The sequence below is a fragment of the Alligator mississippiensis genome, chromosome 1, assembly GCF_030867095.1.
Source record: "Alligator mississippiensis isolate rAllMis1 chromosome 1, rAllMis1, whole genome shotgun sequence".
In the NCBI taxonomy this organism is placed as follows: domain Eukaryota; kingdom Metazoa; phylum Chordata; order Crocodylia; family Alligatoridae; genus Alligator; species Alligator mississippiensis.
In genome coordinates, this window is record NC_081824.1 from 296,391,422 (window position 1) to 296,858,089 (window position 466,668).

General features: G+C 42.8%; 7 protein-coding genes and 3 long non-coding RNA genes across 15 annotated transcripts; 5 read left to right on the plus strand and 5 right to left on the minus strand.

Annotated features, from left to right (window-relative positions):
- Positions 1-94,774: 94,774 nt before the first annotated feature.
- On the plus strand, positions 94,775-126,934 carry LOC109280309 (uncharacterized). Its single transcript, XR_002086589.2, has 3 exons — positions 94,775-94,835; positions 95,606-95,789; positions 123,982-126,934. It is a non-coding gene; the product is annotated as an uncharacterized LOC109280309 (long non-coding RNA).
- A 7,194-nt stretch (positions 126,935-134,128) lies between these two features.
- On the minus strand, positions 134,129-143,401 carry PSMG1 (proteasome assembly chaperone 1). The gene is made up of 7 exons (XM_006262512.4): positions 143,218-143,401; positions 142,908-143,005; positions 138,850-139,001; positions 138,407-138,469; positions 136,560-136,758; positions 135,452-135,588; positions 134,129-134,340 (listed from the first exon to the last, which is right to left on the minus strand). The coding sequence occupies exons 1-7, from the start codon at positions 143,337-143,339 to the stop codon at positions 134,266-134,268; spliced, it is 846 nt and encodes a 281-aa protein (XP_006262574.2). The 5' UTR covers positions 143,340-143,401; the 3' UTR covers positions 134,129-134,265.
- Positions 143,402-149,776: 6,375 nt separating this feature from the next.
- On the minus strand, positions 149,777-247,052 carry BRWD1 (bromodomain and WD repeat domain containing 1). The gene is given in 43 exon segments (XM_059720745.1): positions 149,777-153,188; positions 153,190-153,518; positions 170,034-171,014; positions 174,940-175,914; positions 176,466-176,642; positions 178,233-178,468; positions 180,132-180,298; positions 180,549-180,701; positions 181,458-181,604; positions 182,272-182,313; positions 185,138-185,213; positions 185,759-185,884; positions 188,022-188,142; positions 188,407-188,562; positions 189,182-189,243; positions 192,872-192,983; positions 195,257-195,339; positions 195,866-195,990; positions 196,375-196,482; positions 196,615-196,731; positions 198,413-198,605; positions 200,453-200,538; positions 202,437-202,577; positions 204,300-204,393; positions 205,696-205,879; positions 206,592-206,777; positions 208,151-208,376; positions 209,239-209,367; positions 210,797-210,931; positions 219,303-219,456; positions 221,933-222,031; positions 224,122-224,162; positions 228,562-228,662; positions 231,422-231,492; positions 233,010-233,110; positions 238,520-238,741; positions 239,403-239,563; positions 240,191-240,289; positions 243,168-243,318; positions 246,408-246,467; positions 246,570-246,599; positions 246,730-246,788; positions 246,902-247,052. Coding segments are annotated over 43 exon segments (7,953 nt in total). The 5' UTR covers positions 246,972-247,052; the 3' UTR covers positions 149,777-152,321.
- Positions 247,053-247,526: 474 nt separating this feature from the next.
- Positions 247,527-267,101, plus strand: LOC132247729 (uncharacterized). The gene is made up of 2 exons (XR_009459087.1): positions 247,527-247,618; positions 266,160-267,101. It is a non-coding gene; the product is annotated as an uncharacterized LOC132247729 (long non-coding RNA).
- On the minus strand, positions 259,282-270,941 carry HMGN1 (high mobility group nucleosome binding domain 1). The gene is made up of 6 exons (XM_006262511.4): positions 270,815-270,941; positions 270,376-270,408; positions 269,372-269,401; positions 269,236-269,286; positions 262,623-262,754; positions 259,282-260,201 (listed from the first exon to the last, which is right to left on the minus strand). Exons 1-6 carry the CDS (start codon positions 270,827-270,829, stop codon positions 260,154-260,156), a joined length of 309 nt encoding a protein of 102 aa, XP_006262573.2. The 5' UTR covers positions 270,830-270,941; the 3' UTR covers positions 259,282-260,153.
- Positions 270,942-271,226: 285 nt separating this feature from the next.
- On the plus strand, positions 271,227-285,952 carry GET1 (guided entry of tail-anchored proteins factor 1). 2 transcript variants are annotated; one of them, XM_006262508.4, is made up of 5 exons: positions 271,227-271,405; positions 274,840-275,005; positions 276,864-276,931; positions 277,860-277,974; positions 283,656-285,952. In XM_006262508.4, exons 1-5 carry the CDS (start codon positions 271,316-271,318, stop codon positions 283,727-283,729), a joined length of 513 nt encoding a protein of 170 aa, XP_006262570.1. In that variant the 5' UTR covers positions 271,227-271,315; the 3' UTR covers positions 283,730-285,952. The 2 variants fall into 2 exon arrangements, with proteins under 2 accessions (XP_006262570.1, XP_059576731.1); XM_059720748.1 differs by lacking the exon at positions 271,227-271,405 and adding an exon at positions 271,530-271,548.
- Positions 285,953-287,163: 1,211 nt separating this feature from the next.
- Positions 287,164-308,144, minus strand: LCA5L (lebercilin LCA5 like). 3 transcript variants are annotated; one of them, XM_019476194.2, is made up of 7 exons: positions 308,011-308,035; positions 303,007-303,521; positions 300,534-300,671; positions 298,415-298,508; positions 290,036-290,133; positions 289,552-289,687; positions 287,164-288,506 (listed from the first exon to the last, which is right to left on the minus strand). In XM_019476194.2, the coding sequence occupies exons 2-7, from the start codon at positions 303,493-303,495 to the stop codon at positions 287,731-287,733; spliced, it is 1,731 nt and encodes a 576-aa protein (XP_019331739.1). In that variant the 5' UTR covers positions 303,496-303,521; positions 308,011-308,035; the 3' UTR covers positions 287,164-287,730. The 3 variants fall into 3 exon arrangements, with proteins under 3 accessions (XP_019331739.1, XP_006262571.1, XP_059576729.1); XM_006262509.4 differs by lacking the exon at positions 308,011-308,035 and adding an exon at positions 305,699-306,046; XM_059720746.1 differs by lacking the exons at positions 287,164-288,506; positions 290,036-290,133 and adding an exon at positions 305,699-306,055 and having other exon boundaries at positions 289,558-289,687; positions 308,035-308,144.
- Positions 308,145-311,237: 3,093 nt separating this feature from the next.
- SH3BGR (SH3 domain binding glutamate rich protein) lies at positions 311,238-377,534 on the plus strand. The gene is made up of 8 exons (XM_006262516.4): positions 311,238-311,398; positions 326,300-326,485; positions 353,946-354,026; positions 360,239-360,313; positions 362,371-362,472; positions 369,824-369,853; positions 372,514-372,607; positions 376,996-377,534. The coding sequence occupies exons 1-7, from the start codon at positions 311,354-311,356 to the stop codon at positions 372,565-372,567; spliced, it is 573 nt and encodes a 190-aa protein (XP_006262578.2). The 5' UTR covers positions 311,238-311,353; the 3' UTR covers positions 372,568-372,607; positions 376,996-377,534.
- On the minus strand, positions 326,470-337,957 carry LOC109280354 (uncharacterized). Its single transcript, XR_002086645.2, has 3 exons — positions 337,632-337,957; positions 335,759-335,936; positions 326,470-327,656 (listed from the first exon to the last, which is right to left on the minus strand). It is a non-coding gene; the product is annotated as an uncharacterized LOC109280354 (long non-coding RNA).
- Positions 377,535-412,557: 35,023 nt separating the features above from the next.
- Positions 412,558-448,410, plus strand: B3GALT5 (beta-1,3-galactosyltransferase 5). Of its 3 annotated transcripts, XM_014599192.3 has the most exons (4): positions 412,558-412,744; positions 433,285-433,402; positions 440,065-440,256; positions 440,753-448,410. In XM_014599192.3, the coding sequence occupies exons 3-4, from the start codon at positions 440,242-440,244 to the stop codon at positions 441,710-441,712; spliced, it is 975 nt and encodes a 324-aa protein (XP_014454678.1). In that variant the 5' UTR covers positions 412,558-412,744; positions 433,285-433,402; positions 440,065-440,241; the 3' UTR covers positions 441,713-448,410. The 3 variants fall into 3 exon arrangements, with proteins under 3 accessions (XP_014454678.1, XP_019331544.1, XP_059576732.1); XM_019475999.2 differs by lacking the exon at positions 433,285-433,402; XM_059720749.1 differs by lacking the exons at positions 412,558-412,744; positions 433,285-433,402 and adding an exon at positions 438,601-438,759.
- The last annotated feature ends 18,258 nt before the right edge of the window (positions 448,411-466,668 follow it).

A 466,668-nucleotide genomic window follows, 5' to 3' on the forward strand; every position in this document is an offset into this window, starting at 1 on the left:
GGAAACATGCACATGTTTGTGGGACCCAATCTATGATATTGTGGCTTGCTTTAGGTCCCACTTTTGCCGATGTTTGCCAGTGCCAAGATCTGCACCAGGAACCCAATCTAAGTAAGCTGGCATGGGGAAAGGGGTAGATGGGATCGTGGGGGTTGAGGGGGTTGGTGGATCCACAGGGGTTCTCTGTCTGGGGGTGGGTAGGGTTGGGGGGCTAAAAATAGCCCAGTTGGGTTGGGGGAGGGGGGAAGGGATAGGAAGGGAGGAACACTTTCTGAAGATCAACGTAAAAAGAAATAGGTGAAGAGAAATGTCTAAGTGTAATGTCTGCACATACCCTAAATGTGTCGCACATTAAATAAAGTGCTACGAGAATAATTTGTGACAAATTAATTTATTCAAAAAAATCTTTCTATTTAATGGCTCAAGATATTTTATATATAAAGTATGATTCACTCTGGCTGATTCTTTATTTTAAATTATTAGCTAAGTCATTTTAGAAAATGGTTCTTAATTTATAAGTCATTCACAAGCAGTTTGTGATGATTAGAAATTCAAAGTGTGTTGATTAGCTTTGACTGGATAAACAAATGCTCTAATACTGTCCCCTTCCTTAATATGAAAAGTATAACTCTTACAGACCCTGATTTCAGAAAGCATTTATCTTCAGGAGAGCACTTTAACACATGTTTAAGGTCCATGGAAGTTAATAGTGCTTATGCTTGTGCTTAAGTATTTTCTTGAATACACACAGACTAACTGTGTTTTTCCTGAACTGGGAGCATAATCAGATTTTTAAGATTAATACTTATATTTACAATTCCGAAATGTCTGTTTTCATCAGCATACCCATAGTTTTACTGTCCATTGTCTTGGACTCCTTAACACTGCAGGAAGCCCAAGTAGCCACAGTAGCAGAAACCTCCCATTCCCGTCTATGGCTGACTGGAAGGTTGTACTCTTTCCTACTGAAAACAGATCTGTCTATAATGATTCATGTATTTGTGACTGTCATACTTGATTCTTGAAAATCATTATAGCTAGGATTATAGCTGATTACCCTGACAAAGCTCTAGGTGGTAACATAGCAGTCCAGGTGCTAAGTAGTCCTGGTAACCATAAACTCTAATTTCTGCATTAGCACCTTGATGAACATTGATTCTGGTTCCAAATGCCTGTCATAAGACTGAGCATAGCCATCTAAGACTTTCCTCTCTCTATGTCCATGACTGCTCAACAAAGCTATGGGGATCAGTTAATTTGCCAACAAAATAGGAAAGCTCTTGAGTACAAGAGATGGAACTTCGGCAGGAAATGGACCATAGAACCTGCCTTCCCCAGGGATAACAGGGCCTTGCCCCATTCAGAAAGGAAAGCAAATCTAATGTCTGGTTTCAATTCTTCTTAATAATTTTTTTTCCTCTAACACAGAATAGAAAATCCCTATCAAACAATCAAGCTATCTTGTCTGTTCTGCTTAACAGAAAATAATGGACAACACACAATCAAATATTTTCTTCTTATCCATTTACTAAGAACTAGTTTTTATAGTTGCATAACCCCCTACAAAGCTCTTTGTTTAAATAAAATTTTTTAAATGAAGCCTATAACCATGCCAGATCAAATGTCCTGATCTCAGAAGCTCACCAGTTACAGGCGTGGCTAACACTCAAATGGCAGACAACCTGGGAATCCTGAGTGATATAGGCACAAGGCAAAAATTCATGGTGAATATTAAACAATAGGAGCTGAATAGATGGAATGGCTTCATTCAGCCCCATCATTGCTGACAAGCTAATAGATAAGGGGAAAAATCAAAATAAAATACACACTTAATGAATCATGCCTTAATAGCACTAAACCACACTGGGGTGTGTACTGGGCTAGCCTAATGCGCTTATTAGGCACAACGCACACCCCACAGCAACTTATTACTAGATTAAGAGAGGAAATTAAGACAAATATCTTGTTATAATTGCCCACTGAATAGGGGCGGGTTGCAATTTTGTTAAATTCCAAAGCGTACACAGCCTTACCCTTCTGAACCTAAGCTAAGATTTTTTATAACAAGAGGCATTTGCATATATAAAGCCCATCTGAAGACCCCAATTCCCTCAAAATAGCTCTCTCTCAAAATAGCTACTGATTAAATATAGATGTAGATATAGCAAAAGCAAAACCTTGGATACAATAAGAAGCATATTTTTCAAATAGTTGGCATGGTTTTTGGTTGCTCAGCTTGAAAGAGTTTGGCCCCAATCGTAAGTGTTAATTGCCATCTTATCAATGAGAGCAGTAGGTCTCCAGCACTGGACATGGTCAAACATTTTCTGATGGAAATACATGTAGATGGAAAATGCCAATTCATTAAACCCCAAAGCCCTTCATCTGAAACATCTCAGGTTTGGCAAATTTTTGTTGACTACAAGGTGTATTTAGACTCATGGTGCTCTGCCTCTGGGTAAGGGACTTGAAGTTTTACAGGGGCCTTGTCTCAAAGGCAGATCTATCATATGTACTCCCCAAGGGCCAGAACCCTGAAATTCAAAGGAACATGACTTCAGAACAGTTAGAATTCCCGGTTCTCTGCTGTGTGACAGTAGTCTGAAAGCCCTTGTAATCACCAGCTCTAACAAATGGCTCAGCTCCCAGCTCTACAGCAGCAAACCAGGAATCCCCAAGAACCCTGGTCCAGCCCTAGAATAAGCTTCTGCCCTCTCTAAGCAGATTTGAAAGTACAAGAATGTCAGTTTCTCTGTGCAAGTGCAGAGTCCAGGAAGATTACTCCATTTACAGAATGCCTCAGATCAATTTTTTCAAGATATATCCAGTTGGCATGAACATGGCAATTTTTTGAAAAAACTCCTCAGGGTTTCTCAGGAACCGGAAATCCTGCTTTTTGGACAGCTGTACTCAGCGTAATTGGAATAGAGGAGTCCCAGGTGCCTACTTTTAAGCAACTAAAAATTGAACCAATAAAAGTAGGGGATCACTTCTGAAATATAGGCCTGTATTTTTAATGTACTCTAAATCATTCAGGTTTCTTTGATAGCTATTTCGTAGACAGTTTAACAAACATAAAACTCCCCCTACCATACTGGTTGCTGACATCCATAGTGCGTATATTTAAGAAATCTAAAGGATACATTTAAGCTGTGAAAATTCCATGAAAATTTTCTGTCATCAATCGAAATGTCTTTGGAGAGCCACTGCATGATGGGGGTGAAATCTATCAACTGACAGAAGGCCTATGTAACATCCAACCCTTAAATGAGGAACACAGAAACCCAGAGGTATGTATGCATTGGGTAAGGGAAGAGTGAAAAGAAAGGAGCAGCATTGAACTGACTTTATTTTCTATTTAATTTTTAAAAAATCAAAAGGCTAAGATAGGACATCGGAGCATTTAAAAGCCTCCACCTTTCCCCCCCAAAAAAACAAATTTCAAAGAACAACAGGGATAATTAATATTTATTTATTGTGGCACTGTTCTTTCACCTCTAAAAAATTTGTCTCCCTGCTCATTTCCTGGTAGGTGCATGTCCATCTCATTACCAGTCATCTTTGCTAGGCAAAGCCTCATGATTAACCCATTAAATGGACTGAAGTCGTTCCAGCCCTGGTAGAGCAGGTACCTCCTGATTAGGTCAGGCACATTGAATGATGAAATTTGAAAGGTCTAACGAGTCAAAACAGATTTCCCAAACAACAAGATCCAGAGGGATGAGTGATGTAGGTTGTTTAGCCAGCTGCGCAGTCAGCTTTCAGGAGTCACGTTTGAAAACAGAGATCAATTATTATAATTAGCTTTAAAAAAATCAAAGATTTCGTGAAATCTACACAATAGACAAGTTAGTCTTCATGCTTCCAGGCTTTGCTCAGAATCTCATGAAGAAGGCAATCATGCTTCTTCATCCTGCTTTGTAATCAGTAGAATTGTTAACGGTACCTTGAACTGGGCCTCCACCAGAATATAAGATAAAGTACCTTTCATATTACATGGTTCTCATCAGTCCTAAGTATAATACACAGACCTATTTTAATTGTCTTCTTACGAAAGCTTTTCATCCTAATTCAGTCTTGTAGATATAATTTCTCCTTGCTTGTGCCTGTGGAAGGAGCTGTACCAGCAAAGCCAAAGTATTTCTGGAACAAGGCAAATTGAAGTTCCAACCAGGGCTATACAAGGACTCTATGGTTTGAAGCAAGAAATATATTAAGGGAACCCATATCCCACATACAAGAGCCCTGTCACCTTCCTGACTGGACCACCCTGTTTTCTGGGCTACTCCAGCTGACTCCAAGTTTGCAAGCAAATGTTGCTGATGACTTGGGTCACTGTTCACACACAACGGACGTGTCTACGTGAGACATTTACTGTGGAGCTGCCTAATTAGATCTGCAGTAAACATCTCAGCATTTACACATGCAGCCCTATTAGGCCTCAGTAAACTAATAAACTCTGCAGCAGGCTAGTACTTGTAAATGCAAGTACTACCCTGTGGCAGAGTTTTTTTACTCCACAGCAACACATGTGTAGATCCTGATGGAGCTGGCTGGGTCACAAGGGTGCTTCCATGCGGGGGCTGACTGCTAGCTAGCCCTGCACTGAAGCACCCTTGTACCCCAGCTAGCCTCTCCACAGCGCAGTGAGCTGGGTTGGAGCAGCCCTGGGCTGGCAAGCTGACCCTGCAGGCCTTCTGCCAGCCGGGGCTGCTCCAATCATGCTTCAGTCCCAGGCATACATTCAAACACAAGGCCCAGGAGCAATGAACCTTGGCATGGTGTGCACCACAGTTTATTGCTACACATAAATAGCACATATAGATGCATCCAATGAGTGGAATTTCTGTGACTGGAGGCCAACACTTACTTACTTCTGACTAAACCATAGTCAAGAATATGCTTCAGAAACCACATTAAGCACTTGAGAGTCTTGTAGCTCAACTGTTTTTTACTATATATTATGGTGACACCCAACTGACACTGAGACCTATAGTTTCAGGTACTATACATATATACTATATATACTAAATATATACTAAAAGAGATCCCCTGCCAGGAACTTAAAGTCCAAAGAGACAAAGGAAGCATTATCATTTGCCATTTTTCATTTACCATTTTGCAAAAATGAATAGAGACTTGTGGGATTTTTTTTCTCGATCACACACAAATCCTGTATCAGTGCCAGAAACTGCATTCAATTCTAGCAAGCTCCCATCTAGTACAGTAACCACAAAATCACACCCGTTTTCATGACCTGTGCTATTTGTAAAGATTCAGACATGCCTTAAAATATTGACTGAGACCACCCTTTTCCAGGTTTCATCCCTATCGCTTTTGTAACTACACTGGCTACTATATTTTTATACAACTTCTGTGGAGGTGTCTACAACAATCCTCCCTTCATTTTAATTTTTAATTATACTAAATTGAGGACATGACCCGATACGACTGAGGTTAATGGGAGCTTGTTACTGAATTCAGTGGGAGGTAGATGTAGCTTTTTTGGTGGTGAGAGATGTTGTCTTTTCCCAATATGCAAGCTTTTATAAAGCTGTCCCTTTTCATTGCAGTATTTTCTTGCCATTGCACAGGATAAATTGCATTTGTCTGGACTGACATTAACAACTCACTAATAGGGGTTGCGCCCACACTAAAGAATGAATTAATCTCATTTACGCAGAAAGCATCTGAGCCTGAACATGCACTACACATTGAACTCTAAGGTTAATAATCCCAGTCCTCTCCTATGATTGTATCCTGGGCAGATTCAGGATCTACTGAAGAGGGTTATACCATCCCTCTGGCCATGGGGGAAAAGGGGGCAAGGCATAGATGGAGCCCTCAGGCTGGCAAGGGATGCTGAAGAGCCAGATAGGAAGCTAGTACATGAACTGGGGGATGCTCCCCACCTCCAGTGTGACTTGGCTATGGTGGGGAGCCCCACAGCTTCTGCTTTGCTCCAGTCAGGGCCTGTAGGGAACAGCTGTGCAGACAGACATACTTTGCTGAGTACAGCAATGGCAATGTGCAGATTTCTCCTTACAGCACCTGATCCCTGCTCACTCTTCCTCACAGGTGTCTCCCACTGGCTGGGAGCAGGTGCTGGGAGGAGGAACCTGTGTGCTGCCCTCACTATTCCCAGCACCCTGCGCAGCTGCTCCCTGCAGCCTGTGACTGTAGTGGGTTAGGAGTGGCTCTGAGGCTCCCTCTACTCCCAGGTCTGCCAGGGACAGTAGCAACAGATGTGGTGGCAGAAGGGGGCAATGCTGCATCCCCTTTGGATCTGCCCCTGGATTGGATTAATTTTAAGTCTGCACAATGATATCTTTGGGTGTTCTTATCCTGCCCAAAATGGTTTATCAAGTTTTCTATTAATTGGAAATATCTCTGCTTCCACTTCACTGGGAGCACATGACACAAGTGGTAGAACTGAACTTAATGAGTCACCACCATTTTACCACAGAAATCCAACCCATTTCAAAATATTCAAGACATTGGTTTGTTCTAGTGAAATATAGATAGATATCTATTCAAATGGCAATCAAGTAAGACCTCCAGATGCAAGCTTATACTTGACTGCAGTGCTGATGGCAGGGAACTCAGTCCCAAAGCTCTGAAACCAAAACCAGCACCCAGCCTCAAATTCTCTCACCCAGAACCACATTCTTCAGCTCAGCCTTAGTTTCAATGTTTCCCTCATGGCTGGGAAAGTTTATTCAATCTTTGTGGTCCACCTGCATCTGCGATCAAAAGTAGGATAGGGAGTGACCTGTAAGCCTATCTCAAGGGGCCAGCATGCCAAGTATCCCAAAAGAAAAAAGCACTAAATAAACTGTGTACTTAAGGAAAAGGCCTTTTCCAGGGACAGCTACCATTCCAGGCCTAAGCACAGAGGGAATGCAAAGACATGACGAAGGACCCTTTCACTAACCACATAAATATCCTTTCCTTCAGTCTTACCCTAATATATTTATTTTTCCCCTAACAGCTCCTTCCAGTTCAGCTCGTCAGACTGTGGGGTGTGGAGGGGGAAGGGGTGTCATGATTTAACTCAATCCAGGCCATATAAGGCCTTAATTCTTTTTTCATTCTTTCTGATTAGAGTGGTAGGTCTCACAGGATTTTCTAATATTGGCTTTGAATTATTACTCAGCTGCCTCATTGCTTGTAGACATCATTGTTCTCAGCACTGTGGGTCAACTGGATGTTTCTTTGTTTATGAATCTGTGTTAATTGCTCACATAATAATGTTGTCAGATATGATCAATATTGAATGGATACCAAAGAGCATGTGCCTTCTCGCAGGAGCATAACAATGAAGCAGCAATGGGGTTGGCAGCCCTTGGGTGGTGGCAGGGCACAGAACAAGAATAGCATCTGGCAGAAACAGGGTGCCTCAGAAGGGAGGTGTCAAAGAGGGTTAACCCCCTAGCTGCCTTTCTTTGCCACAGAAAATCAGTTTTAAGTCATCACTGGATGCATAAAAAAGGAGGTGACACGTTTTCCTGCCCCCAGTGGCAAACCTCCAGTTGGCTTAGTTTCTACCAGAAGTGGCTCTTACATCATGTGTCACCGTTACCCAGGGAGCAGACCTGGCCAGTTATATACCTATCCCAAAATGGCATAAAACAGTAGTGCTGGATGTGGTGCAATTTACTTTTCATTATTTCTAAGCTTAATTGGGGAAAAAAATTCTGAAAATCCTATGAGATCTGGTGCGTAATAAACAGGTATTGTCATTGCTCAGTGACAGACAGATGCTTCACCCTTTGAGATCCATGCAGATCTGAGTCTGTTGGGATTGCTCTATAGAATAAACTAAGAACCAGAAGAAAAGGAAAGTAATGACATTTTGAAGCAACTTTGCAAGTCAATATAAGGCAATGAACAGTGCTAATTGCATCTATTAAATAACTGGAAAGTGATTCAGGGTACGGACAGACATTCAGCTTACACTGAGTTAGCTAGACTTAACTACAGAAGAGCTGACATGTGGTATCATTACTGCATGCTAAGAAAAGGTTAAACATGACTGTGTACCATTTGAATGAAATAGGGCCATGTTGTTCTGGTTTAGCTTTTACTTATCTCAGGATAAGGACATTCACAAAAGTGAGTTACTGCTGAGCAAAGACATGTGGTAAAGCCCCACATGCTATTAACTGGCTACAATGTGATTGTTTGTCCAAACCTTTGAACACCCCAGACAGTATCTTTGCCCTCAAAGGACCTCAGTACCTCATGACTACATGCATACAGAAACTACTGAACGGTAGTCATCCTCCAGGTGAGAAAGGACAACTGTCTAAAAGCAATATTGTACAACAGCGTATAGCAAGGAATGAAAAAGAATGTTATGTCAGTTAAAATGCAGAGAAAACACTGGTAGGTAGGATATAATCACTTACCCTGTTGCAGTGCTAAGCATGAGGCAACAAAAATGTCTTGGCCTTCATGTGAGATCAGCAAGTTAAAGGTGCTCTGTGCTTGGCATTCCCCAGGAAGTTAGAGCTCTTGACTAGGAAACTTAAGAGGCCTCTACCTAGACTACAGCACAGCCAGTTTAAGGAGCTGAGCTAATGGGCACAGCATAGACCTCCATAAAATTATCAACCCAGACATCCAGAGTGCAGAGCCTGTGACCCTACAAAGGCTCACGACTTGGTATTTTCTTAGCAAATGTGAAGACCTGAACATGAATTTGGCATGAGTTCCACCAGGCAGAAGTGCTGAACCAAAGAGGTCAAAAAGTTCAGCAAACCCTGGGACCTATTCTTTGATGCTGTTACAGGTAAATAAAATCAACAATCCATATAAAACTGACCTTTGGTTTTCACTGCTTGCTCATTCTTCAAGGTCCACCAATGAAAGTAGGACAGGTCGAGCAATCCTTGTTACATTTTATCAAATAAGTATTACATTGACTGCTTTTGTTAACATTATACTTCAAATGGCTTCTGGCAGGGAAAGACACAAAAGAAGAGAAGAGAGCAGGGAGCTACAGAAATATATAGTAAGGAAAGGAAACAACAGATTAAGATTATTAGCTATGTACATTCACATTTATACAGCACCATTTCTTTGAGGGTCTCTTTAAATCTCAGCACCCTTGTAGGCAGGTACTATTATTCCCATTTTATGGGTGGGATACAGTATTTAAATGGTCATTATCACTCAGTCAACAGCAGGCTAAAACAGGATCCAGGAACCCTCTAACCCTGCTCTAACCACGAGACCCATGAGTCTCCTTTGAAGGCATAGAAAGAAGCAAGGACTAAAACAAAGGATAAAAAAACAAATAACCAGACAACAAGAGGAGAAATGAAGGAAAAAATAGGGGAAAAGTGAGCAGGATTCAAGATAAAGGATGGAATAAATCTAGGAACGTTAAGGGAGAAAGTGAAGTCTAGCAGTAGGCAGGGCCTGATCCATAACATATTGAGGTCTGTGGAATAACTCCTGTCTCTTCAATGGGCTTTGAATCAAACAGACCCTTTGTGAAAGGCACCTGGAAGCCTGAAGGAAAACAGCTGGACAAAAGAACAGCAAACAACCAACCCCCTCCCCCCAAAAAACCCACCCAACAAAACAGTAAGATAGTAAGAAAACAACAAATGATGGAAAACATAATGCTAATTAAAAAAAAATGTTGATTTTATTTAACATTAATGCCATAAAAGAATGAGGCATTGTGAAACATCTGGTTGAATCTCCCTTCCATATATCGATGGCCATTACAAAACAACAGCAACAAATCAGGCTATTTCCCACGCGTAATAATTTCTTATGTAACTGCAATAAGGAATCTCCCAGGACTGTGGTCACTCTATAAAGCCAAAACAAGAACAGCTAGACTAAATTGCAATAAAACTACAGCTTTTGTGTTCAGGCAAACAAATCAATTTGTAAGCATTACCTTTAAAAAAAGCAATAGTTTAAACAATGGTGAAGGATGCATTTAAAAACAACCTCTACCCAGAAGTTTCTGTCAATGCCAAACATGTGAGATTGTGAGCACAAGATTAGTTACCTAGCTTGATCTACTTCATTAGTTGTTAAAACTATGTCTGCATCTTCATATGGTGAATTTAATTTAGTGAAATGATTCCATAGACTGGTCTTCAGAAAAACTAAATCAATCAATGCCATCAGGCTGGAATTCTTGCATGACTATCATAAACAAAGCATTGCTGGTGCCCAGCGGTGGGGGGAAATAGTGACAAACACAGTAGAGACCATCAAACTCTTACATGGTTTGTGGTAGCCTGAGCACAGACCAGTGAATGAGGACCTACTTGCTAATTCTGGCTTTGGATAGGACTGTGACATTGAACAAATTACAATTTTAAGTATACAAATTCCAACTCCATCCAAAGCACTGTGTGAGGATTCCATATAGCCATTTACATTTTAAGACAAAAGCATGCCCTTTCTCCAGGCAGCCTTACCATTTATTAAAACAAACCATTCAAAATACACATTAAAATGAAAGAGCAGCTCACTTCTCCCCGTCCCTCCCACAACTCAGCAAACAAAACACAAGTCAAAATCTCCTATCGTTTGCATTCCTTTCCTGAAGGGGACTCTCCCAGCAGGGCCAGCCCCACTTAGTGGGTGAAACACCTACCCAGTATGGTCAATGTCAAAGTCCCTATTGACTTCCACAGGGTCAGGTTTCTCTTCAAATACATCACAATAAACTAGAAAACTAGGCTCTGCTGTACAATGCCACCAGCCTTACTCAGTGTAAGCTCATGAAATCCAATACACAATAAGCCAAAACCATACAATATTTCTAAACATCCAACAACCATATGTTTAGGCAAACAAATATATTTTAGCCCTAGAAACAGAGTTGCATCATGCATATTTTTTTCCTAGAAACAGACAGCATCGTCTACAATCATGTGTCACTGTTAACAGATCACATGCCACAAAGTTTATGAGCAGTGTGTGACCCATCAGGCCAGATGCTGACATGTTTATTTTAATGAAGAAACTAGTCTGATTTTGAAGGGAAAAACAGGCTTTTATTACTGTACTACTGCAGCCAGTAAAAACGGTGGATGTTTAGCATTACTTCAGACCAGGCCCACTACTACAAATGAAAAATTGGCTCCTAAATTTGAAACAACAGCAACATATTGAGAGAGCAAGTCTGACAAAGTTAATCCAGCATGAAGACCTCAGTCCCAGTTTCAAAACCTTGGTTATTTTAGTGATAAAATCCATCTCTGATAACACTCCATTTCACTCTCTTTTATCCTAAAGGATCTTTTTGCAGAGGGATGGTTTGATTGAGTCTTTAGGCAGCATATTGTCCTATCTCAATGCGAACAGCTTCTCTTTCAAGAGCACGTGAGAGGCATTTGGGGGAGTTTACCTCTGGATATAAGGCAAATGGTGGTATCAAACTCTCTTGAGAGGGGTTCAAGCAAAGGACAATAACCTTATATTAGTCTCCAAGCTCTCATGGAGGCTTACTGGTACAGGCTGTTCCAAAAATGATTCAGAATTAGCATCCTAGGTGTCCTGTACAGCTGCACCCTCTTTGGGGCTAAAAGGCCTGGCTCCCAAACCTGAGACACTGCTTCTCTGCTCTAGGTGGCCTTCTGCCAGCATATTCCAGGCAACAAATCTTGTGTACATACTGGGCTGTCTTCACCCACCAACTGGGGTGGAACACAGCCGTCACTGAAGGCTACTATAAATTATGTAATATTTACTCAGACAGCCTTTATGGCCTCTTGGTCAAACAGGTGCGCTATTTGGCCTCATGTTAATACATAGAGAGATGTAAGTCTCCGGAGCTGGGCTCATAATTTAAGTAGCTGGTTTTAATTATTTCCCCCCCCCCCCCCAATTCCAAAATCTTCTGCTCTACCTTGGGGACCAATGCCTGCAGTTTCCGTTTAAAAAGCAAAGCGGGGGGGGGGGGGGGGGAAGGGAGTTGGCCTTGTATAACTCTTTCTCTTCCTGCTCTAGGTGGAAAAGAGAGAGAGAGAGGGCAGAGCCCTGAATGTGAACCGCCAAAATGACTTTCATATACAATTCAGAAGAAAAAAGAAAAAGAAGAAGAAGAGAAGGAGGATAGTGTAGGCAGCCAGAAATGGGGATGTACCAATGCAGGCTTTGATCACAGGACTGCAGGGAACATATGTTCAGATGTTCCTTTTTCCCTTTTTCTTTGAAGCTTGTCTATTTTTCTGCCGCTCACCTGACTCTTGCCTCTGTCCCTTTTGTATTATAGTATCACTCTTCTCCCTTCCCCAAACTGGCTCCTCTGTTTCTCCTCCCTGGTGCCCCTCACCCCTCTGCAGTGCCCACCAGCCCCATACACTCTTCCTTCTCCTCTCCCTCATTTCTTAGTCCAGAACCTCACCTCTGGTGACATTTGTTTAAATCTTGGCCATCCCTCTAAACTCACTTTCCAGTTGTTCCTACTACTACCTTAAGTTCAACTCATGCCACCCTTTCTCATCTCATGCTTTTTGCCCTCCCTTCCACCCTTTCTTTGACTTTCTCTGGAACACACACATCCTCTCTAAAAGGATCTCAGCCCCCACATGACTTTTGCATATTTTACTCTCTTCTACCTTCACTTTTTGCAAAGGCCTGGATCCTGTCATCTGACACTGCCTCTGCAACTGCCCTCTCTAATGGAGATCTTTTTCTCTTGAGCTTGAGCCTCCTGTGCTTTTTCTCCTGAGCCTGAAAAACAAACTAGCCTCCAAGTCCTGGGTGGTCCTTCCAAGTCAAGAATTAATTATGGGAGAACAGCAGAGGAAAAGCTGTCATTGAGTTAATAGAGGCCTGCAATTCTCACTGCTACCCAATATGGTACTTTTACGTGCAAAATCCACACTTGAGAACATAAATATTTTATATCACAGAATCATGGAAAATGAGGGTTGGAAGGGACCTCAGGAGATCACCTAGTCCAACTCCTCAAAGCAGAACGATCCCCAACTATCTCATCCCAGTCAAGGCTTTCCCTAGTGGGGTCTTAAAAACCTCCAAGGATGGAGATTCCATCACCTCTCTGAGTAACCTGTCCCAGTGTTTTACCACCCTCCTCATGAGAATGTTTTTCCTAATATCTAACCTAAACTTCCCTTGCTGCAACTTGAGACCATTTTCAGCCTGAGACAACTTGCATCAACAATTTATAAACCTGTGAAAATTTAAGTAGTGTCACTATTCTTATGAGATAGCTCTCGTGCACATCTAACTTTGAATAATATAATCTGACAAGAAAAGAAATGTGGGCTATATCCAGAAAGGAAAGGACACATTTTAATTAGGAGAAAACTCTGCAGCTAATAAGCAGCTTATCATGGTAGCAGCAGTGGTAATGGGCAGGCTATGTATTCATGTTTACATATTGATTGTTTTTAGGCATCTTTCAGTTCCAGGAATGCTAGAATGTAAAACCATATATTTTTGTGGTTTGGCTCCCACAGACAGCTTCAAAACAGCAGTACTGCTAACTGCCAACATCTGCAAATTATTACGTGTCTGAAGGAAAAAAAAGCCAAAAAAAAAAAGCCTCAAGCTGCAATACCAACGTCACTAGCTGGTTGCACCTAGTGCTGAGTAACAGGGTGGAATTGTGGAGCTGGAGCTGAGCCAGTACAGGTCACTGGGTTTACTAGTAAACACATTTTTATGATAATATTTCTGCTCATTGCTACTGTGCGGTGCAACAAATCACAGCTAAATAAAAAACTCAGAGAAGACCCCTTACGGTTTCAATGTTAAGGATTAATACTGCCTATAAAAAAATTTAATCTTCTCAAAAATATGCTCATCCCTTTCTGGCTGAATAATAAAGCATTCAAATTGTTTCTAGAACAAAACCTGAGGCTATAATTTATGATAACAGTGCCTGGTTCTGTTAAAGGAGGAAAACAATCCACACAGATGATTTCGAAAGCATAAGGCTGAGAGATACAGAATACTTTGTCAAAGCACAAAGTCCTTATTCTTGCTGAAATACTTGGCATTACTCTGTCCATAGTGAGGCTCAGTGCCAGAAGGGTTTACCACTCGTTTGCACAAGTTAGGCAGATCTCATGACTGACACAACAGAGCAGAAGTTTATACCAGAAACCATCCTTACCCAACATCTGTCTTGTAAGCAAAAGACCAGCATCTTGAGTAACTAAGCCATTGCTTTTAGGCAGTTAAGAATATTAGTCATGTGTTGTCTTTTCAGCTAAGTCATCAGAAAAAAACCAGGTTAAATCTTGGTGGCTGTACCATGCATTTTAGCTCATTTCTATGTAATGAAAGCTGTTGGGTGAAACAGTATTTTGATGAACTTCACACCATTACTTTTCACTCCTATATCCTCCAATCAGTTTACAAGATCAGTAGTGTGGTTTACTGAAAGAGTTCCTTCATGGGTTTCAGAGTTTGTCTACACAGGAAAGTAGCCCTGCACAGCCATTTTGTAATAACCGTTCCACCCTTCATCTCAATAGAGACACTCTTGTTCTGTACTGACTGCCTTTTCCATCCATTGCAAAAAAGAAAAGCAGAAGTATGTTTTTCTCAACTCAGGCTGTCAAACCTGAATTAGTGAATTCATGTAAAAGAGCACTGAACTCAAGAGAAGTTACCAGCCTGGGTTCAACCTCAGCCTTCTCTATAAGCTATAATTCAAAAAGCTACCCCAAGCTGTCTCATCTTCACTGCCATTTTAACTTTAATGAGGTAATTAAGATTAGACAATCCAGAATTAACAATACCATTTTTTAACAGTGTGGACATAAGCTTAGTGTGAGTAAAAATATCCTTATTTATATATATATATTTATATATAATGTTTGTTTATTTATTTATTTATTTATGCAATATTTATTCTGCCTTTCCTAGCAAAAGCTCATGCCAGTTTACAGTAATAAGAGAAACACATGAAGTATTAGTTAATATATTTTAAATTTCAAATCCTAATATATTTCACAATTGTTTTTCCACATGAAGTTTTAATAAACACAAAGGAAAATGTTATGAAGTTGTACTGTAAGCGTGGGTGGATATTTTATGGAAAATAGACTATGATTTGAAAAAGTGTGGATATGCAAATGTTAGACACCATTTCATTATAATCGTGCACATGCGTAGATCTAGAATTTTGAAAAGGGGGTGCAAATGGTGAAGTACATCACCACATAGAAAACAACATATATTTTTGTCCAGTTAAAAATAAATTAGAATTTAGAATTTACCAATGCGCTAGGGGCCTATGGCTGTATTATTCAGTAGGGGTGTGCGAAGTGGGCCCTATTTGATTTGGATTGAGCCCAAATCAGGGACAGTGATTCGATTTGTTGATTTGGATCACTGTCCCTGACTCAACTCAGCCGAATCTGAATATTCGATGCTGATTCAGAGAATCTGCGATTCGGACATAGACACAGCTTTAAATGTTTTTTCTACATACCTCGAGGTACCAGCACAGCTTGCACATGGAGCATCCCCCAGAAGCACAGGGGAGAGGCCCTTCATGTGCTAGGTGGCAAAACCAGAAGTGGACCAGAAGCACTTCTGGTTCACTTCTGGGTGCACCGGGGAGCACACAGACCCCCCACCCCCATCCCGTTGGATCAGCAATCAGCCATGGGGAGACCCTGAGTGCCCCCCAGACCCAGAAGGCACCAGTTGCCAAGCCAGGGTGGCATGGGAGGGCCCCCAGCACGCTCCCCGGCGGACCTGGAAGTGGACCAGGAGTGCTTTGGTCCAGTTCCAGGTCTGCTGCCAAGCGTGCTGGGGAGCCCCCCACACTTCTGTGGGACACTTCATGCACCCCAGCATCATAGCATTCATGAGCCACCTGCTACCTAGAGGTATGTAGAGAAAACATTTTCAGCTGTCTCTATGTCTGAATCTCCAAATCTTTCTGAATCTATTTGATTCAGAGAGATTAAAGGATCCTTTGATTTGATTCAGATTTGGAGATTCAGCCACCGAATCAGGCTGAATCTCCACCAAATCAAATCAAGGACCAAAGCTTCGCACAGTCCTATTATTCAGTTTAAGATTGAAGCAAAAACAAATATAACTTAATTGCAATGAGCTAAAAACCATCTGCAGGGCTGTGAAATAGGAGCTTCATTACCAAGAACAGCTAACAGACAGCAGAATTGCAGAACAAAGATAGCTTGAAGTGTGGAAAAAAAGAGCATTGAACAGAAGAGAGGGCAGTTAACACCTGTGGCATGAAGAGTTTAGAAAGCATTAGGTAGATTATCATGAGCCATGAAGTCAAGTGACTCCCTCAGCATTACCTGAGTAGAAATGCAGCTGTCACTGCCAGGCAGGTGGTTTCAATCTTTGGGTGGGAAAAAATCAAAGAGGGGTGCAAGTGCACCTCTTCAGCTTCCCTCTCCCAGATCCACTGCTATAGCTACACATTCCTCAGAGTGCATCAGATCTCCACAAGTCATGCTTTCTCCATGTAGAGGCACTCTGAATCTCTCTCATCTAAATTGCTCTTTGATGGTTTTAGATGAACCCTTGCCAAATGACTTTACGTTCCCAGTTTCTGACTTTTGAAATGTTTACATAGTAAAACAAAAATATTTAAGGGTTTTACCCATGGTCTCCTAACTTCTGAAAACTAATGAAAGGTTGGGTCTTTTTTCTTTAACTCACTAATTATTCTGGATCTTGCCAGTTTTAGAGGCAATAGTTTCCTGTTTTTTAAACTAATTGTTCATGTTGTTAGGTACAATAGCCAGACAACATACACACAGTGTCATGATCACTGGCTCCCAATCCATGATTGATTACCCTTTTGGTTTTAAAACTGCTCTGAAATTCTTTCTGAGCTACACTTTTATTCATATATATATATGAATAAATATTCATATTTTTTCACTTACCACTTGCATTCGGTTTTCAACCCTATTTACCACACCTTTCACATCTCCACAGTTGAGACCGACTCTTTCCCTCTTGCAGCCCCTTCTATTTGTCTTTTGTAATACCTGTAAATTGCTTGTAAAACACATTTGTCTCTCACACTGTAGAAAATAATTTGCCTTACATTTGTTGCATGCGCAAAAAGTCCAAATATTAGACAACAGACTTGAGTCTAAATATGTCTTGAGTCCTAGCCTTGACCCAGCCTTTTCTTTTCTATCATAAACCCTATTTGTATTCACATTACTTCACTGAGATGGAGGAAGGTAGTAAAGGAAGAAAAAATCATAGAGATCTATGAATTACAGATAACTTAACCCTAACAGGGGTAAGTAAAATAAGCAATTAAAGAAGTGAACAATATGTTTTCAGTTTGCCTTGGTGCAATGAGCCATTTCCTAAAATTTCTCATTCCCAGAGGGTCTGATCTTCACTGATAAAGATCTAAGGCACCAATCTGAAGCAGAGATATTGTTTATTGTTAGATATTGTTTATTGTTACTGACAATTGCCCAAATGTGCCATGGTATTGGAAGAGGGTGATCTTTAATTTCTCTGTGAACCTGGTTAATCATTAATGAGGAGGAATAGGGCAAGTATACAATACCACACACAGTACCAGCAGACAATCTAAGATGAGCATAACAAAACTGATAAAGTAGCTTTATCATCAGAGTTTACTGACCAAGACTGTGTGCCAGTAGTCTTGTCTTCATCAATCTGCAGAAAGGGTGGTACTATACTCAAAGAAAACACTGTGACCATTCTAGACTTGTTTCTTTTGTGGAGGAGTTGAAATAACTAGGAAATAGAGGAATGAAAGACCCCTACCTCACACACAAGCAAGAAGTGAAAGGTTAATGATATCCCCCAAAGGCAAAGAGCAAGGAGTCCATGCCAGCACACCAATACAATTTTGTCCACTACTCACTATTCCCTGCTTGAAGACAGGTGGCATTACCTTCTTTACAGTGAATCTCCTTGGGTGACAATCAAATGCTCAAGCTCTCCATAGAAAAGTGGAGAGAATTTAAGAAATCTCACTTGTCCTGCTGAGACAGCTTGGAACAAAAGAAATGTTCATGTTCACCACAAGAAGCTAGAAAGGAGTGAATTCAACTCAAGTGGAGCAAAAAAAGGCATGTTCCCTGATCTGTATTCAGTCCAAGAATAAATGGCATGAATATGACCACTCTCCTTTAGATGGTTCAGGGGTCTTAATACCACTTCACACACTCTTTCCAAGTAAATTACTCCTATCGACGCACTCTTCCTCTTTCTTCATCCCCTCTGAGCTCTTAACACTCCCCACAAAAAAATAACTGGCTGATGTAATACAAGCTCAGGTTTAATGGCAGATAAGGTTTCACTAAAAAATAGGTTTTGTTCTGGCCTTTGCAAAAAAACCATCTGCCTGGTCAGTTGACATAAGCAAAGACTAGCTGAACTGACAAAACTGAAAGCATACAGGGTGAGCATACTACACTCTGAATCTGTCACACCATAATAGTGCCATCTTATCCCTCTGAAGGCTTGCAGTAAGCCAGACCTCCTTTAAACCAAGTCAAGGTTGGGACCCTGATTCATCTAAGACAGCAGCCCAATGGGCAACAAATGCTAAGTCTGAGAAATCACAAAGCCTGCACCTTGGCATCATATAAGTAAAATGAGTCAGTGAATTCAAAGTGGCTCCTGTTTTGATAACACCCAATAAAGCTGGAGGTGCTGAATCATTGACATCACATAGCCCTGCTCCCTGGTATCACATCATCAGGCTAGAAGCACTGAGCAGGGTTTAAAGTAAGGCAAAGCATCTGAGAGCACAGTTAAATTTTCTCTCCTGGGTTAAGTGGGGGTGGATTTGTGTGATCTTCATACTCTTCTCTCAAAGGAAGCTCAGCAGATAATTTGGAGAAATTTCTTATTGACTTTCTAATACAAGGATGCCACCAAAATCACCTGGTATGCTTTCTATTCAAGGCATACGTGAAACCATTAGGAAAGAGGTGCAGTTTAGACATAGTGGAAGAGACAAGGTGAAAAAGATATGAGCAAATAGGCTACCTGAAAGCTGCATATGACTTGCAGCTGTGGGTTTCACTGACCTACTAGTGAAAAAATAGGTATGCAACAACTGCCCTGGTCCTCCCACACAATTATTTCAATTGTGTATATCAAGTAGCATTCAGGTACGCAGGCAGCAAAAGGAAGGTACATACAAATTAAGCACAACAAACCTTGTTGTTTTGATCTCATCTAAACTCAGAATGGCTAATCACACTTTTTGCCCCCCTATGGTAAATATACCCCATCCCAACCTTCCAAAATATTTTCAATTGGACAGAAAGAACTTTTTTATTATAGATGCCACTAAAATAGCTCAAAAAGAAATATGTTGCTGCTGTTGTTCGCAGATCCTGCTATATCATTTTCTTCCTTCACTGGTGTTGTATAACAGAATAACCGGGCAAAAATAGTGACTTAAATGTGTGGTCACATTTGTTTGTCTTGCATTGTAAACTCTGTCACTTCTTTTGCCTAACTGGTCAACTTAACCAATAAAGTTAAGTGTCAAAAACTCAAGATCAAAAAATTTGGAAGCAATCTACGAGGATTCCATCCATCTTGCCCTTCTTTTTTAAGTCTCCAACAAATGAAAAAAGGTGCTTTTAAAAAGGTCTTCTGCAGAATGTAATTTATATTCTTGGCATTTCTTCTGTTCTTGCACCATTCTTGCTGAACCTCTCAGCCCTTGATTCAAACTCAGTTACACTCATGTTCAACATCAGATCAAAATACAGCAAGCCTATTGTGAGTGAAATTTTTATGGACTCCGTTGACTTGGCAGTTCCTTGGCACAGCTTTACTGGACCTTCAGAGTTAAGTTAGTGAATGAATGAAGCTTACATGCTTGGAAGGGCTGGTTAGTAACTAAGGAAAAATTTAAGGAAAAAGCACTTAACCCATCCGAACAAGCTTTCTCTGATTCTGCTGATAAAAATAAGCTAAAGAAGGCTAAAGGCTCCTTAGACACGAATGCTTGCTGCCATGAAGCCATTTCATCTCAAGTCACTGCATCCTGGTGAATTTGTGATCCAGAAGCCTAACACTATACCCATAGAATACATTTCTGTTTGCTCCTGCCACGTACTCTCCATCACTGAAGTAAAAGCCACTCAGTTTGGATTCCACTAAAGTGATGATTATAAAGTCATGTCGGGTTACAGCATCTGTTGCAGCTAAAACTGGACTAGAACTTGTTTGGATTTTTTCAGTTAAGCCTCTGACAAACAGTTCATAAGAGGTGTCTTCAGAAGGCAGGGACATTTTCATCAGTCAGGAGTGGCTCCTAAACAAACAATCAAATTTATTCAGTGTCTGACACCTCCTTTCAGGAGTTTAATAGGGCAAGTGAATGTCGAAGCAGGAAGGTTTGTACATAAATGGGTTAAGAGGAAGGTGGAGAAGAGACATGCCCATGCTAAATACAAAACCACACATCACTGACCCAGCAGTAATAATTAGGCCACCTGCAGGTCACCTGCAGTATGCAACAGGTGAAGTGCACTGTAATAAAGATTTCTCCAGTGCTTGGAACTGGACCAGGTCATTTACCTACTACATGCATCTGTTCCCTAGATACTAAGTAGGCAGTAGACAGACTAAGAAACTAGACAGATCACTGAAAAAGAAAAGACTCTGTGGCAAATTAAAATGGTCACCAGGACTTCTGAAATCCAGGCAAATCCTGTCCCCACTGCACAAGCACTCCAATATATAGCTGCAAAGTGGGAACATAATCTAGCCCCTCTGAGTCTCTGTAAGCCTTTTGGGATGTATGCTCTGGTGCCATTTATCCACTTTGAATTCTGCTGCTGGCAAAAAAGCCATCCCAACTAGTCCAGGGAGGATCACCCAGGGTGCAAGGAAATCCCTCAGTGCCACTGAGCAGACAAAGAGGCTCCTACTCATCCCATTCTGCCTGTCACAAGCCAAGCAGGGAAAAAGGGAATATAGCAAGAAGAAAATGGAGAAGGCAAAAAAAATCCCATGATGCCCCAAGCCAGGAGTGACAAGCTTACCTGCACCCCTGGGCCTGATCTGGACTTCAGTGAGCCTCTCAGGACAGATCTGGATGCAGCAGCAGGCAGGTGAGTAGTAGGGGGGGGGAGGGAAGGAGGGAGGGGGAGGGGGACAGGGCCAGCAAGCAGCAGCAGCAGGGCAAGCAGTGGCAGTAGGTCAAGGGGTGACAGCAGGAGTTAACACAGCCATAATTCATGCCCTGTCACTGACACACGTGCCCATCAGGGCTCCATTGCTGAGAATTTGACCCAACCTTGGACTCCTGGCCCCTGGAAGGGGGACCCATGTGCTGTGTGAAATGCTCCTGGCCCACAGCCCATATCTGGCCCACAGCCCATATGTTTTGTGCCTCTGCTCTAAGCTATGATGATCCTTCACTGTTTGGAACCATCTGCTGGTCCAAACAACTGACAGGATTTATATCTGGATTTCTGCCTGATTATTATTATATCCTGATTATTATACCCGGATTATTATACCCTGATTTCTGCCACCAGATTTCTTTCACTGCTCCCCTCCCTGCCATAACTCAGCTTCCATTCTGCAGGTCTTTGCCTATGTCAGGGACCCTATCCTTGCTGGGAAACCATCCACAGCTGGTTTCCACATTAGCTGTATGTGTCATTATTGATAAGCACCAGTAAAAGAGGAACATAATTACTTAGCAAATCCCTTACCAACAGATTTCATTAGATCCATGACATACGATTTTGTCAATGTTAACACAACTTGCTCATCGTGAATCAGAGAACCATAGAAAACTTGAAACATACTGGACTGATTGTCTACCCCAAGGGTGTCAAATATCTGACCCGCAGGCAGGATCTAGATCATGGAGCTGTGTCATCCAGATCACAGGAGTCCTGGAGGGCCAGGCATTTGAGGGTGGGGCAAGCAGGGGCAGGGCCCGCTCCAAATTTCAGGGTATGCAACCCCACTGGGGACATGTTTTAGTGGCACTGGAGTGAGCAATAACTGCATTTATCCTCATGGCTTTTTGACAGAGATCACCCCACCACCACTGTCACCAAAGGTAGGTCTAGACTTGGCCCGTGAAGAACCCCACAGTCTGCCTCCAGGTTGGAAGGTGGGGAAATGAGTTTGACATCCCTTCTCTACCCCATTTTAGCTTACAGCCATGTGGCAACAGCAAGTTAGACTCCAAAAAAAAAAGTGCAGTAGAACAGATCCTCAGCTGGTGTGAATCAGTGTAGTTCTGCCGATGTCAATGATGCCACCAAAGTCAAAAGAACCACAATCATTTACATGGGCTGAGTGCCTGACAGTTTTTTTTATTTGACATGGGAATCAAAGTTGGAAGACTGTCAAAGAATAAGGTAAAAGCCTAGCCAGCAAAAGATTCAACTGAAGCCAAAGGTATGGGAGGATGGGAAAGAGGAGTACAACAGAAATAGTGATGACCACAGGTCTGATGACTGCCAGGGGCACGGGAACAGATTCCTCCAAGCATGGTGATGGCCACATGACTGCTGGTTGCACTTCCTACAGGTTTTGAAAAAATACTGTATGTTTTCTCTCAAGCATGGCATTTTCCCCACATTCTACTGAAAAGTACAAACAGAACCACAATAATACCACTGACACTGACACACCCAATCAGGTGCGCTAGATACTTTCAGCATTTCAGGCCACTTGGGAACATTGGTAGACAAATGCTAAGTGAACAGCTACAGTCTTTTAGAAACTCTTCACTCCCCCCCAAGACCCCTTAAAGGTAAGGTTGCCCCATGGTTAATTAGACTGTCTAAACTAGGTATCACTTGCAAGTATATAGCACATCTGACTAGAAGAGCCCTCAACAGGTGATAAGTTTCTTGATATTTCATTTTGTGGCTTGCCACCTTTTTCGTGCCCCTGTTTTCATGAGTTCTCCATCACCTTGAAGGATGAAATCATAGAGAAGTAAGCTGGAAAGGAGCTTCATAGGTCATCTAGTCCAAATGAACTTGGGGCCTCAGTCCTCTTAACCATCACATGTCCTAGGTATCTTCAAAACCAAAATTGAGGAGTGTTGGGCTGAGCTACAACTGTAAATCTATTAGAAAGCACCAAGGAGTTTTCAACAGTTGCTGTACAATATGGTTAGCCTGCCAAAGCCTACAGTATAGTTCCCCAACAGCAGCATTCAGGGAAAAGAGGCACTTCTAAATTTCTCCCTGTCTAGTACAGGGAGCAGTTCCACTCCGAGTGCCCCCTGATCCTGGGGGAAAGTGAAAATAAGCACATATGGACATTCAGAAAGAAGACTTTCTTTTTCTTTCAGGAAGCTCAATATTGACATTCAAGTACATCAGCATCGTCATCTTACATGTCTTCATGGCCATTTCCTACAGCTGGTTTGTTTCCAGATGCCTTTTCCCTTTGTTTGTTTGTTTATTTTTCATTTTACCTGCTTTGGTTTTCCCCATAGCCAGCTATTTGTATGGGATAATTGCATTTTTCAGATGGTGTTCACTTGCCAGCAAATGAGCAGAACCTGCTGGCCTCCTATAATCCATGCATAGAGGATAAATGTGAGAGAAAACACAGTTCTTTGGAAATAAGAAGTGCAGGTTTTATTTTCCTGCACTGTGTGGTTCGGCTATAAATGTCCATGGAAGAAAGAGTTTGTTTTTATAAAAATTGTTCAGCACCTTCCTTCTTGTATCTATTTCAGGCATAAATAATTACTGAAGGCAAATCACGGCTTTGTGTAGGTGTGTCAGGAATGATTCAGCAGAGAAACATCCATGGCTAAAGACACAGCATCCCTACAGAAACAGGACAAATGTTATACTCTTCTGTCTATCCACGTTATAAGGCTCTCCTTTGCTGTTTATAGGAGCACATAACACAGTCCATCTAGTTGCTATAACCAGTTATGTCAGTGGCTTGCCTAAGGTCACACATGCACACAGAGATAATATCAGCTGGTGTACAGTGACACAGCTCTAAGCAAATGAAGCTACAATTTATACCAGCTGAGGACCCACCCCATTGTATATGAGTACACATAAACACACACAATTTGGGGACTGGATATACATGCTTTGGCTCCTCACAAATATTAGTACTTGAATGTGATCAATCATTAACAAGAAGATCTTAGACTTGACCTATGACCATGACATTGCAAAAATACAAATCCCTTTCACATGCATGTTACACTAGTAAACTAACATATGATTTTAGGTAGATTTCCTAGAAATGTATATATGTGTAAGTTAACTCAGTAAATAGAACATGCTTAGGTTTCTATATTCATCTGGCTGCCAAAAAAACGCCACTTGCAGATGTTAAAATAAATCAATAATTCTAGGCCTGCACACAAGATATTTTTGAAAATTACAAAGAAAAAACCCTGTTTCAGTAGACTCTCATATAAATATTTTCCCTGACTTCTGCTCCCCCAAAATCAAATTATTCAAAACTCGGTTAAAACTCCCCTCCCTGAAATGGCATCACTACTATTTTAAAGTATCCTGTTTATCTAAAACTCCATTTCTACAAATAAACCCCATGTTTCCCATTCTAAATGTGGCTTTAGTCAATTGCTCAACATGTTTATGGCATTTAATGGATGCTGGCATTTATTTATATAATAATATTGCATGCTGTAATGACATCCAAAGATTTAATAGCCATTTTAATTGCTGATGTTGACCTCATAAGAAACGACCTAGGAGAAATGCAGGCTTTTAAACAGGGCAGTGATCTAATACGCTGAGTTTACTCCAAAATATCCCTAATGCTTATTTCTCTATTTTTGGTTCCTTCTACTCTTGCTTATGCAAAGTCTCCAGGGGGAGATATTCCTAAATTATTCTGGAGTGAACAAAGATGTGTTAAAACAGTATTTTTCAAATGGAGTCCCATGGAATCCTTTTGATCTGCAATAGGTCATCAGGTGTACCACAAACAGATGGAGATAATGGCAGAGTGGGCTGGGAGGCGGTGTGCTGCCATTGCCAGGCCAGGTTGCCTGGCTCTGTATCAGCTTACATGACCCACAGACCCAGGGGCAGGGGTTTCATCGCAGAAGAAGTGATATGAAAGGGTTCTGCACCTTTAGGAAGTTTGAAAACCACTGTGTTGAAGGACACTGTAAGAGAAATATAACCTTTCAGTTCAAACCTCATTAACAAATATACACTAGGCCTGTGTGTAGCTTCAGGTGCCGATTAGATTTGAAGGAGATTCAGCCCAATTCGGCGATTGAATCTCCAAATCCGAATAGAATCAGGGGACCAATAAAAAGGTCCAAATCGATTTGAAGCTCTCCAAATCTATTTGGAAAAGATTCGGAAAGTTTAGAAGATTCAGGCAGTCCCTGCCTGCTGCAGCAGGGAGCTGGAGCTGGACTCGGAGCTGGGAAGTAGGGGGCGGGGGAGGGGACCATGGGGAGGCCTGCCAGGCCCCATCCCCTGCCTGCTCCCCCAGCCCTCTGACCCCCACCTACTCTCCAAGCCCCCCCATGGCTGCCCCGCCCGCCCCAGCTCCCGGTGCTTTAAACAAAAGACCCCACTCACCAGGTGCTGCTGGGCAGGGGGTGATCCCCACTGCCCCCCACTGCCCCACGCTGCATGGGGGTCTCTGCCATGACCCCCCCGATCCTCCCAACCCACTATGGCTGCCCCTTATTAACTAACTTCTTAGATAGTTAATAGGGGGTAAAAAGAGCTGTAAAGATCAAACTTGCCTCTGATCACTACCAGTTGAAGTGTCCAGCTCCAAGATTTGGGTAAGGAGTTGTATTTCCCCAGCTTTTAAGGGACATAAGGATTTGATATGAGCCCATGTCTACATCTTTTTGTAAAGGTGTCTAGCACAAAAGACGATTGTGATATCTTCTGCAGAAAGTCAGTTCAAAACCAAAATGAACAAAATATTTTAAAGGAATTAAAAAATAAGTAAATTAAACGAGAGAGAAACACTGTCATGTTTTAAAAAGATTATTGAAGAGGCAACCTCAGTGGGAGTCCCAGGAGAGAGGCTAAATGCAGAATGGACCATACAAACTGCACTTGCTACCAACTGTCATCACAAGCCAAGACTGAGGGAATATGATGTTAAAGGATGGGGAAATCCATAGTATATTGTGCATATCTGTGCACAGATTTCAACTTCGATGGGTCCTCCAAAGTGTAAAATTTCTAACTCCTGTAAGATTCAGCAAGTATAAACCTTTAAGAGACAACCCTTCCTCCTGTTTAAAATTCCAGATTAATAAGCACTTCCATAGAGAGAGGAAACTTTTACTGTGACTCACACAATCATTTTTGTTTATAGGACACACCTACTAATTTTATATGGAATACAGCCACACATTGTGAACCACAGACATGTGACAAAAATGGAAGCAATGAATATAGCACTTAGTGAATCTTCATTAATTAATAATGGGCACGTCTACAAGACGCTACATTGTTGTAGTGACATACAGCACAAATTGTGACACATGCTACTGTGCAATAGTGATGAGTAGGGATCCTGGTTTTCTCTGATAAAAAAAAAAATCCCCAGTTTTCAGTTTTTAAAAAATAACCTAAATTCCACGTTTCCATGATTAAAATGAAACACCAGTATATATAGATATCTATACAGAGTGGAACACCACTCTATATAGATATCTATATATACTGGTGTTTCATTTTAATCATGAAAAAAATGTGGATTTTAGGTTTCTGTTTTTAAACTGAAAATTGGGGATTTTTTTTTTATCAGAGAAAACCAAGATCCCTGGTGATGTGCTATGTCGCCGTAGCTCACCACTATGGCGACATAGTGTCTAAAAATAATCATGAACCACCAGGACTGCACAGTAGCGGTGGGAACTGCGTAGTCATTTAGTACTTGCTTTAGCAAATGAAGTGCAGTACCAAATGCACTGTCAGGGCCATGTACAGACATGCCCAGTGTATGGTATTTTTAATTCCAGCTCTAGGTGCAGTATTAAACAGTTACTCAAAACCAAAGGAGAACACTAGAGAGGTTTTGAATAGTTCCCCTGGTTGAATAAGCTATAAAGAAGTAGAATTTTTTAAAGCCATCAAAAGCTTAGAACCAGAAACTGCCCTCAATCAAAATGTATGAAGACTTTCAGGCTTGGTAGAGATATTAAAGAAGCCCAAAGTAGAATTGATCTAAGTTATGTGGTTTTCTGTAAGTGGAATAGTTTAGACTGGTAGCAAACAAAACATGTTTGGCCTTTGGTGGAAGGGGAGGAGCAAATCTTAAACCGGGTTCCACTATTTTTAAACCAGGCAATGTGTACCAAACTTTTGTTCTATTACAGCTATAGATTGGTTTTGAGTGCTGTTATGAGTATAGACCAGTTTCTGATCACTTATACCCATAGGTGACACATAGGGAGGGCGCAGGGGGGCATGTGCCCCCCTGCGATTTGCCGCCAGCTTCTGTGGGTGGTCGGCACCCCCGACACCGCAGTCCCTGCTTGCCACCGCCAACAGTGCAGATGGTGGCTATGGGCAGTCCCTGCTTGCCACCCACTGCTTGTCAACCCCTCCCCCCACCACCAAGACCAACACGGCAACCTGCGGGCAATCCCCGCTTGGCCCGCCCTCACCGCTGATGTCACTGCAGTTGCCTGTGGGAGGTCCCTGCTTGCTGCCACCACGCCCCCACTGCTGACACCGCCACTGCCACTGCTGCCTGGGCCCCCCCCCACCCCCACCCCCCCAGCCTCCAGGGGCATGTCATTCATGCTTATACCAGTAAAAGTGTAATGTCTGTATATGACCTCAATATCAGTGGGAACTCCAGAGCAGATGGAAGTACTCTCTTGGCCTCAGGCTGTAAGAACAACTGTACAAATAAACTACAGCTGACATTTTGCACCAAGCTTTTAAACAATCCAGTTCTAAAAAACAACCTACAACCCAATTCAAAAGACACAGACAGGAATCACTGAAAACGCAGCCCCCTGTGATATTAGACACCGTGGGCCTGACTTATTTCCTCTGCATATATATATTTTCCTCTGCATTCTTGCATAATACAGGAGTCTAAAAGTGAACCTGAAAGTTTACAGTGCCCAACCAATGAAGCAAGCCCTTAATGTAAACTTGAGTTAGGCCTAACGGTCTTTAAATAGTACATAGAAACCCTGTGTAACATTTCAGGACCCAACACGAAGAAAGTTAAATCTAACTGAAAAAACAGGTAGCTAGAAAGCAGAAGTCAAAAAGGCAGCCAGCTGGAATATGGCCTAGACCCTAGTACTATAAGCAGTATTGCCTGTTCCACACACCTACAAATATGAGAGCCACAGCTCAAAAAATCATCAAGGTTTTTAGAATTCTTTTAAGTAATATTTTTTTCTTTACCTCTGGTTTCTCAGCCATATAGGACACGTTCTAGTCAAAATTTCAAACTTTCTTCCACAGGTATAAAGGCTAGAACTTTAGTGACTTTTTTGCCCTTTTTTAAAATGAAAGCTTAGTCTCTTGGGTAATTAGCTGACTCTAGAGGGCTTTCAGAAAACCACCAAATATTGCAAGAGTTGGCAACATCCCATTTGTACCCTTTCAAAACCAGTGTAATAATGTGAATGGCCTGTCTTCTCTCACACGTGGATATTTCCAACACCAAACCCTTCTTTCCTTGGCTGCTGGTTCATCACTGACTCTGACAGAAATGTGCCACCTCCTAACTCACCTCCCAGGAGTTTTTCCAGCACCCTGAATTTGCCTTGCAAGTGCTCCTTCAGAGTACTCTCTAAGACATTCTCTGCTTAGTCTATGAATGCAGATAAGATCACAGCCTATAGGCCACTGAAGAGAAAGGGTGAAGAAAGGACAAGGCTGCAGACAAAAGGGAAGGAAGGGAGCAGGGAGGGCAGGCAAGTGAAACTAAGGCCCCCTCTGCACATGCACGTAAAGGCACAATGGAATCTAATATGTAATTCACACAATCATGCATTACATCCCACTGTACCTTTTTGCTGGTACAGAGGGAATCCGATCCCAGGCTGGGAGATCACCGCTGTAATTTCCTTCATCCCAGGGTGCTTGAAACCCCCAGGGTGGGAGGATCACTGCTGATCCCCCCCATCCCAGGGGTTTCATGCATCCCTGGGATGGGGGGATTGCTGGGAGGCATGTTGCAAGGCAAGCAGAATCAAAATTTTTAACTCACAGCCCTGGCTGGCCAAGGTGCACCCCTTCGGCTAGAAGCCCCGTCAGCCAACAAGGCTCCCAGCAGCAGGGAGGATCCTGCTATATATGCAAATTAAAGTAGCAAACAGCTCTAAAGCTAGTACACATTCTCAAGGTCTGATTTTACAGCTGGTTGGAGTTTTTTTATCATGTGATAGCTACTTTGAACATGTAGCTGGTCTCCAGGTAATTGCACAATTAACCAGTCAATTGCACACTACTGTAGCATATTGAGGGGGCCAAAGGCACAGAGGCTGAGTGAGGGGATTTAAGCAAAGCACCAGGGAGAGAGTCTCCAGAGTCAAAGCTTTGACCCATCAGCGTCTGAGGGGCCCAGCTGAGACTGCTCCCAAGCCGGCTCTTTGCATCTCCAGTGCCCCGTGGGCGGGCTCCTCCTTGGAATTTCTTTCCTCTTCAAGCTGTCATGTGCAGGGGTCAGGCGGTGCCACGTTGGTTTACTGCCCCTTGACAGGAAAAATGGTCACCCCCCGCAGGTGTAGGTGCACAGGACAAGAAGTAGGGTGGCAGTGGCTGGGCCCCACTTCACACCTTCAACATTCTACTACAATGAAGGGCTTCATCTCTCTGTCTGTGTGTCTGTCTGTCCATAACGCTTTTGGGCAACTGCTCATGTGCTGCCGAGAGGGCCGGCGGGGACTGGCTGTGCGGGCTTTGCCTCCTCAGGCAGGGAGGGAGCTGCCACCGCATTATACAGGGAGGCAGGAGCCCCGCTACTCCAGGGGAGGAGGTGGCGGTGGAGGCGGGTGGAGGGGAGGGAGCCACTTTGGTTGCCGTGGCCTCCTCAGGCAGGGGGAAGCCCCGCTGCGGGTGACGGGGAGGGAGCCACCACACTGTAAGCTGGAGGAGGAGGCAGCAGCGGCGGAGGGACTGCTTATATGGCTGGCCCTGAAGGGTGCAGGGGGGCCATGTAAACGCTCCCTGAAACACTCCATCATTCATGAGGGGCAGTTGACTAGTACCTTATCAGATAAAAACCTAATATTTAAAGGGAAAAAAATGGTGAGGGGAGAGATGTAATGAGTCACAATGAAACTTGAAAGCTCACCTTATGAAACCAATGTAAATTATTCCCCAGAGTATTACATGTCATTTTACCTCCATTAAACATCTCCCACTTGGCCAGTGAGTCACCTGAGGGAGGGTCAGTGCATCTGATGCAGATTCCCCCTCCCCTGTTAAACACAGACCGCAGCAATGTGGGAGTACAAGAGAAGCACATGCTGTCTCTAGTGGAGATGACCAACATTTTTTCAGCTGAAAAGGTTTCCCTGCCCACCATGAAAGGAGGCATCCCTTTTTTCAAAAGCATGTTTTTAATGAAAAGTTATCCCTGCGGGAGGGAAGGGTAGAGAAAGAAACTATCAGCACCTGACCTCCTTCCTCTACTGTATTTTATTACTGGCACTCGAAGAGAAATCTTTCACTTTGACTTTTCTTTTTCTTTTTGGTTAGTGATGGGGAGGTTGGAAGAAAAAAGTTCAGATGGAACTAGGATTATTCCTCTAGGATGGAATAGCATTGCTGCCAAAAGCATCTTATTTAACACACTTGAAAACAAAACACATCCTACCAGTCATTCAACCCTGCCCGTTCTCTAGCATTGTAATAGGAGCAGAAGACAAATGCGCATGTAACAAAATGAAGGTGGCTTCTGAACTACATGTAATCCACATGGGATGGTGTAATTTTTTTTTCATTTTGTCACACCAACAAGCTCAGAGGAAGAATTTAATTGATCATAAGGTTTTGGAGTTATGAGGTCAGCCAAAATAACAGGTTTGGGCTTAGCTAGCCACACTCCTATTGTTATAGAAAAACAGACACACATTACACCCTACTTAGGTAATTACAGGCGGTTGACCTTCAGCTTCATGCCACACAAGGCATCCAAAGCATAGATGTAACTACACACCCCTTTGGTGCTGTTAACTCTGATTAAACTCACACCAGTTGAGTCTTCAGCTCCCAGATTAAAAGATAAAATCAAGAGGAACTAAATACCAGACTGTATTCTGATCACTATGGACATGTCTATGCAGCACAATGTAGTGCCATGCACAGACATCTAAGATAGCACTGAATAAGCCAGCTCATGTATCTAAAGAAGTATAGCCACAAATTGCACAGTGTTCTGCCCAGGGTAAAATCAGTTCTTCCTGTGCTCTGAGACCCTTCTCAACAGGTTATATTAGCATAGTTATCTCTGTTTGATACTATCGTGTGCTGTCTGGACAGGAGTGACTCAAACCCAGGCCTCTCCATATGTTCAGTCTGACAAAGAACGGACAGCAGGAGGGAAATGGTGTCCTAAAAATATCTGAAGGATGTAAACACAAAAACCAGATAGGTATTACTTAAGGGTAACGAGAAGGGTAAAATTAAGAACAACAGCATAGAATTAAGATAAGGGCAATTTAGGGTGACTATCAGGAAATCTTCCTGAAAGGGAACCTAGAAAGCAATAGTCTGCTAAGGGAAACAGGAGAGTCCACAGTGCTTGGGGTGTTTAGCACTAGACTAGGTAAATGTGGCAGGAATATAGTTGGATGAAGCTGTGGGTTTCTTCTGTCTTTAAGTTCTTAGGGGCCTGAGCCTCAGACGATGCAAAACAGTATAAGACCACCTGAAATCAAGGGAGTTATGTTGATTTGGATCACCTGAAAACCTTGCCCTATGAATCACTATGGTGTTATTGCTGGAAACACTACCTCAGACGGAAACTCCCCCTTTTGAGAATGACAAATCCAAATGGAAGTAGACCAGTTTCCTAATTGCTTCACTGGCTGATTAGCTTAACTTAATTTGGATGACACCTTTCCATTAAAAGGGACACAATTACACATCTACTCCTCAGTAGCCATTAAGATCTTCAAGACAGCTCCTCATTGTCAAAACATTACTTCTAAGATATTTCCTACTTGCATTTCTTTAATACTGAGGTTCCCTGTGCCTCTTCTTCCTCCCAGTGCTTATCTCCTCACACATGTTCTGCCTCACAAGAAAATAACCATAACAAACCATGATTTATAGCCAACTCGGAAAATGTGATGACGTCCAGGGTTCCATCTGAATGCCTTTATGTTTGCAAAGTTTAGACGCTGACCTAGAAGCTGCCAAAGCATTCATAGCAGGAAGTCAGCAGAAAAGGGAAGATAAGGGCAAACGGCTGGGCCTGAGACAAATTCCCTGCCTTATGTTTTGTTTTCTTCCTTTTCAAGCTTTAAAATTGATCTAGATCCCCAACTGCAACCTTCCAAATCCCACCCCACGACAAATACAGCCCAAGCAGAATCAAATATATTATCTTAACCAAAGTTAGACTAAGAGTAGGGAGACACTCAGAAAGCATAAAGAGTCATGGGGTGATACAACATTTTTTAAATGGTCATTCAGGGAAATTGGTAAATAATTTGAAATGAGGTCGCCCCCTCCCAACACACACAGAGTTTGCTTACGCAAAGTTGGCTTATATTATCATAAGATATTGCTACTGCTCCATTCCCAGCCGGCGGATGGGGGGAGGAGGAGATGGATCCCTCTCTGTTCCCATTTCCCTGCTCTTTTCTGTTCTGCTTTTTTGATTTGTCACATTTGTAATTAGATTGTCTGTTGCTTTGGGATGCTCGTGTGCTTGCCCTGTACAACAGGGCGCCAATCCTATTTCTCTGCTCATTGTCCAAGGGTCACTTTTGGCTGGACTGCCCAGCCTCTCACACTTTATCCCCAAATCTTCTACCATACTACCAAATTAACAGGGAGAAGGGGCACAATTAACAAACAGAGGATGTGGCCAGAAAGCCCCTCTGCATAGCTGAACCTCAGCTGCATTTCCAGCTCCAGAGACCTTCCTCAGTCAAAGCACATGAGAGCAGCTGTGCATCTATTCTAATCTCACACAGTCCTTCACATAGGCTGCAGAAAGGCCCAGAAAATGCAAAGGAGAATGTCAAGCCAGGAAAACAATGGTACACTGGGGGACAACTTATCCTTTCTCAGTAGCCTTACAGGAAGAAGTTATTGCAGCCTGACAGGGTGTGGAGCTTTAAAGAGTTGATGTAGCATGCAGATGTGCTAGCCCAGCATGCTGGTAAGCATAATTATATTGGTCTTAAGCAGCAATGGATCTAGGAGGTAAAGACTAGGCCTGTGTGAAGTGGCATGTATTCGCTTCAGATTCGGCCAATTCAGGGGACAACAATTCAATTTGGTGATTCAAATCACTGTCCCAAATCGATTCAACCGAATCTGATTCAGAGATTTGGCTGCAGCTGAATTGGCCAAATCTCCGAATCGGCCCCATCCCCCGCCTACTGTCAATGGCTGCCCCACCCGCTATCCCAGCTCCTGGCTCTTTAAAAAAAAGCCCGCACTCACCGACTGCTGCCAGGCTGGGGTGGGGGGGGGTGATCCCCACTGCCCCCCGCCATGTGGGGGGGGCTCTGCCACGAGCACCCCAACCCCTGTCTGCTCACCCAGCTCCCCCCCCATGGCTGCTCTGCCCGCCTCACCTCCTGGCCCTTAAAAAAAAATCAACCCCTGACTCTCTGGCTCCTGCCAGGTGGGGGGTGATCCCTGCTGCCCCCCGCTGCCCTGCACTGCATGGGGGGTCTGCCATGAGCCCCCAGAAGCCCTGAGGTTGCTGCAGCAGCTGGTGTGTGGGGGCTTTTTTTTAAAGGGCCAGGAGCAGGGGGGGGTCAGGGGGCATTCAGGGGGGCTGGGAGAGCAGGCAGGGGATAGGGCCTGGCAGGGGTCACCCCATAGTCCTCTCCCCCCTCCTCCAGCCTCCCCTCCCCCACTCCCTACTTACCAGCATGGAGTCCGGGTCCAGCTCCCTGCTGCAGTGAGTAACGACTGCCCAAATCACCAAAGCTCTCTGAATCTTTTCTTAATCGATTCAGAGAGCTTCGAATTGATTCAGACCTTTTAATTGGTCTCCTGATTCAATTTGATTTCGGAGATTAGGCCACTGAATTGGGCCGAATTTCCTCCAAATTGAATCAGAATGCAAAGCTTCACACAGACCTAGTAAGGACCTCATGATTTTAATCAAAGGGCCTACATGACAGAACAGGTGTAAAGTACATGCAAAATACCTTGGTATGCTCCTCGTTCTCACAGAGTACAGTTCTGTCCTCCCAAAAGCAATCAAGTACAGAGCTCACCTGATGAGCTCACATCTGATGAAGTGAACTTCAGTTCATGAAAGCTTGTGATAAGTAGATAGATATCTCATACACACATGTGCACACACACACATACACTTTGGTTAGTCTATAACGTGCAAATCTACCATACCTTCTAATGTGGCTTCAGACTAACATGGCTACATCTCTCTCAATGGATACTTCCAAGGACATAATAAGCATTCATTCAAGTACTTCTAATTTGATTCAGTAAGTCTTCTACGCCATTTTATTCACACACTATTCATGATAATTAACTGTGGTGAAAAGAAATTTTCTTCATAAAATTGTTTGCAGAATGATGCTCAACAAATGCTCAGCCACACAAATAGTACTGGAAATGTTCTCACAGCCATTCTTAGAGTTCCTGACAGGTCTGATGAATCACACCTTGCAAGCAATGAATACTCAAGGGATGAATAATGTGTGAGCAACCCATAAGCAGAAATGTAGTCACAAGTATATGCAAACAAACAAAGCTGTAACAATCAAAGTCTACTCCAGGATAATTTGTGAACAACAAAAGGGTTAGATCTGTCATATTAATTGCTTGCTGAATAAAAGAATACCCAGTTCTACTCCTTGGCACTTCTCTAGGTTGCTAGCATAAAAGATAACAAGAGCTTTTATTTATTTTTTCTGCTTCAGGTCCTCCAAATGGTCAAGTCAGACTCATTTTCTACATAGTTTTATTTATAGTTTGATGAAATCTCAGCAGAATATCTAAACTGACCTAGCATTACTATCATACAGTAAATATACTCAACATTTCTTTCCTGCCAGCGAGTATTATAAATAATTGACTCTATTCAGTGACATTGTGCTAAATTAGAGAATTCCACAGAAATGTTTCCACTGAGCCAATGACACTGTTTGCAGAATAAGACTGGGGCACAAGGGAACTGGTTTTCCCATTGAGACAGAACCGGAGAGGATGGCAGCACCACTTGGCAAGCAAGTGAACTTACTAGAAATACTTGCAGTTGGTTAATGAGTTAAAAAAAAAAAGAAGAAAAGAAAAAGAAAAAGTAGTGTGCATGGTTCATGTGCAGTTTGAATGGGGGCTTGGGGTAGTGCAGAGTTATATCCTCCTGAATGAATTTCTGGTGTACTCTGGTCCATTCCACAGATGAAAATGTGGTCACTCCACAACAGTAATTTTAGAGCTCTAGGGATAAGGCACCCCTGGAGCCCCAAAAGAGGGTGTGAAAGCAGAGATTTCACCACAGCAATCCTTTAGGCTTGATGGTCTAATGGGAGCACACCTGAAGCAGTCCTATTCCATTATTGAGATTCTGGCAAATAACTAGAAACTGCATTAGGTCACTGATTTTTTCTCCAAATGGTGCATGCTGGAGCTTGTAGTAAGACACGCTATGCTACAGCCATTGGCTGATACAAATATTCTAGCGTCATTTGTTTTGGACGCACATGGATTTGGAGCCATTTCCAAAGGGGAACATTTCAAAATGTCAGAAGCTGTTCTGTTCTACTTGTTACACGTGGACAAGCCATGAATGGGACAAATATAGCCAAACTGCTCTAACTTTAACACTACCTCATCCAAGGTTAAAGCTGAAGCAGTTTTGCTATATGTGTGGGGAGTGTAGGTGGACTAATGGTCTCCTTAGTCAAGTGTTATGAAATCAAAACTTCAGCTCTCTCATGCCTTGCTGGGATGAATTTGCTTGTATTAGACCTGTTCCATCCACTTTAGTTTTGGCCTGTTACTCAGGAGCACCACTGAGTGCAGTGCAGAAGACTATACTAAGTGTAATGGACTGATAAAGTTACACCCTTCCATTATTTGAACACACGCGTCTAATATTCCTTCTGAAACATCCTGTGCAGTGCCCTAGGGCCATGATTCAACTCCAATTGAAATCACCTAGATCAGGTACTAGTAGAATGACTGTCTTTCCATTAACTCACTCACACATCCCAGTTTTAATGTGCACTTAAAATGCATTCTAAAGCATACTTAAAATGAAACCCTCGGGGTTAACAAGAACTGGATCTCATTGAACCTTTCATAACACCACTTCTAAAAATAAAGAACCATCTTTGAGAGAAACCTCTTTCTTCTAAATGAAAAAAAGAATTAAATAAATCCCACTCAATTACCAACTGGTTATTAAAGTAATTCTCACTCCTTAAAAATGTCAGAAAACAAGTCTAACTTGATAATAAACCACACATTCATAATTAGCTCAGGTAACAAGCCAGAAAAAGGGGAGAAAAGAGAATTCCATAAACAGACAAGGATTTATTTCTCTGGAAAGGTTAGTACATTCTTACACTTATGTCATCTGCAAAGTAAATGTTACTATATGTAGCCCCAAAGAAATATTAAAAGAGACTCAATTTTTTAAATACACTTCTAGTTAATACTCTACCAGAAAGCATTGCCAGTGAAGTGCTTTGAACTTTTTACTCATGATTTGTCCATAAAGCAACAAGTTGAAAAAAAGCAAAAATATTATGTTTATTTTCTGTTTCCTCCAAAAAAAATCCTAGTGATAACCACATTTCAGTTACAAAAGCAACTTTTCCTGCCTCTTCTCAACTAATTTCCTGAGTGCTTTGAGGCATTTGAAAATGTTTGACATTTTGTAGAAGGTCAGGTAGATATGCACCTTCAGAAACTAACTAAATTTATATTTTGTAAACATGACTAAACTCTGTAGCCTTCTCTTGTGCGATACTTTTGCTTTTTAATTTTTTTTACCCTTATGTCACAAGCACACATGAGGTGCATGTCACCCTCATCCAGACATCTTAAGCTCCTCTGAACCCCATTTTGAGGATTAGAAGAACTTGTTTAGTTTTCTGCATGGTACTGAATTTCACTCTGTCATCAATACAAAAAAAGCATCCTAAGCTCTTGTGAGCACTAGTACAGGGATGGCCAACGTGTGGCACATGTGCCACAAGGGACATGGGCACCCTGTGTGTGGCCCATAGCAGACCAGGATGGGAGTGGGTAGCCCAACAAAAGTATCTAGCAAATTTTTAGTATTAGGAAATTATTTAGAAAAGGAGGCATACAGGCAATTTAGCCCCCTTCCTGGAGAGCTGCATAAACATGTCAGGGAGAGGTAGTTAGCTGTGTTAGTCTGAAGTCAGGCAGAAGGTAGGGTAGAGGGGACACCTCATAGGTTTAACTGTTGTATTAGTGATGCATAAGCTTTTGTGAGCAACAGCTTACTTAGTCAGATGTTATGAAAGGGCATGCAGACAGCAGGCTATCAAATAGAAGAAGTGATATAAATACAAAAGTTATATGAATAGAAAAAACAGGGAGGTGCGGGGACTAGAGGGAACAGGGGCAGGAGGGAGAGGGGTCAGTGCTGAAAGAGGCAGAGGGGGTTGGAGAGACCTGTGATATCTAATGACAACAAATTGGTGCATGTTGTGATAAAAGATAGCACAATGTACATCTACTTATTTCCAAGAAGACAAAGTTTTTGTCCCTCGTGCTGCAGCCATTTTCTTTAAATACTGTACTTCTTAAAGGTAAATCTGCTGAGACCCATCAGTTGGTGTATGTATGCAATAAAAAATACATACAGAAATAAGTCATTACTCAGGATGCCACTTACTGTATTAAGGGAAAGAGAGAATCCTGTGGTCTGGGTTATGTAAATAGCAAAAAATTCCAACTACTTTGTTTTAAACATATGAAAATGTAGAGATTACAAGGACAGAAATCTCTTGTAAAATTATCTGTAATATTTTACCGTTTTCTGAAGGCTTTTTCTCATTCTGTTTTAATGTCAGGTGAATCAAGTAGGGCCATATTTTTGAAAAAAAATAAACTAGCCTTCCCATGTCATGCAGGATGTTGCATTTGCACTATCCTACTCTGCACAGTTTGTGGGTACTCTTATTTATGCAGACAACAGCTACCCTCCACACGCAGAAATCTATTTCTCTGAATCTTGCAAGTGGGTTTGCAAATTCTATTAATTCAATGCATTATCTCATAGAAGCAAAGGGGGGGGGGGTAGAATCTATGTAATGATTTTTAGTACAGAGCCCTGCTCATATGCACATGGAGTATACATTTTTAAATCTTATTAAATAAACAGGCAGTTTTCAAAGTGAACTGGTTCTTCCTACAAAGGAACTGCAAAGAAAAAAAACAGAATAATAAAAATCACAGAATGATAGAAAATTAGGGTTGGAAGGGACCTCAGGTGGTCATCTAGTCCACCCTGCTGCTCAAAGTAGAACCATGCCCAATTATATCATCCCAGGCAAGGCTTTGTCTACCTGGATCTTAAAAACCACCAATGATGGAGATTCCACCACCTCTCTGGGTAGCCTGTGCCAGTGCTTTACTACCCTCCCAGTGAGAGAGTTTTTCCTAATATCTAACGTAAACTTCCCTTGCTGCAATTTGAGACCATTGCTCCTTATTCTGTTATCTGCCACCACTGAGAACAGTCTAGTTTCATACCCTTTTTGGAACCCCCCTTTGGGTAGTTGAAGGCTGCTATCAAATCCCCTCTCAGTCTTCTCTTCTAAATAAACCCAGTTCCCTCAACCCCTCCCCAGAAGTCACGTGCCCCAGTGTGACAGGGTGCTTGGTGTGCCTGCCACTTTAAGAGCAAAGGCTACCTGAGAAGCAGCCTGCAGGTGTGGCAGGGGGCTAACTGGAGTATCACCTGACCGGAAGGGGGCTGGGCTTGAGCCAGGTAAGCCCAGGGCTCAAGTGGTCTTCCCCTGAGTACCACTGGGAGAAGAGCTCCTGGCAGCAAAGCTCCTGAGATAACTACACATCTGGAGTAAGCAGTGCTGAGCCCCAAAACAGGCCAGGCCTTAAAATAGATAGGCCTGGGAACAGGACCAAGTGAACCCATAGCCTGGAGAGAGGCAGCAGAGAGTAGAGGGCCAGGGTGCCCAAAGCCCAGCTAGCGAGTATACCAGAGCCCAAGAAGGAGTGAGTTAGGCCTTGGAACAGAAAGGCCTGGGAACAGGGGCTAGGGACCCAGCACCTAAGAGGGATGAAGCTGATGTTGAAATAGATAGGTCCGGAGACAGAGACAATGGCTTGAGAGTGCTGGTGATGTCTGGTGGTTGTGGAAGGGACTGAAGGGGAGGGTATGGAGGTCCCAACTGGCCCAGTGAGAGAGAAAGGGGGCCAGAAGAAAAGGGGGGATGGGGCCCAGAGAGAGGGAGAGCTTGAGCCCAGAAAGGACTAGGTACTTGGGGGAAGGTCTGGTGCCTGGGGAGACCAACAAGGTCCGGTACCCAGTGGGGACTACTCCAATGCCTGGGGCCTGCCAGAAGGCAGAGCATGGGGCCAAAGGCACCTGAGCCCAGAGAGAGGGCGTATGTTAGCAGATCACCTGTGAGGCATGGGATTGAATATTAGGGTAGATGGAGCCCACAAAACTAAGCCTTAAGGCAATAACCATGAGCATCCATGGTCCTAAGAGTAAGACCAGGCTTGGGAAGCCCTGGGGCAGCCTTACTTACATCAGAAATTAACAACATCAAGGTGTGCTGGGCAAGTAAAAGGGAGCCTTGCAATTTGTCCACATCCCTTCTGTAGTGGAGGGCCCAAAGCTGGACACAGTACTCCAGATGTGGCTTTCCCTGTGCTGAATAGAGGGGAATCATCACTTCCCTTGATCTGCTGGCAACAATCCTACTAATCCTGCCCAGTATGACGTTAGCCTTCTTTGCAACAAGGCCACACTGTTGGCTCATATCCAATTCTTGTCCACTGTAATGTTTCTTTATGATGAATGAAGATTAATAATAAAAAAGGTTTGCTTCTGCTTGTCTTTTAAAAATCCAGGTCATGTATACCCCTTTCCCCTATAGCTGAACAGAAATCTATAAGGTTTATGTTGTTTATAAAGAGTAATTCAGAAAAGGAAATGAAGTTGTACCCAAGCTTTAATTTCCTATAAAAAGATATAGATTGTAAAAACAATGCTACTAATAATGGTAGGGCTCAGTTTTTCCTGGATATGGTAGATGACAGATTTTTTCACCACACAGTCCCTTTAGCATTAAAAGCTGATGCTATTTTAAACTTGGTTATGATAAGTAAGTGAGAATATAACAGAAGAGCAGATTGTAGAAAATGACTTTGAATTAAGTTGATTTAATTTCCATTAAATGGAGGGATAAAAAAAAGTCAATCTATAACTAAGGTTCCTAATTTCCAAAGGGCAAATGTTGATAAACTAAGAGAAAGTGTTAGTGAAGTCAGCTGGACTGTGTACCCCACCCTCCAGCTGCACCACATGCCTGTGTGGCCCCAGGCCCATGCTCAGTTCCCCATGCCAGGCTGGCCTGCCCCACTCCCTTGAGCAGGGGCAGGAAGCAGAAACTGGGGAAGGAAGAGGGAGCCAAGAGACTCCATTTGCTGCTGCAACCAGAGCAATGAGAGAAAAAGCAGCTAGGTGGGAGCCCAGGGGTCACAGCTTAACCCTTTTCAAGCTATACATAGTCTACAAGCTGTCAGTTGGACAGTCCCATAATAAAGCGAGGCAATATTATGAGAGAATAGCAAAGGAAGTACTTATATTTAAAAAGGGGAACATAGAATCCAGGCAACAGACCCATTAATTTAGCCTCAGAACCATTTAAAGCTTTAGATCATATGTTGAAAATAAAGAATATTTGAAAAGACATGGAAGGAAATGGAATATGGGACAAAATAAAACATGGCGTTGCAAAAATAGATCATGCCAAGTAACCTGATGTTTTTGATAAAATTACTGATTTTCTAAGCAAACGAAACATGATGAATCTTGTGTACTTGAACTTCAGCAAAGCATTTGATACAGTGCTACACAAGAAATTATTAGGTAAGCTGGAGAAGGAGGTTAGGACCAGAATTGTGAGATGTTGGTGCATTGCTTGGAGACAAAGAAGGGCACGTGGCAGCACTGCTTTATTGTAGGATGACTATAAACTGCACACATGATGCAACTGTAACAAAGGCTGATACAACACAGGATATATTCAAGTCATTGGTAAGACCCCACTTAAAATAATGCATGCAGTTATAGGCACCAACTGTTCAATGAACATTAGCTTAAACTAGAATGGGTTCAAAGGAGAACCTCTAAGATTGTTCAGGAAATAAAGACCTTACGAAGATTAAAGAACCTTGACTTGTTCAGCTTAAAAAAATAGACGAGGTAGAGTTGCACTTTATCCCCTCTCTCAAAACAGAAATTGACAGTGGATGGAATCACCCTTTACAAGTACATTTGTGGAGTGAAAAACACCACCAACACAAGGACAAATGGCTACAGACTTGCTCAAAATACATTTAGACTAGAAATTAGAAGATGATGTCTAACAATCTGAGGTGTGATGTTTTGGAATGGCTTTTCAAGCAAAGTTATGGGGACAAAGAACCTGAATCTCTTTAAGACTGAAATGGACAAGTTTGTGGAAGGGGTTGTATAACAGGGCAGGTTACTCTGGTTTAACAATCAGTCTGCAGATATGGGGAATCATATATTTTGCAATCTGCGAATTGGGGTATGTTCAGTAGTATAAAGTACAAGATCAGGTACTGGGAAACTAACAGGAAGTCTTTCTATACACTGGAATACCATCAGTGAAAAACAAAGAATGGCCTGGGTGTACTAGTTGATCCCATGAAAACTATGAATTATCAGTGTGATGTAGCTGTGAGAAACAACAAATGCATGTATGCAATAACCTAGGATGTATCCAGTAAGATATTTCCAATGGAGATCCAGAAGTATTAATGCCACTGTCCAAGGAACTGATGAGGTCTTATCTGGAATACAGTATACAATTTTGGTCACCTGTATTCAGGAAAAATTAATTCAACCTGAAACAGGCGCAGAGAAGGGCTACTACAATAATAAAGGGAGAACAGAATAAACAAGAACAGAATAAAAGAACTCAGTTTGGCCTAGCAAAATGAAGATGGTTAAGGGAGTAAACACAGGAAAAGAAGAGAGCTATTTAAGCTGAAAGACAATGTCAGCACAAGGAGAAATGGCTATAAGATGACCATGAATAAATGCAGACTGGAAAGTAAAAGAAGGCTTATAACTATCAGACTAGTGAGATTCTAGAGCAGCCTTCCAACAGAAGAAAATGTGTGAGAAAGCAGTTTCTACTGTATATGTAACAAATGACAGTGCAGAAAATGAACAATTATTAATCTATCTGGTGTTAAAATAACGTTTTCCCCTAGAGCCTGCAACAACTGAAGTTCTTTAGTAGATTAGATGATCTGTGAAGACCAGGAATCCAGGTTTTCTCTGATTTAAAAAAATCCCCAATTTTCAGGTTAAAAAAAGTAACCCAAAATCCTCATTTTTCTGTGATCAAAATGAAGTGTTTCATTTTAATCATGGAAAACGTGGATTTTGGGTTACCTTTTTTTAACCCGAATATTGGGGATTTTTATCAGAGAAAACCAGGATCCCTGGTGAAGATATATTCTCGGGCAGCATTCCCTTCTGTTCTTGTGACATCTAGCTGATGAAACTATGACCTGCTATGAGAAATACTATGACCTTTTTAAGGTAGCCCATCTTTTCCATTGAGTTATGGGGAATATTTTTGTTAAATAATAAAGTAAGAAAAATCTTTGATTTTTTTTTAAGTAATTGGCATTTCCTTCTCTGTGATCTTTTCTTTCATGATTAATCATTTGTCCCATTATTAGAGCATACAGATAGTCCAGTTTACATGGATTGGCCTAAAGTTCTATGTAGCTCATCTATCTGCCCTACTGGGTGCATCTACACAAAATACTACCTTGCTGTAATGATGAGCTACAGCAACATAGCTCGTGACTACGGCGATGTAGCATCGGCAGGCATGAACCGTGACACTGATGCTACTGTGCAGTAGGGTCAGAAACGACCCATGCACCCAGGACTGCACAGTAATAGCAGTTACTACACAGTCATTTAGTACTTGCACAGTACTAAAGCAAGTACTAAATGACCACACTAACAACTGTACAATTAGGAGCATGTGTAGACATTCCCACTGTGTAGTGAGCAGGGATCTTGGTTTTCTCTGATAAAAGAAAAAATTCCCAATTTTTGATTTAGAAAAAGTAACCTAAAATCCACGTTTTTCCATGATTAAAATGAAACACCACTAATATATAAATAAATATTAAAAGAAGTAACCTAAAATCCACATTTTTCCATGATTTAAATGAAACACCACTAATATACAGATATTTATTAGTTATCTTATATATTTATTCATTTTAATCATGGAAGAATGTGGATTTCAGGTTACTTTTTTAACCCCAAAATTGGGGATTATTTATCTATACATTAGTAGTGTTTCATTTTAATTATGGAAAAATGTGGATTTGGGGTTACTTTTTAAAAACTGAAAATTGGGGATTTTTTTTTAATCAGAGAAAACCAGGATCCCTGGTAGTGAGGCAAAGTAGCAGTCGTGAAGTGTCTACCCGTACATATGCACCTCATTTACCTCTTCCTCCTGCCCCCTTTTTTCTTGCCCCTCTGCAACAAAGTGTTGGAAGAAACTCCACTTACAGTAGAGTCCAAATTTTAAAAATGAAAGAAACAACAGAGGGTATTAGCAGGTCAGAGTTACAGGGGCTGTTTCTGGGCTAAACTTCAATAACAAGTTAAACGCAGTTATATATACATTTCTTTATCAAGTTTGCTTCCATTCACATATCCCATAATCATTCTAGATATATGAGCCCTATTAAATGACATCCTTATTCTCATAAAACTATTACATCTTTCAGTAACCACAGGCCACACATTCCACTCTCTACCTTCCTCCCAGCTCCCGCCAAAACAATACAAACAACAAACATCCTGTCTAATGACCCCAGACCATACGAGTCCCTGACACTCCACTTACAAAACCTTCCTGACACCTAGACAACGGACTAGAGGGCAATACTCATTTCAAGTTTGTTAGGCAACCAAATTAAGAATAATTTGTTATTCAAATCACTGTAGCCACATGCAGCAGTCTTTGAAAGGCAGTGTCAATGAGTTTGTGAACCGTAAACATATATGTATGAACACAATTAACTCAGAAATATTTGAAACACTTGATCTGAGCCTTCAAGAGGCCAAGAAGAATCTGAGCCTTCAAGAGGCCTACCTTAGCTGAATAATCCTGCAACTTGGGTTCATAGCAGGTAAAAATGAAAGATCATTATTCCACACCTCACATGAGATCATACTGTCTAGATGATCCCAAGTCTTAGATCCAATTTCAGACCCAATTTTTTCCCAAACTTCTGAATCCATGTTTTATGTTTCATCTTAGGGCATCTTTACATGTGCTCTCAGGAGCCGCTCTAATTAAAGCACCTGCAGCATTTCAAGCTTTACTTCAACTGTCTTTAGTTAAAGTACCCCCACCACCATTCTGAAGAACAGGGATGCTGAATACACATGACATCAAGGCTTCTGGAGCACGCTAATTAGCATGCGCAATGAATCGAGTCTGCTCCGTGTGCTAATTAGAATGCATCAGAGCAGGTGACAGGCACATGCATAGGTTGGCACATATGCCTTTAGAGTAGCAGTTCCCAAACTGTGGGTCACGACCCCAAATGGGGGTACAACATCAGCAGATGGGGTCACAGGGGTGGGGGGCTATGGGTTAGGAGTGAGGGGCCATGCTAAGGGAATGGGGTCATAAATGGGGTCATGCTAAGGAAAAGTTTGGGAGGCACAGCCTTAGAGGCTACATGAAATCCACTAAAAGACTTTACTATTACTGAAGGGTGACAGCCTCAGGATAGGTGGATAAAGTAAGTATCTATTTTGGGTATTAAATAAGGCCTGCCTGGAAGTGGCCTCTACCTGATGCTTCACAGGAAGGTATATATCATCTCCCCATTCCCCTCCCCATAAGATATTTCTGGACATTTGTGCAGTCTGAAAGAAGGGGTTCCTTTCTGATCTCAGGTTACAAAAACATCTCTGCTGGCTATGCAATACAAGACTCCAAATGTTGCTGTTTAAATATGAAGATAGAACAGCTAATATCAGTCATTCCATTCAGTTGGATTCACTGCACTATGGAAATATCTTCTTGATTTCATAGATTGCTATGCGGGTAGGAAGAAACCATTTCTCTAATCTGGTACTTCAACCAATGAAAGCAATTACTTAAAGGAATACAGTGGAATCCAAAAAAGTAATTTCCTCATTCATTAGGATGTATAGCATAAAGACATATGCAAGATACATATCCTGATGCAGAAGGATATATATGCCTAATCACAAACATTTAAACATTTTGGTAGATGTGCTAGCATGATATCAGTGAGAGTCCTCTTATACTTGAAGGTATGTAGATGTTTAATGGGTACGATGTGTAATCATAGCCAAAGTTTGCATAACTACGCATCCTATTTTAAAATAATTCTGTACATGTAGCACTGGGCATGCCAACTGTCAGAAATATGACTGCAGCTAAAAAGATTAACTTACATATACTATTTTTTCTTATAACTGATTGACGCATCATCTCTTCACATCCTCTGCCGGCTGAAATCATTGTCAGTTATATTTCTCAACAGGCATTAGTTATATTTCTCAACATGCATTAGTATACATCTTCTCAAAAAAACTAAAAGGGAGTAAAAGAGAAACCCTAGCAAGCTGTCAAAAATATGTTCTAATTCAAAGCAGTGAAAAAAATGAACATGCTAATGATGTCACAGGACGGGTCCTTTCTATAGAAATCCAAAGCAGTTTAATCATCACAGAGCCAGAGGAATGAAAAGACCCTGAAATAAAATATTTCTCACGTAATTGACAAGGTTCCCTAGACCATCCAGAAAGAAAACAAGAACCCAATTGATCAAAGGCATGAAGAAAGGAAGCATTGTTCCTTTATCTCATGCAAACACCCACCCTAAATAGAAACAAGCAGTTATCAGTTATCAGAAAAAAAACAGTGCTCCCTCCCTACAGACTGTGTGGGACTGTGACTGTTCAGCTGATATGTTGCTGCCATGGCAAGCAGGTAGTCAAAGTAATTTACAAGATTGCACAACTTGTTCTGGGGCAAGCCAGTATAACCTCAAAGAAACAATTGGGGATTTTTTTTTTAAACCAAATTTGCATAAAGTTCTAACAAAAAAGCTCTAACTCGTCTCCAGTTTTGAAATCTCACTAGTCTCTGTTGATTCATAAGTTCTGTTGCACTCTGCATGCTGAAACTTGGAATCCAAACATTATAAGCTTAGAGAGAAGTATTGTTTTGATTAGCATCTTCATAAGCATACTTTCCAGTAAGAAAAAAAAATTACTACGCCCCATTCTGTAACATGATCACAGCAGTAAATGCATTACATTAATCACATGCTCCTGTCACTGCTGCATAGCCCAGGGTGATATTAATTGGCTATAAGGCTTTTTCACTGCTAGGTCATTGGGAGTTTAGCCCCCAGGGCTACCTATTGAAAATTGTTGATGGCCTCCACATAGTTTCTAACAGAAAAATATCTAAATCATAAAATTCACCAATGACTAATCACTGTGTGACGGGCCCAGAGTGTTGTAAGCTGCAGTGGTCCAGGGAACATGTGAGACACAAGGTTTGTTTCATAATGACTTTTATTAGACAACCTAAGAAGATGGGAGAGATGTTAGGTAACCAATTTTTGTGGTTCGTTACAATAAGCTTTTTAGGACAGTAACATCTCTTTGTCTTGCATTTGTAAAGTGCACAGCACAATGGGTTCTTGACCCATGATTAGTGGTGTTAGGCATTGCTTCAAAATAAATAAAAATAGTGGAAAACAACAACAGTTTAGCCTAGATGCTGAATTTCTCTCTAATAAGTATGAGTTTCAGCCCATGATATAAAAATTGAAAAGAGCTATGAGCAACTGAAAATAAGGGCTTAGAATGGAAACATACACACACACACACACACACACACACACACGAACATATATATGTATGTATATGTATGTATGTATGTGATTTAATATATATAATATATGTAGGTGTATGTATGCATTAAAAACCTTGGATTAAAAGAAATATGAAATATATATATTTCAGGTTTGTTCTTATGATGTACTGTAAAATGCCAAATAAAAATACTTTAAGCTCCTTTAATCCAAGGTTTAAGCTAACAGGATAAAGAGCAATAGAACATTCTTCTTAGAAGAACCATAATTGTTTTCTGAACCACAATGTACTTTAGACATTGCATTAGAAATGTTTTTATCTGTAACTGATGAGTTAATTCGCATGGCTACATTTTTCCATAGATACATGAGTTGTGCCTACAAAATTCAAGGGCATATATTTTCAGAAGTCAGTTTAAGTACCTGTCCTTCAACATTAGCTCTTAGCTTTCTTGGGCTGTGGTCTACAGTTTCATACTTTGTTTGAAACACCTACATTGACACGGCATGGGTCATGGAGGAGTGTCCCCTCTGCAAACTAAGAGGTGGATTAATAACTTTGAACTCAGTTAACAAGGAAGCTATTGCTTGGCTTTGTGGATTTGCACTTGTTAAGTCAATCAATCAATAAATAAATAGACTTAGCATATTAGGAAGAAGACAGGCACTAGACTGGTACCCGGGTTAGGTTCTTAGGTCAGCTACAGACTTCCTGCGTAGTCATGCAGTTTACCAAGTGCCTCAGTTCTCCATTTATATAATGGAGCTAATACTACTTCTGACCTCAAAGGGATGTTACAGATAAAACTCCATTAATGACTGTCGAGTCTTAAGATGCTACAGTGAAAGGGTTAGATAAAGTTCCTGGTAATGATAGAAGACAAGCAATCAGCAGAGGAAAATAGAAAGAATTTCAAAGCAAAACAGAAGTAAAATACTGAAAGTTCAGTCAGAATCTTAAAAAGCCTCCAATTATATGAAGAGGCATAAAAGGACAGCTCCATGCCCTGGGCAGCAGTTATGCATGGGGCAGGGCTGGCTGCCAGGCTACAGGCATCAGTGGTGCGGCCAGCCCCCACCTGTGGCAGTTATTTTTGCACCCCCTTCAAAGGCAGCACCTGGGACTGCTGCCCTGGTAACCTCCTCAGTTACCCTCCTGGTCATCCTTAAACTTTCTATAGTAATTACACCATTGTAGGAGAACCTACACTGTAAGCACAGAAATAAAGGAGACATTTCTACAATGCCTTTAAGGAAGAGCTCTGCAAAGCTATCTATCTACCTGGCTAGAATTTTATGTTGGTTGAATAAAATTAATTGTTTGAGAAACAAAAGTTTATTTCAGAATCTGTGCCTGCTGTATAACCCTCAATATCTACACAACATCAGAGAAGTGATTATAAGTCCAAAAGTCAGACATGCTATTTCATATCTAATGCCCACAGATATTGTATCTGTTTGTGTAAATCTGTAACAGACATACACAGACTGCAAGCCACTCACTCAATCTACTAATGGCAGGCAAAACAGTGACGGCTACATGCATAGATGTTTGCACAATTTTGCATAAACAAACAACCAAGGAAATGGGTTTTATGGTAGAAATTAATTGAAACCAAACCTTTTTTTTTAAGGAACAAACCAGATTCGGTGAAACTGCTACTGGGAAGAGTTCCTCGAGGCCAGGGTAGAATATTGAAATCATAAAAAGACCAAAAAGCAAATAGCATGCTGGTTGGGGCACACCAGTTGGAAGGCAAATGCTCAGCCCACTGAGGCAGAGTCAGTCTCTATCTATCTCAGCCTCCCCTGTTGGAGTAGTTTAACTTTGTATAACTAGTTAATAAGTAGCTGGATCAGTGGTTACAGCACTCACCTAGAATGCTCAGGGGTGTGTGTGTGTGTGTGTGTGTGTGTGTGTGTACACACATACATAGGCATATAATTTATATAAAGAAATAATTCACTATTTATTGGAGCAAAGTGAATCAGGTCCAACAGAGAAACTGGGCATCAAATATGGCCAACCGACTGGTAGTCTTGTAATCTCACCCAGAATGCAAGAGACCTAGGCTCAAGTCCCTGGTTGAATTCCTGCATCCCAAGCTATTTGCCATCCTGGGCTAGGACCCTCGCTTTCTCCCTCATTTTTCGCAAAAGAACTCCAAAGGGTCCTGGTTTCATTCCAATGCAGACTGAGGGCATTTTTTGAAATCTCAAAGCATTTTGCAGGGCAGGAAACATGTTTCTCACCCAGCTCCAGTTATGCATCCTCCTGCGTTTCCGACCCACCAGAGGAAGTTACAAAGCCTACACGTTAGCTCCAGATGTAGAGGATGCATGCTTTGAGATCTAAAGGATCTCTATCTTAGTCCTTGGTGCTTGACAATGACAACAGCAAGGCAGACAACACAGATGCATGGCCAACACAGCCAGTAAGCTCAGAGAGAGACAGGAAAATGGTGCTTTTATCTCCCAGTCTTGTTAGTAATGGCTAACACCTAATGAGGTGCTAGTGAGGGGAAATCCTTACCCTTAGACAAGTGCAAAGACAGTAACTGCGCCCAGGCTCTGCATGGAAGACCTGACGGATGTAGGGGTGGGGAAGCCAGCGCAAATAAGGAGAGTTAATAACTTACACGTATATGCACAGACACATACTAACTCAGGAAACGTGGGTCCTTGGGTGAGAACGGGGGACTTCAGATATGACAGATTGAGTAGACGGCAATGGAATTTCTCCCAGCAAATGAACGTAAGATTCTGAGAATTTATAATGAGATTAGCATCGCAGAAGTAAAAATAACTGCTGTGCAGTTCCGAACTTCAAAAATAGTTTTGGCTGTTCCCTTACCATTTCCTTCCAGTCACCACTGCTTTTAATCCTTCAGTTTGTTTGCACTGGTTGTCATGGGGAGGTTGCATTACTCTGAAGAAGCTCTACTGAAGAAAAGGCACTTCAGAAATGAATATGCACGAGATAAACAGAACTTGGAAGGAAAAAATAACATAGAAATCTTATAACAATCCTTCAGTCAATTTGTCTGTATACAATATATTTACAACACCACTGTATCCCCACTCATAAATTATTTGTCACTATTTTAAATTAAATGATTTAGTTAGACATAGTGCAGACACATGGCATTAACAAATTAATATAGTAGTCTATGTGAGAGGAGACATTTACCTAATAAAGTAGCCACCTACACTAAATTACCCTTAGCAGGAGAGGAATGTGATTGTGGTGATTCCTGATACTTATACACTGGAAAATAAAGTGAGCCAAATTTGGATTTCAGACTACTGATGTAAATACTACCACTCTGAATTTACATCAGCATAGCTGAGAGCAGAAGCTGGCCCATCATTTCTAATCTAAATATCAGGGGAGGATAATTTTGAGTAGTGACTTGTAGATCATTACAATAGAGAAATTGCACCTGATAAAGTTAATCTGTGTAGCTCAAGTTTAATCACAAAAAAGAAAGAACCTTATGAAAGGATTTTGATAAAAATGCAAGTAATTATAATTATTTTTTCATTTTATTTTTAATTAATTATAATATGAAATAAAAGAAAAATAACAAAAGAAGGGGAAGGGAATGGCACTGTCTCCTGAGAACAGGCAATGATCGTCTGTTGTGCTAATCTAGAGGGGAAGGGATAATGTGATACCCAGAGGCCTGAAACTATCGGTTGTGCTCATCCTGTGATTTACAATAGAACTACAAAAGAGATCCGAATCAGGTACAGGATCTCTTGTACAACATAGAAAGAGTGAGGGGAGCAGGCCAGATTCTCCACTGAGGTATAGCACGAAGGAGTCAGACTCGGAGTCTGTTGGCCACAGGGCATGGCGGGCCTTTTAATGGGGTCAGAACTCATCCTCACCTCTTCCAGGCCTTGGTTCCCCAGGTGAGGAAAAGGAATCATGCAACAGCCAGGCAGGACCCAGTGTCTCTTGTTAGAGAAGCCTTGCTAAGTGAACAGACCTGCAAGCTTTGTGGCATCACCTGCCCTGTGGGAGACAGAAGCAAAGAGGAGTGGCTTCTCTACACCAGCTAGATGGAAGGGCCAGGCCAGGGCAACCTGGCATGAGGGGCAGAGAGAAATGCATGAAAGGAGAGGCTCTAAGAAAATGCCTGATGACTGCACCTAAGCTTGAGAGGGAGCTCCTGAGCCTAAGGATCTGAGAAGTCTGCAAAACATGGGGCTTGAGTTGACAATGAACTGTTATTTCCGCAGGGGAGGGTCTTGAAGAACAAGAAGTCTATGCTCTTTCTGGAGACCCCAGGAAAAGGAATTGAGGCAGTAAGCAAGCTCTGGTGTTGAATCTGGTTTAGTCCATGAAGGACTAAAGACTAACAGGGTCAATGAAAGCAGCTCCCAAATGTTCTCTCACTGGAGCTGGACCAGACCAGCAATCTTATCAGGGAGCTAACTAATGTGTCGGCTCCCACCAGGAACAAAGGGTTGGTGACTCCTCCCCTTGCTTCCGGAAAAATAAACGTGGATTGAATTTACACAGGCAGCATTGACCATGTTCAGAAAGGACACTGACATACTCTTAATCACTGGGCAAGGCTTTCAGGCATAAATTGGTCACATTTCCATTATTCATCACCATTAAAAGGAAGCAGCTGTTCCTGCATATACCTGATTACAGCACTGACAGTTATTTGTAGGTTCTTGACAGTCAGTGCTTACATTAGCAAACTAACTTTACTCATAGTCTGCTGTAGACAAACATAGTCTGCTGTAGATATATTGTAGATGTGTCTTCAATGTTCAGATGCATTTATGTGCCAATTGAATACAACACTTAACAGTTCTATAGCACTTTGTATATTTAAAACAGTGCTTTGACATTCATTATATTCACACAGGACTCTTGTGAAGTCAGAAAGTAAATACTACCTCTGTCTTACAGATAGGAAAACTGACACAAAGTTGAAGCAGCTTGTCAAGGCTACAATGTGAAGTGCTGGGTGGAAGAGCTGACAAGGTTCCTTGGGTGAATTTGATATCTTTTATTAGACCAACCCAAATAGTTGGAGAATAGTTATTAAGCAAGCTTTTGGGTTCAAAAACCCTTCGTCAGGCTAAGGAAGTTTCAGCAGTCGGTGTATGCTCTTCCTAGATGGAATGAAAAGTAAAGAAGCCAGGGGCTGGGCTGGGCTGGGGAGTCAGTTGCCAGGCAGATTATAATGTGTCAAAAATCTAAAGTCTATGTTTAGTCCATGATCTCTAGTGTCCAGGAGGTTGATGAAATGGAGCTCATACGCTTGTCTCTGGGAAGCTGTGTAAGTTTCCCTTGAGGATCAGAATTGAGAGATTGGAGAGAGAGTGGCCCTCCTGTGAGAAATGTGCCCCCACCGGTAATTGGGTATTTCTGTCTTTGATGGATTTCCAGTGTGCATTCATTCTGGTGCGCAGATGTTGTTTGGTCTCTCCAACGTATTTTTCATCAGGGCATTTGGTGCATTGGATGAGGTATATTACATTTCTGGAGGTGCAGCTGTAAGATCCTGGGATGCTGATGGCTCTGTTGTGGGGTATAGTAATGGTGGGGGTGGTGGAGATGTGTGGGCAGGTTTTGCATTTCTTGTCCTGGCACGGTCTGGATCCTTTTGGTGTGTTCTGGGCTTGAGGAAGTTTGCTTCTGGTGATGAGGTTGGCGAGGTTTGATACTTGTTTGAAGGCTAGGATGGGTGGCTCTGGGAAGATCTTTTTAAGAATAGGGTCTCTTTCTAGTATGGGTTGCAATTGTTTGAGGATTTTTCGTACAGGTTCGAGGGAGGGGTGATAGGTCATAACCAGCGGTGTGCGATTTGTGGGGGTGTTTCTTCTGTACTGCAGCACTTCTTCACGTGGTATCCGGGTGGCTCTTTCAAACGTGTGATCTACCTCTCTGGAAGAGTGTCCTTGCTGGGTGAAAGCCTTTTTAAGATTGGTGAGGTGGCAATCGCGGGTGTTCTCTTCAGTACAAATGCGGTGGTATCTGAGGGCTTGGAAGAGCTAGAATTTGAACCCAAAATAAGCTGAGAACTTTGGATTTTCTAACTTTCAACTCTCTGTTCACTCATCAGCTTGTCAAAGCAATGGGTGTAATTTAGTCCAAGAAACCATGTTGTGGAAGTTCTTCAATACCATCACACAAGGACTTCCAGAAGATGAGATAGGATTTTACTGCATTATGTTGCCTGTTCATATGAATCCTTGATTTCCATTCATGTCCCATTGGGCGGTTCTGATCTGTGAATAAAACACAAAAACCCCAGCCAGTAAAGATCTAATTGCCATCCTGCCTAAACTAAAATATACATAATTTGAAGTTTTATTATTTGTAACCTTCAGTCCTCAGCCACTGGAAGCTGACATATCTCCATTTACTTCAGTGAAGCCAGGCTGATAAAAAAACAACTGAGAATACAGCTAGCAAAGAGAAACTGTTGCTTAAACATTCGTAATAGGAGTGGCTTTACCCTTCTTTAATTGCTTAGGGGTGGCAGGAATAAGACAACTTTATTCACTTCTTGTCTCTGCGTCAGCTTTTATGCAAGCTGGCAGAACAACAAGGTTTCTATTTCCAGTAAATTTCTTTATAGTTCTTGATTTTGCAATCTTACAACAGGTGAGTACAGAACATTTGAGACAAGAAAGATATGCCTTCCAGCAATGCAAATGTTCATACCACTTGCAGTGTAAATGCAAATATTTGCTTGCTTTCTCAAGCTCTGAATTCCAAGATGTTTGAGTTTGGAAAGTATGACCAGGCCGTACTTTGGTGGGTTTTGGTTTTTCTACCTCTGTGTGAGCTTTGACTCGCCAGCGTAACATACACTGAGCTTATTTTCAATTCAGAAATTTAGACAGAATGTAAATTCAGGAGACAACTTTTTCTTTACAGCTGAATGAGTAACATTCTTTTTCCTCATTCAAACCCCGCCTCCCCACGCCCTGCATCAGATGCAAATCCAGAACAAGTTGCTACAGCACAATATGAAAAGAGGGCAAAGCTTTATATTTTAAAAAGAGCAGAGTGATGGAGGTACATTATGAGGTTTTTAAAAAACATGTCAGGAATTCTAGTGGTTCAACACATTTTGTTAGTGCAGCTGTGCCAGTTACACATTGACATGAACTAGGCTTATTGTGTCAGGTTCCAAAGTATATTCTCTACGGCACTGGTTCATATTATTAGTTCCTTGTATAGTGTGAGTGTGAATGTGGGTGTTAGTGTGAGTTAATACAGAGCATATGTAAAATCATTACATCCTTTCCTCAAATAGTTTAACATCCAACTCATTCTAAACCAAAAAGTAAAGAAATAAATAAAAGAATAAAAAGAAAAGAGAAAGTACAAAGATGTTACTAGAGAAGAAATGGGCCTAGAAAATGGGCCCCAAGCCAGAACTGGCTAAAAGATATTTTTACAGGGTAACTGCTCAGTGATCTTAGTTAAATGGGCAGAGGGTCTGATAAGCATTTCAGACCATTTCAGACTAATGCTTATCATTAGTACAATGTCTAGTAATTCACCATCCACCTCTAAAGCAGGGCCAATTCAGATCGTTGTCAAGGTGCAGCCAGAAATGACAATTTTTGCTCTATCTGGCCCCTGAAAACGCTCTACAGACATGACCAAACACAAGTGAATGGTCACAGAGCAATTTAAAAGGGCCCGATCCTGCAACAACCTGAACCTGGCACTCCAAAGCAGAGTGCCTTCATTAACTTCTGTCTGTGTGTGCCAGGAGCAGGGCTGAGTTGATGCAGCCCAGCTGTGCTCTTAGCATTGTTTTCAGAATGGGAAGGGGAAAGGGAGCAGAGAGAGCTCATTCTACAGGTTGGCCAGCCAGCGCTGGAGAGTGGAGCAGGTGGATTGGAGTACTTCCAATCTACGCTCCCTCCCCCAACTCCAGCACAGCTGCAGAAGCCCCAGAATGTACCTCCCTCCCCTCCCTCCCATCCTACGTCAGCATGGGAGCTGGGGGAGGAAGGGGGCAGAGCTAGGGGAAGAGGCTGCAGAGATGTAGCCTCTCTCCCTGGATCAGCTCCAAATTAGAACTCAATCTCCTACCCTCTGGACCCAACATCTAATGTCTGTTGGGTCAGGAGGATCAATCTAACTCATGTTGCTTTCTGTGAAGCACCATAAGTTAGACCTAGTAGCTGCACTTCAGTTTGTGCCTTGAGAGGCCAAAGACTGACTGGGCACATGAAATGAACCGCTCACCTCCACCGTGCTCCACCCAGGGGCAACACATAGTGGGCGCACGCAGGTGCACATGCACCCCTTGCATGTGGCAGTGCACCCCCTACAAAAAGGCACCTGCAGGAGGTCACCAGTCACCACCTCGCTGCCAGCATCACCACTGGCATCTGCCAGTGGCGGACAATCCCTGCTGGCCACCACCAATGCTGCTGGTGGCAGCTGCGGGTAGTCACTGGCCCTTGGTCGGTGCTCGCCCCCCCGCTGACAGCGCCAGCGGCAGCTGCGGGAGCTCCCTGCTTCCCACTACCGCGCTTCTGCCACCACCGTGCCCCACCCAGCCTCCAGGGGCATGAGTCATTCATGGCCCCACCCCTTTAAAAGCAGTCCTTCCAGGCCAGGTATGATACACAATGGAACAGCAGAATGAAAAAATGAAATTACTCATCTAAACTAGTGGAAAGCAGGGAATTGGATATCAAGTTTTATTCCTTACTATATTGCTGATTCATTGAGTCACCACAGGCAAGTCACTTTTACTCTGCAACAAAGATGTAATAATACATAGCCAGTTTTAGATGCTCACGTCTGCATCTTGAAATTCTCTTTTGGTGAAGATTGATCCTAGTAAAATTTGATTGACCTGCTGTTGCTGGATAGCAAATGCAAAAGGGATGTAACTATGACTAAGCAAATATTTAAACTAATATTTATAGATTTTTTTACAATATTTGCACCTAACATTACTAACAACCTTTACCCTATATTTCTATTTCTCTGCTATGAAACCTGTTTTTGCAGTGGTTTTTTTTTTCTTATTCTGCTTCTTCCGTTAGCTGTTTCCTTTTCTTTGCCTGCTCACTAACAGCTTTCACTCTGAATTCATTTCAGTACACTATTGAGCCTTCTCTCTTCTGAGAAATTATTTATTTTTGACAGCCCTTTAAACATTCTCTGTTCTTTGCCCTGTTATTACTTGCAATTCAATCTCTTCTTTGGTAAAGTTTACTTCAGATAGATCTTGGCATTTGTACCCCTTTTTATTATTAGCTGTTTAGTAATAATTGTAAATGTTCTTTCAAAATGCTCTCTCTAATATGTATCATTAATAGAAAGCAGGGGTTGCTAAAAATGAAACCACATAAACACACCACTTCTTTTGTAATGTAATGTAGCAAATTTGTTAGACAGGGAGAGCAGTGGATATTCAACAACATATCTGAAGTTCTGTAAAACACTCTGTATGATTATACATTGGTTTCTCACGTTGAAATTGAAGCAACCTGATATGGAGAAGAGAGAGAGATGTAATTTCTCTATTGTAAACATAGAATAATAATAGATTAATTTCTAAATGGTATCATGTAGAGCTGTAGAGAGATACTGGGCATGTCTACACGTGACACTATATTGCTGTAGCAGCATGCTATGGCCATGTAGTGTCCACAGACAAAATCCATGATGCCACAGCTACATCACTGTAGCAACATGCACCCCGTTATAGTGTGTCACTACGGGGACATAGTGCCTAAAAATAACTGTGAGCAGTATCACAACCCAAAGTTGTGGGTTTTTTGTGTGTGTGTGCGCTTCGGCACTGCTAAATTATTTTCCCGCCGATTGTAGCTTTCTTTGCACGGTAGAGTTCTCTGCTGTGGGAGAGAACTCTGGTGCAACGGGGGATTTCCCGCCAAATTACAGCTTCTTTGCAGGGTGCATTTCTTTTGCATACTGGTAATGCAGGTTGCAAAGGAGTTCCCGCCATTTGTATTTGGATTCGCGCCACATTATTGGCCAGTTCCAAATGTAGGCACACGTGGCGGCTAGCTATTGGCTTGCTAGCCGTACAAAAGGCTTAGGTAGTTTCTGCCCAAGTCGGAGAGGGAGAGGGAGAGAGAGAGAAAACTGGAGAGAGATAGAACTCGCCAGGAGGAGGAGACTTAGTGCTGTGTGAAGATCTCCAAGCTCTGCGGACCCAACGCGCCTCTCTCAAGCTTAATAACCGAACCCACGGAGCTTTCGCTTCTAGCCTCTCCCCGTCGCCAATCGCAATCCAAGACGTATCCCTTTCCTGTAAACCCAATTTTCGAACCCATGGAACCTAAACAACTCCGGGGGACCAGGGAACCGAACCGAACCCGCGGAGCCTAAACAACTCCGTGGGAGCAACCGAATTTGTCGTAGTCCTCTAGCGAGGATTTAAGCGGAGCTGCGCCTGGAAACCTGTCCAGCCTACACCACTACCATCTTTGGGTGTAAGTAAACAATCTTTTCAATCAACCACTACACGTTTGTGACTAATTCTAGCTCGCCACCGGTTTTCTCCAACCCCGCGTGCCCGGGCTGCTGGCCACAGCCCGCGTGCGCAAAAGACGGGCCGCGGATCGCCCTCCCCGACTCGCACTTGGCGGCGGGATCGGGGCCTGGCCCACACAAGCAGCATGCATGGCACAGTACTGGCTGTTACTGGGCCATCTTTTAGTACTTCCAAAGGGAAGTACTAAATGATGCTGCTGTAACAACGGCCCCATAGTGGTACATGTAGACACACCCACTGAGTAGCATTTTCCAAATCAGTGTTGAATTACTTAATCTTAAGGAATAATATAAAGATGTAATCAGTAGAGCTGTGTGAAGCTTTGGTTGCTGATTCGATTCGGAGGAGATTCGGCCTGATTTGGTGGCTGAACTCCAAATCCAAATTGAATTGGGAGACCAATAAAAAGGTCTGAATTGATCTGAAGCCTCCAAAACAACACTGGGGGCCAGATGGGGCAGCCATTGACAGGGCTGAGAGAGTGGGTGGGGGATGAGGCCTGTTTGATTTGGCTGATTCGGTGGCAGCCAAATCTCTGTATCCAATTTGGCTGAATCTCTGAATCGAATTTGGCTGAACCAATTCGGGACAGTGATTCAAATCACCGAATCAAATCACTGTCCCCTGAACCGGCTGAATCTGAATCCGAATCCGAATCCAAACTGAATACTAGCTACTTCACACAGGCCTAGTAATCAGCCACCTTTGCCAATTTTGAAAGCTGGAAAAAAATAGTTAACAGTATAATGGTAGAGACAAATTATTTAAAAAACAGCAAATATGGAAAGTTGGACAAATAGGCAAAAAATAAATCTTGGACAAATAGGCAAAAATTAAATCTAAATTTGTCTCATTTAGAATGTACATACTTCCAAGAAGAGCATGCGTCTTATCTAGGGTTGGAAATTTCTGTGTAAATTATATATGCATTTATAAATAAAAGACATAAACACCTATAATGGAGTTTGTTCTGGACAAGATGCATTCAAGATCCATGTAGAAGTAGTTAATAGGAAGAAAAAAAGCCAGTGCATACACATTCAATAGGATACAGAGAATAGTACTATCTAGAGAAGAGCAGTGAGATTGAAGTGATAGCAGACAAACTGCATGTGACATTTATTTAATGCACAACATAAAATGTGACACTGAGATGTACACATATGAGCATATATATTGAGAAATAGGGTGTTCGTTGTTTCTTATTTTATTAAAGAATGTGTTTATTTATTTATTTATTATTTCTAAACTGGATAAAAGACGAGACTTACTTTTTCATAGGGTTTTGGTATGCAACCCTAAGCCTAGCAAAATCTCTTCTCAAGCAGTTTTGCTGAAATAAAGATTGCAAAACTTTGTGCAAAGTCAATTCAAAGATCATAATTTAGTACTAACAGTCTAAATCTAAGAAAGAATCTGTTATAATAAATCCTATATGAGAGCTCTTTCTATCAAGATAGTAAATTAGTGAATGGAAAATGCTGCTAGGCAAGGTTGATGGGATCACCACTACTAATGATATTCAGTAATAAAGTGCTGGATGCTTATGCAGATATCTGTACAGTGAGGCCCCCTTTTCCTTTCTATTTTTCTACCTTGTATCTTTCTTCTTTTCTTTCCTAGCATCATAGGATCCTTCCACTTTTCTTCAGTCTTCCAGGCTCCTCAATAGCAGGGATCCAGGTTTTGTGTTTCCTGTAGAAAAACACAGATTTTCCTCTTTTGCAAACAGCTCTCTGCAGGCTGACAGTTCCAGCCTGCAATGAGAAGTTTGCAAAAGAAGGGTGCAAAAACTGAAGTCCTGTCTGAGGGGGGAGGGGGAGGTGGAGGGGAAAGGAGAAGGGCGGGGCCAGAGGGCATGGCCTCGAGGATGGGCTTAGATCAGCCAGGGTGGGCTTAGACTCACTTTACCTCCTGCAGCCTTTGGGATAAATAGGTCCTGAGGGGGATGTAGGGGCTGGGGGACAGCTGAGGAGCCCCTCCAGCAGGGCTGGGAGGCAGGGGGCTGTGAGTCATGAATAAGGGGCACTGGCAGGGCTGGCGGGGCTGTGGCTTTGGAGTGAAGGGCAACAGCAAAGGCTAGGGCAGGGCACTAGCATTTCAGGGCTTCTTAGTGCCACAAAGAAGTGGTGGGGACACTGGCAGTTGGACCCGTATCCTGTGGAGCGGGGGAGCTTCTGCTGGGAGGGAGCGAGGTGCTGGGGGTAGGCATGGGCTGGAGGTTGGGAGTGAAGGGCACTGGCAGGGCTGGGTTTGCTGTGGCTTGGGAATGAGGGGCATCTGCATATCAAGGCTGCTCAGTGCCACAAAGGAGCAGGGGGGACAGCTGCAGCAGGACCCCTGTCCTGCTGAGTGAAGGAGCTCTGATTTTCCATGAGAAACCCCCCCCCCCAACTGAAATGCCAAAATATATAGATATTTAGAATTTATTATAATGACAGAGGTACTGGTAGGCTTCCAGACAGCTTTAATATTGTAAATTCTAATATTATAAAAGCCTAAGTCTGTCTGTAATGCTTTATTTGCACTCTGATTGGCTGATGGAAACAACCAATCAGCGTGCTCCAAGCATGGGGGAGCGCTGCTATGATTCCGAAGCCGCGCCGAGGACTGGACAAAGGGTGGGGGAGCCTTGTCTCCCCCACCCTGCTCCCTGCAAGAGGCAGAACAGTGGCAGTATGGGGCGTTTGGTGGCAGCACTCCATACCAACCCCCTCCCCTTGCCCCCATCATTCTTGATGGACGCTTGGCTAGTATATCAATAAAATATTGCGTTCAACTGATACCTATATATATAGTGGCATTTCATTTTAATCTCAGAAAAACATGGTGTTTTTAATCAGAGAATTTTGGATTTTTTAACAAAGAAAACCAGGATCCCTGCTCAACAGACAAAATACCTTCTATCCCATCCCCAGCAAGTCCTCTTCCTTTGCTTCCAAGTTTACTTGCTAGCTGAGCACCCATAAGCTGTTCTCTTGAATCTCTATCACTCTTGGGGTTCTATGGTTCAGACACTTCCCAAATGCATTCCTTGCTCTGAATTAATGGAATAGATCCACTGATGACTATGGATCTATTTTAAAACATGCTAAGATTTAAAAGATGGTTTTCAGGAAAAATAGGATTGATGATTGACATTGTGCTTACTGAATGTTTTTTAACCCTAAAAAAAGGTTTAACTTGCTCTTTGCTTTTATCTAGAAAGTGTCTGGGTGGGGATACACAGGCAAGGATAATTAATTTCAAGTTTCAACTGGATTTGTTAAACTGAATTAAATTCCCATGTGTATGCTCTACTTAGAACTGAAGAGACCTTAGTTTGATTAAGCTAAATAAGCTTAACTGAATGAAGGCCACTTGAATTCAGAATAAATGTGTCTACACAGGGATTTAATATGGTTTAACTAATCTACTTAAATATTAATTCAGAATAATTTTCCTTAGTGTCCCCGAGTGTTGGCTTTTAGGTTACACTTCCACCTATGTAGCTTCTATTGTAGACTTGCTAAACCTTCAAAATTTCAATTTTTGTAAAATTAACTTATGGAAGAGAACTTCAACCATTCTGCTTGCAAAATTTACTGCAGATTCCACAGTAAGATGTCCACTTCTTGTCATGAGAAGTAGATTTCAAATCCCAGTATCATTTTTCTGTAGGGCACAAAAGAATGCTAAGAGCTATGACCGAGTAGCAACATTTGAAAAGGGTACAATATCCTGCCAAAGAAAGGTTCTGAAACTGAAAGTTCCTCACTTTGTTCTATACACCAAGCAAGAGACATCATAGAAATATCTAGAAATAGACCACCTTTGGATGGGAACCATTTGTGGGACTGGTGAGAAATATAAGCAAATAGTGCTCATCATATTTCCATTGACTCTGAATTTTTCACTTTGTAGCAATATGAGCTCAAAAAAAATCTGGGTTAATGCACAGATTCAAACTCTTAAACAAAAGTGGAGAAGTATGACCACAACAACTGGATGCTAATGTTTACATAAGTACTGCATACAACTTCACCGTATGTTTACAAAGCTCACAGAATTATTTTTTTAAAGTAATGTGTTACTCTTGTTCACTGTTATCTGTTGGGTGTCTGGTTTGGAGTCAGCTGTACAAGGAATCGGATAAATGGTGCACCCAGCTAGGTCAGCTGCTTTTGTATAGCTTAATCTTAAATTGCCCCCCCCAAAAATTCCAGTGTACCTAATTTATATATGTGGCAAGGTAATTCAAATCAGCAGTCTCTGAAGAGACTGGAAGGGAAAAAAATGTAACAAAGTGGTCTTTAACTTCAGTATTAAGTGCTCTACTTTTTAGTATCTAGTTACTTTAAAGTACTAGTCTAAAATGGGAAAAGTACCAATAATCCAGGATAGGTTTATATAATATTCATGTCTTAAAATAAACATCTTAAACCAAAGAACTACTTTTCTCTTAAAATTAAAAATACATTAATAAAGATTGAAAATACCTTTAATTGCATTTAATTTTATTTATAATGATCACCCTGATCATCTGAGTGTCCACTTGGCTGATGCACTGATTTAAGAGAGAAATCAATGGATCTGAACTTGCACTGAAACTGTGTAAGAAAGTAAAGAATCTGGTCTTTGACTTGAGCAGCAGCAGGCATTTTCATTTTAAGAGTAAAACATTAATCTAAAAGGAAGGTTGTCTTTCTTTAATAAGAGGTGTGGCTTGCAGAATGAATGCCCTTCAGAAAAAAAATTAGTGCGAGGAATTGTCATCACTAACATCTAGCGCAATCTCTTCCTGGAATGCCCCACCCCAGTGTAATTCTGCTCTATGCCAGTATAACAAGTGAGAGCATGCCTCATAATGAGTTCATTCATGTGAAATACTATGAAAGTAGGCTGTATAAACCAAGTAGAACTCTGGTGCAACTCATTGAAGAAAAAGTCATCCAGTTATCCATTAACAAAAATGTATTGTGAAACAGTTGCTACACAAGTAATTTAAATGACACAAAACTACAGAAGGAACAGAAAAAGTAAGTTATTAATAGTACATATTTCTCTACTCTTTTACTTACCTTTTTACAACCGCAATTACAGTACACCCTTCACTACAACTCGATCCTATAGTTTACAAGTTTTGCAACAGACAACAGAAGGAGAGGCCTGTCTTTCAGAGCAGAATAAAAGAAAGGGTAGTAGAGTGCTTGTGGGAAAAAGGCATTCCTCACCTTCTCAGAATCTGCATGTAAAAATATTTTTGTTATAATTTTGTGGATCAGCATGCCTAGCATGGATTAACAAATCTATATATAAATGAAATTTCAGACAAAAGATTGCCAGTTTTGATGAACCTTACCTAAATGTACATATCCTTATGTAAAGAACCTTACCTAAATGTACAGACCCCCACACCAAGGAGAAGAACTAGATTTGGGGCTCCTGAGGCAGCTCTCGGAGACCATAAAAACTAGGGAAGCAGTAGTCATGGGGGACCTAAGCTATCCAGACATCTGTTGGGAGACGCAGACAGTAAAGTCCCACCGTTCATGCAGGTTCCTATCCTGTGTACAGGACCTCCATCTGACGCAGGAGGTACATGGTCCCACTAGGGGGAATGCCTTACTGGACCTGGTATTGGCCATGGGGGATGACATGGTAGGACTCCTACAGATCGGTGGTCACCTGGGGGACAGTAATCACCAAATAATAGAATTCACCATAAGACGTCGAGTGGGTAAGGTAACTAGCAGGGTGAAAGTGCTAGACTTTAGGAAAGCTGATTTCAATGAACTCAGGCAATTAGTCAAGGACGCACTGCAGAGTAGGAGTTTTGAAGAGATGGGAGCCCAGGAAGGGTGGCTGTACCTTAAGGAAATGATCCTTTGGGCACAGAGGGAGACGAACCCGATGCGGGGAAAAAGGGGGAAAGGGGCCAAGAGGCTTCCTTGGCTGACCAGAGAAATCCAGGGCAGCCTATGGGCTAAAAGGGGGGCATATAAAAAGTGGAAACGGGGAGAGATCACCAAAGAGGAGTATACCTCCTCTGCTCGCTCTTGTAGGGAGGCAGTTAGACAGGCCAAAGCTACCATGGAGCTGAGGATGGCATCCCAAGTTAAGGATAACAAAAAATTGTTTTTTAGATACATAGGTGTGCAGGCGGGGTCAGACCCCGGGCCATTTTCGTCGCTCTGCACGCGGGCTGTGGCCGGCAGCCCAGGCAGGCCGGGTCGGAGAGGGAGGTCGCCGAGCTAGAATTAGGCACAGACACATAACGGTTGATTTTAAGATTGTTTACTTACACCGAGATGGTCGCGGTGCAGGCTGAGAACTTGCTTGAGTTGCGGTTACAACAGAAAACACGAACACATGTGGAGTTTGCTAGGATCCACGCAGACAAAACTCCGGATGTCCAGGACAAGCGCGCATAAAACTCGTCGGTACGTCTTATAGTAGGCTCCGTTTGAAGACGGGAAGAGGTGGGCGGTGGATCAGGCCGCCAAACTCCTCTGGGCAACACACAGGGTTTCTATTACCCTGCCGCGCACACCCAGAGTCCCCACGAGATGGATGTGGAGTCCTCTTCGGCTTGGGCGGAAACTGCTCAAGCCTCTTATACGGCTAGCAGGCCAATCGCTAGCCACCACATGTGAATAATTTAGCACTAGCCAATTGCGGGGCACGAATTTGCATACGACGAGTGGGAACTCTTTGCATCGTGCATTTCTGAGATGCAAAGGAAATGCACCCTGCAAAGATAGCTGCAAAGTGGCAGGAACACTCCTTTGCACGCGGGTTCTCTGTGCAGCAGAACTCCCCCGTGCAATGAAGCTGTAAACCCACGGGGATAATTCTTAGTGCCGAAGCACACACACAAAAAAATCAGACCTTTGGGTCATGACATCCCCCCTTGTTGAAGGCACAATAGAATTATACTTCAAACCTATCATCCGGGTTATTCATAGCTCTGTCAACGGTTCGCGAAACTAAATGAGCAAAAACAAAATCAGTCAACAATAAAAGTTCGTCCTCAAGGGATCGAATCAAATAATAACCGACACACACACATATACATAAAATCACATTCATAACAAAAAACTGAATGATCATGACTTCGGTGGGCGTCATGGTGGAATCGCACGTCAGGCCTTCGTTCCTTTTGGTGATGTTATCCCTCTCGAGGCCTCTCTCCACCACGCACTCCGAATCCCTGATCTGTAAAAGAACTCTCTTAAAATGGTTATTCACTACTATTTATAAAATCACACAGGACCGCACGATAATGCAGTCGATTAAACTTATCATCATTATTAAATACAAATATGTCAACACGATTTTATACTGGACAGCTCTCTCTCTCTTTTCTGACTCAGCAACTCAATGAAATCGTCGAGGAGTCGTCGTCGCCTTCTTCTAGATAGTGAAAACCTAACTCGTAGGCTAGCTGCCATTGTCCTGCGTCTCCTAAAATCCGAAGCTGTCTCTTATTAAGTCCAGAACGCTGTAGGAGGAATCCAAACATGTATCGCTCCTCTTGCGTTCTCTGGCGTGATAGTGGACGCTCGGATTCGCGGTGTTTCGTGTTCTGAGCCTCAGTCGGGCGTTGACACTCCCGATCACTGGATAGTCTTGGCTCCATGAGGACGCGTAGTCTGGACAACTGATGAAGGAGACTACTCACAGGATGATCAACCAGTGGGTTCAGCACAATTCGCAAAACCACGATGTTTCTTTGCCCATAGACTTTAAGACAACTATCTATGCTGTCGAGAGTCACTGGAACGGTTCCAGGGTCTCGCAGGTGATGATGAGGCCACGGTCGCATTCGTTGGAGCGGTGTTAGTCCCAACGTGCATTCTCTTGGGTTTCAGGCGCAATACGAAACTCCGATAATAGCCAGTACAAGCTGTTCTGCACCGGTGTGCTCTGGTCATCCGTCGTGCCATGCGTGGGCCTTCTGTTCAATCACTCCTGCCACAAGCGCTGGAATCGGAATAGGCCAGTGGACGCTAAACGCCTACCATGTCAATGTCGGTGACATGTCCCCTACTCCATGAAGCTTGTCTCACCAAGAAGCTTGCTTCTTCCTGGTCCAGGAGGTTGGACCCAAGTTCCACGACCAGATGTCCTAACCGCACAGCCAGAGTTTCTTCGAATCGGATCCTGGATTCCCTACACAAATTCTGCAGTTCGGCTCTGGAACAAGCGTAATAGGTGGTAGCTTGAACTGCACTCTGCGGACCGATGACTTGGCTGCTTTGTACTGCAGGCTGATCAATTTCTTTGCGAGTTGTCGTTGCTGTTGCTGTTTCTGTCGGAGCTGTAGTCATTGTTACAGTGGGAGTTGTTGCTGTCTCAGGCGGGAGGGGCGGATGCACTCCGCTTGACTCCCCCTCCCTTCGGCAAAGGGGCGTGGTCGGCAGAATCGACGTTGCGTCACTGGGCGGAGTCACCGGCTGAACCCTCGCGGGCTCTCCCGAAGCTCCATCCCTCTCTTCCGGCTTCTCCACGTGGTCTTCCCTCTGCTTGGCGCCATCTTGTCGGGGCAGTTTAAGATCCCCTTTCTCAGCCGCTTCTCCGACTGCTCGAACAGCCATATGCAGCTGGGTCTTTAAGCTTAAAGTTTCACTCATCAAATCAGCCATAGTCTGAAAGGTTGCATTTAGTTTTCCCCCCTTGTCGCACCGTAGGGCCACTCTCTCATTTACGGCGCGGTCCTTCGTCTCCGGGTCTTCGCGGAGCTCGGACGGACGCTCTCGACTCCTTAGTCTAGGCACCACCATGCAAGGGGAAAACCAGCCGATTGGCATCGTCTCTCCCATCTCTCGGGCACATCGTGAGCAACGGACACACTCCCGGGTGGGGGTTGGGCTTACTGCGCTCTCCGGGTTGACTTCAGCAAGGGTTACAGCATCAAGGGGCCTATATAGGACCCGCTTGTCACCCATGATACACCCGAACGCCGCGGGGTGAAGCTATATTTCTTTCCCTTCTAGGGCTCCGACTTCTGGAACTCCCTCTTCTCCCTTTAGCGAAAGGTGTCCATGGACACATCTCCTGCCCGTTCCACCCGCCTGGTGGTACGCGATGTGCGCCTCCAGTTCTACGACGCTTGCAACGCTGTGTCTCCCACTTCTCCAAGGGCAGTTCTCAACTAATTCTAACTCTAGCGAGCCCTCTCCTGATCCCATCCTCATCGCCATGTGCGGGCGGGGTCAGACCCCGGGCCATTTTCGTCGCTCTGCACGCGGGCTGTGGCCGGCAGCCCAGGCAGGCCGGGTCGGAGAGGGAGGTCGCCGAGCTAGAATTAGGCACAGACACGTAACGGTTGATTTTAAGATTGTTTACTTACACCGAGATGGTCGCGGTGCAGGCTGAGAACTTGCTTGAGTTGCGGTTACAACAGAAAACACGAACACATGTGGAGTTTGCTAGGCTCCACGCAGACAAAACACGAACAATCACGTGGAGTTTGCTAGGCTCCATGCAGACAAAACTCCGGATGTCCAGGACAAGCGCGCATAAAACTCGTCGGTACGTCTTATAGTAGGCTCCGTTCGAAGACGGGAAGAGGTGGGCGGTGGATCAGGCCGCCAAACTCCTCTGGGCAACACACAGGGTTTCTATTACCCTGCCGCGCACACCCAGAGTCCCCACGAGATGGATGTGGAGTCCTCTTCGGCTTGGGCGGAAACTGCTCAAGCCTCTTATACAGCTAGCAGGCCAATCGCTAGCCGCCAAGTGTGAATAATTTAGCACTAGCCAATTGCGGGGCACGAATTTGCATACGACGAGCGGGAAGTCTTTGCACCGTGCATTTCTGTGTTGCAAAGGAAATGCACCCTGCAAAGATAGCTGCAAAGTGGTGGGAACACTCCTTTGCACGCGGGTTCTCTGTGCAGCAGAACTCCTCCGTGCAATGAAGCTGTAAACCCACGGGGATAATTCTTAGTGCCGAAGCACACACACACAAAAATCAGACCTTTGGGTCATGACAATAGGGAGTAAAAGGAAGGCCCAGGGTAGAATAGGACCTCTACTAAATGGGCATAAGCAATTGGTGACAGACAGGGGGGACAAGGCTGAACTCCTCAATGAGTTCTTTGCCTCTGTGTTCCTAAATGAGGGGCAAGACAAGTCTCTCACTGGGATTGTAGAGAGGTGGCAGCAGGGCACCAGACTACCAAGTGTAGACCCTGAGATGGTGCAGAGGCACTTGGAGGAACTGGATGCGTTTATGTCGGCAGGCCCGGATGAGCTCCATCCAAGGGTACTGAAGGCACTGGCTGACGTTATTGCATAGCCACTGGCGGGAATATTTGAACACTCATGGCACACGGGCCAGGTCCCGGAGGACTGGAAAAGGGCCAATGTGGTCCCCATTTTCAAGAAGCAGAGGAAGGAGGACCCAGGCAACTATAGGCCAGTCAGCCTCACCTCCATCCTAGGCAAAGTCTTTGAAAAAATTATCAAGGCTCACATTTGCGAGATCCCGGCAGGAAAAATTATGCTGAGGGGAAACCAGCATGGGTTCGTAGCAGGTAGATCATGCCTGACTAATCTAGACTCTTTTTATGACCAGGTTACAAAACACCTGGATGCAGGAGTAGGGGTTGACGTTGTTTACTTAGACTTCAGGAAGGCCTTCAATACGGTATCCCACACCATACTGGTGAACAAGTTAAGAGGCTATGACTTGGATGACTACACAGTCTGGTAGGTGGTGAATTGGCTAGAGGGTCGTACCCAGAGAGTCATAGTGGATGGGTCGGTATCGACCTGGAAGGACGTGGGCAGTGGGGTCCTGCAGGGCTCGGTCCTTGGACCGATATTCTTCAATGTCTTCATCAGCGACTTGGACGAGGGAGTGAAGTGTACTCTGTCCAAGTTTGTGGATGACACAAAACTGTGGGGGGAAGTGGACACACCGGAGGGCATGGAACAACTACAAGCAGACCTGGACAGGTTAGACATATGGGCGGAAAACAACAGAATGCAGTTCAACAAGGAGAAATACAAAGTGCTGTACCTAGGGAGGAAAAATGTCCTGCATACCTACTGCCTAGGAAATGACCTGCTACGAGGCACGGAAGCGGAAAGGGATCTTGGAGTCCTAGTGGACTCCAAGATGAACATGAGTCATCAGTGACAAAGTCATCAGAAAAGCTAATGGCACTTTATCGTGCATCAGCAGATGCATGACGAACAGAACCAAGGTGATACTTCCCCTCTTCAGCCTCCGCAAGAGAAGGTTGAGAGGCAACCTTGTGGCTGCCTATAAGTTCATCATGGGGGCACAGAAGAGAATTGGTGAGGCTTTACTCACCAAGGCACCCCTGGGGGTTACAAGAAATAATGGCCACAAGCTAGCAGAGAGCAGATTTAGACTGGACATTAGGAAGAACTTCTTCACAGTTAGAGTGGCCAAAGTCTAGAACGGGCTCCTAAGGGAGGTGGTGCTCTCCCTTACCCTGGAGGTCTTCAAGAGGAGGTTAGATAGGCATCTAGCTGGGGTCATCTAAACCCAGCACTCTTTCCTGCCTATGCAGGGGGTCGGACTCAATGATCTATTGAGGTCCCTTCTGACCCTAACATCTATGAATCTATGAATCCTGATTTCCTAATATTTGGGTTTTGAGACAGGTTTAAACTACAACATTCTGTAATATTGTGTTAAAAACAACAATTATACCCTTGCTGTGACTGTTACTGAAATAATGTCTAGGAGTATAATACTTCCTCTATATTCAGAAAATTTCACATACATACAATTATCTTAATAATTTAATTTGAGAATCTCAAGTGAAAACAGTGGCTGCTCCAGGAGAAAAATAACCTGAAAATAACAAGAGTTAAATCTCTCCTGGGAGAGCAAATGTCTGAAATATGTAATGGCTTCTCAGAAGAGAATATAGTCCTCCAGTACCCATCCCTTCCCTCCCCCCACCCAAACCCTACAGGGAGACAGTGTGTTGCTTACTGGACTCTGCTACTTCAGCAGAGAGCAAAATGTGTCCTCTTCACAATCCCCACATTGCCACAGTATGCTGCTGGGAAACACAGGCTCACCATGGGCAGTCTGGTTCAGCTGATCAAGGCCATCCTACACACTGCTGCCATCTGTCATCAGGCAGACTAAGGAAGCCTGCAAAGCATACTGAGATGTGTTCACAGCCTGCCCTGACCCTCCCCTCTCTCTCTCCCACTTCCAGATGCACAGTATCAGCACTGCAAGCTCTCTACTCTTCACAGCCCCAGCATTTGGGTAAATTCCTCTACCAGGAAACCAAACCTGGGAGAATACTCCCAGATTATTTGAACATGTGTACTCAGCCTTAATCTACTTTGTGGCAACATTTATGATCTATAAAACAAAGAATTTTTTTTTTATTTTACAGGTTTGTTAAGAGGATCAAATGAATGGATGGCTTTGAAGGGTGTAGGTTGTAGCCATGTTAGTCTAAGGATATAGGCAGACAAGGTTCTTTGGGTATTCTTGACTTTGATAGATTTTCGGTGTGTGTTCATTTTGATGCTCACAGAATCTTGCCAACCTCATCAACAGAAGCAAACTTCCTATAGTCCAAAACATACCGAATAGATCTAGACTATGCTGAGACAACAAATGTAAAACCTGCCAAAACATCCCCACCACCCCCACAATTACTACACCCCACAACAGAACCATCAACATTCCTGGATTTTACACTTGTATCTCCAGAAATGTTAAATATCTCATCCAGTGCACCAAATGCCTGATAGAAAATATGCAAGAGAAACCAAACAACAACTGTGCACCAGAATGAATGCACACTGAAAATCTATCCAAGACAAGAAGGCCCAATTACCTTTGGGGGCACATTTCTCACAAGACAACCACTTTCTCTCTAATCCAGGGGTGGGCAAAATGCAGCCCACGGGGGCAGATGTGGCCTGCCAGGTGATTCCATCTGGCCCGCAGGCCCCTAAAAATTTTAGAAAATTAATATGTATCTACCCCCGGCTGCTTGTCATGCAGCCCTCGATGGCTTACCAAAACTCAGTAAGCTAACCTATTTAACAATTTATTTGCCTCCATTTTTCTGAGCAGGGACCAGGTCACCCCCACCGGGACCCCTGTAGGCCCAGGGGAGGTGCACCCAGGCCTACGGTCAGTGAAGACCTAGTCAGGGAACTTCTGGAGGGACTGGACGTATTTAAATCAACTGGTCCTGACGACCTCCACCCCAGAGTGCTGAGGGAATTAACAGAGGTCATTGCGGGACCCCTGGCACAGCTTTACAAGCACTCATGGTGTTCTGGTGTGGTGCCAGAGGACTGGAAAAGGGCCAGTGTGGTTCCTATTTTCAAAAAAGGAAGGAAGAAGGACCCAGGAAACTACAGGCTGTTATAACCCAAAGGTATGATTTTGTGTGTGCTTCGGCACTAGAATTATCCTTGTAGGATTACAGCTTCACTGCACGGTGGAGTTTTGCTGCATAGAGAACCCGCGTGCAGGGAAAAAGTTCCCGCCAATTTGCAGCTCTATTTGCAGGGTGCATTTCTCAAGTTGCGACAGAAATGCACGGTGCAAAGGAGTTCCCGCCACCCATATGCAAATTTGTTCCCCGCTATTGGCTAGTTCTAAATTATTCCCACATGGTGGCTAGCGATTGGCCTGCTAGCCGTATAAGAGGCTTGAGCGGTTTCCGCCCAGGCCGAAGAGGACTCCACATCCATCTCGTGGGGACTCTGGGTACACGGCAGGGTAATAGAAACCCTGTGTGAGACTCAGAGGAGTTTGGCAGCCTGATCCACCGTCCACCTCTTCCCGTCTTCATGCGGTAACCTTTCTTAAGACGTATCTACGAGTTTCCATTCTGGTGGCGCGCTTGTCGAGGACATCCAGAGCTCTGTTTCCGTGGAGCCTAGCAAACTTCACGTGATTGTTCGTGTTGTTTTTGTCTGTAACCGCAACTCAAGCAAGTTTTCAGCCTGCACCGCAACCATCTCCGGTGTAAGTAAACAATCTTCAAATCTACCGTTACGCATCTGTGCCTAATTCTAGCTCGTCGCGCGCCCGCTTTCTCCGACCCCGCGTGCCCGGACTGCTGGCCACAGCCCGCGTGCAGCACGAAAAGGGCCCGGATCACACCCGGCCCGCACATGGCGATGAGGATGGGATCAGGAGAGGGCTCACTAGAGTTAGAATTAGTTGAAAACTGTCCTTGGAAGAGTGGGAAACGCGACGTGGCAAGCGTTGCGGAATTGGAGGCGCATATCGCTTACCACCAGGCGGGCGGAATGGGTAAGAAATGTATCAATGGACGCCTCTCGCTGAGGGGAGAAGAGGGAGCTTCTGAGGGCGGAGCCCCAGAAGGGAGAGAAGTGTATCTACACCCTGTGGCATTCGGGTGCATCATGAACAACGAGCGGGTCCTGTACAGGCCCCTCGATGCTGTGTCCCTCGCCGTAGTCAGCCCAGCGGGCACAGTGGGCCCGACCCTCACCCGGGAGTGTGCCCATTGCTCGCGATGTGCCAGGGAAATGGAAGAGCCGGTGCCGATCGGCTGGTTCTCCCCTTGCATGGTGATACCTAGATTGAGGGGTCGCGAGTGTCCATCCGAGCTCCGCGAAAACCCGGAGACGGAGGAACGTGCCGTAGATGAGAGGGTGGCCCTGCGGTGCGACAAGGGGGGAGAATTGAATGCAACTTTTCAAACAATGATGGATTTAATGAATAAAACCCTAAGTTTGAAGACCCAGCTGCGTATGGCCGTTCGGGCGGTCGGAGAAGTGGCTGAGAGGGGGGATCTTAAAATGCCGCGACAAGATGGCGCCAACTAGAAAGAAGACCGCGTGGAGGAGCCGGAAAAGAGGGATGGAGCTTTGGGGGAACCCGCGAGGGTTCGGTCAGTGACTCCGCCCGGCGACACAGCACCGCCTCTGCCGGCCACGCCCCCCTGCCGACAGGGAGGGGAGTTAAGCGGAGGAGTGCACACAGGCCAGTTAGCCTTACCTCAATCCTGGGTAAGCTTTCTGAGAAAATTATCCTGGCACATGTCTGTGAGGGGCAAGCAGGGGAGATCATGCTTAGGGGCAACCAACATGGGTTCATTTGAGGCAGGTCCTGTCAGGTCAACCTGGTGCCTTCTATGACCAGGTCACAAAATCCTTAGAAGCAGGTGTAGCAGTGGATGTAGCCTTTCTGGACTTTAGGAAAGCCTTCGACACTATCTCTCATCCCATTCTCATTAAAAAACTAGAGGGCTGTGGCGTCGACACCTTCACAGTCAAATGGGTCACTAGTTGGCTGGAGGGCTGCATGCAGAGAGTGGTGGTGGACGGGTCCTATTCGACCTGGAGGGATGTGGCCAGTGGGGTTCCACAGGGCTCGGTCCTTGGGCCCGCACTGTTTAACATCTTCATCAGCGACTTGGACGAGGGGGAAAAAAGCACCCTGTTCAAATTTGCAGATGACACTGAGATGTGGGGGAAGTGGGCGTGCTAAAAGGGGGGAATAGGTTGCAATCAGACCTAGACAGGTTACAGCGGTGGGCAGATGAGAACAGGATGGGTTTCAACACTGACAAGTGCAAGGTACTGCATCTGAGGGGGAAGAACCAGCAGCAAACCTACAGGCTGGGGAACTCCCTTCTCGTCAGTACAGAAGCAGAAAAGGATCTTGGAGTCATTATTGATGCCAAAATGAACATGGGCCGACAGTGTGGGGACACAGTCAGGAAGGCCAACCGTACCTTGTCATGCATCCACAGATGCATCTCAAGCAGGTCCAAGGAGGCGATCCTTCCCCTCTATGCGACACTAGTCAGGCTGCAGTTGGAGTACTGCGTCCAGTTCTTTGGAGTACTGCGTCCAGTTCTGGGCACCGCACTTCAGGAGGGATGTGGACAACTTGGAGCGGGTCCAGAGAAGGGCCACTCGCATGATCAGAGGGCAGCAGGGCAGGCCCTATGAGGAGAGGCTAAGGGACCTGAACCTGTTCAGCCTCCACAAGAGAAGGCTGAGAGGGGATCTAGTGGCCATTTACAAACTAGTCAGAGGGGACCAGCAGGCATTGGGGGAGTCCCTGTTCCCCCAAGCGCTACCAGAAGTGACTAGAAATAATGGTCACAAGTTGGCAGAGGGTAGATTCAGGCTAGCCATCAGGAGGTGCTACTTCACTGTCAGGGCAGCTAGGATCTGGAATCAACTTCCAAGAGAAGTGGTGCTGGCTTCTACCCTGGGGGTCTTTAAGAGGAGGCTAGATGAACACCTTGCTGGGGTCATTTGACCCCAGTACTCTTTCCTGCCATGGCAGGGGGTCGGACTTGATGATCTGCTCAGGTCCCTTCCAACCCTACCAACTATGAAACTGTGAACCTATAAGTGGCCCTTCGCCTGAAATAATTGCCCACCCCTGCTCTAATCTCTCAGTTCTAATCCCTAAAGGGAATTTACAAAATACCTTTCACAGATGAGCCTATGAACTTCACTTCATCAATCTACTGGATAGAAAAAATCAGGGACTAAATATAGACTTTGGATTTATGACACATTATAATCTGCCCAACATCTGATTCCCCAGGTAAACCCTCCATTTTTTACCAGCTATTCTTATTCCCTTTCCCACACCCTCCTGTCTTTCATCCTTTCACTACAGCTACTTTCATTCCTACTCCCAACCTGTCTCTTACTTACTGACCACCTCAATTTACATTTTGACTGACTGGCTTTCTTGAATAAGTACTGGCCTCTGGCTGCTTTGCCACTCCATCCAGGAAGAGCACAGACCACCTGCAGACACTTCCTCAGCCTGCCCAAAAACTTGCTAAGAAGAATTTTTCCAACTATCTGAGTTAGTCTAACAAAAGATATCAGGTTTACCCAAAGAACCTTGTCTGCTGAATGGCTCTGAGACATTCAGAAAATGAAATGATGAGTATCATTTGAGCACCTAAATATATATGAGATGCCTGGGCTTCAATTTCAATGCTGAATAAGAGGAAAACAGCCAGGCTTGATAAGCTCCAGTCTTTGGCCTGGTCTATGAAAAAAGTCACAGCAGTTTAATTAATGAAATTATTTAAACTGGTTTACTTAAACTGATGAAACTTGCAATTTTGGATAATCTTAGCTGTTTAATTCTGTTTCATATTAGGGTAGCTTACTTTCCTTATACTTTATATGTGAACTGGTAAGTGACCACATGTATATAATGACACTGGTTTTAAACTGATTTACTTAAACAACACCGTCACTTAAACTGTTGACATCTGCATTTAGACAAACTTGCTTTACTATGCATGATCATCTCCAAAATGGTGATGTCTATGATGCCTATCCCCAAAGTTTAACTTCTTGACCACAGACTTTTCTGCAGTATCCAAATCTATTTAGCACCACTGACTAACTCAGATTTGTGGTACTGTTAGTAAATTTCGTTTATATTCACTTTTTAAAAATGAGTTGATAAGATTAACTGAGCTTCCAGTATCAACTTCAGCAAAGATCTACTAGATTCTGAATGTATCCTTCTGTCAGAAATGACTGCTTGGTCAGTAAAAAGAAAAGTCTTTTTCCTTTACAGCACAATATTTAGGGAGTTCTGGATGTAGCAGACTATAGGATCACAAAGTATATTTTAAAGAGGGAGACCCTCAAAAACTTTATAATCTTCCATCTCTTTAACAACATGCATTTTAAAGCAATGTGGCCTCATGCTCCATTGCCTACGTTGTCTGTACCTAATTTTTGTTCAGTCAACAGTTTTTAATTTTCATTGAAGCAATTCTGGTTTCCCCCTTTATTTTTGACTCTTCAACAAAGTACTCTCCTGAAATCCCAGAAGAGGCCTAAGTAGTGCTGCTACAGTAAAAATTGTGCTACAAGTTGGGGTTCCTTCAAAGTTACAGTCAGTGTGAAGGCACAGAATCATAGCACAATAACTGGAAATGCACCCAGTTTGGGGTTTCCCCCTGGGATCTTAGCCATAGAGGTAAGCTTTGTCCTTTAACAGCTGGAGTTGAGGATTTCCTTGGATAGTTCTTACTTCTGAAACTCCTCCAGTGGGTTTTCACTTGAAAAGGTGATCCAGCTCACAGTATTTGTGAATGGCTCTCTTAATAGATGAATAATGCCATATGCAAGTCACAGGAAGTGAATTTTCTACTCTATTCAGCATTGGGGAAGCCTCATTTGGAGTACTATGTCCAATGTCGGGCACCACACTTCTAAATATCGACAAATCTGAAAGATACCAGTGGACAGCAACAGAAATGACTAAAGATCTAGAAAATGTGACATCTAGATTTAGAAAATATGAAAGGCGTGCAGAACTAAGATAATGTAGCTTGGAATAAAAAAGAGAAGAGTGAGGGGGGATTTTAAAACAATGTTTACATATTAAAAGGGTTGTTTTAAATATAATGGCACTTGTCCTCCTCTTTGTCCACAGGAGAGAGGACTACTAGCAGTGGGGCCTATGTTGCACCGAGGGAGATTAGGAGGAACTTTCTATGAGAGTGTATAAGTATTGGAGTAAATTACTTAGAAAAATTGGGACTATACTACAATACATGACACCAACAGACTCTGTCCCTGGACATTTTTAAGTGCTGGTTCGATATATTTATGTGAGACACTTCAGATAGAGATGATCCTGCCCTGAGCAAGGAGTTCAAGTAGGTGACCTCCTGAGGTCTCTTCCAGCCCTATTTTCCATGGTTCTCTTTTTACAGTATAAGTCATGTAAATACCAACCTATTTGCAGAGGTGTAAAGAGCTTCTTCAGCACCCAGAGATAGGTGGGGGTAAACCCACAACTGGAGACAGGAAGGGAAAAGAGTGAAGCCTTCCTTGCCGGAGACAGTTGCTACTGCTGCCACTGCTTTTGCTACTGCCATAGTGTCATACACGAGTCCCCGGAATAGTTAAATGCCCATGTCACAGTAGATTGAGCGAGCAACAAAACCCCACCCCGAGCAACTGTCGTTGCCACCTAATATGGGCATATCCAGCGTCAACAATCCGGTACCTTACCTGGCGGTCCGTCATTGGTTAACCCGCCTTATAAAAGCCCGTTTAGCTTCCGCCCAAGCCGGAGACCTCTGAAAACACCTCAGAGGCAATCGGCGGATTGATCAACCCTGACATCTCCCCGTCAACGACCGGCCCGACGTACCCCTTCCCTGGCATGCTCGCTGCGTTCACAAACTCATCGACTCGTCACGTTACGTTAACTGTAACCCAGCAAGTACTCCTCACCTACGTCAGTGTCATCAGAGGCGTAAGTAAAAATTCTTTGCAACTAATACACTGTCTCGGCCTCTCCATCCACTCGCCTGCCTGACGGCCCCACTTCACTTACCGGCCCCGTTCTTCTGGACCGGCTTGACCGGCTCGCAGAACACATAGCAGCATCAGCTTGGGCTTCCTGGGAGGTGCCCCTGGTCCCCCATTCTGAAAATCTCTTTCTGACTATAGTAACTTCTTTTCTTTCCCCGATGAAATTCTTTCAGCATGCTGCCATTTTCATTCTTACAAACAAAGTAACCCACCTGTGCTGTAGCATCACACAGTGCAATTGTACAAAGAGGCCTCGTTTATGATGGCCCATTTCCTATGCCCACATTGACGCCAATGCATTTTCTAGCACAATAACAAGACTCACGTAGAGAACACAGCATGGCAAAAATGTCCTTTATTTTTTAAACATGTTTTTCCATCAAATGATCCCCAGATCAGAATACCAGCCCACTGTAGTGGGAAACAGGAGACTTGCAAAACCAGGCCCCTACTGCCACGTTCCAAAAAACAACAAATCGCTGCTCCCTGCCTGTTTCTGAGCAGATATCTAGCTTGTTCCCTAGTTACCTTCTCAGCCACTGTGAGTTAACTGCCCCTTCTTATTTTTCCTTTACTCCACAAAGAACTCATAATAAAAAAATGTAGAACAGGAAGCACTACATCTGGCTTCTTATTTATTGCCCCCAGAATTTAAAAAGGGCTGTTGAGCCCTGTGGTTCATCTTCCTCTAGCTCTCTAGATCAGCTTACCCCATCAACATATTCTTCTGACACCTTTCTGATTAGGGCTAACATGTGTAAGTGTACAGCTATAGGGTATAGGAAAAGCAATTGCCCCAGACTGCCATTTGCTCAGGAGGTGTGGAGCATATTCTCCTATAGGGGGCATCCACAAGGGAGAGTGGGGTTGCAGGGACTGCTTCAAGATTTCACCCCACATCTAAAGACATTTATCTGTGGCTTTGTACTGTAGCCTTTACAACACTAGAATAAGGGCTTCAGTTGTCAAAGGCACTAAGGAGCGTCTAGCATCAAACAGCATTTTATCATAACCTTTCCAGCTTGCAGAAGCAGCAGACCTGGTGCCAGCTTCAAACAGCTCAGCAGCAGAGAAGCCCCACCCCAGAAATGCTCCCATCTATGTTTCAGCTATTCTTGGATTCCCCACCCCCGCCCCCCATACACACTTTCAATAAACTGAAGAGCAGGACCTAGTTTTCCTATGCCGTGCATTGGGAGACTTACATACTTCTGAACGGCAGGCAAACAACAAGAGCTAGTCTATAGCAAACACTGAGAAAACGAACCCTAAATCCTGCCCCTCTTTAGAGAGTAGATATCTCAGCCAGAGCTGAAGGAAGTGCTTTGAACTTCCTGCAAACACCAATAAGTTTCACCATCTGGAATCCTCTGATGAAAGTAGGTGCCTTCCTTTCAAAGAGCTGCGTGGGCTCACTCATTTTAAAACATAGGCAGTGGTGGTGATGGTGTACCCTCTCCATATGATAAGCTAGGGTGTGGAACCCAGGATCCATGACCTCCTCTACCTGTGAGGGGACTCACACTGACATCTCCCCCTTTTTGGAGAGTGCCCAAACCATCAGGCTATGAGCCATGTTGGGCAAGAGTACTCTCCCCTGTTCCTGCTGATGCAGAAAAGAATGCAAATTCATTGAGCCAGAATGCAGGCACAGGAGGGATCCATAAGCCTAGTAGTTTGGGCACTTGTGTGGTATGAGGGTCACCTGGTCCCTGCTCCCTGGGGACTGTTTCTCTATTATTCACAAAACCATCAATAGATAAAATATGTAAATAACAGGACCAGAATCCAGGAGTTCCTTTCCAGAGGCAAGTGCCCTCACCACTGCGCTACATGGTCATGCTCCCTCTGACCTAATGAATCTTGAACTTTAGAGTAAAATAAGCAAAACACAGATGCCCCAGGGTTAGGCAGCAGCTAAGTAAAGGTTTTCAGGATTGCACTTTTGGACTTGGTCCTTTGCTGGATCTGGCTGGACCTGCCAGCCTCTGGTGCGGCTTCACAGCTTCTGGCACAAGCAATGTCTCTGAAGTAAGGGCTAGGGATGCAAACAAACCAGCTATTCTGCGGGAGGTTCAAAACCACATGACTCCCACTGGCTTTCAGTTCTGCCCCCTAACCAATTTAACATATTGTGTGGATTTCAAAGGAGGCTAAAATGCTTGAAATGCATGAACATGCTAATTGCTTGAACTTATGAAAAAGAGTTTGCATCCTGTTTTGGATCCTAAATTACTCAACAGGAGAAGCAAGAAAGACATACGAGCTGTTTATGTAAATCATTTTATTGTGAAAAGTGTTAAAGGCATCTTTAATCTGCTCCTCCTGGCAGGGTTTAGTAGCAATTCATTTCCATCACACCTCAGGTCAAGCTACTGTAATTTTGCAACCATTCCCCCCAAAAAACATTTTTATTTAATTGGTGTCTCAAAGTTTGTTTTGAATACTCCATGTGCCCTCTGAGTGGCTGTCTGGATCCTCTTCCAACTTGGCTTCCCCAGCAAAACATGGAACAACACACAGTATTTCACTTCACATAACTGCGATTATTAAAGGACCACTGCCACACTCTGGCAAACTCTGAAATATATATTTTCCTAAAGCCCCAGTATCACTTATTTCTTGTCTGTAACTGCTGCTTACCAAAGGATTTGTATAGAAACAGTATTTCCTCCTTTTCTAACCAGATTTGTCCTTCTGTGATTCATTCAAAGAGGTTGTACAATCTGTTGCTTAGGTGATATCAGCATTCATCATCACAAAAGCAGCCGAAGCGTCACTAAAACAGTACTGACTAAGTCAATAAGAGATGAAAGCGGGTTAAATGAAAAACAAACAATGTTTACAGACAAATAGCTTTGTAATAAATCAGCAGTAACACAAAAAAGCCCCTGTGACTTTAATGGGATTTGATTTAATAGAGATCCAAGTGTATATAAGGGTTGTTCTTCAATGACTCATTAAATTCTGAGAAACTTCCCTTACCATTTTTCAAGGACAAAAAATGTTCATGGACAATTTGCTAAAGGAGCTTCCTCAAGAAGTTTCATTTTTTTCTCTCTGGGACCCATTCTGATGATATGACTGAACATGCCTTAAATAGCTAGAGTCTCACCTTTGTTAGCAGGACGGATTTCTCTCTGGCTTTAGTTTCAGTTGCACTTAGGCTACATGGACTTTGAGGAGGAGAACATCATCAGTGACCTTTGCTGTCATACTTCATGGGTAACAGGAGAGCAAAATCTCAGCTTTGTTATGCTGTTCTCCTTCCAGCCTGGAATTGGCAGTGACGTCCTGGTCCAGGACAGAGCTTTGAAAGGAGAATTTTGCTCTCCTCTCAGTTTTATTAGCTTTTGGGGAGAATTCAGGATCAGGATCACAAGGTACTAACTTGGCTTTCCTGTCTGTCCAGTATTACCCAGGTTTTTATTAAGTACTACATTTACTCATAAAAAATGTGCACCTTTCCCCCCAAAATTAGTTAGTGGAAATTGGTATGTATGTCTTAAATGAAGAAAGCCAGGTGGTCAGGCACCAGAGCCTGCCAAGTCAACTGAGGGCCCACTTGCCTTGAGAAGAAAAGCTGAGCAGTTTTGGTTCCAGCAGAATCGGGCCCTCAGTTAACTTGGTGCTGGTGGAGCCAAATTGCTTGGCTGGGCGGGAAGCCAGCCATGCCTGCTGAATCAGTTGATGGCAGATCCCACTGGAGCCAAACCACTCAGCCCTTCTTCTTGAGCCAGGTGGGCAGCCAACAGCACCTGCTGTGTCCTGAAGCTAGTTAACACAACAGCCACAGGATTTTCCTGTCCTCTTATTGTGGCTGCCTGTATTTTGCCTATGAAAATACTTACCAATATTTCAAAGAAATATCTTTTTTCCCTTCATTCTGCCCCCCAAAAATAAGGTATGTGCCTTATGCAAGAAAATATGGTAAGTAATTATCTATCAACTTTTGTCTCGATTATAAAGGTCCTTAGGACTGTCTGTAGGTGCCATGTATTGTAGTACGGTCCCAATCCAGTCACTGAAGTCAGCAGGAGTCTTTCCACTGAATTCAATGACAGTACAAGACTCTAAGTATGCTTTTTCTTTGGCATCAACTTTTAAACAAGATCAGATCATTTTTTTATTATTTTGACAGAGCCCAGAATTATTTAATCCTTTCAGGTGATCAACTTCAGGTGGCTACCATTCTTTAACCTGTGATGTTTAGGAAAGGATGAAATAAACCCATAACGTGCCCTTTGCTCAAGGAATTGCATCACAGACTATTCACTGTTAAACAGACACACACTAATGATTGATGTCATTGGGTTTGTTGCCTGAGTTTCCCAACCATAATAGAGGACATACTGTATCATGGATAGGACTGAAAGTTCAAAAGTCCCTTCCAGTCTAGCAGCCCATCAGGCTAGTATGTTTAAAGAACGTCATTTTCTGTTGCCAGTGGCACACAAGCAAGCAAAATGGCACATGCCATGTCCTTGGACTATCAACCTAAATGACTGAATAACACGTTCCTTTTGGGGGAAGGGGGAAAAGGAAGGATGAGTGAGTTTTGGGGATGGCCATGGCCCTACCTGTGAGAGAGGGAGGTATGGGCTTGGGAGAGACATTAAGGGGGTAGACTCCCCTAGATATGAGGCTAGAGAGTATGAGCAGGTAGGGATGAGAGAGAATATGGGAAGAAAAATGCTGTTGCTTTCTTTTCTGAAGCTAACAAATGAGTGTTGGGAGGCACATTTGGGCTGGATGGCTGTGGGGGTATGCTCTCCTAGGTTAGTGGCAGGGAAACAGGAGAGGGTGGAGTGGGGAAGGGCAGGGTGCATTGTTTTGAATTTCAGGGGTGAGCTGACTTTGTTATACTCTCTTATTTTAATACTTAGTCCGTTTTTATAAGTTATTTTGTCTTTCGTTGTAAGCTGCCCTGAACCTTTTTGGGAAGGGTAAATCTACTAAAGCTACTAAATCTACTAAATAAATAGTAAATGAGAATAGATACCCCTTTTCAGGTGGGTTAATTGAGGGCATCTTTTGGCACAAGCCCACAGTGAAGCTTAGACTTGCACCTTCTGATTGGTAGCAAATCTCTTTCATGGTTTGATAGCACTCCTCAACCTCTCCACTGGTGGCGGGCAAGCTCCTGGAAACACTAGATGGATGCTACGTTTTTATTATTAACCTCCAAGGCCCTGGAATGGAGAAAGTGCTATACGAGAAACTGGTGCTTGTACTGCCATTCAAGACTTTACTTTTATTTGTTTTCCATATTTCCAAACACTACCCACCAGCAGTTTGTCTGCCACCATTTTTCCATAAACCCAACCCAGGATTCTCTACCCGGCCTCTCTTCAGAACAGGTTTTTTTTAGGACAAGGCTGCACTGAAAGCTTTTGAATGCACAGTAGTGTCATTTTAGGCTGCAAATTTTAGAAACTTTTCTATGCTAACAAATGCCCTAGTGTCGATGTAGTTAGCTCATTTCACTCACTGAACCTGGATAAAATATACCAGCAAAAGCATCTCTTGCAACCACAAGATGCCTGTACTAGGAGGGCCCATCTGTATAATGCTACGGACAAAGCTTTTAAGTGTATGCTATGATTAAGAACTTTTTGTTCCTGCAGTGCTTTGGTAGAAGTCAGTGAAACTTGGACTCCTATCTCTGTTAGGCATTTCTGAAAGCTCCTCTCCAGAGCATGAAGGGAGTTAAGTAGTTCCTAGCTAAAGTCAGTAATTTCAGGAGGTATACTATACCACCTTCTGTAACATTTGAAAAAGACAGCAAACATTTTGTTGCTGATTATTACCCTTTTTTTCTTTTATTTCTTTAATTTTGTGACATGGTTTAATATGCTTTTCTTCTTTTCCTTTCTCTTGGTCAGGCTGAAAAATCTACAGTGTTTGTTCCATGATGTACGTGGAAGCTGACCACCACTCTTTCAAGGCAGTCTGCTGCAAGTTTTGTTAAATCCCATCTTCTTTGTATGGCAATGTGTGGAATATTGTTACCCTTTTATACCAGTTATTTTGAAGCTTATTTTGTGTTTTAAGGTTTTTATCTTCTGTTTTTGTAAATGTGAGAGAAAGTGAGTACTCAAGATTTCAGAGTTTGTTACCAAAGTCATGGAAAATATGTAAAAAGTTAATTTACTTCAGAGATCCATTTAACTTCCTGGGCCAATTTATCAGTAGATACTTTAGCAGCAAGATGCTATATGACAAAGTTCAATTTCTTTTCCTAGCACAGACTGAATATGTAAACCCATTCAACAGCCCAGCTGCTAATAAATGATGCTCATAAACTACTGAAATGTTCTTTGAGCAATTAGTCTGGTTTTCAAACATAGTGAACAATTGCTGCTCCTTTTGATTTGTCAAAATGTATTGATTCTAATTTTTTTTTTAAATCAGGCCAAAACGTATTGAATCTATAGTAATTTTTTTGTCCTTTACCAGACTTCTACCACTTGTGCTAAAGAAGTAGTTATCTTTGCTCTCAGTAGTAGGCAGCTATCCTTTACATGGACCTGCCACTCCAGGTGGATATAAGACACACTTCAGAAGCATATTGTTCTTATTTGTAATTCTAAATATTACATTGTAGGGTGGTTTACACTGATAATACATCTAGCAATAAATGATTCAGAATTTGGCAAGATAACAAAGAGTATACCAGTGCCATAAGCTCTTCTCTTTTTCAACCATATACAAAACAAGATGAAAAATTTTGTTTTGCTAACTACAAACCTTAATAACATTGAAACTACTGAACTGATTTTCTTAAAACTCTTTTTGTGCATTATACAAAATCCAGAAGACCAGGCAGGACTGAACTGAAGCCAGAGTACTTATACTGTTTCCAAAGTATACAAGGCCATGTAAGAAAATCCATATTGTACTATTAGGTTGAAACAGGTGCATAACAACAACAAGAGAAGACATACAAATGAACAGTTAGCATAGGTTTCCAACTTCTAACCTTCTTAAAACTAGGATATGCCTAGGTTGCTGGCTTGGCACATGTTATTAGCCAAATCCCACTCTCATCCATATATGAAAAGTTAATTCACATCCAAGGGGCAAGACAATTCCAAGCTGGCATCCTTTCTTGAAGTTGTAGGGCAGAGCCCATGTTGAGCTCTATTTTGCCCTGTTGGCTTTGCAGTGTAGACCGAGCAAAGGCATGGACCATCAGGGCTCAGACTCCACTGCCATTCTCATAATGTTCTGTGCCCATATATTCCAGCACTTTTACCCACCCACTTCCTTCTTGCCTTCTAAATAAATCTGCCATGTTATATAGCCTTGCTCAGCACTTAAGCCTTCATTTCCAGGAGGACAGATTAAGTTTCTGAACAGCCCTGCCTAACTCTATCAGACAGCATTGAAGATACCCATCCCCCAAAACACTGCTCATCTGACCAAAAAAACTCACCTGAGATCATGACTTCAGCAGAGGCTCTTGTATGAGAGCACCTTGGAAGCAGTTGCAGATATGGGCATCTTCTGAACTTCCATGCAATGCAACAATCAAATCAGGCACCTGAAGATCCTATATGGCAAAGCCAAGAACAGAAACAGTCAGTCCACCAACACATCCACTGTATGGTCTATGCACTTGCTACTGCCCTAAGCTCAACCTTCCCTCCTTTCTCCCCACTTCTTGACTTCCTCTTGAATAAGGACTGACTTGCTTACAGAAAGAAGAATGGGGACAGGACTGGCAATAGAGGAGACAATGGAGAAGCACCAGAGATAGAACATGGGGCTGGAAGCCCGGGATCAGCCTATAGGGTGAGATGGGCTCTTTGCTACCCAGCATCTACTTTCCAATGACCTGTTCAGGGAGACCCAAGTAACAAGCCCAAAGACAGACCAGCGCAAAGGATTACATCCACAGGTTACTTAAGCCCACCTGCCATCTTTTTTCTTGGTATGGGTAAAACTACTAAGAGGGACAGATTTCTGAGTTCTGATCAATAAGGTTATTGTTATGTAGAAGGGCAGACATAACCCATCACTCTCTGATGTAGGCTTGTACTCTCATCTCAGATCTCTACGCCCTGCAAGATCCTGTCTTTGCTGCCAGCTTCCCTGTAGCCATTCCTGCTCTCTCTGGGGACCAGGGCTTAACTTATTGAGCCCAGGTATTCCCCTTGGCTCAGTGAGCTGCCTGCTCCTCTATGCTGCAGGTTACATCGGAGAGCTGCTCACTCAATAGCTGGCTAAAATGCCACTTGTTCCCCTCAAAATGCAGCTCTAGCCTGCTGCTCTCTCCTTTTAAAGTAACAGGGGCTTTGGCACCCTGTTACACTCTCATAGATCCTAAATTGTTTTATAGGAGTAGATTCAGATAAGCTATGTCAAGTCAGGCTAACCAGCTGGGCTAAAGAAAACAGAATTCAAGCAACTCCCAGGGATGATGGAAGAGGCTGCAGGAACAGATGGCCGTGGCCACCAGCATCTGAGACCCCAGAGGAGCAGCCTCAGCAGCAGGGGATGCTCTCTTCCCCTTAGAAACAGGTAAGGGGACCAGGGAGAGGGTAAATAGTACAGAGTAGAGCCAAGTGGGGTGAGGTCCTGCCCTCTTTTGGCACCAGGTAAATCACTGGTTCTTAATGTTTTTAGCCTCAGGTATCCTCTATAATTTTTCTAAATTTAGATTCTAAATCAACGATTCTCAACTGGGATGCTGCTAAATTCAGGTACAGTATGGGGGAGGGGCCTTGAGGCTAAAATGATTGAGAACCACTGCCTTATTCAAATCTTTCTGCATTGCCAGGTTTGGGGAATACAAGGTATACCTTCCCCCCAGTCCTTTCCCACATTGACCCAGCTTCAGGGGTGACAAGCACACATTCTGTTTTACACAGTATTGATAACCATGAAGGGCTATATGGGGGGGGGGGGAGCGGGGGTGCAGGGGTGTACCTCCCACACCATACTTTGATTTCTGCTCCACACAAACTTTAAAGCCAACTGCCTGAGAGAGGCAGCAGCATTTCTATTGAGGCAGCACTGATGAAGTCAAATGACTGCATGGCTCATTTTAGTCTACCTGATTCCTGCTAATTTTTTTTTCATTCTATAGGTTTTAATGATCCTTTCTCTTTTTTAAAGATCCTGGTGGTCCACTATTGACACTAGCTTTTCTTCTGCAACTTTGCTGTCTGTTAGTCATTCCTAGTAATGTCTCTCTTCTATTTCACAGCCCTGTAGACTGCTTTTAGCTCTATGTAAAAACTTTAATTAGGTATGGTAATATTAACTCAGGTATGGAAGTGACTGACAGTGAAGTATTGGCAGAACTTTCAAGACACTCAAAAAGACTAGATTTTATTTTACAAATCTGAATGAGATGCATAGATTTAAACTATAATGACTATGGGCATGTGTAGACAAAGTGAGGAACAAGTGTGCACAACACTTTAAAGCGTGCTAAATGCTTTTGCACTGCTTTAATGGTGCTGGTGTTTGCACGCATCGGCAGCGTATTGTGCATTAATTCCAGCCACTGTAGCATATTCAGTGGCATAATGCACCTTAAATGACTTTGGGACACAGCAAACTAAATCACCTCTGAGGAGTTTTAGTTTGCTGCCCTACAGCTGCAGAGTGAAGCACCAGGCTCCGTACGACTCAGGGACTGTGCAGACAGCATGTGCAGGCAGCCTTGCAGCAGCCCGGGAAGGCAGGCTCCACCGAAGAAAAAAAAAAAGCAGTGAACCCAATTCCCCCCCACCCCCAGACCTTCCTACCTGCTTGAGCTGCGCAAGGATCCGGTCCTTCCCTCTGTGGCTGCAGTGCCCCCTGGGATCACCTGAGCGGGGTGCCTGCAGGTGGGTGCCGCTGGGGGATGGGCACTGCTACCGTGGAGGGAAGCACCAGCCCCCCCCACACCACCCTGCAGCTCAGGGACCACTCCGCCTGCCAGCAGCTCACTCTCCCCTCCTCACCACCAGGGAGGCACATAAGACATGGGTGTACGTGACACGGGGGTTTACTTCACCCTAAATTGAAGGGGTGTTTTTAAAAAAAAACACCCCTTCAATTTAGAGCCCCCGTTTCATCTACACATGCCCTATAGGACTAATAAAACAAAGCTTTTGACTATTTTTTTGCCTAGTTGCTTATTTTTTTAAACTTAATACACTCTCTAGCAAATTAGTGCACAGTCCAATAGTTATATTTGTTTTTTGCTTTGAAGTGAAACTGAATAATATAGTGCTAGGCCCCTACCATATTGGTAAGGCTTCTGGTTTCTCTTTAAGTAGTGAACAACGTGTGTTGTATTATGTGTGAGGATGCACCATGCCATCTGTACTCCTCTTATCAAAATCCTAAATCCACCCATGTAATCATGTCCTTTGGAGGGAATAAGTCCCCACTTGCCCAAACTGGTAACCCCAGATCTCCTCAGCACTTCAGCATCACACCCCTTGCCGGTGTATCCCAAATTTCACTATGATATGAGAAATGAAGTAAGATGATGAAACAGCTTTAATTGAAGTGTGTGCAACCTGCACCCACTAAAATAATATTTACATTTGCCTAGTCATGATAAATGCAAATCATAAACCAGGTATAGTCATCTTTCTTGCCTGCCATTCTTATTAGCTCACAGTTCTTCCACCAACTTTAGTACACCTCCCACAGCAAGTTCAAGGTGCTTATTCTTTTCCAGGTTCTGCTCAGTATCATCCTTGCTTACATCTCTACTTTCATTGAGTTTTTCTCTATTCTAGGGTTGCTTGGGACATCCTTAGGAGCATCTGGAACTTGCTACTGTCAGAACAGACTACCTTTATATTTTCCTTTAATACCCACTTGCTTCAGGGACCGTATTTGCTACAGCTTTGTACAACACCAAACAACATTAATTCAGTGATTGTGTTTAATAACAACAAAAACATTCTCAATTTGTGTGATGGCAGCTTTAAATTATGAATCTAACTTCTGGAAGGACAGATATCCCCCTAGCTGGTTTCTCATGGCCATAAACTGATACACATCAAAAACATCTTCCTCCTTCTGCTATACCTATTGTTATTTCTTTCCCGCTCTGCAAAGCATTTTATGATTACCATTTGTATGGAAGTCATTTTGTATGAGAAAGTTATACTGCATCCAGCCCCTCCACCCCAGCTATTCCACTTTTTTGCAGATGAGAAAGGGAGTTCTGAGAGTGTTGTGCACGGATTCTGGACTTGAAATCCAGCATACACATTTAAGCACTGAATTTGGTCCCAAGAATCCACCAGTCTGCCTCAGATCCTCATGAAAAAGGAGACATTTGCATGTAACTGTTCCTTTTGATCTTTATACCGCTGGTACTTTTTAATTTAAATGCTTTATAAATAGTTACAGATTACTAGACGGGCAGCAGGACTTTCATCCCAAAGTGTTATATAATGCCCTGAAGGTCTTTCTATTTTATTAGGGTGTGTACCACTCACAATTAATCTAGAAAAAGATCATTTAGCTCTGCTTCAGAGTCTGGATACTATCAAATACATCCTCTAATGCAAACAGAAGTACTCTCAGGCCATAGTACATATTTAGAAGAGACAGAAAGAATGCACAAATCAAGATGATGGGAAGTTAATAAGGCAAGAGTCCCAGGTGTATAAACCTGCCAACAGTATTTGCACATAATACATGTTTAATATATATGGAACTTTTCAACAGGAAAGGTTACTATTACAAGTCTAACCTTTGCAAATCAAATAAAAATACAGTGGAATTTAGAGATGGCTGGAGTATTAAAAAAAAATAAAGTTTTGACTGATTCTCTGGTATAAGATCTTGGCATTTGGAGAAGACAAAAGTCAAGAAAAATCACATCTCAGAACTGAAGGTTTAAAGAAAGCACAGCTAACAGTTAGAAGATGTAAATGCTGTGAATAGGAAGCTTGTCTCCCAAACATTCCACAGGTCTTGTTCAAAACTATATACATTTTTTTAAAACTGTGTAAACTTATTTTCTGATTAAAGTCCCAAGCTGAGAGCCCACAACTCCTGGTTGGAAAATGATCAATAAATAATGCCTTCTAATACTCCCCTTCGGTACTAACTAGAGCAGCCCTGTGAGAGTTTACAAAGTGGTTGAGCTCACACAGCTATGTGCCAGCCCAGCACTGCTTCAGCATGCTTAGCTGCAGCCCACAGGCTAAATGGAAACCAGACTGGAACCTCTCCAGCCCCACAGGGCTATCCTTCCAGAGGGTCTGCAATTAATTAAGGCTGAAGGGGAGCTTTGAATAACCCCTCTGTGGAACAAAATACACACAGTCAAAACTCAGCTGACAAACACAACAAAACTGACTTCATGGCTTCTTATGAGAAAATCATTAATGGCTAGAGAAATGAAGAAATACTTTGTTCAAGTCACTAGTGTGAATGCAATGTATTCAGATTACAAAGCGGTCCTGCCCTGTTATAATAAATATCATATAGCTTTAGCCATGGGTAACCAGGTGTATAAAAGCCAGTAATAACACATTAGGTTTTAAGTTAGCATACAGTACCTACTATTACATTTTCACAGAGTTCACTTACAAAAGGAATAAGCACTTCAATACCAGCAAACCTTTCCAATTCAACAAACACCAAAGAAAATCCTGTCGCCTGATGCACCACTACAGTTTGTTTTCAATTCTTTCTTCATGTTATTCTGTTTGTTTTCAATTCTTTCTTCATGTTATTCTGTTACATAGATGGGTTTTTAAAAAATGAATAAAGTTTAACAAGGCAATATCTTTCCTTTGCATTAATGAAATGCACGCTGTCTCAGAGTCAGAAGAGCATGCTGAAACACAGTTAAATGTTGGTTAAGTATTTAGGCATTAAAAGAAAAAAAAGTCATATATAATGTTTTTAAAAGAGAAAAATTTTAATTCTTACCTAAAACTAAGAAACCTGGAGGAGAATCCAGATCCCAATCCTGAGTGAAATTCTAGGGACAATGTTCAGGCCAGATGACACAAGAACATAATCTTTAGGGTCTATGAATCCATAATATAGCCTAGTAAGGCAGAGTATTTTGGACTGTCTATTAATCAAAACTGCAAGACATACAGAAAAGTGTAAGTCTGTTATTCATAATATATGCCTATGGTATGGGACTAAAGTTAATGCTGGTTACTGCCAGATATGATGCAAGCAACATGGGGCATGGCCAGAGTTTGTGCAAGTCAATGGACAGTCTCACTGATCTCAAAGCATTTTGGATCGGTCTCATAATGGGTGAGCTTCCTTTCCTAGAGCCAGATTGAAAGCCCAGATAGAAGCAAGAGTCAGTGGCAGACCAAAGGGGGGGGCCTTCAGAGTTTTTATTGCACAACGTGACTAAGTATTGGTACGAGAAGGATTGGCCGGGGGGAGGGGGGGTGTGCAAATGCAAACATTGGCCCCCGGGTGCCCGGACACCCACGGTACATCACTGGTGAGATTGCTCTTGTATCATTCCAGCCCTCACTTCTGCTAGCATGTCCTTAACCCAGCCTGCATCTCCCTTGAGATGAGGATGCCCAATTCATTGCCCTTTCTGACCTAACCTAGGATTCAAACCGAGGCTTCCAAAGCAGAAAGAGTGCAACCTCACCAATTAACATCTCAGGCACACATCTAAGCAGTTCTAGACAGTACCACTACTGATATCCAACATGCAGGAAATATAAAACTATTACATCAAAGCAAAAGCAGCACAGTAATTTTCCAAGCATATGTCATATCTCTAAAATAAATAAATTCAGATGAACATACTGTACTTGCTTTAGGAGCTGAAAACACAATTGAACCTTATTTTCTTCAAATTTTGACAGCAATTAGGAGTGACTTTTCCAAACTCAGCTCCATCCTTCTGGAGACCTGTGTCAAGCATGTCAAACCTTTTAAAAATACCACCAAATAACTGTTCCATTTCCAGAACATGTAATTAAAAAAAACGACTGTCCACCTAAAAAACCCCTAAAGCCTCATTTTACTATTGCTGTCTCTTAATGGTTCCAAGACATAGCTTGCTAAGGAGATGAAAGCACAGATTAAATATCAGGCTCTATGGGCTATATGCAAAATAATTAACCATCACACAACTGGCATTGTATAAGCCCCCTGTCAAAGGTTTGAAGATTTTGGTGTGGTTGTCTACCACAAGGGATACTTATCAAATAACCTTGAAGAAGAAATGCCATCTCCAACTCTTTGTCTCACCCAGCCCACCTTACAGACACTGAATCATTCTCTCTCTCAAGGTAGACCTGATAAAACAAGGGATGTTCTTAAACTCCCACATTGACTGCTTTTATAGTGTTGCAAGGTGATCAGATATCATTCGGATGTAAGTGGAGTATGTCTTGAGAGAAAAAATGAATGTCTACTGATTTCCTTCTCCACCACCACTTCTTAACAATATCCTAATACCCTCGTGCCTTGCACATTCCTAGAGGCTGAACAGCCAAGAAGTTCAGTTCATGCCTCCAGAAACACAAGTTCAAGCTCTACTCTGGACTCATGCTGAAGGCTGTCCCCAGTCAACTGAACTGCAAATGGGTAGCTAGTCTTCAAGCTAAGGAGTCAAAGGCAGTGGCATGTGTGCCACTGGCTACAGATATTGGTGTTGTTAACCACTCACCCATGGGCTGCTATGGCTGAGCAAACCTTTGACTTTGTCATGAACTTTGTACAGTAGTGTTGCTGTTTTACAAATTCTGCTATTAACAATTACGCTATTGCAATTAGCACTAAGACTCTGAAACTGGAAAGAAAGACTTTCAAGAAACCATTTTGCACATGTAAAACAGAACTGCAGATTTGTAAATGCATGGGGGATGAGATCATCTGTGGCAAACCACCTTCCCTCTTCATGTTGCCCAGGCACATTGCATTATCCTCTATCATCACCAGCTCTGCTTCCTCCTAGCTGCATTTGCTTTCAAGTGCATATAAGTATGTGAGTAGCTTCCTAGATCAGGTTTCTCTCTCCTCTAGAAAAGGGTAGTGAAAAGACATTGACCAGTTCCCGTTCATTTAGGGTTAGTCTACACTGCTTCTTTCCTGTGCCTGGAAACACTGCTATGAAGCATGCCCCGCCAACTTGCTCCTGCTCAGAACATGAAATCCCAGGAACGGAGACAACGCAGCTCCCTCGGCGCGTGTCAGTAAGCCTGCTCAGGGCAGAGAGTTCTGGGGGTATGCTCAGAGCTGCTGTAAGACAACTAGGGATTTGGTGTGTGCACAGAGGGGACAGACCATGGTTAGCAGCAGCCAGCCCAGTGGAACAGCAGTGTAGACATACCCTTAAAAGTCATGACTAAAAGTGTTAACTACAGCAGAAGTTTGAACACTTCCTAGCCTGAGGAGCTTGTTAGATCACTCAAACACCCCCAATTTACAAACATATTTCTTGATGCATCAGAATGGGAAAATCAGTACCAAAATACCTCAGTTCCTCTGGTCTCACACAATACTTCTAAGACCGTGTATCCCAAAGTGCCATTTTCACCAGCTATTTTTATCTAACTTTTGACTGGCTATATAGCTATAATAAGCTTTCAGTTCTAAGAATCCGGGTAATCAGCTACACCCTGCAGAGCCGAGAGTGATCACTGCTGAGATCAGAAAAGCTTGGCTTTCCCCTCCCCAGTCAGCCCTGCAGTTTGCAGGTTTTGGAAGAGCCCAAGAACAATTCCTGTCTATTGGCAAGGAGATGGGTTGCCATTCCCGCCCCATCAGAGTGTGTTTCAGTGTCTCCATTTCTTCAGGTCAAAAAAAAAAGACATAATTTAACATACAAGTTTCCCCTACTAAGGTTTGGTTTCTAGGTATTCAACCCTAAACACTTGCACCTAGGGTTTCCAACTCTGAATCTATTCCAGGAGGTTTCCACAATGTCAGTGTGCCCACAACACACAGCCTGAACATGCCTGCAATGCTGTTGCATATCAGTTATGGATAACAGTATGTAGATGTTACATCAGGAAGGCAACCACACATCACTATTACATTTTAAAAACTCACTAGACTACTGTATAAATTGAATTCAACATTTAATATTTTAATGAATACCCTATTGTTTACCTCCTGGGTGACTCCCAGAAGTCTCCTGGACATTTAAATCTAGTTTCTGGAGACTCCAGGGCAATCCTGGAGGATTGGCAAGCCTATTTGTACCAGGACTCCTCTTCTTCAAGGATTTTATAGTCTGTCTGGCTCAAGGCTCCACACACTGTTCCTCTGCCCTCAGCCACCTATTCTTTCAGCCCTATTGTACATCTGGGCCCTGGAGAAGCAAACTGTAGCTGCTTATCTTTCTAGCATCTCTCCCTGCCTAAACACCAGACTGCCTTTTAAATGTCCCACCTGTCCCTCAACCCTCCCTTACTCCAGAAGGCTTGTCAATCTTCTCTCCTCTTGAAACAGCAACATCTCATAATTCGGAGGGACTGATACTCCAGCCTTAAACAGACTGCAGGATTCATAAGTAGAACTGGTCAGAAAGCAACTTATTTTCACAACAGATTTTGAAAGGAAATGTTTTAGCAGAGATGTTCTGGTATTTTACTGAGAAACTGAAGATTTTTCAGCTTGCCTTTTTAGATGTGTTTCAGAATCGCCAACATTTTTCCTCCTTTTTGCAGGTGAGCGGGTGGTAGCCACACTTTGCTCCCTATAAAAGACACATATGGCACAAGGCCAAAATTAACCCCTTCCTGTGGTTTGTGTCTATCGGTAGGTCAAACAACAACAGTACATGATCTTCTATCTGAGCCTTCTCCCTAAGTAAACTGCTGATTGAATTTCCACCAAGACCTCCTTATCTCCTAGTCTTAATCTCCTCTAACAAGAAGGCCATGCCATCTCTCTCATGTCCTAGTGGATATAGAAACTTACTCAGCATGTCTGTTCAATGCTATAATTCTTACTAACAGTGTGTGTCATTGTGTAAACTCTGCATTCCTATGCAGGGTCAGATGACTGCCAAGTTGATTTTCTCTGAATTTAGCTGCAGATTTCAGTGACCTTTACAAAATAAGTCAAGAGTGTTATTTCTGCCTTGGGACTGAGTGATATGTACAATCTTTTTTCTGATCAGTATTTCTCTCTCTCTTTCCCTTACCGTCCTCCCCAACACACCTTAAAATGCAGCTGAACTGATTTTGCTCAGACTTTCCAGGATGATTCACTTCTGTCTGAGAGAGGCAAGCATGGAACATTTCAACCCAAAAGCAACTAGTTTGACAAAGGCATGTGCAACTGAAAAGGCAGGTTGAAATGGAAGCTAGATCTCAACTTAAGTATAACACAGACTAACCATTCTCTCTGTAAGGGCCTTGTTACACATTACACCGTGAGCTGCTCAAATGTTGATCAGTGTTAGTACTAGCTCAAGTCTGAAGCAGGGACCTGGAGGGCTAAAGGGTAAGAATCCCCCCTTCCCATTCTGGGCTTCCCACTTCCCCCTGGGGCTCCCCCAGTTCTCTGCCCCCACTATTGCTTGTGGCTCCCTGCACTGTCTGTGCAGGGGAAGCAGGCAGGAAGGGGTTAACCTGCCTGCCCAGCCCCCACTGCCACCTTGCTGCTCTTTTTCAGGCTGAGTCCAGCCCAGAGAGCAGCAGTGGTGGCAGCAGCCTGGCAAGCAGGTTAACCCATCCCTGCCTGCTTTCCCAGGACAGACAGCACAGGCATTCAAGTAAGTGGAGTGGGGGGCAGCAAGCAAATACCTGGGGTGCTGGGGAAAGGAGAGGGGGCAGTGGGCCTAATCTGGGCTGGCAGGGGATGGGAGTAGGTATTTATACTAATTTGTAGTCTACAGTGGTTATACCTTAACATAAAAGATCTGAGAAAACTTAGGCTGGGGTGTCATAACTTTAAGTCACCTCGGGCACTTTTACATGTGCGTCAGGGGTGGGGGGGAGGAGGGCCTTTAATTAGAGTGCCTCCAAGAGCTACCATAATTAAAGTCCTGCAGCACCTCATGTATCAGCATCCCCATCCTTTAAAATGGCATTGGGGGCACTTGAACTAAAGCTCATTCAATGAGCTTTAGTTCAAGCACCCCCACCACCATTTTTAAGTATGGGGACACTGATGCATGAGACATGGGAGGCTGCTGGAGCCTGGTGAGTAGATTACACATTACACGGTTTAATGTTGAGTCTAGAGTGGCTATACCTTAGTGTAACAAGCAGGGTAACACATATCAGAGATAAACCTAGGCTGGAGTGTCATAACTAAGCCACCTAGGGCACTTTTGGAAGCAGATTCGATTAACTGAGTCTGCTCCGACGTGCTGTGATCACAGCATGTCAGAGCAGCCTCCGCACTTGTGTACAGGCAACCCTAAGAGTTTAAGATTAGTTTCAGGTGTTAATATGTGGACAATCGTGGGATTAGGAGCTCAAGGAGCTGCCTAAAATTAATGTGCAACAAGGCCATCACTCAGACTTTTATTTACTGCAGGTTCTTTACAGTTTCAACAGTTCCAGCCATCTGGCCTTCTTCAGGAAGATGATAAAAAACATCAGTCTGTTTAAAAGTATTTTTTGGATGAAATCGAATGTTAGTTACTGCAACATATTGTATCCAAAAGCCAAATGAATGATGCTAAGAGGGAAATCAGAGGAGCTAAAAAAACAACTATCTGGTAAGTAGAGAGGGGCCGGGAGGAGAAACAAAGACCCACTGAGCCATCCTCTAGCTAGCCTGATATTGTATCTCAGATAACAAGCATGACTCAAGTTTCAGAGCTCTTTGGGAAAGACAAGCTGTCTCACTCAGTTCAGGGAACATACACATGCACATTATGAAGAGTAAAGTGGCAGGAGAATGGCATATTAACTAAACAGTTTTATAGGAGGAAAGGGGCTGAGAACTAGATATAATGGCTTAAAACTTCACAGCGATGTTTTTAGTCAGCAAGGTCTCCCGATTAAACTCTGTATAGTATCTGCCTCAAATGCCTGGAAAGAAGCCCCCACATGTTTGTCCAAACTGTGCCAGGCCACTTACTGCCAACAATAAATAAATGTTTACATTTATCTAAAACTGTAATAGTCTATCACAACAATTTCAAAGCAATTATTTCCTTGTGCAAAAATGTTTTCAGTGACAAGTCAAGACATTTATTGGAATTGTGGTCACAGGGGATTTCTGTTGTTTATGAAGTACAGGAAGAAACCACTCATGGCTCTTTAAACTTTAGACATTTGTTACAGTGCCATAAAACCCAATTTTGCTTACATGACCAAAGCCAGATAAGATAGTTCTGTTCATTTCAAACTAAGCTAAACATAATGGCATTAAGAAATTCTCAGCTCCAACATATGTTAAGAGAGATAAAGTAATGGATGGGACAAACTGTTTCTGCTGTTCCTGGCGTGGCCTCTGAAACTTTGGACATTCAAGGACCCATTCAAAGATGACATTCACTGCTCTATTCCATAAAGTCATGCCGTTGGTATCGCTTCCATGAGACAAAAAGGTCCAAAAGTCTCCCTTGCACAGTTATCTTTAAAAAAAAGTCCCCTGCATGCCAGAAGCCCCCGCCTCCTGCAACTCTGAGCTTTTATTTACCATTTCAGAGAATTTTTATTGCATTTGCTTGTATACCACACTCATCTTTCCCCAAAAATTCAGGTCTCCAAAACTGAGGGGTGTATCTTAAGTGGGGAAACTGATTTTCTTCATCAAAATAGACATATGGAGACTCTGCTGCACAATGGCTGCCAGGTAATCTCTCTCATCCAGCAAGCAGGAGATGTGGAGTCTGTTGTTAACCCTTTCGCAGACACTCTCAGATTGGTAGCAGTGTTTGACAGCTATTTTGCAGCATAGCCTCTCCATGAAAAAGCCAGCTCTAGGTTGGCTCTTTTCTTTTTTCTACATTCTGCCTTCCAAAAATAGTATGTGTGTCTTATTTGAGACCATGTGGTATGCAAGAAAATATGGAATGTGTTCCTATGGATATATAATGTATTCTTTACCATATGTTTATTATAAAATGCCCCCCAACACATACACACACATGCACGTGGATCCAGCCCCTCCAAAAAATGAAACACATTGTTTTTGAGAAAGGCTGCACTATCCTTTTTTGACACATCCAAAACTTTTTTTTTTCACTTTATTCCTTTACAGCTGAAACTAGTTGCAGAATACTACCCACATTTGTGAATAGTTTCAGCTGCTCTGAATTTTGGGAAATAAAGATTCACTGAAAAAATGTTCTGCATTCCATTAATAAAAAAGGAGAACTATTCGATTAGTCATTTAAAAAAAATAACACATTTTCTTTTCTGCAATAAACTATGTATGTAATAATTGATAACAAAGAAGAACAGAAAGAAAGCCACATGGAATTGTTTGTGTGTCCCAGAAACAGCATGTTATCTGGACAGAAACCTTGCTATCAGAAACTACAACTTGACCACCAGAGTTTGAAAGAACTCACCGGGTATTCTTCCCACATTGAATGCTGGAACATACTGTAGTTCACACAAAAAACTCTCTTCAACTTTGATATAAGCAATGCATATACTGGGGCCACAGACTGTAAAAAGAAAGGAGTTTTCCTAGATTGGCAGTCTCTGAGCTGAGACTCTGTTGCCTTGCTCTATAATTTGTTGTTGGGGGACACTAACCTGGAGTGCACACTACATTGAATATGCAGTCCAAATCAAAAGCAAAAATAAGGTAGAGGTTAAAGATAAAGGAAATTTTCTACCCCTAGCAAAAAAAAAAACATAATAGAAAAGCATTCACAAGTGGGCTTATTTTGACCATAATTTTGTATGACAATTCAGCACAATGTACTGCTTTCTTTTTATCTGGGAGGCTTTTGTGGAGCATGCATTCAGTTTGACACATCACATAACCTGTTCTGCTCCAGTTAAAATTAAATCCCTATTCTAAGAGTGAAAAATTAACTAAAGCATGTGGGATGTTAAATGTGGCTTTGTACAAGCACATTAAAAAACTGACCTCATTGTTTCTTCACCTCCTGCGTGCAATCAAATTCTGATCAAAGTGTGGAAGAAGATATCCTCTTCCAGAAAGTAATAGTTTTCTCTCTATCGATTATAGGGTTCACATTGTATTCCCAAGGTTTACACATCTCTCAGACAGACGCTGTAGTAACATGTGCACAGACTGCAACTGGTTTCATAAGAAGCATAAACCTAGGAGGGGCAGCCAGAACAGAGATTGTAACAATAAGCAAATAAGTAACATTCATCAAATAAATAGAATGTAAGCAAGAATCTTGTCTATAATGCATATACCACCATTATCGCTAATATTATTACTGAAATGGGGTCAGTGCTGCCTAGCAGTTAGAGATCTCACTCTAGTGAGACTTGGGAAACTTGATTCTATGTCTGTGCCTTTGGCTCACTGATGACAGTGACCAGGTCACTCTGGGCATTTTTGTACATGTGTTGGGATGTAGCATTGGGTGCTTTTAATAAGTTAACTGTGCTAATTAAAAGTGCATGCACATCACGTGTATCAACCTCGTCATGCATCCCTGCACTGGAGAAATGGCAGCAGGACACTTTGAATTAAAAAGCTCATTGAACATGCTTTATTTCAAAGTGCACTGCTGCCATTTTTTTCAGCGTGGAGATGCACGGGCACGCTGATACACATGACGTGGCATAATGCTTCAGAAGACTCGGTTAGTCAATGTGTTGGAACAGGCTCCGCACACACGTGTAGGAGCCCATTATCTTTCTGTGCCTGTTTTCCCATTTCTAAAACAAGAATAAATTTCTTTGCGATGTGCTTTTAAATCTTCTCATGAAAAGTGCAGAGCTTGGTATCATCGTTAATGCTCGATTAATTGTGTCTGCTCCATTGAGCTGGATTTCACAACTCCCTTGTATCCCATTGACTAGACAGAGGCAGGGCTGAACTATGTTAGCTCAGGTGGCTCAGGAAGACCTTTGACTCTGAAGTTACAGTCTATGGCTAGGTACAGATGTTACACTTAATGCGCGTTAAGTGCACAGGAAGCATTTTAAAGCCATAACAAAACAGACCTTCACGGCACTTAAAGCACTTTAAAAATGGCAGATCCTGCTCTAAGTTAACCTTCAATGGATATAGTTAAACTAAAGAACTCTAGAGCGCTTTTTTGAATGTGTACCATATCCATCACACTTCAATGTAGATTGCATTTTGCTGCCACCTCAGGGCCCCTCACTGGGCACCTTGCTAGCCTCAGCTGGTACACATCTGCTCTGGGCAAACACTGGCCCAGCCCCACCCCTGGGCTGTCACAGAAAGGAGAAAGAAAAGGCTCTGTCTACTCCCTCCACAACCAGGCAGGGGGAAGTGGGTGGGGAAATGGAGCTTCTCTGCCATGTAAATCAGCCCCCCTATTCTATAATTTTTTTAGAGTGAGGCAGTGTAAATTTCTTGGCTTTTATGTCATCCTTCCAGACAATTATCTGGTAAACTTTCTTTCCATTGCCTCCTTAGGCTTTGTACAAACTGAACCTCTGAAGTAAAGGGGGGCATTGTATATCAGTTATCCCATAAGAAAAGTGAAAGATCAAAGGTCATCACAAGAGGAAATTTGGGCTAAGCACTCCAGGTTTCCCATCTCCCTCTTCAGGAAGTGCCACAATCCCAGAGTGCCATGAAGTCTTGTTTAACCTTTGAACTTATCAAACAACACTCAACAAGCACTTAGATCAATTTTCTCCCAAGATACTGAGAAAAGAGAGACAAAGAAGCTGTACTCTCTTTTGGTCTAACATTTGAGGGGCTAGAGTAGCAGCATATTCAGATTTCTCCTAGGTTTTCAGAGTGATTCTTTATTTAAGAAGAGATCTGCATGTTTGTAGCCTAGATGTTTAATGTAAATTTATACAATCCAGACAAAAAAATATTTTGCCAATCAAACCCTTGAAATGGACTCATTACCTATTCAAGTATATCTTATAAAAAAAACCACGTTGTTTGTGCTGGCATATATGATCTGAATGATCAAAAACAGTTGCAATTCTCTCATTTATTTTAGACATATGGAATGAGATAATACTCATTCCACCTAAAACACAATAGCCACCCAGATGTAACTTGGGGATATTATAACTCACATGGTTTGGTAATAATCACTATATTTACAGTCAGAGGTTTGTTTAAAGAAGTTACACCAAGGAAAAAGTAGGAAACAGTGGCAGAATATTCAGTAATCTCCTTTGCTTCATAGTAACAGATACATGCCTTTTATATGCCATTTTTAGAAACTAAACTCTCACAATATTAGAATCACAGACGAAATAAAAGAAATGTAGTCAATGTTACCATTGAATGTTTGAAAGACTGTTTCTAGGTTAGCTAACAGCATCTCCAGAGACAAGAGAAACAGAGTGAGGTTCATGCCCTTTGGCTCACTGGAGTAGGACTGGCACAAGTGAGTCTGGGTGTGTGGGTTAGGCGGATGAAAGGATGATGGAGCTGTCTTTCCAGCGTTCCCTTTACCAGAGAATTTCATGATGAGAAGCTACAGTAAGCAGAATTCCAGTGAGTCACTATGGTGTTTCTGCACATTATTTGTAATAGGACAGAAAAATCAAGTTTCACACATAGGACTACTCAAGTACCAGTACTCAACTTCAGAGGAGTAACAATGCAGTTGCAACACACGGGGTCAGTGGCAACTTTCATCTGCCCCTGTGATGTTGGTGTGATGGTGAGGCTACATAAGGTGTCATTTTTCCCCCAACCCCCAGGAGTTGGTGCCCAGGTTGGCTGCCCTAGTCATCCCATTCTAGTTGCTACTGCTCAGCTTTTAGGTTGCAGCTAAGAGATTGTTACAAATGTGCTTGAGAAAAATGGAAATACTTTCCCAGCTGTCTGGTTCTTCGGTGCTTAACACCCCAAGTCCTAGAATGTTGTTTATTCTCCTAGACTATTTTCCCCCAGACATACACAAGAGACAATGCACCCTGCAGTTGAAGCATGGTCTCTAGGTAAAACTTGCTAGTCGTAGTATTCTATGTTCTATAGCTGGGAAATTTTACATCTGAATGGCATCTATGACTAACCTATTTGAATGTCAATGTGAAATCATACCGAGTAAACCATACTCAGAGCTGAAAAGATTGGGTTGGAAATAAAGGGTTAAATTCAGTTCCCCATTACACCAGTGGAACAAGGAGCTAGTACTGGAATCTGGTAAACACGAAGAGTGAGGCAGAATCAGGCTCAAGACTCTTGATAAAAATAGGTAGGATGCTGACCCCTGCCCTGGGTCATGTCAGCCCTCCACCCAGAATAGCCTCTAACCTCTGCTTCCACTGCCTATGTAGAACATTGTTCTGGCTATTTCAGTATAGCCCTTCCAGGCTCCTTCCCAGTGCTCTTATCATCAAAGGTCTCCTTTCTAAGCAAACCCTCTTGCTCAGGGAGACCACTGGCAACCTTCCTCCACTCACTTGGGAAGAGCCCTGTGGCCAAGGTCTTTTCTCGGTACTCTCCTTCCTGCAGACTGAACAGGGTCTCAGACTCTTGCCATCTAATTAAAGTGTTTTGATACTTGCTTTTTTTCTTAAAGCCCCAACTCCTGAAGTCACAGGCTTATACAATGCCCACATTTAAACAAATTTAAAAAATGTAATTCTGCCCCTCTTGAAAACATAATCCCTGAAGGTTTAAAAGCCAGAGCAAAAGCAAAGTGTTACATATTATTTTTGCAGGGGTTTGGGTTGTAGCCGTGTAGGTCTAAGGACATAGGCAGACAAGGTTCCTTGGGTGAATTGGATATCTTTTATTAGACCAACCCAAATGGTTGGAGAATAGTTATTAAGCAAGCTTTCGGGTTCAAAAACCCTTCGTCAGGCTAAGGAAGCTTCAGCAGTCGGTGTGTGCTCTTCCTGGATGGAATCATATTATTTTTAAAACTCTCATGATTCTTGGAGGGCTTAACTCATCATTTCCTCCTTGAAGGAGCATAATGAGCAAGGTATTACTCTACAGCCCTACCCCCACTTCCCAGCTAGGTTTATTAACCCCTTGTGACCCTCCCAGGGAACTACAAACTGCAGACTGGCCGCCCTTGAAAAGATTAGATCCAGGCTTTTCCTAAAAGAGACAGCCTACCCCATGACAACTATTACAGTTTACAATTTTGCTACTGTAACATATTGAACTATTATTGAAGAATAAACTTCTTTAAAAATATTTGAAGATAATTAATATTTTCGAAACTTTAAGACCCTCTGATGAATGGCTTCCTATAAATGTAAATTGCATTCCAATAACCTATAGTATTAGACAGTACAGCGCAAATAGTGAAAAAAGCACAGCGTAGGTCATCATAATGATGAAATATCAAACAGTTGTCCATATATATTGAAGCATAAGTGCTCACTGCGTACAGTAGCACCATTCCTGAGACAGCTCAGAATTGTTTTATTCTGCCTCTTGTTTTGATAAAACTGCTTCCCAGTTGCAAAAAGGAAAGACAATATGCAGCAACTATTGTTGAATGGAAAAACACTCCCAGAGATGATCTCAGTAGCAGCCCAGTGCAGGACTTAAGGTCAAAAGCCCACAAAACTTGGTGCCTACAACCCCAATGTTGCTAAAAGCATGCATAACAAAGTTACAGACAAAAAGGAAAAGGGCCAAGGAGAGGCCAAAATTAGTATGACCACCAAGCTAAAAACCTCCAAGACCTAAGAGCAGGAGATTGCATCAGAATCAAACAATGTAGAATCATGCTTTTGGAAGTAAGCTGCACAAACTGACCAGGTAAATCCTCGCTCATGTAAAGTAGCAGTGGCTGGCTATATATTTCACAGGAAGTCTCATGAACATTAGGGCCTGAGGCTGAGCCTCCTACTAGCCCCGCCCACCCTTCTATGTGTTTGGCATTCACCCTGGCTGGAGGTCACTAGCACAGGAAGTCCACCAGTACTCTATTTCTGCTCTGATCCTTCTGTATACTACACTCTGCATCTATGACCCGTAATCAGAACCAAGCACAAAAAGGAGAGAAAAGTAATGGGAAGATAGTTTCTTAAAAAGTCTCAATTAAAGCAGAGCCCACTAGGAAGCAGTCTGCCTGTTACTTGTCTCTCCTGTGTTTTGAACATAGCTGCGGCAAGGTAAATTAGACAGATAGAAGTGGCTAAGGCAACCTTCAGGGACAATTAGCATGCCTGAAGCAGAGAATTTAACAGCACTGCTAGGGTATACACTCAGCACCGTCATACATTGCTTCATCTCTGAGATTTGGCATATAAGAAGTGGGAGCAAGCGGGCAGGGTATGCTTCATAAGTGTGCCCTTGGGTGCAGCAAAGAGACATGCTCTTAGAGAGCACTGCTTTCAGTATGGTGTGGAGAAAGAAAGACATCTTAAATGTTTCAATGGCCTGGAACTCTACCTTTATACCTGCCTGGGTGATGAATAGTAAAAAAACCCCTTCATATTTTGGGCCTAGACAGGACCACATCAGCCTGGTATAGAGATGCTGCATAACAAAGCAATGTGTGACTTATATACAGTTATCAAATTTGGGTATTCAACAACAACTTTAAGAAAAGGCCATCATTCTGAAGTTGATTTGGTGACTGAATGGGGATTAGGGAGTAGACTAGCCCATATGAATAGTTACATTTCTATCAGAAGGTGCAAGCTGTTCTTTTTCAGTTGATGTTGTGTCCTGTACAATGCACCATACAAAACATGTTTTTTTAAAAGTTTGTCCAGCTGTGTACAGCATAAAACTTTCCAGGAAGACATTTGGTCAGAGGAATACTGTAGCTCTATTCACTGCGTTTAGGGCCTCTGTTGCTTTGCTGTCCAAATAATACATGTACTGCTTTCAAGCTGGTTAAAAGGAGTTAAGTGGAGGAGGGGAGAGAGAGGGGAAAAAATACAACCACCTGAACACCCTGGATGAAACTTTAGCAGCCAAGCTAAGACTCGAAACCAAATGTGTATCTTTGTTTCAATGCATTGAAACGTATTTTTGCTGGGTTCTATGGATTATTATAGCACCTAAGGTTTTCCAAAAACATCAGACAAGTTTACCACAGAAATTAAGCTGTCTACCATCTGTAAAAGATTTAGCCAAGAGTTTTCTTAATTCCCACCCCCCCCCCCCCCCCAAAATACATTTAGCTTAATTCTTTTAAACGTTTTGCCTATCACTCGAATCCATATATATCAGGCACTGGAGAGTTGGCAAGATTTTTGAGGGCAACTTTTTTCTTCTGAAGGATTAGTTGTGCATTGGTGAGCTGAAATTTTATATGCAGAGTAACACTCTGAATATGAATTATTTCTTGGGAAACACTGCACCTATTCTTGGGAAAGGAGAAGTAAAAACTTTACTTGGAAATTCAGCTGAGGAACTGGGATTAACACCCTTTATTCTCGTCCCAAATGGTGACTTATTTTCAGAAAGTTTGACCAGACTTTAATTTAATTTCTGCACTACATTGTATTTAGAAGCTGCCTGCAATTAAATAGGTGCACTCAGATAATGACAATACATACCAGTCAGAACTTTTAAGAAGGGAAAAGCTTGTATTTTCTCAGCAGAATTTAGAATACCTTGTGTCCCAGCTAAAACTGTCATGGGAAGGCCAAACAGGATTCATTATTACTTCCTATTAAGGTTGCTAGCGTGTTGATTGTTTCCACTTGTCTGTTTTACCTGAATGTTTCCCCTTCACCCAAGTCTTTCGTATTGAACTTATTCCAAAGGCAATAAGTGTCATTTCACTCTCTCAGCCAAACCCAGATTGCTTGCCCAGCAAATAACCAACTCATCTGCAGCATGCAACTTTTCCCTAAGTATTTATACATTTATTATGGCTTATGGTATGGTGCTTCAAGAACCTCGGGGCAGTGAGCTGAAGGAGCTTTAGAAATAAAATGATTTTCCCTTAAGTGTTTGACAACATAAAGTTTGCCAGTGCGTAAACACTAAGGGATTAGCTGGATTAATTTTTCAGCAGTGATTTTGGGAGACTGGCATTTGGGTGCCCAACTTGAAATGCTTTAGAATGACTTGAGTTTCATATTGTGCTGAACATGCCCGCTTGGTACCACTCAGGGTGGGCTTAAAAAGCCGAATCACCAAAAAAACCCTAATCACCTTGAAAATTTAGGCATGATTCCCTGCACTAGAGAAGCTGGCATCTTTACACCCATTCTAAGCATTTGCACACACTAAATGATAACAGCCCCAATACTTTTTAGGTTGATCAGTAAAGAATTGTTTAAGTAGCAATTATCATTATTACAATGAGCCAAGAAAATACCTCATTACCTCCCGCAGGTTTTGACAGTCTTTAATCAATTAGACATACAAAAAACTAGAACTCTTGGTTCCAAAATGATACCTTTTATTAGACCAACTGGAAAATGGCAAGGAAATTGTCCTTTCTGCAAGCTTTCAGGATCAAAGTCCCTTCGTCAGGCCCTGGGAAAAGTGTAGATGGTACAAGATGGTAAAAAGTCCCCATAGGTAGAAAATAAACTTCATTTTTGCACAGAAGGAGCTGAAGATGGAAGATTGTCCCTCTGGGTCCATGAGAGTGTCTTTGAGCTGTGTTGAGTAGCTCTTTGATGTGTTGATCAGGTAGAATTCCTTCCCTGGAGGTGTCAGATGGCAGGCAGGGAGGTTAAAAAACTTCCTTGGTGTTCTGCAATGAAGTTTAAAATCCAAAAATTGGCTAAAATTCAGCATCTTCCCTGTTTCAGGAGTGTACTTGGTAGCCGTGTTGGTCTGAGACAAAAAGACATACAAAAATCTGATCAACACATCAAAGAGCTACTCAACACAGCTCAAAGACACTCTCATGGACCCAGAGGGACAGTCTTCCATTTTCAGCTCCCTCTGTGCAAAAAGTTTAGTTTATTTCTATCTGTAGTTTATTTCCTACCTATGGGGACTTTTTATCATCTTGTACCATCTGCACTTTTCCCAGAGCCTGACAAAGGGACTTTGATCCCAAAAGCTTTCAGAAAAGGACAATTTTCTTGCCATTTTCCAGTTGGTCTAATAAAAGGTATCATTTTGGAACCAAGAATTCTAGTTTTTTGTGTGTCTTTTTGTCTCAGACCAACATGGCTACCAAGTACACCCCTTTAATCAATTAAACATTTTAATACTAACATAAGTCCTTGGGGGACACATGCTACATAGCAATGTGCAAAACAATTTCCTTTCAAATGTATTATTTCAGGAACAAAGCACGGAGTAAAACATTTTTGTGATCCTGCTACACATTTATATCTAAGGCAGGGATAGGCAACCCCTGATATGTGTGCCAATTAGTGGCATGCGAAGACATTTTCCCTGGTATGCCAGGAGGCATGTGAAGAAATCGTTTAAATTTTTTTGTTTTGTTTTTAAGTTGCTGCTCTGGGCTCTCCGGAGCAACCACAGGTCCCAGCGCTACAACAGGCACTGGGGGCAGAGTCAGGAGAACACAGGCAGAGACATTGCCTGAGCTCTGCTACCCCCATCCCCGGTCCCTGGGCTGCGCCCCCCCAGCCCAGCCCAGCCCCTGGAGGGGAGCTGTGGGCAGGCAGGGCCGGGTCCAGACAGGCGCTGTGCAGGACTGCTGCGCTGGAGGCTCTCTGCGGGTAGGCAAGCCCTGGGCCTGGCTGGGCCTCAGACAGATGTATACCTTGTTCTACGTGGGTGGGGGCAGCACTGGGGCTGGATGCTTGGAGCAGGGTCTGGGTGGCATGGGGAGAAGCAGGTGCAGGCAGGCAGGCGGGGCCCTTGGGAAGGCGGCAGCCAGATGAGGACGGGGGCTGGTTAGGAAGTGGGGGCTGCTCCAGGCCTCTGCGGGCTTGAGCCACAGCGGGCAGACAGGGGTGCCCAGTTGTACCCAAGGTGGGGCCCAGCCTGGCCCACACAGCTCTGCAGGGATGGGCCACAGCCCCCTTGTGGACGAGGGTACGCTGCCTGGCCAAGGCAGGACGCTGGGCTCAATGGGCTCTGGGCTCAGTCTCCCTGCATGCTGGGCACAGCGCAGGCAGGGCAGAGCTGCCCCTGCTGCAAGGGCCTGGCAGTGGGAGCCCACCAGGCTCTGGCAACAGCTGCCACAGGTGGCGCTCGGGGCTGAACCAGCCAGGAGCCTGCAGCATAGCAGCCTTGCACAGAGCCTGCCCCAGCCCCAGCCCCAGCCCCTGAAGGGGAGCTGTGAGGGGGCAAGGCCAGGGTCCAGGTAAACCAGGGCAGCCATGGCAGCTGTTCCTGGAGTCCGGGAGGGCTCCTATTGTCAGGCCTTTGCACTGGGCAAAATTAAAAGGGGATGTAATGAGGGCAAGCTTACATGGAGACTTACATCATAAAGATTTACATCCAGAGGTCACCTAGGCCAACCCTCTGCCAGAGACAGGATCATCCCTATTCAAAACACCCTAGACAAATCCATTGTCCAACCTATTAGTAATATTGCACAGTCAACCATGACACAACCACAAGACACAACACCATAATCTGCCACAGGTGAAGTGGGTGGAGAAGGGCAGCCAATGTCCAGCTGCTACAAAGGCTGTTAAAAATATGCTTAAGAGATCCAAGGAAGATAACCATGCCCCCTCCCCACTGCTATAGAGGAAGATAACTCCTCCCCGCCAAGTCTGGACCAACCTGATCATGGAGTAAAATTCTTTTGGATTTAAGTCGCAGGAGGAGCATTGGTGCACCCCAGTCAAAATCCCCGGCCTTGGCTGCAGCTAGCTTCCCAATGCTTCTCAAAGTGAAAAGATTCCTCCTAACACATGTTGCAGCAGGAGGGGAAAAAATCCTTCCTGTCCCCATGTGGTAACCAGCATGGGAAACACCCACAGTAGAACATAGACCTAGTTACTCCTAGATCATCCCTGACTGATGCCTGTCCAGTCTATTCTCAGACACCTCCATCACCATCATTAGAGCATTGAAATGAAGGAGCCCACTCTGCTACACAAGCCTACTACCTTTTTTCCCTTCCCCCAGGCACAGAAGCTATAGCAACCTCTGCATAGCATTTGCACTCCTGCTTCAAGGCTTTCAGGAAAGCATTTCTACAGCACTTCTCAAACAGTTTGCCCCAGAGCCCAGTTGAGATATTTAGACTAGGAATCCTTTCCTTTCTCATGTCCCTCTGACAAGATATTTAGCAGAATTTGCAGATTTGTTGGAACGTGACAGGCTACACCAAACTTGTGACCTCTGGGCTGTCAACTGTGTGCCTTAGTGCCCGTGTCACCCCAGCCCCCAAGCTAGGAATGAGGGACTGGGTTTTCCCATAACGCAGGGGGTGCACAAGGCTAAGAACTCACGTGCGCTACCCAGCTCCCACCATCTCCATTCATTCGGCCAGTCTCTAATCTGCATCGGAGCCAAGCAGTCTGCATTGTGCACACAGGCTCCACAGCAGGCCCAGGCATGTGCAGCTTGAGAGGACTCAGCCAGCCAAGCCTCATTGGGGCTCGCCATTGAGGTAACCTACAGCACTAGTCACATAACTCTGGTCCAGAAAGTCCCAGCTCTTGCCTTTAAGTCCCTCTAAAATCCCACTTGCTCCAGGAATTGATCTTTCCTTTCTTCACCATAGCATGGTCTGCTTGCTGACGTTTAGCTGCTTTGCACATCAACAGAGCAAAGAAATGGCCACACTGTTTCCAGAAACAGGGAAGCAGCTAGTAGTTACCCAGTCCTTTGCCCTGGTGATGTGCAGGCCTTTACCCCCAGTCGTACCCTCTAATGGATGCTTGAAGAACACGGGCCTGATTTTCCTATGTCCTACACCCTGTGTAGTCATTTGCATCATGGCAAAGTGGATGTAAAACCATAAGCATTGATTAAGTCCCTTTTTTTTTCCAGACTTGTGTTTTTATAAGTGAATGACTGTGGTACTGCCACTCAGATGCATGTTATATGGTTAGAGAAATGAATCCAATTCAATTCATACATCATGTGAACATTTTTGGATGATGCTGTGACCAGAAACACAGTTAAGAATAAAATCCTTAAGAGATGTAGGTTCACAGGACATCTGTACTCTCCTTATTCTAGTAGCTGAACCACATATATGAAAACAGTTTTTGGGGTGTAATTGTAATTAATCAGTTGTGGTGTCTAACAGGAAGGCCTATCCAAATGAACTCAATGCTTCTTTGCAGCAAGGACATATTGTTGAAGCTGCACTGAGCTGTGCATTCCTACTCTTTTTTTCGGATTTAGAGTCTTCCGTGTACACAATTTCTACTTTACATTAGAAAATATCATGGGATTGTTCCATCCTAAGTGCAGGATTTTGCACTTGTCCTTACTGAACCTCATGAGATTTCCTTTGGTCCAATCCTCCAATTTGTTGAGGTCTCCCTGAATCCTAGCCTGACCCACCATTGTATCTACTACTCCCCACAGTTTGGTGTCATCTGCAAACTTGCTGAGGGTGCACTCTATGCCATCTTCCAGATTATTGATGAAAATATTGAACAAAACCAGCCCTGGTACACTCCACTTGAGACCAGATACCAACAAGACATCAAGCCATTGGATTATTAGCCTTTGAGTTCAACAATCCAGCCAGTTTTCTATCCACCTTACAGTCCATTCAATTCAACCCATACTGCCTTAGCTTGCTTGTGAGGATGTTGTGGAAGACGGTATCAAAAGCCTTGCTAAATTCAAGTTATATCACATCCAGTGCTCTCCCTGCATCCATAGAGCAAGTTATCTCATCAGAGAAGGCAATCAGGTTGGTCACGGTCAGGCATGACTTTCCCTTGGTGAATCCATGCTGACTGTTCCTGATCACCACCTTCATCTCTAAGTACTTAGAAATGGATTCCTTGTGGGCCTGCTCCATGATTTTTCCAGGGACTGAAGTAAGGGTGATCAGAGCGGGCCCTGGGCTGCAGAGGGGGTTAGTGCTTCCCTCCATGCTAGCGGCACCCACCTGCAGGCAGTCATGGAGGGAAGCACCAGGCCATGCACAGCTCAGGCAGGCAGGCTCTGGGGAGTGGGGGGTAGATCAGGCTCACCGCTTTTCTTGGGTGGAGCCTGTTTTCTCAGGCTGCTGCCAGGCTGTCTGCAGGGCTTCCTACAGAGCCCCTGAGCTGCACAGAGCCTGGTGCTTCGCTCCGCGGCTGTAGGGGCAGCAAACCAAAACTCCTCAAAGGAGTTTGCTGCACCACAAGTCATTTAAGGTGCATTACATCACTGAATTTCCTACAGTGGCTGGAATTAATGCGCAATACACTGCTGAGGTGTGCAAACACCAACACCATTAAAGCGGCGCAAAAACATTTAGCCCGCTTTAAAGTGCTGTGTATACACGCCTCTCGTTTCATCTACACACGGTCCCAGTCATACGAGCTATCCCACCAAATCTCTGTTACTCCAATCATGTCATAATTCCTTGACTGCGCGAGGACTTCCAGTTCTTCCTGCTAGTTTGCCAGGCTCCGTGCATTTGTGTAGGGCTGATTGCCCTACTTTCTGAGAAGGAATGATAAGGCCACTCCTATTGCCCCCTCTTGGACACTGACAGGTGAAAATGTATATAACACATTTCCATATTGTTAAAAGGGCTAAATGAGCAGGTTGGTTTTTAAGACACAAATGCTTCAGACAGTAAAGACTGAAGTTTATTTATTCTGGTCTTCCACAACTTGTAAAAGAAGGGTCAGGACATCAACCACCAAAACATGTCCCTCGGGTTTCAATCTTGTCTGACCAATTAATCAAGTCCTAAGTAGCTAAATGGTAAAGCTTACCCTGTCATCCTAACTGGCTGAGTCTCAGGTCACCTCTCTCTCAGGTACACAGAATCCTTGATGCCTTAATTGGCTAACTCCCCACAGCCATTCATACCCTTTGATAACAATACCTGAGTCCCAGCTGTGCAAATTTGTGGTATAAGAAGAACCCACCTCTATAAACTAAACCCTGAAAGAGGAGGAAAAAGAAAGAAACCCAGCAAGCCCCCTGAGGTCCTCAATGCTGGGTATACAAAGCTGTATTTTTTAGAACAGCTGAAATAAGTCAAACTGGAAGAGTTTTGAAATTTTTTTTTTTTTTTTATCTTATCATTTACCCTCTTTGTTTAGACTCTACATCTATCTCCACTCAAAAACTAAGTGGTTTCATTTTTGTTAGGCCAGTTTCCAGTAAGCCTAACTGTTCCCACACACTAGAACAAACCCACTTGCTGAACTAGGCTTCACATTTTTTGCTATTATTTTTAAATAAAGTGCCATTTTACATACAAACATACTGCAACAAATTAGCTGTAAGTGTTTCCAGCCACCATTAAGACAATGTACATGCACGTTTTTGCTATGCATCTATTTTGCCAAGAATTATAAAGCTAATAATTCAGTTTTTAATTGATTGATTTGAAAATGGAAAATACTTTGGCTAGATAGGCCGGCCACAGATGCAAATATAAACTATAATTCACATTATGAATATGATGCTTTGACCAAACATTGCCAATTTTTTTTTTAACACGAAACACTAGTTGATTTGAATGGTGTAGGATCAGGTACAAGAACAAAGCTTTTGAAAAAAGACAGCAGTACTGCTTTTAAGCATTGGTTTTGTGGTTTTCCTGAATGTGCCTCTTTGTAAAACTGGTAACTTATGGCAACAGGAAAGAATAAAACAGCTGTAAACCAGCTTAACCCTGCACTTGTTTGCTATCTCTTATCATTGTAGGTATGCAAAGGTACACTTATATTAGCATGAATATTAGTGCTTATTGTTTATTTTAACATGGAAAAGGCCATATTTACAGATGGTCAAAATTTTTGTGGTAAATTTTTTGGGTGATGATTTTTTGGGTGATGACTGGGTAATTAATCATTAAAAAAAACTTTCTGCAAAAGAAAATGCTGGCAAGTATTGAAGACTTCTATTTTTATGTACATTTTCTGTTGACATGTTTACCAAGATCATTTTCAAGTTCATGATACAGAATTCCTCAATAGATGCACGTTCTTATATAGAAAACCATATTTTTTTAAACAAAATATTTCAATATGATTTTCAATAAAAGTTTTGGTAAAATCATCTATAAAAGGCAAAGCAGAAAGCAAAATATGGGACCAATTTTGAATGCTACCAAACAGAAAGTCTTTGAAACTTGGATTTGGGGGGGGGAGGGAAAAGCGGGGGAGAGGGGGAAATTTTATCCTATTGTTTTATCAGCTCAGATAATTTTCAAGAGGAAAATAGAGCAGTTGATGCCCAGCTCTAAGACCTACAATTAAAGAGTAGTAAATCAACGTTTAAGACTTCATTTAACAGCACAGTTTTAAATGTGTAGATTTGTCATATCTATATTGCACAGCACCATCTAATGGTAATAGCCAGTGATTACCTCTAGCAGGCACCGTACGTTAATGAAAGAGCATTTTGCACATTAATCAGAGTAAGTTAGAAATATACAATCTGCATAGGACACTAGGTAAGCCAATGCTCAACCTTTGTATACTTTTAAGGAGGGCCAGTTTAGAAGCCCCAAGGCACAGAAGAGCCACACTTGGTGTAAGCATAGCAATTGCATGGCCCCTACCTCTTTATAAGTGACCGCAGGGGTCTTCTAGTTCTCCTTCTGACAGCTGGAGTGCTTCTGGAGTGGTAGGTGGATTCATATGTGGTCATTACCTTATATGAAAACCACTGTATTCTCCTGCCACATGCAAGGTTGTCCACCCTCATCTCTGATAAGGAGTTTGACACATCTATTAAAGCAATCGAGACTGGCTGCCAGACCGGATATTTCCAGAATTCCTTACCAAGCTCACACCCACAATGAAAAGATGGCTTCAGAAATTCATGTATAACGTCTAGAAAGTAAGAGACTTCTATAAATCTGGAGAAAAGCTGACGTCATTGCTATCCTGAAACCCAATAAACTACCAGAGGATCCAAAGAACTTCCAACCCATCTCACTACTCTGCGTTACATATAAACTCATGAAGTGCATAATCCTGAATAGAATAGAGAACATCGTTGATCCCCAACTCCCCAACAAACAAACTGGCTTTTGAAAAAAGTGGTGTACCACTGACCAGGTTACATTATTTACACCTGACATAGAAAACGGATTTGAAATGAGACAGAAAACAGGCAGGGTCTTTATTGACCTTACAGCTGCCTATAACACTGTATGGCATCATAGCCTCAAATATAAACTTCCCTCTGTGATACCTGACCGCAAGCTATGTGCTTTCATCATGAACATGACCTCTAGCAGACCATTCAAACTCACTACCAGCCAAGGAAAAATCAATCACTTTTATTGGCCTATTAGGCAAAACCCTTGTTGATTTCAATAGATTCAAATCCGGCACTCCTACCACTTGTACATGAAGTCTTATGAACGTGCTATATGCAACACAAATCTTGAGCTAGTTCTATCGGGTGCTGCATACTCTAACCCTGACCCAGCAAAGCAATTAGCATGTATTTAACCTTAATCATGGGTAGTCCGATTAAAAAGTCAATGTGATTGATCAGGTGCTTAAACTTAAGCAAGTGCTGAAGAAAAAAATCAGCTGGATCAAACCAACACATGGCAAGATAGGCAAGGACATCTTACCCTTTATATGAATTTGATGAACTTTCAGATTTTTGTTTACAAAATGCAAATTCTTTTACATGATCAACACTTTTCCCTGTAAATATCACAATTAGCAGGGATTTTGAAAAGAAATACAAATAAAAGGAAGACAGAGGCAAGCAGAGAGACAGGCAGCTGTGAAAAAATATTTGAAATATAGATAATATAGATAAGGAATGAAAAAATACTACTTAAACAATAACAGAGATGTTGATCTAGAGGAAAAACACTTAAAATGGCTTGTTTCACCAATGAAGAAAAAGAAAAAGTAAGGGGGACTAAGAAGCAGAGCCAGAAATAAGAGATTGAAGGGGAAAAAACCCTCTGTGACTAGGAGAAATGAGTAGATAGGTCAGGCCATTGGGAATTACTGTTTCAGAACCCAAACATCTAATGCTACTTTCCAAACACCTGCTGGTTTCAGTGACGGTTTTGGGAATGCAGGACAAGCCTTTGAAAAGCAGCTGCTCAGCAAAAGTTATTTTATAAGCATTCACCAAATAAAAACCTGGTTGTGTTGGACACGCAAAACTGCACATTGAGAAGAACTTTTCTAAAGCTTCAGTTACTTTCACTAAAAGACTTTCTTGGCACCATGTTCAATGAGATTCAAAGGGGATAACACCAAAGCGTGTACAGGTACCAGTCTTGTATACCTTATTTGAACAAATCTCTTAGGGACTCCAGGGCTGAACTTGCAAATACCATCAATTTATTTAGACCAAGAATAAAACAAATTATGAAACATTTGCTATATCCAACTAGCCAACACTTAGCTACTAGTCATTATTTTAAAGAAATGAGTAATATGTGATCCTGCCTCTTCATTTACTGATGAGTCTATGCATTAAAAAGCTATCAATACCTTCAAATTCACCACTAACATAACAGTATAATTTGCTATAAACACACCCATGCTTCTGCTCCTAGTGATTTGGTTCACTCTTGGCTAGGCTTGTACCTTACACATTTCTGCTATACAGGCAGTCCTGAGACTTACTACACAACTGGTTCCTGAAAACTGTCTTAAGTCAAAACGTTGTAACTCAGAACCAATTTTCCCATAGGAACCAATGTTATAAATGTGGGATTGGTTCCTGAACCAAGGCCCGATACCCTATTTTCACCAAAAATAACCCAGAATTTTGTACTCAATCAATTATAGATGAGTAATATAGCTACATTAATGTATTTATACTGTAAATAGCAATCATATTGATTTGGAAGGACTTTTTTGAGGTGACTTTGCTGGACGTTTTGAAGGGTTCTTGGCTAGAGTCTTCTCGGTAGTCTTGGCTGCAGGCTTTTCTGGAATCTTGTCTGCTTTCTTAAAGAAAGTGTCCAAGGAAGTTTGGACAGATGTTCTCCAGGGAGATGAGTGATCCAGCGAACTTGTTTGCTGGCGTGGCTTGGTATCAGATCAAGTGTTGTAAAGTCAAAACTGACGTCAGAAAGTTGAAACAGGGTGTCAATTTATAAAAGTTGTGAGTGCAAAACATTGTAACTCAAAACGTTGTAAGTCAAGGACTTCCTTTAGTCTATGTAGAGTTACATTCCTCCCACCTCACCACTGGAGTATGCAAGTGCCTTCCAGCAGTCCAGCGAGTGATGTGACTAACATCTGTCACTTGTGGTTCATCCACTCTCATCCTTTCCCCAAGAGATTTGTGTGTTCTGTGCAGAGTTTTGTTTTGGGTTTTTCTGTCTGGTTGGTTTGGTTTTCCCCACATTGTTTATCAAAGTTTGCTAGAATTGTCATTGCTTTAATTTGGGAGTTTTGAGTACCGTAGTTGAAAATCCTTAAAGAGTCTCACCAGAATAAGATTATTTTGTTAGTGCTGATCTACACGTTAGACTCTTAAGAAGTGTCACCTCCAAGGCATTTTATATACTAATAGTTGTCAACATTTTTAGAGTCAAGGTACCTTTCCATCATTTTTCAAGGTACTCTTCCATCAATTTTTTTTTAATGTGGCACAACCCCAGTTGAGAATCACTGTTGGTACTGTATCAGTTTGCCTCAACTGAGTGCTGCTATCTCTAGGTAAAGCTGCCTCACAGACCTGCCCACAGCCAGCCCAAGAAGGGCTGTGGCATACATGTGATCTCCTTCCCCATTAGAATAACCCTAAAGTAGGAAGGAGAGCAGACCCATACTGCAGCCCTTCCCTAGTGCAGCATCTCTTGGAAAGAGGCAACACAGGACAGATCAAACTGTCCCACTTGCATTTTAATCCCTAGAGGAGCACGGGGGAAGGAGAGACCCTGCTTGCTTTAGGATTATCAGAGACCTTTAATGCAGGAGGAGTGCAAATGTATGCCGCAGCTTTGTGCATAGGGCAGTTTTACCTGGCTGCCACGGTAGTGGCAGTGCCTGTGTTGCTGCACTGCTGAAGTGATCTCATAGCACCCTGGTTGAGACCCATTGCTATATAGATTAGATTTGTTCTGACATGTGGCATTAACGACTGGCTAACGTGCAGCCCAAATTTCTGCAGTATTCTGACAAAGCATCACCCAACCCAGTTCTGGACAATGACAAATCTTGTCGTTTTATTGCCTTTCCTAAGGCCTCACCCTGTTCCTTTAATGGATGCTCTCAAAACCAGCACTCCTGGAGCCAGATGTAAAGAGAAGAATATGGCCATAAAACTTTCTGAATGGTTCAATAACTACTGGCAACCCACTGAACACTAAATATTAGATTAACATTCAACAGCTCCATTGCTGCTTCCCATGCTTTGGCAGCTAGTTCTCACTGGTTTGTCCTATGCTTACTGAGCAGGCTGGAATTCTCTTCTGTGAAAAACCTCAGTACAGTCAGTTCCAGCAGCTCTTCTTCCTGATCATCCACTACAACATAAAATCAAGGAATGAAACAGAAATGATCCAACTGGCAGGCAAGCAGCAAGTGGAAACTTAGCAAGGTAGTGATGTGTTTAAAAAAAAGTCCAAATCTATATTCGGTGGTCCGTAAAGTATGCTCAAGTGACTGTTACCCCATTCTTCTATCTCTTCTTTTGTTGTGCCCTGATCCTCTTTGGGGTATGGGCCTCTTTGTGATAAGAACAGCTCTTTACAGTATGTCTGGGCAGTACCTAACCCATATATGGGCATTTTTTTTCCAGAGACTCTTTACACTTTTCTCAGCAGGGAGCAACTTCATCTGAAATGTGATTATTGCAATCCAGGTTCTGGAGACTTGGATTCAAATGCTGGCCTTGCCATACTCTTCCTGTATGAACAATTGGCTAATTACTTTATTTACTCTGAGATTCAGTTTTCCATCTGTCATTTGGGAATAACGCCTCCTTGCCATTCAAGGGTCATGTGAGAACTAAAGTCCACAAGCAATTATGAGGTGTTTGGATACTCTTATGATGAGGCCCTGAATAAATATCAGGCATCTGTCCGCATGTTTCATCAGACATAGTTTGTCAGCAAGCCAGAATTATTTGACCAATAAGAGTGTATGAGGGGCTTTATAGGGAAAAATCTAGGTGAAATGTTATGATCTAGGTTACAAAAGAGGTTAAAGTAAATGATTTCATGGTCCCTTCTGGCCCCAAAATCTCTGAACCTATAAACTTTCCTGATTGCAACAGTACTGCATGATAATACTGGCTTCAGGGGAAACAAGATACCAGGAAAGCCCAAACAAATTCCCTGTCACCAACTATAGAAACTACAGGCACGTTTGAGACACAGAAAAGAGACATGCTGGGAACAAAAAAACATTCCCTGTGAGGCATATTTGCAATGAAGGCTCAAAATTTGATACCTGGATATCCAAAATTTGATACCTGGGAGGGACTGGGGGGAAGGGGGAGCAGCTTGGGAGGGGTGGGTTCCCCATCCACCTACTCACCCCCCGCTCACCTGCAGCAGCAGCAGCCATCAGGGTGCTTGGGGCTTCCTGGCACAACCCCACCGCGCAGCACGAGCCTGGCTGCCTGGCACCTGGCGCTGCCTGTGCCATATCACGCAGGCGCCATGAGCCTTCAGGCAACTCCAGGCCATTAGGGCTGTCACCTGGGGCCCCACGCCACTCATGGGGACTGCCTGTCACACTGGGCTGGGTCCTGCATGCACAGAACAGCCCGGCCCAAGGGCACGTGGGGCCCACGCACGCAGGACCTGGCTTGGTGTGACAGGCAGTCCCTGTGAGTAGTGTGGGGCCCCGGGTGACAGTCTGAGCAGCCCGGAGCTGCCCAAAGGTGCACAGCGCCATGCCGCACTGAGCCAAGCCAGGCTGGGCCCGTGCAATATGGCACAGGCAGCACTGGGTGCCAGGCAGCTGGGGTGGAGCCATGCAGGCCCACGCTGCAAGGGGGGGAGGGGCTGTGCCAGGAGGCTACAAGTGCTCTGATGGCCACCGCTGCTGCAGGTGAGCTGTGGGCCATGCGGGCGGGATGGGGCCATACAGGGGGCATATAGGCTATGTGAGGGGGCTGGAGCCATGTGGCGGGGGCATGTGCGCCCTGAAGGGGGGATGGTCCATGTGTTGGGGGGGCGGGGGCTGTGCCCTGTGGGGGACAGGGGACCCACCCCTCCTGAGCCGCCCCCCTACACAATCCCCCCACACCCACAGCCCCCCCCACATCTACCCACACACCCTCCCACATCCCTCCACACACCATACCACCCGTCTTCTGCAAACCTCACATCTCTCCCCCATCACACACTCATTGTGCCCAAATGCCAGACAGGATGAGACCTGCTGGCAGGAGCTGTGGCTGCAGAGGCAGCTGTCCCCACATCCTAGTTAGTAAAGGGATCAGGGGGAGCTCTAATTGTTCTATGATAAGAAAACCAAAAGCAAACATCAAAACATATGGGTATTTAGAATTTATTTTATCATGATGATAGAGACACTGGTAGGCTTCCAGATTGCTTTAACATTGTAAATATATCAGTAAAATATTGCCCAAGTGATCTGTCTCTCTATATATATAATGGTCTTTTGGTTTAACTGTGGAAGAACATGGATTTTTGGGTATCTTAAAAAATGAATTTTGGATTATTTTTATCAGAGATTTTGCAGTTTTTAAATAGGGTACACCAGGATTCCTGCTAGTGAGGCAAGTGGCAGGACCCAGGCAGAGGAGCCTGCTTAGGGCTGGCACCTGGGATCCAGCTGGAGGTGGCTGACCTCATGGCCACTTGGGGCCAGGAGGACATGCTTTGACAGTTCAAAGAAGGCCACCACACTGAGAAAATCTTCTGGGCGATAGCTGCCCAGATGGCATGGCAGCAGCACACATGGCAGTAGTGCTGCACAAAGGCCAACTGTGCAGCCACAGCCCACTAGCAGCTGGTCCAGAGGTGCAGCTGCTTCTGCTGTGGCCATGTAGTCCCTGTCCAGGTCTAGCAAGTGTGCAGCCTTGGGGCCCCATGCCATCTCAGGTGGCAGCAGAGCCCACTGCCCCCACTGTGCAGACTTCTGCAGTGGTTAGTGCAGCAGCCCCCACTGCCAGACTGCTGCAGTGGGTAGAGTGTGCAGGGAACTCTAGGTTAGGGCTCCTTCAGCAGTCCAGCTGGCACAAGGGCTAGTGTTCCCAGCTACCAATTGGCTGGGCCCCAGAAGCTCCTGAGAGCAAGTAGCTCTGAGCTATTTGCCAGGGTAGCTTTTTATATTGCTGGGGAAAGCACAGGTGCTGCCCTCAGGCTCTAGCTCCCCCTGGCTGCAGATCCGGGAGGAGCTGGGCAGGGTTATTTTGCCCCAAGTGGCACAACTTGCCCCACAACAAACTGCATGTCTGGGCACACGTGCTGAGGCAAAAATCCAGAGTTTAAATTTGTGCCATACCTATTTGAGCTGCTGCAAGCACACGTGCCTGCATATGTAGACACACCTACCACTGCATTTTACCCATATTTATTTGGGCATCCAAAATTTACTATATTTTAGCTTGTATCACCTGTAAAACAGGGAGAGAGAGAAGTTGACTGACTTGTTCTAAGACAGGCAGCTAAGCTAAATAGAAAGTGCCCAAAGACCAACCACAGAGGGCTGGTGGAAGCTCATGGCGCTAGCTACATTTGCAAGCACTGTTTTAATAAGGTAATGTGTCAAGCTTGCTTATGTTTTAAGACTCAGCCCCAGAGGGCTTTCATATACTTCCAACACATCGGACTAATTGTAGTTTACATTTGTATCACTCTGTATTAGAAGTGCTCCACTTTTCAGGAAAACTAATTTGATCTGCAGTATTTGGCTGACCACAGTTTTCTACATGAAACTTGAGTGGCTCTGTCCTACTGAATGGAGCTTTTGCTTGTAGTCAGTGGAAAACATGGAAAGTGATCTGTGGCATGTCGCCCTAAACATTGTTACATATTGAAAATAGTTTCAGCTTCCTCTGCATAGCATAGTCTGGAAATAAAACATATGGAGTTAGCACGACTGCTGATTGGATTTTGATTGTTCTGAAATGAAGCCAAGTTTAAAGTGGAGAGTGCAGCCTGAAAGGAAATACAGTAGACACTAGACAATTTATTTGTTTCTGAGTGGGGACCTGGCTGACAGACTGCTTCGAAGGTGGCTAACAAGAGCAACATGTTTCCATATGGAAACCATATGGGGAAATCAGCCAGCATCTAAGAACATGGCAAAATATATGTACCATGGCAACTCAATAGGGGAGTTTTGTAAAATTGGTGCCAGTCATAACAACAAAATGTTGATGGATAGGGCTGATAAATAACTAAAATAGTTAAAATACTGACAGGTTTTAGATAAAACACTTTAAGATCCATATTGGAAAAACACAAACATGAGGCCCACTTTAAAATTTAAGAGTGTGATGGATGGCATTAATGAGCATCTTATTTGCAAAAAATACTGTTAAGTTCTAGATTTCACGTGGTCCCACATAAACAAGAAAGTCTAAAAGTTGCCACAGAAAAAGGAAAAATGATACTTATGACCTTATTACTGATGTTAACTTTCAATTTAACTTCTCAGAATATTCATGTAAAACCTATCAAGCCAACAACTGTTGACATTGAATTTCTGCATGTATCACTATTAAAATTTAAATGTGAATAGAAACCAAATTCACACTCCCCACTGGGCCATAATGCCCATAAAGCTAAAAGTGGACTTTCTACCCCAAGATACGTTACATATAGCTAGGGTGCAACTACGAAAGTTCTTGTGAACAACTCTAAGGACAGAAGTCTTAAGTTTTCCATCACAGTGTCATGAGTCATTAAGAGAGACATTTCAAAAGCCTTTAAATACAAAACTTACCATATTTAAACCTTCAGTTGTACAGGATTTTCTCACAAACACACACCACATTATTATTTGGTATGCTTACCACTGAAGTACAATGCGACTAAGGGACTACTTCAGAATAGGCAAGGAATGCAAAAGAAAATATGCATTAAACAATGCTGCCCTCCAGTGGTGGAACTGTAGTGCAAAATTTCAAAAATGACAAACCTTCAAATTCACTTGCAGTTAATAAAAAGCTCAGGGTTTTGTTTCACTGAGGGGTAATAACTTACTTATTATTAGATTTATGGGTTGACTTTCCCAATGAAAGCTAAAGGCAATTTACACAGACGAGCAAAGTAACACACAAACCAGCGTTTTAAGAAATCTAATAGATAGTGTAACCGTATCATTTTAAAACTAGAAATGTTGTATATAGAACATAATTATATGGTAGCTGAAGTTTTAGTACAAATTAAAAAAAAATCATCTTAGCTAATCTGAAACTGCACTTTTCAGCAAATAAACGTTATCCAAAAAAAAGTTTTACAGAAGAACCTTAAAAACAAAAATCAGAGTGGATTTTTATAGCAGACTGTCAAAGCCCACCCAGTTTACCTAAAGTGGAAAGTTGCACAATAATTCCTTCATGGGAATAGTTATTCTGAAGCTGAGCCCCATGTGTAAATCCTTAATCACATAAGTAATACTTATTTATACACAGGAGGAGCATTCCACTGAAGCCGATGTATGGACTTACATGTGAATAAACATGTGTAGGTTTGCGCTCTCGATTGGCACAGTTTAGCCTTTATTTACATTTCATATTCCATAAATTCCAGAAAGATTAAAGACAGCAACAGTTGATGGATTCTATTACACTGAAACTGAGAGCCTGGAAGATGACAAGAACCATGCTGCTCTTCTGGCAAATAAAAGCAATGCAGTACCTAATTAACATTAATGGTCTCTAGGTACTGGTAGTTGACATTCTGAACAAAAAATCTTTTTTCCCAGTGGATCATTTAATCCCTCTCCATATCCCATCCTGCCAGGAATCTGAACCCAACAGACCAGATCGCTGTTTCCCAAAGGCTGGCAACATTAATAATACAAGCTTCAAAACTGGGAATTGACCAAAGCATGATGATGAAGCACCATCTTGTTAGGTTTCATGGAATTTACTAGCATGGACAGGGGGGAGGGTTGATTATTTTCTGAAACAAAAACATGACAGTGCTATTAAACACCCACTGGCAATGCACCTACACCAAAGGTCTATTTCAAGAAAGAATTTCAATGAAAAGAAAAATTATTTGATTTTGAAACATGGGACTTCATTCTGGCTATATTAAGTGGTTCAGCTGGTTAAAATACAAAGTCCTTATCACTGCAGAACTTGTCTTAACCTGATACAGGTTTCCCTCACTTTATGCTGTACATCTGTTCCTGGAAAATGGCGCATAACACAAATTTGTATAAAAGGAACACAGTTTACAATGTAACAAATAAGGATACGTTCCAAGACCTCAACTGTACTGACCCCCAACCCATTTCTACCACTTTTACAAGACAATTTTGGTACTCACCAACAGCAGACAGTACACACAAGCACAAGGCATTATCATAATAGGAATGGCAACTACAGAAACATGTGTCGCAGACAGCGAGCGAGGAGCATAGATCCACACAGGAGACTATATTTTGGTGCACATCACTCCCACAATGCACCGCACAAAGCAGCTGACTGTGGGGCTTCTACCACACCAATCACATAAGAGTGAATTATATAATGAATTTTTGGTATAAAAAGGGTTAAAAGCAAAAAGCAAAGTTGTACATACAGAACCCGCATAAAGCAAGGGAAACCTGTACATATCTGAGTGCTCTCTGCCATTTAACTCAGATCATCTCACTCTGTAGTATTGATATGGTGAAATAATTCTATGCACCATACTATATCAAAACAACATTCAAATTCTGTCTTAATCTGACATAAACCAGGAAATTCTTAGTCAAGACAGGAATTAGTCCTCGACTCATCAGGCTCCCCTCAAAGAAAAGTAAAATCTTTATGTAGCTGATCTATCTGCATTTCAAAGCCTTTCTTAAGTGTCTTTTCCTTGAGACTGTTTTCCTTCAGAAACTGCAATGTTCACCTCAGTTTGATCAGGAAGAAATGTAGTCAAGTAAGCAATTAAAAAAAAAATCTGTTATAAACCCAATTCAGTGAAGCACCAAAGCAGATTTTTAAGCATTTTATGTTGAACAGTCTTATGTCCCTAGAAAACTAGAATGGACACGTTGGTGACATTTTTATTTGCCACTAGGTAGTTATTTAAATTAGTGGTTCTCAAACTCTTCTGTACCAGGACTCATCTGTAAACATCCATGGCCAGTCCCAACCTAGTGCCCTGCACTCCTGACCCGCTGCCCCCCTCCCCCAGGTGCCAGCACCCCAGTGTGTGGGGTAGGGGCAATATGGGGGGCCACAAGCAGCCACTCAAGCTGGAGTTCCACCAGCCTAGAAAGGAAAAGCCATGACTTCCCACATTTTTCTCCTTTAGAGAATCCTTTTTTAAAGGTTGTTTGCAACCCTTTCATATATTCTTACGACCCATATTTGGGTCACAACCCACGATCTGAGAAACACCAGTTTAAATGAACTGCCAGAATCCACTTAATTGATGCAAAAGTCCAGAATTATTTACAGACCCTTTTTAACCAGGGCTTTTATATTAAAAAGGCGGGGAACAAAAACCCTTAATTTGCACCAAGCACAACTTAAAACACCCTCCCCTACAACTTTGGGTGTGGGGGCTTCAGCCTCATAAGCCAGCTTGAGTCTACGCAATCTAGAGAAATATTATCTATTATATCTATATAGCTATGTAGGTTAAATGGGTTGGTGGGTAGGTACTTAATTTACATGCCATTTCAGCACTGAAAAACTAAATTTCTTGTTCATATCAGATACCTCTGTGACTCCTTTTCATTTACTTTTTATAGGTAATTACATGAATGGGATGCGTCTATCTGAATATTTGGGGATAAAAGAGAAAGAGTGACAGACCTTCCAGTATTTCACTGCGCAATGTTTCTATTTTAACAATGTGGAAAATTTTGCATTCACTGTTGTATTCGAGAGGAGTAAGTCTTTGTATCCCTCTTCCAGATTGAAAAAGGTATCCCTGTATAAAGCTCACCCACCCATTCTTGTTCCCCTCCAGTTGTGACTGGGTCAGGTATGGAGGTGTGTTGCAAGATTTGACTAAGAGATCTTTTGGATCAGGCAAGAAACTGATTGTTTTAGATGTGAAAAATCAGTCTCAGACCTCACAGGTGCTGCCCCCTCCCCCAGCACAAACACAACCTTACTGTGGCTCGTATCCTTATAGCTGATGCCCAAACCCTTTGGTATGCAGATCTTTAGCAACATTGAGATTTAAGCCAACATTGACCAGTGATTCTGAATACTTCAGTTTTGGTTGCTTATCACACTGGACTTTGTTTCAACCCTGCAGCTCCTACAGTGTTTCAACTAGAGTTGTGTATGGCTCAGTACTGCTGATAATCACAATCAGTATGCAGCAAGGTGCCCCAAACCAAGGGCCCTACAGTTAATGGCCACTCCTGAAAACATGGGCCTATATTTTTTTTAAATAACATCATTTCTTTTTGACATTTAGAAGTGTAGCTCTTTATACAGACAGTTTTTTCCAGGGTGGGCCCGACTCATAGCCCCCAACAGTAATGTAACTAGAGAAGGATGATTGGGGCACCTGCCTTGGGCACCAACTTGGAGGAGGGGGGAAAGGGGCTAGAAAATAACAGCCACTGCAGCCACAAAACTGCACCCATAGTACTGTGACAGTTGAAAGTCAGATTAACACATAGGTAAACTAGGCACATGCCTAGGGCCCCGAGTGCTTATTTTACTTATTATAATTGAGTGAAAAAGTAGGGACCCATGAGTTTGTTCACCTAGTACCCACTAAAGGGTTAATCCAGCCCTGCCCAAAAGTCACAGCTCCCCAAGCAATCTTGGTATGCCTCTCCCCTCTAAGTAGGATTGTACTACAAACAGCAAGATTAATCATAATAAGGGAGTGAAGGTATCCAATATTCAACCCATAGGTTGGGCATGACCCCAGAACTCTCTCCTCAAGGGCACAGCTCATGTAATCCATTTTGAAAGGACCTGACTGACAACTGCCCACACTCCAGTGAGAGACTGAAGAGGACCCAAAAAAGAAGCCAGGCTGGGTATACACACCTCATTTCCATCCCAGCACTGCCAAGCAATGTCCGTTTGAGCAGCCATTGTCACAACAACACTCTGGAGTTGGGGTTCAGAGAAAAGAGGAATCTGAGCCCCCACTCTACTCTCTGCTTCTATCACTGCTGAACTTCCTTCTCTTATTGGTAGCAGGGCCTTTGTTTTCACTACTAGTAGTACAAACTGAATGCCATGGTATCAGCAGCTTCTTTTGTACAGGCCCTGAGTCTGCTACAAATTTCAGAAACTGCCCAAGATGAATGTGGAAGCCTCTGCTTTCTCTACAGTGTGTAGGAGTGGGAGAGAGAAGTGTGATAGGGGAAGAGAGAGGGAGCCAAAAACATTAAGAGGACAGGGCAAGGAAAAGACATGGTAGGTGGTGTGATTTTTTTTCCTGAAGGCAGCTGGAAAATGAGGGAATTACATACGAACAGGAAGTAAAACTTCTTGAAAGATGGAGAGGGAGAAAGTGGAGGAAAGCAAGAGAAAAATCCTTACATATGAGGCTTCCATGTCATTTGATTTTACAGCAAGTCTTATAATAGTTTGTGATTTTCTTAAAAGAGCCAGCTCCCGGAGTCATGTGATTGTCACAATCTCTCCTTTATTTAACAAAACAAAACAAAAATCATCATGGGTCTGTACCATCACAACTACTGGGGGAAAACTTGAAATAGTGGTCCAAGCGTGTACCAGAACTGTTTGGTAAAAACTAACAAGAATCCAAAACATTTGAAAGAAATATATCCTTGGGATTTTTCCCCAGCAGTCACATTTTGAATGCCTGGAGGTGACTACATTGAGAAAAATTACATAAGTTCATTTTCTATTTAGCAATAGCTTTGTCTTCATATACACAACTTAGCAAAAGAGAAACGTTCTGCAATCAGACAAGACGACGAAATTTGCTTCTTGCCAGACTTTTCATTTCCAGCTCTCAGTTTTGATTGAAATGGTAATTTGGCTCTCACCACAGCATCAGGCTTGATACCCCTGATGTAGAGCATCAGTCTTGTTTCATTAAGGTCACAGACCTGAACAGCATATTAAAAATATCTAGTCTAGAAATAATAGCTGAGAAAGCTGCTGAAGCAAAATAACAGATAAAAGTCCTTTTAAATACTGAAAGTTTTGTACAACTGCGATAATGACCAGACTTTTTCATATCATTTTGAACACACCTTTAAAACAAACCACAACAATAGATGCAGCTTCCTGTATCCATTTCCTGGTATGAAGCATTCTAATTTTTTGAAATAAATACGCTTTGGGTTATTTTTGTAAGGTTCATGTTTAATATCAGTCCCCAAGTGTGTAAATGTGTAGAACACACCAAAGATTTAACATCTGCTACGAATAAATATGCAGAGGATCTCAAGTTCTCTATTTTAAGATTATTGGGATATTGTACAGGTGGCCAAATTATTAAAATATGGTTTGAATTCAATGCTCATGCATTTTTATAACATGTATCAGATTTTAGAATAATTATAGACATTGCTTAACAGTCTGGCAGCCACATGTTAACGCTAGAAAACACCCAGCTGATTTGCTGCAAGTTCAAATGTTAAAGGCCACTTTTCAAGACAGGCGCAGACACACTATTCACCATTAGCCGTGGAAGGAGGCTGCTCTGCACAGCCAACTTCTTGAAACACTCTGGGTGGACTGGGTGTAGAAAGCTAAAGCACCTATTTCTTTTCTAAATGATAGGATATTGTATGAATGTTATTTTCTAGGATCCACATAAAAATGTGTTTAAGAAGCGAGCACCATTGCTCAGTTGTACTTAACTTTCAAATTCTGGCTTGAATCGCATACAAATAGTGTAACAATATAAAAACTATTAACATACAAATGCTGAAGAACTCATTTGATCATGTTTCTCCATTCCTTCGTTAATTCAGAAGTGAAACAACAGCAAAATCAATCATAATTATAATAAAATGTCAAAGAGCCACGTTCTGCCATATTTAGTCATGCTGAGTGGTTCCTTAATAATTATTCCTATTCTTAGTGAAGTACTACTAAATGAGTCAGAATGGCAGAATCTGGCCCAAACTAAAAAAGACAGGAAATACAGTAATCACAGCATTACTCACTTTTAGGTTTAATCTAGTAGATGGTTCCATTTTTAGTTTATCTAAAGCCACATCAGAATCTCATCTGGTACACTGAAATGACCCAAGCTGAGGTGTCAAAAGAGGAAGTTGTAGAGGAAATTGATTATAGAAACCATGCCAAATAACCAAGACTGGATGGTATTCACCCACAAGTCCTGAAGGAACTCACACTCAAAATTGTCAATCTACTGACTTTAGCATGTAACCTATTGTTAAAAACAGGCTCTGTACTGGAGGACTGAAGTATTGTCTATATAAACATTATTTTTTTAAAAGGGCTCCAGCAGGGATCTAGAGAACTACAGACCAATAAGCCTAACTGCTGTTCCTTGCAAAATGGTAGAAGCCATTGGAAAAAAAAATGGGATTATGAATCACATTGATGGGCAGGACTTGTTGGAAAAAGTCAACTTGGCAGTTGTAAAGGGTGGTCATGCCCCAGAAATCTACTGAAGTTCTTGGAGAGTGTCAACAAGTATATGGACCAAAGCGATCCATTTGATATAGTGGATCTTTACTTTCAAGAAAAGCTTTTAATAAAGTCCTAGACCAAAGGCTCCTAAGGAAGTTAGGATGTCAAGGTATTATAGGCAAGGCCCACTCTGTACTGGAGCCTACAGTGTTTAACATATTGATAAATGATTTGTAAATCAAGGTTAATACTGAAGTGGCCAAGTTTGCAGATGGCACCAAATTAGTTAGGGAAGAACTGCAGAAGATCGTTAAAAACTGAGTAAAGAGGGCAACAAAATAGCAGATGATGCAATGCTGATAAATGTAACATATGATGCATGTGGGAAGGAATAAGCTGGAGATGCCCTGAATAAATCTTTTTCCCTTTAGCACCTGCTCTTTGCTACAATGAAATACCAAGCACTGAGCAAGATAAACCTGTAGTATGACTCAGTATGGCATCTCTTATGTTCTTAAGTGTTAAAGAATTCAGGGGATTTTTGGACAGACTTGCCAGATGACACACGGAGCTTGGTCCACTAACAGATTTACATAATACCCTGCGGCCCCTCTCTCAGCGCTGCCACCGTGCACCCAGTCCTTACTCTTGCCCCAGGCACAGCCCTGGCCGGTAACAGCCTAGCACAGTCCCCAGTCCCGAGCCCACCCAAGCCCTACACACAAATCCATGGAGCACATGCCCCCCATGCCTCTGCGGGGGTAAGCGCAATGGCAGGAGCCACCCTGTTCCCCCAGGCTCCTCAAACGAGCTGCCTATGGCTCAGTCCCATATTCCACCCTGGCTGGGCAGCACTTGCCCCTGCCCTTGCTTCAGCGCCATTCCCTCCCTCACTGTGGAGACCCCAATCTGCACCCCTACCCCTGCTCTGTGCCCCCTCCTCCCTACAGATTTACCAGTCAGATGCTGCTCTCCAAGCTGCTAGGCTGCATTCCTGGCTGTGTGCCTGCTGTGGCAGCTGCACACACACGTGGCATTTATCTGTGACATTATGAGCCACATAGGCCAAAAAAAGCCAACTGCTGATAACGTCAATTTCCCTTTCATTAGTGCTGATATGATATAGACCGATGCATTGGTGCATCTCTAACAAAAAGATTTGCCCAAGGCCACAGAGCAAATCACCACCACTAAATTATATTGCCACTCACTCCACACAAATTATTTTTTTGGTAGAACAGTATATTGACTATGGCTCCTTTTTTGGCCACCTTAGACCTTCAAGTCCAACACCACCTACAGCATAAAACTTCTGAATAGGCTGAGGCACTGCCTCATACCATGTACTGCATATTTCAGTATGTCTGTCACTTGTTGGACTGAATGGGATGCTAATGACATCGTGACAACAAACTGCATATGGTAAGTATAGGGTTGAGGTGTTGCTGCAGCCATGATGGTCCAGGAAGTGTACCAGAGGCAAGAATTTTTTTGTGATGATCTTTTATTGGTCTGACTGTATAACTCAGTGTATGTTGGTCCCAGCAGATTGAAGAAGACTATTTACTATTAAAAGTAAAGTTGAGGTAAGAGATTTTAAAAAGTTTACAGTGGCTGTGCACTTGGATTTCTGGTTACAATTTTTTGACTCATTAGGTACAACTGACACAGTCCAAAACCAGATCACTTTGCAATGGTAAGTGCATCTATATTAAACCTTAATATAATCTATACAGGACTGCCCAAGTTTCTCAATTTGATCCATAAAAGTTATAGGCATTTTATGGCTTGCCCCATTCCATTTGAGCAGATAGTTCGGTATCTGTATCTCCATTATTTTAAGACTATAAAACGACTCGGCAAAAAGAAAAAAATGACTGTAGTTTGCTTATGTGGCTTTTAGTCTGCTGCCCTTTTCAAAGTAGTGAATAATGAGGTCATTGTAGGGTTTTTACAGACAAAAAGCAAAACAGTGTAGTAGACATCATTAAAATGAACGCAGAGTCTTGGGGAACTCGCTCTAAATGTTGCTTCAGTAGAAACTCCACAGTGGAAACACACTAGATAAACCTGCTCAATCCAGGTCTTTTATTGTGAGGGAGGGGTTGTTTGCAGAGAATCACAGGAACTTATATTCATCCATTCAAAGACATGCAGTGTTAAGAAATAAGATGTTTGTACTATCATAGCCAGGAATAAGCTAAACATAAAAGCCAGCAAAGATGCCTCAGCTTTAAAAACAAAAGTACCTTTCAGCTTTACAAACAAAATCAGTACCTCTCAAAGTAACTGCATCTCACATACATTTTCATGTAACTGATCCCAAAGAGGATGAAAATATTAAAGAAAACATTGCAAAGGAGAGTATTGAGCAGTCTCTGCATATCTATGGAGACCTCCTCCTCACATAAACTACTGCCAAGCCATGTCAAATTTGTTGTATCCTGTTGTTGAAAAGAAAATGTGCAAATATATGTTATGGAACTGAAGTGTGCAAATGTATTACCCCACCATTAGACCGTTTGTGCAATTCAACAGATCTCAAAGTAGGGGTGATGACCACAAGTGAATTCATAAACTCCTTGTTCCCCAACTCTGCAATTAACAGAATGTGGGGACTGACAGCTGCTCCCTGATAACTGTGTTTATGCCTACAATTACTGCAAGGTAAGGGATAGCTAAACCCAGGATAACCCAGCTCTGTTTAATTCAGGGGTAAGTGGCCTGGTTTAGCTTTCACTATGGGGAAGAGCAGACAGGGACAGTTTAACTGCATCTCAACTGTTCCACTCTGGGTCTCCGCTCCCCCTTAATTATAGGCACGTGAACAGCTACCACTCTGTAGGGTCATAGAAAATTATAGAACTGTAAGTGGGGTCACAACCAGGAAAAATCTGGGAACTGCTGCTGTACAGACTTACCATAATTCACTATTACAGGCAGGCTAAGTTGCAGTTATATGGATGACCTTAATTCTAACATTTCCTAAGTTTCAAGTGCTTAACTTCATAGGCCAAATGCATATCTTTAAAGCATTTTTTGGTAAACAATTTCCAATATGTGCAAATGGAACAACCCCGCCTATCACTCTTCCTCAGTCACGTTTAAATTTCAAGCATTCTGCACAACCTGCATTAGAAGACTAACCACATATGCTAGCAGCATGAGAAAGCTTGGACATGGAAAAGGCTTCAGTGCCCTGCTAGATCCATGCACTGGGACTGGGAGACCATCATGCAAGGCAGGGAGTCTTAGGCCAGTGTCAAACTTACCCTGGACAGGGCTCCTTGTGGGTTAGAGCTGCATGAAGCAGTGGCAGTTGCAAGGGTTGACAAAGCGATCACTTACCAAACCCCTTTCTGTTCCCCCCCAAACAATACATGTCACAAATGAGACTCCATACTTCAGACTTCACCAGGAGGCCCCACTCCAGCTTTTCCTACCCCCAAATTCCCAGCCTCTCCCGCAGCCCCACAGGCCACCACAACACAGCTGTGGGCCAGATCCATCCTGCAAGCTTTAATTTAACACCATTTACTTATTTCATGGGTGGATGGTTGGAAGCAACACAAGTTGGCTTTCTCCCTCATACCTAGAAAGTGGTAGGCACTCCTTGTCTCTTCCCTTTCTGCCTCCCAGAAACATTAAGAGAAAGGAGGTGGGTGGGAAGGAGCCCAGCTGTCTGTATTTGGGATCCTCAGTGCTGGACAAGGTGCCATAACTTCTTCTCAAATTGCAACACCAACTCAACTTCACATTAGAAAGCTTGTGTTCAGTTATTTTGGCAAAACGCCAACATTTTTTGCTGACAGTGCATGCAGGGGAGGGGGGGGGGGATGATTTTCAAGGGTTTGCATCTTAGCCAAACCAAAAAGGAATTTTTTGGGACCAAAAAGTGACTCTTCGCCCCAGTTAATTACAGGTAGTGGAGGTGTTACAGCTTCTCAGAAAAGATTAAATATCCAAATAACTGCTGGCTACCAGCTCTCCCTAATAACAAAGACTTGCTTAAAAAGAAAGCTGACAAGGTTTTAGGGGTTTGTTTTTTTACTGGGAGCAGGACCTAGAGACTACCTCTATAAAATGTGGTAAAATGAAAAGAATATATAAAAAAATTCCCTCCCTGTTGTGCATTCTTATGTAGGAAATAGTTAACTTTTAAGATTCATGAAGCAAGGATGAGTACCAGTTCATTTATGTGAATGTAAAGAATCTTACTGGCTTCAGCAGGCATAGGATCAAATCAACACATTTTCAGGGAAGAAATCATCATCAGATCCAGTGCAACCTCTTCACCTAGTAGTGCTCCAGTTAATGTATGAACTATAAAGTCACCTAACAGATCAAATCCTGATTTCATATTATAATACTGCCTCTCAACTATTGACAAGCCATTCCAATGGCTAATTATTCTCATTTAGAAATATACACCTTGATTCCAATACTTATTTTTTGTTACTGTTTTAACTTCGAGACATTAAATTTACCCTAGGTAAACTGTAGTGGCTATAAAATCAGTATCAGAAGTATAATTTCCCACATCCCAGAGACTGAGAAACTGTGGCTGCTCCATCTCCCAGCCACGGGGGTGCGTGAGTCGTGCCCATGGCTGGGAACCTCTTAGCTGAGGGGGCTCCCAGCCACAGGAGCCTGCTACTTGCTGGTGCAGAAGGAACCCAGGATCATGCTCCTTCTGCACTAACAATAAGGCGAAAGGGGACCCAATGCTGGATCCCACTATCATGCTTCTTGCCATGCACACGCCTTTACTTGCACATGTAGTGGGGCTCTAAGATTAAGATTTTCCATGAAACTTGTATATATTTATTGTAAACTACATATATGAAATGTATAAAATAGGCAACTGGAGAAGCCAACAGCAAAAATATGAATTCAGGTCACAGGTACAAAATCAAAGGCAGAAAAAGGTTCTATTCAAGCTAAGTAAATATCTGCTTAGAGGTGGGAGAAAAAAAAACCCAGCAAGGAGAAGCATCTCTAGTGAATTATTACAATATAACACTTGCAGAGTGATAGCTCTTTGTTTATCTCAATTCTAAACTAGTTGCTGTATTAACAGCATATTAAACCTAAATCCCAACTAATTAGTATGCTGCAATAAACTGAAAATTTACACCCTCATCAAGGGCAATTAATAGACAAAATACAGCAGGGACTACTGAGATAAAACCACACAAAATAACACAACTAGAAAACCACAAAATATACAATTCAGATTCAGTGGGCTTCCTACACAAAATAAAATTAGCCATGTTGAAAGCAAGCTAAGCCATAGTATATTCAAAGTAATTTTTCTTCCCTATTACATGACTCAAACAGTTTAAAAGGTTACATTGTATTGACAGTACTCTTACAATAATTGGTTATAACCAAATGAAACTTGCAACACATTCTCAACTAGGATCTTGAATTAATAGTCAAGGAGAACATATCGTTAATGTATCAAATTTATGTTGACCCTAACATATACTTTAAAAGTCACTGGTAGAACAATATATCACTGACTCTTAAACCAATTTTTTATAAACATTTTAACTCTAACTACTTAATATTTAAGCTGTGTGTGTGCGTGTGTGTGTGTGTGTGTGAGAGAGAGATTATTTCATATTTAGTATAAAATGATTTGTGCTAACTACACATTTGTAAACTTAAGATGCTCAATGCACATTTTAACGTATGATTTAAAATTAGTGTTTTTGGTCAGATTTGATTGTTAAGATGTAAAACATTAATTGAACAGGTTTGGCCAGCAAAATTTATGACAATCAAAAAGTAAATTTCTTTAAAAAGTTGGCTAAAATACAGAGGGAAATTCAGAAGTGAAATAAAAACAATGAAATTACATATTACACACATCTGCTGCGACTCAACATTCCTATAGCTCTACTCATTTGAAAAACAAATGTCAGATTTGCACTGGTTCATTTACTACAGTTCATTACCATCATTTTCTTAAGATACTTTAAGATTCTTAAAAACATGGTACAGCAATACCAACTGCAGTGCTGAAGCACTTTGCTACAGGAGATGAGTCACAGACACAGGCTTACAAAGGACAGATTTAAGAAATCTCAAGTTCTCTCTCTCAAAATAATATGACAATAAATAATTGTACTCCTGAAGTATATTTTTTGTTTTGAATATAGAAAGTGCATATATATTTTTTAAAAGTCCACTTAAATAAAAAGGCATGTTTCATTCTCAAGACATCTTCCCTGTACAAACTGTTCTAAAATTTCCCATCTAGTATTTCTTACATCTAGTAAGCAAGGCAACAATTAATGCCCAAACAACTAAAAAAAACCCAAAACCCTCAAAATGTAAAATCAGTCAGTATTTATTTCAACTTTAAGTAAACAAGCACAATTCCAAAATATTTTCATTGAAAGCAACTGTAGTTTACAAAAGTGCATATTACATAAGACTTTACAGTACTGGTCAGCGGGTAGATGTCCATTTTATGTATAGATATTATTATGAATTTCATTGGTTGCCAGTAATTTCTTCAACATCTCTGTGCTTTCAGGAACATCCTAATAAAATAAAGAAGCAGTCACTAACAATATTAAGAAAAAAAAAAATCACTCTTTACCTCCTATTCAAAACTTTACTCCTGTGAACAGCGAAGTGATTAAAATATTAACTATATGTAAAAGTCAGACATTAAAAAATAAGATACAGAGAGTGCTGGTGAACACACCAAAAGAGAATACAGTTTAATCGTACACTGGGACTTGTTAACTTGTATTCCCTTCCTCATATAGTTATCCCCACCCCTCAGAGGAAGAGACTACCTTTATTTCCCTCCAAAATTTAAACATGGCCAATTTAGCAGCCTATTGGATCCTTTAAAAAAAAAAATCAATAGGCACTGTCTGAAAGCTGAAATTTACAATTCCTACAATTACAGCTGAAATACACAGACACTCCTACTGGTTGCTATTTCCATTTAAACGGAAGTCCAATTAGCAAAAGCAGAGAAAGTGTTTTTGAGTAGCTACAGTTCATTAAAATCATTTTAGAAAGGAAAACATTTAACTTTTCTTTTGCTGGCTACTGAGTAACTAGACCTCAAGCCATAGCACTGGGTTTAGTACTGCATCTGCAGGAGTTGGGTTTCAATGTACAAAACTTTATGATTCGATATGCCCCCAAATCTGTATTTTTATAAAGCTGATACAGCTTAGAAAATAGTTCCAAAACAGGATATGTATGGACTAGGTCAGTCCCCAGAAAACATATAACTGATAGAATGGCATCATCCTGACTATGGATGTATAGGGGTAAGACACTTATATGGGATCAGTAGACACATAACAGTGCTTATAGGCTTTTAAATGAGAGACTTCTATAAGAAGCTGAAGTAATAACAGACATTTGAAAGCATCTCCTGAAATACTGGACCACTTATGTTAAGTTTTAGATTCACTGATGCTTAGGGGTTGATCACAGATGGAAACAGTTTAAACCATTCAGTACTCCAACTGCTAATACTTTGCTTAAGAAAAGTCCATTAATCCAAATTTGTGCCTCTGTCTCTCTGCAAATTTCCCTACATCTCACTTAACCTTAACAACCGAAAACCTCAAACACTCTAATATTAAAAAATCTATGTATCAATTAATCTTTAAAAACAAGCTTTACCTTGACTAAACTCGCCATGATCTTAGAAGAAAGTACAGGCTTGAATGTTTCGATTGTAACGGTATCCAATTTGATGACATCAGTATAGCACTGATACAGTACTGCAGGAATCTGCCATACTTGACAGTAACTCAGAACTAGATAAAGACCAAGAGAAAAGACAAGTTACATCAAAGAGCGTAACATCTCTCGGCTCAGTAAAATAAAATGTGATTGTGCTCAAACTCAGCATTCTAAACATAAAGAAGTTGTTCAAACCTTCTCTGTGTATAAACTACTGAATTTCAAATGTTATTACATGTTCTCACAACATTCTCTTGGTATCTGAGAACCTAAATTATAAAAAGGACTTATAAAAATGAGCTAGAGTTAGTATTTATTGCTGGGCAATGTTAATGAGGAAGTACCAATGGGCAGTATGAGACTTTGCTTAAAATCTACTTTACTTTCTTCTGTTGATACAAAACACCCCATACTATCAAGAACTTTTGTAGTAAATAATGTTTTCCTCCTAAATCAGTAGGCTGTCAGCATCCTTCAGCCAACAATTTTTATAATTATTTACATTTACTATCCTTGATGAGAATCTGAGTAGGTCTAATAGTTTTCACTATGAAAATGATTTTTTCATGTCTGATTAAGAAATAAATTATTAACAGGTTGGATCAATGAATCAATCAATCACTGTACATTATCCAATATGAGGAACTGTTCCAATACCACAACAGATATTTAGCCACTTCAGTGATAGGGCATTCAAAATATCTTGAGTTAACAGGAAATTATACAGCTAAAGTCAGAGAATACAATAAGTGGCATAATGTTACTTTGTATATGATAAGCTCTGAATTATGTAAAAAGCCTTTGTTAAACTGTCTGCTTTACTAGTAGCTTTGTAAAATGCCAAAATATTATGAATTATTTTGGGGGAGTTTATGTTCCTGCCCCATTCACTACATTTTGGAAAAAAATTGAAAATTAGGATTAATCATTTAAATGCTGTTATTCAAAATTAATGTATTCAACAACCTAGTTTGTAGCAGAATGCAAGGATGTTTTTGCAAAAGAAATGGTTGAATATAAAAATAAAACTAAAGTTCCAATGTACCAGCAGCAGGAAGGTCCTGTACAATGTTTGGCTGCTCCAGCAATGGACAACAGATTGTGTCTTTGAATTCTTTGGTCTTTAAAGCTTTCAGAAAAGGAGAAGGAAGTGTTAAAGTGGATTCTGGAGTTTTATAATTAGTTACAGGACATGTTGAAAGAATGATCACTTGTAAGTCCTTCTTCTGTATGTAGCCAAAAACCTGGAATAAAAACACTAAGATAAACTTTTGTTTTTCTTGGGATTACATATAATGGAATTCAATTACACAAGATAGGGTTTAATTTTGTTTTTATAGCTAAAAGCAGTTTAATTTAGATTTGCAGAGTTAAGTGTGATTTCTACCACTCAACAGGATTTCCTGTGCTCAAACCTAGGATCAAAACAAAGAATAAAAAATGAGAGGAGGTAACAGATATAACACATGTATTAAATTTATTGATTTTCTCTGTAGATTTACCCTGTATATCAGATTTTGGTTCTGTCTAAAGATCTGTGGAGAACTGAACAGTTTATTTTTTCTAATGCTAGGAGCAGAAAGGGAAAGGACTCCATATGAAGCCGCAAGATTACATAAACTAACAAACAAACAAACAATCTTCTTATAATGCTTTCCACTACTTATTCCCACATTATACCTTTTCTTCATTTCATCCTATTTAAAACTGAAATTTGCCCAGAACTTTTTAGGGCAATCTTGATTTTTTTTTTCAGACTGTTCCTTGAGTTGAACAAATACTGCTGCGTAAGAAAAAGAAGTTCTGGATCCCAAACTTCCTCTCATATAGTCTTTGGATGTTACTACTTGTTAGTTTAAGATATCAGAAATGCTTTCTTTTTTTTTCATTGTAATTTTCATCCTCGTTTTTATAAATAAGCAGTCTATGACAGCAAAAGTGCACACATTTTCTTTACATCATAATACAACAAGGCTAATGCACTGGTGATAAGGTGTGATGGGATCTGATGGGCAATCCCACAACTGTGCCTCCTGCCCTGCACCTGTAGAGAAGCCCTGAGAATGATATAACCTATTTATGCAAATAATTTGCATGGTGTTCCAATTCCGTAGGGCTTCTAAACAACCCCCTCAACATTAAATGTTTAATTCTCCAGCTCCTGGAGTCAAGCGATCACAGAAGAATTTCAGCTTTTATTTGAAAAGCAGCTAACTGTCAACATTGCGAAAATGAAAAAGGTAAATTAAAAATCTCCTTCAGAATTGGGCCTGGCAATAACGCAAGCTGCTCCAGCAGCAGTCTAAACAACAGCAGAATGGGAAAGTGCACAATAATGGCACAGATGGACCATACATGCTCAGAAAGATCCTTGTTTTAAAAATTTCACCAACATTAAAGAAACAGAGCACAAGCTCCTTAATAAGGACTTTGTTCATGCCAAGTTCCAAATTAGTTATTTTTGGTAGCTGTGGTGCTGTTCAAATGCAATTAGATTTTATTTTTATTAAGGAAGGAAAGTATTTTTCCACTCCTTAGAACTCAAAAGTAGTTGAAACAATTCACCTCTGGGCTAAAACCAGTAATAGGAAATTTAAGCCCAAACGGCATTTTTTTTTAAAGATATAAGTGTAAGAAAACACACACTCTAATGGAAACTGTTTTACCAAGTTAATGACAGCGAGCATACCAAGTGACAGCTATTATAGGATTTCATGCAACTTCCAGATAGGAAATCTGGAAAATGTTTAGTTTTTTGGGTATTGTTTGGGGTTTTTTTTAAACCAACAGAGAAAAGGAAACCATATAAAAATAACTGGGCATTATAAAGAGTGTGGCTTATAAAGAAACTTTTTTCAAGATATGGTTAACTTGCACTGATCTCAATCTTACCTTTTCAAGCCACTGAAATTGTTGATCCTCAGCCACACAACAATTGCACTGGCACAATAAAACCTGAAAGAACAGAGTTGTATACAGGCATTTTTACATAAAAACAGGAATAACTATTTGTCTCATAGCATTCTCATTAGCTTGCTATCTATTCTAAGTGTGGGAACTAGGTATGGGGGGTTACCTTGAATTCCATAAGTTTGTTTTGTTGTTTTTTTTACTTTGGTAAGGTGGAATATTATCTATGTTGAATTTCCAGAAATTCAGCTCATCTCAGCACCAACTCACATGATCTGTTAAACCAGTTTATGAAGTGGTTAGCCAAAAGCACTGCAACCTATATTTTTTTCTGAAAAGGGACTTGCTCTTCCCTTCCCCTCATCACTGACTCTCAGATACGGACCAAGCTTTTTTTTTTCCCCAAAATGACTAAAGTTACTTACCGTAGGATCTGATAGTAATCGGTAGAATAAACAGAAGGAATCTGTTGGAAGGACATTTGTTGCATCCAATGTCCTGCACCACTCATTCCACAAACTGACAGCTCCAACTACTTCCCAACGTACAGAATCCAGAATAAAGGAGGACAGGAAAGCTGCAAATATCAATATTACTTTATATAGTAAAAGCCTGCAATACATTCCAATTAATCATGGGGGTTTTTTATTTTATCCTATGATTGACAAGTACAGCCAAGATCTTTCTCCTCCTCTGTCAGGCTGACAGAAGATCAATACGATACAGCTGTGAAAAAGGTTGGAAAAAGTTAATGATTTCTAGCAGAAACAGAAAAAGGTTAATACCATTATATGTGGCACTGACAAAATCTCACCTCAAACAAAAGTAAAAATCTAGTCATTCATTCATTCCAAAAGAAAGGGGTCCAAAAGAGACTCCTAGGATGATCAGGGGAATAGACATTTTATGTTATGAGAAGTGACTAATGAGCTTGGGCAAAGCAAAAAAAAAAAGGCTAAGAGAAATCTAAAAGCTGTCAATAAATACACTAGTGGTAAACATCAAAGATACAAGAGAATTAAAGGGCAACATTAGCCCAAGAACAAATGGGTATAAAATAGTCATAAATAGAACGTATAGAGGTGCACTGATATATCGGTGCCATATCAAATCAGCACCGATAAAAGGAAAATTAATATAATTGGCCATCAGCTTTTTTTGGCCAGTGTAACCAGTGATAATGTCACTGATAAATATAATATGCCTTCTGGCTGGGGCCCCCAGATGCTGAGTGCAGTCGCAGCATGCACGTGGCCAGGAATGCAACCAGGCAGTGTGGAGAGCAGCACCCTCCAGGTACGTTTGTGGAGAGGAAGGGTTGTGGAAGGGCATGCGGGCAGGGGGCAGATCAAGGCCCCCACGGTGAGGGAGGGAGTGGGGTAGGGGCAGGGGGCACTGCCCTGCCAGAGCAGTGAATGGACCCAGAGCCAGGTGCAGGACAGAGCTGCAGGTGGCTCATCCAGGGGGCAAGGGGAGGGAGAGGCACTGCTGCATACACCCCCTGCGGGAGGCATAGGAGGACAAGTACCACCCCAGATTTGTGCACAGGGCAGAGGTGGGCTGCCCGCTATGGGGTCGGAGCTCTCCACCCTTCTGCCTTTGCCTTGGGAGCCGTGCACTGGCCATGCATCCCCTGCCCATCTGGCAGCAGTGGTGGCGGTGAGTTGTGCCTGCCACTGCTCGGCGGGCAGGGGGCACGCAGCCAGCATGCAGCTTCTGGACCAAAGGAGGCAGGGTGAAGCCCGCAATGAGCAGCCCACATCTGCCCTTGGCTCCCCGCTTGCCTTCTAAAAGCATCCTGCACTTAAAAATGGTGGTGGCAGCGCTTGAACTAAAGTTCATTTGATAAGCTTTAGTTCAAGCATCCCCGCAACCATTTTTAAGTGCTGGGACAATGATTCCCTGGACGAACCAGCAATGGCTCTGTCCCACTCCCTGCCCTGGCCCCGGGTTCCCATTCACTACCCTAGGTAGGCAGTGCCCCCAGCCTCAGCCCCACTCCCTCCCTCACTTTCGGAAGGCTTCAATCTGCCCCGCACTCCCCTATGCCCCATCCCCTCCACAGGCTTATCTACAGGGCACTGCTCTCCACACTGCCCAGCCACGATCCTGTAAATCAGTTATTGGATCAGTATTGGCTAATACGGCTGGTGAATAATCAGCTATTGGTATTGGCCAAGAAAACCTTTAACAGTGTACCCCTATAAATTTACATGGCAAACCACAAGACATCTAACCAACACAGCACTGAAGTGCTGTGAGAAATGTGAAAAGTGAGGTGAAGAAAGCTAGGTAGTTTTAAACTTTATTTAAAGTCTATGAACTTGATTACATAATGTGGTTTTCTGAAAGGCTTCAGCAGTGTTTCAGAGGGCATGAGTTAGGTAGCATAATCCAACAAATGTGTCTTTAAACGCTGGTCACCACAAAGCTTAACAGGAGCAAGAAACCTCTTTCATCATCATCCTTGATCAGAATTTTAAACTGCCCACTCCTGTATACAGCTTAGGTCTAGGGCCCAATCCACCCAATGGGAAAATAGGCATTTTTTTGCTTTTCTACTGGCTCCTACTGGAGATTCAGATACATCAGAGAAGAAACACCTCCACTGTTTCACCTGCATTTTCATGGTTGCTATCAGAATGGGGTAGGCATATCTGTTGTTATTACACTGCTCTTCTCACACCTTTGCATTTCCCCCCTCAGAAAGCTTCAGCGACTGCCTTTGATCCTACTCAAACCTCAGAGGAACACAGAGAAACTGGCCCAAACCCTGAAGTCACCTTGCTGGTCAGACTCATGTTTTAAAGAAGTGTCAATGGGGGAGCCACAACGATTTGCAGTAGAGGTGAAAGTAAACAAAGGCCATCAATATGGCAAGGTGAAGGGCAGAGCACAGAAGTGAAGGGCACAGAAGTATTTATGCTGCCCGGCTAAAGCCCTTTCGTCGTGTCGGGTTACACTACAAAGGCTCTCGTCACCAACCTCAGGTTGAAAATTCTGTCCTTGCACTTCTCAACCTTGTTTTTGACCCAAGATCCCTTTGTTTGACTAAAGCTCTCCTTTGGAAAACGTCCACCCTGGGCTTCTGCTTAGGTTTTTTTGACTATAAAAAAGTCTTATCGCAGTTCGTCTGCAAGAAAGGGTTCAGAAAGTCCCTGGTTGAGGTGGTCCGGCTTTGTTGCTATGGATTTCTAGGTGAAAGTTCCTGTGAAGCACATGCAGGTGTTTGCACACTGCGTGGCCCCCTCAAAAGGATCTTGAGGTGCTTTGGGGTGCTGCAGCTGCCCGACTGTGAAGGGAGAGCAGTGAGACAAGACTTATGAGGAAAGGCTGAAAGAACTCGGGTTATGTCAGTTGGACTAGATGACCTTTGGAGGTCCCTTCCAGCTCAACTTCTCTATGTCTCTATTTAGTCTGGAGAAGACTGAGCAGGGATTGGATACGTGTTCAAATACCTGAGGAACAACTACAGGTTCAAGCTGCAGCAGTGAAGATTTAGACTGGAGATTAGGAGGAACTTCCCGACTACAAGGGTCCGATTAAGAGGCTGGTCAAGCATCGGAACAGGCTACCTTGAGAAATCAGTCCCATCCTTGGGAGTTTTCAGGAGCAAGTTGAACAGACACATGGCAGGAAGGCACTGCGGCTTTCTACGCAAGACTAACATGGGTAACAACCATCTCTGCTCATCGGGTGAGCTTGCCGGGAGTGATCCTGCCTTGGGAAAGGTGCTGGACTAGCTGGGCGTGCTGATCCTTCTGCTAGGAGCAAAGCTGGTTAGAGGGTCTCAGCCCTCCACTCAGGGTCAGCCCCATGTGGGGTCAGGAAGGAACTTTCCTCCAGGATTGGATCGGTAGGGGCTGGGAAGGGCTCCGCCTTACTGTGTCACAGGGAGGATGTGGCCCTCTGCCAGGGACCCCTTAAGCATATACTGACAATACCTCACTACACAGCAAAGCAAACCCCATGCAGTCCCCACCAATCCTGAGGGAAAATTCTTCCCAGAACCCACATGGGGCTGACCCTGAGTGGAGAAGTGAGATCCTCTAACCAGCTTTGCTCCTAGCAGGAGGATCAGCACACCCATTAATCCAGCCCCTTACCCACGGCAGGTTCACCCCAACTAGCCCACTCCCCGAGAAGAGAAAGGCAGTTAGCCAGTCAACCTGGCAGCTCAGGGTGCTCTGCGCTGTGCCAGGGTTAGTGGCTGTCCCACGCAGAGCACAGACGACACGGATGGTTCGGGCAGGGCAGGGCAGGGCCGGACCGGAGACAGGCATGGGTGAACAGGGCGGCCACCTGGGCCCCCCAAATGGTAATTTTTAGTATTATTATCATTTCTGGCAAAGGAGGGGGGGGAGGGAGGGGATGATGATACTAAAAGTTTGCCTGGGGCTGCCAGGAGTCTAGGTAGGGTGATGGGTAAGCGGTGACCCCTGCAGCTCCCTCCCAGCCCCGATGCCGGCCCGCAGGCACTCACCCACGGCGTTGCGGCCGGTGGACAGGACGAGGCGAGAACAGCGCAGTGGCGCGTCGGGCGTCGGCTCCGGGCGCGGGCTCCAGCGCACGCGGACCTCCCTGTGGGGGGGAGTGCGGGTGAGACCGGCCCAGCTCCGCGTGACGCGCCCCTCCCGGCCCCGCCCCCAGTGACGTTGCCGCCCGCGTCCGGCCCCTGAGGGAGTAGAAAGATGGAGAGAAAGAGAGACCTCGCATCCCTATGACAACGGCCGAGGTGTTCTAACCACCCCCCCAATACCGTTAGGAGGTCCCTCCCCCACTGCCGCCGGCACCTTTTCTTTTCGAGTTCCCTGCGAATCTCGAGATCCTCGGGCGTTTCCTCGCGCTCCGCCTCCTCCTCGTCCACCCCGGCTCGGGACAGCGCCGTCACCACCTCCCCAAAGAACGTAGCCATGCTTGGGACAGGAGAGGGGCGCACGCGGGCAGAGCCGCACCCCCTCGCGCAACTGCGCAAGCGCCAGAGCCGCCGCTCTTCCTCAAACCAGCCATAGAAGCGAGAGAGCCGCTCTAGCCCCGCAGTCCGCCTAGAGGCGGGACCGAAGGGGATAAGCCCCGCCCACACGGGAAGCGCGGCCCCACTTCCTTCAGTCAATGGAGTCGGGGCTGGGCGTTCGGTGGCGGCAGTGTTACCAGGGGTGCAGTAATGATCGTATTTGTGGGATAATTGCAAGTCTTGTGCGGTCAACAATAATAATAATAGTGGTCAAAATATCGACTCATTTTTGAATTAGCTGATTGGTGCAGCAGATGCAAAACCCAAGTCACCCTTAGGGAGTCTTAACTGACCTGCAGGCTTTTTGTTCCCCCTCCCCCCCAACTTTCACTGCCACCACTTGCTTAGGAAGGCTGGCCTCCAAATAAATGCTTCAACTCTGATGCACCAATTCTCATTCACTCACTGGCAACTTATAAGGAGCAATATAAAGGAGGTAAGAAGATGACCGATTTGCATCAGTATACTGTATTTTTTTCAACAAATACAATAATTTTGAGCTTCCAATATGATAATTTCACACTTAAGACTTGGCTACAGTGGGTGGCAGCAGTGGGGCTCAAAACTGGCTGGGCTCCAGGTGCCTTGCCCTCCCTTCTCCCTTTCAGCAGCTAATTCATATAGCCTTGCCCCCTCACACAGGGGCCGGGCAGTGAGAGGTGGTAAGCCTGAGTCTGCCCTTATCCTCTTAGCTCCTCCACTTCTCACCCGTGTCCCTGGCAGGGGAAGCCATGGATCTGGGTCCATAAAGGCAGTTTTCCTGAAGCGTGCCCGGGGTAACGGCTCTTCTGGTGTGGTTTAGTACCCACTGAGGTGGTTGGGGCTTGAAGCCCACTTTATGGAAATGGAAGGCTCCTCCCTGGGTTGCTTCTGTGGCCATATGGCTGAGGGCAGGCAAAACTTGGGGGCATCCGAACCCCAAGCCTTTAGGCTTAGGCCTACACGTAGGATGCCTGCCAAAAGACTTTGGAAGTATCTGAAGCCCCTGCTGGGGGTGGAAGATGTTTTCCAGTTGTAGGGCCACTTATGGTTTTGGACCAACTCTCAGATTTGGATTTGATTGGGCCACGTTTAGTCCAGTTGTCTGCTATACTGTCCTCTGTTAATACAGAGCCTGACGCCTTTATGTCCTCTATTTTTCTCTTGAAGAGACAAATAGAGGACATAAAGGCATCTGGTTTTGTATCAAGAGGACAGAGGACAACCCTAGCCACTTTGAAGCTGGCCAGCCCTGTTGTTAACAAGATCATAGTCATAGGGAAGTCAGGCTGGAAGGGAGCACCAGAAGGCAGTGTAACGTTTCTCAACCCATGCATAAATCATGAATCAAAAGTGAGTTGCAAGAATATATGAAAAGGTTGCAAACAAACTTGAAAAACTGATTCTCTTTCAAAGGAGGAAAAACCTGGGAAACTGTGGCTTTTCCCTTGCAGGCTGGCAGAGTTTCAGCCTACAAGGGTCTGCTTGCCCCCCTCCACCCCCGATGCCGCACACTAGGGGGCTTGGGCTGGAAGTGAGGGGCACTATGTCGGGACTGGCCATTGATGTGTACACATGGATCCTGGTACAAAAAAAGGTTGATCACCACTAATCTAGTCCAACTCCCTGTCCGAGGCAGGATCAGCCCTATCCAACCCATCCCATACAAGCATCATCTAGAAAACTACATAAAAGACTACCTTCACCATAACCTGCCACAGGAAAAGCAGGGGGAACCACAACAGCCAATGTCCACCCTGCTCCTGTAAAATGTTGTCAACATACATTTAAAGGTCTTTCTCAGAGGGAGGAGAATCTGTGAAGCAGGGTGATTCGAAACTATTGTTTTTCTCCCCAAAACAATGAATAATGAAAATACTTGGCAAGGGGGTTACCCATCACCTGACTCCCTTTAAACAAAAAAGCCGACAAACAAACAACCCCCCCTCCAAAAACCAGAACCCCACCCCCTGCAAAAAAAAAAACAAAACAAAAAAAAAACCCACCAAAAAAATATGTGGACTCTTACAGGGATCCACCTCTTTATTTACTTACATCCCAAACCCCACTGGCCTAGTGCAGCAGTCTAAAACTGGGGTTGGCAACATTTCCATCATAGGATGCTCTCATAGAAGCAGGTTCAGAAGGGACCTTGTAGATCTTCAAGTCCGACCCCCTGCCTGGGCAGGAGGAAAACTGGGCTCAAGTGACCCCAGCCAGGTAGGCATCAAGCCGCTTCTTAAAGACCCCCAGGGTAGGAGCCAGCACCACTTCCCTTGGAAGTTGGTTCCAGATCCTAGCCACCCTCACTGTGAAGTAGTTCCTACGGATGTCTAATCTAAACCTACTCTCCAACAACTTGTGGCCATTATTTCTTGTTATCCCAGGGGGCACTAGGGGAAACAAGGTCTCCCCCAAACACTTCTGGTCCCCCCTAGTGAGTTTATAGATGGTCACAAGGTCTCCCCTCAGCCTTCTCTTGTGAAGGCTGAACAGGTTCAGGTCCCGTAGACTCTCATTGTAGGGTCTGCCCTGCTGTCCCTGGATCATGCAGGTGGCCCTCCTCTGAACCCTCTCAATGTTGTCCACATCCCTCTTGAAGTGGGGTGCCCAGAACTGGACACAGTACTCCAGCTGCAGCCTGACCAGTGTCATGTAGAGGGGGAGGATCACCTCCTTGGCCCTACTTGAGATGCACCTGTGGATGCACGATAGGGTCCGGTTAGCCCTGCCGACCGTGACCTCACATTGGCGGCCCATGTTCATCTTGGAGTCAATAATGACTCCAAGATCCCTTTCTGCCTCCGTACTCCCAAGAAAGGAGTTTCCCATCTTATAAGTGTGCTGCTGGTTACTACTGCCCAAAGTGCAGCGCCCTGCACTTGTCAGTATTGAAGCGGATCCTGTTTTTGTTAGCCCACCCTTGGAACCTATCCAGGTCTTTCTGCAGTCTTTCCCTCCCTACTAGTGTGCCCACCTCACCCCAAATTTTGGTATCATCAGCAAATTTGAACAGGTTGCTTTTCACCTCGTCGTCCAAATCGCTGATAAAGAAATTGGGCCCGAGTCCTGGGGGACTCTGCTGCCCACTTCCCCCCAGGTTGAATATGACCCGTCCACCACCACCCTCTGAGTACGATCCTTCAGCCAATTAGCAATCCATCTGACCGTGTAGACATCGATGCCACAGTTGCCTAGTTTTTTAATGAGGATGGGGTGGGAGACAGTGTCAAAGGCCTTGCTGAAGTCCAGAAAGACTACATCCACGGCGACACCTGCGTCCAATGCTTTTGTGACCTGATTGTAAAAGGCAATCAGGTTGGTCTGACATGACCTGCCCCTAATTAAACCATGCTGGTTGCTCCTAAGCATCATCCCCGATGCTGGCCCATCACAGATGTGCTCCTTGATGATCTTCTCAAAGAGTTTCCCCAGGATTGAGGTAAGACTGATGGGCCTATAGTTGCCTGGGTCCTCCCTCCTCCCTTTCTTAAAGATGGGGACCACATTGGCTATCTTCCAATCATCTGGCACCTGAAACCTCTCATGCAACTGCAAAGCTTAGGGCCAGGGCGGGAGAATATCTAGCTTCCATTTAAGTCAGGTTTAGCAGCTGGCCACTGGAGGGACCTCTTACTTCATGCAATAGATAGATCAACAAGGAATACAGAACTACTACTATTTCTTTAAGATTGGCTTGAATTCCTCAAGCCAGGATAGCTACAGGGGTGCAAACTGCAGAGCCATTGGATCTAGCCTGTAGAGGAGGGGTTTGGTTTGCCCTGGCTTGGTGGTGGAGAGGATGGATGACCAGTTTCTAGCATAGGCCCACCTAGGACCCAAACTGGGTCATTCTGCCCCACTGCCAGAAAAGGTTTACCAAGCCGTTTTAGAATGTGGCACTAAGCCGCTGCATCCCTGGAGACCCCAAGTGAGCCTCAAAAGCTTTTTTTTTTTTTTTTTTTTTTTTTAAACTTATTCCTCTGTGGGGTTTATAGGAAATATCTTGCTTCACATAAATTATCATTGTTTATACTTTTGCAATACCAATCACGGGTCAGGCCAGGCCTCTCTCAGTCTACTATCTCGGTATCATATAAACCAGCGCTGCCTGTTCCACGGTCAGGTTTTTGGTGACTAAACTGGTGCCACCTGGGCTAGGCTGGATGAGGAGGGTGTGTGGACACCCAGCAGGACTACAAACAAGACCTGTCAACAGACAGATGAGCTCTCTGCAAGCCAACAGCCATCCATACCTGAAGAGCAGATGGACGCCACCAGGTCAACTTGCCCAAAGAATCACCAATGATGCACAACTCAACTAACCTCATGCAGAGTGGAGGAGCAGCAGCCTTAGGACTGATTTGAACAGCAATCAGAGAGAAGAGGGAATCTTTATGGTTTTTGGATGCAATTTTGTAGCAATAGATCCTTGTATGGATCTTTTTGAAGGGAGACAAGAGGCGAACCCCTTTGCCAAGTATCTTAATTATTCACAAGACCTGCGCCTGTTCCAATTTCAAAGTGGATTAAGCCAAAAGTTTAGAATTTACCTTTAAGGAAACAGCTGGGTCTAGCTTCTTAAGACCTCCCATCTCCCCCATTATTGAAGCAGGCAGAGCTGCTTTTGTGAAAACTGCTGAATCTCCATTGGTGGGGGCAGCAGAGGATGATGTCCTATCTTCCTATCCATGCAGACAGATGGAGTCTGTAGTAGAACTCCCCTTCCACAGCTCATAAATAAAATCAGGGCCATCTGCTAACACCAGCCAAAGGGAAGTCATGCAAGCATAGCTATATAGCTCCTGCCAAAATCATGCTGCAGCTGTGCCAATAGGGGAAACAGTGCACCCAGGGAAGCACCATTTTATTTGTAGGGTTGGCAGCAGCCAGCAGAAAGTGTAGGTGCATCTCCACTTGTCTTCTGTCAGCTGCACAGTGACTCGGAGCTAGTGTTACCCTGCCAACAGAAAGAAGGGGCTGTGCTGCCACAAGGGAGCTAAATGTAAACACAATTCTACTTACAAAACTAGTGTAGACTAGGCTTGAGCATCTATACAACTGGATGCACACCGCGCTGGGGTCACCTGACCTCAGCAGTCTTTCCTGCACTGAGCAGGAGGATGAACCTGATGATCTCCAAGGTCCCTTCCGGCCCCTAACATCTATGAATCGCCTCATACCCTTTCTTTCTTGCTCTTCCCTGGTAAGGACAAGACAAACTAAATGGGGAAAGAACATGGAAATTTGGTCTTTACTAGCAATAGATCCCTGGGGGAAAAAAAAATGGTTCTCTGAAGGATAGGTGATGAAATGGGAAAGACTGCTTACTAGTTTATAAAGCTTGTTCAGGGGCAGCAGGGTGCTAGAATAGGAAGCAGAAGTCCTGAACCCCCAATTTTTACATATCCAGACAGAAAGGGAGGAGCCAAAATTGGCACAAACAAAATGTTTTAGATTGTATAGGACAGTTTAGAGAGGGCTGATCCTGCCTCAGACAGGAAGTTGGACCAGATGACCTCTGGAGGTCCCTTCCAGTCTTCCTTCTCTATGACTCAGAGAAACCAGGATCCAGAAAAAATAGTATTTCCTCAGTGATGGTATTAAGCAGTTCTTCCATTACTGTTTTAGTAATGAACGTAGACAGCACTAGTGCAGCATTCTAAAACTGGGGTTGGCAACATTTCCCCTCCCCACTCTTTCCTATGTCAGTGCTCTAGATGTCAACAACCAAAATTTACCACTTAATATTTTCTATTGACAACAACACGTGCTAACAGATTGGAAGCAGGGACATTCCCTCCCCTCGAGCAGATTATGATCCCTATGTAACGCAAGGCACAGAGTTGTGTCAGCAATGTCCATTTGCAAGCAGACACCTGTTTATTATGGAGGGGGTTTATTGCTTGCTAGAAGCCAGAGGCTTTCATCCTTTTTTGCCCATAATTTGACAAAGAACAGTGTAGGCCTTCTGACCTTTGAGAGTCATGGTTCCTTCATGCTCCCAATGCTTCCCAAGATAAGAGCTGCGAATCTGTTTTTCTTAGGCAGCAGCTGTTACATGAAATAAAATCTATAGTGTAGGAGTTCCATTTTGAGGAATTACAATTTAAAGTAGTTAATTACAATAGGCTAATCCAAGTAATCTACCAATAATGAAGCTTGTGAAACAGTTGATTGTCTTTGTAGGAAAGAGCAGAAGACTTATAGGAAATAAGTAAGAAGAATCTATACACCCTTTAAGTGTCTGCTCCCCCCTGCTGTAATCAAGAGTCCTTGACCAATCTGCCTGTATGCACAGGCATGTGAGTGTGTGCAGGCGTGTGCGCATAAATAAAACTATGAAATGCAAAGGAGAATCCACCTATAAAACCTATCCATCCATTTATTATGGAACAGAATTCTGTGGCTCATACATTTCTTAATGCTAGCATTTACTCCATCCAGCACTGGAGGTTACACTTCAAAACATGCTGATTATCAGCTCAAGAAAGCAGCAACTAAACAATGCATCCAATTAGTTTTAGATAGAAAAAAGTGTTACTTTATTTTTGACAAGGGCATTTTTAAACAACAACAAAAAAAAAAATACAAAAACCCCACTTAGAATAACCAACTGTCTCATTAATGAACACGGGTTTCGTATACTATGTTTGTTGCTCAAAAAATCAGAGACTTGGTGTGCATTTTGAATCCACAAACTGCTACAAAAATAATACAACATTTTGAAAGCTGTATTCTAAATCAGAGAAAAAAAATACTAGGGCACAAATGTTGTAAACTTTAGATTTCCACTGGACTCAATGCAGGAGTTGGGGGGGGGGGGGGGGGGGGGGGAAGGGCAGGGAAAACAGTGCGTATCAACATTTATATGACAGAGCATGATACTGAAGATGTGCTGGCCAAACACACACTTTGGCACCTTGCAACCACACCATGTCAATTAACTCTCAGCAAACTTGTTGGAGAAAATCTTTGTTTTAATCAGTTACTGTAACAAAGATGGTGACAACTGGCCACTGTTTTGCCTCTAGTCCCAGACATGGTTCTGCTGACATGAGTGTATGCTGAGCAGATGTGGTCCTCACCTCATTGCACTTACTTAGCTCTCTCACTGGTCACCACTTCCATTACAAAGGGAGGACAGGAGAACAGACTTTCCTGCCTCCCTGCCAAGCTGTTCAAGTCATAAGGATGAAGACAGAGAGTTTGAAGAGCTATGCCTACATCTGTGTGAAATCCTAGCAAATCAGACCTCTTATCCAATAACACAACAATCCAGAGAATCCCAGAACTTGGGTGGAGCAGAGGAAAAAAAAAAGCTGAGCTAATCAAAAAAAGTTTGACTCAATGATGCTCTAATTTTACAGCAGTGCTCACTGGAACAGCAGCGACTGCTCCAACTTGCACTGATTGGCCTTGGTCCTGGAGGGATAACGGTCAGCCAGAAGAGCCACATCTAGCTTGTTTCCTAAACTTCCCCCCTCTCCTAAATGTGCTCTTCAGCACCTACAGTGTAGATACTGAATTTACAGCTCTGAAGAGGGGGGTTGGTTGCCATGTCATATGCCCAGGAGCGGACTCCACTGCCTTTGTTCCACCAAAACAATGTATAGAGCAAAACTATGACAGTTTATCTACCTTAAAGTATTAATTGTAGTCACCCAAACGTAGTGAAAGTCTGATTTTCAGGTATTAAAACTAAATATCAGTGAATTATGGCAACACGGAAAAGAATTAAATGCTGAAGGTTCAAATCTAAATGTTTTATTGACAGAATAAAATGCAGGAGAGGGAGATCACTGCAAGTGTCACTGAGAAAAGTTTTTCTAAATCTCAGAATTATGAAAATCTTTCTTCCAAAAAACAAAACAAAACAAAACACCCTCTGCCTCAACTAATTGAGGTGTTATTAAAATACCACTTCCTTACCACAGTAGGTGGCTCTCTTATCCATGGTAGGCAAGGTTTATCCATGTCCCAGAAATCTAACCAGTTAACTTAAAGGTGCTTCAGTACAAGTTTAATTTAAAAGAGTAAACAAAAGCTAGGAAAAAACCTCTGGTTCATTAATATTTTAATTAATATAATTAAAATTTTCACCTATTAAAAAATACACAGCACAAGTTTGGTTTTACTTTGTCTATTTTATAAAGAAAACACAAAAACGCTTAGACCCAAGATTTCACCTGCATATCATGGTCTTAAATTTACAGCATGGAAGTCACATTAAAGATGATAGTACTACCTGTCAGCAAAACTTATCTTCACCAGCACCATTTTTTAATTGGCAAGCATTTTGTTCATTGCTAGTTGGTTCTGTATAATTGTGATAGTGGTCGCACAGAACATTTTGACATCTGTACTAATACAAGCTGTTATATTATTTATGTAGTGAACATTTATTTCTTATCTGATGTTATGTCAGTGTCCACCTTCCTATAGCATGACCACTATTACTTGTAGTCTGTTACCATCATGTGAGATTTCAGACAGCATTAAGAGGTGTTTTCAATTGAATGCATTAATATTATACAGCCTAGGTAGTATCTCATTGCAGCACCCATAACAATAATACTCAACATACTGCTATTATTAACCTGTTTCCCCAGTGTTGAACATTTTTTTTTTAAACTCTTGCTATATGTAATAAAATATCAGTAAAGAAAAACATTTGCCCCTATAATGAGGCACATTTTGGCATCTGTGCTAAATGCTGCTACAAGGGCAGGCAAGTGCAAGTCAAAATATGAAAAGGAGAGTCATGATTTAAATCACATTCATAACTTTTTCATAGAAAAATATAAATATAATCCCTGAAATGTAGGACGAAGAAGAGCCGGCATTCATCATGAATTCTAGTGTTATTACCATAAAAAAGCAGGCTGGTTTTTCCTTTTAAGGTTATGTTCCACAAGTTGCGTTGTCTAGATCTCTGTCATCATCATCATCGTCATCACCATCATCATCATACCTTACAGTCCTCCTACCCCCATTTCTAGTTCTTATTTTAGAACGTCGATTAGCTCTTTTATATTTGGTATAGTCCAAATCATCAGAGTCATTTTCCTGATTAAGTTTAAGACGTTTCCTTCGTTGGGGCCTTCTGGAAGGTTTCGACACATTGGAATTTGAAATTCTACCTCTTCTAATCACTTTTGTTTTTCCTTTTCTTTTTCTCTTTCTTGTTTTTGTGGCAGCACTATAGTTGCTGTTACTGGAATCAGTTTCAGATCCTAAATGAGAAGAGCAATCAAAGTTGGCATGAAGTCCAGATTTTGAACTTCTGGCAGTCCTGCATGGTTCCATGCTGTGCGACACAGTATTGCCATCCCCTCTCTCTCCCGTTTCCACTTCCAACGTGTCCTTTACACCACAGGATTTCACTCTTCCACGAGAAGTTCTAGCTTTTTGATTGGTCATTGCGCTGCCGGACTCAAAATCTGCTTCATCTTCAGAATTGTTCACCCCACCACATTTGTTTGTTGAAAGTAACTGGCTGGAAGGTTTCCAACTGCCCTCATCCTCTGACTTGAGGCTTTTGGAGACTTCTTCTGAAAATTCTTCTGTGGGATTCTTCACATTAAGAGATTCAGCATAGGCAGTTTGGTATAACTGCTTATAGTCTTTACTATGCCTCTTCTTTTGTGCCACCTTCATATCTGCCTCAGACTCAGATTTTACTCTTTCAGAATCGCTAATATATTTTCTTTTAGCAGCAACCAAATCAGGGCAAGAAGGTTTTTTTCCTGTTGGTATATTGCTCTTTTGCTTCTTTGTCACTTTCAGACTTCAAACTAGTATCCATCTCAGAGCTGTCCATGGGTCTTTTCCTGGAAGGTGCAAATGCATTGCAATGGAGCAGTTTTCTACTCTTCTTTCCAGTGTGTGCACTTTCTGAGCTGGAGAGCTGTTCCTTTGTGTCACTCATTTTCTTAATTTTATTAGCAGCCAAAGTAGCACTTCTACGTGGAATTTTTCCAGTACCAGTTCTGATGTGCCATATCTTAGTAGCCATGTCTTTATGTTTCTTGTAATTAATCATACTTGTCCTGCTCCTGAGCACTTCTGTTCTTTGCCCAATGTCCTCAGAGGTCGTTTCTACAAAATAAAGATTTAAAAGTTCCTTTAAATAATGTATAATTTTCTAAGAAGGCCTGTTTATTAGACAGTCTGTACCACCACTATTGAAAGCACAGAAAATATGTGCATTTTCCCTTAGGTCTTTTCAAAGCAAAAAACATCACCTTAACGCTTTTGTGATGACATTTAAGTCAATGACCATCAAGTAGTTAATCCCCAAAATCACTACTTACCTCAAAGAAGCAGCATGACCTTCATACTATAAATATATATTTCAGTGTTAGAAGTACTACTTTTTTAAAGTACTCATTTTAAAAGAAATCATACACTTTTCATGAACTTACAACAACTTTGTTCTGCTAATGCAGTGATAACTATTGAGAAAGCAGAGAAAAATTACATTATTTTTCCAGGACACCTTTAATAGTTTATGAATTTGGTAAGTGAACAAGGAAGTCAAAATAAAAGCATTTGTGCAAACCAATGACTTTACCATGAATTAGCTAAGAGATTATCCTATCATCACAGATGGAGAGAAATCAAGACACAGAAAATGTCTATACTGTAAAATAACTCAGCAAATCCAGACTGCTGCTCCTCAACCCCTAAATCCAGCACAATTTGTTAACAAGGTATTAACATACAATATTAGTACCCAGCACAGACTCACAACCGTCATCAAACTGTGAGATTGTTTAGACTCTCCAGTGCTACTGGATGCACAAGGAGTCATGACAGCAAATTTCCCCGTGTTGTGTGACTAGTAGCGAGCAGCTGGATGTGAAACCAGCGACAATGACAGTTGCCATGGCCACTCCACCCAGCTCTGTGGGGCCCCCCAAAGCGTGGGGGCCCAGGGCAGTCACCTCGATTTCCCCCCCCCCCCCCCGATGGCCCTGATGGTAACTTTCCCTTCAATTTGTGTGCAGAATTTAAAACTCAAGCAAAAAAGGAAGCAGTGTAAACTGCTAAAGCTACGTATCCTCCAGGCTGTGAATCTATACTTGGCAAGTGCACAGAAATTAGCGATGGGGACCAAATTGAATAGATTAAAAAGGATAAAAATAAAACCATTTTGGACATCAGCAGGAACAGACAAAGGTGGAATGAAATCTCCTTGCCACAAGGAGATTAAACTAAAATAAAAATCTGTTTTTTAATTACACTGATCTTAACACAAATGCTCAATAAACTAGTGCTTTGGGCTTACCATGGCAAGTCGTATCTTTAAAATGTTAAGATTTGCTTTTGATATTAATTAATCAAGAGAACAATATTTCAGGAAAACGTAACAAAGGGGAGTGATTCTGCACTGGTGGTTCCCATTGCCCAGTAAGTTCAAGACAACTATTTACTTTCCAAACTACATGAAAGCTGAATAATACTGTAATTATAATCATACCCAAGATCAACAGAGATTAAAAACAAAACAAATTATGGAAAAAGTAATTTTTATATATAGCAGAGAAGCAAATAAGGACTTGAAAAATCAAGTTTTTTCCCTTTTCATATCATCTTTAGAAATAAGTGTAATGAAAGCACTTGATATGGCTCTCTGACCTTCTTTAAAACTTCTTTTTTTCCTGACCTGGAACAATATTAAAATTCAGATTTACAGTTTATAATAAATGAAAAACAATTTTATGAAAAATCCTGGTGCAACTTACCAATACAAACAGCTATTTTTGAAAGTGCAATTTTGTATTTTAGCAATATTTTAAAAAAAGCATAATTTTCTTAATCTGAACAAGACTGCTACTAGTTTAACAAAATAAGCATCAGCTAATTGCAACATGGGTCTTTTCCAGGCATTCTTCTCAAACAGGTTAACTTGAGCATCTGAAAGATAGCTGCTATCCCTACTATGAATTCCTGAGTAACAGAAAATGCTATTTTCTTTATTACTGTATTTATCTATATATCACACCCATCATATATAAGCCTTGAGTTGAGAAGGCAGAATAAAGAAAATATTTCTTCTTTTAACCAAACTGCTCAGAACCAGGTTTCATTAAGACATACACCCCAATTTTCAAATCAATAATTTTTTTGGAAAAGATGGGCGAAGTATAAATAAGGCACCTGCTACAGACCACCAGGCCAGAAGGATGGGGTAGATGAAGCTTTACTCAGGCACATAACAGAAGTTTCCAGATTACAGGCTCTGTTTCTCATGGAAAACTTCAATTACCTTGACATCTTTTGGGAGGGTGATACAGCAGTGCACAGGCAAACTAGGAAGTTTTTTTGGAGAGCAGTGGAGACAACTTCCTAGTGCAAGTGTTGGAAAGACCAACTAGGGGCCGTGCTCCTCTTACCTACTGTTCACAAGCAGGGAAGTACTGATGGGGGATACAGAAGTGGATAGCAACTTGGGCAGCAGTGATAACAAGATCAGGTTCAGGATCCTGATAAAAGGAAGAAAGGAGAACAGCAGAGTAAGGACCCTGAACTTTAGAAAAGCAGACTTTGACTCCCTCAGGGAATGGATGAGCAGGATCCCTTGGGCAACCAGCCTGAGGGGGAAAGGAGTTGGGAGAATTGGTTGCATTTTAAAAAACCTTACTGAAGGCACAGGAACAAACCATCCCAATGTGCAGGAAGAATAGCAAATAGCAAGCATTTAGCATAGGAGTGCTCAGCCTCAGCCTAGGGACTAGATCAGGCCATATTGTCTGGTGAACAGGATTCCCTAGAGTTCCAGAAATTTGGCAGCAAGGGAATGGTGGCAGTGTTAATTGCTGCTCACCTGCTTCCAGATTTCCAGACCCGAGGGGAGCCTTGCTGGCCAAACAGTGGGGCCATTGCGCTAGATTGTGCTATCATGCAGCCAGATCTGGGTGCACAGGATCAGGCCCCTGGACTGATCCTGCACCCCTCCATCCAGCCCACAGGGACAGAAGGTTGGGGGCCACTAATTTAGGAGTTCAGGAGGAAGTCCTGGTCCTTTCACTGACTCTCAGGCCATTCCCAGCCCTCTCCTACGACAGCTTTCAATAAGGCATTGGCCATCATTTTAACAGAATACTTTCCCAGTGTCTTCCTCCAGGTTAGGCTTGGGAATTCTGCAGCAATTATAGTTTCATAGTTGTAGGGTCAGAAGGGACCTGAGCAGGTCAAGTCCAACCCCCTGCCATGGCAGGAAAAAGTACTGGGGTCAAACGACCCCAGCAAGGTGTTCATCTAACCTTCTCTTAAAGACCCCCAGGGTAGGAGCCAGCACCACTTCCCTTGGAAGTTGGTTCCAGATCCCAGCCACCTTGACTGTGAAGTAGCGCCTCCTGATGTCTAGCCTGAATCTGCCCTCTGCCAGCATGCGACTGTTATTTCTAGTCACTTCTGGTAGTGCTTAGGGGAACAGGGACTCTCCCAATGCCTGCTGGTCCCCCCTGACTAGTTTGTAACAGGCCACTAGATCCCCCCTCAGTCTTCTCTTGTGGAACCTGAACAAGTTCAGGTCCCTTAGCCTCTCCTCGTAGGGCCTGCCCTGCTGCCCCCTGATCATGTGAGTGGCCCTCCTCTGAACCCTCTCTCCATGTTGTCCACATCCCTCCTGAAGTGCGGCGCCCAGAACTGGACACAGTACTCCAACTGCAGCCTGACCAGTGCCGCATAGAGGGGGAGGATCACCTCCTTGGACCTGCTTGAGATGCATCTGTGGATGCATGACAAGGTGTGGTTGGCCTTCCTGACCGCGTCCCCACACTGTCGGCCCATGTTCATTTTGGCATCAGTAATGACTCCAAGATCCTTTTCTGCCTCTGCACTGACAAGAAGGGAGTTCGCCAGCCTGTAGGTATGCTGCTGGTTCTTCCTCCCCTGGTGCAGCACCTTGCACTTGTCAGTGTTGAAACCCATCCTGTTCTCATCTGCCCACCCCTGTAACCTGTCTAGGTCCGATTGCAGCCTATTCCTCCCTTCTAGCATGCTCACTTCCCCCATCTTAGTGTCATCAGCAAATTTGAACAGGGTGCTTTTTACCCCCTCGTCCAAGTCACTGATGAAGATGTTGAACAGTGCGAGTCCAAGGACCGAGCCCTGGGGGACCCCACTGCCCACATCCCTCCAGGTCGAAAATGACCCATCCACTACCACTCTCTGGGTGCGGCCCTCCAGCCAGTTAGCGACCCATTTGACTGTGTAGGTGTCCACACCACAGTCTCCTAGTTTTTTAATGAGAATGGGGTCAGAGAGTCTCGAAGGCCTTCCTGAAGTCCAGAAAGACTACATCCACTGCTACCCCTGCGTCTAAGGATTTTGTAACCTGGTCATAAAAACCCACCAGGTTGGTCTGACAGGACCTGCGTCTAATGAACCCGTGTTGGCTGCCCCTAAGCATGACCACCCCTGCTGGCCCCTCACGGATACGTGCCAGGATAATTCTCTCAAAAAGTTTACCCAGGATCGAGGTAAGACTAACTGGCCTATAGTTCCCTGGGTGCTCCTTCCTCCTGTTTTTGAAAATGGGAACCACATTGGCCCTTTTCCAGTCCTCTGGAACCACCAGAGCACCACGAGTGCTCGTAGAGCTGTGCCAGGGGTCCCACAACAACCTCTGCTAATTCCCTCAGCATTCTGGGGTGGAGGTCGTCAGGACCAGTTGATTTAAATACATCCAGTCCCTCCAGAAGTTCCCTGACTAGATCCTCACTGAACCTAGGCCTGGGTGCGCCTCCCCCAAGGCCTGAGGGGGTCCTGGCCGAAAGGCTGATCTGGTCCCTGCTCAGGAAAATGGAGGCAAAGAAATTGTTAAATAGGTTAGCCTTGTCATCTGATGCAACAACCATATTTCCTAGCGTGTCTTGCAGAGGCCCCACGTTACCAGGTACACCTTTTTGTCCATGTATTTAAAAAAGGACTTCTTGTTGTCCTTGATCTGGGTAGCTAGTCCCAGTTCCATCTCCACCTTGGCCTTCCTGACCACCCCCCTGCAATCCCGAGCAACGTAAGTATAGTCCTCCCTGGTGATGGCCCCTCCCTTCCATTGGGTGTACGCCTCCCTTTTACCTAGGAGACATTCCCATATGCTTTTGGTGAGCCGTGGGGGCTTTTGTGCCCTCTTGCCCACTTTGATCCGATTGGCTATTCTGAACTTCAATTGGGCCATTTCACAGAATTCAGGACTACCTATCTACCTATCCAAAAGGCTGCTATAACTTCTTTAAAAGCTGCTAAATTTAGCCTGCATGTGGCATGCTGAAGATTTTGTATCCCACTGGAATGAAGTTCTTGTCTTCAGGCTTCAAGCAGCCCACTACAGTATAATATTTAACTACTGGAGAAGCAACCGTCTTGTGTTAGCCTGCAATTCCCTTACAGAGGGATAAGGCTTCAGCATACATCGTCTGCTGACAGGGATCATCATTATCATCCTTCTGCATTACACGTTTGATGGTCTGAGAAGTCAAACATTAATGGAATCATCACTATGTTGGGTTTACTTTTCAGTCTTATGTTAGATGTAATAATACCGTTTCAAACATTACTGTACTGGGGAATGAGCCCATGCTGTGGAGCATGCCCAACAGCTCATCTTTATTTAGATGGCCTATTAACAGACATCCTTAACAGAAACCTGAAACATCCATCTCTTCATCCTGTTGGACTAGTACCACTAGAATAAGTTGAGCCCATTCAAGAACCTCTTTTCACTTTTTCCATCTATTTTACTTTGAATATTCTATGCAGATATCTGGATTAGAAGTTGTTTGATTTTTACTGACATGGGCTTTTTTTCCAGGTCTCCCTTCTGCAAAAGGAGACAATGCTTATGACATTGTTTTCATGGATCTTACTTCTGGACTTTCCAACTGTATTGACTTTTCAAAATATAGCTACTTGCTCATCTGTTTTGGACTGTACAATATACCTATTGTACAGTCCAAAACAGGTGAACAAATAGTTATATATTTGCAACAGTATTTTGAAGGACAATACCCAGACAAATCTATTTATTAGAACTTCAGCTTTCAAGTAAATCAATAGTTAACTTTTTTCTTGACTTTCACTTTTGACCAATGCAACCTATTTGTTTAACACAATATGCAAGACTGTCCATCTGCTCGTGTGCATCTTCAACTAGTTTACTTTTGGGACAAGCTCCCTCTATGCAGCACCTGTTTCCATTCTGACAATCTTTTGAATAATAAAAAAAAATCCAAACTCAAAACAAGTTGAAGTACTCCATGTACAAATGAGTAAGTACTCCAAACAAGGTTGAAGACAAGATGCAGCCTTGCCAACACCAGTGTCCCCATGAAACCAATCTGCTAACTCCTGGTTTACTGCATATTTTTTTTCCTGCTCTGTATTCTTCATTTGAATAATTTTGTTCAGAATCAGTAAGCCTCATTTGCTGCCACAACTGTTTAACCACACTAGCAAATACCTTTTGGAAATCCGTTGGGGGGGGGGGGGGTGGAGAGGAGGGGGGCGGGGGAATCAGGGAGACTAGGTCTAAGCTTTCATTTGTGACCTTGCAAGATGACAGGAACTAAATGTTTACCTAAGTAAACATTTGGGAGATGATGTGCAGTTGCGATCAGTGACTGGAATAAGAGCTCTCCCTTCCCTCTTCAGAGGTTGGAGAAATTGCTGTGTCCTTTTTAGAGTTGTTTGAACTCTAAAGAAAAGAGAAACATGCCATTCAATAAAGAAGCATCTAGTTGTACATAGTGCTAGCCTAGCCTTTAACACCCAGGTTCAGTAACCTTCTCTCCAACAGATTACTTACCTTACCACCTTGTGCAATTCACATCGTCTCCGTGTCCCCCATTCCCTGTCTCTCTATGAGAGATAACAGTAAACGTCCCTACCTCATTGGGAGAATAAATATAACACGGATCAGAAGGATTCAGATACCAGAGCAGCGATTCTCACTCAGAGTGCTACAGGATGCTGCACAACACTAGCCTTATTAAGTATACAAACATCTACACATAATTCACAAGTACTAAGAGGTTTCAAATAAGAATCCAGTGTCAAAACTACCCTGACCTGTTGTGGGCTGAGTTCTTTGCAACAGAAGAATTGCTCTATTTTTTCCAGAAGCAAAAAACAAGTGAGAGCTAACAGCTGGAATTTTCCAAGGGTGCCATGAGACTAATAAAAGTTGAAAACCACTGTACTCGAGTGATAGGGGTCAGATCAGAACTTGAGATTAGGGTTGGGTATTTGAGTGGTCAAATAAAGTTTGGTCAATTGCCTGGCTAAATATTGGTCAAAACTGTAACAATTGCTAATAGGTCCAAATAATACACAGAAAAAGCATAATTTTTCCATGAAATGTGTCAAAAACAATTTTACAAAAATCATATTTCTGTCAGTAAAACTACAAAAAAAAAGGGGTTTTTTTTGTTTTTTGGTAAAAATGCCATAGCCTTTGACCAGTCAAAGAAAAAACAAAACAAAACAAAAAAGAATAACTGGCTTGCCAGCCCTACTTAAGTTTATCTATCTTAAGTAGGGTTGGCAAGCCAGTCATTTCACCAGTCAAATATTGTCAATATTGTGAAATGACCAGCTTGCCAACCCTACTTAAGATAAACTCCTGCCAAACATTGTTATTTTAAATACACCAGATCAAAGTATTTGGATTACAGATCAACCAAAAATCAAAATTGGAAAAAAAATATTTCCCCTGTATTGCTAGGTCTATTCACTTAATTTTGACCTATGTCCACTTTAGATATATTGTTAGAAATATCGCATTGAGTTACTGCCTAAAGAGCGACTCATTTACTATCCTATTTTCAGAAGTTACAAATGATGAACTCTGCTCTTCTTCCTATTTTTTTTTTTTTAATATAGGAAAAAATACCCTAACACCCTTGTTGCTTTTCTGAATTCCATGTTTTAATAACTGTAAGATTCAACTGATTCACAGTAATGGGACTTAAAGGACTAGGTCTAGAAGTGTTGGACATCTACTGACTGAATATCCAGTAGACCGATTTCTACATATCAGTAATAGTTGCTGGCTCCAATAAAGTTCTTGGTCAGCCCCAATAGCTGATGATTATTAACCAGCCACATCAGCTGATACTGATCCCATAACCAATATTTAGTAATAATGCAAGGCATTTTAAACTACTGACATAAACCCTTTACATTTAACACACACACAGATGGATTTTGTGTGTTCTTGCTTCTAGAAACATGTTGTAGCAAAATAAAAACAAATACATATTAACTTTAAAACTTTACTTTTAAAACGGTTGCTTGCAGTATAAAAAATTTACACACTTACATAATGATTCATTTGACAGCAAAGTAATTATAAAACTCAATATTCAATTTGGTTTACAAAGATCACCCTGATGTCAGAAAAACGGCCTAATCATAACATTACTGGCCTCAATATAGACCCACAAGAAATACAGGTCAAGATGTAAAAACTATAAACAAAAAATGTTGAAGTACAGTTTGTAGTAACAGTGTTTCTCAACCCATGGTATGCATGCCTCTGGGGGTATGCGGGTGCCGCATTTTGGTCTTTGCCTGCTCGGGCTGGAAGTTCTGACCGCTGCCCCACCCGGTGTGTCCCATGTGCTGGCGCTTTCACTCCCCAGCATCAGTATGCCAAGGGATAGGGAGAGAAGCCACACGCGGGCTGCTTTGCCCTGGGCCGCAGTGGAAAAAGTGGGACTCGGCTTGCAGTGGTAAAACCAAAAAGTGCCACAGTGGGACTTTCGGTTTCACTTTTGCCACTGATCAGCAAGGGCTACATAAGGTACCAAAGGTTGAGAACCGCTGTAGAAGAAGCAGCCATAATAATTATGAATTACTTAAACTTTAGCGTAGCAAGTGGGTGAGTGGAAGGTTTTTCTTGACAAAAAGCAATATTTCTGCTGTTTCGCACATCAGTCGGTTCCTTTTCTCATCCACAACATGTGAAGCTGGATTGAATAGCCACACACTCAACACTGCTGCAGAAAATGGGAAATTGATCTTTGTTGTTCTCCCAGTATTTCAGTTTTTCAGCACTTCTTGGGCTCACTCAGCTAGCTTTGTTTCTGAAGCATTATACTGATGTTTACCCCCAATCAGTTTCTACCCCAGAGGTACTTTCCTCCAATATCTCATCATAGGCTGAACACAAGGAACTCAGTTTTGTAGTGCTGTCATCTGCTTCCTTTGATTTCTTTGTGGCAGGTTCTGTCATTCCCATTGGCTTGCATTTTTTTTCCAGGTGTGTCACCAACATCTGTGTAGCCACCAGATGTTTGCTATTATCAAAAAGTAAAGTGCCTGTCTTGGTATCTTGGATCCAGCAGCACTGCAGTGCTGTAGAGAGGTTCTGATTCAATTTCAATAAAGCCCATTTCCATGACTCCCAGTAAAGTAACTTTGCATAATTTTAATTCCATGGTTTGAATCTGTAGCTTTGCTCAAAAGCCTTTTTAAAAGCCACAATAGATAGGATGACATCAGAAGCAGAGGCTAAGGATGAATTAAATTCATTTGTTAGTTCTTCAAAAGGTGCTAGAAATATCACTACTTTTTCCATCAGTCCCAACAGATGTACAGTAAGACTTGTATGGATTTCATAGTCATACACTCCTAGCGCACATTTCTGCTCCAAAAGGCTTTGCAGCATGCAGTAATTTCCACCACGTCTGTAGGTCCTGCTGTAACGTCTTGGAAGGCATTCCAAGCTCAGTCTGCACCCCTTGAAGATGAATATAGGCCAACAGAGAGTGTTTGGAGTGCCCAATGATTTTTTGTCCGATAGCCAATATGTCAGGCACGCTGCACTCTAATAGCACTTATTTGTTCACAAGAAGCTGGAGTGTATGTGCTACACAAGGTAAACTTGGCAAACCAGAGTCTTGCATCACCTCTGCTGTTTCTTGCATTATCCCTAATAATGGCACGAACTTTTGTCTTCAGGATCTTCCATACTGCAAATACCTTGTCAAATGCTATAGAAATAGCCTCAGCCATTTGGGAAATGCTGAACTCCTGGGCCTGTAGTATGGCCCTCTGTAAATTGTAATTCACATCTATCCACCAGGCAGTTAAACTCAGCATTGACATAAGTGACATATCAGAGCTCCAAATATCAGTCGTAAAGCTAAATGCTGATGCACAATCATCTTCAATCAGCATCTGTATGCTTTAAAACAACACTGTACAGCTCTGGCAGCACAATCTTAACTATAAACTTTCTGCTGGACAGTGCGTAATAAGACTCCAGGCATTCAAATGAAACAGTGAAATTCAGGTATCTTCTACAATGGAAAATGGCTGATCATGCAGAACTATAAACACCACTAAATGGTTAATTTCTTTAGCCCTGGCATCTCCACTTCCACATTTTTGAGTGTTTTAGTGCTTCATGCAGTGATAGTTGCTTTGGTGCAGCTTTTTGTACCCTGCTTCTTTCTTCTCTGTAGTTCATCTTTAGGAAATCATTGTACTCAGTAGCATGGCACATCTTGAGGTGCTGTATTAAGTTTGTTGTGTTGAAATCTTTACTGGTATTGCCTGCACATTAAATATTTACAGCACATAATTTGCAATCAGGCACATATTTATCAGCTGATTGAGATCACATGGTGCACAGTGCAACAGTGTAGCCTAAATCTGCGAAAAAAGGGCTTGCTGTAGGCCTTCTGCCACCTCACCTGCGCCTGGCACCACTGCTCTGGATATGGCACCTCAGAGGTGCTTATACATGAGCAACAAAGCTCTAATTAAAGCACGCTCCCCGCCACACTTCTGGAGCATGTGCAAAAGTGGCCCATGCCAGTTGCAGCTCCTGTTCTTTAAGCTCGGGGCAGCTGCCTGAGCCTGAGGCTGCCCAGGGCTGCTCAGAGCTGCTCCAATTAAAACACTGCATCTCCACACCCGGAGGCTTCTTTCCTGCTAGGGGAAGGACCCTGCCACACACAGTGGTGGGGACCAGCTGCCCCAGCCCCTGCCAAGTTCCACCCAGGGCACTTGGGGTGCAGACCCCTGAGCACCGCAGGCTCAGTCACAGTGGGCTGGGCCATGCAGCTCAGCTCTGACTGCCCCAGTCACCTCTTCTGCATTCAGCACCTTTTGCAGCACCGGCCCTGGTTCCAGCCTGCAGTCTGTCACACCAGCACCCACGACACCACAGCAGCTGCTTCGCTCCTGCCCAGCTCGACCTGCTGGTGAGGGGAATGGGGTGTATCCAGGGTCACCTGGGCTTGTAGGAGGGAACCCAGGTGTCTGGGGGCCCTGACATTAATTATCAGAGAACATTATCAGCGACAACAGCCAAAGAATGCCAATAGTTGATAATGTTAATTTTCCTTTTATTGGTGCCAATCCAATATGCAACTGATATATTGGTGCTCTTCTAATAATTACGTGTACGAACTCAAATTGCTAACTCTTCTTATCTACAAAACTTATATTTAAGAATTCTTAAAATGGGAAAATATTATTTATAATTTAAAACAAATGCAATACTACACCATGGTACATAAGGATGGGAACACAAACCATCATATGCTATCCAAATAAATACAGACAGACACAAACGTAAACCAGTTAAGGCCAGCAAGCCAGCAGTGCCTAAACCCAGGCTTCAGATAAGGGATTGGCATTTTGAGCTAATCACCCACTCTGACTACATGGGGAAGAAGCAAGCAAGAGAGTGAGTGTGCGTGTGCACAGAGAGGTTCAATCAGGGGTGCCAAACATACAGCCTGCAGATAATATCTGGCCCTTGATGGAAGGAGGGCAGCGGGGACCTTTCTGCAGCTATAGCCACCCACCCAGGTGAGAGCCACTATGCTGGACCCCAGCAGCACTGACACTGCAGTTTGCTCCCATAGTGGCAACCAAGCACCCCTGATGCTGGGCCTCTTCCTGCTGGGTCTGGAACTGGAAGGGAGGGGTCTGTGGGCCTGATCTAGTCTGCAGGGCTGCCCCTACACCACTCATTTGGCCTGTGAACCAATCCCACACCACTCATCTGGCCTCTAAAATAAGCGAAGAGACAAAACCTCCTTAGGTTAAACCAAACTGGTTTCAAGATTATAGCTTGCAGGGGTTTAGGTTGTAGCTGTGTTGGTCAAGTTTGTGGCCATGTTGATACACCACACACACACAAAATATGTGTGCATGCACGTGGGAGGGGAGGAAAAGATGATTTATCATAACTTAGCTTAATTATGAAGCAAGATGAAAAATACTCAAAATAGGAACATCTAAATAGACTTGGAACTGTTAATGAAATCAGTTTTATGACCATCTTGTGTTTAACTTGTGCAAAATTGTGTAGGTGGAGCTGGCAGAAATGGCCACCCCAAGAGACAGCTGTAACAACAAAAAAATCATTCTTTCTATTTAGGTCACCTGTCCATCAGCGTGTTTTGTAACCTTACAATTCATGCTCTACTTTGGTCTACATCTGACAAATACAAGCGTGTTGCGCTTGGTATGCAGGTATGCTCATACATACTACTTCCTGTACACTTCCTTTACACATGAGTCGAGTAGCTGATTGCTTCAGTTATGATGAGTCCCAGTGCAGAACTCATTCCCTGTTGCATTTTGTCACTATCAAATTAAATGCTTATTAATACCATTCAAGAAGTTTTACAGCATTCACTGTTGCCATATATTTATCTTGCATCTCAATCTTTCCCTTTAAAAACTGGATTCCATTAATGTATTTTAAGAGGTCAGTGTTTTATTGCTAAAACAAAACAAAACAAAAAAAACCACACTTTAAAAAACTCATATAAAAAAGTCACTCAGCGCTCTGTGGTTTTAGCACTCTCAATACAGGCTTCCCTTGCCAACTGCTGGGGTTAAGTTCCTGAAAGTTCCTGTGGTTGGCAAAACCGTGGTTAGCAAGACAAAAGGCTTATGGGAAAAATGGCATGTGGTAGGCTGACGCATGGCCATGGAAAACCACAGTTACTCAAAACTGTATACCATGGTAGCCAAAATGGCATACAGAATATTAAGTGTGGATACTCAAAACCATGGTTGACACAGGAAACCTGTATTTGATTGCTATAGGTAGAGGAGGAGGGTTGATGACTACTATATAAAATTCAATTGTTTTCTAATGTATGGTCATCCTTGAGAACAAGCTAGATATCAGAAGAATAGAGGAACAGTTAATTTTTCTTATTAAAATTCATAGCAATTTTATATAATAATTAGATTTTTTTTTCAGGCCATAGCAGTTACCCAGTGTGGGCCACAGACTGGCAAACTGAAAATAATGGATTCAATCCATACAACAATTAGGAAAAAAAGCTTTTTTGAAAATTTACTATCATTTTTATCCTCTGGATACAAATAATTATTGCTTTAAGAAAAAAGTGCACTAAATTTATTTTTATCCTGAACTGTCAACTGCAGAATAATTTTTAAAAGATTAGTAGTAGCCTTTTATAAGTGAAGAGACAAAACGCAGTTCCGATTTGAGTTTTTGCTCTATTTAAGAAATCAGAAACTGAAATACAAGTGAGCATTTTATATCCAACATATACAGTACAATACACTGAGCTACAGTTTAACCAGAGTGAAGAAAACAAACACAAGGATATAAACTAGATTTTCATCAGGCTTCAGCCATCATGACAGATAAGTTAAAACACCAATCTTCTAAGTGCAAAAAACAAACACAAACAAACACAAACAAACACAAATCAAAACTCGATGTTGGCTGATCTAATTTGGAATCTTCTGTATACACCAGCTTTCCTACAGAAGTTTAAAAAAATCATAATTGTCCAACTTTGAACAGGCAGCACTTTGTAGATTTTTTTTTTTATTTAAAAAAGTAGAAGTCCTAAACTCAAGAAATTTTACTTGGTAAAATATAACATCCATCTTTTTCCTACTGCAAAATATACAAATTCAACAGGATGTAATATTTCTATAAAAATTAAGAGTCTCTTGTACATTATTTAAAAAAACCCATCTCTTTAAACATTTTGAAAATTAAGTTTACATGTCTCCAAAAAGAATATCAAATTTTATTTTGGATTTATTTTCTGCTTACAAAATAAAGTTTCAGGAAGAGCACTAAAAGGTGCTGAAAATGTAACTGGTACTTTAATGGAATGGGATAAGTATTTGTGGCAACACATCTAAGAGCTTAGTGACCCCCCCTTTTTTTTGCAGGTCCTCTTTCACCTGCCATTTTTTCTTACACACCTTTCACTGAGGTTAGCATGTTAGGAAAAGCCTAAAATATATGGCATCAATAAGTCAGGTGTTGGTATGTCAAAGTCATATTTGTTTTGGAAAATTGTCAGAATAATTAATCACAAGACACATTAAATTACTTACTTCCTGAGATTCCCATATCGTTGTGTCACAAAATATATATCAAACTCTGCCAGAAGGTGTGTACACACACACACACACACACACACAGTGCAACAGAATCAAAATTATGCGGCAGCCAAGAAAAATGAATTTCATTTTTAAAGTAAAAAAAATTACATTGTTTTGACAGCTCTGTGTCAGAAATACAGTGATGACCCAGGCCATTTTCCCCATCCCTATACTTGTTGGAAAGAAATTAAAAATTAGAAAAAAAATACTAAATGAGCGTATTTTATCATTTTATAATGCTGCAGTTAAGACAGCTCCATCTTTCATTAACTATCAAACCAGATGATGTGGGAAATGAAAAAAAAAAAAACAACTTTTTTTTAAAACGCTAACCTGATCATGGTGCACAGAAAAAGTTAATGCATCTTTTGTAGACTCAATCTTAATAATACTGGCACTGAAGAAAAGTGGGGTTTTTTTTGTTTGTTTGTTTTTTAAGTATGCCATTATACAATTCTTCATATTACACTGAATTCAATTATCCATAACTTGGAGAATGGAGAAAGGCAAGTGGAAGATTGTAAAGGATACATAGAAGTTATGCAAAAGTAAAGCAATAGACAAAATCAATATCTTACTTGATTTTCGTCCTCTGTTTAGTGTTTGCCAAATTATTTGTTACTACTAACTACAGTATTATTGTACTTCATTAAAGAGGTAAATGCACAAGATTTTTGGTTTTTTTCTCCCCCCCACCTTTTTTTTTTTGTTTGTTTGTTTGTTTTTTTAACTTTTACTCATGCCATTTGTAAAGTGCTAAAAACCAGAAACATCATATATACATAAGCTGGTTGCACAAAGGGTAGATCTCTTCAGAGGAATAGGAAACAGCCTTCTACAGTACAGTAGAGAAAAAAGTGTTCTGTATATAAAAGGATCTGTGAAAAGGAAAAGACTATTTTATTATACAAGCTTCATGAACTATTATTATAGATCTAGTAGGTTCAAATCCCCTTTTCTGGTTGACTAGAACTCAGGAGAATTCTCAAGGCTTTAGAATTAATTAGCCTTGCTTGCTGTGACTAAAGTACTGACAACCTCCCACTTAAAACAATGAGCACGTGTCAGTGAGATGATGATAAAGGGATTTCTACAGGATCATAGAAGTAACCCAACACCTGTTACACTCTAAAAACTAGAATGCCCCTTGAAATCTGGAGAAACTGAAGGATATGGGGGTCATCACTGTATCTGTTAACTTGTCTCTAAAATAATTTAAGAAAAGGAATGTATGTGGAAACCAAAACAATACAGCAACAGTACTATTGTGAAGTCAAAACATTTTCACTTCAAGTAGTCTGAAAACAACCAAAGGAAGCTAAAAGTATCAATTTACAGGTTCCAATTTACACCATGGAAAAAAAATGTGTATAAAAACAAACACCACTTTTCACTCAAAACTGTTTAACAATATCTTGAAGAAAAATAAAAATTAACTTAAAGTTAGTAACGTGGTTAAATTTTATTAGCACAAAACTTAGCAGTTCAAAAAAAATACGGTTCTCTGGTAAACTTCTGTTACTTTACCCACAATCTCAAGAGTAAGACTACAGAATTATTTATAAAACTAAGTTTGTTATTGAAACAGAAACAGGCACAGAAACAGACTGCTACTTAAAATTCCTAAGTGCCTAAAACTATATGCTCTTCACACACTCTTGCACAGACCTGTTACAGTAAGGTTCAATATTATACAGTAGCAGCCCTCAGACTGACAGTGAACAGATTTAAAACTGTTACTTTTGCAGTATGGTTCCAGTCCACATTGAAGTACTGCCCTGAAATAAGACACTGGGAATCCATTCCTACACAGGCAAACAAATGCAAGTTGAAGTATGGAAGAAACTATCATGATTTAGTATGTTTTTCATAGAAAATATATTCCTGGAATTACACGACATGACACAGCTAGCATTCATCATGAATTCTATTGCTATTACCATAAAACTGGAATAGATTGCCCTTAATGTCATTTTCGGTATCTTCCATTTTCAACACACTCTAGACGCTGTCATTATAGTCATATTTTACAGTTCTCCTACTCTGATTTCTAGTTCTTATTTTAGTGTTGAAAAGCAATTTTACAGTTCGTACAGTCCAAATCCTCCCAGTCATCATTATCCATATTAATCCTACGGCGTTTCCTCCGTCTAGACAGTACCATAGAATTAGATGCATTAGCTTTAAAATTTTTACCTTTTCTAATGACTTTGGTTTTTCCTTTTCGTTTCCTCTTTTTTGCCGTTTTGGTATCACCATAGTTACATCTATTGGCATCTAATATTTCAGACTCAGAATCAGAAGAGCAATTGAAACTGGCTTCAGGTCCAGATTTTGAGCTCCTGGCAGTCCCAGAAGGCTCCACACTCTCTGAAGCAGAACTTCTCCCATCCTCCCTCTCCTCTGCTTCAGACTCTGCTGTGTCTTCTAAATCACTTAAGACTTTTGCTTTTTTGGAATTAGCTGGAGGCTTTTGACTAGTCAGCTTCTTGTTGTTTCTACCATTCCACTGGTCTGAGTCAGAGTCTGCCCCATCTTTGGAGTTGCACATCCCTACAGGTTTGCGTACAGAAGTGGACTGGTCAGAAAGTCTCTGACTGCTCTCATCCTCTGACTCGTGGCTTCCAGAGTCCTCCTCCAGGATTTCACCTGAAAGATCTTTCATTTCAGGTGAGGCAGCACAGACTGTTCTGTGGGGTTGTTTATAGCCATTGTTTTGCTTATTCGTCACTGCCACTTTTGTTTCAGTTTCAGAATTTGAACTTCCATTTTCAGATTCACTAATGTATTTTCTTCTAGCAGCAGATGAACCAGGCCGAGAAGGAGCTTTCCTCCTGGTGTACTGCTCCTTTAGCTCCTGTTCTCTCTCTGACTTTAAGCCTGCATCATCCTCAGAGCCATCTAGTAACATTCTCCTGGCTGCAGCAGAGGCATTGCGGTGGGGAAGCTTTCTGTTCTTGCACCCAATGCCAATGCTTTCCGAGCTGGAGACCTCCTTCACATCCCTCATCAGCTTTAATTTATTAGCAGCCACAGTGGCACTTCTGCGTGGAATTCTTCTGTAACTTTCTTTGCTGCTGACTATTCTGTAAGGGGTCTTCGAATATTCTGAGTCACTTCCATTTAGCTTCCTCCTGGCAACTCTTTTGCTATGTCTGTTCTCCTGAGCAACAGATCCTGTAACAAAATTGTCAAATTCTATTTTTTTTTTTAAAGAGAAATTAAAAGACATGCTAGACATTTAAAAATAAAATTAGCTTTATACTATTATTATAGAGGCAAAGCTAACTTTGAAGTTAAACAGGACTAAACAGCTGTCTTTTATTTACATAATAGCATAGACATTTCATATATACTGCCCTCTATATTTAACAGTGACTAAGAATTCTGTTATATTAGCTATCATCTTAATTACATTTATTCCCTTTAAAGTCTGTCTTTTCACCCCCATCTTTTAAAGTGTACTTGCATACACATTCACACAATTGTTTATTAACAGAGTCTTGTCTTATGAAATCATGATTAGCAATTTAAGCAGAATTGTTCAGTACAGGATATAGAAATAGGATTAGTACTAAAATATGAATTCTGATACTTAGCACTGCATAGAATTCAATACTCTACAAAGCAGATGCACAAGTCTGGGCAGATTCATCTGCAATAGAATCCTACTGAAGCCACTGGGATTCTGTGTAGGCATGAAAAATAACACTGAAAAAAACCTGTTTGCAAGAACTGGGGCCTGTATTAGTAGCAACCAAAATGTATTATTACTTGGTAACTCTTCAACAGCCTGCAAGGAGCCAATTGTAGTCTCAGTATTGTGGCCAAAGATTCTATCAGCTTATAGACAACTGTTCTTTCAATTCCTACAGATGGCACTTCCCAATCATACTAAAAAATACTGGTAAAGTACACCCAGTGTAAGAAACTTCCTTCGACTATGCTGTAACTCATCTGAAAATAGAGGAATGTCTCCCCTTACAAGGGAGTAGCTGATGCTTTGAGTCAGATTGGACAAAAAAGACTTATATTCAGTCACTTAAAAATAACGAGAGCCAGTCACCTCAGCAGTTCAATAGATCTCCAAAACGAGAATAAATTTTTAGGCAGAAGAATTCAGCTCTTGGAAATCTGCAACTAAAATTTGCTTTAAGACGCACTGATTGCACCATGATCAAGACTAAAAGGGTCTAATGTGAATGTGACAACGCAAAGGAAATTATGGTAAAGAAGGATTAGACTAAATATTCTTTGAGATGTTGTTTTACTTGGATAAAATTCGGCGGCAGGGTACACATGCATCTCAGGCACATAAGCTCAGAATTTTCTGGGGAATACCAGTCTGCCTGCCTTACTTCAACACAGCAGCAGTGATGCTTGCCCATTTGCCTGCCTGGCACACCATGCTACTCCATGTCACCGTCAGACTGCTCCAGGACTTCTGACCAACCAGCCAGGACCTGGGATGGATGGTCATTCTTGCTCTAGGTAAAATGCAAAGCTTATCAAACCTGCCAATGCTGAGCATACCAGTGCCAAGGTAGCCAACACTGATTGGTAAGCAGTGCCTTGAGATGCGATACGAAGCCACTAAAATGAAAAAGAACCTTAAGAAGTTACCATAAAATCCATGGCAACAAGAAGGCATGAAACCAAACTATAGTCTTCCCAAAGAAAGCCCCAACACTGAAAAGCAAAACACTTACAGAATGAATAAATACAGAATACAATTTGTTTTCCATAATATCATTCTGGTATGCCAAAAACCTGTTTACTTTAAACCGAAAATTATATTACAAAAGAAATGTGTTCAATTCAGATTTGGCAAAGATGTTTTAATGAAGTGATATTTATGACTAGTGGTACACTGACATATCAGTACATATCAGATCGGCACTGATAAAAGGAAAAACTGACACTACTGGCAATTGGCTTTTTTTGGCGGGTGTAGCTTATGTCACTGATACGAGCAGCTACTGGAGTTGCTCTTCTGGCCCAGCTTCAGAACCTAGGGAGTAATGCCACTTCCACTCAGCTCTCCCCTTTACAGCTGTTGCAATGGATGCCTAAAACCCAAGTGGGAGGGAGGCAATGAAGCATTACTGCCCTGAGGTCTAGAACCACACCAAACTGCTGAGGATGAGTGTTGCTGTAGCAGGGGCTCCAAAAGTCCCTGCCTCATCTGCAGCATACACTGCAAACTGCCCATTTAGTAGGGGCAAAAATCTATTTACTGAAGTGCATGTATAGTGTTGACAAGGCTGTTTGGGTAAATCTGTTATCTTTTATTAGACCAACTCAAAGAGTTGAAAAAATTCTTAGCAAGCTCTCAGGTTTAAATACCCTTTCTGTCAGGCTGAGGAAGCATCTGTTGGTGTATGCTCTTCCTGGATGGAAGAATACACACCAACTGCAGATGCTTCCTCAGCCTGACAAAAGGATATTTATACCCGAGAAAGCTTGCTAAGAAGAATTTTTCCAACTACTTGAGTTGTTTTAATATAAAAGATATCAGATTTACCGAAAGAACCTTGCCTGCTTATGTCCTTAGACCAACACGGCTACAACCTACACTTCTGTATAGTGTTGTAAATTGGAAGAAGAGACAATAGATTTCAGATCAATTGATTCCTGATTGACACTGCTCCAGCTCAACAATTTAAGCTAGAACACAACAGAAAATTGGCAGGAACTCTCTTTTGCTTCACTGTATACCATTTATCAAGAATGCCACACCATGGGGAATTCTCAAGTGATCACACACCTGAGTACACTATTCTGATGCAAAGGCCATATATGCAACATTAAAAACGATACTTCCAGACCTGTGTGCACTTAACTTTACAACCTTTACATTCCGCTTTTCTTGTGGAAATTTTGCAGAACAAATTCAAATATTACTTTCATTATTTACCTGAGCAACGTGGCCAGACAATACATGATTGCCTAGGTTCACAGTTTTTAAAGTTTAGTGCCATGGGTTCACATGAAACAGGCCTGCTCTGGAACTCATGGAAGCCATCGTCCCATAACCAAAGTGATGTAGTGCAAGTAATCATTTCAATGCATACACAGAATTTTCTACAAACAGCCACTTGATTTAAAATTTTTAGGGTGGTTATTTTTTAAAGTATTAAGAATGTACAGTTCAGGCCTTTTTAAAAAACAGGTGTAACCTCAGCAAATTAAATCTTAATTTCCACTGTTGTATTTTAAGGCCCACATCTACAGACAAGATCTATAGAAAATGTTTTGAAAAATACCTTCAAAAAGTCCGTTAGAAAAAAGTTACATCTGGCAAAATTTAAAATTATCATAAAAATCACAGTTACTGGAAGTGTTAAAAACTCCACCTTTTTTAAAAAGAAAAAAAACCTTGACTTTTCTCATTGTATTTATGAAAATCTGACTAGTTTCAAGGCACGAATCAGCTTGAAAGGTAAACAATTGATAACATTGTAAAATTGACTTTTACAAGGGAAACACTTCAGCAACCTTTACTCTGATTGTAACACTCCCATATTTTTGAAATGATACAATGGCTGAAAAATAAAATGAGATAAATTAAAGCTTCTAGATGACTTAAATGAAGTATTTCTTAGAATTTGCGCAATCACCCATAACAATTAGGCCTTATATTCCAATACTTACACACAGACAATTTTTACTTGTATAAAGTAACAATTTTGACTGTAATACATCCCAAAATAAAGTTATTTTTCTATATCTTTGTTAAAATGTTGCTATAAAATGGACCAAAAAAGAAGTTCAAAATGAACACCATAATACTTGTACCAAATCATTTAAATTAAATAGATCCAGAAAGGTTAAGATCCAGCATTCAAGCGCTCTACCACCATGATTAAAAGAGAATAGTTTTTATCTGAAAAAATGTATACAGATTACTCTGAATATTGCCAGCACAGCTTTCCACTTTTATTACTGACATTCACTATCAGCCTACCCCCCAACTTCCTTCCAAAAAGCAAAGAACTCATTTTGAATAGTGCAAGTCTTCCTAGTGATCACCTAGATTAATTCTATATTGTTACTTTAGCAAGATAATAGATTTAGATGCATTTTATGCCCAATGTATTACCTTTTTTAATGATTTCCCGTTTCTTCTTCTTTGCCATCGTGGTATCACCATAGTTACACCTATTGGAATTTGGTATTTCAGACTCGGAATCAGAAGAGCACTTGAAAATGGCTTCAGGTCCAGATTTTGAGCTCCCGGCAGTCCCAGAAGGCTCCACACTCTCCGAAGCAGAACTTCTCCCATCCTCCCTCTCCTCTGCTTCAGACTCTGCTGTGTCTTCTAAATCACTTAAGACTTTTGCTTTTTTGGAATTAGCTGGAGGCTTTTGACTAGTCAGCTTCTTGTTGTTTCTACCATTCCACTGGTCTGAGTCAGAGTCTGCCCCATCTTTGGAGTTGCACATCCCTACAGGTTTCTGTACAGAAATGGACTGGTCAGAAAATCTCTGACTGCTCTCATCCTCTGACTCGTGGCTTCCAGAGTCCTCCTCCAGGATTTCACCTGAAAGATCTTTCATTTCAGGTGAGGCAGCACAGACTGTTCTGTGGGGTTGTTTATAGCCATTGCTTTGCTTACTCATCACTGCCACTTTCGTTTCAGTTTCAGAATCTGAACTTCCATTTTCAGATTCACTAATGTATTTTCTTCTAGCAGTAGATGAACCAGGCCGAGAAGGAGCTTTCCTCCTGACGTACTGCTCCTTTAGCTCTTGTTCACTCTCCGACTTTAAGCCTGCATCATCTTCAGAGCCATCCAATAACATTCTCCTGGCTGCAGCAGAGGCATCGCGGTGAGGAAGCTTTCTGTTCTTGCATCCTATGCCAATGCTTTCCGAGCTGGAAATCCCCTCCTCCACATCACTCATCAGCTTTAATTTATTGGCAGCCACAGTGGCACTTCTGCGTGGAATTTTTCTGTGTCTGCCAGTTTTGTTCTTCAGTGGTTCAGAAGCAACTGATGTATTTTCAGAATCACTTCTATATAATCTTTTTCTAGCACTTTTTCTGATATGTCCATTCTCCTGAGAAGCAGACCCTACAGAATAAAAGAACTGATTTAGTTCTTAAATATGAAAAAGTTACTAATATTACATTTTGTTTTCTGCCAAAAATAGTTAACTTGGAAGGCAGAGACTTCCTTAAGTACAAAACAGCAATAGATTTAATTTGTTCAAATAGGGGAATTTAAGAAAACTTAGAAGCCTAATTTTTCTTGTTGAGCTAAAAGATAAGTCTAAAATGGACTTTAACCAAAATTACAAATCCTTTTATTATAATTAAGAACACAAGATCACCTGTATTTTTGGGATCATTATGAGTCTTCTCTTTACCAGTAAGATTTCTGAGTCCAATGTTAATCCTTTCACCAAGTTAAGGAATAAGATATGAAGAGCAGGTTTATTCTTAACAGAACTGGAGCAGAAATTGTACCAAGATGCTACAACAGCCCTGTCGTATATACCAGATGTTAACGCGCAACTTTCACAAAGAATTAATACTAAATTAATTGCAGAATGCATATTAACGATTTTATATACATTTTTGCCTGGTTTTGGTCATTCGCCAAAAATGCCAATTGAATCTTACCCATTTTTTTTCTTTGAGCTGCTCTATTTCTAGTTACTCTGAAATTCCTGCTCTTTGTTTTTGATATGCCATTTTGTAATAATGGGGATGCAAAAGCCATAGAGCTTTCTTTGCTTTCCTCAGAGCTATTCGTAGAGGATGAGGAGGAGGAAGCCAAAGTGCCTTCTACTTCACTTTCTGGGGGGGGGAAAAAAAAAGATTGGCATCTCAATTACGATTTTGAAAAGTTAATTAAACTTCATATCTACAAATCAGTAAAGCTATAGCTTGCCATTTCATTATGTTTTAATGAAAGTTTTTCAGATTTATTTCATAGTGAACTGGTTAATACTTGTTGTTATCAATACATGTAACAACATAGTAGCTGCAGATTATAATACCATCTATAATAATAATGGAATTTCATTCCAGGATATAGGTACCGACTCCATGAGTGCTCTGGGGGTCAAGCACCCCCTGAAAAAAATTAGTGGGTACTCAGCACCCACAGAGCCATGCTTACAAATAAAAAAAACCCCCACCCCATGGCTTTACCGAAAGAAACAGTGCATTACTTCAAAAAAATTAAATAAAGACCCTTTTTTTTGAGGGGGGGGGGGTTACATATGCAAGCATCCGCCGGCAAAAAGCAAAGTCGGTGCGCCTATGATCCTGGATGTATATGCATCTTTTTAAGTTCCACATAAAGATTCAGACCTTTTAAAAGTAAAAGATGAGGGAAAACACACTTAACTATTAATTCTGCTGTCCTTTCTTTAAAAGCCTCTATCATTCTGATACTTTGAAGGAGGGTCTTGACATCTCAAGTGACCTCTGTGTCTATTGTACAAGGATGTACATCACTTCTGAGTGTTTAACTTTCTCCTTTAAACGTTATATTAAAAGCTTTCTGTATGTATATGACAATGCTTTATACAAGCCAAATATAAATTAAAGAATTCATTATAAAAGCAATTAAAAATATTTACCACAAGAACTGTTTGCAACTTAAAGGTTTCATTTACATACTTGACAGAGTATTTTAAAAACAGTATTTGTGTATTTATTTCAATGATCAGCTTCTTCACATCACCGTCCCCAAGGATCCATTTAGTTCTGCAATGAATCCCCGTGGAGTCATTACCACGAAAGGTGGAAGGTGCGGGTGCAACTACTAAAACAACTCTGCTCCTTTGAGACGAAAATTGTTTTTACTGGCAAGGTTCCCCCTAGAACTGACTTTGCAGTAATTTTAATTTAAAAGAAACTGCATTTTACATCTTTAAAAATAGAAAAATTCTAACAATACAACATGAAATCAAAACACTTCTCAAGTTTTCAAATTCTATTACAGAAGATTTTTCTACAGAAGCCGTTTTAAGAGGCCGGCCTTTGTTTACTTTACCATGATTGCCCTCAGAGGTATCAATTCATTTGGCCCTTGGGGACAGATGAGGGTCTCTGAGCCAATCTGGGAGCCTGACTGGGCTGCCAGAGCCAGTGCTCAGGACTGACTTAAGGGTGCACAGCATGCACCCTGTGCCAGGTCCCTAAATCACATGCAGCACAGGTAAGGTCAAATCAGAGACCCTTAGGCCAGACCATGGGCTAGATCTGGCCCACAGGTCATATGTTTGACACCCCTGATTTACATTAAGACTTTTTAATCTAAAATCTAACAGCTGAGAAAAATAATATTTTTGACTTTTGTACTTAAAAAAAAACCAAACCTATATTGCCAAGATTCACACGTCAGCAAAATTCCCAGATAGACATTTCATTCCTCACCTGATGACAATGTTGAACGATGCGTTAGTGTTGCAGCTTTAGCTCTCCCACTCCTTTCAAATGATGTAATACAAGCAGAATCAGAAGATTCACCAGAAGAACTGTGACCACAGTTGCTAGCATTTATTTTATGGCTTACAATACAGGTCTCTCTGCTTGAGGTAGGTTGAGTAGAAGAATCTTCCTGTTCAGATTCAATTTTTGCCTGAGATTTTAATGTTTTCTGCTTCAAATTTCTAGCCAAACAGTGGGAATAAAACAATATACAAATGTAAAAATACAAAAAGATTACGAACAAGTTAAAACAAAAATCCTATTTTTCACACTGCTGTAATAGCAGCTTTTAGAGTTTTGTTATAGCATAGAATCCTCATCAGCTACAACAGTACCACCTATATGAATTAAAACCCTCATACATCAGAGTTCTCCAGACATAGATAATAGGTATAATGGACAGAAGGCCCAGCAAGGTAGGACCTTAGAGCAAGGTAATTGGCCATGTTACTCTCTACCTAGGTATAACTTGGGGGTGAGATCTTGCTGCACCAAATAAGTACAGGCACCATAAAAACAAATACGCAACAGACACAGCTCAGTATCAATGTTGCAGCACTGCAATATCTTCTAAGCAGGGAAATCCAAGAGAAAGAATGCCATGTGTTAAACAAGTAATCCAAGTATCCCTAGAATCCTGACAAGAATCTGCTTGCTCAGAGAAGAAAGCACCTAACTTTAGGATTAAATTGTAATTTGGTTCCTTCAGTGTACAGGCTCTCCCAGAAGACTTTTCTAGATATTTATCCAGGTATCGTCTTGGTAAGGGTTGACATGTACTTGGTCTGATCAAAAGAGGCCCTGCAATTTCCTGACCCATATTACAAGCATTCTTTGCACTCTGCTGAAGTGGGGAATGAGTCCCCACTTATCTGAAGAAACCCTATTCTTGGTTGGGTGCAGGTCTCTGACCTGTGAAGACGACTCTCACAACTCCTCTATAAGTGGGAGGAAACCAGCTGAAATACTGCCTGCCTCTGATGCATGTTTATTTCATGCTGCCACCTGTTCCATTTGATAGAAGGGGGGCAGATTGAAAGTAAAGGATATAAGGGGTTGTTTTTTTTTGGGGGGGGGGTTGTTTTGTTTTGTGTTTGTTTGTTTTTTTAAAGTCAGAGCACCTGCCAGACAAACTCTAGCAATAAGAGATGAGAACAGCTCACTGTTCATGAGAAATAAGGAAATACAGGTCTTTCTTTACCAATATAATCGATTGCTTCTGCTGCCACAGGAAGTACTGTTGAGTAGCAACAGAAAAGGGAATTCTCAAACAAACAGTTTTGACTTTTACAGACTTCTTCCGCCATCACTACACAAAGTTTGGAAGAATACCAGGAGTAAATCATGTTGCACTATATGAATGCCAAGACATTTTTTGGCTTTCTTAGCTAAATCCTACTGTATGCTACCAACCACATGCTCTAAGAGATAGAATAACTGGCTTCCTATTATACGGACGTGGTAAATGTATGTTACCCATTACATAACCATACACTTTTTATCAGATTATAAAAAGGTGTAATTAAATTTTCAGTTTAAAAAATTAAGCTAACTGAAATAAATATATTTGTTTTCTGGCTAAACTGCTGCATTTAAAACAACTGGTCAACTTTTTATTCATTCTCACACAGTATAAAAACTATGAAACAAAAGGGAATATTTCTTGTAAGTGTTCACTGATTTGAGACAAATTATATATTGAAATATTTTCAATATAAGTTAATTTTATTAAATGAGTAATATGTTGAGATCATGCTTTCATCTGCAAAACTGAACATAAACAAGCATGTGATATTTTGATCACCACAGTAAATGCCAAATCCAGGCATTTTCTAGTCTATTTACCTGAATGTTTTGCTAGGATGCTGTACAGGAGCACTATGCAACCGCTTCTTGTATCTCTGGCTTCTTCTTACTCTTTCATTGTGTTTTTGACCAGTTTTGAAATCAGAGATGATTCTTCTAATTTTTTCCTCAAACAGTGCTGACAGTCTCAAAGTCATACTATAAATCTAAAAGACAGTTTTGAATTACAAAATCTCTTAACAGTAACTTGAGCATTCTCTAAAGCATTCAAGAATCTACTGGAAAGAACTTCTATAGAAAGACTGATAGCAACTCAAACATAAGATCATCCTTAACAATTTTGCCCTCCCCCACAGTGGTAGTTAAAAAATAAAAAAAATCACTGATATACAACCAAACTCAAAATGAAGTCTATGCCACTCTGACCAATATGAAGTTTAGTGTATAAAAAGTTACCTTTGATTTTTTGTTTGGCGTGTAAGATTTTGCATTGCTAAATATCAGTCTTATATCTTTACACAGCTCCATTGGGGTATCATAATTTCCAGCTTCCAGTGTCTCCTTCACTGTACCAAAATCCATTGGAGTGTCTATAATTTCTCTGTAGTCCTAGGGTGAAAAAAAGGAGACAAAAATGAAAGATAATGCTGGAAATTTCTAGTCAGGCAGGGTCAAGTCTTCAACTTTGGCCTAAAGATTTTGAATTCCTCAACCCCAGGACAGTATTTAGCATTTTTAGAGCTGAAACTTACGAGTAAGTTCAGCCTCACCCAGATGCACACAAAACTCTGCCCGCATTTAAAAAATAGAAGGCAGGGCATGGTAACACCTTGGAGACTAACTTTCACTAACCAACCTGAGGATTTCTGTACACATGTGGAGATGCTACTCTGACACACTAATTACAGCGTGGAACAGAGTTGATTGAGTCTGTCAGAGCATATGCTTTAGTTCAGGGGTTTTCAAACTTTAAATACATTTTTTCTAATAACTTTTAGCAACTTCTTTAATATCCCGGCGGCCAGACACAGAGCTGGAGGGAAGGGGCAGGGGGAGTGCAGTGGTGCACAGCCGGACATGCAACACAGTCTCTCACCCCATAGTATACAGGTAGAGTTAGAAATTTAGAAAAAGTCACAAAAAGCCTGCTTTTAGAGATGCTACCTCGATGAAAAAGAGCACACAGTTCATATTTAAGGACAAAAACAGTTTTCTACAGTTCTAGACTGAGACTGAAGAATACAGCTACCAGCTTTCAAGAGCTCAGATGTAGAGAGGGCTTTTGATACGGTATGAATGCTATATTAGTAAAAAGGGAAATGGATTAGATAACTAAATACTTATAATTTATGAAGGACCACGTACAGGATATTGATCCAAATCAACAGGTTGTCTAAAAGGCTCAGAATCTTCACATTGGAAAACTAAATTCACTAGTTCCATACACTGTTTCTTCCAACTATTTTCATCATAGTTGACTTTTATATTTTTTCTCCTCTTCAAAGCCCGTCCCTTAAAAGAAAACAGATTATTCTGCCATCTTATGAAAAAACAGCTTATAAAAATAATTTCAGTCATATTTTTAAATACACTTTAAAAATGCATAAACTACAAGGAAATCATTTTAGATCGAAGGAATTCTGCAAAACATGCAACACTATCTACCCCTTTCTATTACTAAGTTAGGCAAAAGTTGAACAATTTTCTCCCTTACAATTTCCCTTTGTTACTTGATCCTGTAGGCAAGCCATGATCTATGTATAAGTCAGTGTATGGAAAGATGCTGTTTTCCTGTGAACTGCTTTGCAAGAGCTCACTCTGACCACTGGGTAAAAATCAATCCTGTTTTCCTTGTCATTTCTTGGTAATTCTAATGGCTTACATTAAGTTACGTATTAAGTTACGTATTAAGTATGTTGCAATGAACAATACAGGTATCACAAGTCCAGCTCTATTACTTAACTGAAGAATTACACATTGTAGCTGAAGAAGTGTTCAAAAGACTGGTATCCAATTATTTGCAATTAGCATCAAAAAAGTTGAGACATATTACTTTACAAAACTTAGCATTGCTCTGCTACTTCATTACTCTTTCTGCTAACTACAGTTCTCATTTTTAACTTTTCTTTTCCTCACAGCACTGTTTTTAATATTAAAAGGTAAGGACAGGCCAACTCACTTTTCTTCTTCTGTATGAAGTCCTTGGAAGACATTTCTCATCCTATAACACAGACCAGACAACTCTGAAAACCACTCACAAAGTAAAAGACAGTAACTGCTCAAAAGCAGCAGATGCCATTGAACTTATATTATATTAAAATGTACATACAATACTATTGTAATAGGCATTACAGAAAATTTAACAATTTAACAGGACAAAAAGGAAACATGAAAGGAAATAATGCTCCCTTCAATGGGCCCTCAGATTAAGTGATTTAATTAAGATCCTAAATTTATACCATTATCAAGCATTCTTGCCTGCAGCTCCTTTCCCTGAACATGAATGGGAGAATAAGACTGGGTTCCACAATGCTACGCTTCCTAAAATATAGGCTTACACCAAGGCTTCAGCAGAGGAACACTTTCATTTTTGGAATGTCTTGTAAAATGCTTTTATATAGAAGGGTGCCTTATTATATAACCCAGAGCTCAATATAACTAAGGCCTGATTGAAATTGCAATTTTGCAATTTTCATGACAATCAGGCAACCAAGTGTTTTTCACAAAAAATGCTATTTGCACCAAAATGTCACAGTATGGCTGCTTGCTGGAGAGTTCCCCAGCAAGTGGCCATGTTAATGGCGTTTTGTTGCAATAAGATCGCTGCTGCAGGCTGGGGAAAGCATTCCCCAGGCAGCAGCAAAAGCCTAGCAGTCCAGGAAAGGGGGGAAAAGATTGCAAAAGGGACAAGGGAAGGAGAGGGTTTGAGGATGGGTAGGGGATGGGCTGTTTGCTCCTCCAAGCAGGTAAAGGAGAGGAACAGCCATTCTCCTACCCAGTGTCAAGGCCATCTACCAAGGTAGATCTCAGGTGCCCAACAACCCCAGTGCCCCAGTTTTTCCTCATGGAGGAGCAAAAAGCCCCTTCCCTCCCCATCCCCAAACTCTTTCTTCCCCATCCCTTTTGTGACACTTCCCCCCTCCCCTGGGTCGCTACAATTTTCCTGCTGGCTAGGTAATGCTTTCAGCAAACGGGAACAACCAAGGAGTGCAGTGCATCACAATCTGAGTGCAAAAACAGTGGCCCCTGCCATGATCAGGCCACAATATTAGTGAGCTGGGCTCTCAATTTAAACCAGGCCCTGAATATAACCAATTACAAAAATTGAAAGCTAAAGAGCTTCTAAAATCAGTACATGGCAAACAAAGAGAATTTGAAAAGCTCTAAGATTGCTAAAACAACTTAAGAGCCATAATTCTGCCAGTGGTAATGTCTGACAAGTGTTTTTCATGGTTTTAAATCTCAGAGTCACTTACGGATTCAATTTAAATATGCCATGGCTCAAGCCCTCAAAACAACACAAGTGCTTTTCAGTATTTTGCTGAAGTTCTTTTTAGAGATCACTGTTTAAAACAGACCATTTGGCAAAAGTAATACGTTACTTATGTCTGAGTCAATATTACTGACATAGGAAGTAGTGCTCCATATGTGCTACTACATATGCCTATTAATACCTCCTAACTTTAAAAATCAATGCATTATTTTCCTCTGTTCTCAGACACCTGAGCTGCATATTTTCACAATGCATAATCTAATCTTGATGCAATAGATTTCAAATCATGATCAGTTTTCTTGTTTGGCTCAGAGCAAAAGTGTTAATGTAAATATGCTAAGCAACTGTTTAACTATACAATTCTAGCCACATTTTTACTACTTGCTTTTACACTATTGTATAAATACAGAGCAACTACACCATTTTTTTTTGCAAAAGAAAAAACTATACCCCCAAATTCAAAACAATTCAACTTGTGTAATGAATAAATTAGTAAAGCGACCAAAACGCTGGCTTGCATCCATAGTTGCTTCTCAAGCAAATCCCAGGACGTCATTCTCCCCTTGTACTCAGCCTTGGTGAGGCTGCAGCTGGAGTACTGCGTCCAGTTTTGGGCCCCACAATTCAAAAAGGACGTGGAGAAGCTTGAGAGAGTCCAGAGAAGAGCCACGCGCATGATCAGGTCAAGAAAACAGACCTTATGACAACAGGGTGAGATCTATGGGGCTCTTTAGCCTGGAAAAGCACAGGCTATGTATGGGGTGATCTGATGGCCACCTGTAAGTTTATCAGGGGTGACCACCAGTATCTGAGGGAATGTTTGTTCACCAGAGCGCCCCAAGGGATGACAAGGTCAAATGGTTACAAACTACTGCAAGACCGATTCAGGCTGGACAGAAGGATGAATTTCTTTACTGTCTGAGCTCCCAAGGTCTGGAACAGCCTGCCATCAGAAGTGGTTCAAGCACCTACATTGAACACCTTCAAGAGTAATTGGATGCTTATCTTGCTGGGATCCTATGACCCCAGCTAACTTCCTGCCCTTTGGGCGGGGGGCTGGACTCGATGATCTTCCGAGGTCCCTTCCAGCCCTAATGTCTATGAAATCTATGAAATTATTATGGGCATAAGTAGAGTATTTTAAATAATACTACACACACCATGACAGAAGGAAGTATACACCGAATAGTGTCGTGATTACTGGCAAAATGTATATTCAACATGAAAAGTTTGTGTGTAAATTTAACACACAGTAAATGAAAAACTAATATTTGATTTCATCCCACCACACCACATCTTAACTTCCTCAAATTGTACGTCAGTTTGGATAAGTGGTCAGACTATTATCTAAATTATATCCAGATACATGGCTACATACAAGTATAGTATGTCTATGTGCTGTTCAATTACAGAAGATTAAAGGAGTACTTTAAATTTTAAAACCATTCTTACCATTAACATTAATAGTTAACTATACTCCCCGTCACTGTTAAAAAGCTTTTTTTCAACCATTTATTTAAAAAAATAAAAATCAACAACATAAGTTTGTTACCAGATCATCATTAAGACAGTCTTGTTCATCTTCTGTTACACTATGAAGTTCAAAAATATCTGTACAATCCTCATCACTGTAAAACAAGAAGAATGTGAAAAAATGCAGCTGACACTTACTAGACTTTGATCTGGATGAACTAGCACAGCTTAATGTTGGTTTCTTCAGAATGTGAAGAACAGCACTATATCCCAATTGGACCAGTTCAGACATGTCGCTGAAATAGGGAAATTCTACATATGTGCTCGATAGCAAAGAAATAAACTACCTCTAAATGGCTAATAAATTATATTCAGGGTGAAGATAGGGTGGAACAAAAAACAGACAGTAGATCAGACCATTTTGGGGAATAGAGACTTTTCCACAACTTGAGCATCAGTAAATGGTGATTAGATAGGAGTGCTAAACATGTCCTCTAACTTTTAAAAAAGCCTTAATGTGTTAAAGTTCCTCAACAGTTCAGAAAGTGGTTCAGATTTAGAAGAGTTTTTAAAGACTTTCATCTATTCTTCACTGCAAACTAAAGAGCAAGATTTAAATTAAAGTGATATTCAAGTACAATATCTTCCTTAGGTAATAACATATGTGTTAAGCTACTATTTAGACTAAAATACTGCTTACTTGATGAACTTTAAGAGCTGTGTAGTGATCTTCTTAGCAGCTCTAGTAATAGCACTTCCAGGTTCATTGAAGGTCCTGGCATTACTTTCAATATACCTCACTTCCCAAACCAATGCAGAGATTCTCCTTTAAAGTATAAAACACAGTAAACTTTTAATGTGAAAATGAAGGGATGAAATAAACAACAGAAAGTAAATTGCTGCTTGTTACAACTCACTCACTGAAACTCCCAATTTAAGCAGATGAAACCCCTGTTAAAATTAAACTCACAAAAAAGCAGAAGATATTCTAAATTAAACCAAGTGACCAGTAGTTCCTTGTACTTGCTCTTATTTTTGGTTTTGATAATACATATAATTGAACATATTCTTGGCAGAACTGCATGTTTTCCTCAATCATCTATCTGCCACACTTAAATACTATAATAACAGTCTTTCACATTTGAACCATTTTATAAACATATAAGCAATCTCAATTAATGAGCTAATTAATAAAATGCAAATTCAGATAAAATTACATTAAAATTAAATCATAACTTGCATAAAAATATATTTGTTGGCTCCAGCCTCCTATGGGCTAGTCATCAAATCACTTCTAGAGAAAATACCCACAACATCCAGGGGGGGTTTCCCCCCTCTATATGTAAAAATGAGATAAATCAGCATAGGCTTCTGACACCACAAGATTTGAAAATCTAACTTGTACTAAGTTCATCTGATGAAGTACGTTCAGGTTCACAAAAGCTTATGCTACATCTCTGATGATTTAGTTAAGTCTACGAAGTGCAAATCTACCCAGCAGTCTGACTTAAGTCATGTATTTCAGGGCTCAGATTCTAGCCCAGAGGCCATATCTATACTGTGAAGCCATGTGTTCTAGCCTGCAGGGATCCTGATGGGTCCAAAAACCTGGCAGTGGGGGAACAATGGCAGCTAATTGCTGCTCACCTGCTGTCAAATTTCTGAACCCAGGCAGGTAGCCCTGCAGGTTGGATAGTGCAGCCCTATGCACTACTACACTGAGCACGTGGGGCCAACTAATGTGACACGTGACCAATCAGGGCCAAGTAGAGGTGGTGCAGGGCAAGCAGAGGCAGTACAGGGCCATCCAGCCTGCATATTGGCCAATCACTTAGCTGGCCTATGGGGCCAAAAGATTGAGCCCCCTGATCTATTTCATTCTTCACACAGGGACATACCCTGGATACAAACAGGTGTTCGTTTCTAGTGCTGCATATTTCTGAGAAATTTCTGCTGCTAATAACCTTTCGAAGAGAGGAAACAGTGCAGGTGTTCAGCTAGCAACCTGCTCCTCATGCCTTCCCCCAGTTAGGAGTAATCCCTGTCTGGAAAAGGCATGGGGAGCAGTGGTTATGCCACTCTTCATATTTCTGGGCTGGCGGGGGAGAGGAGGAGGGCAGAGGGAACAGATGCCCCATGCTTCCCCAGACAGGGAGCAGGCAATGAGCAGCTGCTCCTCTGCTCTGCTCCCAGTCTCACAGACAAGTCAAGTAGCAATCAGTGTACAGGCCCTCATTTCTGCAAGACAATCTCTTTCAGGGGAGATCTAGATGTCAACCTGGAAGACCTTTTTTTTCCCCAGAGGTGACATTTTCTCTGGGAGGAACTGAATGCTCACTTATATGCTCCTAGTTTTTACCAGTACAGCAGTGATTCTTTTGATAGAAATGCAACATGTGTGTGTATAAACCACATCTAAATCTGGAGCCCAACAAGATCATTAAAATGAACCACAGTGTAACAATGGCTTCCATTGTTTATCATTTTGCTCCACAGACAGATAGATTTCTAAACCAAAAGAATGATTTACTAATCTCAAGCAAAGGAAGGATTAATAAAAATCTCATTGCCTGCTTATCTGCTGGAATCTTTAAATTTATTTCTAGTTTAATATTTCTCCAACGTTCAAAACTAGTGGCAGTCAACATCTTCCAATCCACTTGTCTACAGGAGAATATTAAAATCATTTAACCATCCAAGTAAAAATGCATTTGGGGAAAAAAGCTCAACTGTTTTTCTTAAATACCACCTGCTTTTTAGAAAAGCACTAATAATATGCATCAATGCCTTAAAATTCATGCTCACAGTTCATTCACACTCATTGGCACATTGCCATTCACAGTGTCTATAAATAGAAAATTTTCCCAACTGAAGCCTTTTCCAAATAGGCTAGATTTAGTAACATTATATAAACGTAATAAAAATTATGTTCTCCCTCCTTTTTATTGCTAATTTACACTAACCTGTAAAACCGGTTGATTAGTCTTGTCCGAATAGTGTTAAGGTCCGTTGGATAAGCTATCACTGTACAATACTTAGGATATGTACAAAGGTCAACTGGACCAGCAAATGGTGCTGAAATGTCTGTCAGGAAATAATATTTCAGTTAGCTTAGTTGGGTTAACTGAAGGCCTATAGAAGCATGGATCTTCAATACAAAACATTTAATCACTATCACTGTAATTTTGACAACTATGTATTGACATATTAAGCCTATTTCAGATTACAGAAGTTATGCACGTAACTACAGTACTTTGCCCGAAATAGATTTAAAAGAATTGTCATTTAATCTCAGACTGCTTACTGCTTCACTTCTATGAGAAAATTACTCGTTTTCTGTGTTCTCACCAAGTGTCAGAAGCTGATCAATACCACTGATTATCCGTTCAGATGCTTCATCCCGAGATTTCTTTCCCCATTCACCTTCTTGAGGTTTGTACAGTAGCTTCTCCATTTCTCCAGAAGTTACAGAAACACTAGCCCCTAATTCTTCAGGTTGGTCAACTAAAATTTAAAGGGAAATTGGGATGGGGGTAGGGAGGAAAAGGGAAAGAAGAATAAAAATACTTTAATAAATTATGTGCTTTCTAAATTTCTAATACTGTAAAATGTTGCCTTGTAGCAGCAGAAGAGAGTTTGATGCCAGGGTTGTTCAAAAGCAAGCTGCTTTGCTGAGTTTTTAGAGTGTCCTACCCTTTCAGAGACCTGAGGAAGAATGTCTTGCATCTGAAAGCTTGTCCAACTATATCCCAACTACATAGTTGGGTTGGTAAGATATCACCCTAAGAAATCCTTGTGCCCCTCACAATTTCAGGTCCATCATAGCTACAACACCACTCTTACACTACCTATCCTCTCATGTAAGAACTAAGATGGTATTGTAGCTTCTTTTGCTTCCTCCCTTCAACTTACTTCTCCTCAAAAGCAGCTTTGATAGAAATCACCAGATTTTTACCTATTAAAAAAAAAGGTCTAGGATGAAAATACTACATAGACAGGCAATGCAGTAACAGGTATCATGCAAGAACCTAGAAAGATATAGTTAAGAAAATAAATGCCAGCATTAACATCTGCAGAACGATTTGGGCAACTGAATTAATATTTTGAATGAATTTTCACCTACCATTATCAGAAATCGGTTCCATGTCCCACGGACTAAGCTTTTCAATTTCGCCATTGTCCCATCTGTTTGATTAATAAATTAAGTTTAAAAAAATTAGAATTATGAATGTTGAAATGTTTCCCTTCTAACAAATTTAAGGGGTTTATCCGTCAAAGCTGATTTTAGGCATTAATAAAATTTGTTGTACAAATATATACATGTATGAAGAAGAGCCGAAGGCATGACCTGAAATTCAAAGCTACAGCAAACAATGTTTGCTTTTTTTTAATAGCTTTAAATTATAATAGTCTTCCTAGCCTTGGCAACAGTACATGAACAAAATCACAGTACACCTACAAAATCTTTGGAAATAAGAAAAAAAAGACAGATGTCTTTTCCATTCTCCAAGTTTAACAACATGTAAAACAACAGTAAGCTAAAAATCCATTTGTGGATATGAAGCACATGTCGAAGAGCAAGGTACAAGGCAATAAATAGTACACAAGAAATACAACGTGCATATTCTTACTAGACTGAATGGCACTAAGGGGAAAGACTGTTTTTGGAAAACAGGATCCACTGACCATTTTGAAGAATGACAGATGATGAAATGGGCTATTTGACAGATTACAATGACAGTTGTGGTGACAGGGTGAAGCATGTCATGACAAACAAACAGGAAAAGGAAAAATAAAATGAAACGACTGAGGCAGATAAGAAGGAAGCAATAGCAAAGATGAAGCTGTGGCAGTCTGAGAGTGTAATATTTAAATGAATGCCTAAACATAGTAAATGACATTTATACAAATCCTTGTAGATTTTTGCAAGCTTTTATCAGTAGTGAAATAGCTAATAAACCTGACTTAAATTAGCTAAAGCACCAAGTGGTGGTAAAGCTTATGTTAGATGAAAACGACAACTTACACCTCTCAGAATTATTCTGAACTGTTTATAGACTTTGGAAAATATCACTGTTTTGTCTGCATGCTGTTTGCTATTCAAAATCATGGCAATTTTACAACTAGACAGGGCATGTCTACACCAAGCATTTGTGCCAATTTTATGCCTGTAGTTTAGAAACCACCAATGCAGATGTTAGTTGCACCACTGTTTTGATGGTGAAGACAAGGAAGACCGTGACCCAGTTTGTTTCAGTGTATGTGCTTTATATCTGAATTACACCAATTCATTTATATTGGTTTTTAAAACAACGTATTTAAATTGCTCATAAAACTGACTTTTTTAGTACAGCCCTTATCGTGAAAGCTAGAGCACCGTCTAACTCATACAACTTTCACCTGCTTTAATATCAAGGTGACAGATATGGAGCTGCTCTATGATAACTTATGAATACTGTATGATGGCCCGGTTACTGGGATGGTGTTTAGTGTATGAATATATTGATTTACCTCAATAGGGGTCTGTCTGGATACAGGTAAAGAATGGCTCAAGGTAGACACCTATCAGCAAGCAATTAAGAGGTGTTAAGAAGTAATGTCCAAACTATTAGCTCTCATGACTGTCTCTGGTCAGCCTAGGAAACTGGTTTAACCAGGAATGACTGAGACCCTGCAAACACAGGAGAACAGATTTTAAAAGAAACACTCTCTCAAGGGGAAATAACTAAACTCTGATACAAGAGCCTCCTGCGTTTTTTGAATAAGTTAGACCTGCTTAAGTTCTCCAGTCTGGGATGGCAAAACTTTAAAACAATCTCCTAGCAAGTATGTTTTTCCTGAAGTCCTTCCTTTCTGAAGCTAAATAAACAACGTTTGTATTTTAATAAGAGAGTGGCCAGACTCCAGGAAGAAAGATCAATAAGTGCTGAAACTCAATCGACCCTGCAACATAACACATACAGGAGTACGGTAACTCAGGTCCTGGGCTAAGAACTATAAATTTCCATCCTGGGACAGGTAAGTGCATGATACCTAATACTAGAAAAGGGTTAATTCACTCAGAGACCATAAAAACTGAATTGCAGTTAAAATTTAGTTAAAAATGGATGCAAAGCTAAGCCAGTATAAAACAGGTGTAAAATGGATTTTTTAAAGTGTCCATACATAGGGGTTTGTGCCAATTTAAATAGATTTTTTTAAAGTGTTTCATTAAAGCTGTAGAAAGACACTTGTGTAGACAAGACCAAAGTTTCCGGAATACATGGTCACTTCTAAAGAAGGACTACTGATTGGCCAAATCTGCATGAAAAGGACACTGGTGGTCTACATTTATACCCATCATTTACGTTAGTGAATTTCTCGATTGCTATTAGCCCCTGCAAATGGGTGCCAGTTCAGAGCAGGGGAATGGGGGCGGACACTGACGGAAAACAGATTTGCCAGTGCCCATTAAGAAGTGTAGGTGACTACAGTTCTGTGGAGCCCATGAATACTTGTGAACCTTGCATCACATGCTGACATTGTTTACAGGTTGAAGTGTACCCATCTGTCAAATTATGTTGTAGGGTCTCACTAATATTTGAGAGCTAAGTATCACTAACAGCAATTAATTTGCCATTTAGTCACAAAACAAGAAGAGTAGTTTGTGAACAGAGCTAGGGACAAAATCACTGCATGTCTCTTCAGTCTGACATATTAACCATGCCTTAAGCAGCATATTCTTTGCTGACAGCAGGAACGGCAGCTGCAACAGAAGAGGAGTTGAGACAAATTTAGAGGAGCTTCAGTAGCATGCGAATAGTAAAATAAATAAATAGAACAGCAATGCTGACAGAGCAGGACATTCCTGGGATTGTTAGAAGTACAGATTTTTCAAGAGTTGACAAATGGTTTTTATATGCAGCACATGGGTTTGCCTAGCTAGCTAGACTGAATGAAGCTGAATAAATCATAAGTGCCCTGAGCCTTTGCCTGTAATAAGCTGGCACATATATTAAAGATTTAACATGGCTGCAGCATGCAGGGCAAAGAGGAATATGGGAAATGAAGGCTGACAGCTGTACACTCTTCTCATACGCTGCAAATGTCACTATGAAGGGGCCAAAAATAAACCAACCCCCCCCACCCCCCACACGCTTGTTTCCCAAGAACTAAAACTGTTACAATGATAAAAGAACTTGAGCAACCAGCATAGATACCTGTTTTGCAACTTAAATTATAAAGAAAGATTAAAATTAAACACTGAGATGTGTTGTAGTTATAACACTATTTATTTTCATACCTTGCACTTGATGAGTACATATGAATTTAAAATGTCTGAGCATGTCATTCATATTCTGAATTGCTCTGAGTCATCACCACATAGTAAACCAGTAAAATTTAACACAGAACTAACACAAAAATAGAACAATTCAGTACATCTTGATACAAATCTACAGATACTGAAAATGCTCATCTCTTTGTTTAGTTTGCACTACTGGAAGGTTTTTGTTTAAGTAAAAGTATCTTAATTGACTGCTCTATATACAAAAGATTCAGTAACCTAGTAATCTATGAGAATTATTATAGAAAGCACACATTTCTCTTCTATGAATATGGACTATAATTTCTTTTTAGCACAGTACTATTCATGAAAAGTGTACTGTATTATTAATTTCAAATGTAATGCACTCACAGTCCTTGAAACTGAAAACAAAAAAAAGTCAACTATAACAATCTTCAAATAAATTATATATTCTTATATGTACAGACTATCTATATAAGTACGATCAGTACCTCGGAAATAAAAATGTTAAAAAGCCTCTGTACTTACTTAACACTGTAACACTGGAAGTGACTATCTGGATACTGTGGCTGGTAAGGCTCTTGCCCCAACACAGTTCCAAACCACCATGCATCATCAATAATGGATCGGAATCTATCAGCTACAAGAGAATAAACCAGTTTCTCATTTAGATGCGTTTTGTACAAGAGTAAAACACATAAAACTTTATACTAACTAAAGGTTATGAGGATGGAATTGGGGAGGGAAGGAGGCGAGACTGATGATTATTGTATTTACTCAAATATAAGATAAGGTTTCCCCTCCCAATCAGCATGGGAAAAAAAAACCCTTGCCTTTATTTGCAGGAGGGGGCACCTGACCCCTCCCTCCCCCAGCCACTGCATTCCTTCCTGTAGCAATGGGGGTAGGGCAAAGGGGATTCAAAACCACCCTCCAAAACTTTGATTTTATACCTGGAACATTACAAATTTATAAATTTTTCTATATGCTTCAAATCTAATTATTGGAGAGCCATCTTGTATTCAATTAAATACTGTAACATTTTGGTTTATAGTTATAAGTATTTACTTTAAAAAGTGACATTAGATAAAAGCACAAGCTACTATACAAAGTACCATAAATATATCACTGCAAGCTATAAAATCCAAACATACTAGCTTGAATTGTAATGAAGCAACCACCTGAAGAAAACACAACTTTTAATGCTATGCCTTGATTCTGTTACACCAAGGTCTCTAAGGAGCAATTCATACAGTTTTAGTTCAGGTTGCTTTTGGAAGGACCAACCCGAACACTTACTGTTCATATATGTCTAGGGCAGTGGTCACCGACCGGTTCATCTCAGAGACTCCTCGAGTCAATCTGAGGCTGGCAGGGGCTGAACCCACGTGTGCATGAACAGGTGCGCTCCACCGCCAGCCCAGCATGTCAGTCCGTGGGGGAGGGAAGGGGCAGGGGTCAGATTGAGGCCCCTGCGGTGAGGGACAGAGTGCCACAGAGGCAGGAGCAGGGGTAAGGCAAGTGGGAGGATTGAGCCTGGGCGGCTCATCCAGGGGCACAGTGGGGGGCTCCCGCCACTGTGCACACTCCAGTGGAGGCCCCAGGGGCACATGTCCCGTCATCTGTGCATGTCAGAGACAGCTGTCATTGTGGGCTGGGCTTTGAGCCCTGAGCCTTGCTGCAGCCCACCCGGGAGCAGCCAGATGCCACATGTCCAGCCACTGGGTGGGCAGGGGATGAGGCTCAGCACAGCAGCGGGATGTACGTGGCATGGGGCTGCTCCCAGGCCAGGTGCAGTGGGGCTTGGGGTCCAAAGCCTAACCCACAATGACAGCTGCGAGGAAGAGTGAGGAGCTGGAGCACGTGCCCCCAGATCTGCACACCGGCTGGGCTACGCTCGGACCAGGAAGCAGCTGTGCTGGGAGCAGGTCTACGGGGGGGGGGGGGGGGGGGGGGCTGCAGGCACCTGAAAATTCATGGTAGCCCCCACATAAGCCCCCCCTCCCAGTGATGCCACCACCCGGCCTGAACACAGCACAGCCCTGCTCCCCACTGTGCACTGCCTTTCCCTTCTTCCCCAGGATCTGCACAGGGGGGAGGGCAGGCTGGGGCTAGAAGACAGAGCCATACTCTTCACAGCTGGAAATTGGGTTGGGCTGCGCTCAGGCTGGGCGGTACAGCTGGGAGGGGAGGCTATGGTGAATTTTAGGTGCCTGCAGCCCCGCCTCCACAGCCCCACTCCCAGTGCTGCTGCCCAGCCCAAGCACAGCTTGCAGCAGCAGCAGCCAGCATGCAGATGCCCCATCCCTCCAAGCTGTGTGCCTGCCCCATCCCTGTCGCACACCCCAGCTGTACAGGGCCTGCCCCTGCTCCAGCCCCAACTCCCTCCCTCACTGCCTTTGGGGGGGGGGGCAGGAGGACAGATCAAGGCCCCAGCTGTGAGGGAGGGGGTGGGGTTAGGGCTAGGACCTTGATTTGCCCTGCCCCTTTCTCCTCCTTGGGCCCCCCCCCAGATTTACCTGCTGGGAGAATGTGCCCCCAAAATAATTTCTTTTCCCTCTGCCTCAATCTATACTTCCTCCCCTCCCCACAAACTTATCTGTTGGGGGGGGGGGGGGGGAAAAGGGGAGAGGAGGGGGCAGCATGGCACATGGTAGATCTTGGGTTGCTTTTAAATATCAAAGGTGATCTCCTACTTAAAAGGTTGGAGACCACTGCTCTAGGTTCTGTTAGTAACATGATCTTAGGTAACCCCAAACACCACAAAAGATTGTTTAATACTGGCAGACAGCTGGAAGCTCCGATACAGATACAGAGCACCTTTTAAAATTAAATGTCAACCTAATGAGTTGCACCTAACCATTATGACAAATGTTAGTATTCCAATACTGCACTGACAGGTAAAAGACTTACAAGCTTGCCAATTCCTTTGTCGTGCTTCATCGTAAAACTGACGCAATATAAGGAAATCAATAACATCTGGCATATCATGATATCTAGGTAAGATAACAAAAGACAACTTCCATGTGAACACACAAATCAACATGCATATCACCTATGGAAGCCTCACAAATGGCTCAAAAAACAAAAACAAAAATCAAAAAAAGCTGTTATCCAACACCTTGAAATCCCACCTCTCCCCTATCTCCACATCATAGCTCACTTCCCTCCACTAACCCCAACCCCACAGCCTGATGCCTTTCTAGTCTTTTTACCAGACATGCTGCAGACACCTGCACTAGCTCTGGAATGGAAGAGGCAAATGCATATTCATGTGATGTTATAGCAGAGTTAAGTAGCCTGCTCACAGCACCACACTAAGGTGGCTCTGCTGCTTTCCATTCTGCAGGTAGGACACAAGGGTAGCCTAGCATCTTTAGTATGATGCTGACTAATGCTGCAGATGTAAAATCGGAGGAGGAGAGGAGACAAGAAATCAGCAGAACACTGCACGTATCTGTCCCTGCAGTCCACCTACTGAAAACTGCTGATATTACATGCATTATGCAGAAAAATACATACTTGACAGAAAATGATTTGTCTGTGTGCTTTCCAGTGGCATGGTCTATAAAAGCAAGCTTGAGGCAACACAGTGTAGGAGGACCAACTTCATATCTTATCCCAACAATTTTTACCAATTCTTGATCCTACAGATAAAAATTAACACAATTTCATTACATTTCATTCCTGTGCTAGGCTCACAATTCCTAGTTCAGTTTCACTTTACAAAATATATGAACCATCTCAATACTCAAAAGGCCCGTATTGTTAATATTGGGAGACAGTCTACTTACTCCTCACAGCCAATTTTAGGAGCAATTTATATACAGACTTTCACACATGCAATGCTGAAGTTCCTTTCAATAACTGGAAAAAAAGTCTCCTCTTCCATTTTGGTAGGCAAAGGAACTTACAGAATCACAACTGGAGACATTATATTTACTATAAAACATTTAAAAGGCTAACATGAGCCACTTAGCACTGATTATGGCTTATCACTGCTCATAAAAAAATCACCTCAATGTTCTTACCCTCAAAACCATTTTTCTCCATGGCTCCTTGTGGGGGTTCAGTTTATAATTATTATTTCTTCTGACTGCCTCTATATAAGCTTCATGCCCTTGGCGAAAATATATTACCTGTTTAAAAAAAAAAGTAAAGTGATCACTTGAAACACTTGAACAAAATATTTTTCCTACTCTTAGAACAAACAACTATATTAATTTAAAGAGGATCTTGCATTTCATAACATTTTTACTAAACAGACTCACCTCATCACCCATTTGAGGAACAAATGGAGATCTTCTAAGTGCAGTGTCTGTTATCCAAACAGGAGGATGCCAGTCATCTAACAGTTCCGAGACTACTGGCTGTGCAAGAGTATCAGTCTGAACATTGGATAAGCAGAATAGTTAAATACCATCTTGGCATGTGTGTCAGGGCAATTTATAGTTTAAAAAAAAACAAAAAACTGTTGGATACAAGGTAAACCTATAAAACGAGAAAAACCCCATCACTCCATCTAAGGTCTTATTTAAAAATAAATTTCTCAAGTTCTCATAGTAGTACACAATTTTGGTTCTATTTGCTGTTCTCCTACTGAACAAATCAAGATAGCTAATATGAGGAACTGTGAGAAGAGGAGACTTGCAAGTAATAATTTTGAAAATTACCAAGTAAAATCTGACTAACTGCAAGACACAATTTAAATCTGAAAAGTTAAGTCAATTGAAAGTATTACTAACATTCTAATACTGTAATTATATGATAATATATATACAAACAACATTGGATTGAGGAAACGGATAATTTGTCCTAAACTTAGCCTTAACATTAGATGTCTGCAACTCCAAAATTATTTTAGCAAAATCCCAAAACTGATTAGGTAATGCAACCAATTCTAAGGCCAAGTAAAGACGTTCTGTGTGTGTTGGGAGAACAGTCCTTCTCCCAGTATAAAAAAAAGAAAGAGAGAGAATAAAGGTGTGTTAAGGGCTTTCTTGGGAAAGAAAAATGGCTCTTTCACAAGAAGTTAGACTGATTACCTACAAGGAAGATGCTCCTCATGATCAATTTGAACACGGTATGCTTTTCTCTCAGGAGACGCACTCAGTATCCCACAGTCCTCTGCTCTCTCCCCCTACCCAAAGGAAAGGGAGGGAGGGAGGGAGAGCACTAGGTCCCTGACAGCCTGCCCACAAATGAGCTGCGTAGATTTCTTAAGAGACCTAATGCTCTTTATTTTTTTTTGTTGTCTTGCCTCTGACAACATTCTGGACATACTGTATTTGACTAGACAAACATAACTTCATTTTTTATTCAGACTGTGTCATACTTATCCTTGCCTACTGAATTATAATGCACTGCACACAACTATACCTTTACAAGATCCAGAACAGAAGCTAGCACAGAATTCAGCCACCCACTGAACAGCGCATTATACCAGTCCCCACTTGCCTTTGTGGCTGCCAATGATATCACTACAACTCGGGCATCTACACTGTTCATAGCTGGTGTTCCTTCTATTTAAATGAAGGCCATTTGTAGGATAAGCAGGTACCAGAGTCACCATTCACCCAGGCCCAGATTTTCTGTCCTTCAGGGTATGTTATAAAGTCTAACTTTTCTAACAGACATTAAAAGGAGGCAGGCTTTAAGGTCTATCAGTTCATTATGCATAGCTTTATAATGGTGCTACTAAACATGAGTTCAAGTAATTTGTTAATTTTTAGGATTTTTCTGTACCAAAAGTTATTTTAAAATTTAGAAAAGCAGCAGAGGCATTTTAACAGCTAATACAGAAAAATAAGAACAGGAAAAATAATTTGTTTAGGACTCCCCAAATATGAGCAGTCTTTGGATTTGTAAGGTAAAAAACTACAGACTTTAAAGGGGACAACAGAACACTGGTGAGGAGACCAAGCTCAAACCTGGCTCTATGACAGCCACTGCTGGTAACATCACAAACATCTTTACTTACTACAAAGATAATACAGACAAACTCTGCAAGTTTCCAGGCATAAAAGGAGAACTCTATTAAGTGAATAGAAATAATAAGTAGTCTCATACTTCTTCCTGTTTTTTTGGTTTGGGTTTTTTCCTTCTTTTTCTTCTTCTCTTTTTAGGAGAAGATTTCTCTACTGATATTTCATCTTCTGAAGTACTGCAATATTTGACAGCTTTCTGGCGAGCAGTTCTCACAGGAGGCTGTAGATTTATTCCTGCATCAGCTATCCAGTCAGAATACCTACTTGAAGAGTCACTGTTTGAAGGTGAGGATGGACACACGCACACACAGAAAAAAAAAAAACACAAAAAAAATACAAACCACACAAGACATGAATGGAAACGCATGCTTAAGATACTGAAAAGTAGTTCAGAGCATTACATTCATTTAACCTACAACATTTGCAAATATAATTTTCTTTCCATATTCTGATCCTAATTAAGCCTTTAATATGGTTTAAAAGTTGCTTCATAAAGGACAATTTTTCCCTATAATTACTATGAAAAATTATTTTAAAAATGCATAATTTCTTTACTCTTAAGTAACATTTTAACCAAGGGCAATAGTTCTTCACTGAGTAGCAGAGAAATATGGAACTTCTTTGTACTTAATTCTACGCAACTCCTAACATTTTCTTTTATTTTTATACAAGGTTCAGTAAAAGAATTGAGATAAGTAAGAATAGCCTGCCTATTCATAGACAACATAAGGAAAAGTCTTTCAGCCATTTTTAAATTCATTGAGAGTTTAAACACACAACACACTTTCTTATTCTTAAAATATTGTAACCATAGTTTAAAACAGGGCTATTTAATCAGTTGAGAGCTAGAATGCAATTGAAAGCTAGCACATCTGCATTATTTTTATTCAAGTGAAAGGTAAGGACTTATAGAAACCCAATATACTTGGGTATTCAGTCAGTTAAGTGCACACTTGGAAGACAATTCAGGCACTGAACTTCAGAAACCACTGATTTCATGAAGATCTCCAAATTAGGCCACTTTTTCCAAGAAGCGTGTCTTAATACTTGCAGGGGAATCTCTGGTACCATTTTATGTCCTATATACTGGTAGGGAAACATACCAGCTAACTGGTCCCTACAAACTCTAAGGGCACAGTTATATGAGCTTCAAGTAAACTTGTGTCTATTAGATGTACTACTGGGGATATTTTAATCTTTTGTTTCCTTTAAAATAGAGCAGCATTAAATACAAAGGACTTGATTACCATTGCATCCCTTAAAATTCATTATGGACTGAAAGCCAGAAATACAAGATCACTTTCCTTCTTTATATTCAAAAGAAAACATAAAACAATCTTCTTAAATTCCACATATATGAATATTAAAAATTACTTGCTCTATTCAAGAAAGAACAACACTAGAACACAGACTGCTTAGCTTTTCCATTTAATAGTTTCCAAGTCCTTCATATATATCTTATGCATTTATAAACTACAATTAAACTATGGTACCCAATCATCTACTTTCTATACCTTTTATGGTGCCTTAACAATATACTTCCACTTGGCATAAATTTAATGTGTTACTTCACTTTAACAAAAACAAACTGAATCATTTTTCTAAGAATAGGCAAATGAAAGATCCCAAGTCTGTTAAATACACAACAGAAAAACATGGGGGGGAGGGGGGGGGGGATTCTTTAAATGAATTCAGACTTTTACTGAAAATCAAAGAATGTGGAAGACAATTAAAGCAACAGCTTGTTAAACTAAGTCCTAAGTAACCAAGCATTTTCAGAAACAAAACGTAATCACTCATGAACAGAGCCGACCCAAGCAGGGTGCGGGCCTGGGGCAAAATCAGCCTATGCATGGCTCTGCCCCTTCTCTGATCCCATGCACCCTGGATCTGAAGAAGCTGCCACCACCATTGGTGCAGGAGGGTGAGGGGGTGGTAGCAATCGGCTGGATGCAAAGCCAGCGGTGCAGAGCCAGCTCTGCGGGGCCCTGTAAAGCGCGGGACCCAGATTGGTCACCCACCCCTAGGGATGCCCCTACTCATGAAACATGCTAGAAATTCAAAGTGTGGAACACAAACATGCCAAATTCAGGTAAAACAAAGAAAAAAAGACTGCAAATACCTCGAACTGTTACTGTTGCTTTTCTTGTCACTTTTCCATTCTTCTTCTTCCGATGAAGAGGCTAAACCTTCACTTTCTTCAGCTTCCTAGATTTAGACAGATTTAGACAACTGTCAATCCTAAATTTATCACAGTACATATTTTTACAGGATATAAAACTAAATACACCTCACCATCCCTTCTCCTTATCAGCACTATCAATTTGGACAGCTCCTTGTACTGTGTTAAAAATTAAGTGCAGATGAAAAACAGTTCATTCCTCATTATTTGAGCTGACTCCCTGAAGCAAATGAAAATTCTAGCACTGCACCAGTAACAATTCAACCTCAAACAAGTGCAGAGTAATGTGGGCTGGGGAAGTTGGAGGGAAATGAGAACTGCTGCACTTAACTGAAACTCTCTGCAAGGAGTTTTTATAAATGGCTTTGAACTATAGACATGATTGCCGTTATTAAGTCAAACAATGCACAGTGGAACTAGACTAAGGCCATATAGTAAGAGAAGTTTTTAAGTGGCAGACAGGAGAAGCATAGATGAAGAAACTATGTTCTTTCGATTCATAGTTTAAAAAAAATTATAAAAGGTGAAATATTTGATACAACAAGGATGTGGTAATTTGGGGAACTTTGCTCCACACTCAGCTGACATCAGAATAGTTTTGTTTTTTTTAAACATGAAAGCATATAATTAATTGCAAAACTGATTATAATGCTAACTGAGACATCCCACAGCATACTGCAGGTTGTCCTTTCCTGAAGTTTTTCACATTTTTCATTATAAATTTCAAACTTTTAACTACTTAATAAAAATCTTTCCTAATCAAGATTTTTTTTTAAAAAAGGAGAGAAACAAAAGCCTTGCTTCTCAGTTCAGAGCTGGGTATAAGTATTAAGAATTTTCCATCACTCTGGTTGTATCCTACATCCATAGGAAAAGCCTTAAATTTACAATCTCCTTTTAAAGGCAAGCATTCAGCATTAGGTAATTCTGGAATTAAGGATGACACTTCAACTTTATCCCAGCCTACTCATGCCTGCAAGTTATGATGCAGCCCCCTTAACTGCTTGACATTTTCCACAGGTTCCTCTTGCATTCAGAATCCACGATGAACCATACAAAATTTCCTTTGTTGCAGAATTATTAATTCTCATGACCTTTTCTGTGGCTTCTACTACAATATCTGGCAGTTTCACAAAGTAATTAATTTACACAACTCTGCACAATGAGGGAATGATCCACGCTGTACAGAGAGAGAACTAAAACAAAGAAAAAGATTAAATGTCATGTGTCCACTGAACCTGGCTGCCCAGCCGAGTTTTTCAGAGTACTTGGCATTATGAAGCACTCTGTCCGTGTCACAGCGTGCTCAGCTGTTTTGCAAATCAGATGGTGGAGTCTTGGAATTAAACACCCTGAGAGGAGGAATCCTTCTACCTTCCCAATGTAGCTCACCACCTCTGCATTTGAAGATGAAGATGAAGCATAGCAGGCAAAGTTCTCCTGCTTTCAGTTCTTGAGCCTGATGCTACAACTGCCAAAGGAAGCACTTAGAAGAAAAATTCTGCTTCAGCCACTGCCACCTATGGGTTAGGGTTAGGCCATAGACAGTACAGACAATTACTGGAAAATGTAGCTGTCAAACTCTACTAAGTCCCTATTGTTCCCATGTAAAGTAAGATTTTTCAAAAGTATTATAAACTTGAGTGAATCTGAGTAGCTTTTCACAGGAACATAAAAGTGTCAGGGCAATCCCACCACCAAGTTTCAAGTCTCTGTTCTGAAGCATATAGAATGGGAAGGTGAGATTAATTAGACTTTGTTTCTGCTGTACAGGAACACAGTCTTGGAATTCTTTTTCTCAATTCAGTCTTTCCAAAAAATATGGTGCACGTCTTATTTGAGGACATGCAATATGCGAGTAAATATAGTGCTTTCCACTAACTCTACTTACTGGGTTACAGAATTTAGGATGCCACTCGCTCACCTGCTCTATGAAGCCAAAACAATCATCCTTTTCCTCCTCAGATGAATCAAGTTGTTCTATATTTTTCCGTGTTCGATAACTCTGATATTTACGCCGATGCAGTCTACGCTTGAATTGTATCAATGAAGATTCAGAGTCACTCTGATTGTATAGAGAGATTAAAAAGTAGGGAATTATAGAATAAAAATGCAATGACAAATTGTTACAAACTTTTTTGCAGAAAGGTAGAGGAAAAGAAACTACTGAATTTAAATATTAGACTAGGTAGTTCAACATACCATATGTACTTTTGTATTTGTACTTATGTACAAGAAATGGCTTTATGTATATAAACCGTTTCAGACAACAGTATTTAACTATCAGGAATTTTAAAATTAATATGCAACATTAATTCTGGGACGCTGCTGATGTTCCGGACTTTCATGCAAGTATCCAGCACAGCTTCCCCCCCCCCCCCCGTTTCATTTTTCAGATATTTAATTAAGCCAGCATGTCCTCTGTGTTTAACTATGTTATAGTAAAATCCAGACTAAGTTAAGAGGAAGTCAACCATAACAAATTAAATACATCCGTACTATCTAACTGGACTACGTGAACATACCAGGAATGAACTGCTAAAGAACCGAGGTCTACAGAGTTGGTCATTTTGATATTTTTACAAGACATTTCACAACAGCATCAGAAATTCTTAACACTTAAGACTAAATTTTCTTTACAACTAGGGTGTCCAGACTATGGAACAAGCTCCCCTCAGAGGTGGTGCAATCATCTACCATAGGGGTCTTCAAGAGAAGACTGGATGGTCACCTGGCTGGGGTCGTCTGACCCCAGATGTCTTTCCTTTCCTGCTCATGCAGGGGGATGGACCTGATGATCCTTTGGGGTCCCTTCCAGCCCTATGATTTTAATAGCTCACAGCTGTATATATAATAAAAGTATAGTTCTCTGTTAGGCACCCTAATTTATTCTCCAGTTCCATTATTATGGCTGAGTGACATTTGAGAGAAAAAAAAAAAGCACTGAAAGCACCACAGAAAAAGGTTAAAGTCATAAAAACAAATTAAGAGTTTTAAATTAAAGGATATTTTGACAGTACAACAGATTTAAATGGGAAAGTGTTTCTAAAGGCAAGCAGGAAGCCATACATAACCATTTAAAAGCTCTCAAAACAACAATGGTTGTTTACAGGCAAGCAGAACTTGTATAACTGTCAAGTTTCTTATGGTTCTCACTTGCATAAAGTAGCAATTTTTACTTATTGTTAGGCACAATTTGAAAACTATCCAGTTGTCAACAACAATTCAAGGAAAGCATGATTATAAAAAACTAAAAAACAAAAGGATGTGACAACAGGAACTCACTTAAGACCGTCCACAGGACCTTTTGTATTACATTAAAAAAAAAAAAAAAAAGATTAAGAACTCTTAAACTATACACAAAAAAGTTGTTGAAACAAGGATGGTGGCTGAAAAGTGAAATTAACCAACTATTTTGTTTCTCTGAAGAAACCATCTTGAGAATTCTCACTGTCTCAGCTCCTGAGTGTGAATGCAGGAAAATTTTCCTAGTTCTAGAACTCGACCCTTGAATATAGTAAAGCCAGACTTTATTCTCAGCTTGTCAGAAAAACACCCTTTCAAAATTCTGGTCAGTTGTTTAGGAGGGGAAAAAACTTAATTCCCTGTAGGAAAGCCAATTTATGTTGACTGTAATAATAAAAAAACATGCTTCAGAGTAGGTTTGTGAAATTCTTTCTACAGGATTTCTTTAGGAAAATGTGTAGGTGTTTTTTCTAGCTTGTCCCCCAACCTCTCAACTCACGTAAACATTAGAAGCTCAGCATTCTCTACATTTGCTTCATACCTGTTCGGAAGACTGAAATGACTTTCTTTTCTTCTCTGTTACATAGAGCTCTCTTTCCTCCTCTCCCTTTGCAATCCGGTACTCCTCTTGTTTTCTACAAGAAATTTATGAAAAACTGTCAAAACAGAAATAGGATTCTAACTTCCCAAACATACTGAGTAGTCACAGGGACAGAGATTAAAAAAAGCTATTTAGACATTAACATCTTAATTTTAAAAGTCTATTGAAATGGACACACCACCTGTTCAAATGGTCCTTTCTTGAAAAGACTACAAAAAGTAGTGTAAGTAGTTCTGTAGTTTCAAATATTTAAGGATATTTTTGCAGTTTCTTGGAAGTGAATTAAAGAAATAAAAAACTGCCACATAGTTTCTGAGGAACCAGAAAAATCTCTTACCACTTAGTTCCATTTAATTAGGGGTGTGAAAGGTTAAACAATTAATTGTTGAACCTACAAGTGCGGTGATAACCTCCCCCCACCCAGCTAACCATAAGCAGCCTAATGACTTATCAATTAATCAATTAGCTCCTCATTCACAGGTGTTTCCTCCCAGCAGGGCTTCAAATGGGCTGTGTTGTCTGGTAGGCTTGCCTCCTCCCCCACAGCCAGGCAGTCAAAAGGTTCCCGGAACCAGAACAGTTCCCAGCAGCAGCTGATGTCCAAGCTGCTGCGCTATTATTAGTTAACTGTTTAACCACTATAATTAGAGGAGGTTACACAAAATTTTTAAACAATATTTACAACCCTATATCTAACTGGCACAGATGCCAGCCAGTTCATGCATTGTCCCAATGGAAGACAGAGGGGCAAGATAAAGGGATATAATTTACAGCAAGTCTTTCGTATGGTCAACATATTTCCATATTGGATCTCTCAAAATTACTGTGCTTACATACCACAAAAACTTTCTCTAAAAATCAGCATTTCGACATTGGGGTTCATATCTTAAGCAGAGAAGCTGGTTTTGTACTATGCTGGAATGGATGCATGCTTCACTCCTTGCTGGCTCCAGGGAGGAAAAAGCAGAGCATATTCTTCAGGTTAGCAAAAGCTAGTTATACCCTCTCATAGTTACTGCTGAATTGGCAGTGGCTATGAGAAGGTTAAAACTGTAGCTTCTGCTAATGCTGAAAAGCCTACTCTGCCTCTACAGTCAGCCATGACTCTGGAAGTCTTCCCCCCACCCCTCATTCTGCCTTCCCTAAAGGTGAGCATCTTATTTGGGGGCATGTGGTACATGAGAAAATATGGTGACATTTAATAACTTCATTTTGCACAACAATATTTTTAATGTAAGCCTAACATCACTGGAGTTTAGGAAGAACACTAAAGTATTACAGTAGTAGTCATTTCTACAGCAACCTCCAAATATTAGCCAACTAGATTTCCACACACCTGAATAAGCTCAGCAGTATTTCTGGTACAACTACTCTTCGTTTCCAAGCTTGAAGGTCTCGCTCTGTAGCAATTTGACTCCGTGGAGCATTCTGATGCATCTGACGCACACCTTCAACTTGTCCACTGCGACGCAAACCAATGTTGGGAGGGGACTGAATGTCTAAACTTGGTCTCCTAAAAGCTAAAAATACAGAGGAGGAAAAATAAGTCTTTTACCAGAGAACACTGATGTCCAATGTTTGACTTATTCAGGTCTGAAAGAGAAATCAACTCTTCCCTACAAAGGCAGACATATACTTTTTATAGTGATAAATAGATTAGGAGTCCAAGTTGTTTTAAAAAATGGTTATCATTACTGCTAATACTTTCAAACAGAAGTGAAAGCAAGCATAAGATAGACGGTATTTTTCTGAGCTTTTCCTGCTGATTCTGCACAAGCTGGATAGCACTTCTTGCCCTCCCTCCCCCCCGGCTTATGCTTAAGTAACCAAAGATGTGTGTATACTGGCCAATAATGTTCATTTTAAATCTACTAGAAATCCATACAGTAAAGGGAGAATAAACCATTATTTGAATTAAAAGTTAAACGCACCTTATTTTTGCAAACTTTGGGAAAACGCAAGCGAGTTTCAAGAACTGATTTTAAATGTTTGTATACCCTTAAAAATTTACGCAACCTATAATAAAATTGCTCTTAACCAACCTGTATTGTTAAAATGTAAAAAAGTTATGTTCCAATTCACAGAAATATTTCAGCCCAAGAACTTAAATAGAAAACTGACTTTGACCCCAACAGTAGCATACAGGCTAGGTACCATGTAGACTATTTCAGGTTAAAAAGCAGAAAAAAGAGAATTCCATTCTATCTCCCTAAACAACCAATAGGTACTAACCTCTTCTAGGTGTTCCTTCCCCATTCTGTGGTCCACTTGGGGCAGCTTCTTGATCTGCTCCGGTTCTTTGGTCTTGTTGTTGCTGTAACTGTCTTATCATGCCATCAAGAATGCTGGGCTCCAAGCCTTGATCATCCTGATCAAGAGTCTGCTGGCCTATAACTTGTTCCACCACCTCTCCATCACCTTGAAAATGTAATGCAAACCAGAAGCAAAACAAACCTGCATGTTTAATCAACACACTAAAATCTAAAACCTGCTACCTGCATCTTGAGCAAGGGATTATTTTGAAATAGTATTTAATATGTTCTTTTAACTTCTTGACCAATTGTTCAAGGAAAAATGTAAGCATGCTGTGGCTGTATATCTATGAAGAACCAGTCATAAACTAAAAGACACATGACTGAAAGGGACAAAACACAAAAAGAATTCACACTATTTCAGATTCAGTTCCACCACTTCTCCGAGTTGTTAAAGCAATTTAAGCCACACATGCCAGGTGTGTTGAGCAATCAGAAAACTGCCTGTAGAGGATTGTTGGTTGTAGCTGTGTTGGTCTAAGGACTTAAGCAGACAAGGTTCTTTGGGCAGACGTGTTGGTCTAATAAAAGACAGTACGTCTGCCCAAAGAACCTTGTCTGCGTGAGGTGTAGAGTTATTCTTCTACCTTATCTCAACCACTGTTTAAATGTGTTAATAGGAGCCTGAAACTAACTGGGTCTTCTCAATTTTGGGGCTGCTATTGGAGACAAAGCACTCCAAGCACACTGACCAGTTATAAAATACGCAGGTGCACACAGTCAAGTAAAAGCAGAACAGGTATGAGTAAATGCAACCAGTTATTAATAAGGTAATATATAAAGGTGAAAGCAGGCTGTTTCTGAAGGAAGTTTCTGAAGGGCTTAAGTAGTGCTTTTCATACTGAACCAAGGGATATGGAAAAATGACTAGTGCCATTTGCACAAATTTCAATAGCTACATGTCCTACTCATTGGCATTGGCTTAAACTACATATTAATTATAATATAACACACTACACAATCTCTTTGTAAGCCTGCAATTAGAAGGTGAAACTACAGCAAACAACTCTTCAAACAACACTGCATCCAATAGATTATTTGTGCCAAGCATAAGACAGTTCGAGCTGTGCTAAAAATTCAACTAAATAAAATATTTAATATTCCACCTTTAACTTAAAAATACTGTAGCTAGCTGATTATCCAGAAAGCCAATTAGCTGGAAAGCTTTTTATTAAATGTGATTATTAGCCCACAGTTGGGTTTTGTTTGTTGGTGACAACTAGACATTATTTACTAGTGCTTTGAGATGTTAACACATTACACAACTATATGTTTATTTATTGTTGTTTGTAATATTTGCTGTAGCATACAATAATTATAGTTTTGAACACTTCATACTGTGGTGATTATCCAGACTGATGGTGACACTTCTATATTATCAGCTTTCTACTGTATTTTAAATTTTTCTATTCAAAAGCATAGTAATGATACTAAAGACTAGTCAGAGCTAGATTCACAAGTTAAAACTGCTATTCTTACTTGTTGCTACATATCCCAGTTGAGGAATCAAATGCTCATCAGCACAGTTCTCTCTTCCAGGTACCAATCTCTGGTATTTTGTTGGGTGAGGGTTTCCATCCACATCTACTAAGAATGGAGGGGGCATGAGATGAGGAGCCTGTTGAGTCTGCTCATCTAGGACATAATTGTTAGAGTCTCGAATCAGTGGTCGGTAGTCAGTGTGGAAGAACATCTGATCAGGAATCTAGAAAGAAATGAAGCTTGCATGTTGTCAACTTGAAAAAAAAAATGCTAAAGAATTTGAACGTAGAGGCAAATTATGCTAAGCATTAACCTCAAATTACTCAAAAAGTATACGAGGGAGTTCTCACAAGGAAAAAGAACAAAGCTACTAGCATGAGTCACTTTGGATTTGTAATATATTCTTGGTATACTCTTCATAGAAGGAACTGCTGGCAAGCAATTACATGTATTCAGTACATACTTTGGGAAAGAGGCACAGAGATATTGCAATCCTGTATAAAGTAAAATTGCCTTGCTAAAAGGAAAGCATCTAAAAGTCCAAAGTTCCACATATCCATTAATTTATTCTAAATAATTTTCAGAAAAATATTGCTGTTTCCAATGTAAAAAGGACAGTTAAGTGCTCTCTAAAAACTGAAACAAGTTAAGCTAAGTTACTTGTTGATTGTGATTTTTTTCCACTAAAAATAAAAGGCTCTGCAAGTCAAACTAAATTACATGCATGCAGCTTTTTAAATAAGTGGAACTGCTTAGTTGTCTACAAATGCTTAGAACCTTTGCTCCTGACTGTAACGGGCAAGAAAATAACTAGTTTCACTTCCAGATTTCAGACTAAGCATATCAGGTTATAAAAACAGTAAAAACCCAACAAATAAGCAAACAAACCCCTCAATAAATAATGTGAAACCTCCTTTGCCATTTTTACAAAAAAATTTTTGGAGAATTTTACTTTACAAAAGTTCACAGAAGTTCTTAGAATGCTTATATGCTCAAATATTAAGTACAATCATTACGTGAATTTTAGTAATGCCATTTTAAAAAATAGCTGCTATCATCATCATGATCAACTGAAACAAACTTACCTTCTCATAAGGTTTACTACATCCAAAACCAAATATCAATAAATGTCCGTGAGAATCTGTACATGCAAAATGCTGTCCATCTGGTGAAAACTTGCAGTCGAAAACAGCACCATGTCCCTGGCCTTCAATCTAGATTGAAGGGGGGAGGAAACAAACAAACTCAAAAGCAAGTTTTGTCAGAAGAAAATGCACTAAAACAACCCCAACCTCCAAACAACCAACATCCTCAGTTTTATCCAAACTTTGGATTACCAAAGGCTTATTTAAACAATCACGCTCCAACTACTGCATCCTAGTTATGGTGCAAAAATTTCTTCTGTTATTATTTCAGTTCATTTTATTTTGTATTTCCCCTGACATGATAATCATTGCCTGGGGTTTACACCTAGCTCTGCACTGGCAAGCTCTGACACCTGAAGCCAGAAAGTTTTACCCATACAGATCTGATTACAGATCTGAGCTCCAGAAACACGACCCCTACCATAACGTTCATTTTCCATATTAAGAGAAGAATAAAAATTTAAGGTGTGGACAAAATATACCCTCTTCACCCCTGTAAAAGGGGAGGTCGTTCAGAAGTGCACATCAACTGTTATAGGGGTATAGGTTGTAGCTGTGTTGGTCTAAGGACATAGGCAGACAACGTTCAACTGTTATGAACTATAACACAACCTTGCACAGGCCTGTAAGGGATGCAAGTTAAGTAAATAGTCATCTTTAACCCTGATTCATTCAGAGGTCAAGTTAAGATTAGCAAAATTGTTGTATCTGCATGATTCCTCTACACAACACTTATATCATAATGGCTTACATGTCAGTATCCTTTGATACAGACAGCCTTTATTTTGGTCTATATTATTACTCTTCCTAAGGCTTTATCATATGTAAATTATTCTCAGTATAACTAAAAGGAACGCAATATACAGGTTACCAAATTATTTCACATAAGATGATAACAACACTCTTCAAAAGTTACACCTTGCCAAAGTCAGGAATCTGTAACCAACTATTTACTTAATCATTTAGGCTGCTTACAGATACTTAAAAAAAAAAAAAAGCAAAAAAAAAAAAAAGCAGTGCTTTACTTTAAACTGAGCACTTCCATGCCGAGCCTAGCACATATCCAAAAGAGGCACTGCATTAGTTGGACTCGACTTGCCCGATGTCTATATAGATCAGGCACTTTAGTGGGGCTTTTTTGGCACTTTTATCTAATAGCTGATTGAATCAGCTATTAGATAAATGAACCAGGAAGGCCCAATAAAGTGCCCAATCTATACAGACACCGTGGAGTTGGGTCAAACTAACGCACTGCTTCTTCTGGTAAAGCACGTTTTATAGGGGTTTTTTTGGTTTTTAGCACTGGTAAGGAGTCCTATAGTATAAGATCTTAATTTCAAAAGGCCTATAGTTACTTCATAGCCTTAAGTAATTTGAGCTACAACTGCTCAAAAAAAAAGTCTGCTGTCTTTAAGAAAAGGAACTGCTATGTTGAAACCAGTGGGCAAACATAACTGCATTCTGAAAGTACAATAAATTAAAAATTGTTTGGCCTTACCATGTTAAAATAGTGTTTAGTTTTGCTGCCTTTTGTAATATCCCATATAAAGATGTTACCATCATGACCTGCAGACAACATAATCCTTGAATCAAAGGGATGGGTTTCCAACACAAATACTTCATCTGTATGTCCCTGTTATTCAAAAGTGATTATTCACAACTGCATATTCAAACACAGAAGTACCTATATTTTCACAAGTTAATAGTTGGCACCCTACTAAGCATGAATACAGTATTCAAATCTTGCTTCATCTCCCTGAACTCAGTCTATTAGGGGACCTCCCAAGCCCTCATGACCATCTCTGGAAATGAGATCTCATGATGCCATAATCCTGCATAGCTGGAGTGTGGAGATAGAGAACCTGTGCCACAGAAGTGACAAACAGACTAGAGTAAAAATGTCCAGAGAACCAAAAAAAAAATCATACTATTTTTGGAAAACAAAACGTCTAGCTGTAGTGCGCAGGTTTGTTATTACCCTGAAATAGAATAGTTTTCTGATAGCATACTGTTAGGTTTACAATAATTTAGATTATTAAAAAGTATTAGCTTTGCAGCTGAATACAAGGCATGACCTGTCGCCTAGCAATGCAGCTGACCACAAGGCAGAATGATAGCTAAGCCTTTGCTTGTGTCAAATAATCATTTGAACTATATTAAGCATTTTCTGAGTTAAAAAGTAGATCTGTGTCTGTGTGCTAAAAAATCAACTACAGCAAGAAGTAAGATAAGACAGGGAAGCCATTGTTCTGGGTGCAGTGGTTGTGTCCTTGAGAAGTATCTACTACTGTGTAAGGTTTTGCTAACATATTATAATGTTACTGTTACTTAACTTTTAGCTTTTAAAAAGTGCTAGTTCAGCTTAATAAAAATATGCTGTTACAAAGATTTATAAAGCACCACCCAAATATTGCTTTTTTGTTAACCATATAGTCTTGCCTTGTTATAATAAGTATAAAAGATCGCCTCACCCTCGAGGGGGGGGGGGGGGGCATTTTGCCTTTTGCTGGCTTTATGGTCTTTGCTCGAGCAAATAAACAGCTGTCTTTCTTTACCCGCATTGTCTGTCTATCAAATTACAACTAGACAATAAACCTTAGGGAGGTTTCTCCCACCACAATTTGGCGACCCAGATGGGACCCGTCTAGCTTGGCGCCTTTGGAGACCTCCATCCCCCGACACCCCAGCGCGCACCAGGTGAGTTCACCTATTGGGTTAGTCTCGGGAGGTGGACGGTCCCCTTGGGACCAATAAGGCGGGATCCTCAAGTCGGGTAAAGGAACAATACCAGTGAGTACCTCAGGTCAGGTATGTTTTTGGTTTCTATCTGGTTTCTGGTTTTACCTCTAGAGGTCTCTGAAAGCAGTCTTTGAGGGTATCTGTCTGCTGATTTAAACGCTGTTAGAGCCAGCAGCCTAGCCGAAAGGCGAAAGACACAGATATAAGGTAGAAATGCTGTTATAACGGCCAATGACTAGGGTCTCGGACTCAAGACGCCCCTCCTCACAGAGAAAGCCAGTGGGGTCCGAGAACACTGGTTGTTGTACGTGGACGAAACAGCTTCTAGGCAGGTAGAACTTAGGAAAATAAGACTGCTTGTGCTGGGATATAATCATGGGTTCCGGTCTAGGGAAAGGAAAAGCTATTTCTGATTCACCCCTTGATTTTATGATTAAGAATTGAAAACATTTGGAGGGATGGGTGGAACTGTCCAAGTCTCGTATGGCAGAACTCTGTTTAACTAATTGGACGTCTTACACGTCCCAGTTAGATTTGGAAAGACAATGGCCAGAAAACAGATCATTTAACCTAAATCGCCTGGCTGCCTTACAAAAGATCTTGGAGGACCTCTGCCCTGGCCAAATTAGTTATTGGTATTTATGGGACAACGTTGCTAGCAAGCAATTAAAACCTTTAGCTTCCCAGACCCCAACACCTTTCCCGAATCTGTTAGCTCCCCTTCTATATCCAAAACCTGCTGTACCACCATCATATTCAGAAGATGATTACAGACCCATGCCTAGGCCCCCTAACCTACCATTGATACCACCTCCAATGTTTGAACCCCAAAACATTGCCCCCGGGCCAGCCGAGGGACTGGGAAGTCTTCGGGAGGCATCACCTTGATTGTCTCTTTCAGAATCCCCGAGTCCCGGATCTGGAGAGGGATCCAAAGATCCCTCTCCAGATTCCAGTTCTACTCCGATTTCAAATCGCAGTCGTCAAAAATTGTCTAAGCCTGCACTTCAGTTACCTCTAAGAGAATACCCGGTGCCTGGTGAGGGTGGAGAAGTTATCAGTCACTGGACACATGCTCCCTTCTCCACCACCGACCTCTTAAACTGGCAAGAAAACACCCCCAGGCTCAGAGATGATCCCGAAGTAATTCTAAGGCACTTCAAAATCATTTTCATGACTCATAACCCATCCTGGTCAGATGTCATACAGCTTCTCAAAAGCCTCTTAACCTCAGACGAGAACACCCTTCAGACTACTTTAAAGGACTCTGTAAAGTTATATGCCAGTATAAAAACGTGGACCCTGAGACACCTGCCACTTTACCTGTGTTAAGACTTGTATTCATAAGTCAGGCTAGCAAAGATATTAAAAAGAAGCTCCAACATAACACTGAGGGTGTTAAAGATAAATCCATGGCAAAAAATCTTAGCCATTGCTACTAAAACTTTTAATGGAAAAAAAGAAAAAAGAAAAAAAAAAGATACAAAAGAACCAGTCTTTTGAGATCATAAAGCTGCCCGCAGCTTACTTCTCTACACAATTAGATCCAGTGGCAAAGGGGGGAGTAGGCTGCCTTCGCACAGTGGCAACAGCTGCAACAATAGTCGAAAAAGCCCAGAAATTAGTCCTCGGATACCCCCTTATCCTGAAGGCTCCACACACAGTAGCCCTCCTCCTCCTCCAGAAAAATACTCAACATTTTTCTCATCAGAGAATAAGCAAGTATAAAACCACACTTTTAATGGCTACAAACCTGGTCATAGAGAGATGCAATACCCTGAATCCAGCTACTCTATTACCTCTACCCAGCGACGGGGAACCAGATTCCCACGACTGCCTTAAAGTTACAGCATTTTCAGACAAACCCAGGGTAAATCTTAGTGACTTACCCTTAGACAACCCTGACTTGACTTTTTTTATAGATGGTTCTTCAAAATTAGTCAATGGAGTTAAAAAAACGAGTTATGCAGTAATAAATCCATTTAAAATACTTAAAGCTAAACCACTACCTGGGCAGTTGAGCTCGCAGGCGGCTGAACTTACTGCCCTTACACGAGCTTGTCAATTAGCATCGGGCCACTCTTTGGACTGATTCTAAGTATGCCTTTGGAATCTGTCATGCCACTGGACAATTGTGAAAACAGAGGGGATTTATGACAGCCTCTAAAACTAAAATATCAAATACTAAACAAGTCAATGATCTCCTACAAGTTATAATGTTACCAAAAGCCATAGCTGTAATACATTGCCCAGCCCATACCAAAAAGGGAGATCAAATCTCAAAAGGCAATGCCCTGGCCGATGCTGCAGCTCAAACAGCAGCCTTACAGCCACTATCCGCCCTAGCATTCCAAGCTCAAATTCCTCAGTTAAAGGCATATTTGAGAATATTGCTAGAGCCAAAAATGTACGAGTCTACACCACCTTTAGAACAACAGAGATAAAAAGCGGCAGGAGCCACCTGTGAAAAAGATGGAATATGGCGATTGCCAGATAAAAGGATAGTGCTACCTAAAGCAGCCCTTAGACCCTATCTGCAACAACTCCATCAAAGCGAACATTTAGGTTATAAAAAACTTGCCACTATCACTAACAAGCTGTTCTATGCACCCAGAGTCTACCAGAAAACAAAAAGGCTTTTAAAACACTGCAGTATATACAAAAAGTTTAATATCAAAAAAAAAAAAAATCAGGACCCCCTGGAGCCCACCCCTAGGCTTATACTCCCTTTAAAAGACTACAAATAGATTTTGCTGATATGCCTAAAGACAATGGGTACAAAAACCTCCTAGTAACTGCTGACCAACTCACGGAGTGGATAGAAGCTTTCCCCACCAGAAGAGCTACAGCACAACAAGTAATAAAAATACTCCTTAATAAAATTATATCCAGGTTTGGTCCTCCACATATCATTGAAAGCAATCAAGGATTGCATTTTACTGCTGACATAAACAAAACACTGGCCAGCTGCCTAGGAATAAAATAAAAATTCCATACCCCTTGACACCCAGAAAGCTCAGGACAAATAGAGAGAATGAATCAGACCCTGAAACAAAAAATTGAAAAGCTATGTGCTGAGAGCGGGTTAAAATGGACTAAGATTCTCCCACTGGCCCTTATGTCCATCAGATCCACCCCTAGGAGAAAACTAAAGCTCAGCCCTTACGAGCTGCTGTTTAGACACCCTGTTCCCCAACATTTCCCCTCGCTACCGGCTCACACTTCTTCTCTTTTAGGTGATAAAGGACTCACCTCGTATATTTTATCTCTACAGTCTCAGTTAAAATCTCTCCATAGGTATGCTGCTTTAAGCCAACCCCTCCCTGCCGATGTCTCAGCACATCGCATCCAGCCTGGAGACTGGGCGTATATAAAAACTTAAAAACGGTCTCCCCTTGAACCTAAGTGACAAGGACCATATCAAGTCCTCCTCACCTCCCACACCGCCGTAAAAATAGCAGAAAAGAACAACTGGATTCATTATACGCATACAAAGAAGACAGAAGTTTCACCAGAGCTCAGGATCGGCTCCAACGCGAGCTTCCCTGACCTGAAAAAGGAAAAGCCAGAAGACGACGACTGCGGACTTCGTGGGAGCACCGCACGCCCACCTGACCGTGACAAGGGTGAACCAGAAGCAGACGAAAAAATAAAAACAAACACCTCCTGGACCTGCAGCCCGTTAGATAATATAAAACTCAAACTAACCAAGGTCCACTAATAAATTGTCACCCTTTTGGGGTCCTGCCCAGCCCAGAAAGCACCGAACTCCAAATACTGCATCCTCTAGACACTTTTAGATCAGCTAAAACCGAGCATTTTGAGACTATAACATGTCCCAGAAGATCAGTTATTGGAGCTGCAGGGCTGTACATACTGTTTGTGCTGATTTTTGTTATAATATGGTTTTTATAACTATGTTATTTCTAATCTTTCTCTTTGCTGGAAAAATAAGTCTCTCACAGGGGTCGGCTATAGCTGCGCTAATCCTGGTACCCGAGGTTTTCCTGTCTAAATAAGCGATTCAATCAAACTCTCTGATATAGACGGGAAGATCAACATTGCCCATTAGTATCCTCCCTCACACTGCTGTAGTTCAGCAGAAGTTCGGATATTTACTTATAAAACAAAATATTGTGTAAAGCCTAGCCACCCAGTTTTCAGACAATTTGCAGAGTCTCCTCAGGCTAAGGCTACTCTTAAACCTACTGTTGCCCATATCTCTGATAATATGTACCTTCAATACGTTGAGAGAGCCACTAAAGCAGAAAACCGAAGTGACTGTTAGGTGTACAGTCATTTTCCTCTCCACACCCAAGGAGAAATTCCCATGACTCCCATCGAGTCACTTTTAAACCCCTCTAATAACCAAGCTTGAGACCAAAGTCAGCAGGAGTTCCTTTTAATAAAGCCTGTTGTTAGAGACTGGTGTTTCTATATAAACTGCTCAATATCAGACTGCATTAATTTAGACACAAGCATATGTCACCACTATTTTACTAGTTCAAGTGGAAGAGACTGGCATAATAATAACACAACAACTCCTACCCATTACAGCTCTTACAATGATTTTTACAACAGCAAAAATTTAACCAAAGGCACTAATCCTATCTGCACCCCCATCTCCTCTTTAAATAATACCTTGTGGTATTGTTTGTACACTGATACCTCCCGGGGACAATGCTTCTTCAATAGAACTACAAATCCTTCCTTTAAATCAAAGGGTAAATGCGGGGTGCTAGGATTAAAAAACGGGGGCCGAATACCTCCTAAATATTCAAACCTTGCTGCTTTAAAAGGACAATACTGGGTCTGTAGCTCCCACGCCTACCATAAAATTCCTGCCAAAGGAAAAGGTATCTGCTATACGGCAATGCTAAAACCCTCTACGTCCTTCGCCACGCACCTTCCACGGGGCAGGTGGCGAAACGAGAGATTTGCAAGAAAGCCGTGATATAATAAACAAATATCTAAAAACTCTGCTTACCAAAGAAACATTAGTCGGGTGTTCTTTAGCAGGTATACTCCTGGGAATAGGCACTGCTTGTCTTAAAAGATTTACACTACGCTTACAAGCTGTGATAAAAATCATGGCTCAAATTCAGTGAAGGTCACAAGGAACTCTCGAAGGCTGTTGCTGCCTTGGCTACACCCAAGAAAAACTCCGACAAATGGTAATTCAGAACTGTATAGCCCTTGATTTTCTCCTTGCTGCTCAAGGGGGAGCTTGTGCAGTTATCGGACCAGAATGTTGCGTTTGGGTTAACAGTTCTTTTACAATAATACAAACCCACCTCAGTGATACAGCTATCCATATCCAAAAAGCCAAAGATATAGCTAAAATTCCCAAAGATGCATCTCTTAGCTGGCTTACTAACTGGTTCTCATCCCTTACAAGATGGCTTAGACCTTTTATGCTAAGTATAATTAAAACAGTTATAACTATAGTCTGCCTGTTATGTTGTTTCCAGTGTTTATGCTCTCTAAGACAACAGTTTATACAAAAACAAATAAAAATATATAGTCAGTTTATACAAATATCCAACATCAATCATCAAAACCTAACCCCACAAGAAGTTAAATACCTAAAAGTGTGTTCTAAAATTTCCTCTGAAAAATTAAAACAAAGAAAAAAATTATAGTGCGCAGGTTTGTTATTACCCTGAAATACAATAGTTTTCTGATAGCATACTGTTAGGTTTACAATAATTTAGATTATTAAAAAGTATTAGCTTTGCAGCTAAATACAAGGCATGACCTGTCGCCTAGCAATGCAGCTGACCACAAGGCAGAATGATAGCTAAGCCTTTGCTTGTGTCAAATAATCATTTGAACTATATTAAGCATTTTCTGAGTTAAAAAGTGTATCTGTGTCTGTGTGCTAAAAAATCAACTACAGCAAAAAATAATATAAGACAGGGAAGCCATTGTTCTGGGTGCAGTGGTTGTGTCCTTGAGAAGTATCTACTACTGTGTAAGGTTTTGCTAACATATTATAATGTTACTGTTACTTAACTTTTAGCTTTTAAAAAGTGCTAGTTCAGCTTAATAAAAATATGCTGTTACAAAGATTTATAAAGCACCGCCCAAATATTGCTTTTTTGTTAACCATATAGTCTTGCCTTGTTATAAGAAGTATAAAAGAACGCCTCACCCTGGGGGGGGGGGGGGGGGGGCGGGGACATTTTGCCTTTTGCTGGCTTTGTGGTCTTTGCTGGAGCAAATAAACAGCTGTCTTTCTTTACCCGCATTGTCTGTCTATCAAATTACAACTAGACAATAAACCTTAGGGAGGTTTCTCCCACCACATAGCTCAGGGGTGTTACGTATACTGCCAGCTGAATCTGGCCCACAAACTTCTGCCCCAGTTCTGGCTGCGATAAGCAACCTTCACACAGTGGCAGTCATGTCATGTGCCTAGGCAAGACCAAAGAAGGCACTGAAGCCCCAGCAACACCACAGCTTATCACTGAAGTGACAGCCAAGCACACACCTGGGCAAGACCTGCAGCACTGGAGACCTAGCAGCAGCACTGCAGGAAGAAGCCGGAGGTTACAGGGACTTGGCTGCCACCACAGGAAGCAGCTGTGGTGAAGCTCTTGTCCAGGTGCTTGGCTATAGCTTCAGGAAAAAAAAAATAAAAATACAGTAGTGCTGCTGGAGCTCTCACCAGCCTGGCCCAGGCAGTACTGCAGGAAGCAGCCCAGCACTATGGCTCATTCTCACAGTGACAGCCAAGCACCAGGGATACTGAGCCTCTTCCTGATAGGTCCACACTGTCCAGATTAGATACTGCATGCAGTAGATCTGGCATGGCAGGGAGGACTGGGGGGTGGTGGGGAGGAAAATAGGGAGTGAATATCTGTGGCCTCAATCTGGCTTCGCACTACTCATCAGGTCTACAGGGCCAGACAGATCTGACACACTGATCTAGATTCAGGAAGTAGCGTTGAAAAAGAAACAAAAAACAATCCCCCTCCCCATGGAATCTGATGCACCTTCTGAAAATGACCATGAAGAACACCAAACTGGGAAGCATGGTTATCAAAAAAAGCTTTTCCATATTTCACTGGAACGACAAGTCTAATGTTGCTTCCATACTTAGGCAGGGTTTAGGTTTTTATGTTTTTGTTTTGGGGTTTTTTGGGCTGGGGCAAGGGGGAGGCATAATTAACTTTAATACAAATCAGGCTTAAGTGACCCTTTCAGCAAACAAATATCACTAGAATTTTAAAAAAAGAAAAGCAAGTAAGGTAAGTACATACCACTAAATCATGAAGCAGCTGCCCAGTATAAGAATTCCAGACTTTGAGTAGGTGATTATTCACAGCAGTAACAACAAAATCATCATTCTGATTCCAAGCTATCATTGTTACTTTGGGCTTCATAAATTTATCTTCCTCTGAACATGAATCATTGCTTTAAAAAAACAGAAGTTGTACCATTAAAATTAAGTATTTGTTTTAACATCTAGACACAAAAATTAAAAACTGTCTTCCAATGCTAAGAACCTGAAAAAAGAAACTAAATTAAAGATTAATATTCAGACTTACTTTGCTCACTAAAATTTGGTATTTCCATAGCACTGTGAACAAAATTGAGAACTGCTTAAATCTTAAGTCTGAACTATATATTAACCAACCAAAAGAGAGAATCATAAAATTATAATGTATAACCGTGTATATCTAATTTTAAAGGAAAACAGTTTTAAGTTTAAAATATTAGTGAACATGTTAAAGAACTGATAAACAACAGACTACATCATGATCATGGTCACATGTCTGGCTTTTTTCACTACTTTAATAGGCCAGCTATATGAAAATGACACAAAACAATTCTAATACAATAACAACTACTATTTTACCTGAATCCAAGATGACCTTAAATTTAAGGCAACCCCTCGCCCAACCTAGATTCTGGACATGCCAAATTATAAATTGGTTATAAATTAGCTACGTTTAGAACCTATGTATTGGGGGAGATTCATCTTATATTTGCCCTCCCCAACCCTCTCATGGCTGTGGCAGGAAAAAGCAGCAGGAGTGCAGGTAATGGAAGAAAGCAGGAGTCTGGAGAAGCAGGTGGGGGAAAGCAGAAATAGGGGTGGGGAACCAGGCATGCTATCCCTCATCTGCTGGCCCCCTGGTAGTCACCCCTTCACCACTTGCCTCCTCCTTCTGCTGCTTTAAACTGTTGATCCAGGCATAGGTAGAACCCCCAAGCCATTCCTCCCCCTTGTTGCAGAGGGCAGCTGTGCTGGGAGCCCAGCTCAGCAGGCAGAGATTCCTCCTTTCCTCTCCTGCTCCCTTCCCTCCTCCCCTGCTGCTCTGCCTATGCTTTGGCTAGCAGGGGAGACTGGAGGAAGGAGGGGGGCAAGGCAGGGATAGACGAATCTGAAAACTGCAAGCTGGGCTCCAGACAGCTGCTTGCTGCACAGTGAAGCAGGAATAGCTCTGGACTTCCCCCATGCCTGCCACAGCCGAGTCCTACTGCTCCAGTTGGAAGCTGTGGGGAGCAGTCATGCAGGGAACTCTAGCCAACTGGAGACGGCAGCAGCAGCATGCTGATTCCTCCTTCCCACACTGACTCCCTGCCAGAAAGGGAGAAGAGGGGAGGGGAGCTAGGCAGAGAGCAAAGCTGGAAGCAGGAATCTGCATGCTGCTGATGCTCTCTCTGCCTCAGCTGGGATCCTGTACAGCTTCTCCTCACAACTCCCAATGAGAGAAGAGAGATGCTCTGTTCTAAGATGAGACTTTGTTTTCATGATGAATGTGGAGGAAAAGCCTCAACCTGGAATCAAGTAATTAAATCTTTTAAGAATCAAGGCTAGCTAGATCATCAGTTCTCAGATGTCTTTAGGTTGGCACAGGCCTTTAAGTTTACGCTGCTGTCGTGTACCCCTACCATTCTATGCTATGGATGATAATTACAAAAATAGGTAACTAACACTGTATCACTACAATCACGCTATTGTAGCTGCCACTGCTAACCCAAGTTTGAATCCAGTAAGGGCAGGGTAAGTTTGATATCTCTGCTCTAAAGCTGGCAAACACCTCCAGAGGTACAAGTATCCTAATTTGACAAATACTGAGCTAGCAGCATACCAAGAGCCCTGTGGATGTGGGAGTCTCAACCTTCCCTAAAATGTGATTTCACAAAAAAAAAAAAAGAAGGAAAAATAAAGTACAAAAGCAGAACATTGCTGAACTCACTCAGAGGTGCTCCTTACTTCAGTCTCCACATGTAAATATATAGAGACCTGAGGTGGTTGAGGGGGATAAAGGTTAAAATGAAGCAACTTAAATCTGCTGCATTCACATTTTTTGAGGACAGAAAAATTCTGATAAAGATTTTTTTTAATGCATTTCATCAGCAATGAAGTCTCATTTGGACTCCAACTCAAATTAAAAACAGACTTAAGATTCAGGATTTCCAGGCTAAAACTCTGGGAGCTGTTTTTAATGTAACAATTGCTGGGTGAAAACTAGTTAGAATATTTGGAACAAAAGGTTAAAGGCTTGTGTTATTTAAGGCAAATCATATTAGTCATAATGTTAAAAAGTCTGGTAGCTAGTCTTTATACATTACTGGAAGGGTGTCAGATGCTGAGGTTTCAGTGAATAAGTACTGTGTTCCATATAACTGATTTATGTCTTCAGAAGAAGAAGAAAAAAAAAAAAAGAGTTCTCTCCATTTGTCTAATGATAATATAAATAAGCATTTTTACATTAATGGATGCAGAAATGAAATTAATCACGTATCATGTCTTTGGAAGGTCACAACTCCCTCATAAAAAGGGTACATTCACTTCAAGATATTATCATTAGAGCTGTTTCAACTCCATTCTAAGCAGACATGTCAATTCTTTCAAATTAATAGGAGACATTTAACCTACCCTGGTAATTTATCAGCCATATCCAACAAAATGCTCCTCCATTCTGTTTGCTGAAAGCGCCAGATGCGTGCTGTTCCATCTCTGCTGCCACTTATGAACCTTGGAGTAATTTTAAAAGGCATTATCTATTAAGATATTCACAGTATTTCTACTTAAAAGCACAACCATCCAGAGCTCTGCGCCTAAATGCATAGTTAATTAAAACATACAACATTAAATGACAATCAAATTATGAAATCCATCTAGTCCATGCAGGAGTACCACCTATTCAGCTCAGTCACCTTTGCCAGAGAAAGCCTAGGGCAAAGAAAGCTTGGTATACTATGAGCTGAGGGTCAACCAGGCTTGGAACAAACAAAACAGAGAAGCAAGTTGCTGAGTTAAAGCACTTTTCAGAAAAAGCTTTTCTCAGGTCCCTCCCATTTATATCAGAATGCTCAGCTCAAACTTCTTAATTTAATCTATTCTCATCAGACACTGAAAAGACAGTTTAATATGGCCAGGATGCAATTATTTTCTAACTTTATAGATCAAAAACAGTATTTTAAATTGCATAGGGAAATAAATTACGACATTTAGATTAGGGAGCGCAGGCAAAAATATACCCTTCATGGAAAGTACTGCTGAAGAAGATACTGAAATTTTCACTAGACAACTGAAGTGGTACTAATTAAGTAGCTTCCCCAGGTAGAGGCAGGCTGCAAAAATCCTACACAAAGTGCCCAGGGACCAGGATTACTGTGAAAAAGTCAAATTCAAAAGAAAAGCTTCAACCTCCAGGCCAAATGAAGGTTAGGAAAACATTTAGTCAGCTATCTGGACCTCCAGTGACAGGATAAAATAAAATAAATAAGTACAAAAATCACAGATGCAGCTTACAGTTCCAGCTGCAAATTCACCGTGAGAGGTGAAGAACACTTTTAATTCTTTCCTGCTTTCAGTTCCTGATCAAATCCTTTGAGAAATCAGAATGGTTCACTAAAGGCATTAGCAAACTAAAGCAGCTGACCAGGCAGTGATGCAATGTAAAACAATTCACTTCAAACAGAATGGTTTCTTAGATTGAAAATTGTGGTACAAGGATGGCATGTAAGGGCACGTCAAGACGAACACACACATGCGGTACGCGGCACCGCAGGTCCATCTGTGGCACTGCAAACTACACATGCTGCACAGGTAGGCCTTCCCTGTGCTGCTAATTTGCAGTGCAGCAGGTTTTTTTTGACACTGGATGGTTCTGGTGTCAAAAAAAACCCCACACCTGTGAAAAAAGCAGGGCAACACATGTGGTGGCAGTGTGTGCCACCCAAAACCAGAGCCTGGTCAGCTGGAGACATACTCCAGCTACCAGCCAGGCTCAACACACCAGATTCCTGCCACTGGAGCCCCCAGGACTCTAGGTAATGCTGCTGGGGCCTCCCCCACCCCACCCAGAGCAACTTGCTATGCACCAGAGTACATGTGCAAGAGTGTTCAGCGGGGATAAGCAGCAGCAGCACAGCTATGTAGTGTGCTATTCGTCCCCAGGGAAACGCATGTGCATGCTCATCTGGGCGTGCCTTAGGTGTCTGTACAAAACAAGCTATGTAGGGATCCACATTCTTTGAGGGCCTCCAAGTTCTGTGGTAATACAAGTAATAATTTCCCCTAAAATATCAGACAAAAAGAGGGGTTTCCCAATGGATGAAAAGCAACAAGTAAGCACCTAGCAACTGACAGGCAAAAGGTAGGGAGTACTGGATCTGGCATGAAGGGCAAGTGGGGGAGGTCCATGGACCTGACCTGGCCTGCAGGGCTAACGCAGCGTCACTTATCCAAGCTGTAGACCACTCATCTGGCCAACAGGGCCAGATAAATTTGACACCACCGACTTAAATCTATGGATGTTACCGCTGACTTAATCCTGCTTTTTTTTTTAATGTCAGTGCTGGTTACTTTTCAAAAGTAATACTTTCCCATGAATGAAATTTCGGATAATACAAACAGACACTAACAGAAACCAAAAACACACAACACTAACAGAAACCAAAAAACACAACTGAAATTTTAGAACTGCTGTTTTTTTCCATGCTGTATCATTCAATTTCTAGTTACATTGGATTTTCTTACTGAAGAATGCCAGATGAGAGCAATTGTAAGTGCTGTAAAGTCAAAACCATCACCCATTTATATTTAGTCTTGGAACATACCTATCACCATTATTAGAAAACTGGATGCTGTCAACTTTGTCCTGTAAAAGAAGTTTTAAACAGTATGTTAGAAGTTTGGAAGGGAAGAATTAGTTTTTTCTATGCCCTAAAAGAAATTTAGTTTTTATTAAAAAAATAAAAATAGTCTCCTTTATATACGAAGAAGGCAGAGCAGGGCAAACAGCTGTCACCTATGAAAGCTTATGCCTCTCTAAGTTAGCTGTTAAGATGCCACTCTACCCTGCCTTCTGACATGACTAACTACCTCTTTCCTTACATATACACAACGTAAATGTACAGGCAGTAAAAAAAAAAAAAAAAAAGCACTGTTTATATCACACAGAAATATAACTTTTTCATCAAACTTTTTCATCAAACAGAATGTGACAGAGCATGCTACCAGTTTTGCATAGCAAAAGTTTTGATCCTGAACTGTAACTGCATAACAGAGCTATTCACAAAGACTTGAAGGAATGTTCATGTTTTTCATAAAAATTTATACTACAGTTTTTCAAAGAATGGCGCATTTAAACTCATCACAATATTGTCTAGTAAGTGCATTATGCAAAATTGCAAAATGTTGCACTTAACTAACGAGTAATTTCCCATCAGCAACCTGGCATTTAACAAGTCCTACTTACAGCCAGTTAAAATGTAAAGCAGGGGTGGGCAAAATACAGCCTGCAAGCTGGATCTGGCCCACCAAATGATTTTATCTGGCCTGCAGCTACTTCTGTGAAGGAAAATTATATCCAGCTGACAGCCACCCTGGCTACTGGTACTTCTCGCCCTCCTCCCTTCCCCATTTCTATGCCATAGCCAACTGAAACAGCAGCAGACACTCCCTTCACTGGCCCAGCGTACGTTCCAAGGCAGGGGGTGCTGAGCTCCTGGTCAGGCTCCTGCCCAGTGAGGCTGTCTGAGCACAGTTCCGACCCTGTTGCCATCTGCAGACCAAACAGTGTGGCCCCTGGTGAGTCAAAGCTCAGGTAAGGTTCTCCCCACTGGCAGGGGATGGAGTACAGGGGCAAGAGGGCCAGGAGCTGCAGGTTATCTGCGCTCTGCCAGATTGGGGCCTGGTAGGAGTACAGGCACCACTAAAGTCGTGCCACATTGTGTTCCCATGTGCCACTTCAGGCTGCCCCACATGGATGTATCTGGAGTGGCTGGTGCAGTTCCTGCCTGACCCAGAGTCCCCAGCACATGGCCAAGCTGGGCAGGAGCTGCTCCAGCTGCACCCATGTGACCCAAGGCAGTGCACAGGAGCAGTGTGGCACCAGTCCAGCCTGGCTGTATGCTAGGGACAGGGTGTAGGGAGAAAGAGAAAACAAAGGTTAGTTTCCCCTAACCCAGGGGTGGGCAATTATTTGGCCCAGAGGGGGCCAGTTAGGGAGTTTTGGTGAGCTGTTGCAGGGGGATGGGTGTTACTCAGCCCACAACAGCTCACCAAAGTTCCCTAAGTAGCCCTCTAGCCCAAGTAACTGCTCATCCCTGATCTAGAGGGATCTGTTTCTAGAGCAAAATTTTACTTGTGCATTACAGGTAGACAGAATATTAACCATCTATTATCATCAAGGTAAAAACAGCAGTAGAGTAGATAGAGCCTAGAATAACCAGAGGCGTTATCCATTTTTGCCACACTTCGTCATACATAGTTAAAATGAAGAACTTGCTGAATAAAGTAAGTAAGTTGAAACAGTTGGAAATGGGGATAGAAGAAGAATGAAAAGACTATTCTGAATGCTAATAACTCTTGGAAGTCTTCACAGTTATAAGATAAACTGTGACTGTCATATCCTTGACAACTTCATATGCATTCTGCCCACTAATCCATCACCACAAAGACCCAGTCTTAACATTCCAAACTTCTGAGCAGCCTTAGTCTTAAAAAAAAAAAAAAAAACAGGCAAAAGAAGTGCTCTCTTCTTCTCAGCCCAAATATGGAATCTGTCTCACAAACCACATTGGCCAATGGCCCAGCACAACCACGTCCCTGTTCTACACCAGCACTAAGTTTAAGGTATGCCATCTAGCAATCCAGATTCAGAAACAAGAACTTACTCCCTGAACTTGTAAACACCTCCTACTTTTGAAAGCAGGCAATACAGCTTTCCAAAAGCACAAAATCACAAAGATCGTTACCCTTATTAGCTATGAAACAGAGAAGCTTTTAATATATTCTTTACCTTGCATAGGCCTGTACAGCTAGACTTATGGTGTTAAAAAGAGTTTTACTTCATAGATGAGGGATATATAAAAGTTTTTTAAAAACCACAGAATCTGTTTTCTGAAGGACGTGGTATAGACGATGCACAACAGCTTAATGCAGGGGTGTCATACTCATCTGCCCAGATTGGGGAGGGGCACAGAAATGGTCTGTGGGCTAGATCAGGCCTACAGTGCTGGAGCCAACACACAGGGTCAGCCTAGGGCAGGCACCACATGCAGCCTGGGCCCTGGACTGGCTGTGTGCTACTTTCAGCATGCATACTGGCTCCAGCCCCACATGTGGCACGTGGGGTGGGTCCCAGGCAAGTACTGCACACAGTGCATAGCGCCTGAATGGGGCACGTGGTGCCCCTGCTATATCAGCTCTGCACCCTGGCTCCAGAACGTAGGGCTGCTCTACTGACCTCTTCCAAACCAGCCCCAGACCCAGTGTAGGCTGGTCCAGCACAGGTACTGCATGCAGCACACACCTCAGAAGGGCCCAGTGTGCTACATGCTGCACCTGTTGGCTCTAGTGCCTGCATCTGGTGCAGCCCATGTCAGACAGGCTATGTGCGCCACAGCAGGGCCAGCTCATTCTGCATTCAGTAGCACTGTGGGACACATGAATAGGGCTCTGCAGGCTGGATCTGTCCAACAGGTCATATCTTTAACCATCCCTGACAATGTATTAATACTTTATTGTGTAACCATGCTAAATTCATCTTTTTAATATCTTTGTACTATGCCATTACGTATTACCACTCTACATCCAAAAAAACTTGTATGGCATGTAAAACAAGAAATGGGAAGGGTAGTTGATGGTCTTTGCTCCCTAACGCTATTTATTTTTCCTTATTATGAATCCAACAGAAGAGAAAGAATTATGGGCCTCACAGCTGATGAGAAACAGAGACAAAGGCAAAGTTACCAGTTCTAAGAATCAAAGGGGAGCCTCAAAAAAAAAAAAAAAGAAATCTTGTTATGGGCAAGGATCCAAGAGGCCCAATTTTCATTTATACTAAGTCCTCACTATACCATTCTGAAAATTTTAAGTATAATTTCCACTCACTTCAAAGACTTTTGCATTTCCAGGGTTATACAGAGCACAAACATAAAAAGGATTTTTTTTCTTTTAAAGCAAGGAACAATAGAACAAGGCACAACAAAGCTAAAGAAGAAAACATTTAAGGTATAGACAAACATATGTTTTCGGCTCTTAAATGGGGAAGAGGACCTGCTGTTTGGAAACATGAAGAAAATGTTATAACCTAAATGGAATATCTGCATAAGCCTTGTAAAATATGGCAATGTAGTTCAATGGCGATGAAACCAATCCTGGATGAAGCAGAGTTAAAAGCTGGAATCGGTTTGCTATGCTTGTGTAACTACAAGGTCATGCAGACACACAACTCTATTCTAAAAGCTTGTATTGGTATTCTTTAATAGTTGTAGAGGTGTTAACTTCTGGCTAATATTTAGACAAATATAACAGCAAGATCAGGCAAAACAATAAACCTTGGGTGCTGTTGCTGTAGATCAGCGGTTCCCAACCTCGGGTCATGACCCAAATGAAAGTTGCAGGGGGCAATGCCGGTGGCGCCACACACAAAGGATGAGCCGCGCCGCGTGCCAGGAGTTTCCCTGCCCCTGTGCTGCCGCACTTCGCTCCCAGCAGTGGGTCACAGCAAAAAAAGGTTGGGAACCACTGCTGTAGATATTCAAAACATTACACAAACATAAGTGGGGCTACTGCTGGAAAGAGCAAGCTGTCTTGTTTTCTTAGTCTGACTTTATTTAATGAGCTGCCTATTTATATAAAGGTATAGTGTAAAAAAAGAAATGCATAAAAACTGTATTTCTGTCATCCAAGATAGTCACTACATTTTGGGCAATAGCACAAAGTATTGCAAGATTAAGTTCTTAAGGGATAAATGCAATCATTTTATTAGGTGTATTTACTACTGTACCATAAACAGAAAAACGTGTTTTAATATCTAACACTACAATGCAGTACAAAACAGTCCTGGAAGTAGCTCATGAGTTAGTCACTGAGTAGTAGACTAGTGCCCCAAACTGACACCAGTATACAAGATTTTAACCAGTAAGCTTTTTTAAAGACAACCAGTAGTAGAATGCTACTGGATACTCCAAGGAAAACCAACTGTTTTTGAACCAGCAATCTTAGTTCTATTTAAAAATCATTGACTACTAAATTTAAATCTTACTTACAGCGTGGCTTTCGAGTTCAGCTATTTTTTCAGGTGTTTCAGATCCAAAAAAATACATTCTGATAACATGATCAGTACTGCCTGTTGCTAAGAACATGCCACCTGAAAATTCAAAACAGTGGTTTAAAAAAGCTGGCAAATATTTTCATTTGTTAAAAATAGCAGGATACATTTCTAGAATGCAGTAGATAAGAAACTTGTCAGAGATGTTGGTCGCCTGCTACTGCACAAATGTGGGATAAACATTTTATCCACCCCCCCCCCCATATACACTCTTTGAAGCTTAATATGAAAAAGAAAAAAATATTCAATTTTACTATGTGAAAGATTAAAGAGAGTGCTAAATACGGAGATTTTTTAGAACAAGTTGGCCACCGACCTTGCCTACTATTTTAGAGAGGATAAAGACATCTCCGTAGTCCAGAAGAGTTACACAGACTATTCCTCTCAGGAAATAACTAAACATAATAAGGTCAAGAAAAAAATATTTTAAAAGCTGAAGCTAGGTACAGACATTACACTTTTACTGGTACAAGTGACTGGAAACTGGTCTATAGCCTTACCATAAGTTCGCACACAAACCCAGTCTATACCTATAATAGAAGAGAAGTTCGGCATACAGGCTGTTTTAAAAATGGCAGAACCCTATCTAAGACTTGCCTTCCCATGCCCCACCCCACTAAAGGAGGAATGTGTGTTTTATTTGCTACCAATCTAAACTATACCACTTACAGAAAACCAGGCAACTTAGATTTCATCTCAGGCTTTTTGAATGCCTGAATCTAGCCCCAAACGAGTAATAAAACAAAACAAAAAAACAAAAAGTTCAGTGATAGCACATTTTTCATCCCACTGCTTCCATTTCCAAAGGATTTACCCATCACTAAAAACTGAAAAGTGTACTGTAAAAAAACCCCACAAGACCTTAGGTCACAGATGGCCAACTTGCACCACAGGTGTCACAGGCTGCTTCTGCATGTGGCATATGGCAGACCAGGGAGGGACAGGCAGCTCAGTGACAAATAGCATAGGGAGCAGAAAGCAGAGTAGCAGATGGGGCAGAGAAAGGAGATGAGAGCAACACTTAGAGTGCAGAGTTAATCTGTGGCATGCCTGCAAAAAAGGCTAGCTGCCACTCCATTATGTCATGTGACTGTATGGCTCCTAATCATGTTGTACATTAGATATCCCAAAGGTGAATGATGCCCCTTTCTCAAACAGTAGTCATTTTAAAGCCCTGCAGTAGATAGATCAGTTTCAGAGAAATACTAATCTGAAGCCAGACAGAATGCAATCTGTTTATCTGTACCAAGTACCTGATCAGTTTCACACTACATATACTCATAACGCATCAGAATGCGCGCACACAGCTCTGAAAAGTCAGTTCAGGCACTACCCAGAGATGTCACTAACAGCCACCTCTCTCATTATGCCTCTCAGTGTCCAACTGTCTTTAAATACTAAAGGGCTCTCCTTCTGGCCAACCTACCCACTTTCAGCTGGCACCCACAAGTAGCTTATTCCCCTGTCAGCAGGGTGAGGAAGAAAATAGGACAGACATTGGCCATATACAGGCACTGCATTTCTACCAGAATTGCTGTGCTCTCAGGAGAAACTTGGAGCATACAAATGTTTGTTTCATTTCTCCCAGAGGAAATCTGGCTCCTCCAGGAGAAAGATTTTCCAGGTTGACACTAAAAGATCTCACACAAGGGAGGTTCTCTCAGTAAAACAAGTGCCTATATGCTTCACTCCTCCCGATCACTGAGAAGTTGAGCAGTAGCTTTCCCTGTGCCTTCTATAGAGTGGAGGACTCAAGTCTGGGGAAGATGGGGGCATTTCCCCACAGTTCAAGTCCTGATTATGGAAGAGTTGAGCTGCCACTGCTCTCTGAGCTTTCCCACAAATCAGAAGCATGGTGTTGGGTGCACTGTCCCACTGCTCCTGCCCCTCCCACACACCAGGAAGAGAGGGGACAAAGAGCCATCTACTGCTTCCTGCCCCTCTCCTAGACTAGAGTGTGCCTTGGTCTGGTGAATGGGCAGCAGGCATTGCTCTGCTGCTCCCTCTCCTCCCTCCAGGCCCAGGTAAGATACAGGGATTCTTTCCCCACCACTCCACTCCACCTTTCCAGTCCCTGGCAATGAGAGGAGTAGAGCAAACACTGATCCCCACATCTCCTCCAGAATGTGATTCACGTCAGCCAGGGGAAGGTGTGGGGAGCAAGAGAAAGGAAAGCTGCAGACTGAACATCTGTACTGCTCCTTCTCCCAGAGAGATTTTCAATGGGAAGAAATCTCACACCCTGATCTTACTGCTCTGCCTTCTACTCCTTGTCCTGCACTCCCTTCCAGATCTGAGAAATTTCCACCACTAGAGATGGACATCTGTTCATACCCATTGTAATACCTTGTATTAACCATGTATTGTTGAGGTGATTCATCACAAATATATGGCTGAACATATTTACTGTAAAGATTGGTGTACTTCTCTAGATTAGAAATGTGAATTTGGGGCATGTAAGTACTATTCTATGCTTTATTTAGAATTATATGCTCCTTCATCCACTGGGAAGGCGGATGATGCTTTCAGCATGAAAGAGACAGAAGCGACTGCAAGGCTCAGTTGTGACATCTTGGCTTAAATCAAAAAGTGCATTCTTTCCAAGATTCTGTCACTCAAAAGATAAGATTTTGTAGGACGAGTAAGAGAAAATCCTATGGATCACTGTATTGGATTCTGGAGTATTAGAAGAACCATATACTCTATTACAAGTGTAGAAAAGTTGCTGTTGATTTAAACTATCTGTAAGTTAAGAGAAAGATATCCAAATAACAAACTTCAACAAACACACAACTTACCCACACTGAACGAAGAACAAAGCATCTGCACTCCAGGTCTAGGTTTCTCTGTGAACTTCACTGGCCGATTGCTTTAAAAAGAAAATAAGTCTTACTTAACACAAATCAGAACATAGCATGAAAAACTTAAGAACTTTAAATATAAGTTTTAAAAAACACGTGCGAACACACATACATTCAAGTATTTATCATGATGTATGCTAGCAATTTACAGCAAGTTCTTTGTTCCCATGCAAGCACATCATCATTATGCATGATTCTTTTAAATATCTAACCATTTATGGTTTTACACACAAAATCCTGAACAAGCGAGTACAAGAGGACACCCCACACTTCAAGAAGATGGGTTTGCACACTCCAGTAAGTACTATGCTGCTGCGTTACACTACAACAATCCACTGGCACCTGGAGATAGGCCACTGTAAAGCTCCATGAAGTTATGGGGTGAAATCAACTGAGCTTTTAAAATTGACATTATTATTGCTTAAGAAGGTTGATCTGCTCAGTAAATGATGCAAAGTTGCCCACAAAGCATGTACTAGAATCTCTCATGAGGGCAGACACTAGTGCAAGCAACCTGAGAGAGAGAAAAAGCTAATATTGCAAAGGAGTCAGTAATGTCCATTCTCTGTTACTTAAGGAAAAACTCCATAAACCTAACACACTTGTAAATGTCCATGTTTACCATCCTGATGACTCCTCAAACAAGTGCTGTTTAACAACAAACAAACAAGCACTTTTCAGGAGAAAGTATATGTATTACCTGTATATAAAGGGTCTTTTTTTTTTTTTTAAATTATTAGCTATACAAACTCAACTTGGGAGCAAACCAAAAATTGAACTTGGAATTCAACAGAAAAAAGTTTCTTCGACCAAACTGGGCCACCAAACACCTCTGCAATTCCACAAATATGACTTAAATAAATAATAGTAACTACAACCCTTTTTTGCAGACGTATTACAATATATGTTTAATGTGGAAACTTCCAGATGTTAGTATCTGCATTATTCTGAACATTACATGAAACAGTATTAACTATCATAGATACTTATTCAGTACTAGGAATAGCACTGACAGAAAAAAAAGAATGTCAAAACTTAACATTATATGATCATTTCCTGAAGGTTTTTAAACTTTTACTGTATATTATACACAAGTTTCAGATGAATACAAACCATCCCCAAAACAACAGGGTTTTGTAACTCAAAAAATGAACACAAGTTAATATTATACTGTTTATACTAATACTATTATACTAATTGCAACACAAATTGAGCCATTTTCTGTCCCATATGCATTTTTGCTCAAGTACGAGAATAGTTATTTATTCTTTAGAACAATTAAACATTGTTTTGTAAAAAATGTAGTTTGTAATGGCACTTTAAAACATTCTGTGGGCTATTCTGTGCCATGCATTAGGTTTTTCTGTGTGTAAATAACTGTGTGTACACAGGCAACCAAACTTTGGGCACACTCTCTCTCATTGGACAAGCCAATTTCCAGCTCCCCCACCCCACTCCAGACATCTACTACAGTTTATCAGAAGACAGAGTATTTGAAAAGATAGTTTGTAACTCAGATACGTACTTGAATTTCATGGAATCCATATCCCATTGCCAAAAGCAAACTGTTCCATCTGCACCGGTAGAGACCATGTATCGCACAGAGCCTTTGGCCATTGGACTAAACTATAATTAAAGCCATACACAAATGTTAATTTGCAAGCTTTTACATTTTAGATTAATTTCCCCAATTTAAAATCATTTTGCAGTAAGAAAAAAAATGTGAACTTGTAAAAGGTTAACTTAAAACTTTGAATAATTCTAAATTCCTGAATTACAGAAACAGCTGAAATTAATTTTTTGACAAGTAAGACAAAAACTATAGATCTTGAAATAAGGTTTGAATCAAAATATTTTTAAAAATTAGGTTTGCCTATGTTCCTGTCATAACTATATTTTGAAGAACAAGTGCATGATGTTTTTCTGCTTAAAAGAAATCATCTGAACTAACCAAGTTTGTTCACTGAAAGCTTTTCAGAGAAATGATTTAGATAGAAAACAAAACGTACTAAAAACAAGCAGAAGGCAGTTTTCACTAGACACACACCTGCTAAAACTTCTTTTTCTAAGTAGGTCACACACTAGTATTTAAGCTAGTACCATCTAACCATATAAGAAGATATGTGTTCTATACGTGCAAGTTTTCAGGTTAGTATTTCTTTTCTTTAAAGATACTGAGCAAGTATTATGCAGGTGGCTACTTCTTTAAGAACTACACAGGACATATAATGGTTAACACTTTCTTGAACTCTTCTCCCAACACAAAAGCCCATAATTCAAAACTGCGCTGCAGAAGCAGCACCAACATTAAGTTCTCCTATAGTCAACAAGAAAAGTTCAATACAATTGTAGTTACAGTCACTCAGCAAATCCACTAGCCTACTCATACTCTGTACATTAACAGTTATAAGTAAATATTTTGGTAAAGAATGATTTGCAAGCAGCATAAAGACTCTAGGAGTAAAGAGGAACCTCAACAGCAGAGATCTTGAAAACAGAATGCAATCAAGAGAACTTTTTTTTTTTTAAATCCAAAGAGGGTGTGGCAAGAAGCCAATCTACCACTCCCCAGCCCTATAAAACAAGCCTACTAGCACTGGTGTCAAATAAAGTGATTCTGCTGCTTAGTAACAAGCTGATGGATTTGCTGAAGGTGGAGTTACAAGATTTAAATAAGGCAGAATGTGAAATACAAGATATTCCTGTGCATTTTTACTCACCAAATGAGACAGACACATTGACTCTTGTGCCAAGAAAAATCTGAGTTTTTGAAATATTATTGCAAATACAGAAAGCTTTTCTTTAAGAAACTGTCAGATTAAATTTAAATTTTGAAACTGTTTTAGAAAACTTTATAGTGACAGAGAATATAAAAACTGTTGGTTTTAAAACCAAAGCAGCAGTTCTTTGAAAAGCCTAATAAACCCTGAAATGCTTACAACATCCTTATTTGTATACAAGAAATGAGAGAAACACTCATTAGTCTACTCCTACTGTTAAAGCAAAGAGGAAGGCAATGCTTAACAACAGTAAGTGACAAGAAGTAACTCAAGTAATGATTAACAAGGTGGGTAAAGAAATGTTGCTCCATCCCCCAAAAAGGAACTTCATTGTTTTGCACTTTTGATATTAACGTAGCTATTCTGAAATGAGTGCAATTCACTGTCTTTATGGATTGCCTTCAGGTGCTCTTTCAAGTGAGGCCAAAACTGTTCTACCATTGATTTTACTGGGAGCCAGAATTGCTCAGCATGTCAAAAACTAAGTCAACTTTCATTATAACCCTACCTATAGATTTAGGCACTTAAAAATTTGGTACACAAGTCTGAGAATTCTGACTTTTGCAAATATGCCAATAGCATTCAAATTTGTTGCAACAACTTAGTTATGCTAAAGCTACAGAGTTTGAACAAACTTGTAAGATTAATTAAAGTGACAGGTAAATGTGACCTTTCAACCTCACCCACAATTCCCTGAACCAGGCAAAGCTCACTAAAGTTTTATTTGATGAGTAAATTACTTCAACAATTGAAAAGTAATACAAAAGCTAAGTAAAAGTGATCAGTGTCCAAATACTAAAAATATTAATTAAATTTACTTCTTCAAAGGAATTAATAGTGCTACCAGCTCTAGGTTTAAAGTATAATTCTCACAGATTTGGTTCCCTAACTAGGAAGTAGGAAAAGTACTTTACCATGAAGTACCTAAGATAATACTACTGCATCCTATCATCACTTTAAGTACTACAGCTAAATGAAAGTCTTCTTTGCTTTGTGCATTTTGACACAAATGGCTTTTTACCCAAAGTATCTCATTTTAATTAGCCTAAAACCTTCAAATCGTTTTAAATTGAGTTTTGCAATTTCTGATAGCCTCATAAGGCTGACTGGGTGCTTCTCCTTACACCAAGCTAGCTGGCTGAAACTTTCAAACATGTTTTTTGCAATTTGCTATGTTCGAATGCTTAACTGAGAAAAAAGATCAGACACTCTTCCACATCAGAAAATCTTACAATATACTTATACAATATACACTGCAAAACATTTTCTTAAAACACAAACCATCAACCCAAATCATGAATAGTTACATTGCCAGTTAACAAGCTGGAGATCATAGAATAATGGAAAGTTAGGGTTGGAAGGGACCTCAGGAGGTCATCTAGTCCACCTAGATCATCCCAGCCAAAGCTTTGTCTAGCCAGGCCTTAAAAACCTCCAAGGATGGAGCTTCCACCACCTCTCTAGGTAACCTGTTCCAGTGCTTCACCATCTTCCTAGTGAGAAAGATTTTCCTAATATCCACCCTAAACCTCCCTTGCTGCAACTCAAGACTATTGCTCCTTGTTCTGGCATCTGCTACCACAGAGAACAGTCTAGCTCCTTCTTCACTGGAATCAGCCTTCAGGTAGTTGAAGGATGCTATTAAATTGCCTCTCAGAGTTCTCTTCTCCAAACTAAATAAACTCACTTCCCTCAACCTCTCTCCACAAGTCATATGCCCCAGCCCCCGAACCACTGTCAATGTCCTCTGCTGGACTCTCTCCAACTTGTCCACATCTTTCTATAGTGGAGAGCCCAAAACTAAACAGTACTTCAGATGTGGCCACACCAGTGCAGAATACAGCAGAATAATTACAGTACTTCCCTCAATCCGATAGCAATGCTGCAGTAATGCAGCCCAGCATGCTGTTATCCTTCTTCACAACAAGGGCACACTGTTGACTCATATCCAGCTTACTGTCTACTGTAACCCCTAGGTCCTTTTCTACAGAGTTGCTACTTACTTAGCCAGTTGGTCCCAAGCCTGTCCTGGTGCATGGGATTCTTCTGCCTTAAGTGCAGGACTTCACATTTGTCATTGCTGAACCTCACAAGATTTCTTTTGGCCCGGTCCTTCCATTTGTCTAGGTCACTCTGAATCCTAGCCCTATCCTCCAGGCTGTCTACTACTCCCCACAGCTTGGTGTCATCTGTAAACTTTCTGAGGGTGCAATCCATCCCATCTTCCAGATTGTTAACAAAGATATTGAACAAAACCAGCCCCAGGACCAACCCCTGGGGCACTCCACTTGATAGTAGTTGCCAATTAGACTCCAGCCATTGATCACTACCCATTGAGTAGAATGATCCAGCCAGCTTTCCATACACCTTGCATATGGGTCCTTCATTCAACTCAAACTTTCTTCCTTAGCTTGCTTGTAAGAATGCTGTGGGAGACAGTATCAACAGCCTTGCTAAAGTTGACATATCATGTCCACTGATTTCCTCACAACCACAGAGCCAGTTCTCATTGTAGAAGGCAATCAGGTTGGTCAGACATGACTTGCCCTTGGTGAATCCAAGCTGACTGTTCCTGATCAATTTCTTCTCCAAGTGCTTAGAAATGGATTCCTTGAGGACCTGCTCCATGATTTTTCTGAGGCCTGAAGTGAGGCTGACTGGTCTGCAGTTCCCTAGATCCTCCTTCCCTTTCTTAAAGATAGGCACTATAACAGCTCTTTTCCAACCATCCAGGACCTCCCCCAAAAGCCACAAATTTCAAAGATAATGGCCAGCAGCTCTGCAATTCCATCAACCAACTCCCTCAGCACCCTTGGATGCATTGCATCTGGCCCCCCAGATTTTTACATGTCTGGCTTTTCTAAATAGTTCTTAACCTGTTCTTTCACTGAGGGCTGAATGGAATACACTCCTCCACCTCTGTTGTTAGCACTCCATAGCTGTCTTACAGGCTAGCACTTGATATCTCTTCTCCAGGTAAACTGCTGCAGGTGGGGATGACTACTTCCTTTTGCGCCCAGAGGTCACAAACTTCCACCTTCCTGGGAGTCCATGCCCTCTTCCTTTTCTACAACTGCCTGTGGCAATCCTCCTACGAGAGTCCTAGAAGTTTCTTCCAGCTGGAATCAATGACGTCCTCATGGCAGAAGATGCTTCAGAGCTTTGCTACCTCTTCCTGTAGCTCTCTTGCCTTCTCCGGGGGACACCACCAGAAGGCACCACTCACCGCAGGCACTCCCTCTCCTGGCTGACACTGGAAGGAACCTGCAAACTGCAGTCTACACAGCACCAAACTAGGACCTGGTTGGAAGCCTCAAAGGTGTGCAGTCCTGCCTGGACAGACATCTCACAGATGCAAACAGAAGAAAAGCTGGAAGTGGCAGTGGCTATGGGATGCCACTGTCCTTCAGCCACCTCTCTGGAGAAGTTTAATTTAGGGGTGCACCAACAGGGATTTTTGAGGCTGATATTGATAGCTGGTATTTAAGGAGGCGTATCGGCCAATACTGATCCAATACACTGCCTGCAACAGGTAAGTCTGATGTGGTAGGAGAAGGGGCACGTGCAGATCAAGGCCCCACTGTGGGGGAGGGAGGGAGGCAGGGACAACCATTGCCCAGTTGGGGAGGGCAAGCCAGGGACGAAGCTGCAGCACATCTGGGGGGCGTGGTGGGAGGCGGAGGTGGCTCTCACCACCATGCGCAGCTAGTCTGCCAGCTCCCAGTCACTCATCTGGGACGGCACATGCCCCCAGATCTGGGCCAGGCTGGAGCTGGGGCTGTTTCCCACAGAGCCTGAGCTGCCCAGGCGGGGCATGGAGCAGGTGGTGGTACCGCTGGGAGCGGGGGGCTATGAGGGGGTTACAGCAAATTTTGGGGTGGTCAGATGTATATTAGACAAATGAGAGAAGAAAAAAAATCATCTGACTCCCAAATTTTATTCTTTACCACTAGAAAAAATGAACAGTAAAATTTGCTGCTATTTCAACTCTGCTTTCCATTTATTCATATCTGACAAAGACACCAATTTTATCTAAAACCATGAATTCTTGAAGAGCAAAATAAAGTTATTGCCAAGTCAGAACGTTTCCTTCTATTTACCCTGAAGATTGCAGACATGTTTTTATAAACTACTTGATTTATAGTTTATGCTGTCAGTGTAGTATTCATACTTTCTTTAACATTTGTGAACTACTAGATGCTGGCAACAGAACTGTTAAAAAAGAAAGAAGAACACCCATTTACTAGACACATACCTGTAAAGATGTAATGGACCCTGTGTGTCCCTGCAGAACAGCCACTGGTGCACAAGTTCTCAGACACCACACCCTGATCATTTTATCACAACTTCCAGCTGCAATCATAGTGTTTTCATAGTTAACAGCCATATCAGAAATCTCTGCCGAATGGCCTCGTAGAGTGGCAAGTAACCGGCCATTGTGTGTTGACCATATCTTCACCAAGCAGTCATCCGAGCCCTAAAGAGAAAGGGTGACCAAGTTTGGTATAAATTCAAATGTCTAAAATACTGTGTTTCCTTTTGGTAAGAAGTAACCAAGCTCTTTCAAAAGTCTGGCAGTCCAGATTTTCTTCTGTTAAACACTGTTTGTGGAATCAGCATTTGGTCATTTTTTAAGTGGAAAATTATATAAAATGTGTAAACATGGTTTTGATGCATCTGTAGCTTACAGAATCTTGTATTAGACAATCAAAGTATAACAAAAAAAGAAGGGGGGGAAAAACATATTTGAGGGGGCAGAAAAATGTGTGATGTTCCCATTTAACTTCCTTTATCACCACCAATTCCCCAAAACCACCAAATCCCCAAAGCCACAGCAACTAGGTAGAAACTGTTTCCATAGCAACAGACTTACCCTCAACCATTTTATTAAGAAACATGCAAATCCAAAGACGACCATATAAATGAAAGATATCAGTACCTAATTATTAATAATGCTCAGAGTACAAAAATTCCAGCTCCAAAATTATGCCTAAATTTACTTAAATGTTGTGAAAGAGCAGATCAGCTGCACGTTTAAACTCAGTAGTCTTAACATTTCAGGGATAAATACTAAGCATATAAAGTGTTCTTTTCCCTGCATTAATTCCAGAAGCTCTGCATTAAAAGCATCAACTCACAGTAAATATTCTGTGTCCAGTCCTATCAAATGCAACACAGTAAACTGCAGAGAGATGGCCTAGAATCCGCCTGTGTATCTTTATGTGCTGATACATACTTCCTGGAAATGAAGTATTAAACTTTGCATATCCGGTCATTTGTTTTGCACGATGCACTTCCACTAGAAGAGAAACACCATGGATAGATTAACAGGGGAAAGCAGAAGAATGAAAATTTCACTCTCTGAACAACCAAGTTAAAAAATTATTTCTAGGAGGCACAGATAATTATAAAACCAGATCTCATGCAGGGAGCCAAATCTTACTTTTACAGTCAGTAGATTACTGGAATAAGGAAGTGACACTCTGGCTTGTACAAACAGTTTCATAAGTGTTCCTGAGCTTGTTGAGCTTTTTCTGAGTAGTATTATTTAGAAATGGGACAAGTTTTAATTTTGTTCCAATTAAAAAAAAAAAAAAAAAAACACTACAAAAAAAGATAGTATCTTCTATCTTGTATTTTGCGATGTACTTTCATAAAATTAAGTGTGCTGCCAAAGACCACTGATTTGCAGACACCATAAGCACATTTATTTTAGTATTGTTTATTTTTTGTAGGCAAAAAAGTCTTCACAAAGAAACTAACATCTTACTCATATAATGAATTCTACATAGGTGGACTTCTGTGCTTATGAGACTTCACTGAAGTAATCTGAAAATTCTGCAAGGAAACTCCCAAAGCTAACTCTTAAATGCAGTTTCCATACTTATACTGTACATTACTGCAAAAAGCAGCACAATCTACTTACCAAGGTTTGGTGGAGTCCCATAGTTTACAGGCATTTCAGGAGGTCTTCCTCTATGCAAAGCCGCAAAGGCAGAGCCCTTCCAAGCAGTATTTCTACAATCTTTAAAATAAAATATCAGTTGTACATGAAAGCAGAGTAGCACTGCACTTTGGGAAAGCCAAATATGCCATTGTTTTGTAATCCTTTAATAAAATTTAGCAACAATAATTATGAGTCTGTCAAAGGGTGTAAAGCCTACAGTATTAAAATATAATACTAAATAAGAATTGAAAGAATCTAGAATCTCAAAGAGAACACTGCAAGCTTTCCATTAACAGTTTGAGAATACAATTAAACAACTATCATTATAGCTGGTACAAACATATCCATTCTACCTTTAGTTTACCTGAAAATACTGGGAAAGTATAAAGTTGTATAGGTTTGTTTTCTGCCTAAGGCTTTTTTTTAAAGCATTGTGAAACTTTTCACAAACAGACAAGTGTTAGCACAGGAAAAGGAGAAGCTTTATTATGAAAAGCTACTTCACATGCCTCATGCTGAAACTGCTGAAAGTTTGAATTCCAATTAATGGAGATCTATTACTTTCTTTATTGTGTAACTTGTCAAGTTCATAATATAGAATATCTTTTCAATGTTGCTTAAAAATTAAGATGGTATGCACAAACAGGAAAGCTCTATTTAAAGAATATGAAGCTCTTGCCAACTGATGCAAGGTTGGTACTCAAGTAGCATCAACCATACACAATTAAGAGTCAAAACCAAAGCCTTTGCATTCATCACAAACAATGAACAGAATAGTACTGCTTGACTAGTTCTGGCCTGGTTGGTATGAAGAACCAGAGGAACAACAACAAGGTAGTGTTACAGTATTTTATTTTGATTGACCCCAATCTGCTTTCTCATTCAAAAAGCAAACTAATCAATACCACATTATCTTGTGAACTCTGAGAAAAGTAAAAATGGGGCTGGCATTTAGATACAGAATGCCTTAATGCACAGCAAGGTCCCAGAATAACTACAGAAGCTTGTACAAGAAAGGTAGTGTTGCAGGTTGCTGACATTCAGCGATTCATCATTTGCATCCATGAGAATGCTTCAGATGTAACTCAGGATTTTATTCATAGTGACCCATAAGGCTAAATCGCCAACATGGCCAGCTCAACTCAAACATCTATGTTGTAGTAGGGATGAAGTGGGTAATGGTCCAGAAAGCGTATGGATTTTTTTGTCACACCTTCTGCTGGACCCATTGTATGTAGCTGGGAGAACCACTGGACAAGTTTTGGGCATCAAGGTGCCTTCCTCAGATTAAAGTTGGTCAAATAAAAGCAGTCAAAAAATCCTTGCTTCTAATACACCTAGTCATTCTTTTGATCTGGTTTGAGGGAGGAGCTGGAAGCTAAAGACTGAAATTTTATCCACACCACACTTATCATCATTACCTGCTACAACTCAAAGTTACACTGCACAACTGCTAAGTCCTCTTCTGATAAGTCTATGAAGGTTAATGAAGAAGAACGTTTCCAGAAAACTCCAAGAGAAGCTACTGTTTCAAATAAGGTTATTCCTATAAAAAAATTGTTTGAACTTTATAATTTTTTTCCTATCCACTAGCAAAAATGGCTCTCTTGCCAACTTATTCTCAGAGCTCATGATTGTTTATACGAGCCCTCCAACAACTGACATGGAAGAAAGATACCTAGATTATCGATGACAGAAGTGTCATAGCACGCTAACAAACTGCAAAGGCTTTTCATGCGAGAACATTGTATTCTGAGCATCAGGAAGGTTTTTCCTGCCTTGCCCATAAATCCACACTGTATCAGTAGATGTGTTCCAGGCCTCAGAAACCTTGGTCAGGGCAAGCTGTCCTTACTATATGGCTGATCTGAGTCCCTTCTGCCAAAGAAATTATCTTCTGAAGAAACAGAGACAAAGTCTCAACTGAACCCTCTGTTCTGAGAATGCAGAGCATCCTAACCTGGAAGTTAGAAACATGAAGTATTTTCTGCTGGAGTTTAGGCCAGGGTCACTCAAAGCACTAAAGGCAACAGGAGTACAGCACCACACGTTAGGGCTTTGTGTTCTTGTCCTTCCCAGTTTGTGAAGACTAACATAAAAAAGTGGGGCTACTGTGTACATGGAGACTTTCCCACAGGGAAAGCAAGTTGCTAGATTCTAATAAAAATAACCATTATTCAACATTTAAACATTCATCATCTGACACAAGCAAACTACCCTTTAGATACACCCTAAATCTGCTCAGAAACTGAAACAGCAAGCACATTTCTTAAAATAAGTGCCTTGCATACCTCAATGGAGATTCTGAAATAACAAAAGGCATGGATCACATCTACAAAGTTTATCAATGAACAAAATGGCCATGACACTAGCTAAGTATAGGCAAGAAAAGCTGTAGCAATCACTGATGTGACCAAGAACAGGTACACACACACCTAAAATTCAAATGCTTGTAAAAAATGACATGAACATACCCTGTGTAAAGACATAGATACAATCCACTGAGCTTCAGCAAACTGTACCCTTTCTCAATCAGGAACTAGGAAAAGAATTTGAAAATGTAGGATGAACACTGACGATAAAGATTTGCGCTGCCTGCCTACTGTGTTGTATGTGGTGTTAAACTCTAAGTTTTGACCTGTAAAAACTTAAAGGAATTCTCTTGAATAGCCATTTCTCAGACCTATTTCTAGAGATGAAATCAAGAAGTAGCATTCCTTGTCTAAATAAAAGGAAACTCCTAAAAAGATAATTCTTTAATCAGGGAACTTGAATATTTAAAATTCACCCTCCCAACTCAATCTGAAATAGCACCACAACATGCTAGTCTTCATAGGTTCAAAAGGTTTCTGAGAAGGGAGCAGTGGGTTAAAGACAAATTATCTGCATCCTGAGAAAAGGCACTCAGATTTTTAAAAATGTATTGCACAGATATAAGTATTTAGCCAAACCATACCTTTTGCCGTACGTAGCAATGACTGCCTCCCTGCCCCAAGTAGGGAATTCACTCTCGAAATGCTGGGTGGAATCTCTTTATCCAGTATAGGGCCAATACGCTTGCAAATTTGCAACAAATGATCTGGAGCCACATGTTTGTTGGATAAGACCTGATAGAAAGTTAAGTTTAAAACAAATACACAGCATATGTAGAACAGATGATTGCACAACTTCAGTTTGTAGATTTAAAATAAAGTACCTCAAATTTTGAACAGATTTTATTAAGCAATGTATTTACACACTAATTGCTAGAGTAATGAACTCCCCACTAAATGCCATAGTAAAGAAGAAACCAACATCTCGCCACAACAAAATCAGGTGTATTCATGTGTCTTTGAGTACCATCATCTATTCAATATCTTCTTTGCAGAAAATAATTTTCCCAAAGAGTTGCTTTTAATCTGGGTGAAAGTGGTAGCATTATTTGCTTCCTATGCATACACGTGTTAGTGGTTTAGTTTCCATGGTCATTCTCTTGAACCAATTTAAGCAACATCCCACCAAAAAAAGCTACTGCACCTGCACTTGGTCCTTTGGTCTATTACGTATCACAGAAAATTATACTGCAGTCAAGAGTAAGAAGAATGTATAACAGTAGCTCTGTTAAACAAGCACTGCACAAACTGAAAAACTATTGCATCTTGACAGGCTTAGAGTCATCTATACTGCTTCTCTCAAGAGACCACTGGATTCTTCAAAGAACCAATGTAAGGTCACACCAATCCTATTCCCCCTGAACTAAAATAGCAAAAAGCTTGCATTGACACAATGCACAGTCCCTTTGTGTCATTTAGCATGAATGATTCTCAGATGCAGTTAAATCAGAACACAATATGCATGTACATCACATCTCTCAACCAAAAGTTCATGTGCATTTTACTCTTCGTATTCTCTCCAAACATTAATTGCAAAACTATGCCACTTATGATGCTGCAAAGACAAGTATTTGCATAACAGTCAGGTATTCAAGCCAGAGTTCCTGTGTAACCAAGTTTACTGGCCAACAGTCTAAACTTAGTCCCCTGAATAGATTTAAAAAATAAAAATAAAAACCTCAGTTATGGAGTGAACTTATCAGCCAGAATAAGTGAAATAATGGCAACACCCACATATACACTGATATATAGTTAATAGGTACAAAAGGACTGAATTATACCTACTGAAAACAAAACCCTGAGCTTGACTTCTATATTTAAAAAGGACAAAGCCAACTTAAATTATGCCCAAAACTGAAGTATTCCTAGAAATATTTTTTAAAGGTTTAATACAGTATTTTTCCTGTACTTTAAAAATAACTTCTAGTAAAGTAGAAAACCTATACAATGTTTAAAGCCAGAAGACGGAACCACTAAGAACCTGTGAGAGACACTTGCATCAAGCTGAAAATTATGTTTGCATATCATTTTAGTTAATAAAAATCGAGTACAATCAGAACACAACGAAACCAATTAGCTTCATTTTAAAAACAATCTTTCATTTACCATAATTTAAAAGATTTGTGACAAATGAATAGAAGTCGTTTTTAAAAAAATCCAATGTTGTAAACATCCAACTTAAACCATAACACATTTGCAATTTTTGACCCAAAATGAAAAATTTGATCATCAGAAAATAATAAAAAGTCAGTTAATCAACCCTATTGTACAACTAAGCATACTTGAACATATGTTAGCATAACCAGCCAAATCATGCCAGACTGCTAAATACTACTCAGGAGACTCAGTATAATGAGTCTTTTCATCATTGCTTGAAGAACTATTTCACAAGCCTTCTGAAGGGATGGAAAGACATCTGAAGTCACTCAGATGAGAAAACTGTTATTCAGAAAAGGGACATCCTCATATCATTTTAAATACCAATACAAGTCTTGTTAGAAGAAATTCACTGAATGTGAGTTTAACAGTAAAATGAAAACAAACTCTTTAGCTCAGATTCCATAAGAAATACTAAGAAGAAAAACATCTACAGAGCTCATTGGAAGACAAGCCTTAAATATTTACCTGCAATCTATGCAACTACCTACCTTGCTAACACAAATGTTGCATCCAAAGAGCAGAAGTAAAAACTTAAATATAAAATGTTCATACCCTGAAATATAACTGCCATAAATATGGATTTTTTGAAATGGCTGAAGACAAGGAACATAAATGTGACAACTCAGAACCTACATCCCATGCACACGCAGACACATGAAGAATGTCTAAAGTCTAAAGAGACAAAGAATCTGCCACAACCGTCACATTTACAAAAACGGATCTATTTTTTTCTTTAAATTGGATTCTTTAAATTTCTTTAAATCTCAGCTAAGCTCAGCTCAAACCCTGAAGTTAGCCCTGCTGAAGTGGATTGGACTTCTGACATTAATACAACATTTGCTCAGTTGAAAGGAATCATCTAATGAAACATATTTGTCTCCAATCAGTTCTGACACCCCATTACAAGCAACCCTGCATTTAACTGAAAAAAGTAAGGGGCCTCTTTTTCAGAGTTTTGTTTTATGCCTATTGTACCGAACCTTTTATAAAGGTGCATCCCTACCCTTCTGCCCAACTTCAGGCTACATCTCCTTCATCCCCCCTCTGCACTCCATTTAGCTTGAAAAAGAATACTACGTTATCTGAAAGCTGGCTAGAAACATCACCCCACCTCCAAGTTGGTCTAATAAAAGATATCTGTAGACTCTATTATACCTCCCTCATCAAGCCTTTTTTCTGCATGTGAGCCATAAATGCAGCAAATCAAAGGGGAAGCACAAGAAATGCATGTGTACATGGGGCAGGTGTTAAGTAAAAGTGGAAAGAAAAACCCACAAGCAGGCACCAAGCTGTGAACTCTTCCTCGCTTGACAAGAAGAGCAACAAGAAGGAGGAACTAGGTCTTCCTTGCCAAACAATCACCCCTAACAAGCAGGTTCTCTTCCCAGCTACAAGGCTCCCCCCCACCCTCAAATAAAGGTGCTGGGGAAATGCCCCAGCTAAACCCTGTCAGGTCAACAGACTACCAACCTCCCCCGCTCCACCCCCAGAGGCAGGTGGAAGCCAAGTGGACAATAAACCCGCCCAATCCAAGCCGGTAGCACAACAGAGTAAGGGAACCCCATGGGGCTGCAACAAGCCAGCTGCCAATTGGCTCTGCCCGGGAGCCCCACTTTAAATAAACACCCTGCTTGCCCTCCCCATGCACCCCCCAGCCCACTCACCAAGTCTTCGTAGCTGCGGCTGTGCTCGCGGCCTTCCCAGTCCAGCCTCTTGGGCAGCAGCTGCGCAGGGAAGAGAGACCGGGCGGCGTGAGCCGGGGGCACAGCACAACCGCAGCCATTACAAGGAGAGGAGGGGGTTGGGGGGGGGGGTCGCTCACGCACCTGGTGCTGCTCAAGCTCCTGCACCAACACCTGCGGGACGAGATAGACATGGGGCTCAAGGCAGGGCAGCACCAGCCCCCCCTGCTGTGGTGGGGGGGTGCGCCCAGCGCGCCCCCACACCCGAAGGGCTAGCGGATGGGGGGGAGGGGCAGACACTCACCTGCAGGGTACGTTGGCAGGGCCCGGCACTGAGAAAGCGGGCGATGAGGAAGTAGAGCTCTGCGAGGGAGACACAACACAAGACGGGCGGGTGAAGCCAGCGCCGGGGGATGGGGGGAGCCCCGGCGGCGATTCATAATCATGACGAGAAAGATGGCGGCGGCGGCCCTTACCTGACTCGAGGAGCGGCCGGGCCGCGCGGCCCGGCGAGGACGCGGCGGCGGCGGCCGAGGGCTCGGCCATGGCTGGGACTCGGGGAGCGGCGTCCGGCGCGGGCAAGGGCCCGCTCGGCTGCGGCCTCTCAGCGCCTCCCGGCCTCACTCCCCCTCCCCCGCCCTGCGCACGCGCATGTGTGTGTGTGCGCGGGCGCGCGCGCGCGTGTGTGAGAAAGAGCAAGTGTCTGCGCGCGCCTGCCTGCCTGCCGCCCCTCCCCCCCTCCTTTGCGCGGGACTCTCGCGCGAGCTCAGCCTCGTCTGGGCCCGGCCGCCATCACGGCCTGCCACGGCGCTGACGATGCGTCGCGACGGAGGTAGGAGGGTGGTAGCGCGCACGCGCGAAGGAAGGTGGGGGGGAGGGTGTTGAGGACGGACGCATGCGCAAAAGGAGAGACCGGGGAGGGGAATGGGTGAGAGTCCGCATGCGCGTGTGGAAGGACTAGGGCGGCTTGAGGGCAAGCGCATGCGCAACAGGAGGAAAGCAGGCAGGGAGGGGGTTGGGTGTGAGTCCGCATGTGCGAGGGGAGGAAAGCGGAGGTGTTCAGAGCGTGTGCGCATGCGCTAGGGGAGCGAGGCAGGGAAGGGAGTTGTGTGAGAGTGCGCGTGCGCGATGAGAAAAGCTGGTGAATCGAAGGCGCGTGCGCAAGGAGAATAACTCCAGGGAGGGCGACTAAGGTGAGAGGTGACGTCAGAAAGTAGTCCCTTGATTGGCACAGACAGGGAACGGTGGAAGGGGACTATATGGAGATAAAATTGGCTTGGAGCCTGGGATGTGGATTGTAGGGGGCGGGGCGGGAGGGCTGTGCTTTGTGGCAGGTGTGCGGGGGCGGTGCGTCTGTGGTGCTGCGCGGAGCCGTTGACAGCCGCGCGGGGCACCCCTGCAGCGTACACCTCACTCTTCCTTTCAAGGAGAGATACGGAGTGCTGCGGCCTTCCCTTGCAGGATGGCGGAGCTCCAGCCGCCAGGGGCTGCTTGAGGCTGGGGCAGCGGGACCCAGAGGGCGCCAGGTGCATGTGCTAGTGTTGTCAGATGTACGACAATTACTGTATTTGTACAATAATTTCAACCCTTGTACAATGTACAATCAGCAATAGCAAGAGTTTAAAATATACAGTTATTTTTTGAGGCAGCACATGTAAAAACTTAACTCGCTGGGAGAGCCTTAACTGACTATGGGGGGAGAGTTTGAAATTTGTTCATATTCCAGGTCAAATCAGTTCTAAATCCTTTCAATTGAACAAAACTCAATTGTGGTGCTACAGCAAGTAAGCATCTTCCCCGCCAGACTTCAGCCTGGGGATTTGGATACTCCCAAGTCCATTGGTGGGCATCCTACATACAAGCCCAGAGGCGTAGGGTTTCCAAGTCTCATTTGCCATTAGCCAACAGCCACAGGAGCAAGGTACGGAGGAGTTCCCCACTTCCATAAAGTAAGCAGATAGCTGAGATTTCCCCCTCCCTCCCCCCCACGGGAAGCTGGCCACTGGTAAGCTGATTACAAGACTCTCGTAGGGTGTTCTATCTGTAGTGCATTGGACAGGGGTGCACCCTCTGCTGCACAATGCCATTCAAATCCATCTCATCCAGGCAACAGACTTTGATCTTAGCCCACAAACTGACTTTTGGGTTTGCTGTCAACACCTTCTTATGACTGTTTGCTGCAAAACTACAAAAATAAGAAAAAAGCTTCAGTTCTAATGATCCAGTTCTCACCCATTTGCTGGCAGCTTGCAGTGAGCAATATAAAGTAAATAAGAAAAAGCCTTATTTGCATACTTCTTTGCATCATTAGTTGCATATTCTCACTGTATGATGGAATTTTTCAGCAAATACAATAATTTTGAGCTTCCAATACAATAATTTCATATTTAAGACCTGGCAACGCTGGCATGCGCAAATGCATGTGGCAGCCAGGCAGTGGTAGAAAGCAGCTCCTTCCAGGTAAATCTGTGGAGGGAGGGGGCACAGGTGATGTGGCAGGAGGGGCACATGCCCCCTCCAGATTTCTGCACTCACGGTGAGATGTGGGATGCAGGGTTGTAGCTGGGCTGAGCCAACTTGGGGCAGAAGCCACAGCTGCAGCCCAGCAGGCAGGACCCAGTGCGGGAGGCAGTGCCACACCGCCAGGCTGCCAAAGTGAGGCACCTCCTCCCTGTCTAGCAGCGATGGGGGCACAAGTCCATGCCATGCCTCACCTTGGCAGCCACAGTGGCATGTCACTCCCTCCCATGCCAGGCCCTGCTCACTGGGGTGCAGAGGCAGTTCCTGGTCAGAGCTGGTCCAGCCAGGCTGCAACCCTGCACCCTATACCTCACTGTGGGCACAAATGTAAGGGCACACATGCCCCCCTGCTGCCCCCCCCCACCAACTGATGCGTCACCTGTGCTCACACACCCACCACCTTCCTCACATTGGGGGGCTGGGACCTGGGTTGGGGGGCAGTGGGTCAGGAGTGAGAGGCAATGGCATGGGTAGGGGACCAGCATATTGGGTGCTCAGCACCACAAAGCAGCAGGGTGGACAGCTGCAGCTGGACCCACACCCTGTGAGCGAAGGAGCAGAGGTAACTCTGATTTTCCATGATTTAAAAAACAAACAACCCCCCCCCATGCCAAAATATATATAGGTATTTAGAATTTATTTTATTATAAATGATTGAGGCACTGGTAGGTTTCCAAACTGCTTTAAAATTGTAAATATATTAGTAAAGCAGTGTTCAACTGATACCCGTAAAGTTTCATTTTGATTGTGGAAAAAATGCAGAATTGGGGGGGGGGGGGTTAAAAAAAAAGAGAATTTGGGATTTTTAAAACAGAGAAACCAGGATCCCCAGTGATGATGCTCCTCACCACCTACATGCCCCTTCCCTCCTCCTCCTAGAATGGTACAGCTGTGCTCCCAGCTGTGCCCCTTATCTACTCCAGTGTATACAGGATGGACATTTGCCTGAGGCCCTGTATTAGCATATCCCTTCCTTCAAAGTTGAGGGCTGATCCTGCAAGCCAAGAAATACCATAAAAAGAGGTTTTACCCTGTGCATTTATAATTTCTTAAAAAAATATTAAGCCTTTCCAGTGAGCATGGAAGAACAACATGGAAATAACATCTCCATATTTTCTGGTTGTGTAGTGATGCAATTGATGAGTGAAGTGAAAGAATGATTATAGGGATGTGTGGTACAAATGGTGACTTAAAGCCTAAGAAATGTATCCAATTTCCAAATCATTTAAAAATACTCACCCCAATCCTAACCTATGCTATCTGAGCCATATATTATGTCACTGATTTTACTCTTGCTCTCCATCTTTTTATTGATTCTTTGTTCGTAGCATTCATCTTTCTAATCTTCCAATATACCCACCCACTTTTTAATATTTTTCATTCCATCTGCCTTGGAATACAAACTCAAGGAAGTTCTTTGCTGGTTTTAACTCACCCAGTTTTCTAGTTAGGCTGACAAGCCTAAGATTATTTAAACTTGTCCTTTCACCAATTCAAACGCAGGATCCTCAACTTGTCCTCTTTTGTTCTAACCCTCATATTATATGACTTGCGTATCTATATAAATATCTCTTTCCACTTATCATTTAACTGACCTTTATTTTTCTTTCCTCCTGCAAAAGAGTCTTATGATGAAAAGGAAGTTTTATTTTCTGTTGAAGACATTCACATAATGCCCTTTATCTTTAATGGAAGTAACCAGTTACAGTTAGGATTGGGCTCCCCCAACTTCCCTCTATTTTCATCTTGTATTTCTGATGGGTGTGAGGGGAGACATGAAGCTCTTGTTCTGATAAAATGAAATGTGTTTTGTGTCTTTGGTAATTGAAATGTAATAGATTAATTGCATAAAAAAGTTTAACCTAACTCAATTCTTAGCTTATACTCTTCTGGTTTCTTTCTTATCACATTAGAAACTCAGAACATTTCCTTTCCATCACCGTTTCCATCTGTACTTGTCTTCCAATGCTGTCCAAAAATCTATTAAGTTAGGAGTCTCCATGAATACAAATTCAGTTTTAGAGTTGCATACCTTCCATCTTTAGCTTTAAGATACCATGAAAGCTTTATACTGTTTTACTTATTACTTCCTTATACCTTGAAAAGCAAATTAAATCTCTCCCTCTTACTGATAATAAATCCTTGTACTTTGCCAGGGAAATTAATGTTGTGGATCACACATTCAAACAGCATCTCCCACTTTTTTTTTGAATTTACATTCCTTCACATAATTTTGGTCTTTGGGTATAGACTGCTGTAAGAAATTATTGAACTTTGTCTAGAAGTAGGTAGTTGAAATAATAGAAGTCACAAAACCAAAAATGAAGACACGTCTCTGTCAAAGCAATAGCAAATAAAAGGTTGCCAAGAAATTTGAATTGAATTTTGTTGAATTAAATTGGCTGAATCTTGTTTTGAGTGTGTATGAGAAACTCCATTTGAAAAGCACAGGCACAGAAACAAAGAAAGGTCCAGTAGCTTGACCCGAGGAAATTTAAGATCTTGCAGATATAATCATCAGCTGAATACGGTCAAGCTGGTGAGAAAGAACAGAACAAACAGATTCACTTTGGGCTTGTTCTGCAGTAGCTCCTAGTGAAGGAGTGGGCAAAATGTGGCCCGGGGGCCAGATGTGGCCCACCAGGCCATTCTATCTGGCCTGCAGGGCCCCTAAAAAATTTAGAAAATTAATATTTATCTGCCCTGGCTGCCTATCACGTGGTCTTCGATAGCTTGCCAAAACTCAGTAAGCGGCCCTCCACCCAAAATAATTCTCCACCTCTGTCCTAGTGGATCCTCCAAAACCTCAATAAGTCTTCTGAACCCGTTAGTAACCTGATCCAAAAAGGGAAGACCTAAAGACTGTGTTCCTATAAATCAGGTGGTGTCAAACATCTGGCCCATGGAGCCATATGACCTGTGGGTCACTTGATGGACCCCCATGCACCAGCCCTGGTTTCTCATGCTGCATGTGGTACATGGGCTAGACCCAGTGCTGTGTGCCCTGTGCACAGCACAAGGGTCAAATACAGGGCATGTGTTGCATATGGCACTGGCTCTAGGGCTGGTCCAGATCAGGTTGTGCCAGAACCATGTGAAGGGCTGGTCTAGTGGGGTACCACATGCAGTGCACATCCTGTGACTGCATGCAGTGCACTGTGCTGCATACAGTGCACGAGCAGTGCATCCCCGCATATCATGCACTGGTCTCAGGGCTTACTCAGTACGCGGCAGTGCGCCTGGCATAGGGCATGCACTGCAGGCTGGACCCGGTGCAGCACGTGCCACAGGCACCCAGGTTACAAGCTGCATGCAGCACCCCAGACCAATCCCCTGTCTTGCTTGCAGCACCATTTCCTACCTGTTCACTGTGGGCAGCACATGCCCTGGGCTGGCCCTGTGTGCTTTGTGCACAAGCCCTGGGGTCAGCATGTGCAGCGCAGAGTTGGACCTAGTACCACAGGTGCTCCACAGCAGGTTGGTCCCAGCCTGACCCACAGACTGGCTCAGAGACCCAGGGGGCCAGATGAGCTTGAAATCTCTGCCATAAAAAGGGTCATCAGTTATTTTTCCTGTCTTTAGACATGTAGCTTCAGATGGAATACCCATTGGAATACCCATTGAAGGAATTCCCCTCTATACACCCCCCCCAAAAGCATGTTATGCTTCTTTTAACCGCAGGGCCTCAAAAAAAAAAAAAAAAAGCATAACATGCAGCAAGTGTGTGTTTATCAGGAAAATCTTATTTAGCCCTTGTCACAGTTCAAACTAAGAGCTAGTCACAATTCTACCACTGTCCAAAATAAGCAGAAACAGACCTTAAAACCAAGTACTAGATTGAAGCAATCATTAAAAAAAAAAGGGAACTCCCAATGCTATAGCTAAGAGGGCAAATGGGATCTATGAATATCTTGGTCATGTCTTGTTGTATGACAGAAGTCACAATTTCACTAATTTCATATAAGACATTACTGGAATATCGTGGCAAAGTATAGTGTCCAAATTTAAAAAAGGCTTGTGACAATAAGAAACAAGGTATAAAAATATTTCAGGGTCTGGCAATAGGCATTACATATAGTGAGACTAAAGCAGCTGTGTACTTAGTTGATCCTTGAGAAGGTCAAGAGGTGACTTGATTGGTTTAAGTACTTATTTAAGCACTACTTAAGGGAAGATATTTCTGACAGAAGGCAACTCTTTAGCAGAAAGACAACATCCAGTGGTTAGAAGCAGAGGCTTGACAAATTCAAATTAGAAACTTAAGCATCAATTTTACCTGGGAGTAATTAAGCATCTGAACATTTACCTACGGTTGTAGTCAATTCTTCCTTACTTGAATGTTTTAAATTGCAACTGCATATTATATGCTATAGCGTATAACTTACACGCTTGATGACCGTTTTACAAATGAGGTATTCTGTTCCTGTTATGCAGATCGGACTATGGACCATTATGATCCACATCTTGCTTTAAAACTTAAGTCTCATGAAAAAAAGATTTCTCTCTTCTCCAAAAACAATTAACAGCCTGTCAATACACAAACAGCCAGCAAAATTATAAATCAGCCCAAGTATTTATTGCTGAAACCAAGTATCTATATAAAAAAGTAATTTGCTATAGTCTCACTTTAAAATTTTAGTGTTCGGGTGAAATTACTGCTTTAAAATTCATACTTGGAATGTAGGCAGGCAAGCTTCTTTGGCTAGATGTAATATCTTTTAGTAGAGCAATGGAATAGTTAGAAAAACCTTATTTGCAAGCTTTTGGGCACGAACACCCTTCTTGAGGCATGAAGAGTCTCTGCTGTTCTAAGACTCTAAGCAATTAAAAGCTAAGCGTGACAGGATGTCAGTGAGAATGTAAATAGGTGGAAATTAGGAAAACAAAGGGTAGAGCAGGGAAGGGAGGACAGGAAAACGGAGGTGGAAATAATGCCAAAGGTAAGTAAGAGAGACTACTGTAGTTGAGCTCTCCAAGGTAGAAAAGAGGAAGTCTGTGAAAAAAGTAAATAGCTAGAAATTAGAAAGAAAGGATAGAAAAGCAGGGGAGGGAAGGAAGGAGGGGAAAAAGAGAAAAGTGTAAATGGTAAGGTCAGGCAGGTACCTGGTGAATCAGATGTCAGGCAGGTTGTAATGCGTCATGAATCCAATGTCTATATTGAGTCCATAATTTTTTGTATCCAGTAGACTTATGAAGTGAACTTCATAGGCTTGTCTACAAAAGGTGTTTTGTAAATTCCCTTTGAGAATTAGAACTGAGAGATTGGAGAGAGTGGTTGTCTTGTGAGAAGTGTACCCCCCACACAGGTAATTGGATATTTTTGTCTTTGATGGATTTTTGGTGTGTGTTCATTCTGGTGCACAGTTGTTAGATTTCTCTGTAGGACAGCAGAAACTCCCAATGCCTGAAGAAGGGTGTTTGTGCCTGAAAGCCTGCAAATAACTTATTTCCAACTACTCAATTGGTCTAAAAAAAAAAAAAAATCACATCTACCCAAAGAAGCTTGCTTGTCTTTGTCTTTAGACCAGGGGTTGTCTAAAGCGGGTACTTGGGAAGGGGGTACGCATGGGTGGATGAGGACAGTACCACCACCCAGCTCCGCTGCCTCCCAGGAGCAGGGCCAGGGTGCGAGGTCAGCATTGCCCCTCTGCGGGCCACGCAGGTGCCAGCTGGCTGGCCAGACACTTGCAGGGGGGTGGAGCTTGCACACGGCAGCTACCGCCACCACCCATACTGCTGCTACTCTGCCATGCACCACACCCCCTCCCCACATCCAGCCGCCAGAGGTACACTTACTAAAAAAAAAAAAGGTTGAAAACCCTTGCCTTAAAGTCAACACAGCTACAACCAAAAACCCTGCTACTTGGAATGTAGTTTCTTGCAGAAAACATTTAAAATAGAAATTTCAAAGAGGAAGAGCCAATGTAGGAGTGGGATACAGAAAACATATTCCAACTACTGGAAATGCATAAAAGACATTTGTACCAGCACCATAGAGACTGTGAGCTGGGAAAAGTTAATGGACGGATTTAAAAACAAAAGGAAGTAGTTGAAAATGAATACTGAAAAGGGGAGACCAGTGATCTTATTGGATGATGCATGCCAAAAATGTATTACTTTCCACCAGAAGTAGCATCGTGTACATGGTGGAACAAGTCAGGGAAAGTTGTAATTTCAGAAGGCCATCAAGACAATTGCAATAGGCAAAGCAAACAGGAATGATTACTGCTGCAGAGCCAAGTTTCTTACATACTTAGTCATGATGTGGAAGTAGCTATGTGATAGATTTAAAATGCAGGGAGTTATAAGAAAAGTGAAAGAGGGAGGAGGTAAAGGTCAGTAGGAATTCAGTCAAGAACTCAATACAAATGGAAAGTAGTAGCTGAAAGGAAAAAGCAGGATGTTGTTTCACTTTCCAAATATTTGTCATTTAATTGAAAGAAGCCAGGCTGACCTGTTAAACACTGTGGAAAGTCAAAAAGCTCTTGCTGCTGAGTACTGGCAGCTTAAATGGGCTAAAGATACCAATAAGGGGAGCAGAAAGGATAAGATAGAAAAGCTCATCCTGCTGCTAGAGACCAGCTTCTTTGAGAGCCATACAGACTATGGCAAGGCTATGGTGGAGGCAGCCTAGCTAAGTAATGCAGTCCAGTGTTAGAAGGGACAGTACTGAGAAATCAGGGATAAGGGAAAAGCATAGTTATCAGGCTGAAAAATGCTAAGGAAAGCAACTTACATGTTTATAGGAGATGAGGCCCTGATTCATCATACGTTGTTTAAGTGGTAAAAGGAAAGGTACTTTTCTAAGTACTTTTAAGAAAATTTAGGTTAAAATGATGTGTTACAAAGTTACCTGCCAGGTACTCCCAAAGCTTTTCTCCCCAGCTATCCCATGAACAGACTGTTTGATCTGAAATAACTCCTCACTGCAAGCCTCAGCTCCACTGCTCATATACCAAACCTCAGCTGCAGCAGGGGAACCTCTGCTAGATCCAGGTGGTTTTCCCTTGGGTTATGAAAGAAATGTTAGGTCCCCCTTTTATAGGATAGGCTAGCCTGGATATTCACTCTCCCTTTACCTTCTCAACTGGCTACCACCTACCTGCCCCCAGTCCTGCCAGTGCTTTTTAGAGATTAGCCTTCCTGCTGATTCTACCTTACCTGGCTGCTAGGATCTTGGATCCTTCTCCAGCCTGAGAAAAATCCAAATGACCAGGCATTTCAGACAGAGAGCCTCCTAAATAACTCCAAGCCAGATCCCCACCCCCCTGAATTCCCTAAAAACTTCATCTGGCATTCCTCTAGTTGACGAGCAGGGACTCGGGTTTTCCGCTTCCCATGGGAAACACAAAAAAATGTGCATTCCCCACTTTACCCAAGGAAAACATGGAAGTTTTCATTTTAAAGGAGAAACCCATGGATTTTGTATTTTTGCAAAGAGCTCTCTGAAGGCTAGCAGAGTTGCAACCTGCAAGGGGCTGGGAGGAATGGGAGGAGGGTGGTCAGGCAGGAGGCACAATATGCATGTACATACACATGGCTACTAGGCAGCTTGGAGAGCAGCTCCTGCAGGTAAGGGGGGGAGGGGTGTGGAAATTGAGGCCCCCATAGGGAGAGGAGTGAGTTGGGCAGGGCTGGGGCTGCTGCCCAGCCAGGGGGTGATGGGGCTTGGGGCCCAGAGTTGGAATGTGTGGCTGCAGGGCCCTGGCAAGGAGCAGGAGGGGACTACGGGCAGTTCATCTGTGGGGTGGGGCTGGCTTCCCACCGCTGCATGCTCTTCCATGGGAGGTTGAGGGGTCCCGTGCACCTGATCTGTACGTAGGGCAGGCACGAGCTGACTGCTGAAGGCTTGGACTGCCCGTCCTGCTGCCCTCCCCTGGGGTCTCTATGGCCCAGTGGGTGGGACCCGGTGCTGCAGGGCAAAGTAGGGCTGCATGGGAAAGCTCCTTGCTGCTGCGAGCTCCACACTGCCCTGGCAAGGTATCTCCTGCCCATGCCACTGGCCCCCCACTGCTGCATCTACAGAAGGCAGCATGCTTCCACCCTGCACACAAATAGGGGGGGTGGGGGGGCATGTGCTCCCTATGCCTCCCCCAGGGGTGTGCGGTGGCAGGGAGCTGTGCCCCCAGCACCTCTGGATAAGTTGCCCACATCTCCATTCCATGACCTGCCCTAGCCCCCCATTCACCCCAGCCCCTGCCTCACTCTCTCCCTCACCATGGGGCCCCTTGATCTGCCCCTCCCCCTCCAGACTTACTGGCACAGTGCTGCTCTACACACAGCGTGCAGTCTACATGCAGCTGCTCGTGTGCATCTGCATCTGTGTGCTTGCACACCCACCCTCCCATTGCAGCTGCCTGGAGCCTGCGCCTGGGTTGTCCAGCAGTCCTCTGTGCTGATGGGCTCCAGAAACACGTTTTTTTTAACACTAACATGTTAAAAAAATAACACAAGATCCAATTAACACGTTAATCGCACATATTAACTGCAATTGACAGGTCTATAAAAAACCCAAATTCAGATACCAAGATTTACAGATATTTAGAATTTATTATAGAGACTGAGGCACTGGTAGGCTTCCAAACTGCTTTAAAGTTGTAAATATGTCCAGAAAAAATGGTGTTCAACTGATACCTATATATATAGTGGCCTTTTACTTTAATTACCAATTTTGGGGGGTTTAATCAAAGAATTTGCAATTTTTTTTATCAGGGCTCCCTGCTGAGTCATTTCTCTGATGCCATTCACATAGGGGTTGGGTGCCAAACCCAGTAATGTTACTTTCTGCCTGCATGTCTGGGAGTGGCAATTCTTTTTGCTACAGAAACACAACAGAAAGAGGTATTTAGTAGTTCTACCCATTCCCTTTTCTCTAAGTATGCACCCCTTAGTTCCTTGGCTAGACCGTGTCCAAAATCATAGAAACAGCGTAACAATCTATATCGGGGTAGGCAACCCCTGGCACGGGTGCCAAAGAGTGGCATGTGAAGGCATTTTGCTTGACACGCATGCCTCAGGGTGGACGGTGGAGAAAAGGTCTCCACAAGGATTGGGCCCTTTGCGGCTCCCCTGTTGCCCACCCCGGCATACACGTTGTTGCACGTTGAGGGTGTGGGTGTTTTTGGCATTCTGCCCTAAAATGTTGCTGACCCAATCTATAGTGAAAAAAGCAACATAAATTGATACGCAACATGGGCTTTTCAAGGAGACCACACACCCTCTCAGTGAAATAAACACAGGAAAACACAATGCCCCATGAACCCATGTATCATAGTGGGGTTTGTATCGCGGCAGTATAGCATTTCTGTGATGATGGATGTTGTGTGCACACAAACAGAAACAGCTGATAATGGAAGTAACATGCTAAAGGTAAGGAAGCAACTAGAGGAGTTAGAGGATGAGTATCCAAGGTAAAATGGCTGGCTAAAATGGTAGCTGTGCAGCTACTTATTTGCATTACTTCTCTACATTAAAGTTCTGCAAAGTGAAAAAAAATACAAGGACTTCCACATATTGGTAACTGAACCCTAATCCTACCTACTGAATCATCTTGACTTAACACAGAAGTTAGCATATGGCCATAAAGCCACCTTGCTGAAAGATTTCTAAAAGGTTTGATGCATCTGCCAAAGATTGTTTGGAATATAGACATCAGTCCTACAATAGTATAGAGTGATGCAAAGAAGGTAATATTATAGGAACTGGTTCTCATCACAAATGTGCTTTATTCATTTTCAAAATACCACATGAAAATGAACTTCATACAGCATAGTAAGTTAACAAGCCAACTGACTTTTTTTTGCTGGATCTAGGATAAAAACAAACTGAAACAACAAAACTGCAACTTTAGGGCATACCAAAAACTAACAGTCTTTCTTTTTGGCATGGGACAGCATGGAAAAGTGGTCTTCTTTTTTAAGTAAACATTTGTTTCTAAAGACTTTACCTGAGCAGATTTCTGTTGCACCTTCAATGTGAGCTCCAGAACACAGCTTTAAATCAGAATACACACACACACACACACACACACACACACACACACACTATTTACATGCAGCACAGGGGGAGGAAGCTGATGTTTAGCAAGCAGTAGAAGGTCTTTATTTGCAAAACAACTGAAAGCATTAAGCTAGCAGCTTTCTAGCTGGTGAGCCGTGGTAAAAATCGCAGATTTAAAAAAAAAAAAACTTGCTCTCTTCCACATCTCCAGGGATCATAATGTCAACATTCATTGTGAAAAATACAAGTACTGAATTTTGTTAGAAGACATGCAATGAGCAGACTTGTCAGTTATATCAAGTCATTATTAGACAATGCAGTGGCTACAAAGGCAACATTCTTTTATAAACCAAGATTTATTTGCCTCTTGTTTGATCATTAGTACACAGACACACTATGAACAATTTGTACAATTTTGTATTCTTGTAGATTTTAAATCTAAAAACCACAACATTTCTGTTTTTCTAAATTTTGTCCAGTGACTTTTCACCTTAACCTTTGAAGATGACCTGTCCCTTAAAAGTGGACACGAAGTACCAGTATCTCAAACACTGCCATATGAAGTTGTTAGAAGTCTGCTAAGCAGAAAGTTCCTATTCAGTGTTTAATGACACACACACACTACACACCCAGTACAGATTTCCAAAGTTTCACAGCACAGTTACAAGCTTGTTGAAAAAAATAAAACTACTACTACCAAAAATAAATTTTGTCACAGATAATACACAATTCTGAAAGGGAGATCCAACACCAGGGAGCAGTTTTATTAGGTAAGTAATTCTACTGATGATACAGTGGGTATAGATGATATGTAATTAAAATGTTAAGACATTTTCAACCCATTATGATTCCAAAATTTAATCCGTGTTATGCTTCATTTAATAGGATATAAAAACTGTCCCTCACAGCTCATGGAATGTTAAGTCTAATCAAGACTTCAAAGCCTCCCCCTAATCTCACATTCCATTAATTTCTGGTTGCACAGAAAACAGACAACCGGTACATGATTTTACCTCTTAAAAAAAAGCATTTACACTTATCTAAATATGTAAAAAAAATGGGATGTGTTGGGATTCCCTCTTCTTTAAAAATGTGTTTTCTAGAACTACTAAAAAACTTGCATTTACAAAATAGTTGATAAAAATATTCCTCTGAATTGTACAAGAAGGAAAATACAGGGACCACCAATAAAAGATTTGGTACAAGATATTACTCAGACTTGGGTTCTTTTCCTCCTGCTGCATCAGATACTGGGGCCTGAAAAAAAGGAAGGGAAAGAGAGAAATCTTAGTTTTACAATGTCTTCAAAACCTCAACATCTTTATACCAAAGATCCAAAATGAAAATTATAAAAAGGCTCTTTTAAAACCACCATAACATGTATTTCTAGTACACGAAGGTTGTTATTACTCCATATCTAGTCACACATTTTGAGCCATGATCTTACTGGACAATTAAAGATACTCATCTCACAACCTACTCATCTGTTTTTGACAATGTTCTATCCAAACAATTCAACCTCTGGAGAAATGGTACCTGGCTTGTTCTAAAACAGAATAGCATTAGTCCAGCTCCACTGGTCTCAATTCTGGGATTCATGCTTAAACTTAAAGGGAAACTAAAATGCTCGTTTTGGTAACTGCTGTCCTTGAAGCCCAAAGTTTCAAGAATGAAGGACTTAATGTTTTCCTACTAGGTAAGCTAAATCCTCCACAGAGAGTGTCATCTCATCTTAGAAACAATCTGGCTCTGAACAAGATTAATAGCACTGTATCTCCTATAAAGCATTACAGTATTTCCCCTTTTGGTGAGGGAAAGTTGTGTGAGAGTCCCTCCCCTGAGCAAAGTGCATTGTGAGCACTGTAGTCTACCTGGGGATTTCAGGCCATCTGAGGACACTAAACTTCCACCAGACAACCTTCCAATTTGGGGCTGAAATGTTTCATTTTTGAGTTTTCAGTGAACATAAGAACTGACATTTACTGAGTCAGACCATAGGTCCATCTTGCCCAGTATCGCATACCACACAATGGGAGAGAGTGGATACTGAAAGGGAGAGTAAACAGGTTATGACCAGGGTTTTTTTCCCCACTGTTCCTCTCTCACTTGCAGCCTCCAGCATTTAAGGTCTAGAAAGTTCTGAGGCTGTACCCCTAACTCTCATGCTCAACAGCTACTGATGCCCCTTGTCTAAAACAGTGTGTACAATCCCTTTTTGAATCTGGTTATACTGTCAGCTTCCACAACATCTTGGGGCAATGATTTTCACACTTTAATTACATGCTATATGAAAAAGTCCCTTTCGTTCATTTTAAAGCTACCTTCTAGTTTCACTTTATGATTCCTAGTCCTTGCATTGAGAGAGACAGTAAATAATAAATCCCTACCTACTTCTTCTTCTTCACCTGCTAATATTTTGTAAACTCCTGTTGTGTGCCCTCGCAAGCATCTCTTCTGTAAACTGAATAGGCCTAGCCTCTTCAATCTCTCCTCATATGACTCATACCACTAATCATCCTTGTTGCCATTCTCTGTACCTTCTCTATTTCTTTTATATCCTTTTTGAGGTGTAGGGACCAGAAATGGGCACAGTATTCAAGGTATGGATGCACCATGGATTTATAAACAGGGCATAATGACACTTTCTATTTTGGTCACAATTCCCTTAATAATATAATATCTAACATTTTGTTTGCCCTTTTGATGGCTGTTAAGCCCTAAGCTGAAGTTTTTAGTGAGCTGTCCACAATGACTCCCAGATCTCTCTCCTGTGTGGTAACAGCTAATGTTGAGCCCATCATAGTGTAGGTACAGTTTGGGCTGTTTTTACGCATGCACATCACTTTACATTTATCTACATTTAATTTAATCTGCCATTTAGTTGCCCATTCACTAAATAGTGTCAAATCCTTCTGTAGTTCCTCAGTCCACCTTCGTCTTGACCATGTGAAATAATTGTGTGTCATCTGCAAACTTAGCTACCTTACCACTCATCCCCTTTTCCAGATCCTTCATCCTCATACGTTAAACAGTACTAGTCCTAACACAGATCGCTGTGGACCTCTACTGTTTACTTCTTTTCTCTCTCTAAACCAATTTAGTTAATTTCATAAAATAAAGTAACGCTTGGTGTAGGAATTTTAAGTAAAAAATGCCTGTGCCTGCCTAGGGAGCGGAGGGGAAATAACACCAGCTCTGGAGATACACATATTCCATTAAAGTTTAAACATGCCACATAAATCCAGTAAACTGAAGAAAACTGCAGCAATATGCATATAATAATGGCCGCAGCTTCACTAATCATGTTGCCTGAAGACAAGGAACCTCAAGGCAAAAGCTGGGATGTTAACTACCTTAGGGTAGGTGTGCAGACACCAACAGCTGTCCCAGGAACAAGTTACACTGGACTGAATTTCCCAGGTTAGGGCAATTTCTTTCTATTTAAGGGATTTCATCACAGTCAGAATGTTTCCCCTTCAGGGTAGCTGGAGTTTCTTCTGGGATAACATGTTCATATGTCCATGATCCATATTTTGCACTAAGCAGAGGACTGGATAAATTCAGCTTGGACAAAATGTTTGAGAAATATTTAAACAAATGCATTAAACTATACAATTTTTTTTAAAATAAAGAAAGAGAGACTAAATGGATCATTAAAGACTAGAAAACTAATCTTACCTCCTCACTTTTAGCTTCTCCATTTTCTGCAGGCAAGTTGTCCTTTGTCTGTTCTTCGTTAGTCTCCTCAGTCTGTTTTCCTTTTGGTCCTTTTTTTCCCTTTGATTGAATTTTCTTGTCCTCAGATTTATTCTATAGTAAAAAGCATTTAAGAAAGATTGCATTAATTTAGTTATTAGGTAAACTAAAAAGAAGCAAAATGAAGTTGTCATATAACAAATTTGGGATTACATGCTCAGTTAACAATAAAAGGAAGAAAAGCATCTCTACTTTAGAAAAAAAAATTCTCTCTACTCCAGAAAGTTAGGAAAATAAGACAGAACAGCCAGGTGGGGATCATGTCCCAGAACAGCTATAAAAGGCTACATCTCACAGAAGGCATTACACACACACACACACACACACACACACACGTATGTGTATATACATATATATATATATAGCTTAATCCATCTCTTTGTTTGTCCGTAACGTTCCTTGGAGCACTCTGTTTGGCTGTTTTGGCATCCAATTGCAATGTTTATGTAGCCGTCTTACCTTTTTGGAGTTTGGGTTGAGTCCCAGGATCAAGGGTCTGCTGTTTGATTGGTGGAGCTCGCCCACCAATCCAGAGGCAGCACAAGGGACGCAATGCCCCGCCCTTTTCCGAAGGGAGGGGGCAAGGAGCAGCTGGACCTGAATCGGAACTGCACCAGTCAGGTCCGGAGAACTTCGGGGCTGGAGCCCCTGAAGAGTATAAAAAGGGAGCATGCTCAACAGGCTGGGGAGAGATGATGAGGGACGGCAAGGAGGAGCTCCAGAGACGGCCATCCGATGGGACCCTGCTTGAGCGCTTCAGCGGTGCTCAAATTGGCACATGTTTGAGGCAGCTTTAACCTGTGAACCCAGCAAGTAGCCGGGCAGTTGGTGTGCAGATCGGCACATGGAGAGCTGGCCCTGGGAACAGCTCGCGGCCACTTCAGCTCACCTCATGCGCAGGTTGATGCATGGAAAACCACTTTGGAAGCAGCTCGCAGCTGCTCACATTAGCCCCAGCCCGAGTGACCAGAGCCCCACAGTGTGGCTCCACTTGTAACTAAAAGAGCCCCAGTGCCCAGAGCATGGCCTGGGAAAGGGAAGAACCCCCAGTGTGAGACTGGGGAGTTGGAGCCTGCAAGGGCTTGGCTCCCACGAGAGCGAGCGAGCCCTGGGTGCCCAGTGCAGGGCACCAGGCTGTTGAGGAGAGCTGAAGGCGCCGTTGGGGAGAGGCTCTTAGAAGATTGGCCACCAGGGGACGAGCCTTGACTTCTCCAGAGAGGAAGCATGAGTTACTGGGGAAGCGGGCCCCGCAGGGGAGGCTGACATGGGTGAGGAGGGTCTGCCGCCTCCACCCTCCATTGCGGGAGGGGCGTGTCCACATCCCAGGGCCCAAAAGGGGAGGTGCTGAGCGCATTCCCTATATTGAGGTTGTCATGTCAAGGGCTGTATAGCTAGGGATATTCTTTAAGGGGGTTTATATGATATGATTTATATGTTTTAATGTCTCATTGTGTATATTATTGGCATTGTTATTTGTGAAGGTTTAAAGAAATACTATGGTTATGTTACTTGGGTTATATAGGTTAATATCCCTATGTGTTAACTGTGTTGTATAGGTTGTAAGTTATTTGGTTCATATTTGGCATTATATGTGAATTGTGAAATATTATATATAGTATTATATGTTAAGCCTTGTAAAAATTCTGTTTTATATTAAGCGTCTGTATTTATTCTTGTAATAGAGTGTACATAGTTAAGTATTTGGTTTTTGCCTAGCTCTACAGAGAGGGGAGGAAGCCGCTCTAGTAGCTGACCCCTTCCTCAGCACCCTGCCCGACCACCACCACTGTCATCAGAGGACAGGACACCCCCCCCCCAGGTGTACCCAGGCTACACTTACAACAACAACCAGAGTACTCCACACAGACAGACACACAGACAAGATGGCCCAACATTGGGGGGTGGGGTGGGGTGGAGAATGACAGAGGGGACAGACCAGTGAGGTGAAGCACCACTGGCTTCACCCCATCCCTCCCCCCAACCCTGCTCCTTGGAGGCAGCACAGCACTGGCGTTGCCCCCCTGCACTCCGTCCCCGCCATCATTCTTGATGGGCAATTTGCTAGTCATTGCTATAAACTGTACCATGCACCCAGTATACTATTTGATAGCACCATGTTTAAGACCTAGTACTGCAAAGCATTCTCAGTAGAAAACAAACCTGAAAAGGACTGGGCAAAATTAGATGCAGAGATCTCCAAAATGCTTAACCTGACCATTAGCACTGGATTAGAACTAGTAATGCAGTCCTGCTATACAAGCAAAAAAACCCTCAAGATGTTACCCTTTTATATATGATGGGTGATTTTTTTCAATCCAAAAAGCGCTTTGAAGTGCTTACTCAAGGCAGCAGAAGGTTGTCTTATTGTTTTAACATTACATCTTCTGTGCATCTAACATTACATCCTTTCCGCTACAAACTGCCATTTCATACAAATAATTTAGAATGTCAATCCATACAAACTTTGTATCATAAAGAAACTATTTTTCAAACTGTATACTGACCACAGTGCTGATAACATCTGGTGTAGCAATTTGGATTTATACTGCAGCACTTTTTATCACGTTTTACTGCATCAGCTTTATTATTTAGAATGCCATTAACATAAACCAATATTAAAGATGAAGGGCAATTGTTCTTAGCAGCAAAATTAAGGAATTCTGCATTAGAATCCTGCAATAGGATGAGATACAGAAAAGAGGATGCAACACCTTCACACATCTTGGCAGATTCTTTAGTTAGAAAAACCTTACACCTCAAACCTTGCATAAAACATGCAAAGTACAGCATTATGCAATTAAAAACAGGATTTATCACATAGCAATTAGCCAAGCTTTTTTTTTATCAAATGTGATATAATAAACCCTAGAGAAAGGGCTTATGGATCAAGTAATGATTAAAATGGAAATAATAACTGGAGTATAAACCAAAAAGACACACACTTAGCAATTATTCACAGCTTTCATACTTTTGATAGCAGAACACTCCTTTACATAACAAGTTTTTATTTGTCACTTTCTTTCTAAAGTTAATCCTGAGATCAAAATAAAAATAGGATATTGTTTCTAATATTTATGTACAATATGAAATAAATAAAATTATGGTTGATAATCTTACTAATTAGAACCATCACACAGTTCAAACAAACAGATCAGGAAACTGACAAGAGAAAGTAGTGGAATAAGAAAATATTTGCTGGACTATAGAGGAACAAGGTAAAAAGTAGAAAGAAACTAGATGAAAGAAAAAAATGTGATCACCACAAGGAAAAGGCGTTTTGCATTAAAATGGGACAAAAACTATGGAGATTAAGTGAAGGAAAAGTTTTTGACAAGGGTGTCAGTGTTGCAGAATAAGGGAAATTATCAAATGCAGTACAGGTTTTAAATCTGCAGAAATGACTGCAAAATTAATATTGATAAGAAAACAGAGAAAGAACTTTTTTTGTTTATATTACAGGAATGCTTATCAGCACCCTCAAGACACTGCTGTATTAGAGGATGCAAAGCCCACGGGAAGGAGATTCCCCAATCTGAAGACTTTACAATCAAGATTAACAACAAAGTATATGAAAACAGTTAGTGGGGAAGGAAACTAAATATGAGGTTACAACTCTAAGCACATGTTCTCATAAAGGCTAACTCCATCAAAAACAAAGATTTCCCAGCTACCCTAGTATTTATCAAATGGCAGTGTCTTGACATTATGAGGAAATGCCTCGTTCCTTCCCCCTTGTGGAAGCAGGACAACAATGAATGCCTGAAAGGTGACTTCTACTGGGAACCCTTGGTAGCATGTGCACAAACACCTCTGAACTGTGGCAACTGTGAACCAGTTCCCATCCAGTGACATTCTTGAAATGGTTTGTTATGTGCGTGTCGATGCCCTTAAGGTACAGACATGTGTTAATTGGGAGAGGCAGTTAGCCATATTAGTCTTAAATCAGACAGAAAGCAAGGAAGATGCAGTTAAAACAATTTAAATTAGGTACAGGCAATTATTCTGGCTTGAGGGCCACTTACCAAGTTTTGGTGAGCTGTCAAGGGCCACAAGGGTAGCCCCGCCACTCAACAAGTGCCCCACCCCATGGCCATTATCTTGGGACCAGAAGTACCACCCCTAACCCCCTGACCTTTGCCACCAGAAGTCCCTCCCCTTGTGCCACAGGTATTCCTTTTGGAGAGGACTGCAATCTTGAAACAAAGAAAAAAAAACCCAAACAAATTTTATACTAAAAATCAAACATCTACTATAACTAGGAGTGCACTGATAAAGACTTTCCTGGATGATACCGACAGCCAATGATTAACCAACCATATTGGCCGATGCTGATTCGATAACCAATATTTAGTAACAGTGCAAGGCATTTTACACTACTGACATAAATAAACCTTTTTTACGTTTGTTTTGCATTTATAACACACACACCTCCTGCCTGCTTTGGCCCTTGATGAGGAAGGTGACAACTACCTTATTCCCATGCACGTCGCTCCCTCGCCCATGGCTCCTACTCGCAACCCTGCTCCTCATGCAGCCATCCCAGACAGGCGGAGTGGATCCTTGTGCAGACAGTGGTGCTGGGTCGGTCTGAAGCCCCAGAGCATGCTGCTGCTTCAGCAGTGGGTTCCGTGCAGCCAAGCTCTCACAACTGCCAAGAAGCTGCTTTTGCAAAGGTGCCTAGTGCCCAGTGGAGGCAGTGCCTTACCCTGCCCGCACACAGCCCAACATCTCTGCAGCAGTGCCAGCGCTCAGGCCCCTGCTGCACGTTACCATGGCAGCAGCAGAAGCCGGTAAAGGTCCCTTTATTACTCAGCACAGTGTCCTATGACTGCTCCCCAGTGTCCCTCCCCCTCCCACTGCTTGCCAGGATCTGTAGTCTGTCATAGGCTCGGGCCAGCAGCAGGGACCGGACTATGCTCACCAGGTTGCTCTGCGTACAGCCATAATGATCAGCTACAACGACCAAAAAAAGCCAATAACCAATAAACACAAATTTCTCCTTTTATAGGTACCGATCTGACAGTCAACCGATATACCAGCACACCCCTAACCATAACTTATTTTAATTTTATTTTAAAATATATCTTTGTCCTGATTTGTGTGTGTTTGCATAGTGTATCTACAGGCAACTGCATAATAGCTCAAAATACAGTCTTACTCTTGCATACTGTGTGTAGGGAGTAAGGGGGTTTATATGGGGGTGTTTGGCTGGGGGGGGTGTGTGCAGTGTGGAGGAAGTGGGGACTGTGGGTATGTGTAAGGTTATGGTGGTGGGATGGGGGGGCAGCTCCTTGGAATCCCAAGAGGGTATGGTACAGTGTAGGAGTGTGTATAGGGGTGTGGAAGTGTGCGTGGGGGCTGGATCGTGGGAGGGTGCGAGTCCCTAGATCTGCACGTGATGGTAGCAAGCAGGGCCAGCCCTACCTGGCCCCATAGCACGCAGCTCCCCATGCTCACACCCCAGTCCCTGGTTGCAGGTGGTGGCAGTGTGGGCCAGCTCCACCCAGCCCCACAGCGCACAGCTGTCTGCGCTCCCGCTCCTTTCCCCCAGCGGACATCCATGGCCCCAGCCCAGTAGGGCCCTTACCTGCATTTCCAGGCTCACAGGCAAGGAGGCTGGAAACAGCCACAGGGTTGCCAGAAAAAACCTGTGCCAGGCAGAAGCTTCTTGTCTCTAGCGCCCCCTGGCCTCGAGGCTGGGGCGGGTCAGGCCAGGCTGGGGTGGGGGTGCTTGCTTAGCAACCAGTGCTGCACCTCCTGCATGGAGCCATTGGTTTGGCCCAAGCCCAGGGCTTACTGAGTTGCCTGGCAGGTTGCATTTGGCCTGCAGGCCATATTTTGCCCACCCCTGATTTAAGTGGAATTTTATGCCTGAAGCAGATAAACACAAACCCATTAAATTGGTTTAAAGCTGCCAGGAATGACTTATAAGTGTACCTGGAAAAGTCAAGTACAATTTTGAACCAGTTCGGTTATGTGTGGACACCAAGCATTTTGTAACAGAGGTCTGGTTGATCCCCCAAGCATCCCACACTGCATCACTCCTCATCCCTATCCCCCATTGCTACAACAGGTCACTCTGGTACAATACCTGATCTCTACACTCCCACCCCATCCCTTTTGTTGGCACTTTTTATCCATGGTTTCCCTTGCTACTTAATCAATAAGCACTACCTTTCCAACAACTAGCTGTGGCCTCACTCCCTAGTCAACCATCATGTGTCCCACTCTGATCACTGGACACCTAAAATCATGGGTCCAAGCACTGCCAAGCCAAGTCAGACAAGTGCAGTGGTCACCTACCTCCTGGGATCCCCAGCAAGGCATGGGTGTAAGTGCTCCCTCCCAACCACCCACTGCAAGCTGGCTCCCAATCAGTGACATTTGGGAACAGTTCAGTTGTGTGTATGTATACCCCAAGTTACCTTCCGGCCCCATCTTCTGACTAACATAAATCTGGGAACGGCAGATTCAGGTGTCTGGCACACCCCAGTAGGATTGGCCTGAGCCATGCGCACTCACATCACTTGCTCACCTTTGCTGCTGGCTTTTTTGGCTTTGGCTCCTCTTTGGCAGGGGCAGGTTTCTGGAAACAAACCAATGGTCGTTAGAAACGTGTTACCCATCACACAGCTACTGGGGAGGGAAAAAAGAGCTGGGCCTATACTTACAGCAGACAAGCGGGCAGATCGCCTCTTGGGCTGGAGAGAAAGAAACATACAGACTGTGAACTTCCATCACTGGATGTTTTCAAAAAAAGGCCAATGGATAAGTGCTAGCCAGGGATGACCTAAGCGCAGCTACACCTGGAGCACATTGAGAAAAGCAACAGCAGGGAGCCCAGGACCCAGTCCCTCTCCCACCAAATCATGGGGAGAATGTGAAGAGCTCTGCTGCCTAGAACAGGTGAATATTGGAGAGGACTGTGCTCAGCAAAAGCATGAGGCAGAGCTCCACAACCAGCTTAGTTATACCAGCAACTTTAATCATTAAATTTATGGAAAAGATCCAGAAAGAGGAGCGCTGACTAGCTAGCTAGAAGCTATGATGTCTGGAATTATGCTAGCCATCCCCAGTCTACAAAACACAACGGAGGATGCTTTTTCCCCCTTGCTTCTGGAGTTTTCTGGTTGCCAAGTGGGGTTGGGAATGAAAACCTCCATCACCCCTTGCCTGCTGCTACAGGTGACAGCACTTTTTGTTTATTTGTTTGTTTTTGGCTTTCCTCAAAAGCCTTGACACTGGCTGCAGCCAAGGCTGGGAAGGTTTTGACTGGAGCATGCCAGTGCTCCCGCTGGGACTGAAACACAAGAGGTTTCTAGTTAGACAGGCTTGGCTCCTCTCCCTGCCCAAGGATTATGCCAATAATCCCATAGGGTGTCAGGAACAAACTTTACTGCCTGGCCAGATTGACACTGCCTTCCTCTACAGGGAGTGGCAGCAGCAGGACACTGACAGCCCAAGCTCCCCCAGCTTTACCTGCCTTCAAGTCTCCTTGGGCAGCTAGCCTTGCAGCAGGGGCTGCCTGCACCCTTTCAGGCCAGGGCTTAAACCCCAATTTAAGTGATGAGCAGGAGCATGCTGAGCTGGATGAGGCTAGCGATCCCTCCCTTCCCTATGAGTGCGTAAGAGGGGAGCAGAGTCGGGACCCCCACCCCCAGGGCCCCGCACTCACCTCCTCGCGGACCTCCCCTTCCACCGCGTTCACCTGCAAGCAAACATGAGTGAGCAACGCAGAACGCATGCGCAACTCCCAGGCGTTCTGGACACTCCCCCCCCCCCGCAGAAAGGGAGGATTCGCGGGCGTGACGTCAGGGCGGGCCCACCTCCCGCCCCTTCCCGCCGCTGCGTTCGGATTTCGAACGCGGAGCAGCGCGGCGTTCCACCAGCGGCTACAGAAGGTTCCAGACGCGGCTGCTGGCAGGCGGGGGCACTCCTGCTCCCCTCCCCCAACGCGGGCAGTGCTGCGCCCGGGCCCCAAGCGACGAGGCCAGAGGCCGCTCCAAGCCGGGGAGGTGGAATTGCCCAAGCTAGAGGCTAGAGCCTCCCTCCTTACGGAGGAGCCCCCACCCTTCAGCTCCCCGCTCCGCTGCCCCACGGCGCACGCCCCCCACCTTTCTCTTCGGCATGGTGAGGCGCTCGCTGGGTGGCGGCTGCGGCTGCGAGTACGGCTGGCTGCGCACGGAGCCCGCGCGCGCCACGCCCCCTGCCCGCGCGCCCGGCGGCGCCGCAACAGGATCCAGCCGGATTCCGGGGGGGAGGGACACAGCTGCCCAGTCAAGGGCGGGCGTGACCATTAGGGCGAATTTCTCTACACAAGGGAATGGCCAACTCCACCCCCCCATGGCAATGGATCTTTCCACTTGGCGCCCCTCCCAAGGGGCGGGGCTAGCACGTCCAGTCCACTGCTAGGAAAGCGGGCGGCCCCTCCTGATTGGTTGGGGCTACTCACCTGGCCTCTTTGAGGAGAATGGTGGCGAGCATGGAGGGGGAGGGGACCGAGTAGCGGTGAGCTGGTAGCGCATGCGTAGTGCGGGGGACGCGCGCGCGACGTTCGGTGGCTGAGCAGCGGACCCGCCTGGCGGAGGCCGGAGGAAGGGCGAGCCCCTGGAGGTATGGCCGAGAGCGGCGCGTGGTTGCTCGTGCTGAGCTCGGTTTTCTTGTGCAACCTCCTCAAAATCCTCCTGCCATCCTGCTCCTCCATTGTAAGTGACGTCAGTCGTCGGGGGGAGGGCAGGGCAGGGGGCAGTTCCAAAGCTCGTTGTGGGGGGGTTGTTCCACACGGGCGGTTGGGCTGGAGCGTTCCACGCCGCGGGCGGGGGCGTCAGGGGACCCAGCTCCGTGCGCGGTGAGTGACTTAGAATGTCCCGCCCTGCGCTGCAGCGCCCCCCTGGCGGGGCACTCTGTGGGTTTAAAAACCGAAAAGCTTGTCAATAATTTTTTTTCCAGCTATTTGGGTTGGTCTAATAAAAGGTATCGGATTTATCCAAAGACCCTTGTCTTCCTATGTCCTTAGACCAGTGGCTCCCAACCTCAGGTCATGACCCAAATCAGGGTCGCAGCAGCTCTTTTCCTCGCTCCGCCCCTCCCACCTGCAGGGCTCTCCCAGGGCATGGTCCACAGGACTCCTCGCTGTGCTTCATGATTCCAGCCCAGCCCGGGCTCTGCTGCTGCCACGGGGCATGAGTGAGTCAGCAGGGGTGGGAGTCGTGACCCAGATTTAGGGTTGCAGCAAAAAAAGGTTGTGCGCCATTGCCTTAGACCAACACAGTTACAACCTACACCCCATAGGATGGAGATGTGCTTTTTTTTCTGGCTGTCAGGGACAGGACTAGAACACCAAGGGCCTCAAGCTTCAGCAGGGGAAATTTAGGCTGGAGATGGGAGGAGCTGTCTGACTCTGAGGGCAATCAGGCATTGAAATAAGCTGCTTAGAGAAGTACAATCTCCATCTTTGGCAGTTTTCAGCCTGTTAAGATGGCCGGGATGGTTTAGTGGAGGACAGTCCTGCCTTGAATGAGGCAGTGCACTAAATGACCTTGTGAGGTCCCTTCCAAGCCCGCTGCAAAGCAAGGCATTGAAACCCGTTGGCCTCAGGGACTCCCAGGTTCCTGGTGGGGAACTTTACAGCCTGCTCTTCTGGCAGACTGTTTTGAGCATTGGGCCTATGCCAGCCTTCTTCCCCATGCTGACAGTCAGCTGATTGTAAGCATTGGCATGGGGTGCTACATGTTCATTTTAGGGCATCATACAAATGAGTTGCGAAGATATATTTATGGGTGATCTTTGTGGCTGGTTTGCCACTTCATGACATGGTAAATTGGCTGTATAGCACTGTTACTATGATGTGATTAATGGGTTAATTGCATAATAATTGAAATGTGATGGGGGCCTCCAAAACATTTAAAGGGAGACTTAGATTGTGGATTCTTTTTTAACTTAGGCAGAGGTGGTTGATCACTGCAGAGATGATGCCTTTGTTTTTGCTCTGTTTTTACAGAGCCAGTTGTTCAAATGGTGAAGCACTTGATGAGGCTTTCTAAAATTCTTAGTAAATTAATGCATTTGAAGTAAAAACACAGATGACCAATGGTTGTTGGCTTTACCTCTGTCCCCTCCTACTCTGTGATTCTCAACCAGGGTGCCTTGAGTTTCTTTCAAGGGCGCTGCACAATGTTAACAGTATTAGGTCTGCAAACATGATTAACAAGGTAGAATGAAGGGTTTCAAATAGGAATTCATAGTGGTAAGACCATTCTGCCCTGTTGTGCTTTCTCTGAGTTGTTTGCAATGGAGCAGTTGCTCTGTTTTTCTGTAGTCAAAAAATATGTGAAAATTAAGAGCTGAAATTTTCCAAGAGGTGCTTTGACTCTACAAAAGTTGAGAACCACTGTTCTAAGTCAGTGGCTCCAAACCTGTTTTTGCTGCGACCCTAAATCCGAGTTGTGACCCTGCTGCCAACTTACTCGTGCCTGGCAGTGCCAGCAGAGCTCAGGCTGGGTTGGGATCAGGAGGGGCAGCGGCAACAAGAGCACCTTTCTTCAGGCATAGGGAGTCTCTCCTATGAAAAAAGCTAGATGTGTGACAGGATGTCAGTGAAAATGTAAATATCCTGTCACACGTCTAGCTTCTTTCATTCCTTGGAGTCTCAGAACAGCAGAGACTCCCTATGCCTGAAGAAAGGTACTTGTGCCCAAAAGCTTGCAAAGAACTTTTTTCCAACTACGCAGTTGGTCTAATAAAAGAAATCGCATCTACCTGAAGAAGCTTGCCTGTCTATGTCCTTAGACCAACATGGTTACAACCCCAAACCCTGCAAAAATGTGTATATATGTTACTATGGCTATACATTTGATCTCTTTCAAGAACAGAAAAGTGAGCATAAAATGTTGCGAGAAATTGGAAGCAGTGAAATCTAAAATGATAGTGGAAGGTTTTCAGCTACCCATGTACCAACTGGTCACCGAAATTTGAGCACTTTAACAGGCTGCTAAAGGAGCAAAGTATTTGAGAGGTATTGTGATTCAAACGCTGGTTAGGAAACAGAAAGCCGAGGAGTAAAGGGTCATTCATTATGGCAGAATATTAATTGTAGGTACTTCTAGCTTCCACATTTAAATGTATTCATCAATGATTGGAAGGGTGGCAGTGAAGTCGTGGTGGGGGAATGGGAGGATGGGAATCAGTAGCAAGGTAGCAAATTTGCAGATGACCAAGTTATTTAGATTGGTCTACACCAGAGAGGACTATGAAGCCTCAGATACTTGTATGGGCAACGTGGTAGTAAATTAATTTCAGTGTTAGTTGATACACAGTAACTTGCACTGAAGAAGAAAATGTAGCTTGTCTACATTTGAAATGATCATAAGGCATAAATTATTTGTAACAACTCAGAAAAATGATCCATGTAGCTCAATAAAAACTGCTCACTTTGCTCCTGTGGCATATCCCTTACATATTAGGATATCTAAGAAATAGAATAATAAACAGAACATGAAATTTTGTAATATCATAATATAAAAGCAATAATGCTTCCAGAATACCATGATAGGAACCTGGAAAATAGTTTAGATGAAGCCGTTGAGAAGACCGGATTGTTTATTTTAGGATAGAGCCAAATAAGAGGTGAATTGAGAAAATGTATAAAATAACTATTGTTATTAGGAAGGTGGCAATCTCCTGGAAAACAGGACAAATTCCAGTGTAAGGGATGAGTAGACTATCCAAGATCTGGTCTGCGGCCTCTGAAATAGCTGCTACCGGCTACTGCTGAAGATGGAATACTAGAGGTAGAATGGACTTCAGGTCTAATTCTGTACAGCAATTCCTGCCTTGATAGGAACTCATGCTAACAAGTCTTCTGTAGGAAAAGAATGTCTCAGCAATAGGCTCTGCTCTAGAATTCCTGTATCTCAGTTGAACCAAGAAATAAAAAACATGACAATGTTGATGACATGCTATCAAAGTGCCTGTTCACTTAATCACCTTTTCTCCAACCCCTCAGAAAAAGCTTAGTTTTCTAGGAGGTTGAATTGTTAGCTGATGATGTACATTTTAGAGAAAGCAAGATGCATGCTTTTTAGACACTTAAAGCTCAACATTCTGACAAAATATCTAGTTGAACTTCTTTTATTTTTAGATATCCAGGTTGCTACAGCAGGATGCAGAGCAGGAGTCCCAGATGAGAGCTGAAATTCAGAACATGAAGCAAGAACTCTCAACTATTAGCATGATGGATGAGTTTGCTAGATATGCCCGACTGGAAAGAAAGATTAACAAAATGACAGACAAGCTTAAAACTCATGGTAGAGTGCAACGTTTATACTTGTCCAATTTATTTGAAAAAAATTTCATTTTTCAAAAATATTTATATTTTGCCCATGTTAGCTCTTACATTTTTATTCATCCCTTTCAGTGCTCTACCTTTTCCTTTTAAGTTGTAGAGGGTTTTATTTAATTACTTTGTATTTTTCAGTTGTACATAACATCCAGGGCATTGGTAGGGGCTGGGACTTAGAAGTAAAATTATTATATAAAGACTCTCCCTGAGCTGCAGTATGGAATATAACAAGCTTTCAGAGGAATTCCCAAGGAACTCAGGCAGCAGGCAAGTTTTCATTTTCTTTCTCTGCACAGACATTCCAGATACCTACAACTTTTTTAATTGAAATCAAATAAGCATCTTGCCCATAAGACAAGAAACAAACCACTGAGCCTGTGTCTTCACTCTAAAAATGTATTTGGTGTATCAAGGTTCTTTTTGTTTCATTTATTGTGTTTACTGCAGGATAGTTAGTACCAGTTGGCTGTCCTGTTGTAAAAGCCAAACAGACAAGACACCATAATATTTACTGAATGGTAGCTGGTCAAAGCCAGTGCTCTTATCCCCTGCTCTCTTCTAACTTACCTTGTGGTAAAATGACAGTCTGCATTAGGATTTTACAGTGGTATAGATAACATGCATTCTAACTCTCATATAGTAGAAATGCATCTTTTTTTGGCAGCGAAGATGGCCTTAGTGCACACCTCTATCCTTAGCCTGCTTGACTCTCAGCATCAGACCTCTGCATTTCAGCTTCCTTTTTCCCCCCATATCCTTTATCACATACTTTGTATTTTCCTAGTCAGAAACAACACACAAGAGGAAATATGAATGTTCTTGTTTTGTCTCTTGGTGACCTGTGCCTATGATGTGTGTGTTTTTCTTGTATACAGGTTGTAGCCGTATTGGTTTACAGGCAAAAGGAATTGGAACTCATAGCAGAGGTGATATCTAGTTGGTCTAATAAAATATATCACTTCTGCCATGACTTCTGATTGTTTATTTCTTTGTTGTCTATGCGGTAGAAGTGATTAAAAATTGACAGCCTTGGATCACTTCTCACAAGTGTTACTGTCAGTAAAAAACTCTTTTAACTATTAGAGTAGTTCACATGATAGTCAACAAAGCTGTTTAATGAAGCTTTTAGCCACTACATGTATTCATTGGTTTTTATCAAAATTCTTTACTTTGCAATAAAACACTACCTTGGTGGGAAAATATGGGCAAACTTTTTATTTTCTTGTTGGACAGTTGAATATTATGTCGAAACTTTACCTTTGGATAGCTTGGTTTAAGATGACTTTTCTGCCCTGATGCTGACAGATTTCCTCCCTCTGGGGAAGAATTTATTTTGCTAACCCTCCCATGAGACTTTTTAAAATGAGGCAGACATAAGATGTGCCCTGTCATAGCCTGACTGCTAAAGAGATTGTACTTTACCTTTTGGAATAGTGTAATTAATCTCTTTTGCACATAGTCCAAAAGAAGCTTTAACAGGTTTTCCATCTTGGGTGCTTCTTTAGGATTGAGATATGGACTGCGGTTGCAGGTGACATGTTCATCAAGTATGTCCTTATTTCATAAAATTATTTGTTTTAAGAATCCATATAACAATTCAGATACATCATGGATATTCTGTAGCATATGCGTTCAAATTTTGGGTTGTGAAAACTTACTTCTGGTTTTCCAATAATAAATTGCTATTGACAGTACTTAAACAGGTATATAATATTTAAGCAGAATGTTTTCATTTAGACAATGAAATAATTCACCAGTTTCATGTAAACATATTTACTGTTTTATAAATAAGATGCTAATATATATATATTTTCTTTTAACAGTGAAAGCACGGACTGCTCAATTAGCCAAAATAAAGTGGGTTATAAATATTGTATTTTACATCTTACAAGTAAGTAAACGCTATCATCATTGAAAGTTTACTTTAATTTTCTACTGTTATGCAGTTATTAGCCAATAATTAGTTAAGGATGTATTGTCTATCTTGAAGAAAACATGGAAAAACCATTGACTAATTCCAGACCTGTTGCTTATTGATATGGAGACAGGGGGAATGTTGCCTGGGCTCAGGTATCTGTGAGTGAGAAGGGATGGTTGAGTTTCGTTTAGCCTCTGGTCAGTTATTTTCTGGTTTTGGGGGAAAGGGAGACTTGGTTTTCTCTTATTTGTCAGTTTCCCAGGGTATAAGTGCTGTTTTTCCGTGTGTTGATGATGATAGATTTTCAAAAATATACACACGATCCTTTATCTCTGGCAATCATAGCAGGCAGGAAACAGCTTTGCAAGCTTCCCTACATTGCTTCAACATAAAGGGTTTGATCTTCTAAAGAACCCAAATTCAAACTTTTTTTTTTTTAAATAGTTCAGATTTAATACTAATGTACACATGAGCATCTCTGTTATGACTTGTAATAGAAGAGACAACCCATTGTGAGGATAGTTTTTGGTGATGTGGGATGGCAGTCTGTTTCATCGTAGGCTAAATTGACTCAGTTTTATTGTGTAGGGTAAAACAGCATTTGGAATTTACTTTATTTCTGGATGAGTTTTGAATGCATCTAACAATAAAAGCTCCATTTCACCTTTGACAGGAAGTCGCCCAAAAAGCATAGTTTGAAGTTGATATTTTAATATTAGTCTTGTAGTTAAGAAATTTGTTGTATCTAAACTGTAACAGGATTTTTAGGTGTATGGGGATGATGTTGCATTAATAAATTAACTACACTTTGTAACGGGAGTGCATAATTTACTGCTCCAAAATAGAAAACTGCATGTACTTTGTGATTTCTTGTCCTGGCTAATAAGAATATCTGTTCTAGGCTGCCTTGATGATCTCGTTAATTTGGAAATATTATTCTGAACCAGTTACGGTGCTTCCAAGCAAATGGCTAGCCCCACTGGAGCGTTTAGTAGCCTTTCCTACAGGAGTGGCAGGTAGGACTGTTTATTCAAGAGAGAAGTTTTTGTCTCCTCTCCAAATTAATGTGGATGCTTGAATATAATAATAAAGGGTCACAGAAGTTAAAAGAACATGTTTCTTACCAACATTTTCAATTGCATTCAGTATTATGACAGTGAGAAATTTAGAAATTTAATTTGCTTTTACATTATGTGGTTTTTCCTTCTAATCAGCAGTGAAATTCTGTGGGGGGGGGGGTTTCTTTCTGGTCTTCCTGTGTTGGGACAATAATACTGTTTGAATAACAATACTGAGGAGAATGTTTCAAATCTAAGCTAATATCACTGATTTTTTTTTTTTCTTTCACCTGAAATTATTTTCTATTAGGTTTGTATAAAACTTTATTTTTATTATTAAGTGTACATCTGTGCTATCTTACTACCTTCCTACACTGTAGGAGTACAGAATGGTTGTAACTGCATGCTAGTTTTAAGCTTAGGTTTTTGTCTCCCCCCCTTCCCCCCCTTTCTGCCCATCATTCTTTTAGGGTTTGCCAGCTTTAATGCCTCGTAAAGTGTCCAGGAATAACTTTTTTTTTTTTAAATAGCTTATCCATCACATGTTTTCAGGAATGTAGTGTTAAACATGGGTTTTGATTGGAAAGAGAGATCCTAAAAGCCCCCAAGCATAAATGAAATTGAATAAGAAACAGACAGACTTTTTTTTTTCTTGTTTATATGTTTGGAGTCTTGTGAGCCTCCTGAATAAATGAAAACAAAGAGATGATAATGAGCATCTGTGCTGACCCAGTCAAGTCCTGTAAGATGCTTCTGTGAGAGAGCCTTTGGGGTTCCACTTTGTAGTCAGAGGCGGTGTGTGTATTTAAAAGCAATATATATTTAATTTTATCCTTCTCTGCCCTCAACAAATAGCAAGATAATGACTTTGTAAATTTTTTAAAGTAAGGCCTGCATTATAAGAGAGTCCAGAGAAGAGCCACACACATGATCAGAGGTCAGGAAAATAGACCTTATGATGACAGGGTGAGAGCTATGGGGTCTTTAGCCTGGAAAAGCGCAGGCTCAGGGGTGATCTGATGGCCACCTATAAGTTTATCAGGGGTGACTAGCAGTATCTGAGGGAACATTTGTTCACCAGAGTGCCCCAAGGGATGACAAGTGTTACTAAATTTGCCCATTACTTTGGGGTGTGCTCATTTATTAGGGATAGTTTCTAGGGTCTTGGTGATTCTGTCAATGTGCTGCTTGTGTTACTATACAGAGCTGTAGCTCTCCCTTCTGCAAGCCCTCGCCCCCAGTGGAGCTATCTTGCAGGACTCAATCTCAATGGGACTGGGTTCCTCCAGTCACCAAATCAGTCGTACGCACAAACACACGCAAATTAACGTGACACGCCTGACCTGGCCAGGCTGACCAGCATGGACAGGCTGACACCCTCATATGCCAAGAATCAGTTCATAAGAGCAACAATAAAATGCAGTCAGACACAAGCACACAGGTAAACAGAATCCCTCTGAATCCGGCTGGGTGTCCAGCTGACACCCTCATGGGCCAGCATTCAGTTCATAAGGGCACGTCTGAGTCAAACTGGGTCAATCAGCCTGTACAAGCTGATCCCCTTGTGTTTCAAACTTGGCACGTCCCAGTCTTTGGCCTCTTGATGAGCAGACCCCACAATATTTTTGGGCTTCACAGGGATCTTTAGCTTAGGTAAAAGAAGCATTGCTGCAGAGCATGGGAGGAAAGAGAAGCAGAGAAGGAAAAATATACCCAGTTACTACCAGTTTGACTATAAAAGTTATTTACTGCTAAGCATATGAAATATAGTAATAGACATGCAAAAGAAAAACAAACGCAAACAATGACAATACTACCCTGGTTTCACTAAGTATTTGGGGAAACTTAGCTCAAGCTTAACTAATACAGTTCAGGTTCAGAAGTTTATGCCTAGAGAGGAGAGAGAATGTGCTGGGATCTCACCTAGTCCAAGGTACTCGGGCTGCAAAGCTGACAGGCACAGTATGTAGCACAATCCTTGAAGAGAGAGATGATCTGTTTTTCCAGCATCCCAAGAACAACAGGGGATGCTTTCCTTCCTTTCTTCCTCCTTCTGAAGCGCACACACTTTTTACATTCTTATACCCTCAGTTCAGCTGCTTTGAAGCATCCTTAATTGTGTAAATCATTGTCTTCTCTATTGACAAGGGGTTATCTGGTTTGGAACATCTCAGGAAACTGATTGATAATCAGGAAACACTTAAGATTAAGGAGTAACCAAATACTTGGGAGCCAGCTTGAGATTCCTATGGATGGCAGATATACTGATGGGATATCTCATGGTTTCTTCAGAAAGAATAGATAGCTTGCAGCATCAGGATTTTGGATTTTTACTTGTTGTGCACAAGCCTCAGCTTAGCATGACTTTTCCAGATCTTACTATAGTCTTTTAACAGACTTAAGACAATTATTGGGGTGCTTATAACCTTTTTTGGAGAGGACTCCCACCAGTCGTCTCGGGAAAGGTATGACAACACCTGTGATTAGGGCTCCAGCAGGCTGGATGCTGTGATGAACCCTTAACCATTGTTCAAATGTTGCCCATACCCCCTCTGACTCGGTCTTTTGCCTCAGCATTCCCTAACCCGGCAACTGAGTTTTAGTCAATCACGTTTAAATAGGCCTCCCATAGTGGGACCGGGGAACATACGGCCCGAGATGCCTATTAAACTTAGAGGTGTGTGTGTGTGTGTCTGGGGGGGAAAAGTCCTTAGCAAATCTAGATTAGAACTGGTCTGATAAATGCTGAGCTAGGTGTGTGTGAACATGTGTTGATTAACATTTGGAGCACAGATTCCCCATCATGCAGTGCTCCCCTGCTTCTCTGGTCCCAGAATTCACTGCAGTTTCTGTTTCAGGCTTTCTGTTCTCCATCTCTCATGTAAATGAATGGTCATCTGGTTCCATCTCAGATGCAAATGAGACCTAGGGCAGTTGGTTCACTCTTGTCACCCTTATCTTGAGGGTCTTAGGTGCGTCTCTCACTGCATCTTAATCAGTTTTGTTTAGGTAGAGGAGGGGAGGGAGGGGGGTGAGTCCTTTGTGAGTCAGACAGGCTGCATCCTGTGCCAGGATTGCCCAAGAACACACAGATGAGACGTAACACAAGGTCGAACAGTTACAAACTATTGCAAGACCGTTTCAGGCCGGACATAAGGAAGAATTTCTTTACTGTCCGAGCCCCCAAGGTCTGGAACGGCCTGCCATCGGAGGTGGTTCAAACACTTACATTGAACACCTTCAAGAGTAAATTGGATGCTTATCTTGCGGGGATCCTATGACCCCTGCTGACTTCCTGCCCTTCAGGCAGGGGGCTGGACTCGATCTTCCGAGGTCCCTTCCAGCCCTAATGTCTATGAAATCTATGAAATAAAATACGTGATTGTACAGGAACTAGCCTAATGGGCACCAGTCCTGGTGAGGTCTCTAGGCATTACTGCAATATTATAATTTAAATGATATGTAAAGAATAGAAGATTCTTTTACATTATGGAAAATGTTAAGGAAATTTTTTAGAGAATAAACAGATTGTATTTAGCTCCTCTGGCTGAAGGAAAGTTGTGTGTCCCTGAAGGGCTGGCAAGAAGAAATGCAATGTAGTATTTTCCCTTCTTTCCACTCTCTGTATTTTTTTAATAATATATAAATTCCTGGAAATTTTAGGATGTCTGGTTCTTTTGTGAACCCCACTCAGTGATTCCAAGAGACATGCACAGTGCATTTTCTGTCACATTGTATTCCTTTTAGTTTTATGTGGAAAAAAGAAATTGGCAGTATATCTTAAGATAATAAAAGTCAAGCATCAGATCAGGTTTGATGTGGGTGATATACAAGGCAATTTTGAAAGCAAAAAAGTTTGAAGCAATAAAAAGCAGAGTAATGTGTTACATCCCACTCCCTTCCATTGATACCTGGAATGAAGCTTTACATTAACTTGCAATGAATTGGCTGTTTAGTAAGAGGCATTGGCAATCTGCAATTGTCCAATTTAAATGTCAGTGAGCCTAAAGTTTTGTTTATCTTTAAAAAAACTATATTGTTTACATTTGTCATCTTGTTGTTTGGAAATATAGTCAGTCTCTCCTAAACCAAGGCATAAAAATTCAACAATTTTTCCAGGCAGCCTAAATATAAATTTTAAAGTGAAAGGTCTTTCTAAGGTTTTAGAGGCATATTTCTGAATAGAGAGCCTGATTGCTATATGCTGACAAAAGCTGAGCAGACAGGCAGAACTGAAGGACAATATAACACGTAAATATATTCCTACAAGTTAAAACGCAGCCGGTAAAATAAGCTTAATTTTATGCCTGGAAGTGCCAGTAGTATCCCATTAGAAAAGATTCTAAATTATGTTACTATCTTTTTAACATTGTTTAATAGCTTTTTAGAGAATGGTCCCCTATTCACCATGATTACCAACCAAGACAAGTCTGTGTTTCTGTGCAGGTGGAAAGGAAATGGTTCTTGAAAGGCATTTATTTAAACCACTTCCAAAGCCTTTGAACAGTTCCTTTCCTTTGTCTTGGTTGATAATAATGCAGAAAGTACAAACACATGCAGAAAATTTATTCTTTTTAGTGATTTTTACATCTATCCAAAGGACTTTTTATTTATTTATTTATTTTTTGAAACATGAGATTAAATTTCCGTAGCATAAAAAGGCAAAGCTTACAAACAGAGATGCTCTACTGTGCAGTAAACAACTAAAACAATCCTCCATCATTCTTCCCTTTGTTTCTGTATTGTCAGATTTAAAGAGATTATGCTGTTGTGATGAATCAGTGTTTAGAAGCATCAGGATCTGGTTGTGGAGGAATTCTGCCCTCCCCCGGTGCATCTTATCTGTGTGTGCATTGGTGATCCTGCTTTTCTGTTTAAAAATCACAAATTCTTTGGTTAAAAACTCAAAATCTCTGATTAAAAAAACTCTAAATCTGTGTTTTCCCACAATTAAAATGAAGTGTGTATGTGCATGTGTGCCAATTGAACACAATGTTTTATAGATGTGTTTACAATTTTAAAGCAATTTGAAAGCCTACCAGTGCCTCAGTTGTTATAGAAATTTACAATTTATTTTTTTTATTCATTTTTATGTTTGGTTTGGGGGGGGCTTTTATGGAAAATGTGGATGTACCCCTGCCCCCTTTGTTCACCCAGACATGGATCCAGCTGCGGCTGCCCCCCCCCCGCTTTGTGGCATTGAGCAGCCCTGATGTGCTGGTGCCCCTCACTCCCAACTTGCAGCCCCCTTCATGGTAAATAGAAAACCTGGAACCCTAGTTCATAAGTATTTAAAAAATTGATTTTCTTAATGATTTTTGCAAAGTTCAGCTGCAGGACCCCTTATGTCTATATCTATGCCTTAGCAACAAAGTCCTGAATCTGTAACTATGCAGTTGGGATGTTTAGAAACTGCAGGATGTATGTGCTGCAAGTTGGCACACATCGTTCTTCTGATTTGGTTTCTCCAGGTGACTATCAGGTCCTCTCTAGGTAGCTAGTTAATAGCTCAGTTCCCTTGATTTCAGAAATATTCGTTCACTTGCAGTTTTGAAGTTTCCTAAATTGCTTACCAGAGTTTGTATATTCCAGGGTTATTGATATAGCGATTTACATGATGCTTCTATGTCTCTTTTCAGGTGGTGTTGGAATTACCTGTTGGCTTGTGGTTTGCAACAAAGTTGTGGCCATCATGCTTCACCCTTTCAGCTGAGGGAGAATTCCTGTGAGCTAGAGTTCTAAATTGCATTTGCATAGTTTTCATGAACTATACTTGTGCATAAAAGGGGAAGGGGCTTTCTGAATAAGGAAGCAATGAGCTTGATTTTTTCCATGTTTTATGGCAGCGGACTATCAATTTTTACTGGCTGTACCATCTTTCTTTAACTTGTCCCTCACATTCAGTCTGCTGTTTCTAAATAACAACATTACTATTCATAATGTCTCTTTTTTTTCATTGTTGGAAAGTAAAAATATTGGTCAACTGCAGAACCCCAAGAATTTGTCACTGCAGATGCACTGCAGTCAATTTTCAGTTATTAATTTATTATTAATTTTGATGTTGAACTGCATGGACAGGTATTCTCATGGAGCTTACTAGTTTTTGATGGACTGTATCATGGTTGTTTTTATAAAGGGTGGGCTTTTTGTTTGTTTGGTTGTATTTTGGGAGGGGAGAAGAAGGTAGTAAGGGAAGTTCTTGGCTTATTTTAAGTTAGGTGTTGATTTCCTGACTTGTCTATTTGTTGTGGACCTCAATGCACTTGGGCTATCTTAGAAAATGTATTATGTATGTCTTAGAAATTGCTACTTCCTGATCCTCTCTAAATTGCTTAATATGTAGCAGCTAGCTACACTTTCTTTTACACTTCTATCATCTAGTGATGACCTGCTTGCTTGTATCTGTCTTCCCATCCCAAGTGGCCTTTCTTCAGAGAGGGAGAATCGGATCAGATGCCTCTTGTCCCCATCCCCGAAGGAAAATGAGCCATTCTCTGTTTCTGACTGCAGACTCCTGTCACATTCTTCTTGTGTTGGCCCAAGAAGAGGAATAAATAAGCTCTCATTTCAAACATGCCAGAGTATAGGCCCAATACATGTTTGGGAAGGAAAGATGGCAGTTTCATGGTTGAAAGGGAGGTGGGAGGGGGATAGTTAAATTTCAAAAGGAAGACTTCATAACATATTTATGATATTGTCATCTTGCAGGATGGCCCAAGACTCCGCCCATAAAGTAAAGAAGTCAGTGGTTCAAATATCTAAAGTACTAAACAGATTTTAAAGGAAAATGGTAAAAATACAGGACAATCCCTACTTAGATCTAAGCTTTCCTGCTGTACTTAGCTACAATAAACTAGCGGAGGTACGTTGTCTTATAAGGAAGGATTGAATGCTGCCAAACTGTAGAAAAGTACAAAAGGTGCTTTATCTCTGAACTACACTGGTGATGTGTCCCTAGCAGCTCCTGGCACCCTTTTGCTGGAAGGACAGTGATCTGTAGATTTGTAAAATTGCTGATTTAGAAGCCCTGCCCCCACATCCTCCTGTGGAGGGAACTGCAGCCCCTCCCTCGCCACCCCGTCTCCCCTCTATATTGGTACCAGGACTCCTTGCCTGCCTGCAGTGGAGTGGCCTGTGCAGTGAAACTCCATCAGGTCAGTTGCATTGTCCCCTCCATATTCTTGGAGGAGTGGGTCAGATTTTACTGTGTTAAGGAATGACTTCTTAAGGTCATTAATGGTCATAATGAAGTCTTGAAATCAAGGGTGGGCAAAATACGGCCCATGGGCCAGATTCAACCTACCACCTGATTGGATCTGGCCAGTGGGGCATGCCTGCCAATTGATTGAATGTGGCCTGTGGCTGCCCCAGCAGCACTGCACATGGGGCCAAGCCCTGCCCAGGTCAGCCGGTGCTGTACTCCTGCCTCTGCCTGCTGGCCCCGATCCTGGCCAGCACACACAACTTATTGGCAGGGTTGCTCCAAGTGCAACTACAGCTGCCTGGGTACTGCCCCAGCCCAGTGCTGTTATTGCCCTGTGATCCTGGTATCACCTGCCTGTCTTGCTCCCAAATACTGTTCCCTGCCCATCTGCATCCCCATCCCACGTAGGGTATTTTGTTGAATTGTTGCTGGTGTGGGGCTTGTGCGCCAGCCTAGTTCATGACAATTCAGCAAAACTCTCTATGTGATCTCCAGGCCCCAATAATGACCCAATCCTGTCTTAAATGATGTGTTTTATTTGTGTGTGGGTTAATGTAATGTTTTTCTTGGTACTTGCATTTTTAACATAGGCTTGTTTTTATAGTAATGGTTGTATTTAGCAAGTGTTATACGTAAGATATGTAGCACCAAGTAAAAATACTGGGAATAAGAATTTGTGTGTAATGGTTTGTTTGTTAATTTATTAAAATAAAGTTGTTCAGTCTCTATTAACTTTTTTTAAATTACATTTTTAAAAGGTTCATTAAAGTTTCCCCAGTAGGTAAGTAGTGATTTCTGCATAAGTTACATTCTGCAGCCAAAAAATGGGTTACACATACGGGGTACAGATTTTGATGCATTTTAAACAGATGACTTCTAATTGTAATACTGATATTTGAGTCATAAGATTCCTCTTATGATACTTCAGTTTGCTTGTGTTGCACAGGAATGCAACAGCAGCAAGACCAAGAAAGGCAGCAGTTTTCATAGCAAAAGCTTCAGCTGGTATGGATACCTGTCATCTCTTTTGATCTTGTCAGCTTGGCCAGATGCAGCTTTCCTGTGACTATATGTATGACTACACTGATGGATTTGGTCAGCTAAATATGGCCAAAATAGACGAGAGCTGCAGCCATACTTACTGAAGCTTTTGATTTTTCTACTTACTGAGCTACTACACTTCTCTAATCAGGCTGTCTGGGTGGATTGAGGGCAAGCAAGCTTTCGCCCTTTGGGAACTGTAGGCAAAACTTGGTTTCTATTTTGTTGTAGTAAAACTTTTAAATATGGATGTGTCTACCGTTACATAGGAATACTGAACTTGCAGCTATTCCTTCCCCAGTACATTTTTGATTATACCAAATCATCTTTAAAATCATGCCATTGCATTGTTTAATCATAGTATTTTATGTTTAATAAAAAAGCTATGACTCTTTCTCAGAGGAGCATGCTGCAAATGTTCAGATTTAAGTGTCTTGTTTTAAATAATTAGAACATGTTATGGGATAATTAAGAATTTTGATAACCCACCAAAATCTGTCCTTGCCCCTCTTTGAAAACCAAATACAAATGCATGCAAAACAGTTTTAGTCTATGTCTGTCACTTACTACGTCTAAAGTATTTTACTCATTAGCAAATATTTGATGTTTCCTGTATTATTTTAAAGCAGAAAACAAAACAAATCCATTGTATAGATTAAACCCTCCCCCACACACAGACACACCCCCCTCCGCCCCCCAGCATTTTTAATGCTCTTTGAAGACTGCATTTCCCCCAACCTTCCCAAAATAAGGAAGTGCTTTCAGTTAACAAAAAACTTGAAAATTCACTAGTTGATGTCAGTCATTTAGGGTAGTTATCATGGAATTTGCTTTGATCAATTCTAACTTCTGAAGCTTCATTTTTTGCCTCTGAGCTTTATGAATCTGGTGAACACACACAATAACATCACATGTCTTTTATTATATTTGAATTTTGAAACTACTTTGGGACTTTTTTTTTCAGGTGTTAACAGTAATAGCCTAGTAATAGCTATAAAAGCAAATTGCTCAGCCCAACCAGCTGACAAAGATTTCGCTTGAAAATCCACATTGAAAGCTTGCATTTTGTCCCAAAGGCTCTGTAATGAACAATCAGAAGAACTGAACTGTAGAGCTGAAGACTTTCTACCAGAACAAGGCTTAACTTTGCTAACCTCTCATGGAAGCCAAAATCATCAAGTGTTCTGAATTAAGTATCCTAATATGCCCAAGAATGCTCAACCTATTGATCAATCGGATTGTAAGCACCCTGATGCATCTTCTGTAGAGAAATACTCTTCTGTGATGGAGAACTTCGTTTTCATGGTTTTATCATATCTGCTGAATAAGATCACTGATGTAAAATTTACTCTGAATAACATTTAAGTGAGATCTTAGAAGGTAAAAAAAGCTGCTTTTCAATAAATGTCAAACATACTGCAAGAAGATTTAAAAAACTGGCTACACTAATTGAACATTGCATTAAATAGCTATTTTGCATCTTCTGAGGATGAAAGTGTCTGTATAGACTTTATTGGTGGTGTTTTAAAATCTCCACACTGCAAACCAGGATTATTTGAAATTGTACATCTCTGGTCATCTTGTATCCTTTCACTTTCCATACTTTTCTCTTTTTCAAGCAGCCTCGTGTTAAGGTTTGAATGGTTGTCTTTTAAAACACTGCCCGGTCCAAAGAGCTCTTTCATAAGAGTGTTTTTTCTTTCCATTAATGTCCTGTGAGTGTATTCTCCATCTTCAGCTGGACTGGCCTTCTGCCTTGCTTTGATACATTTACCAAATGATGGTTCATATACACCAAATGAAGTTCTTGCCTTTGATGCTGTTTCACACTGGTGTCGACCTGGCTTGTTGCGAAAGCTGCCTGTGTTGGATATTGGACCTGAGGCTGGAATTCCCTGATGCAAGTTTTCAATGACTTCTGTAAAAGTATACTGTTTTTTCAATCTAGTGGGTGTTCTGTTCCTTTGAGTTGAAGTTACACATTTATTTGCTGCTGTGTTGTCACTTAACTGGTTACTTTTTTTCCTTTCTTCTTTTTCATTCTCTTCCACTGCATCTTTTTCCTGATTACTTTCCCTTTTTGGGGCATCATCTGTAGATGGAGTTTGTTCATCATTTAGCAGTTTTTCTAGTTCTTTCAGGAAGTCAGCTTTCCTTTCTTGCACTTCTTTCTTTTTCTTTCCTCTTTCCATGCATTCAAAATGTATTTTTTCTTCCATTAGCTGTGTTTCTTCCCTCAAAAATACTGCAATGGAATAATTTTATTTAAGAACAGTCTTACTTTTAATCATTGTTTGTTCTAAAAATAATTGTAATGCTTTATTAGGAGCATTAGGCAATGTTAAAACACTTTTATGTACATATTGTCAGACCTGTTTTACACAACGTTATTCTCTCACAGGTTTATTCATTGAAGTATATGGCAGAATGCTTGTTCATATGAACTTTGAGAAAAACATAATTTCATTGACTAAAGCTAACAGACAACCCATTCTTTCACGATGAAGTAGCAATCATGGCCAAATAGGTATATGAAGGCTGCCCCTAATTCAGATAACTCCTTTTCCTCTCTTATTGGAGGATTGATGTCATACTGCTTACAGCAAGAGAGAACAGCAGCCTTTGGTTCAGAGAGAAGTCCCACTGCAGGGGGTGTCCATCTGTCCAGCAGGTTCACTAATCAAGCAAGCAACTGAAATTAGATGAGCACCTTGGGGCCCAAAGGAATTAAAAACACTAGCAGAAGATCAGATAGCTTTGTTGCATCTTTACAATATAGTGGACAAAAAACAAGTCTGGAGAGCAGCAAGGCCCTTATAACCTCAGATTTTATTGAGACAGAGGGGAAAGAAGGTAGATCTAGATCAGCCACTAGACACTATTCCTCTAGTAGGTATACATTGTTAGTCTCTCAGCCCACATCTGAAATTGTCCCTCTGCTGACCACATGATGGGGATCAGCAGTCTTTTTAGTATTACTGACTAATGTAAGGTCAGTTGTCAACCAAGCTGCCGTAGTCCATGCTCAGACAAGATGCCTGGTTTCTATGAAGGTCACTGAGAGTACGGTTAGAATCACAAAAGTACAAAAGGTGCACAGCTCTATTTGCTACACAAGTCCTGCGGCATCTCTAGAGTGGATTTCAATGGCTTTTAGTATTACATACTATTTATTATTAAATGTCTTTATTTTAGGTTGGATGCAAGCTAAAGGCTATGATACCACTGTATAGTATATTTATTCTGTTTAGATAAAATCAAACAAGGTCTTTAAAAAGTACTGAATGTACCTCTGAATGTTCTATTAGAAGTTTCTGGCTTTAGTAGTTTCTTGGTTGGTTCAGTTTCTTCTTTCTTGTGTGCTGCATCTTTGTGTGCTTCATGGGCCCTTCCATTTTGACTTGTGTTTTCTGTTGCTCTTTTCTCCTACAAATCACAAGATAAGATAAAGGCAAACACACCCTTGTATTCTTTAAATGAAGTGAATGAGCAATGAAATGATTTTTTTCTGAACAGAAAGGATTGTATTTGGAATAGTTTATTCTGTTTACCACTATCACATGACTTATTTTTCCTGTGGCATGGTTGTACTAATGATGTGCCCTTAAACATTTAAAATATTAATACAGTTTTAATTAAAGATCAAGGCACATAGCTACTTCTGAAGAACAAAATTACAAAATACGGATATTCAGGTAGATACTTACGGAATAAAATATGATTTTGGAGCAAATATTTGAAATATTAAGGAAACTGGATCCAAATCTTTCATACCTCAGTTAATAGAACTGCAATCTTTTCTCTTTCCTGCTTTTGATGACGCAGCTTAAAACTCTGCTTATCAACTTGCACTGATTTGTTTAAAATAAGACCTATAGGAAATAAGGACATGCTAATTGGGGAGAAACTTGACTATTTCTAAAACTATATTTGAAAATAAGTTATCTAAAAATCTGATAGCACTGCAATGTATGATTTTAAACATCACTGACTATTTATTTACATAAGGCAATTTAAAAAGAACTAGAAGGCAGAAAAATGTGTGATTTGATTTTTATCAAAATCCACATAGACAAAAAATGTTAAAGTATGTTAATCTTCTGATATCACAGTCCTCCATTTATGATATCACAGTTGGTGCCTTTGGAAATTATATGTCATAACAGAAAATCATAATTTTGTTTGTGGAACTAGATGAGGAGCAGGACCCTACTTTCATTGTTTTAATCAGAAACAGTATAAACAGCAGCTGAATTTCATGATGGTTGATCATCATGGTTGATAGAGTGATAAAGCTGGAAAATAAACAGTAAAATAACTTAATGGGCCAATGCTGGGGTGCTTAAGTAGAACATGTGAAAACAATTGGTAAGTACCTCCAAAACATGTAGCCAATTACACTCATAATGAGTTACGGTTAACATTCTGGTTGAGTACACTGGCATTAATGGACTGAGTCCTTATTTCTCAAGATTCTAAACGAACTGAGAGCAAAGGCCTGACTCTTACAAGACCTTATAGATGCATGTAACTCTATGTGCCTTGAGTGACTACTGATACGCATGTTTTAAGCAGTTAAGCACTTAGGTTAGTATTTGAAGGCAGGCTTTAGGGCTTAATGTGGAGCTTGGGTGCTTACACTATTTGAAGGGTCTCCAATGGAGGGGTGTAAAAAAAATACAGCAAAAAGAAGTGTTGCTATGTAGACTTCATTTCTTTAATACATTTTTTTCCTTTCATATTCATGATTAGAGAATTTCTAATAATCATGAACGAACTGATTAAGGCAGGAATGCGATGATATGCCACAAGTAAATTTACATCTATTGCACTCCATTTGATACCAGGGCTATCCAACTGGTGGCCTGTGAACTGCATAAAGCCTGTGAGGGGTTAATGGGCAGCCTCCAGGCTGCTGCTCAGTCACTTCTCCCTATTAGCTGCTATTGCAACCAGAGCAGTTTTTCCAGGCTCCCTCTTCTGGCTGCTTCTTCCTGCCTTGGCCTTAGAGGGCAAGGTAGAACAAAAGTGTGGGAAGCTGAGGGTGAGTCTAGAACTGCACCCAGGTGATGCAGCAGTGGGCACAGGCTGGGGGGGGGATTACACTCAGCACAGCAATTGTTAGGGAAGTGGTGCCCATACAGATGCATAGTGCAGGAGTACAGGCGAAGGTATTTGGACTGCCTGGCATAGTCTGAGGCATGTGGTCCCCAGGGGTTTAGAAGCTGGACAGCATGGTTTTCTGGTGGTGTTACTCTTCCTTGAACTGTTCTTTTGTAGCTGTTGGGAATTATGTTAATAGATAACTTTTTGGTTACTTAAGAAATCTGGATGCAATCTAATGAATATCTGTGATTTCCTTTGCTTTTTGAACCTGTAATGAATGCTGCCTAGTTATTTTAGAAGCATTTTAAGCAGAAATCCCTTGAGCATTTCCAAGTTTCAGGACTAGGGGGAGCTATGCATCCAAACTACTATATGATTTAAACTTTTCCTTCAGTAAGAAGCAAGCTTGGAGGAATGTCTAACAGAGAAAATATAATTTGAATTCAGTTCTTAGGCTTATCAAACAAAATACTGGACTTTTCATGCATATGATAAAATATCACAAGTTTCCCCCCAACTGAGATCTTATTCTTCTTATTTTAGGACAGTAAGAATTTAAACTGCACGCTGTAGAATAAATGCAACAGCAAAAAAAGAGGGAGTAAAACTTAAAAAGAACACGTTTTTTATTGTGGTGCAACTAAAATTTGGACTCAACACTTGCATAATAAAATTGCCCCATTCCGAGCGGGGAAAGAAATGTATGCCTTTAAGTACAGTCATTTGAATGACCAGGGCAACAGTTTTCCTTCCGGAGTGCCAATTTTTTTTCTATAACTTTGGAGCAGTAACGTTCTGCCAATATTTTAGGAAAAGTCTTCCTAAAAAACAAACAAAAACAAGAAAACCCTTACCTTAACCCAGGAGAAAATCTGTGATTTAGGACACTGACAGACATTCAGTTAAAGGCACAATGGGATCCCAACAATTGCTGCTGCCATGCTACATGTGCATGACAGGAGGTGCAGTCATGGGACTGGGGATCAGATCTCAGCTGCACCCTATTGCCAGTGCTGGGGGAGCCTGGGATCGTGATCCTAGGCTTCCCTATGTGCCAGCAAATAGTAAGCCATGCTTGGCATGTCCACCAGCAGGTCAGCGCTCCTAACTGCAGCAGTGCTCCAGAGCTTTGAAGGGCATTCATAGACTCCCAGCCATGGGAGCACCAGTCAGTTGACTGGCACTCCTAACCTCAGGACCATACCAGATCCTTGAAGGGCTCCAATGTAGTCCTGAGGCTGGGAGTGCCAGTCATCTGATCGGTGTCAGCTACGCATTCAATTTAAGACATGATGGGAATCAGCCACAAAGTTATTACACATTCTGGTAGTAATTTGTGTAGTTTATTCCTTGGTTTATCATACTGTTAACTGCACAGCATGTGGCCAGGTTACTATTATAGACACGATTAATGGGTAAATCATGTCTTAAGTGTAAGGTCTGCCAGGGGCCTCAGGGTTATGCAAGAGGTTTAATAAGTTTAGGAATCTGCTGTTTCCACACCATAGCCAATACAGATAGCAACGCTCCCTGCAAGCTTATATTAAATGTAACTTATAGGAAATGTTCCTATTTTGTTCCAGGGGAATCTCAGGATTCTTGGGAACAGTTTACATTTACTATTTGGTGTACTCTTTTCAAAAAAAGGGAACACTGCTTTTCAAAAGTAAGTTTATTATCTAAGGGAAATATCTCTAATGTTTATCTGAACATCTATGTGATAGAAATATTCTTTAGATTCTAGGGAACTCTTATTAAAAGAACTGAGAGAGGGGTTCTGTAATAATGAGATCATTACAATCTCTGGTCTGTTTGAATTTGCTTATGGCAACTAATCAAAGAGCAGCAAAACATACTGTGACAGAATGTGGTTTCATTGTCATCTCTTTGTATATTTCACTGTAATATCAGGCAAACTTTGTAAATGTATTCATGTTACAATAATTTTGCATTTATCAGTTTCTCTGATTAGCTTGCATACTAGGGAAAAAAGAGGTTAATCATATTAAGCAGATCACCCCAGCTCTGGATCCAAAGTGCTCTATTAGTGGGCAGTGCTCCATCAAGCAACAAAGAGCTAATTGGCCTATGCTGATGCTCCAAGTGGACCTTCAAAAGCACATGAAGAGATTCACTACTGTTTCTGGTGCCAGGGAGACACTTAAGGCAGTATGCTTAGGAGAAGGTCCAGAAAAGGGAGATGCTCAGAGACAGGAGGAGAGTAGCTTGACAAGCTTGAAAACAGCTAGGGCTGTTTTTACGACAAACTGTTTGAGCTTTGGGGCCCAAGGACTCTGCCTGCTGTACTACGGTTATCCAATAAATGTTTTTATTTTAAAAAGTTGACTGTGTCTCTGCATTTGACTGAGTCTACTCTGTTCCTTCAAGAGGTAAAATTCCTCTCTAGGAACTAAGCCAAAAAGTAGCTTTCTGAGGCAAGGGGGTCAAGTATCAAAGAGCCAGGGCTCACCCTCTCCATAAGCTACACTGAGGCTGGCTTCAAGGAGTATTGTATAAGGTTGGGGAGTCCTAAGCAAGTGTTCTCCTGGAGAACCATTACACACAGAGTCTCTTTCTTCTCAGACAAACTGACACTGAATACAAGGCTCGCTCCTAAACATTGTTCACATAGATGATGTCCAATAGCCATCTCTTCAAAGGACAAGCAGTATAAGTTTCAGTTCTGAAAGGGTCATAATGATTTAATGGGGTTGGAATATTGCTGTAGCCATGAAGATCCAGAAAATGTACAAAAGGCAAACTTTTTTGTGGTATCTTTTACTGGACCACCTGCATAGTTATTTGGGAGAAAGGCTAGACAAGCTTTTGAGACCAAACTGATCTTCAGATCTCCTGCAAAAAGGAGCTTGGCTAAACTCTCCCCCAGCTATCTGTTGATCCAATAAAAAAATATTACAAATATATCTTTGCCTCTACACAATTATTTATACATCTCTGAAATTTAGACAGAGTCTACAGGGCTTAGGAAAACAGTTTATAAAATCACTATTTGAATTTATTTAAATTTTCTCATGTGCTAGAGATTTAGCATCCCCTACCAAAACTAGCAGTTTGGTATGGACTACCATTTATGAGCCCCCATAACCCAGTGAGCTGAGTTCGAAGGAGTTCTACATTTCACAGGGATACCTGTGTCAGGTTGATAGGGAGTGTCATGACCCAAAGGTCTGATTTTTTTTTGTGTGTGCTTCGGCACTAAGAATTATCCCCGTGGGTATACCACTTCGTTGCACGGAGGAGTTCTGTTGCGCAGAGAACCCGCGTGCAGGGAAGTGTTCCTGCCACTTTGCAGCGATCTTTGCAGGGTGCATTTCCTTTGCAGCACAGAAATGCACGGTGCAAAGATTTCCCGCTCGTCGTATGCAAATTTGTGCCCCGCAATTGGCTAGTTTTAAATTATTCACACGTGGCGGCTAGCGATTGGCCTGCTGGCCATATAAGAGGCTTGAGCAGTTTCCGCCCAAGCCGAAGAGGACTCCGCATCCATCTCGTGGGGACTCTGGGTGTGCGCAGCAGGATAATAGAAACCCTGTGTGTTGCTCAGAGGGGTTTGGCGGCCTGATCCACCGCCCACCTCTTCCCGTCTTCGAACGGAGCCTACTATAAGACGTAACGACGAGTTTAATGCGCGCTTGTCCTGGACATCCGGAGTTTGTCTCCGTGGAGCCTAGCAACCTCCACGTGATTGTTCGTGTTCTGTCTGCGTGGAGCCTTGCAACCTCCACGTGTGTTCGTGTTTTTTGTTGTAACCGCAACTCAAGCAAGTTCTCAGCCTACACCACGACCATCTCGGTGTAAGTAAAATAATCTTAAAATCAACCGTTACGTGTCTGTACCTAATTCTAGCTCGGCACCCGCCCTCTCTGATCCGGCCTGCCTGGGCTGCTGGCCACAGCCCGCGTGCAGAGCGACGAAAGCGACCCGGGTCAGACCAGGCGCGCACAGGGAGAAGCCAAAGAAAAGCATCTCCCGGCCCTTCAGATTTGGGGGGTAAGCATGAAGCTGAGAAATCTCATCCTGTAAGATGCACATATAATTTTGGCAGTATTTTTCCCCTTAGTTTCTGTCTCAATCTCAAATTCTTGATTAGAAGAGTAGTTCTCATGTGAATTGTGTGGCATGTACCAGGGAAACGGCCCCTACAAAAATCTAGTATCTTGAAGAGTTTGCAGCTTCAGTTTGACTGTAAATTATGTACAGGATTCTGGAATCCATGTATGATGCTGGAAGCTGGAGAGAGAAAATTTTAGTACTAACACTTTCAGGATGAATGAACACAGGTGGTCAGGAGAAGATATTTATCTTACTGTTCCTCAGTTTCATCCAACAATTTGACACCCCAGGCAGAGGAAAAGAATGAGTTGCTATAATCGAGAGTGATACTGGGCAAAAAGCCATACTCAAGGAAAAATACTGCAATGAAGAAGACAAAGATACATTTAGAACCTACAGGACCATTTTAGTAAAATCTTATAATAGGATTTCCTCTGTCATGAATGTACATGTAGAGACAGGCAGTCACTGACTCTGTGATGCATAAATTAGTTCATGCAATGGAAGACAGCTCATGGAATTATGCCAAGAAAATGATCCTCTGATGGGAATATTTTTCCCCATAATAAGATTTAAAATACTACTTGGATTTTTCCAGATAGTATAATGAAGAACCAAACAGATTACTTCTGCAAAAATCTTCATTAATTACTTTCGGATGTTTAGGCATGTTTCTGCATGTGTCCCTATGGTGCCTTTGTTACCGCGCTGTCCTTTAGTATTTCCTTTTGGCAGAGTAACAAAATTGTCAGTCTTGAAGGACTTAAGATTCTGTCTTTGATGACATGGGAAAGACTTGGAGAACCACATCCAATGCTTATTTTAATATCAGTGAGAATGTATCAGGATTTTCCAAGAGTAGAAAGGAGCAGGTTTACCATGTTCTTATAGGATGTCAACACCAAAAGGAAACAGGTAAAGCTGAATATTCTTAGTACTAGCTGGCAAAAGCAACTTAACAATAGGAACAAAAAAGAGCTATTGTAAGAAGGTAGCTGAAGTAGAGACAAAGACCAGAAGTAACATCATGGTTGGAAGGAATTCCCATTTAAATTTTCTGGATGATATTAGTTGCACCTGTTTCTCCTCAACAGAAAACTCATTACAATTGGTGGGAATCTGAATTGTAGATGTTTGATTTTCTAGAACTGTAGATGTATAAATTTCAGGAAGAAATTATATTTTTATCCTGTTAACCTTTCAGTTATTTAAGTTATATACAGACTGTTAGAAATACGGTATTATTTTTAAGCGTTTTAAGAATGTGATGATCAATTTTTCTACTTGATTACGTGATTAAATGCTGAATTTCAGCCTAAAATATTTTTGCAGACAAATTCATAATATCTATTTAATAGGTCCCAAAAAGTATATCAGGATTTTATTTGTATTACCAAGATGCTAAAAGGCACAGCTCAAGCCGACTCTATTGTATAAAAGCTGAAATTATGTGTCATGCTGTTTCATTACTAATAAACAGATCACAGATTTAAGGCAGCAACAATACTTAGGACTCACTGTCCTTATACTTTATTTCTAAACCTTCTGTAAAAGCATTAACAGACATAAGATTATACACTATATGAGCACTAAATGTCACTAAATAAATGTAAATGTCATTAAATAAGTGTAGGGGTGTAGGTTGTAGCCGTGTTGGTCTAAGGAAATAGAAAGACAAGGTTCCTTGGGTGAATCTCATATCTTTTATTAAACCAACCCAAATAGTTGGAGAATAGTTATTAAGCAAACTTTTGGGTTCAAAAACCCTTCATCAGGCTAAGGAAGTTTCAGCAGTTGGTGTGTGCTCTTCCTGGATGGAATGAAAAGTAAAGAAGCCAGAGGCTAGGCTGGGGAGTCAGTTAAATAAGTGTAAAATTTGGCTGAAAGTGCATAAACTGGGTTAGAGATTAAAAAGGTTTCCTTAATTGCATCCATAAAATGTATGAACAGAGAAAAAAGCAGTTGGTTGTCCAAGCTGTGTGTACAATAACCTATTTTGCTTACATATACAGACAACCACTGCTTAGTGCTCTTAATTGGTTCCAGAAAATACGAGTGCTAAGCGAAACCACACTAAGTGAAATCCATTTGCCCATAGGAATGAATGTAAATATAGGTAACTGGTTACCACCGCTTCTTGCCACCGCTTCTCCCCACTAGCCTGCTGGCCGCCCCAGTCCTACGTGCCAGCCCGAGCCTGCGCTCCTACTGCCCCACCCTAGGCCCCCACTGGCCCTAGCCCCGGGCACCAACGCAGGCCCTGCACTGATGCCCGTCCGCCCCACTCACCGCCACTGCTTCTCCCCACCCACCCGCCTGCCTGCCCCCCTGCTGGCCCCACGTGCCAGCCTGGGCCCCTGCTGCCCCACCCTGGGTTCAGGCCCCTGCTGGCCCCAGGCACCAGTGCAGGCCCCACACTCCTCGCCATCTCCGCTGCTTCGGCTGGTGAACTCAGGCGGCGGAGCAATCCACAGGAGCGTGATGGATGTTTGTGGCCAGCCAGGAGCAGAGGGGTTTGCAGCATCCCTGTTACATGCCCAGTCGACTGTAAACCCCACCCCGCTCCCAGCTGGCTGCAAAACCGCTCCCCACCATGGGACGCTCCACTGCCCCACCAGTCTGTATTCACCAGCTGTGCCTGGCTTCTCCCCCCAAAACACACACTCATACCTGCCCCCCCCACTCGCTGTCACTCACTGCACTTGCTCCCACTGCCACCGCTGCTTCTCCCTGCCTTCTCACCAAAACTCGCTGATTCCATTGAGCGCTATAGCGAAACTGGCTGAGTACTCAGTGAAATCAGGTATCAATTTTAAATGAGCGCTATAGTGAAATAGTGCTAACTGAAACCACGTTAAGTGGGGGTTGCCTGGAGGTGCAATTTATGCCTCTATTTCAGAAAATTTCTCATTTCCAGTGATAAAGCCACATGAGTACCACCTTAAAATAAAACAAAAATGAAAAAAAAAATACCTTTTTTATGAGGGACTGGATCAGCTTTGTCCTGTATACTTTTGAACATCTGATTTGTGTAGATATTTCTTATACCAAGTTCTCGTTCCCTTTCCTAAAAAAAGATCCATACTGTCAAACTCCTAACATACATTAATGATTCCTTTTTTAACAACTTCACTTCCTCATTTAAAACCATGAATGAATGTATTATTCATGAAAGTAAAGAACAATTAGCTTTGGTGCAAGATAGACATACTGTAGGAAGATGCCTTGTAAAAGCTTTCTTTCAAGCACCACCCTACAAATACATTTTGTCCTGAAGCACAGTATTTTTCAAAGCTCTTCTTTTCCTACTGAAACACATTAATACACATCAAATACATCAGACAAATTTTACTATTTTTGCACCCACTTTGGCTGGACATTTTGAATAACAGGAATATGCAAGTAAAATACACGTGCAATATTCTGTGTCTAAGACCTACAACCTTAAAGATATTTAGGCACCTCATTTCTGTTAAAAATCAATGGAAGTTAAATGTCTCTATAAAGATAACCTTGACCTCTGACAAGCAGGCATATGCCACTTCTAAGGCAGCCTCACAGATTGATTCTATAAAACCATCCTTAACAGAATGATTTAGGATGATCCCTACAATAGTATCCTTGCAGAATCTTGATCCTTCCTAGGAATGCAGTTGCAATTGGATGAGTGGATTTATTACTACATATTTAGGTAAAAAACATGTCATAGCTATACTATAAGAAGCAACTTAGGTTGGTACAATTTTTTTTTTTTTTTTTTTTTTTTTTTGCATACAACACACTTTTTTCCACAGAAGTCAGATGCTGGAAATTGGAATGTGCATTATATGCAAGAAATATAGTAAGAGCAGGTACTCCTGCATAATGGGTAAACCCGAAAGTAAAATCTGCAGTAATATGCAGGAAGCAGAACAATGAGCAGGCTTGGCTCCCCAGCTCACTGGCGACGCACAGGGGGTGCACGTTTACCCCCTGAGTTTTGTGGTGCACCCCCTGCAAAAAGCTTGGTGGTGCACCCCCTGCTGGTGGCATCTGCAGCTGGTTGCCAACCACTGGTCGGTGCTTGCCACCCCCTCCCCCAACACTGCTGTGGCTGCCTGCAGGCAGTCACTGTGCTCCCCCAGCTCATGTCCCAGCTGCTTCTACTCCATTACTTACTACAAGGACAGACCTTTTTTTCTTCATCCTGTCTTTCATAACAAGGTGTGTATTATATTCCAAGACATGCTGTATGCATGATAATACAGTAAAGATGTAATTATTATATACTTTTCCCAACTGATGCTGTTTATTAACAGATAACAGACTAATTTGTTTCATTATTTTTACTAAATATAACAGCAAACTGACAGGGAGGGCATAATCTGTTAAAAACAAAACTGTTTTAGCTAAAATACATAAAACCCTAGAAACATTTCTATTGGCCTACTTGTCCAAGCTTATTTTTACAAACTGCAAACTTGATGCCAATTTTGATTGTAGAAATTTCCTATACAGGAATCTAACAAAAGAATCAGTATGTGTTGGTCTAGATTAATAAAATAGTAACAGATAGATATTGTTATTTGATGCAACATTATTAGATCAATGGTACCATATTTTCTCACATACAATGCATACCTTTTTTTCAAAAAGTATATGCTGTAAATGAGAGTATCCATTATATGCAAGATATATGACAAGAACAGTTTCTTCTTACCAGGCAAAAGTGAAAGTCTGTATGCCATCCACAGGGAGTAGAATACTTAGTAGCCTTGGCTCCCTATCTGTGGCTACTCAGTTACTTACTACAAGGAAAGATCTATTTTCCCCCCTTCATGCTGCCTTTCAAAAATATGCGTATCATACTTCAGGGCATGTTGTACATGAGAAAATATGATATTTTGTCCAGTTATTGGTCTAATAAAGATTGACATGTTGATCTAATGACAATTTCACTTGTTTCACATTTTGACTTTTTGGCAGTATACAAACTTTAAAAAGTGCAACATTTGTCCCATTATTATCTTATGTAATAATATAAACAAGATGAGAAAAATATTTGAGATCAGACACAACACCCTATAAAAAACCCGTCTTAAACCCGGAATACCTTAAGTTTTTGGTGAAGACAAGTAATTTCCATTTGCAAGGCCTCTGTGATTGTTCGAGCTGCTATACTCTTTTTACTCTCAGCTGCCATTTGATGATTAAAGATGCTATTTTTCAGCTTCAACTGCTTTTCTAAGCCCTGAAGACATTTAAAAACATAGGTGTACTCAATATAGTTGACGAAAATTTTAGTTAATGTCAGATTTAAAACACAAGCTTATTAACATTATGAAAAATTGAAGTTTTAATAAATACTGTAAATAAAATCCAATATTAAAAGTTTGTAATACTACAAATACTGTCTCTCAAAATCTACATTTAAAATGAACAAAAGCTTATTTCAAAGCTAATTTTACCAAACAAAATACACTGGTACTCAAGAATGAAAAAAATAATTTATTATAATATATTGCTAATGTGTTCATTCCAATTTAATCTTTTTTAAAGACCTAATTTTCTTTTACACTAAGGTAAACTTAGTTACACTAAGGTAACTTTCTTGTTTACACTAAAATTTTTACACTTATTTACACTAGAACTGCCAGCAATAGAATCAGGTCCTTTATCATTTCGAACCCAGAGAATATATTGAGTATTTAATGCAGTGTGTCAATATTAAAATCCAAGCACTCAATCATCCAGTCTTTCAATGAGGAAAATCTTCCATTAGCTCTGAGAGCTCTGCAAATAGGAAATTGCAAATAGAATCTGAATTCTTTACAATTTCTTTGCCTTTTCATGCATGCAGGAAATCTCAGACTTTGTTTTTTCCATAATGCAGATGGTGAAATACCTTCACAATTACCTGAACCTCCAACCCCCACCCCCTGGCAGCCCCTGCACTGACTGCTTCTATGCTCCGAGTGTATCATGGGCTGGGGCGGGAGGAAAAGGTAGGATGTAGGGTTGTGCTTTTTCAGCCCAGCTTGTTTTCCTGCTCCTTCCATGCTCTCAGAGTTGGCAGGGGGCCACAAGGAACGGTAGCTCCAGTATTCAAGTCCCTGCAAGAGCAGCCACAGCAGCAGAAGATGGTTTCACCCCCTCAGGTAGAAATGGGAGCAGAGAGGGTCAGATGGCAGAAACAGCATGGAATGGCAGGGTTCTACCCCCAATATCTGCACCTGGCACCAGCCTCTGCACCAGCAATCACTGTCACTCCCTTCCACTTTCTGCAGGGACAACTGCATCCACCATCTCCAAACTCCTGGGTCTGCTCAACTGAGCAGCCCCTGCCAGCTCTGATCACTCTGCATCATCCCCTGTCATGCTATCAGTGTGCCCTGTCTGCTCTGGCACCTCATGAGATCCGTTTAAGGGTGATACAGGGTGTAAGGAGGTAAGAAATAAATTAGTCTTTAAGTGGGATGCCACTAAATTCCAGAAAGTTAAGGAACGGTGCCTTGAGTCTAAAAAGGCTGAGAAGCACTGGCTTAACCCTTGTACTTAAGGAAGGCATTACTTTTATGTGTCTACAGCAAGGCCCACAAGAATTGTGTCTATGAATTTCAGAAAGAAAGAATGATAAACAGCTATCTCCACTACAGAAGGGTCACTGAAATGCAGAAGATGACATAAAAAGCAGATAAATAAGGGTTGTTCTAATTCTGAAGTAAGGCTTAGAAGAGCTCCCACACAAAAACAAGAAAAGATATATTATTATGAATTTATGAGGAGGTTGTCTTTGTATTCTTCTTTAAGGTCACTACTCTTTTTTCTCAATTTTCTAATGCTTATTATGAATTTTTTTGTTTCCTCATGTATCTTCTCCATACTGTTTGTTTGTTTCTGGAAGCATATTCCACCCTAACAGGGATCCTGTCTAATCAAATGTCAATGATACATGCAGGTATCATAATGATAGGTACACTGTACACTGTATTTAAAAAATGAAATGAATAATATCAATTTTTATACTACACTTTTTGTAGAAAAACTTCAAATCACTTTAGAGATATTAATTAGCATACACTCTGTAAATTGTTGTCCCTCCTTTTAGCAGATGGATAAGCTAATGCTCAAATTCACTGCTTTGACCAACATTACATATATGAAATCAGCAGTAGAGCTAGTCCTAAAACTAGAACTGGTTTGTTCAATTCATTGGTCAACAGTTGCCCTACACATAACAGTAGTGAATGGGAGTACAGAGTGAACAGAAGACTATACTGGATATAGTTTTACTGTAGCACACCATAATTTAAGGTAATAGGGCAACAGCTTGACTTAAGTCCTAGAAATCTTTACTTCTAAATTTAATTCACTGCTATATATTTGCAAGATTTTATTTTTTAAAATTGGGTCATTCTTTTAATATTATTTGGAGGTTACTGATCAAAATGAGTGCTGAATTTCTACTCTTTCATGCTGCACTATAAAAATTAATTTTATGTGTACTGATCAACAATTTTGCATCATTCTTGTGCAATTGTTTCCTATCATAGTACTAAAAAATACAAATATATGTTGCATATTACCTGTATTTTTTTATCACTGGCTTCCATTTTTTCTGTAAGGACTGATAATCTGCGAGTAAGTTCCCCTCTCTCTGCGAGATTCTTGTCTTCTGAAATTTTATGCAATGTTTGCAAAGCATCTTTAGTCCTTAACAGTTCTGCTTCAACTTTTCTAAGCTTCCTCAATGTTTTTCGCTCCTGCTCCTGAGACTTCCTAAGGAGTTCCCTTAGACTTCTTACCTCATGATAATGTCTTGCTATAAGATTAGGCAAGTTATTCTCTGCATTTTCATATTTACCTATTGCTTTCAAGTGCCGATATTGAAGCTGTTTCAGAAGCTGATTTTCTACATTTGAAGCTTCTAGTTTATGCTGGAGATCTGACAGTTCATTTTTCAGTTCTTTAGTTTTGTGAAGTCTTGCTGAAAATATGCGTTGAGCCAGAACATCTTTTTTCTGAGAGACTGTGGTATTCTGATTGCTTAAGAATGAAGTGTTCTGGTGCCGCATCTTCTTAAGTGGCAATTTCTTGCTTCCTACATTCAGACCAAAACAGATAAATCGTGATACATATATTATTTAAGGGTGCATAAGGCGTAACTTTACTATTCTTATAACTGGTTATCCCAAGATTTTTAAATGTAGTGTATATGACAAATTGCCTATAATCCATACCACAATTCCTCTATTCACCTATTTCATCCAGATACCCCCAGAGCAGGGATTTTTCCTGATTACACTTGGCCACAACTAAAGTCAAGTCCATATCAAGTCGAAATGTTTCCTCACCTACTTATTCTGTTAGACCATCTTTGTTCTACTTAGCCATAGTCTTTTATTTTAGTAATGAGAATATATAAGAGCTTCTTTTGAGGCAAACAAAAGCACTCTATGAATCAACTGGTACGATGTCCTTACAAAAGCATCTCCAAAGCCAACTGAAACTAAGTTTCTCTCTCAGTCATTCAGTGGAATCAATGTGCCCTTAATCTGAGAATCAGATGTATATATAGGTCTGATCTGACCTTTTTGAAAAGACTCCCATTAACTCCAGTGAAACTAGATCAAACAGTTGATTATGAAAATTCAATGCATTATAGAGAAGGAAGAAAATGTCAATTTACTGTACCTGCAAAAACTCAGAAAAATAAAGTTATGGCAATAATATGTATTTCAACAACTCTGCATCTAGTTACCACCTAACCAATTCTAGCACTTTCAAACCATTTTTAAAAATGATAAATAAAAGTCTACAAATACACATATAGTGTTTTTTCAATCATCAAGCATTCAGATTAGTTATATAGCTTTCCTTGCCACGTACTGCATTTGCTAAATATTCTTGATCACTTGACATTCTAAATTACCACTGCTTACTTCGTTGTCCTTTCACAAAGTAAAACTGAACTAGACAGAGATTTATAAGTCTTAGGCTATAAACAGATGCCTTACTAGAGTAGTGATTCTCAACCAGGATGCTGGGGAACCTTTGGATTCCCTAGATCCTTTGAAGGGAGCCATGGGAAATGTGAGGAGATAAGCAAAAAAAGGGCAGGCTAAGGCTCTCCCTCCCTTGGCTTCCTTGCCCCCACTGTCTGAAGCCTCTGCAAGGGGGTAAACACTGTAATCAATTGGTTTTGGAAAGGGGATGCCACTCCGTTCATAAAAGTTATGGAGGGGTCCCTTGAATCTAAAAAGATTGAGAACCACTGTATTAGAGGCAAGTCTGATTGTCTGACCCAGATCAGAACAGATGAGGCTCAATCATTTACATACCTTGCCCTTCCAACATGCATTGCTGTTCCTCTGCCAGTAGGTAGAGAACAAGAGCACACTTTTCCCTGGAATTACCCTACAGATGCACAGAGCCACATCCTTGGAAAAAGCATTAACACATTTTTATCTTTCAGAGAGACTCGGTCTGGGACAGTGGACTTGTATGTCTGTAAGATCCCAGGACAAATTCTGTGCCTATTTACAGCCTTACTATTTACTTCACTTGTATCAAAACATTCGATTTCTTAACAGTTCTAAAGCATTCCAGGCAGCACTCCACTAAATGGTTATTCTTATAATATATATACAATTCAAAATGTCCTTGCCATTTGCAAGAAAAATAGGCAGACAAATTCTGTGACTCAAACCCCATGGGATATAAGGGATAGATACAGTTAAGCATGCCTATTAAACTAGCAGGTAGAATGCATTTAAATGAAAATTATGGATGGGACACAGCAGCAAATAACTGATCAAGTTAAGCCAGCTTGTGTCTTTTAATTCCATGGCTTCTCTGTTGAGTTTTATTAACGTATTTATTATTTTCATTTTATAACTTTGTATTATGCGTTTTTTGCTGTCTGTTTATTAATAAAGACCCAAGCTGGAATTTCTGGTCAAAACCAGAAAGAGTGTAGCGGTTGGGGCACTCAGCTGGAATGTAAGATGCTGTTTCAAGTCCATGATTTTAGTCAGGACTTGAACCCAGGTCTTCCACAACCCATGCAGGAGTTTTAACCACTGAATTAAAGTCTATCTTGAAGTATCAATCCCCTCTTTCCTCTTCCTATTTTTGAAAACTCAAAAATTTTTGCAAGGTAAGAAAACCAGCTCCTTTCAGGCTCTAATCACCATAAAAACTGCCAATGAATGAAAATAGTTCCACTCTTATATTATTTGGCTATTGGTAAAAAAAAAAAAGCAGTTTTCTTGTTACCTTTGATTTGATAACCTTGTCGACCATATTTGTTTTTTTTCTTTTTCTGTAGCTTCTTCTCTTTGGTTCTTGGCATTTTTAAAGAACTGTTGCTGCTGGCTGATTCTGTACAGTCAGAGAAAAAGTCCTCAGAATAGTTCACATGAAAATGTTGACTGACTTCCATATTCTCTGCTGCATTGGCAATAGTCATTAATTCTGCCAGAACAACCTGTTCTGATGCTTTCCCTAATACAATCATTAGTGCCTCTGCTTCTTGTGCTGCTTCCTGAATTAGTGTCTTCTTGCACTAACATACGGAGGAAACAGTCACCTGAGTTCATCAGTGTGTTGTCAGTAGAAGACATTGGAATTGACCTACCAGAATCAAAATGTTGATCACTTATACACAAAACTTGAGGGGGGAAAAACATGGCATTTATTAACCTCTTTAATGCACATTATTTATTCTTTAATCCAATAAAAATAGCCAGTTTCAGTATCTGAAAGAAGGCAAACATTTAGCGCCCTAGAGAGATGTTAAATATAATCTTTGTTATTTAAGAATGTATATGTTCTCGGTGGATGAACATCCCTTAATGCATGTTAATAAATACCATAGTTGCAGTTTCCTTGTATGCTAATATACTATCAGTGTAGTTGTTTGTTTACTGCTTAATAGAATTTAGAAGAGGTAGTTATGTTGACCTGGGCATTGATGAAAAATTCACTGAAACTAGTACAATACAATTAAATAAATGTTTTATACAGCCTAGGTAGATGTCATCCAGGAACTGGTCTCTTAATGGGCATTTCTGCATCTTTTTATATACATTCCTAACGCTCCATCCATGTTATAGAACTCCATCTGGACTCCATCCATGTCAATTTACTTCCTTTTTTTCATCCTTGATCCCCAACATGAACTAAGTAATGAATTATAACTGAACACTGTTTTGCCTTACATATGTATTTATGTAGTAGGCTGCGTGCAGAGTTACTGTTATTATACAAGTGCATCTATATTAGAGATTCTAATAAGCATATAAAATATTTCCTTTTGGGATGAAAGCTGTCATATTGCCAGCCAGGAATCATTTAACAGTACATAATATGCTTGACTGCTTTTGAAAAGCCACTTAAGCACCTGAACATCTTTAGTGTAATGCGTTGGTAAGAGATGTGGCTTTCACTTGTCCAATCTGTATCTGTTAAATTTGATCAACTGGGTCGTTACAGAAAAGGAGGGGATAGTGGCAGCATCTGAACAAGACTCTGAGCGCACAGTTGTTACTAAGCAGTCATTTAATACTAGCATATGTAAGAACTAAATGGCTGCGCAGTTGCATCCCCAAATGGCTTTTTGGTGATGCTGACTGCATAATAGCTCATTATGACTACACAGTAGCATTGCGTCACGCTTCATGCCATGCAATGCTAGTGCAGTCGTAACGAGCTATTGTACAAGTCAGTGTCACCAAAAAGCCATTCAGCAACACTACTGCGCAGCAGTAATGAGTAACTATGCAGCAACAAGCTACTGCAGTCAGCACCTCATGTAGACACAACCAGTGAGGATAAATTATTCCACCAAACTAAAACATTTGCAGATTAATGAGGATTTGACTGATCCCTAAGCTCTTGTTCCCCCACGTTTGCAGAAGTAGCTGTTTCATTTGAAAAGGGGAAAACCAGGATCAACGGTTATTGGCCCCAGCAGACTTTCCTCCCCAGAGCAGGGGGGCTGGACCCGATGATCTCACAAGGTCCCTTCCAGTGCTAAACTTCTGTCCATTAGTGTCATCTTCCCCCCACCTCCCCCATTTTCAAAGAAAATGACCTTTCTGGAGTTTTTCAGAAAACAGCAACCTTCACCTAATAGTGTTTCCCCCAACAGTCTTTCTTCCTCACACAATACCAAAAGCAACAGCACACACTGCCTGACAAAGTGGGGTTGTGCTCCAAAGCTTACGAAGAAGACATTTTCCGACTATCTGAGTTGGTCTAAATAAAAGATATCAACTTGACCCAAAGATATCGGTTTGCCTGCTCGTGTCCGCGTCCCTGGACCCCAGCAGGGGCTGGCACAGCCCCCCCCCCCTCAATAGCCACGCAGGACCCCCAATTCAACTATGACCCTGCAGGGCCTGCAGTGAAGCTTTTGTGAGCATGCGCAGAAAGAGGACGCAACAAAAATGGCGGACGTGCTCCCTCCAGCCCCAGAGACCCCGGAAGAGGGGGGCGGGAATGTATGGGCGGGGGCTCGTGGCAGTTCCCCTCATCACCCTTTCCCTCCCCCTCCCCACTGCAGCAAATGGGGCGTCCCCTCGTACCCCCTGCCTCGAAGCATCGGTTACCCCGCGCGCCGCCTTTGGCCGTTGTCTGAGCGCCGCCGCTGTTCCCTTGCTATGGGAACCAGCCGCTGGGCTGGCGCGGAGTATCCTGGGACTTGTAGTCCCGCGCTGATGGCGAGTGGGGAGGGGGAACTCCGGGGTGGTTCCCTCCTGTTCCGCCCCGCCCCCTCTCGCTTGGAGGCGGTGACGTCACGGGTGTCAGCCAATCGCATGCAGCGATGCTTCCCCCCCCCCCCTCCAGCGTGCTGGAACTCGCCTCAACAGGGAAACGTGGTTGCGCGCCTTGCTGTGGCAGAGATGGGACCCGGAACGTGTCCGGTGTGCGCGCCGCTCCCTAGCTGTTGTCCCAGCTTGGTGTCCCCCCCCATATGGGGGTTTGAGGCATAGACTCTTGCTTCTCAGCCAGGGGGCTGTGGCACTTCAGGGTGCCTTGGGAGCGCTTGCAGGGTGCAGCTGCGCAGGGACAGCAGCTGGGAGCCCTGGGGCAAAGCAGAAGTGGTGCTTATGCAATCACAGCAGCAGTCCCTTGAGTTTATTTGCCCCCCCCCCTTCATGTCAGTTGCCCCTGTCTCACTGCCCTGGTGCTGCCACCTCTGCTGTACGATGTCACAACCATGCACAAACATGATTCATAGGATAAGCTTTCCTATAGGAAGCCATGCCATGAAATGAAGGAGGGGGCTCAGTGTTTTGGGCCAACAGAATGAGGCCAGGCTGGTGCACTTGCTGGGTTGGCCTCCTGGTACCACGATTGGGCCCAATACCGCCCCTATTTGGCCCCATGTGCCAGTATCAGGGCCCAGGCTGCGCTGTGTGCATGCACACAGGCCACAGTTCATGCAGTTCCCCACAGGCTAGACAGCCTGGCGCCAGGGGCCAGATCTGTCCCGCAGGCTGGGGTTTGGGCACCCCCGTGTTAAACCGTTCTGTCTTGTAGTTCTGAGTTCTTTGCACCAGAAGATTCACCGTGTTGTTTTTCCATAGTGAAAAAAAGGTGAAAACTCCCAAGTTGGCACTTTCTGAGCAGAGCCTCCAGCCTGGCTGAGGCGCTCTAGGGTCATGCTCTTCTTACCATGTAGTTTTGTCAGTAGGTTAGACCAGAGGTGCTCAATCCCTGGCCTGCAGGCCAAATGCAGCCCGTGGAGCTGTGGTGTCCAGCCCACAGGGCTCTCCCGGGTCAGAAAATATGGCAGTGGGGGATTAGTGGCAATTAATACTGCCACCCCCCCTTTACTGCCCTATTCCCAAGCTCTGTGTAGCTGGGTTAGAGTTAGGCCACATTCCCTGCTCCCTCAGCCATTTCGGGACTGAGCCAACCCCTTCTTCTACATACCCGGATGGGGATGGGCTGCCCTCTGCCTCCCTCCACACAGCCTGATCAGGACTTGCTGCACACCATATTGGGCCCACTGGCACAATCCTGCCCACGGACCCACTGAGGCCACAGGGCAAAAAGGTTGAGCACCAATGGGTTAGATCATGGATACAAATAAGGTGATCTTACATCAGATAGGGGGTTGGACTAGATGACCTCTGGCAGTCCCTTCCAACCCTACTTTTCTATTATTTCTATAATACAAATGACTAATGTGCTATTGTTCATCGTGTTTCATCTGCATCCTGCATGGTGCCATAGATGCTTTCAGGGCTGGATCCTGCACATGTTTACTACTGTTTAGTATTTATAACACACTGTGCCTTTTAATAAACAGTTAAAGGAGTGGGCCTCTGATTTCCAGTTCTTCAAAACATTTTGTAGAAAGGAAGACAAATTAGTAAATAATAATAATGATAGTTCTAAAATGGCTAAAGTTATTCAGGTTGAATTACTGGTAAGTGAAAAAATAAAATGTTCTACTGGATAAAAGCTTGTATAACAAAGTTTAGCATGAAGTACAATGTTTGACTCAGTTACAAATTTAGTGTTGGAGCAATTTACCCATTGAAATGTATTTAAAGCAATCTGACTTCTTTCATTTCTTGACTGTCTCTTGCTTCCATCTCAGAGAAGAATGGACCGAGAAATATTTAGAGTGGTTTAAAATAGCTATTTCAGTGCTTTTCGCAAATTTGGGGGGGGGACTTCTGTTAAGGATCTAAATTATTGTTCACACAACAGACCACAGCATCTTTAAAACTGGACAGTGGATAAATTAGGCTAACAATTTACTACTAATCAGATTGCTTACTACTGCGAACATTTCCCTGTTAAAGTCAGTGGTAATGAACATTATTTTTGCATGTGTTACAGGATTAGACTCTGAGGTCTTCCTTAAAACAGTTACACATGTATTAAAAATGCTGTCCGGACTTGAGACCTGCATTCTTCAGGCCAAATTCACCTATGGTGTCGAGCACATTTATACCAGAAGCTAATTTGGCCCTTTCAGTTTAGTGATAAGATACAATTTTACATTCGTAAAGTAATTTCCCTTCTGAAAGTTTCCCAAAAGCTAAGTAATAAGCAGTTCCACTCCATCAGACAGCATCAGGTGGAAACCTAGTACCCTGCACTCTTCAGAGGGAGGGAATATTTTCACAAAGAAAACATAGCTCCTCTCTAACAAAGAGTAGGGGGAGATTTTCACTGGCCATGTAGAACAGAGTAAAATTCTGTTTTAGGGTCTCATGCATAAAATCATCCAAATCTCGCTCCAAAAAATAATGCATAACATATATCTCAGAGGAGAGCCAGAGCCAGGAAGCATGGTATGTGATCTGAATTCCTCAAAGCTCAGGATATTTGAAGCTTTGGCTTAGTTCAGGCTAATCTCCACTTCTGTTGCTTTCAAACCTCTCTTATTTATCCGCTCTTATCTAGCTCTTATTTAGGTCAGAGAGAGAGGGTGTGGCCCCCTACATACAAGGAGCTGATATGAATGTGCTGACACAATTTTAAACATTGTCCTGCTGCTTTGTGAGAAGGTCTAGCACTGAGCTCCCTTTCCCTTCTCCCAAAACACTTCTCTTGCCTTGTCTGATTGGTGCACCACTTTCCCTTGCCTTTTATGGACTGTCACCCGGTCAATCTAAAGTGATGAGGCCAAAGGCAGGTGCAAATCCCCCTGCTATGGATACTTTTACCAACCAATCCTTTACTGGCCTCTAGACTCCCAAAATACCTAAGAGCCAATGAAGTAGGGAAACCCATGGTATCAGTGGGTGGGAAAGGCTGAACTCATTAGAGAGGTGTAAAAGGGAGATTCATTTGGGATTCTGGCTACCCTAGAAGCTCCTGCATGTTAGGATTACTTTCACGGCTCCAGTGACTTGTTGATAACAGACTTGTTTGTTCCAGGGATTCATTTTTATTGTTGCCAGAATGGTAATCAAAGTTTTTGTAGCCACCATTTGTGGCTCTACAGCGGTAGGTGTCTTATTTAATGTATGTTTAATCCTCACTTAGGAACAATGTGTTTTGTGAATTAACATTTATCTACATATGGGCTAGTTACCAGGATAGTCTGGACCTTAACATGAAAAAGACACAGAGAGGTCTTTTACTCTTGTGTCTGCTGGCTAATTCTTGCGAGTGTCTCAGCATGCAGAGATTTAAGATTAATGTGGCCTGTTTGTATCTAATTTCTAATTGTACTTAATATATTTATGTATAACATGTCATGTAAATTGTACACTTTAAAACTATATGCATAGAGAGAGGGGTTACAGTGTTCCCACAAAATACTGAACTAAGCTATTTACACTAGAAACGATGTAAATTATTTTTTGAGAAATACTTTATGACTTTGTAGGAATGTTACAGTGTTGCCTAGGAGTGGTATTTCTAGGAAAGAGCTGGAACTAAAGCACAGAAAATTTATACAGAGGATTCCTAATGATTATCTCCTCCCTCTGCTCCCACCTCCTTTTTGTCTCTTGTTTTGCTATACTGTGGATTTTTAGTTTTGAAGCTTGCTGCTGCAGTTGTGAGCCCAGCGCACTGGCTGAAGTAGAGGGCGCGTGAACAGAAGAGAGGGCTGGAAGTCCACAGGAGGTGGAAACTGGGAAAGGACTGTTTCCTTTTATATCCAGTTCCCAGAGGAGCTCACATTGCAGCTTTGCCTTGGCAAGCACTCAGTCACAGTGACACTATTAAACAAACTGGCTGGTGCAGGCACATAACTGTAACTACATCTCTAGTTCTCTGACACCAACACCACCTCCTTAAGAAACTTCCAGAGTTTAAAGCTCTGGAAAAGCTGGAGAGCGAGCCACTGTCCTTCATAAATGAGCTAGGAAGAGCCCTCAGTAAATCTAAATCAGGCCATAACAAAGAAACTGCAAAACTCTTACTAACTTTGGTTAGCAATGGTTTTTTATTAGGTTAACATTCCTTAATTACTGCAGTCATTTTAGATCTCTTTTGCCAACCTTTTAATTTTAATTATAAAAGTGTTATATACCTACCATATACAAACTTACCATGTTCTTATGTAAGGTGATTTGTACCTACCTTTATTTCCAATCAGCTGTCCCCATTGAAAGGTTGCAAGGGTGACTGAAATCACTCTGCAGAGTTTTCTAATGTGTGTAATGGTTGTCATTTTTGGTCATTCCAAGGAATGAATCTGACACTGAACTCAGAATGAACCCCTATGACTTGGGCTCAAGGAGTAAGGACCCAGTTCCACCAAACACTTAATTGTGTACTTAAATTGATATCAAGGGGACTACTCATAAGTTTAGAATTAAGCATCTTCAGCTGCTTTGCTAAATTAGAATCTTAATCCTCTAGCTGGCAGTTATAGCAAATGCCTTCCCACGTTGGAAGACGCTGAAGAGGATGTATAGAGCAGTGGTTCTCAACCTTTTTTGTACCAGGACCCATTTGTAAACATCAGTGGCCAGTCCTGACCCAGTGCCCCTCACTTCCAGTGTGTGGGGCAGGGAGTGGGTGTGTGAGACATGGGGGCCCCATGCAGCCCCTCTCAGGCTGGAACCCTGCCAGCCTGCAAGGGAAAAGCCATGGTTTCCCACATTTTTCTCCTTTAAAGGAGAATCCATTTTTTAAAGTTTGTTGATCCATTTTTAAAATTTGCTCACGACCCTTTCATATATTCTTGTGTCCCGCTTTTGGGTTGTGACCCACAGGCTGAGAAATGCTGGTACAGAAGATGCTAAACAGTAAATTGTATATGCACATAATCCAGATGTTTTGGACCTGTTTAAAGCCTTACTAAAGCAATTTATTCTTGCTAAAAAATGTCACCAATGCCAGCTGGCTGTTATAGGGTTGTAGGCTGTAGCTGTGTTGGTCTAAGGACATAGGCAGACAAGGTTCTTTGAGTGAATCTGATCTCTTTTATTAGACCAACTTAAATAGTTGGACATTTATTTCTTAGCAAGCTTTAAGGTTTAAAAACCCTTTGTCAGGCTGAGGAAGCATCTGCAGTTGGTGTGTGCTCTTCCTGGATGGAATGAATAAACTATTATAGATTTTACATTTATGGATTTCAGTATTCAGTAAATGTTAACAGTAGATGAATGCTATGTCAACCATTTGTATACACTAATGCTTGACAAGAACAAATTTAATTCTTCCCTTCCTGAGCTTTTAATACTAAAGGTGTGTGTGCATGTTTTGACTCCACTGTTTTTGAAAATTAATACACTAAGAATACAGGTATGTATCTGCAACTTAAATTACACCATAACAAAATTTTCAGCTTGAGTAGTTTTCTAATAAATTACAGTATTATTGTAACTTCACCATTGAACATTAGGGATGGAAAGTCTCCTTTTAATACATCTTTAGTGGATTTTCATGCATACACGGTAAAACTCAAAACATGAACAGAAGCATTGCAAAACCCATTCATCACATAATTCCAACTGAAACCTTATTTTGTATCACCCTTGTACTACATTTCTCTGTACTACAGTGAATTTCACCCACAAAGAATTTAAATTGAAAATCTAAGTGTCCTAGAAGCATAGATACAATCTCAAATTTGGTTATTTACATTTATTAGCAAATATTTATTTGTTTTTATTGTGTTTCAAAACATAATGGTCCTTACCTTACTTGATGTAAACTGACAGAACTCTATTGTTTAAAACATGATCCTGTAGTTCTATATTTGCAATTAGTTAATGACTTAAAAGCTTTTCTACAGAGAATACAGTTTTAGTCTTGAATGCATGTTGATGCCTTGGACCAGATTCTCAACTGAGGTGAATCAGTGTCACTCTGGAGCTAACTCTATTGCATTATATCACCCCCCCCCCCCCGCCTCCACTAATTTATAATATATGTTAAATAATTTATCTTTACTATCTGTCTCCTAATAAAAACATACAGCTGATGCAGAACTATTCATGAAGGAAAGCTGAGAATCAGCACCTACTTTTATTATACAGGTCTATCCAATGGTTGGCTTGAAATGAATCATAAAAATTGAAGTAATTTTCTAACTATCCATGGATATGTTTAGACATGTCCTTCCAGTTTATAGTGTACTTAATAAAACATATCTTAAATCATAAGGAGGTTTTTCATTTCTTAAAGTGAGAAAATTATTCTACTTCTGCTATTCTTTTCTGCTGTTTATGGTTAGGAGACATCAGAAATCTTTTTGTCTGATCTTTTTATGTGCTCGCCTACCTATTAAGAATCAATTTATAGTGATTAAACCAGATGAATCAATGCTCCATGTGCCAAGCTGCAAGGCTATTTTGGAACTCCCATAGGATGGAGTAGGATGCATTTGTTCCATAGTTAGGTTTGAGGTTGTATGTCAAATAGAGAGGAAGGGTAATAGCTCTTAAAATACAGAAATCCATGGGAATTAGGCACTTAAATAATCCATGTGCACCACATCTTTAAAGTGTTACGACTCTTTCTTGATTACATTATTTAGCTCTGTGCTACTCTGTGATAGTATGTAAATATTATGGGAATATGTTTGTAACTTCATGTGTTAATATTATAGCTGTCTAGTCCAGGAGTGGGCAACCCCCGGCACAGGTGCCAGAGCATGGCACGCAAAGGCATTTTGCTTGGCACATGTACCTCAGGGTGTATGGCGGGGAAGGGACCAAGGCCGTACTGCCACAACAAGGATCAGGCCCCTCACAGCTTCCCTGCAATCTGCCCCGGCACACCAACATCTTACAAGTCAAGGTTGTGGGTATTTTTGGCACACTGCCCAAAAACATTGCTGATTTCTGGTCTAGTCTCTGGGAGGAGGGGAGAAGGAGGAGAGGTCACAAGTAGGATTCTAGCCAGGTGAGGGCGATCAAAGTTTTGTATGCAGCACTGAACCTATAGACATATTTTAGCTTCACTCACTCATTTAATAAGACTGTACTGAATATAGAACCATTGTCTTCTCTTGTTCTGTCTGAAACACCAGAGAACTGACACTGGGGAAAAACAGAAGAAGATGGATTTGTTCATAGGAAGACTGGAGCTCATATTTCAAATAGAGAGTGAGGGAAACCTGTTACCATTTAGGGCATGGACAGAAGTGATATTTGTTGCATGATTGGCCCCTTGAAAGTGCTCTACAGCCATGGCCTGACAGAAGTGTACGTCTGCAGAGTGCTTTAAAAGTGCTTGATTGCATGAAAAATTAACCCTCATTTAATGAAAGTTCACATGAATGTGCTCCAAAGTGAAGCTCCTTCATTAACTTCTGTTTGTCTCTGTGCATGAGGAGGGGACAAACATTAACTTCTGTTTGCCTTCCCTCCCACCTTAGGACACCTGCAATCCACCCCTCCTCCTCACTCCTCAGTGCAGGCTGGAAAAAGCCCAGACCAGAGCTCTCTCTCCTGCTTTCCCCCTGTCTCATCTTGCAGACAACACCAGAGATAGGAGGAGAGGGGGCAGGGTTTGCATTCTGCTGGATTGACTCCAAAGTGGAGTTTGATCCTCCCTCTCCCAACCAAACACTGAACATCTGTTGGTCAGAGGGGGTTTGCAAAATCATGGTGCTTTCTATGAAGTGCCATGAGTTACAGTGGGGAGCTGCATGTTTGTCAGCACACACAGAGCCAACAACTGAAGCTGTAATAGACATAAACAATTCTCATTCAGCACATAGTCAGGAACAGGTTGTCTTTGTAGCATCATATTCAAAAACTGAGTCAACTTTGCCAATTTTAATGATCCTGCTTCTATAAAACTTGCTGATTTAGGTGCCTTTTTTTGCTGTTGGGCACCCAGGGGCAAATGGACAGTAAATAGGCTATGGATATTAGGGACACAGAAGAAAATGTTTTACTCTACAATAAATAAAACTGCCATTGGTACTTAAATGGCTAAATACCATCTGTTGCTTTTAAGTGCCCAATAGATGTTATTTATTTAAACATTCTGGCTTCAACTTTTAGGTATATGGTACTGACTGTATTGTAGAATGTAACCCTGTCAAATGGGAATAACAGCCTTCTCTCTACTGATCTCCTGGGAGAATTGTCTGTCCTGTCTGTCTAATTTTAAGCATCTACATCTGAATATTTCCCATTCTGCCAAACACAGGTTATGATACCAGAAAGTCTCTGCTGTGCCTGACTATTCTGGGCCTCTCTCTGAAGGTGCATCTACATGTGCAATTAAGGCGATGCAATAAACTGGAGCAGTTTGAGCTGGAGTAAACTTGCTGGCAGGAGGTGTTAGGTAGTGGAGGGACTGGTTGGGACACAAACTGTGTGGCGAAGTGGCAGGCAGGAGTCTGGCCCCTGCCCATTAACCATCTACACATGCATTTCAGTGTGGTAAATCACTCCACTGTAAGATAGTACTGTCCCCAACAGTACTATTTTACAGCAGAGTTAATTAGTATATTGTGCCCTAATACCAGTGCATGTGTAGATGGTGACACTTTACTGTGGAGCTAATTAGTCTACTTCGCAAGTGTAGATACATCCTGTATGTCCTATACATTGCTAAGTTTGTTTGCATTTCTCTCTTTTAAATATTGTTCAGTTGAGAGATTCTTTTGGTCAGCCAGATACCTAAGGGCATGTCTGCCATGGTAGATTCTCTGGCTTTCTGGCTTCATTTTTAACATGCCCTGATTTTTCTGACTGCTGGGTTGTAGTTGGAACATAGTGGTGCAGATAGAGTGAAAGTAGGGTTAAGAAGTATACATGAGTATAGAACACAGTTCACAGAGAAGTACGATAATAATAAATTGTTGACTGAGGATGACAGTACCAAAAAGTGGCATGGATGTGGGCAAAATCATACACTTTTAAAAAAGTGTAACTGACTTGAAAGAGGATAGAAGATGATTGGTAAAGTAACTTTTCTTAACTCTACCTCCCCAGTGTGTACTTACACCCCCCCCCCAAAACTTTTTCATGTCTGTCTCAGAACTGTTATTTCTTTGAAATGAAATAATGATGTGTCAGTACATACAGACTTTGATAGGCTATGTGTCTGGAATTAAATAGCTAAAAGGGGGATGAATCCATCACCTCAACCTATAGAAAGTATGTATGGCCATAATCCCTTTGACCTTCAACCAAACTTTCCCTCCGGACAATTTGTAATAGTAGGTTTTTAGACTGGCCGACAAGCTCCTTGATGTGTTCATTTGGTGGAATTTTGCTGGTGAGCTCACCTAAATAATCACCTAGCGGGGGGGGGGGGGGGGGGGGGGTCCAATCTCCCTTGCAGCTTACAAATATCATGGAATCTGTGTCATGATAGATACCGGTCTTGCAATCTGTCTAACAGCTCGTACAACTCTTAGCGTGCATAAGCAGTGGTGAAACAGGCTATAAAGATGTTCATGTTACCTGAGAGCATGTAATGCTCCTTGTCTTGCTTCCAAGACACACAGGCTGTCAATTAAGTCTCAAGATGAAATTTCATAGGTGGGAGAAAAGTGGTAGCCAGAGTTCTTCGGGCTCTCTCATGATGCTGGTGTTGGGTAGGTTGGTTTTCTGACTGAATTTACCCCACAAAGAATTTAGAAACAATTTTGGTATTTGGAGCTTTGCGGGGTTGGGTTTAATATGCTGTGGATGTAAAGCCATGCCTTCTTTTTGGAAGAAATTGGCCACATATCTGTCTTGTTTTTCTCAGTTGGTACACCAGGCAGGGTAGCCCGAGACTTCCTGCTTCTGCTGGAAGTGCAGTTTTATGTACTGTGAAAAAAGGGTGTTAGACCGTTTGGCAAAATGCCAGACTTCATAGATTTTTAGCTACTTTGTACCCCTTGGGGATAGCTTTATTCAATTCTGGTGTGCACCACATGCCCAGGAGGGCCCTCTCTTTGTCAATGTGGTTGCACTTTTGCTGTCTTTTTCCTGCGCAGAGGTGGCAGAGGTGGGGTCTGAAATTGTCACAAATGATTTCAGGGTGTCCAGCTGGGAATTGCTTTATTTTGTTTATGAAATGGTAAAGGCTGGTAAAATTGTATTAGTGTATTTGTTTGCCAGGATTATTTTGGTAATAAAGACAGATGGCATTAGTTCTACTTCCAAAAAGAACATCCCTAGGTACCAGAGGAGAAGGCAGATGTGTTCTGCTTAAAAAAATCTGTGAGCTCCCCATCCATTTCTAACAGAGCCCTTCACTCATGCTCCCAAATGGTCCTAATGGTAAACCCCTCTCTCTTGAGATAATTGGTCTTGTGCAATGCCTGGTAATTAAAAAACCTGTAGGCAGTCCCTGTCAATGGGTTCTGGTCTTTTTCATTGTAGCAAGTGACACACCATGGAAAAAGCACCCATTAAATTCAAATGCCATGGGTTCCCCATCAATTTTGGCATAGCTGTCTAAAAAAATAGGAAATTCCCCACTCCATAAAGCATGCCGAATTTGAATATTTTCTTTCTCCAAGATGTACATTAGCCACTGGGTAAATGGGGGGTTGAAAACCTCTTTTTTTGTCTGTGATAGTTGTCTGAGGGGAGAAGTGCTATGGTCTGTGGTTCCAAAAACATAAACCTGTACATGGCCATACAGATGGAGGCCAGCGTGATGTATTGGAAAGGATCTATGCAGCATTTTACATTTTGGAGTTTACTATCTATATTCACTCAGTCTACCCACCATGTCATTTTCATAACAGTAGAAGAGGCAAGCATCTTTCAAAATGTTTATGTCCTGCTGGCAATAATAGGCTAGCTCCTTTTGCATGTCAAAGGTCTTATTGCAGTTATCTTGATACCATTCTAAAAACTGTTCTTTCTCACCAGCAATCATATGTTCAACACTGTAGTACTCCACCTTTGGGAGAGGTCCTACATAATTTTGGTTTTCTGCCATGTTAAAAAAAAATGTGGGAAATACCTTTTGCACCCTTCAAAACCCATCACTTGGGGAAGCTAGCTAAGTTTCATTGGCAAAAAGTTTAAAGAATCTATGAAATGGGTGCTTAGCTTGGTCACTTCTATACACATGAGTTTACCGCCCTGGGTGATTAGTTTCACGCCCATTTTTTTCTTCAGTAACTGGCTAATGATGAAGTAACTATTATAGTTTTTGGCGTTGTGAGCTATAAAGGTGTAGTCCTTGAACTTTTTACCCATAAAGACCTTAATAAAATCAGACAGACACTCTTTGCCCTTTAAACTCCCAAGTGCTTTTTGTTTTTTTGGCCTTAGCTTTATGAGCCTTTTTGGAGTATTTGCCTGAGTCTTTCTGAGGTTTTCCCCCCCTGTCTTGAGCTCCATTGCAACAATGTAATTGGGCACATGCATCCCTGTCTCCTGCATATATTCAAAACGTACCCCACACATATTTCAGGCTTTGTAATTGGTGCAGAAAGCACTGATGCTTGTTTACATCTGTGATTTTCCCATAACACTGCTTGCACTGCCTCCCTTTGTACTTGTGCTTTTTGTTCACATAAGATTTATACTCACCGCACAAAGTTTTAGTCAGACATTCGATTCACTTTTCAGAGATCAGAGCCATGTGCCTTTCTAAGCACTCTTTGAAACAACACAACAGTTTACCATCAGGGCACCTCTGTGTCTTGCCCATGTTGTCAGCGCAGTTCGGGCTCAGGCAAAGATGACATTGGAACCTGCATGTGTGGCTATGACTGTACAACGTCTGACAAAAATTGCAATAATTTCTGAAACCAAACACCTTTTTCATATCCAAAATACCGTAACAATGCTCATCATATAGCAAATGAAAACAGGTGTCAGGGTATCTGGGTGTGTCATGTATTTTAAATAAACTCCACTCATTTTTTCTTTATGCATTACTATATGAATGGTAACTTATTCAAGGTTTTCAGACAAAGTTAGTTGGTGGAGCATAACCTTTTGATGTATGGAGAGGCCTAATTTCCTGTGCAGTTCTTTGGCACCATTTAGCAGTTCAGTATCTGTGGCCCCTCTATGTTTTGTAATAGCCAATAGACTGCCTGCAAAGCACAGGTTAGTATCAAAGGTATACAGGTCAATTAAATACCCCCTCCTTTTAGCAGTGAACTGGGAATAGGGGATAGAGCTTATAACTCTATAGCTCCCACCACCCACGCCTCTCACAACAACCACAACCAACTAAAATGTTGAATCAAGCAGTAGTTCTCTCTGGCTTTATAACAGTGTTGCCCTGTTGGGTCAGGCCAACTCTCAGGATCTCAATATCGTGCTGTTAGACAGGACGGTGTGACACAATAGCACATATACAAACACACAACTCAATTAGGTGCATACACACACTACCAGCTCTGGCATATACACATCCAAACCAGCCTAGGCATATGCATACCTATCACCAATTCAAGCACATACACTATACACCCCAAAAGTTAGACACAGATCACTAATTTGTATATCATGCACACAATTATATATATATATATACACACACACACACACTCACCAGTTCACACACATATAACCCACCTACACATACACACAGGTATGTTCCTAACTTGGATGGTACAGTGTGTATGTGTATGCTTGGGGTACCTGGGATAGTTGGGGGAAGGTCCAGGTGAGAGAGAGAGAGTTAAAGAGTAGGGAGTGAAAGTTGCCAGAACCAGGATTAGAACCAGTAGACTACAGAGAAGCTGGCTGAGGAACTGAGGCTTGGGTTTATTCAAGGTACACTGGGGCTGGAAACTGAAGCAGACAGCTGAGATATTGGGGCGGGGGGCAGATAAGTGGTTGCAAGGAGGAGACCGCCAGGAAAGAAACTGAGGCAGAAACCTGGTTGCTCAGGGGAAAAGGAAAAGGCAGTGGGGATAAGACAGTGGCAAAGGAACAGAGGGTTTGGAGGCAGAAAGGAGCTCAGGACAGGTGCTGGAGGTGGCAGTGAGCCAGAAGCAGGAAAGGGAGAAATGAGACAGAAGTTAGAGGGGTGAGGAGCAGAGATTGGAGCAGGGCCAAACCATAGTAAAGCAAAACCCAATTTAGGGGTCCAAATAACAGTTTTTCAAATGCTGGGTTATTGTCTCTGTTCCTGGGTGAGGTCTGTGGTTCCTGGATGAATCAATGCGAGGTGATGGCCTTATCGTTACAGGCCATTCAGTAATTCACACATACCCAAAAAACAAGCAAACAAAAAAAAGGTTTAACTCCTTATCTCTATACTCACAGGGCCGACCCCCACCCCACCCCTAATTCTACATTTACAGGGGACTAATTCACACCCATCCAACCTCTCCTCCCAAAGAAACACATAAAGTTTCAAAAGCTGATTTCAGAAAATTTACCTTTTATTACTGGATAAAAACCATGAATGTATGTGTTTATTCTGCTTTTCTATTTTAGAAGAAGGGGTTCCATTTGAAAACAAACAGTTAACAGGCAGTTGTTATAATTTAGTGTGCTTATATTAATACAGCCACAAATAACCCTCCATTTTAAAATAAATGTTTACCTTGCTGTGGTAAAATTGCATGTGGCTGTCCCACTAGATAAGTTTTCTGTAATAAAAATCAAATGATGCAATAAATAAGTCCTCTGTATTAAAAATTAAATAAAACAGTAAGAAAAAACATGTCTGTGTACTGTACTTTAAAACAGAGTCACCACTAAAAAAGATTCCCGTTAGTCTTAAAATATGTTGATTTATATCTTGATATAACCAGATAACATAACCATGGGAACCTTGACCTCCCTTATCAAAAATAAAACCCCAGCACTTTTCAAGAAGCCTCATCCTCAAACAGTATTTCATTATGCCATAAAAAGAAACACGCATAAGAGATTTTGTGAAGATTTTATGTTCTTGATGTGAAACAGGACCTGTTGATTCGACGCCTAATTGTCTTCTTAAATTGTCGTCATCATCCGGTTTCTGTTCTCTGCAAAAACAGCTGCTTCTTTCTGGTGTCAGCTTTACAGGTGTGCTGGTAGGCAGGTTTTCTTGAGTCATTAAAAAGGCTTCATCTAACTGCAGAAGGGTTCAAATAAAAGCCTTAGTTACCCACTGTTTAATGAATCCTTAGCTACTTCTTACCTCCCCACCCATGGGTTGAACCCACACCACCATCAAAATCTAAGTGTCCCTGACAACCATGCTTCAAACCTCTTACCGGCATCTCTGCTCCCCCGATGACCTCTTCTTCTCATGCAGGCTCTGGCACAAAGCCACCCTCTTCTTCCAAAATCTTAATGTCTGCTTTGGGGGCCTGGGCCTCCTTTTGCATGTTCACTGGGGCTTCCAGACCCAGGTCAGGCATCTAAGGAAGTCTTTGGGTTAGGGGGCTGTCCTTCTCAAAACTATTTCTATGGTAACGGTTTCTATGTGGCTATCTAACAAGTCTTGGGGTTGTGGTGAAGGTGAGGGACCTTGCAGGCATTGTGTAAGAATCCATAGCTGCCCCTGCTTGCCTTAGTGCGGTCTCAGACAAACAGAGGGCCCGCTTGGGAAAGCAAGTAGACTGGGTGGGCTTGCAGCCTAGGCCCCACCCCTCTACTCGCTCTGGTTGGTTTGGCACTGTTCTTGGGGAGATCTGAGGCCTCTGAAACCCCTGCCCATTGGTTGGGGGTGGTGGGGTGGGTTGTCAGAGGAGTCACAATGCCCTCGCTGCCCCATAGGCCATGCCTGTGCCTGGTGGGCTAGGGCCTGATAGGTCACGACTGTACCATGTTAGGGCAGGTCTTGCAGCATGAGGGGTGGGCTTTGGGGCCTGAATGGACTGTCCTTCTGATGTCATGGACCATGTGCTGGTGGTGTCACACACCATGTGCCTGGGGGCAGGAGTGGAGTGTCTGATGTCATGCATCATGTGACTGGGGTTGGGGACAGAGTTGCTGATGTCACACACCATGTGGTTGGGGGTGGGGTTTGTGATGTCACACCTCATGTGACTGGGAGTTGGCAGTGGGGTTGCTGATGTCACGCACCATGTGACTGGGGGCAGGGGTGCGGTTTGTGATATGTGTCATGTGACTGGGGGCAGGGGCGGGGTTTGTGACTTCACACATCATGTAAGGGGGGAAGGGGGTAGGGTGATGGGGGGTGGGACTTCCAGTGCCAAGATGGCCACCTGTCACATTAATGGAGGTGTTTTATAATACTATCGTTTTCCAGCTTCCAAGGTAGGCTGGCATTTTAGCTGCCTTATACACAGTGGCTTTTATTGTATTTTTTTTCTGTCTTCCTACCATCTCTCTTTTTCAAATCATCTGCATTTGGTTTTTTCTTCACCTGTGGACCAACTTGGACCAAACTTCTTCACCTGTGTCTTTAAGGTCCTCCCCTTCCATGCGACCCTGGTCAGGCCACAGCTGGAGTACTGTGTCCAGTTCTGGGCACCTCACTTCAAGAGGGATGTGGACAACATTGAGAGGGCTCAGAGGAGGGCCACCCGCATGATCCAGGGACTGCAGGGCAGACCCTACAATGAGAGGTTACGGGACCTGAACCTGTTCAGCCTTCACAAGAGAAGGCTGAGGAGGGATCTTGTGACCGTCTATAAACTCACTAGGGGGCACCAGAAGTGTTTGGGGGAGACCTTGTTTCCCCTAGTGCCCCCCGGGATAACAAGGAATAACAGCCACAAGTTGTTGGAGAGTAGGTTTAGATTAGACATCCGTAGGAACTTCTTCACAGTTAGGGCGGCTGGGATCTGGAACCAACTTCCAAGGGAAGTGGTGCTGGCTCCTACCCTGGGGGTCTTTAAGAAGCGGCTGGATGCCTACCTGGCTGGGGTCATTTGAGCCCAGTTTTCTTCCTGCCCAGGCAGGGGGTTGGACCTGAAGATCTGCAAGGTACCTTCCAACCCTACTTCTATGATTCTATGATTAACAGAAGCCATAAGCTTGGATGTGCCATATTTGTTTTTTAACCACTGTTACCTCCCCCAGGGTTCATGGAACACTAATTGGTGTTACTCTATCAACTACATTTGCTTTGATTTACTTGGTTTGCTCAGTGAGATATTTTAATGCTGACAACATTGATTATTCTGGCTTTTGTAGCATTAGGTTCATTATTATTTTATGCATATTTTGTCTGATTTATACAGATGTTCTTCTGTAACTTATCCAGATGGAATGCCTCTGTGCAATCTGAAAGCAGCTATTTGTGCCATCAGAGCATTTCCCAAAAATTGTACAGTTAAGCAATCATGTTAAAAGCAATCATCTTAAAAAAAAAAAACAAACAATAAAAAAAATCAAGCAAGCAAAAGAAGAAAAAAGATTAAGCTGCTGCAGACTTGTCAGAGACATGTTCACCCATATCACTTTTCAATACTTTTTGTTACAGTTGGCATTCAGAAGTGTTTTGTTGTTTTAGTCGTCTTTGCAAACATGTTTTTTTCCTAGAAGTTTAGACAGCGTCTTCCTATTGCTCACTCCTTGCAGAAGCAAGCACTTAGCTGCTGCATTTTCAATGAGAGCAAAGAATTGTATCCTTCTAATACTACTGGAAATTAATCCTTTCCATAAGATGCTCTGACAAACTATAACTTTTTATGTGGATTAGATTTTAGAAATACAGTACTAAGTCAATAGTCAGGCTTATTTTTGTCTCATCGTAAAGCTCTGAATTCTATGGGCTCCGTGCCACTTTGGGTCTCAGTGTTCAAATATTTCATTTCTGGAGCTCAGGTTTCAAATCACATGATTGGTCATAAGTACAAATTATCTTGGTGGGATCATTCTCTTTGTTACCATTTTTATGTGTCACTAAATTATCACATGGCTTAACATAATTAGCAGGAAGAAAACCCCAGATTTGAAACACAGTCACTAGTTAGGAATATATGAATAGCAGGTCTGTGGGAAGGAGCTTACACAAGACCTGTTTGCTCTGTGCTTGGCTCAAATCCAGGCAACCAGTTCCTTAGAAATGCAAGTCTCTCACAAGCAAATTTAGAAAATCCCAACATCAAAATTAGTATTAAAGCAATGGATTATGCTGCAGCATTGTTTTCAGGACTCCAGTTGTGACATTAGACTCAATATAAACAAGAAACGTTTAATCTTTAACAGACATATGAACTGTAGCTGTATTTTAATTTTCTTAATTTGTGACTACAATGGCTCCTGATGTTCCAGTAAGCATCTATTCAAATATAGGAATTATGAAAAAAAACCCATTAATTGAGCCTCCTTTATTGTCCCTGTGCCTGCCTTAAGTGTTAAGAGAGGGACACAGAAGGAAAAAAAAGGGGCACCATTCTAAGTAAATAAATGTTCGTAAGTGTTGTTTAAAGGGAGCTATTATACCCTGCATAGAGTATCCAGTCTGAGGTGTAGTCACCTGTTCACTTACAGTGCTTGCAAATCATTGGAACAGGGGTGACACATAGGGGGTGCATGCGGGTGCACATGCACCCCTGCATGTGGCGGTGCGCCCCCTGCAAGAAAGTGCTGCCGACACTGTCGTGGGTGGTCGCCACTTGCCACCCCGCCACTGCAATCCCTGCTGGCCGCCACTGCCAGCAGTGGCTGCAGGTGGTCACTAACTTGGTCAGTGCTCGCCATTCCCCCCCCCCCGCTGCCAACAGCACCAGCAGGAGCTCCCCAGCTTACTGCCACTGGGTTCCCACCGCTTCCGCCGCCGCCACCACTGCCACGCTCCCACCACCACCATGCCCCCCACAGCTGCTGGGGGCATGTGCTGTTCATGCATTGGAATATTTTGATGTATTAAGCTGGTACATGTTAGTATGTATTACTTGATGAAATATCGAGATAATCCTCCCTTGAAAGGAAGCAATTTTGCAATGCCACAATGGCACTAAACTGTTTGAATGTACTGTTAAGTTGAATGTGTGATGCCACCCTGAGATAGCTGCACAGAGATACCTGCACTCCATAACAAGTTAACATGTTTTTTTAGCTTACCCAAAAATAACAATTCTTATTTTTTCCCCTTTCCAACTAGATCAAGAAAAAACAGCAGGAAGTACTGGGCTTTTTAGAGGCCAACAAGATTGACTTTCAGCCACTGGACATAGCTGGTGATGAGGACAACAGGAAATGGATGAGAGAAAATGTCCCAGGTGAAAAGAAGCCACAAAATGGAATCCCTCTCCCTCCACAGATCTTCAATGAGGAGCAATACTGTGGGGTGAGAAGTCATTTGACACTTTTAGGGAGTGCTGGAGTGATGTTGAAGCTATGGCGGTCCAGGAATTATGCGAGAGGCAAGGATTTTTGTGGGTGATATCTTTTTATTCGACCAATGGCCTGGTTGGGATAAAGTTAAATGAGCTTTTAAATGCAAGGCATTTGATATTTTTCATAACGTTGTAGGCTTTTATAAGGACTTTACAGAAGTACCCTAAAACCATTGTTCCTACAATAATCAGGGTTAGACATGAAAAGAAAATGGAGTACCTGATTATCTCCTTTCACAGAAAGGACTTGGAGGAGGGAAAACATACTAGAGCATCTCTGCCTGGTGAACTATATGGGGATTTTCTTTCCTCTACAGATAGAGAGTCTGTGGAGGCCTATAGACATGCTGGGACTCAATTAATTGATTAATTGAGTCTTCTGGAGTGTGCTAATTAGCATGCTCCAGCCAGTCTCTACGTTTTGTGTATTAGTGTCTCCATGCTTCAAAATGGTGATGGGGGTGCTTTAATTAAAGCTCGTCAAACAAGTTTTAGCATTCTGCTGCCATTTTGAAGCATGGGGTCACTGATACATGAGACACTGTGGGTGCTTTAATTAGAGCAGCTTTTGGAGCCACTTTAATTAAAGCCCCCCCCACCACCCCCTGAGCACATATAAAAATGCCCTGTGGGTTCATTGAAGGGCGTCAAGTTTCAGCTTGTCACCCATAAGGAGTTCCCTAGCAATCAAGCATTCCAGCCTGCTGGATCCGGGTCCTGGTAGCATAGCTCCCTTACAAGTGACCACTGGCTCCCTGCCCATGTCTTACATTACCCACATTGAAAGGGGAGCAGAGAACTCTAAAATAGGTGATGCTGCATTTCCTGGGATAACCAGGTGGCAAGGGCCTGCTAGGACAACGATTCCTTTTCCCAGCCTGTGTGCTCACCTTTGCAATTTTATCTTGACTCTTGACATGCCCTCCTTCCACACATAAGAAATAACTGACTAAATATAGAGTGCCAGTCACAGCATGTTTATCTGGGGAGGCATCGCTGGAGCTTTGAAGAGAGGCAGAAAGCCTTGCGCTGTCAGTTACACTCCCTGTCCTTCAGCAGTATTGTGGCTTTTCTCTTTGCAGTTCTGTTCCTTTTGCTCTCTCTAAGCCAGTGGTCTCCAGCCTTTTAAAACACAAAATCACTTTTTGAATTAAAGTGCAACCCAGGATCCACCTCAAACAAAATGTAGAAATAACAGTTTATATTTATACTGATGTTATATAAAGCTGAGATCAAGTGCTTAATATACCTAATTATACATTTTCCCTACTTACCAAGTCTTAGTGTGACACTTGTGACTGCATATTATTATCTGCCTGCTCCAGACCAGGCTGCCACTGCTGCAGGGAGCCGGGGCAGAGTTGTGATCCCCTGCCTGTGCACTCCTGCCTGGAGCGTACAGGCTTACACATCGTGGCTCTGCCCTGGCTCCGGAGCAAGTTGCCCCCGTCCCAAGTACCCATTGGCTCCAGAGCAGCCCCCTGTACTGCTCTCAGTCTGATCTCCATGGGGAGATCCCAACCCCAGCCCCAGCCTAAGCTTCCCCCTCCAGATGAGGCTGGGGTCTCCATGGAGACTGGCCCAAGCCCTGAGGGCAGGGGCTGCTGGGAATTGGAGTCCATTTTTCCCACCCCTGTTTTATGCCTAACTTTAGCTTGGGAAAAAAAAGTGAGATGGGGGACTGAGACTGAGATCAACTGTCAGAGGCTCCACGATTGACCAGTCGATTGTGATCTACTGGCTGGTGACTACTGCTCTAAGCCATGCTGTGGTTTTTCATAGGTTCAACGTGGATTTTATTAGGCTTACTGAGGATTTGAGCACACAAACAAGTTACCATGAAGTGAAAAAGGGTGTGAATTTACCATATGGCAACTGTCATTGGTGATGTGTAGGGGGTGCATGCGGGTGCATGTGCACCCCCTGAGCATGGCAGTGCACCCCCTACGAAATGGTGCCACCAACTGGCACTGTTGTGCCACTGTGCCACTGTGGTGGCACCACAGTGTGATGCCATCACCACACTGTGATGCCACCAACACTTCGGAGCTGCCTCAGAGATCCGGCCATAGGGTATAATGGGGGAAATCAATGAAATATCTATAACTTTGTTATATTGTCTCTGATTTAGGTGAAACTTGTAGGGGTGGTAGCCTCTGCTGAGAGCATGAAGCCTGCCAAGGGTCAAGAGGATAGGTGTAAGGGTTTTGGGGGAACTGCACCCCAAATTCTTGAAAGAAAAACTCATGTCACATGTATGTGTTACATCATGGGGGTGGGGGTGAAATCTCTAGCAGTGGTAGCCCCTGGTGAGGCCACAAAGCCTGCCAAGTTTCAAGAAGATTGGTGCACGGGTTTGGGGGGAACTGCACCTCAAACTGCTGACAGGCAAAACTCGTGACATAGATGACCTTGTGTGTGTTAAGGTGCAGCAGGCTGAAAACTGCAGGGGTGGTGGCCCCTGCTGAGGTCACAAAGTCTGCCAGCTGTGTGTGTGTGTGTGTGTGTGTGTGTGTGTGTGTGTGTGTGTGTCACTGCGGAAGTCTGTCCTCTGGGGCCCTGTACCTCTAGCTGCTAACAGGCAAAGCTCGTGATGTGGATGGGTGACACTGTGTGTGTGTATTAAGGTGCACCCTTCCTGCACAACATGGCAGTGTGCCCCAGTGAGGCCTCCTCCTCCCCTACAGCCTCACATCTGGTCCACCACTTTACATGACAACAGATAAAATAACTTAGCTGGCTCAACACTAGTAGCATCAGCAGCAGCATCAAAGGTACCCAAACGGAACTGTCACAGAGCCTTTCTTTTTAGAAAGGAATTGACAGCAAGAAGTAAAGATGTTGTGTTGTGTTGTGTTGGACATACAATGTTACTGTGTTTGATGGCTTATCTTGTGTTTTTATATCTATGTGTTTATTATGAAAAAAAAAGGAGTACTTAAAAAAATGTATCTTGGAAGCTTTAGCATTGAAAACCCCTTTGTCAGGATGAGGAAATACCTGCAGTTGGTCCTGGATGGAAAGAATAGTAAAAAAGCCAGAGGCTGGCCTGGCCCGCAAGGCAGGCAAGAAAGCCAGTCAGTGGAAATGGAAACGGAGGCATCAGGGGGGAGGGACAGGCTGGGGTGGGGGGAAAGGGGGATGTAGCAGCGCAGGTAAAAGTGCAGAGGTGCCTGGGGTGTCAGATGTCCGGCAGGTCGCTGTGTGCCAGAATTCCACTGTGTATACTGAGTCCGTGAGTTTCTGTACCTACTACTGAGGAGGCTAATGAAGTCCAGTTTATAGGCCCAGCTCTGAAAAGCGGTTTGTACATTCAAACAAGCACCTAACCTCATCACCAGAACTGAAGCCAACTTCCTACAGCTCAAAACACAAAACCTGCCAACTATCTCCAGTACCCCCACAAACTGCACACCAGACAACAAAACCCAACTACCTGTGGGGGTACATTCCTCATGAAAAAAAACAAAACACTCAGGCCTGATCCTGAGAGGGAACAAATTACAATGCAAACCACTTTTCAGAGCTGGGCCAATGCTCTTGGTGACCTCGCTTGCCTTGGGAATGCGCCCCCCCTTTCTGTCCACCTGTCCCTCACTGGTTCAGGGTGGCCTGCCTCTGCTTTGGGGGGGAAGGGGGCTTTGGAGTGAACGGGGGACTTCCCTTTCAGCACGCTTGCACTGGTGCCAGGCTGAGCAGGAAGAAGGGCAAGGGGGTGCTGCCTCCTCAGATGCATCAGCATTGCTGTGGTGGAAAAGTGTCTCTCATCCTTGCCATAGCTAATGTGCCTTTGGCAGTGCTGGCAGATGGCAAACCTAGGATCATCTGTCAGCTCAAAATGCTCCCACACTACACTATTCCCCCGCTTCTGGGTTGAGGGTGAGGATCCTGCCTTATCCCACTCCTCAGCAGGCTGGAGGAGCTGCTTCAGTTGAGCCACTTGCCTCCACAACCTCAGCTTTCCAGAGGAGACCTGGGTCTAGGGGAAACTTGAGGGGTGTGGAGCACAAACTCTGATTCCCCCTTCAGTCCCCAGAATTGCTTGAGCCAGCGTGCTCAGCATCCCTGATTCCAGCTCCAACTCCTCCTCTGGCAGTGGGAGGCTCACGCTGACAGATAACATTGGGGTGGAGGAGACAGTGATTCCACTGCTGGTGCCCACTTCTGGACTGAGGGGAGGTGGTGCAGGTGCAGGGATGTCAGGTGCAGATACTGCTCCCACCTCCTTGCTTCCACTGGCAGCACTGGTGTCATGGCTGCTTGGGAAGAGAATGCATCTGTGTTGGGGGGGGGGAGTGTCTTGCAGCTCTAGCTCTCCCCCTACCCCCTCTCTCTCCCCTGCCAGAAGACCTGGTACCTGCCTTTCCAGCACACTTCATATTGATCTTTCCTGTGCTGCAAAAGGTCTCTGTGTGCATGTCACTCCTTTTGTGTTGTGTGTTTTATTCTCTCTGTTGCCTGCGTGCACTAGACTCTTCTTTGATTATTTGCTTCAGTGTTAAGAGCTATGTAAAAATTGTGTGCTGTCTGTCTGTCTTCTTCTCCTATGAATATCTGATTTTTCTTCTTTATAGTGCGTGTGCCTCCCTACACAGTGATGGATTACACTGGCAGGGAAAACACAGCTTTTTTTTTTTCAAAGTTTGCAAAACAAAAAAAGAGTGTAAATATAAATTGAAAGAAATTTAATTGAATAGTATTAAGAGATGCTAAGATAAGCTAAATCCTACCTAATCCTTTCTAACAACAAAAAGGAACTGGCAAGTTCAACTACTGAGTAAAGCAACCAAGCTGAGATGCCTGAGTCTGAGGGTACCTTTCTCATGCAGTTCCTGATAGGGTACAAGCTTGCAAAAGGCACAGCATGCCTCCAAACAGAGGCTTTTATGCTGTTTCTAGGTCCCTCCCCCCAGACACTGTCATTGGAAAGGCAACCAGAGAGAAATCCTTCTCACTGGCCACCTACACATAGATTTCATAGACATTAGGCTGGAAGGGACCTTGGAAGATCATCGAGTCCAGCCCCCTGCCCAAAGGGCAGGAAGTCAGCTGGGGTCATAGGATCCCAGCAAGATAAGCATCCAATTGACTCTTGAAGGTGTTCAATGTAGGTGCTTGAACCACCTCCGATGGCAGGCTGTTCCAGACCTTGGGGACTCAGACAGTAAAGAAATTCTTCCTTATGTCCAGCCTGAATCGGTCTTGCAGTAGTTTGTAACCATTCGACCTTGTCATCCCTTGGGGCGCTCTGGTGAACAAACGTTCCCCCAGATACTGGTGGTCACCCCTGATAAACTTATAGGTGGCCATCAGATCAACCCTGAGCCTGGGCTTTTCCAGGCTAAAGAGCCCTACAGTTCTCAGCCTGTCATCATAAGGTCTGTTTTCCTGACCCCTGATCATGCACGTGGCTCTTCTCTGGACACTCTCAAGCTTCTCCACATCCTTTTTGAATTGTAGAGCCCAAAACTGGACTCAGTACTCCAGCTGTAGCCTCACCAAGGCCGAGTGCAAGGGGAGAATGATGTCCTGGGATTTGCCTGAGACGCATCTATGGATGCAAGCCAGCATTTTGGTTGCTTTACTAGCCGCAGCATCGCACTGCAGGCTCATGTTCATCTTGTGGTCAACAATGACCCTCAAGTCTCTTTCTTTTGCAGTGCTAGCCAGTGTAACACTGCCGAGCCTATAAGGATGCCGCAGGGTTTTCCTCCCAAGGTGGAGAACCTTGCATTTTTCAGTGTTAAACACCATTAGGTTCTCATCCGCCCATTTGCTGAGCCTATCCAGGTCAACCTGGATCACCCTCCTGTCTTCAGGTGTGAATGCTTTGCCCCACAGTTTGGTGTCATCGGCAAACTTGGCCAGTCTGCTTCTGACTCCAATGTCCACATCGTTAATGAAGATGTTGAACAATATGGGTCCAAGGACATGTCAGTCTTGCCCCCTGCTTTCCCCCACCCTGCTCTCCCTCCCTCCCCTATTCCCCCTTCTTCTTCTTTCATTTTTAGTGTCTGAAGCATTCAAAGCTTTTCTGAAGCATTTCGGAAGGTCTAAACCGCTTTGGACAGCTTGAACGAGCCAGCGCTTCGCTCCAGGCATGCTACTTCGGACACTGAAGGGTTCGAACTGGCCCCAGATCTGAAGCGTGGTCCGAAGCCTCGCATAGCCCTATTTTTTTGCTTCCTCAACCCCCACAGTTTTCATATTATGTATTTCAACTAGAAGCAGAAACACAAGTAATCATTCTCCCTGTTGAGGCTGGCACATTCCTGTTGAGGCTGCAAATCCCGAGTCGGGGACAACATGTAACTGACCACCAGAGGGATCTAAAGGAACCTCAAAATACATTTTCCCCCTATGGGGTGGTTCCAGGCTAGGCAAACTAAATGTAGCCACTATGAACTTGTCATCTCCAAGGAATTTGATAATCTGATTCCCTCTGAATTGACTCAGAGGATGCCTGTCTGGTCACAACTCTCATCTCTTGATAAGCATCCTCCTGAGAGGTCTGTGAATCTCTTTAAATAACAAAAGCAGCATTTGAGTCCCCAATCTGTGATAAAGAAACCACTCCTGTGATGGCAATATGATTTCTGTCTACAACATTTCTCTGTTGTGTTTCTGGTACCACTTTCATTATTAAGTACCAGTCTTGCAAGGCATACTGTCCTACTCTTAGTTTGGGAATGTGGCTGCTGCATCTGATAGCTATAGTATTAATTTGAGCAAAATGATCAATTAGATCTATATTTTCATTAATCAACAATTTTTCATTAATCAACAAATTTACCTGCCTCAGTGCAACAGTCTTAGTAACCTGAGCATCTTGGAGACAACTCTGCCACTGTTTACCCTGTTGGGCTATTTCATCTGTTTTTTTGTAAATGTACAGTGTGAATATGTAGCTCCTGAATCTGCTGTTTCATGTAATTTAATTCATGCACTTTCTGATTTATTTTTTTATTTACTAACTTATATCTAGGGATCCAGGTTTTTCATTTCCTGGGGAAAATAGAAAAAAAATGTGGGTTTCTCATTTTAATGGAGAAACACCTAGACTTTATACTTTTGCAAAGAGCTCTCTGCAGGCTGGAAGAGTTCCAGCCTGCTACGGGCTGGGGGGAATGGTAGAAGGGCGGTCAGACAGGGGGTGCCATGTGCATGGGCAGAGTGGGGCCAGGCAGGGAAGCTCCTTGTCATTGTAAAACCCATGCTACCCTGGTGAAGCAACCCCTGCCTGCCCAGCAGCAGTGGGGATGATGGTATGGAGTTGTGTCCCTTGCTGCTGCTAGGCGGCCAGGGGCACCTAACCATGGCAGGGTGGGGCTCCTAGTGGCAGCAATGAGTTTCCCCAGCCAGCCCAGCCACCCACACTGGGTCCTGCCTGATGTGCCGCAGGGGCCCAAGGGTAGGGCAGCAGGGTGGAGAGCCTGAGTCTGCAGTGGGCAGCCTGCACCCACACCCCCCACAGGCACCTCTCTGGCCATGCCATCTATGGGGGAAGGCGAACTGTGCCATGCACTCTGCTTTGCCACAGAAGCTGCCACCTCCCATGGGTGGCAGCTGGGGTTCAGGCGCTGTTGTGAGGGGCAGGGGGCGGTGGACCTGGGTTCCTGGCCATGTAGCCTCAGCAGGGGGGGCCCTCTGTCAGGGCTGGGAAAGCAGGGGGCTGTGGGTGGAGAATGAGTGGCACCAGCAGAGCTGAGGGGCTGTGGCTTGGGACTGAGGGGCCTGGACCTGTATCCTGGTGAGTGAAGGGGAGCTCTGATTTTCCATGACAAAAAAACCCAAAATCAAATGCCAAAATTTATAGATATTTAGAATATATTTTATTATAGTGATTGAGGCGCTCATAGGCTTCCAAATCGCTTTAAAATTGTAAATATCATAAAACGTTGTGTTCAATTGATATGCGCACGCGTGCATGTGTATGTGTGTGTGTGTGTGTGTGTGTGTGTGTGTGCTATATTTATATTTATTAGCGGTGTTTCATTTTAATCATGAATTTTTGCGTTCTTAAATCAGAGAATGAGATTTTTAAATAGAGAAAACCAAGATCCCTGCTTATATCCAGTAAGTTAAACATCCATACAGCACCTTTTTAGCTCTGGTTCCGAGTTTTCATTCTTGAAGAATTCTGAAGTCACTACCAAGTCTTTCCAAAGTACCTCTGGAATCCAGTAATCATGGAAGGAGAATGATCTTACCCCCCTCTCTTTGCTATATAGTCTAATACATTTTTCTAGGGCAACAACACTGTACACTGCTTTGGATATATCCCTATGATTTGGGTCCAGATTTAGGTCCATCATGGGTATCTTTAGAGGCTCTTGGGAAAAGGTGAACCTGTTCATGGTAAACCTTAAACCTGTATCTGGAATATCATTATTAATAGGCACCTTTAAAATTATGAGCAAGAACTACACGATTAAGCCTATCAAGGCTAAAGAATCCAGAATTATACAACATGCATGTTGTTTTTGCTCTTAAATTAAATTGAAAAATGAAATGACAAGTTATTCTTGTTTTTAAATTACAGGATGTGGTGCTTACTGTTAAATTTGTGCAGAATTTCCCACAAAGCCAAATTGTGCCTTGAAACTTCTTCCCTCTCTATTTTTATGAGAGAAAAAATAAGGAGCAAAGTAAAAGCAACAGTTTTTGTGAATAGGTATTGATATTTGAAATCTCCTAAATTTACTGCTGCACCTATTTTCAATGTTAATTCATTTATAAAGGGACTGTTTCCTCTATTAAAATCACCAAATTACTGCTGGGTAGCAAAAACTGGCTGCCTCCCGTCTGGCTCCCCAAAACTTGTCAGGATAGAGTACACTGAACCTGACCCCTTATCCAACATTAGATATTCTAAGGCTGACTAGTCTTTCAGGTAGTTTCTCTCACTGGGGACTTAGTTCCTTTTTTTAGCGTGAAGTTACATGTTATTCTTACATGTTGCAGGGGTTTGGGTTGTAGCCGTGTTGGTCTAAGGACATAGGCAGACAAGGTTCCTTGGGTGAATTTGATATCTTTTATTAGACCAACCGAAATTCACCCAAGGAACCTTGTCTGCCCATGTTATTCTTAGACCTTATTAGAGGCACTTAAAACACAAGTGTCCACAAGATAAACTTGCCTTGTTAACTTGTACTAAATGCCCTCTGAGCATCTCAAAGTTACGCTCTTTCAGGTGAGGATTAACTCTGGGCCATGCTACCTACCTTGTGTTAACGTAACTTCAGTCTGCTTCATAGCAATAAAACGAGAAATTTGCAGTCCTCCAGCTTCCCAGGATACACCACTTTCAGTACTCTACTCACTCAAGAGCAGGGACAGAGTCCAGGTGTCCTGGCTCCTAGTCACATCCCTGCTTGCCAGCCCTCTAGGGGCAAGTCGGAGCTGTGTAGGCAAGAAACAGTATTAACCATTAATGTGTGACTGCTCACAGCACATTCTAACTTTAACACTGCTTAACTTTCCACTTATTTAGTATAGTCTAAGTGTAACGTGTAACTGCACCCTTATCCACCCTATTACTTCCCTTATCCTATCTTATACTAACTTAAATGTACTTAAGGCCTACTAAAACACCACATTATAAGCAACTTAACCTAATAGTTTACTCAGTGTTTCTAGACTGTTTGTTATCAGACAGCACAAAGATAAACATGGATATGCTTGAAAAAGACAACTTATATTGGTCATAAAGATTTAGGGAAACAGCCTTTCCTCACATAGTTTGTTATCCAGAAATAACTTTCCTGTCTTTGTTTTAAGTCATGATTGGCTATCCAAAATCCAACCTAAAAATCCATAAATGCCTTAAGGTAGGAGTGGGCAAAATACAGCCCATGGGCTGCACTGGGTCTGCCAAGTGATTCTGTCTGGCCCACAGTAGGTCCCTGGGCCATGGTGTGTGGGGCTGGTCCTGCCACCCCCAGGGGAGGTGTCACCTAGCGCAGAGCACAGCCTGCCCCATCCCTGTGCATGGCTCTCAGGCATGCCAGGAGCTTTAGTCTGTTGGGCCAGGTGGCCTTGGTGGTGGGGTGGGGGTGGTCTGGAGGCTAGACTTGGCTTCCCAGCAGCCCCAGTGGCAGCGGCTCCTTCTGGCTGCCACTGTCAGCATCTCAATCACTGCAGCATGACCTGGCCCTGCTGCCCAGGCACCCCAGCCCATCCATTCTGTACCCACTGCCAGGACCCCTGAAGGCAGGATGTGCTTGGCTGGGTGGATGGGATGGGGCTGTGGGTGGGCGAGGAGCAGTGTCCAGGAATAGGATGGGCAAGCAGAGCCAGGGACATATGAGGAGCAGATCACAACTTTGCACCAGCCCCCACAGCCCCATCCCATCTACCCAACTGAGCGTGCCCTGCCTACGAAGGTCCTGGGATAGTGTAATAGGTTGCCCTTCCCAGCGGCATTTTTGTATATTTTTATTTATTTATTTATTTTTGCCTATGAGGGACACCCCTGAAGTCCCTTACTGTTTCACTTCTCTCTTTTGTCTCATATCCTGCCTTTACTCACCTGTCATGTCTTGATGTAAATTCAATGTTCTTACAAGCAGGAGACTGCCTATTGTATTTCTATGTTGGGGTTCTCAGCCACCACGGGCCTTGCCCCGTCTTTCTCTAGCTAAGCCTACCAGTCTAAACCCACCAGATAGGATTTGATTCTGAGGCTCTAGCTCCTTAATCCTCTCAGGTCCCATGGCCCTCCTTTTGCTTTCAACATGGAGCTCAGGCTTTCTGGCCTAGAGGCCTGTCTGCTGGATATAGAGCCAGAAGGCTGTAAGTTCCAGTCTGGGTAGTGGCCTAGAGCTCCCAAAGCCACTCTTTCTTTTAGCTCAGGCTACTAGCCAAGATGCCCCCACTGGGACCCGGCTTAAAAGTCCTGCAGCCAGCTCTGAGCTACTAGCCCTATACAGCTGCCCTAGGCCCTTTGGCCTTTTATGACTGCACCCAAGGTACCAATGAGGCCTCCTCCTCCCCTATAGCCTCAACCACAAACGACCGGTGCCAATCAATCAAAAATATAAACAGTATGTCCATGGGCTAGAACTGCCACAAAAAAAGTAATTAAAGCCAGCTTACATTTTTTCAGAGCTCTGTGCTTCTGCTTCCCACCCTCTGTTACAGTCCTTCTTCTGGGGCTGCCGCCACTTCTCTGAGAGTCCTCAGGAGTTCCTGTCCCACAGCAGCTGGACTGGTAGCCAAGCCTTTCTGTAGAACTCTTATGCACAAACTCCTTCCCCCTTGCCTGCTGACCCCAAGTGCCACCAAGCCCAGGGTTTTTATAGTTCTGGCCTGCCCCCTTCCGGTCACCTGACTAGCTGGCCAGGCTCAGTTTTTACCCCCATACCCTGCCAGCAGTCTGTGCCCAGAAAGTTCTGGTCTTAAAGGGACCAACCCATTTTCTGGTAACAGGGCTAGGGTTCCCTGTTAAAGCTGGTCTCCATGGAGAATTTGTCCATCTGGTGGTGGGTGCAAGGAAGAAATGCTCAGGACCAGATAGGATCAACTGGCTTAAGCCTGGCCTCCATTGACCCTATTTCTCTTGCCAGGTCAGCACCTCCTTCCCAGCCCTCAACAGCTCACCAAATGTCCTTAAGTGGCCCTCCAGCCCAAATAAGTGCCCATCCCTGCCTTAAGATGTGAGGGATGAAAATCCAGATTGGAATTCTTATGCTCGAGATCATTTAGAGTGACAATTCAAATTTTCAGTCTATTTTTCCTCTTCAAAAATGTAAGACTTCTTTTAAAGAAATGGGTCTAGGAATCAGTAGTTGATTTGATTCAGAACGTTCAAATAAAAAGCAACCCAAATTCATTATTTTTAAAACTTTCTTGATTGTTTTCAAAAAAGGGAATCTCTCAGGTTTTCTTGGCTTTTTACTTAGGATTTTTGAATGCTTAGCATTGGCGATAAATAATAAGTAACAAGGCTATCAGGCTTCCTAACAAGGAAACCTTTGTTCCCACTTCATTTTGGTTTTCTGTGTGCCTTTTGAATTACTTGTCCATACAACACATTTTTTTGCTCCATGTGCAGTTTTAAGTGAGCAACAACCTAGACCAGCAGTTCCCAACCCCAAGTTGTGACCCAAATGAGGGTCACGGGGGCAATGCCGGTGGTGCTGCACAGAAAAGATGAGCTGTGTGCTGGGAGCTCCCTTGTTCCATCCCCAAGCTGCCATTGCATACTGCTCCCAGCAGTGGGACACGGGAAAAAAAAAGTTTGGGAACCACTGACCTAGACCCATTTGCCCTCAAAGCAAATACATGTCTGAGGTATCTTGGCCTTTGAATAGGGTCTTCTATTTTTTATTATAAAAGAAACAGAAAAACTTACATTCACTGCAAAAGTTCCAAAGGGTGTTTTTTAAATTATTGAGATGATTTTGCATGGAGTGCTTTGGAATATGTATTGCTCACTTCATACATATTCATCACTTTATGACAAAAATTTGTACAGGTAGGTATTAGACTTCAGGGTCTTTTATATTGGAAAAATGTTCTTAAAATGGGAAGTATCCCCACACCCTACATGAGTGTATTTAAAATTATAGAATATAAATATATGGCTTTAGTGAACAGAAAGGAAGCATTTGGTATAATTTCCTATTCAAAGCTTGAATGTAAAGTCATTATCATGTATTCTGAACTGAACATTATAGATCACCTAGGATGCCGAAGTGGTTTGTTATACTACAGATCCCATATAAAGTCATATTTGTTAAGATTGCTTAAGAAAGCAAAGGAGTAGCATGCTAGTGCAATTGCGGAACTGACCTCATTGGCCTGAGAACATATGTTTTTTACTTGCTTGCATTTCATAAACAGAATTGTTGACAGTACAAGTTATTTTTTCATATGAACATCAAAGGATAGGATGGCAGATTACAGATCACATGTATTTTATATCCATTCTGGACCAATTAAACCATCACTAGATCTACTTTTTCCAAAATTACTTGGCACCCAGTCTAGTAATAAAGATTTTTGAAATTCATTTACTGTATAACATCTCTGTATAGAAATAGCAATAGCCTTATAAAGTTTTGCAGCTTGCCTGCCTTCCCAGAAAATTATAACATTAGAGTATTTTACTCTGTGTGAGAAGCTGTTCAGGAAGCTAAAGAATTTGCGTGTTAATAAGTGTGTTTATAAAACACTCTGTGCGAGTACATCAGGGTGCTGCATAGTCTTCATAAAGAAAAAGCCGTCACAATGAGCATTTTGAAGATGAAATCAAATGATTTTTGAAATTAGTCTTAAATAAAAGAGTCTGGTCATTTGGGTGCCTTTACACTTGCTTGATGGGGGGGGGGGGAGGGGGAAGGGGTGTGTGCGCTTTAATTAGAGTGGCTCTGTGAGCCACTCCATGAGCCACTCTAATTAAAGTGCCTGCAACATCTCATGTTGCAGTATCCTGTGCTTTAAAATGGTGGCAGGGGTGCTATAACTAAAACATGTTTGCTGAGCTTTAGTTAAAGTATCCCAACCATCATTTTGAAGCACAGGGACGCTGAATACATGAGACTTAGAGGCTGCTGGAATGTGCTATGTCACAGCGGGATCCTACCAGAGGGCCATGATCTCCTTAAGGCCCCCTTCCTCCGTGCCAAGTCGGCCCAAGGGCACCCTCTAATTCTCGCCCGCCACGTCTTTGATGTTCCAATGTATTAGGGAGGCTGCCTCACATCTCCTTGGACACGGTTACTTCTGGCCCCGTGAATTCCTGGACTGTTCGTGGGTCTCACTGTACAATGGGCACTTCCCGGGCACCCTAGCCTTATGGGCTATGCGTGGCTCCTACCACCCCTTATACCACGCCCCAAGCCTCTCAGTTGGGATAGACGTTGTTCGGTCTCTCTGGGCCTCTTCGGTACCGCCGCCCTCTCTCTGGGCCTCTCTGTGCCCACTCTGGGCCTTCTCAAGAATGCCGCCCCCTTCTCTGGGGCCTTCCGCACCCACACTAGGGCTTCTCCATAGTGCCCCCTCTCCAGGGCTCACCACACCCGCACTAGGGCTTCTCAACCGCCCCTCTCTGGGACTGGGGTCTATGCACCCCGTACGCAGTGCCCTTACTGGCGCTGGAGCCCCCACGCTGCTGTGGGTCCCCTATGAGGCCTCCTCCAACCCCTAATAGCCTCACCCAAACCACCGGTGTAACAAACAGCAACACAAACTCAAGCCTCCTGGCTATAACTTAAACATAAGCCGCCTGGCTATAACAACATTGCTCAAGCATCTTTGAGCTGCCATAAGCTGTACCTGCGGTCAGGCTTCTTCCTGCATCCTGGCTTAGGGAGCTTCTGGCTGCTGACAGAGACCTGCCTCTGGCCTCCTGTCGATGCTTTATATAGGAGCCAGGACCTGCCCCTTTCAGTCAGCTGACCTCCTGGTTGCCCTGGCAACCCACAGCTGGGCTTCTTATTCCCTGCTAGGGCCCTTTCCCTGGCAGTTTCCCCTTTCTAGGAGCAGGGCACCTCTATGCTCTGTGACATGCTAATTAGCATTAATTAGATTAATTGAGTCTGTTCCAATGTGCTGTAATTACAGTGCATTGGAGCAGCATCCTCGCACGTCTACAGGCACCTGTGGCCAGAACTCAATTTTTTTGTAACTGGTTGGTCACCTGGAAAGATTGTTCAAATTAATGCCCACTGTAAGATTACAGCTGCACCTCCAGAAATGTAATATATCTCATCCAATGCACCAAATGCCCTGATGCAAAATATGTATAAGAGACCAAACAATAACTGCGCACCAGAATGAACGCACACTAGAAATCTTTTAAGGGCAAGACTACCCAGTTACCTATGGGACCACATTTCTCACAAGAAAACCACTCTGTCTTCCATCTCTCAGTTCTAATCCTCAAAGGAAACTTACAAAACCCTTCTCAGAGACGAGCCTATGAACTCCACTTCATCAACCTCCTGGATACTAAAAATCATGGATTAAATATAGACATTGGATTTATGACACATTATAACCTGCCTGACACCTGACTCCCCAGGTACCTCTCCACTATTCACCCCCTCCTCCACCCGGCCCAGCCTGTCTCTCACCCACAGACTCCTCAGTTTACATCTTCACTGACTGCCTGTCTTGTATGCATACCAGCCCAGCCTCCGGCTTCTTTACTATTCATTCCATCCAGGAAGAGCACACACCAACTGCAGAAACTTCCTCAGCCTGATGAAGGATTTTTAAACCCAAAAGCTTGCTTAAATTTTTTTTTCCAACTATTTAAGTGGGTCTAATAAAAGATATCAGATTCACACAAAGAACCTTGTCTGCCTATGTCCTTAGACCAACACGGCTACAACCTACACCCTGTCTCGTTTTGCAGTTCACCGTAAAAGTGGAAGTTCCTTACAAAGACATTGGTGAAAAAAATCTATCCTGTAGATCAGTGCTTCCTAAACTTTTCCTCAGCATGACCCCATTTGTGGCCCTTGCCTCCTCATTCCCAACCCACAGCCCTCCACTCCTGTGACACCATCCACTGATGTTGCCACCCAATTCGGGGTTGCGACCCACAGTTTGGGAACTGCTGCCATAGATGAAAGTGAGAAATAGGGTTGCCAACCCTCCAGGATTGCCCTGGAGTGTCCAGGAATTAGATATAAATCTCCAGGAGACTGCTGAGAGTCACCTTGGAGATAAATGATAGGGCATTCATTAAAATAAATAAAATGTTGAATCCAATTTATACAGTAGTCCAGTGGGTTTTTAAAATGTAATAGTGATGTTCATTTGCCTCTCTGAGTACAGTACAGTAGATCAGTCATTAATGTCCTCATTAAGTGATAAAACCTCCTGGAACAGATTCAAACAGAGTTGGCAACCCCAGTGAGAGAGCTTTTTGAAGGGCTCAGACAAGTTTAAATTTATTTTATAGGTGCCTGGAATCTTGCTTTCTTTTGGATATTTTGGCATTGCCACTGGAACATTATTATACATGGCTGTACTTTAGGTGCATAAGTTTCATCATCCATTTTAAACCATTAACACTGGGAATTATCTTTTTAAAAAAACCTCTTTCTTAACCTTTTTCTCCTCTTGGTGCCTAGGTATGTGGGTGTGTCTGTGTCACTTTCAAAAAAATATTGAGCACTTTATGCTGTTCTCCTTCATTTGTTTCTCCTGACAAAGAAAACTTCTAAAATAGAACTGAAAAATAGCTTTCTGTTTACAATTTGAGCTGGATCTCAGAAGAGACTGCCAACTTGTTATTTTTAAGGATCGTCCCCAGTTATGACAAATCTTGGTTTTGGTTCCTAGTTTCTGAAATAGCTAAGCAAGCCTCACATTTCTACAACAATGAAGCAAAGAATCATACATAATATATGACAAACTGTATGATTTTATACTGCAAATAATCTGATTGGAATATTGCTTATTGTGAAATAAGCTGTGACTTGATTTTTTTCTACAGTTGTGCTTGGTTAACTGAAATGTCAGTGGCAACAATGGGTGACTGGTGCCTCCTGAGTCTGGGCATCGGCAGCAGGGGTGGAGCTGGTGAGCACCCACAAATGCTGCCGGTGACATTGGTGGCAGGGGCAGAACTGGCGAGCACCTGCAGATGCTAGTGGCAGTGTTAGCGGTGGCCCTGTCAGACAGGGCACATGACCCCCCACGCATCTCCTATGGTGGCAACTCTCAGTCTTTGTGCAAGATATAATTAATTTTTAGCACTGTATTGACGTTGCTTTTCTTTCTGTCTACTGTGGGTGCTATCTTTAAGCAACATCTGTTGTGATGCTGGGTCTAGTCATCCATTTGAAATATTTTGTGTATAAATGTAGAATATTGCGTTGGTTTTTTTTTATCCAAAGAGGAATGAACAGAATGTACATGCATCATCTACATCATAACACTGCTGTTGTAACCCTTGTGCTAGTTTCTCATACATTGTTGTTCCACATTCTGCCTTGACCTTACATAGTAGCATAAGGCACAAACAGATGTGAAAAATTTTGCCTGATCTGGCCCTTGAAAGCACTCTATAGCTGTGACTAAAACATGAGTGCATGGCTGCAGAGTGCTTCAAAAGCCCCACTCCCCAACCAATCCACTAGTCCACCCACCCCAGCCTCCAGCACTGGCTAAAAAAAACCCAGACTGAATTCCCTCTACATCCTTCTCCCCCCTACCATTCCAAAGACAGTGCTGGGAGCAGGGCTGAGCTGCATCAGCCCAGCCCTGTTCCCAGTATGCACAAAAGTTACTGAAGGCACTCTGTTTTGGAGCATCTTTATCTGAACCCTCATGCAATGGGGATTCAGATTGTTGTTGTGAGGAAAATTAAATTTGTCTAGAGCTGACTAACAGCTCTAGACAGACTGTGACATGGTGAGATTCACAATAACATGCTCAGTTTTTGTAACTGCTTGCTTATATAGTGGCAGTCCCAAGTTGATTGATTGCTTTGTATTTAGTGAATCCTTCTCTTATTTTTGTTTTTAATAAAGCTTCTGACTAATATTGGATGAGTACTGTGTGTTAATCGCATAGTTCTCCTTGCCCACAGAAAAGTAGGGCTCGCATTTCTGCCCAACAATTGTCACAGGATTGGGCCCTTTTAAAGTACTCCATAGCCATGCACTTGTATTTGGTCACAGCTGTAGAGCACTTTCAGGGGCCAGATTAGGTGAAGAGTGCCAAATCCCCCATCCTGCAAGCCACTCCTATTGCTGGTTTACTCAGCATTTGCTGGTGCAGGGAGCCAAGGAAGTAAGCTGACATTGGAGGATGGGTAGGCAGAGTGTATGTGTGGGGGGGTAGGCTCTCCAGAGGGGCAGGTTGTTCATCTGGGGTGTGTGGAGGAGGGGGGTTGGGAGCTAAAAACAACCCTTGGTCCAGGGGGAGAGAGCGCTCCCCCCCACATCTTCCCAAGTCCTTGAGGACCCAGCTAGCCCCCCCTGAACCTGCCAAACCTTTCCAGGCCCCACCAACTCTCCTGCAGAACCTGCTTGCCCCTCAATCCCTCAAGACTTCCTGGTGAACTGTGATTGCCCTCCCCCGAGTCTCTCCCATGGATCTTACTTGCTCCCCAGATCCCACCCCCCATCTCCCTGGCAGACCCCACTTGCTCCTTCTCTGATTCCCTAAGCCCCGCTGGCAAGTTGCACTTGTCTCCTTGATCCCCACAATCTCCCCTATGGGCCTGCTTGCTCCCCATGTGTCTCTAATCCCACCTGCAGACCCTGATAGCTCCCTTGATCTCACCCATGGACTCCATTTGCTCCCCTGATCTCCCTTCCTGCAGACCCTGATAGGCCCCTGATCCCCCAACCCCCCTCATGGACCTCATTAGCTCTTCCAATGCTCCCCGCAGACCCTGCTTGCCACCCCTGATCCCCCCCTGGAGCCTGCCTGGCCCCCCAATCCTCTCAAACCTCCTCCCACTAGCCCCAACTTACCTTAGATGAGGTGGTCATTTAACTTGATCTAACCTTCCCCTAACCACCCCAAATGTCTGTACGTACCCCAAGAAACCTAGGCCAAATTTCCACCCTTGATCTCTGGGAAGTGCAGCAAATGCTCTATCCCTCTTACTCCAAAGGGCATGGGAATGAGCCTGGATGTTAGTGCTAACAAATGGCTGGGCCAGCTACAAAGCAAGTAATAACAGGAGCACTGCAGCAGGCATATTGCTTCTGGGAGCTCCAGTAAGTTTACTGTTTCCTTGTGATAAAAAGTCCCCATCTGTGCTGGCAGGTGGTGCAGCCATGCACTGCCAATTATTATAGTCTGTGTCTATGTGAAACATTCTAGGCATTAAGACATAAATATACTAGGGCAGAAGTCTGCTTTTTTACCAGTCAGTACAGTGTCACATATGCTTATCTGGTTCAAGGCAAGTGCAGCCTTTGGATGCCTGAAGAAATGGGTGTCCAAAGATTGCAACATCAGATCTGAAGCCAAGCTCATGGTTGATCAGGCAGTCATGATCCCCATTTTGTTGTACAGAGCTGAGACATGGACAACATACAGGAAATATCTAAAATTGTTGGAGAAGTACTATCAATTCTGCCTGCACAAGATCCTTTGAATCCAGTGGGAAGATAGATGCACCGATGTTAGCGTCCTCCTGCAAGCAAACACCATGAGTATTGAGGCAATGATCATCTGGCATCAACTTTGTTGGGCCGGCCATGTCATCCAGATGTCTGACTCCAGGCTCCTGAAGCAAGTTTTATTTTCCAGCTCAGCCAAGGCGTACGCTCAGAGGAGGATAGAGAAAGCACATCAGGGACATCCTCAAGGACAACTTAAAAAGAATGCAATATTGATGTCAAGTCATGGGAGACTACTGCCTAGGACCTCCCCAAAAGTAGGGAGCATCTGCTGCAGGGATCTCAGTATTTTGAAACTTGACGACAACAACAGGAGTTGGAAAAGTGGGAGCAGCAGAAACAGCATGTCATGGACCAAATCAAGAATCTAGTGCCACCCAACCCACACAGAAAAACGTCTGAACTGCGAGTCTGTCAAACCTGGATAGGCCTCATCAGCCATCTTTGGATAGGCAGATAAGACAACTATGGAAGACAATCATCCTCGACTGCAAGGCATTACCAAAAAAGACATATGCTTATGAAGGTTAAACATTAATAAGAGATCCATTCATTGTACACTTTCCAAATTGTTATAAAAAGTTAGGACTCCATCCCCTTTGGCTTGTAGGATGGCTTCCAAACCTTGAAATGTCTTACTTTTCTGTTTTGACTTGCATGTTTTTCCGTCTCTGAGGGTGCAAACCAATGTTTCCTTTGTGCACTGTAACAATTTTGATGGTAGCACAAAGGGAAGACAAACAGACATCTGTATTAGGGATAGGTTGTAGGCATTCTGGCCTAATGCTTAGGCCACTGAGGGTGAGCGGATGCCAGAGGTCGGGTGAGAGTTCAGGATCCAATTCACCAGGTATGGAAAAAAATGTAGAGTCCAAAACACAGGCTAGGGGCAGGGTCTAGGAATCACGTGCCAAGTTACTAAGTCCAAGGGATAATCTATAGCAGGGGTTCCCAAAGTTTTTATGCTGCGGCCCAGGGAAACCGCGGGTCAGAAGTGTCTGTGGCCCAGCAAACCATGGCCTGGCAGTCACAGCCAACTGCAACTGGAATTTCCAGCTGGAAGACAGGTAAGGATACCCCCACCCCACCTCAGGACCTGTAGAAAGAGCTTCAGCCTCTCTGCCTGGCTCTGGGGGGCCATGGTTTGCTGGTCCGTGGCCACTTCCAGTTTGGCAGGCGACCAGGCTACGAACCAGCAGCTGACCCACCACAGCCCAGCACCAGGTCGCATCCCGGGGATTGAGAACTCTTGATCTACAGGTCAAAGTCTAAGAACAGACCCAAGCAGGTCAGGATCAAAAAGGAAATCCAAAGCCAGAGTACAGGGACAGAACCAAATTGGGGCCAGGAACTAGAGACCACAGGCCCTAGGAGGCTTGTTACAGCAGGCCAGGGTCAGAACTATTGGCTCTGGTGCTGTCTTATAGTGACCCACAGGCAACACACAGAGCATGCTGGATGGCCCTACGCACCACACACACTGTCCGCTCCAGCTCACATCTCAGGGCAGTGGAGCAGTTGTTGCATGTAGCGCATGACAATTTTGATGGTAGCATAAAGTGAAGGCAAACAGACATTTATATTAGGGTTGGGTTGCCTAAAACCAGAAAGCCCTGCTTTTCCCGTTTACAGAGATGCATCCCGGATATTCCCAAGGTGGATCTCTGCAGGTGGGGAATCCTAGCTTTCTTTACTTACAGAGACATGTCCCTCCAGGGAATCTCCAGGCATGCCTCTGCAAGCATGGACCATGTCTTCTGTTGTTCCTCAGGATCAATGGGTGGGACATTGAGTGATATGTGATTCCCAGCACAGCTGATCTGCTTCAGTTGGTGATGTCTGTTTATCTACCCTGACTCTTGTCATTTTTCAGGTTTGTTCTCTGGAAATGACACACAGTCCAGTAAAAACAACAGCCTTTAACTCCATTTTACAAATAAGTTTCTGACAAGTCAGGTACTCATTATCTACAGAAATTGTTTGAGTTAAGAGAACAGATAAGCAGGTATGCAAGGCACCACCCTGAAACTTAGGCCTGTTCTTTAGGTAAACAGAGAAAAGGAGGCTTAGGCACACTAATGCTGGAAACAGGCATTTTTGGTGGAGCACCATTAGCTGTGTTGTGATATGTTGTGATATGTTGTGGCCCAGCTGATCATGCTCCAGGGATGACTATATACATCCCCAGTTGCCACAGCCTGATTTGGGGCATGTCTGCAAAAAGAGGAAGAACCCTCCTTGAAGGCACACCCCCACTTTGGAGTAGCGGGGGGAATCCTCTGAAGTGGATTTCCCTGTGGGAATATCTGCAAGCAGGTCCCTACACCATTTGCAAATACAAGCACAGGGGAATCTTTCTGCAGGATTTCTCTGTGTGTGCCTGAAACTGTAGGGTGGGGGGACATCCACATCCTTTGCACTTCCAGATGTGCATGAGAAGGATCCCTCAGCAAGGGATTCTCCTCGTGCATCTGCAAGTGCACAGCAGGAGACACAAGTTTCCCCCCTCCACACTTCTAGGCCCACTTGAGAAAATCCGTCTTCAGGGGATTTCCCCATGTGGGCCTGCAAGCAGTGAGGGGAGCAGGATTGGCCCCCTCAAGCATTGGGAGCTCCCATAGCAGGGGTCCCCACCTCTGCTTTTGCTGCCCATGCTCCATGCTGGTGCCAGGCATGCACACTGGGTCCCCCCAAGGGGAGTTTCCCCTCTCCACACTTGCAAACCTGCATAGTGAAGTCCCCTGGAGAAGGGGTGCCTGCTTGCAGACATATACTCTGAAGCCCTGACTTTCCTCACTTACCCAGACACCCAGACACATCTGGGTAAGCAGAGAAAGTGAGACAGGAGCTCCCAGGGCTTGAGGGGGCCAATCTTGCCCCTCAAATCTCCTGGAGACCATTCTGGGGAGGCTGGAAAGTCCAGGCAAGTTCATGAAATCAGATGTGGGCCACAATAAAGCAGTCCAGTTTAATACTACTTTCTGTCATGGCCACACATTTGAGCTTTTGTGATGCAACAGAAGGCATGGACATCTGTTTGCTTTCACTTTGTGCCACCATGGAAATTTTTATGGGAGTGTGGGTCAACAGTCATTATTGACTGGTCCAAGGGGAGACACTGTGCAGTGCACACTGGCCAGCACTCGCTCCCTCTGAAACGAGTCGAAGGAGCCTGTAGATGCTGCCTAGTAAAACTCTGCCTGGAGACAAGCATGGAGGCAGAGGTGCCGAGTACATGGGGGCCCAAGGACCCTGGCCCTCCTCGGGAAGATGATTATACCTGAAATATGTAAAACTTTCCACATGTCCATCATCTTAGGGCCCCTGGCCAAAATAAACATCAGCCCCTATGCATGGGGTAATGGCAAGGAAACAGCCGCATAGTCACCTGGGTTTTCTCTGGCTAGAGCCTCCTTCCTAATCTGATTTTTTTTTTTTAATTTAATTTGTATCTGAGGCCAAATTAGCCAAAACTAATTCCAAATCCAAGAGTCCAGAACCGTAAGTGGCCATACTACCCACAAACATCCTCCACCCGCACCTGGGGCTTCAGATGTTTCCAAAACCTTTGGCAGGCATCCTACTTGCAGGCCCAAGCCCAGAGGCTTGGGGTTCAGATGCCCCCAAGTTTTGCTTGCCCTTAGCCATAAAGCCCTTGGAGCAAGCAAGGGAGGAGACTCCCATTTCCATGAACTGGGCTTAAAGCTGCTGTACCTCAGCGGGTACTCAACCACGCCAGAAGAACAGTTCTCCTGCAAAGCAGTTCAGGAAAACTGCCCTCTTGGACACAGATGCATGGCATTTCCCCTTCCAGGTTAAGAAGCCACTACGCTTGATCTGATATACAGTGAATTTGGTTAGAACCAGGAGGTGGTTGAACAGGAGGTGCCAGGACTTAGTGGGGCCATGAATAGGGAGAGCATAAAAAAAAGGTGAAAGGAGCCAGAACCTTAGGAGATAGAGAGGCTACCCCCTGGTTCACTCTAGAGACCTGCCTGGAAGTCAGGAGCCTGCCTTTGTTCTGTATAGACTTGCTGTGTTTGCTCAGCCAAGTTCCTAAGACAAGAACCTCAGGAGGTATAAACTAGGGTGTGTCTATCACTTCTGTGGAGCTATGGTATGTAGATTTACATTAGCTGAGACTATATGGCACGTACTCTGTGCTTCAGCCCCTGATTTGCAAAGCAGAGAAAACAGCACTTTCCTGATTCATAGATGTGTTGTAAGAATAACTAGATTAAAGATTTTGAAGTGTTTAGATAGTGGAATGAAGGAGACTGTGTAAAGGGGAGAGAATTTATGTTACCCCTTTGTCCCTTAATTTTGCAGTTCCATCCAGACAAAGCATTTTAGCCAGTATTTGCTCCCCTGCTGTCCTTTATTCAAAGTAAGAGTGGACATATGACCTTGCATAGGCCTTCTATAAAGATATGCCTGTAACACTATTTAATCAGAGTCCCTTTACTTAATACAAACAGTGCCCACTTTCCCTCATTAGGTATTTGACCTAACCATAAATTCCCCTTGTATTTGTGCTATTACAGCTTTAATTCATAATGTTCTTCTTAAGCAGCTATAACAAAGATCACAATAAGGTGCTGTTGGTCTTAATATTTAACTCTCAGCTTTGCTTGGTTGTGGCAAAATGATTGTGTTACTTCATTTTACTAGGGTATGAGTGTAATACAATCACAGTTTAATTTTTTTGGAGATTTACCTATTTGTTCATTTTCTCAAGTGGCTAAAAATATATGTTTATTTAAATCAATGGTTTTCAACCTAGAGACTAAGTGTAGAGAGTCAAAAAGCCTGAAGGTGAATTGATTCAGTCTTTGCATGTTAGTCTAAACTGCAGAGATTAAACTGAGAAGCAAGTGAACAGACATTCACTTTTGATTCAGAAAATGTAGCCACATATCTGCAGTGGCTCAGGCCAGAAGCTGGGGGCTGTTAGAGCATTCCTTCCAGCCTGCCAGCCACTCCAAGGCTTTTCCCCCCTCCCTACTCCAGTGGAGAGGCCATAGCCAGGCCCCAGCCCAGGGCTAGCCCCCTAGGGCGCATCCAGATGAGCCTGCACATGCTTCTTGCAGCATCTCAAACCCCTTTGAGATGCTGCAAGAGGCATATGCAGGAACAGGAAAAGGTTCCCCCTGCTGCAAGTCTGCAGCACGGTGGCAAAATTAGACCTCTGGATATCCAGGGGTTAAATAAAACCAGAGTGAAAAAAGGTGGGGCAGGGCATGGTCCCAGACTGTGCCCTGAGGCAACCGGAGGCTGGGTCCTCCACAGAGATGCTCTGGCTGCCAGAGTATCTCTGTGGTTGGCCCTTACCCTGGTGCTGAAGCATGCTGCCTGCCCATGCAGGGAGCCAGCAGCACAGAGTGGACCCAGGCTCCAGTGCAGTTAAGTAAGGGGTCGGGGGGGCTGGAGGAGGGGGGAGAGAACCATGAGCTGTAGCCCCTGTGGAGGGGGCTGTAACTCCTGTTGGGGGTGGGGGGCTGTAGCCCCTGTGGAGGGCAGTAAAGCATATAGGTATTTAGAATTCATTTTATTATGATGATAGAGACACTGGTTAGGCTTCCAAATCACTTTACCACTGTAGATAAATCAATAAAACATGCCCAACTGATCTCTGTCTCTGTCTCTCTCTATATATATAGTGATCTTTTGTTTTAATTGTGGAGGAACATGGATTTTGGGGTATTTTACAGAGTAACTTTGGGATTTTTTTGTCAGGGATTTTTCAGTTTTCAAATAGGGAACACCAGAATTCCTACTATGGAGGACCCTGCCTGCTCAGAGCTGGCATCTTGGACCCAGCTGAAGGTGGCTGACCTCCTGGCCAGTTGGGGCCAGGAGGACATGCTTTGACAGTTCAAAGCAGACCACCACACTGGGAACATCTTCCGGGCGATAGCTGCCCAGATGGTTAAGCAGGGGGCACACATGGCAGAAGTGCCACACAAAGGCCAACCCTGCAACCACAGCCCACTGGCAGCTGGCCCAGAGGAGCAGATGCCTCTAATGGCTGTGCAGTCCCCATCCAGGTCTGGCAGGTGCACAGCAGGTCACATCCAGGCAGCAGGCCCCACTGCCAGACCCCTGCAGTAGGTACAATGTGTAGGGAACTCTCAGGGCTGGTTCAGCAGTCCAGCTGGCACAAGGGGTAGTATCCACAGGTACCAATTGGCTGGGCCCCGGAAGCTCCTGAAAGTGAGTAGCCCTGAACTACTTGCCAGGGCAGTTTTTTGTACTGATGGGGCCAGGGCAGAGCAGCTTTTTATATTGCTAGGAACAGCACAGGTGCTGGCCCCGGGCTCTAGCTCCCCCTGGCTGCAGATCTGGGAGGAGCCAGGCAGGGTTATTTTGCCCCACGTGGCAGAATTTGCTTCACAACAAAGTGCATGTCCAGGCATGTGTGCAGAGGCGAAAAGCCCCGGCTCAAATTTGTACTGCTTTTGTTTGAGCTCTTGCAAGCGCACGTGCTTGCAAGTGTGGATGCACCCCTAGAGGATGGGAGTTTAAATCCCCTCCCTGGTCCACAGGAGACTCCAGCCCTCTTCTTCTCCCCTTCTCTTCCCCTACTTCAGGCTGCCAGGCTGAGGAGGGTGCAGGTGAGGAAAAGGGCAGTGGCATTAAATTCATAAAAGCTTGAACAAGAATAATCCTTTCTCTGAAGCAAGCATGTATTGAACACAGCAGTTTGCAACCTCAAACACACGACAAAGAACAACCAAAAATCTTGGAGTGGCGATCCCACAGGCCTCATCTCTACTTGGGATTTTATAGATGCACTTGCACCCCCTTGGGTGCCTTGACATTACTGTGCTTGTCATGTATAGCACCTTTGGCAGGACTCTCATGTATTCAGTGTCTTTTGTCTCTGCTTAGGTTGTCCAATCTCCCACCTTTTACAGGTTTTGTTGTGTAATGTAAATGTAGTTCAGTCCGGTTCTTGGCCCTGTGCTTACAGGTGGTAGAGAACAGTCCCTTCAGTCCCGATTCCCCATGACCTGGGGGAGCTAAGGGCAATTATGCCCCCTCTCCTTCCCTTTGTCAACTGCTTGCCTTAGTCTCTGCCAGAGGAGGGAGGGGCAGAATCTGCTGGTCTTCTGCCATTTTATAGTGTTAATTTAGTTCTCTGCCTTCTTTGGTCACACCAGCCCAAGCAGTCCCTCTCCTGTTCCCTTAGCTCCACCTTCAGCACATATATGTGATGATTGTGTCAGGTCTTTGCCAACACCTCATGCTGAGCCAGGAAAGGGGGAATTAAAGCCTCTCCCAGACCCCAAACCCCAGCCGGGGTTTGCCGGGGGGGGGGAGGGGCAATCCCTCTCTGGCTGTTGTCCCCCCTGCACCTCTCCTCATGCCCCTGCCTCCTCTGCTCCAGTGAGGAAAAGTCTGCCAGGGGCTTCTCCTCCTCCCTGCCCCCCCGGCAGACCAGGCTGCAGTCCCCAGCCGAGTTTCTCACCCCCAACCTCTTGTCAGCCAGCCATCACTGCTCCGGCTAGGAAGCAGAGGGGTGGAGCCAACCCTGCTCTCTAGAGGAGACAGCCCAGTCTAGCCCAGAGCTGCAAAGCATCCTGGGATACTGTGATTAAACTTGAATTAGTAAGGGGCCTGCCTGGGACAGAAGTTGCATAAATTGGGTTGACCTAAGTCAGTTAAGTCTGATACTACATTCAACTAGGTTTATCTTAAACTAGTTTTGGCCATTTTGAAATGGGTTTACGTGCACTGAGCTTGTGTTCTGTTACAGGTTTAAACCGACTTCTGATCACTTAAACTGGCTTATGTGTAACTTCTGTCCCTAGCCTTATAGACTTGAGGCACCCTTTGATAGTCTTGAGGCAACCCTGGATTGACGCAAGACACCTCTTAGAAAATGCCTTTTTTAGTTTTCACTCATTTTGTTTACTATAGAAAAATAATAGATCAATTCTTCTGTTGTAAAGAACTCAGGAAGATCACAACAGGACAGAATATTTATAACAGTATGGTTTCAAATTTGATATCTCTGCATTTATCATGTGAATCATGTTTGCACCCCTAACAATTCTAACATTGTGTGGCACCCTCATGGCACCCTTGAAAGGGTCTTATGGCAACCAGGGGTGCTACGGCATCCTGGTTGAGAATCACTGATCTAAATACTTCTTTCTGCAGCTCAGATTGTACAAAGCCTTACTGCTGTGAGAAGTAATTTTGATCATACTAAATAAGGATTTTGTGTTTACTCTCTAATGCTGTTATCTAATCTTTTTTGCATATGCTTTTCCAATTTATTGTTGCTTGTTCATTCCTTTTTTAGGACTTTGAATCCTTCTTCTCTGCCAAAGAAGAAAACATTATTTATTCATTCCTGGGTCTTGCTCCCCCTCCAGGCACAAAGGTATGAACTTGTGTCCGTTGCTAGGGCACTTGTGTCCAATTTATTTTTATTTAGCAAAAGATTAAGGAAAGAATTGACTCAGCCTATAAAATAATGACCAGTGACAAGTGCTGCTATAAGATATCAGTTGACACAGGGTTGCAGGAAAGTCTTTTTAAAGAAAAAAGAGGCAGGTTTTGCTATTGAAAATATTCTAATTTTTCTTCTTTTACCATGGATTTGTTAAAATGTATCCTTCACTCCTTTAAATAAATAATAATAAACCTTTTTGCCATGGTCAACTTTGAGACAATACACATACACCTAATTAAATCCACAGGTTACATTAAGTGATGGGGGAGTTGCATCTTTATGCTAAGCTTTGGATAATACTTTGCATGAGAACTCCGTTGTGACAGCATAAAATCTAGAAAAGGTCATATGAGGAAAGACCTCCATACGGCCTTTTGGAAAGTATAAATAAATTGCATCTCTACCTGTCCTTCTCCATCTGCTATATATTATTGATGCGCTCACATGTTTCAAGCGACAGAGGCATGTTTTTTTCCTATTTTTCCTTTACAGAAGTTGTGTTGGTTTGTCCCATGTTCATCTAAGGGTTTTAGGACTCTATCTTTAGGTCAGATTTGATCATAATCAAATTTTGCTGCCTTTATCATGACTGAGAAGAGTCACGCCTCAAGGGAGTGTGTAAGTCAGAGTGGCAGTGCTAAGCTCTTGCAATTTTTGGCTGTGGTTAGTGGTTAAAATACAGGACAGGAAATTGAGACCTGGGTTCTAATTTGTGCTGGCCTTCTTAGGTGACTGGGTAAAGCACTTGTTTGAGTGCCTTTCCCACTATCTAGAAAAATGGGGAACATGATATTTATTGCCTTTGTATTGTGGTTTGAGATTTACAGATGAAAAGTGGTATTCAAGAAGAAGACATTATTACAAATTATTGTATCTGTGACCAGTCACTCTCTGGCCTGAAGCAAGTGCTTTACATTTTTTCTCCAGCTTTCTCACCTGTACAATAGGGATAGTAATACTTGCTTGCCTACCACTCAAGATTCATTTGAAAATTAATTTGGGTAATGTTTGCAAAGTCCTTTAGGGATTATAGGAGTTACATGTGCTACTTATTATAAGGGGGATAATCAATAGGATTTTAAAAATTGCATTTTTTTCTGTCCTTTCACTTCATATATCATCTGCTCCTTCATGCATTGCTCTGCTAGTTGGTTTGTCTGGATCCAAGTAATATTTTAAAGCATTTATGCAGTCCTATCCTTCAGCAGAAGCAATTACAATTTTGAGTCCAGGACAACTTTATTAAAAACAATATGCTTTATATATTTTGCCAGATTAATAACTTTTGGTACTATTTGTAGCAAGCAAGAACAGTTCCCATTGATTAAACTACTCTTTCAAGGAGATTACATTTCAGATCAGAAAGCTGGATAAGTCAGAGGTAAAATTATATCGGTGTATTATACATCAGTCTAGGTGATACACAGTTATCCAACTCTGTGTATTACCTAGACTGATGTATAATACATCAATATAATTTTACCTCTGACTTCGACATAATGGCTTGGACATAGTTACACCAGTTTAAAGCTGTTTACATGAGTGTAAGCATTTTGTTTGTCTATACCCCTAGAGTATTTTTGAAAACATGTAAATACTGGAACTATCTTTACTTCTCATTCATTAGAAAATCTGTTTCTGATGTTGAGAGAAACCAGGACATAGAGGTAATCTTAGCCTTTATGGCAGAGGCATTTCCAGCCTGTTCACAGGATGCCAGCCTAGCTCTAGTTTGCCATACAAGCGACCTCGTTGTGCTGCTCCAGCTTCTCTCTAAGTTCATGCCACCAGCCAGTGTTATGACAACTCCATTTCCCAGTAAGGCTGAATCAACCATCAGGTGAAAGTAATGTGTCACATCTGGAAGATATGCTAGCAGTTTAATAACAGTATCTCCCAGTGATTGCCTAATCCTATTAAACCATTACTAATACACAAAGTTTGTTTATTTTAACTATGACACGGAAACTTCATAAAGACTAAGTCTGCTGTTGTGCATCTCCCTTACAATTAATTCCCCTTTTTTCATTCCTTGGAGTCTCAGAACAGCAGAGACTTCCTATGCCTGAAGAAGGGTGATTGTGCCTGAAAGCTTGCCAAGAACTTTTTTCCCAACAACTTGGTCTAATAAAAGATATCACATTTACCCAAAGAACCTTATCTGCCTCTCCTTTACAATACATTTTTATTTCACTACTAAGGCTTTATGATGATTAGTATGAACCTCACGTGCCATGCTCACTGCTCCTTATACTGACCAGCATTGCCTGAGGTGTCCTGGCTGTCTGTTGCATCCCTCTTTTGTTTTCATTATGTAGTTAAATTGCCAGCTGTTAGGTGCAGGAATAGCTTTGTTTTGTGTTTGTATGGTGTTTCACCCAGCAGGATCCCTGCTTATTATTCAGGTTCCTATAGATGATAACTGTAACACAAATAATTAATTGGTTATTGTTTTTAAATTGCTGCTAAATTCCAATTAAAAAACCACTTAAGCATATTTGCCATTTTAGTACTTCAACTGAATTCAGTGGAAACACTGATGCTTAACATTAAGCATCTGAGTAGGTCTTTGTAGAATTGGAACAAACACTTTATTGTTTGTTTTTTTAAAAATAAAAGCTAATTTTTTAATTACTCTTTTCAGTGGGTTGTATGGCCACATGACAGCATTGCAGGGAAATCAGAAAATAGGTTGATTATCTCAGGACTGTTCAGCCTGTTTATATATTTCTGGTTCCCTGACTCCCATACCTCATTGTTATATTTCCCACAGTATCATTTAACAGGGATGAGTAATACAGTTTTATACTCCTCTGGAGAGAAGGCAGGTACAATGGTTGTTATTCTCTTTATTCTGTTACTGTGCAATGCCTCCTCCCTTATGTGGGTTAAAAGGAGATCTTAAACTAGTTCTGTTGTAATCCTTTCAACCAACCAAACAAACAAATGAATGAACAAAAAAAACCCACTTGATTTCAGGCCTGAATGTAGTGGATGGTTATGCTTTAGGCATGATGCCAAGATCATTCAAGTCAATAACCAATTTTCCTTTGATTTCAATGGACTTTGGGTCAGGCGTCTTGTATAAATTCAGTAGCTTAGATTTATGCATCTGAACTGTGATCAATACATTTAGTAAATCTGGTGATTTGGGTTCATATACTTCAGTCTATGACCCTGACTCTAACCTTTTTAGACTCAAGGCACTTCGTTAGACTCAAGGCTCACCTTGAAAAATGCCAGCTCTTAGTTTTCACTCATTTTTTGACTACAGAAAAATAACAGAGCAATTCTTCTGCTGCTAAGAACTCAGAAAGCCCACAACAGGTTTTAATGATTTTGACACTATGGGTTCCTATTTGAAATCTCTGGGTTTATCTTGTGCATCATGTTTGCATGCTTAACAGTGCTAACATTGTGTAGCACAGCGTGGCACCCTTGAAAGGATCTCAAGGTGTCCAGGATGCTGCTGAGAATCACTGGTCTCTGGTGTTACCTAGGTAGAGAGATAAGACAGGGCAGATGCCTTCCTAATTCCTAAACATTTTCCCCTAATTTGAGGCTGTTCCCAGCCATCTTTTTTCAGTGTCTGTTAATGCACAGAAATACACTACATGAACATTACCATTTCACAACAAACAATGTTTTGCTGAGCAATTTCTTTAGAAATTACTAGTTGAGATAATGTAAAGAAAAAGAAATCAGCAATCAAAAACAGTCTCTATAAAATGCCTAATGGGTATGTTAACTTGTCCTAAGTATAAATTACTTGAGGGCATCTGGCATATGCTGTGACCCTAGCATATTCATTCATTCACCCTAGCATATTCATTCATGACACATTTTTATTTTTACTGAACCACAGCAATCATTATTTTAATAGAAGCAACCTGCTCTCCAAAGGGGGAAAGAGAATATGGATGAGAGTCCTTATTTTGAGACAAATTATAAACAATGTCTCTGTGCATTCAGAAGTGTAGAGAAATGGATTCTTTGCCCTTTTTCTAGACTGTAACAGGAGAAGCATTCTTTCAGTGAGATGTCTGTTACTTAAGAGAGCAAGCAATGTACTCGAACATCCTGGCTTCTAAGTAGCAAGCAAGGTTTGAACACCAACAGTGAGTTATTTCTTTTTTGTAGAGAGAGAATGCATTTTTTCACTGTCAGTGTTTATTTAGCAGAGTACAGCTTCATTCCCATGGAAATCCAGAAAGCAGACCACTCCAGGTTAGACAGGTTCTTTCTGCCATTGCTCGTCTAACTCAGTAGAGCTGATTTACACCAGATAAGAAACTGGTGTAGGGCTGTTACTCAGTCCTAAATCCTTGATTTTGCTGCCTGTTGATTTTGGGTTTTTGTCCCATGTGTACTTTGGCAAATGGAGAATTCTCCTATTAAGGTATCTCTGAATAGAAGACTGAAAAAGAGAGGATATGTGCTCTTAAACTAGCTATATAATTTACTGATAACTGCTTTTTACTGAAAGAAGAAATTATAGAATCATAGAAAAGTAGAGCCGGAAGGGACCTCAGGACGTCATCTTGTCTAAACTCCTGTTCAAGTCAAGGGCATCCCTGATTAAACCCTCCCAATCAAGTATTTGTCTTTCCTGCTCTTAAAAATGTCCAAGGATGGATATTCCATGGCTTCTCTCACTAGCCTATTCCAATGTTTAACCACCCTCATAATGAGGAAGTTCTTCCTACCCTCCAACCTTACTTATAGAGAGAATGTTCTTCCAACTTAATTTTCTCTTGCTTCATTTTGAGACCATTGCTCCTAATTATGCCCTATGCAGCCACAGGGAATAGTGTAACTCCCTTTTCATAAAATATATTAATAAATTAATCAGTTTTCATAAATGGTATCAAAATTAAATTAAATTTTAAAGTAACCTACATTTATTTGTGTTGCTCTGTAATGGTAATGATGACAAGTCATTAGTAGGTTTTTGAATTATCAGTTGTCAGTAGCATCAGTAGAAATGTTGTGCCTGGTAAAATATTGTGTCCTGAGTCCATTTAACTTTTATTTTAGCCAGGGATAGTTTTGAATGGGTATTTGTGAGAGCTACAGAGAATTAAGATCTTTAAAAGTAATATAAAGATGCAAACTAAAAAAGTTAACAAAAAAAGCCTTTTTAAGACTGACTAAAAATAAGGCATCTGTAAGGAGAATTTGCCAGTCACATAGAGTATCTTTACATGTATTCTGGGGTGCAGGGCACCCTTTAATTAGAGTGGCCCTTGGGAGGCGTGTTAATTAGCATGTGTTGGAGCAGGCATCAGGCACGTATATGGTTGCTCATAAGCATAATAGCTTTCTGGGTGCAGTCCATGGTGCTACTTTTGACTTATAAGGACCTAAAAGGTCTGGGTCCTACACACCTAAGGGACTACCTTCTCCTTTATGCCCCATCATGATCCCTTATGTCAGCTGAGAGCCAGCTCCTGCAAGTACCATAAATGTGCCAAGTTGCTTAGTGAAAATTTGTGGGAGGTCATTCTCAGCAGTCACTCCTCTGCTCTGGACCTCCCTCCTATCCTGAGGCCCACTAGAGCCCAAAACTGAACATAACCCAGAAATGCTGTCTGGGCCAATTTGCAGCAAATGAGGTTAGGTTAGATCATTGCTTATGTGCACTCTGTTTTATTTTCATACTGTGTTTGCTTTTATAATTTGTTCTTGTCTGTTGTCTTATAACTTACTTTGTTTGTTCTCTTACTGTAAGCTGCCTTTAGACTTTGTTGGGAATATAAATCTAATAAATAAAATAGATTGAATAAATAAAATAATAAAATAATGATAAATGCACAGCATTGCAGTGTTGGTTAAGATAATTTCAAGATCTTTTATTTTTCTTTTAAAGTAAGAGCATCATTTTTATCCTGGAATTGCTTTGCTGGTTTGCACAGCCAAAAGCCAAAAGTGTAAAGGGCAAACTAATTCAAGAAATAGCTCTTGAACTGTCCTTTTTAATTACAGTGTAAAGATGAACCAGATCACTTGGCCTAACATGCGATGCTGGTAGGCAGCTTGAAACTTGTTTTAACCCTACATGCTCCATTTATATATTCCAGTCGTATACATGCATTAAGGTTTTTGTATATTGTACATAATGTTCATTTTCTTCCATTCAGGAGGTGAAAATTGATGAGGAGATTTCAGATCTTCCCAATGGAGAAGTTTCAGGAGAGGAGCAGAAAACCGTGGAAGTAATGCCAAGTGTTTTGTTCATTTTTCCCCTTCAGAATTTACTTCAAACCATTCCTATTATCCAGTATATCCTATTGCACCCCACCTCCCCAGTCCCTTTCAAGCAAAGCATTTAAGCACATGCATAACTTTAAGTATCAGAGAAGTCCTGTTGAATTTTGCCTCAGAACAAAAATTGAGATAAAGTTATTTGAAAAGCAAATTGAACAAGCAGAGAAATCTAAAGAGCATCAGAAAAAGGCTCTGTTTGTCCTGGAGAAAATGCACTGCTCTACTCATTGTTTGTAGGACATAGGACTAGAAGGATGTGTGGGGCCTAATCTAGCCCCCTGCTATTGTGGGAAACCATATACTATAATCTGCTTAATAAATTGGGAAGCTGTATTTTAAAGCTAATTAGGTTTCTTGCCATCATTTCTTCTGTTAGAAAGCTGTTCCAGTATCTCACTGCTTTGATGTTTTGAAGTCTGATTTCTAGCTTAAATGTAATTATGGTCAGTTCATACATTGTGCTCAACCTTCCAACCCCAGATGAGTGGCACAGGCCAGCGTGTAGGCTGGATCAAGCCTGGGGTCTGTGCGTGGGGCCGGTCCACTGGTGCAATCTGGCATGCTGACCCAGCCCCATATACTGAATCCAAGCCACAGCCTGACCCTATACACTGGCCTGGCTGCACGTGCCAGTTCATGGCAATTAACATTCCTACCTGCTGCCAAATTTCTGTGGAACGCCCTACAGGCTGGATAACAGGCCCCTTAGGCTGGATTTGGCCTATGGGCCAGAGGTTGAACACCACTAGTTTATATCAACTTGTTCTTGTTCTAACAACTTTAGTTTAAATAGTTCTCCTCTGTCCTTGGTGTTAACCCCCATCTCCTGTTACCTGTTAATAAGGAGCTATCACATCTCCTCTCAGCCTTCATTTTGCTAGGCTAAACAATTCAGGATCTTGTATGGTAGGTTCTCCATTTTCCAGATCATTCAAGGATTCCTTTGTTCCAGTTTGAGTTCTTCTTTCTTGAGAATCGTATATAAAATCCCAGAAGAGGTCTTACTGGTGCCTTGTATGATGCCATTAATATTTCCCCATGTGTACATGAAGCATGTTAGGATCACATTTGCCCTTTTTTGCAGCTGCATTACACCAGTTGCTCATAGTCATCCTGTGATTAACTAATACATTCAGGTTTTTCTCCTCCTTTATTATTTCTAACTGATGAATACCCATCTTATAGTAGAAATTCCTGTAATTAATCCTTCATTGCATGACCTTATACTTTGTACTGTTAAATTTCATCCCATTTCTATTATTCCAGTCAAGGTCTTATAGTTCTTGCATGATATTGTGCATGGTCAAATATGATCTTGTATTGTTGGTAGGGTCATAGGAAAGTAGGGATAGAAGGGCCATCACAAGGTAATCTAGTCCAGCCCCTGATTAAGGCAGGGATCATCCCTGGCTAGACCATCTCAGCCACATGTCTGTCAAACCAGTTTGTTAGTAACCTTCTTGGTTAGGTTTTGAAGTTACTGTTCTGTCTGTTGGACAGTTACTGTTAACCAGTTTAAACTCCCATCACAAATTAACATGAAAAAAACCAGTACTAGTTGTGTTCCCAGTTACTTAGAAATAAATAGGTCAGATAGTCCATCATATGAATAAAATAAGAAACTACATGCTGCTTATTTGATGATTTGAAACAGTGACTTTATGAGAGAGCATATAAACAATCAGTTTGTCCAGCAATTGTCTCTTCTTTTGTGTTTCCTAATAGGTTTAATTAGAATGTGAATTTGGTGAAGCAAAAATATTTTGTGGTGATGTATCAGTTTGACATGGACACTCTGCTTGTGGTCAGCCTCTTGATCCTGGGTTTTCCTGATCACAAGGCAGTGCCTCAAGCATTAGGCTTGACCTTCTGTTTTTATGAAAAGATTTGAAATATCTGTTTTGTCAGTTTACTGTGGAATGAAAACAGATTTTGAAACTTCAAATTGTCATCTCCAGTCAGATCTATTCCTAATGTTAACATTGCAGTGTTTCTTTTTTGCCAGGAAGCTGAAAAATTGGAGGTAACTGAAGAAAATGAGGAACATACAGAAGACAATGCAGATGCAGAGGTTCATGATACTGAAGCACCATCGGAAGAACAGGAGGTAAGTTTCTCCTTTCTTTTCCTCTCTTTGACTTTAGATCTTTAGCCCACAGCTATGCTGAGCTCATGCAATCCAAACATATGTATCATTTAACCCTTCTCACTGCGTGGCTCTCTGTACATTGGGAAGAATTGATCCCCAGGTAAACCTGTCTCACTATTCATTGTCTTCATATTCATAAGCAATCATTTGAAATAAATATACAAGAAGGAAAGGTTTGTTTCAAGCCTTGAATAGCAATACTTGTGTTTTGTTCACAGCTTTTCCTTGCCTATGTTAGAGTGACAACTCATTGCCATTGCAGTTTTACAAGTATTTGCAGTGTTTGTAAAATAATTTGTTGTTCGCACGTTGTACAAACTATGCCTGTACCACTGTGAGCACATTTCCTTTCAGAAAGACTTAACAATGTTTTCACCAGTTTAGGTAGGAGTTGCCCCAATCTTTTCAGGAGGAAAAACAGAAAAAGAATGTCTTCAATATTTACACTAAAATTGCAGACTTATTTCTGATGTATCTTTTCACCTCCAAGAACAAATCTTAGCTCTAACCTTAGTGACATTCCATTGGCCACTGCTTCTCTTTTGACCTACCAGTGGATAAGCTTTGGGGACCTTTGCCACAACCATGGAAAGGAGGAACTAGTTGCTCTGATCTTTCCTGTCTTTGTAAAGATCAGTATCTTCTAGTCCTGGTTCAGTCAATTCCAATCTCAATCATAAGGGAAAAACCCAAGAGAAAAATTATTGGTAGAAAACATCAGGGAGCAGATTAGCACACTAGTAGCACTGCAGTATGCAACAATAGATATGACTTGTGCACCACCTGTCAGCTATGTGTATAGGTGCTTGCAGGGGGCAGATACCAGAGTTTGAGGCACAGATATAAACTGCAGAATGCTACCATTGTTCTTTCTGCCGCTATCACAATGCTCACATATGTGAACACACATGAGCAGAAGTGAGAACCAGTAGTGTAAACAATTCTGGAAGAAACCATTGGACTACTACAATTTATATAACAGCAAAACATTATTCACATCCTGCCATAGCATGGGTGTTAAACATACAGCCTGTGGACTGGATCCATCCTGTAGAGCTGGGTCATTGATGTGAGGCTGAAAGGGGAGGGGGAAAGTAGCATCCTGTGGCTGTAGCCAAGCGCCCTGGTGAGAGCCCCATGCTGCCCAGTGCTGCAGCTTGTTTCAGTGGGGCAGCTAAGTGCCCAAAGTGCCAGACCTCTTCTTGCTGGGTCCCAGACCAGAAAGCAGGGGGAAAGGGAATCTGAAGGCCTAATCAGGCCCACAAGGCCTGTCCCATACCATTCATCTGGCCAGTGGACCAATCCTGAAGCACTCATCTGGCCTGCAGGGACAGACAGTTTTGAGACCTCTGTGCTACAGGTTACTGACTTCAGAGCACTACTTTGTGGATAGAAACACGCTGTCTATACTACTGTTATTCAGTGGTCATCAGACACAGCTACACTGAGGGGGACTGCTTGCAGACCCATAATGGTAATCTTGGTGCATATTATGGTCACATGTATAGGGAAGGAAATAATTTCTTCCTTCTTAGTTAGGTTTTTAAGTTACTGCCCTGTTTTCCAGCTGTTCTGAGGGAGTATGCACAGACTGACCTGAAGACAAGACACTGACACTTTGCATACTTTTGCCCCCACTGTTGTCCATGATGGTAGTTTTTTGGGTTTTGGATTGCCTTTTCATTGCAGGTTTAGCTGTTACTTCTGTCTTGGGCCTGCTGTGGAATCAAACACAAAGTTGCAGAAACATCCAGCTGAACTAAGCCTTAGATATTTCATATCTTTCACCAGCAACATACTCTAAAGGCCAAGACAGAAGGGTTTTTTTTTTCCCCTATCTGGTTGCAAGATTTTCTCATTGGATATACACTGAAAGCTGCCTCCCATTCTCATCCTTAATGTATTCTACATCTTCAAGAGTGAGATGAATCCCCATGCAAAAGCTCCTCACAAGGCTTAGGCAGGCCAGGCAACGTTCTTTGTGTAGATGTGATATCTTTTATTGGACCAATTGCATAGCTGAAAAGAGTTCTTTGAAAACTTTCAGGCACAAAGTCCCTTCTTCAGGCATTGGGATATCCCAATATCATATCTACCCAAAGAACCTTGCATGCTTATGTCCTAAGACCAACACAGCTACAACCAAGAACCCTGTCACAGCGCTTAGGCACCTATTAATGTTCCATTTAAACCCTTAAAATAGGCCTTTTGTAGCACATAGGTGATGTATTGCCCTTGTGCCAGTCCTCAGCAGGGACTGAGTTTCATCCTGAAATTGTGGTTTGTTTCTTCTTTTTACTTTTGGCCAGCATGTGAAGGCCATGTAATAGTTCTTTCCTCAAGCCTTAGGGGAAACCCTGATTAAAGCTACCATCAGACCCTGGGCTGGATTGAATTACGTGTCCTTCTGGATGGCATTCTATTCCAGTGTTTTTCAAATGAGGCCAGAGTGCTGGAACAAGTTGTTGAAGTCTTAAAATGTATTGGGCAGCTGTGTGTGAGAGCCTTTGTAATGACATAATGCAGTGCCATTCTGGTGTAACAGACACTTTGCTGGTTTTCATTTCTTATAAAATAGGTTTGAGTCTTAGATGGAAAAAATATTGTCTTTGAGACATCAGGGGAGGGAGAGTAATATGCTTAAAGTGAGCTTCCAGTGGCTATACTGGTAAAAAACTGATTTATTTAAAGATTTTTTCCAGAGAATATGTTTCACCTGCTAGGCTCCAGCAACATTTAATTGTTCTTTAAAGGGATACAAAATAAATGAAAAGGTCTCCTAAAGCCTCTTTATTGTAGTATGAAAGTTCATCAGTGAACTTATATTAGCTCTTAGATAACACATTTTTTCTTTCTCCTACTTTTTTGTGGAAGCTAGAATAACAAACTGAAGAGAAGAAGGATGATGTCTTGGTTAGGATGTGGTGCTAGGAAGCTCAGGAGACCAGTTGAATTCCCTGTTCTATGACAACCTTCCTGAAGGGCCTTGGGCAAGTCATTTAGGTTTTGTGATGACAGATCCCAGTGAGGGCAAGACTAAGGATGTCCATTCTTGTCCCCAGACATGCTCCAGACCTGGAAATGTACCCATGAAACTGCTCCTGGCTTGCCCCTCTGTGCCTGCTCTGTAGTCCTTAGTCTTTGGCAGGTTAGCAAGGGGTCACTGGGGATAAACCTTAGAATGATCATCACCCTGGTGTACTTCTGAGTTTGGAGCCCATCAGCAAAGTGCAAGTGGGCAAGGCAATTATTTTGGGCAGAGGGCCTCTTACTGAGTTTTAGCAAGCCATCAAGGGCCGCATGACAGACAGCCAGGGGCAGATAGATACTAATTTTCTAAATTTTTTAGGGGCCCTGCAGGCCAGATAGAATGGCCTGGTGGGCCACCTCTGGCCCCCAGGCTGCATTTTACACACCCCTGTTCTATCCCATCTTGCCTACTGCTGCCACAGTGTAGAAAAGCTCCTGTTAGTCTCTCTAACTCATTTTACTCATTTCCTTTTCTATACACTGGAGATATAATAGCCCTTCTATGCCTTGCCAGGGTGAAGTGAGGTTCAATATATTAAAGACTAGAGGTGCCTAGGGAGGGCCACCTACATACAATAGACAGAATTTAGGGTGAGTGTATATTATCAAAGTATCTAGTGGCATCGCACTGCTTTCAATATTGTTCTTTATCCCGTTCGTTGTACAGCCTAACGCATTTTATTTCTTTATTTGACTGCATCTGGACTTTGAGCAAATGCTTTCACTGATCTGCCCATCCCTAGGTTGTTTTATTTCCTTTCAGTTAATTTAAAACCCAGCAATGAGTATCATGTTCTGAAAGGGTGACCTTTTTATGAGTTCCCCCTGTAACCTGCAACCATAAAGTAGGTGCAGGCATCTTCTGAACTGTAGTTAGGTCCTATTTGGAGTTTCAGTTTACCATGCTGATCAATTTCTGTATTTTCAGACCAAAATAACACCATTCCGGGGTTGGTAAATTTGCATTTCATTCCTAAACTAAGACACAGTGATGAACTTCATACTGACACCTCGAACCCATTCACTTTTTTATTTCAAACCGTATTAAAAATTAAAACCAACGAATATTATAATCCAGCCCATTTAATTTCTCTGCTGAATACATTAGAGGCTACAAGTCATGTGGAAACATTCCAGAATGGTCTTGGCAAGGTAAAGATCTCTTGATCTCTGCCAAGAGGCATATGATAGATGACTGAATAAGCTGTCACACTGTACCAATTATGTAGTTTTATGGAAGGACCCAGATTCTGGAAGACTCTTCTATAGCAACTACTTCCCCAGGAGGATCAGGAGCCAGAAGCCTATAGGGATAACTTCAGAACCTAGGCCTCCCCTCCTGTTCATGGGTGGACATGCTGCTGAAACTCCAATCCTTCATTCCTCTCATGAGTAACAAGGACAACTGAGGATGAACTGCACAAGAGGCATAGCAGTAGACCCAAGCTTCTGGACAAAAAACACTTCACAATCTCAGCAGCTGCTTCAGGCACTGGCAGGGTGTGACAGCCTTCCTGTACATGCTCCCTGCTGGTTCTGCTAAATGTCATTCTGGGCCATTGAGCCTGAACAATTCCAACCCCTCAGGGTGGCCATGAACAGCAGTAGAAGGGAAACTTCTCATGTTGTGGAAATTCCCCATACTCCTGAAGCAGCAGATAGAAGGAGAGGTCTTCATAGGCTTGGCTTCCTACTGACATGAAAGAAAACTCTGCTTTTTGCATTCTTTATTTATGAATCCTACCATATCTTGTCTGTTGCCTTCTTCTCAAGTCTTCTGTCTTTCTTTTCTCCCTTCACTTCATCAATGTCATCCTTCCTGTTCCTTTTTTTAAACTCACTTATTTTGACCCCACCTTCCATCATCATTTTCATAGATTTCATAGATGTTAGGGCTGGAAAGGACCTTGTGAGATCATCAGGTCCAGCCCCATGCCAAAGGGCAGGAAGTCAGCTGAGGTCAGATAACCCCAGCAAGATAACCATCCAAACGCTTCTTGAACGTGTCCGGAGTAGGTGCTTGCACCACTTCTGGGGGAGTCTATTCCAGACTCTGGAGACTCGGATGGTAAAGAAGTTTTTTCTTATGTCCAGTCTAAAATGGTCTTCCAGCAGTTTGTGACCATTTGACCTTGTCTTCCCCTGGGGAGCCCTGGTGAACAGACGTTCTCCCAGTTCCTGATGCACACCCCTTATGGACTTATAGGCTGCCACCAAGGGAATAAACCATCCCCAGGGAATAAACAGTGCTGACTGTCAGCCTGACCATTTCACTTGGATGTGATATCTCTTTTCCCCTATCTTTTGTCTGTTTGTTAGTTGGCACTGGAAAAAACTTCAGAGAAGACATTCTTACTTTCTATGTTTATTTAGCACCGAGCACCATGGGGCTCTGACCCTGATTCATATCCCCTGGGGTAGATTTCTGTTCCCCATTCTGAACCTAACTGGTCATTTTCTAGCAGTCTGTCTGGCTGCTTTTGGCCCTGGCTTTGCTCTGTGGATGAGTAAGGGTGCACTCTACACAGTGGGTGGGTATGTACAGTGCACATATATCTGAGTGCAAGTCCTCGAAGGGGACCCTCCCATGTTTTAGTCCCAATAGCTGAGTGATTAGTGAACCCACCCGGGGAAGCTAGGGACTCAGGTCCTAGGCCCCTTCTTTTACCCCAAGGGGCTTTGAGCCTGAATCTCCTTCTGATTTGACAGTACAGTGCTTTGATCCCTACATACAGGTCCAGCATTATCCAGACTGATCTCCAGTGCACTTGAAACTCAGCCAGCATGGCACTGGATAAAATGGTCAGAGAGCAAACAGCAGTAGTGCAACAGTTTCTGCCCTGCTGGGTGCAAGAGTCCAGGGTCAGCTCAGCTCCCTTCTAGGTAGCAGCAGCCATCTCACTGAAGCACACAACCTCTTGTTTGCTCTGCTTCTCAAATCTCCACATATCTTTTGCTCTTGGCTGCCCAGAGAGCCAGGTTCAGAAGGAATGCTGAAGACAGGTCTGGGTAATGCCTGATCTATGGTACAATGCATAGAGTGCAGTGCAGGGAACTCAGCAATGTAGGTTCAAACCTGCTTTGGTAAGAGGGACCTAGAATCTGGCTTTCCTGCTTCCTGGGCATGTTCTGTAATCACTTAGGTATTGGACATAAAACACAGGCTTATTCTAGTCCTGGGTCTCTGGGTGGCTATATTTTCATGGCTTTGGCACGTGTCCAGAATGGACACGTGAACATGGCTTTGTACCTTCCTGGCCAATGTGTAGCATACTGCGCATACTCAGCCTACACATACATGTTTACATATCCATAGTATAGGGAAAGCAGAATCGCAAATTGTGCATAAGTGCTAAAAATAATTCTATTTAGATTTACAAAGGGAAACAGAATTCTGCCCTAGATGCTACTGTGTTGTGTTTTCATAATTTGTCTGGTTCAATTTTAATTTTAGATTTTAGTCTTAGATTCAGACCAGTTTCTAACCCAGGTTGGGTAGGCTATGTAGTCAGGGCCAAGCTAATTTAGAACTATGTTAAAAATATAATTTTAATCTTGGTACTTGCATTCCTCACTATATAGAGACTCCTTCACTGGGGTTTCTTTACATGTGTTCATAGCTGTTGATTGGATCATCTGCACACTACCTTTCCAATAGTCCTTTTCCTTCCTATCTTCCTACTTCTTGTTTACGATACCCCTTTCCTCCAATAAACACTTTACTATTTTACAGCAAATTATATTTAAAGTTTTTAATCTCTCTTGCCCTTCTTTTATCACTTATCCTTACTTTACCATCTAATTTGTATTACTTTTTTATTCTCTTAAACTGCAGAACCAACATGTGGGAAAGTGAACCTAAAACCATCAGCAACATTTCAAATGGAGATTTTTTTTCCTTTTGGTGATGGACATAGTCTTACTGTGATTGATACCACTTTGATTTTGTAATGCAGGCAATTGAGTAATATATATATAGACCAACCCCCAATGTTTGCTTGTAAACTTGAATAGATTTAATTGGAAGTCACTGAAAGTTAAAAGATGTAGGACCCTATAATCATAATTGTGTAGTCATTTTTTGAAAGAAGAATTATAGTTTATATGTGTTTTATGAGAAATCTCTAAGGAAACAATATTTCAAAATATATCTCAGTATTCTACATAATAGCTTTAAATTTAAATTGGTCTCAATCTCACCTGTGTTTTACCTGTATGACCTCTGACATTCTTTCTTTAAAGTACCATTTTAAATCTCTTTTTATTTTCTTTTATATAGGAAGAAAAGGAGGAACATACAGTGACAGAGGTACAGTAAAGTACTTGGACACTGTCTTCACCTGTTATGTATATGCAATTCTCATACTTTCTCCTCTAGTTCCTAAAGCAGAAGCTAGCAAATTCCAGTTAATCTCTTTGACATTTCCCAGTTGCAAACTTAATAAATTGGTTAGGGACTACCATATGTTGTTTCATAGAACGCATCCTATTTTTTTGCCAAAAAACAGCTGCTGGAAATTGGGGTGCACATTATAAGTGAGGAAATATGGTAATAGCCCTTTCTGTTTCTGCCGGGGAAAGCAAACTTAAGGCTGCACAAGCTCCTCAGTGAGCAGCACAGTGAGCATGCCAGGCATCCTAGCTACTGCTACTCAGCAGTATTTTCAAGGAAAGATCCTTTTTTCTTCATTCTGCTTAAAAAAAAAATGTATGTATGTTATTCCTGGGCATGTTGTATATGAGAAAATATGGTGTTATTGCTTGATAGCACACTAACTGGTTGAAAGGAACCTCTGCCTGATTATCAGAAACTGAAAAAGAAGAAATCATTTCTTTCAAAGGCTTTTTGATAAAGCAGGCTGAGGACTTTCAGGACACATTTCCTTTGAAACTCACTAACTTAAATGATCTTTTTTATTTTCTGCAAATGTTTTGAACCCCAAAGAACCATTCTTACAATTGAGGTAGCATTGTCAGTAGAGTACAACATTTTTTTGTCCCAGACTCTTAAGGCTTATTCCTGCAAACCATAGATAAATGATTAACTTTACTCTTTCATTCAATCATGAGATTGCTGGTTATTTCTTCACTGCTTTCCCAGAATACTCAATAAGTTAATGATTATTCTGGGCTATTTCTCAATATAAGTTAGCAATTAATTCTCAATACATTTCAAATCTATCTACTTTTAAATCTATGACAGAACAGAATATTATGTTGGATGGCTCTTGCCATAGCTACGTCCGGCAGACATAACCTCCACCTCCCTCCTTTCTGGTCCTTCTATTCTATGGTTCTGTGGGTGGTTACTGCACTGTGTGCACAGACTATGAGTAGATTATGCTGCTATATTACCGTAGCAGCATGCTATACCAAGGGAGCGCACTGCTACAGTGACACAGCTGGCAATCATGTGTAGACGCATGTAATTGTGACACTGCTGTAGTGCGCCATACGGTGATGTAGCATAATGCTATGTCGCCATAGGGTGATGTGTAGATGCGCCCTTTGTTAATCTACTTTTATGAGCTAATGTCTTGAACAGTAAAGACCCTGTCACTGGTTTCCATCTCTGCCCTTAAGAAAAGTTACTGTCTTTTAGAGAAAAGAGAAGGAATATGTATTCATCTTTTGCTGTGGTAATGCTGCATAGACACCTCCATAAGTTCTGTTACTGCATACTTCCAAACATTCTTCTATCACAGGGATTTTATAAAGGTATCTATAGTTGACATTGCAAATTTAACAGACTTGAATTTCAAATTCCGATCAGAAAAATATAGAAAAATGAGACTTGTTTTCTTGGATTGTTTTCAGAGCACTAACCAAAAAAATTCTTCTCAAACCAAGATTTTGAAGGATACAATGCAAGATTAAATTTTAACATTAACTTTTCTGTTTGTTTCAGAGGGAAGTTCATATTGACTATATAAAGTCTGATACTGCATGACTGGTCTGGTCCCTTAATACAAATACCTATTTTGAAAAATGATTTTATAAGATTGTCACTATAATCAACAGGGCCACTCCTAACTGCACTCAGAATTTATTTTGTGACCCAAACACATTTTTGACTATTTCTGTTATCAGTGCAGAGTCAGTACAGATCTGAAAGACAAACTGGGTTCTATTTACATCCTAATCGGGATTTCCAACTGGAGAAATTGCTGAATCTTTCATTGTTAGCTATGCAGAAAGGCTCTACTTTGATTTTAACAATCCAGACAATGTAGGCATGTCTGTGAGAAATAAAATTTGTTTTACTTGTAAAAGGAGTGGAAGTCACTGAAAGACAAAAAACACAGAACCCTACAAAGCCCGTTTCAAAGTAGAACTGCTCTATAATATTTCCCTTACTATATCTTAGAGGAGAGAGTTAACACAAGCTATACCATCTGGAATATGTAATGACAGCTTTCAGAGAACAAGTTTTTGGGCTGCCTGACAGTTATTATTAGGCCAGGACTTTCCTTTTCCACTTTTGAAATTCCTTTTCTACTAAATCAAAAAGAGTGCTTTGGAAATAAAAACAATGGTTTGTCACCCGCCCTGAATAATTTCAGGTTGTGCAGTAGCCTACTCCTTGGGCATGGATTTCTCAATGCAGGTTTTGAGTTGCTGCTACAGAAGATTATTTGATTCAGAATGTGAGGTGCTCCATGATATATGTGTACATTTGTACCCAAATTCCAATTTTTAGCATCTATTTACTGCTCATTTGTATATATTTTCTCCCTTTTCTGAAAAATGATTTTTTTATATTCCAACACTTGCCTGTTAATGCCATTAGGTTAATGCATTGCATGTAAAAAAACCTGCATGAAACTCATCTGTTCTATTTTTGTTTTATGCACTAATAAAGGTGTCATTGACTAGAACATAACACAGTGGCAAGTTTAGGGATCTGTATTTCAAGACATTTTTCTTTCAACTCTGTGATCAACTACTATATCCTTATTCTATTATAAGGAACAGGAGGAAGAGGCAGAGGAGGAAGAGGAGGAGGAAGAAGAAGAATCTTAGTACTTTTTTACAACCCATTGTTCTTGAAAAAGTTTTTCAGGTAATTATTAAGGCACCTGGTGATTTTGAAGTTGTTGTTAAGAAACACCATCAACTTGGAAAAAAAAACAGATTTTGTTTAAACCTTGTTAGCTATGTTTTTGTTACAAGCAATACCTAAGATGCTCGAATTGCAAGAAATTACAGAAAAAGACTGTTTTCCCTAGGTTGTTTACTTTATTTATTTGACAACATTGTGTACACAATCAGATGGTTTTCTCTGTGGTCTGTAGGTCTTTCAGACAGCTAAGAAGTATGAGAAAAAGATACATATTTTAAAGGGAAAGGTGATTGTTAAACTGCAAAAACAGTTGGGGGTCTTAGGGCAGGTGTAGTACCTGAAACTTTGAACTTAGAACTCTGTTTTTAAGGTAGATTTTAAAGTAACGGTACATTTGTAAATCAAACATATGGTAAGTTTTATATTTATTTTTGTATGGGAGCAGGGTATTTATCTAAGCATCAGCTCTTCCATGAATGCCTCCTCTGTACATAAAGAAAATAAAGAAGGGCCATGTGGGGTTTCCATACTTACTATTTTTGAGATAAATGTTTTCCTCTTTACTATTTGTTAGGGCATCAGCAGTCTATTGCTGTCATCATAGGGGTCCTGTAACCATAACTCCTGTTTCTGCTTTGTCTTTTGTTGCCCCAGGAAATCAGTTGTAGTGCACCTAGTGGTCTCCCTCCAGCTGTTGAGGGAGACTTGAAATTCTAAGTGGGACTAGGGCCACTGTCATAGCTCAACAGATAGGCCTAACTGGAAGGGCACAAGGGTGACAGAAAGTATAGACACATGTACATTTGGAATAATTTCAAAAGGGGAACTGTTTAAAAGAGCAGCAGAGGCGATGTCCTAATTGTTTTGTAGGAACAAGCAGAGGAGGATTCAAATGCAGCAAAACTTTAACCTGAATACAACAACATGGACTCGATGATCTTCTGAGGTCTCTTCCAGCCCTAATGTCTAATGTCTATGAAAACATTGAGTTGGAGAGATTTTGCTGCATTTGAAATCTTCTCGGCTCATTCAAACATAACTATTAGAATGTAACAGCTTTCGAATAATTTCCCCCTAGAAGCTGCTCCAAACGAATGTGTATTAAGAGAGAGATCTCTTGACATGGCCAATCTTAGGGAACAAGGAAGTTAGAGTTTCAAGCAGATTTTCCTCTGAGAGGATTCATAGATTCATAGATGTTAGGGTCGGAAGGGACCTCAATAGATCATCGAGTCCGACCCCCTGCATAAGCAGGAAAGAGTGCTGGGTCTAGATGACCCCAGCTAGATGCTCATCTAACCTCCTCTTGAAGACCTCCAGGGTAGGGGAGAGCACCACCTCCCTTGGGAGCCCGTTCCAGACCCTGGCCACTCGAACTGTGAAGAAGTTCTTCCTAATGTCCAATCTAAATCTGCTCTCTGCTAGCTTGTGGCCATTGTTTCTTGTAACCCCCGGGGGCGCCTTGGTGAATAAATACTCACCAATTCCCTTCTGTGCCCCTGTGATGAACTTATAGGCAGCCACAAGGTCGCCTCTCAACCTTCTCTTGCGGAGGCTGAAAAGATCCAGTTTCTCTAGTCTCTCCTCGTAGGGCTTGGTCTGTAGGCCCTTAACCATATGAGTGGCCCTTCTCTGGACCCTCTCCAGGTTATCCGCATCCCTCTTGAATTGCGGCGCCCAGAATTGCACGCAGTACTCCAACTGCGGTCTGACCAGCGCCCGATAGAGGGGAAGTATCACCTCCTTGGACCTATTCATCATGCATCTGCTGATGCACAATAAAGTGCCATTGGCTTTTTTGATGGCTTCGTCACACTGCCGACTCATGTTCATCTTGGAGTCCACTAGGACTCCAAGATCCCTTTCCACTTCTGTGCCACCCAGCAGGTCATTCCCTAGGCTGTAGGTGTGCTGGACATTTTTCCTCCCTAGGTGCAGCACTTTGCATTTCTCCTTGTTGAACTGCATTCTTTTGTTTTCTGCTCACTTGTCCAACCTGTCCAGATCTGCTTGCAGCTGTTCCCTGCCCTCCAGCGTGTCCACATCTCCCCATAGCTTTGTGTCATCTGCAAACTTGGACAGAGTACATTTCACTCCCTCATCCAAGTCACTGATGAAGACATTAAAGAGTATCGGTACAAGGACCGAACCCTGCGGGACCCCACTGCCCACACCCTTCCAGGTCGAAACCGACCCATCCACCACGACTCTCTGGGTGCGACCCTCCAGCCAATTTGCCACCCACCAGACTGTGCAGTCATCCAAGTCACAGCCTCTTAACTTGTTCACCAGTATGGGGTGGGATACCGTATCGAAGGCCTTCCTGAAGTCTAAGTATACGATATCCACCCCTCCTCCTGTGTCCAGGCGTTTCGTAACCTGGTCATAAAAAGAAACTAGATTGGTCAGGCACGATCTGCCTGCCACGAACCCGTGCTGATTTCCCCTCAGCATAATTTCTCCTGCCAGGCTCTCACAAATGTGCGCCTTGATAATTTTTTCAAAGACTTTGCCAAGGATGGAGGTGAGACTGACTGGCCTATAGTTGCCTGGGTCCTCCTTCCTCCCCTGTTTGAAAATGGGGACCACGTTGGCCCTTTTCCAGTCCTCCAGGACTTAGTCCGTGTGCCACAAGCTTTCAGATATTCCCGCCAGTGGCTCTGTAATGATGTCGGCCAGTGCCTTCAGCACCCTCGGATGGAGCTCATCCAGGCCTGCCGTCTTAAAGGCATCCAGTTCTTCCAAATGACTCTGCACCATTTCAGGGTCTACGCATGGAAGTCTGGCGCCTTGCTGCTGCCTCTCTACAACCCCAGTGAGAGACTTGTTGTGCCCCTTGCTTAGGAACACTGAGGCAAAGAACTCGTTGAGGAGTTCAGCCTTGTCTCCCCTGTTTATCACCAATTGTTTCTGCACATTTAGCAGGGGTCCTAGTCCTCCCTGGGCCTTCCTTTTACTCCCTATATATCTAAAAAACAATTTCTTGTTGTCTTTTACTTGGGTTGCCATCCTCAGCTCCATGGTAGCTTTGGGCCGTCTAACTGCCTCCCTACAAGCACGAGCAGAGGAGGTATATTCATCTTTGGTGATCTCTCCCTGTTTCTACTTTTTATGTGCTCCCCTTTTGTCCCTTAGGCTGCCCTGGATTTCTCTGGTCAGCCAGGGAAGCCTCCTGGCCCCTTTCCCTCTTTTGCCTCGCTCGGGGATCGTCTTGCTTTGTGCCCGAAGGATCGTTTCCTTAAGGCACAGCCACCCTTCTTGGGCTTCCATCTCTTCAAATCTCCTACTCTGCAGTGCGTCCTTGACTAATCGCCTGAGTTCACTGAAATCAGGTTTCCTAAAGTCTAGCACTTTCACCCTACTAGTTACCTTACCCACTCGACGTCTTATGGTGAATTCTACTATTAGGTGATCACTGTCCCCCAGATGGCTACTGATCTGGAGGTCTGCTACCATGTCATCTCCTGTTGCCAATACCAGATCCAGTATGGCATTCCCCCTAGTGGGACCTTGTACCTCCTGTGTCAGGTGGAGGTCCTGTACACAGGTTAGAAACCTGTGTGAACGGTGGGACTTTGCTGTCTGTGACTCCCAGCAGATGTCCGGGTAGTTTAGGTTCCCCATGACTACCGCCTCTTTAGCTTTTATGGTCTCTGAGAGTTGACTCAGGAGCCCCAAATCTCTTTCTTCCCCTTGATGTGGGGGTCTGTAGCAGACCCCTACCACCAAATCCCTTTCTCCTTGCCCCCCATGTAGCCTAACCCACAATCCTTCTACTTCCTCATCCTTGGATTCCGTCTTGATGAGGGTTGATGTATATTGCTCACTGACATAGAGCGCAACCCCTCCCCCTTTCTTCCCCACCCTGTCCTTTCTGTACAATCTATAGCCCTCAATATGTACCGCCCAGTCATGGGATGAATCCCACCAGGTTTCCGTTAGCCCCACTAAGTCATAGGTGTTTAGTGCAAGCAGGAGCGCTAGTTCATCCTGCTTGTTCCCCATGCTCCTAGCATTAGTATATAGGCACTTGAGCCCTGCGACTGGTGCCTTTGCTGCCCCCCCGCTCCGAGTCCCAAGGGCTGGGGGTCTACTTCTCTCTGAAGTAAAGGCACAACTTGACTCTGAACTTGTGTTGAAGTTAACAGAACCACAGCTTCTTCAACATCAGGGATTACAGTTTTGGATCTCAGCAGAATCAGTGGTCCTAGTATGTAGGCCCAATGCCTCCGTACAGATTGGCAGACCTGCCTTCTTTCCTTCACCTGCATTCCAGTTTGGGTTCCTCTCCTGCTTGAGTTTGAAAACAGCTTAAAATTGTTTACCACTTTGGTGTGTGAAGTTCTGCAGAAGTGCTAATACTAATTATTTCCTTTTTCTCTCTTCAGGAAGCATATGCCTGTGCAGCAGCACCACAGAATTTAAAACTGTCACCTCCCTCTCAAACCACCACTTCGTTCATACCTACATAGGTACGGACATATAAATATGTATCACCCCACAAGACACCACTCTGCCCTAGATATGATCTTTATATATATATTTGGTATTCTAGTCTTGTGTTGAAGTGGGTCTTTTTAATTCTGGCTGATGAGATCTCAGACCGGGCTTTATGTGTTCCAACAGTACTGTCTATGTCTAAGTTTAGACTGTAAGCTCCTTGGGGCAGGGATGTGTCTTTCCACATGTTTGTACATTGCTGAGCACATTGTTAGTTCTCAGCCAACATCCGTAGTCTTGCACCAAAATCGTATTTGGAGGTAAAGAACTACAGTACTGAAGACTCCAAAGAAGCTCCCTGTAGACAACTACGTGTTGTCTGGCCTTTGCAACTGAATGTGATTTACAATGAATGTGAAAACTGGCCTTTGCATCTGACTGTGATTTACACTGTACAGTAGTTGAAATAAACATATTTTATGTCAGACCTTTTCTTTCTGCAGGGAAGCATTCATTTAGGCATTATAAATTATTGTCTCTGTACAGTTAAGTTGCCATTCTAATTCTGTTTGTAGTCAACCTGGCACTAAATTCACAAATGGGACTTAAATGAGCATGTCCCATAGACTCTTTAGTTCAACATTTACTCACCAGTGACATTTGTAAAACCCTTCCCACCAACGTGTAAGTGCCTATAGTTCCTTGGCACCTAAATTTCTGTTGTTATCCATGCATGCACCTGCCTAAGTCATGAAAGCACTGGAAGTCATAGACAAGCAGGTCTGGAAGGGACCTCCACAGGTCATCAGTCCAACGCCCTGCCTGGGGTAGGATCTTTCCTGTCCAAAACTTCCTATACAAATCCATAATCTAACCTCCCTGTAAAGTTACCATCAACTCTGACACAACACAAGACATAACACCATAACCTGCCACAGATAAAGCAAGGGAATCATAGCAGTCAACATTCTGCTGCTATAAAATGTTAATATAAGTTCAAGAGAGCTTAGATAGAGAGCCATGCCTCTCCACTACAAAGGCAGGCAAAACCCCCACAGTCCACCCTCATCAGCCATGGGATAAAATTCCCTCCTGACCCCATATATGGCAATCGGTCTGACTCAATCATCTGGTGCATGGATTCTAGCTGATCAGCATGGATTTATCTCAGCCCCTGAACAACATAGCAATTGATTCACCTAGCTCCTGCTGTAACCTTTTGGAGTAGGGGTGTCAAACTCACCCCATGTCCCTGGTCAGATCTGGATCACAGGGCTTGCTGGTGGGCCAGATCTGCAGGGCAAGAGGTGGCAGCAGTAGCAGTGAAGGCTGTGGTGGGGCAAATGCAAGCTGCAGTAGGGTCAATGGCAGTTTTGGTAGGGTTGATGGCAGAGATAGGGGAGTAATTTGCTGTGGGCTAACCACCGGCTTCCTGTGGTAGAGGCAAGGCAATTAGCTGCAAGGCAAACAGGGCTGTGTTAGCACACTCCTTGCTTGCCCTCCAGCTACCAAAGGCCATGTCTAACAGGGCCCTAGGCCTCCAGATTCTGTGACAGGCCCCACAGCTAGCCACACTCCCTAATTCCCCGGGCCCCAGTAGCCCAGGATGAAGAGGCTCTGCAGGACTGTGGGCTATATGTTTTGACAACCCTGTCCTAGAAGCATAGCTCCTCACTGAACCACAGGCTGTAATACTATTTAATAAAAACACTTAAATTCATTTTAAAACAATGAGTTTACTTTTCAAAATCTTTATAAAAATCCTTTCTGCCATTATTAAGAAGAGATTAGTCCAGCCCAGATAACTCATCCTTGTGCAGGGAGCCAGCCCAAAGCCTATATACTATTGGTATTTTGTTCTTGAGTACATCAGTTGAGCAATAACCCTTCTGTTGGCCCCTTGCATAACAAAAGGACCGAACTGCATCCCATGCAAATAGAGCCTTTTCCTCCCCTCGTTATGCATATAGCTGGGTTTTTTTAAACAAGGTTTAAAATTTAAAATGTAAAATGATAGGTAAAGTCTTAAGGTTATATTAGTCTTAAGGTTATATCTGGCAAGGTTCTTTGGGTAGACCAACACAGCTACAACCAAACACAAAGCAACATTAAGGTTATATCAGAAGCCATATCAGATTCTGTTCTCACACCAAATGTGCAAACAGACAAACAAATTATATCATTTTCAAAAGGAGGTGAGAATCTCTAGTATACATCAGTGGTCCATGGTGATTATTTTGCATGCCCACATCTATCCCTTGGCAGGTGAGGGATAAATTGGGACAGCTCACCCTTGAATAAAACAGGTTAAGTTACAGTGCTTTAGTTTCCACTTAATCCAGGATAAAAAATGGATACACAAAACAGTTACTGCAAAACAGCTGGCATAAACATTTCCTTTCTCCCTTTTAACCTGATATAATTGATTCATCTGCCCATACCCAAATTGCACATTAGAGGTGTCCATTGATTTCAGTGAACTTACCCCTGATTTACAGCAGTTTGAATGTGAGGAGAATCCAGCCTCTTCTCTCTAATGGCAATTTGCTTCAATTTCTGCTATTGGCGACCACCCACCAGCCACTGCACATACCTGCTGTAGACCTTATAAAAGCAGGGGAAATTGGAGGGGTGCAAATAACAGTTTATATTGGCTTGATCTCCCTACAGTAAGGGCTTGGACTGGTGTGGCTACAGTGGTATGCAGACAACTGGGAAATATCTTATTATTTTGTTTGAATATTGTGCATTCCTCTGTGTTGGTTTTAGATGGGCTGGTTGCTATGGCATTAGCTCACTAGGGGTTGTTAGAGAAAGCAAGCTAAAATAATGGCCAAGATAACAAATGATAGTGCAGCTTATAGCTGTGAAGAGGAACTCCTCCTCTTCCCTTCCCCCAACATTGGTAACAGGGCTGTGTGCCAAAGCTGAGAATCAGTATATCCAAAAAACCCAGCTTTGTTAAAGATCTGCCCTGCAGGAAGGAAAAAGGCAAAGCTTTTAGCTGTGGCAGACTGACACAGGCAGAGACAGAGATCAGAGGCCTGGTTCCCCAGAGGAACAGGGTCACCCAGGCTAACTCATGTCTTCTCAGGGCTGGAGGAGAATACCAAGTGTCGGTAAGACAGCGTGTGTGCCAATCTCATTGCTTTATATCCACTCTGTAAGCACTGTTTGCCATTGGGCAAAATAAATCGTACTCAGCTTTGAAGAAAGTGTTCCTGCGACTTTGCATACTGTTACTGTCCTGTGGATCCCAAACAGAACTGTGTAAAGGGGCCAAACCTCTTAGAACCAGGAGGTACCATGGCTGATCACCTGGAGACTCAGTAGGCGAATTACCATCTCACCCCAGAACAAAAGAAAGAGAAGCAGAAGGCTGGTCACTTGAAGGAGAGGTGCATTTTAGGGACTGAAAAGGGTCTCAGAAGGAACAGCCTGCTCAGGGACCGTGATTAATACATAGGCGCACTGCTGGTGGCAAGTGGGACAAATGCTCAGTGTAGATGTGGCTTAAACGAATAGGCTGGTTGTAAAAATGTGGAGCCCAAATGCAACCTTATGGGACGTTACAGTTTACTGGATTTTTTAGTTGTTTACAGCTGTTTTATTTTGCAATATGGATTGATATAGAACTGTCTGCTTATCCTGGGTCTGGAATACATCCATTTCTTCTAATATTGCTTTTTCTTTGACATACACAGTGTTTGACTGTAAGAGCCATTGATTTCACTGCATTTGAAACAAAGCTCTTTATTCCTGTGCCTGTGTTTTCCTTTATTTTTACTGAATGGGGAAGGTGATCTGTAGTTAATGGAATATTCTGGTGAGTTGCATTTTTTTTTTTTTTGCTGTTAGGAAATGAGGAGTATAAAGTCTGTTAAATCCACTACAGAATTCTGTTTTGCTTTTAACCATTTTGCATATGTAGGTATGTAAAACATTTTCCCTCATGAGTTACATCAAGGGTTTCTTCTAATAACACTTCAGGAGGAATTCAGTAGAGTTTTAGACTTTAAAAGCAGATTCCTTGGTCCAGGCATCTAGCAATCTTGCCTGTTTGGTTAGCTTATAGTCATTCTATATGAATTTTTTCTTAACCTTTCTTGAAGTGAAAAAAATGTAGTCCTCTTAGATTAACCATAAAAGTATTAATGGTAGAAATGGTAAGCCCATTTAATGTGTTTGTATTGAGAGGTTCAGAAGACTATAGATATAAATTGCAATTGGGCGGTGAAACATAAAATTAAGAATAACGTGTCCTTAATTAGGAAACTTGAAAATCTAGGGACTTAATTGAAATATAAAGAGAAAGTGAATGCTTATTGTTCTTTTAGTTATAGTATCAAGAATACTTACTTAGTGTCATGATAATTACATTGAAGAAAGAGTGATTTCTAATAAAAAATGTTGCACATTAAAAAAATAAAACTTAGCAAATTAAGGCTCAAAGCATATCTAATTTATCTGTGTCTTTGAAGCACATAAGTGAAATGACTTGTTTCACTTTACAGCAAGGATACAGCAGTGTAAGTTAGACTCCTTGCTTTAAACCACTTAAGCTGTTCTCTTGTTTATTGGCTCAACATTCAAAGACTGTTTTTTCTTTAGGGATTCAAAGAATAAAACCCAACCTCCACAGTTTCATCCTGTCATTACATATTCCCTTTCCAGTGACAGAAGGTAAAACAAAGGATGAGGAATTTATCACAATGGTTGACAATGACATGGACATTTTGACCCTGCACAAAGCAGTTAATCTTTTTGAGTATGTCCTTATTGTGTCATATGTCTATGCCACACAGTGCCCTACTCACCTGCTCCTAATCCACATGCATGAGTCCTGGAAACTGCCCTGGAAGTGCCCCACACCACTTCTCTTGAGCATCTTGGAAGCCCAGGTCTTGAGTACAGTGCTAAGGATGCTCCACAGGCCATCCTTGTAATCTCATTTCTGGGGGCTGATGTGTGGACTGGGAGCTGGTGGGTTGGGTATATTTCAGAGAGACCATGGTTTAGCAATTTGCTGCTGTGGAGTAGACACAGACTTTGTGCCTTATTTTCCCTTCCTGACCAATGAGAATAATACTTGTAGGTCTTTTAGTCACCCTTGAAACATCTGTCTCTGGTTTACCAGATAATATGCTATAGGTATGCTCTAAAGCTCCAACAATGTCCCCCTCCTCTTGGGTTAATTACCTTGCTCACCGGTCAACAGCAAAATTGGATCTTTTTTTATAGTGATTCTTGATTAGGTGTAACCTTCTGAATAATGCCTTTCATATATGCAAAAAATTAATTTTCCCTTTTTAGTTTCTCAGCATGTTAGCATATCTCTACAGTCTGAGGAGCCTTCCTGCTTACTTCATGTCTTGCTATTTGATAAGCATGAAACTATTCTTCTAAAAACTAGCTTGTAAAATAAATAAATGTCTGGCAGAAGTTAATCCCCTTGCCCTTTGTATTGTTATTTGGCCTACATTAATTCAGATGGTGCATGCAAGCTTCTTTAGGGTGTTATTAAAAACAGCTTGTGGTCCCCTAGACTCAATCCTACAATGATGTACATATATAAGTGTTTATGGGATCAGGCCCATCATTTTACGGTTAAGGTATTTGGAATCAGGGACCAAAGCTTCGAACAGCCCTACTGCTTATATCCAATAAGTAAAACATCCATACAGCACCTTTTTAGCTCTGGTTCTGAGTTTTTATTCTTGAAGAATTCTGAACTCACTACTAAACCATTCCCAAATACCTCTGGAATCCAAATAATCATGGAAGGAGAGTTATCTTAACCCCCTTTCTCTGCTATATAGTCTTTAATATATTTTTCTAGGGCAACAACAGTGTACCCTGCTTTGGATCTAGCCTTATGATTTGGGTCCAGATTTGGATCCATCATAGGTGTCTTTAGAGGCTCTTGGGAAAGGTGAACCTGTTCACGGTAAACCTTAAACCTGTATCTGGAATATCATTATGAATAGTCACCTTTAAATTATGAGCAAGAAGTACACTATTAAGCCTATCAAGGCTAAACAATCCAGAATTACACAACATGCATGTTGTTTTTGCCTTGAAATTAAATTGAAATTTTTGTTCTTAAATTAAAACGAAAAATGAAATAACAATGAAATGACAAAAGAAATGACCTGGAAGTGCTTCTGCTCCACTTCCGGGTCTGCTGCCAAGTACTCTGGGGAGCCTCCCATGCTTCTGTGGGACACTCCATGTGCCCCAGCACTGTAGCATTCGTGAGCCACCTGCTACCTAGAGGTATGTAGAAAAAACACTTAAAGTGGTGTCTATGTCTGAATTGTCGAATCTTTCCAAATCTGTCCGAATCGATTCAGAGGGTTCTGATTCAATTCAGAGAGATCAAAGGGTCCTCTGATTCAATTCAGATTCAGAGATTTGGCCACCAAATCAGGCCAAATCTCTGCTGAATCAAATCAGGGACCAAAGTTTCACACAGCCCTAGATTACATGCATTCAACTGACAAAGCCTAGGTGGGGACAATGTCCTTCTGCCCTGGTAACAGAGAGCTTCAAGCCCCCTGCCCCAAGATTGCAATTGAGGAGTGCATCACTGGGGATGGGGAGGCTGGGAGATCTTTATCTCTCAGTGTCAGTTCTGTGGTTGTGCGGCTGGTGCTGGGATATCCTTATTAAGGGTTGTGCTGGGAGCTCCCTGGTGGCAGGGTATGAGGAGCTTGTTCCCCGCTCAGCTCTGTGAGTGTGGAGCTGGGTAGCGAAAAGCTCCCCAGCCTGTTCCCCACCCAGCTCCATGCTCACGGAGCTGAGTGGGGAACAAGCTCCCCAGCCTTTTCCCCACCCAGCTCTGTGCTCACAGAGCTGAGCGGGAAACAGGCTCCCAAGCTGCCATCCCGCAACCATGGAGTAGGGGCTGGGAACTGTCCCAGTCAAGGGCAATTCCCAGCCTCATACCCGATCAGGTGATTGAGGCACAGGGCTTGGAAAAACCTGCAGGAGTGGGGTAGGTCCCAGTCCTTTGCCCTGAACTGCTGGTGGGACAGCTAGCAGAGACATTGTCCCTGCTCTGGCACCAGGCAGCCCCCAAGGCCAGGGTGTAATGTCCCAGCCCTGGCCAGGAGACAGCTGTCCCCACCTAAAGCTCCCTCTGGTGGTGGCAAAGGCCCATTGCAGGGCCCCAGGAAGCAGGAGCAGTTTGCTACTATTAGCAGCAAATCTGCTCCCACTTCCTTGCATGTGTAAAGACCTGCCTGGGAGTGTTTACTTGCAAGTAGTTTACTCATGAATAAGCTTATCTTGGATCAAAAGCATGTGTAGATGCACCCACTGGAGAGACTAGCTGATGGAGGAGAATGTAAGCATGTGGGATTGTGGGGCCATTTTAGAATTGGGATATTTAGGGGGTTGATTTTTTTAAATCAAAACCTCATGATTTCCCATGGCAAATTGATATATATATTTAATATATATATATATATTTACAACAGTCTTTTCTGGAAAAAAAATTCTGACCCAGCTCTACTCACCTTGAATTCATTTTGGAAGAGGCATTACAGCACAACAGAGAATCAAATTCATTAATTCCTGTTTTTATCTGGACTGCTTTACCAGGCAGGGGAACAATTTTCAGACCAAAAAATTAACTTAAGGAAGTCTAGGCTGAATATTCTTGCTGGGTATCTGCATTGTAACTAGTACAGTGGTTCTGGAACTTTCTAGACTCCACGTACCCCTTGTTAGACTCAAAGCACCCCTTGAAAAATGTCAGCTCTTAGTTTTCACTCTTTTTTGACTTTGGAAAAATAATAAAGTAATTTTTCTATTGCAAAGAACTCAGAAAGACCACAACAGATCAGAATGTATTTGCACTGTGCATGGTTATTTGAAAATTTGGGGTTTATCTTATGAATCATCTTTGACCACCTAACAGTGCAGCACTCCCACAAAGATCGTGTGGCACCCCAAGGTGCCATAGCACATTGGTTGAGAATCACTGAACTAATATCTATGTGTCTATAGTAGTGATTCTCAGCCAGGGTGTCATAGCACACTTGGGTGCCTTGAGATCCTTTCAAGGGTGCCAGTGTGCCGCACAATATTAGCACTGTTAGGTGCTCGAGGCAACTCCTGCCTATAAGGGGTGTCTCAAGTCTAAAATGGTTGAGAACCACCAGTCTAGAGTTTGTTTGCTCATTACTGTCACGTCTATCTGCTTAATATACTTTAATTTCTATTTAAAGTCAGAGAGTGTTGTATATGGAAGCTGGCTAGATAGTTAAAATGATTACATTAATTGGATTTGGACTGCTAGATAAATTAATTTAAGTGAAGAAGTGAAGAGGTACACTTTATAGTCATGAATTTCATTTTTAAACTCAAAAGTGTGTGGTTCCAACTTAATTGTTCAGACAAAGTTATATCTATGCAGCTGCTAATGGGGTCAGGGGTTTCCTGTTCTATTTATTTTAAAGATATTGAGTTTAGGATGGACCTCAGTTTTCTCCTTATTTCCATTTTCAACTTTGCAGATATTGTTCTCCTTACAGGGATTTTTAACTTTGACGAATTTTTGTTTGTACCCATGGAACTTGGAATTGTGGGCCAACTGAAAGCTATGTGAAGATTTTTTTTCAAATGACCACCAGTTTCAAAAGGTGTGTCCAAAATGATACCTACAAGCTAGGATAAAAGGGGGCAAAGCAAAAGGTTGAAGGTAGACATGAAAATTACATATTGAATGAAGGTATAGAGTTATTACATGTTCTATTCCCTGTATTTTGGTTAACTACATTATTCCTGGGGATATCAGTTCCAGCTAATGCCTTTTGATGAAATGCTACATTAAAATCCTATCCCAAATTTAGAGCATCAGTTCTTATTACATGTAGTCTTTGATCATTTGCCATAGGGTAACTAACCATGGAAAGTTGTGACCATCTATTAAAAAATGGAAATGGAAATGAAAATTGTAGTCCAGGAAATGGGCATCATGTACAACAGACTGGAGGGAATTATATGGAGTGATCTTGGGGAACATGGGGAAAGTGAGATTTGCTTGTAGTGCACTTATCTCGTATCAGGAAAAAGGAGCAGCAGCAGTCTGCTGTTGCTAATTCATCTACAGTGCCTCATATTTAAAAGCATGTGTCTGAATTATGGGATTTTCTCACTTGGTCTGGAGAGGAGGGCATAGGAACTTTAGTGAAGCAAAAGGGACACCAAGCCCCAAGGAGCTAATGGATGCATAACATGCACATCAATTTCCTTGAGCAAAACCAGAATATTAGAGGCTTTTTTGGAACACTGCATTTCAGTCACGATTCACAGGGATTTTCATATCACTTTAACTACAGTGATACAAAGCTGATTCATAGACAACCTCTCTAAATGGGTCCAATATGTATACCAGTACACATTTCATCAGATCTGGACAAAAATCAGGGGAATGTAAGGAAACTGTACGAGTCAACCTTCAGTCATCCTTTAGGCTGGACATTGGTGAAGCAGTTGAGATGGTGACCCATTGGAAATTATTAGCAAGACAAAAGATGGGGATTGTTATTGAAATTATAAGGTAGATGAAAACTGGCTAAAGAGGAAATGGTAGCAGGTGATCCTGAAAGAGGCCATAGCAGGTTGGAAGGAAGTTACAAATAAAGTTCCTCAAGGAGCCGCCTTTGGGTCAATTTTATTTAATGATTTCAGTATTGCCACAGCTCAGAAAGTAGGGGTGTCATGAATTTTGCTCATGACATTGTTAGGATTGGAGTGTCTGCTCTCACTGTGATGGTCCAAGAAATAAGCAAAAAGCAAGGATTTTTTGTTTTTGTATTGGGGTTGGGTTTTTTTGGCTGTTATCTTTTATTGAACCAACTGTGTAGTTGAGAGAGGTGTTAGATAAGCTTTCAGGTATAAAGTGTCCTTTCTCAGGTCTGGTAGGTACAGAAGTAGATACAGTCTAAGCTACACAATGGCTTTTGTTTAACTCCATATATAAAAGAAAACAGGCACTTAAAAGGAGTGGAGGAAGTCTGTGAACTAGGAGCAAAGAGAAATTATCAGAAATAGTCTTTCAGAATGAAGTAGTTATCTCAAAACAAGATAAGCGCAAATGGACAAATAACCTAATTATGTAAAAGAACGTGACCATTAGGAAGGGAAAAGAGCTGTTATTACCTGTGGAGTACAGAAAGCTTAACATATGCACCAGTTAGACTATAACACTGATCTTTGTAAATCAATGCTATGTACTCCCAACCAAGGTCTGACACCTATTTTCCTGAATGTAATGTGCCTGTACAAGATCAAGAATTACGGCACACTGTGAAATAAAACCATGATTATTTACTGTTTATTATACTTGCATAGCTTCATAGTTGGTAGGGTCGGAAGGGACCTGAGCAGATCATCAAGTCCGACACCCTGCCATGGGCAGGAAAAGATGCTGGGGTTAAATGACCCCAGCTATGTGGCTGTCTAGCCTCCTTTTGAAGACCCCCAGGATAGGGGCAAGCACCACTTCCCTTGGAAGTTGGTTCCAGCTCCTAGCCACCCTGACTGTGAAGTACTGCCTCCTGATATCTGGCCTGAATCTACTCTCAGTCAACTTATGGCCGTTGTTCCTTGTTACCCCTGGTAGTGCTGGGGGAACAGGGACTCTCCCATTCCCTGCTGGTCCCATTGCAAGTTTATAGGTGGCCACCAGATCCCCTCTCAGCCTTCTCTTATGGAGGCTGAACAGGTTCAAGTCCCATAGCCTCTCCTTGTAGGGCCTGCCCTGCTGCCCCCTAATCATGCGAGTGGCCCTCCTCTGGACCCTCTCAATGCTGTCCACATCCCTCCTGAAGTGCGGTGCCCAGAACTGGATGCAGTACTCCAAAGAACTGGACACAGTACTCCAACTGTGGCCTGACCAGTGCCACATAGAGGGGGAGGATCGCCTCCTTGGACCTGCTCGTGATGCTCGGGATGCATGACAAGGTGTGGTTAGCCTTCCTGACCATGTCCCCACATTGGTGGCCCATGTTTATCTTGGAATCAATAGTGATTCCAAGATCCTTCTCTGCCTGTGTGCTGACAAGAAGGGAGTTCCCCAGCTTGTAGGTATGCTGCTGGTTCTTCCTCCCCAAGTGCAATACCTTGCACTTGTCCGTATTGAAACCCATCCTAGTCTCCTCCTCCCACCTCTGTAACCTGTTGAGATCTAGTTGTAGCCTGTCCCTCTCTTCTAGCATGCTCACTTCTCCCCACATCTTAGTGTCATCTGCGAACTTGAACAAGGTGCTTTTCAACCCCTCATCCAAATCGCAGATGAAGATATTGAACAGTGTGGGCCTGAGGACCGAGCCCTGGGGAACCCCACTGCTCTCATCTCTCCAGGTCAAAAATGACCTGTCCACCACCGCTCTCTGGGTGCGGCCTTCCAGCCAATTTGCGACCCATCTGACTGTGTAGGCATTGACACCACAGTCACCTAATTTTTTAATGAGGATGGGGTGAGAGACATTGTTGAAGACCTTCCTAAAGTCCAGGAAGACTACATCCACCGCGACACCTGCATCCAAGGCTTTTGTGACCTGGTCATTTAAAAAAGGACTTCTTGTTATAAATTCAGTGTTTTAATTAGAAGGGCAAATTCTTAAACATTTTGTCCCTTGGGGCTTTTGTTTGATGGTAGTTTGAGTACTTTACTATAACAGAGTTACTTATTGTACACATTATTTTTTAATTTTTGTTTGCAGTTGTGTTAATTTTGTCACGTATGATACTTGCTTAAATCTTTGTCTACTAAGCATGTTATGTACACAATTTAGAGCAAATTACCCTCTACTTGTGTTGGCAGCAAGAGGTAGTGGGGATACTAACCAAATTACAGAAGAATTACTAAATTATAAATTGTCCATTTCTTGCATTTGCAAATAATCTAATGGAAATTTACCAATGACCTGCTTGTAAGCTACTGATGGGCTGTTTGTGACTTCCATGAGGTCTGTAAAGACACTTACATGACACTGTAACTGGTGATATGTAAAGAAATGCTGACAAATTGGGTTGGTGCATGGTCTGTGTTTTTTCCATAAAGAAGGTGAATGGGTGCTCATCAGACTTTGTCCTTGTTCATGTACCTTAAGTTGGTGGTTTATTACAATGGCAGGGCAGATAGTAGGAAAGAGCTGAAAATACTGTGCTCTCTTTAATATACCACAAATGTATGTTTTTTTATATATGGAAAGTAAAATCTTGGTATAGCTGGCTTATAAAGTAAGGGTGTAGGATGATCTAGCTTGATGGATGATTCTAAAACAGTAATTTTCTATTAGTATGACTGATATGAAATATTGTGAGTGGGTGAAAAAGGCATGGTGTGTCACAAACCATGCAAACATAGCATCGGTGGTCACAAACCATGACTGCGCAGTAACCACCAGTACTGCATAGTCTTGGCAGTGCATGGGTCGTTTCCAACCCTACTGAGCAGTAGCAACAAGCTACTTTGTGCTCATTGCTGCTGTGCCGTAGGGTTGGAAATGACCCATGTGCTGCTGGGACTATGCAGTACTGGTGGTTAATGCACAGTCATGTTTTGTGATCACCGACTCTGTCTCCATAGCTCATTGCTATGGCAAAACAGCATCTCATGTAAGTAAAAATGTAGGGGCAAACTGTTCTCAAAGGATGTGTCTATACATACATTTAATCCAGGCTCAATTTACTCGGGTATAAACTTCTGTGGATTAAGTACTCCCAGGCATGCATCTACACATGGACTAGGGAGCAGATTTGCTGCTCTTAGCACCAAACTTCTTGCAGCCCTGCAATGGGCCCCTGTCACCACCAGGGGAAGCTCCAGGGTCTGGCTGCAGCTGCAAGCAGCCAGCAGCCCTCTTTGAAAGCCAGCCCCACTTGCTGCTCTCTGATGACCCATTTCCCTGTCCAGGAGCAGTATGCCCAGCACTGGGGCAGCACACAGTAGCTCTGTCCTTGCCCACTCTGCCTCCTTGCACAATGACTGCTTCAGCCCGTGCCCCAGGCAGTGATGATGACCAGTGCCCCAGGCTCCTGCTGGCTGCTGCACTCGCCCTGCTAGCCTGCTGTGCTGATCACCACCTGGCCTATGGTTGTCTCACCCCGTCCAGCTCCCCCAATGCAGAGACCACCTGCCTGGCCTCAGAGCTCTGTCTCATGGCTGCTGCTGCTGCCAGACAGCTGCTGCCAACATGGATGCTGATGAGGACCTTCTGGACACCACCACCAGGGCTGCTGTTACCCTCCTAGGCCTCCAGCCCCACAATGAGGGCTAATGGTGGCTCATCATTCAGAAACACCTAGAATGATGAGCAGTGGCTGGAGGCCTTCTGCATGACCCAGGCCACCTTCTGGGACCTCAAGGAACAGCTGTGGCCACATCTGGAGTGGCAAGACCACAGACCATGTGACCACCCCTCCCCATGGACACCCACCTGACCCTTGCCCTGCTCAAGCTGGCCACACTCACCAGTCTGTGGTATGTCAGCCACCTGTTTGGCATGGGCAAGGCCACCACTGGAGAGGCTGTCCTAGAGGTGTGCAGAGCTCTCCAGGACATGCTGGGGGGACACTGTCCTGTATGCACAACACCCAGGAATTGGTGGTGGGGTTCCATGCCCTGGGCTTCCCCCAGGGCACTGGGGCCCTGGACAGGACCCAGTTCCCCATCAGCTGTCCACCCCATGGAAACTGCCCCTATTACAGCCAGAGGGACTTTCACTCCATGGTGCTCCAGGCCATCATGGACCACCGTGGGGCCTTCACACACATGAACACTAACTGGGTCGGCAGTACCCACAATGCCCATGTGTTTTAGAACTCTGGCCTGTCACTTCATGTCAGGGGTGCTGGACCTGCAGCTGGGCATTGTGGCCTTCCTGCCCCTCCTCAGTGCGGACCCCGTCTGCCCTCTCTTGCTTTGGCTCATGCAGCCCTACACCAGCCACCCAGACCTGTGCAAGGCCCACTTTAACCACTGCCTGGGCTGGACCCATACCCTGGTGGAGCTCACCTTCAGATTTCTCAAGGGACCTTGGTGCTCCCTCACTACCTGCCTTGAGTTTGTCAAGATGAACCTCCCCCAGGTCATCATCACAGCCTGCATGCTGAATAATATCTGCAAGGCCTGGGGAGAGCTGTTCCACTAGGCCTGGGCAGAGGAGGCACAGTGGCCAGAGTATACCTGGCAGTGGAAGCACCACCTGCAGTGGCAGCGACAGCAGTGGGACCCCCGCACTGAGGCCTTGGACAAGCTGCACATCCACCAATGGGGGCCAGGGCACTAGGTGTGGGAGGCTCTGGCTGACCACCTCCTCCAGCACTCTCTGCTCTAGGGCACCTGCACTGTTGCCCATGCCCCCCCAACCTGCCCACCTCCAGCACCATGCTTACTGCAGACACATGTCAGAAGAACAAGTTTTTATTTCCCTCACATCAAGTTTTTATTCTCCTCACATTGGCGGCTCCACTTGATCCTGGCTGTCAGCAATGAAATGTGGCTCTAGCTGGTTTCCTTGGATGGTGGGGTGTGGTGTGGTGTGCAGATGCCCAGGCAGGGTCCTTCCCTGGAGAGAAGCTGGCACTGCTGATGGCCAGTGGTGTCATGGCTGGCCACACCTCATGGCTGGGCCTGGGGCTGTGGAGTTGGCAAAGCAGGTCCTGGCCAGGGCTTCCCGAGCTGCTGGTGGAGACTTCAGTCAGGGAGCTCAGTGGGATGGGCTGCTGGACACACAAGGGGTGGGGTGGGGGCCAGGGTTGAGGCTCAGGAAGGCTGCCTGTGCTGCTGTAGACAGCACATCTGGAGCCTGGGTTCTGGGGCGCAAGCATGGCATCCATTTGCTGCATAAAAGGCATGGACTTATGGGCACTGCTGGATGGATGATTGTGGTCAGTCAGTGACCCACTGTGCCTGCATGGCCTTGACGTTTATGCAGTACTGCTGCGACAACCAGTTGTGCCTGTACTCCCACATCTGGCTTGACAGTGTCTTATAGATGTGGGTGTTGGAGTGCCCATCCCGATCAAACTGGTGACACACTTCTGCCTCACTCCACAGTGCCACAAAGTTACCAGTCACCTTCTTAGACCAGTTGGGGCCCTGGGTGGAAGCATAGGCATGGGCATGGGTTTGGGCGAGGAGGATGCCATCTGGGATCCCACACTGGCTCTCTGGGCCCCCAAACAGCTGTACCAGTGCTGATGGGCCTGGCACAGGACTGGCAGCCACAAGGCAGAGGCAATGCCTCACAGCACCTGCAGGCTCAGGGCAGGCCTGGGCAGGTGAAGCTGGCTCTGCTGGCCAGAAGCTGCCTGCAGGTGGGCCTGGGGGCTGATAGGCCTGGCTGGAGGCTTCAGCAGCCTGCAGCTTCTGCTGGCCTGGAAGGCACAGTCCTGGCAGCTGTGTGGCAGTGTGGTGCCAGGCAGTGGTGCTGGGGTGCAGGCAGGCTGGCACACCTAGGCTGCAGCCTGCCCATGGGGACACAGGGGCCTGGAGAGGACATAAAGGTGTTGGGTTCCGTATCAATAGAGGACAGAGGACAGAGTAGCAGAAAACAGGAACATCTTCTATGATGACCACCCTAGGCAGGAGAGGCTCCCAGCCCAGAGCCCTGGGGTTAGCCTGAGGCTAAACTTCCAGTGACAGGGCACATCCAGAAGCAAACTTGCTCCCAGGTCATGTCTACATGTTTGTTACTGCACATCTGTGCACACACTTAATGTGCAGTAAACTAGGCTACTGCAAGTTTACCCCAGATCCCTTGCTGGTTTAAGTTAAATCAGACTCACCCAGAATCCTGGCATGCGCTCTGGGCTGGGCAGAGCTCTGCTCCAGTGAGCTGGACTGGCCTCTCCACTCTTCTGTGTAGTCGGAGCAGGGGCAGGGTGTGGCCAGATGTTGGCCTGCCATGGCCCCTGAGGCAAATTCCTCCCTCTGTCCCATCTCCCTGCCCCCCACCTCCACTGACAAACCCTGGGGACCGCAGCTGGGGCTTGCCAGTCCCAGCTGCACCTCCACAACTTGCCTGCAGCCAGGCAGAGATGCAGTTAATTCCTCGCTCTGTCCCCTCTCTTCCTTGGAACCCCTGGGGGTTTAGCTGCAGTCGCTGTTGCTTCATGCAGTCAGGCAGAGATGTGCCTGTGAGCCCAGAGTTAAGACCTGCAGGACCAGACTGAGAGGTGGGAAGTGTTAGCAAAGACCTGACAATCATCACACATGCTGGAGTTAAGGGAAGTTGCAGACAGCTTCACCAAAGCATGCAGAGAGCTACATTTACATTAAAAAGCAGAATGTGTAAAAGTTGGGAATACCTAAACAAAGCTTTCTGAATGCCTTTCTGTAAGGAGACACTGCCCTCAGGATTAGTAAAATCAATTCTTGTCTTCCTGGTTTACATTTTAAGTTAGACTAAGTTGTGTATGCTGTGATTTACTGGCCTGTATCTTAGCTTAGGCAAAGATTTTTGGTAGTTCCCTGTTGTATGCTTTGCAAACTGCTGTGTTTAATACATGCTTGCTTCAGAGAAAGGACTTTTTCCCCATACCCACTCCTCAGTCTGGCAGCAGGTCCCCACCCCCAGGCTGGTGGCTGGCATCCCATGTGTCCTTCTAGCCCTAGTTGGTGCCTGGCCATGCCCCCTCTGCTTCAGCAGGGAGGGGTGAGAGCCTTGGAGGACGTCTCTTTTCCCTCCCCTTTGGCAGTGGCTGGCAGGCATGCTCTAGTGCCCCCCAGCTTCTGGCTTTAGCCACTGCAGGCATGTGGCTGCATTTCCTGATTTAACAGAGAATGTCTGTCAAGTTATTTATCAGTTTAAGCTGCACAGCTTAAACTAACCTGCAAAGAGTGAATCCGTTCAGGCTCAGGCTTTTTGGATGTCTGTCCCTAGCCTATGAGAGTGAGAGCAGGATTTGGATCATGGCCTTGAAGATGTCCTCAGTCTAAATTTCTTGAAGGCAGTTTGTGGTCTTTTCAAACTCCACTAGTTTCTCAGATATTTTCTTTTAAAGTCCAATTGCTCCAAAATGATATCACCAGACTTTCACAACCTAATGAAGAAACACAAATGAAAAACCAACCAGACATTTGACCTTGATGAAGCATACAGAAGAAAATAAACTTAAAGTTTTTTTCAAGCCAAGATGTTATTGATATATTGGGCAACAGAGAAGCTTAGGAAACCGTTGAGAAATTGTATCACTTCTCTTTTTAAACTGTCATATATAGTGGAAGAGGCAAGGATCTTTGTAGGTGCTATCTTTTATTGGACCATCTGCATGGCTGGGATAAATTTGGACAGGCTTTTGAAGGATGGGCACCCATCCCTATGGTGGATGGGTGCCCATCAGACTTCATTCTTGTTCATCTACCTTGATTTTGTGGCTGATTACAATGGCAGGGCCGGTAGTAGGCAAGATGCGAAAATATTGTCATCTCTTTAACATAACACACATACAGGGTGAAGCTTGCTGTTTTGTATATGGAAAGTATAATCACTGGACCGTCAATCCAACACTACCATATTTAGTGCAATTGTTTGAATAACTTTATACTTTCCAAGACATACCTCCCTAGTACTATAAAAGCACACACACACACGAAATTTCGTGGAAATCTATTTGCATATGCTAAACTGATAGGGGTTCAAAAGCCTACTGTAAGTGGTAACATGAACTAGAGAGACAGCAGCCCTTGTTTAAATGCTTGATTGCTGAACAGTAAAAGTTCACTACTGGTGTTTTGGATTTCATTGTTTCTTATGGACAAACATTAATATACAGTGTTACTCTGCAGTACTGTTTTTGTTGTAATGTCTCTATTTTTAATTTCCCCTTATAATTATGCCATGACTTGATACCAAGAATGCAGGAAAAGCCTGGTTACTATGGATACCACATTGCCATAAGTTAAGTGGTTCTCACAGTCCGAGAGGCCTCTGTCCTAGGCGTTTAATCTGTGCAACAAAGACTTTTCTGTGTTAAAGTGGGTACTGACAGGAGGCTGATTGTAATATTGGTAGTGGCACATTTTGAGCCTTAAGACCACAGGAGGGCAAATGTGTCTTGACACAATTAATTACTTTCAGATTCTTAGGGTTATGTGAGCCAAAATAGTTCATGTCTTTAATATCTGAACAGAGCTGAAGCTTCCTATTAGCTGTAGCTCTAAAGTGAATGGTTAGTTGAACTGTATATAAGGAGTCTGCTCCATAAATGGAGCAAAGATAATTGGAACTCCATTCACTGAGCTCCATTTAAAAGCAATACACGTACACGGGCACAAAAAAATAAATAAAAGAAAAACCCCAAAGGAAAAGAGAAAACAGGTGGTTACTTTAACTGATCAAAGGAAAAATAATTACAAGGAGGAATACATGTCTATTCATTTATAACTCATAAATATTTTATTATATTGTGCTGATATAATGGACTTAGGGTACTGCTGCAGTTTGGATGGCTGCATGTAGCAGAGAATAGGGAGCCTTCCCCACCCCTACCTTTTGCTTGAGCCCTCTGAGGGTCTCAACTATATTCTGGGGGGAAAACCACAGATATCTTCTCTCTGCCTCTCTGCCAGGACTTCACACTCCATAGCTGAGCCCTGTTTCTTTCTTCATGGAAAATATATCAAGTGAAGTTAAGGTAGATAAAAAACTGTCAATAACTTCTACACAGTAGTGTAACTTAGGACAGGTTAGAGGAGGCCCCATAAAATCTCAATTTATTACGAGCTCCTGAATAGATACCATGCTGCTGCTATAGAAGGAAGAACAGATGCATGCAAACCGTGTCATGGCAGCAGCAACACCTGGGAACTTTTTTTGACTCTCTGTAGCAGGTAAAACACTTATTCCCTATCTCCTCACCTGTGTGCGTGAGCGCGCGCGCCCGCGCGCCCACACACACACACACACTCCCTGCTAATTATGCCTCTGATTAACCATAGAGCTTGGCAAACAATTTCAGCCAAAGAAAATTTTTCAAAGAAAAAATCTTTTTTTTGACACAATGGACATTTTTGTGAAAGATGCTAATTTCTGTCAAAAACTTTTCAGTACCTCAGCAACCAAAAATTAATATAAGTATTAAAAAAATCAATAGGTCTACTCTCCTGTGGTTGCACTGCCATCAAGATGAATTTTATGGACCAAAATGGAATTTAAGTACCTAAAATGAGACTTTGGTACATTTTGGCAATTCATTCAAATCTGAGTACCTGAAAATCCCTGCTCAGCTGTAGCCTAATCCTGTAGGCATCTAAAATCTGTAAGTGCCCCAGTATATGTCCCTAAACGTATCCATGGTTCCCCATGCAGAAGCTGCCACTGCAGGGTTCTACTTGGTAATGAGCAGCTTGTAAAGAGTGCACCAGGCCTGGTGGGCTTGTTCTAGTGTTGCTGCCACTAGGTGCCACCTCCCTGTTATGTTGAGGTAGGCAGGAAGAATGTGGGCATGATATACTTTAACTGCCCAAATGCAGTGCCTCCCAGACAGAAACTCAAAGCAAATCCCTACTCTGTTCTCACTGGGCATGGGGAATGACTGTAGAGTGTTGGGCCCACCATTCTTATCAATGTCAATGCCCAGAGAAATAGCCAATGATGGAATGGACTATCTAACAGGTGCCATTGGGGAAGGCCTGTCATATGGGGAGATGGTCCTCCAAAGCAACAACAGCATCAGCAGGGAAGGCAGCCTTCACTTCAACCAAGAGGCAGGAAATAAAGCAGGCAGGCGGGGGGAGGGGGGCGGGGGTGGGGAGGGACGGGACTGGTTTTGCAACAGTCCATGCACCTGCTTGTTGCTCCTTCCCACTGCCTGATGCAGCTATATCCCTGCTCCTTGCCCCGCCCTTCCCCCAGCCACTCCAGTACCAGCTGGTTCCCAGCTGCAGCGCTGGGATCACAGGAACCAGCCTAGCCTGGCTGCTCCTGGCCCTGAGGACTGGGGCAATCACCCATGGTCCTCTCTTGCCTCCCTCCCTGCTTCCTTCTTCTTTGTATTTCCTTGGGCGCAGGGAAGCAGGAACAGTCCTAGGGTCCCAGGCCAGAAGCCCCTGGTAGGTAGAGGCTTCCGGTTGGGGCTGGGAGTGGGGTGGGGCTGGATTGGCCTTGCTGCTCCAGCTGCTTAGTACTGCTGTTGGCTTCCCCTGGGTCCTACTGCCCCTGTCTCCTGCCATCTTTGGCAGGCAGCCAGGGGCAGATAAATATTAATTTTTTCAATGTTTTGGGGATCCTGCAGGCTGGATAGAATGGCCTGGTGGGCTGAATCCAGCCCATAGGCTGTATTTTGCCCACTAATCTGAATTGGTCTTGATTTAGTGCACCTCAAATACAATCTATTCTCGGTCGCATGTGCCATTTTTAGACTGGTTTATGTGCAGCAAATATGTGTACTGTTACAGGTTTATATTGATTTATATTCACTTAGACCTATTCTAAGCATAACATCTATACATGCCCAGGATGTCTACTGAAAAGAAAAAGGAAGAGAGAGGGAGAAAAGGGCAGGGAAATAAATGCTTTTTTTTGTTTCTAGAATCTCTTTTGCTGAGAACAATTCTCTTTGGTAGGATAAAAGGATAGACTGTCAGCAGTGTGTAAAATCAGCATTCGCTACAAGCAATAGAGCTATGCCCATTGACACTCACTGAATAACTGGTTTAAAGTATTGAGATACTAACCCTGATTTGGATTCTACTTTCACTTGTATAATTCTTCTGGGGGCTACTCTCATTTATGGTGGTGAAATCAGGCCATCTGTTTTAATTTTTGAAACATACTTTTGAATAGGAACAAGAAATATTAGGTTGTACAGTATCAGGCTACTGTTAGCTCTTTTTGACTGTGTCTACCTGTGATGCTACTGTGCAGTTGTTACTGCACATTTACTTAGTGCTTGTATAAAATAAAGTACTAAATAAATAAGTACTAAATAAAATGCTAAATCAATGCACAGTAACCTAAAGTACTGAGCAGTAGCACTAATGAATGCCTTTTTTGTGATGCTACCGAGCAGTAGCCTAATACTACTGCACTGTAGTGTCGTGTCATGGTTTCTGCCACACGATGCTACTGTACAGTAATATCAGGCTACTGCTTACTCAGCATCTTGTGTAGACGCAGCCCTTGTGTAGTTGAAGGACACACTGGATGCCTGTACATGTGCAGGATGTCTGCTCCGGTGAGTTCTAATTAGAACACATTAGAGCAGACGCGATTAATCAAGTCTTCTGGAGCGTTCTAATTGAAAGTCTCCAGGAGCCTCGCTGTCACTTGTATTCAGCATCCCCACATTTCAAAATAGTGGCTGGGGTGCTTTAACTAAAACTTGTTGAGTGAGCTTTAGTTGAAGCATCTCTGGGCATGTCTAGATGAAACAGGGAACCTAAATTGAAGCTCTGGGTTTTTAAACAGATCATCAGGTCCGATCCCCTGCCCCAGGCAGGAACGGGTGCTGGGGTCGTATTGCCCCAGCCAAATATCTCTTGAAGACCCTGTGGCGGCGAAGCGCCCCCACAGGCGAGCGAGGGGGAGCAAAGGGGACCCACAGACCCCAGACCCCGAGAGCAAGACCCCAGAAGGGCATACGCACCGTCAGAGGGGCAGCGGGAGGAAGAGCCGCATCCGTGGCCGCAGCCGCGCAAGCCGCCATTACACCGGCTCTGGCAACAGCTGTTCCCCGCGCGGCGAACAGCTGAGCCAATCCCAGCGGCCGGAGCGGCCGCAGCGGGAGGATTTAAGAACGCCGGCAGAACAGGGAAGGCGCAGGAGCCAGGGAGAGAGAGTACGGGTGTGCTGCCCGTGCTGCGGGCTCTCGCACGGGACAGCGAGGACCCCGCCTGCGGGTCTCAAACAGGCAGTGTAGGCAGGAGCGGGAAGCCTGCCGCCGGCAGCCAAGCGAGAGGCAGCCAGAGAGTGCACGCCGAGGCACTCTCTCGGCATCCTGAAGCAGAAAACGCACAGGAGGCAGGGGAGCGCCCTGCGGACGGGAGGAGAGGGGAGACAGCGGAGGCCCCGGGAGGGGGCTGGCACCAGGGGAAGCACCCACCAGCTCCCCCTGGGTCGGAGGAGTACTATCTTTAAGGAAGGAGGAAGGAGAAACCCCTCTCAGCAGGAGGGAGGACGACCGGAACCGGTCAGGGGCCATCATACTGGGCCTGGCAACATCTGGACAACATCGCCCAGCGGTTGGCGTGTGGACGGGGTGTAGGGGAGGCGGAGCCCCGTGGATCACCGCGTCCGGTAACCGTGAGTAACACCGTCTATCGGGAGGTCCCACCCAGGATAAAGATCTCCACTGGAGACCCCTCTGAACGTAATCAAGTACATCCAAGTCGTGGCAGGCGAGTTGAGGGGAGGGGCCACACCCCGATAGGCCAGGCGGAGCGAAGCGCAGGCTCCACAGACCCCCAAGGTAGAAGAGAGTACCACCTCACTTGGGAGCCCATTCCAGAGCCTGGCAGCTCTAACTGTAAAGTAATGTCTCCTGATGTCTAGCCTGAACCTTCTCTCTAACAATTTGTGGCTGTTATTCTTAGCAATATATATATATAAAATTTTCTTAGCTTGCACATAGAATTCATTAGTACACACTCCAGTTAACTCCAATGAGTTAAGTTAGGGCAAAGCGTTACAAATTGCAGCATGCCATTTATACATGTATGACACTCTGGTTTAATGGTGCTGCTTTTTAAAAATAGTATTTTGTAGGGCTGTGTGAAACGGCAGTTCACACAGTTCTGACTTCAGTTTTGAGGTTTGGACAGAACAATGTTTTGTATTGAATATAGTTTCAAGTTGATACAGCCTCGCTGTTTCACTTCGTCAAAACAATGAGTCTGTTTTGATGCTGTTTTGACCGTTTCGCCAGACCATGGAGCTGGGGAAAGGAACTCAGCCCAGCTGGGCTGTTCTCAACCCCAGCTGGGGACAGGAAGTCAGCCCAGCTGGGCTGACTTCCCAGATTGTGCCAGGGGTGAGGAGACAAACCCAGCTGCGATGTAGCATGGGGGATGGTGAAGTAGCCCAGCTGGGCTGCCTTCCCACCCCTGGTGTGATCTAGCATGGGAGATGATGAGGCAGCCCAGCTGGGCTACTTCACCATCCATCCCCCTGCTGGATCTTACGCTGGAGATGGGAAGTCAGCCTAGCTGGATTGACTTCCCATCCTCAGCGCTATGGTCAAAATGTTTCGAAAGTCAAAACATTTCGATTAGCCTCATTTTGTTTTGAGGCTATTTTGACGTCCTTTGTTTCGTTTCAAATTTGCTGTTTTGACTTTAACTGAGTTGAAACCATATTAAAATGAAATGGCCATCAAAATTTCGCGCAGCCCTACTATTTTGTGGCTTCTTGCTCTTGTCCTTCTTTCTCTATTGCTCTCGGGGAGAGTTATTCTGAAGAAAACTGTTTTGGGGGTTTTTAGGTTTTGATTAACTTCCCCTATTCTCTTTACTCCCACCCTCATGTTCAGCCAGCTCTAAATGTGCAGTTTAGACACCTTCCTCTCTGTTGTTATCTCAGTGCACAAACATGTTGACAATAAATTGAAAACCAAACTAAACTCATTAGCTCTGAGAAAACAGTTTTGCCAGAACCATAAAAGAATCACCAATTTTTTGTCAGTGTGATCAAATTGACATCAAAACTGAATCATACAGTGGCCACATCCAGATGAGTGTGGATGTTTGTTTTGCCCGGTACAAGTAGCTGTGGCACACCTTGGGGTCTGTGGTGCCACATACTACATGTTTGTGCTCATCTGCATGCAGCCACTGTGTACTGCATAATGTACTGACATAAATCAGCACATAAATTGCTGGCTGGAAGACAGGTTTGAAGGAGAGGAATTAATATTAAGTTTGATTTTGAATTATTTCCCAGGACTGTATTACTGCCTGGGTGGCAATGTTCCTCCACAGCACATTAACTTCCTATGTACCAGTTTGCCTGATCTGTATCACATTCTCTTTGATTATGGCTGGAGCTCAGCAGCTGTTCTTAAACAGCTGGAAGGTCTCAAGCAGGTAGAAGTTCTGATTTCAAATAGGAATCCAGATTGTCAAAAACATCACGACCCGTTGTATGCTTTCTGAGTTCCTTGCAACAGAAGAATTTTTCTGTTTTTTTTCTGTAGTCAAAAACAAGCAAAAACTAAGAGCTGACATTTTCTGAAGGGTGACTCAAGTCTAACAGGGAGTATTTTGAATCTAATGAGGGGCGCATTGTGTCTGAAGAAGTTGAGAACTATTGCTTTAGCAGGATTCACAAATTTACCCACAAATTTACCCTACTTACCTTACCTGCACAGCCCAGTCCAGGGGATACTGTAGCACAGGGGTGGCCAACCTGTGGTTCCGGAGCCACATGCAGCTCTTCAGAAGTTAATATGTGTCTCCTTGGATCTTTGAACAAGCACATGGTGACCAGCTTCCATAGCTGCAACATCATGTTGTGTGCTTGTGCAAAGATTCAAGGAGATGCATATTAACTTCTGAAGAGCCGCATATGGCTCCAGAGCCACAGGTTAGCCACCCCTGCTATAGACAGATCCTCTGCAGCATGTTGAGCTGAGGGGAGCAATGCCAGGCTGGCAGGCTGATACCTGGGTCCCCCTGCCAGCCAGCATTGCTCCAATCTGGTTTAACATGCTGCGCTCTCACACACCTGTTCAATAAACTCTGGAGTTTATTGCTTCCCAGCTTATTGATCTTAAACACACATTCAAATGCCACACTCAAGAGCAATAATCTCTGGAGCAATAAAGCAAGAAACCATTTGGAAGCAAGAAACCATTTCGTGTGCTTGTGCAAAGATTCAAGGAGACACATATTAACTTCTGAAGAGTCGCATATGGCTCCAGAGCTGCAGGTTGCCACCCCTGCTCTAGCAGCATGGTTAATTCTCACATATTAAAGAGTTGCCCTCCCCTCCTTTTATCCAATACTCGCTGGCTAGGCCACTCACTTGAGAAATGAGCAAATCAGGTTCCAATTCTCTCTCTTTCTTATTCAGAGTGTAGACTTGATTCCTCTCAGGAGAATGCCCTAACCACTGACCTGTAGGGCATTCTGAGATGGAATGCTTGCAGTTTCTCCTATGGCTACTATTCCACTTTGAACACATAATTAAATAGTCACTGGAGCAGGAACTGGTACCAAACTCACCTACACCCCAAGTGAGTGTCCTAACCATTAGGTTGTAGAGTAAATCCCTCACTGTGGCCCATTGGTTATTTACTAATTTAAACGAAGTGGAACAGCTTCAGCAGGGGAGATTGGGTGAGATCCACCCCATAATGATGAGGCCATGGCAGGAAACATTGATTCAAATTCCTATTTGGAAGCAGGTATAAAGGGGATTTAGATACTGGATTTCTACATCCCATACAGGTACTGTATGTTAACCTCTGTTCTGTTAGTTAAAAGGGGATCACTCTTACCAGCCCTGTTTTGTGTAAGAAAAAGCCAAATGACTTAGGTGCTTAATTCTAAGAAACAGTTCACAATTGTCAATCCCAAGTAGAGGTAAGTGCCCTTCTGCAGTCAGGACATAGGTGCCTAAGGGTGGTTATACATGTGCCCTGGGAGTGGAGGAAGGGGGTGCTTTAATTAGAGCAGCTCCAAGAGCTATGCTAATTAAAGTGCCTGAAGCATTTCGTGTATCAGTGTCCCTGTGCTGAAAAGTGGTGCCAGGAGCGCTTTAACTAAAACTTATAGAATGAGCTTTAGTTAAAGTGCCCCTGCTGCCATTTTTCCGTGTGGGGATGCTGATACACGAGATGCTGGAGTTTGCTGGACCACAGTAATTACCATGCTCCAGGACACTCGATTAATTAAATCTGCTTTGATGCACTGTAATTACAGTGCATTGGAGCAGCCTCGCTGCTGGTGTATAGGTGCCCTATATTCTTCTGTGGAGTGAGACCTGAGATACATCCCTTTCCTTAGTATTTCCTAGGGGCTAGCATGGCATCTCTGCCTATTCAGTGTGTTAGCTTTCATACATTTATTCTTAGGTGCTAACTCTTCTCATGCATTGTACTGGGAGCTTAGTTGGAGATGTCTGGGCACATAAGATTTTACGCTGCCACAGTGCATCTATATACCCTTTGTAAAACCAGCTCATTACAACCTGAGAGAAAATGTACTATACTGGGAGCATCAATAAAGCAGGCAAATATTTCATTTGAATACTAACATTTAATCCAGGATGCTATGAAAATCTAAGTCACATCTGCACATCCTTTGCTTCCACTAATTTGCAGATGTTAAGGTGGAGGGTTGGTATGCCTGCTGAGATACCATAGATATTTTTATTCTAAAATCTAATGATTATGAAATATTACTTTTACTGTTTCCAAAATGTGACCTGAGAACCTGGATTCTCTGGTTTGTCACACTGAGGTTAGTGAGAGGGTACTGGAGGTAAAGATGTATACATGGGTTGTATACACAAGATGTACACGTAAGATATATACAACCAGAGGCTGCTCAGCAGCAGCTGGTAGCACAAAAAAAAGGAGGAAGAATGTCTTCCCCTACAATGGCTTCATTATGTTAAACAAGGCTACTCATCTGGTGAATGCTGTTATATACATGCAATGTATCACTAAATCAGGGAAGAGACCTATTAACTAAACAAGTGAAAAGGGCAGGCAAACATAAATTAATGTTGATATAAAACAATAGACGTTTGGGAAGGAAACATTCTCTAGTTCTACTATAAAGTGGTTATGAATATGAAGAAATGACTATGAAAAATTAATTTCCTTGTGTTTGATAATAAGTTGGTTACCAGAATGGACAAGTAGGTCACCCTCAAAATTAAGGAAAATGTTATCCACATGCTTTTTATTCAATACTCAATGCCATATGCCCTAAAAAAACCCGATAAATTTTTGGAAGTCTGGCTATTACAGAGAAAGCAAGCAATGTGGAATAACCCATTCCAAAATGTATCTCTGTGAAAATGATACATATATCTCATCACTCTGAAGTGCTATTAATAGATTTTAGAGGATGAACTTTAAGCACAGACTAGATTAACTCTATGTAGTTCTGAAAAAAGTCTGTACATTCAAAGATTTCAGAGTTTAAAGCCAGAGGAGGGCATGATATCTTCTCATTTGACCTCCTGTATATCATAGGCCATTAAGGTTTACTCAGATACCCCTCTATTAAGGCCAGTGTCTTTAGCTAGGTTAAAAGCATCGGAGTCACAATGGGCATTTGTACACATGATGAGGGTTTAATCCTCAAAGTTTTATTCTATGCCCCCTAAATTGAAATGATGGGGCATAGAATAAAACTCTGAGGACTAAATTGTTTCTATTTTTCCATCATGCTATGGCATGGTGCCCTATCCTTTTCTCTTTTTTTGTTAGAGCCAGAGCCTGCCCACAGCTTTGGGGTGAGCTGCTGGCAGGCAAGGCAGCCCCTGAGTCATGGGGGGCCCCAGTCCTTTCCTCCATGGTGGCGACAGACAGAGCTGTTTCTTGGGGGGGGGGGGCAAATTGGGGTGACCACCTCGGGCCCTGCACTTTGGGGGGCCCTGCAGACAGTGCCATACAGGCCCCATGGACAGTGCCGTTGGCACATGCTAACGGCACTGTGGGGGAGGGGGGGAGGAGGATCTGCAACAGCAAGGATCAGGCCTCTCACCTCTTCTGCTTGAAAGCAGGGTCCTGCAGCCAGTAGGATGGCTGGGGTCACCTGGGAATGGGCTGGCTTGCCCCTGCGGCAGTGTGGGAAGGTGGCAGGAGGGTGGCTGGGTGTGCTTACAGCTGAAGGAGGTGGTGGGAATGGTGCATGGGCTTCTGGAAGCCTGGATGGGCTCGGGGAAGTGTTGGATCAGGCGCCTCCAGACTGAGGCAGCACCCTACCAGCTAGTAGCTCACATGGGCTTCCAGCACCCTGTGCACCAGCCCTGCCACCTTCTCCAGCCACCAGCAAACCCAGCATCCCTCCTGCTGCCTTTTCATGCTACCCCAGGGGCAAGCCAGCCTGTTCCTGGGTGGCCCCAGGTGTCCTACCAGCTGCAGGAGCCTGCTGAAGGCAGAAAGGGTGAGGGACCCTATTCTTTTTTTCTGCGGAATTTGCTCTCCTCTCCCATGGCTGGGGGGTGAGCTGACAGCTGCATCACTGCAATTTGCAATGTTGCAAATTAAATCACATCCAGATGTAGTTTAGTTTACAATGATGCAAAGTAATTTAAACCCCCAAAAGTCTTGCACGTGCCCACCATTAAGCCACACAAATTGACATTTTTGTCACATGTACATGTTAATGGAATCACATGTACGAGCGCCCCAAAAGACTCATCTGTGTCACAGGAGTAGAACAGGAGAGATTGAGGGATCAGCAATACCTATCTCCCTGCAATAGCAGTGAATTGTTTAGGTGAAATTTGTTTGGAATCATAGAAAATGAGGGTTGGAAGGGACCTCAGGAGGCCATCTAGTCCAACCCCCTGCTCAAAGCAAGACCGACCAAACTAGATCATCGCAGCCAAGCTTTGTCTAGCTGGGTTTAGAAAACCTCCAAAGATGGAGATTCCACCCCCTCTCTAGGTAATCCATTCCAGTGCCTCACCACCTTCCTAGTGAGAAAGTTTTTCCTAATATCCACCCTAAACCTCCCTTGCTGCAACTTGGATCCCAGCAGCCTACCCTGTAGAGGAAGCTAGATCCCTCCCCTGGGCCCTGGCAGTCTCACATGGGGAAAATTCCTTCCTGACCCCAAATCTGGCCATCCACATGCCCCTGAATATGTGATCAAGGCACACCATTTAAGAAAGGGGATATTGTTCTTTCTGGTTACCCTGCTCAGCATCCACTTTCCAGTTCTGCCACTCTCTGATGCAGAAGACAAAGATGATAACAACATCTGGCTATTTGTCTATTGGGTGAGGAAAAAATTTCTCCTGCATGTCTGCAGGCAAGCAGCTGAAACCTTGAACCATGAGATTTGATTAGTATCACTGCCTTAATGCAGAGCTACAAGTATTAGTGTGCTTAGGGCAACACAGACAATCTTTCTCTCCCAATGGTCCATGAAGGAAGGGGTTAAACAAGGCAACTCACAGACCCCAGGCCACAATGTGCCCCCCACAGCCCTCCATTTTGGTCCTGTCCTCAGCTTACACAAGCCTCATAACTTCTTATAGAAACTTCAGCGTCTCCCTTAGCAAGCTAGTCTATAGTTTTATATTCTGCCCTCATTGCTAGGAAACTGAGTCTTTCTTCAAACCTGCATTTGATTAACTTCAGCTTTGAGCCAGTGTAAAAAAGGGAATTTCAAGCACAAATGTGGAAGTGATCTTGCTTCTATATGACCTGATAAGATTGTTAGAATATGTTGTCTAGTCCTCATATCCACTCTTGAAGAAAAATGTATAAAAACCTAAAAAATTCAAAGGAGAGCCACAAAAATGAACAAATGCACAAAGAAGTCTTGACACAGAACTTTATTGTTTGATTCAGCTGATCAGAGATTAGGCTGGGAAGTGACTTAATCATTGAATATTGGCCGTACTTGGGAGAGTGTGTCTTGAAAAACAGTGAGACTGACAAGGACGTGGGGGTTATTAGAGGCAAACAACTGGGCACACATCAGGATAACATGGTCTGTTAAGCAGGATGTATAAGCAGGGTAATATCAAGGAGTATGCAGCTGGCATTACCTCTGTATTTGCACTGGTAAGATCAATACTGGTATATTGTATATCATTTTCTTGTCCTCATTTCAAAAAAAGTGCGCCAAATTAGAAAGTGTTCAGAAAACATTTAAAACCAATGGCTTAGAGTCAAAACAAGATACATTCAAATTAGAGACAAGCAGCGATCCTGGTTTTTCTACTTAAAAATAGCAAATTCTGGATAAAAAAATTCAAAATTCTCTGGTTAACCTCCCCCCTCCCCCCCCCCCAATCCATGTGGTTCCATGATTAAAATGAAAAGGCAATATATATTTAAGGTATCAGTTGAAAATAATGTTTCATTGATATATTTACAATTTTAAAGCAATTTGGAAGCCTACCAGTGCCTCAATCATGATAATAAAATAAATTCTAAGTACCTATATGTTTTGGTGTTTGATTTTGGATTTTTTATCATAGAAAATCAGAGCTCCCCCTGCCCCCTTCCCTCACCAAGACATGGATCCAGCTGTGGCTGTCTGCTCCCCCACCCCTCCCGCTGATGCTTTGGGGCACAGAGCAACCCTGATATGCCAGTGCCCTGCCCCTGCCCATGCTGTTGCCCTTCACTCCCAAGCCACAGCCCCACTAGCCCTGCTGGTGCCCCTCACTCCTGGCCCATAAACAGCACTCTACCCCCCAGCCCTGCTGGTGCCCTTCACTCTCAACCTGCAGGCTCCCATCCCTTACTTCCAACCCATAGCCCCACACCTCCCAGGTGCCCCTCACTCCCAACCCACAGCCCTCTGGCCCTGCTGGTGCCCCTCACTCCTGACCCAAAGTTCCCTGTTCCCCCAGCCCTGCTAGAGGGGGCCCCCAGATGCCGGGGCTATGGAATCAGGGCCAGGGCCTGCAGTCCCCTTCCCCACAGCAGTGCCTGAGCCCTGGCTGCTACACCCCGGAGGCAGAAGCTGCTGCAGCAAGAGTGGATCATGGAGCCTAGCCCACCCCCTTCAGGCACCATGGCCAGAGTGGAGCCAAGCAGGGGAAGATGTCAGTTGTCTGCTGCAGGGCTCAGGGCTCTCTATCCTGCTGCCCCCTCCCCCACTCCAACTGGGGGCCTCTGTGGTCCAGTGGGTGGGACCCAGCATGGGAGGGCAGAGGCTCAGTGCTGCTGCCACCACCACTATTGCCAGGAGTCCCACACCAGTCATACCACCATGGTGAGGTGCCTGCTACCCACCCAGCAGCAGCAGGGGCACCCTGCTGCTGGTAGCACAGCTGGTGCAGGGCTCCTGACAGTGGCAGGACTGAGCCTCCCCACCCCACTCTGCCCTCCCATGCTGGGTCCAGCCCTCTGAGCTGAGGAGGCCTCAAGGGGGAGAGAAATAGGGTGGGGAGCCCTGATCCCCATAGCAGGCAGCCCACATTCCCACACCACTCCATGCATAAACCTAGGGAGGACATGTGCCCCCCCATGCCCCTTTCCCCAGGAGTGCATACAGCAGTGGGGAGCCAGTCCCCCGCCATCCCACAGATGAGCTGCCCATGGCTCCCACCCACTCCTTCAGCTGGGCCCTGTGGCTGTGCATTCCTGCCCCAGCCTCAGACCCCATGCACTGCTCCACTGGGGCAATGCCCCCAGCCCCAGCCACCAACTCTGCCCCACTCCTTCCTTCATCGTGAGGGCCTCAATCTGTCCTCTCCTGCTCCCCCTGCATTGCTTATTTCCCCTCTCCCTTGTGGACTTACCTGCAGACAACTCGGGAAGCTGCTCTCCATTGCTGCCTTGCTGTATTGCTGGCCATGTGCATGTCTGCATGCACAAACATGCACATGACACCCCCTGTGTCCTGTCCCCCCAGCCCCAAGCAGCACCTTGCAGGACGGAATTCTGCCAGTCTGCAAGGGAGAACCTACTGTTTCCCAATTTTTTCTCCTTTAAAGGAGAAAATCTGCATTTTTCTGCAGAGAACAGAAAACCTGGATTTTAACAGCAAGGATAATTAATGACTGAAACAGCTTTTCAATGGATGTGGTAGATTTTCTGTCACTTTTGGTCTAAATCAAGATTGGATATTGTTCTAAATGACACACTCCAGTTCAGCCACAAGTTATTGAACAGATGCAAGAAGCATGGTTTGAAATTCTCTGGTCAATGATATATAGTAGATCAGAGAAGATGACAATATTATAGTTCCTTCTGGCCTGAATATATGAATCTATATTCATGCACTTAAATGGGTGATAGATTTCTTCAAATTGAGTTTTTCAAGAGCACACTGGCAATTAGTTGTTCATCATAAACTCCTTTTACATTTGCATTATTATAAGACAAGTGCATGGTTGCATAGGTATTAGTAGCATTGTTTTCCCCTAGTCACTGGGTAAACTGCTGCAAGGTGTACCAGCAATTAGCACTGCGAAAACTCATGGGGTGCACTATCAATATTTGGAGGCAGATTTAAATATATAGTTAGTCATAGAGGATGGAATTTTATTTTCTTTGCATGTCTAAATGGCAATTTTCTAGCCATCTACCTGGTCATTTTTGGCCCATGCTTTATGTTTTGAAAACGTAGAAGACACAATGCATGTGTAGATTATGGATATGTGCAGCCATCTGGGTGTGCACATAGCCATGTACAGGCATAATTTCCAGAAGAACTTCGTAGGGGAGGACTCTCATGTTTCAGTGCCAATGGGGGGTTGGACACTTGCCTAAGAAACCAGAGATCTAGGTTCTAGCCTTCACCTCACATACAGAGGGCTTGAAGCAGCATTTTTCTGACTTTCTAGCACTGTGCTTAAACACAATACTCCAGCTTCAGCATTAACAAGAGGTCTCTCTGGCTAAGTACAGACATTCAAAAAGTGCTCCATCACGCTTTATTTAAAAGCACTAGAAGTTAGAGCATGTTTGAACTGAACAGAACAGACATTTGCTGTTCAGTGGGGAAGCTCACACTGCCCAATGCCAGTAGGTAGGGGGAGCTCTCCTACACCTCCCAGCATGCCCTGTGGACTCAGATACTCCTTAGTGTAGCCAAATGAGCAAGCCATCTTTGATTGGCAGCCTGGCATGATGGAGCAATTCCTCCCCCTTCCCACACCCTGCCACTCTGTCAGTAACAGGAATCAGAGAGTCACAGAGAAGCAGGGCTGGAAAGGACCTCTGGGTCAGGCTGGGGAAACCCAGGGCTTGGGATGTAGGGCCGGGAACCCATCCACTGAGTGCCAGTGGGTGCAGGCTGAGCACTGGCATCTTTCTGGAGCTGCAATGGGGATTGGGGGCACCTGTCCTTCCTGGATCTGCTGCAGATTAGGGAAGGGCAGGGATGTAAAGTAGGTTCACTCTGAGCCAGGATGGACACAGAGACGGACATGGGCATGGACATGGACATGGACATTGATAACCCCACCAAGCCCTGCTCCCTGTAGACAGCTAGCAGGATCTGCAGCATAGTGCCATTTTTTGCTGCACCAGAACTCTGGTGGGGAGGGGGGTGGAAAAGGATCCCCCCTGTTGGCCACCCCCCACCTTCCCAGCTTGGGTCTTGGTGGGGGCAGGGCTGCATCAGCAGCCATCTTACTGACCCATACATTCTCTGACTTATTCTCTTCCTCACCCCACCTATCTCCCACTCTTGGCTGCCCAAGAGGCAGCCTCCAAGGCACAGGTGACTGGTAGCGGGGGCATGTGCCCCCCAGCCCCGACAGGGCCGTTTTCACTGGCGCTGCTGGTGGTGGCATCTGCAGGTGCTTGCCAGCTCCATCCCTGCCACCGCCGGGGGCTTCTGTGGGTGCCCCCCCGGACTCAGGAACACCAGTTGCCCAGGCTCCAAGGAGTGCTGGGGAGAAGCCTAGGTAATACCTGACCTATAGTGTGGTAGTTTGAGCACTATGCTAAGAAGTCAAAGAGATGTAGGTCCAAACCTCTTCAAGATGAGGGGGAAACCTATATCTCCTGATTCCTGGGTAAGTTCCCATGGGCTAACTGTAAGAAGGTATTCTCCTCCGTCATCTGAGACTTGCTAATCATGTGCTTCCAGCTATCTACATTTTGGGGGCCTTAGACACTCGTATGTGTCCAGATGTTGTGTGTGTACGAAGCCATGTATGTGCCCAGCCAGTGAGTAGCTTACTGACCCTGCTATGCACTCATACTTAAGCACTACATTGCAAGCGAAATAGAATCACTACTTGCTCATAAGTGCTAAAAAGACAGGCACTTATGCAACTAAAATGTGCCATTTAGGCATACACAGGGAAATAGATTTTTACCTCTCAAGCTTAATACCCTCATTGACTTCAGTGGGACTACTCACATGCTTTGTAAGCTTGTGAGCAGGACTTGTGCAAGGCTGGGGCCTCAGGGCTGCATAGGCAACTCATACATCTATATAAATATATATACACGCACACACACATATACATATTACATACATGCATGCATGCGTGTGTGTGTGTGTGTGTGTGTGTGTGTGTGTGTGCGCGCATGCGCATGCATGCAGATGGTTATTGGATGCAAATACAGGAACCCAACAATGCATCCTTCTGATGCTCAAAAATTGAATTGGAAAAAAAATTAATTCCTAAGTGTGAATGAATTAAATACCTTACTGATGACCCTGTTCCTGAAGCATATAATGCATACTGCCTCCATGTAGAGCCCTGATGAGACCCATGGGGCTACTTACAAATGTAATCCTTGCATTGACTTTCCAGCTACAGGTGACTCTATGATTCTAGGATGTCAGAAATGGGTCCTGTGGCCCAGGTTCAGAAGATCATTTAAGCACGTCTTTATCTTTAAGAACTTAAAAGGGTTCCTTTTGAAGGACTCCTTACTCTTTCTTTCTAAAAAAAATATTCATTTTAGCACATATTACATTAGTAATGACTTATGGAGGTGTCATTGATTAGCTATAAGGGGAAAAACAAAAAATACCCCATATATAATAATTGAAGACACCTACATATTTCAGAGAAAGTGTGTGTTAAACAAAAGTAACATCACCACCAAGACTCTATGCAGGCTAATGTATGCTCCTCCATAGGGTAAGTTAGTTCACTTCAAGTTTCATGCAACTATATAGTAACCAATTTTTAGTACCTGAATTAATTGGCTTAAAGCTAGAACAGGTGTCTACAGTGCAGTCTGCAATGCAGACATACACTAGAGCCCATGTTAGTCTAGCACATGCTGTAGAGCTGTTCTCAATACGGGTACTTTCATGAATTGTGATTGATGTGTCAGAACAGATATAATAAGTTGCCATAGGAATAAGATAATCATAGATCTAAGAAAAAAGATTGACTCTTTGAACAAAGAAAAGAAAACAGAACAGAAAATGGAAAAATGAGGTTGGTTACATGAGATCATTATTATTAGTTTTGGTGGGGTGTTGCTATGTGCCCCCATTTGAACCTTCACTCCGTTGTGGTTCTCCATTGTAGAAATTCCCATGATCCAGAGACTCCTTCAGTGCTGCCTCTTTAGCAGGAGGTGATTTCTTTTCTACTGTTACAGTTATGGTGATGCCACTTTCTATTAAGAGAGCAGAGTCAAGACTTTCTCTGTACTCTTTAACAAAGGGTTACCTCCGTTAGTACACATTTTCTTAGGCATTGCTATTTAACCTGGTTGTGTATTTAAAGTAGAAGGGTTTGGGCTTCCTGTTTTCCCTCCACCAAGTATAAAATAAGAACATTTTCATATAGTTCTAAAATCCCCTTTTCTTGACAGTCATGCTGCAGTGGTACAGTTAATCTGAAACAGAAAGATAAACTGATGGAGGGAGGAGCACCCAGAGGCATATACAACACAGATCAGATTTCCGTTACTGCATCAGTGTGCTCTCTACTCCTCCCATTTGTAAATGCCTGAGAAAGGAAGCTTATCATTCATCTTGTTTGAGTTCATTTGTCCACGACGAGATCACTCACCATTGAAGAGCTAAGACTTTGCCTGCTTCCCACTTGCTGCAGCTTCTGTACAGGACGGCTATGAAAGCATCCGGGTGCATTGCAGAAATGTAAGGTAAGGATTTTTGCTTATTGTTCTTTTATTGTGTGAATACTTGCATCTATATGATTGGCTTTCAAAAGTTGTAAACTATTGCAGTTTGCTAGGGAAAGGACTGTAACTCACACTAGCAAGCGGACCCCTTTCTGATATGGAATAAAGGGAAAGGTCATCGGTCCTACTCCCACTGAAATCAATGGCAAAACCTGCTTCAGAGAGAGCAAGATCAGGACTGAAAAGCAGACCACCTTGCTCATTTAAGCAAGGCACGCAAGATGTGTCACTGAAATAGCTCAGAGCTTTTAAACATGTTAAAATATTTTGCTAAAATTGTTTTTCACTTTAGGGTTCTGCAGTGTATTTATAATAGTGCATTAATATAAGAAAATACATTCACTCAATATTTAACATGCAGCATTAGGACTATATTGATTCAGTATCTCTAAAATGATGCTAAATAATCTAATTTATAAGCTTGTGTGTGCATGTGTTTGTGTGTGTGCGTGTGTCTATGTGTGTGTCCATGTGCCTCTGCGCATGCATGTGTTCATGTGTGTGTATGCTGCTCTTGAAGGATATTTTAGTAGTCTTGGGAATTGTGCTGCTTAGTCATAATGAACAGTTGGATGCATTTTCTCCAGGCTGGGCTTAACAGCGATGGAACAGTAAGGAAAACCTGCAGTGCCACTCTCTGAGCCACATTTGGTCTGCAGTTGGCTGCCCAGTGTTCAGACTCATTACTCTTAAAAACTGCCAGACTCTCTCTTTCACACACGGTAGTTAAAATATTTATCAAATAGAAAAATAGCTCAGAATACTAAGAAACACGTGTACTAAGAAGCACTTTAGAGTGAAAGGGAATGCAGTGGTTGGAGTTGTAGTGCTGAGGATAAAATAGGGGAACAAACCTTCTAAAAGATAATTGTTCTGAATAGTTCTTATTTAAAAACAATTCATAGGGTTGAAAACGCAGTGCTCTTAAATTCACTCTTCATTAGAAAGGGATAACAACATGGTAGCTAGTATACATATAATTTTTAAAATTCAGATAGCCATAAAAATATATACCAATCTGGTTCTTTGTATTCCCTTTTTTCATATTTCTTTATATGCTTTCATATCACTCCCAAGTAATGAGACATTTCTTGATTTTTTTCTTTAATATCATGTTCATTCTTGTCTCTTTTGCTGAGAAATCTAAGTGTGAAAATACAGTAGATCTTAGGGTAAACATCTGTGAGTGATAGTAGAATACCTAGTCTTCTGTAAGAAACTGCAAGGATAGCTACTAAACACAGGCCGATCATTTTCAAAGCATGGTGCGTGTTTCATTTAGTAGTTCAGGGCTCTTGTACTTCAGTAGCAGTAATGGTAGCAGTAGAAGCAAAAAGAGTTTCCGGTAATTGTCTCTCCTTAATTGCAAAGTAAAAATAGCTTAAGAGGATTCAAAAATTCATTTGTACTAGACTCTACTAATGTGTACTATGAAAGAGAACCTACTGGCTTCTACCAATTAGGATATGTTTTTGTTTCTGCAGATTCACTTTCTCATAGAAAACTACTTCTCATTTTCAGTTCAGCAGCAGTTGAGAGTATAGCAAGTACAATGGGAGCCTTTGTTATTTTCATTTTAAAATAAAAATATAACTTTCAGGAGGAAATAGTTTTGTGCCTTTTAAAAATGGAAATATACATGGCTTGACTGAGAATCATAGAGGCACAGGAAAGTTGGACTAGAAGGGACTTCAGGATAACCCCTCTACTTAAGATAAGACTGTCTTAGCCAAATGTTTATCTAACCTGATCTTAAAACATTCTGGAGATTCCGCAACCTCTCCAGGTAATCTTTTTCTGTGCTTAACGTAGACAGAAAGTTCTTCCTCATACAGAGTCTAAATTTCCCTCCTGCCAGCTAACAGTCGTTATTTCTAGTCTTGCTTCCTATGGACACAGAGAATAGTCTGAGAAGTGTGTCCAACTTCTCAGACCTGAGGCTGCACTAGGGGGACCATACCAAGTGAGCCAAGGGTCACTGGGTGGCTTGGACACTTCTCTTGCATCATGCACCCACATCAACACCCCTCCCTCTGCTGCTGCACAAGGGTGTCCCTCCACCCCACTGCACTGTATGGGTGCATGAGTGCAGTTGTTTCCTTTCTACAACATAGATTCATAGAGTGTAGAGTCGGAAGGGACCACAATGGATCATCGTGTCCGACCCCCTGCCCCTGGCAGGAAAGAGGACCAAGGTCAGATGACCCCAGCCAGGTGACTATCTAGCCTCCTCTTGAAGACCTCTAAGCTAGGTGATAGCACCACCTCTCTTGGAAGCCCATTCCAGATCCTGGCCACCCTTACTGTGAAAAATTTCTTCCTAATATCTAACCTAAATCCCCTCTCAACTAGTTTACACCCATTATTCCTAGTCATTCCCTGGGGAGCCTTAGTAAACAGCGCTTCCCCTATTCCCCGTTGGCCTCCCCTAATAAATTTATAGGCGGCCACAAGATCTCCCCTCAGCCGTCTCTTGTGAAGGCTGAAGAGATTCAGCTCTCTCAACCTCCCCCCGTAGGGTCTATCATGAAGGCCACTAGTCATGCGAGTGGCCCTCCCCTGGACCCTCTCAAGATTCCCTGTGTCCCTCTTGAAGCGTGGAGCCCAAAACTGGACACAGTACTCCAACTGCGGCCTGACCAGTGCCGCATAGAGGGGTAGCATTACTTCCTTTGTTCTATTAGTCATGCACCTGCTAATGCACAACAAGGTGTGATTGGCCTTGTTGATGGCCTCGTTATACTGCTGGCTCATGTTCATCTTGGAGTCAATTATGACTCCAAGATCCCTCTCTGCCTCCTAGCTGCTGAGAAGGACACTCCCCAACCTACAGGTGTGCTGGGGGTTCCTCCTTCCCAGGTGGAGTACCTTACATTTATCTTTATTAAATTGCATCCTATTTCTCTCTGCCCATTGAGCCAATCTGTCCAGGCCAGCCTGAATCTGCTCCCTGCCCTCCGGTGTACTAACTTTGGCCCATAACTTGGTATCATCAGCGAACTTGGAGAAGGTGCTCTCCGTGCCCTCATCCAAATCACTGATGAAGCTATTGAATAATATCGGTCCAAGGACCAAACCTGCGGGACCCCACTGCCCACCTCCCTCCAGGCTGAGAAGGAAACATCCACTACCACTCTCTGGGTGCAGTCCCTAAGCCAGTTGGCCACCCACCTGACCACGTAGGCATCCACCCCACAGTCTGCTAGCTTCCCAATGAGGATAGGATACGAAACTGTGTCGAAGGCCTTCCTAAAGTCTAGGAAGATGACATCAGCCTTAGCTCCCACATTGAGGCAGTGTGTAACCTGGTCATAGAATGTATTCCTGTGGAAGCACCTCCCACTGTAGCACTACATGAGTGTGATTCCTACCCCCCACATGGCCTTGGACTCATGCTCAGCTTCCTATGCTGTATACTGCACTGCCTCAATCCCAGCCAGAGGAGGGAGGGGGAGCCTAGACACTTAACCCCTTACAAACCACCAGTGGCCCGTGGGCCATCAGCTGAAAAGCCCCGGTCAATCACCACCGTCCTCATAAACACCCTTCAGGTATTTGTAGATGGTTATTAAGTTCCCCTCTCCAGTCTTCTCTTCTCCAACCTAAATTGTTTCCAGTTCCTTCAACCTTTTCTTGTGAGCCACACTTTCTAGGTGTCTAATATTTTTTGTTGCTTCCTGATGGTGTCTTTCTAATTTGTCCACATCCTTCTTAAAGCACAGTGCCCAAAAACAGACACAGTACTCCAAAGGAGGCCTCATTAGTGCCAAATAGTGTGAAATAATCACTTTCTTTGTGTGGCAGGCCTGTTATTAGCACCCAGTGCACTACTGGCTTTTTCAGCAACAAGAGCACCCTGGTGCTCACATGGACAGCTTACTGCCCAGTACAACTAGAAAAAGCGCAAAATATGTATAGGCTGCTGCAGGACTGGATTAATACATAGGCAAACTAGGCACATGCCTAGGGCCCCGACCTTTGGTTCTTCCTCCAGTGGGCAGGCAGCTAGCAGGCTAGAGGCAGCACCCAGCTCAATCCAACTCTTCCTCAAGTATGCCCTGCATTTGTGCTTTGTTACGGGACACATTGTCCCATGTGTTGTGGGCTCCATGTGCTGACAGGGGGGGAGCAGGGCTAGAGCACAGGGTGCCTCAGTGCAGGGCAAGCCAGCAGGCAGCCCCTGTGCTGAGGCACCCTGCTCCCCAGCCCATGTAGAGATGGGGAAGCAGTCAGCCCAGGGCTGTCTTCCTCTCCATCTCCATGAGCTGTAGAGCTCCCACGCAGTGACAAGAGAGCGACAGGAGAGCAGCCAGCTCAGGGCTGCTGGCTCCCCTGTCTCGAGGCACAAAGCTGGCTCGGGCTCAGCATGCTTCAACTCAGGGGCTCCATAGAGTGTGGAGATGGGGGAGCAGGCAGCCTATGGCATGTGCCGCACACGCTATTTTGGCATAGCAAAAATCCATGTAGCAAATTTTGGCCCCGTGCTGCAAATTAACAGCGCTGCACAAGGTTTGACATGCAACACATGCAGCTTGCGGTGCAACAAACCACATATGCCTGCATGCGTCACTGCAGCCCATGGCTGTGTCCAGACAAGTGTGGCCATGTGATATGTGGCACTGCAGACCCATTTGCAGCACTACATCCCATACAGTCAGGTGTTTCCTGCACTGATACCTTGAAGTGCAGTTGTTGTTTTATAAAACCCACACAGAAAAAAAGCAGGTCAGTGCACTCAGTCCAAAACCATAGCCTGCCTGGCCAGAGCCATACTCCAGCTGCCGGACAGGCTCCAAGCTGTGGAAGTGATTTGGCTGCAGCTTCCCCAGCCCTCTGGACCCCAGGTAAGGCTGCTGGGGCCTGCAACTGTGCTGGCCCCAGCCTCCCCTACCTCACCTGGGGTAACCTGTGACAAGCCAGAGGGTGCACAGCACAGGCGTTCCCCAGTGACAATTAGTAGCAGCACAAAGTGTAACACTACTATTTGTCCCTGGAGAACCAAACGTCAGTATTCGTCTGGATGCAGCCCATAAGTCTAAGAGTATTTCCATAAAAATAATTTACTATGAGGCAAAAGGGGTCAGGGCTACACCATGCACAATCTGCTTTATGGTAACTGTCCGTCTGTATGCTTTTACCCTGTGGTAACCTGATGTATTTTACCCCTCTTTCATTGAGGCTAAGCTGCTTCATGTTAGCTTTCACTTACGGCGGGACAAGAGTGCACAAATGGTCAATTTCTGCAGGGCCGATCATGTGTGATAAATTCACAGACTTACCCTGCAGTAGGAAACTGTTTATGTGCTGACTTATGCATTTAAATGCTTTCCTAAGTTGGGGCTTTATTTTTTAAGGACTCATCTACACAGATATATTATTATGGAATAATCTAGACCATGAATTGATGTGCTCAAGAGCTATTTTGATTTAACTCCTTATATGGATGCTCTCATTCCTGTCCTATTCCTCATTGACCCTGCTTTGGGGTCAAGATTCCTTCCAGCTATATTTCTGTGATTCAATGACAGCAGTTTTGCAGTTTAGCTTAATCGTCTTTCAAAATGGATTAAGGTAAAGTGCTAAAAACACTCTTACCTAGCAATAAAACTGTCCACATTGGGACCTAGTGTGGAAGAGCTATTCCATGCTATTTCCCCATATAGTCAAGCTCTAAACTATGCAGTACTATGCATAACACTTTACATTTAAGCAGAAGACTTGGTTATAACATTGTTTCCATTGTTGCTAAAGGGTGGAATTCTGACCCTATTTCCCATGGATTTCAATAGTCAGGATTTTGCCCAGAATTTTTTTGTAGGCAGCATGAAAAATGAAAAGGAAGCTAAAATAAAAATCATCTTTCTGAATGTGTTAATCAACCTTACAGGAATAGAGTTTTGAGTCTTCAGATAAGCTTCTCTTCTTTGGGCAATAAGGGGGCAGGCCATTTCCAGCTAAAGTCTGTGTTACTGTTAAGATAAATACATGTATACTTTAATTTAAGGACTCTCTGTACATTTATCTCTGCACATTTATACATCTAGATCTATATACTTAGCTCTCTCTCTCTCTCTCTCTCTCTATATGTATATCATATTGAAAGAAGCAGAGGTTAGGTTGATGTTAAGCTGAATGCCTTGGATGATAATGCTGTATCTGACTTCAGCCTTCCTGGAGAGAGATAATTTAATTTCTGATAGGAGTGTAGTTTGGGCTTATTGCTAATTCCTTAATAAAATGTATAATTTTCAGGAGGGAATATTTTTATACCTTTTTAAGATTTAAATATACATGTTAAACCTAACATTTCTCTAATCTTTTGTTTTAATATTAACAGTCTTTGTTAAGGTTATTTTGATCCTAGTTCTTCATAATCATATGTATCTCTTTTTCAGCAATGTGTTTTTATTGGATGCCTGCTACTGACATTGCTCATTCATTTTACATTAGATAATCATTGATTAAAAAGTAGAAACAGCCCTGGCAGCAAGGGCCAGAAGCGAGGGTTCTCCTTGCAAGCAAATGCCACAAAGTCTTACTCTCTTCCCTTGCTTACTTTCCTTCTGGCATTCTTGGCTGTCCAGTGGGCCAGCTGCAACTAAGGTGGGGGAGAAGGGGAAGGGAGAGGAGTAGGCCCTTATCCATAGTCTTGGTTTGGTTGGGGAAGTCCCAGATTCCATAGGCTGGTCCTGGACAGTTGTTCAAAAGTCCCAGGCTGGAGTCCAGTGGGGAGGTGGAGCAGCATGGTGTGTCATGCAGGCAGCCAGGCAGGCACCGCTGCTGCTGTGCAGGAACAAGGAACGTAGGGACCTCAGATATGGCATCTTAGGATGACTATGTCTGCCTGCTTTGCTCCCACACAACAGCAGCAGTGCCTGCCTGCCCGCCTGCCTGTTACACCCTGCCACTATGCCTTCCTGCTGAACACTGACCCGGGACTTTGGACCAACTGGCTGATACCGGCTTATGTATGGTCATGCTACTTATCTAGCCTAGCCTGTGACTTCAAGGTTAGGACATTCTGTTGGAAATAGAAAATGTTGTTAGTCCAAGCCTGAGGTGGGCTTACAAAGCATATCTTCCTAAGCAAGTGCTTTTGTTGCTGGGCTGTTGTGGATTAGCATCTGGCTTTTATATACATAAGCGATAAAAGGTATTATTTGTGTGTGTATAATTATACACATGTAACCTGTCTGCAGGATCAGGCCTTACAAGTAGCAAACAATGACATATCAATATACGGCTACATGAAAAATGTCCTACAAGATAAACTTGAGTCATCCACTCTGTTAAACTAACAAGGGCACTCCTTTACCCTGCAGCAAATATGAGGCAGGTTTCAGTAAGAAGAAACAGTTTTGCCTTTCCTTACAGGAATGACTAATCTAGAGCTTTTCTTTTTATGTTTCCCTATTTTAATCAGTCCAACCTAATGGTCCTTTCTTGACTTACTATTTGCAGGTTAGGTGGCTCTGGGCTAGCAAGCCCTGGTTCTTGGGCTGGGGGGTATGAGTTCAAGGTGGGCTTCAGTCTCTGTTAGCTGGGCAGAGGGTGTTTTTTCCCCCCCAGGAGAGACCAAAAAGGCTAGGACTCTTCAGTTTGGAAAGGAGAAGGCTGAAGGGAGCTATGAAAGAGGTTTATAAAATCAAGAAGGATGTGGATGAAGAGATGAGGAAATGTTGTTCACCAAGTCCCAGAATACTAGGGAACACCTGCTGAAATTAGCAGGTGACAGGTTTAAACCAAGGTACTTTTTTATGCAACATGTAGTCAACTTGTGGAATTCACTGTCACAGGAGGTGGTGGAGCCACTAGCATAGCCAGGTTCAAAAAAGGACTGTATCAATTCAGAGATGGTACATCTATTAATGCCTATTGGACAGAATGGTTGGAGAGGTTTCCCCAGGCATCTCTAAACCTATAATGATGGCTGGGTATTGAATAGGGGATAGATTACTCTAGATATACCTGTTTCAATGCTCTCCCTCTGTAGCATCCACTTCTGCCACTCTCGGGAACAGAGTACTGGACTACATGGACCATCGGTCTGACCCAGTATGGCACTTTTTATTTTCAACAGCTTTTTTGGAGGTGCAGAGGAACTTTTCTTCTTATTTTCTACCATAAGCGTTTATTATCTTCTTGCTACATCCCTTCCTTACCTGTCTTGGAGGAGACATATCCTATCTGATATATCATAGAATCATACACTCATACAAATTAAGGTTGGAAGGGGCCTCAAGAGGTCATCCAGTTCAACTCCTTGCTCAAAGCAGGACCAACCCCAACTACTGTGTTTCATGGTATGTAAGTTAGGCTTTCAAGCCCAATTTTTGTGTCTTAAAAATCAAACTCAACTTATACACCATGCCACATAAAAAAATGAGGGATGGGGCTGGTCTCAGCTGAGCTGGTGCAGCCCCCTCCCCTGTGAGCAGAGTTGCCAAGCATTGAGCCTAGCCTCATCCACATCCTCTGTGAGTGGCACCAAGCCTGGCACTGCTCACAGGGGACAGGTAAGGGGAAGGGAATGGGGATGGGGACAGGGCTGAGATTGGCTGCGCTTGGCACTTGGCTGGCATGGCCCCATTCCATGTAAGCGGCATTGGCAGTGCTGCTCACAGGGGATGGGACCTCACTAGCCGAGCGCTGAGCCCAGCCAAGCCTAGCTCCATCGCTGCCCGTCCCCTGCAAGTGGCACTGGGTTCACAGGGGACAGGAATGCTGCAAGCGGTGCTGCCGAACACTGAGCCCGGTGCCACTCACAGGGGACAGAGCTGGGCTTGGCATTTGGCCGGTATGGCCTCATCCTCTGCGAGCAGCACCAGGCTTGGTGTTCAGCAGAGCTGCTCGCAGCAGCCCCATCCCCTGTAAGTCTGGCGCTGCACGCAGAGGATGGGGCTGCACTAGCCAATTGCTGAGCCCAGCTGAGCCCAGCCCCGTTTCTGTTCCCATCCTCACCCCCATCCCTTGTCCTTGTTGAACCTCATGAGATTTCTTTTGGCTTAACCTTCCAATTTGTCTAGGTCACTCTGAATCCTCACCCTGCCCTCCAGTGTATCTACTACACTCCCCAGCCTGGTGTCATGTGAACTTGCTGAGGGTGCACTCCATTCCACCTTCCAGAGCGTTAATGAAGATATTTAACAAAACCAGCCCCAGGACCAACCCCTTGCTTGACACCACCTGCTAGCTAAACATTTAGCTATTAATTACTACTTGTTGAGCCTGACAATGCAGCCAGCTTTCTATCCATCTCACAGTCCATTCATCCAACCCCTACCTCCTCAGTTTGCTTGCTGTGGGAGACAGTATCAAAAGCCTTGCTAAAGTCAAGGTATATTATGTCCACTGCTTTCCCCACATCCACAGACACATTTATCTCAGATTGGAAATCAGATTGGTCAGGCATGACTTGACCTTGTTGCAGGCCTCCACTTGCATCTCAATGGAGAAAACACAAAAAATTGTCATGGTTTTGCTTTACAGTTAGTCTTTAAAAATGTTTAAAGGCTAGATCCAATAAAGATATAGGTGCCTACCTGTAAAGTGTCACAAAACCTGTTAGGTGCCTGACCCTTGGGCTGGAATCTAGGACCCAGAGTTAGGTGCTTTGACTCCAGACACAGTGCAGGGAAGAGCTAGGTACCTCAGTGATGATCTGGGTTGGGAGGTGCCTTGAGCTATCAAAAAGGGAATTATGAGCAGAGGAATGTTACTGATCTCTTGCCCCTACTTTGGAGTTTAAGCATCTGAGTCAAGGTGGCCAACAGGCATATCCATCCACTCAAGACAGAGATCCTGGAACCCTTTCCTGAGGATAGAAAACATGGCGCTTAATTTTTTTCAAGGTCTCTATCAGTTTTAGAGTAAAGCCTATGGACTTGCATTTAATTGTAGCATATTTATTATGTTCTATGTTTTTTTCTTAATCAAACTATTTCTGTACAGTAGGGCAGTACAACTGGCAGCCTGCAGGCTATATTGTGGCTCGCAAAGGGTTAACACACAGCCTGTGGGTCCCTGCCTGACTGCCACTACTTCCATTGCTTTGACAGCTGCAGCCTGGACCTCCAAGATTCCTATTCCTCCTCTGACTTGTTCCTGCCCCTGCTCAGTGGAATGGAGCCAGGTTGCCCAGGCTGTGTACTGCCTGCATGATGTTTGCAGTCAGGAAAGGGTGAGGGTGCTATGCATGTACAAGCAGGGTGGGAGGCAGGTTGCTAGTACAGGTTGTATGACTGGTGGGGTAGGCTAGAAACAGGGTGCTGGGCTTAAACTTAACAGTTAAAGCCCTACTTCTTTGTGGGCAAGGAGAACTATGCGATTAAACCATGGCACTCATCCTGTATCAGTCAGAAGCTTTATTAACTATAAAAAAAATCACTAAATACAAAGCAATTAATCAACGGGGTCTACCAGTATATAAGTAGTCAGATTTATTGGATTTACCAGGATATAAGCAGGCAGTCACAAAAACTGAGCATGTTAACGTGAGACCTCACCACATCACAGTCTGTCTAGAGTTGTTACTTAGGAATCACTCCCCTCAGTCGGCCGCACTGAGTGAGCTTCCTGGGTTGCGCTGCTTCAATTTCGAGGGCTTGATCTTCCCTCAGAAGTCCATGCAGATGGTACAAATGGCAAACAATGAAAGATGAACAGCAATTGCACTTACTATTTAACCTTTTAGGCTAGGGACAGACATTCAAAAAGCCTGAGCCTGAATTGATTCAATCTTGGTAGTCTAACCTGTCTAGGCTGAACCAGTTTCTAACTGGACAGAATTCTCTCTGGACTGAGGAAATTCAGGCACATGCCTGCAATGGCTCAGATTAGAAGCCAGGGGACACTAGAGCAGCCCTCCCTTCTGTTGTACAGTGCTGAGCTGTGTGGGGGTGGGGTGGCGTGGGCATGGCCAGGACCCAGCAGCATGTTCTGATCAGGGAGGTCTGCCTGCACCATCCCAGGCTTTTCTCCACTGACTGCTCAAGGGGTGGGAGTGTTTCCAACCCCCATCCCCCTCCTAGCACTTTGAAGCAAGGGGGGAGGGTGCAGTGCATGCATCTGTTGATGATACAGAGCTTTTCAGTCTCCCTCCCTGCTTCTTTAGACTGTCTGCAGCAAACTGACAGGCAAGGAAGCCAGCAGGGGGCTGATGACAGTGTTTATCACCTGATCAGCAAAACAACAGCCTCTCTCCATTACTTCAAACTCTTCTTAAACAGCTTACCAGCTGACTTGCTGATTAGCTCCAAACAGCGCTAAGCAATCACTGTTCTGTCTGCCTGTCCCAGTGAAATTGGAGTCATACACACATCTGCATGCCACATGCCAAGCATACCACATGCTTAGGGTCTGTGGGGCTGAGGTCCCTGCTGTGGGAGATGGGAGAGAGAGGGGGATTTCTTGCTTGAACAGCAAGGAGCAAGGGGTGGGTAGGGCAGGCAGAAGCCAGGCACACCCAGTCTCTGCCAGAGCTGCAGCCAGGGAGCAGAGGGGAGGGGCCAGCCCTGCTGTGGAGCAGAGAGCCCTGCCCAGCTCAGAGAGCATGCCAGGATGCTGGGAGTGTCTGGTTTATCTTAAACCAGCAAGGGGCCTGGGACAGACATTGTATAAACTGGTTTGAGCCAAATCAGTTAAGTTTGATACTACATTCAACCAGGTTTATCTCAAACCGGTTTCAGCCATTTTCAAACTGGTTTATGTGCACTGAGCATCTGTTCTGTTACAGGTTTAAATCAGTTTCTGCTCACTTAAACCTGTTTATCTGTAATGTCTGTCCCTAGCTTTAGTGATATCACCATTATTATATAACAAGCTTGGCTAGTATTAGTATTTGGCTTATAGATCCTAAGATTACAGTAGCACATAATTACACACTTGGAATATTCTCCTGTTAATTTCCTGTTAACCCACTAATTAATTCACCAAATTATTATCTTAATTTATGGTTCTATTGTTTTATTGTTCTGGATGCTCCCTGGCATTTTATTGAGGTTAGCTTTAGGCCAACCTTAACTGAATCATCTCAAAAAGACTTCTGGGAGTTTGGTCAACTTGACATGACTAGACTTATTCTTCCTTGCAACACCTCCCCTCCTTAGTAGCTAGGAAAGCCTTTTCCATTGCTACCACTTGCTCTCTTTGTCCTGGCTATTAGGGCTGTGTGAAGCTTCAGTCCCTGATTTGATTCAGCATAGATTCCGCCCAATTCGGTGGCCAAATCTCCAAATCTGAATTGAATCCATTTTCAATGCTGACCTCGTGAAGGAACACCTTGAGAGGTTGGACTCCTTCAAGTCAGCTGGTCTTTACAGTCTACACCCCAGGGTATTCAAAGAGCTGGCTAGCATCATGGCATGGATCTTCGAGAACTCCTGGTGCTCTCGTGAAGTGCCCAAAGATTGGAAGAAGGCCAATGTAGTGCTTATCTTCAAGAAAGGGAGGAAAGTGGATCTGGCAAACTATAGGCCCATCAGCCTGACTTCTATCCTGGAAGGTCTTAGAAAATATTATCAAATAGGCCATTCTTAACAGACTGGCCAATGGCAACATCCTGAGGGATAGCCAGCATGGGTTTGTTGTGGGTAGGTCTTGCTTGATCAATCTTTTTTCCTTTTATGACCAGGTGACCTATCACCTGGACAAGGGAGAGGAGATTGATGTTGTATATCTTGACTTTAAAGAAGACTTTGATTTGGTATCCCATGATCACCTCTTGGCAAAACTGCCCAACTGCGGCCTCGGGTCCGCCACAATCTGCTGGCTGGGGAATTGGCTCCGTGGTCAGACCCAGAGGGTGGTGGTTGATGCAAGTCAATCGTCGTGGTGTGCTGTGACCAGTAAGGTCTCTCAAGGCTCTGTCCTTGGACTTATATTATTCAACACCTTCATTAATGATGTGGACATTGGAGTCAGAAGTGGACTGGCCAGGTTCACTGACGACACCAAACTTTGGGGTAAAGCATCTACACCTGAGGACAGGAGGGCAATCCAGGCTGACTTTAAGAGGCTCAGGAAGTGGGCGGACGAGAACCTGATGGTGTTTAACACTGAAAAATGCAAGGTTCTCCACCTTGGGAAGAAAAACCCACAGCATGCTTATAGGCTTGGCAGTGCTATGCTGGCTAGCACTATGGATGAAAGGGACTTGGGGGTCATGATTGACCACAAGATGAACATGAGCCATCAATGTGATGCTGCTGCTAGTAAAGCGAGCAGAACGCTGGCTTGCATCAATAGACGCTTCTCTAGCAAATTCCAGGCTGTCATTCTCCCACTGTACTCAGCCTTGGTGAGGCCACAGCTCAACTGCGTCCAGTTTTGAGGCCACAGCATCCAGTTTTGAGCTCCACAATTCAAAAAGGATGTGGAGAAGCTTGAGAGAGTCCAGAGAAGAGCCACGTGCATGATCAGACATCAGGAAAACAGACCTTTTGATGAGAGGCTGAGAGCTACGGAACTCTTCAGCCTGGAAAAGCGCAGGGTCAGGGGTGATTTGATGGCTGCCTCTAAGGGGTGCTCACCAAGATCTGGGAGAACACTTGTTCACCAGAGCACCCCAAGGGATGACAAGGTCAAATGGTCATAAACTCCTCCAAGACCATTTCAGGTCACACATAAGGAAGAGCTTCTTTACTGTCCGAGCCCCCAAGGTCTGGAACAGCCTGCCACTGGAGGTGGTTCAAGCACCTTCTTTGAATGCCTTCAAGAGAAATTTGGATGTTTATCTTGCTGGGATCCTATGATCCCTGCTGACTTCCTGCCCCTGGGGTAGGGGGCTAGACTTGATGATCTTCCGAGGTCCCTTCCAGCCCTATTGTCTATGAAATCTATGAATCAGAGGACCTTTTAATCTCTCTGAATCAAATTGGAACCCTCTGAATCAGAGAGATTTGGAAAGATTTGGAGATTTGGACATAGACACAGCTTTAAATGTTTTTTCTACATACCTCTAGGTAGCAGGCAGCTCGTGAATGCTGCAATGCTGGGGTAAATGGGGTGTCCCACAGGATTGCAGGGGACTCCCCAGTACATTTGGCAGAAGACCTGGAAGTGGACCAGAAGCACTTGTGCTCCACTTCCGGGTCCACCAGAGAGCACGCTGGGGGCCCTCCTGTGCCCCTCCGGTTCAGTGACTGGTGCCTCCTGGGTTGGGGGGGGGACACCTGGGGTCCCTCCGTGGCTGATTGCCAAGCTTGGGGGGGGCAGGGGGGGCAGTGCACTCCCCAGCCGACACATGGAGGGCTCCCCCCACACTCCTGTGGGATGCTTCAGCAGCACACTTATAAGATGGGAAACTCCCTTCTTGAGAGCACAGAGGCAAGACTTGAGAGCACTGACTCCAAGATGAACATGGGCCAACAATGCGAGGTCACGGTTGGCAGGGCTAACCGGAACTTATCGTGCATCCACAGGTGCATCTCAAGTAGGGCCAAGGAGGTGATCCTCCCCCTCTATGTGACACTGGTCAGGCCACAGCTGGAGTACTGTGTCCAGTTCTGGGCACCCCACTTCAAGAGGGATGTGGACAACATTGAGAGGGTCCAAAGGAGGGCCACCCGCATGATCCGGGGGCAGCAGGGCAGACCCTACCATGAGAGGCTACGGGACCTGAACCTGTTCAGCCTTCACAAGAGAAGGCTGAGGGGGGACCTTGTGACCGTCTATAAACTCACTAGGGGGGACCAGAAGTGTTTGGGGGAGACCTTGTTTCCCCTAGCGCCCCCCGGGATAACAAGGAATAACAGCCACAAGTTGTTGGAGAATAGGTTTAGATTAGACATCCATAGGAACTACTTCACACTTAGGGCGGCTAGGATCTGGAACCAACTTCCAAGGGAAGTGGTGCTGGCTCCTACCTTGGTGGTCTTTAAGAAGCGGCTGGATGCCTACCTTGCTGGGATCATTTGAGCCCAGTTTTCTTCCTGCCCAGGCAGGGGGTCGGACTTGAAGGTCTACAAGGTCCCTTCCGACCCTACTTCTATGATTCTATGAAGGCCCGCCTCACAGACCCCTACTGGCTATTGTACTCAAGGCAGTTAGGGCCACCAACTCTGTGTGTAGGATCTTCTGCCAGGCACATTAGAGTCTTATTAATGTGGATTAAGGCATAAGAGTCAATTATGAATCTCCTTCTCCTGAATTTGTTTTCAGATTATTATTTGCCCAATCAGTGCATTTGGACTAACATCCCAATTTGAGTGACCACTATAATGATGATAATGCCCAGCATAGAGATGTAAAATTTCTGGAAATTTTGAAGCCATGGGCAAAAAATGTCTTTCCCTGGGTTTTTTTTGGAAAAGAAAACCAGAAATTTTGGGGAAAATTGAAATATATGCAATACTTATTTTCTTAGCAACATTTACATATCTAAATTTACTTTTCTACTTTAAGAACATAAAATGTATTATGCATAACTTGGTTTGCTCATAAAATTATCATGTTTGGGATATTTATTAAATTTGAAAGTATAGTTTATACAGACAATAATTACAAATTTCCTTAATTTAATTTACATGTTTTTAATTTTTGTTACAAATGGAGCCAGAAGCTGCTGAACTCTAAGGAAGCTAGCATCTTAGTTTTTGCCAGTTTATGAGAAGAAGGCAGAAATTAAAGTTGTAAATAGAAGCAACTATCAACATTATAGTAAAACAAAGAAAGTTATTATGTATTCTAGATTTAGTTTCCTCCACAGTGTCAAGCAGATACAGAGCACTCATTTTTAGAAAAAGAGCTAAAAAAAAAGGAACCCCCCCTCCCCCAAGATTCATTGAATACAAATTTTAATACATGAAACTTTGTCTAATCAGTCTAATTTTCTGAGCTATCACTATCAGCAGTTTCAGCTTCTTCTGATCCTTCATTTTTATCATCTTCACAGACTTCTGAAAACTGAAGGTTGCCCGGATTGAAACAAGCTTCTCTATTCTTTCACATGTTAGTTTATTTCTTGATTTGATGCGAGTATTTCCAAACATAGACCCATTTCTTTCACATGCTGCAGAAGATTGAGGAATCTGAAGCAGGAGAAGTAAGAGGAGTCAGAGGTGGTGTCATGAAAAGGCCCTGTCACCATGTTGCAGGAGGGATATGCTTGGCAGAGTCCCAGACTGTATTCCAGGACCAAATACCTGAAGATGTTATGTACTTTGCAACATTTGAAAGTACCTTTCCAACATCAAGTCCTAAGTGTGTTGCTTGTTTTGTAATCCAGTCAAATGCAGGAGTGTTATCATCACTAACATTTCTGCCTTTGAATCTTAGATCCAAGAGATTTGTAGCAGCATGAATTGATTGGCAACAAAATTCTTCCTGTCTGTTAATAAAATCTTTCACTTTTCTTTCTTCTGTACTTGTAAGTGGAAATACACTTAGATTCTCAACAACAGTTGATTTTATCTGGGCCATTTGGTAAGGAATGTCTGATAATGATGCAGTGGTTGATGAAGAAATTGGCTTTAGAATCTTCAGGGAGTACTGCAGCTGAACCCGGAAGACATCCTCATCAAGTACAGTGTTTCTAACACTTCTGGGTACTTTAAGATCCTCAATTATTACTGTTTCTTGAAGAGCTTCTTTGTTTTGTAGTAAAATTTCAAATGAGATCACCACTCCACTCATGTAGTTTTACTACAGAGTTTGAGTGTCACTATTTTATTCTTTGCATTCTTGTCTTCCTGCTTCTTCTTAAAGATTTCAGCTCCAATATGAGTAGTTTTTACATGTTTTATAACTTATTTTGCTCTTCTATAGATCTTTTGCAGTGTCCAACTTAATGATGTCATTAAGAAACAAGTTTAGCCCATACGCTGCACATCCTATTGCAGTAATATGTGGATATTTATCCATTATGGTCTCCCATGTTGCTTTCATGTTACTTGCATTGTCAGTCAGCAAAGCAAATACTTTACCACTCCCAATCTTCTGTAGGACTTCACATATTTTACTACTGATATACTCTGCAGTATGCCTGTTCTCTTCTGTTTCAGTGCTTCTGTAAAAAACTAGTTGAGGTGTTCTTAACACAAAGTTTATGATTCCTTCCCCACACATTTGTCCATCCATTTGTAAGTACTGCAAGACACAGTTCTTCATTGATTTCTCCTTGCACAGATTACATTACACGTTCATATTTTGACTCTAAAAGAGGCTTGCTCGAAGAAAGTCTGCTGGGCAAATGGTATGGTGGTCTTAGTAATTTAAAAGCCAGTATGTATTTTCAGTTATTGACAATGGTGTCCAGAAGAATATATTGCTCTTGCAAGAGCTTGGTCAATTTTTTCCTGATCTTCAGGCCTCATTTTGACTACAAATGAAGCTATTGAGAGTCTTTTGCATACAGTTGGTTGCAATATTTGGCTACTTGAGGATGTTGATTGGGCATCCCTTTATGATGCTGATGTTATAGAAGCAGCAGCAGCAGCAGCAGCAGCAGCAGGACTTCTAGACTAAGAACACTGGAAAGAGCTACTTGCACTTTCATCATCATGATCTACTTCCTCCTCACTTACACCCATGAACGATTTTTTAATGTCTGCAGGACACTTCTTACATACAAGGGTGTGTTTGGTCATCCTAGTAGCATTTGGAAATGCATATTTCATTTGACAGTATTTGCAAATCACTTTTTTTCAGAATAACTTGCATTGTGGAAATGCTTTCATATGCTAGAAGTTGGTTGCACCATTTTGCTGAGGGAGAAAAAAGAAACATGTAATTTAGTGGCTAGTTTGCATATATAAACACTAAGCTACAGCATGCACAAGTTTAGTAATAGATGGAGGAGAAGCCTCCTCAGAGTTAACTGTCAACAACTTCCCTGCCCTGCAGGCCTCACCTCACTGCTAAGGTTGGGTGATTTGTCACAAAACATCACATTAGTAGGAATTCAATTATGAATTACATAGGTTATTAAAATATACTAGTGCAACTAAAATAAAGTTTAATATACTGAATTCAGAGAAATTTAAACTCTTACCTTTCAATAAGGAAGTATACTTTCAGCTCCTTTGTGCAGCTTCTGTACTTCTGTGGATCTCAAGGTCACAGGGCCAGGAGGAGGCAGGTTCCTTCCAATGCCAAAACCTTTAGACTTCCTCTCTCTCCTCTCCTGAGACTTTTGAGCAAGCAGGGCAATAAGCACCTTGTTTCTAATCTCTACAGGAACGAATGGATGCTGCTGCTAGTGTCCACTCCTAGTCTTTTGAGGCCTAGTCAGGACGGGAGTAGAACCACCAACCTCTAGATCAAAAGTCAACAATAGAGGAAGTCCACAAGCAAAGAAGGCACTGAATCCTTTTTCCTTCTCTTGTGAAAATGGCAGTGCCCCTGTCTCTAGTGGGTTATGGAATAGAGAAAATCCCACACAATTTACTGATTCGTTTGATGCACTGGTTGGGGGAGAACTAAAGGCTAGAGCTGATCAAGAGGCTCTTCTCCTAGCCACCATTGTTCAGGCAATCTCATTTTCCTGCCTGTTATGACCTCATGAGGAGTATAACCATGTGATGCTGTTGATCCTTGGGAGTGCCATTAGGACCAAAGCTAATTTTTCATCCCAATTTTTCCGTTGCTGTTCTACCACCTTTTTCAGGGGTAACTTTAGGGTTCTAGTAGTTCTTTCCACTAAACCTGAGCTCTGTGAATGGCCTTCAATATGCAACCGTTGCTTGATTCGTAGAGCTTGACATACTCCCTTGGTTACCTTTCCCACAAAGTGGGGTCCTTGGTTTGAGTCAATTTCCTTTGGTACTTCGTGGCATGAAAACACTTGTTCTACTAGGTATGCAGGTTGTAGCTGTATTGGTCTAGACAAAAAAGCAATCAGGGCTCATGGAGAGAGGTGATATATTTTATTAGACAAACAAGATTTTTGCAAAAAAGGGTAATTTGCATCATCATAGCCTCTCAGGAGAGCTGAGACTCCTTACCAGCTAAGAACTGCTGCCCAGAGGGTTTTTCCATCTATTGACTCCTCTGTGAAAACTTATGAACTATGAACTTTCATTTCTACCCAGGAGAACTTTTAAAATCTTTTTGCTGATGCCTGATGAAGGATGTTTGTGCCCGAAAGCCTGCAATTAAAGGAATTTTTTTTTGCAAAAATCTTGCTGGTCTAATATATCACCTCTGTCCACGACCCCTGATTTCTTGCTCTACTAGCATTTTTGCAGTAGTTAACACATCATTTTTCCAAGTGGGAATGGCTTGTATCCACTTGGTAAATGCATCTATAATTACCAAACAATACTTATTACCTTTTGTACTTCTAGGCAGCTCAGTGTAATCAATTTGCAACCGACTCCAGGGGCCATCAATCCTCTGAGGTCCCAATGGTCCCTTGATTGCTTTACCATCTGGATTATTAGCAACACAAGGCAAACAGTTATATGTACACGTTACTCAATATCTTCTCTCATTTTTGGCCACCATCCAGTTGCCTGCAATTGCTTCAGTGTTTTTTCTACTCCTAAATGTTTGTTATCATGAGTTAGTGTAATAATTTCAGTTCTGATTTGAGTAGGCACCACTGATACAGGGGCTTCATCTGTCTCTGCTAAAACTAACTCAAATTTATCTTTCCAAATCTTCCATCCCAAACCTCCTGTTTACTCACCAGCTCTTGTAATTGTTTATCTTCCTTTTGCAATTCCGGCAAGTCTAAGCTCAAAAATTTACTTTGTGCTTCTGCCTTTCTCTTGGTTCCCACAGGGGACTCTCTTTTGCTCCTGCTTTTGTGGCCAAATCTGCTTTTTCATTCCATTTAGCCTCTTCAGTCCCTTTTCTTTGGGCTTTAACTCTTCCAATTTTGACCTTGAAATCCCATATAAATGGCTTCTTCTGTTCTATATATATCTCTCTATATATATAGAACAGAAGAAGCCAATTTGACAAAATCAAAATGTCCCATGGAAATATGTCAATTTTCCTGAATCTTCCAGCAGAAGCCAGTGAGGCCAGCTATCATGTCTAACTCTGAAATGCTCCAATGTACTGGGGAGTCAGGAAACAGCTGCCCTGGGAAATAACTCCATGAGCCGTTGCCTCTTCTTGCTGTTTAAGACACCAGATGGAGATAAAGACCCAAGTCAGCTCCCCGGGGAGCTAAGCAGGGAGTTGAGGTGCCAGGGGAAAGCTGATTATTATTATTAACAACTCCTTTTGCTTCTTGTGAAAAAGAAATTTTCAGCATTTTTCTTCCCATGGACAAAAATTCTAATTTTATTTAGTTCTGATTCAAGATGAATTTCTTTTCAAACAATAACAGAGGGATTTCCTTTGTCTGGCCTGTTCTGCTCCTGACCTCTTCACTAAGTGCAGTTAGATGTTTGAGGTACTCCATTGCCTGATTTATGGTAATGGCCACAGGTCAACCAGTGAGAAGGGCAACCCTCTTCAGCACACAGTACAGAAGAAAAGCCAAAGTTGAGATGAGAAATGATTTGTGAAGCTCTGGCGGTTTTAATGAAAAATATTTTTTTCTTTCCCAGGTTTTGTCTTCTCCCTGGTAAACAGGAAGAACTGATCCTATAGTTAAAGCTCTGGACTGAGACTCTGCACATTTAGGTTCTCTCTTGCCCCAGGGGATGTTGTCCTAGGGGATCTTGGGTAAGTGACAGTTTTCTAAAATAAATGCTATTTTTGGGTGCCCAAGTTGTGAAATTGGGGCCCCAGCCCTTTGACACAGACTCCTGCCCTAGATAGACTCCCACTGATTTTGATAGGACTGACTCTGTAGAGGTCTGCTACTATGGATCATCTTTGAGGATACAATTTCAATCTCTCTCCATATCTTATCTGTATAATGGGGCTTCTATATTACAGGATTGTTGTGAGTATAAATCTATAACTCTTGCTAATATGCTCAGATACTACAGTGGTGAGCACAGTAGTAAAGGCATCCTTTAACCAAATCTGAAATAGTTACCCCAACTGTCATAATTGCCTGCTTTCTAAAACTACCAGTAGGAAGTAGGACTGGAAGGGATCTCACAAGGTCATCTAGTCCATCTGCTCAAGGCAGGATCATCCCTGACTAAACCACTGCAGACAAGTGTCTAATTTGCTCTTGAAAACTGCCAAAGATTATTCCATAACTTCTCTAGGTAGCCTGTTCCAATGCTTGACTAGCTTCATAGTCAGAAAGTTCCTCCTAATCTCTAACCTAAATTTCCCAGCTGAAGCTTGAGGCCATTGCTCCTAGTCCTAGTTCCCCTGGTCAGAAAGAAAAGCCCATTTCCATCATCTCTGTAATTGCCTTTCAGGTATTTGAAGACTGTTATCAAATGCCACCTCAGTCTTCTCTTCTCCAAACTAAATAACATGAGTTCTTTCGCTCTTTCTTCATCAGTCTTGCCTCCCCATCCCCTAATCATTTTTGTTGCTTTTCCAAACTGTCTACATTCTTCTTGAAGTATGCCCAAAACTGGACATAGTACTCTAGGTGAGACTTCACTTGTGCTGAACAGAGCAGAAGAATCTCTTCCCTTGATTTGTGACATGCCTGTTAAGGACATGGAGGCTGGATGAGAGAATAAGGTCCCACCAACACAATTAAATTAGCTGCATTGATCCAGGTATGAAAAATTAGCAGGGGGGAAGGAAAACTTGCAGCTGTTAGAAGGAAACAGTATTGTAAGAGCACAAATAATTACTTTTTTGGTATCTAAATAGCACATAGGTGCACACACAAGGAGAAACATTAAAAAAGAACACAAAAGTATCCAAGTCCTTGAACACTTTCTGCTGCAAATGTTTGAAAATTGAAATAACAAAGCACAGATGCCGCTTTGTTCCAGTAAACACACCTTTCTAAAGAAAGTTTCAATGCTTCTATTGAAAACATACAGTTGGACTGCAGTGTCAGCCCAGAGCCCTTTGAATTCTGGCTGCACAGTATTGTTTGCAGGACTGGGAACCTAAAGGCCAAAAAATCTTGATTAAATGGGCCTAGTAATTACCAGGCTTATATTTGGAATCAGATGGTGCTTCTTTTTCTCACAAAGGAGCAGATTGCAATCTTATTATTCACTTCAGTGAGAAGTTTTTTCAAATGATCTTGACTTCACCAGGAGCATTTCTGTAACTTCTCAACAGCACGAATAAGGATTCACAGCTTGGCCTAAGAGTGGAGAATTATAATTTCAAATGGAGCAGAGTAAGACTTTCAAAGAATAAGACTGTGGTATCTTTTCCACTTGTGGTGGAGTACCTTGCTAGACAAGTTAGTGTTAGGTCTGCTAAGAATATCAGAATACAGCCAATGGGGAATAATTTGACAAACTTAATTGCTGTTTGTTTTGAAGATGAGTCACCTGAGACTAGGGTTTGACTTTTTATGGCTTTCTGTACTTTCTGTACTTTTTATGGCTTTTTATGGCTTTCTGTACTCCTCAAAATCAAGATCCACAAATTGAGCCAGGTTTGAAATGTTCAGCTTCAGTTAAAATGCAGAACTTTTGGATGAAATTACCATATTTGCCTGAATCTAAGGTAATGTCAAAATTAAGATGACTCCCTGCCCCACCCCCCACCCAATTAAACTAGGTTAGATAAATACAAAGATATAAATTTGTTATAATTTTATATTTAAAGAATCTGATTACTGGAGGGTTGTCTTAAATTTGTCTCCAAGCACACTGGGAGGGGGAGGGTAATGGCCAGGCAGACTGACGCCCCGTGTCTGCACCCCAGCTGCCCCTCAACATGATCCCCAACCCATGCTGCTGCTTGATCTCCATCCTGCACTGCTGCCCACTCCCAGACCTGCTGCCTGGTCCTTCACCAGATCCCCAACCAAAGCTATTCCATTTCCATTCCCTACTCAACCCCCCACTCAACCTTGACCAGCACTGGTGCCCAACCCCTACCTGATTCCAATGCATACTGATACCCTTTCCCCACCCAATCTCTGACCCCTGCTGCTGCCCAATCTAGGGCTGGCCTAGGATTACAACCTTTTAAAAACTGTAAGGCGGGACACAAGCCTGCCTCTGCCTCCTCCCCCCCGTGGCATGGTCAGAGCAGAACTGAGCTGAGCCCGTGGGGGTAGGGGAGGATGCAGGCTGCCCACTGCAGGTTCAGGGCTCCCTGCCCTGCTGCTATTCCCCCAGGAGCCCCACGCCACCATGGCAAGGTTGCCCCTGTCTGCCTGGCAGCAACAGGAGGCACAGCTTCGCACCACCACCTCTGCTGCTGCTGGGTGAGCAGGGGACACCTGACCTCACCATTGCAGTATGGCTAGCATGGGGCTCCCAGCAGCAGCAGTACCAAGCCTCTCTTCCTTTCCATGCCGGGTCCTGCCTGCTGGGCTACAGAGGCCCCACAGGGAGGGTAACAGGGTGTGGAGCCCTGAGCCCACAGCAGACAGCCCACATCCATCTCCATCCTGTGCACAAGTCTGCGGGGCCACATGTCCCCCCATGCCCTGTTCCCAGGTAGTGTGTGCAGCAGCAGGGAGCCAGCCCCGCTTGAAGCCCCCCAGATGAGTTGCATGTGGCTCCATCTGACTCTCCAGCTAGGCCAGGTGGCCATGAATTCCTGCCCCAGCCCCAGGCCTCATGCACTGCCTTGGCTGGTCAGCACATCCAGCCCCAGCTGCCAACCCTGCTCCACTCCTTCCCTCACAATGGAGGCCTGAATCCACTCCCCCACCAAGGCTTCCCCCACCCCCCCCGACTTACTTGCAGAAGGCTGCTCTCCACAGTACCTGGCTGTATCCCTTGCCCTGTGCATGTGTGCATGTGCACACATGCATGTGGCAACCCCACATCCTACTTCCCCCAGCCCCAAGCCGCCCCTCACAACCTGGAATGCTGCCAACCTGCAAGGGGAATCCCTTTTCCTGCATTTTTCCGTGGGGAATGGAAAACCTGGATCCGTCTATGACACTGTGGATCTGGGAAAGTGCTGTCCTGGAGTCATGAAGCCTGGGACTGGGACTTGATGTTCCCATTTTGGGACTGTCCCACCCAATGAAGGATGGGTGGTCACCCTAGCACACCTTTACACTCACTGTACTGCTGCTGACTCCAGATGGCAGTGGCAGCCTGGACAGTTCTGCCTCTGGCTTTGGGCCCAGGTGGAAGCTGAGGCCAGAGTACTGGTACTCAAATTCAAGACAGACTTTTTTCCCCCACGCTGAATGGGGGAAAAAATCCATTCAAGTAAGTACAGTATTTCATAACAAAGATACTTAAAACCAGATTAGCTGACTTATTAGAAGGCATTCACCTTTGACTTTAGACCATTTATGGACCATTTCAGTCCAAAAAGAATTTGTATGAAGAAGTGAAATGAAAGCAGTTGAAAAAGATGCAATGGGAATTTGAATTCAGCCTTAATGCTAGTCAGCTGTACTTACAAATATTTTAATCACCAGTTTTTAAGAAAAAATATAGTTATGAAAGTATTGGATGAGGCACTATATAAGGTGGGTTCTTCCATAGGCACACTGAGAAAACCATGTTGACCAGATCAGTTTTAATTACCTTGAGGTAAATCAAGAGTAATTCCAATAAAATTCTACTCCGTTGAAGTCATTGGGGTTGGACAAAGGTAAAACAAGTAAAATTAGGACAGGCTGTCTGTGTTTTGCCTTACAAATCCATCACAGGGCTGGAAGGGATTTCAAGGGTCATCTGGTTCAACCCCCTGCATGGATGTAAGAATGCTACTCCTAATCATCCCTGACCACTGCTTATGCGGCCTCCCCTTGGAAACCTCCAATGAAGAAAGCGACAGCTTCCCTGGGTATTGTCTCACTTCTAACAAGAAGGAGATTTCTGTTGATATGTAATCTGAATCTACTTTGCTGCAGTTTTGAAGCCATTGTTTCACATTTTGTTATCTGTGGCTAGAGGAAAAGTTGTTTTCCCTCTTCTTTATGGCAGTCTTTCCAGATATTCCAAGACTTCTATCATGTCTCACCTTAATCACCTGCAAGCTAAATATGCTTAGTTTTCTCAGCCTTACCTTATACTGTTTGCTTTCCAATCCCTTTGTTATTTTTCTGTTTGCTGTTTAAATGACTTAAAGTGTCTCAGAAAGAAATCATGCTGTGATTTCTTTATTCCTTTTCAGTAGCTTGGCTATATCAAAATCTTATGTTTGCAAATGTTCCATGTTAGGAAGCACTGGGAGTTTAGAGTCTTCTGAATGCCCTCTTACTAGCATGTGATAGGAACAAATCTTGATACACATAATTTCCTGTAGCTCTGTTGAAGAAGGAGGACTTCTGCATGATATGATAAAATATGATTTAAAAAAAAATTGTTTTCATAACACTCAAATGTCTGGTAGAAGCTATACTAAAAAGGCATAACCCTGAACAGAGGAGTATATCATGGAAAGGCTGTGCACTGGCAAATGTGTGGAAGAAGGAATGTGAGACAGTTTTTTTCTCAACAGTTTGTAAAGTGCATTTGTATTAAGTAACAATAGAGTTGAGTTAAAAATGAATGTCATTGAGGACTTCAATCTAGAGATGAACTGTAATAAACCACTAGGTAATTTTGCTTGCCTTATGCATGTAAGAAGTCTTATTAAAGTTAGCAAGACCATACATGTGAGTCAGCTGGGTTTTACCCCAAGAACAGTTATTCAGATTTGAATGTACAATTATCCTGACACAAAATTTCTTCACCGTTAGAAAAGAGAATGAATTCTGGGCACATGTCTGAATCTGAGTGAAAGAAGGACATTAAGTTAGAACCGGAAATTCTAGGCAGAACTATCCTAGTCAGAAGGCTTAAATCAAGATCCCATGAAATTTAGAAGTTCCAGAAGTTTTTACACTTGCCTGTGTATCTTTATATGTTTTTACAGGTTTCCCTCAATTTATGTGGGTTCTCTATACATGAATTCACTCTTATGTGATGAGCATTCTTAGACCCATAATTCATTATATGTGAGGTAAATTCGCTTTTATGCAATCGGCATAGGCGCCCCCTGCCCTGTCCAAGCAGGTAAGTCTGTGGGGGGAGGAGAAAGGGCTGTGGGGCCAGGGCCCCATGCACCCCAGCCCTGGCTGCAGCAGCTCCTGGAGCAGCTGGTGCCAGCTGCCTGCAGCTGCTGGGCTGCACCGTGCTCCACCTATCCCCTTGCACCGGGGCTCTTCCTGTCCCTACTCATCCCAGCTCCTGGGCTGTGCTGTGCCATGGTTCAGGCAACTGGTGTTGGCTGCTTCTGGGGCCACTGCAGCAGAGGCTGGGGTGAAATGGGAACAAGTGGAGTTACGGGTGGCATGGGGCATGGCACTTACCCCAGCCCCAGCTGCAGTGGCCCTGGGAGCAGCCTGTGCCAGCTGCAGAGGGAACTGTCAGTAGGTGGGGTGGGTATGCCTCTTGCTGCTCTGCACCCCCTCTTCCCAGCGGGGGCATGTGCCCCTATATCTGTGCCCCCTATATCTGTGCACAGGATAACAGCAGGCTGCCGCTGCAGGCTGGGGCCAGTGGCAGCACTGAGCTGTTCCTTGCATTCAGTGTGGCCCACCCCAAGCGCTGGGAAGAGCCCAGTGCCACCACTGGCCTCAGCCTGCAGTGACGGCCTGCTGTTGTCCACACACAGATCTCGGGGCACCACCCCCAGGAAGAGCCCAGCACAGCCCACCAGCCCGCAGCCCTCCGGGGGGGGGGGGGGGGCGTGGAGCAGCAAGAGGTGCTCCCCCCTCGCACCCACTGACAGTTCCCTCTGCAGCTGGTGCAGGCCGCTCCTGGGGCCACTGCAGTGCTGTGCCCCTTGCCACCTGGAGCTTTGCTTGTTCCTACTCACCCCAAACCCTTCTGCAGCAAGAGTTGTGCCCTGCTACCCCACACCCACTGACAGTTCCCTTTGCTTCACTCCCTTGTGCAGCCCCAGGAGCGGCAGCCCTCCCCCCGCCCCTTCCCTAGTCCCAGCCTCACTCCCTCCGTCCCTGCCTCACCACCATGGGAACCTATCCCTATTTGTTACATTATAAAGTGGGTTAATTTTATGTGAATTCGATTTATGGGCCATTCTCCGGGAACACATGTAGCACATAAATCAAGGGAAACCTGTAATTCCTTTCATGGGTGGAATGCCAGAAAAAGTTAAACTAAATCAATGAGAGGTCAGCCAAGTTTAGTCTTTTGTTACAAGCATGAGTGAGCCTCTAAAAAGAGAAGGAATGAAAATGTACAACTTTTGTTTCTACTCTTTGTGTTTAAATGTCTCATACATATAAATTAAATACAAAACTGTACAAGAAAGAAAAATGCAACTCAACTTATATGATGTTCTTTCTTCCTAAGATGGCTGATCTCATTCTCAAATCCACTACCTACAGTGACCAGAAATGGAGAAAAATATGGGACCCATTTTTGGAATAATAAAAAAAGACTGCTGGACAAGAATGGAGAGAAGATAAGGAGAGAACAGTCTAGTCTGGCCATACTTGAGGGCTCAGGACATGGTCATCTTTCAAATGAATGGAGAAATCAGGTGTATGTGGAGATATTTCTTTTACCCTCTGTTTCTTCCTCTTACTGTAAATTCCATCTTGATGGAGGATTATGGGAGCACTGTCTTGTGTTGGGAGGGTGATTTTCTTGGCAGCATGGCTTCTCATAGTCATGTTTTTTATGGCATGCTCAATGGGGGACACTGTAAGGAAGTGTGCCACATCAGTGCTGATGATCATGCCATTAGTGAGTCTACCTATGTGGGTGTTGGAAGATGTGCTCAGTCTTGGGATCAGAACCCTGATGGGTCCACAGCTGGGAGAGTGCCCTTCCCTCCTGAGGGAATGATGCTGGGGAAAATGTGTTTGGACAATTCTGCAGTGTTTTTCGTTTCCTTATGTGTGCAATTGTCATATACAGGTACTATACGTTATATATGGCCCTTCATCCCTAAACAACAGCATGTATTTTGGTGTACAACAGCAAAAGGCTCTAAATTTTATTTTTATAATGTATTGTTTGCTCTTGTTTCTTTCAGATGGCTTTCAAGATATCCAGAATGTTTATTTTCCTTATAGCAGTTGCATCTTTTTTGTGTGTCTGTTTTTACACCACCCTCAACTGGAGTGATATCTGCATATTCTGCCCAAAGGGTGAAGTGGTTACATCATTGACTTATTTTAAAAAAAAGACTGAAAAGTTCCTGCAGTTGCCAGATACGGACTGCAGTAAGAATCCTCCATTCCTAGTACTGCTTGTGACATCATCATGTGACCAGAAAGAAGCTAGGATGGCTATTCGTCAAACGTGGGGGAAGGAGAGACTAGTTGCTAGGAAACGAATTCTAACATTTTTCCTCCTTGGAACCACTGAGAATCAATATGAGCAAACTGAGGTTCTCGCTGAAAGCCAGGCATACAAAGATATTATCCAGAAGGGTTTTATAGATACATATTATAATTTGACTTTGAAAACAATGATGGGAATGGAATGGGTTCACAAATTCTGTCAACAGTCCAGTTTTGTTATGAAAACTGATTCAGACGTATTTGTCAATGTCTTTTACTTGACTGAACTTCTTTTAAGAAAGAACAGAAGCTCTAACTTTTTTACAGGGTTTTTAAAAATGAATGAGCGCCCAATACGACAGGTGTTTAGTAAGTGGTATGTGAGTAAATATGAATATCCTGGAAGCACTTATCCTCCATTTTGTTCAGGAACTGGTTATGTTTTTTCTACTGATGTTGCTAGTCAGGTTCTTAATATTTCAGAAAGCATTCCCTTTATTAAACTAGAGGATGTTTACATAGGACTGTGCCTAGCCAAACTACAAATCAAATTGGAGGAACTTAATTCAAAACAGACATTCTTTCCAATCAAGCTTCAGTTCTCACTTTGTCACTTTGTGACTTGCCACTACATTACACCTCGTGAACAGCAGGACTATTGGTCTCAGTTAGAGAAATCAGTAGATAATATGCCCAGCTGCTTGACATAGCTGAAACAAGAAACTAACACACAAAAATCCAGAGGGCCAGTCTTTACCCAGGCAAAACTCTCCCTGAAATCAGGACATGGACCCATTCACTGAAGAAGACATTAAATATTTCTGTTAGCATTTTTGTTATCACCATACCTGTCTAGGAATGTGAAAATCTCCATCTCACACTTTGTAATTTTGCTTTTCTTTATTTGCAAGCACTTTGTTTTCTTTCAGGTTTTAAGTCAATGTGACTGTTCTGCTCTGTCTGTCTGCACACCGGCATCACCAGCAACAGGTCCAAGAATGACTAGTGATATTGTATATAGACGAATAAGCAGATATTTGATAGATAATTTGTGTGTGTTTGAGGGTGGGTGGTGGGGGTTAAAAATGTTTACAGGCCAAAAGGATATTCCCACATTTCCTGACAGGCCACATTCCTGCAATAGACTTGTATAGAACACTACTGAAATCCACAAGGCTTTGCTCAGATTCAAGGATATGCCTATGCAAAGCTCATTGCAAGACCTTAGCCTTTGGTACGGTGGGTTATCTCAAGAGCCTTTAAGGACACCAGATTTGCTTTCTAGGTACACTTCATACCGAATATCAAGCACATAGAGCCTTTTCCAAAGTCCGGTGGAGATAGTCCCACTTACTTCTATTGACTTGGATTTGTTCTAGAAAGGATTTTATGAATCCATGGATCACTGTCACAGCTATCGCTTTCTGAGCATTGTACCATATTTTCTCATGTATAACCTATTCTTGAATATAATGTACACCCTGTTTTTTAAAAGGTAGTATGTAGAAAAAAGGGTCTAGGGACCTGAGCCTACTGCCAGCCCTGGGTGCTGGTTGGGACCCATGGGGACCAATCCAGCACGGTGGGTTTGGGGCTATGTACCAGGTCTGATCCCACGTGGTAGGTCTGGGACTGTGTGACAGGCCTGATCTGACACAATGGGTCTGAATCCATGTGGCAGGTCTGGGACTGCACAGCCTGAGGGCATAGCCAGTTTGGGACTGCATAGACATGTGCCATGTCCAACCCCACACGCTGTCTCTGGGGCTGAATGCCGACTATGCCCTGTCTCTGGAGCCACATGCTAGGTCCAACCTAGAACATGGTCCAAGAGCCAGTGCAAGGTCCCAGACTCAGCATGCCAACTCCAACCCAGCACATGGCTTCATAATCAGCGTGCGAGGCACCATCTAGCATACCAGGCCCAGAGCTGTATGCTAGGTTGTACTTAATGCACTGGCTTTGGCCATGGACCAGCCCTGTGCACAGGCTGAATCTGGTATGTGGATGGGGAGAGTGGCTCCCCATGGCTCTGGAAATCTGGTGATGTGGGGTGGGGAGCAGTGGCATGTTAATTATCTTGGTACCCAAAGCTACAGCACTTAATGCTCCCACCACTCCTTTCCCACCCCCCAGCCAAATTTCTGGATCCCTAAGGCTCTCTTTTCCTTGCACATAATGTGCACCCCAATTTTCCCCAGTTTGTTTTTTTGGGGGGTGGGGGGAAAGGTGTAGGTTATATGTGAGAAAATATGATAATTTTGTAACATGGTTTATTGGAACTGAATTATGATCGCTTTAAATGAATGAGACAATGTATTATAAACATCTTCCTTCCTGTCATAAATTCAGGGAGGAGCAAAAAAATTTTGCTGTAATCAAACATGCCCGCTTAATGTTACAGACCAAGAGCCTGATTCTCTGTTTTTTTTAGTATCCAGTGTTTCTAGAGATCCATGGGAGCTTTTGATGTACAATGAACATAGGACTGAGCCCTTAAAGTAAATGCAACTGATAAATAAAGTGAAAATGTAGAGGGTAAATTCTGTAGTCACAACATTTGCAAAATTCCCACTGATTTATGGAGAAGTATGTTCCATCATGGCTAACATATAACTGATAGACTCCAACCTATCAGTTTTATTTACAAATATATACCACAACCCAAGGCTATATTAAATTGATGTTTTACTAGAAGTACTTTGAAATCTCATAAATACAATATTCTGATACAGTTATATGAACCAGTATGATGCATTTTGCTGTAAGTGACTAGTTATTGTAGCTTGGGGCCCCAATTCATCTAGATGCTTAAATATGTGCCTGACTTCAAACATGATAGTTTTACTGAAATCAGTGGAATTACTCCTGCTCAAAGTTAGGTGTATGCTCCAGGGTTTAGATTTGGGGCCTGGAAAAATAGTTATTGACTACATTTACTGTGTATTTTCTGTAAGGGAAAGTTACAAGGCTAAAATGAACATGAAATTTCCAATATTTCAACAATTCCAACATCAGTTTCATGGCATTGAGCTTAAGGTAGAAGAATAAGTATACCTTATCACATAGTTCTCTCTGAAGGTGAGCATAAGTATCTCTAGATCTGGGAAGTGATAATGATAACTGTAATAACAGGAACAAGAACAATGATTTGTTCACTTCTGGTGCAGTGCAATGTGGAGTGTCCTTAATTTGCATATCACAGGATGAGCAAATCCTTTCTGTTTGTTCAGCATCAGGGAACACACCCCAGCTATATCTGAAGTTATTTTGCTGGTCGTCTCAGTGGGGGAGGTAGATCAGGGTCCTTAAGCCAAGCTTCATTTTTTTCACCACTTTTCTTAACTGTCCTTCTCAATGTAAAGAATTTCTAGGGCTGTCATAGGACATAAATACACAAGCTGTGCATGATGCCAATGTAAAGATTAAAGACACTGGGAAGGTTCTGTGCTGTGCTTCTGCAGAGGCCAGAAGAAAGAAGGAGATAGGTGGCTCAAAATGGCTAAAACTGGCATTTGCATAAGTTACAGCATTCCCGGAGGATGTCTCTTTTTGGGACAACATATTGATATGCTGATATTGCACCATGACTGATATATGTCAGTATATGCTGATGCTGCACTATGGAATTCCTGTAGTGCTGAGTTTTAAGGGAATGTCCCTGGTCTGTCCATAGCCTTGCCCCTGTGCTGGAGACTGTGAAATGAAGTATGGTAAGACTATTTACTCTGCTGTTCTTGCACTAAGGAAAATTCTTCCTCAGTCCCTCATAGCTAGGGCCGTCCCTAAAGGGGATGAATCAGGGTGACTGCGCTGGGCTCCACGCTTTTGGGGGCCTTGTGGTCAGTGCTGTATAGGCCCCGCCACAGCTGCCATGTGCCGCCACTGCCAAGACCCACTGGCTCTGCCACTGCTGCCAAGGGCTGCTAGCTCTGGCTGCTTGCCACCCCGCCCCCCCAGGCCCTGCACAGGCTGATATGCCCCAGACCAGCATACCCCTAGGGATGGCTCTGCTTGTAGCTCTCAGCCCGCATTCACTGTTGGATATCACATAGCCACTATCTCTGTGCCTAATACTATTATTATCCTGTCCACTAGGAGCAGCTTTGTCCTTTATAGTTAGCAAAAAGTATTCAATATCAGAAGAATGATTTTTCTGTGCTAGACATTAAAATCTAGTAGCAGTGTTGCTGCTGTAGCTGTGATGGTCCAGGGAATATGTAAGATGCCAGATTTCTAGGGTGAGATAATATCTTTTATTGGACCAGCTGTGTGGCTAGGACAGAAGTTACACAAACCTTTTCCTCAGATCTGGGAAAGAAGCAGATACAACCCAAGCTAAATACCAGGTAGAAAAACTGCTCTCATTTAACCTTGTTACATTAATGAATATGATCCTTTAAAACAGTGGTCTCCAACCTTTTTATGGTAAAGATCACTTTTTGGCACCCCAGGATCTATCTGGGCCTGGCTCACCTCAACTCCCTCCCGATCCCTGCCAAGCCCTAGCCCCAGCCCCAGCCCCAGCCCCAGCCCCAGCCCCATTCCCTCTCCCCCACCCACTGCCTCTCTCCCTGCAGACTTTCTACGGGGGGGGGGGAGGGGGCACATGCTCAGCCCCCCTGCCCTGCCGCCCCCCCCCGCCCCATTTTCTTCTCCCTCTGCCTATGGTTATATGTGAGAAAATGTAGTGGTCAGTTCTGTTAGATGGTGTGGCTGTTTAGCCTTAGGTAGGCTGAATTTGTGCACAAAGACTCAGGCCTTTCCCTTACCAGCATATTTCTGTGCTGCTTCCCTGAAGTGAATGTGACTTATGAGGTACTGAAATCCCTCTATCAATTACAATTTGTACATAATTTTGTAAAGACTTTGTGATCCTTTCTTACTATGAAGAGAACAGTCACCTTTTGAGGTCCAGATTCTGGTACCCTTCCTCAAAATGGATGGGTGGTATTTTGGACCAAGAGTGGCTCTGTTATGTTCCACAGAATCACTAGTGAAGTACAGCTTAATGTGAATCAAGATTGCAGAATCTGCCCTACTGTTTGTAAAAAAGGGATTCATGTTAAGTTTATGGTCACCATGTTACTGGCAATGAATTCTCTGGAGATTGTTTAAAGGACTATCCCACGATAAGCAGAGAGAGGGAGTTTGCTTTGTTATTTTGAAGTCAGGAAGAAGGCAGGGTGTGCATGAATTCACTTAATCAGATGATGATACACTGATAAAGTGCTGATAATGTGAACTCAGGCTCACAGAAGCTTATGCATGTCTGATTTAGTTAGTCCATAAGGTGCATCTCAGCCCTGCCTTCTGACTTCCCAACATGAACACCGTTTCCTCCCCATATATTTGTGTGGTTCTAGCAGCTTATGGAAATATGGATTCCCATCATTACTTCCATTTAAAATAATATTGCCACTATGTTATGTTCAGAATATAACAGGTGTTTGTCTAGGACTCTATATTATTAATATTATTGTGGCTAGTTGGCTAAATTGTTTGAGATATTCATTACTGAAGGCTAGCAAATGGTCTCAATTTAAATAGTTCAGCTGCCCTTTTTGCATTATCTGAAGGAATGGTTTTGACTGATATATCCTACTTTCATCACAATTATTTAAGTTATATTTTGATTTCTTTTTTTAGTTCTATACACTTGATAAATCTGCTCTGAACAGTAATAAGTGAAAGATATTATTAGAGACTAAAACATTAAGTTACATTATTACAAAAACCATAAGAAAATAATTGATCACAGGTATATCAAATTCATTAGTTTAAAAACTAACACTTGACAATTTTGGTATTAGCCAAATGAAAAGAACTCTTGCAGTTTAAGTCACTGATAATGGTTTTAGCAACATTACACTGAACAGTGTACTAATGAACTTTGCCAAATTATTTATATTTTGCTAATAGTGGTCAGTATGGAAAATCTGGAAACATTTATTAGTAGGCTTGGCAGAATTCAATTTTTATTTTTTAAATAGTTTTGGTGGCTAAAAGCAGTGTTCAATTCTAAGCCTTTATTTCAATTGTTATCTATTTACATTTTCAGGATGGTATGAAATTAGGGATGTGGGGTGCAGGCAATGTAGTAATGACAGGATACTGTTAAAAGCTTTATAAAATCACACATCAACATATAAAAAGTAAATATCCATAAATCAATAAATCATATCTTCTTTAAATCATTCTCTTCATTCATAAGGAAAGAGCTGGGTGATCAGGGACGAGAGGAGGAGGGCAGCAGCACTCTTAGAGCTCTGGGAACATGGCCCTCAGGGCCCACCGCCCTGTTTAGCCAACCCAGCCCAGGCAGGACCCTGCTGCCACTCCCTCTCTGGTCACTCCCCATCCCCACCTCTTGGCTTTGGGTAGGGGTTTGTTTAAGTAGCCTGTTATCCCCCTCCAGCCTGCTTCCAAACCTGTGAATGAGCAGCTAATTACTTAATTGATCAATCATTAGGCCACCCCTTGTTTTCCTCTTTAACCCCTACACCCTCTGTCCCGCCATCTCTTTTGCTCCACTAGCAGTAACAGGGGTAAGGGTTTTACTGTCCCCTTTCTATAAATTTTGATTATTACCAATGGAAATATTTTTCTGTTGGTCTGTGAGTGTGTGGTCAAACTGACATGTTTATCAATAACAATCAAATCCTGCCAAGGCTATTTATTGGTTTTGTAAATACAAATTATGCAGTGCTAGACGTATGATTTTTTAAAAAAAAATCTGATGACATGCTTCAGAATGAATTATTTAAAGAGCTTACTTGCAGAGGAAGTGCTATATTGTAACATTTTTATACTCAATGGTTCAGAAAACAATCAGATCAGGACATTTTGAATCACTCTAGAAATTTGAAAGATACTCTGCTGTCTTTCAGTTTAGCCCTTGGGCCCATAAAAACAAACAACAAAGCAGACAGTGGATTACAGTTAATTAAAATATATTTCAGCATCCTAAAGTTTCCACTCCCCTCAACACAAGCTCTTTTTAAGAAAATAAAGTGATGTTAATAAATAATGTAAATCCTAAACTCTTTGGACAACTTTTTATTTCTTTTTTAAAATTTTGGCTGGGATTTTCAAAGGTGCCGCAGGGTCCACATCTCAAGAATGTGAATAGGGTTTGTGAAGAGAAATCTCTTAGGCTCCTCAGAAAGTCCCAGTCTATATTTTTGTAATCATTCATTGGCCATATGTAAAAACTCAATGTAGCAAAAGGGCTAATTATGTATAGCATATCTGATGCCACAAAGTATGATTGTACTTGCACAGGTAACTTTTTAGTTCTAATATAACTATGCATGACACTGTTTACATTATTTGCATAGGACATCTAAATGTTAAGCTAACAAAAACTGAATGTCTGATGATATTTTAGTAAAATATTTTATCACAGCCCTATCTGTCCATTTTGTTTGTCTGAGAGTGCAATTTATGCTTTGAAACTCAGATTGTTTCAAAAGAGGTTTATTACAAATTAAAACAAATTATCTTCATTTCCCTATAATACAGTGGAATGGAAGGAGTCTAAAAAAGGGGTAGGTTCCTTTATACAGCATAAACACACAACTGCCATGGGGAACAAGTGATTGAGGGTTTCATAGATTTCATAGACATTAGGGCTGGAAGGGACCTCGGAAGTTCATCGAGTCCAGCCCCCCGCCCGAAGGGCCAGAAGTCAGTTGTGGTCACAGGATCCCAGCAAGATAAACATCCAATTGACTCTTAAAGGAGTCCAGAGTAGGTGCTTGCACCATCTCTGGTGGCAGTCTGTTCCAGGCTTTGGGGGCTTGTACAGTAAAGAAGTTCTTCCTTATGTCCAGCCTGAAATGTTATAGGAGGAGTTTGTGACCATTTGACCTTGTCATTCCTTGGGGCGCTCTGGTGAACAAGCATTCCCCCAGATCCTGATGTACACCCCTTATATACTTATAGGCAACTAACAGGTCCCCCCTGAGCCTGCATTTTCCAGGCTGAGGAATCCCATAGCTCTCAGCCTCTCATCATAAGGTCTGTTTTCCTGCCCTCTGATTATGTGTGTGGCTCTCTGGACTCTCTCAAGCTTCTCCACATCCTTTTTGAATTGTGGAGCCCAGAATTGGATGCACCAAGGCTGAGTACAGTGGGAGGATGACATCCTGGGATTTGCTAGAGAAGCATCTATGGATACAAGCCAGAGTTTTGCTCACTTTGCTGGCTGCAACATCATACTGATGGCTGATATTCATCTTGTGGTCAATCATGACCCCCAAGGCCCTTTTGGCCATGGTCCTAGCTAGTGTAGCACTGCCAAGCCTATAAGCATGCTGTGGGATTTTCTTCCCAAGGTGGAGTACCTTGCATTTTTCAGTGTTGAAGGCCATCAAGTTTTCATCCGTCCATTTTCCGAGCCTGTCAAGGTTGGCCTGGATCACCATCTTGTCCTTGGGTGTGGATGCTTTACCCTAAAGTTTGGTGTGATCATCCAGCTTGGCCAGTCTGCTTCTGATATCAATGTCCACATCATTAATGAAGATGTCGAAAAGAATAGGCCCAAGGACAGAGCCTTGGGGAGCCCCACTGGTCATGGTACACCACAGTGATTGACTTCACAAAGCTAGCTCATTCTTCAAAAGTATTTTCAAAATTGTCATAGGGCACTAAGGCATCCCTGCTCCCTTTAAGGGCAGAAGCAGCTTAGCTAGAGAGCCCTAAGAGCTAGGCAGAGCTTCATAGCGGCAGATTGCTGTGGCACCAGGCTAATCAGGGAATAACCTGGCACCTGCACCCGGTCAGCTGGCTGGAAGGAGGTAGGACCCTGGACACATATAAGTCCAGGGCTGGGGCTAGCAGGAGTTAGTTCTCTGGCAGCTGCCAGGGGAAGGAGCTCTTGCAGGAAAGAACTACTTGGAGATGTTTAATGGCCTGGTCTTCTGCCTGCAAGGTTAGGGAGCCCATAAGGTACCTGGGGCTAGGAGGCACAAAAGAATAAGAGAGATGTTTACTTTTTTAAAGGGGCAGGGTGTGGCCTCCATTATTATTTTTATGTTGTAGCCCAGGGGCTTGTTTTTCTGTTATCTTTTATACTGGTGGACCGGGAAGAGGCTAATAGGGGAGGAGGAGGCCTCATTGGGGCACACGATTGTGCAGAGCCCCAGCACCAGAGGGGTGCAGTCACAGGGGCCACAGAGCCCAGTAATCATGGGAGTCCCAGTTAAGCCAAGACATTATTAGAAAGATAATATTTAAATACCACCTGTGGGGCATGGAGCATGGTAAAGGGTAGGTTTTGGAGCTATGCATCTAGCCCATAAGGCTTAGGGTGTCCCATGAGGCACTGACTTAAAGCAAGACCTGATAAAGGATTCAAGAACCTGCAGGGTCCAGTGGGGTTCTACAGGATCATGACTAGACAAACTTGTGGGCAGCCTCCCAACTTATTATTTTAACCAAGACGTGGCAGGAAAGATTAGAAGGTATCTGCAGGGCAGAACTGGCATGGTCACAGAGCCCTAGGGGCATCACAGCCATCCCCGGGGACCCCACACCATGACAAAAATTAACAAGAAAAAGATGCTGTGAAGGATGAATAGCATCTAACTCACAAAGACCTAAACATAGGCAGTGCCCAAGACATGTTATTTAAGACCAGTGCAGTTGCTCTTATACAGTAGTACAAACGATTCATCTTTATTTTCATACTATCTAAGATCCTTTAGGATATTGGGAAGACTCAAACACTTCTATCTAAGGTACTTAAACTGCCATGGTACAATTACCACAGTACTTGAGTGCACTGCAATCTCTTGGAATGTAGAAGTACTTTTGGAAAGAAGCACTGCTGTCCCCATTTTACAGATGGGAATCTGAGGCACAAAGAGATGTGACTTGACCAAGGTCACACAAAATCTGTGGCAGAGCAGAGAATTGAACCTAAGTCTCCTAAGATCCCATGTAGTGCCCCAATTGCTTGGCCATCCTTCCTTTTAAGAAGCCATAATTAATACTGCCTATCTTATGTTCAAGCCAAACAACTCAGAAATTCAGAAGTATAACATTTTGTCACAGAACTTTCCTGGTAATGCTGACAGTCACAGAAGTCCAGTCATTGAAGATTTTAAACAGACATTTTTCATAAGTAAACGTGTTACTGCTTCAGATGTCACAAATTGTGGGGGGGGGGGGGGGGGGGGGGGGGGAAGAACAACAGAACAAACTTTTTCATTATGAAGATTCCACCAGACTCTATCTAGGTGTTAGCTGCTAAAGATATACATCATTCCTTGTGTTTGATTAATTACCCAGTCTGGCACTGTTTAGTTTGTGGCCTTGGAAGGATCACAAGGCTCTGAATGTGAAGACACTAGCTTCCTGTTTTGTTGTCACAAATAACCCATAGAAACCACGGGCCTGCAGCTACTTAAAACATCAGTATATAGCTTGAAGGCACAGAATATCATAAAATAGTTATATAGTGTATCATACACCTTCATGTTGTAAACCTTCTAAGCAGCAATATTCTCTTTCTGTTTAATTGGATTGTCATCACTGGAACAGCAGGTTTAAAGTAAATGTTTGACCCCTGTGTATAAGGGACTTCCAGCTTTTACATGTGCTCTTGTTAGTAAAGCTTCAGTAAGGTAGTTAGACAAAATTAAGAAGGAGTGAAATGAAATGCTAGGCAGTAGTGGGAGGTGTAGCGTTCTCTGGGTTCACTAAACCTGCAACCAATGAGGAGAACTAAACACGTTTTATTGTGGAGCAATGGGTAAACTCTACAGACCCCTTTGTCTGTCTCTAACTAGCTTAATTAAGGGACCTTCTTCAATTCCCAACCTCTGTAGTCTAAGTAAGGGAGCATCTACAAACTGCAACATCTGTCACCACAGGATGCATTCCTTGTGGTCATCGGTAATGCAACTTTCTTCTGCTATAGGAAGAGAAGTAGTGTAACTGTACATTGACATTTATGGTACAGCTCTGATAAAAAAAGAGATAATGTGACATAGCTCTTGCTTACTAATGAAATCCTCTTTTGTGTATTTGGAGTCATTGTTACTTTGGGGCCAGATACTGGAACTCAAGCTTAGACACAGTGCAAGAGCAGAAGGGAAGGACCTTGTGCCTCTTCTTGCAGGGATTGTAGGAACTAGTGCCACCCCAGCACATGTTAGTGCTACCCAAAGTTGCACCCTTCCTTCAGTGAGTGTTGCTGGGTTTGGAAAGTGCTCAGAATAGCCAAAGCCTATGAAAGCCTTGGTCAAAGCCCTAACATATCTAATATGCCTACATCTCATGGATTCTTTCCACAAACAATGAAAAGATGTTTTTGCAAGTGATATCAAGAAAATCAGGGACACGTTCACCAAAATCTAAAAAAAAATACTCATTAGATTCCGTATAGATTATAGTAGGGGTAGGTAATTATTTGGGCTGGGTTTAGGGAGGTTTGGTGAGCTGTTGCAGGTTAGATTAGCATCCGCCACCCCTGAACTGGATCAGCGTCTCCTCATCCAATGGCCCTGCAACTTCTCACCAAACCTCCCTAAGTTAGGGGTGGACAATTAATGAGTTTTGGTGTCCTCTCGAGGGCCACACTTCTCTGTCTCTCTCTCTCCCTCTCCCTCACTCTCACTCTCACCGTGATCTCCATGATGCCCAATCATGATGCCTGGAGCTGCAGCACACCCTAATCCCTACCTCACCCACAGCTGCAGCACACTCCAATCCCCATGCCAACCAGCCACAGCTGGAGCCACCAGCTGCCTCTGGGCTGAATTCCATGAGTTTGTGGCTGCCGGCTTGTGGGCTGGACACAATCAGTTGGTAAACTGGATCTGACTTGTGGGCTGTATTTTGGATTACAGGTACTTCTTCCTGCCCTCAGCCAAAATGTTCTTCTGATATCCTTTTAAATGATATCATACTTTTCCAGACTGATCAAACGTGGCCAAAAACACAGTGCTTTTCAAACATGGGCTTCAAAGAAAAGGCACTTTCCATCTCTGATGGAAGAGATGATAGAACACACAGTGGAGCAATAAGACATCAGTCATGAGACTGCTTCTAGGAGTTGCAGAAAGCACAAGGGTTTTCTGACATGCTGTCTGATCATGCAGTGATGACATGATCTCTGATCACTTCAATGTGTTCTTAAGCCATTTATCAAACATTAACTAATTCTCATAGAACAATTTCCAGTTCTCTTGCACCTTTCAGAAACAGCAGTCTTGGAAAAAGAGCTCTCAGCAGTCAGAGAGAGCAGTTTCATACCCCCCAGACCAGCTATCCCAGGGGCGGGCAATTATTTTGGGTGGAGGGCTGCTTACCCAGTTTTGGCAGGCTGTCGAGGGCCACATGGGTAGCCCTGCCCCTTGACAGGTGCCCTGCCCCCTGGTCACCATCTTGGGACCAATGTACGAATGTCTTGGGACCAATGTCCCAGGGCCAGCACCGGTGGGGCCCAAAGTGGGGCACAGGTTGGCAGGGGTCTGTGGAGCCAGGCTGGACTGCACCAGCAGGCAGAGGGGAGAGCTGGCCCGGCTCCATAGAGCCCCTGCTGGCCGGGACTCTGCGTTTCTGCCACCCTGCTCTGGGCCCCACCAGCACTGGCCCTGGGACACCAGTGTGGGCCCTGTGCTCCTGCTGGCTCCCGCACCTGCTCACACCCAGTGCCCCCCAGCCCCGCAGGACAGGTGGGGGGCAGCACACAGCCCCGACCCCTTGCTTGCCAGCAGGGAAGAAGCTGGTGCTGAGTGTGGGGAAAAGTGGCCCCTCTCCCACCCCATGGCCGGCACTCCCTGCTGTAGGTGCTTGCAGTCCACATGGAGCTGTCTGGAGCAGGCACAGGCAGCCCTACACAGGCTGCAAGCACCTGTGGCGTGGGGTGCCAGCCATGGGGTGAGCAAGGGGCCATTTTTCCCTGCTCTCAGCACCAGCTTGTAACCCGCCCCTGCTGCCAGCCTGGGCCCCACACCAGCTCTGGACTTGCCCATCGGCAGCAGCAGCTGTGGCCCCCCCACTTGCCGTGCCGGGCAGTGTTTGTTGCTGCTGCCTGCTTGGAGTTTGCATGCTGGGCCCTGTGGCTGGTGTTCCCTGCTGCAGCTGCTCACAGCCCGCGCAAGCACAGGCAGCCCTATGTGGACTGCAAGTGGCTGCAGTGCAGGACACTGTCCACAGGGCGGGGGAGGGGCCTCTTCCCCCCCCCCCCGTGCTCAGCTTTTCCCCAGGCTACTTTTCTCCGGGCTCCTTCCCTGCCCGGGGTCCTCCCCTGCCTTTCCCCCCTGCTTCCCCTTTACTTGTGGTTCCAGCATGGGGCAGCCATGTGCTCCCAAGCCAGAAGCCCCTGCTGGGGCTTCCAGCTGGAGAGTAGGCCCTGCTGTTGTGGGCACCTGCCAGACTTCCCCATGGGTCCTACTGCCCTTGGTTCCTATCATTTTTGACAGGAACCAAGGGCAGATAAATATTAATTTTCTTTTTTTTTTTTTTAAGGGCCCTGCAGGCTGGATAGAATGGCCTTGCAGGCCGAATCCAGCCCATGGGCTGTATTTTGCCGACCTCTGAGCTATCCTGTGCCTGTAACATTTTCTTACTACTTGATCCCTTTGAAGAAACAATGTATAAATGAAAGTGCAAGAGGGCTTTGAAATTCACGACCTTTAGGAAGAAGTTGTATGTAAGAATTGTGGAAATGAGTTTAACCAGGCCTCTTACTTGACTAAGAAGAGAGAGAAAGAGAAGAGAAAAAGATGCTGATGCTGATGCTATGTGTTTCAAAATGTTCTAAGATGAGAAAAAAACCTTCATGTCTTGTTTTGTCTTGACATATTAAGCCCTGTGTGCAGATGTTAACCTCCTCCTTTCCCCTGAACCAGAAGCTGATAATTGTTCCCAAAACACAGTGGGTTTTTTTTCGAATAAGTAAACTGCTTACGTGTGAGAAACGAATGATCAACTTCTTTCTGTTTCTCTCAAGGTTGCTTTGTCTGAACCCTGCATCTTTTCTCACTGCCTAAAGTATAAATACGCCTGTAAACTTGTAGAGGTCAGAGTTCCTTTGAGAACCCTCCTTGTGATCACTTGTATAGGTTTAAATAAACCAAGATGGCTCTGCCAATTCTGATACAACCACAACTCGAAGTTTGATTTCTTCCACAGAATGCTTACATTGTCCCAGCAGTCTACAGTATGCTAATAGCTATAAAGCCTTTCCCAGAAGAAACTGGATGATAGCCAGAACATTGCAAAACTTGACGGTGTGGGGCTAGGTTCTTTTGGAACATAGCTAAAACATTTTTTAAAGTGACTTCACAGGGCCTTGTTGCACAATAATTTTGGGCAGCTCCTGAAGCTCTTAACACCTGGATTTTCTGCCTATTAACACTGGGAACTAATTTTAAGCACTCGTTATACAATTCAAAATTACATTGCTCCAGGGTAGGATAATCTCTGATCTGTACTACCCAGCCCATGTTACACTGAAGTGTAGCCACTCTAGGCTACACCTTAGTATAAACACCCTCCCCACCCCACCACCTCCGCTGGCTAAGATGTCTTCTTATTTAAGAAGTCCCTTATCTAATCATAGAATGATATTAAATTACTTTGACACAGTCATCCTCTGATAAACCCATGTTATGTTTTATCCTATTTTCTGTTTCCTTCCGTATCTTTAACTAGCCTCTGGTATCATTTCTAATATCTTATCTACTGTTGAAGTCAATCTAATAGGCCTTTTCCCCTCTTTTTTGAATGTTTATTTATTTATTTATTTTATTTAATTCCCAACAAAGGTTTAGGGCAGGTTACAACATGAAACCTGAAAACTTAAAAATGAGAACTATATTTGTTATTTTCAGACATATGGTACTATCACTGAGTAGAGAGACTGAGAAGATCTGTTAGAAAAATTTCTACTTTGTGTGCCAATTCCTTCAATATTTTAAGATGGAGATTATCCAGGCCCTCAGTTCTGTGATAGTGAGCAGTCTATGTTTTGTATCTCCCTCAAGTATGGTCATTTCTATATTCATGTCCGCAGTGCTTTGTGGTATGCCATCAATATCCTCAGCTACCTCTTCATCCTGATTGAAGACCAAGGCAAAATATTCATTCTGTTCTTGGGCCATGTTTAGTTTATCCTTGATCTGTACCACTTCTCAGCATATGGTGGCCCACTTTTTCTCTCCTGATTCTCTTTTTATTTATATGACTGAAGAGGGTTTTCTTGGTATTTTGAATATTCCTCACAAGGTCAAGCTCAGGTAAGCCTTTGGTCATTCTTATTTTGTTCTTGCATTCCTCTTTGTGGCACCGTAAACTGCACGTGTTGCACATTAAACCATGTGCGGTGCTACTAATGAGCAGTGCTGGTGTAAAATGTGTTACTGGGATTTCCCAGTAGCAAAAAGCAGCACAAAGCATGCCAAAATGCTGTGTGCTGGGACAAATGAGGAGATGTGACGAAGGAGGAGGTTAGGAGATGTGACAAAGTCATCAGAAAAGCTAATGGCACTTTATCGTGCATCAGCAGATGCATGACGAACAGAACCAAGGAGGTGATACTTCCCCTCTATCGGGTGCTGGTCAGACCACAGTTGGAGTACTGCGTGCAATTTTGGGCACTGCACATCAAAAGGCATGTGGATAACCTGGAGAGGGTCCAGAGAAGGGCCACTCGTATGGTTAAGGGCTTGCAGGCCAAGCCCTACGAGAAGAGACTGGGGCACCTGGACCTCTTCAGCCTCTGCAAGAGAAGGTTGAGAGGCGACCTTGTGGCTGCCCATCATAGGGGCACAGAAGGGAATTGGTGAGGTTTTACTCACCAAGGCGCCCCTGGGGGTTACAAGAAATAATGGCCATAAACTAGCAGAGAGCAGATTTAGACTGGACATTAGGAAGAACTTCTTCACAGTTAGAGTGGCCAAGGTCTGGAATAGGCTCCCAAGGGAGGTGGTGCTCTCCCCTACCCTGGGGACCTTCAAGAGGAGGTTAGATAGGCATCTAGCTGGGGTCATCTAGACCCAGCACTCTTTCCTGCCTATGCAGGGGGTCAGACTCGATGATCTATTGAGGTCCCTTCCGACCCTAGCATCTATAAATCTATGGGGGAGCAGGCAGCTCAGGGCTGCTCCCCAGCTTCCTGACTGCCTCCTACTCCCCAGCTGCCAGGAGAGCAGTATGCCTTGAGATGGGGGCTCCACATGCCTCAGTTTGGGGGCTTTGCAGCAATGTGGGGACTTTGAGCCACCAGGCAATGTGGGGGCTTTGAGCCCCCAGGCTGAGGCATGCAGAGACAGGAGAGCAGCCAGCCTAGGGCTGCCTGCTCCCCTGTCTTGAGGCATGCTGCACCCCAGTGTGGGGTCTTCACAGCATGTAGAGATTGGGGAGCATGCAGCCCTAGGCTGCTTGCTACCTCATCTCCATGTGTTGCTCCCAGGCTGGCTAGGGCACAGGGTGTCTTAGCATGGGGGCTGCCTGCTGGCTAGCCCTGCACTAAGGCACCCTGTTCCCAGCCAGCTCCCCCACCCACCAGCACATGGAGCAGCAGGACAATGTGTCCCACTGCAAACCACATGAATAGGGGTGTGCACTGCTGCACAAAGTAGTAGCACAAATTAGTGCCACTACTATTTGTGCTGCTGCTCATGTGGATGTGGCCCCTATGTTCATTTTTATTATTCCTCTCAAATGTAAGCCTCACCAAAATGGCTTTTGCTGTTTCTATGATATAACATCTAATTTCCCCAAAACCTACCACTTCATTAATGAACAGTGCTACCCAATGCCTTTATTTTTATTTCTATCACTCCTTAAGAGTTTGATCCTTTTTATATCTGTATTCCAGTCATGGTCACTATACCACTATGTGTCCATTTTTCCTATAACATCTGATTTAGTGTCACACAACAAGAGTTTCAGTTTCTCCATTTTATTCACCAAACTCCTTTGTGAATAAACGCTCAATTTATTTCTGTCTCTACTTACCCAAGTTTTCCAGTTGGAATGTGTGTGACTATCTTTTTTACACTTAAAGTGATGATATTATCCTCTGTAACCCTTCCAGTCCTGGGTGCCCTTTCCTCCTGGGCTACGTTCTTATTATTCAGACTCCCTTTGTTGTCGGTTTATTCTCCGTGTAAAGATTTTCAGAGTTCTCTCAGTCTCTTTTCCTGAGCTCCTAGTTTAAAGTTCTTATCTGTTGCATCCGATGGTCCCAAGACTATCTCTTCACTTATTCAAGTAAAGGCCACTCCTAGAGAAAAGTCCAGTATCCACAAATGCCTGCACTGGGTTATGTATCCCTAAGTTTTCTAAGTAGTACCATTCCATGGCTTATCCATGTATCTTCACTATACTGTCCTGCCTCTCCCTCTTTTTCTTGGGACAAATAGCAGTCTACTGAGAATGATAAGAGCTTCTAGTTATTTAAGACTCTTCCTTAGCCTAGTATATGTGTCCTTGTCTGAGAGGGCACATCTATATGAAATTTGTACTGCAGTTGCCTAATTAGCTCTGCAATAAATGTCTTGGTGTCTACAGGAAACTAATAAACTCCTCAGCAAGTTTGTACTTGTAAATACAAATACTATCCTCCTGCAGAGTTTTTTCATGTGCAGCAGTGCACATGTCATGGCTTTGTTGCAGGAAGGTCTTGTCTTACCAATGTTATCTCCTTCTACGAACAGGTCTTTTGCCACTTGGACATGGGAGAGAAGGTCAATGTTATATACCTAGACCTCCAAAAGGCTTTTGATCTAGTATTCCATGATAAAATGGAAAAATTGTGGAAAAATTGGACTATTGTGGGTTTAACTGCTCAACAGTTCACTGGGTGGAAAACTGGCTGCATGGTAGGACCCAGAGAGTTCTCATGAATGGGTTTTTGTTGTTCTGGTGAGAAGTGGCCAGTGGTGTCCCTCAGGGGACTGTGCTTGAACCAGTGCTTTTCAACATCTTTATCAGTGATTGGGATGTTGGGGGTGAAAAGCTTGCTGGCCAAGTCTGTGGATGACACCAAGTTATGGGGGAGTGTGGCCATGCCAGAAGATAATTTGCAGATATAGGTGGACCTGGACAGGCTGGAGAGTTGGGTGGACTGGAACCAGATGAAATTCAAAACTCAGAAGTGTAAGGTCCTCCATCTGGGGGCAAGCAATCCCCAATATACCTACAGGCTTGGTGGCAACAATTTGACTTGACCCATGGCCAAATGGGACCTAGGGGTAGTGATTGACTATCGCATAAACATGAGTTGGCAGTACGATGCTGCAGCCAGCAGGGCAAACAACACACTGGCATGCATTAACTATTGCATCTCATGCAAAACTAAGGAAGTGATACTCCCACTGCACTCTGCATTGGTGAGACCACAGCTGGAGTACTACATCCAGTTCTGGGCGCTGCACTTCAACAAGGCATAGAAAAACTTGAGAGGGTCCAGAGAAGAGCCACCCGTATGATCAGGGACTTACAAGACAAGCCATACGAGGAGGCTGAGGGGGGGACTTGGTAGTGGCTTACTGCTACATTGGGGGATTACATTAAGAACTTGGTGAACAGCTGTTCATCAGGGCACCCCTGGGGAAGACTAGGGGCAATGGATACAAACTCCTGGAAGGCCCCTTCAGGCTCAATTCCAGGAAAAACTCCTTCACAGTCAGGGTGTCCAGACTGTGGAATAAACTCCCTCCAGTGCTGGTGCAGTCACCTACCCTGGAAATCTTCAAAGGGAGACTGGACATGGCACCCAGGAGTAATAAACTCTGGTGTGATAAGTGCTGGAGTTTATTGTGTCGCATTAATATGCATGTGCAAACATGCCTAGAATGTAGTTCTCTGCTACCTTCATGGCAGAGAGAGTCTTTGAAACTCTTAGTTTGCTTACCTCTCAGGTTATCCCCTTTAATGTTTTCCATATCGTCTCATATTTCCTGCTGGAGACAAATATATTTTCAAATGTGGCACTATTGAACAAAGACATTTTTAATGCTTCCCTCAATTAAATTGCCATTTCCAAACCAAATCCTTGTGGGAAATTGAAGGATTTTTATCCTGCTTCTAGTGCAAATCACAATGCAACTAAAATTATGTACATATTCATGATGTATCTTTAATATGAACAGAGAAATGCACTGTCCCTGATATTTCCATACATGGCTCCTTAGTAAGTCTGTTTCATTTTATTGTGTTAGAATGTGGGGTTGTACATTGAGTTATAGATAAAAATGTTTCAGCTCCTGTAGAGAGTTTTATGGAGGTTCCCTCCCATCATCTTTCAAGAGTAGATTCACACAGAAAAAATTATATGACTTGCAGTAAAGATTTCTAAAAGGTTCAAAGGAAAAATAGCGAAAAGCATTAATTTAGAGAAGCCAGAGTGGAAGGAGGGTACCCATTTCAGGATAATTGTTTACAAAATGATTTTTGATCTTGTAAACATTTTTGCACCTAGCTGGAGGCTGGAGACAGGCACAGGCAGATTAATGCACAGGCCAGCGAAACCCGGCTCCAGGGCCCCTTGCAAATCAGGGCCCTGCCAGATGCCTGGTAATTCATGGAAGGGTTTCCTCAGGAATCGATGGGTTTCCCCATGCAGTTGGGCAGCATTCTAGCCTGCAAAGGGTCCTGCTTGGGGCTGCTGGGGGTGAGACACAGTGGGTACTGTGTGCATGTGTCTCGCTACACATGCACATGGCCAGGAAAACAGCTGGGCAGCATGCAAGCTCCCTGCAGGTAAGTCTATGTGGGGAAGAAGTGTGTGTAGAGGGGCAGATCAAGGCTTCTGTGGTGAGGGAGGGAGTAGGGCAGGGGCAGGGGCGCTGCCTGGCCAGGGTGGTTCATGGGATCCAGGGCCGGGGTGGGGAGCAGGATGGAGCTACAGGTGGCTGGTCCAGGGGGCACAGGGTGGGAGCGGGAGCAGCTCCCTGCCACTGCAAGCACCCCCCAGGACAGGCATGGGGGTGCATGTGCCCCCCCATATTTGTGTGCAGGTCTGATGAGGGCTTCTTGCTGTGGGCTTAGGGCTGTCCACTCTGCTGCCTTTCCCTTGGAAGCCCTGCATTGGCTGCACATTCCTTGCCACCCAGCAGTAGTGGGGGGTGGCAAGATGTGCCTCCCACTGCTGGGCAGGCATGGGGCATGCTGCTAGTGTGAGGCCCCTGGGGCAAAGGCAGCAGAGCAGAGATCCCACAGTAAGCAGCCCACATCTGCCCTCATCCCACTCAACTCCACTCCGGAGGTGGTGGGAGGAGGGAGTGCAGGGAGCAGGAAGGAGAGGTGGGCATGTGCCACCCCACCTCTAGTCCTGCTGGGTCCATTCAGCCTCCCCCACGGGGCATGGAAGACCACCCTGCCATTGGCAGCAGCAGCAGCAGCACCTGGAGGGGAAGGGGCATCTCCCCCACTCCCGGAATCCAGCTTCTGGGACCTGGGGCTGGCTGCAGGGGAGGATTGGCATGATACATTCATGAACGTGTCATGTTTATAATGGGGTGTGGGGACCTCCTATTTTCTGTTTGCTCAGGGCCCCAGTAAATCTTAATCTGCCACTGGATACAAGGTGAGAACTAGCTGGAAGTCAAAGTCAAGTGATGGTTTCTTGAGTAGGGGCCAGATAATCACAGACTTAAGAACATCCCAAAGGGAGGCATTGAAAACCTCCACAAACAGTGGCTCCTGTCTTCCCTGATTTGTCTGCCCAGGGAGAGTTGCTGGGACAGCTCTAGACGGTTGTGGGAAAAAGTAATTTGCTTTGTGCCTTAAGGAGATGTTTTTGTGATGAGTGAGCTACCTGTGGCCAGCCATGTCTATCAGAGGAGGAGGAAAGCACTTTTCAAATTAAAAAAAAAAATAAAATTCTAGCTTTAGCTTCCTGAAATTTCAGGCACACCTAAGTGATTTATGTAAAAAATCTCATATTTTTAAAGGCAGAGAAGTGCCTAAACAGGCAGAGAGTTGCCTAAGTTCACCATGTTAATAGAACTGACATTTACAAAGCTCTAGCTCAGGCATCACCTATTCCCTACCCCCATGTGTCTAAGACCCTTCAGCATCTAAGGACTAAATTTGATTCCTTCTTTACAGGTCTCAGTGGTACTTTCATAGCCATGCATATGCAACTTGAGACACTAATGCAGAATTTAGATTCTATTGGCAGTTGTATAACTATTTTTGCTCTGTGCTTCCCTTCTGAGTATGCTCAAAAGACTCCTGTCTAGCTCTGTAGGCTATAGGTGGAACAGAATGACATGGGGGTGTGTGTAAATCCCCAAATGTTTGCTGCATTAAAACTGTGAGTAGCAAGCATTTGGCAGGAGGGCACTCCTACCTTTTGGCCCAGTAGCTTGGGATGTGTCTACACATGCACTTTAATGTGCATTAGCTTATTTTACTGTGCATTAAAGTATCACAAAAAAGTGTTCTTAAGTTAATGTACATTAAAATAGGCTAATGCACATTTTTCTAGTACCTCACAATGAAGGGTACCTGTACATAAGCATGGAGGCTGCTCTGATGCGCTGGAATTACAGCATATCAGAGCAGACTCCGTGAATCAAGTCTGCTGGAGTGTAGTAATTACTGCACTCCAGCAGCCTCCTGTGTCTCATGTATCAGCATCCCCATGCTTAAAAATGATGGTGTGGGGTGCTTGAACTAAAGATCATTGAATGAACTTTAGTTTAAGCACCCCTGCCACTATTTTTAAGTGCGGGGACACTGATATGTGAGACTCAGTGGCGCTTTAATTAGAGCAGTTCTTGTAAAAATGCCCCAAGGTACTAGATTTCATGTGCATTATATAAAATGCATTATTTGAAGGTGATACACAAAGGTCTTGGATCAGAGGCAATATCTTTTATTAGACCAACTCAATTGTAGCAAAAAAAAATCTTTTGTTGCATGCTTTTGGGCACATGCACCCTTCTTCAGGCTGAGGAGAAATCAAAGATTGTAAAAGTCCTCTTAGGTAGAAAATAATCCTCATTTTGCACAGGGGAGATAGAAGCTGGAAGTGTATTCCTCTGGGTCTAAGAGTCCTTTTGTGAGAATGTTGCTCTGTGATGTGTAGATTAGGTTGTCTTCATCCCTGGAGGTGTTCAATGCTAGAGGCAGCTAGGGAGGCCAAAAATCCTTCTTTCTTGTTTAGCAACAAATTTTATATTTCCAAATGGCTCAAATATGATATCTTCCATGTTTCAGGGATCAATTTTATAGCCGTGCTGGTCTGGGGAAAAAGAGATACACCAAACTCTTGGATCAGAGGCAATATCTTTTATTAGACCAACTAAATAGTAGCAAAAAAAGGGTCTTTTATTGCAAGCTTTTGGGCACATGCATGCTTCTTCAGGCTGGGGAGAAACCAAAGATTAATTGAACATATACACTTACCAGGGAGCAGACAGCCAATTCTAGCCCCTGCTTACCCAGAAGGCGGTTTTTGAATCAACAGATCCAACTTCCTAGCAAAGTGCTCCAACCACCAGGCCAGGAGAGAAGCATTGATGAGAATCTTCTCTAGCTCACATTTTGAAACTGGACCGCTGGGCATCCAGGGAGGCAAAATATCCATGGCCAGAATGAGGATGGTTTGGATACTGTTCTAGATGGGAGGGGGCCCTAGGTTCTGCTCCCTCCCTTCATATGGCTTTTCTGTGCCTTGCATTTAATAATCCTTTTTATGCAATGAAATTTTTCCTGCTCTACTGGTGGGCAGAGACCATGGCCTGAATGTAAGGTATTCTCTTTTCCAGGGCAGTATCCATTTCACTGTGGTTAGAAACAGAAATTGCCAAATGATGCAAATCAACTGTGCTAGGATATGTCCTGGCACAGCTGATCCACTTTATTGTGTGAAACACGCTTTGCCTGCTATCCTGCCCATTGATACTATGGGATGATGGATGATGTATTTTTCCAGGGCTTGAGGGATCCTGCGCATGCCAGGAATTCCTGCACAGGACTGGGCTCATCAAGCTCTGGAACTGCCTGCCCAGTTTCTTCCTTACAGACATGCACCCCGGAGATCCCAGGGGCATGTTTGTGAGTGGGGAAACCTCAAATTTCTTCACTGACAGAGATGTGCCATAAGATTCCCCAGGTTGCCTCTCTGTAAGAAAAAGCTGAGCAAGTGCTCCCAAGGCTAGAGGGGAGTCCCTCAAGCCCCTGAAGCACCTGACTGAGGCAGTTAGGAAGGGCAAGCAGCTCAGGTCTACCCACAAACAGGAGACTGCTGCTAAATAGCAGCACAGATTAATGGCACCTTTGTCATGCCCACACATTTTGGGCATGTGGCACAACAAGGGTCATGGACATTGGTTTGCTTAGTCTTTGTGCTGCTATAGAAATTGTTATGGTGGCATAAAGGCAATGAATGACATTTGTTTCCATCCTGATTGTTTTTCCCTCCTGGTCCCAAATATCTTTCTCTCCTTGTTAGGAGTCAGGGCAGCAGGATAGCTAAATTGCCCTCAGCTCGCTCTGGTTACCTGAATGGGCCTGTCTACCAGCTGCCTGCAATGGGCATGGATGCCTCAAGTATCAGCTCTTTCATTGCCTAGCAAGTTACTGTACAGGACAAGTGTTTCTGTCTAGCTCCAGACTACTGTGGCCCTGTCCTTAATTTCCTGGTTCCTGCCCACATTTTCCTAATTCCCTGGCTTCCTGACCATCACTCTATTCCTGTTCTTGCTCTCATCTTGTTGGTTCCTAGTTCTTGCCTGCTGACTTCTTGTTTCAAATTTTGGTCCAGACTCTTTTGTTCTAGGCTCACTTGCTGGCTCCTTCTCCTTTTGCTCCAGGCTGCAGGTTAAACCCCTGTGTTCTGAAAGCTGGCTCCTGGCTTGTGGCTTTAGTTTGATGATTACTCATGTCTCAAGTTTTGTACAACTACCTGCCTCAGATTCTCTTGCGTAGTGACACTTACTTCTTGATCTTGTCTATTCACCTGATCACTTGGGTTGTGATCCTCTAGGGTCAAGCCCTGACTGCCCATGTTCTGGTTGTACCATTGATGCTCCTGGCTTGTCAGCTTCAAAAAGAGAAGGGCCTAGGTAGTGTCCAACTTCGGGCTAAAAGGTAAGAGGGCTTTCTCCCTCCAGTGGTAAATATTTGCTAGTTGTGTTTTTTCTGTGACTAAACTTTTGGGACTTGTTCACATGTTCTACATGATTCTCTTCTACTCCAAAGCCCAGACAGGCCAAGTTTAGAAGGCTTAACATGTTTTGAAAGGACTAGCTTAGTTATGCAAGTACAAACAGAATCTAAATTCTGTATAAGTGCCAACAATAGAGCTTGCGTGGCGCTTAAAGGTAAAACAGGATTTAGCCCTCCATTTCTCTTTGTGTTAAATCAGGGGTGAGCAAAAGATGGCTCATGGGATGGATCTGGCTCACTGAGGGGATTTTGTCTGGCCCATAGTGGGTCCCTTAGTCCTGCCTGACCCAGACAGCTTGGGCTGTGGCATATGTGGCTGGTCCCGCCGCCTCTGGGCACACAATGGGGATGGGGCGGCATGGCAGCCAGACTCAATTTCCTGGCAGCTCTGGTGGTGGTGGTTCCTTCTGGCTACCGCTGTTGGACCCAGCTTCTCTGTGTGGGTACCTTAGCCCGTCCATCCCACACCCACCATTGAGGGGCAGGACTGCACAGGCAGGGTGCTTGGCCAGGCAGCTGGGATGGGGCCATGGGTAAGCAGTGAGCAGTGTCCAAGAGTGAGACAGGTGACTGGGGGTGGGGAGACCCCCAGGATTTTGGGGTGGTAACAGTGTGGGACTGGGGCTGGTGCCTGGGTTACAGTTGTGATCCACTGTCCACACACCTCTGTGACAGGAGCCAGCTCCATGGACAAGGGTGTGCAGGGAGCAGATCATGGCTCTGCCATAGCTCTGGCCCCACACTGTCCATGGAGAACAGCTGGGACACAAATGGGCAGGCAGACAGGATAGGGCCATGGGCAGGCAGGCAGGTGTGTGAAGGGCTGGGTCTGGGACCTTGGGTGGCTACAGCATGGGGCCAGGGCCAGAGCTGGGGCTAGGGCTGGGGCAGAGCCATAATCCACTCCCTCCACACCCCTATCCATGGAACCGGTGCCTGTTGCAGAGATGTGTGAGCAGTGTATTGGTGCTCTGCCCCGGGCCCTGGCTCTGGGCTGTCACCATCTCATGACTCTGCTCCATGATCTCAGCCTTACCCACTCTGCCTACTCCTGACCATTGCTTCCCACCCACCGCCCCATCTACATAGGTAGTTTTGGTAAGTTGTTGTGTGTGGGGGGAAGGGCACACAACAGCTCAGAAAAATTATGTATGTGGGCTGTGGACTCAATTAATTGCCTACCCCTGTGTTAGATGTTACTCTATTCAACTAAGAAAGGCCTACATTCCTGTAGAGACCTGAACCTGGCCTGCTCTTTGATGCACTGAATATGTGACTCTCATCATGCACCACCTGAGTTCAACCAGATCAGAAACCATGATGTATCATGAAAGTGCAACCCACAAAGGAGAATGGAGACATTAGGCAACCCAGCTACAACTGCCAGGAGGAACTGTGGCAGTGTAGGTGAACACATATTAAAAGCAGATTGACTTGAAATGGTTTCATTTGATTCAAACAAACCAAAATATAATATTTTGATTGGGGTGACCCCAACCTGAAACTAAATATTTTAGAGAGT

What these genes read in the sequence shown, in the direction of transcription:
- PSMG1 (XM_006262512.4), bottom strand. Translation starts at nt 143,339, where the DNA reads ATGGCTACGTTCTTTGGGGAGGTGGTGACGGCGCTGTCCCGAGCCGGG. An exon ending in GATTACTATCAGATCCTACG is followed by an intron (nt 138,470 to 138,849) that starts GTAAGTAACTTT and finishes CTGTTCTTTCAG; the next exon opens with GTTTTATTGTGCCAGTGCAA. An exon ending in TCATGGCGAGTTTAGTCAAG is followed by an intron (nt 134,341 to 135,451) that starts GTAAAGCTTGTT and finishes TTATTTTATTAG; the next exon opens with GATGTTCCTGAAAGCACAGA.
- HMGN1 (XM_006262511.4), bottom strand. An exon ending in CAAAAAAGCCAGCAGCAAAG is followed by an intron (nt 262,755 to 269,235) that starts GTGAGCAAGTGA and finishes TTTTTACTATAG; the next exon opens with AATAAATCTGAGGACAAGAA. An exon ending in GAGAAGCTAAAAGTGAGGAG is followed by an intron (nt 260,202 to 262,622) that starts GTAAGATTAGTT and finishes CCTTTTTTTCAG; the next exon opens with GCCCCAGTATCTGATGCAGC.
- GET1 (XM_006262508.4), top strand. Translation starts at nt 271,316, where the DNA reads ATGGCCGAGAGCGGCGCGTGGTTGCTCGTGCTGAGCTCGGTTTTCTTG. An exon ending in TGCCATCCTGCTCCTCCATT is followed by an intron (nt 271,406 to 274,839) that starts GTAAGTGACGTC and finishes TTTTATTTTTAG; the next exon opens with ATATCCAGGTTGCTACAGCA. An exon ending in AGACAAGCTTAAAACTCATG is followed by an intron (nt 275,006 to 276,863) that starts GTAGAGTGCAAC and finishes TTCTTTTAACAG; the next exon opens with TGAAAGCACGGACTGCTCAA.
- LCA5L (XM_006262509.4), bottom strand. Translation starts at nt 305,939, where the DNA reads ATGATTGTATTAGGGAAAGCATCAGAACAGGTTGTTCTGGCAGAATTA. An exon ending in ACAAGGTTATCAAATCAAAG is followed by an intron (nt 303,522 to 305,698) that starts GTAACAAGAAAA and finishes GTCTGAATGTAG; the next exon opens with GAAGCAAGAAATTGCCACTT. An exon ending in CCAGTGATAAAAAAATACAG is followed by an intron (nt 300,672 to 303,006) that starts GTAATATGCAAC and finishes AAATGTCTTCAG; the next exon opens with GGCTTAGAAAAGCAGTTGAA.
- SH3BGR (XM_006262516.4), top strand. Translation starts at nt 311,354, where the DNA reads ATGGTAATCAAAGTTTTTGTAGCCACCATTTGTGGCTCTACAGCG. An exon ending in CTCCCCCTCCAGGCACAAAG is followed by an intron (nt 354,027 to 360,238) that starts GTATGAACTTGT and finishes TCTTCCATTCAG; the next exon opens with GAGGTGAAAATTGATGAGGA. An exon ending in AGGAGCAGAAAACCGTGGAA is followed by an intron (nt 360,314 to 362,370) that starts GTAATGCCAAGT and finishes CTTTTTTGCCAG; the next exon opens with GAAGCTGAAAAATTGGAGGT.